This window comes from Equus caballus, chromosome 9 (genome assembly GCF_041296265.1).
Source record: "Equus caballus isolate H_3958 breed thoroughbred chromosome 9, TB-T2T, whole genome shotgun sequence".
In the NCBI taxonomy this organism is placed as follows: domain Eukaryota; kingdom Metazoa; phylum Chordata; class Mammalia; order Perissodactyla; family Equidae; genus Equus; species Equus caballus.
The window spans coordinates 22,792,855-23,368,995 of record NC_091692.1 but is presented as its reverse complement, the minus strand read 5'-3'; the positions used below and the strand labels follow the sequence as shown (position 1 = coordinate 23,368,995).

The following is a 576,141-nucleotide window of genomic DNA, read 5'->3' as shown; positions in this document are numbered from 1 at the left end:
CAAACAGACCTAAAAGAGATTAAATATCGTGCCCAAGGGTCACACAGTTCGAGCCAGGGATCTTAAAACCATGCTACATAAATAAGACAAAGGTTTTGCTCCCGCCCCCATAGTATAGTACAGGAATACAGACCTATAAATAAACTACTGCATTTAATGTTATATTTTCCATAATAATCATCAACACAGGAAAGTAAGGAAGCAAGAGAGAGTGGCCCATTCCCTGGCGAGTGTTGGGGGGATTGGGAATGTGTGTTAGTAAACGTTTTCTAGAAGAGGCTAAGCTGAGGCGCAGGAGAAGGTGCGTTTTAGCTGGAAGGCGGGGCCTGAGAACAGCATCCTGGAGATTGGGGCCTGGGGAGGCAAAGCACAGAGGCATCTAAAAGTGATGCATGATGGGAGAATTGTAAGCTGCTTGGCCTGGCTGGAGCATAGGGTTCAAAAAGGCTGGACAAGAGGAGGAAAAATGAAGGATAGGAGGAGATAAGCAAGACCTAGTTCATGAAGGGACATTGGAAGAAAACGAGGAGCCATTGAAGGCTTTAAGAAAAAGATGACACTCATTCACGACCAATATTTTTTCTATTTTTTAAATTTCCAAGCTTAAATTTTTTTGAATTTTTTTATTGTGTAATAATGAAATTTACCATTATAATCATTTTAATTGTATAATTTAGTGGCATTAAGTACATTCACAATGTTGTGCAACCATCTCCACTATCCATTTCCAGAAATTTTATTTTTGGTGAGGAAGATTGGCCCTGAGCTAACATCTGTTGCCAATCTTCCTCTTTTTTTTTTTCCTTCCCAAAGCCCCAATACCTAGTTATATATCCTAGTTGTAGGTCCTTCTAGTTCTGCTATGTGGGACACCGTCTCAGCATGGCCTGATGAGCGGTGTATAGGTCCAAGCTCAGGATCTGAACTGGCAAACCCCAGGCCGCCAAAATAGAGCATGAACCTAACCACTACGCCCCCGGGCTGGCCCTTTTCCAGAAATTTTTTATCATCCCAAACAGAAAGTCTGTACTCATTAAATAACTATTCCCCATTTCCCCTGATAACCTGTATGGGTCACTGTAGAAATTGTCCTGAAAAACAAGGGGAAACAAGTATGTAGATCCTCAGTGCACATTAGCGCAAAGAGCCCTGTGGTTTGTGCTTTTTTAAAAGGAAAAGTGTCAGTGACACTACATTTTAGGATGCGAGAGTCCACTTAGTAGCGTGTGTGTTGTTCCTGCCAAATCAGCAAGACGGATGAAGATTTTCCATTATCACCAAGATGGCCATCTGTAGTTTTCCTGTCAAAGAAAGGCCAGTTGGTGCCCTACGTGGCTGTCATACCTCAAATTGCTGAGGAACATCCCATAGCATCAGTCTAGCCATCAAACACATATTGAGCACCTGCTGTATGCATGGTCATGAGTCAGGCACAATAAAAAGAGAGGAGTAAGCAATGATCTACAACCTTCAAAGGAATGGTAATGTAGTCAGGGAGAAGGACGTGGACACGTCCATCTGTGACCTCAGGTGGGATGGGATCAGTTCTCCCTCGCCCTCTGACCCGTGTGGATGATACCTCCTCATTGCTCTATGTACAGCTCTTTACAGCACTAGCCACACTGGAAGCTTACGTTAGCTTGAATATCTCCTTGTATTAACCATCAGATTCCATCATGGCAGACACTTCCTCTTCTTTCGTTCGTTATTGTCTCTCCAGTGTCTAGCATAGTTCTTGGCGCATAGAATGAGCTCAACAAATACATATTGAATGAATGGCTGCTATAATTACACATATGTGTATATCCGTATATATATATACATACATATATGTAATACACATATACTATTGCTATACGTGTATATATTAACATATATTCGTTCAACATATGTATATATGCACAAGCCATATGTTTTGAAAGCACAAACAAAAAATTCACAACTATAATCCAAACCACTTTTCAAAAAGCAACCACTTGAGAATCAATAGCTTCTTCAAGGCCTTAATACTGTTTAAATATGGCCAAGACTTCAGTGGTGGCAAAGCTCTGTAAGTTGGCGCGTTCATTGTCCCTACTTCATAGGTTTTCGTGAGGGCCAACCACACACAGCAGGGAGCACAGGGTTGGGTGCATGCTACCCAATAAGTGGTTGCCGTGGCTTCTAACGCGTCCAGATAGACTCACACTCTCACTCCTCAGTGCTGATTAGTTAGAAGACTATTTATAGACCTTAGCACTCCTCTCAAGACCTATTCTCAATTCCTGCCCCCTCACTCTCAGCAGACAACCTCACCTCATGAGTCATTGAGAAAACGGAGGTCATCCGTGTGCTTTCTGGTAACTTCCCGCTCTCTACCTATAATTTACCTACACCCACGTCTGTGCTCCAAGCCTGGCCTCCAGTGGGCAGGATAAGGTGGCCTCCTCCCAGCCACGCCAAACCAGTCTCAGAGTCTGCATCCCCCTGGCCTGTGCTCCTTCGTTCACCAACCCCCTGAGTCTCTCTAATTCCTTAGTCCAACTTCTATGTGCCCCATCTGCCCATGAACAGGTTCCACTCTCACTGCTCTCCTGGGCTACTGCAGCAGCCTCCTAACCTGTGTTGCATTTCCATTTTCCCTCTTCCACAGTGCAGTCAGAAGGATTCTTTTAAAATGCAGGGTCACAGGCAATTCCCAGAGCACTAGCTCCAACTCTCCTACTCGTCACTATTTCCAGCAATCTTATCAGAATGTAAGTAACTCAGTGATATTAAATCCTCTCTAAGTTTTCCCTTCCTTCTTTCTTTCCTTTCTTCCTTCCTTCATTCCTTCCACCCTCTCCCTTTCTCTCCCTTCCTTTGTTTCTCTGAAAGTAAACTCTTTGCATACTTGCATATTTATTAATAGGGTGCATCTTACAGCAGACGGGGCTCATCGGGGCCCATCGGTGCAGGGGTACGCCTTGACTCAGTCACCAGGCTTGTCTCTCTCCTCTGCTTCTCACGTACCCGGCCACGCACCTCCACTTCCTCTCTCCCAGTTTGCTTCTCACTCCCCGCTGTCTGGTTCTGCTCCTAGTACTTCTTGAAAATTAGGTTCACTCTGACCTCCTCATGGCTCCTGTCCTCTGTTCAGTCCTCATTCACTGTTTGTGACAGCAGCCATCCTGCTTGCCTTCGCACTTCCCACCCCGGCCCCTTGTTTTCCTCACAGCTCTTGTGGTTCCTTGTTTTCCTCCTTGGATGTCTCTTGTTGAATGCCCATGTCCTCGGAGCCACTCTCCTAGCTCTCCAAGCTATGGGTGATTTTATCCCCTTGTCTATTTCGTGTAGTCCTATATGTGTACATTACTCTTATCATTTTAGTGTCCTTCTCTCGGCCTTCTAGAGCTTTAGTCGATCACTGTTGAGGTGTGCTTACTGGGCTATAGATGTTACTCCAAGGAGAATTATATTGTGATTTCCCTAAAGTTATTCTTTTTGTTTTATTGCCAATACTATTCCTGAAGACAGAAGGCATTTGGATGATGTTTTAAAATTTTGGTGACATTTTCAGATAAAGCAGCCGTTTTCTCAAGTCTTCAAGAATTTCTGGTTATTTCCCTGTCCTCCACCCCACTACTTGATGACATTAGGATATGCTCCTCAACCTTAGAGGCCTGAAGGAACCCTTCTGAGTCCAAACATAAAGTGGCCTCTCGCTGGGGCCCTTCTTCTTTGATCTGTGCCTAGCGGCATCACCAGTCCCCCTTCTCTCTCACCCACTTTCACCAAGCCTCTTTCAAACCTTCCTTCCCCCACGCCTAGCCACAGACAAAGACCCCCCCACTGCTGACTTGTGAGCAAATAAATGTGGAGCAGATCCTGTGAGCCCAGCTCTGTGCAGTGGAGGCAGCAGTAAAAAGAGAAAGGTCTATACTCAGAGACCATCCATGAAAAAGGCTAGCATGCTTTCTCTATAGAAAAGCACGCAACTACATGGTGTCCCACAAATGAGGATATTTTTTCAAAGTGCATCTGCATTAGCTTCCTGTTGCTGCTGTAACAAACTGTCACAGACTTGCTGACTTAAAACCACATGAATTCATTGCCTTAAGAGTTGGGAAGCAGTTTTACTGGGCTAAAGTCAAGCTGTTGGCAGGGCTGGTTCCTTCCTGAGGCTCCAGGGAGAATCTGTTTCCTTGACTTTGCTAGCTTCCAGAAACCACCTGCATTCCTTGGCTTGTGGCCCCTTCCTCATCTTACCCTAAACTTCTTGTTTGCATCATTATATCCCTTTCTTCCTCTCCCTCCCTCTTATAAGGACCCTTGCAATTACATTTAGAGTTCACCAGATAATCCAGGGTAATCTCCCCATCTCAAGATCCTTAATTTAATCCTATATGCAAAGTCTCTTTTGGCATATCAAGAAACATTCATGGGTTCCAGGGATGAGCATATGTTCATCTTGGAGAGACATTATTTAGATCACAGTATCACACACTGAATTTCACCTGCTTGCTCACATATCTTTGTGACACTTGCTTGAGTTTTATTCTGGCCATAGAATGTCACTTAATAAGGCATTCTCCTTTAAATACACATATTTTACATATATAAAACATATATTTAAAGGAAAATGTCTTATTATTTATTTATTTTGAAAGTCAGTTTTCGAGGGATACTGACACACCCTTAAGCATGAAAACCTATTTAGAGGGTGGGCTTTCTATGTTGTCAGCGTTTATGTTTAACTCCACAGAAAAAACGTCATGTCAGTATTCTATCCTCCTTCAGCCTGTTGAAAGAGAGCCCATGTGCAGACATGTAAATGAGTCATGAGAGGTGTCTGAGGGTGGACAGGTGTTAGACTGCTGCTCAGATGCCAGTAAGTGGCACCGCCTCTCTCTAGTCTCCTAGACTCCAACACCCAGAGTGACTGATGTCACTCACTGCCTGTTCCCTTGACTGTGCCAGCCTAACTCACCTCCTACTTCCCTGGCTTGTCCTTTGGTTTCCTCAGCTGTGCCCACTGCCCTAACACCCAGTTGGAGATATGTCCATTAAGCTTCTATCCTTTGTTCACCTCCCTCCTTCACGACTTTCTTCTTTGGTAATCTTATCCTCTCCCATAACTCAGCTCTCACCCATGGGGAAGAATTCCAGACCCACGTTTCTAATGTAAAATACCAAAAGTAAAGTATTTCTTTGATAGTTTCACAAGTGCTTCTACTATTTCTCTTGGTTTAAGATGTTTTAATGGTTATGTTTTAGTTTATAGAGGTTATATATTTTAATGACCCATCTTGGTTGAATATTTGGTATGGTAATGTACTTATTGTAAACATACAAACCTTACTTAATGTAGTCAGGTTATCTAATTCACTCTAAAAAAAGGGATAAACCCAGAGGATACATTCAAAATTGTGACAAATTAAGTTACCAAAAACTTGATTTAGAGTGTTAAAGTTTAGAATGGAAATTTAAACACAGCTTTGGGTCCATTCATTGCTTCCCATATATAGCATCAAAGGGCTTTTGAGTATGGTGCTCATGCAATAAATAAAATCACACACATCTTAAAATAAAATAATACCATTCAGTGTAAGTATATGTTTGCTAGTAAACAAACTGTCTTCCAAATAGACTGCCTAGCTATTTTCTGTAGGTCAAATCTCTCAAATCTCTAAAAAAATCAAGCTTAGTGAAAAGGAATAATAAATTTCAGGTGAAATGATAAGGATTTCCTTCATTGAAGTCTATAACTTTTTTTGTATTTGGCTATCATTTATTCATAATATTATATTACGGGTAGTTTTTAACACTTCCTTAGAGTTGAATTTCTTTCATCTGATTTTTATTATATTTGTGATAAGAATGGGGGCAGTTATATATTGTTAGGTTTCATCTCTAAAGTAAGAGTGTCTTAATACACCCCTTGTAAGTTTTAGTTCACTTGTTAGTTAAATGGTTGTCAAGTTTAGGAGGAATCAGACATATAGCCTCTGCTTCTAAATCTCTTCAGGAAAAAACATTTCACAATCTCTTTGAATATTAGACAAATTATCTTATTGCTTATACTTATTTCTGTGCTTGTGGAAATTACCATATTCAGTTGTGTAAAATGTTAGTAGTTTTAGGTATATAAACCATAGGATTTCAGATTTCCTTTCACTGGATTTTTCTAATAGCTTCTAAAACCGTAACAACATTTTAAACACATTTATCACAAAATATATTTGTGAGGAAACTAACAAGCTCACAGTTGAGCCTCATCTCTTCAGAAGTGGGTAGTTCATAGCATCTGTTTTTTTGTTGTCTTCATAGAATGTATTTATTAGTCACTCATTCCTTCCCCATTCCCAGATCTGTTCATCGCCCACTTGTTGAGCACTTGTGAGGTGCTGCACACAGCTATAAATTCCCTAAGAAGACAGAGATTATTTGGCATAGAGTTTGCTCTTCATGAGCCAATAGTCTAATGTGGGACTTGTCATTAAAAATTATAATTAAAAAGAAGACCTACAATTAAATTCTATCTCTTCCATTAGACCATGAGACCTGTGAGGCAGAAAGCTCAGCCTCTCTTTTCTGTAGAAAGAGTGAGACCTTTGGGCTGATTCTGACCCGGGTTTGAACCTGGACTCTTCTGTTTACTAGCAGCATGATCACCACCAGTTACTCAGTTTGTTCTGCCTCCACTTTTCTAACTTTAAAACAATGGCCATGGTGGTGGGGGGATGGATAATCATACTTACCTTGCAAGGTTGTGTGTAGACACAAATATGCATGTAAAGTGCCTGACGCTTAATAGGCATTTAACTAATGTTAAATGAGTAAACACCATGGGAGTTCACAGAAAGGAAAAATTACTCATAGTGTGGATGAACAGAGAGGGCTCCTAAAGGGGCTATTCGATCCAAGAGATTCTGGGGCGTTAGGCACAGTTTTGAAATAGAAAATCATTCCCTCCTTTTTAAAATACTTTTCTATTTCTTTTTCCTCTTTTTCCAATGGGCACACACAGTTTCTATGATCATGCTGTCATCTCTAGTTACACCTCTTTCAAAGGCAGCCATAACTGACGGCCCAGCTTGTGGGGAAGGGCTCTCCAGTACTCTTTAGGAATGGGAGACCCCCTGGAGGATTGATGCCACATGGAGGCAGGTGGCTATTTTCATGTAGGAGTCAGTGGCAAATGAAAGAGGTGTGTGGTGATCATTTTCCCCAGAGGCCATTCAGCTCTCTACAGCTGAAAGGAGAATGAGTTGATCCAAAACAGGAACAAAATTTTGAAAGAATTATGACAGATCCGTCAAGCACCCCTAAGTTTATCTGGATAAAAATGCATAAGCACCTTCCAGTGTTGACAAAAGTGTGACCTCTGTAAAGGCTGAAAGGGAAGGATCAGAACTGAGCTAATAGGGCTGTTACATTCTTTAAATGCATGAAATGGATCCAAATTAAAATGAAATAACTTTTGCATTGGTCATATCTTCCTAACCTTAAACCATGATTGAAACTACTCAAAGTATGATGCAAGTAAAGGTATTTCCCAGGTTATAAACACCTAATTTATGGTTGTGCATAAATATAAATGATTGGTTGGGTACTGGTTTTCCTCAAATATCCTTGTACCCCTCTTTACATGGCCCCCTTGTTAGAAAGCACCCAAGCTGGCTTGGGTCAATAGTGTGGCCTGATTACCAATGGAGTATGGCGGACTCAATGTCTTGCACTATGTGCCACCTTCCTTTCCCTCTTATTACAGCTCAATCAATTCAAGCTCAGATAATCCTGTTCTCACACATCCTATTTAACTTCCTTCCCTTCCCCTATATCTTCCAATTGTTGCCCAATGAGATCAGAAAAAAATTAATATTATTTTTCACCAAGACTGTGCTGCTGTGGAATTAAACAAGGAATGCAGAATCTGGCCCTTACAGAGCTTAAAATCTAAAGTACAGAATCATTTATCTCTATACGTGTCTCTCTGTACTCAGCATGAAATGAAACAAGGTGGGTACACTGATCTGACTCAAAGGAAAGTTATCAAAATGAAAAGTCAGTTTTACAAATTTCTTTCCTCTTTCATTGATTTGTTCTTTCTTCCTCTCCTTCCTTCCCCGCCTCTTTTTTAACCATTTTATAGCATCTGGTCTGTTAATATGCTTTTGCCTTATTTATATGACTCGGCTCTATTTTTCAGTTGCACACTGGTAAGGAAAATGCGTGCTGGGTGGGGACCTCTTTGTCTCTCCTTTGCGTTTTCCTTTTCCTTGTGAAATCAGATATCCACAGAGAGGGCTAAGATCACAGCACGTGTTGGCAAATGCACAGAGTAGCCTGTAATCTCTCTCCTTCTGTGCTTCCATTTCCTGACTATCGAACCTATCAGTGAGGGTTTTTCTGCAGCACTGGCAGGATGAAAAGTCAGGCAAAAACGATTCAGGTTCCATTTCTAGTATGAAATAATTGTCTTATCTGCATGATAATACACACATATATTCCTGCTGAATTATCCACGTCCTAAGCATTCATTCATGCCCCAGAGATGAGGAAGGTAGCAGACGCTTACATGTTGTGGTGAGATCACCAAGATGGGTGGAGCAGGGCAGCTTGCCAACTGTTTGGGTGGCATGTCAGGAGAACGCATAACCCCAGCAGCTCCTGTTGTACCACTCCTGAGACTGGTTTTAATGTGTCCCACTGGAAGAAGGCCAGAGCCCCTACACCAAAATTTAGGCCCATTTTTCATCCTTTGGCAGTAGTATGTTTCCTATCTCACTCTTTTCCTCCCCGCAGGCTCCAGCTAGGCCGTCATGGGCCTATTGCAGAGGGACTCTGTCACCAAGGCCTGGTATGAGGCTCACATCTGAGCCTAGGACCCCTGTTTTATACTTTATATCTGGTCCTTGAAATATTTACCAAAACGCCACATCTTGGCCTAGAAACCAGATGATCTACTTTTCTCAGCATCAGCAGCATTCAGCTATTCTTGAGCCATTCAAAGTCAACAAGCCCTCTAAAATTGAACACTGAGAGCTTTTGCCGGCAGCCCAGGGTTTGAAATTGGTGCTGGAAGGGGAGGGGAAGGAGAGGAAACGCTCTGCTGTGGATAAAGCGCACGTCCTCCCGCTCCCAGAGCTGGCGGAGCGGGGGCCGGCCCGACCCTGGCCCACGCGGGAGCCCCGGGCCGGCGGGCGGCGGGGTCTGCGCGTGCGCGCGCTCGCTGGGCTGGCGCGGCGTTGCCATGCAGTGGGCAGGAAGGGGGCTCCGCGCCTTGCGCCGCTTTTGTGTGCTTGAGCCTGCACTGAGCTGGCTTGACTTGGGATCAGACCGCCCCTGCTGTCCTATTGTCTTAACAAGGAGTGCTGGGGGCGGAGAAGCCCAGGGCAGTGCTGATCTGAAGTTTTAAATAGAACCCCCATCCAGAGACTGTATCCAAGTCTGTGTGGCCAGACTGTCGGCCTGAGACGGCCGCCTGTCCAAGGGGCGCGCGAGGCGGCTGATAAAAGAAGCTGTGTGGTACAGGCTGTGGGAAGGAGAGAAGTTTATTTATTCTGCATTCTGCCGCGTGATTACATTAACTTGTTGTGGGACCTAGGCGCACACAGCGGAATTGCCTGCTTGTGCCCTGTGATGAAGGCCAAGTGATGACTTTTTTTCGCTAAATTGGGACTCATTTGGACTAGGACACCTGGTTTGTTTTCATCTGCCAACTTGGGCGATCAGTCCAGGGCGAGGGGCCAGTCGTGGCGAGATGTAAGTGTCTTGGTCAGGGAATGTGGAAATTTCTAGTTTCCGCTTCTATCTATTTTTATGGCCATCTTGAGTTGTGTTACCTTTGAGTTTTCTATGAGCCTGGAATACGTGCAAACTGTAAGATTCAGAGTGAAACCTCAGAAGATTTAATCTAATTCATTCTGAATTGTATTTTTACTCGAACAATAGATCTAACAAGTTCAAGGCATACTTTTTGAATTCACGAATTTTCCTTCCCTCTTTTTTGGTGCTAGTCAACAAAATCCACCACTGTAAAGACCTCAGGCATTTTTATGCATACTGGGCCCCTGCTTCTATCTCAGTTTGCCAACTAACCCTATTGGGCTAGTGTTTCCCAAATAATTTTCCGAAGGATTGGATATCATTTGGCCAAAAGAGTTATAAGGATGCTTTTTTCTCATTAAATTCCAATTTTTCAAAACCATTACCTTATTATATAATAAATATTAAATGTTAAAATGGATAGCTACAAAATCAAATTAGCCCAGTTAGAGAATATTTACTTTTAGGATTTTCTGAAAACAACATTTGAGAAGGTTGAGAAAAAATAGGTAGGAATAGTTTATCTAAAATCAAAAACATGCCAAAGACCACAGCATTATTTCTCTGAAAAAAGTTATTTGGAAAAACTCAAAACATCTGGTTTATATTATAAACTATAAGAGTAGAAAGAGCAGCAGTCTTTGAGACATCAGCTTTTATACTTCTGGAATTTTATAATCGGTCTGTCCCTATTTCTTTAAAAAGAAAACAAAACCTCTGTTTTTACTATTTGTGTTTGATTCAGTTGTTAGAGGGGCAGTGAGGTTGGGGGGACATGCCACAAATGATATTAAAGGAGGCCCATGTGATTTCTTTTCTTACTTTTCATATCTCAATTCCCCGGCCATTCAATTTAGTTCCTGAGGTGCTGACAGCTGGTAATATGCTAAACTGCACTCCAGTTTTCGGAAGTTATTGATATTTCCTAACTGAGGTTTAATGGTGTGACTTAGCTTAGGTGAAAATGTGCCAAGGTCTCGGGTCTCCTGTGCCTCCTCCAGGTTTGTTATGGTTCCAGGAGCATATAGGCAGGAGCTAGAAACCACGTCACTGCCTGGTCCTCTCAAGGCAAATGAATCTCAATTACGTATTACTTCCAAACTTCTTCCTCACAAACCAGCGGAGGGACCAAACAGTGATTCTTTCTTTTGGGCTGTTTATTTATGCAATTTACAAACGCTGGGGAGCTTATGAGATTTAAAATATCCAATTCTGCAAAATTAATAGCTGCTTACATGATAGAAAATAGTCCCAATTTCTTTGAGCAAAAGCTATTAGGAGAAGAAAGAAAAAAGTCAAGAGATCTGGAACTAAATAAGGGTGAGGGTCGCACAACATTTTAAATGTACGAAATGTCGCTAATGGTAAATTTTATGTTGCATATTTTACCACAATAAAAAAAGTCAATAGAAAAGGTTTATCTTTCCCTAGTGGCTAAGAATATTGATGTTGATTATCACTGTAGCTGTGTGGTTTCCAGTGAAGGGGAGGGAGAAACGAGTGGAGGCAGGTGGGTGATATACCAAACCTGGAGTTATTTATTGTTGGCACTGAATTCTATTTATGGCAAGTGGCAGATAATTTGAATATTCTTCTTAGTATAGTAATTTCTTAGCAATAAGGATTTAATACTTGTGGTGGTCACTATTTGTAACAAAACAAAAATAGCTTAAGGCCCATAACTTATAGTAACTTGTCATTTTGGGGAGATAAAAAACAAACAGCACGTATTGCAAGGCTACTTGGCTACCAGTATGTCTCCTGGCTTTGCACTCCCAACGCACGTATGGTACCATTCATGAAGGGATTAAAAAGTTGTTCCTTTGGGTAAAATGTTCATTAAGTGAGAGGAAAAGTGAAGTAAAGATAGATAATGTGGTTAACTTTGGAGAGTTGGTAAACACACAGCTAGTGACAGAAACATAGGGAAGGTGGAATTAAGAGCATATAGAAACATTTCTGAGTTCTAGTATTTGGGATTCATCAAGGTCCCCGGCCTTTCTTTCTGTTGTGAATGTAAGGATAGACTATAATTTATTTTATTCAATACATCAAAACCATATCGAATGTGCTTAAAACCATGGATTGCCTTCTTAAAAGAACATCATTTCGTTTAAATTAAAGATATATCTGATGAGCAGCTACTGTTTGCAAAGCATTGTGCCAGATGTTGTGAGAGAATATGGAGATTAGTATGGCACAGACTCTGTCCTCAAGGAACTAGAAATATCGTAGACAGAGAAGACAGGTGCCCAGAGGACAAAAATACGCTAATAAAAGAAAATGTTAAATTCTGAAAGTGAAAGTGACTTGGAGATTCACGAAGGAGAGAGAAAGAGAGCAAACAAGAGTTGGCTTTTGGTTGTGACGATAAGGAAAAGATATAAAGGAGATGACGTTTGAAGAATGGGTAAAAATTTGGCAAACTGAGAAAGCATTTTAGGTGGCAGAATTGAAACGATAAGGCAAAGGCACAGAATGGGAAAGAGTCAGGTGTTGGGAAAATGTCTGCAATTGTAGTTTGGCTGGGAGCAGGTTGTTTGTAAGAGATCAATGAGAGTTAAGATTAGAAATGTAGATTGGTCCTAAATGTCAGGACGAGGCATTTGTATTTAACCCAGGAAGCACTGGGAAGATACTGACAGTTTCTGAGGAGGCGATAAAATGATCCAAGTTGTGCTTCATTGATAGTAAGGACTGATGGTTTGGAAAGAGACTTGCAGAGAGGAAACTGGTAGAACGCCTTGTGAGAAAGAGAGAGCAGAAGGAATGCAGACCTGGGCCAACCTACTGGCAGCAGGATAAAAAACAGAAGAGGCAGAATCTACATTTGATTTGGCAACTAAGTGGGTGAAGGCAGATTAAAAAGAATTCTGGGAAGATGGCAACTTGAATGTATCCAGGCTTCCTCCCAAAGCAAACCCCTCTCCTGAGCTAATGCTTACTGAGACCAGCAGGCATGCCAAGCTGAAGGGTGCGAGGACAGCCCCACCTCTGACAGTTCTGGTGGAAAGAGTTGATTCAGGATCTCTCCCCTGTGTGCTTGCCAAGAGCCTGGAGTTAGTGAGAAAAACCTTGATGAGGAAAATAAGAGAGACTGTATCTTGGTGTGCAGAGATGGGGGTGATGTTGTTGGTATAAACAGAAGGGAGGACTTCTGGTTTCTAGTCTGGCGTGTAAAAAAGCTTGGGAGTCATTAATCTCAGAAGAAAAAAGCTTAACAAACTGAAAATCAACAACTCTTACTAGACCCATCAGAGAATTGAGGTCACAGGGCAAACTACTGCCCCCAAAATTGGAGAGACAGATAAATAGATGCAGAGGATCACAATCTACTGGAGCAGAAGTTCAGGAGCAGAAACTTCCATGGGAACCAGTGCTGGATTCCTTTTACTCAGTACTGTACATCACACCCAGCTTTCAACAGAAAGTTATAAGGCATACTAAAAGACAAAAAGCACAGTTTGGAAAGACAGAGCAAGCATCAGAACCAGACTCAGATATGGCAGAGATGTTGGAATTATCAGACTGGGAATTTAAAACCACTAAGATTAATAGGCTAAGGGTTCTAATTTGAAAAGTGGACAAGATGCAGGAACAAAGGGATAATGTAAGCAGAGAGATGGAAACTCTAAGAATCAAAAGGAAGGCTAGCAATCAAAACACTGTACCAGAAATGAAGAATGTCCTTGATGGGCTCATCCAAAGGCTGGCATGGCTGAGGAAAGAATCAGTGAGCTTGAGGAAATATCAATAGAATCTTCCAAAATGATACAAAGAGGAAAGAAAATGAAAAAGTCAGAACAGAATTTGCAAGAACTGTGGGACAATTACAAAAGACATTATATATGCATAATAGGAATATGAGAAGGAGAAGAAGGAGGGAGGAACAAAAAAGATTTTATTTTTCAATTTTTTTAATGGATTTGTTTTTAAAGATTGGCACTTGAGCTAACAACCATTGCCAATTTTCTTTTTTTTCTTTTTCCTCCTTCTTCTCCCCAAAGCCCCTGGTGCATAGTTGTGTATCCTAGTTGTGAGTGCCTCTGGTTGTGCTATGTGGGATGCCACGTCAGCATGGCCTGACTAGTGGTACCATGTCTGTGCCCTGGATCTGGACCGGGGAAACCCCGGGCCACTGAAGCGGAGCGCACGAACTTAGCTACTCGGCCATAGGGCAGGCCCCAGAAGAGATTTTTGAAGCAATAATGACTGAGAATTTCCTTAAATTAATTAAATTAATTAACCAAACCATAGAGCCAGGAAGCTGAGAAAAATGTCTAATAGGATAAATACCAAAAAACAACACCAAGGCAAACCATGTTCGAGCTGCAGAAAATCAAAGACAAAGAGAAAATCTTTAAAGAAGCCCAGGGGTGAGGTGGGGAAATACCTTATTAATAGTCAAGTGAGGATAAGAATTACATCAGACTCCTCTTCAGAAACCGTGCAAGTGAGAGTGAAGTGAAATATTTAAAATATTGAGAGAAAAAACCCATTAACCTAGAATTCTGTATCCAATGAGATATCCTTCAAAAAGTGAAGGAGAAATGAAGACTTTCTCACAACCAGAAACTTAGGGAATTTATCACCAATAGACCAGCCTTGCAAAAAATGTTAACAGAAGTTCTTCAGAAACAAGGAAGATGATATAGGTCAGAAACTCAGATCTACATAAAGAAAGGTTGTTAGAGAAGGAATAAATGAAGGTAAAGTAAACAGTAGGGAGGAGAGTGAGACTGGATTGAGTAAGTTTGCATGGCACAAGGTCCCTGCTCCCCAAGTAACACTGGTGGCCCTGAGGAGGTAGCCTCCTGTTTCCTCTATTTCTGAGGCTGAGTGAGTGTGAGGAGGCCAAAGAACAAAGAGGCATCTTCCTGGTGTCTTGCCAGGGACTGAACAGCCACTGGACCACATGGGAAGAGATGACTGCATCTTCCACCATTCAAGGGGTCCCAAAGTTGAATGTGAAAGGAGAATAATAGCACAATTGAAGGGATTCATGAGCCAGAATGAGGGACATAGACCTGACCCCTAATGAAACTGAGCTGCTGTAGAAGACAGGCATCATCTTGAACAAACGTAGGAGCCTAGAGGAGATTCAAGAACAGAACCAAAAAGACTTTCTGAGATGAACAACCTATGACGTTATTTAACATTAATTAATTGGTAGAGGGCCAGCCCTGGTGGCCCAGTGGTTGAGTTTGGTGTGCTCTGCTTCAGCACCCTGGATTTAGTTCCCGGGCACGAACCTACACTACTCATCTGTCAGTGGCCATTCTGTGGTGGAGGCTCATATACAAAAAGAGGAAGACTGGCAGCGGATGTTAGCTCAGGGCAAATCTTCTTCAGCAAAAACAAACAAACAAAAACAAACAAGTGGTAGGTACATTGAAAGAGAAAATGGTCATTGTTGAGAAGCAAAGTGTGGAAGAAATATCTTAAAACTCAGAACAAAACTACTAAGAGATGGAAATAGTAAGAACAAAGATAAAAGACTTGGAGTATATAGATTTATGAGACCTGACACATGGACTAAAGGAATTCCAGAAGAAAAAAGTAGAGATGGAGGGGAGACAATAAGTGAACACATGGTAGAAGAAAATTCTCCTGAGGTGAAGAAACATGTGAATCTAGAGTTTGAGAGAATTAAATGAATTCCAGGCAAGACTAATTTGGGGGAAAAAACCCAAAGGTAGTGAATATTTGATATAATCTGATAAAATTCTTGACCTCTAAGGATAAAAGGAAAATCTTATAAATTTTCAGCTAGGAAGAAAAAATTACTAAGAAAGGGAACACAATCAGTCTAGACTCAGATTTTTCACCTGTCCCGCTTTGTGCTAGAAAATTGGGCAATAACATGCTTGGGCTACCCAGAAGATAGGACTAAGACCAAAAGTTCAACACTTAGTCTAGATAACATTTATCTGACAGGATGAAAGAAGGATATTGGTGGATTTGCAAGGATTTAAGTGTATATCACGCAGTAGGATGATTAATTCATCCTGTATGTCCAGGGCTTTGTCTATCTTAGCACTGAAAGTTTTGTCTCCTGGGAAACTCCTCAGTCTTAGGAAAATTGGGACAACTGGTCACCCTATAATATACTTCACGTGAAGAAAACCAGTATCAATTGAAAAAAATGGAGACTTTGAGGTAGAGTCGTGGATCTCAGCCAGGGATGATTTTTGCCCCCCTTCTCCCTGTTCCCTGGAATTTGGCAATATCTGGAGATATTTTTGGTTGTCAAAACTGGGGGAGGCAAGAATTCTGATACTGGCGTCTAGAAATAGAGGTCAGAGATGTGGCTAAATATCCTACAATGCGCAGAACAGCCTCCCCACCCCACCCCCCAGCCAAGAATTGTCTTGCTCAAAATATGAGTAGTGCCAACATTGAGGAACCCTGAGTTAGGGGAAGATAATGAGAAATAGAGAAAGTGGTGAGCTACAAACCTTGCCATATTTACACATATAAAATTTAAGTGTAAGTGAAGAATTAAAGATTGTTTTGGAATACATAATATAAGAGCTAATGAAAGTTTCTTGAAATAAAAGAAATGAACTACAAAGAAATCCTAATAATGATCTTAAGGTACAAAACTGTGTCCACAAAACCTGGTCATTGGGGTAGGGACAGGAGGCAGGCGAAATAGGTGAGGCACTGAAGTATTTTAAAAGGTCTCAATTTATTGAGATGGGAATGGAAACAGTCAGGGTATAAGATATCGTAGAGAAGAAAATTGCAGGTATCTTGTTTTCATATAGTAGTGAAAAAATAAGCATGTTAGCAAGAGCCAGGGAAGAGAATTAGTGGAATAGAAAAGTATGTCAGAACCCCCATATTAACAAAGAGTCAAAGGGATTGAGCAGTGACTTCACCAGACAGGCCTGTGAAAATAAGAGAAGTGATAGAGATGGTCAGAGGACAACAATCTCTTGTAAGCTGTAGTTGACCAACTGTGGTTCTAAGGTGTCACTCTTATTTCTGTGTAGTATAATTTAAAAATCCATAGCCTTAGTATGTATGGTTTAGTTCAAGGTCCTTAATGAAATAGTACAGTAGTAATTATTGCTTTTCCCCTTTCAAAAATCATGTAAGTAGGTGTATGTAGGTGTAATTATGGGTTAAAGTTTGCCTCCTTCGCTAGACTCTAGTCCTCATGAGGGTGGGAATCGTGTCTCTTCTCACTTGTCCTTGCACCCCTAGTGCTCTGTGAATATTTATTAAGCAAACCAATCACACCCTCTTAATCTCTAGTTAGAACACTGGATATAAGGAGAAAAAAAGCTCCAACAACATAGTATTTGTGAAAAGTGCAGGAGGCCGTATGTTTTGCTCAGATGTGTGAAAACCAAACAAAGGAGAATGTAAGAACAAAATGCATGACATTTCAAGCTAGTGAAGGCTGACTTGAAACTTGAAAGGGATTCCATTTGGATAACGTAAAACTTGTGAAAGAAAGTTCCTCCTTAGACTAGAGTTGCCAGATTTAGCATATAAAAATCAGGACACCCAGTGAAATTTGTATTTCAGATAAATAATGAAGAATTTCTTGCACAAGTGTGTCCCAAATATTGCAAGGGACATACTTATACTAAAAGAATATTCCTTGTTTATCTGAAATTCAAATTTCACTGGACCTCCTGTATTTTATCTGGTAACTCTATCCTAGCCCATAATCAAAAGCAATACTTATTGAACAGCTAAAGAAGATTATTCAGAAAAAAGGCTACATTTTTCAAGTTAGTAATTAAAAATATTATTCACATATAACACCTCTTAATTTTTTAGCAGAAAAGATCTTCTAGAACTTTTAATTCCTGTGCACTTTTAATTATATTTTATTTTCTCCCCAAATCCATATTTTCTAAGAGATCTTGATCCTGCCTTCCAAGGTTATCTTCTGGAATATAACCTCCAAGTTTGTCAAGAAGGTGCTGTAATCATAACAGTAAAAACAAGTGATATTTGTGTGGTGCTTTCCCTTCCACGTCCATCTAATGTCCACCACAGTGAAGCAGGTAATATTACGCCCATTTCATAATTTAGGCCCCAAGTTTGTGTGTGCTCATGGTAGTTGCTGTGCTAGTGTGGTGCTATTGAGGAGAAGCAGAACAGGTAGGGGCCTAACAAGGACCTTGAGCCCAATGTGCCGACCCCAAGGAAGCCAAGTCCAAGAATGAAATGCAAATGAAGGCAGGCTGCTCCCTTCCACGTGAAAAGTGAAATATTTGGTAATGCCTGTCCAAAGATGTTAAATTAGAATATTCGCCTAAGTCACTAATATATATAGATACCAAATGCCAAAATAAGTTGAGAAATAGACAGCCAAGATGTAATTTTTCAGGGGAGTAACCAAGAATCAGTTATGTATCTCTTGGGTTCCTCACCCAAAGTATGCACATAGAAGAGATTAGATGTTCGGAGGAAGTTTTAAACTTCATCTCCTTGGTGGAAGCTAGTCTGTGATTTCTTCATCCCACCCTTAACTGAGAAGGAAGAGTAGAGGGTGGGAGGAGGGTGTCAGCCCCGAGGCTCCGGGTGAGGACCTTCCATTTATTTATATATATATATATATATATATATATTTATAGTCTGACCTCCACCCTCCAGCCCCAGAAATTGAGAAAGAAAGAGAGCAGGGCCAGAGAGCTGCTCTGAGGCAGGACAAAGGAGAGTGGGGCCGACCTGCACTCCCTTTGTTGGGGCCAGGGGGCATGAGTGTTTCCTGCAAAAGAGATGTGGACTACACAGGTGAGAGAGCCAGCCTGGAGTCATGCTGCGTCCTGGGAGAGCAATGGCACGCCAACAGTAGATCTGTGTGTAGTTGACCCCCAGGAACCAGGGGCCAAGTAGGGGGCGTTGGCTGGAAGAAGAAAGCCCATGGCTTACAGCATGGGTGTCACAGTTGGGCTCTTGCAGGAACTCCAAAGAAGACCCATGAAGGAGTCAGTTCTAGAATTTTCACTGTCCAAGGAGCTCAAAGCCAGCTTATGATCTTGCTGGTCAATTTAGAACATTCTGTCTCCCTGTCCCCTGCTCCCTCTTCATGCCCCAACTCAGGAGAGAATTTGGCAGGAGCTCAGGGGGAGGCAGTGGAGGTGACCATAGAGAGGAGAAGCTGACTTCAAAAGCACGCCTGTGATATGCTTAGCTGGAGGAAGTGAGAGAAGCAGGTCTCAGCACTGAATGAAGATTGAAGACGTTCAGGTTTCTGATTTGAGTCATGTAAGATGACTGTAGGAATTTCTACTACGTAGGAAAGATCAGCAAAGTCACCGGGCCTGGTGGCAATTTTATCCAGTACTGGGAGGGGAAGGGCTTCCCCATACCCTAATTTTGAAAAGTGAGTGGGATAATTTTAAAATTTTTTCCTGGTTATACTAAAACAATATGTAATATATATAAATTATTAATCTTAACAATAAAGTGAGCCCTTAATGTACATTTGACTGAAGAAATAGAACATGCCTAAAACCCTTGAAGTTCCCAGCAGGCCTCCCCAATCCCATCCTTCACTCTATCTCCAGTCGATCAATATCCTGGTATTTGGTTTATTTTCATTAACTTACTTTTCTTTATAATTTGATTATATTTGTTAGTATTCTATAATGTGCTGCTTGATTTGAACTTTATTAAATGGTATCAAACTATATGTGTGTATTTTTCTATGACTTGCTTTCTTCCCTTGATATTAAGCTACTAAAATTCATCCATGATGAAGTACATAGCATTAATTTCTTCATAGCCACTGCTGTACTGTATCTCGTGTGAATGCATAGCAATGTATTTATCGATTTTCCTGTTGATAGATACTTAGATTATTGGCATTTTTGCTGTTATATACTCCACTGTCCTAAACACGTTTAAAGATGCCCATGTGCAAGGATTCACTTAGGGTATATACCTACCAGTGGGACCGCTGTGTAGTATGGTATCACTTTTTAATTTTTACCAAATTGTTTTCCAAAGCAGTTGGATTAAATTACAACCTCCTCCCTCCACATGCCCCCAAAACCAACTGAGTTCCCATTGCCACACTTCCCAGGCAACACTTGGTATGGTCAGACTTATATTTGCAAATCCGGTGGGCTTAACATGATATTTGACTGTAGCTCTACCTTACATTTTTATGATTGCTAATGGGCCTAGTTTTCATTGTGATAAATTAATCCAGGTCTATAATTTAATCAAACTGGAATTTCAGAAATCAGATAGAAAGTCCAGCTAGATGGCCCATACTGTTTGTCTCTAATTTGTAACCAAATGGTTTACCAAAATGTACGACAAATTCTTATGGGAGAAAGTCAACCTTTCTTTTCTTGATTTTGGGGTTAGCCAAAAACAGCACTGCGGGTTCTGGACATACATGGTCACGTGATGTGGCCACTCTGCCCTCACTGCCAGAGCTGACCTGTGTGATGCCGCTGACCATACACCTGCCTGTGTTTCTCCCGGATTTATTTTTTCCCTGTTGCTCGGTCAGTGGATGGAAAGTGAAAGGATGGTTTGATCGTCACTTCTTCAGTGTCCGACTTGCCAGCAGTGGGGACTCTAACTCAGGAAATAAAGTCCTTGAGTCTATTACTTTCACAAGAAGTTATTAAGAATCTTGCAGGAAGCAGGTTCCACGGCTCTGTTTACCACCCTGACACTAGTTTGGTTTCCTATGAGGGAGTTCTCCCTAATACCTCCTGCTATAATTTAAGCATCTCCCTCTTTTTTGATTATTCTCTGTTAGTTGTCAGCATCCTCTGCGCAACATGCTTTTCACTTTTTAGCATTCATTCTGACTTTTTCCTATAAGGAGATATATCACAGTCAAAAAATCTTTCAGATAATTTCATGTTCTAGTATATAACTTGAGATTTAAAGACCTGACATGCCTTAAATCCACATTTAAGAGTTTTGAATGATATTACTCTGTTGCATGGTGCTTCATAACATAGATAGCGCAGTCCATCCTCTCAAAGTCACGTTTACTTCCCTTTATTAATCGCCCTGTCCAGGCTATCTGTGGTAGGCTGAATAATGGCCCACAAGGTTTATGAGAATGTTATACCAGCAAAACGCTCCAGCTTGGACTGAAAGGGACAGAGACAGGGTGAAATGAAAGAAGGCTGGTGGGCTCCCGAAATTCCACAGGTAGGAGATAGGCTGATAAAATTACTCAGTTGTAAACATATGCTACCCTTCAAGAAAAAGGATGATTTTAAGAGTGGAGCTGTGGTCCAAGAGTCACAGAGCCCTGAAATGTAATGGAGTTTGCCTGGCTTGGGACCAGAGACCCCTTGTTTCCTTTTGTTTTCTTCCTTTCTGAATGGCAGTGTCTAAAACTCTTATCCTATGCATGTCCCATCTTTGTTTTTTTGGAACATGTAATTTGTTTTCTAACTTCGGAAGCCCACAGAAAGAGAAATTTTGCTGCTGCATGAATTATATGCAGAGAGACTCACCTCTTCCCGATTTGGATGATTAGATGAGTTTTGGGACTTTTGAGCTAATGAGACTTCGATAAGATTTTGGACTTGAAGTTGTAATGGGTTAATACCTTTTGGGACCTTGGGATAAGGGCAAACGTAGTTTGTATGTGGGATGTTTGTGAATCTTTGGGGGCCAGATGGTGGATTGTGGAAGACTGAATAATGACTCCCCAAATATGTTCATGTCCTGATCCCCAGGACCTATCACTGTTACCTTACATGGCAAAAGGGACTTTGCAGATGTGATTAAGTTAAGGACATTGACATGGGAGATTATCCTGGATTATCCAGGTGGACCCAGTGTAATCACGAGGTTCTTATAGGAGGGACGTGGGAGGAGTCAGAGACAGAGGAGAAGGCCGCGTGAAGCAGAGGTTGGAGCCATGTGGTCAAGAGCCAAGGAAGGTCAGCAGCTTCTAGAAGGTGAGAGAGAGAATGAACAGTGTCTCCCCTGGAGGCTGTACAAATACACAGTTCTACTGACACCTTGATTTTAGCCCTATAAGACTCATTTTGCTCTGCTGACCTCCAGAACTGTAAGATAATAGATTTGTGTTGTTTTAAGGCATTAAGTTTGTGGGAATTTGTTGTAGCAGCAATAAGAAACTAACACACTATCTCTTGGGCTGGGTCCTGAGGTGCTCTTGTACCTTAAAGAAAACTGGCTAGAGCAGTTTTGTGCAAATGAACGATGGGGGAGACTTATTTCCCTAGGTGGACTATTTCATTCTAATTGGCAAACTTTCTTTTTCTCAAGAAATGCCTTTAAACGAACTATAAGGAATAAACTGAGTTATTTAAAGCCTTTTACAAGACAAATGTTCTATAATTTAGCAGATACTATCTGGGGCTACAATACTTCAGCTTTTACTAAATATGTAAACTAACTGTGTTAAAAAAACGTTCTCTCCAGAAGACCTAAGGCCTCTTAGGAAAGAAATGAACAATGACGCACAACACTACCTTTGCCAAAATGTCAGGAAGATCACATTATTAATATCCTATGAAATCCTAATAGGGAAAAATGCCACGGTTAAAACTTGTGAGGTGTGTTTTTGATGGCCGTGGTTATTTAGAACAGGTTTGGGCAGATCTGGCAAGACTCTGAAGTAAAATGTGTGAGCTTCTGATTTTAGGCAGTTCAAAAATTCTTTAGGTGGTGGTTCTCCTTCCCACGTGTGTTTTCTTCTTTTGACTGATCAGAGATGCCGAGCATACGGCATTTAACTCATTTATATCTAAGGTACGGATGCAGAATCTTTAATTGGAAAAGATTTGTAAATGGAAACATTTGAAAAGTGTATTTAGACATGGTAGTATCTATGTTGCAGAGGTAACTAACTTATTAACTAGCCTTTTTTCCCTTAGCATTTGAGCGTTTTTGATTAAATACCAGTTTGCATTTATGGTACCTGTGTCAGTCTCAGTCCAGTTGGGAAACCAGGTATGTGGGTTACACAGGTGTTGAAAGGTCTGAGAGTCAATCAAGGGCAGTGGGGAGATTTATTGCTCAGCAAAAGCAGGATGCTGCTTCCTCCCTTGCTGGGGGGTAGTTTCTTACCTGCTGTAATAAGCCACCATAAGCCTAGTGGCTTCAAATAAGAGACATTTATTGTCTTACAGTTCTGTAATTCAGAAGTCCAAAATGGGTCTCCCTGGGCCAAGATCCAGGTGTTGGCACAGCCATGTTCCTCTCCAGAGGCTCAAAGGGAGAATCTGTTTCCTGGCCTTTTCCAGCCTCCAAAGGGTGCCCACATTCCTTGGCTACTGGCTCCCTTCCTTCATCTTCGAAGCCAGTGATGGCTGGTCGAGGCTTTCTCACGTCGCCTTACTCTGACACTGACTCTTCTGCCACCCCTTCTACATTTAAGGACCCTGTGATTCCATTGGGCCCACCTGGATAATCTCCCTATTTTGAGGTCAGCTGATTAACCACATTAATTCCATCTACAACCTTAATTCCCTTTATTACAACATATTCACAGTTTTTGAGAATCGTGACATGGACATCTTTGGGAGACCATTATTTCCACTAATTAATTAATCCCGCTTCCATTAATACCACTTCCACAAGTTGTATTGCTGGGGCTGGCAGCCAGGGTGATACAGGGGGAGCAGGGCCACAGCAGGAATTATGACCATGGATGAACAGGCATGGACAAACGCATCCCCGACAGTGTGCTGGGGGGTGGGGGGTGGGTGGGACAGGGAGAGACATATCTTGGCTCCTCACTACAAAATGGAAAGGTTTCACTAGGTCAATGCCTAGTTCTAAAACATCAGACTTGTCTCCTTTCCTGGAATCTCGAAAACCTTATTGGGTACTGGAGAATATATTTTTCTTCTATTTATATCCTACTATATATATGGCAACTATACACAACTTTATGAAGTGTACCAACGTAACTAAACCTATTGAAATTGGCATGTTGAGCCACACAAAATCCTTTCCTTTTATCATGTAATAGTTTGAGCTCTTCATGTGGGAAAAATTATGTGAATAGAGCCATTCTAAATTAGCACTTTTCATAACAATGGATCGTGGGACGATTTCTAATCCAGTTCCTATCCCTGGACAGAGGCCAAATGAGGTGAGTTTGGGGTCTCTAAAAACTGTGTGGTTTATTCAAGTCTTTCCCAAATACTGGAAAAAGATAGCTCATTATAATGTGCTCACTAATAAAAAAAAATCATTTTTGTGTCAGTCTGCAGAAATTTACAGCAAATGGGATTCAAAGGATCATTGCACGAAGGAAACATCAATGTTAAATCTATAGACAGTCTCTTAAGTACTGCGCATCATAAATTACAAGCAAGCGCTGGTGAGAAAGCCTGGAGAAAGAGAGAACAGTGAGACTCTAAGCTGATCTTCATTTACCATGCTTTCTGGAACACGCATGCTCAGTTGCTTCTCCTTGGGGCCCCTTCCCCCCCCAGCAAGAAATCCCCGCATTTCAATGGCCTGGTTTGGCTTTCTCAGGCTACGTTTGTGATGCGTTTCAGCAGCTCGCTGCGATGCCAGCATCAGGTGTCACACCACTGGGGTGACTGGGTTAATGGCTGTGCTGTTTTCCCTGGAGGAGCACGGACAGACAGGCGAGCCTTTGTCCCTGCCAGGAGAGGTCTGAATTGAAAACTTCATCCCAGACGACGTGCCTGGGAGCAGCGGGGGTCTCAGTCATTCGGTCATTGCTCCTTCTCTGCTTAACCACCCGCTCTGTTACTCAGACAGGAGCCTGGGGCCCACTGCACGGCCAGGCGCTCATCTGAGGGAAGGGAAAGGCGTCTCTCTTTTCTTGCCTTTATTCTGCACTCCAGTTTGGTTTGAGTCCTAGAAGCCAGAACCGTGAATGGACCCTCCTCTGCTGGGATTTCCTGTGGCCCCAGCAGTCTTCTGCTCTGAGCTGTGTGTCAGAAGTGGGAGAGGCAGTATAGAAATTATGTTCTCTTCTTTCTTTTTTCCCTAGCCCATCCCTCCCACCACTGTACTTCTGATTCAGCCATGCAGGGCATTGATGCTGGGTGTGTATTGCACATGTATATTTTCTTCTGACTGTTACCTTGCTGACAAGGATGACAGAGTCCACAACTCGTATTCCCTAAGCTCTCTATACACTACTAAGTGCTTTCCAGCATTATATCAGTTTATCCTCGGAAAAACTCCAAGGCTGTTACTATTATCTTCTCCATTTTAAACAGGACAAAACTGAGGCTCAAAAGGTTGGGTAACCGTTGCGGGCTGAATCATGTTCCCTCACAGTTTACATGTTGAAGTCCTAACCCCAAGTACCTCAGAATGTGACTGAGTTTGGACATAGGGTTTTCAAAGAGGTAATTACACTGAAATGAGGTTATTAGGGTGGACCGGAATCCAATGTGACTAGTGTCTTTATAAAAAGAAGAGATTAGGATACAGACACGGAGGGAGGAAAGATCATAGGAAGACACAAGGAGAAGGCCACCATCTGTGAGCCAAGGAGAGAGGCCTCAGAAGAAACCAACCCTGCTGACACCTTGATCTCAGCCTTCCAGCCTCCAGAACTGTGAAAAATTAGATATCTGTAGTTTAAGCTGCCCAGCCTGGGGTATTTGGTTATAGCAGCCCTAGCAAAGTAACACAGTAACTTTCCCAAGGCTACACACCAGGGAAACCTGACTATAGAACCTACGTTTTCAACCTAAACCTTATAAGTTTTCTACAATATGTTTCAAGTAATGTATTAAGCATTAGTTATTATTCTGAAAAGACATATTTTAAAATACTGGGTGGGTCTCTATCTCCTTTCCTATTTATAACATATTTACCAAATTTTGAAAGAAGTCACTCCCAAACCTGACTTTATGCTAGCCTGGTGTCCAGTTATGTCTAGGTGAGCTGTGAAATTTTCAAAACAAAACTTACTCAATTTTTCTTTAATTAAAGGGAAAAAAACTATGCAAAACAGCTTTTGGTTTTTGGGGGCAGAAGGCAGGTTTCAGGAAATCAAACAATAAGGTTTGGAAATTCCCCAAAGAGTGGGGCTTTCTGACCCCAGTGCAGGGGCGGGCAGCCTCTCCCAGAAGAGGATCACTTGTCAATTTCCCAAAGGATTGGGACCCTGGTCACAGCTGAGGGCTGGGGCAGGAAAGTCCGCCCAGGGGAGGCCAGGGAGTTGTGGGACCGTGCTGCACTGGGTACTTTTCCCAACTGGGAGCCTGGGAGAAAGATGGGCAAGTGGGCCTGACTTGGCCACCCCTGGGAGAGCTGGTCGACCTACTGGTTGATCTTTGTCTGCTGGTTGGGAATGCTTGCCATAGAGGATCTTACACAACTGTGCATTTTGAGTTTTCCACAAGACTGAACTGTAATGGCAATTGGAGACTTGCTTTCACTGTGTTCGCTGGCCTACGATGGGACTTCACACGAACATATCAACACAGAGATCCCCAGCATAGGGAGCAGAACGTCGAGGCACATCTGGCTCTTTATTTTTAGTATCTTATGAAATTTATTGCAATACTCAGATTTTTCTTTCTAGTTTATAAAAAGCAGCATTAGCCCAGTTTCCTGGTTTCAGCTATAGACCTAGTTCATAGATTTTCTGAATTTTCACTGCGTTAGTATTGACTGCTGCTTCACAGGTGGCTTCCTAAAAAATACACCTGGACATGATGAAAAGAATAGTAAAAACAGTTTTTGTTGCATTCATGGACATTTCAACAGGGGGAAAATGAAGGATTCAATATATGCTCAAGGTAAAAAATCTGATGATGGTGGCAAGTCTGATTGAGCTGTGACCTTGGGTGTAATCAATAGGCCGCTTCCCCTTCGTAAGGCAGAACTGACTTCCACGTATTTTTTTTTTTTTTCGGTAAAGGCACTTACCTAACGATATTAAAATTTTAATTGATTATGCGGATGTTCTGAAAATTGAAGCAGCTGAACTCACTCACTCAAACACAGTCGCCATTGACTCTGGATGCGGCAGCTATAAATAAATGCTGCCACCTACAGGAGAGAGTGGGGATGTGCGCAGCCCAAGTCGTCCGTTCTCAGCCTTTGATCTGTTCTGTCTCAAGCTCACTGGTTTCTATGACTTTTTCTTCTACCCACTTCTCCATACCATTCAACAGATCAGAGTCTGTATTTGTTTGAATTTTTTGATTTTGTTTTACAATGCAAAGCGAAAACCCAATATTCTGTAGGAAAAAATTATTCTTTATAATGAATCTTCAGATTCTCTAGGACCCATTTATAATAAATAAGATATAAATATTGAAAAAGGAGGCAGGAGAGAATGATTTGTTAGACAAAGTGTCTGAACTGATAATGCAAACGCTTCACACTTTCTTTAGTTTTTTCACCCTCTTGTAACAACATGTCACTCACTGTAATTCTCACTGTAAAATATCACTTAGTGAGGTTTAAGTCATGCTCACTAGCCTCTGCTTGAGTTTAGGAAGCGGACAGAGGCCACCTCACTCCATCTCGGGTTAGTACCATTAGAAAATGTCCTTCTAATGGATTAAAATGTGTTCGCATGCTAGGCATTGGGCCTGGGTCTGGGTTTTGGAATGACACAGAGAAAGCAGATTCCCTTTCACACGACATGCTTCACATGTTCGCAGAAGACATCACAGCTCCTAGGGCCTTACCCGTTAGACTTAAAGCTCCTGCTCCCTTTCCTGGTTTCATAGTCTTGATTCCTACACCCTCGACCACCTGGCCACCTGCTCCTCTGGATGTGGCCGTTCATCGCTGGTTCTCTCACCAGCAGCGTATTGTCACGCTTTAGCGTCTACAGAAGACCGGCATGGAGGTAACATTCAACATAACCTCCATTCTGTCAACCCTGCATTCTATTCTCTCCACCTCAGACATCAACTTGACTAGCAAAGAGAGCACTTTACACAGGTGAGGTACTCCGAGACTGCTGTGAAAAACACAATATATGTGGTCATTTGGGAGAAGTGTTGTGAGTGTGATTATGTTTGATGAGCTCTCACAGCACAGTGCCTTTTCATCCTTAGAAACTGGCAAGGACAGCACAGGTCGTTGTGCCACTCCTGAGAGTTTCTAGTACATGTGGCTCGTGTATTTCTATAGGGTGATGTGAGTGTAGGCTATTTTCTGTAGGAAGAAAAGACAGTTCTCTGTTTTTCAGACTGTGAAAGAGGCTGTGACTGTCTTTGGGATCTGAGTCTCCCCTTTTGACACCCAGCCCAACTTAATTTGGAAGACCTCGTCTCTACTACTGAACTCAAGGTCATTTGTTCTCTCTTCCCTATTGAAACCTGTGCTGGGTGGAGGGTGCGATCTGCTCTCTTTTATGTCAGGGTGGACAGAATTCACAGGATGGGTGCCTCTGCTGTAGCTTTCTGGGCGGTACTTGTATTTTAAGTCTTCCTTATAGTTTGGAAAGGGTTTTGTGTTTTATTAAAGGAACTTCAGGAATCCATAATCATGTGAGAGAATGGTTTGGGGGCAGTGGATCTTCTTGATGTCCTTAAAAGTTCTTCAAAATGCTCTATCTTAAAAGAGCTCACAGTGTAGTAGAAGAGAATCACCATCACCGTGTACGTTAGCCCTGGGTTGGGGCAATAGCCACCAGCTTGGGGCAATAATGGAACTCTATGTTTACCCACAGTGATTATGGTGGTTCTGCTCATGAAACAAGCTAGTTTAGTGTAATCATGAGATCAGATTAAAGTTCTCTTTTAAGGAAAATGACATATATTTGAACACTGGTTCTATGCTATGTCTAAGTTCTGGTTATTGTGGCATTGAGGGCTAACTCAGACCAATGTTTCTCCTAGAGCTTTTAATTATGCATAATAACCATCATACTTTGTTCTTCTGTATCTTTCATCCAAAGCTCAAAGTGCTCTTCAAGCATTATTAACTCATTAATGCTTGCAACACTCCTGGGAGGCAGATCGGAGGCTGGGTGATTAGCCCACTTTCCAGACAGGGACATAGAGGCACAGAGGATTTCAGCAACTTCCCCAGGGTTGCATGAGTCAGAGCTGGGTTGAGAAGAGAGCCTAGTCGTGTTCCACCCGCAGTCTGACTCCCTGAAATTTCCTTCCTCCAAGGAGTGAAAGCCAGTGACAGCTAGACCTGGGGAATTGTCTCGACCTGTGTTTTGAATATCAGTGTAGAGCAACAAACTGAACATCTTGCAAAAAACAAAGCCAAAAATAATTTTTTCTTGAAATGTAAAATCTAGGCTCATTAAGGGAAAAGAGGTGTGTCTGTTAATCACCAGAAGAAAATTGAGCATCACTTAGATAGGACCCCAAAGTCCTCAAAATTTTCTAATATAGACTCTTAAACTTTTCTTACATAGAATCAGGAAATTCCATTTGGCCAAGCAGAAATGAAACTTGAACTTCACAGGGGTTAGGATTCAGTTTGAAACTGAGAAGTACTAACATCTGTCTTTTAAGTTTGACAAACAACCTTTTCTCCTTGGTTTCACTTGAATGCAGGCTGGTTTCACATGGACTTCATTGTTGTTCTAGTGGAGCCAGAGGAGGGGCCACTGTGTGACCTGGGTGGGTGTCAAAGGGGATAGTTAATGTCCACGGAGCCACTGAAAAGCCTGGGACCTGGGGTCAAAGGGCTCCAGAGACCGGCTTGAAAGGCAGAGTAGCACATTCAATGGGAAGTCATGAGCCTTCTTGGGCCTTTGTCTTTACTTATTATTCATTTATTTATTCAACAAACATTTATTGAGCATCCATTATATGCCAGTCATCGGCTGGGTGAAAGCAATTCTAAGATGAATAAGACATAATACTCGTCTTTCAGGAGTTTGCAATCAGAGAGCAAAGATAAACATGAAAACAAAGAATTATTATATAAAATAATGAGTGATCATAGAGATATTCACAAAATCTAATCAGGGCAAATTAGCTTGAATGGCTCAGAGAAATCTTCCAAGAGGTATCTCTTGAAGCCCACAGAGAGGATGGGTCTGAAGGATGAGAAGGAGTTTGCTGAAGGGATCAATGGGACTAAACTCTTAAAGGTTATCCATTTGCTGAAAGTTTGTTATTAGGATTGAGAGTATCATATACAGCAGCAGCAAAGCTACTAACTCCTAATATGTACAAGCTACTATTCTGGGCTATTGGGGATGAAAAGACACACCAGAAATGATTTTGGTTCTCAGGCAAATTATAATCTGTTTGAGAAAACAGGATGTACTTTAAAGGACAAATAACCATGTAATGTGATATATAAATAGTGTCACTTGAGAACTCAGACATTAAGCACAATACAGAGAATATGCACAATATACAGAGAAAAGAGAGTGGTAAGTTAAAATGCTAGAATTACGGATACTTAAGGGGGAGAGAGGGAGCGAGAGAGAAATAGATGGAGCATACCGAATGGACCAAACACTGGCCATTTGGCTAGAAGGCAGGGCTCACGTAGAAGAGAAGTGGGTCACAAACATGGAAAGACAGGGCAGAGTTGCATACGCTCAATGAATGTGATGCCTATGGTGCCCCTTCTCTGACGATGGCCAACATGCCCAACCATCACTTGACTCTTGGGCACCAAGCTCTACTCTCAGACCTCACTCCCAGGCTCGGAAGGTTGGGCTTTGATTTTAAAAAACTGGGTGCACCTGAAGATCTTTGAGTAGGCAAGCCTAATGGCTAGGATTAGGAATGTCTGCCAGTGACTGAATACCCCTAATAGAAGTGGCTTAAGTGAGAAAAAGGTTTCTTTCTCTCTCATGTTAATGCCCGGAATTAGATTGTCCAGGAACAGCACCTGAGACCCAGGCTCCTTCTCTCTTGTGGCTCCACGTTGCAAAGCTCCTGTTTCCAAGACTGTCTCTTGATTTAAGCAGATGCTGGAGGTGAAGCCATGTGTCCACACCCAACAGGAAGTAAGCAGGGTGGAAAAAAAGGTACACCCTTTCCTTTTAAGGACAGATTTTGCAAATCGTTCCCACCACTCCTGCCTCTCTCCTATTTTCCAGAACTTAGTCGCATGGCCACACCTAGCTACACCTGGCTAATGTAGTGTATCAGACAGCTGTGTTCACAGCTTCCTAAAGAAGAAAAGGAAAATGGGTATTAAGGGACATCTAGCTGTCTTGGTCACTATGGGTAAAAGCAATATTTTTCAAGAGACGATAAACAAGTAGCTGTTTTAAAAAACACAATATTTTGGTGAACTGAATGATATTAATTACTCATGAGCCTCCACATTTGCTCAGGGCAATGGAAAAGGTCAGAAGGAGTTGCCTGAAGCATAGGAGACACCCTCTGCCACCTCCTTTTTCACTCTCCAAAATTGTTAATCCCATAAATCCCACTGCAAGTGCATGGATGACTGAAGATGAATCTATCTTTTACCTGACCGAAGGGTCTTCTCTGAATTGTTTCCTTAGAGTGAGAGAATTTAACTGGAAGGATGGACTTCTGAATATTTTCATTAGGCAAGACAATTTGCCTGACTATGACAATGATCATGACTCACAATGCATTGTGAGGCACTGACCCTTTGAACTGTTAATCACCATTTTATTAATCACTACTTTATGGTAGAGTGGAAAATAATACAAATAAAGCAAAATGACTGGTCTAAATTAGTGAGTAAACGCCAGCACTAGAAATTACCCCACAGCTTCAAATAGTGTCCTAAATTTTTTTGCTACTCTGGAGAAGTTACTTTGTCTTCTCCACAAATCTTTAAAAAAGTACAAATTTTATGTCATGACTTTTTAAAAATTGTTTCTTTTTTCTTTAAAAAACAGCTTGAGATATAACTTATATAATCTACAGTTCACCCATTTAACTGTACAATCGATGGCTTTTAGTATATTCACAGAGCTGTGCGTCCATTACCACAATCAATTTTAGAACGTTTTCATCATCCCAAAAGGAAACCCCATATTCCTTAGCCACTCATCGCTCCCCAATTCCCCACAGACTTTCTACTTCCTCCAGCCCTGGGGAACCACTAATTTACTTCCTGTCTCTGTGGATTCAGCTATTGTAGACATTTACTATAGATATATGGTCCTTATGAATGAAGTCTTACTTAGCATAATGTTTTCAAGGTTCATCCATGTTTTAGCATGTATCTGCATTTTGTTTCTTTTTATTGTGGAATAGTGTTTTGTTGTATGGATATACCACATTTTATCCATTCACCTGTTGATGGACATGTGGATTGTTTCCATTTTGGGGTTATTATGAATAATGCTGCTATGAACATCTGTGTACAAATATTTATATGCACGTATGTTTCCATTTTTCTTCAGTATATACCTAAGGAGAGGAATTGTTGGGTCATATGGTAACATGACCATATGTTTTCACATTTGAGGAACTGCCAGACTGTTTTCCAAAGTGGCTGCACCATTTTGCATTCCCACCACCAGAGTACGAGAGTTCCAATTTCTATACATCGTCGTCAACACTTTGATTCTAGCCATCCTAGTGTGTATAAAGTGCTGTCTCACTGTGATTTTGATTTGCATTTCCCTGATGACTAATGATGTCTAGTATCTTTTTATTGCATGCTGGTCATTTGTATAACTTCTTTGGAAAAATTTCTATTCAGATCCTTTGCCTCTTTTTAAAAAATCAGGTTATTTGTCTTTTTATTATTGAGTTGTAATAATTCATTTGATATATATATTCTTGATACAAATCTCTTATCAGATATATTACATGCAAAAATTTTATCCCATTCTTGTCAATTTTTGCAAAGAAGTCAGCTGGTATTTTCATAAGGATTGCATTAAATCTGTAGATCAGCTTGGGGAGTATTGCTGTCTTAATGAATCTTAAATCTTCCAATCCATGAATATGGGATGCCTTTCCATTTATTTAGTTCTTCTTCAACTTCTGCCAACAACATTTTATAGTTTTCAGAGTATAAGTTTTACTCTTATTTTGTTAAATTTATTTCTAACTTTGTTTTTTTGTTGATGCTATTGTAAATTAATTTTTTGTTCATTTCTTTCTTTCCCTCATTGCCAGTCTATAGAAATATAATAGGTTTTGTATATTTTTCTTATATCCTACAACCTTGCTCAACTTGTTTATTAGTTGTGATAGTTTTTCAGTGGACTCTCTAGGATTTTCTACATACCACTTCATGTCATCTGCAAAGAGGGATAATTTACTTCCTCCTTTCCAATCTCGATGCTTTTACTTAATTTTCTTGCCTAACTGACTTGGCTAGAAATTATACGTTCAAGAGACAATATCATGGATCATAGTGACAAGCTCCAGGCCGCTTCCAAACTCTTTGCTCCTAAATACCATTACTGGGCTGAGCTATCATGTGGAATCATATAGAATCTACTGCCAGGCCCAGAGAGGGGGAAAATGGGAAAAGAGGGGAAAAAAAAGCAAGCAGGAAGAGAAAGAGAAGTGAGAGGAAGGAGAGAAAGAGCATGGAGATAGGTGGAGGAGGAGGAGAAGGAAAAGGACAGAAAAAACAAAGAACTGGCTCCAGGGCTAAAGGTGGCCTCCCTGAGCTCTGTGGAGGTGGTAGTGACAGCAGGGAAGCTGTTGGTGTTTATGCAGTTTGTGCCCACCACAAGGAAAGCCAGGCAATGATGCTATAGCTTAGTGAAGGCTTTCATTTCCTTTATGTGAAGTAGAAGAGCATCAAATCCTTATCCAAGATGGACAGTTTTAGAGACAATAGCATCAAGCTGGCAAATGATGTAACATAAGGGTCCATGCAGAGAGCGATGATTCTGTCCTTGTCGGTGACTTTGGGCCAGGACTGGGAAGGTGAAGTATTGTTTGCTGCTCTTCCTTGGTCACTGGTGAAGATCGGGCTGTAGGTCAGGGGTGTCAGTGAAAAGGTAACCACAGGGAGCACATTTCAATCTAAATGGCCCTACTCCAAAAGCTGCTCTTTGCCGAGGACCAAAGGTAGCCATGAGGATCATTGATTTGTTCAGTCTCTGGGTAGAGTGCTTGTTTTAAATTGGATAAACTGAGGGCAGTTGGATCCAGAAAAAGATTGATATCTGAAAGAAGCATGATTTTTCAGAGGCTTTGGGGTTATAAGTAAATATCCTTGGAGTACGTGACTTTTTGAAGAGAATTAATCAGAAAATGTGCATGTCTGACTGCAGGCAGCACCGGGCTGTGAACTGTGCCATTTCTGGAATAACAAAAGACAAACGGGACCCTTAAGGAAATGGGCCGGCTTAGAATTATGAATCACTGAGCCCATTTCTTATAGTGATTAATGATGAATCACTGTTTTAACTTTGGATGAAATAATAGGCTGCATCTGAGGAGCTCCATTAATCATCATAAGAATTAGGCTTGTGCCAATTCATTACTGCAGGGTCGACATGTGCTGAACAGTTGAGCCGAATTTCAGGAAGGGTGAACTTTAGCAAGGGCTGGCTTGAAAGAATGCAAACATTAGGGGTCTATTCTCTCCTGGATGGGTGGGGATTTATGAGTAGAGAATAGATCCTATTATATCGTCTCTCATCCGGACTCCTCCTCTAGAAGCTTAACAAAACACCAACTACAAAGTCTTTTGGCTTTTGGTATCCACGGGCATGACACAATAGGTAACCAACATATATCATAAAATCTGATACTTTTATCTGTTTTTTACTTTGCATGTTTCATGTATTCAGAAAGTGATTAACAATCTACTGGACACTTGGATGTCAGCAGGCATGAAAGTAAGCAAATTTAGCCCACTTCTCTTTGAAGAGCAAATTCAGCCTCGCAAAGTTTCTGCTTTCCTGAAAACTTCTTATTACAAGTAATGAAAACTTGAGCTGTAGGCAGCATAAGGAAGAAACTTGGTCCATGCAAATAAGATGTCAGGCTGAATATATCGTTGACCAACTTCAAAATTCTCAAGCTGAAAGGGAGGTTAGGCAGTTGTTTGAACAGGTTTAAATGGATGTGCTTCAAAGATATATAGAAAGCCTCTATGTCTCTTTTGCAGTGGCCAGCAGTGGTGGGAACTCCGAGAGAATTTCACGTAGTCCTTAACTCCAACAGACGTGATTTTGATAGAGTAGGAGAAAAACTCACCGAAGTTACAAAAAAGATATATTGTCATGTCTTAATGTTATTAGCTCTAGTAATCTTTAAGAACCATGATGCACATTCAGATCATCGTTTGGAAACTTGGCTTATCCTACACAATACAGATTTTTCTTTTTTGTCCCATCAAATGCATATGGGGTTTTTGAAAGAAAACCAAGGATTGGATTAGGATTTTAAAATTTATTTTAAAAGACTAATTATAATAGAGGTTTTTGTAAAATATGGATTTTCTTAAAATAGCTTTCATCAGTATTTATAGGAAGAAAAAAGAATAAAAGGAATTTGAAAAATGAACTTGAATCACTTAGATGTATTTATAGAGCTATTCTGCATAGCTTACACGTGCACACACATACACACACAATTTTGCATAAGGGTTTTATCATTGAAATTTAATAGCTTCTCAACTGATTCCTCTGACCCCGGCTTCTTCCTTATTCAGTGCATTTTTCATACTGACCAGAGAGAACTTCTTACAACAGAGAACATATCTGACGCCTGCCTTAGTAATACTCCGATGAGGGAAATATTAACAGTTCCCACCAGGCCTGGCATCTGAAAGGATCGGAGTGGAGGAGGGTCAAGGTGGCAGGGCATGGCCAGGGTCACTGGAGCCCATCTACACACCAAGCACTGTCTGTGCTCTGAATAAGGCCTTACAAATGCTTGTAGCGATTGTAATTTGCAAATAAATTTACTTCAAAGCATGTATTATTATATCCTTCTTTATATGTATTTTCTTAATCACAGGATATTAAAAATGCAACTATTTTCATATCGGAGGTCCCTGTACATTTTTTTTTTTAACTATAAAAAGGAAACTTCATACTCCAAAAAATGTAAGAATCAGCAGCTACAGGATAAAGTTGTCCTGGACCACACGACCCATCGCTTGGGTCAACCCACTTGACCCACAGGACCTGTTGAGGCCAATCTTTGCAAGCTTTCACCCCCAGCCCTCTGTTCGCTCCCAGGGTTCTCTTTCCGGAAGTTGATTGTAATTCTCCCAGCAGAGTTTTCTCGCCTTTCTCTGCTGCTCCATCTCAGCACTTCCGTATTCTTGTATGATATTTTTCACATCATTCAACCATTATTTGCCTGCCTGTCTACCCAACTGGACTTTGAGCATGTTCTGCCAGGCCTTCCTCCTTGAATCCCTCCTTTTACTGGTTCCCCAGCGGAGTGGGGATCTTTTGTAGGCTCTTGGTTGAGGTTTGTTTAATGAACTACACTTTAAATATGAAGCCAGTGCCTGAATTCAAAAGTGGTAGGGGAAGGCCATAAATGGAACTCTCCAAAAAACAGACAAAAAACAAAACAACACACAAACTCACATCCACTATATGTGGGTGGCTAGCTGTCAATCTTAACAGCCAAATAAAAGATTTTCGAAAGGATTGAAGAGATGGCACACTGGAAAGAAAGTTTGATATTTAAAAAGAACTCAGAATGAAGGCAAAAGTAGGTTTTGGAAGCCTAAACAGAAAAAGAATCCTGGCACCAGGCTTTCAGATACAGGCTGGGCATAGGCGAGTCCATGAGAAGGGTGGGAGGATTAGAGACGAGGAAATGAGCACTGAGCCCAGGCCTGCACCATACACCGTGGGAGGGGTTGTTGGCACCTCCTTGCAGGTGGTGGATGGTGTTGGGGCGTCAGAGCCCTGGGCGAGTTGACAAGCAGTCCAGGTGCAGGCGGCTTGGACCGGCTGTGCAGAGGCACTTGGCCGTGTGGAGATACCTGATTTTGTTCCCCTACACGCAGAGGAGACATAGCTTTTGAAGTCTTACTGGGTAAACTCTCAGGTACTGTGAAGCTTATAGAAAAGAATCAGCCTGAGTCAGCTTTAAGGGGCTTACCGTTACACTGAGAAGAAAAGACTGGGCATCTTATCTCTGGATCCCTAGTGGTGAGCAGAGGGCCATGTACTCAGTGCTGGTTGGAAGGAAGGAATGAATGAGTGAGTGAGGAAATGGTGAACCACACAGTTCCATGTGACAGCGTGCCTGCTGGAAGGCTCAGGCAGTGGCCCTCCTGAATTTTTGAGGTGTTCTCAGAAGGATGTAAGGAAGCAGGCAGACGCCACCCTTCCTCATTCCCCCATTTGTTGTCCTAATGCATCTTGGACACTTTAATTAGCTGCATCCCTGTTACCCTGACTGAGAAAGCAGAACAGATAAAAACTAGAAGATCAATTTAAAACTGTAAGGCCAGTTGGCAAATTAGAGAGAGTGAGAAATTATCTTTTCCAGACCAGACAGAATTCAGGTCAGAAACCTACCTTTTCACTGCCCAACCCAGTTTAATAGTGGTCTATGAGACCTAACCCGGAGCTGGTAGATGCTTCTCTGTGAGGACGAGTATTGCTGCTTCTTCATCTGTATCTCCTGTATCTCCTGCTGCTTAGCACAGCATTATTAAGCACAGAAACGTTGTTTGCTGAATTGAACTGAAATATCATTTGAGCTGCTTTGGAAATATTTCCCCCATACTTTGCAGTTTTCAGAGTTCACATTATTGGTTTTTCCTTTGGGTTGGGTGAAATTGTGAACCAATATATTTATATGTTCTCTGGTTATTTACAAGGTGAAATTTAATTCATTTAACACATGTTATTCAGCCTCACTCTATACCAGGCACTTGAGAGTCATTAGGAACAAAACAGACAAGAGTTTCCGCCCTCTTGAGTCTTATATTCAGCACAACAAAAATCTGCACTATTAGTTGTAAATATACTGTAACACTTAAATTTCTCCTTTGCATCAAAAAGAGTAACACTTGATTGGCACTTTCCTATGCCATTCCCTATCATTGACTACTTAGTTGATTTGTAATTCTGGTATCCAAAAGCTCTAAACGGCTTCATAGAGCTCTCTTTCAATCTAGTCCAGTCTCTCACTCTGTCTTTCTGTCTCTGTCTCTGTGTGTGTGTCTTTCTCTTTATATATGTACATACACACATTCAGGTAATATGTGCATCCCTAACGACATATGGAAGAATGGATGAAAGGGCCACATATTATTATACTAATGTGTGTAAGCCCGAGTCAGACTCTTACAACTTTCAAGAAACCTTTTAAGACCCAACCAGGCTAAACATAAATCCTAATCCAGTGGTTGGTATTTTCTCCCGACTTTGTTGTTCCTCTCCAGTGACAACCCTTCCAGGTGGACACATCCTTGTCTATTTGTTATTACAAAGTGTAGCCCTGAGTCTCTTTTCTCTTTAGTGGGAGGTGGCCCTGCTGAGTCTGAGGCCTAAGGGCGTTCCGGGTCAGCCCTGTATTTGGTTTGCTCAGCTCTGTTGGTTCTAAGCCACGTTGCCTTAAGCAGGAAAACAGCCCTTCCTGCAAGTGCAGAGATCTTCTACTCGGCAAGGTGCCTCATTGGAGGGAGAAGAACGAGGAGGGACTTTCCCCATCTCTGTTAGGATTCTCATAAGTAATTTTCTACTTGGGGTTTCTCACCCTTGGCTAAGCCGTGGTCTGAGGACCTGGTGTGACAGAGGAGAGTGACTTGAGGGGTCCCATTCAGAGTGCTAACGGAGGCTGGAGCACTCTGGCTGGGGGATCATCTTGGGTTCACATTCTGCTTCTATCAGTTATTTCTATGTGATCTTCCACTTTCCTCATTTGTAATATAAGGAAACACTACTACTCTTAAAGAGTTGTCCTGAAGTCTAAGTGAAGTAATTTCCATAAAAGAGCCTGGTACCTGTGAGCTACTGGAGTGGATGGTGTTGAGGCCCCACTAGGGTTGCCAAATTAAGCAACTAAAAATACAGGATGTCCAGTTAAATTGGAATTTCAGATGAATAACAGATGCTTTTTAGTTATAACATAACATAAACTATAATAAACTATATAATATAAAATATTATATTTTAATATAAATATAAGTATTTTAGTATAAATATTGCATGGGACATACTTATTTTAAAAATTATCTATTGTTCATCCATCTGAAATTCAAATTTAATTCAAGAGGCAATGCTAGTCCTTTCTCATCCCTTCCCTGGGCCTGTGCTCCCACTCCCACCTGTCATGAGTGTTGGCTGCTAACGGCCCCAGCTGCCCCTTTCTCTTGGGGCCTTGGCTGAATGGTGTGTGTGTGTGTGGGGCGCCTCTCTTGGAAAGTTAAGGCTCCTCCTCCCTTCCCCCAGTGGTGGCAGGCTGTGGCTCTGACTGCCTGGCAGGGGGCACAAAAGGCCGGCCCCCTTTTTCTCAAGGAGGGACCCCCATGGGGAGCAGTTTGTGCTGGAGAGCAGCCCCAGGGGGCCAAACAGTAGCCAGGTTCCAGCCAAGACTTCACCCTGCCCCCTACTTGCCCCTGCTCTCTCCTGCTTCCCTCTTTCGCCTCTTGAGACCCATTTCTCAATCATGTCACAAGAATCTGTCTCAAGCCCTGTCTTATCTAAGACAGCTATCAGTGAATTTGCACTTTTTTCCCCTTCCTATGATTAAAAAATTGTGAAGATCTCTAAAAATAAGTAGGACTTTTTTTCTGAAAAATAAAATGCAAAGATGTTAAGAGAATGTATTCAGACATTAATATACAGCTTTTGCTGTGCAAAAAACTAGAAAATTCATAAACATAAAATTGTAGTATTTTGTCAGGTTATTAAAGCTCCTTAAGTAGTGACAGTGCACCGCAAAAGCAAGATGTCCTTTTTCCTCCGAAAGGCACTGTTATTTTCCCAAGAGAAGGACGATAACTCAGTATTTTCTTTGTTATCTTCTTGGAATTTACTTTTGATATAGATAAGTATATTGGATGTAGTATTACCTTTCAGATTTGGCACGAAAGAATTGGGAGTGGAAAAGAAGCAGCAAACAGCATCCATTTCTAGTTTCATTTTTTACATTTAAACTTTAATTCAGTGGAAGTTTAGTTTAGTTAGCAAGTTCTATCTATATTTATTTATCATTTTTGCATTGATTTGAGTGCTACCATTATAATCTGTTTGTTTATATGTGAGTCTGTTTCTGGTCTTTTTTTCTGTTCTGTAAATCGTTCTGCCTCATTCTTTGCTATTAGTTCACTGTTTTAATTACTGTGGCTTTAAAACATGTTTTAGTATCTGGGAGAAGGAATCTTCTTTTGCTCCTTCTTTTTTTGTTTTTTAAAAACTATTGTTATTTATTTATTCTATCAGATAAACTTAAAAATCATGTTTCAGAATATTTCCCTACAATTTCTATTGAAGTATCGTTAACTTTAGAGATTATTTTGCGGGGACTCAGCATTCATTTTGCCATAAGATCTCTCCAATTAGTAGAGTCCTCTTTTACTGACCTCAGTGAAGTTTCTTCTGATCAATACTGCGGATTTCTTGTTAAATGTCCCCTAGGTATTTTACGAGGTTTTTTTTTCCTATTATGAATAAGTTCTCCTTATTATATTTCAAATGACTTTGCAGAGCTGCAAAAAGAAGAAATAAATGTAAACGTAATCTACAATCCTGCCACCTAACGTGACCACCATAGTGTAAAGTTCTCCATGCTGCACACACACACACACACACACACAGTTGATATGTTTTTTTCCTCTGACCGTTCCTGAATTCCTTGAATAAAACCTGCTTGATCATGGTGTATTAGTCTCATTAATGTATGCTTGATTAAATTTGCCAGCACTTAATGGAGAATTTCATGCATTTCTATTGTAGATGAGAATTGGTCTATCACTTTCTCTTTTTCAGTGCTATCTTTTTAAGACTTTATATGAGAGCTCTGCTGTGTTGACCAAATAATTGCAAAACTTCCCACATTTTTAAAAGTTTAGAATAGTTTAAATAAGCAGAGAGATAACTTTTTTCTTAAAAATTTGAACTGATTAGTCAATTAAGGCCTTGTAGATCGATACTATACGTGTATTTCTATGAGAGGTTAGAAACAGGATGCTTCCTGCCTTGCTTTTTCAAAAGATTTAGAGCAGAGATAAGTAAGAGAGAGTCTGAAGGGTTTGAGAGGTGGAAGAAAGTGAGAACTTAATTGAACCCCAGATTGGCAAAGCAGCAGGACCAGCAAAGCTTTGGAGTCTGACTGACCAGGTTTTGGGGCCTGGTGCCACTAGTAGGTGACCCCGGGCTCCCCTCTGTGAGTTTCCTTTTTCAATCTATCAAGTGGGGTCATCATCCCAACCTTCCAATAAGTGGTAACTGAATAAGCTCTTTCTGCGGGAATCTTTGGGAGGCTCCGGACGCAAGCAGTAAGTTTGGGGCGCCTGGCTGCAGAGAGCTGTGCAGTTTGGGAAGATATCTGTCCCCTTTCTTCACGGACCCCTGTCCTGCCCTGGCACCTGGAGAATTAGTAGTTTGGGGAGTGCGGGGCTGGGGGACAGTCCGCCCAGTGGTTACTTTTCATGGGGGCAGCCGTGAGCTTCCTCATGTGAGAAGTGGAGCTGGAGAGAAGGGGGTCGGGTCTCCTGGGTGACTGCGCTGACCATTTTGCCCCTTGAGCACATGGGGACATCTCTGGGAACTTCTAGAAATACACTGTAGGGAGGGTTGTCGGACCATGTCGGGGGCCAGAGGTCTCTGTTAGTAGCAGAACAAGAGAAGGAAATTTGGGTTAATGTTGTAAAAGTGACCTTGTTTATACCCCTGGGCTGCTGAGCCCAGGGGAATGTCTAGATTAAACAAACATCATTTTGAGGGGCTCAGACGAGTCAAACTACACTGAGGGTAAAAACGAAGAAGATAATTTTTGAGGTGGGTGGTAGTAGGCAAAGCCACGTGGCAGAAGCCTGCCTCAGACTTGAACTTGCTAATCCAGCCTGCAGGAAGGCAGCTTCCTGTTGCGTTATCGGGGAGAGGGGGCGGGCACCCAACTTCACTCCATCTATGCAAAAGAGGCAAAGAACCAGAAAACAAATTGGCTTCAGGTACTTTCTCAAGAAAGCAAGTTCCAGGACCAGCAGCCATGCAGAGCATTGTCATCTGGAAGGGACACCCCTGCTCAAGACGCTTGTGTCAGTGCCCTCAGCTCCACAGATCCTAGCTCTCATGATGACATCCCCAGTCAATGGGGAAGTCTCTGGTATGTTCAGTGAATTTGGTTTCAGAAGACAAGAAAGTATATGGCACCTTTTTGAGGATAGATGATTCTTAAGGCCCTTTCCAATCTCAACGTTTATTTATTCTATAATTTGTGTAACAGTTTAATGTGCTAAAACTTTTAACTCTTACCCATATAGAAAGCTAAGCCATGGGGCTGGCCCCGTTGCCGAGTGGTTAAGTTCGCGCGCTCCGCAGCAGGCGGCCCAGTGTTTCGTTAGTTCGAATCCTGGGTGCAGACATGGCACTGCTCATCAGACCACACTGAGGCAGCGTCCCACATGCCACAACTAGAAGAACCCACAACGAAGAATACACAACTATGTACCGGGGGGCTTTGGGGAGAAAAAGGAAAAAATAAAATCTTTAAAAAAAAAAAAAAAAGAAAGCTAAGCCATGCCAAACTGTACATTTTAAAAGCTGGTAAGTAAGATAAAAAAGAAACCAAGCAAAGCACTGAAGGCCTCTGGTGCTTAAAAGAGCCATTCAATAACTGTATTTATTCTTTGCATCATGGGTCAGCCAACTTTTTCTGCAAAGGGCCGGGTGGTAACATTTTAGGCTTTGTGGGCCTGTAGCAAGTATTCAGCTCTGTCCTAGTGTTTTGAAAGCAGACACAGGTGATGCAGAAATGAATGACCACGGCTGTGTTCCAGTAAAATTTTATTTATGGATAATGAAATTTGAATTTCGTATAATTTTCATGTGTCATGAAATATTGTTCTTCTTTGTTTCTTTTCAATTATTTAAAAATGTAAAACCATTCTTAGCTCTCAGGCCTTAAAACAACAGGTGGTTGATCATGGTTTGTCAACCTCGGCTTTACCCACTCAAAAGTCTCACTTGCTTTATAAGCCAGTAAACAGCCCTTTGGTAGGACCAACTCCACCTATAGAAATAAAATTAAATAGCAAGAGCTTGATGTGAATTCAATAAAGCATCACCCACAGCAAGTTGCCCAGAAAGCCCTTTGAATTTTGAACTAATAGAACCTTCTACACAAGCACTCTGAGGTAGTGGCTTTAATAGAAATGATGTAAGGAAATACCGGAGTCTTAAATAAAACCATTCTTGCACTTAATGGTTCAAAAAAAAAGTACAATGATTAGTAATTTTTTTGTACCGATAAACTTAATGTTTATTAGCAAGTGAGGGCTAAACAAATTTCTTCCTCTTTAAGCATGATGTTGAAACCGTCACCTAATACATCATTCTGGGGTTAAATAAAGATTGCAAGTGAAACATGTATTTACCAAGAGTTCCAGAATGGCCAAAAGAATTATTGGTATAGGAAATGTCTTATAAACATTAAAAGAAAGTGAATAAAATCTTTATTTCAGCCTTCTCAAACCTCCGGATTCATCTTTTGTTTCCGTACTTTCTGTCTAAGGAACATTCTCGAGTCACTGACTAGTACATGCAACTCTATGTTAAAAACAACAAACAAAAATAAAACTGCAAAGCTTTCAGTGTGTTCTTGTTAGTGTAAGATGGCACCAAAAGACACAAAAAGTCTCTTTATGCTCTTAAAAATACCATGCAGTTTTCGGGGTTGTCATTTTCAACTATGGAAGGTGCATGGAAGCTAGACTCTGCAAATGGCTAAAATGATTGTATAATGTTTTCCCACAGACATTTTTGGAAGCAACGCTTGCAGAGAGAATATTAAAGCACAGGCTTTGGCAAGACAGGGCCCTGGGCTCAAAATGCAGTTCTGATACTTACCCCTGTATGACTTTAGACAAATTACTCTAAACCATTAGTAAAATGGGGCTGATAATAGCTATTTTTCACCATCATTGTGAACCTAAATGAGATACCGTGTGCAAAGCATTTAGTACAATGTCTGGCGCACAGTAAGGGTTAGAAAAATGGCAGCTTTTATTATTACAACTACTAGATTTACTGTATGTGTTGAAATATGTTTCAGGAGGCATCACTGAAACGTGTGTCTTGTGGCACTCACAGGTGGATTTAGACACATTCTGGGAAATAACACCATCATATAGACTTTATAATTATGTCTCAGTCCGTCAGATTTCTGCAGAGAATCAAAACTTGAGTGAACAGACACTGTGGCCTGTGAAATCAAAGAGAGATGCTGAGCATTTCGAGTATGTTCTTTGTTGACCGTCAAAGCAAAGTGTGCACAGGAACAGCAAAGCAGACCATAAAGGAAACACGCCCACCCATACGCAGACACTAATGCGGTTGGATGTACATTCTATGGCTTACGCTCACGTAAGGGGCCACAAAATAGAAACTCTAGAAAGAGTCATAGAGGAATAAAAAGATGCATGAATGTGCAAATCATTCATATTGGAAGTGTTGCCTTCCAGAAGAAAAGAATGCCAGGGAAATAAAGACACTGAAATACAATAGTAAGACTGAACAGAGTGGAAGGTAAAGGTATCAGAACTAATTGAGGCATTAAAGTTCCCATAAGTAAAAAAAAAACCACCGAACTTCATGAGGTTCAATTATAAAACCCTCTGAAGAGTCTGGCGGATGGCCTGGTGGCATAGTGATTGGGTTCGTTCTCCGCTTCAGTGGCCCAGGGTTCGTGGGTTCGGATCCCGGGCACGAAACTACACGCCTCTCATCAAGCCATGCCGTGGTGGCGTCCCATATATGGAGTGGAGGAAGATTGGCGCAGATGTTAGCTCAGTGATAATCTTCCTCAGGCAGAGGCAGACATGATCATAAAAGTGACCCAGGTAAACAAGGGTGATTTAGTTACTTTAAAGCTGCTTCTGATTCTAAGTACAGAGCAAAGTAAGAAGGATTGACTACAATAAAGATGTTGGTAGGGTTTTGTCCAGGGCTCCTGCTGCTGCAAAATTCCTGCATGACAGCAATGAGTGACACCATGATGGCCACTGACTGCAGCAGGGGACTAAATAAGCACCACACCCAGGATCCTTGCAACTGTTGCTAAATTCAGACTTTTCTGGTACTTACATCAGGAATATGGCTTGCTAGAAATTCCGTCAAACACATTTTTCTGGCAACCCCATGGCAAGCCTTTGCAAATTTGACTTTTGGCTCCTCTGACTTCATACTGAACCCTATTTATCCATTTCCTACAACATGTGAAAGACATTGGCCTATATTAAGAAAAAAAAAAAACCCAGCAAACCAAGAAATGAAAGACCACACAAAAGTGTGGAGAAGTTGGTCTTTTGACTTTTCAGAAGGCCGTGGAAGTGATAAATATGTTCACGTCAGATGAGACGGTAACATACTTCCGGAGACGAAAGATGCTTTGGGCCAGCTTCAGCCCTTTCCTGGATCTCTGGCTCTTTCCTGAAGAAGAATGCTTGAGTCTGTGATGACTTTAGGCACAGAAAACGTGACTTTCTCTGTTCAATGTTAATGTTCACGGTTTCTTCAGTTTTTAAGTTTTTGCCTTCTTTGCAGAAACTGGTGAAAACAAAAGAGATATCTAGTGCTTTAAAAAGTTTGGTAGTTTGTACCTCCCTTTCTAGAAAACATTAAACCATTTTCAGGTAAATTCAGTCAGTGACTTTGTGGTTGTTAGGTCACCTTCTTTCCTGATTTAGAGTAAAAATCATTGTGACTTTTGATGACCAAAAAAGCTATAACAAAAGCATTTTTAGGCTATTAAGCTAAAACTATGAGTAGTAAATAGATTTCAAGTTTTCCCTAGATGTGCGTTTTTAATTAGCAATGTTTTGGAGAAAAATTTTAAAATACTGAAATTTTTTCCCATGGTTTCAAAATAACTGGAAATATTTATTCTTTCATTCATTATTAGTTTAACGGGAAACTTGGCTCCAAAATATCGGGGGAGAGTATGCCAGGCTGGTTTGGGTCTCTCTTTGGTAGTTTTATAAATTTCCTGTCAGTTGTGTTGATGGACTAACCCCCGTAAGGGAACAGTCTCGTGGGGAGTAAGTGACCACAGCGCTCCAGCCGGGCCAGCGCTGGATTCCACTCGGGCTTCACATGGCGTGCTTACACTACAACTGCATTCGCTGTGGAACAGCCTGATGACTAAACTGGACAAAAAAGAGGGTTAGGGCAAGAGTCACAGGAGAAGAGCAATTGCTTCTCCTTTCTGTTAGCACCAAACACATAAAAAGAAAAAAGAATGGATTTTCACTTGAGTCTTAAAGAGGGGTTTAAAAATGTTTTGTTCTTGCACAGTAAAGGCACAGAGACAAAAGCACTCTTATTTCAAAGCAACAACTTATCTATCTTTAAAAAAAGAAAAAGAAGCTGATGAGAATCAATCATTAAAAAAAGTCCCCGAAACCTCAGTAAAACATTCACGAGTTTTGGAGTGAGGACCGTCCCTGTTCCCTTGTGGTTACACTTGCACGTTCTAACCTTTGCGAAAGAACAACACTCCAAAATTCAAAATCACCTAGTGAGTTTTAAAATGACAGTTTGAATTAAAGCAACGAATACAGAAGCAAACAGCGGGTTTAGGTAGTTTTAAAAAATATGCAAAGTACTTCACATGAGATTCCCCGCTTGGTTATTAAGTGTTGCCTGGAATGGGATGAATCATTTCCAAAGTAACCACTTGTTTGACTGGGCTGGATCGCACGTCTTTGTTTTAAAGTGGGTTTGGCATGTCTAGACAAGGCCTTCGTTTCCTACAAATGGAGTATGCTATACGACAACATGTTTGACCAAAATTTGTTATTTTTAACAGCTCCTTTATCTTGTCTCCTTTTGAGACAAGCTTGTCTATTTTCTCTAAGACATTAAACTGCAACATACTACTGTTTTTCCTCCAGACTGTTTAATAACAGCACCAGCCTCCGGCACTTACCAGCTCGTGATCTTTTGGAAGCTGCTTATGACTGCCGAGCCTCAAATCCTTCACCTGTTAGAGGGCCAGGCATTCATCCACTCATTCCTTTAAAAATCATGGAACATCCACTAGATGTTGGATGTCGGACCACAAGAAGACAAACAGGACACAGTCTTCTTATTATTAAGCCCTGGGAGTTATGCTGTGGTGGAGGGACCCAGATGGAAATATCGTAAGCGCTCTGAGGTCTTGTAAGTGCCTCCTACACCAAGTAAGGATGGGAGGTGGTGGCAATGGAGAGCATCAGAGAACATTGATAGAGGACAGTGAACAGTGTCGGTGAAAGTCCTTGGCTAATAATCATAGGGAACAATCACGTGGCACTTACTGAGTGCTAGGCACTGGGCTGGACGCTTGTGGAACACTCATCTTGTGTTAGCACACCTGTTTGGTGTTTATGTTACTGTCTCTAAATTGAGGAGGAAATAGAGGCTGACAGAGCTTAAGCAACTTGCCCAAGGTCACACACTCAAAATGACAACTTCAAGCTTCTACCCCAGAGCCCTGGCTTTTAACCATCAAAGCTCATTGTCCCCCTCCTTTCATTGCTGTGGTATTGCAAATACTCCATATTTGTCTGCTTCCCGGATGGTGACAGCTGCATCTATGGTTGTGACAGTGTCTGGGGAAGGGGTGCGGGTAGTGTGGGAGAACAGGATATGCCACAAGGCTGCCAGGCTAAGAGAGTCAGGTTTTACCCGTAAAGAGGTTACTCAAAACTAAAACTAAGACAATTACGTAAATTCAGTTCCTCATTTTGGTTTGTCTCTTCCAGATTATATTTCTTTCTCACTTAACTCAAACTGACTGAAAAAGACATTGGTGATTTTTTTCCCCCTTTAAAACCCTAGATGAAAAGCACAGTGGGTCATAAAATAGAGGCAAATGGACTCTCATTCTTGGGAGAGTTAAAATAAACAGAGAGCAACCAACTTTCAGCTATTGTTTAAATTTCGTCTACAGGGATTTTCTAATCTAAAGAACGCCATTGTTTTAGTTCAGGGTCAGGACAATTTCCTACTTAGTACACAGGAAGGTTTTCTGTGAGGGAATTTAAAAAAGAGATATGCAAATATACTGGGGAGATTAATAGGAAGACACAGCCATGAGACACACCAAATGAAATACTATGACAGATAATATATTTTAGTTTGACTTTTTCAACAACATTACATAAATGTTCTTAATTAATATTAAAACAACAATTAATGAGAAATAGCCTTGTTGGTTTGATAAATGGAGCAGAATCTTTTTCAAGGACATTTTTTTCTTTCCGATTCCAAATGTAACATAGTTTATTGTGGAAGATTCGGGAATGCATGATGAGTACACAAAGAAATGGAAAGCCCCTCTCTATCTCGGAGCTCTCCTTGGAGACCCGCTGTGAACTTTGTCGAGGGGTGGCACACCGGGCTTGCTGGTGGTATGGACATCTCTCTTCTCTTTTTCTCTTCGTACATACAAAAATATATTGCCTGGCACATAATGAGCAGTCAATATGTTTGCTATTGTTGTAACTAGAATTATTATATACATTATTGTTTTACAAAATTAGAACCACAAAGTATGTCAGTTTCGTATACAGTAGAACTTACAGCATTAAAGAAATATTAAAATAATCATATATCTTGTATTAGTCACGGTTTTTTGCATTGCATGAGCCAGAAACCCTGATTCATTGAATTTAAAGTCTAGGGAAGCGTTCACTTTTTTGCATGGCCAAATTCAGAGGTTCAAACAATACTGTCATCACATTTTCTCTCTCTTCCTCTCATTATTCAGCTCAGCTTATGTCTATGTCTTTTGTTTGCATATTGAATTTATTCTCTTCCCGTTTCACACAATATTTCTCTAAATTGCTGAAAAGTCTTGGGTTGACATTGGATACCATTCATGATCCAAAAAAGGAAAAAACAGTCTTTCCTTCTGAGTCCAACAGGTAGCACAGAGGACTCTAATTGGCTCAGCTTAGGTCACATGTCCATCCTGAGCCAATCACTGGGTCCCAGGGGCGTGGTTCCACAATGGTCTTGGCTCTTTTCCCTGCCTGCAGGAGTGGGGCTGCTGGTGGGCTTGACATGAGCATGGTGATTTCACTGTCTCACAGGACCACAGGAGTAAGGCAAGGAGCTTCCCAAAAGAACCACAAAAGGGAGGGTTGCTACTTGCACTGGGCAAATGAAAACTTCAGCAGAGTTGCCTCTCTCAATTAAAAAAAAATATTGATTCATCTTGGAATTAAGCTTCAGATTTATAAGTTTTAGGATAAAAAGGTATCTATAAAGTAGAGACAACATAAAATGATGTTTATATTTTTAATTGATTTTTAACTGGCGTGCCTGATGATCTCTTATGGAATATTGTACATATATTTGATAGCACACTGAGTATTTTGAGCTGAATTGGTTAATCATTAGGGTGTATTCCCCTTTAGGATTTACAGATTTTTATTTCATCATACATTCCAATTGGTTATTCATTATTAAACAGCATCTTTGCAAAGTCCAAACTTGTATCCCCTTCTTTCGTCCTTCTTCAAGATAGACAGTCTATTCCATAAACCACATAAAATGAGTACTGTTAGCATTCTTTGTAACAAAAATCCACTGTTACTATTAGAGGACCATTCTAGTCAGGTGACAAGATGGGAGATATCCGTTCTTTAGGCGACTTCCCAGCAGGACTAAAAACAATGCTTATTGGATGAGTTTTAAAAACACACAGAAGACCTAAAAAGCAACAATAGTGAAAGAAAGTTATTTTGAAAACGTTAACCAGCTGCCATGGAGTTTTCAGTTGATTGATTTTATTAATATTTTTCCGACAAGGTTTTTGCATCAGAATAACCAAATAGCTGACTTTTTGAGTTCTTACTGTATATGATCACCTAGACCTAAGGCTGGTTCCCAGTAGTGATGCGAGATTGATGCACAGATACGTCCGGGTCTGAAAGAATTATTGTGATCTGACTTGTTCTAGGAAGTCACGTGGGCGCTGAGGGGTAAGGAACATGGGTTAGGTTTTACTCTTTATGATCTTTCAGATGTTTTCAAATAAGTTACTTCTGAAGCTTTTACAGCCAGAACTGGCCACAGAGTTGGCTTTGTTTGGGGTATCTTTATCATCTATGCCTTTTTTGAAATCTTTTCCTCATGTGTAGGGTTCCTTCCTCCATATTCTTTTTCTCTAACAATTGTTCTATCTTCTTAATTGTCACAGGCTCCTGCAATGAGAAACCCTGACTTGATAAGTGATGTTAACATGGTCTGAAATCCAGGATCCAGAGGAGAAACAGCTCAGGGTTAGCGCCAGGGCAGCCACCAAGTACGGCCTCTGCCTGTGCTCTTTCATCTCTGCCCTGGTGCTTCTCAATGTGTCATAGTGCTTTGGTCAGCCTTGACTTTCCAAAGCCTCACTGATACATGAATGTGCTTTTGCTTTTTTTGTAGTACGTACCCTCCTTTCACTTTCCAGCCCAACCCCCTGAAAATCACATGCTAAATTGATGCCTCTTCCATCAAGCTACTTAGGTGACCCATTTTCTTACCATCACAAGGATTGACCCAGTCCCAGTATGTTGTAGAAACAGATGATAAGCTCACCGTCCTGTAGTTTCTATCCTTGTTCTTTAGACAGAATAATTCCACTGCTTTCCCCCCGCCCCGTAATTCTTCTATGTTGTTATTGGGATTCTTGATGCTTGAGTGACTAATTTCTTTTTTATTGCCTTAGATACTGCCCAGCCTTTTCCAGGATAACGTTCAGCCACTCCTATTTCTACACCAAGAAGATCCCATTTCTGAAGCCCATCAGGTTTTGCTAGAATGCTAATCCTCTGCTGATTCCTTTGTTGCAAGGTAGGCCACAGGCAAGCCACAGAGAGATGGAATTGCTCGTACCTACCTGGAACTCCAGTATATAGATAATTACTCATGGTCACTGTTGACCAGACACTTTAGCAGCTTTTTATCACATTGTCTGTCCTGGAAAAGAAGAGGCACAGTGGAAGCTTTCCCTGTGGGTGAATGAAGTTTGGCCATTTAAGTTGGGTAGTGATAGAGAACATTGATTTAGGCAGCTGCTACACAGCTACTAAGTGGAGGAAAAAATGCTCTGGTTCTCTGTGACCTGCCATTGCAGGGATTCTGACGTTTGCACACTGGCTGAAACTACAATTCCTGCTTCTTCCTTTAACTCTGTCTGTTCTTAAAATGTAAGCAAGTTGGAGTCTCTAACTATGTATGAAAAATCTTCTTAGAGTTAAGCGTGAATAGAGAGGCCCAATATTATTTAAGGGCACACAAAACATTCACTGCCAAACAATAAAATTAAAAAAAACTGGCCAAATATAGGAAGAGGAAGGTGGTTTGTTTTGTTGTAGCTAATAGAAAATGCTTTCTGGACCATTTCTCACGACAGCAGTAGAGATTCATATTGAAAACCTTCCATTTTCGCTTGTATCAGTTATCTATTTCTGTGTAACATGCCATTCCCAAACTTAATGGTGTCTAACAATATTAATCACTTTATAATCAGTCCCTGGTTCTGAGGGTCAGGGATTCAGGAAGGCTCAGCTAGGTGGACCTGCTTTAGGGTCTACAGAATGGTTGCCATCAGACAGTAGCTGGAGGGGAACAGTGGAAAGCTGGAGGTTGTATGCGTCTCTCTCTCTTCATGTAGTCTCAGGGCCTCTCGTGTGGTCTTTTCACATGGGCCAGCTTGAGCTTCCTGCAGAACGGAGGCCTCTGGGTGGTAGAACTAACCACATGGAGACTTACGGCTTCAGTGTGAATGTTTCAGAGAACCAGGTAGAAACCAACCACGCTGCTTTTATGACACAGCCTCAGAAGTCCCATAGCACCATTTCAGCCAAATTCTCTTGACCAGCCAGTCACTAGGTTGGGCCAGGTTCAAGGGTTGGGAAAACAGACCGCCACATCTCAATGACAGGAGTGTCAAACAATTTTCAGACATAAAAGCACCACATCGTTCTAAGACAGTGTTAATATATTGTTCAGATTTGAATCTAAACACACGCTTTTTCTTTTTTTAAGTAATCCTGACTGACCAATTGATCTGAAGAGTTAAAGAGCATATAGACATTGCAAAATTCTACTGCAAGTCAGTGTATTCAGTGACATACCATGCACAAACAATATGGAGCCTTTGCACATCTCAAATTGGCCCAATTCATGCCAAGCATTCTATGGACAGTTAATAAAGAGTAACAGAATTAATGAATGAATATATAATGAATTAGTTCACAGGTCTGTCATCAATCGAAAGAGCTCTTAAACCAAATAGATCAGAAGCCAAGAGAATGAATTATAACTTGGCATCTTGGGTGAGGAAATATGTTTCTAAAATATAGTTAGTATAGCATTTGTTTTGTTTTATTTGTACATATAATTTGGTTAAAAGGCAGTTATATGTATTCAAATAGCTGCCTGATTGGGTGAGGGAAGGCAGAGGGAGAGGACATTTTCTTTTGATGTTTTTTATTTTATTTTTTGCGGGGGAAGGTTAGCTCTGAGCTAACACCTGCTGCCAATGCTCCTCTTTGTGGTCAGGAAGACTGGCCCTGAGCCAACATCTGTGCCCATCTTCCTCCATTTCATATGTGGGACACGTGGCTTGCAAAGGGGTGCCATGTCTGCACCCAGGATCTAAACTGGCGAACCCCAGGCGGCCGAAGCGGAACATGTGCACTTAACCACTGCGCCACTAGGCCGGCCTCAGGGAGAGGGGACATTTTCTGAATAGCATTCGGAGGCTCCACATCAAGTGTTTGAAATGTCCAGGCTGCAGGGTCCCCCAGGCCCCTCCGCTGCTGAGGGAAGGGACATTGGAATTCTCTCAGAAGGCTGGAAGGTAGTTGCCAGGGGATCCTCAGAGTCTGCCCTAGGCCTCTTCCTTTTCTGCAAAATCAGTGTCAGGGCAGAGGCCTAAGATATTTCTAAGATCCCAGATGCATCAAGTCATAATAGTTTCATTATTCATAAGGTTAAAGGAGTTTTGGTTCAGGCCCCATTTTAGGCACGAATGTCCTGGGCCTTTTTCTACTTCCAGGAAGACCTGGGTATGCCCACCCGCACACCCAGGGATAGTTCCATGCAAGGGTCATGTCTGAGCCCTGGGCCAGGGGCCCCCATAATGACTCCTCACCACCCTATGTCCCCCCTCTGGTTCCCCCAAGGTTCCCCCAAGGTTCCCTAGGGAGGCTGTTCCTACCTGTGGCCTGGGGCTAGGGTATTATCACAACCATGATTTAACACGAGGTTTTTGACCTGAGCACGTTTGCATTTTAGGAAGTTCCCTCTGGTAGCAGTAGGGAGAATGATTCAAGACAAGGAAGAGATGACTGATAGTGACACCAGCCAGGGCAGCTACAGTGGTCCAGGTGTCAGGTGCTGTGGGCCTGGAGTAGGGCAGTGTTTGTGCAGGTGAAAATTAGCGAACATACGTGAGAAGTTTGCAGAAGCAATGTGTAAATTGTGCAAGTTGTTTGGGGTTGAGGGGCAACACTGAGTGGGAATACACAGTGTCTGAGCTTTTCTGACCAGGTAGGTGACAATGTGACTACGGAAAGGAATAGGAAGAAAGGGGCATTGGCTGGGAGGTGGGGAAAATAAGGGAACGAGGACAGTTGCTCTTGGTTCTGAGGTGGGAAACCTGAGCACAGAGCCTTTGTGACTGGCAGAGAAGAAATACGGATCAGCAAACACCATTCACTTAATGCAAAGAGCTTCCTTATCTGTGGGCCCGCACAGATTGTTTCTTTAAGCATTACTACTCACAGAGCAAGATTTAAGTGAAGCCTGCTTTTTAAAATCCAGACTCTTTTTCTTTTTAAATAAAGATCCAAATCAAGGGAATGAAGGGGAAGAGAACCAGGGTGAGAGCAGGAGCTCTAGGAATTGATTTCTCAGGCTGGACCGGACTTGTTCTCAGCCTGGCAAATTGTGAGCGAACGTGACGTGGTGTTTCCGAAAACGGCCTGGACTTCACCACTGGGGGATTTCCTGAAGGTGCCTCTTAACCAGGGGGTCTTCCCGTAAGACCCCAGGGGCATTTGGTATGTGAAGGTAATCTGATGCCACAATGACCGGCGGGGGTGCCTCTGGCATTTCACCGGTGGAGGTCGTGGATGCCACGTGGTCTGTTGTATCTGGACACTCATACAAAAAAGAATTGTGCTGCCCACAGAATGCCTACAGCACCTGCATTGAGAAACGATGAGGCTAGTGCTGCTGAAACATGTCCGTCCTTGTGACCTTGTGATTCTTTGACTTTCACTAATGAGGAGAATTAATGTGTCCTTCTTGGCAGGAGGTGAAACCAAGACATGAGAAACCAGCCCTAAACCAGCCCAGTCTTGTTGCCTGGGATCCCATTGGGAGGGAGATAAGGAGCTCACCCAGGAGGAGCTGCTGGCGGTGATGCAAAGGGACTGGGGTTGGGGGCAGGTCAGGGAGAGGGAGTCTGGAACCTGAGAGACTCAGATGCTTTTCGCAGGCCTGACCTGAAAAGGCATTTCCAGAAAGCTCCAGAAGCCGGAGAAGCACAGTCCTGGGACAACTCAGGCACGTGAGGGTAGCTGAGGCAGGCTGGACAGGGTGGGCTTTTGGTGCTGGCAGACACCTGCCCCTAAGAAGCAGTTGCCCTAATTTTCACAGAAGAGAAGAGAGAACCCTTGTCTGCGCCCATCCTTGCATCAGAGACATCAGCATCTTGCTGCACTTGCCCTTCTGTGCTGCAGAACTCAGGCCTATTTGTCAGTTTTAATCAGAGGACAACTTGCCCCTGGGATTACTTAGTAATGCGACTTCCATGACGGATTCAGGGCTGTCCTGGGGCTAGAGGCTGCTCAGCCAGCAGGAAGCCTCAGATGCCCTGAGAATGCCTTGTGGGGCTGGGTTAGCGGTGGCTGAGTGACGGGGGCTCCAGTGTCCCTGCTGGGACTCGATGCAGACTCCCATAGGTAAAATGATACCCCAGGGGGTGGCTTAGAGTGCAGGCAGCATGTCATTAGTGCAAGGTGATGAGGGCGTCTGGTTTCACCAAACGGGTGAGGCAGGATCCTGCTGCTGTTGCTCAGCCAGGCGTGAATGAAGCTTTTGTGGGGTGGGCCCCACACAGGACAGGCGTCCCCTTCCATAAAGGCCTGAGTGGCCTCAGTCTTTGCATGAAAAGCAATGAGATTCTGAATTGGAGGAATGGTAACTGCCACCATCTGAGTCCTGCAAGAGCCAGCGCACTTCTGTTGCACCGTGGGGGAGTTGTGTTGGCCCAGAGGTTAGAGCATTTATAAATGTCTGCGAAGCATGGACCAAGGACCAGAGCACTCTGAGAGAAATTGCCCTCAAGGAGCTCTTAGCCTGTGGGGAAGGCAGACAGGAAAGCAAACGATTCCAATGGAGTTAAAGACATGTGATAAGAGACCGAGTACAAAGATAGAGAGGCAGCACAGAGGGAATCATCAATTCTGCACAGGAGGGCACAGGAGGCAGGACCAGGGAAATGTCCCCAGAAGACATGAGTGCCCAGTAGGGCTTGGAAGAATGAGTATAAAGCAACCAAGTGAACAAAGGACATTGCAGTCCAGGAAGAAGACACGGCACACACAATGGTGTGCCAGTACAGGATAATGTCTGCTCCCTGATGTTGCAAGTGGTTCCTTATGACTGGTTATAGAGGGGAGGAGGGAGCAGCAGGACCTGGGCAGTCAGGCAGGGGCCAGGTCACGAGGGATCGTCACGCTACATTGAGGAGCCTGGATGTCATCCTGTGAATGAAATGACACCCTGAAGGGCTTTAGATGGAGGAGTAACATAGTGATTGCTATTTCTGTCTGCCAGAGGAGGTTACTCTGCCAAAATATGCTGAAAGGATTGGGAAGGGGCAAGATCGGCATTTGCAAGGTCAGTTTTAGGAGGCTGTTGCAATGGAGAGTCCTAGCGATGGAGGCGCTGGCTGTGGGTGGAGTTAAGGGTACGTCTATGATACATTCAAGAGGTGGATGTGAGAGGATCTCTTGGTTGGCTGTGGAATATGAGGGAGAGAAGGAGAAAATGATGGCTCTGAGTTCTAAATTGGGCAACCAGGCGCATCGTGGTGCTAACAAGAAGGGTAAAGTGTAAAGAAGGTTTTCATTTGTGGTTGAGGTGGTTGGGTATGGGAGGTAGGGAGAAAGAAAGGTAGAGTCCAATTGAGCTTAGTTTTAGCCACAGTGCATTTGAGGCGTTTATGAGGTGTTCAGGTGGAGATGCCCAGCACTGCTAATGACCACATGTCATTAGCATATTTAATGTATGCAAATCCAACTACCCACAGTCAGCAAATGATACAGAGATATAGAGGTATGGAGATAGGAAAGACTAGTTTAAAAAGTGTTGTTCATGCCGTTCTGCTCGAGAATCATATGCCCAGTAGAGAGCATGAGATGGGAGACCTCAACCTTCTATTTTCTCACTGGAGCCCAAGTGCCAGGTGTCTCTCCAAGTTTGAGCATTTGGCCTTTCTGACTGTGACACTAGAGCAGGGGTTGGCAAGCCATGGTCTGAGGGCCAGATTGGGCCACACATGGTTTTTTAAAATTTTTAGATGGTTAAAAATAAAAAGAAGAATTATTTCATGACATGAAAATTATCCAAAATTCAGATTTCAGTGTTTATAAAGAAAGTTTTATGGGAACATAGCAACACTTGTTTCTTTGTGAGCCATTTATGGCTGCTTTGGTGATATCATGATAGAATTAAGAAAGAGATTGTTTGTCTCCCAAAGGCTAAAATATTTACTCTCTTGCCTTTACAGATAAAGTCCGCTGACCCCTGCTCTAGGGCTTAAACATGTACTATTTTAGCAACATACCACAAAGCACAAACCAACTCAGTACACCTTTGCGCATGCGTATTATTGTACATGCTTGTATAGAAAAATCCTTGTATATCTTATGAATGACGTAAGGGGTTTCCAAGGACATTTTTAGTTGGATGCAATTTTGCCACCTATGCTAGCTTCAAAACATCCCCGCCGCAAACTCTCCTGGGTGGAGACATATGTTTGGGAATCAATAAAATGAAACCAGAATTAGTTTCCTATTGCTCCTGTAACAAATTGCCACTAATTTAGCAGCTTAAAATGATACAAATTTACAGGCTTACAGTTTGGGGGGCCAGAATTCCAAAACGGGTCACGTGAGGCTGAACTCAACGTGTCGTCAGGGCCTCTCTGGAGGCTCTAGGGGAAACTCCATGTTTTTGCCTCTTCCCACTTCTAGCAGCTGCCCCAGTTCCTTGGTTCATGGCTCCTTCTCCATCTTCAAAGCCAGCAAGCACGGTCGAGTCTTTGTCACATCACATCACTCTGACATTGACTCAGTGACTCTTCTGCTTCCCAGTTTGACTTATAAGGACGTGGGCCCATAATCCAGGATAATCTCCTCATTTCAAGGTCAGCTGATTAGTGACCTTAATTCTATTTACAACTTTAATTCCCTCTGATCATGTGACACACAACATAGTCATAAGTGTTGGAAATTAGAACATAGACATCTTTGTGGGGGGCATTATTCTGCCTATCACAGATGGAGATACAGTAATGTACTACATAGTGATGTTTCAGTCAACATCGGGCCACATATACAACGGTGGTCCCATAAGATTAGTACCATATAGTCTAGGTGTGTAGCAGGCCATACTATCTAGGTTTGTGGAAGTACACTTGTGATGTTTGCACAACAACAAAATTGCCTGACAAAGCATGTCTCAGAACGTATCCCTGTCATTAAGTGACACATGACTGTATATATTTGGAAATCAATTGACTTAGGAGAGCATTTAAAAGCAAAAGAACGGATGGCGTCCCTCATGGAAGAGGCATGAAGTGAGAAGAAGCCTAAGGAAAATCCATGGTGTGCACCTGGATATCTAAGTGATAAGAAAAAAAGATCCTGAAAAAGAGACTGAAATAAGAAGAGGACAAGAAAGTAAGTAATGAAGAAAGCCAAAAGGTGAAGAGAGTTCCAAGAAGGGAGGCAAATACTATAGTGAAGATGGAGAGATGCAGATGCAGAGGTGCCTATTAGATGTGGCAATCAGTGGATGCCTGATGGCTTGGGGAGGCCCAGTGTCCATGCTCCTGTTCCCTCCCCCAACCTCTGTCATGTGTCTGGGGATCAAAAGTGGAACACGCGATTGAAGCCTAATGTGAATTGCTTTTTCCTGTCCACACATAGTAATTGGTTCAGGGCTTAGCACTTGATTCAGTTTGTGTCAATGAGAAGCAATGAAGTTTGTGGTAGGAATCCTGGGAAAGATTGTCATGTAAGAATTTGCCAGGCCTGTAGCTTCAACAGCCACCTTTAGATCCAAATGAATAGGATTTTGATAATGGGGACTATATGAAGGAGCCAGGGAGAGAGGAGAGAGAGAGGAAGAGAAAGGAGAGATTAAGAAAGAAAAGTTGGTTGTGGTGACCTCATCTGAGCCCTGATCAAGCTGGATCTGGACTTCCCACTTTTGGAACCAATAAATTTGTTTTTATTTTGCTTAAGTCAGTTGGAGCCAGGCTTTCTGTCACTTGAACCAAATGAGTTCTAACCCATCTCAAGACCTCTTGGTGTCTTTTGCAAGTGCAGAATCATGAGCAGAAACATAAGGACAGTGTGCCAAAAATGTATCTCACAAAAGACAAGTAACTCTAGCAAAAGTGTGCATGCGCTGGTGACCACCGTGAGTTAGAAGATGAAGCCCCTCGGGACACTCAGAGAGCGCCGGGGGGGACCTTACCCCACTGAGTGCTTCCTGCTGAGTCTCTTGGGCTATGACTGTTCTGGGCAGTGGTTCTCCAAGTATGAACCCCGGACCAACAACATCAGTCTCACTTGGGAGCTGGTTAGAAAGCAAAATTCTTGGATTTCTCCAGGCCTACTGAATCAGAAACCCTGGGGATGGCGGGGCCCAGCAGCCTGCATTTTAATACCCTCCAACTGAGTGTGATGTACACTAAAGGTCGAGGACCAAGGCTCCTACAGCTGCAGTTTCCTACTATGGCTGAGTATAGTGTCGCTGGAAGGTCATGTGGGCTGCGTGTGGAATTCCGTGGGTCTTGATGTCAAGGGAGACTTGAGATTTGACTTCCCTGCTGAAATGGCAGCAGGCTAACTCTTAGCTCTGCGCTTGGTTCAGTCTTACTACAGCACCACGGTTGTGTGAAACAAGTTGAGGCACAGATCTGGGTTTTCCAGAACCACCAAAGTGCAGTGATTTGCGAGTTCAGATTTCTTTTCTGGAGATTGTAGTAGTCGATTAGATCTTCTTAGTCACTCCTATTTAATCCTACTGAGTCTAATGAAGTGTGACACTGGGACAGAGTTTGATAAATGAGGCCACATCCCACATCTCCAAGTCAAACGGAGTATCTGAAAGTGGATGTCTTCTATATAAGATGGGAAATGAAACTCTTCAATTATTGATCCCCATTCTCTCTAGGGCTTGTCCAGGCTGGGAGCTATGAAGGGAGTCTGAATTATAGGAGACCCCTAATATCTGATGGAGAAACCCACTAGTACTCTTAAGATGGAGAGGAGGATGACCTTTGAGGAGGTCCAGATGACTGCACTCAGAGGTGGGAGGTTAGTACCTGCCTGTTCTGGGTGCTTTTGCCTTGCTTCTCAAAGCAGAGCAAATGTTAATGTAATGAGAAAATATGGTCTCGGAAGTCACAGAGCCTGAGTTTGAATCTTGGGGCTATCATTAGCTGCTGTGTGACCTCAGCTATGCAACTGAATCCATCTGAGCCTCAATATCTCATTTAGAAAATGGGGATAATAATACTTATCATCTATGGTTGTCATGAGGTTTAGAAGGAACAAAAGTACTTGGCACATGCACTGTACTCACTCGATTTTTCTCTCCTCTATCCCTCTCTGTTAAGCTCCCACACGGTCTCTTCTTTCCCCACGAGCCCAGTGTCTTAATATCTCTCTCCTGGGTCTCAAGTCTTTACTTCGGCTAGACCCAACCTCTGCCAAGTTCCCACGTCTCCAGAATTACTCCTTCCTCTCTTCCTCCAGAAATAATGTCTCTTGTCAAAGGTAGCCTGGCTTGATGTTGCCATCATCATCTAATTAAAGAATTTGATGCTCCAGCAGAACTTGACTGGCCAACGCCTCCCAGGTGGTAATGCTTTGCCCTTCTCAGCCCCCACAGGAGCTGATTAAGTCACAAGACTCTTCAGGGGGCAGGTACAAGAGGAAGCTTGGGTGGGTAGGTGCTTCTGGGACCTCCTTTCCTTTGTGCACTCGTTCCTACCTTCACTCATTTGCTCATGCAACGGACATGCGGTGAGTTCCAGCTCCCGTGCTAGTTATAAGGCATAGAAGGAGGCATCAGTCCTGGGATTCAAGAAGCTCAGACTGGGAGAGCAGATAGGCACATAAGCAGACAATTACGAAACTCTGAGAAAGTTATAATAAACTACAGAGCATTGGGGAGAAGGCAGAAGAGGAGGCCAAAGTCAACAAGATGGGTTGAGGGTGCCAGTCGGGAACAACCTCCTAAAGGAGAAGGTGTCTTCATCAGGAAGGCTTGAATCTTAACAGCTAAGTAAATAGGCGAAGAGGCCAGGAGAGGGTTTGGTAGGTAAAGGGACTGGATTTATCACCGACAGACATGAGGCACCGGAGAACTCCAGGAAGTCACACTACTGGTTTTTAAAGCCTGAAAAAATGAAGACAAAGCTGAGAGTTAGGCAGAGGCCGGCTAATTTCACCCAAGGGAAGGGAGCCCCTAAAAGTGTTCACTAGGCAGGGAGTGGATGATCAGATTTAACTGAATTTCAAGCTAAAATTTCTTGAGTGTTTACCTCATGCCAGGCACTATGTTAAGAACTTTATGTTGAGTCGTTTAATGTAGATCCCTTTGGCCTTCGGTGGAGGACCGACTTGGAAAGGGGAAGGCTGGCGGCGTGGAGGCCAGTCGGAAGCAGGAGGACAGGACGTGGAGGGGCCGGGAGGGGAGTCAAGCTGGGGTGACGGCATGGAGACTAGCGTCTGGAAAGGGGCAGGAGAAGGCAGGAGAGCAGCCAGGCTGGGAGGGAGGGGCTGGGTCCTGTGTGGGAGTGCTCCCCAGAGCTGGGCGTCCTAACTGGGGGTGAACGTGTATTTATCACTGGACCCAACATGGAAATCCTGTATATACCTGCCCCACGTTTGGCCTCTCTTCTACCAGGTGTTGACCTTTCCTCGCAGGGAAAATCGCCCCCTCATACATATCTTCTTTCCACACCTTGGTCTCTTTGAGGAAGGAAAGACCTAACGACAGTGGATTCTCCTCATTCTGGGCAGTGACAGCTTGAGAACTGATAGAAGCGGCCGCGCTGCGGAAGGAGCAGCTGGGCATCCATCCAGTGAGGACTGGATGCCCTCAAAGGCGGTGAATTTCTGTCGTGCCCCCTTTTATACAACGAAACATTTCCTAGCTGTCTGCTCTCCCATCTAGGCGTCGTCTGCATTTAACCAGCACGGTCGAAGTGCGAGTCACATTTCCTAGGCGTTGCCGGTGGCGCTGTCGTCCAGCAGGGGGCAGCATTGAGACACTAAAGAAGGGAGCGCCCGGGCGCCCTCGCCGGGAAGCGGAGCAGCAGGATCCACGGTTGTTGCAGGCGCTAACCTTTTAAGCAATTCCCCGGGGAGCCCTTCAGGCCTTTATGTGGGCTGCCTGAAAGTGAGCAGGTGATAAGAATGAAATATTAAATAATTCTTTTCCGCAGAATGAAAATAAGTTGTCATTTAGCATTTTATCAGTTGATGACACATCCTTCCAGCTCAAAGGTGACTTCATTTAAGTGCAGGAGCCGGGTGAACGTGTTTGCCGCTGCATCGCCTGAGTACCGAGCACCGCATGTGGGGGCGCCGCCAGCAGCGGGAGGGGGCACCCGAGGGATGAAGGCTGAAGCCAGCAGGGACGAGGGGCTGAGAACCCGGCATCTGCAGGAGGGAAGAGCTGCAGCTGCATTGATTGAGGATGCTGAGGATGCAGGCACCTTTCGAGCGAGGCTGTGATCAAATAGAAGGCGGCATAGCATCACAGCTTTATGAAGGAAGCTGAGAAGGCAGAAAGCCAGGGGAGGCAGGCAGGGCTGCTCTTCTCATTGGCGGCCGGCGGCTCCTTCCATAGTGATTCTGTGGATGAACAAGGAGAAATGTTTCGCCTTCTCTTTGTCCTTTGTCATCTCCGTTGACCTGCCCTTCCCCTTCCCTGCTTTCCGTTGTGGTAGCGCTGCAGATTCCCGGGCGTACCCTCGAGGCTGAAAGTGGCCCTGAATCCTTTCCTATTTGGCCAGAAAGATGGGACTCTTTCTGTCTCCATTTTCTGTGTTTCCACGCTGTGGGTGAGAATCTGAGCTGGCCCTCAGCAGGAAACATGCTGAGATGTGCTTCCACTGTGGTCTACAAGCTGTCAAAATGAAATCAATTTGAAAGGGTCCGTTTATAGAGGCCACGAAGAGAAGACTAAGCCCGGTTGGACGAACTGGTAAAACCCTGAGTGGTCCTCTTCCTTCAGCCCCATTAAGTAAAAATTAGATCCTTGGGTAAAGGCTCCTCGCTGCTACAAAAACTTGGACTCTCTCCTGTTCCCCAGTGTGCTTTATTTCTTTACAGATAGTGTAGATTGTTTCCTCTGCATGAGTACCTTCAAATCCTCAATTTTACCCACACTCATGGTCTTGGCATAAATGAAAGTCCTCTTGCTCCGTAACCGTGAGAACCATAAAAAACCCACTTGCTAAGTGACGTGGATTTGAAGCGAAGTATTTCTTCTGTCCCTTTAGAAGTGATATATTTGGCTGGTTGAATCAAATTCCTACCTGATAAAGGCAAAGGAAATGTTTATAGCTAGCTTAAGAACCCAAAGCATATTTAGGAATATGTATTTTAATTTTTTTCATTGAATTAAAATAGCTTGAAAAATATTCCTGTTGTTTGAAGATGTGTTAGAAGTGAGTCACGAGAGTAGTGGGGTGTCCGCTGAGTCAGGCCCCTCTCTCCTCGTCACTGAGAGAACAGGGGGTGCTGGACAGAGCAGGCGTCTGTGATCGGACAAAACCGAGCTGGGCACCCAGCTCTGCGTTTACTAATCTTATTATTTCACTTATCTGACCTCATCTGAGCTCCTATTTTCTCAATTGTAAAATGGGAGTAGTAATAATGGTTGTCTCCTTGTGTTTACAATGTATGCAAAGTAAAACAATGTATATAAAATACCTACAACACAGTAGGGCCTCCATAATGTCAGACTCCCTTCCGCCTCCTCTTCCTCTTTTTCCTCCTCCTCCTCCTTCTTTCCTTAGGTCAAATAACCTAGTCTGAAGAGCATAAACATTGAGACAAGTGGAGACTTACCTTATAAGCTCAATTGTATATAACTTCACATAAGAAAAATCGCAGTCTTTGGAAAAATGGCATAAATATATATTTGTATTTTCTATATTTTATTTCTATATTTATCTGTATATTGAGTACTGGCCAATTATCCAGTATTTTGATATATATGTATTATGATTCACATATCTATCTATCAGCCAGCAGCTTATATCCTCCCTTCCTCCCTTTCTCCCTCTCTGTCAATCTCCTTGTCTCTCTCCTGGGGAAAACATATATATACATATTATCTGAGCTGAGTACCACATACCCTCAGAGAGCTCTTTTGTGAGGCCCAAGTCACAAAGACAACGTCACTCACTCATTTATTTCGCTTAGTTACCTTTGTCCAGAACGCTGGGATTAGATGAGGCTTTGCTCATCTCCTTCTATACTCCTGTGATCATTTTGGATACACTTGATACATCTGGTGCTTGCCTCCCTCTACGGTACAGGAATGGTGGTTGTCCAGTGTCTGCTAAGCCCAGAGTGAGCCCGGTCCATCGTATGATGGATTTAGAAAGTCTGTCTTTACTCTGAACTGAGTTCCCATCAGCCGTGATCCTGCATTCTGGAATACTCCAGATTGCAGGGGCCATCTTTCTTTAAGTCTGGTCACCTGGTTAGGTCTTGCTATTTTCCTCAAGACTGTCTTGTATGGCATGGTTTCTCACATGTACGGTCTCACCTCTGGATTCGAAACCCTTGCGTGACCCTCTGTAATTCTCACAATCATGGGCCTCACTTGAGTCTCACGGGCTGCTTAAGACTCCTCCCCAGGGAGTCAGGGGAGAGAAGATCATGCCTGTCTTTTACCATCACACATAGAGTGTAGCAAGGTGAGCTTGCCCACACTGCTCAGAAATATGTTCCCTTTCCTTTTTCTGGCCTGTCCTGTGTGTTGGGTCCTGGCCATTAGCGGAGCTGTGGAAGCTGAGGGGAGCAGGCCTCTTGCATGTGTCTTGTCAACTGTAACTTTGGAGAATAAAACTGTGGTTAGAGGAGGAAAAGGGGAACCAGACACTCACCTTCTATTATGCTGAGAGGGATTGCTCCTTCTGATTGTTCTAATCTAGCAGTATTTTCATAGAACATGTGAGTCCATCTTCCACGTCTCCTAGACATTTTGAATGGACGCACTTTTTATTAAATTGAGGAAATAAATTAAGGTGGAGAGCTGAAATGTTTTGCTGAAGGACCCAGATTAATAGCATTCTTTGTTTGAATTACCCGAACTAGAAGAGTTGAATTTTTTTCTCTTCAGCTATTCAGATAATATCAGTTCTCAACTTCACTTTGTGTGTGATCATGATCTTTAGATTTGAATTAGTTTGAAATCTTCCAATAGAAAGAAACAAGGAAAAAACCCACCACACTCACCAGGACAAATCAAAAGGCATAATCTCAATTTTGAGTAAAAGATGATAGAAAAAATTGATCCATTGGAGTAAAAATGTTGGGGTTGGCATGTGCTGGTTTTCTGAAATAATGAAATGTGGCTGTTGACATCTTGTAAGTACACAAAGACCTACTTTCTCACTTACATCTCAAAACTAGGTTGAAACTTGTCACTTCGAGCTAGTGAGCGTGCTTGGACCACGTGAGTGGGGGCCAGGCCAGTCCTTGGGGGCCCAGGCTGTGTTCTCCCTGTCCTTCCATCCTCCAGGCTTCTCAGTTACCGACGCTGTCCCCTCTGGCAAGGCACACGGTACCCACGACTGCTGGAAATAACTGTGGTCAGTGGATACTGGCAGGTTATGGTACCTTACGTGACACTTCACAGTATTTAATATAGCTGGCTAGAATGCCTCTTCTTCACAATAACCTTGTCAAGTAGGTATGATAAACTCCTTCTTACAGGTGAGGAAACCAAGGCACAGAAAGTTTCAATAAGCAGTTTAAATTCCTGCACTGGGTTAGTGGAAGGGCTCCTGATTAAGTCGAGGTTGCTTCTACCTAAACACGTTTTCTCAGACCCATTGCCATTACTGTGCAGTTCAAAAATGCTTACTTCCTTTGCTTTTCATGCTGAGTTTCAGGAAGGCTCTGCTTGGTTATTGATGTGTGAAGCCCACCATCACCATCTACATCGGTTCTAAAATCTTAGTTTTCGTCCATCATGTTGGTATATTGAAAAAACTTCTCCTAGACATTTTGAATGGACGCACTTTTTATTAAATTGAGGAAATAAATTAAGGTGGAGAGCTGAAATGTTTTGCTGAAGGACCCAGATTAATAGCATTCTTTGTTTGAATTACCTGAACTAGAAGAGTTGAATTTTTTTCTCTTCAGCTATTCAGATAATATCAGTTCTCAACTTCACTTTGTGTGTGATCATGATCTTTAGATTTGAATTAGTTTGAAATCTTCCAATAGAAAGAAACAAGGAAAAAACCCACCACACTCACTAGGACACTTCAGATTTTTATTAGCTAAATTTTGTATGTGAAATACATTTTTTTAAAAAGAGAGAACAGTATCACTCAGTTAAGAAAATAAATACCTGTGCAGAAATCTATGAACCTGGGGTTCCAAGTTTAACCCCATTTAGTGAGAATTAAATTAAGCACCAGTTGCTGTAGAAGAAGGGGAAGAGGGACCTGATTGTTAGTGGGAGGCAGGAAACAGCCTCCGAGAAAGGACTCTGAAGAATGAGAGAGAATCTCCCTGGGAATGCGCGAGATTCCCTGCGCTCCGTCCACCTCCCGTGGAAGACATTCTCCTCGTTGGAGGAGAAGCGCAATCCTGATAGGGCTGTGGATTGGTGAACGGCGTTGAGGAAACCACATGGCACAGTGGATTAAATGAGGGTATTCAAGTCAGAAAGACTATTCTTAAAGGATCACAACTTCAGCAGATGAAATATCAGTCCTGGTGCGAATCGAATGAGGAGGAAGCAGGACAGCTGAGGAGGAAGCAGGACAGCTGAGAAGGAGCATCACTGAATCCCAGGTGCTCTCAGGACCACTGCTGGCTGAGCTCCACCAGCAATTTCATATGACTTTGTTTGTAGTTTGCTCTGTCTGTCTGCATAAATACGCAGGTAAATAAATGTTTGCATTGTGAATTGTATACTGTATTACTCAATGGTACTGTTTGAGCTTAATTTTTATCATCAACATGACAGTGGAGTCTTTATAAAGTCCTGAGTGAAAAGCATCCTTTGTGTATTTTGGGGGACATTCTGGTTGGATGGGCTCAAGCCACATCTGAAGTTACTCTGCTGGTGACTCGATTGATCATCAGGTCTGAAAAAACCCTTGAAAAAGGGTGACAAATAGGACCTCCTTCTTTTGAGAATGTCCCCTTTATGAGAGGAGAGCTTCTTGGAGAAGACTGAAAGAGAGGTACAGAAGGGAACTTGTGTGTCCATGTTGGATCTCCTGGCCTGAAAGAGGAGGTGAGTCATGTGTTCCCAATGCACACCTCAAAGCTGGCTCAGGAGAGAGGTCTAATCGTGAGTGACGGCTTGAAATATCCAGCCTCATTCAGCAAAAACCAAGCAACTGATAGATTTTTAACTTCTTTTGGTGACTGTTCTATTTCTAGGAATTTAGAAGAAGCAACAATTCGTATCGCTACCATGGAACTAGTTCAGATCAACAAACGGAATGCTTAGTAATTATAAAAACCTTGGGTGTGAAAGAGAATGTCATCTGAGCCGTAAAGAAATTTCTGAGCATAGTAGTTAGATTAGGCACATGTGAATTTAGAAATTCAACTTTCAAAATATCCGAAGATAGATGTAAAATCTCATTTATTTCTTATTTGGGCTTCCTTTCTATCACTTTCTATGTTACCTTTTGGAAACTTCTCTATATCCTTCAAAAAAGGGATGAACAGCAACAACAACAAATATGAAAAGCAAAAAATGGAGAAACGCTCAATTCCAGTTTTCTACTTAAATTTTTTTTCAGGGATGAGAATCTTTTTGGAAATGGCAGAATTGACTATCGTAAAAGGGACCCAAAATTAGGTCAATGATTATAAAAGTGAGCCTGTTGTGGCTTATGAGTTTTAAGTCTTTGGCCCAAATGGGTTGTATCTTAGGAGAAATGTATATATATAAAATTTTTTGTATATAAAAAACTTATATGTTCAACTGCAGCAACACCGCCAGAAGCATGTGGGGGATCCTGGAGCATGACCCAGGGGCTAAGTGGTAAAGTTGAAAGTTTCAGAAAAGAGGAATCAGAACTGTGTTCCCTAAACTGTTGATCCCATATGTAGATGGGGCAAGATTTAGAACACATATTTAGATCATAGTTTCAAAAGGGGACTCTTTGAGTGCTCAAAGCCAGGAGCAAGGATTGCTGGGATTCATTGCTGGTTTATTAAGAACGTCATGTCACACTAACCTCCTCTCTTTGTTCTTTGGGTTATGAATGAATGTTTGCAGTATATTTGGATTTCAGCAAGTGTTTTGCATCTTTCTCTTTTGAGTGGACGGGCTGGTAATATTGTTAGATGGACTGATAATTGCCTCATGCCCATACTCCTTCTCTGTCCCAGCCTGGGAGATGTTTCATCACGACTTGGATTTGGACTTTAGTGGTATGCTTATCAAATCTGTGAGCGACATGTGAAAGGAGAGTTAAATTCTTAAATGACAGTATCTGCAGTTAAAAAAAAAAGAAAAGGGAATATTAGGCAGTGGCAAGATAGCTTCGATAGAAAAAAAGTGAGACTCAGGTTCTGCTCTGGCCTATCCCACCCAACCTACAATTACAAAATTATGGGATATTAGCGATAAAGTTTACAATAGCACGTGTGATAGACTTACTATTTTCAGTTGGCTGAGAGCTTAATAGTGGGAGGACTAATGAGATACAGATTTTAAGAGGCTATTGCAACTTTGGCACCCCAATATCTAGAAGCACAGAAGTTCAGTTAATAGCAGTGTGGTGTCCAGAACAAGGGAGCTAGCTCGTGGACCCAACTTTCCTTGATCAGGCCGATTTTAGAGTGCTCTATCCAGTTTTGAACACTATATTTTAAGAGCAACACTGATAAACAAGTGTATATGTTTGAACTGACTGAGGAATATAGATGTTTAACCAAAAAGAAGGAGGACATTTGTGTATGTGCCCCTGTGCATGTGTGCTTTTGTGTCGTGACGTGTAGTTTCTTTTTTTTTTTCCTAAAGATTGGCACCTGAGCTAACAACTGTTGCCATCTTCTTCTTTTTTTTTATCTCCCCAAATCCCCCCAGTGTATAATTGTAAATTTTACCTGCGGGTCCTTCTAGTTGTGGCATGTGGGACGCCGCCTCAATGTGGACTGATGAGCGGTGCCATGTCAGCGCCCAGGATCTGAACCGGCGAAACCCTGGGTCATCGCAGCAGACCGCTCGAACTTAACAACTCGGCCATGGGGCCGGCCCCTGACATGTACTTTCAAAGGAGAGAAGAGGCTGTGGAAAGAGCACGGGAAACATGCTGTGTGATTCCAGGAACATTCAGCCCAAATGACACCTTCTCGGATGCTCAGAGGAGCCTTTTACAACCTCTTATGGAAAGCAGCCCTCTTCCCAGGAACCCACTATCTCATTATCCTGTTTAATTTCCTCTATAACCCTTCACATTAGTTCAAATTTTTGTTCACTTCTTTTCTTATTTTTTTCTCTCTTTATCCACTAAAATATAATCCCCGTTAGGCAAGGGCCTTTCTTTCTTGTCCAGCGCTGTATCCCAGGCACCCAAGCCAATATATAGCACAGGGTAGGTACTTAATAAACAATAGCTAGAAGGAAGAAAGGAAGGAAGGAAATGTGAATGGATTCCAATGGGCAAAAGTAGAAGTAGCGAATAGAGTTACGAGGAGACTAACTTTAATTTAATGGGAAGCGGAGGGTTCCAACAATTGCAGTTGTCTGGTGTTGGAACCAGTTCTTTCTGGAGATGGCTCCCTGTGACTTGATATATTCAAAGAGCATATTGTAGCCCAGGACTAGAATGAAAAATGGATTAAATGACCTCTACAATTTATTCTGACCTTGAGATTAAGCTAAAAATATATTTTATATTTAAAACTTCTCCTCCTCTTTAGGAATTCAGCGTTCTGTGACACTGACCCAACCTTATCAGCTTAAACCATGTGGCTTTCGGCCTCTGACTATTAAGGAAGCAGCGTGAAGGGGTGAGAACGTGACCGTGTTCAGAATCTGTGACTGTCACGCTTCGAAAAATCCCACTTCTGAGGAGCCTTGGGAAAGTCACTTTTGACTTTTGGTTTCAGTCTTGTCATTTGAGGAAGATGAATAATAATAATACCTTTCTTATTAACATGTTGTGAGGCCTAATCAAATATTTCAAAAGCATTCCTGTGATCTTTAGATAAAACGCACCTCCTAAAGGCCACCCTCTTGTTCTCTCTAAAGACATGTCCCTGGTAAATGTCCCCACCACAGCACCTGACGGCGCACACGCATGTGTGTGTGACTCTCCTGTGAGTGGATGGACTCAATCAAGGCTGGAAGTACTCTGTCAGTGAGATGCAGCCCTTGAAAGATATGGCTTACCTTTCTGCATAGAGTTTCACTCTTCTTGAGACCCAAGAGTGCTTAATTTCTGGTCCAGCAAGACAAAGCTCTGAGCTTGCCGAAGGAAAGCGGCACAGACAGTCAGGATCGTGGTATTAGTACTTCACGCGGGTGACCAGGTGTTCGAGTGGTCCTTGGTGGCTTTGCTGTTCCTTCCCAGATTTCCCTAAGCTTGGTCTCCTCAGGCCACATGCTAGGGGAAGCCTGACTTTTTTGCACTCTGTGCCCCATAGTTTCTATGGGGTATGTGATGTGGGAAGCCTGGTTTTTTCTACCCCTCCCTTCCGTTGCAACACATCCTTCCCGGGAATGGTCAGCACTGGGAGCCTGTTCCCTGTCTCCCACTGCAGACCTCCTGTCCAGCAAGGCTTTCTCAATGCTTTAGCAGTGAGGCCGTGGGTTGCTGTGCCCCCGGGGTCCCTGGCTGGAGTGGGCATGTGCTGTGCTTGTCTAGGTGGCATCTACCTTTTGGAATATCATGATTGTCCTTTCTTCCCCTGTGGTTCCACCAGAAGTCCCAGCCACAGTGCTCTGCCTTGCTCCCTCACTCCTCAGACCTACAAAGATGTGACTCCAGCTGGGGCTGGTCCCTGGAGTCGATATGTAGACGTTGAGGATGATGAGTTCTCTTTTTTTTTTTATGGAGGTCAATAAGCTGGGAGGAAGAAAATATGGGGCTGCTGAAGGCCATCTTTCCTGGTCATGAGTAGAAAGCCATCTGTAGCAGGAGAGAAGGAGGCAAACCCATGAAGGAAAGCAGAACCAAGAAAGGGAGCCAGAGAAAGCCGGGTGACATTACGGGAGCCCTGGATAAGCCAGGATGCAACTTCTCAGCGGTGAGAGCCAATACATTTCCAGACTGTGTTTGAGCTAATTAGACGTCTGTTCCCTGCAGTGGAAAAATATCCTGACTAGTGCACTGGTTCCCGTTGGTTAGAGCAACACAAACCCTGGAACGTAGATGTGGGTAACAGGGCGTCAACGCAGAGGTGGAGAGAAATAAGAGCTGTGCTTCTGTAACGTTAGTGTCATGGCTTGAGTGAGTTAGAAAGACCCCAAATCAGGGGCTGTTCAGAGGATGTTGTAACAAACTAGAAAACGGAAAGGAGACAGAATGATGACACTAATATTTATTAAACTTTTACTAGCTCTGGACCCTGGGCTACATTCTTTACTCCATTATCTTGCTAATCCTCAATAATCCTGTGAAGTAGATATTCTCCCCATTTTACTGATGAGAAAACAGGCTTAGAGGGGTTGAGTTACTTTTTCAAGAACCCACAGCTAGAAAGAGACAGAGCCTTTATTGGAGTTGAAATCAGCCTTCTTTTGAAGTTGCTGCTCTTTCCGGTACCCCGCAGGCTTCTTTAGGTGAGATATTAGAGTCTTAATGAGGGCTGGGGGTTCCTGTGAAAGGACGGGACATGTGCTGGGGTGGGGAGCGCCAGGGCCCCAGGAGCAGACTTTCGTAGGAGCAGGCGAAAGGTGATGCGCCCAGTGATGGATACTAGAGTTTGAGGTGCCCTTTGATGGTGCCCCACTCTGATCTCAGGGCCTCTCGCAGGGCCTGGCATATAACAACTGGTTCACAAGTGTTTCCTGAAAGGAGTAGCTTCTCATTCTCGTGTTTTTCCCTCACAAAGAGTGATCCACTTGAATGTAAGGCCCATTCCTTGCTGATTTTCAGATCTGAGGTCTTTAGCGTCTAGTGTATTAAAGTTGAAGGAATGAGTTCAAGAACTTTCAGACGTGGGTCATGAGATGACCATCCCAAACTCTGCTCCCCCTCTGCCTGTGGGAGGGCCTGGGGAAGAGGGTAGTTCCCCCAGTTCCCCCACTGTCTTTCCTTTCTTGTTTCTTCTTCTATCAGCTGGTGTGGGGCTAAGATTATCTCTAGATATCTGAAAATGATAAACATTAAAATTAAGAATGATTAGTACTAACCACCAAAGTATCTTGTCTAAGCATAGTGCAAGTGAATTTTCAAAATGGGCAGCAACAAATTCAGTCCTCCAACCACCCCAAATAAGCACTTGAAATGGACAGATTTGCATTTTAGAAATGCCATTTCAAATGCTCAAATCTGGACTTTTGATGCCTAATCAAGAAGCTGCAATTAAAATTGGAAATCTCAATGTTTTCAGGAAAGCAGCGGTGATGCTGTGCCAAAAGGCTGCCTTCCGAGGTTTTTGAAAATGTTTACAAGATAGATGAAAGAAATGGCTCTCCCAGATGGTGGCTGCATGCGAGAGATTCCTCCAGGGTCAGAAGGTGTGGAGGGAATCCGAGTGCTGTTGTGTTGTTTTCCGTGGCTGGCAAGGAAGACACGAAAATAAAATCCTCTAACAATAAGACTAAAAGCAAACTGGAGAGCCTCTTTGTGCTGTAATCGGGGAGCCACGAGACTGGGACCAAGAGATGTCCCATGCCCAGGGTCCACCCTGGGGAAGGTGCCCCGTAGTCTTGGGGTTGGTGAAGGAAACTGGGGCTGTGTGCTGGACCCTTACCTTGTGTTTGTTACGTGTCTGTCCCTGCAACATGATGGGTCCATGCTTGTCCTGGGTTTCAGGTTGTCTCAGGGATACTGAGGGAAGGGGTGAACTTTGGCCACCTGGCAAGGTCCTGAAACTGGTGTTCTGGGGGCATTTTCATAAAAACTGCACCAATATGGTTAGATGGAGTTTAGATGTGGAAAAATAGTGCTTTCAAGAGTCATTTTTAGCTTGATCCCTAGGTTTTTAAGAGTGAATATCGAGGACGCTGGGGAAAAACAATCTATAAATCAGATATGAATTCATTTCTTCTCCACAAAGAAAAGAAAGCAAAAAAAGAAACCCAAAGCAGCAATTACCACTGATTCAACAGTGTCCCTGCTTTTGTCACCTCTTTTCTGTAGTCTGGTCTTTCTTCTCCTTTAGCGTTCTCTACTATTCATGATATTAACTTGAAATCTGAGTTTTTTCTTTTTTTTTCCTGGTAGAGCATGTCATTTTATTTTTTGCGTGGGCAGAAATTGATTTTTGTCTGTTCTGAATGAAGTAAAATGAAAGTGGCTCTATTCAACAACACCATCAAATTCAATGAAGGTAATATGTTTTCTCTGCCAAACATTCCCATTCAAAAGTCAGAAACAGCCATGTCGTCATTCTGGCCTTAAAAATTGTAGCTGCGGAAGCTTATGAGGGCACTATATAGTTTCTTGGGAGGTGGGGTGTCGTTTTGTTTTTAACACATAATTTGATCTGGGAGAAAGCAAAATGAAAAAAATAAATCCGAAGTTACCTCGAGGAGCTTGCCTTGGATTCCAGAGTGAGTCATGGTTAAGAACAGACGTTGAAAGTTGACAGCCCTTTGCTCAAATTCAGGACTAATTAATTAGCCCTGTGGCCATAAGCAAGTGATTGAATCTCCCTGAGCCTCTGTTTCTTTATCTAGAAGATGATAATAATAAAACCTCTCTCGTATGGTGGTTGCGGTAATTCAAGGAGACACTGCCTGTGAAGTTCTCAGCACAGTTCATGGCACAGAGTAGAATGCTCAGCAAATTTTGGCTGTTGCTGTTGGTCATTTCCTTGGAAATTCAGTTACGGAGGAAGGAGAAAGAATGTGAAAAACAGAGAAAGCGTGTGCTGTCCAGTCCTGGTGATGCCAATTATGCTCACATCCATGAAAGGTACTTGGTAGGATGATGGAGGTAAATGGACATGTTTTAAGTGCTGAGTAGCACAAATGTGGCATTGCACGGGTGCCTAGAAGGTAACGGAGAGTCGCTGGTTCCCGGAGCTTTGGGCTGAGCAGGACCACACAGATGTTGTCAGAAACAGGAAATAAAGATTTTTGAACAAACACCACATTAAGTATGTGAGGGCTAGATGTCTACTGTGTGTTGGGAGTTGTATATTCAGAAAGGTCACCAGAGCCTCTCTCCTAGAAGACTCACGTAGAGCCGAGACATTGTGTTGGCCATTTATAAGTATCTATAAGGACTGTTTCTCCACTGTAGGATTTTTTTCACTCTTGACAAAACTAAACAAAACACACACACAAGTGAAGATAATCTTACTTACCTGCAGAAGTTTCCTCTCTGCTGAACCAGCAAAGACATGGCCACTACCACTTAGTATACAGTATCTTCTTGGAAAGCTTTTAAAGAGAAAAATTATGACACTTGTGAAAAAATTCATGACACTTGTGAAACCTGTAAGGCAGGCTTTATTCAGGACCACTCTGATAGGGTTAGGGTCTACTGCAATGGGGTTTTGCAATAGGGGAGAAAGATCAGGCTCAACTCTGACTATAGCAAGGGAAAGTGGGAATTTGTAGTCAAAGAGCAGAGTGTGTCAGTGGATGGGAAATTACTAAGAGGAAACTCTATGGGTAAAGGGGGATTTTGGCTAAAATGACTGACCGAATTCTGGCTAAAACTGAGCTCTTGAGGATATGCTCAAGGTTGGAGCCTAGTTGAAAAAGAACTCAGAGGAGCTTGACTAGTGTTGGGTGAAGGAGAGAATCTTTGTCAAAAGTAACACCAGGAATCCATGCTTCCCTTGCTGAAATCCTCTCATGCTTTGGGATGAAGTTGTGTTTGGCCATCTAATGGTGATTATCCAACTGTTCTGTAGACATTAACTTACTTTATACCATTAAGAGCGTTCTCCCTATTTTAGAATAAGACTTTCAGCAAAGTTCTTAAAAGTCAATACAACTTAAAGAGCATGTCTGTCTGTGTGTTTTGTTTGTTTTTGAGTTCATTTCTGACAAAGCCCCTTCCCTTTGACTTTGACAATGATAATAGGAAGAAAAACTTTCTAACAAAACTTCAGAAACATAACTGCCATGGAGTTTTAAAAATACTATTCTTAAAATGTCAGCTTCCCTATGATAAAAATCACTTTAGAATTTATGAAGGGGAAACAGGAAAGTGAAAATTGGTCAGGCTACTTACTCCTTAATTCTGATTTAGGGCAGCAATAAAACTCTAAATATATCTACTCAGTGCCCTAGTGCTGATGAGGTTTCCAAGCAATGTTCTAGAAATGGGAGTAAATGACCATGTTTTGGATCAAGAGGCCCCACAAGGCAGAGCTCCGTGAAGCACCTAGGACAATTCTTCTTTGAGTCAGGGAGGAAAACAGTGAAGGAGGAACCCATACTTCACAAATGCCAACAGCTCTTTTGACTTACTTTCCCTTAGGTTTCCTCCTTCCTTTATCATCAGGGAGCTTGAAAAACTGGCATGAGACTCAGGCCTCAGGTAGAAACACTCTCTGGTTTTCCAACCCCCTCCCCAGGTGGAACACTCCTGGGATTCTTTCACTGCTGCTGTCTTCTGTTTGAGGTCAGGGTCGTTCTTGCTCCTCTGGGCTCCTGGCAGACCTGGAATAGTCCATTCATATGTGGTAGAATGGTTTTCTCTGTGTCCTTTGCGCCCTTCATACCTCCCCACCCTGAGCCCCTGGTAGGGAGGGGATCTTTTTTTTGTGTAAACACTCAAAGTAATGCTAAGTCCACACATACGCATTCAAATAACTTTTAATGAGGGCACCAAAGTGATTTAATGGAGAAAGGAAAATCTATTCAACTAATTGTGCTGGGACAGCTTGCTATCCACATAGAAAAATAAAGAATCTTGACTTATCTCACACCATACAAGAAAATCAACTGAAGATGGATCACAGACCTAACTCCAAAAGCTAAAATGATAAGGCCGTTAGAATAAAACATAGAGACATCTTCACAACCTTGAGGGTACATATTTCCTAGAAAGGACATAAAAACCACAAACCATAAAAGAATAAACCTTAATAAAGTAGGCTATCAAAATTAAAAACTCCTGTGCATTAAAAAACACCATCAAGAAAATTGATAGGCAATTCACAGACTGGGAAAAATAATTCACAACATTTGTATATAACAAATGACTTGCATCTAGTATATAAAGAACCCCAGCAACTCAATAAAAAAAAGACAACCAAATAAAAAATGGACAAAGGACTTAAACACATCACAAAAGTTGGTAATGATATGGCAGTAAGCACGTGAAAAAGCACACAACATCTTTCAGGAAATGCAAATTAAAATCACATGAGATACTGCTGCACACCCACAGGGATGGCTAAAATGAGTGGTAATGTGGGGCAGTTGGAACTCTCATACATTGCTAGTGGGAGCATACAATGGTACATCGTGTTTGGCAGTGTCTTAAAAGTTAAACGTGCATCTACCTTATGTCCTAAGTGTTTATCCAAGAGAAATGAAAGCAAGATGTACAAGAATGTTTATAGCAACTTTATATATAATAACTCTGTGGGGGACTGGAATTGGCTACCCCAAGATATGTCTCTTTGGCATGAGGATTATTTTGGGCTGGTTACTTTTGAAAACTGCAGACAGGAAAGAAACTCTGAAAAGTAGAATTTACTCACCCTTTGTTAAGAGACATTTACATTTGTAAAGGAAATCTCCATCTGTAAAGGTGTCTCCCTCTCTGTACCAGGAAGAAGTAGGGATGACCTTATCTCTAGAAACTCTCATCAGTGTGGAAGGCAAGGACTCAAGTCTGCATAATAACCTGACTCTTGTTTATTGTACTTATCTAGTAATCTCTCATAACTGACTCCCCCGACTCCCAACATCATCCTTTGTCTTTAGCTGAGGGTGATATTTAACATGGGAACTTCCACTGTTTTGGCGAGTTGCTCAGTTTGCCTGAGCCTCTCCGATGTATACATGTTATAAAGCTTTGTTTAATTTTCTCCTGTTATTCTGTCTCATGTGAATTTAATTCATTCTCCAGCCAGAAGGACCCAGAGCAGGTAGAGGAAATGTCTTCCTCCCCTACAACTCTGACCTGGAAACATCCTGCATGCCCATCCATGGAATAGGTAAGCAAAGTGAGGTACATCTATCTAGTGAAATATTACTTAGCAATAAAAAGGAACAAACTATCAATATACGCAAAAACATACAGAGACATTAAAAAAAAATCACGCTGAATGAAAGAAGCCAGACCTCCCCACTCCCCAAAACTTACATGTATGAGTCTGCTGATATAAAATTCTAAGTGAAGCAAACTGTGCTATAGTGATGGAAATCAAATCAGTGGTTACTTCTGGGGAGTGGGAATTGAGAGGGAAGCGGCAGAGAGACTTGCTGGGCAACTTTCTTTTGGAATGCTCTGTGCTTTGATGCACATTTGTTAAGACTAAGTGGACAGCCACTTAAAATCTGGGCATTTCGTTGTGTGTAAATTAAAGCTCAATTAAAAAAAGAAAGTTGTTAGAGGAAGGTAGTCAAAAAGTACAAACTTCTAGTTGTAAGATAAGTAAGTACTAGGGATGTAACGTATAGCATGATGACTAGAGTTAACCCTGCTATCTGATATATAGGAAAGTTGTTAAAAGAGTAGATCCTAAGAGTTCTTATCACAAGGGAAAACAATGATTTTTTTCTTCTTTTTGCTTTTCCTGTTTATTGCATCCATATAAGATGATGGACGGTAACTAACTTATTGTGGTAATCATTTCACAATATATGTAAGTCAAACCATTATGCTGTACACCTTACACTATACAGTGTTGTGTGTCAATTACGTTTCAATAAAACTGGAGAAAAAAGAGAAAGTTAAAATAAAAGGCACAGCCAAAATAGTGCCCTGTTGATCATTGGTAGCAAAAGAGAGCTCTGCTTGTCTTTCAAATGCTCCCTGCAGAAGATAGAGCCGTGCATAATGGGGGCTAGATGGTCTGGGCTACCAGGACAGGGCACCTCTCACAGGTGTAAACTAAAGGGGCAGCAGAAAAATGAGACTGGGACGCAGGGTGGGCGAGGGTAGGAAGAAACGTGATCAAGAGAAAGACCTTATTTGCCATCTGAAATGGATTCTGAAAGACTGAAAAATGATGGTGGGAATCATAAAGGAATATGTTGCAGCAGCATCTGGGCATGATTGGCTGCTGGTAAAATTGCTTTCTTTGTGCTCTCAGGTTGTGCTTACAAGTTGGGTAGGGCCACAGTTTTGAGATGCTCAGTGAATGCTTACAAATGCGTGTTCTTCTGGAGGGGCCTTCTTCCCTACCTTCATCTATCTTACATACCTTAAACTCTTCTTCCTGCCTTAACCAGTGAGTCATGGGGCAGGCATGACAAAGGCCAATCTGCAAAGGCGTGCCTAGGGAGATAATGCTGGAAGAGGGTGCTGAAGTGGATTATGGGTGTCTCAGTCAGCTTGGGCTGCCAGAACAAAATACTGTAGCTGGCAGCTTAAATTTTTATTTCTCGGAGTTCTGGAGGCTTTTATTTCTCAGAGTTCTGAAGGCTAGAAGTCCAAGATCAAGGTACAGGCTGATTTGGTTTCTGGTGAGGCCTCTGTTTCCGGCTTGTAGACCACCACCTTCTTGCTGGGTCCTCACACAGGCTTTCTTCTGCGTGTGAACAGAGAGAGAGATATCTGATACCTCTTCCTCTTCTTATAAGGCCACAAATCCCATCAGATCAGACCTCTACCCTTATGAACTCAATTAACCTTAATTATTGTCAAAGGACCTATCTCCAAGTACAGCCACAGTGGAGGGTTAGGGTGTCAAAATATGAATTTTGAGAAGACACACATATTCAGCCAGAGGAATGACCTTTGCAAAATCTCCTGGGTATGGGGGAGATTTACTCTTTCTGTGCTGGTGAGTGGCTTTAGACAATAGCCTCCTGTCTCTATTAACTAAATCACATCTGCGCCAGAGAAAAGCACTATATCCTCAGCCTCTTCAGCTATCTAGACTTCCTACTGGCACAACTCCTTTCCAGGCACCCAAATCGTTTAAGTAGCTCGCTGAGAATGCGGAGTGCTGTGAGTCAAGGCACGGGCCTGAACCAATTAGAGAAAGTCAAGCCTTCCTGCTTTTAATTGAATGCCAAAAAGAGAAAGAATGCCTGGTGTGACATCCCTCGGGGGCTTTGTCACATGTGTAACAGAAAGAAAAGTGAGCTGTGTCCTGAACAAAGCCCAGAGGATCAGGAGGAAGGAGACATCAAACCATTGTCCATATCCAGGAAGGGAATTCAGAGTGGTTAGGACAAGCCTGATTTTCCTGAACATTCTCCAACAATTGGTGGGAGGTCTCAGAATTATTTATAGCTCCTTTCCACCTAGACGTAAGTTTCTTGCTGACACTGTAAGTGATTGACACTTCCCCAGGCTGAACTTTTTATCTCGCTGCTCATTGTAAATGGAGTCGAGGCCCACGTGTTTCCATTTCTTCTCTGGCCTGAGCTGCTCAGTGGAAGGAACTGACAGTCTCAAGGAGAAGCAGAGCACAGATTGGGCCTTCAGATGAGGCTGGGAGGGCCCTGTGTGAATGACTTCTTGGATTCCGCTGGATTTTAACCTTGAATTTTAAAAAAATGCATATTGATTACAGAAATTAATTGCAGTGTTTCTAAAATCAGTATCAATATTAAGTCAATAAGCCACTACAAAAAAGGCTAAAATCAGTATCTGCTGCCATTGTGAGGAATGTTTGCTTTTTTAGTCTTTGTTTTACCCATAATGATTTCTTATTATGAAAAAGAATCTATATTTAATAAACAAAACAACTACCTCCCCCCAAAAAAATAATTCTACCAGGCCCTTCCTAGTGCCAGCCAACCCAGGCAGCCCTGGAGACTGCCCTCATGCTTCCAGCAGCCTAAGCAAAAGGGAAAGGGGAGGAAGATTTGCTTGTGTCTCTACCCTCAGGGCCTCACGCTATCCCACCCACCCTTCCCCACAGATTGTGCTTCTAAGTTTTCTCCTAACCTCTCCCACCAGCTTCCTTTTCCCTCAGACGAATTAATAACCACGCATAAATGACAAAAATAAATAACTTCTTGAATAGGCATTTGCTTTTCAAAAGGGTTTGTTGAACCCGGTTATGTATTCAAAGAATGAAATTGACAAAGAAGCTCTCCTTGACCAAACTTTAGTCAGGCTCCTCTGAGCCCTTGGCCTAGTCCTTGCTGGGCTGGCATAGCTCAGTCTTAGTAAGAATCTGGCTAAGTCAGTTTAGAGAGAATCTCCCCAGTCTTGATATCTGATCTCCTTTGATAGCTGATCAAATGTCTCATTTGCCACCCTTCATATCTGATCCTCCTGACCTGCCTTCAGCAAGAATCCCAAGTCGGTTTAGCAAGATTCCTTCTACCCTTGATTTTTCCTCTTAGTAATTTTTCATCCATCTCCTCTGCGTTATATAGAACTCCGCTTGTCCTTGTGGTGTTTGGAGTTGAGTCTGATCTCTTTCCTCTGCTGAGATAGTCTTGACATCTATTGCAATAACCTTGAATCAAGTCTTCCCTATTGTTTTAACAAGTTTCAGAATAATTTTTATTTAACAGAATGAGAGCTCCATGAGGGTAAGAACATTGGTTTTCTGGTCTGCTAATGGATGCCCAGCACTGGAATGTCAGGAACCCAGACTTCTCTGAGTGAAGACTTGTTGATAAACAGATGCTGACACGAATAATCTCATTTGCTCCTCTCATCAACACTGAGGTAAATTCTTCTCTCCATTTTATAGAAGAAAATGAGGTTTACATGGGTTACGAGATTTATTCCTTGTCTACCAGCTAGTAAGAAACATGCCATGGAGGGGCTGTTCTTTTCTCTGTCCTGTGTTGTAAATATCTTCCACTATAAAGATTAAGAAATAGCTTCAATAGAGGTAAACAATACATACATCTTCAGACAACAGGAAGACCTAAGTTTATTGAGAATTTGCTACATGAAGACCTCTAAGTGTATATTACTTTTACACAGCAACCTAATGACACAGGAGCTATGGTTATTATTATTATTTTAATAGCTTTATTAAGGTATAATTTAACATGCAATAAACTGCACACATGTAAGTATACAGCTTGTAAATCTTGACGTGTATACACCTGTGAAATCATCCTCGCAATCAAGACAATGAACATATCATTACCCCCCAGAAGGAGCTATTATTATTCACACCATTTTACAGATAAGACAGTTGATTTCATTTGTATGATGTTACCCAGCTGCTGTGTGGGGAGCCAGGACTTGAAAGCCAAGCCTGCAAAATTTCAGAACCATGTCTCTCCCACAACATCAGCACATGTCTCTCTCTCTCCCCCTCTCCCTAGCCTCCTTGGTCTTGTTGTCTCTCTCTCTCTCTGATATTACAATCATCTGCTGTGTGTTAATGGCTCTCTATTTAGATACACAACACTGTCATCCTAAACCAACAGCAATGATAAGTGGTAATGACAATTACAACTAACATGTTTGACAAGTCACTCTAACAAGAGCTTTAAATATGATGCCATATTTAAAGCAATGTGGCCCTTAAGAGTTTGGCTTCGCAACCAGGCTGACCCAGCTTTGAACCTCAGCCTTCACATTTACTGGGCAACTATGGATGATCTTAGCAACCTTGCTGAGCCTTGGCATCCTCATTGGCAAAAGGATAGTAATAATGCCCATCTCAGAACTGGTGTGGGAAACACATGGCAGAATTACATAGCACAATACTTGATAACAGCCAAGTACTCCAAAAGTCACTGTGATTCTTAAAAGCATCATAGCAATTTTGTAAAATAGTGCATCTCCAAAAATGTTAAGCAAAATTTTTCTCTTTCAAGAGTACAGTTGTTTCCATACAGGTAAATAGATATACATACAAGGGCACATCTCAATTTACCATTGAGCAAACACTTTGTGGAACACCAGAAATACAATATTGTTGAAAAGAGGTAGAGAAAATTGGAAACGGTCAACCTCTTGCTGAATTTCTCTCTTTATAATTTATTTTTAGTGAAAAACTCTTGAGCAAAAAATATGACTCTTTTAGACATTAGTAGTTTAAAAATAGGGAAAAGAAGTCCCCATCCAAACACCCAGATGACAGGCCAAGGGTGAGTTTCACAGCCTCCTATTAGCCCCATTTCATTGGTTTTAAATGCCATGACTCTATTTCAGCATATAAGCACAATCATTATTGAGCAGATCAGCAAGAAATTTGAAAAACATTTTCCAGGTCTTGTGGTCAATAGTAAAATCAAGTTAATGAATTATTATTGAAATAAATAGTGAATTTGAATGTTGAAGAGATCAGTAGGTCAAGACTGAAGAGAAATTAATCAGTATAAAAAGTGCGGTGGAAGAGGGCCAATTTAAATGGATTTTTTTTATTAGTGAATGAGAAACAATCACAGCCAAGGTTATTCATCTGTTTTTTGACTTAACTGAAATCTCATCTTGGAAATCATGGTCTTCTAGACGTGCTCCAGGCAGTGACCAGAATGTAAATAGCCTACTTCGGAAACCTGGTCATTTGTCTTCTGTTCAATAAGGAGGTAGGATGGATCTCAAAGCTACCCTTGGCTCACCCCAGCTCCTCAACTGGCTTCACTGAAACTCCAGCACAGGGCAACGTGAGACTGAAATAAGTCAGCAGGCATTTGTTCTTTCTTCCTTTTAAAATAAGCATGCTAAGGGAGCAGGCACTGTACTAGACTCTGGATGAGCAAAGAAATAAAGCCACAGTCCTTCTCTCTCAAGAGCTGTAACTTTGATTCTAGCTAGGAGAAGTCGGTCTATCAATCTTAAATATATATATTTATCTTAAATATATAATCCTAAATATATATATAATAGAGCACGGTTAAAGTGAGTACCACATGAATGGTATAGATACAATTCCTTTTGTAAGGGAGAAATTATTTTGAACAAGAGCTCGGTTGCTATGGGGAGGAAGTCAAGCAAAGCTGTATGCAAGAGGTAGATTCTGAGCTGGTGCTAGGGTTGGATTGCCCTAGGAAGACTGGGAGGACGGCAAAAGCAAATATTCAGAGAATGGAAAGCCCACTTCACATTAAAAGTCTTGCCGATCATGTTTACCCCTCCCAGTCCACCTGCGCCACAACTCCTCCCAATCCACAACTGTCTTGGAATAGGATTATTAGATTTCATCCTTCACTCTAACATATCGATCTATTGTCAGATTTCATCAGTCCCTGTATCTTTTGTCTATATTAGCTATATCTTGCAGGTTAGAGAAAGGGCTTATGAAGAGGTGAGTGCTAAGAATGACTCTCAGATTTTTGGCTCATGCAATTGAGGGATGGCGTTGTTATTCAGCGAAATGGGAAACATTGGAAGAAGACCTTATTTTGGGGAAAGATCCTGATTTCGGTGTTGAACAAATTGAGTTCAGAGTGACTTGGAGACAACTGGTGGAATTAACTGTAACTATCTCTGAGTGTTATCTCCTTTTCAATTTTCTATTTGCACAGAGCAGCAAATTTTGCGAAATACATAATGAGCACGTACTACTTTAAATGTAGAAAAAGTCATAAAATAATATTAAAAATATGAAAAATTAAAGAGTTTTAAAAATTAATAATACTCATTGTGAGATTTTATTTTATGTCGATCCAATTAGTTTATAAATATGAAAACGGCAAAGCGCCACATTGTGAGGCTCCATTACAGAAGGTATCTCCAACTCCTGTGACAAAAATCTGGAAAACGTATAATGGCTCAAACACAATAAAAATTTATTGCTTGCTCAAATAAAGCCCAAAATAGTACTCCTAATTAGTGAGCAGTCTTCTCCAAGGGCGATTCAAGACCCCGGAACCTTCCATCTTGTGCCCCCACCATCATTAGTGTGTGTCTTCTAAGGTGCCCATCCTTGTCTGCATCCACTGATGGATTAATAAAGAGCATGAAGGATTTTCCATGTGACATTTATTTGCACCAGGCCTGAAAGTGGCATGAGCTACTTTTGTTCACATTCCACAGGCTGGAACTGCAATGGGGGCTGGGAAATAGATTCTAGGTGTGTGTCCTGTAGGAGGAGGAAGACACAGCTTATGTGACCAGCTTGGAAAATTCTGCCTCAGCCGCCGAGTGTGTGCATCTCCTGTTTTCCCTCTAGAATGTCATCTGATTGGGATCTTTCCAGTTTGTTCTTTGGTTATTATCTTGCTAACACTTCTGTATCCACATACGCACAAGTAGATAAAGTAGAGTACCAGCGACCTTGAAATCCAGAGGTAAATTTAATCATTCCCCTGGAATATCAATCTAGTAACCCTGGACTAAAGAAAATGAGGTTAGATGGAAATGATTTGTTCTAACTGAACCAATCACTCTTTTCTTTTTTAGTGAACATCAGTAACGACACTAAAATTTTATTTTAGAAATTCATGGAGATCAATGTGAAATTCTTTTTGGGCTTCTTTCCTAGAATCTATAATTTGAATGTTAGAATCATATTTACCACAGTTTTTAAAACCAGTAATACACACTAAATTTTGTCCGTAGACAAAATGAATAATATGACATTAATACAGGTGCCATTGTTTTTCAAATATATGTAGATACTGTTAGGATAAATAAAATGCATATTTATTTAAAAGAACTGCTGAATTTACAGTAGCCTTTTGCCATTGTGTATTTGGTTAATAATTTGATACTAGAGGTACAGCTACTGTCAAGTGAGGTTATGAAATTTTCAATTTTAAAAAGAGATCATGACTTCCATTTCCAGAAGAGATGGAGTAACAGAAACGGGATTTACACTCCCACCAGAAACAGCCAGAAACTGGCAAAATGCATGAAATAATGGTTTTCAAGGTCCCGGATGCTATGACTGAATTGTGTTCCCACCAACTTCATACGCTGAAGCCCTAATTCCCAATGTGACTGTATTTGGAGTTAAGGCTTTTAGGAGACAATTAAGGCTAAATGAGGTCATGAGGATAGGGTGCTAATCCAATAGAATTGGTGGCCTTATATAAGAGGAAGAGGAGGAGAACTCTTTCCACACACAGGCACTGAGGAAAGCCCACATAGAGACGTGGTGAGAAGAGAAGGTTGCCACCTGCAAGACAGCAAGAGGGCTCGCACTAGAATCTGACCATGCCGGCACTCTGATCTCAGATTTCCAGTCTCCAGAACTGTGAGAAAATAGATTTCTGTTGTTTAAGCCACCCAGTCTATGGTATTTTGTTATGGCAGCTCAAGCTGACTAAGACACGACATCAGACACAAAGGACAATGGTCCCCGGGAAATGGGAAACAACAAGGTGAGCCCTATAATTGTCCCAGCTTACTGCTTAGAGAGATTCCAGGCAAGGTGGGGCGGGGAGCCCAGGCTGAGCCAAGGGCAGCTAAGGTGGTTCAAGTTTGCAGGTCGGAGTACTTAAGGAGGGAGTCACACAGAGAGGGAAATGTGGACGTGCAGAGCATCCCCTCAAGTATTCAGCTGAGGACTGAACAGCACATGCAGATGAGGAAGCCGCCTGAGCCTGGGAAAGAGCCACCTGAAAGGATTAAAGGTAATAGTGTCTGACACGTACATATGATCCAAAATAGTGCCTATTCCTGCCAGCCAGACCAGAAACCTCAAGATTCACGGGGCACTGGGTAGAGTACATAGCAAGTTCTTGCCTCTGTAGTGGGAATAATTAGCTTGAGAATGAACACTGCGCAAGTCTTGTCTGACAAACATTAAAAACAAGATCCAAAATAATCAAATGGTTTTCAAGCAACTTAATTTCATCCAAGAATAAAACTCAAGCGTATTTAGAAGAAAACAAAAATGTCTAGCACTCAACATGATAAAATTCACAATGTCTAGCATCCAATAAAAAAATTCCCAGACATACACAGAAACAGGAAAATACAATCTGTAAGGAGGTTAGGTGGATTGAAACTGACCCAAAGGGCCACAAATGTTAGAATTAGCATAAAAAGCCATTAAAAACAATTATAATTGTATTTCATACATTAAAAAAGTTAAATAGGGGCCAGCCCCATGGCACAGGCATTAAGTGCACACCTTCCGCTTCGGCAGCCTGGGGTTCACTGCTTTGGATCCCAGGTGCAGACATGGCACCACTTGGCAAGCCATGCTGTGGTAGGCATCCCACATATAAAGTAGAGGAAGATGGGCATGGATGTTAGCTCAGAGCCAGTCTTCCTCAGCAAAAAGAGGAGGATTGGCAGCAGATGTTAGCTCAGGGATAATCTTCCTCAAAAAAAAAAAAAAAGTTAAATAGAAAGACATGAAAAACAAAAAAAGATCCAAATTCAACTTCCAAAAATAAGACTATAATGTGTGAAGTGAAAAAGACACTGTCATCAGCTAGAAGGACTCTAGCTAAGAAATTTATTCCACAACCAGTCTTCCTTAGGATTCAAAATGATCTCCTGACTATTATGAGTTACTGTGCATCATGAATTTTAGGGGCTGCTTGAGAATGGTTGAAACCATTAATATTAGTTCCTCAATGTTTAAGCATTCATTTAACTTACAAGTGTAAAATTGTACCTGGCCTCAAAACCTACAATTTAATTGGGAAGACTGAACACTCATAAAGGCAGGAAGAGAATAATTGCAAAACAGTATGGTGAGATGAACAGATATTTTCATTTCCCACCTCCCCATAAGTTTCCCCCATCATTTGAGAATCGATCGTCCCTTTTCTGTCTACAAGAGGTGTTTCTTCTTAACCTAAGGGTGGAGCAGTAGGAATCAGGGAATTCAGTTTTACTATCTTATGCCTGAAGAATGTTCTAAGTTACTACTAGCTGGTAAATATTTCTGGGCTGTTGATGCCCAGTGGTGACTGCCTAGTAAGCCTATGGTAGTTGCTGTGGGTTGAGTTATGTCCATTTAAAAAGATATGTTGAAGTCTTACCTCCCCCACCCACGGTACCTGTGAATGTGACCTTATTTGGAAATAGGGTCTTTGCAGAAGTAATCAAATTAAGGTGAGGTCTCACTGGATTTGGATGGGCCCTAAATCTAATGACTGAGGTCTTTATAAGGAGAAAAGTATTTGGAGACACAGAGGGAAGAAGGCCATCTGAAGATAGAGACAGAAAATGGAGTTATGTTGCCACAAGCCAAGGTACACCATGGGTTGCCAGCAACCACCAGAAGCTAGAAGATTCAAGACAGGATTCTTCCCTAGAGACTTTGGAGGGACATGGTCCTACTGACACCTAGATTTTGACTTCTTGCCTCTAGACCTGTGACAGAATATATTTCTGTTGGTTTGTGGCACTCAGTTTATGGTACTAGAATATGGCAACCTTGGGACACTAATACAGCAAGGAACATTCAGCCCCATGTCTGCCTAATCAATATCCATTCCCAAACCTGTAAGAGGACAGAAAGTGGTTACTTTCCCTTTCCACAGTATTTCCTGACTTGCCAACTTTCTCCAGACCAAACACACTCTCGAGACAGCTGTAGTTCCTTCAGTGAAGTTACAGATGATTGCAGCAATAGCGCTAATTTTTAATGTCTCCTATATCTGTCCCCTTTGAAAGTGTCCTCTCATTCTGGGTTTGGACAGGGGATTTCTTTTTTCCACTGGGATAGTAAATGTGACACAAGCAGAGATTTGAGACGTGCTTGAACATTTGGATTTGCCCCCTTATTGTTCTTGGACCTTATTGCCATGTGACCTACCTGGGAGGGCTGCTGGGGAATGAGAGGGCGTGGAGACGGCCCAGCTGTCCCATCATTCCAGCTGAGGCTAGCACAATCCAGTCAGCTCCGGATGGCCCACCAGCTAACCCCAGACTCAGAGATGAGCCCAGCAGAGACCAAAAGTGCTGCCTAACTGAGGCCAGCCCAGAGCTACCACTGTGAATTTTATTAATAAGTAGATGCTGAAAGTATAGCTACTACCAAGTGAGATTGTGAATTTTTTAATTTAAAAGAGAATCCTTATATTAAAAAAGATCCTCTGTCTATCAATTCTTTGAATTTTTGTCATTGGCTCTTAGTAACTGTTAGATGATGTGATTAATTTGTTCTGAGTTTCCTATCACATTTTTGCCTCAACCAGTTCTTTGCTTGTCTGAATTGTGCCCAGAATAATTTTCTTTATTGACTCTCTTACTTCCTATGAGATGAGCTAAATACATGGTTGTTGTTATAAGCAGCTAACTTTTGGGGTGGTTTGTTACGTAGCCAATGCTAACTGATACAGAAAAGTTGGCAGATTTCACAGAGATGCTACAGTTACAGCCCTAAGGGAAGAATTAGGCCTCCAGAAGGAGGGTAGATTAGTGCATGTTTCTCTCCTCCTGGCATTTACGTTTCCTACTCCCCACTCTCTTAGGGATGAGATTTGACTATCAGAGAGAAGCTAATTGGGTCTAATACTCCCCCCACCCTTGACTACCATGGCTAAGTAGGAGTCATTCACTGCTATAATAGTTCTGGTTATATATATGAAACATGCCATATACACACATGCACACACACACAGACTCTCTCTCTGTCTCTGTTTCTGATAATATGTCTGTCTCTGATAATATATATCAGATGACCCTTAGTGCACAAACACCAGGGTATAATAAAAGACATGCTGATGGTAGACTGTGCTTTTCTCATATGAGAATAATGAGACTACAAATGTGTTGCTTCAGAAAAAGTAACGGTTGCTTTAGGGACGTGTTGTAGCTTCATAGGAAACTTCTGAGGAAATCGGCCACATCTTCTAAGTGGGGAGACTGAACTGGATGGAGAGCACTGACTACGTCCTCTCTTCAATAACGCCAGAGCCCACATTATGCCTTTTGGACTCAACAAAGAAAATATTGCATTAACTCCCAGCCTAAACTTGAGGAACTGGAGTTTGTAAGATACAAGAAAGATCAGGGAGGGGAACCTCTTTCTCAAGTGGAGAGGGAGAGTCAGCCCACTGACGGCAGGAGTGCCGGAAGTGGGGGATGAGGGGGGAGGACAGAGGGATGGAGGTGGAGGAGAGGAGAGAGCGAGCATTCGTGTGGACGTTCTCTGTTCAATGGCTGCATTCTGAGGGCTTCCTGCCTCTGTGGTGAGGCTGAGGCATAGGTGTGTGAGATACAGACTCAGTCTCCGGGCCTCACAGACAGCACTGCTTGGTTCAGGCATTGAAGACACAGCAGATACTCCAAAAAGGCACTAAGCAACTGACATTCAGTTGTGTGAGGTGCAATGGGGTCGGGAGAAGTTTCTAGCAGAGAAGCAGTCGCAGGAGCCTCAGTCGATCCTATGGGTCACCGGGCAGTATCTCCACTGGGGACCAGCTGCCAGGAGAGATAACTCTGCAAGCCGGAGAGCCCGTAAGATGGAAACCAAATTCCCTCATTGCTTACTCTCTTGCCTCCCCACCGCCACACAAAAGATGACAAGGAGCATGTCTGCCTGAGGGGAGGGGAGAGAAGGGAGGGGCTTTGCACAGCCAGGTTGCACTGAGCAGCCACAAAGGCTAGTGATAACGGACCATCTGAATAAATAAATCCTGCGAGGAGTAAAGAGATCTCAAGAAGAATGAGGATACTGGACTATCGTCTGAAAAATCATTTTATTGTTTTTCCCCTGATGATTAAAATTAATACACATTCAGTATATATTTGAAAAATTCAAAGAATTTTTCAGAGAATAAATCTTATCTATATTTTCATGAATGTGTGTGTATATATACATACACATGTGTATGTATCTCTCTCTCTACACATATATATAATATTTTGTCTTTTTTCTAGATATGTGTTTTCCAGATAAAATTGGAATCATATTCCGCATAGGTTTCTAACCCATTTTAATTTTTATTTAATGTTATACAACAATTATGTTTAAAGGTCATTTGAGAACATAGTCTAAATGGCAAAATGGTATCACATCTCATGAATGAATGAATATTTTTACATTATCACCTATGTTTTAAATATTTCTTAGCTTGTAATTTCATGACATTTCCACATTATACTGAAATTCCTATAAATACATTTTATGTATATTTCTAATTATTTTCTTGCAGTAAATTGTTAGAAGTTCTACATATTACAACAAAGCATATACACATATTTTAGGCTTTTTAGACTTACTGTCCAATTGCTTTCCATGTAGGTTGTATTGAAGACCATTTTAGGGAAACACTAAGAATGTGGGTTCTGGAGTCTGAAGTCCTGGATTTGGCTACCAGGCTGTTATTTACTGGCAGTGTAATCTTAGACAATTTATAGTATCTTTCCAGGGCTCGATTTCTTTATTTGTAAAATGGAAATAATAATACAAACACCTAGCTTCTAGAATGACTAAGACGACTTAGTAGGCTAATACGAATGCCCTTTGAAAGGGTTAAGGGCAATATGAATGTTAGTTGTCAGTATTACTGCCGTGATTCCAAACCTTGTTTCCTTCCTGGTTGCCGTGTGAAATATGACCGCCATAACCTGGTCCTGCGAGCAAGTGGCCATGGAGATAGACAGTGTAAGTGAGGCTATTCTGCAGGGCTAATAAAGGGGCAAGGAGGCGTCCATGCCTTTCATGAGAAATCCTTGTAACGGAAATTTATGTCTCTCTGACGTCTCACACCAACACTGAATGGCCTGTGGGGAAAAGGGTCACAGAGACGTGACAGTCAGGCTAACTCATTACCATAAATGTGCTTGGAATTGAGAAGGAATCAAGTAAGGGCAAATGGGATAAAGGCATTGTCTGCACCTGGCATTTACCTTCCGTGAGATTAAAACGTTCAGCTGGATGAATTGATGTCGTATCTCTGTAGATCTGTCCAGACACATAATCAAATGAAAATGTAATGCAAATGCAAACTCCCCCTCAAGAGAAGGTGCAATTTTTGTTCCTTCTCTGCGTATTTGAAGGGCTATAAACATGGAGGAAGAAAGACAAGTGAGGACACACATCTGAAGATGCATTGGTGGGACATGCAAAGTTGAAGGGATGAGAAAGGGGAGAAAATTGCAGACAAATTGCCTTCTTAAAATCAGAGTCAGTCATACTAGCTTTCCTCATATGCATCACCCTTGGAGCTTTGCTAGGTGGGAAGTACACACCACAACACTGGAGACTAGGAACTATAACTATCTGAGGAAAGAGAGAGAAAGAGAGGAGAGAGGGAAGAAGGAAGGAGGGAAGGAAGGAAGGGAGGAAGGAAGAAAACACTATAATTGAAGGTAGTTACAACAGATGGCTTAAAAGAAGTTTGAGATTCTAGTGGCTGGACTTTTAAAAATGTAAAATCCTGAGGCCAATCCAGTGGCATAGTGGTTAAGTCCTCACGCTCCGCTCCAGTGGCCCAAGGTTCATGGGTTCAAATCCCAGGCGCAGACTTACACACACTTGCCAAACCATGCTGTGGCAGAATCCCACATACAAAATAGAGGAAGATGGGCGCAGATGTTAACTCAGGGACAATCTTTTTTTTTTTTTTGAGGAATATTAGCTCTGAGCTAACATCTGTGCCCATCTTCCTCCATTTTATGTGGGATGTCACCATAGTGTGGCTTGACGAGTAGTGCTAGGTCTGTGCCTGGGATCCAACCTGCGAACCCTGGGCCACCAAAGCAGAGTGCATGAACTTAGTTACTATGCCACCAGGCTAACAGGGACAATCTTCCTCAAGAAAAAGGAAGATTGGCAACAGATGTTAGCTCAGGTACAATTTTCCTCACCAAAAAACCCCCCACAAACCCACTCACAACTGATGAAAGACAGTAAATTAAGGCAAAGAGCATTGATAGAGACACATAGGGGTGTTTCATAATGATAAAAGACTTAATCAATATGAAAATTTAGCAGTTTTAAATTTTGTATGCACCTACTCAGATGACTCCTCCCCCTCCCCAAAAGGAAATAGGTGAATAAACACCATAATGGGAGATTTTAACACACATCTCTCAAAAATTGATAGAAAACCCAGAAAAAATTAGTACAGTTATTGATGAATTAAACAACACAACAATTTATATGTATCAATTCATATTCCTTTGAAGCTCATATGAAACATTAAAAAAACCCCAAATATTGTGGTATAAAGCAAACAATAGCAAATTTTGAGTACTGAAATCACATTGAGTATGTTCTTTGACCACAACACTATTAAGCTAGAAATCAATAACAAAATGAAAACTGTAAAATTCCCACGTTTTGAAATTTCAAAATACATCTCAATTAATCCATAGGTCAAAGGATAAATCATAATGAGAATCAAGAAGTATTCTGAACTGAATGATAATAAAAATACTACATTCCAAAATGCATGGGATGCAGCTAAAGCAGAACTTAGATGCAAATGCATAGCTTTAAAATGGACACATTAGAAAAGAAGGAAGGTTGCAATTTTATTGAGGTATTAGGAAAAGAAGAGTAAAATAAACTTAAAGTAAGTAGAAGGAATAATAATAATAAGAGCAAATGTTAATCAAATATAAACAGGGAGAATCAACAAAGTCAAAATGTTTTTTAAGACTAAAAACATTGACAAACCTCTGGTGAAATCAGGAAAGAGAAATTATAAATATCAGGAATTAAAAAGGTGACATCACTGCAGATTTGGCAGAAATTGCATCTATCACCTACTTTTACAAGTTATTTTAATTAATGAAGTATTTTCACACATAGTTTCTCACTTAATATATCGTAGTGAGTGCTTATTCTGCAGAGCACACAGCTGGAGCTTACTTAGTTTGTGGTCCTGGTTTGTTTTACTATAATGTGCTTACTTAAAAAGAAGATGCTATTTTTTTCCTCAGTTATATTTACTTAAAATTAAGGATTATCTTAAGTTATAGATGACTACCATGTAATGAAAGAATAATTATTTATCATTAGATTTATGCAATATGAGTTCCTGAAAGTTTAGAAGTGTTAGACAAAAAGGTATAAGAAATTCTTTAGTTCAAAACTTATTGATGGAACTGAATGCTACTTGAATTTTAAAAAGTGAAAAAAAAAGTGAAGATGGTGAATGTGAATGAGTTAATGATTGGAAAGTTGTGCAGTAGAAATGATTAAGAAGTGGTGAGACTTGTAAACTTGAACAACGGTAGTAATAAAGGGAAGAAGTATAAAATCAATAGTTTCAGGCAAATCACTTTATTTACTACAAGTGATTAAAACATTTATGTACAATCATTTCTACAGAGATCGTCTAATGCAATTGTTTTGTGACCTTGGAAAAATTACATAACTGCTTTGGATTTCAAGTTTCTTTTTCCACCAGATGAGCAGACTGGACAAGATAATTCCAAATCTTCAAAATAAGATGATTTTACTGTTTTAGAAAGGGAATATTCCACAATAATTAAAAGCACAGACTTTAGAGTCACGAATTCATGCACTCATTCAGCAAATATTTATTGAACAATAACTATGTGCCAGCACTGTGTTAGACCTTAGAGATATGGACAAGGTCTCTGTCATCATAGAATTTATCTTTTATTTAAGGGACAGCCACCAAACAGGTAACAAATCATATAAAGAAGTGGGGATTGTGATACATCATATGTGGGTGCTAGAGTATTGTGACACAGATTAAAAGAGATGTTTAGGGGATGGCTCGGTGGCATAGTGGTTGAGTTTGCACATTCTGCTTTGGTGGCCTGGGACCTGCAGGTTTGGATCCCCGGCTCAGACCTACACACCGCTCATCATGCCATGCTGTGGCAGAGTCCCACACATAAAAAAAAAAAAGGGGGAAGATTGCCAGAGGTGTTAGCTCAGGGATAGTCTTCCTCAAGCAAAAAGAGGAAGATTGGCAACAGAAGTTAGCTCAGGGCCAATCTTCCTCACACACACACACAAAAAGAATAAAAGAGATGTTTATTACCTGGGCACATGGCCACCTTGTTAGAGAATGTTTCTCATCCTCCTTTGAAGCTAAGTGTGATCAGTTCTTCAACAATGCAATGTGAGTGGAAGTGATACGTACAACTTCTGCATCGCTTTAAACAATTGCATGCCCTCTGCTTGCTCTGTCCCTTTTCCACACGCTGAAGTGCAGACACAGTGCTGGTTATGCCTGCTTCATCCATGCAGACAGTATTCAAGCAGCCTTTCTCAACTAGGAGTTCCAGGAAAGAGTTAAGCCCTAACACCCTCAGGCATCCATTGTATATAATCCATTAAGTTCTCTCCTATGCATCTAGAATGGTACTAGTTGTACATCATGCTTGGGAGGATTGAGAAAGGCTGCAAGGATAGAGCAAGGTGAAAACAACCTGGCCCTGGATCACTTTGTGGAGCAGAGGGCCTGCCTGTCTGGGATCTCCTGCCACCTCTGGCCTTTGTCACCTAATTACTGCATACTTGGGCTTTGTTGTTACAGTGGCTTAGATAATAAATGTTCAACTCTGTAACTAAGGGCTGAGGTGATCTCGTGATGAGCAACATTGACTGGCAGTGGGGAAAGGAGCTCACAGATGAAATTGGAGTCGTATGCTTGGCAGGTGAAATAATACTTCACTAGCAGTAGGGCTGAAAAAAGCTAGTTTTGCCATTTGAAATTTTGTAGCTGGAATAACAGTCATTGTTTTTTCCCTTGAGCATTACCTTTTCGGGTCAGTAGTCATAAAGCACACTAGATTCTTCTTTTACTCAATTATGAATTTTTCTTTAAATATAAACATTTTATTTAAGTATAAACATTTCTTTAAATATGAAGTCAATGAAGATGATCATATGATTGTGTATGTGTCTCAGATTAACTCATGCAAAGATATTAACTCACTTACATTTTATTTCCCCTTAGTTGACAATGTGCATGTATCAACATGAAATTATATATAGATGAATTACATACCTAACATATTACATTTTTTCAAATTCCATTTTCTATCGTTTGAGTTAAAGATTCCAGCGTGGATTTCTAGTGTCTTACAGTTTCCTCTTCCCTAACACCGCTGTAAACCGCTGTGTCTTGAATAGCTCTTCTCATGGTGAAGAGAACGTTTGGTTCAGCAGTCTCCTAGCTAAGCTTCATTTATCTCATGCTCAAATTTCGCTCTCCCCTGGAGACTCACACTGGTGGCTCCGGAACCTGGTGCAGAGGTTAGCCTGTACCTCAAGCTGGTTTTTATGTAAAACTAACGCGTAAAAGTGACTGCCCAGGGACTACCAGAGATGGAGCTGCCTTTAATTCCAGGTGTATGGGCAAGTGTGGCGGCCTCACACGTGGGAAGCAAACACGGCCTGGGCCACACATGTGGGAAAGGGACAGCAAGAATTTTTCTTTAAGCAGCTATTTTGAGAGGAAGACTAGAATATAATCCTGAACACAATACTGCACTGAACATTTGTGCCCAATCTTCTAGGCTCAATTGCGTTTTATTTTCCTCCAACTTTGTGTTGCATAAATAATGTGCTCATTGTAGAAAAATTAGAAAATTCAGATAAACAAAATCATTGAAAAATTCTGCTACCCAGAGATTACCACTGCGTAAGATTTTGGTGTTCTGTCCATTTAGAATTTTGCTTATGCAAATACATACATATGAATATACAAAAATGGTGTACTGTCTTGTATGCTGCTTTCTAGGCTCCTCTCAAATAATGTAATCATAATATATTCTAATAAATCCAAGAGGCCCATGTTGTTTTTTTAGATTTGCCTTAAAGAACCCAAAGTACAGTTTCATTTTGTCCTTGCATTTCTTGACGGATATCAAGGAGAAATCTGATACACAGCCTGGTGGTCTAGAGCTTAAGATTTTGTGCTCTCACTGCTCCCGGTCAGGGAACCACACCACCTGGCTGTCAGTCATCATACTGTGGTGGTTGCTCATTGCTGTGATGCTGAAAGCTACGTCGCTGGGATTTCAAATACCAGAGGGTCACCCATGGTGGACGGGTTTCAGCAGAGCTTCCAGGCCAAGACAGATCAGGAAGAAGGACCTGGACGCCCACTTCCAAAAATGTAGGCCATGAAAACCCTATGAATGGCTGCAGAGCAACGTCTGATAGAGCTCCAGAAGGTGAGAGGATGGCACAAAAAGACCGGGCAGGATTCGGCTCTGCTGTACAAAAGGTCAATAGGAGTTGGGGTGAACTCTACCGCACTAACAATAAAATACACAACCCACAGTTGTACTCTTGAAAGTCTCTTCCTCTTTTCCTCAGTTATTTTTTTTGCACTCAGAGGTGCTGAAGACACGGTCCATGCCAAATGCCCAATGTCTCCGTCATCCCCAGAGTTGCTTTTCCTCATCCCCCTTTCCACCTTTTTCTGTAGAGCAACCTGTTTTCTTGGATAAGTCCTCCCTTTCATATTCTGCCTCTGCAGTCTGGTCCCCTTATTAATTTACCATTCCTGAGAGTCTGCATTGGCAAAGATAAGGGACCTTGCTGGGAAAGTCTAGAGCGCTCTGCTGAGGACTGAAGGAGGGAGGAACTGAGCAGGAAGGACAACCTTCCCTTTAGGAAGTGAGGATGGGTAGTAAATGAGAACAAATATAAACAGTTAGGGATTCCTAAAGTTACCTCTGCAACATGAATATAATGTGAAAGTTTCCCATGACAAAAAATAAATGCACACCTACCTGTCTTGTCATTTTTAATGACTAGACGCTGCACCATTCTAGTTGTTACCTATATATTCTATTTTCTATTTTGAATATTTAATTTGTTTCAAATTTTTTTCATCAACGGAAAAACTCTGTTATGAACATCCTGTATGTACGTCTTTGAAGATTTTTCAAATTATTTACTTAGAACAAGTTTCATGAAATGGGATTGCTGAGTCCAAAGGCGTGCACCTTAATGAAAATTTTGCCTTATTGCTCTCAGGAGGCTTTACTGATTTGTCTTTCGTTAATGATGGATGAGATATTAGTTACTCCACAATTATGCCATCACTACTTATTATCATTCTCTCGAAGCTTCATCAATTCAATATGCAAAAATAGTATCTTGTCATTATTTCATTTATTTAATCACTAATGAATTTGAAATTTTTTGATTTTTATCATTATTGACCACTGTAGGTCTGATGTTTGGAATGTATTATGTATTAATTTTTCATATTGGGGCTGAAATGTAGTTTAATGTTTGGCAACGTACAATAAGGTTTTGGAGTTGGAAAATGTTTTTGTGATATTATTAGCCCCAGAGAACCATGGTGAAATTTACTAAATTGCAGTTTTCCCTGGACTCCTTTGTCAGTTATTTGCCTGTGTGCCTCACAAGAAAAAAAACCTGCAGCAAAATGAAACAAATCTAACAATTTTTTTTTTTCCTGTGGAACATTCATGCTGAGCTAACATCCACTGCCAATCTTCTTCTTTTTGTATGTGAGCCTCCACCACAGCATGGCCACTGAGAGATGAGTGGTGTAAGTCTGTGCCTGGAAACCGAACCCCGGCCACCAAAGCGGAACATGCCTAACTTAACCACTAGGCCACTGGGGCTGGCCCTCCCATAATTTTGATAAGTCAAACTTTCTCCTTAGGGTTTGTAAAAGGACCATATTTCTCCGATCAGCTGAAGGTCAGGGACCTATTGTCATTAAGGAACGAGGTAATTATGATGGGTTAGCTAACTTGAAAGATGGGACGCTTGGGAGCCCCAGCCAAATTAGTCATAGCAGCCCAGTACACAGCCAGGTCCTGTGCAATGACAGCTAAGGAAATTTAGTGTGAGGAATGGTAAACGCATTTCCCAGAGCCCCAGAGGAAGGGCAATATCAAGACTCAAAGCCAAACCTGACTACAAATCTAGTGTCCTCTCCATAAAAAAAAAAAAAAAAAAAAAAAAGAACAAAAGAAAATCTAAAAAGTGAAGAGGAGACCGCAGGAGTGACTGTATTCTGTACGATGGCTATTGGTTGATGTAGGTGGCAGGACACGCTCAAATCTTTCTAGCATAAATAAAAGAATGATTTGGTCATAATGAGAAAAGTTATGTTTATGGCCAATGCTGTGAGGGGCCCAAAAGATCATGTTTTTAAGTGTTCTGTGTTTTAGTTACTACATTTAATACCTGATATTCTTTTCTCTGACAACCCAAACCTCAGCTGTCCTCGGAGGCTGGTGCTGCCTGAGTCCCCTCTTCCTCCAAGAAACCTCGCAGGCAGGTCTCGCTCATAAGGAACTGTTTCAGCATCAGAGCCTGGCCCACCCAACTTAGCACTGATTATCTTACATCTCCTGCTCTCTTAGCATCTTTGGATATTATTCTTACTTACCTTTTATAATAGACTGTTAGCTTCCCCAGATAAGAAGTTTAACCCCCAGTACAAAGGAAGGCACACAGTAGAGTTTATTGTAAATGCAAATTGATTGATCTAATGGTTGCTTAAAACAGCTCTACAGAAAGATTCAACTAATATTTATTGAGCAGTTGCTATGTGCTAGGTGCTTCCACATAAGGTATCTTATTTAGTCACTGCAATTATCCTGCCAGGTAGGAGATATTGGCCCATTTTCAGATGAGAAAACTGAGGCCAAGAAGAGTTAAGCAATTTCTCAAGGTTCCACTGCTGGTTGGGTTGGGATTTGGATTCCGGTTTCCCAGCTTCAAAGCTAGCGCTCTTTTCACAGTGCCACACTCCTTCTGGGTTTGTTCAACACAGCATGATCATGGGTGGAAGAGCTCTGCACAGAGGAGACCAATCATTGCTGGCAAGCTTGTTGAGGGACACCAAGAAAAGACAAACATGATTATTTTGGCACTTCTTGCTAACCAAAACCCATGGGGCCTATGTTCTTGGGCAAGGACTGATTTTAAAAAATAAACTAAACAAGTATAGTGAGGTTGCCTTTTTGTTAAAGTCAGAATTGATTTTCAGGAGGAAAACTAATGGACTTGTGATTATCTTCTGCTGTCAAAACATCCAAGTAGAACTTTCAGTGGCTATAAGTGCAAATTGTCTACACTATTAAAAAATGTAGCACTTAATGCACTGAGGGCTTTCTAGCATGTCTACAGAACTTGACTGTTTTTGCAGGAAAATGTTAAATGTGGGAAGAATATAACAAGGCTTCCTAAACATTCTGCAAATGACATTAAGTACATTATTGCTTTATTAAAAAGAAAAGAATCAATGTCATATAGCAAAACAAATGTGAAGTGCCACATATCGCTTTGTATAGCTACTTTTCCATTAAAGCAACTTGCATTGTAGGTGGGAACCCAGCTTCACCAAGGTTTCAGAAGGGCAAGTTACCTCACTAATAGATCCCCAACAGTACTTAGCGTTGTTTCCTTTGCTTTCTTTAAGAGCTCTCTGCCACTAAAAAATGCAAAACCAAACCGAATCAAAGCAAAATGGGAGTAGTTTATGGAAGTCAAATTTGTGAACCACAATTTGAGGATGTATCTGTTGCAGAAGCTGTTATTTAAGCTAGAGGAAATAGTTGAAAACTATTTAATAACTACTTACAAAATAAATTTTGGAGGTGGATAGAATTGTTCAGTTGGTTGAAAGAACAGGAAACTGTCAAGTTTCGGTGATTCATACATCACAAGTGAATTATTTAAGTGTAATGAGAAGAATATTTTCTAAAAAATTATAAATTTTTTTAAAAATTTCAGTGGCTGCATGGTGGCGTGATGGTTAGGTTCATGCGCTCTGCTTTGGTGTCCCAGGGCTCACCGGTTCGAATCCTGGGTGCAGATCAAGCCACTCTGTGACAGCATCCCACATACAAAATAGAGGAAGATTGGTACAGATGTTAGCTCAGGGACAATCTTCCTCACCAAAAAAATTTGTTTGAATTTCAAAATTGTGATTAAATATACATAATGTAAAATTTACCATTTTAACTCTTTTTAAGTATAAAGTTTTGTACATTCACATTGTTGTGAAACTGTCATCATCATCTAAATTCACAACTTTTTCATCATGCCCCCCACCCCCACCAGCCTCTAGTAACTGGTAACCTCTATTCTGTTTTCTATCTATGAATTTGATTACACTAGGTACCTTACATAAGTGGAATCATGCAATATTTGTTCTTTTGCGACTGGCTTATTTCACCTAGAATAATGTCTTCAAGTTTCATCCACTTTGTATCATGTGTCAGAATTTTCTTCCTTTTTAAGGGTGAATAATATTCCATTGTATGTATCTACTACATTTGGTTTATCCATTCATACATCAATGGACATTTGGATTGCTTCTACCTTTTGGCTACTGTGAATTGTGTTGCTATGTGCACAGGTGTACAAACGTCTGTTTGAATTCCTGCGTTCACTTCTTTGGGACATATAACCAGAGTGGAATCCTGGATCACGTGGTCATTCTATGCTTAAGTTTTTGAGGAACCGCCATACACTGTTTTTCACAGCGGCTGCCCCATTTTACATTCGAATTAGCAGGGCACAAGGGTTCCAATTTCTCCACATCCTTGCTAACACTTGTTAATTTCTGTATTTATTTTTTTTAGTGTCCTTTTGCTTTTGTTTTTTATTGAAATATATTTGACATACCGTGTAAATTTAAGGCATACAACTTGTTAATTTGATATATTTATATATTGTAATATGATTGCCATTGTATCGATAATTAGCACTCTATTATGTTACACAATTATCCTTTTTTTTTAGTAGATGGCACAATTAAGTTCTAGTCTCATCAAGTTTGATGATTATCGTACAATATTGTTGTCTATATTCACTGGGGGAGAATGTTTTTAATAGTAAACATTTATTTTACTTTTTTTATTTGCTAAAGTTCTTTAAACTCATTGTTCTCTACTTATCTTAATTGTTTTTTTTAAGGTATAATTTCATTTCTTTTTTGGTGTCATTATTTAACTTATTCTGTCTTTCCATCTTCCCGTACGCTCAAAAAGTTATGGATGGTGTCTAACAAAATTTTCAAGCACATAATAAATACTCAATAAAGTAAGTATCTGTTGAATAATTAACAAGTAAGTAGTTGAATTAATTAGTAAATTCCCAGGCCAGCATTTTTCTAACTCATTTCCATCGCGCTAAGCAAACCTTATTGAATATCTACCATGTGCCAGATCCTAGATTTAACAGTGTCTTGAGGATACTGTTAAGTATCCTTGCCCACAGGTTGTCATTCTCAGACTAACTGTCTTTATTTAAGCCCCGACTTGTGCCATCAGAAGTTAGGACAGTTTGGGAGAGTAATATTCCCACCAAAGTCATTGATCTAATGAATTTTATTGAGGACTGAACATGTGCAAAGAAATCTGCAGCAGGTTTTGAGCAAGAGGTGGTGTGTACGGTAATAGATAGAACGGTTGAAAACATAGGGCTGTCAGTTCTTTCTTCCCAGAGTGCTCAGAAATCTCTATTTCCCACTAATTAATTTTTTTTTTTAACTTGAAATTTTTTTTTTTTTAAAGATTTTATTTTTTCCTTTTTCTCCCCAAAGCCCCCCCGGTACATAGTTGTGTATTCTTCGTTGTGGGTTCTTCTAGTTGTGGCATGTGGGACGCCGCCTCAGCATGGTCTGATGAGCAGTGCCATGTCCGCGCCCAGGATTCGAACTAACGAAACACTGGGCCGCCTGCAGCGGAGCGCGCGAACTTAACCACTCGGCCACGGGGCCAGCCCCTATTTCCCACTAATTAGTATTTTACTCAGCATTCAGGACTTAAATGTCACTTCCACAGGGAAGCCTTCCCTAATTTCCCAAGCTAGATTAGGCTTCTTCCTCATATTCTTTGTCAATACCCTGAACTGTTTTATAGCACTTTTCCTAATTTTCGTTAGTTATTGAGTGATTTTCTCCCTACCAGCTTCTCAGGTTGATGAGGGCACGGCTCTCTGTATGTGCTTTGTTCACGTGTTTCCGTAGCCCTGGTGCAATGGCTGGCCCCTATCTGTCAGACAGGAGACATCTGATGAATGAACGAAAGGGTGCACATAGCATCATTGTTGTGAGTGAGCCTGCAGCCTACCAGGGGAGATTACAAGATGATTTAGCATTGTAAATATTAGTATAAACAAATTGCTGTGGAAGCAAAGAGAAGGAAAAAGTAATTGTACCTGCAGAAGGAAGGAATTTGAAGACTTCACAGAAAAAGTTATTTCTGAGATGTGCCATACTTGAGCTAAAGTGAGGTGCAGATGTGTGCTGGGTGGGGAAGCGGGAGATCTTGAAAGAACAGTGAGGTGCCCGATAGCATGTTCAGGGACTCTCAAATAGACCAATCTCTGGTCGCAGTACAGTGCTAGGTAGATCTAGGAAACTCTGGCAGGGACTCCTTCACTGGGCAGATATTTATCAAGTGCCTACCTTGTACCAGGGAACCTTTGATGCCATGGCTTCTGCCAGTGTTGGTAATAAAATTTTTAGTTGGGATAAAAATCAGTATTTTTTCTGAAATCAATCAACCTTGACTTCCCTGAACTGGAACCTACAGTAGTGGAGCTCTAAGCTTCTAAACAAGCGTGGATTCATCTCAGCCCAGCATCTGCCACAGACCCAGGAACCAAGCAGAGCAGCACAGCCATCAACGAGAACAGGGTAGTTTTCTAATTTAATTAAAAAAATTAAATTTTACTGAAAAGAAAATTTAGAAAGAGAAAGGGTGATGGATTCATCCATGACTCAAGAGTCCTAATTCATGGACTCTTCATCTTTCGATCCTTTAGTCTCTGCCATGCACAGGCATGGTTTTTACATTTTTGTAATCAATGTGTACAAACTTTCATAGTCTGGAGATAGAACTCAACATTGTATCAAGACTTTATAGAAAAGTCTTATCATTTTCTGAAAACGAAAAATATTCCATTGAATTGGTCTACCATCATCCACTTGGTCATTGGATGCCTTTGTTGACAGCACATTAGCTGGAGGAGGTGGGCTCTGCGTCTTCCCTGAGTGGCCATGAAAGCCGCAGTCCAAGCGACGGGGAGACAGGGATGAAGACTACTGCACGTGAGGAGCTCGTTTGCTTGTTCATCCCTCATGTATTACTTGTTGAGCAACTTTTAGGAGTTCTAAGACCCACTCTGTCCCAGGCTCCACACCAAGAGCAGCTGACACCTCAGGTGGAGGAGAGCAGCCTTGCTCTCCTGAAGAACTATAGGGAGGTGGTGTAAAGCAGACCTGGCATCCTCAAGTTGGATGCACATCACAATCGCCAGGAGAGGTCATTGAAACACAGATGGCAGGGTTCCAAGGGCTCTGAGTCCAGGCCAGGTGTTTATGTTTTTAAAAGCCCCTCAGTGATTCTGAGGTACACTCGGGTCTGAAAGCTACTGACAAGGATGGAGAGAGCTGGGCTCAAAGCCTGGCCCTGTCACTGGCCAGATGTGTGACCTCAGGTAATTCACCACCTATTGACTCTTAGCCTCAGTTTCCCAACTGTACCTTTGATTTTGATGAGGAAGAAGTGATTGTGAAGTACTTGGCTCATAATTTAACACCATTTTCATCGACACAGAACGTCTGAGGTAAAAGATTGTTATGTGTTTCTCAATCAGAGTCAGCTCTAACTCAATTTATTCACAGGGAGGGCAGGTGGAGATGGAGAAATTGTTCAGCCTCATGGCATCCCTGGCAGCCTGTCAACTTGGTCTTGAAGTACCAACTTTCTGCCACTGGAGGTCCTTGGAAAGATTTCCTACCGATTGCTCAGGGAGCTATGCTAGCACCTGCTAGCAGTGGGAGCAGACAAACCTTGGGTATTGCAGGTAGAGGAAAGCCAGAGGAGAGCAGCGGGCTCAGCTACCAGAGCCCCTATCTCTTCAGGAACCCCAGACCCATCCCCATAACCCTTCATCTATGGATCTTGATCTTTCAACAGAAATGAAAATGAGAAGTCAGAAAGTAGAAATGCATTCAAATACTTCATTGCACACAGATAGATCAAGTAATTTTTCTCTTCAATCCATCACCAGTACATTTGCTAAGGGGGGAAATTTATTGGCTTCACAAAATGATAGATTTTTTCCAGACACACATGTTGATTTAGTTTCAACTGTACAGCAGAATTCCTTAAAGACCCTGTCTTTCATATACTTTGGAGAAAGGTATCAAGGTCATTAATTCTGAAGAAATGGTTCTGACAAAATATGAGATAAATCAGAACAATGTTACATTCTTACTCTTTCTTCACACGAGCTACAGTAGTTTAAGAAATTAGCCTAACGAAATTGCAAAGCTGAGGTGAATTTTGCATTTTAGTTACTAAGGTATTTTGTAGTGTTTGAACGTGAAAATTAATAAAGTGTAAAAGCTATCAGAACATATCTACCAGACACAAAAAATAATTTAGTTAATTGACTGCACACTATTTTTCTAATAGGATTGGAGAAATTTACTCATGAAGCTTAGATTTCTAAGAGATGGCTACTGGAAGATGTATGGTCCCATTAAAAATAGCATGGAAGAGGTTGAGTGATTCCTGAAAGATTATCCAGCTGGTAGGGCAGTGCACTTCTCCTAAATTTGGGGGTTATTTTAACAAACTTCTCCATTGCAAAACAACAACATCCATGCTCTATGGGCACTGACCATATTTTCAACCTGGTGACTCTAAGGGAGATGCACAAAGAATAGAAAGAATGTCAGATATGTAGGCCAGACTTGTGGGCCGCCAGTATCCAGGGCTGGCCTTGGAGTCAAGCACTCAGCTTGTTCTTTTAGTTTGAAGTTGCTGCCTTGACTGTCGAGCCTGGCTTCATCAAGCTTGGAAAATTTTATCCCCTCCTCATTGTCACATTTCTATAGTGTTTCAAAAAAGCTGCAAAAGAACATAAATTCAACTTTGATAGAGCACTGACTGTCGTGTTGATTTGAGTGGGCAAGACTATAAACACGGGACCTGCTTAAAGACTTAAACACTTCTGCAGTTGTCCAAGTGAAGGAAGACCATGGTCCGATTAAGTCAGAAGCAGTAGAGGTGGAAGAAGGGGATCAATTCCACTTTGTGCTGCCTGAATGTGTGTGGTGAGAAGGAATGAGGAGTCAAAGATGATGACCACGTTTTTTGACTTAAATGATTGGGTTAATGTTACCTGAGTTTTAGAAGTGAAAAGGAAGAGCAGGTTTTGAGGAAAAGACCATTGATTTACTTTTGGACATAATTTGTTGATACCTGTAATGTTTCAGATGTAGATATCTAGGAGACAAATGGATGGATAAATTTGAAGGTCAGTGTGGTATGCAGAATTCTAAGAGGACTCCCAATGACTTGTGCCTGTGCATAGCCCTCTTCTTTTGAGTATGTGTGTATGGGGTGACCTGTAACTTGCTTCTAACCAATAGAATATGGCAAAGGTGATGGGATATCACTTCCACGATAAGGTTACATCAAAGGTGAAGGCATTTTATAGATGTGATTAAAGTTTCTAGTCAGTTGACTTTGAGTTTATCCAAAGGGAGATTATCTTGAGTGGGCCTGACCTAAACGTGTGAGCTCTTTAAAGAGGGTTCTGTCTTCCTTGATAGAAGAGACTCAAAGTGAGATATGTGCCTACTGGCAGTGAAGAAGTGAGCTGTCTTTTCATTTGAGGGCCTGTGAGAGGGCTGCATGGCAGGGAATTGTGAATGCTTCCAGGAAAGTGACCTATAGTTGACAGTTAGCAAGAAATCAGGGACTTTAGTACTACAACTGCAAGGAGCTAAATCCTGCCAACAATCACATGAGTATGGAAGGGGATGCTGAATTCCAGAAAGGAATATAGCACGGCCAACACCTAGACTGCAGCTTTGTGAGACTCTGAGCAAAGCTAAGCCCTGACTGGATTGCAGAGCCGTGGACACTGTGAGATAGTAAATGTATGCTGCTAAGGTTGTACTAATCTGTTCACAGCAATAGAAAACCACTGTAGTTAGCTTTGGGACTGGATGTATAGACCGGGGAGTCCGTACCACAGAGATGGATGCCATCAACCAGGGAAAGGCTTAGTGTGAAAGAACCAATGGGCCAAGGAGAGAGCCTGGAGAACACCTGCATTTTAGGAAGGAGAAGAGGATTCGCTACCAAAAAGAAATCTAGAAGATGCCATTGGAAAGGAATGAGGAGAATAAGGAGGAAGTCAAGTCAGGAAAGCCTGGAGGATAGAGGGCTTGGAGAAACACCAAGTGGTCAACCATGTTAAACGCAGCAGAGAGATCCAGGAGGGTGGAGACCAAAACATGGCCAAAGGGGAGATCACAGGGGACCTGCTGAGCTATTTCAGTCAGGGGTGTTGGTGAAAATATGGGGGGTCAGCTTCAGTGGGCTAAGGAATGAAGGTGGGATGACTTTTCAAGATTCAGTGGAGAGGACAGGCTGTCTTTAGAGAGAATCAACTAAAAAGTCTTCCTTTTCTTTTTCCTCCTCCCTCTCCTTCCCCTTCCCTTCCCCTCTTCCTCTCTTTTGTCTTTTTCCTTCTTCAGAGTGAAATAGACTTGAACACATTTGTGGGCTGAGTGAAAAGATCTACGAGGGACTAAGTATTTGAGCATTTTCTTTCATTAATTCATTTAATATTTGCAGCTTACTGTTGTACTGGGCTACAATTACAAATAAGATCTTACTTTGAGGGGGCTACAGTAGGCAGAATAATGGTCCCTCAAAGATATCCACATCCTAAGCCTTGCATCTGTGAATATGTTTCCTTTTACAGGGCAAAGGGACTGTGCAGATGTGATTAAGTCGAAGATCTTGCCATCAGGAGATTTTTCTGGATTATAAGGGTGGGCCCAATGGACTCACAAAGGTCATTGTAAGAGGGAGTCAGGAGGGTCAGAGTCAGAGAAAGAAGAAATGAATCAGAGTCAGAGAGATGCTGTGCTGCTGGTTTTGAGGGAGGAAGGAGCTGCAGGCTAAGGAATGCAGGTAGCCTCTAGAAGCTAGAAAAGCAAGGAAACAGACCCTCCCCTACAGCCTCTGCAGGGAGTATGGGTCTGCTGACACCTCGATTTTGGCACAATGAAACCTATTTCAGACTTTTGACCTCCAGAACTCCAGGCTAATAAATCCGTGTTGTTTTAAGCCATTAAATGTGTGGTTATTTGTTACAACAGCAATAGGAAAGTAATACAGAAGGTAGTGGCAGACACAGCCTCACAGACCCTCCATTTATGATGCTCCCACTGGGTGTGTGCAGGGTGTGCACAGGGGAGAGTCCGTCAACAGGCCCTGACCAGAATCAAGGGCTGCAGAGTCTAGAGAGGGAGGAAGGGAAGCTTACAGAGGAGGTAACGTGTAAACAATGTTGGGAAGGAAGAGCAGGAATCATGTGAAAGGAGGTAGGCAGTGAGGTGGGGAGAACATCTCAAAGAGATGGAGCAGCAGGGAAAAACCCCAGGGTCAAGAGATAGCATGACAAGCTTTGGAAACTTCAGGAAGAGAAACAAGGCTGGACCCCAGAGTACCAATTGAGGAACGGAGGTTGATGAGGCTGAGGGCTGAGCAGGTTCCTGCCGCGTGCACCAGGCTAACTTGTTTGGATTATACCCTGAGGACAAGCAAGAATCATTGAAGAATCTGAAGTAGGGGAGTGAACATGACAATATATGTGTTTGAGGAAAATATTTCTGGATAAAGTGTGAGAACGTATTGGAAGGCTGAAAGCAGGAAGCGTGGGGATTGTAGTAGTAAGAGCTTGAGGCAGTGGTGGCCGTTAGCAGAGGGTTGGTTATGGAAATGAGGGAAGGACAGAGGATAACCAGGGCTGTTTAGGTTTCCCTTGTTCCTAAAAGTTGTACACTTGTTTGGCTCCCAGCCGTCAGCTCTGCTATCATTTTCTAAGTGTTTCTTTTAGGGAGAATCTAATCTTTGCCGCTAATCCCTGGAGAAGATTGGTTTGCCTTTCCAGCACTCCTGGCAGCATGCAGAGCTGTATAACCCCCTGCACCTAGCTTCCTCTTTGTGGGAAGAAAAGAGATTATAGCCACACAGGGCCCTTCACACTGATAGTGTAAACTGTTATTAGGGGTTAGGAGGGGTTCTTTCTCCAGGATAACCTACCAGTGTGTGTATGTGGCAGGAAGCGGGGGGGTGCAATGACACAATTTCCCCTCCCAGTAGTGAGGTAGGAGCTAATTTTAATGGTATAAATAATTTGTATATGGGTACTGCTCTTGGTGACAAATTTACTGATGGTGTGTGACATTGGGCAAGTGACTTCCTATACTACTCTGCTAGGGCTGCCAGAACAAAGTACTACAGATTGGACAGTACAAACAATAGGAATTTATTTCTCACAGTTCTGGAGGCTGGAAGTCCAAGACCAAGGTGTCAACAGGTTTGGTTTCTTCTAAGGCCTCTCTCCAAGCTTGTAGATGGCTGTCTTCTGCAGGTGTCATCGCATGGTCCTCCCTCTGTGCATGTGTATCCCTGGTGTCTCTTTGTGCGTCCAAAAGTGATCTTCTTATAAGGACACCAGTTGGCTTGGATTAGGGCCCACCCACAGGACCTCATTTCTCCTTAATTACCTCTTTAACCAGCTTTGCCCTGAAGAGACCACACACAGCACATCTGCCTGGCAGGCTCACCTTGCGATGGGGATGGGCACATGGAGCTATGAAAATGTTGGTGAACTAGCTGTGAAAGTCATCCATTGTTATGGGCTGAATTGTGTCCCTCCAAAATTCATTGTTGAAGTCCTAACCCTCAGGACCCAGAGGTGACTGTATTTGGAGATAGGACCTTTAAAGAGGTAGTTAAGGTAAAATAAGGTCATTAGGGAGGGCCCTCATCCAATCTCATTGGTGTTCTTACTAGAAAAGGAGATCTGCACTCACACATACAGAGGTAAGATCATGTGAGGACTCAGGGAGAACATGGCCATTTATAAGCCAAGAAGAAAGCAGAGAGGCCTCGGAAGAAACCAACCCTGCTGACATTTTAATCCTGGACTTCCCAACGTCCAGCACGGTGAGAAAAAATATGTCTGTTGTTTCAGCCACCCAGCCTGTGGTATTTTGTGATGGCAGTGCTCGAAGACTAATATGCCCATCCAACTCTTTGCACCTTGATTTCAGGGTCCTGGGGTAACTTTCTGGTTATAATTTGCATGCAGCTATTGTTAAGAGGAAAGAAGGTGCTAACCAGACGTCATGAGAATCCTGGCCCACTTGTCAGCTCTCTTTCTACCGTGAATTAGTCAGTTGGCATTCTGGTGAATGCATCAGTCTTATGAGCACGTTTATTATTGAATCCCTCTCTTACCTGTGAGTGCTGTAAAACTGAGTTTCTGGGCCTGCAGAGCCGTTTCACACTGGAAATGTTTTTGAACATGCCCCCTATTGTGTGACATTAACTATTCAGCTTTTACAAGTGTTTTTCTCTAAGAAACGTGCACAACAGATAGCTGGCCCCATCCCATGCTCAACCCCTTACCTCCAGGCGCTCTGTGGTCAAAGATGGGATGGAGAAATAGGATAAGGTTTTGGTACGGGGTGAAGGTGTCAGGTATTCAAGGAACTTAGTTAAAAAAACCCTTAAAGTCTAGTAGTTTGTTTTTAGGCTGCATTAAATATCCTAGCAGTCACTTTAAATGGGCTATATAAAAATAGCAGCATCAAAACTTCTGCTTTGGCAAGGCTATGTGGCACACAGATCAGTGAGAACGGACACAAAAACAGCCGAAGAGGTGAGTAATTGTATCAAAGTCACACTGTGTACCTGAACTTGACAGCCTATGAATTAAATCTCCTGTTATTATTGGGCCAGCCTCCTGAGATAGCTTCTTTTCCAATGACTGAAGGCAAAGTTTAAAAGTTTAGTCAAGGTCTTTTACTTTTTAAACTGTGATTATGGAGAATAATCAATAGTCTTCATTGGAATTTTTATTTATCTACAAACAGGATCCTACTAGCTAGAAGTTTCGAAACATCATATTCTCCCCCTTATGGTGAATGACGTTGAACTCATAATTACAGCACTGAAACTGAAAGTATGTGTGTGTGTGTGTGTGTGTGTGTGTGTGTTCTCAGTGCCATTCTACTCATATACTTAAAGGTTTCCAAGTCACTGCCAAGAGAGATGGAATTCAATTGACAATAGGAGAGCTACGTTGTCCTCCAACTTTTAAAATTTTTGCCTGCCTTTAGAATGATAGTTATGACTTTGTCAAGGCAAAGGGAGGCTGACCTCGGAAAGGAGCTGGATCCTATGGTTGTGCCAATGGGTAGAGGAATGTGTTTTGTTTCTTCCCAGGAAGGTGACCTTGAGTGAACAGATCTCAGTCTCTTACTGCCTTTGAATCTCTGCACTCCTTGTCCACTTCAGTTCTTGGGTTCTTCCCAGGTGTGTGAACACAGCGACTGGGCAGAAATCCTAGACTGTGAGTCAATTAACTTATAAAGAGTAGATCAGACCAACGCAGCAGAATATGAGGGACAGAGAAAATATCCTCTTGGCCTTTACTTTCTCCTCTCCAGGCCTGCCCTGAGGCTTGAAATTCCTTTGCTGTCATTCTGAATTTGGAATTCTGTTAATGAAGAGTGTCTCTAACTGGATTGTATACTGGCTTTTCTTGCAGGGTAATAGATTAAATGTTAGCACAGCCTCTTTACTCCCTAAATCCATTAGAAATTCATTGTCAGATGACAAAAAACTGGGTGCCAAGGGGATATGATTGAGAGGCTAGAATCCTTAAGAGTAGGGTGGAAGATCCTCAGAGAACCTTCACTTTGCTGGCGAAAACCATGCTCTGGAACCCACGATCTGCTCTCTAAACATATCTGCTTGGCCCCTCCACCCTCTACTCTGCCTGAAGGGAAGAGTTTATCAGATCTTGCTAGCATCCATCTTGCAGCTTCCCCACAAAGACCAAGACGCTGCTTTAGGAGGCTGGGTTCTTGATCACAAGGACCCTAACGTGAATGCATTTAAATAGAGAAAAGAAGCCGATTTGTGAGGTTGAAGATGGAGAAAACAGATTGAGTGTAAGATGGTAGTTTAGAAGTGATATTTTACTCAAGGAAGTTTGAGAAATGTTGTAGACTAAATAGGGATTTGAACCCACAGTTTTCTGTCTCCACTGAGACCTGGTCTCTTGCACAAAGAGGCAGTTTAGCAGAGCTCAGCTTCTGCCCCTGAGACAGGTGCTGGTTTGGATCCTGGCAACCTAGTGTGGACAGTTACTGACTGTGATATTTGGGCAAGCTTCTCACTTCATTCTTTCTTACGTCAGTGCATAATCTTTTAAAAAATATACATTCCACCTCCGAGCTATTCTAAATATATTTTCATTCAAAACAAAAGCACGGATTGAAGCATTTTTAACCTTTCTTAATATCCATTATGCAAAAACATCTGTTCATCACTTGTCTAGATCTAGCTTTTTTCCACCTTCTCTTTTCTAAAATACTGTCCTAATGAATTTAAATTTCTTGAAATCTCAAAAATTTTTCATTATCTTTTGAGAGCCTTTTCCACTATTTTCCTGTCCTTTTCCAAGTGTTGTGATAAACAGCATCTCATAACTGTAGGTGAGTTTGATTTTGATTTGCAGAGGTCCCCCCTGTTTACAGATGAGAGCTAGGGTTTCAGCTATTCCTAATCCGTGTGCCCCATGAAGCACAAGAAGGGCATGGGAGGGGCCAGATGAAGGGGCTACAATGCTGGTTGCCCTACTTTATATTTCCTTACAGACTAGTTGACACTGAGGGGAGAAGAGCGACTACAAATAGGGGAGGGAAGGAGCCTGCAAGAAACACTCAAATACTTTCTCCTCTTCTAAATGTAAACGCTGTGAATACCGCATTTTGCACCAAAGGTATGTCTCAAGTCACCATTCAGCTCCTCTTTTAGAACACTGGTGAGTATATTAAACTCATGTTATGTTGAACCTCAGTTCAACACACTTTAATTAAGCACTTATTATGTGCCAGGCCATGGGCTCAGCACTAGATGATATCAAAACAAACCAGAGACAGTGGCTGAGCTCAGGAGCTCACAGTCTTTGGGGGTGGGAGAGTCGAACAAGTAAACAGAATACCTCACTAGGATGTGGTTAATGTTCAGACAGAGGTATTCATAGGATCTCGGGGGTTACTGGAGACGGGAGGGGGGCTCCCTAGCTTATGACTACAGGACATTTTCTTTCATACATCATAAATTCTCATCTATAGCTTTGAGACAAAGAAAAATATATGACATCTTTATGTTTTACCAAAGCAATTTTACAGTTTTGAAAACAGAGATTTCAAAAAATGAACTAAAAGCTTCTTTATGCCTAGTGGTTATTAACTACAATTAACTATTATTTATACTTACCAAATCCTGGGAAATGGGTTTAGAAAAATTATGCGTTGTTATTGTTAAGTGAAATCTTTTGCAGTCTTGTTCCAATGCTCTGAACATGCTGGGATTTGAAAGTGAGATTTTCCACTGGATTCTCAAATCCTGGTAAGGCAGTTTCAACTCTGAAGGATTTTTCTAAATTCGTGTCACAGTTTCCTTTACCACTTATACAGGGAATGAAGCACTAGTGTGATACTTGAACCAGAAGCAAAAAAATAAAAAATCCTACTTTTTTTGCGGAATGCAGAATTCAAATAGCAGGAGAGGAATGCATTCTGTAAGTCAGCGTGTGTATATCAGGCTATTCGTACAAGCTATAATAGTCTCAGCTACTTAGCTGGACATCGCATCCTAGGGCAAAATGATTACTTGGAATTAATGGAATTTTGGTGTCAATTCAGTCTACTGGCAAGCCCTGGGCTGTCATTAATCCCCAGGATGCATGCGCCTCTCCTGACAGTGCTTCCTCCTGGGTAGCAATTGCTAAATGTAGTGCACGGGAAAAAGTCATGTCTGCTATTTCCAATTAGGTCATGAAAGATGGTGTAACCATTGGGTTTTTAATGTTATCCTTAAAAGTCATCTTTGCTTATTTCTCAAGACATTTCATGTAAGCTTTTTAAGAAGGAGGAAAAAAACTCTGAATTTCCAATTTGAGATACATGGGTGATAGCAACTAACTTTGACTACAGTGAATGTAGTCACCAGGTTTGTTTTGGCTTTAGAAGTCTTGCCAATGGAGCAGAGACACTTACTGAAATAAATTAATGTTTTCCAGAAATGAAAAAGCAGAAGATGGTCGAATAATAATTTTTTAAAACCTACTTACTCTTTTGAGATAGCTAAATCAATTAGCAGCTAATAAATGTTATTTTTAAAAGAAAAATTAGCCCACAACTTATTGTTCAAAGGTATTATTAGAAGTTGTGTTTTTGAAGGGTTACTGTACTCTTGGCTTGGAACATAAAAGACACTCAAAATTTTTTTTTAATGAAGACAAAATTTTCAGACTTTTTTTTGTGAGGAAGACTGGCCCCGAGCTAACTGATGCCAATCTTCCTCTTTTTGCTTGAGGAAGATTGTCCCTGAGCTAACATCCCTGCCAGTCTTCCTCTACTTTGTATTTGGGATGCCACCACAGCATGGCTTGATGAGCAGCGTGTAGGTCCACGTTCAGCATCTGAACCTGTGAATCTCGGGCCGCCAAAGTAGGACACGCTAACTTAACCGCTATACCACTGGGCTGGCCCCGCAATTTTTCTGAGTTTTAAGACCCATGAAGTTTTTCAGCTTGAGCCTTGGCTTTTAAAACTAGAAGATATTTTGCACATGCAGCACTCCATTTTTGCACATAGCTGACTGTTTTAACCTCATCAGAATGAGTGGGTGAAGAAATATCAAATTCTCCACTTTTGCATCTTCATGTCTTCTTGTAACAGAATTTGTGACAGAACTCGGTTTACTTTTAAATTCAATAAAACTTAGAGTGAAGAAGAGTCTTGGAGCCTCTTTCATGTTGACTTTTTAGATCAAAACCAGCTTCTCGTCACTGGTAATCATGCAAGCCATCTTGTAACGTTAACCTTTCATTTTGACCCTGGGACCAGGGAGGAAGGAGACTCACACTGAGGGTGGACATGGGGGGAAAGACAACTGGTTCTTATCTGCGATCATTGGTGTGCCGTCAGCAAATGATGATTCATGTCCGTCCAGAAAGCACATCAGAAGGCACTGGGGTCTAAAGATGGCACAGCTGAGATAATGAGAGTTTCCCTTTGGAAAGTAATTAGTATGAATGAGAATTCCTTTCTGATGATCTGGGGTTTTAGAATTACATGAAGAAAACCTGCCATGTTATGAAAACATAGGTTTATCCTCGCTCAGCTTCAGTGTTAAATTTAGCTTTTCGAAACCAGTTCAATATTATATCAATGACTGGTTCTAATAGGTAAGATCTGTTAACAGTTGAAAGGCGCACTACAAAAGAAAGTATCATCAACAGTCCCACGATGCCTATGTATGTCCTTAGCTCGATAGATGTGTCCTAATAAACGAACACTGAGGCAGATTGTCTTATAAAGCAAGATCCTATCATACATAAGCAGTGCTGTACTGACTGAATTCTCAGTAAGGATGAAAGTCTACTTGGATGGGAGGAACTAGGCCTTCGAGAATTGGGTGAGAAATGCTATTCCTTTCTTCTGTGAGAGATTTTACAATCTTTCTGATTAGGCACACGGCTGTAAAATCTGATTCTGGGAAACTATGTAATCATATTTCCAACAACATTTGATGTACCCTGAGCTGAAACTACACCATTACATTTTTATGAGAACTCACTGCTATTTGCCTCATTATAAGTATTTTGTCACATTTCCTTTTGTTTAATAATCCAACCTAAAGAGAAATATCTTGAAGGGACATGAGTCATTCTTTTTGTATTAATTCCTGTTTTGGCTCCTGCCAAAAATTGAGTATTTATTTTCCATAAATGTGACACATTCATTTTCAAACCTACCTTTTTGCCATTGTGATTATATCCAAAAAGAGACACTGAGATGGAAGGCTTATCTTGTTCTATGACAAAGGTCAGTTACAAAGGAGTGAGTTGTTTTGAAGCATTTTATGTTGTAATGACTGGTACCCATATGTTAAGTTTTTACAGTTCAAAGATGTCTGGGTGCCAAGTAGGGTGATGTGAGGGATTTTCCTGGGCACAGGACTTTCAGTACCCAGATTATGAAATCCTGGGAAACAAGACTGTTGGCCAACCTGGTCCTCAGAGGGTAGGTAGAATAACGGAGTAGTAGGGATTGAGACAGAGAAGCCCTGTGGGAAGAGGAGGTGTTTCCTGTTTGGAAAGAAAATACACAGAAGTATAATTCTAGAAGCAGTGTGAAGATCAAAAACTGGTACCCTTAGAAATCAAGGCCTGTGGGATTCTGTGTTGAGTTCCAAAGGGAAGTGACTTTTCTGAGAAACATCTGTTTCCAGGTCCCCTGAATTTCAGTGAGTGAGTTAAAGCTAAGAGCTAAGTGGTTTGTCTCATCCACTCACTCAATCACTTACTCAAAAATGTTTATTGAGGATTTTTTCCATGCCAAGCACTGTCAATAGAAATACGTATGCCAGGGAATAAAACAGCTTTCCTCCTCTGGTGAGACTCATGTTCAAAATGGCCAGGCTGACCCTCATTGAGCACTCAGCACGCGGAGCATGCCACATGTGTTCTTATTTAGTCCCCATAATAACTCTAATTATTAAATCCCACTGGTAGCCTACTTTCTAGGTAGGGAAATGGAGGCTCAGAGACAAGATAGCCTGCCTAAGGCAAAATGGTGAGACTTAAGTCACCATGAGTCTGAAACAAAAGCCCCCGTGATGCCATGCCACAGCAGCAGGTGGCAAAGTTCTGATCCCTGAAGCAAAGCCCTGGATTCAGTGAACTGCTGAGTTATGGAACATTCGCATTGTGCCAGGCATGGGCCCTCTTACTTGATGTTTACATCTGCTAGGAGGAAAATGCTGAGCCATATAAAAAGGATGTTCCTCTCTAAGATCCGAGAAGCTCTCTCTTGACAAGAATCCTACACTGTGGTAAGAGGCCTCAGGAGTGGAGAAAGGAGAGTTAGGATAAAAGGGAAGATAAGCCAGAAGCAGGAAAAACCAACAGGTGGGGGCAGTGACAGATGAGGTTCTTTTTTTTTTTTTTTTGCTGAGGAAGATTCACCCTGAGCTAACATCTGCTCCCGATCTTCCTCTTTTTGTATGTGAGCCCCTGCCACAGCATGGCCACTGACAGATGAGTAGTGCAGCTCAATGCCTGGGAACTGATCCCAGGCCACTGAAGTGGAGTGTGCTGAACTTAACCACTAGGCCACTGGGGCTGGCCCCAGATGAGGTTCTTTATAGACTGTTTGCTAATCCCAGACAGAGATTACTACATACACTGTTTCTGCTTTTCTTTGTTAAGTAAGTTAGACATTTCAAATATTAATAGTAACAGAGGAACAGCATTTAGCACATTGGTTGATCACACAGACTCTAGATCCAGACTGTCCAGCTCTAGATCCCAGCTTTCCCACTCTCTGGCTGTGTGGCCTTGGGCCTTTGACTAACCTCTCTGAGCTTCAATAATCTCAGCTATAAAGTGATAATGATAAAGATAGCATCTTCCTTGGAAGTCATTAAGAGGAATTCATTAGGTAATAGATAAAAGTGCTGAGGATAGTCTTGGGAACACAGTAAGTACTGTATGAGTATTAGCTATAATTATTCAAGCCCAAAGTGTATTAGTAAGGCAAAATTATCTCCACTATTTAAATTAATCCTCACTGTGTGCTTTATAATTTGCTGTTTTTGTTTACCTTCCCTTTTGCCTGTTCATCTATTCAGGCTTTCTGCTTGAGTTGAGCACGATTAGCTGCTTGGCTTAGTGTGCAAGACTGGACAATGTTGTTTCTTTGGAGATCTAGGACCCAGAAAAGCTACCTTCCCTAAAACCTGTTTGGATCCATGGGGCCAGCTGGGCCGGTTCCCATGACAGAGTGCACTGGGAGCCTTGCTTCCACTACAAAGGACAAAAACTTCAGGTCAACTACTGCCCTCAGCGTCTTCCCCCAACACACATGCCTGCATGTGCACACACAGAGCCCCCATGTTGGGAAACATCTCTTGTTGTTTTCATCACTGGTTGCACATTAGAATCACTTGGGGAGTTTAAAAAATACTGATGCCCAGGCCTCCCCCAGAACAATAAAATTAGAATCAGTTGAGAGTACGGGTTAGGTCTCAGTATGTTTTTAAAGATCCCCAGGTGATTCTGATGTGTTGTCAAGATTGAGACCCAGTGCTCTAAAGCAGATCCACCCTGCTGTACCCCCACCCCCCAGCCCCTGGCACACAGAGAATTTTCATCCCCGGAGTCCTGAGTGTAACAGAATGCTTCTGGAATTCACCTGCTGCATCATTTAAGGTGCTGTGGGTGGCATAACAGAAAACCTGGTAGCATCAAGATCATCTGGAGACTTGTTGGAAATGCAAATTCTCAGGCCCCACTCCAGACAACTGAATCAGAAGCTGGGAAGGAAACTGTTCGAACAAGTTCTCCGGGTGATGCTGTGCACCCTAAAGTTTGAGAACAGTGGTTAGATCAGTAGGGACTCATTCCTCGAAAAGAGGGCAGGATCGCTTCCTTCAAACCTCGGGAGAGCTGCATGATGCAGGAGTGGGTGTGCAGGGGCGGATGTGGGGAGGGGGTCACAATGACCTCTACGCATATATTTTGCTGCAGTAACATTGAATGCTTCCAGATCCTTGTGCTCAAAGGAACAGCCAAAGATGGAGCTCTGAAAAAAGTTTTAGGATAATTTTGAAGTACAGTTTGCATTGGGAACCTCCAGTTAACTATATGAAAGAGGTCTGGTTATTATTTGGGTGAGCCACATTTGGGACTTCTGTGGATGCGGAAAGTTTATAGACCTTCTAGAATAAGAAGCTAGGTCAAAAGGAGGTCTTATTTAACCCCCACATTTTTCCAGACTAGTTTCCTTCATTGGAAAGATTTATCCCCATAAAAATTCTACTAAATGGAAGCTGGTCAGATCTGCAAGAAGTGGGTTTTTGGAGGTCACCGTGATATAATCCATACTATCTTTAATATGTGAATATTCATGAATCTAGAAACTTCCTTAGTGTGGGCCTCCCCACCATCCCAATGTCAATCTTTGGATATCCTTTGCTCTGGACTTTTTGACCCAACATCAAAAATACAGCAGTTACCATGGCAACTATCTGGCAATGTCATTATATCTCCACCTAGGATAAGCAGGGCCTCATGAGCAAAGGGTTACCGTGTTAATTACATTTCATACTGATAGTTTGCATTAAAATAAACCACATTTGATGATCTCTTTAACTCTTCATTTAATGTTTGGGATTTTCTTCATTTTTACTCTTGGTTTCCTAGAATCTTTGGAAAGTAAAACAATATATAAAAACTATATAACTATATATAGATTTTGCAGAGGATAAAATAATATGGTTATTTTCTAGCATGTGTGAAGAAGATAGTAACTGTTCCACTATCTTCCAAAAACCGTTACTTATTAGTCAAATGACAAACTCAATAATAGGCATGTGAACATCTGAAGGTTTGAACTTCTATAAGGAAATCACTTAAGAGGGAATTGTGCACATTCTTCTTGCTCTCTAATAAGTCAAAAAAATTAGGAAATAGAAGATATCAGTTTATCTGCCGGACAAGTTAAGCAAGGGTTTGTCATTTTATATTTCAATAGGCCAAATGAGAATTTACAGAGAGGCGGTATCTTCTGAATCCACTTATGAAGTACTCAGGATTGCTAGGTATTTATAATTTATATGTATGAGATTTGGGAGGGCACATACATGGATTGGACTTATTTTTCTCCCCATCACTGCTGTCAGCCATTCTCCATTAACTCTCTATCACTCATTCATTAATGAAGTCTCAGGAAGAACCCATAGATTTTTATAACTTCCAGTTATTTAAAAATCCAGGTTAGTCTAGTTGGGTTTAAAACTTCAAACTCATTTCTGGCTTAGTTTTTATCTCTTTCCCTTCTCCCAGAACCAGACATTTTCCAAGCCTGCTCCTACCACCCCACGCCACTTCTCCCAGCTGGGTACCCTCAGCCTCCTGTTGCCTCCTCATTGTCTCCTCTCCTGACAGCCTGTCCTCTTGGCTGGGGAAATGGCCTGCTGTATCTACACTGTCCATTCTCTCTGGAGGAAATGTGCCCATCCTTGCTATCCACAGGGGCTGCCCCTTATTCCATTCTTTGCCTGGTGAGTGGAGTGGTCTGCTGCCCAGATCTATACATGGCTGACATCTACCCACGGAATGAGATGCTAGCCCCTTCTCTTTGAACACCTGGTTTTTGGTTTGGTTTTCTTGGAGACTTTCCCTCCCTTTATTTTTGAGGGGAGTCCCTCCAAACAGAGAGAGGAAATGATGGGAGTTGGAGACTTGCTCTGGGAATAAGTGATATTCTTTTCTTCTCTCCATACTCTCCTTTGGAATGGGTGAGGAGAGGGGCAGGGGTGGCAGTTGGATGGATAGCAGAGTTCGTGGGTTTCTTCTTTGTGAGCCATGGAGAGGGTGTTTAGCCTCCAGTTATGTATAACTTCCTCGAGAATAGGGGGCAGGTGACACCCCTTTGCTATAGTTTTGTGTCCCAGTCACCCATCTGAGGCAACAGCAAAGGGGCCACTCAGTATCCCGTTACCTGTACCAGCTCCCCTAGGGTGGCCTCGGTCCAGGATCTCACCACTGGCATCAGGGCATACTGTCCCGGTGCAGAAGTCTCATCAGACCAGCAGGTAGAGAATGAGGGTGGCTGGGTCCTGTCTCTGGGGTGGCTGGACAGTGTGGGCATCCTGGCCTGAGGCACAGAGTTGGGTTTGACTAGTGTTTGTCATCCCTTGTCCTGCTCTTCCTGTTGAAGTGTCAGCTTGGCACAGGATCCCTGTGTCTGTGCATAAATAACTGCAGATAATTACTCCAAAGGAAGAAGTGAATTAGCCCTGCTGGGCCCATCTGTATCGATAGAGCTCGTATGCGCCTTTTGTCTGAGTCCAGATGGGCAAGGGCCCAAAGCACATTTGAACTTTGCTCTCATTCAGCTGCTTGGTGGGGAGGGAAAGTACACTTCCCAAGCAGCGCCACACTTGATTGGAAGGGGCTTCCTGGCATTATAGGAAGAAATCTTTAGCGTCAATGACAAGTCGTGCTAACTGCTAACTGTTGGCTGCCCCCACTCCCGCAGGGGAGAGGACAGTCACTCACTCTTCCCCAGAATAGTGTGTCAGTGTCTGAAATCCTCAGCGTCATGGGCATAACCTTCACAAATGGAAATCAATAAAAATCACATGCGGAAGGGTAGCATCAATACATTTCTTTTGAATAAGAATTATTTACATTTGTGGGTGCTTTTTACATGCCAGATTTGGTGCTAGGAGTTCAGGGTATACAGCATGGAGACACACGTCCCTGTTCTGCTGAGGACAACCAGAAGTCTATCCAGTCACCATAGGCCAGGGAGACCCAGTCAAGATAGGGCATATAGCGTGACTTTATATGTACCATCTCATTTAATCCTCACAACCACCCTATGAGATTGGATAATTTGATTATCCTCGGTGTTTCAGATGAGAAAGCTGAAGTTTAAGAGTATGCATAACTTGGGCCAGCCCCATGGCATAGTGCTTAAGTTTGCATGTCATGCTTTGGGGTCCAGGTTTGTGGGTTTGGATCCCAGGCACAGACTGACACCACTCATCAGTTATGCTGTGGTGGTGACCCACATATAAAGTGGAAGAAGATTGGCAAAGATGTTAGCTCAGGGCTAATCTTCCTCAGCAAAAAAGAAAAGAAAAGAAAAACAATATTCATACCTTTCCCCAAATCATACAAGTAAACAAGGACAGGCCAGGGTTCAGTCCCTGATCTCTGCTTTTGACATTAACCATTGATTTTTATGTGATACCAATCAAGTCTTTACCAGCTTAGCAGACATGGGTCTCAGCAGGAAAATGGAGATGCTTGGAGCTCTCAGACCTCAGCATAAATGGTACAGTTTAGCTAGTTTTCATAGTTATGTCTTTAAAAAAAAAATCAGAGCTGACAGAAAGGCTCCTGTGGCTATCTCCCACCCTAGATCTCTAAGGAGCAGGCTGTCTTCTGTGAACAGGACATCCAATTGTAGGCCACCTCAGAATGATCATGTTGTCTTAAGCAGAGTGAGATGAGTATCGCTTTTAACATGACCAAGCTATTTGCAGCTCATAGGTGAATCTGGTGGCACGTAAATAGAAAGTCTGGGGAACTGGGGCTAGGGAAGCACTAAAGGACTTGTGGAAAGAGCATCTCAGTGACTCGGCTGTCCTACAAGCAATTATTGTTTAGATTGTGGAGTAAAGGTTTCAAACGTCAAAACTCAAGCATGTGAGCAGAACACAAAGATGTTCCAGTTGCCTGGGGATCTGTGGCTGCCCCGAAGGTGAACAGAGAAACTGCCCACAGCCTGCAAACAGACGGGGGATTCCGACAGAAGCCCATCTGAGCTGCACTGAAATGGCCCCTATGTTTTTTCAAATGGTCTCAGGAGGCAAGAATTCCAAATCACAGATGTATTCACCTAGTTCTGTGCTATTATCAAGAACTACCATTAAAGCTCAAGAGGATGGAACTTGAGTGGACACGTTTTGTAAAGTAGTTTTTGTTTTATTTTATTTGAATTCAGCCCAACTCACCACTTTATTTTCTTAAAGCTTCTGAACATGTCTTTCAATGAAAAAAAGCAATTATAAATTTTGAGAGTAAGATTTTCCAAAAAGGAGAGAGTAGTGAGGAAAGGATAGTTTTCCGTTTGTCTGTGCACAATTCCTCTTCCCGGGCTGGTATTCAGCAGAGGTATTAAGAAAGGGAAACTTTATTTGCAAGGATGTCAGGACCCACAAATATTGAACTGAAGGTTAATGTATGAATGCCTTGTTCCCTGGCATTCCTGGAGACCCGAAGTTAAAACAGAATGTACAAGCCCCTTCTGTTGCTGAGGATAGAGATCACTGGGGCCAAGATTTTTTGAGACTTTCCTTCTTTGTTAATAGTTCCCGTCTCCAAGCCAGAAACCCTGTCAACAAAAGCAATGTGTCATCTGGCACGTGGTCAGATGGGTCTGGCACCGCCAAGCAGTCGGGTTTCAGACCAATGAAATCAGAGGCTGTGGTCCAATCTGTCGAGACTTGCTATCGATGTCGGGATCCTTTGTGAGGCTCCTGGAATGCTTTCCATGGTTGGTGAGGAAGCAAAATCTGTCGGTAATGAGTTGGCTGTGCCATAAATCCCCAGGCACCTGCGCCAAGCTTCCCTCTGTTCATCTTGGCTGTGCTGACCTGATGTCGAGATGAAGCAATGTGCTGCCAGGGCCAAGGGTAGAAAGAGAACAGAACACTGGCCAAGGGCATGAGAGATGGGCAGGATGCTTCTCAAGCCAGAGGAAAGGTGAATGAGAACTGTAAAGGCTATGTGACGGTGTTTACACAGTGGCTCAGAAAGGCAAGAGATGCAGTGACAGCAGGTAACTGGAGATGAATGTGTCCAGCTTGTGCACCAGGGGTCCAGCGTGAGCACAGGTAGGTTTGTTTCCGGTGGCAGCAGGCCCCGAGAAAGCCTCTGTCCACGATGCGGCCTGCAGCAGGGCCTGCTGACATCCCTCCTGCAGTCTGCCACTTGCTCAGACATGCCCCCAGGACCAGAAACCTGACGGAAAACAGAGCTCTGATGTTGAGAGTCAAATTTTTACAAATGTAGTGGTGGCGCCGTTCCTTGGTGGACAGCCTTTCTTGCGTGTGAAATCCATCTCTCCTCCCGGGGCTCAACACCTGCTCTGTTCTTTAATAGCTCCCTGGGGCCTGCATCCAGCTGGGCTTCATTTCCAAAAACAAGAAGGATTACAGGATTCCAAATAGAAATGACTGTAGAGATCATCTAGTTCACTGACCTCATTTTACAAATGAGGAAATGGGCCAAGAGAGGCTAAGTTACTTCCTCAAGGTCACACAGCTAGTGCAGGGGAATTAACTCTAATGGAGGAGCCCTCACTTAGAATGTGAGAGGTCAGTGGAATCAACACCTGCACCCTCACCAGCCTGTTATCTCCAACGCTGGTGGATGATGGAACGGAGGGCAATTAAGGGATGGAGTGCAATTGATTAATGAACAAGGTCTAAGTAAATGTTATTAATATGGTATCGTGAGCAATCTGTCCAGTGGGCCCAGAAACACTTAAATCCTGCCTTCAATGAATCAATTCTTCATATGAAGTCCCTAAGAGAAGTGTATCCATGGGACAATGATCAGTGAGGCAAAAGAGAATATTTCTTAATTAGCCCGGGCTTTGTTCCCAAACCTAAGAGAATTCTAATGAATTCAAGTCAAATCACAAGATGATGCCAATTTTGGGCAGAGCTGGCCTAGGCAGCAAGGCCCTGGTCAGAGTGATAGTCCGTTTTAAGGAGGTTATTGGAAATGCCTGCAAGGGAGGAAATGGAAGAGAGGGAGGAGGTCCTTGGAGAAAAGGAGTTCTCTATTCTGAGAATCTTGCAGTCACTGAGCGGGACACTGAAATGGACTCAGGGACCATTTCTTCACATGTCCTCAATTAGCAGTTTAAGAACTGAGGATATTGAGGTCTAGGGAGGTAAAGAGAATTCTCTCTCCAGCTTTGACCAAACTCTAGGACCTTCGGACAGACCATGGTGAAGCAGCCACTCCACTGGGTGGTGGTTTGACAGGATCCTGCAGAAAACTGCGAGGTACAGGAGGGCGCATGGTTGAGTAAGACCTGTGGCCATCCCTAAGAAGTTGCAACATTCAGAGACATCCAGATGTGAGACAAATGACAGAACCCTGTCATTGCCCTCTCCAGAGTCAGATGGGCTCAAAGACAAGTGAGGCCCAGATGACATGCAGCAGGCTTTTTGTCGCCATCAGGTCACATAAACCACAATTCTCTCTCCATCCCAATGCTCCCATGAGGAGGAGCCTGGAAGAGGCCGGAACTCTGAAATGCTGAGTACTTACCTGAGTCATCCAAGTAGAGACTGCGTTAGCTAAATAGGTAGTTTAATTACTGGTTTGGCCTCAGAGAGCCTAATTTGTAGGGTTCCACCTATCTGGTCCCACACTTCTTCTGACAGGGCAGGGAGTCCTATAGGAGATCTGAGCACATATAAAGAAATGAAGCCATGAGATCATTTGAGACTGTGCCATGAATATAAAAAAAGAGCAACAAAAACTACCTATAATTCTAACACTCAGAAAGGACCTACTGCTAACATTTTCCTTCCTTCCCTTCTTTCTTTCCTTTCTTCCTCCCTCCCTCCTCTCTTTGTTCCTTCCTTCCTTCCTCCCCTCATTCCTTCCTTCCTCCTTTCCTTTCTTCCCTCCCTCCATCCCTCCTTCCCTCCTCTATCTCCTTTCCTCTTTCCTTCCTTCCTTCTCTTTTTCCCCCACAAAGAGATACCATGTTAGAAAGGTACAGCTAGGCTCCTGGAGCAGAGGGAACATGCGTCTGTTGCTGGGCCTCGGGAACAGATTCAAACCAGAGGTAACCCAGGATGTTTCTCCCTGCAAATGTACTTCATTCAGTTCTCTGGATGGATGGGTTTTCTTTCCTTCTCAATGCAGCTGTGGCCCACCCGAAATCACAAGCTCCTGCATCGTGCTTCCAGCCATTCAGTCTCTCAACTGGAATCACATTTCACATAGTTTTTAGAAAAGCCTTTGTTTTACTTAATATTATACTGTGTGCAATTCTCATGCTATTAGATATTTTTTAAAGAGTATTCTTCTGAATGAAGATAACATGATTTAATTAATCAGTCTAGTATTGTGGCCATTCAGGTAATTTCTAATTATTCACCCTGATGTATATCTTTATATGGCAATCTTGGTCCATAACTATGACTCTTCCTGTAAGATAATTTCCTACATTCTTACAAGGAAAATTCTCATGTTTAAAGATTCTCATATTTTAGTGGTCTTGATACATTCTGCCAAATTTCTTTCTGGAACGAGCAAACCAGTGGGCACTCCCACACTGCCAGCGGAATATGAGTCGCCATCTCACGGCAACTTCTTCAGCCGTTCTTACCTTTGCCATTTTAGCAGTGGAAAATAGTGTCTAACGTTTGTTTCAATTCGTCCTTTTTATTTTAAGAACTCTTTAAATAGTATGGCATCAACTGCCATATTTGTTTCATTTTTAAACCCAGTTTCTAATTTAAACCCCGTCTCTAATTTAATTTGCTATCATTTTATAAAAATGTACCCTTGCTTCCTGGGATTGTATAGCATTCAACTGACACAGCTGGGTATGTCAGCCCTGCAGAGATATTTGTAAATTTTGTTAGAATCACATGTGGAATTCGTGCATATTTCCTTTGTGATTTCTCTTACTGTTATTGTGCTTAGAAAGCCGTGACTTATCCAGAGATCAATTAAAACCTAATATGTGTATTTTTCAGTCTTCCAAGATATCGTTTATACGATACTAAAGCTAATTTTTGAAAGTGCTTCCTCTGTGCCACGCCTTACGCTAGGCTTTCATGCAAGATTTCGTTTAACATTCACAGGAAGCCTGCAAAACAGATACCCTGATTATCTTTTTGTTTAGAAAAGGAAGGTACCGAACCTTAGAGAGGTTAGGAGACGGGCCCAGGTCACAAGCCCATCAGGTTGCAGAACCGGGACCTGGGGCATTCCCTTCTGACCCACGACAGGGCTTTTCCCTAGCAAGCTGTGTGGTCGCCATGCTTTTTATACATTGGGATTTTTTCTTCTATGTAGCCACATCCCTCCACCACGGAGAGAAAAACCTATCTTTAGCAGGAAAAAATGAGATCAACAAACAATGACAAGTAGAGATGAGATAAATATGGAGAGGGTCTCACCTGATCTTACCTGCTTAAACCCTCCAACGACTTCACAGCACCGCTAGAATAAAATCAAACTCCTTGATACGCACGATCAGACCCCTGCTTTCCTCCCCTCTGACTGCCATTCTCCCCTGTGCTCACTATGCTCAACTCATATCAACCTTTTTCCTGTGTTCTGTTTCCTGATTTTCTTTCACAGGCCGAGTTCATTTCTGATTTAGGGCCTTGGCACTGGCCATTCCCTCTGCCTGGACTGCCCTTTATGCAGAACTTCCCATGGTCTCTGCTTCTTGTCATTCTAAAGCAGCCTCCTCTCCACCAATACGTCATCCTCTATTACATCATTCTGCATAAGTTTTATAGTACTATTTCTGTTCAAAACACACATATATTTATCTATATACGTATGTATTTGTTTCCCACACAAAAATTTATGCTGCGGTGAAGGCAGGACTCGACTATTTTATTCACAACAGTGAATCTCCATTCCTAGTGTTTATCTTGTATTCAGCAACCTTGCTAAATTCACGTATTAATTCTAATAGCTAATGTATAGATTTCTTTTGGATTTTTTTATGCACTCAAATACATTATGTTATCTGCAAATACTAACACTTTTATTTATTTCTTTTTAACTGCATGCTTTTTCCTACCTTATTACACTGGCTAAAATCTACAGTGTAATGTTGAATAGAAGTAGTGATAGTGGGCTTTCTTGCTTTGGTCTTGATCTCAGGGTAAAATTCTCAGAATTTCAATATTAATGATGATGTTTGCTGTAGGTTTTTTGTGTATAACCATTATCAGATTAAGGAAGTCCCTTCTAGTCATAGTTTATTATGAGTTGTTATTAGAAATGAATTTGAATTATAACAAATCCTTCTTCTGCAAGTATTAAGATGATTATTTGGCATTTTTCTATTCATAAGGTAAATTACAATGATGGATTTCAAATGTTAAACCACTCTCATTTCTAAAATAAACTCACATTGGTCATGATACATTACTTTTGTTATTTGTTCTTGAACTCAGTTTGCTAATATTTTTTAGTGGTTGCTTTGGGAAAATATATATATTTCAATAAATATTCTTAACTTTTCTTAGTTGACTTGGGGTTAATATTGTACCACTTCATTCAAAAAATTTAAAAACCAAAAAAAGTAAAAATATTGCAACCATAAAGATCTACTTACCCTCCTCTCATGATTCCTTATAATTTTTATGTGAATTGCCTCTACATATGTTATAAACTCTGTGAGACAGTGTTATATTTTTTACTTTAAATAGGCATATATTTCAAAGAAATCAAGAGGAAAAATCATTTTTAGAATTATGCATTTATAATTTCTGATGCTTTTCCATTTCCAAGGTCTGATTTCCTCTGTAACCATTTCTGTTTTTTCTAAGGAAGAGGTTTCTTCGATCTGTCCTGCAGTGCAGGTCTGCTGGTGATTGCTCCTGTTCCTCCTCCTTTATCTGCACATGTCTTTGTTTTGCCTTCGTTCCTGAAAAATATTTTCACTAGACATAGATTTCTGGTTTTGCAGTTATTTTTTTTGAGCACTTTAAACATATTGTTACACTGCCTGTGGTCTCCATTTTTTCTAACGAGAAATTTGCAGTCATTTGAATCATTGTTTTCCTGTATGTAATGAGTTGTTTTGCTCAGGCTTCTTTCAAGATTTTCTCCTTATTATGTTTTTTCAGCAGTTTAACTATGGTGCACCTAGGCATGTATTTTTTTCAAATATATCCTGTTTAGGGTTTACTGAGTTTCTTGAATCTGTAAATTTATGTCTTTCACTAAATTTGAGAAATTTTCAGTTTGGTTATTTCTTCAAATATTTTTTGTGCTCCATTCATTCTCTCTTCTCATTTTGAGACTTCAATTATTGATATATTAGACTTAAAACAATAACCCTGCTTTTTCCTTAGTCTCTGTGCATTTTTCCAAGCCTTTTCTTTCTTTCTTTTTCTGTTCATCTACCTTCAAATTTTCTGATTTTTTTCTTCTTTCATCTCTTATATGCCATTCTGTCTATCTTATGAATTTTTTATTTCAGATATTCTATTTTTCACTTCTAGAATTTCATTTTTTTAAAATGTATTTTCTCTTTCTCTGTTGACATTTCTGGTCTTTCATTGTGAGCATATTAAACTTGACCTCATTAAGCATACTTACAAGGGCTTCTTTAAAGTCCTCAGATTGAGAATTCCAGTCTGTTTTATCCCAGAGTTGGCAACTGTTGTCTTTCTTTTGCTTCGACAATGGGCCACGTTCTCCTTGCTCTTCTTATGAGGAGAAATTTTGAATTGTATTTGACCTTGTGAATGTTATATTGGGTTCTGTTTTATTGCTCAGAAGAGTATTGATTTTATTTTAATAAAGAAATTAATTTGGTTAGGCTCAAGTGGCAGATTCTCTCATGCCAACAGTAAGTGGTTCAGATCGAAGTTTAGATTCCTTTTAAGCTGACTTGCATAGGCATGCCTAACTCAAGGGCCAGCCAGAGACTTGGGTGGAGTTATACACAGACTGGCTTTCACTTCTCAAGATTTCTCCTTCCCAGGGGTCCCTCCTCTCTCTCTAGTGTCCCAGGCTCCTTCAAATCTTGTTTTGTCAGCCCAAAAGATGCAGAGTTTTCTACTGAGTTGTCTGTCGCTGTCACCATTTTTTCCGTTATAAAGCCAGAAAAATGTGAAACTTGCCCCATACTGATGGTTTCTTCCAAGTTTCCATTCCCCTCCCCAATCTGCCAGCTTTCATTTACTCTCCAGAGGCTTTGGGCGGTTGTTATTGTATATTTACCCAGAGTTTATAGTTGTTATCTGAGGGAGGACAATTTCTAGGAGTTTACTTATCCACATCAAGCCTGGAACTCCTATAGGAAATATAAGAAAATGTTATTTCATTATCTTCTGTCTTACGTTGTTTTTGTTGAAAAGTCAGCTGTCAGCTTTGCTCATTTGAAAGTAAAATACGTCCCTCCTATCCTCTCAGGTTGCTTTTTAAGACTTTCTCTGGGTCTTTGGTGTCAATTAGTTTTTCTATGATGAGCCACAGGGTGGTTTTCTTTGTAATTATCTGCTTTAGATAAATAAGCTTTTGGTTTTTTTCATCTGTGACTTGGTGTTGTTTTATTTTTATTGATTGGTTTTGGAAAAGTATTAGCTTCAAACATCAGTTCTGGCTCTTTCTTATTCTTTTCCTTCTGGGAATACAATTATGTTAGACCTTTTTAGTGTATCTCCTATGTTTCCTTCCTTCTCTTCTGTATTTTATGTTCTTTTGTCTTTCCATGTTTTCTTCTGCCCTTATTCCCATTCACTAATTCTCTCTTCAGGTGTGTTTAATCTGCTGCTAACCCTTCCACTGAGATCTTGATGTGGTATACTTCAGCTTACATTTTTTATTTCGTTGTTTTTAAATTTTGTTTCCATTTCTCTATCAAAATTTGCAGTATTTATTTATATCCACATATTAAGCCTAGTTGTGTAAAAGTGGTTGTCTAAAATTTTCATGATATAGGCCCTGTATTTTTCTCTTTTCTGTTGTTTATTTTGTTTTTTAGTGGTATTTCTTGTCTCCTCATAAGCTTCACTGAGTGCCATATGTTAAATATGAAATATTGTAAAAATAATTGAGGACCAGGTTGATTTTCTCCTGTTTTGAGCAGATTTGTGTTTGGTTCTGGTAGACATGTAAGCACCAGCAATCCTGGTTCAACTTAATCCAATTTCAGAGACTGAGATGCTTTGAAGATGGATTTAGTCACTGAGAGGGCCATTCTAACTTCTGGTTCACTCATATTCCTAGGCTTTGACCCAATTGGATCCCAAACTAAAGCTTGATGCTGAGCAGGTCAACCCCTTGACAGACCTAAACTAAATAATTACTATCCTGATTAATCGCCTGCTTAATAATCACCATCACAAGCTCTGCCTAGCTTTTCAGTCTCTTACCCATCCCCTCCAGACTCTCTGGGTTTCTTCTCTTCTGGGTTTGGCTCTATAATTCCCTATTGCCTTCAAGTCAATTAAAAAAATTTTGACCAGCATTTTAATTTGTTCTTGGGAGAACTTGTCTAAATTATATAGTCTGCTATTACTGGAGCTGAAGTCCTAGTGATTCACTGTTTAATATACTGTAGAGTATAATTTGCTAATATTATTTTGGATTTCTACTGTATGTAAGTAAGCCACTTTTACAGGCTATGGGACTACAACACACTAAATCATGACCAGGTTCCTGCCTTCATGAATTTATATTCTAGTGGAGGAGGAGTACATAATAAATCAGAATAATAAACAATAATAAGGAAGGAATAAACAATAATAAGGAATAATAAGGAAAAATAACAAGGAATAATAAGGAGCATTATATATAGATATAATACATATGTATATGTATATGACACATATATATTATATTATATTGGGCTAAATATTATGGGTACTAGATTCCAGAATATACCAGTGTAGACAAAGACTCAGCACCATGGAGTTTAAATTCTTGTGTGTGTTTTAAGGGTAACATGTAGTAACAAATAAACAAGTATATAATACAACTCCAGATATTGATATGTCTTATTCTCTCTCCTTTATGATTTGCTTTTATAATCCTATAAAGTTAGGAAGTGAGAAGGGGGGGAGGGAGAGAGGAGAGAGAATTTATATTTATTATTGATTTTAAAATTATCTTTGTCCTTATTTATTTTGACCACTTGATCAGTTATAAACTGTTAATGCTTCATTATGGTCTCCCATCCAACTGTGTCTGTTTATTTTTCTTTGAGTTTGGAACACTTTTTGCTTTGTATTGTTCTAAAGTATAATATTCAACACATAATTTTATCATTGCTGTAAAGTCATCATTATTGTATTTTACTTTTTATCAATATAAAATGACCATTTACCATTTTTAATACTTTTGTATTGAAACTTACTTTATCTAATAAATATTTTCTACAAAGTTTTCCTGTTTTCTTGTGGTTTTTTTTTTTTTAGGGAGGGGTTGAACGTTCTGGGAATTCACTTCAATGATATGATGCTGCCCTTTCTAGGGCCTTAGGGAAGACAGGATGAGATCATAGAATATTTCAGCTGGAAGAAACTTGGATTTCCTTTTATAAACAAGGATATTGATTGCCAGAGAGTTGGAGGAAGTGCTTGAGGTTGCTCACCTAATTTCACAGCGGTGCCAAAGCAAATACTAGAAATCTGATCTTTCGACAAAATTCTGGTACCTCCATATTACCAGACTTTATCACCAAGTTTCTTCATTTATTCATTCATTCAGTAAACATTTATTAACCAGCTGATATGTGCCAGGAACCATCCAAGGTGCTGAGGATATAGTAGGGAGTACTAAGACAAAACCTAAGTACCCACAGAAGTCAAATTCTTGTTTGTGCATGTGGAGGAGTGAAGGAGAGAGAAAATAAATAAGTAAACAAAAGTACAATGTAATTTCAGGTATTGATAAGTCCTATTCTATCTCCTTTATGAGCTTATCCTTACAATTATTTTTATTCTGCAAGTAGATCTCTACCTTTCTTCTCTTAGGCATAGAATGGTCTGGCATTTGGTTTCGCGGTGCATCTTTTCACATAAGACAATAGAGCAGGAGGAAAGGTTAAATAAATTTCTAAGAATGCACATTTTGTACTAGCTGTTAAAAATAACTGAAAGATTTGCCACTGAAGTGTTCATAATTTTGTTTAAAAAACCCTGAAAGTTGATCTTACTATAAAAAGTAGACCCTACTGAACAAAGGGAAGATGTATACTTAAAAGAAAAAGTTTTATTGAGGTTGTGATAGTTTACGACATTGTGAAATTACAATTGTACTTTATTATTTGTCAGTCATCTTATAGGTGTGCCCCTTCACCTTTTGTGCCCACCCCCAGCCCCCTTCCCCCTGGTAACCACTAATATTTTCTCTTTGTCCATGTGTTCATTTATCTTTCACATGAGTGGAATCATACAGAGTTTGTCTCTCTCTATCTGGCTTATTTCACTTAACATAATACCCTCAAGGTCCATCCATATTGTTGTGAATGGAATAATTTTATCATTTTTTATGGCTGAGTAGTATTCCATTGTATATATATACACCATATCTTCTTTATCCAGTCATCAGTCAATGGGCCCTTAGGTTGCTTCCACTTCTTGGCTATTGTGTGTAATGCTCAATGAACATAGGGGTATATGAGTCACTTTGAACTGCTGATTTCAAGTTCTTTGGATAGATACCCAGTAGTGGGATGGCTGGGTCATATGGTATTTATATTTTTAGGTTTTTGAGAAATCTCCATACTGTTTTCCATAGTGGCTGCACAAGTTTGCATTCCCACCAGCAGTGTACAAGGGTTCCTTTTTCTCCACAACCTCTCCAACATTTGTTATTTTTTGTCTTGGTGATTATAGCCATTCTAATGGGTGTAAGGTGGTATCTTAGTGTAGTTTTGATTTGCATTTCCCTGATGATCACTGACGATGAGCATCTTTTCAGGTGCCTATTGGCCATCCATATATCTTATTTGGAGAAATGTCTGTTCATATCCTCTGCCCATTTTTTGATCGGGTTGTTTGATTTTTTGTTATTGAGTTGTGTGAGTTCTTTGTAAATTATGGAGATTATCACTTTGTCGGATATATGATTTGCAAATATTTTTTGCCAATTGGTGGGTTGTCTTTTAATTTCAAATCTGTTTTCCTGCGCCTTGTAGAAGCTCCTTCTTCTGATGAAATCCCACTTCTTTATTCTTTCTATTATTTCCCTTGTCCGAGGAGACATGTTATCTGAGAAGAACCTTTTAAGGCTGATGTCAAAGAGTGTACTGCCCGTATTTTCTTCTAGAAGTCTTATGGTTTCAGGTCTTACCTTTAAGTCTTTGGTCCATTTTGAATTTATTTTTGTGAATGGCTTAAGAGAATGGTCCATTTTCATTCTTTTACATGTGGCTGTCCAGTTTTCCCAGCACCATTTGTTGAAGAAACTTTTCTTTCCCCATTGTATGTTCTCAGCTCCTTTGTCAAAGATTAGCTGTCTGTAGATGTGTGGTTTTATTTCTGGGCTTTCAATTCTGTTCCATTGATCTGTGTGCCTGTTTTTGTATCAGCACCATGCTGTTTTGATTACAATAGCTTTGTAGTATATTTTGAAGTCAGGGATTGTGATGCCTCAAGCTTCGTTCTTTTTTCTCAGGATTGCTTTAGCAATGTGGGGTCTTTTGTTGCCTCATATGAGTTTTAGGATACTTTGTTCTGTTTCTTTGAAGAATGTCATTAGGATCCTGATTGGGATTGCATCGAATCTGTAGATTGCTTTAGGTAGTATGGACATTTTAACTATGTTTATTCTTCCAATCCTTGTGCATGGAATGTCTTTCCATCTCTTTACGTCATCATCAATTTCTTTCAGGGAAGTCTTGTAGTTTTCATTGTATAAGTCTTTCACTTCTTTGGTTAAATTTATTCCAAGATATTTTATTCTTTTTGTTGCGGTTGTGGATGGGATTGTGTTCTTGAGTGCTCTTTCTGTTAGTTTGTTATTAGAGTATAGAAATGTAACTGATTCACGTAAGTTGATTTTGGACCCTGCAACTTTGCTGTAATTGTTGATTACTTCTAGTAGCTTTCCGATGGATTTTTTAGGGTTTTTTATATATAAGATTATGTTGTCTGCAAACAGCAAGAGTTTCCCTTCTTCATTGCCTATTTGGATTCCTTTTATTTCTTATTCTTTCCTAATTGCTCTGGCCGAAACCTCCAGCACTATGTTGAATAGTAGTGGTGAGAGTGGGCACACTTGTCTGGTTCCTGTTCTCAGAGGGATGGCTTTCAGTTTTTCCCCATTAAGTATGATGTTGGTTCTGGGTTTGTCATATATGGCCTGTATAATGTTGAGGTACTTTCCTTCTATACCCATCTTACTGAGAGTTTTTATCACAAACTCATATTGGATCTTGTTGAATGCTTTCTCTGCTTCTGTTGAGATGATCATGTGGTTTTTGTTCCTCATTTTGTTAATGTGGTGTATCACATTGATTGACTTGCGGATATTGAAGCATCCCTTTGTGCCCAGTACAAATCCCTCTTGATCGTGGTTTTATGATCTTTTAATGTATTGCTGTATTTGGTTTGCCAATATTTTGTTGAGGATTTTTGCATCTATGTTCTTCAGTGGTGTTGGCCTGTAATTTTCCTTCTTTGTATTTTCCTTGCCTGGTTTTGGGATCAGGGTGGTGTTGGCCTTGTAGAATGTGTTAGGAAGTGCTCTATCTTCTTCAATTTTCTGGAATAGTTTGAGAAGGATAGGTATTAAATCTTCTTGGAATGTTTGGTAGAATTCTCCAGAGAAATTGTCTGGTCCTGGACTTTTATTTTTAGGGAGGTTTTTGATTGCTGTTTCAATCTCTTTACTTGTGATTGGACTATTCAGATTCTCTATTTCTTCTTGATTTAGTTTTGAGAGATTGTAAGAGTCTAAGAATTTATCCATTTCTTCTAGGTTGTCCAATTTATTGACATATAGTTTTTCATAGTATTCTCTTATAATATTTTGTATTTCTGTGGTATCCATTGTAATTTTTCCTCTTTCATTGTGATTTTATTTATTTGAGTCTTCTCTCTTTTTTGCTTCGTGAGCCTGGCTAAGGGTTTGCCAATTTCGTTTATTTTCTCAAAGAACCGGCTCTTTGTTTCATTGATCCTTTCTACTGTCTTTTTTGTTTCAATTCCATTTATTTCTGCTCTAATTTTTATAATTTTCCCCCTTCTACTGACTTTGGGCTTTGTTTGTTCTTCTTTTTCTAGTTCTGTTGGGTGCAGTTTGGGATTGCCTATTTAAGATTTTTCTTGTTTGTTGAGATAAGCCTGTATTATGATGAGTTTCCCTATTAGGACTGCTTTTGCTGCATTCCAAATGAGTTGGTATGGTGTGTTTTCATTTTCATTTGTCTCCAGATAATATTTGATTTGTGCAGTGATTCATTGGTTGTTCATTAGCATGGTGTTTAATCTCCAAGCCTTTGCCCCTTTCTCAGCCTTTCTCTTGTATCTGACTTCTAGTTTCATAGCATTATGGTCAGAAAAGATGCTTGATATTATTTCAATGCTCGTACATTTACTGAGGCTTGCTTTGTTTCCCAATATACGGTCTATCCTTGAGAATGTTGCATGCACACTTGAGAAGAATGTGTAATTTGCTGTTTTTGGATAGAGTGTTCTATATATATCTATTAAGTCCATCTGGCCTAGTGTTTTATTTAATTCTACAATTCCCTTTTTGACTGAACAATCTATCCATTGGTGTTAGTGGGGTGTTGAGGTCCCCTACTATTACTGTATTATTGTTGATATCTCCTTTTAGTTTTGTTAATAGTTGCTTTATGTACTTTGGTGCTCCTGTGTTGGATGCATATATATTTATAAGTGTTATGTCTTCTCTGTGGAGAGTCCCGTTTGCCATTATATACTGTCCCTCTTTGTCTCTCTTTACCTGCTTTGTCTTGAAGCCTACTTTGTCTGATATAAGTATGGTGACGCCTGCTTTCTTTTGTTCACTATAAGCTTGGAGTATCGTCTTCCATCCCTTCACTCTGAGTCTGTGTTTGTCTTTGGGTCTGAAGTGTGCTTCCTGGAGGCAACATATTGTTGGGTCTTGTTTTTTAATCCATCCTGCCACTCTGTGTCTTTTGATTGGAGAATTCAACTAATTTAAATTTAGAGTGATTATTGAAATGTGGGGGCCTAGTGCTGCCATTGTATCACTCATTTTCCAGTTCTCCTGCATTTCCTTTGTTTCTAGTCCCATGTATTTCTGACTACCAATCCAGTTAGCTAGTTTTCTATGATGGTTTTCTTAGTTTTCTCCTTATTTGTAACTTGTGTCTCTGCTCTAATTATTTGTTTAGTGGTTATCATGTGGTTTGTGTAAAACATCTCATAGATGAGATAGTCCATTTTCTAATAACCTCTTATTTCCTTAGACTAAGCCAGTTCCATCCATTTCCTCTTCCCTTCTAGGTTGTTATTGTCACATATTTTTTTCTTCTTGTGTTGTGAGTTTGTGGTTAAAATGGCAAGATTATATTTATTCTTGGTATTTCCTTTCCCTTTATCTTTAATGTTATACTTAAGCATTTGCTGACCTGTTCTGATGGAGAGCTGCAGCTTTCTGATTTTGTCTTTGTACTTATCTCCCTGCTTAGGGTTTTGTAACCCCTTTCCTTTTTTTTTTTCAGGTATGAGGGCCTTCCTGAGGATTTCTTGTAAGGTGGGTCTTGTGGCAATTAACTCCTTTAAATTTTGTTTGTCTGGGGAAGTTTTTATTTCTTCATCATATTTGAAGGATATTTTCACTGGATAGAGTATTCTTGGATGAAAGTTGTTGTTCTTCAGAATTTTGAATACATCACTCCACTCTCTCCTAGCCTGTAAGGTTTCTGCTGAGAAATCTGCTGATAGCCTGATAGAGGTTCCTTTGTAGGTTATTTTCTTCTGCCTTGCTGCCCTTAATATTTTTCTTTGTCATTGAGTTTTGCCATCTTTACTACTATATGCACTGGAATTGGTCTTTTTACACTGATAACGTTTGGAGATCTGTTGGCTTCTGTCACATGGATTTCCAGCTTCCTGATGAGATATGGGAAGTTCTCAGCTACTATTTCTTTGAACAAGCTTTCTGCTCCATTCTCCCTCTCTTCTCAGTTTAGGATACCTATAATCCTTACGTTGCATTTCCTATTTGAGTCAGCTATTTCTCGGAGAGTTTCTTCATTTCTTTTTAGTCTTAGCTCTCTCTCCTCTTCTATCGGAAGTGTTTCTATATTCCTATCCTTGAAACTGCTAATTCTGTCCTCCATATTATCAGGCCTACTGTTCAGGAAGTCCAGATTTTTCTTAATTTCATCCGTTGTATTTTTCATCTCTAACATTTCTGATTGGTTCTTCTTTCTAGTATCAAACTTTTTTGTAATGTAGTTCCTGAACTTGTTGAGTTGTCTATCTGTATCCTCTTTTAACTCATTGAGTTTTTTAATGATAACAATTTTGAATTCTTTGTCATTTAGGTTATAGATTTCTGTGTCTTCAGGATTGTTTCCTGGGTACTTGCCATTTTCCTTCTGTTCTGGAGATTTAATATATTTTTTCGTACTACTGGATGGTGTGAATTTGTGCCTCCACATAAAGAGAGAGTTTGGTTACTGCTTCCATTTACTGCCACTGGGGGGAGGGGGCTGGAGCTGTGTAATCTGTGGCCAACTTGATCCCTGTCAGCTGTTCCTGACCGAGCCTGGGCCACTCCTTGGGATCGCAGTGGCCCTGTGGGGTCACCCATCAACTGTGGGAACAATTACATGGGGGCTTCAAGTCACTGCTACCTGCTCCCACAGACTTGCCTAGACATGCCCCCTCCTTAGGGGCTGCAGCAGTGTTATGGTCTTTTTAGCTAGCTGGGGTCTTGTTCACCCAGACTCACAGCTCAGCTGCCATCTGGTCCCACTGTATCTCACTTGTCCCCTCAAGGCTGAAGCAGAGCTATGTGCTTTTAATGCAGTGGCAGGTAGGTCACCCTGCTGTCCTGCGTCTGCTTGCAGGTGGCCTAGGCTTTGTGCTTGGTGGACAGGGCCTCCCTGCTGAGTCTGAGCCTGAGTCATTCCCTAGGGCCACAATGGGACTGTGGGTTTTCCCACTGTTTCAAAGAACAATCACAGGGGGCTTAGGGCTGTAATCACCTGTTTCCTCAGAGGCACCTATTTGCATGCCCACCCTCAGGGCTGCAGCAGTGCTATGAGTACTTCAGCTGGGAGAGAGTCACTTGCGGGTACTGAGCTGTCTGGGGGCCAGAGAGTTCTCACCTATCTCCACCTCATCCATGGGGGTAGTCCATTCACCTTCTGATATAATAGCAGCGCAGTTCTCTCAAGCGTCCTGTAGTGCTGTGTGAGTATCCTCCATTGATCAATGAATGTCAATTTAGTTGTAGTTTGAAGGGGGAGAGACAAAAAAAACCTCTCACTCCACCATGTTGCTGACATCACTCTGAAGATGTATACTTTTAAAATCTGAGTATCCTCTTTGGCTTAAGGAACATGACTCAACTTCCTTTCACATGAATAACTTGTTAATTCTTTGAGAACAAGGTAGATAAAATATTTAGTTTTATTTTTCATTGTGGTGAAAAATGCATAACATAAAATTTACCATTTCCACCATTTTTAAGTGTACAGTCTATGGCATTAAGCACATTCACATTTTTGTGCAACCATCACCACTGTCCACTCCAGAACTTTCTCATCACCCCAAACTGAAGCTCTGTACCCATTAAACAACACCTCCCCATTCACCCCTGCACCCAGCCACTGGGAAACACCATTCTGCCTTCTGTCTTTATGAACTTGACTACTCTAGGTACTTCATGTAAGTAGAATCATGATATTTTAAAATATCATTTTGAAAACTAACCTATTTTACATAGGAATTGAATAGTAAATTACTACCACTAGTAACTTTATTTTGACCATTGTTATTGATTGTGGTTTTCAAGCATTTTGCTTATTAAATGTGTGAGATGGTTTTAGTGAAGGAGGTGATTTCAGAACATTTTGACAAAATAAATCCCTTGAGCCTTCTCACATATTCCAGGGAATTTAGGTGAATTAAAGAAGGCAAGTTTCAGCAGCAAGAGCTACTTAACTACTGTTGTGTTATTGTTATTTATTTCCTAATTGGAAATGCAAGTTTATAAGTGCTTTAGGCGTTACATTGTATGGCTTTGAGGCGGTGTTTCTGGTGCAAATAAAAAAATTTCTCTGAGGTTCAAAATTGTTTTCTTCCTTGAAATAACACTAAACAATGGTTTTGATTGATCATAGCATATGCATTTTAAAATGGGCTAAAATCGATTACAGCTGCACCATTTGATTTAAACAAAACCCAGATTGTGGGGATAACTCCAACAAATGCATTAGCAGCATCACTTTCATTTTCTGTTTCTGTGCTAATTTAGTAGACAGCTTTTTTCCTTTGCAGCAAACAGATATTGATAAAACATCTTTAGCTGTTCTGTCACCCATTAAGTTGATGGCAGGCAGGCCTTCAGTGTCTATAAATTTTATCTATGTTCAGCAAAGCCACACATTTAAAATCTTGACTTTTAAAATTTCATAAGTCTTAAATATGTTTTAACTCCAGACCAAAAACACTTAAATTATATATGACTCAAGCACCCTTGAAGAGGCTGAGTAAATCATTTTGGATGCTTTCAATTCTCTGTCCTCTGATTAAATTAACTTTGGAAATGCTCTCATCTCCTCACAAAGTTGAAGAGAGCGGATTTTGTGTGCACAGTGCAGGCCACAGCCTGCAAAACCAGTAAGATGTGTACTTGTTTTCCTGGAGTGTTTACTGAGTATTTTTCAGCAAGTTAAAGGGATGGGGGCTGGGAGACTTAGAGAAAGGTGAGCAAGGAAGAGAAGGAAAATGTGAAAATAGGAAAGCAGAACTTCGTGAAAAAATAGATAGGTTAGGCTTCCATGTTATGCTTATAAGTGAATATATTAACCTAAATCTGGAGTCTAGAAGATAAGTAAGCCTATTGCCACTCATTGGCTCATGCTACCCTGAGTTATGGTGTATATTTTATTCATGTGTCCTGTTTCTCTACCGGAGGAGACTTGTTATGCATTGCTATTTTATTAAATATATATTTACGGTTGTTAATGGTGAGAGTGATAATGGTGATGATGATGAATTTTACTGAGAAAGCCAGGGACAGGAGAGGAGATGAGAAATAAGGGCATGAAGAAAGGCAAGGGGCAGAATCTACTGATGGCAGATCCAGTCAATCCTGCCGCTCTGCTCCCACTGCCCACAGTTCAGTTTAGCAAGCACTCTTGCCTTTTTTCTTTAGATGGGGGAAAATCTCATTTTAATTTTAAAAGCCTTCATTTACACTTAATTTATTAAAGAACAGGAAGTAGATTTGCCAGTGAGGATGTGGAGAAAGGGAACACTTGTGTGCTGTTGATGGGAATGTAAATTGGTGCAGCCACTATGGAAAACAGTATGGAGGGTGTTCTAGAAATTAAAAACAGAACTACCATATGACTGAGGCATCACACTTCTGGGTATATATCCAAAAGAAATAAAACCATTATCTCAAAGAGATATCTGTACAGTCATGTGGTGCTTAATGACAATGTGGGGACAATGTTCTGAGAAATGTGTTGTTAGGCAATTTCATTGTTGTACAAACATCATATGGTGTACTTACACAAACCTAGATGGTATAGCCTACTACACACCTCGTCTATATGGTACTAATCTTATGGGACCACTGTCATATATGCTGTACGATATACAGTGAATCATCATTATGCAGCACATGACTGTACTGCCATGTTGATTGCAGTATTAGTCACAATAGCCAAGGTTTGGAAACATGGAAACAACCTAAGTGTCTATCAACAGATGAGTGGATCAGAATATGTGGTATATATATACATATCCATGATGGAATATTATTCAGCCCTGAAAGGAGAGGAAATCCTGTCATTTGTGACAACATGGATGAAACTGGAGGGCATTATGCTAAGTGAAATAAACCAGAGAGAGAAAGACAAATACTGCATGGTATCACTTATACGTGAAATCTAAAAAAAAAAAGTCCAACTTAGAGAAACAGAGTAGAAAAGGGGTTGCCAGGGGCTGGAGGGTGGGGGAAATAGGAAGAGATTGGTGAGGGGCACAACTTTCAGTTATAGAATGAATAAAGTCTGAAGCTCTAATGTAGAACATGGTGATGACAGTGGAGAACACTGTATTTTATGATTGACATTTGCGAAAAGAGTAGAACTTTAATGTTCTCAGCAAAAAAAAAAAAAAAAAAAAGAGGGGCTGGCCCCGTGGCCGAGTAGTTAAGTTCGCGCACTCTGCTGCAGGTGGCCCAGTGTTTCGTTGGTTCGAATCCTGGGCGTAGACATGGCGCTGCTCGTTGAGTCATGCTGAGGCGGCGTCCCACATGCCACAGCTACGAGGGACCCACAGCGAAGAATGTACAACTATGTACGGGAGGGGCTTTGGGGAGAAAAATGAAAAAATAAAATCTTTAAAAAAAAAAGAAAGAAAGGGTAAAGGGTAAATATGTGAGGTGATGGTTGTGTTAATTAACTCAATGGGGGGAATCTTTTCACAATGTTTATGTACATATACACACATATGTATACATTTACAATTTTGTCAATTATACCTCAATAAAGCTAAAACAGAGAAGTAGATTTTCAGATTTTTTAATGCAAAAAACATCCTTGGTATTCAATTAGTCAAGATATTAGCATCCAACAAGAAAGCCCAACTCAGTTGTCCAAAGAATTGATGGTTTTATATCGTGAAAGTTTACTTTTTCTCCTATATCCTAGAAAGTGCAAAGCAATGCCATGTATCTTGCAAGGAGAGGAGAAGAAAATGTTTCATCTTATTGAACAAATACTTATTAGTGGGATCTCTTTGAATCAGGTTTGGATCAAATACTTAATAAAGATGGCCCAGGGGAGAGGTAGGGACCAGGAGACAGAAGCATCCCAGAAAGCACAAGCCAGCAGAATCAACTCTCACCCCTGTGACCCAGGCTTCAGATCCCGACACCAGCACAGACATAGCTGTTATTTATCGTTCTCCTTGCCCAGGGCCACTGGATGGCTCTTACCTAAACCACAGAGAAAATCCTTGCTAAGTGAATTCAAAATTGCCGCTGAGTTTATGTCATCAAATGGAGGTGTAAGTGGATTCCAGCATTACTTAGATTAGAACTTCTATTTACTTGTCTAGTGAAATTATTACATAATTAACATTCTTGTTCCCATAAGAGCTTATTCTGCATAGCAGAAGGCTTTGAAGAAAAGCATTACCTGACTTTGATTTAATTTTACACATTCCAAAGGTACAGAGAAAATCCAGAGGGTGAAGGTGGTGTCTATTCCTTAACTCTGGGGCCCAGTAGGTACAAAATATTTAAAAAGTCCCAATCTCTAAAAAGTTGCATATTAAAGATTCCAAAGCCAGAGTTAGGCAAGAATTTTACAGACAAATGATTACAGTGTTCCAGCCAAAGCATATGTTAAAAAACTCGCTCACAAAGTGATTTTATATGTCATCTCTGTTTAAAAAACTGCAGCATATCATTAGCAAATAACTTCAGAGTGCACATTTAAAAAATGAAATAGAAGAACTATTGCTTAGATACCTGGAAAGTCAAGCTCTCTTTCCTAGGAGGGCTTTCCACTTGAGTGAGGGCTGACATGAGAGGTGGCACCATTCACAGGGAGATGTTTTACGTCAACAATAGCACCAAGGTACATTTACTGTATGTAAGTCACAACTCAGAGGAGTTCCTGATCTTGGCTTAGCAGTAGAAGTTCCCAAAACACAGCAGGTCAGGTGACACTTAAATACCAAGCTAATGCTACAGGGGTAGGAATCACTCTTATGATATCTTCCTCGTTGGGAAAATTGTTACAAGGCAGTTATCATATGTGGTTCTGGGTGGAGTTTGGTTAAACACGACAGTAACTGCAGTCAAGGGTTTTAGGGAACAAGGTTTTTAGGAGAAAACCAAAGATATGGTAACAGAAGACCGAGATGCTGCAGGAAGCATGTTGCTCATATCCATCGTGAAGACAGAGACTTCAATAGCATGGCTCAGGAGGCATCAGAGACGCATTCAAAGTCCCCTCCCAGCTTAGACTTTGGGAATGGATACTCACAGGGCTTCCTAGGGCACTCAGCACCACCGCAGCTCCACAGCAATTGATGGTTAATAGCAGATACTGAGCAGGATGGTGCCCGTGTGACAGGCAGCCTGGGGTGCAGCTGTGGGCATAGCACAGCATGCAGGGTCCTCTGGGCCCAGCTCTCCCAGCTGAGCACTGTCTTTGTTTCCTCATTTGCCCGGGCCTGTGGCACAGTTGCTGCGGTAACTCTAGGGCCTGCAGGATCCCTCTTTCCACACAAACATTGCCTCTGCCTACAGGACGTGATCCTCCATTTCTGATTTCTCCCCCTCTTCTGCTCTCAGTTTAAACATCACCTCTTCCCTGCCCCATCACCATCTGAAGCAGGGAGGCAGTTAGCTGTCTTTATTATTCTCCATTTCAGTCCTTTCTTGCTTGCCTTCCTAGCAGTTATGTGCTACATTTTACTTATTTGGATATCATTCAGTCCAATCTCTTCCTTTTATAGACAAGAATATTAATGGCTAGGGAGTTAGGAAGTGCCTGAGGTTGGTCACCTAAATCGACTGCGGCACCCTTAGCTGAGTCTATAACGTTCGAAAGGGCAGGGACATCTGAAAGTTCATTTGTCTCTCAAGAAATCCAACTATTAGGTGATAGAGCAAACAAGCAGTCTAAAAGAAGGAACAAAACCTTTTTTTCGCTTTTTTCTTTAGATTGCCAGCAGACATCTGTTTTCCCTGCCTATTCTTCACATACAGCAGCTGAATGGGAAGAAGGACTTTTACACCTCTCTCTCCTCCCCACCTCCGCATGCCAGGGTTCCACCATTTCTTTCTCTAACCCTCTGGTGAAGGTGTTGGTTAATGGAAGGGGCTGGTGGCGGGGCTGCGGAGGGACTTCAGATCTTCAGTGCCCTCGGGTCTTGGGTATAAAAGCAGGAGATGAAGAAGAGTGTTCCTTCCTGGTCCAGCCCAAGCAGGCTGACAGCCTCTTAGGGCCCAAGTCCTGTGTTTTGTTAGGCTGAGTCTTTCTTTCTTCCGTTTTCTACTGCCCTAACTTATAAGTGCCGGCTCCCGAGAGGAATCGCTGCTATCTGGGAAGTGGATAATGCTGAAGGAAACAGTAAGGGTGATGAGAATCGAGACACCAAAACACAGAGGTTTGCGAGCTTAATGTGCATGATGATGGTAGGAGGAGCTTATTTAAATTCAAATTCCTAGATTTTCCTAACTCCTTGAAATTTGGATTCAGTAGATATGGGGTGGAAGTGTTGGATTCCAGAATCTACATTTTAGAGGTACACTGATAATATTGTAAAAGTGAGTCTTATACCATCACCTATCTTAAAAGAATCAAGCACCTGTGACTTGAGCTCCCTGATCTAAGTCACCACTTCCAATTGATGGATACTCGGATCCTGCTTCCCAGAGGTGGACCCACAACCCCATCCAGAGGGATGACCCTTCTCAGCCTCGTCCACTTAGCTTACCGTGCCTTGCAAATACTAAGGTTTGTCCTGAGCGTGCTGATGTGAGAGAAGGTGTGAAGCATTGGCTAAGCAACACTATTTTAGAATCCCATACAGATTAAACACCCTTGAATAATACAGTTAATTTTAGAACTTAAAGAGGAGAGAAGAAAGGATATAGTTAGGGGTCAGGTTGGAGTGCAGGAGAGGCCTCTGTACAACATCCTTGTCCACTTTACAGCTCCGGAGAGAAAAAGCCCCAGAGCACTTGAGGACTCCACAGTTCACATTCTTCAGGCAAGGGACGCTCTGCCTTTGTGTTGAATCACTACTTTTTTTCTTTCTTCCACCTTTGGCAGCAGTTCTCACTGCCTCGTGTTTTTAAAGCATGTTGTGGGATGCTGCTTGACTGTCCAGGAGAACAGTATCCACCCATCAAATGCCCTCTGGGCATATCTGGTGAGAATTCAGAGGTTTTTGTTCCCATTCTGAGACTGGAGAATGACACCCCTTCAAAGAAAGCACATCCGCTGAGCTTGTCTTTGACATCAGCACATGGAAAGACAAAGATGAGGCACCCTTCCCCTACCGACCAAAACCCGTCCCGTGTTAGGACAAGTTTTCCCTTGACACAAATTCCCACCCCCCAGGCTACAGACAGTGCTGGCGAGAGGGTGGCAGGCATTGGGGATGCTCTCCCAGTTCTGGTTCCTTGCTGTTGACTTGCCCTTTCCTGACTGCCGTCTGTCAGAACTGATTGTTGTCTGTCAGAAGGTCGGGAGCAACAGGAGCAAAGAGCACTTGTTGCTCTGAGAGCCTGTCACACACCTGCTTCTGTTGAAGGTGCTGGGGGGGCATGGAGGCAGGGGGCCAGTGATCTAAGATGGTCTCCTTGGCAGTTTAGTCAAACCTGCTGTGCAGCACTGTCTCAAGGCAGGAAGATGAATGCACATTTCAGTGATGAATCAGCTAGCATTGGAGAGAGGAGGAGCCAGAGAGAGATATCTCCATGGGACACTTGACAGGTGAAAAATGACCCAGAAAAGTCCCTCATTAAATAATTGGGATGGCTGGCACAAGATGCTGAAGGCCAACTCGTATTTGCCATAGTTTGCTTAAGATTCTGCTAAAACTCCCTGCCCATTTCACTGGTACGCAGAAGACAGGGTTTGGGTTTTACATATTGCTTTCTTTTACTCACATGCTTTGCTTTGAATATCAGTTCTCAATTATTTGTAATACTGCAAATACACAATTGTGGTAAAAAAAAAAGTCCATAGATTATTTTTGGTTGAATTTTCAATGTAGTTTTGTGTTGACATATGAAAATGGATGTGTTTCGTGCTTTGAGAATTCCTGTTTCACAAAGTAATGAAGGCCCACTGGGCAGATCTCCCTCTGCAAGTGTTGGAAGTCGGCCCAGTTCCTGCCTGACTCCTTCTATGGGCTCTTATCTATAATCTCTGATGTCGTGGGATTCAACATTATCAACCCTTAGACATTTTGGCTAGTAGGAGAGATAAAGCTAAGTGTTTGCATTTCTACCTTTTTCTTTTGACAAAATGAATGGAAGTTACAAATGCCGCAATGAATCACACTGGGTGTGGAGAGGGCATGGTGTTGCAGAAAGGGCGTAGGATTTGGTAGCACAAGATGTGGGTTTGAGTCCCAGCTCTGCCACTTAACAGTAGCCTCAGGCAAGTCATTTAGTCTCTAATCATTAGACCCTCATCAGTAAAGGGTTATCGTCATCAGTACCCTGCTTACCTCGGTGGGTAGGTATGAAGGTCAAATGAGATGAAGGCATTTAGTAAATTGCAATGTGCTCTTTTGTATTTCACGCAGTCTAGGGCTCCAATACTAGTAGGCATCCTACACGGTCACAAAGTGCTGTCTTAGGCTGAGAAGGCAGCAGTTCTCGTAGAGATTGGGTGTGAGATTTTCCATATACAAAGAGATAGTCCGCCCCAAATAATTACACATTAACTTTAGCATACTTTCAAGTTTTCTTTTCAAGCTGTTACAGTACGAAATGAAAAGGAGATATCAGAACAGACACTCTCATGCCGAAATCCAGGAAACCTTGGAGGAGAGGTTCAAGGCCAGCAGTGTCGCCGCTAAACCACTGACATGCCCAGGGTGCAGAGCTTGTCTTTTTAATTTCTCTCTATCTCTTGGGTGATCTCATTCAGTCCTGTGACATTAAATGTCATTTATACGCTGAAGATGCTGAAAGTCACAGCTTCAAACTGGGACTTTCTCTGAGCTCCAAACATATATCCAATTAAACTTTCAATGCCGTCACTTGGTTGTCTAATAGGCATTAGAAAATTAACATGGCCTATACTGAGCCATTAATCTCCCCTCAAATCCACTTCCCACCAAATCTTATTTATCTCAACCAATGGCTCAGGCCAAAATGATAGGACCCATGCATGCTGGACTCTGCATTGGAGCCCACCAGGGTGAAATCCCAGCTCTGCTGCTTATTGGTTCTGTGACTTTGCATAAGTTACCTAATCTTTCTGTGCTTCAGTTTCCTTATTTCCAAAATGGGGCCAATATAGTACCTATCTTTTCACATTTTTTGTGAAGGTTAAATGTGTTAGCATATGTTAAGGACTCAGAACTGTGTCTAGCACCCTGTAGGTGCTATGTAAGGGTTTGTATTGTTATTTTTATTCCCTCGTGCCTCATCTAAATTTCATTAGCAAGTATTGTCAGCTCTACTTCCAAAGCATACCCTGAATTTGATCTTTTCACCATCACAGTACCATACCCCTAGTCCAGACCATCATTCTATCTCCGCTGAATTCCTTGGCCCTTCCTAACTTGCCCCCTGTTTTCGCTTTCCTCTGCTACTGTCCATCCTCTGCAGAGCAGTCAGAATCCAGGATTCTTACCCGCAAAGTCCCACCCTCTCTGGTCCTGCTTTCCTTTCCAATCTCATTGCTGTTCTCTACCTCACTCAGGATGCTCTAGCCTGCCGTGATTGCTCTTTTGCATCACTTCTTTCTTAACTCAATTGGTACCTTCTCCAAGAGACCTTCTCTCATCTCCACAGTCAGGAAGAAGCCTCCTCTATCAGTCATCGCCCGCCATTGTCGTATCCTCCTCTTTTATTAACAGGATCTGAAATGACTATATTAACGGACAAGTCTAAAGGTTCCTGTTCATCTCTTCCCATGGAATGTCAAGTCCTTAAGTGTGGGGACCCTCTTGTCTATTTTGTTGCTATGTCCTGACAATATTGAACTTTACCTGATTGCTGTGATTCTGGAAAACAGTGAAGAGTAGGAAATGCCCCCATCCTTTGTATTCTGAGAAACGGCTTACCTTGCAAAGAGCCATCCTTCCTCCATTGACTTAGGTAAGACTTATGGATGCCCCCTTGTTTACCTATAATGAGGTCAGATACAGACCCTCTAAATTTCTATTCTTTGCCTCATAAGTGATTAGCTAAAGTGCTTGTGTCCACTGATCAACTGGAACAAAATATTTGTTAATCAGACTTTGGTTAATATTCTCTCCTTTCTCCAGGCCACTGACCTTCGGCTCACCCTCAGCCTGAACCAGCAGACAGGTAAGAAGAAGTTGGCCACAGGGTAGAATCCTCTCTAGTCTACTATCTGATCAGGCCACTCCTTCATCCCACTCTCTCACATTGATCCTTTCCAGCCTTTTTACTCCTTCCTATAAAAGAAAACCCCTTTTTCCTAACTGTTGAGGTGCTTACAGACCTTATGATCGCAGCATTCTTCCTATTGCAATGTTCTTCCTCCCCTTATTGCAATAACTCCTTTCCCCATTGCAATAATCTTTTTGAAGAAAGTCCCTCTTTAATAAATCCAGATTTTTTTTTTCTATTTCACATTCCCCAGTGTTTAAAAGGTGCCCGGCACATAAGTGCCTAAGGGATATTCATCATGGAATAAAAATAGATTGCTATTTGGGATTCTAGTCAAAATATTGTAGCTTAGGTATGGCAACTCCAGGCCTGGTGATCCCAATGCTCATTGCTGAAAATGTCCACTGTGGAGCACACAGAGGCGGTTTCACTCTGCGCTGACTTCTGGGCACAGAGATAGAACCTTAGGAAAGACAAGGCATTCAGGTCGAGAGTGGGTGACTGATGCTGTGGATAGAATTCCCCTTCACTCATCAACTGATTTCATTCTTATTCACTTGCAGAAAAAACGCATTCTCTGGTCTTCTCCAGATTTTAGTCCCCTTGTTCTCCATCCAGTCCTTCACTCTGTAGCATCTGGGTGGTATGCTTAACAAAGATGAGGGTACTAACGGGGTGTGTCTCTGTATCTGCAGGAGGCTAAATACCCACGTAATCAAAGGGTATTATTAAAAATAGAATCTCCCATTCTTCAAGAAGATATTTAGCATCTTATATGCCTTGAACCTAAATTTGTGGTATCCTCCTGACTGTATTTAAAAATTAAAACCAACAGAAACAAAACGGAATAAAATAAAATAAGCCATAAATACTCCCCACCAACACACATATACACACAACCTTCTACTATTTTAAAAGTTTTCTTTGTTTTAGATTACCTATGCTTAGTCTCTCATCCTTTAGCATGGAGTATATAGCTGACTATAATTTTATAGCAAAAATTATCTTCAGCCTTGAGAGAGAGAGAGCAACTCCTATATTTTCCATTACTGCTTAAACAGCTGTGATTAAAAAAACAAACAACTTTCCAAACCAGCTTAGTTTTCCCTCTTCTCATGACTAATCTAAGCATCCTTCTCAATTGCAAATGTATTAAATGGTAATCATGATGGAGGTACAAAGCTAATTTGAGTTTATTGCCTTTTTATATGTATAACAAATATGAGCCTTCCAAGTTAGTATAATTATGTTTCAAGATTCATAAAATATGCTTCATTTTATTGTAACTATATTGTCATTTTGGGTTAATTTATTTGTGAAAATTCTACTCATAGCTATTAAGGAATCTATCTCAGGGCTGGGCATGGAAAAGGCCATTAATTAACTCTTTATTAATGGATTGATCAGGGAGGGAGACTGCCTTTCCCAGCCCTGGTGGTTACTTAGACAATGTTAAAGTCCTGATGCCAGCTCTTTGGTGATACGAGTCATTTTGAACTTGAAGAATTACAAACGGCTAATTATTCTGGATAAAAATTCTTAAAAGCAACATTTGGGCTATTTTAAATGTTTCGCATGATGTCAGACAATCAACAGTAATTTACTGAGTCCTTTCACTGCACCCCGTATTGTACTAAGAGCTGATGGGTGATTAAAAAATGGTATAAGGTCCATTCTTTCAATGCTGTTTCAGGGAATCAATTTTGTTGCCATTTGCCTAGATTAGATTAAACCTTCTTTGACTTTATTTTCCCTGCATTGCTGCTAGATGTATTTACTTATTCCAGATGAAATTAGCTCTATTTTCTTGAGTTTAAATCTTCTTGACAGCTATTGATGATGCCATTTCTCTACTCTGATGAATCACTTAACCGAGAACATACTTGATTCCTTTAAACTTTTCTCTTTCTTCTTCCCTTTTTACTTTCTTGTCCTCCTCTGTCTTAACCAAATTCTGATTAGTGAGCTCATTAATATTTGTCCCTGGGTATCTTTTAACACTTGGGGATTTTGAGAAGTTTTCATTGAAGCAGAGAAATTGCTACTTCCCTCTCTCATCACACTGCTATGGATTTTCAGGTCCCAAGAATTTATCTCCATTTCAAAGATACATCATGGCAAAGGAGGATACAATCACTAGTTATTTTTAAGTTTGGGTGGCTTAAAACACACCCTTTCTCTTCAGATGAAGTTGCTTAAAATTTGGTGCTACTTCTTAAATTGATTAATACCTTAGTCTCTCATATCTTCATAATTCATATTACAGACTCTGTTCATTTCTCCAAGTACAAATAAGGTTGTCAGGCAGCTTTAAAGACTGCAATCATTGAGTAATACATACAGAGTGCAACTGAATAAGTAATTTATGGTTGGGCTCTCTGGAGGTACAAAGAATTAATGAAGTTTTCAAAGGTGCTCAATTTGCAGTCAAGGGATTGCTCAGATGCTGAGAGATTTGACTTCAAGCCAAAGAACAAAGACTACAGAATTATGAGACCTGGAGAGGGAGAGAAATATTACTTAACCCAGAGATTGCAAACAGAAGAGCTCCAGACTCAAGCTGGCCTCCAGGTTGTTTTGTTTCTTCAACTTTGGTTCTGAATGCTTTTAGGAAATGCAAACTGATCTTCCATCTACCATGCTGCCCTCTATTATGACCACCTGACCCCTGAGCCCATTCACGCATTTATATTACCTGCCTGGCACCTCAATGCATTCCAATTTGTGACCCAGTTTTTACAGATAAGGAAATGAGAAAACTGAGAGGTATGTGATTTATTCAAGGCAACTGATGAGCAACGTGTTTCATGTGCAGTTTACCTCACAAATATCCAGATTCCTCATCTAAAGTCATTTCCATTCCAAGTGTAGTTATATTTGTCTGAGAGATTAAAGTCAGAACCAACTCAAAATCTAGTTCATTAATATAACATTTCAAGCTTTTATGAAATAAGAAAAGCATTTTAGGATTTATAAAAGAAAGTTCAAGAGGTTGAGTAATTTGACTAAGCTGAGGGAGAAAGCTGGGTTTTGAGTCTTGTGTTCAACACACACCCTTCTTTGCCCCCCCCCCCCCACCACCCTGCCCCAGGCCACAGGTCAAGTTTATTGCTTATTTTGCACAACGAAGGCAGCAACCCATAAAAAGTGATTAAATTATGGCATTTTTTCTATAAGTTTAAAGTCACAGTTTCCAAATATACCTCTAGAACTTGCTTGCCTTTAAAACGCCATTGATTCCTCAAAACAGCAAACCACTGAATAAATAAATAAGTAAAAACCTATGGCATGCTCAGAAATTATTTTCTCTTAGCCATCATGTTACTCACGCGAGATTTCTTTATGTCAATCTGACTTCATTTTGAAAAGATCATTTGAGTTGGCTTAAGAGACAGTAGGATTTCTTAATTTAAGTTGCCATTAATGTGGTAATTAAGAGCCACAACTGCATCACAGAAGCATAAAAGTCAACAAAGAAAGGTTTAGTTTGGGGAATTCTGGATTCCCTACACTTTCTGACTCACAGCTAAACATTTATTAAGAGAACAGTAATTCTTGTGGTTTTCTATGGTATTTAGAATAAGTCATCAACAATCAGGGAAGGTGCCCACAGAATGGAGAACAAAGTCCATACTTGTAATTAAAAATACACTCTCCCATCATTATTGGTCCACATGGCGCCATCAAGGTGTGCTCACATTTGTTTACACTGTATTTTCAGTTTCTTCCTTTCCTACTTCTTAGTCACCATGTGGTCAATGGATTTGGAATACCTTTCTCTTCTGTTTGTTTACTTCTTTTTTATCTTCTACAGGGAGATCCCAAACACTCTCAGCAGGAGCGCTATATGAGTTAGAAAGATTGCTCCAGAAACCCTTGCATTTATGCACCAGTAAAGTTGTATTTCTGGCAGCACAATTCCCTTGTTTGTTTTTAGATCCTAATTAAACAAGACTCTTAGGCTTTCAACCTCCTCTGTGCTCCACAGCATTTTTTCATACCTATATCAGCACTTATCAGATTGCACTATAATTATTTGCTCATATGTTCAGCTCCGTTATTTGACACTATGCATCTCAAGGACAAAGCATTAGGTCTTAATCAGTTTTGTATTCCTGGCACCTGACATAATGTGTGTGATATTATTGAAAGAAAAAAAATGAATGAATAAAACCACACATTATAATAGGTGCCTGTGAAGGGTCCTACTTTTTAAACAAATTTAAGTTTTAGTTAATATATAAAAACAGAAAAAAAGACACCATGATTGAGTTGGAAGAATCAGAGAGGATAATTTATACAGGGGGTGGTGCCATCGAGGGAAGGGAAGCTGGTTTCAGTCCAATGTCCCAAGGAAAGCAGAGGGCACAGTGGCTACCATTGACCCCTGAGGTTCTCTCTGTTGCATGTCAAGTCGTCTCCTTCCTCCCGTGGCTTGTTCCTTACCCTTTGCCACCCCACTGATGCTTGAGTGAACTGTGGCAGTATTGATTTGTTCAGATTCTCCTTTTCCTATCCCACCGAAACAGACTAAACTCCTCTTTGAACATATTTTTTACTTTATATCTGTTGATCTAGTCCATCTGATTGAAGTCAGGTCCTCCTGGCTCAGGAGTCTCTCTCTCTGTCTCTTTCTCTTTCACTCGCTCCCTCTCTCACCACCGACACAGTGCTTACTAGGTACCAGGCATGGCCTAAACACCAGTACTTCCCTTAGGGCTGGGTAACGGGAGCTTTAGCCTTGGCCATGTACATACAGTCCCTGTGCGATGAGGAGTTCATGGTGCTCAAGAACATGTCCATCCAGAGTCAGCACCACCCTCTCATTTTCCACATACCCAGGATGCAAGAATCCCTTGCCCAAATGGCTCCCAAACCTGCGTCTGGGGCTTGTGTGGTCCTCTTCCAAAGGTCCTTCTTCCTGAGAATGCCTGTGCTCTTGGTTGGGAATGAGGTGGGATGAGCTTTGCTGCGTGAGATGTCTGCATACATGTCCAGGAAGCCCCTCATGGTACAGGACAAAGCTAAGAGTGAATGTAGAAGGGGGTGGTCTATGGGTGGGAGTGGGGAGGCCTCTCCTTTTACTTGATTACTACTTTCAGCTCTCACAAAAGCCTGCTAAGTGCTTTATATATATTGCCACATTCTTTTTTCACAACAATGCCATGTGGGGGAAATCAAGGTCTTATGGGCAAAACAAAATTAGAGGAATTACTCAGGTCTCAAGTAAACTCATTCATTCAACAAATATTTCTTAATAGACATAGTAGTGAGTCAAAACAGATGGGCTCTTGTCTCATGAAACTTTTTACACCCACCACACAAAGCAATAAAGACAACGCAGCAAGCAAGGAAAGTCTGTCATTGTATACTGCTTTCAATAGCAATCACGTGTACTGTAACACTAATTCCTATTTACCAGTCTTGGATGGCTAGGAAATGTTTAGGTTCAACCTCCTCTACCATTTCAAAACCATTTTTGTAACTCTTTTTCCTTTCTGTGATCGTTTTCCCTACGTCCTGTCTTCAAAGCAGATGTTCAAAATTTCCCTGATTTTATAACTTGGAGGTGTTGGACACGACTTCCCAAGTTCTCTGGTAGTGTTAGTAACACAAACTAATTTGGTTATATTTGTTGTTGGATGTCATCAGAGATTAAATTAATCTATATATTTTTCTCTTTTTCATTTGAAACAGGAGTCTTATATCACTGAAGGCAGCTTCCTCCAACCCCCCGTGTCTAGGACTGGGCCCTTTGCAATGACTTAGTGGGTTTCCCTCAGAAGAGGAAATCCTCTCGGAATCCCTAAGGGTGGCTTTCCCCTGGACCCCAAGGATAGTTGCTGCCTTCCTAATCCCATGCTCCTAGGGCCTCTGGGCCAGGCTGGTGCTGAGCACTAGAGCATTGATAGACCACGCTTGGGACAGAGGCTGCAGTAAGGGGTCAGGCATCCTCACTGACAGGACTGGCACCACCTGTGTAGGACCAGGCTCCCAGAGACAGAATATGGCTGTGAGAAATATTGGCTGGAGTGGACCAACCAAACTGCATTCCAGCTTTATTGAGTGTGGGGGCAGCACCTCCCCTTCGGGCTGAGTTAGCCTCCCTCAGGTTTTTGGATAATGCAGGGGAAAGGGGGACCTCCTGCTGACAAAGTTTTGGGGGGATATTTAAGTAATTGTTTTGCAACATAGGAGACTGGTGACCCTATTGCATTTAGAATTTGTGATGCAGGTCATAAAGGTCACATTTGGGATGGAAAAAAACTTGAGGCTTGACTAAACCTGAATTATATTTCCTAACCCCAGTCTCTCACCTCCTAACAGCTCTGCCTGCAATGACTTCATGCCAAGGTACTTGCTACTCAGAGCCAGTTCCTCTTTTGCATCCCAACTTCAGCTTTCATTGGGCAGGGACAACTCTTGGCCCAGATGTGCCTTAGTTTCCTCATCTCTCCCAACTCTTCAAGCACAAACTCTGTTCCTCTCTACTTTTCACTTTACCTCTCTCCTATTCCCAAGGACCAGCTTTTTTTTTTCCCCTAATGGCCTCCCAGAGGAATGACTTGCAAGTTGCAGATTCAGAAACTGAATTCATGTAGTTGCTAAAAAGATCTGTAAAAATAATTCCACCTGTATCCTAATTTTGCAGAAAGAGGAACTCACAGTGGCCAGAATCCATTTAGAGCCTATTTGTAGCACTTATTTCCCTAACCATAATTCTCCTGTGATCTCCTGTTACAACAGTTACTGAAAGCTTTAGGGGACTGGAAGGATGTGAACTTTAACTCTATCACAAGAATATAAATTTGAATTATCAATCCAATAAGATATACATGCAAGTTGGATGTTCAATTGGTTGGTTATTTATTTACAAAATATATGTATATAATATACTTGTTAAACATACTGAGTACAAAATCTACTAGAAATTTTACCTGATTTCAGAGTGTCAATAAAATTTTTGGTAGGATTAATGTGACTTTCAGAAATAATACTACTAACTTTGAAATTGATTAATTTTTATTAAAAGAAATGAAGTCTCATCTAGCATGATAATATTTATTACAGAGGCACAAAATTACTTGAATAGAAAGCAAGTGTGAATTTTAAATGTCTTATTTTAAATAGGATAAAAACAGCATACTTAAATATTTTCTGTACACATTATTAATCATATTATTCAAAGCATAGGGGCAAAAGGATTAGTTTTTAAATTAAATGGATAGTTTAAATATGTTAAATAAATAATGAACCTAACTAAATACACACTTGCTGAAGTTTGTCCTTTGTATTAGACAGAATTTTTCTTTTGGAATTCAAAATGATGTCTAATTTCTGCCAAATCCAATTTACCAAACTAAAAGTTTAGCTCTCCATGAGGCCCAATTGCCCAAATCTTCTGGGATTCATATGGTATAGTAAAATAGCGGTTAAGAGCATTGGCCTTGGGAACAAACATGGGTTATGCTTCCGGCCGTCCAAATAATTCAGGCATGTATGTGACTTTGAGGAGCATAGCCCTTCACCTCATCTTCCTGCCAGCCAGCGTTCAACCTCCAGCATGAGAAACAAAGCTTTGTTCTCTTAAGCCTCTAAGATCTTTGGGTTTATGTATTATTGAAGCATAACCTATCATCTCCTGGAAGTGAAGTGCTGTATTAAAAAATAAATTGAGTGGGGGCCAGTCCCGTGACCTAGTGATTAAGTTCAGTGTGTTCCACTTTGGCAGCCCAGGATCAGCTCCCAGGCACAGACCTACACCAGTGACTTGTGGCTATGCTGTGGTGGCGACCCACATGCAAAATAGAGGAAGACTGGCAAAGATGTTAGCTCAGGGCGAATGTTCCTCAGCAATAAATAAATAAATTGTGTAGTGTTGACTTAATGGTTGGCAACACATGGTTAGGAAGCTGCTATCGAAGGTAGAAAACAGCAATCCATATTATGCAGTGGTAAAGCATTTAGTAATACTGTCACCTGCAATAACTTAGGAGTAAGATTGAATACTTAAAGAATTCACATTTCTAAGGGAAAATGGATGAAAAACAAAGTGTTAGTAGGATGTCTTGGTTGTTATTTGTTGCACTTTGCAGGGTAGCGAAAGAAAGAAAGAAAGAAAGAAAGAAAGAGAAAGTGCTGATTTTCGAAGAGGAAATAAAAGGAAATGGAGACTTTCAGAAATTCAAGACCTTGCTATGATGCAAAGGCCAATTAATTTTTCCTCCCCCAAAAGAGATACAATTAAAAATCATTTGAGGAAAAGTCCATTAAAACCAAATATTTTGGGCAAGAATCAGATTAAGGGTGTGACCTTCATGCTGACTGAAAATTCTCAATGGTTTAGAATTTCTCAAGGGAAAGGTCAGATAAAGGACCTGGCTTTATGATTTACTATGTTAGAGGGGCTCAAATATGTTGAGAGAGGTTTGGAGATAAAAAGAAGAAGCAAACAAACAGAGCAAATCTGAGATGTGTGTCTCCAAAGGATCATGTCTTATATACTGTAACATGGAACTGACTAAATCAGACACAAAATGCACCTCTAAAGTCTTCAGAGAATTATATTTCCAAGGAAACTATGAACTTGGAGTAAAAAAGCCTGTGAGGCTTAGAGAAGTAAAATAACCCAGTGGGTCCCCAATCTCCTTTGGGAAGAGAGTGAGCTGAAAAACTGTGCATCCCCTAAGGAGGCTGAGGTATGTATGTTTCAAAATATTGTAAAGGATGCCTCGTCCTGAACTTTCTTGTGTTGCTCCAAAGGAAATGGGTCACTTCAATAAGCTTATAGCCACCTTGCCCAGGACAGATTAGAATATGGCAATCGAGGAACATTCCAGCTTAACGATGCGACTCTGAACGGATAGAATGTGAGGTATATCGATACCATCCAGGTCCCACCTAGAAGAAACACCCAACCCGCCACAGCAGTAATGGAGCAACCAGTGACTTTGATTCCTTGAATCTCTCCAAGAAACCTTGAAATGACAACAAGCAGAAGACTTCTGGTAGTAGTTAAGACAGAGAAACATTGACCAATTCAGAGATTCAGTTTATACACAACTATCCACTTTTTTCGCTTGCTTACCCATTTAGCTTTTTGAGGAAATAAATGCTGGAATTCATAAATGTTTAACTACGTGGTTGCGTGGTTTCTTGACTGCATGCTGCTACTCAAAGAACTGGATGTTTGCTGTGATTCTAGTAAAACAGAAATTGAGACTAACATTGGAAACTCAATTTCAATGGACGGCATATCCTATAATGCCCATTTTGGATGTGGCCAAGGAGTATGATGGAAAAAATAAGAACTTTTCAGACTGTTGTGCCAGGGGTCACGGAGAACAAAGGAATAGAAAGTTTTCCCCAGAGACCAGGGTAAGGCCCTCATCAAAAACATCCTCTTACTCCCGATGTAGGAGGTCTTGCCGCAACTGTTCAGGGTGATTTCAGAATTCCTGGGCTCAATGACTGCTAGGTATTTTCCCATCCTTTCGTTTCTGAATGGGAGAGTTTATTGCCATTACCCTGTCCGTCTTCTACTATTGTATATTGGATGTTTTGGGGGAAGGGGCTGCAAATAATTTGTATTTTTGCTTATATATCTCCAGAACAAGAGGATCACATCTGGATATGTAGTAGAGATAAGACAACTGCATAAAACTTAGAGATCCAGAACCTGGCACTGGATGTAGTGACTGAAGGAATCTTTGGAGATGGGTTAAGTGTGTTCTGTGTGTGTTAAGGAGGGAGTGAAGATATTTTTAGTAACCACAAGGGTAGACTTTTGCAGAAACATTGGCTGCTCACGAAATATCCCTGTGCTTGCCTGTATTTCCCAGCCCCCTTGCATATAGGCAGGGCCGTGTGACTTATTCTGGCCAATGAGCTGTGAGCAGAAATGATGTGTGTTACTTCCAGGCTGAAGCATAAAAGCAGGCCCAAGTTCTCCATGCGTTATTCTTCCCTGCTGTGGCACCTCCTCACCTGGCCCCTGCATTACTAGGTGGAACAGAGCCCCATCTTTCCCTCAATCCCAAAACTAGTGTAAACGAGAAAGAGACCATTGTTGTGGGAAGCCCCTGGGACTGCAGAATTAATTTTATTTTTCAACATTACCTAGACTATCCTAATACAAAAACTCTAAAACTTCAAAATTGCCCTGCCCATTAGATATTAGAAATATCAGTTACAATTCATTACGATAATATGTTGAGATGTACCTCACAAAATGTGAGAACAAAATATCATTACGCCTAATTAAAATGTTCTTACTTTTGCAATTTGACCTTATTCCTCATATATTTCCCAGTCCTTAAACATCAAAGCCAGGCAGTTGTCTAGAAACAGGATGTTTTTGCCATTATGATATCATCCTAGCATCTTTCTCCTAAATATCAAGATTTCTCTGGGTATTATCTCATTCTACCTGGACTCTCAGACTTCAGTGCATCTCCACATGGATAGAACCTTCATTTGTCACTAGCCAACCCACAGAAGGCACTGTACCTCCCTCATCCAAACATAGACCACAGTGAGCCCACATTAACATGGTCTACTAAGACAGTACAAAAATGAGTAACTGACTTAGGAATGTCCGGCTCCAGGTTAGGCAGCATGGGAGATCCTTGTGAGCTGGCCACAATTTCACTGTTGGCATTGGCTGCTTATACACAAAGGGGTACATGGAGGAATCCTGCAAACAAATATGTAGGCAGCTGTAGTGTAGGGAGCTTAAATAGAGTTTGAGTAGAGTGTGCAAAATATCAGCACAATGTGAATCAGAAGGAGTAAAGAAAAGAAATCCATCACAGAAGCCTCTGGTTTGCAGTTTTCAGGGAAAAGATTAGAGCAAAGACAATCTGGGTCCCAGGAAACAAAAAGACAGTGAAGACACATGTATTCAGTAAAGGGCAGTTCTTACATAGGAATTTTAAACCATATAGAAAGGTAAGTATTATCATAAACAACACAGTACTCATGAATGTAAAGGGAAATGGTACACCTCCACTGGCGCTTTGGGAAGAAGTAAATCTTTTAATATATTGAGCATATCTGTTCTAGTCATGAGTAAAAGTGACTTATTTTAAACACACTAATTTTTTCACTCTGATCAGTGCAAGTAAAATTTAAAACTGTTTTTAAAACTTTCAGAATATAAGACTATTCTGACAGCCAGGAGCTTTTGTAGTTACCCTGCCTATCTATCTCGGTGGGTCCTATCACATGATCAGGCAGGAGCACTCTGGGTTTATGACTCAGTCACATATAAGTGGAGATAGTTTTCCTCTATAAAGATTTCTCAGGAAGGAGAGTATATATACTCACGCATATATACATATGTGTCTGTGTATATATATATATATATATGATTTTTTTTCACCTCACAGCCTAGAAAATACAAATAAAACTTGGCTAGGTTATCACCAATGTCATTCAAATTCAAAATTGTTAGTGAAGAAAAACTAAAAAGGAACACCAGCTGAGCAAACGTATCCAAATTCATTTTAAACTTTAAAAAAGGATTTTTAAATCATGAAACACTTAGGTCTCAGTCTTGGTTTATATTTCCGCTACTGGTTATAGAATGGAGAAAAAAAGGAAGAGAAACAGAATAATTAACATTAACATCTCAGAAGAAAGGAAAGTCTACAAAGATTTAAAGGGATCAGGATCAAGATGAAATGAAGAGTATTTGAGCAGAAATTAATTGGAGAAAACCTTTTTCTTTAAAAAATTCCCATTCGGTGCCACTTTGCAAGTCATGTCTATGATTAGCTATACCTTTGAAGATGCCCCTTTAATTGAGCTTATATGTGATCAAAACTCAGCAGCAACCTCAGATCATTTTGGTGTGTTATGCCTTTTTGGATAACTTTCTATATATGAAGTTCATAACTTTATAAGATATTTTTAAATATGTCTGTATGTGGGGGGGGATTAATCATTCATTCATTCTTCTATTCAACAGATATTTATTGAACTCCTATGATGTTCCAGGCACACTTTTAGGTGCTTGGGTAGAAACAATGAAAAAAACAGAAAATTTTCTACCACATGGTGCTTACATTCTATTGGTGAGAGAGACAATAAACAAACAAATGTGTATATATCAAACATATATATATATATATGATGCTACATCAGAGCTGAAAGAATTCTGACAACTTTAAAGTCTCTGTGAAATATATGATAAAAAGATTGTTTTAAAATATTTCATAAATTTTCTTCTTTTAGTAAATATGGAAACGAGATAAATACAAGAAAGAAAATCAACTTGTCCAACTTGATAAAAAGCAAAGGAAAATTTACCTATAATCTCATCATTCTATCCTATAATATTACCAACTTGATAACTAGGGGGAGTACTGTATTTGCTATCTTGCTTTTCTTTACTTACCATTTTGTGAAGCATTTTTCTTTGTCTTTAATAGTCTTAAAAATATGTTTTTAGTAGCTGCAATTATTACAGGCTATATATATACAATTCTAATGCTTTCATTATTTTAAAATAATTTCTGTGATCATAAATTAAATTTATGTACATAAATCTTTATCTGCATATCTGATTATATGTTCGTCATAAGGTACATAAAGTGGAATTATTGGGTCTAAACGCACGTATATTTTATGACACGATGTATGTTGTGAAAAAGATTTATAGAAAGATTACACTTTTTCGCTATTATCTCAACAACATGAGATATTAAGAAGATTTAAAATGGCAGCCAAAACTACATCTTAGTGCTATTTTAAATTACATATCTCTGTTTACTGGTGAAGTTGACTTTTAAAAATATGTTTATTATGCATCACTCTTCTTTAGTGAATTCTTTGTCATTTGCTCTTCCTCCTTTTTTCTCTTAAGCCATTAGTGTTTTTCTTTTGATATATGAGATATTTTATGTATGAAACATATATTTGTTGCAGTTTTTTCCAAGTGGTTGTTTATATTTATGCTTTTATGACATTTTTACATACAAAAGTATTTTTATGCACTCAAACATTGATATTTTTTCTTTGCGATTCTTCTTGCGCTTAAAAAACAGTCCCTATCCTGAGATCAGTAAAGTATTTCTTAGGGTCCTTTAATTCTTTTTTAATTTTACTTTTTGAATTTAGCTCTTTAAGCTATGTGGAATTAATTTTGGTGCGATGGGGCTTTAATTTAAGCCTTTTACAAATCGTTCATTTTCTTACCTCCATTTGTTAATAAAATAATGCAGCCTTTTCCCCATAGGTCTGTGATACTTTCTCATCTGTTAAATTTACACACACACGCGCACACACACACACACACTCACTCTTGTTTCAGAGGTTGCATTAATCTGTTAGAAAGATTCTGCTTTTAACGTTGGGGGGGGGGTGGTGTGATAGTGCCGGTACTTTTGTCCCAGGTGTTACAAAATTACAATAATTCTTGGTAGTGTCTTGATGGAACGGGGGAGAGCAGAAGTGCGGAGGTATTTAGGACCCAGGGGAAAGCTAGGCTCGGTATAGAAGGACAGAGTCTCGGGCGCACACGCCTCCTACCAAAATCACAGCCCAGTGGAGCCGGGGCTCTCATTCACAGCTTTCTAGAGAAATCTGAGCCCGAACCTGCCAGAATAGGAGATCTCACCCACTCAGCTCACCAGCGAGGACACCTGCAGAAACACATTCCCAAAGCAAGGCTGGGCGGCGGTGTGAAGGTATTTGTTGCCTTTTTTCTCCCTTCTGTATTTGCAGCGCCTCCCTGCCTTTCCCCCGCTCTTGCGATGCCATGGCTGCGGCGTTTCAGCACTTCGGTGCGTGGACAGCTCCCATCTGCAATCCCTCCGCGCTCCATGCCTCCCGCACCCTGCTCTCCACCGCCTCCGTGGTCCATTCTCCTCCCGGCGCCCGCTCAGCCTGCGCTCCCTTACACCATCAGCACCCCCATCTCCACCATCACCGTCATGATCTCCACCATCACCAGCGCCGTAACTATAGTCAACACAACTGTGTCTTGTCACTTAAACAAAGCCCGAGGTCTGCAGGGTAGAGGAAAAGAGCCCAAGTTTTCAGGCATAGGAAAGAAAGTTCAGGTGGACGACACCCCTGAAAACAAAGAGAGACTGCTTGAGAGAAAGGGAAAGTGAAGAGGAGAAAGAGACCCCCGGCAGGGGGACAGATGGGACACTTGCCAGACACCAGCAGTTAGCCAGCTGCCTTTCAGCAGATTAGGGACTGTTTAGTTGAGGAAATTAGCACGGCCTGGGGGATAGTGTTATTCCGGTAAAATAGACATGTAAGCTCAACCCGTGTTTCTGGTTTTCCAGTGGAGAATCACCAGGAAGCGGGGTGGCGGTGACTGATGACTCATTTTCACCCACACGCCCGTTTTCCTTCCTAAGCATTTCTTGCAGAAACTCTGGAATTAAGTTTTTTACTGAAATGTTTTGTCAAATGGAGACCCCAAAGGTTAACTCTGTGACCAGAGTGGAAATTAAAGTGATGATGATAATAACCTAACAAATGTGGCTCTCATTGGAAAGTGCTGTTTGTTCAAATGTCTCTTCCTGTCTACTTATTTCATTTCAATTTTCCAATCTTAAACCTCTCTTTGAAGCAAGCAAGATATATCCCTTGCCCAAATGGCCAAAGTAGTAATGATTTTCAGAACAGATGGCCTGGCTTTGTTCATCCCTAGTCAAGGACTGACTCGGATTTGGAAGGTGAGATTTTTGTGTGCTTTCTCAGTAATCAGGCGATAATACCATTTTCCTGTAATAGTAAAGGGTAATAGAGTGCAAAAATTGAAAAGGCATTTTATGTAACTGTCTTCTACCAGGCTCTGCTTTTAGAGTGCTATCATTTTCTATCTCAGCTGAAGGGAAGTTGGAACGTCTTTCCAATAGCTTGAAGATCCAAACCCAAGTCATAGCACCTCTTTAATTTAGCGAGGATCATCTGTCTTACAAGAGCTAACAAATATGAGAAAATAAGTCCCTGAGCCTATCATAAATAAAAATCTTTTGGTGGGTATCCATTTAATCAATTATTACTGAACAGCAAAGTATTGGGGTTCTCTCCACAAATTGTTTTTCATAAAATTAACATCTTAATTAAAAATGAGATGGATCATGTTTTCATATGGGAATAATGTCAGGTCACATGTAACAACCAAATTTAAACCAGAGCACAAAAATGTTCATTTAAAAATCACCCTAGTACATTATTCTGCCTCTTTAAAAAGGAAAAGAGGCAATGAAGCAAGTTTCATCAAAACCAGCTTGTTCATCATTAGAGCATGATCAAAAATAAAGAATGGTCACAAACAAGCATCTTCTGGAAGAAGGCTTGAGGAAGAATCAGCAACCAATACTCCTTTTGAATGAGGAATAGTAGTATTGTGACAAAAGTTACTTATCGCTACTAATTACATAAACGTTGGCATAATTTTATCTGCCTCTACAATTCGCTCACTTTTGAATTCAAACCAAGAAAACTAGTGAAAATATTTGATGAGATGGATTTTAGAGAAGAAGAAAATTTGGTCATCCATATACTGTCTTTAGATTGGTAATATCCATAGTAAACAAGACCTCTCAAGTCCTCAAGCAACAAGATTCTTAAAACTCCCTTATCTGTCTGCAAAGAATGGTTCAGCCCAGACAATTTTTAAAAGTGTACATATCGCCAATTCTAGCTGCTTCAAACCAGAAACTCAGGCCAGGAATTCAGTGCCTCTAATGCTGCTGTCTTCCTGTGCTTAATACAATTTCCTGAGGCTGGGGAAATTTCAAAACAATGCTGCTTCGGTGAGATTTACAAGCATCTGTCTCAGAAGTGATGCCTTTCTCTGACTGAAATATGCTGAGCTTATGAATTTTTATAGCCTGTGGCTATCCTGGCTTCCTCTTTTATTTATTTATTTTTCTATTAAGGGCTATTTTACTTTTTTCATATTTTCAGGAATGGAGTTTTCTCATTTTTGTAAGGGATTTAAAAGTGAGCAGAAAATGTATTTCCAGCAGAGTCACATCCTACATTTGTGTAGACATGCTCACAGAGGGGCACATCCTTTTAGAATCATGGAAGTACAAAGCTGGGAGGTCCTTCATTTGCCAAAAGGGGGAATCTAGAACTCTTCAGAACTGGTGGTGTTTGCTTACTTCTGTAGGCTTTACAAAGGGGCACCTTATTAACTCTGAGAAGTCTATTCACAACTTTACACACCCCCTCAGAGCAGAGCCATCCTTAGTAAACGGATCCAGGCTAACTTGGATCTTCTTTGCTGTCCCGTTACATGGTGACTCAGAGAAGGTAGCACAGTAGAATGGGTATACAAAATGTGAAGTTTGGCCACATGCATTTAGCCCCCAAATACCCCTCAACATTGCCAAGAGAAATCTTTTCCCCCATTACATCCTTCTCCCAAATTTTGATTGTTTTGGTTATTGTTCATTTTCTCCAGATTTCACTGGAATAAAGTTGTTTCAAGAGAAGATCCACAGTGTAAATTACTGCAACCCCTCATGTCAGCCCCAAGTGTTATATCTTTCTAAAGAAAACTGAGTTTAATTTCCGATCTAAGTTTTTCTTAGCTTAAGCGAAGTTGGTTTGGTTCTTTGCTTTGATTCTTCATGGATGTAGAAATCAACTGGTCAATCCCCTCCCCCAAAAAGCCTTTCACTTATTCAGTAAATAAGTTCATTCTTCTTCACTAACCCGCTACCTCCCATATCCTTTATCATGTCTTCTCTGGTCTGGTAACCCTGTGTTCTCCGTATTTACAGACCTGTTAGTAGGCAATAGCGGGTATTAGAGAAAGTTTTCTGTGTGGAAGTCTAATTTTCTACGAGCTTTTCTTCTTCCTTACTTCTGAACCCGCAGGAATTTCCCCTTATGTGTTTGAGATAATCCACTCTTGTCTCCTGGATCCTTTTAGAAAGCCATATTTCCCATTTGTAGGTATTGTGCAGACCTATTTCTCCATCTCTTGTCCTTAAAATAACACCACATCAATTCAGCTTCTATTATTGCTCAAATGTCTTGCGTGAAGTTCCAGACCTTTATGTGTGTCAAGTACATAGTGTATTCAGTGTTCTTCATTTTGTAGGAAGTAGGAGGGAATCTGTGGGCCTGGGAATGGCAGTTGAGGGCTCAAATGACAGGCAATTGGGGGCTCAAAGTCCAACATGTGGTAAAAAAAACAAACAAAACGTGTGAGATTTTTCTATTTCCTTTTTCTCTTTCTCCCTCCCTTTCTCCTTCCCTGTCTCTCACCTTCTCTTGCTTTCTCCCTCTTTCCTTTCTTCATTGTTTTTGTCTGATATATAGAGCATGCAAGAATGTGTGAGAACAATTAATCAGGCGTTCTGATAAGCTATTTTGAGTGTTGGTGCTCCAAAAGGAACGAACACATTGGGGGTGCTTTTATGCTCCTCTTGGACATTGTAGCACTATTGTCCACAGAGAGTGTGAGCTTTGATTTCAGGGGCAATTAACCTAACTTCTCAATCTCTGATTCACTACAAATCCTCTGCACTACTGCTTCTTACACATTAATGTGCATACAAAGTGCCTGGGGATTCTGCCATTCGTTCAGCAGGTCTGGGTGAGCCCTGACATTCTGTATTCCTAACAAGCTGCTAGGTACTGCTGATCCTGTTGATCCATGGGCCACACTTCGAGAAGCAAAGACAAAGAGTTTTCTTCTTTTTTAACATTCCCACCTTTACATCCGATTCTTAAATAATGGCACTCATACTGAAAAAAAACCTCAAAACCACTCCAAGTTCTAAGGCAATAAGAGCTCAGAAGTCATAGCTCTAGCTGAGGAGAAAATTAGACAAATAGCCCCTTCCTCCCAACTCACCCATACTCACACTGCTGCATTTCACTTTCATCAGGCAGTCCTCTTAACTCTGATTACTGCCGCTGCCGTCATCTGCCCGATCACACCCAGCAGAAAGGTCCCAGTCACAGAGACATGCTGGGAAAAACAGTGATGGAAAAGGGGGCGAATGGATTTAATGGCCATCTTTGGGGTGAGCTCTGCCTTTCTGACATTCCTCACGATCCTCTTCCTCAAAAAGAGTATATTCTTAGAGAAATATCCTCTTCCAAGTGTTTTTTTCCTTCCCCTCCCATTGATACTTCTAAGAAGCACAACTAATCTGTTTTTTAAATTGGGGCATTGACTGCCAGTGAATTCTTACGGAGATAGTTTAATGGCATAGAAAAACATTCCAGTCTAATTTGCTTTGCCTCAATAAATTTTTTCCCCTAGACATTGTCTTTATTTAGAACACAGAGAGATGTAAGCTAAATACTACTTCAATCAAAAACATTTCTACCTAACACAATGAGGGGGCAGAAAAATCCCAGGCCTTCCTTACAAGTTGTCTTTCCCTTCAACTTGCATTATTTGCCCCAAAGCAAACTAGAAGAAGAAAAGCTTTATAGATTGTTCTAGAACTCAGGACACAATCTTCTGTTAAGTAGGTCCACTTCATCTGAGTCCCAGCCTATTCTAATTCTGGTCTGGCAACTACTGTGGGTCGAAGTTCTCAGTGTCTCTACTCTGACAGAACTCATTCCAATTTACTTTTAATCTTTCTTAAGAGCAAGAGCAAATGGGAACAGCTGACTGTGTGCTTGGTTGCTATTTTAGAGGGAGCCAAGGGTGTACACATGGTGAAAATTTATGTGGCAAGGGTAAGCCCTGGGTGAGGACTGAGCCAAAGGTGATAGAAAGTTGACTATGTGCCAGGGGCTAAATTCTGGTCATGCTACACTTTCAGATGATTAAAGGTCTTCTTTGATTTCCTTTTATCTTTCCAGACTATAATCCCTGCCCCTGGTATGCATAGTTCATATCTGCAAGTTGGCTAACATTGGATAGTAAGTTGATGTGTTGGGGGCCACTTTGTTACCCTCGGGGCTTGTGTACCTTTGTCAGCCCTAATGCTCACTCTCAAATGCATCGTTTAGAGAGAAGACTCCTTTCTGGTCAGCACCAAAGAATGTTGTAATCAACCAACCTCTGAGATTTCAGTGTAGGCTCCACTGGCAGTAAGGGAGCATATCGTCTTTCAGGAAAGATTCCAAATAGAGTCGTACTCAAAAAAAAAAAGATTTTTGCTCACTGTGACTTTTAATTTTGGTCTAGATGTATCAGCAGCATCTATTTTTATTTCATTCAGTATAAAAATTCCTTTTGGCATTTCTAGGGGAAACCACATATTCAGTTAAAAAATTTGAAGTGAGATTTTAGAAAGGTGAAGAGCGATAAGGGTTAACCTTACTGAATAAGGATTTAAAATCTGGAAACATAACTTGCACACCTACTGATGGCTGAGATAGTTGATTAGACTTTCATGTGGAAAGTTTTATCACTGAGATTCATTTTTCATCTTTTCTCATAAAAGAAGCCCACAAAACAAATATGGGCATAGTTTCTCATTATGTATTTGGGTTAATTTAAATTTGTGTGTACTTAAAATTGTTCTTTGTATTACCAAGAACACTCAGAAACAATAAATATTTGAGGTATTATTAATTAATTATTGATGTTCTTTATATCTCATTTAGGCTTTATAGATTTTGTCTTTCTGGTCATGACAATAATATACTCTTTTCTCCCCCAATTTGGCCAATTTTACAGCATCCCTTAAATGATCTTCCCTAGGACGGGTGGGCTGTTGGTGTGTGCCTGCTGTGTGAGTGAGTGAGTGAGAGGGCAGTGGTACCCAGGGTGGAATATGGAAAGCACCTACTCTGAGAGGCAGGGCAGGGTCATGGACAGAACACGGGCTTTGGGTAAGGTAGGCTTGGGTGCAGATCTTTGTTCTCCCAGCTATACTTAGTCTATCTAAATCTCAGATTTCTCCTTTCATCCAACAAGTAATAACCTAGCTTTAACTGTTGGTGTGGAGATTAGATCATAGAACATCAAAGCCGTAGGCACATAGTAAGTAGTTAACGCATATTTGCTTGTTTTTTCCTTCAACTTCAATACTAGCTCATTATCTGACTGTAAGCCAAGTTCTTAGCTATTCTAGTCCTCAATATTCTTTTATTTACCTGGAGACAACAAAATTATGATGTCAACAAAAATATTATAGTAAATGTAAAATGGAGGTTTTCATTTCCCAAGCATTATTACCTACATTATTTCACATGATCCTCAGCATCTCCAGGGAATTATCTTTCCTCTACCTATTGCAGGACCATTGTTAACAATGAATAAAAGATAATCAATGTAAAATGCTTTGAAATAATACATACACATGTACATATTTGTAGACAAGACATTGCTATTATTATTCTGTTTCCCACTATATTTAATGTGTTTCTGAAGATAATGAAGTAAATGACAACAATAGATTATAAAATAACCAAAATAGATTTCATTTGAATTATAAATACTTTATGAAATGATTTTTCCACCTAGACTCCTTGGTTCATAAATACTAGGGTGTGTGCAAATATACTTTCTTAAGACTGATTCTGTATGAAGAAGTATACAAATAGATTTTTTTAATGGGAACTTGACATAGAGTATGAATCTGGAATCTATTGATGCTGTGATTTCAAATATCATGATATGGACACTCTTCTTTCCTCTCTCTCATACAAAAATACCACTACCAAAATTTCTAGTTCATTAGGAAAAGCGTGGATTAGAACTGGAAGTTAGTTCCTACGTTGGCCTCACCAGAGAGTGTGGTTAGTTACTCTCCACGTATTTGGAACAATCTCTGAATAAAGAATCATTGGGTGGGGGCCGGCCCTGTGGCCGAGTGGTTAAGTTCGTGCACCCCACTTTGGGGGCCCAGGGTTTCTCCAGTTCAGATCCTGGGCGCGGACATGGCACCACTCATCAGGCCACGTTGAGGCAGCGTCCCACATGTCACAACTAGAAGGACCCACAACTAAAGTATACAACTATGGACTGGGGGGATTTGGGGATCAAAAGCAGAAAAAAAAAAAGAAAGAAAAATAAGATTGGCAACAATTGTTAGCTCAGTTGCCAATCTTTAGGAAAAAAAAAAATCATTGGGGACTCAACCAGCAATGGAAAAGACGGTTTCTGAGGCTCACGTGAACCTGCCTAAAACGCCCTTTTGGGTTATTAAGCACATCTCAATGCCCAGGTCATCCTTGGCACTCACTAAGCATGGAGAAGTATCAATCCTTCAAACAGAATGGCAGGGTCTTTGATCGGGTGTTTTGGCCAAAGGAAAATACATAAAGGAAGAGCAAAAAATTGTGATAGCTGGAAAAGGCACAGACAACTGGATTTTAAAAAGCTTCAGTCGTCTTCTAAGGACTAAATGAGGACAAGACGGTAACTGGACATCTGTAAGGGGTGGTTTTAGGCTACCTGAGAATATCTGTCAATCCCTTTAGGCATACTTGGGTTTGTAGAATGGTAAATCTGGAAGAGATTTGAGAGGGAAAAAAGTGAGGTTCTGAGACAAAAGGTGACTTGCTGGAGGTCAGATAGGTCTTAAGTAGTAGTAGAACCTCTCTGCTACACAGAAGGGGCAGAACAGCATAGTAGTAAAGAGCGTGGGACTGGAAAAAGATTACTCTGGCTTGAATTCAGTTTCTGCTTCTTAGTAGCTGTGTAACCTTGGGAAAGTCATTTAACCTCTCTATGCCTCAGTTTCCTCATCTGAAAAATAGAGACAATAATAGACTTATTTCATACAGTTGTTCTATGGATTAAACAATATAATATATAAAAAGAGAATATGTAAGTGCCTGGGATGTAATAAACACAGTTATAATAAATAACAAATTAAATTAAATTAAATTAAAGCTATTATTATTATGAATACCATCAGGATACAAAACTACTCCTACTTCTTCATGTGATATCAAGTCCGATGTATCCTTTTATATTTGTTTGACCAATTCAGAAAAGTTGAACGAGAACCAAATCCTTCATGTGAACAAAAGATTATAGTCAATTGACAATGCTACATCCTGGAGAATGTTCTTGAATAGCATAGCATTTTAGTGCCTTAAATATTATGAGTTTAAGTTGTTATTTAAGTAGTAGTGTATTCAGACATCTGAAATGAAGGATTTGCCTTTATTGGAAAATATCTATTTCATCTTAAGTATGAAACTCAGTGACCCTGGCTTGGGTATTCTCCCCAGAACCTTCCGCTGTATGCTGAGCACAAAATAAAGATAGAGATTGAAGCAAATTTATTTCAGATATTATAGATTGGAGACATAGCTATATGTGGAAGTGGGCCATGAAAAATGCAACCCACGACTCTCCCCTTGAACCTGTAGTAATTTATCTAGGAAACATCGTTGAGTTTCCTGAAATATAAGGTAAGTAACTCACTCCCAGCTGCTTTAAATCTTCTATAGAGGACAAGCCCTTGCTATGCCTTGTGCTCTAAGCATCCTGTGCGTGGTTTGGAACTGTGAACATTGCCCAGCGTGCTCAAAGGAGTCCATGATCTGAAGTACAATGCACCTAGGCTAAGTTCTCCTAGGAAGAAAAATGCTTGGTAGATGAGAGAGGAAATTAAAAGTCAGCTGCATGCCCTCATTTAAAGAACACTGTTCTAGAGGTACCCAAATAGTAGGAGAAACCACTTACTCACTGAAACATTTCAACTACTTTCTTTATTCATTTATTCTATATTATTTATTGAGCACTTAATCCATGGTAGGCACTGTCCTAGGCACTGAGGATAGATGATGAAAACAACAAAGTCACTCTGCTCATGGAGCTGATTCTCTTTGTGTCAGGCACTATATTGGGGACACACAGATGAATGAGATCCAGCTCTTGTCTGCAAGGGGTTTGGAGTAGAGAGGGAGAGAGGAAAATGACAATAAAATGTGGTGTGGCTGGGGCTGTGGAGCTACCCATGACCTCTGAAGGTCAGGCAGGGTTTTCTAGAGAAAATAATCTCCAAGATGACTCCTGAAGGACAAAAAGGAGTTAATCAGTGGTCATTGTAGGCAGAGAGAGAATCTTTTGCCAGGGCCCACAGAAGTGAGGAGAAACTGCAAGTGGCTCAGTGTGGCTGCAAGGCCGGAGGGTGAATCTGGAAAGACAGATAGGGACCAAATGATGAAGCGTCTTGGAGACCATGTTATGTAGTTTTGTAGTTTATCCTAGGGCAATTGGTAGCTACTGATCAGTGCCAATCAAGGAGTGACATGAGAAGATTTCAATTGTAATACTGAGAATAGACTAGGAAAAGACAAGGTTCGCAGCAAGGAGAATGTTGCAGGACTAAACAGATGTGGGATGATGTGGCCTAAACAAAGACAGTGAAAATGGATGGAAAAAAATTGGACAGATTTTCAGAAATATTATGGTAAGGGACTGGGTGGAATAATAGTTGACTCTCAGTTTCTAGCGTGCAAAACTGCACAGAAGATGGTGTCAGTCACTAAGAGATGGGGTTGGAGAAGAGCAAATTCAGGACAAGGGACTGTGGTTAGATCAGTTTTGAATATATTGAGAGGGTGGTGTCTATGGGACATCTAAGTGGAGGTGTTCAGTAGGCAGTTGGATATGTGGTCTGAAGATCAGATCAGGAGAGAGAAATGGAGTGAAGTTGTCCAAATGTAGGTGGCCAAATCATGGAGCAGGATCCTGAAAACACCACAGTAAAGCAGTGACCACAGGAAGAGAAGATTGAGCAGGAATAGATAGAAGGCTAGGAGAAAAATAGTGTGTCTGGAGTCACAGAAAAGAGAGTTGGAGAATAGGAGAGAGAGTTTTTAAGAAGGATAAAGCCATCAGTATCAAATACTGATAGAGGTCATCCGTATAGGTACCGAAAATTTGTCCATTGGGTGTAGCAACAGAAAGGTCATTCACTAGTAGGGTGATTATCTGTCTGGGTTTGTTTGGAACTGTTCCGGTCTGTGCTTGTTGTTCCAGCATTATTCTTATTAGCGCCTCCTAGTGTCTAAATTTGGATAATAAATTATACGGTCATCCTGGTTATTGGTTGGTGAGAGCAAAGATAGACTGTAGTGGGTGTAGGGATGAATTCAAAGAGGAAGACACTAAACAAGGCAATTTTTTGAAGGAGTGTGGTGAGGCTATTAGAGAGGGAATTTTAACATCAGATAGGCATGGACCTAGATGGATTTTGAAATTTCTTCCAATCCTGGGAATAGTTCATAGTACTATTTTCCTTTACTACTCTAAGTCCTTATAAATCAGTGAGAATCAAGACTCTGCTCTGTTTCTTGTTTTCCCACATCACAGAGCTAAATGCTATTTTCTTACAAATTATTTTACAAAGCCAACATTTTATAAATAAAATTTTTATTATTCTATTGTCCTGAAAATGAATACCCGTTACTGAAACTGTCCTTCATCTCTCCCATTTTACAAAGTCAATATAAAGCAGAAATGTGTGAGTTGATTGTCTCCCTTAAGAAATTACTGCTAGTCCTAAACTAAGTAGAAGAGACATTTTAAATTATTTTGTATGATAAAGCATTACCAATAGTAATTAGCTTGGAAGTAAATGTTTTCTCTCTTATTGCAGATACTGTTGACCTAAGAAAGCTAGGGAAAAAATATATGCCTCTACGTTTATTTACAACATGTATGTCTTCTGATATTTGGAACTTCCAGGTTAGACCAATCCAATGTCTGAGAGAGCTTAGACGTTTGTATTTAAGATGAGAAAGATGCAAATAACATGGGTGTTTCTCTGTCTACCGCTTAGGTAGAGAAATCTTAAGGGAGGTATCTGAGGGAATTAAAACATTCGATCATTATCACTAGTAAAATAATATCTCAGGACAACAGAAAAGTTACATAAAATGGAATGATTCTTAAGCCTGTATGGATGTTGGGTTAAGTAGGAAGGCGACCAAGAGTTTCAAGTCCCTTTGCTTTTTCTGCAGAAGGATGACAAAGGCAAATAATAAAACTGCTTGTAAATGTCCACACATGAGCATCCTTTCTGATTGCTGTTCAGTTTGATTATTAAAGGTCAAGTTTCCAGCCATGAGCCCGTGCCCTCCCAACCCCCACTGTTGTTTGTTCAATTATGAGTAATGAGGTACCTGTGAGGTTATGATGGGGTGACCTTTAACAGACCCTTTTTGTTGTTAAGAGTCAAATGGCTGCCTTAAAAAAAAGGTGGGGGAGGGAGTATTTCTATGAAAGGTACTTCTACTTGAGAAGAGGGGCTAATGGGAAGCAATAAATTGTACAGCAGCCGTAATTTCTCTGCCATATCTAGTCTTGTGAATAGCCCCATAAAGCACGCTGTAACAGAAGGATCTTTCTCTCTTCTTACTGTTACTTAGGGTAATTAATAAAAGAGCCATCTATTACTAATCTGACCATATACTATTATGTTAACTAATCAGTGTAACTAAAATGTTTCCAAACATGTTTCAAATACTTGCGTATTATCCATTCAAGTTGTCAGTAAGAAAATTATGCTGAATATCTCATTTTAAGAATAATTTACCCTTTGTTTTTTGGATACCTAATCTAATCACACCCACAGCATAATATACGACTTTTCTATCTAAGTTCCAGTGAACTTGCCCAGACTTTCTTGTATCATCTCTGTTTTGTTTCTCTTGTGCGCATTTGTTTTGCAGTGGGCAATGGCCTTGACTTTGCTTCTCTTTTGGATGGCTACCACCACATAGGACCTGAATGTCCTACTGCTTCCCAGAACCAGAAAGAAGACCCTCTGTTTGTCTGTTTCAGCAGCTGTTTGGTAGCAAAAATCTGTTGAATGGGCCCCGATTTCAGCAGACCATCACGTGAATGGGACCAGTTCCTCTTCTTTCCAAATACGAAAAATTAAGCACTTGGAAGGGAGATTTGGCCAAGATGACCCATTTACAGGCTGGACTCAGTCCAGAGACTATAGAGAAAGCTCGCCTGGAACTGAATGAAAACCCGGATGTTTTACATCAGGATATTCAGCAAGTCAGGGACATGATCATCACCAGACCTGACATTGGATTTTTACGTACAGATGATGCCTTCATCCTGAGATTTCTCCGAGCCAGGAAGTTTCACCAAGCAGATGCCTTTAGACTCCTGGCCCAGTACTTCCAGTACCGCCAGCTAAACCTGGACATGTTCAAAAACTTCAAGGCCGATGATCCCGGCATTAAGAGGGCTCTCATCGATGGGTTCCCTGGAGTGCTGGAAAACCGCGACCACTATGGCAGGAAGATCCTTCTGCTGTTTGCGGCCAATTGGGATCAGAGTAGGTAAATGTAGATAGTATCTTTACTTGGTTTTTCTTTCTCATGAGCATAGTCACTGCATGTTTGGGGCCATATGGCTTTATAATAGTGGGCTTTCATTTAAAAAAACATATTCCACACAACCACAAAGGAAGTTTTAAGGCCACAGGTTTACTGTCGTCAAAAGGCAATTCCAGATTCACAGCAGTGTTTTGGAACAATAAAATCATAGTGTTAGAATTGGGAGAGACTTTATTCTGTTCATCAGAGTGAGTTGTTTATTTTAAGAAAATTGAAAACTGGTCTTCTAGAAGAACCCTATATTCTGTCTTTAGTGTTCTCATCTTTAACAACAACAAAAATGGATTCAGTAGATGGCTTTAAATCAGCTGTTTTCAACACATGAAATAATTTCTTGGATCCTCTCCATGACTGTAAAATCCTGTATTTCTTCTCAGTGCCAGACCTTTCTATCCAAATGCCTGCTAGACATTTCTCCCTGAAAGTCCTATAAAGAACCACAAACTCAACATATCCCAAACTGAATGCATCATCTTCCTGCCTCACCTGCTCTTCCATCCATCCCATCTCAAAAACCAGAAATCTGGGTGTCATCCAAGGCTGCTCCTTGCCTTTGCTCCTCACATCAAATTAATTGCCAAGTCCTACCCCTTTCTTCTTGAAAACTTCTCAAATCTCCTTCACTTCCTTTTGCTCCCATTGCGAGTGCCTTAGTTTAGGTTCTCATCATTTCTCACCCACATTACTGCAAACAGCCTCCCAACTCACATTCTGCATATGGTCTAGTCTCTTCTGAGCCACTCTAGTCTACACCATAGCCAGAGTGATCCTTCCAAAATTCTGTTATGTCACTCTCCTATTTAAAATTCTTCAATGACCTGCGAGGCCTTCAAAGTAAAGGCCCTTGATGATCCAGTTCCTGCATCTGTGCTTTTCCCTCTGCCATTCTTGTTCTCTGGTCCAACTGGTTGGAAGCACAAGACTTGCCTTAAATAGCTGAGATTTTTACATGCCTTCTAGCCTTCCAGCTTATTCCATGAGACACCTAAAAGAGAGACCAACCACTTCTTATCCCAATTTCAACCACCCTGGACACAATCTGCCTACCGATTCATACCAATCTTTATTGTTCTTTAAAAAGTTAGTCTTCTTTTACCTCTCCAGCCCAACCCTTGTTAGTTAGGTGCCCTTCTTCTGTCCATATTTCCATGAAAGCATTTATAATAGGAGTGTAAGAACCACTGTTATCATAGCTAATATTTTTGAATACTACCACATACCCTGTTAAGCATTTGTATATATCATCTCATTTAACACACCAAGAACTTTGCATAACAGGTATTAATGTCCCTATTTTATATTTTATGACACGAGGCTTTGGAAAGTTAAGTAGTTCACTCAATGTCACACAACTAGGGAAATATGGAGTGGGTGTTGAGCCCTCGTAGTCTGACTTCAGAGTGAGTTGCCTTGACCCAGCTTTACTGTAACCATGTGTTTACTGTGTGCTCTTTCTTACCCCTCTTCCCAAGACTGCAAGTTCCTTGAGGGCAGGAGATTGTCTTTTTCGTATTTGTCTTTTTGGTGCATGACACAATATCCAATAAATGTTGAGTGAGAAAGAATGCATGAATCAGTCTCCGAAATTTCACCTGTGGCTTGAGCTTTCACAGAGGGATCATCATTGAAAGTTTTCTGTTACTTGGGGAGATATAGGCTTAACTTAAAAAGTGTGATAAAGAACTTCCCCAGTATAATTAAAAGGAATTTCTAGAGTGCCCCTTCACTACCTCATATCGTTACTCCTCCTCTTAAAAATGATGATGGCGTAGGACATCTTAGTGACCACTGGCTATCTTCTGGCTAATAAATTGAGATAGGGCAATCTAACCCTGAAAAGGTATGTGAATGTTTGAACACTATCTGTCTAGAGTTTGGTCAAGTCTGCGCCTGAGCCTGGGCTGCCTTTCTGTATTTCTGCTCTGTTGTTTCATAAGCATTAATGATGAGCTTCACATTACAATGCTATATTGATGAGAAAGATTTCCAGGTCTTTACAATCACCCATCCATCATTCATGCAACAAACATTTGATGAGTATAGATTTTGTGCCAGGGCTGGTACTAAGGGACTGAGGACAATGATGAAAACACAAGGTCTCTGCCAGCAAAGCACCCATTGTGCAACCCATGGTCCAGCAATGGTGCAAACACATAAACAGCTAACGGCTGTTTACAGTAGCTAACAGCTACTGTGAGAGAATTCTTTCTGAGACACATAAACCATCAAGACAAGGCATCAGTCTTAAACTAGAGGGAACAGCTGTCCTTTTGAGAATGGTACATTAACACTTTGGATTTGAGAACAGGAAAATTTTGATGAGCACGGAGAATATGCTGACTTCATTCGTGCTGAGTTGTTGTAAGTGTTCTAGAACTCCCGTCTGCTAAGACTGATTCATAGAACGCCAGCAAGTAGTGATTTACACACAAAGAAATACATTATAGCAAAATGTCTTATTTTTTATTATCATTTGGTATGCATATATCTCAAAATGCATTAAGAACTAATAGCAAATAATAATAGTAAGAAGAAACAAATCTCCGAGGGAATAATCCAAATGTTTGTGATTATGATAACCTTGAACGAGTTCCTTCACTTCTCTGTTCCTCAGTCTCTTCATGTGTGAAATAAGAAGCTTGAACCAGGTAATCCCTGAGATATCTTCCAGCTCTAACGGCTCATGAACGTGAAGCTCATTTGGCCTGATCCTATGGATGGCAAGGGATTTTAAAATTCACTCTATAGGCTCCTAATTCACTAGGCTGTTTGAAGTAATCTCTCCCCCTCACCAAAGGCTGGGTCTATTTGAAGCAATTCTTTTCAAACTGTACTGTACTATTTGCTAAAAATATTTTGCTTTCAACAAGAAGGGGAATGATAAGGCTATCCTATTGACAGCCAAAGATCACTAGAAGCTAACAAACCTCAGTTTGAACCTGCATGCTGTCATGTGATTTACTGGTTATGTGACCTGGGACAAGCAACCTCTCTGAGACTCGGTTTTCTCATCTGTAAGGTGGGGATGATAATGATTTCTATCTAATGACATAGTTGAATAAAATAATGCATTTAAGGTACACAGCTCATGGTTTGGCACATGGCAAGCACTCAATAAATATTAGCTTCTAGTATTATTATTAATATTATAAAACATCCCACTACAAAAATAATAGAGCACAGGTGGTAAATAAATTAAAAGGAGAGACAGGAGTACAACCTTTGAAAATGGGGGTGGGCTTATGGGTGCCATCTGCCCACATGCCCATCCATGGCACTTGTTTATTTTCTCCCCAAACATGTTCCCTGTCACACAGACCCAGCCTGAACGGGGCCCGAAAGGCCTGGAAGAGTTGGCACAGCTTCACAAAGTGATTACTTCCCTCTCGTTGGGAGCCTGAGATGACTGGGAAGTGATTTGAATGTCTCATATGAAAGGTTTACTGAGATTAAAATGGTTATTAATATTTATTAAAACTATGTAAATCTCATTCATCTAGACCCAGACACTGTGAACGAAAGTGCAGAACGGCGAGCGATGGGAAGTACTACCCTCCTGAGGCACAGGAAGGGCTCTGTCTGCTCGAGTTAGGTGTGCCAAGTGAGGCACAGGAGTGCACAGGGCTATGGGAGCAGAAACCAGCCTTCTCCAGAGATGGGGCACAGCAGACCTCTACTTCTGTGTTTTCTCAGCCTACCAGGCTGAACTGAAATGAGTTAGAGTAAATCAGCACCCACATATTCATTCATAAAACGCAGCCGGCCCTTTCAGGGTGAGCAGAGTTTACATTTCAGCTCACCCACCACCTTGCTATGTAATGGAGACCTGAGGGGACACTATTGCTCGATGAGCCTTTTGCTCTTTCTCACCTACGCTCAAATTGACATTGGCAAGAATTCGCAATTTGCCCCTGAAGATCTGATAAGAAAGCAAGCTATATCTTTTTTCATTCTGAGCTACATACTCGCCCCTGGTCACACAGCCTGATTTGCTCATGAATGCCCTTCCCGTGGAGAGGGAAATGTAAGCATGGAGAAGCAGGTCTATTTTTTCTAGATTTCACTCAGTTAAAAAAAGAGTTAAACCTGATCGAGTGATTTTACTTTCTGAAGTCTCCATTTCCTCAGGAGGAAATGGGTATATTATCTGGCACGTGGAGCTTTTGCAAGGATCAACCCCACATGCCCTACTTGATGGTATCCAAGAAGCAGAATAGAATAGTGATTAAATGCACGAACTCTGAAGCCAGACGACAGCCTTCAAATCCCAGCCTCCTCCTAACCAGCCATGTGCTTCTGAACAAGGTGCTTAAATCGTATTACCCTCAGTTTCTCACCTGTAAAATAGGAGTGATGATGATCATAGGTTAGCACTAGTTGGTGTTCAATAAATGGAAGTTGTTTCTTAAGAAAATAACTCAAATCGGGCAAATATCGAGGCTACTGGATCATGAGATGTACTTTCTACGAATAGCAGGATTTGATGTCATTACTAACTTTCCTCCGCCTGGAAAAGTATAAAAAATGCAACTGAGGCCCCAAGTCACCATGCTCCAGAGTCCTCTATGGTAGCTCCGGTGTGACTGAGAGGCTCTGAGAAATCACCTGGTCTTATTGTCCCTACCTATTGTGTTTATTATATTGTCAGGATATAAGAAAAGCATCTGGGGGGTCCAGGTAATAAAAGTCCCACAGTAGACTACAGTAGTATCCATTACTACCACGTGTAGATCAGCTGGTCCCAAGTACTTTAATGGGGGAAAAAAATTGGAAATGTGCGGCAAATCATAATGTATAAAATTACGCTGGACATTCTTTTGTCAGTGTATTGTTGGCTTCTCACAATTAAAAGCTCAGAAATCAGCAGCCAGGTTGAAAATTAGTTCAAAAGTTGGTTTTTAAATTTTTTATTGGGATAACACTGGTTTATAACATTATATAAATTTCTGGTGTACATCATTATATTTTGATTTCTGTGCAGATTACATCATGTTCACCATGCAAAGATTAATTACAATCCATCACCACAGACATGTGCCTAATCACCCCTTTCACCCTCCTCCCTGTCCCCCTTCCCCTCTGGTAACCACCAATCCAATCTCTGTCTCTATGTGATTGTTTGCTGTTTTTATCTTCTGCTTATGAGTGAGATCACATGGCATCTGACTTTCTCCCTCTGACTTATTCTCCTTAGCATAATACCCTCAAGGGCCATCCATGTTGTCACGAATGGCTAGATTTCATAGATTCTTATGGCTGAGTGGTATTCCATTGTGTATATATACCACATCTTCTTTATCCATTCATCCCTTGATGGGCATCTAGGTTGCTTCCAAGTCTTGGCTATTGTGAATTATGCTGCGATGAACACAGGGGGTTTGTGTATCTTTATGCATCTGTGTTTTCAAGTTCTTTGGATAAATACCCAGCAGTGGAATAGCTGGATCATATGGTAGATCTATTCTTAATTTTCTGAGGAATCTCCATACTGTTTTCCATAATGGCTACACCAGCTTGCACTCACACCAGCAGTGAACAAGCGTTCCCTTCTCTCCACAGCCTCTCCAACACTTGTTGTTTCCTGTCTTGTTGATTATAGCCATTCTGATGGGAGTGAGGTGATAGCTCATTGTAGTTTTCCCTGATAGTTAATGATGTTGAGCATCTTTTCATGTGCCTGTTGGCCATCCATATATCTTCTTTGGAGAAATGTCTATTCAGATCTTTTGCCCATTTTTTAATTGGGTTGTTAGTTTTTTTGTTGAGAGGTATGAGTTCTTTATATATTTTAGATATTAACTCCTTATCAGATATATGGTTTGCAAATAGCTTCTCCCAATTGTTAGGTTGTCTTTTTGTTCTGGGGATGGTTTCCTTTGCTGTGCAGAAGATTTTTAGTTTGATGTAGTCCCATTTGTTTATTTTTTCTATTGTTTCCCTTGCCCAATCAGACGTGATACTTGAAACTATGCTGCTAAGACGGATGTCAAAGATCATACTGCCTATGTTTTTTTCTAGAAGTTTCATGGTTTCAGGTCTTACATTCAAGTCTTTAATCCATTTTGAGTTAATTTTTGTGTATGGGGTAAGATAATGGTCTACTTTCATTCTTTTGCATGTGGCTGTCCAGTTTTCCCAACACCATTTATTGAAGAGATTCTCCTTTCTCCGTCGAATGCTCTTGGCTCGTTTGTCCAAAATTAGCTGTCCGTAGATGTGTGGGTTTATTTCTGGGCTGTCATTTCTATTCCATTGATCTGTGCATCTGTTTTTGTTGCCAGTACCATGCTGTTTTGGTTACTATAACTTTGTAGTATATTTTGAAATCAGGGAGTGTGATACCTCCGGCTTTGTCCTTTTTGCTCAGGATTCCTTTGGCTATTTGGGGTCTTTTGTTGTTCCATATAAATTTTAGGATCCTTTGTTCTATTTGTTCAACAACAAAAAATGTTGTTGAAACTTTGATAGGGATTGCCCTGAATCTGTAGATTGCTTTAGGAAGTATGGACATTTTAACGATGTTAATTCTTCCAATCCAAGAGCATGGAATATCCTTCCATTTCTTTGTATCTTCTTCAATTTCTTTCAACAATGTTTTATAGTTTTCAGTGTACAGATCTTTCACCTCTTTGGTTAAGTTTATTTCTAGGTATTTCATTCTTTTTGTTGTGAGTATAAATGGGATTGCATTCTTAATTTCTCTTTCTGCTACTTCATCATTAGTGATAGAAACACAACTGATTTTTGATGTTGATTTTGTATCCTGCAACTTTACTGTATTCATTTATTATTTCTAAAAGTTTTTTGGTGGATTCTTTGAGGTTTTCTCTACATAAAATCATGACATCTGCAAATAGTGACAGTTTCACTTCTTCCTTTCCAATTTGGATCCCTTTTATTTCTTTTTCTTGCCTGATTCCTCTTGCTGGGATTTTCAATACTATGTTAAATAAGAGTGGTGAAAGTGGGCATCCTTGTCTGATTCCTGTTCTTGAAGGGATAGCTTTCAGTTTTTCTCCATTGAGAATGATATTAGCTGTGGGTTTGTTATATATGGCCTTTATTATGTTGAGGTACTTTCCTTCTACACCAATTTTATTCAGAGTTTTTATCATAAATGGATGCTGTATCTTGTCAAATGCTTTCTCTGCATCTATTGAGATGATCATGTGATTTTTATTCTTCTTGTTAAAGTGGTGTATCACATTGATTGATTTGTGGATGTTGAGTCATCCCTGCATCCTTGGAATAAATCCCACTCGATCGTGGTGTCTGATCTTTGTAATGTGTTTGATTTGCTGTATTCGATTACCTAGTATTTCACTGAGGATTTTTGCATCGATGTTCATTAGGGATATTGGCCTATAATTTTCTTTTTTTTGTGTTGTCCTTGTCTGGTTTTGGTATCAGGATAATGTTGGCTTCACAGAATGAGTTAGGAAGCCTCCCCTCCTCTTCAACTTTTTGGAAGAGTTTGAGAAGGATAGGTATTAAGTTTCCTTTGAATGTTTGGTAGAATTCACCAGGGAAGCCATCTGCTCCTGCACTTTTATTTTTAAGGAGGTTTTTGATTACTGTTTCAATCTCCTTACTGGTGATTGGTCTATTCAAATTCTCTATTTCTTCTTGATTCAGTTTTGAATTGTTGTATGGTTCTAAAAATTTATCCATTTCTTCTAGATTATCCAATTTGTTGGCATATAGCTTTTCATACTATTCTCTTATAATCTTTTGTATTTCTGAGGTGTCCATTGTAATTTCTTCTCTTTCATTTCTGATTTTATTTATTTGAGGCTTCTCTCTTTTTTTCTTGGTGAGTCTAGCTAAAGGTTTATCAATTTTGTTTATTTTTTCAAAGAACCAGCTCTTGGTTTCATTGATTTTTTTCTTTGTTTTTTTTTTTAAAGATTGGCACCTGAGCTAATGTCTGTTGCCAATCTTTTTCTCCTTCTTCTTCCTCCTCCTCCTCTTTCTCTTCCTCCTCCTCCCCCTCCTCCTCCTCCTCCTCTTCTTCTTCTCCCCAAAGTACATAGTTGTATATTCTAGTTGTGAGTCCCTCTGGTTGTGCTATGTGGGACGCCACCTCAGCATGGCTTGATGAGCGGTGCCATGTCCTCGCCCAGGATCTGAACCAGTGAAACCCTGGGCCGCTGAAGCAGAGCATGCAAACTTAACCATTCAGCCACGGGGCCAGCCCCGCTTATTATTTTTTTAGTCTCTATTTCATTAATTTCTGCTCTTGTTTATTATTTCCTATCTTCTATTGATTTTGTGCTTTGTTTGTTCTTCTTTTTCCATTTCCTTTAGGTGCACTGTTGGATTGTTTATTTGAGATTTTCTTGTTTGTTGAGGTAGGCAAAAAGTTGGTTCTTTAAAGAACCCGAGGCACTCTAAGGAAGAGCTAAGTTAGGGTAATTTAGCAGAGAGAAAAGGGGGCTGATGAACAATTTGATTACTACCATCAAGTATAGAGAGTTATTATGAGAAAGCAATGAATCCAGTAGGCTCTTTCTCTCCACCATACAGAACAAGGGATAAAAGGTTTGGATTGAAGCACAACCAACTGGATTGAAGATTAGGGAGCCTTTGCCAAAACATCAGACCCAGGGCCAGGACAAGGGTGAGGCAGTGGGGCATTTGCCTGGGGTACAAAATTTGAGGGGGCACCCAAACAGCCAGTAATCAAAGTAAATAATATTGTCATAAGATATTTAAAATCAAAATTAATGCAAAAAAATTATTGATGAACAAAATATCAAAGTTTTAAAGAAGGCAGGATAAGAATTATTGATCTTTCCTTGTGCCAAAATCTCCAATATGGCTCAGCACAGTACTGCTCAGGTCAATTAGACTTTTCAAAGGAAGAGCCTTAGGTTGGCTCCTAGTCAATCATATAGCACATGATACTGTACATCCACATCCTATACAGCTGCATAGGACCTTATGGTTCTGATGCATTTCCATGTACATTTTCTGATTTAATGCTCGTAACCATTTGGGGAGTTTCAGTATCACTAAGTGACAGATGACAAAGAAGAGGTTCAAAGAGGAGAAGACATTTTCTAATCAGGGAACCATATGACTCATCAGTGGAAAAACTTAGACTCCGACTCAGGGCTTCCAATTCCAAGCTCATTCCAAAGACATCTGGAGTCAATTACTCAGCCTCTGAGCAATTAGATAGGTCAGCATATCCATGGAGTTACCGAAAGGCTGTAAGTGGATTTCTTGGTGGTGGACGAGTGTGTGATGAGTGCAATGAGTCACAGTGGAGAAGATCTGAGGTGTAGGACAGGTGATTCTCAAAAGGAGCACAATTGGCATTTGGAGCTGCTAGCTTATTAATGTGTAGCATTGTGTTGAGCATTGTGGAATGTTGGGCATCCCCTCTCCCAGGCATTGTGACAACCAAAAAGATGACCTTCATATTTCCACGGAAATATGGAACTGGAGCTGGAACCTACTTTGAGAACTCATGATGGAGAGTGTCTAGAAATGTCCTAACACCAATGTCAATAACTACCCTTTGTTAAGCTCCTTTGTGCTAAGTATTTTATACATATAATTTCTAATCGCTACCATAGTCCGCAAGGATCTATGTTATGTGTCTAGGTAATATATAACAGAAAGGAGGATCTTCCCTAGGCTGTCTGATGTAAAGACTATGCATTTCCACTAAGCCCTAGCTATGGTCTCGTTCCTACACTAAACTCAGAGTTTCCAAAGACTCTTACAAACAAAATCTCAATCACCGTTGCTCAGTGGTAAAGTGGCTCCAGGGCCCAAATTTAAAGTTTTCACACCCCCCCATCAGCTTCCTCTTCCAGCCAAGAGACACAGGGAGGCTCAGGGTAAATAATAAAGCCATTGCTTGTGCATTCTAATGGGGCTCAGACAAGGAGGAATGTGCATTAGAAGCTGAGTGCACCAGAAGTTGAGATGATTCTGGAGGCTCAATGTCAAGGGCCATTCTGGTCCCTGATAGGGGTAGGAAGAAAGAAAGTGGAGACGGACTCCTCACTTCACTTTGAGCAAATAAGTGGCTGGGGTGCTGAGCACTAGAAAAGACTGGTTATTCTTCAGTGGGATGGATCCAAGCCTCATTCATCCTAAACACACTCGGTAAACATACTGAATGGCTGCCCAGCTCTGTGTGAGTTTCTGAAGGTCTGAAGGCAGCGCTCCTGTTCTGAGCTCACATCCCAGAAGGGCACCTCACACCAGCCCCAGAGTCCCTCCAGGCACTAAATGATGGGAGGATGAATGTCACTATGGTACTTGACCTTCTTGTCTTCACAATTCTGAAAGCAAGGCCACTGTCGTATTTACTTTATAATGACAAAAACAACCTGGAAGCTGTCTGTTCTTGGGAGCAGGTGCTTTTCCACTCACTGTTCTTTTCTGAGAAGGCGTTCAGCTGCTCCTCGTCCCCTCACGCCGCGCAGTAATTTATTTGATGGACGTGCTGGAGATAGCAGCTCCTTCAAACGTCACCAGTGATTGCTGACCTGTGGCAACCTCCAAAGGGCTGACGTGGCAAGTGGCCCCACAGCTCGGTAGGGTGATTTGGCAGTGGGAGAGGAGCTGTAAGTAGGTTCTGTCTTCTGGTGAAAATCCCGAGACAGAGGTGGGATATAACTCCTCAGACTATAAATAAGCCACTGATTGAGGCTCATCTTTAGCTTTTGCAGGAGCATAAGAGAGATTTTTGTAAGTGTCAGCGGGTCTGTGTCTTATTAAGTGTGACTGCCCTAGTGTAAGAACTTGTGGCACTAAAGGCGACAGATTTGCAATGTAGCAATGCCAAATACTGGGGAGGCGAGAAGAGACAAGGCAGGCCAGGTGGATTTTATGCTTCTCACCAGCACCAGGAGGCAACCTTCCTCCCCAAATCCCAAGGCCTATTGAGAAAGGTTCAAGAAAATGATTAGGAAAATGTCCTTCCTACAAATACGTTCCTAGAATTGCTCTGGTGGTAATCAGTTTTCTAATTGTTATGAGCTTGGAAATGAGCAAAAGTGAACTGAAAAGAAGGAGAATTATTACAACCACAAAGACAAATAATGTTGAGTGTTTACCAAGTGCTCACCATGTGGCAGGCAGTCATGCTTTTAGGTACTATTAATATCCATATTTTGCAGATGATGAAATTGAGGCTCAGAGAGGTTAGGTAATCTATCCAAGGTCACACAGTTGATAAGTGGCTAAAACGGACTGGATCTCAGACCTAATTCCACAATTTGAATACCATGCTGCACAGCTCACTACTAGAACTCATTTGCCCAATTTGGGGGCCACTAAATCAGACATTGAGGAGGGCTCTGAGACAGGTATTGGTACGCCAGCCTCCACCAGTCACTCAAGATCTCAAAAGATTTGAAAAGGACCTCATAGCTCTACAGGCAAATCCTGTTGCCACGTACTGCAATCTCACAGAAATCTGGTGAATCAAATGTTGAAAATCCTACCCGATCTCTGCCCTAAGTATTTGATAATAATAGTGGTGACAACAGCAACTTTGATTTTTAAAAATGCCAGCCCAACAAAGGAATCTGGATATTGCTTGGCCTGTGTTACAAAAAGTGGTCCTCATAGGAACCTGGTTTGAGCTAGTGATGGACGGCATCTTTGCCTGCCCATTCCTTAAATTCAACTCAGTTTTCTCATGCAGATTGTCGTTCAGCAAAGAGAACCTGGGCCCTGCAGCTTCCTAGCTCTGTGACCTTGGCAAGACCTGTGACTTCTCTAACCCTCAGTTTCCTCACGGTTCGCTAATAGCAATAGGTGCTTGGCAGAGCTGTGAGGATAAATAAGGTGCCAGATCAGGACGGGGTTTGACACAGAGACAACCATTTTCTTTCTTCCGTAATTCAGGTGGTTTTCCCACTGCTACCTAATCCAGAGTCTAAAATGCCCCAGATATGATTTCTTATTCGGTTAGAAGAACCTATAAAATAGAATGTATCTCTATTATGTGCCCCTAAAAAGCTGTTGATGAGTGAGGGAATGAAGTTAGAAGAGTTTATGTCACTTCCTCAACCCCCTGGATGAGTATATGGCTTATCAGTGGGTCAGCCAAACAGTTTGAAGATTTCTTTTAAATCCCCTTCTTTGTTTGCAAAAACTCCTTATCAGACATTCTTCAGCACTCACACTTGAATACCACTTAGTCCAGGGCTCAACTGCTTTCTGGCCACTGTTAACATCGCTTTTCTTTTCGATGGAGCTCAGGCCCTTAAAGCTCACCTGTTAGAAGCTGTCTCCCATATGGATTGAATGGAAGAACAGTGGGCTTCCGCTCTGAGATAACACAGCCATGTACGTCCCTGCCTAACTGGGTGGCTGCCCTGCAGGAAGATGCCAGATGTCACGTGGCTCCTGCAACAGTGTGAGAAAGCAGGGCGGGGAAGCGGCGGGAGGGGGCCATAAGGACCGGAGCACAAATTTTTATCAACAGCATATCTTTCCAGGCCAGCTGCTCCTCCCAAATTCTCACTTATAAACCCAGGAGTTTAAAAGACATGACACTTATGACCTTGTAGATAAAAAAGTCTCCTTCGGTGGCTAGAAATTCCAGAGTCTAAGAAGATCTTCCCTCTGCTCAGAGCGTGGCCTGGATAAAGCAGCCAACACTGAGTTTTCTCTCAGTTACTGGACTTGAAATCATGCTGTAGTGGGGGTGTGACCTGTGTCTGCTCTTTAAAAAGGCAGAAGTCAGTGAAAGAGGGCACAGAGGAAGGGCAACTTTTAATTGCAGTGATGCCTGTATGTTGCGTTCCCTGTTAGATTTTCTTATGAGCATAGCTGACTTCCTGAATGAGTGAATTGAAAGCTACGGGACCGTTTCATGTACAATTTAAAGCTCTTCTGGGCTATTGACTGCTTTCCCCAGTCCTCAATAAGCCAGGAAGCATCTTTCGATCCCTTTCAAAGGAGGATACTGTAGAGCTGAGAAGGAAACCCCTCTGAGCCCCAAGTCTCAGCTCTCTAACCAGCCACCAGCTCTCCTGCCCTTTAAATAAGGTTCCTAGATAATCGCTCCTGAACGGTGATATACGGAACCTTAAATAGCTGCTGGGAATGATTAAATGCCTACACTTCGCTCAGGTCATAAATCAAGCTCAGAAGCCATTTATTGTGAGTGTACTGTAAAGCAGTAGAAGTTATTGCTACTATACGGCAAAATGTAACACCAGACAGGAAAATAAAGAGAGGGTAAATTTTGTTGTGAAGGTTTTCAAGTGATGTGTTGTTTTTTCGTTGCAATTTTCTTTCTGTTTCTTATCATTTTTCTCTTCCCTTGGCCTCTATTTCTTCCGCATCTCCAACACTCCCCGCTGAGTGTTTCTGGATCTAATTTTCAATGTGGCACTCCCACAAATAACACCCAGGGTCTTTCCGGATTAGAGAATGTTAATATTGGGAATGCTCCCAGGTATTGAGCATTTTCTTGTGCCACATTGTTTAATTTTATCCTCACAACAATTATGAAGGAGACATTATCCTTATTTTAAATAGAGGGTATTTAATTGTACAGATTCACAAGGCTGGTTGGTGGTTTGATCCTGAGTATTTCTCTTTTTCCTTCTTCATGATACCTCATTCTGTTTGCCAGTCTGCTCTTGGGGATTGTGCCACCTAATTTCTGATTTCTCACAATTTGTTGCAAAACCCTTGCTCCCTATGGCTGGCTAACTATGTTGGTTCAGTCTCTTTGCCATACATTTTGCCATATAAAACCTTAAAAATTTAGCATTACATTCCTTCTCCAAAGGACATCTTCCCCTTGAGTCAAACCAGTCTCCCTCCGCTCCCTCTTCTCCCCATCCCTTCATCCCAGCTCTTCCCACCTTTGTTTATGTCGTTCCTCCTTCTCAGTCTTCATTCCTATAACAAGGTTTTGCATGAGCCCCTCAGGAGCACAGAGAACAGGCATTTAATGCAGCTGGGAAGCTGGAGCCTGGAAGAAATTTTGCTGGAGGCATTGTTTGACTTGAAGGAGAAGTAAGATTGAGCAAGTGGAGGGAAAGAGAAGGGAGGCTGTTTGGGACAAAAAGAGCAGGCTATGCAGTGATCCAGGGAGAGAAAGAGCTTGCCCCGTTGGGAGAGTCTCCGTTGGTTCCATTGAGCACAGAATATAAGGGCTCACATGGAGAGATGAGGCTGAGGAGATACACAGAGGCCAGGAATGAAAGGCCTTGCTTGTCATAAGGAATTTGGGCTTTGTACTTGAGGACAAATTAAGTCCTACTCATCTTTCAAAGCTCATATCCACACCAAGAAGCTTTGCCCGTGGCTGGGGCAACACTGATCTCTCCTGTGTTCTTCTCTAAATGCCTGTCACAATAATCTTCACTGCACACTTTTTCACGCTCCAGGGGGGGTCTCGCGGAGGCAGGATGCAGCGTCTTTTTCTCCTTGGTGATCTTGTGTACAGAGTGGGCATCAGCGGTGTTCTATTGACCGACTGACTTGTGGGGACAAACTTAGGTTGGGAAAACCCAGACGAGAGAGGCCCTTTCTAAACTCTTCCCAATGACAATACCCTTGTTAAGGCCACTAGAGTTGTGTGCAATTGAACTTGAGAAGGAGGGAGGAAGAGACTAGGGTACTCTGTCTCCCCATTGCCCAGTGATTCTCAGCACGACGTAACGGAGGCAGAGAATGTGGTAGAGGAGGCGGAGCAAGCAGGACACAGAATGGGAGTCAACACCGTGGGTTCTGTAGCGGCTCCATCCGCTGTGCGACTTGCGCTTGGATGCTATTTCTTCATCTAATAATGATGTGGAAGTGGATGACCCCCATCATTTTCTCTAAATTCTTAAATTCTATATTCTATGTGTTTCATTCTGCGTAAGACCGAGTTAACGAAAGGTTTCACATCATAGAAATCTCTGTCATTCCGGGTGCTATCTTCCGTGCAGAGCTCAGGGAGCGGAAGCCTGACTCCCTGCCTAGTTCTTTGTGAATGGCTTCTTATTTCTACTCAGTGCCCTCCTCACTCCGACAGGTGTGTGTGGATTTAGTGGATCGCACGTTTCCTCATGAGTTTCTGATGAGTTAATCCATCATATAATTTTATGGATGCGTATTGATTGGTATATCACATCACCACAGGTAGAGTGTTTCAGTTTGATATTTGATCTGTGAAATCTCCCAGAATAACCCTGCAATGCCTCATTTACTTTCTGTCTTTGTAAGGGAAAAGGATATCTCAGAGAAGTTAAATCTTCAAATAGTCGAGGGCTGCCCTTTAAGGGGTAATTTTTAAATTTTATTTAGTTCAGGTTTTAAAAAATACAGCTTAGAAGGCATTATGTACTGCCTATCCTTGTTAAATATAATTTAATACATTCTATATGACAAATGGTGACTATGATGAATATAAATTACTGTATCCTGGGCTGTGAAATAACTAGTATGACAAGGTTTCTTGGGGCTTGTGACCTTTGTCCCATTACTACATGGCCCATACTGCTATGCTATATGTGTTTTCTACAATTTTTTTTTTTTAGTACTTCTTTATTCTCTTAGCTGTTAATTCGTTACTGTTAGCGGGCCTGGTTCAAAACCCTCTCTCCTTCTAATTTTCTGTGGATTAGGAAGCCAGAAAAGCTTGTTGAGCTTGTCGAATTATATGCTTTGGGTGAGGACCTATGGGGAGTCCCAAGAAAAAGAGTAAATGAGCTGTAGCAGTGCATGAATTTCATAACAACTCGTCTGTGTGCTCAGAAATATAGTTCTACCTCATGCACCAGCAGACAGGGCCTGAAGCACCTTCCATTCAGCGACTATTTGGAACTGTGCAAAATTGAAAACCTGGGCAGTTTTTCTCCCAAGGTTTCTCCAACCTGGAATTCATATACTACCCCTCTGACTTACGTCTCTTTCTGCTTACAATATTTCCCCCAGCCTAGCAGAAAAGGAGCTATACCCTCATTTACATTTGGGACTAAAATCTATTCCTACAAAATGGTGACTATTCTTTGTATTTTCATGTTTAGACTTTTCTACCTATATATATCCAAATATCGTTGTCTCTGGGCCCATTCTCTTTGGTCCCCTCATCTGAGCTACCACCCTCTTCTCACATGTCATATGACCTTGGCCCCACCACCAGGGCCACAGATTTTGTATTTATAGATTTAAATTTCTACTGCTTTGGTCCCTCCAGCACCCAGACCCTCAGTGGTAGGGACGGGGGCAGTGGTGTCAATAACACAAAGACAACTTAGTCGGGGAGAGACACATGGAAACATGGGCGATGCTTTCTTCTTTGTTCTCCACAGTGGTCTAGGGCATTGAAGCTGCTGGATAAGTGAGGCACCTTAACCCGGTTCGTTCTTAACCTGAGGGCAGAGACTTCTGGTTTACAGTTGGCTAATGGGGATATGTGAATCTCCTGAAGTTGTAGACACCTGTGCATTCGGTGGAGAAGGTACCCAGCTTCCACTAGATTCTCAAGATCTTCACAACCCACAGAAGTTTAAGGCACACTACATTAGATTGTCCTTCTACTGGCTTACCCATGAGTACAATTCTGTGGTGTACTGCGGAGGCAAGCATCCTATTGGAATAGTATAGAAAGGCTGTCAAATGGATTGATTGTTCTATCCTAAACAGGAAGTGTCATGTGATTATGAGTAACCATTCTCATTGAAGAAAGTCATGAAAATAGAGAAAGTGTTAGGACATTAGAAATCATCCATAATCTCACCATTTAGCTATACCCACTATTACATTGAGAGTTGGAGTATATTTTGCTCACACACACACACACACACACACAAGTGGCTTATCCTGCCTACCACTTTATGAGCCTAGAGAGCATAGCACAGGGGTACAGAGCTCAAGCGCTGTGCCCATATTGCCTGGGGTGAGTCAGAGCTCCACTGCTGACTAGTGCCTGAGCTAGGCATACTGCTTAAACAGTCTGTGCCTCAATTTCCTCACCTATAAAATGAAGAACACAATAGTATCAACCTCAGAGGAGTGTAATGAGAATTAAAGAAATTAATAGGAGTAAAGGCTCAGAAAAATGACGCACCCATAGTTAGCATCCAATAAATATCAACTATTTTTACTATTCTGCTTTTTTCACTTAAAATTATGTTGTAGTTACTTTATTAATTTACTACATATACACTGAGCACAAAATTATAACTCTATAGTTTAAAAACAAATAACGCTGAACATTAGGCTATTTTCATCTTTGGTTTTTCCCTCTTAGGATAAATTCCAAGTAGTCAAACTAACGAGCAATGAGAACTTTTATGGGCTCTTGGTGTGTATAGTTAAATTGCTTTCCAGAAATGTTGCTCTAGTCTCTGTTCCCATCAACGGTCTATGAGCATTGTTATGCATACTCTTCATTGAGCACTCCTTTCTGTTGTTCTGATCAAGTTTTATTTTTCCTGCTTTTCCCCACTTCTGCCCTTCAGGTTTGGAAGTTATCTATTTCTATTATTTTACATGTTATTCTCCCAATTTTAATATAAATGCTCTGTCAGCAGATTTTGCTACAAGGTCCAAAGTTAGTCAGTCTCTCTAGTCTCGTCCAGAATAAGGAAAGAAGGAATGTTTCACCTTCTCTCAAACTTCCCCATCTTTAAAATCACTGCTGTCCATTGTTCAGTCCTACCACATATTCAACCCCACAGTTACTGTTAGTGTTGTTGTTATTACTTACAACTAATGCCTGTTGAAATTTACCAAGGTGTTTTACCCATTTCCTTGCTCACTGTTGAATCTTGCACCTGACTCCTCTCTGTGAATTCGTTTTCTCTTGCTGAAATGAGGGGCTGTGCCTAGTAAACTCTCTTAACAACCTTTGTATCTTTGAAAATCCTATTTTTTTCTTTACTCTTAAATAATAATTTAGCTGGATACATAGCTTTAGATTAAAAATTATTTTCCCTCAACACTTTGAAGATATTAGTTAATCACATTCTGGTTACTCTAATAAAGTGTGTTCTTAGTTTCATTGACAAGGATCCTTCATAGGTAATCTTGTTTTTCTTTCTGGTGGCTTTAAAGTTTCTCTTGGTCTGTGGTGTTCTACAGTTGTGTCTAGGTGTTTTTAATTTCTATATTTTTTAATCCTGCCTGGGACTTCATACGCTTTCTGTCTCATTAATTTTATTCATTCTTTCAATGAATATTAATTAAGCACCTACTACATGCCAGATGTTTTCTAGATGCCAGGCTCACAGAGTTGAACAAAAAGGAGTCCCTGCTTTCAAGGCACTTGAGTACTAGTGGAGGAGTTTATAGTCTTATGCTCAGATTTTCAGTCTTAGGACTCATGAATTTGTTTTTTGCTTCTTTTTTGATTTGCTATATGTATACATTCTGAAAGGATTCTCACAATCAAGTTAACAGATTCATCATCTCGCATATTTTCCCTTGTTTTTGGTGAAAACACTTAAATTCTACTCTCTTATCAAATTTCATTTATACAATACGGTATTATCAGCTCTAGTCACCATGTTGGATAGTAGATGCTCAGACTTTATTCATCTTATAACTGGAAGTTCGTACCCTTTACTGACCTCTCCCCATTTCCCCCACCCCCAGTTCCTGGCAACCACCATTCTACTCTCTGTTTCTATGGAGTTTGACTTGATTTATTTATTTATTTATTTAGTTTCCACATGCATGTGATACCATGTGGTATTTGTCTTTCTCTGACTGGTTTATTTCACTTAGCATAATGCTCTCTAGGTTCATCCATGTTGTCACAAATGTCAGGATTTTCCCCTTTTTTAAGGCCAAATAATATTCTAACGTATGTATGTACCACATCTTCTTTATCCATTCATCCATCCTTGGACACTTAGGTTGTTTTCATACTTCGGCTGTTGTGAATAATACTGCAATGAACGTGGGAGGGAACATATCTCTTTGAGATAATGATTTCATCCCTTTGGATGTATACCTAGACGTGGGATTGCGGGAACGTATGGCAATTATATTTTTAATTTCTTGGGGAAACTCTATACTGTTTTCCATAGTAGTTGCACCAATTTACATTCCCACTAACAGTGCACAAGCGTTTCCTTTTCTCCATATCCTTACCAGCATTTACTATCTCTTATCTTTTTGATGATAGACATCCTAACAGGTGTGATGCAATAGCTCATTGTGGTTTTAATTTGCATTTCCCTGTTGATTAGTGATGTTGAGCATCTTTTTATGTACCTGTTGGTTATTTGTATATCTTTTTGGGAGAAATATCTATTCAGGTCCTTTGCTCATTTTTATTTGGATTATTTGGGCTTTTTTCTATTGAATTGTATCAGTTTCTTGTTTATTTTAGATGTTAACTCCTTGTTGGATATGTGGTTTGCAAATATTTTCTCCCATTCTGTAGGTTACCTTTTCATTTTGTTGATGGTTTCCATTGTTGTGAAGAAGTTTTTTAGTTTCATGTAGTCCCACTTGGTTATTTTTCTTTTTTTAGCTTTGCTTTGGTGTCAAATAAAAAATATGTATATATTGCCAAGAGCAATGTCAAGGAACTTACGCTGTATGTTTTCTTCTAGAGTTTTAGGGTTTCAATTCTCATGTTCAAGTCTTTAATCCATCTGAGATGATTTTTGTGTATGGTATAAGATAAGGGTCCAGTTTCATTCTTCTGCATGTGGATGCCCAGTTTTTCCAGTAACATTTATTGAAGAGACTGTTCTTTTCCTATCGTGTTTTTTTGGTGCCTTGTCATCAATTAATTGATCATATAAAGATGGGTTTATTTCTAAGCTCTCTATTCTGTTCCATTGATCTATGTGTCTGTTTTTATGCCAATACCATACTGTTTTGATTACTATAGCTTTGTTATATAGTTCAAAATCAGGCAGTGTGATGCCTTGGTTATTTTTTTCTCAAGATTGCTTTGGCTATTCAGGGTCTTTCATGGTTCCTTACAAATTTTAGGATTGTTTTTTCTATTTCTGTGAAAAATGACATGAGGGTTTTGGCAGGGATTGCACTGAATCTGTATATTGCTTTGGTTAGCATGGACATTTTAATAATGTTAGTTACTCTAAACCATGAACACAGAATGTCTTTCCATTTATTTATGTCTTCTTCAATTTCTTTCATCAATGTTTTATAGTTTTCAGTGAACAAATATTTCACCTCCTTAGTTAATTTATTCCTAAGTATTTTATTCTTTTTGATGCTATTGTAAATGGGATTGTTTTCTTAATTTCTCTTTCTTATAGTTCATTGTTAGTGTATAGAAATGCAACAGATTTTTGTACATGGATTTTGAATCCTGCAAATTTACTGAATTCATTTATTAGTTCCAACATTTTTTAAATCTTTCTATGGTCTTTAGTATATGTCATATCATGTCATCTGCAGACAGAGACTCTGTCCTCCCCTGCTCCCCTTATGGGCTGAGAAGAAAGCCCCATTCTATGTCATTCCCAAAGATGGGCAGGCAGAGTTTTCTTTGTTACTGTCACAACTAGGATCCCCCATTTTCTACATCCTCATTTTATGTGGGGAGATAGTTCTAATTTTGGTCGTAAGGCCCTGACTTCCATCTCGTCACCATGAAAGGATTAAAACTGTAGCCCAGGGCTGGCCCAATAGCTGAGTGATTAAGTTCATGCCCTCAGCTTCAGAGGCCCAGTGTTCGTGGATTCAGATCTTGGGTGCAGACCTACACACTGCTCATGAAGCCATGCTGAGGTGGTGTCCCACATGGAAGTACTAGAATGACCTACAACTAGGGTATATAATTATGTGATGGGGCTTTGGGGAGAAAAAAAAAGGAAGATTGGCAATAGATGTTAGCTCAGGGCCAATCTTCCTCACCAAAAAGCATTAGAACAACAACTCTAGCCCTTAAGGGGTAGGTCTGGTTCAGTGCTCCACAGGCTTCCAATCCCTCATCCTGCTGATGATTTCTACTTCATCTGTGACCCCTGGAGATTTCCTTTTCTTAATTTTGATTTCAGCTTAAATTAACATTTTAAAATTATATTTGTCCCACATTTCTGTTTGGTTCGGGGGAGGTTTCTGCTTTCGGGCACTAGCCTATTCTACCATCTTAAGCAGAATTTCTTTATGTAAATATCTGTACGTTTACCTTACATCTATTCACTTTATTTAATTTTTTAATTTTCTTGTGTCTCAAGCATAAGGTCACATATTCTAAAAATATTGATAAATTTGTTCTGTTTTTATCAACTTTTACCTTTATTTTTGCCTATGTATTCTGTCAGAGATTGATAGCAGTGTGTCATAGTCTTCCAATATAATTTTTTATCAGTCTTTCAATGGGTTTGCTTCCCATAAGTGCTATATTATTCATTATCTCTTCAGCATTGATTATAGCTTTTATCTGTATAAAACAATACTCTTTTTCCTTTGCAATTATTTTGTCTGATCAGATATTAAGATGCAGCCTTTATACCTCTTCCTTTGGAGTTTCCTACTCTGCTTTTGGTCATCTCCGTTTTTTAAGCTTTTTGATGTTATTTTGTTTTAGATGTTTTTCTTATGTTACGATTGTTATAGATGGTGTTGTTATTTAACGCTTTTTATTTTTGCTATTTATGTGTTTTTTGGCTTGTTTATTTTTGCTGTAAACATTTATTTTTATTTGCTTTTGCTTTCTTTTATCTTAGAAATAAAAGTGATCATTTAATTCACTTAAAAAATACCTTTTGGGGCCAGCCTGGTGGCATGGTAGTTAAATTCATGTGCTCCACTTTGGTGGCCTGGGGTTAGCAGGTTCGGATCCCAGGAGCAGACCTACACACTGCTTATCAAGCCACACTGTGACTGAATCCCACATACAAAATAGAGGAAGATTGGCACAGATGTTAGCTCAGCAACAATCTTCCTCAGCAAAAAATAAGTGAATAAATAAAAAATACCTTTCACTAAGCAATTTTATGACCATTTAAAACAAACATTTAAATTCATCTCAGCATCTTCCTCATTTTTCTGCTCAACACCTGTCCTTCTACCAAGATTTCTCCATTCCAGACTTGTTTTCATGTGTGCTTCATTGTCCTAGCATAGATTTTCCAATGGCTGACTCAGAAGGACTGCCTTGGGAGTAGAAATCTGTGTGTTTGAGTAGCTGAGGACATGCTTTTGTTGTTTTCACATGTGAAGAATGGCTTGAGTGAGTACAGGCTCAGAGGCTTTATTCTCCAGAGTTCTGTGGTTTGCTAACTTGCCTTCTAGCAGTTTGACTTGCTGAGTAGTCTGAGAACAGCCTGATTTTGTGGTGGCTATTTTGCTGGGCGTTCATCTGGATGCCTGTAAGATGCCCTCCTGTCATCCCTCTCCCTCCTCCTTTCAGACCATGAAAGTTCCCCCTTGGTATGCTTAGGAGCGGTTGTGATCCTGACATTTTGTTTTCTTGGAAAATAATGTACACTAAATTGTCTAACTAAAGTATCTCTTTGTGTTAGGGAGTATTTCGTACATTGCTACAGGTGATTACTCTCTTGTTTCTTATTTAGCAAGGGGGCTGTGCAAGTCCACGCAATTCTCCTACCAGAGTGACGCCTCTTCACATCAGCTTCTTCAAGTTTCATACATGGAATATTCTCTGGGCTTTTTTAAAAAAAATGATAAATGGGGGCCAGCCCGGTGGCGCAGCCATTAAGTTCATACGTTCTGCTTCTTGGCGGCCCGGGGTTCGCTGGTTCAGATCCCTGGTGCGGACACGGCACCGCTTGGCACGCCATGCTGTGTGGTAGGCGTCCCACATATAAAGTGGAGGAAGATGGGTACAAATGTTAGCTCAGGGCCAGGCTTCCTCAGCAAAAAATAGAGGAGGACTGGCAGTTAGCTCAGGGCTAATCTTCCTCAAAATAAATAAATAAACTAATTAATTTAAAAAACGATAAATTTTTAAATGTTTTCTCTTGTTTCTTGCAAAAACTCTACTTTAGAGGCATAGATATCTCTAACACTTTCTGTCCTTCAGATCTTTGCTCAAATGTCATTCTCCATGAAGCCTGCCCTGACCATGCAGTTCAGCACTGCATCTCATCCTGACCTTGTGGTCCAGATTCCCCTGTTTCTGTTCTATTTTTCCTTTCTTTGTACACTCATCACTTTAAAATATCATCTAGATTATTTATTTGTTTAGTTTATTTTTTATGGTTGTCCCTCTTTCACCACTACTCCAACTTCGCTAGAACATAAACTCCTAGAATGACAATAGGGATATTTGTGTTTTATTTTCTGATGTATTCCAAGTACCTAAAGCAGCCCCTGACACATACTAGGTGCTCATTAAACACATATTGGGTGAAGGATTAAATTCTTTAATTTGCCTAAACATCTGGTGATTTATTTTCTGTTTCCTTATATTTATAGAAGCAGATATGTTCTCTAATATCCATTTAAAGGTATGTAGAATTGGAATACTGTGGATCTCTTTGAGGACTGATGTGGGTCCTTGGCAAGCTCTTTCAAGTCTTGATAGAAATAAGATAGGAAAATGCACACTTACTGTAAATTGGAATCATCTTTCCAAGGATTCTCAGCCTCGGGTGAGGGATGAGAGATGGAATATGTAACATTGAGTGACATATTTCTACTTCAGAACTTCCTCTGAGTGCTTGATGTGGGTGCCTAGGAGCAAGTTTGCTTAGGGAATAAGCCTTAGGGGCTCCCAGTGCCACTGGTGGTGTCAAAGTCTACCAGTCCAGTCAAAAAGGGTTTTACCTACTTGTCTTATCAAATAATGAAAATAAAGTAAGCTAGTTATTAACTGAAATACAAGGGTAGAGTAGCTGTTATTTTCTTCTAGAAACAGAGGAATGGACTGTTGATAAGTCAGAATGAGTCTTCCCATCTTCCTGGGCTCACTCGCGCTCCTGTTGGAAGCACTAGTCCTCTCACCACACTTAATCAATAAGGGAAATTAATGAGCCTCTTCTCCAAGAAAACCCAAGATTTCGGTTTATGCTTCTCTCTAACTAAAACACTCTTCAAGATTCAGTTTAAAAATTGTCTCACTGCAGATATTTACCAATCTTCCCAAATAAAATTGCCTCCCTTACTTTGAATTCCCAAAATTTTAGCATTGTTATCTCTTACTTAGCGTAACCCTTCTTTAATGCTCCCTTAAGTAAGTGTGCATATTTTCTTTCCTAATGCTTTAAAGCACCTGAAGAATAGGAATTGTCTGAGCTGTCTATTGCTGCATAAAACTTAGTGGCTTAAAAAACAATTTATTATTTCTTACAATTTGTGAGTCAATGGGGTGGTTCTTTCTGGTTTTGTCTGGGCCCACTCATATGGCAGCATTTAACTGAGGGAGGATGGTGTCATTTGGACACTGGGGTTGGGTAGCTGGGTTTCTCTTCCATCCCAGATATCTTCAGGGTGTGGTGTTCTCAGGGCAGTTCTCTAAGAGGGCAGAGGCAGAAGCTACAATGCCTATTGAGGCCTAGGCTTCCACAATGTCACTTATGACAAATCCTATCAAAGAAAGTCACAAGCCCTGTCCAGATCCAAGAGGGGAGGAAGTCAACTCTACCTCTTTATGAAAGAAATGGTAAGATGACATTGTACAGAGATATGCAGGTTGGAAGGAATTATTGAGATTTTGATTGCTTGCAGAGATCCATCATTTGACCAAAATAATTCACATTCTTCCCAAATGCAACATGTACTTATACACTCTCCCAAAAGTCCCACCTCAATTTGTAGCATCAGACTCCAAGGCCATGATCCTGTGGGTTCTGACAGATCCAGGTGTGTACAAAGCTCCTCTGGTACAGTACCTTGGGAGCAACAACTCTTGATCTAGAGATCTGTGAATTACAATGTCAAGTTATCTGTCCATATGCACTCAACATAGCACAGTGTGGATAACTGCTATAAGCACTCCTGTTCAAAACAGAGAAGAACAGGAAGCACATAGCAGTCACTAGTCCACAGCAGTTTTGAAATCCTGCTGGGTCACATTGCCAGTTCCCCCTAATTTAGGGACTGAGAATGTTCTTTAGTTACAGCCTGCTTCTGCTCCTTTGAAGTGATTTCCAGGTTTTTGTTCTCCTTGACTCTTAGCTCTGCCCTCTGGGCTGTTGGCTCTGCCCTCTGAAACCTTTTTCCCTTTTCTTACTAAATGACCTGTGTTTACAGCTGAGTAGCTTTCTCAGCCTCTTTCTTGCCTATAGAACACCAGGGGCCTAGAGTCTTCTCTTATTTTGAACTGTCTCAGCCTGATTTAGTCCAAGCTGTCAGTGTTTTTATAACATAACTTTCTTTAAAATGTTGTGAGTTTCCTGCAAATCTCATCAGTGTTTATGCCGTACTCTATAAACTGCATCTGTTCTTTTTTTGAGACAGGCCACTCTGCACTTTGGGTTGGTAGATGCTGTGACAACATCTTGAGTTTCTTAGATGCTCTTTTGTCCAGCTGAAAGTGTTTATTAGACACCATCTTAAATCTTTCTGAGGTTTGACAAAGATCTAACAGCCACAGCTTTGATTTGACCTTTATTTTGGGCCATTTCTTACTTTTTTTGTTTTTTTAAAGATTGGCACCTGAGCTAACATCTTTTCCCAATCTTATTTTTTTTCTTTTTCTTCTTCTCCCCCAAGCCCCCCAGTATTTAGTTGTATATTCTAGTTGTAGGTCCTTCTGATTGTGCCATTTGGGACGCCGCCTCAGCATGGCCTGATGAGTGGTGCCATGTCTGCACCCAGGATCCAAACCAGCAAAACCCTGGGCCACCGAAGTGAAGAACACAAACTTAACCACTCAGTCGTGGGGGCAATTGAGGCCATTTCTTACACTGAGAAGTGTTTGCTAGTGAAAGAGATTAAGCATATGAAATAGTTTTATTTTCCAACTCAACAAATTCTGGACCTTTTACCTCTCCTCTAAGTTATGCTCACAAACTAAAGTGTTCCTTATTTAGTTCATCTCTCCCTTGACGTAATTTATCATACATAGCCAAAGAGTGCCAGAGAGCACTCTCAACTTTCTGCCGTATCCACAAGCTCCTTAGGTACATTTTCTGTGCTCTGCGTTACCTCAGAAAATAGTCTTGTGAATATTCTGTCACTCCATAACACAGATTGCCTTTCTCCAGCCTTTAGTAGCAATTTCCTTACTACTCCTCCAGCCTTCACTAACAGCGTTTTCACTGCCTTTCAGCCTGAACCCACAACCCAGAACTAAAACCAGTGCCTCATTGTGACACTGTGATTTATAATAAGAAATGTATTTGGTCTTCTCCATTTCTGGCACAGAGCTCCTAAACTGTTGGAATTTCCTAAGTGAGGAGAGAATAAAGGAGTCTATTTTTATGTTAATGAGGCGAATTTTGGAAAGCCCCTAGGTAACTTAAGGATCCGGGCTGGTTGCCAGGAGAACCGACCATATGATTAGAGGGTTGGAGCTTTTAGTCCAACCCCCTAACCTCCTGGGAGGGGAGAGAGGCTAGAGGTTGAATCAGTCACCAATGGCCAATGATTTAATGACGTGTATGTAATGAAACCTCCGTAAGAACCCAAAGGATGGGGTTCGGAGAGCTTCCAGTTTGGTCAATACATGGAGATTTGGAGAAAGAGGCTCACTCTCCAAGAGAGCATAGAAGCTCTGCTCTCTTTCTCCATGCATTGCTCTGTATATCTCTTTCATCTAGCTGTTCCTAAGTTATATCCATTTATAATAACCTGGCAATCTAGTAAGTAAAATGTTTCTCTGAGTTCTGCCAGCCACTGTGCAAATTTTATGAACCCCAGGAGGGGTTGTTGGCACCTCTGAGCTATAGCTCGTTGATCAGAAGCGCAGGCATTAATCTGAGCTTTCGACTGGTGTCTGGTGTGTGTGTCGAGGGCAGTCTTGGGGGACTGAGCCCTTAACACATGGGATCTGACTCTATCTCCAGATAGATAGTGTCAGAATTGAGTTGAATTGTAGGACACCCAGCTGGTGCTGGAGAATTTGTTGGTGGTGGGAAGCCCCTCCGCCCCACAACCCCAATACCCACTGGAATTGGGTACAGAGCCTCACACGTTTGAAATTTTCGTTACAGCAGAACTCTACTTTCAGGTATTGAGTTCAGGTATAATAGTCTGTTATCTATTATTGCGTAGCAAGCCATACCAAAATTTAGTGGATTAAAACAACAGTAATTTATTATTTCTCCAGATTCTGTGGCTTGAGTAGGTGGTTTCTTGCTGGTTTTGCCTGGGTTCACTGATGTGGCTGCATTCAGCTGTAGGGTCAGCTGTGAATTGGGCTCAGCTGCAACAGAGAGAGAGCTGGGCCTCTATCTCCAAGTAGTCTTTAATCTTGGGCTTCTCTACAGTATGGTGGTCGCAGAGTTCCAAGAGAAAAAGGGCAAAAGCTTCAAGGTCTCTGGAGGCCTAGATACCGGAACTTACATGTTTCTTCTCCACATTCTATTTATCAGTCAGTCACATGACCAGACTGGTGGGAAGAGCTGCAGAAAACAGCTCCATCTCTGAATGAGGAGTGCAGCATACTCACATTACAAAGAGAGGTGTGTCCTGAGACGGGAGGAATTTGTGACCATTAAACAATGCACCACAGATGCCAAGTCCTGTTAATTTTAGTATTCCTTACAGCACCAAGGAGATCATCTAACATAAATAAGCGCTATAATAAATATTTGTTGAAGTGAAGGGGAAAGAAGAGTTGAGGTCAGTAATTCCAAATCTGATTCTGTTTAAAATAGACTTGGCACTCAGATACTTTCAAAGGCATTTTATTCTGATGATTTAGGAGGATTTCACTCCACGTAATAAGTGTGTCCAGAAGAATGCTGATTTTTATCTTTTAATACTTGAAAACTCTACAAACGTGGTTCAGTTCAGTTAAAGGATTTTTGACTTGACAACTCTGATGAATACAATATTCAGGCTATCGTCAAAAGCGAGCTCAAGTCGGTCTCTTTATACTGGAGGCAACAAAAATTCCCACACATAAATATATCTCTGCATATATGTCCATGTAAATGAAACTATTGGGAAATGTAGAGAGCTTGAAAGAATTCAAAGAGAGCCTTTAAGAAATGGAGCCATTCTTTTTTTCTCTTTAGTTAAAAAAAAAGAGAGGGAGGGAGAGAGAGAAGCACTGTTTCTATATATTGTCATAAATTTTGTCTGGAAATAATCCAAGTGACTTTAAATTCTAGCAATTTAAAATATGGTCAGTGTTCAGTGTAAGCCAGTGTAGATAATGTCACAATTGGTGTTCTTGTTGTCATGATCATGCTCTACTGTTTAAAATCCATAACCTCATTTTCCATTTCTTCTTAGGAACAAGTAGAACAGTGAACAGATAGGTCCCAATCACTTTTAGTGCTAGTATTTGTATGTAAATGTTTTCTTTCCTAAATAAGCTCTTTAAAGTCAAAGACTATATATTATCCACTTTCTCTTGTTTTGCTCAGAGCATTGCATTTACTCAGCCCTCAATATTTGCTGAATTAAATCAAGTTAAGATTCTAATTCCAATTACAATTATGACTTAAAAGTTTCAACTTTTCCGTATGATTTTATACCTATGTGCACATTGGAAGTGAAAATTTTTCAGATACTTTTGAAGGCATTTTTCTGTTCTTCATTTAAAGGGGTGTCACAACATAGTAGGACCAGTGAACCTGTGCCTAAGTGTCATTGCTCCTGTGTCAGGATTAGATTCTGTGGCTTCTCCCCACCCATCAGAATTAGAACCACTTCAAGTAGCTGCGTGGGATTCTCCTTCTCTTAAGCATTACAATGTGTAGTAGCCATTGCAGTCCTGATCCATCTACACGGATTCAGCTGTATCCATCATGTGCCTGCCACTGTGAGCCAGGGGAGGGGAAAAGGCAAAACCCCTGCTCTCAAGATATGTTTAGGTTAATTGAGAAAAGAGCACTGACTTAAATAATAATAATCGTGGTCATGATCATAGCAGCTACCGTGTCTTGCACACCTACTCTTTGACAAGCGCTTTACAGGTTTCCGGTTCTTCCAGGAACCTTTCAAGTTAGACAGTTATTTTGCCCAATTTGCAGGGAGTTTTGTGAAGTTGCCTGATGCCATAGCTGTAGTAAGTGGGGGAAGCAGAGATTCTAACTCAAATTCACTGTCAAAGACCACCCTCTTCCTGGGCTGCCTTCCAATCCAGAGAATACTGGAGAGGGACACGTGTCAGAGAATCCCCAAACTGCCCCAAATGAGGGTGCAGGACCCCAGCTAAGGGTGAAGAGGGAAGAGCCATTACTGTTGTCTTTCCTAATGGTGCCCGTTTTGTGGCGTAGGAGGAGATCGAGCTTAAATTGGAAGGTGAGCGTCGACTTGGACAGATGGGATGGACAGGATTAAAATGGGCAAGTTAGAGCTGGTCAAGGTGGGCGGGTTGTCCTGTCCCTTCCACAGGCTTGCCTGCTATCCCCGTCGACCTGGCCAGTCTCACTCTTCTTTATCTCCTCGCTTATCTCCATTCAAGAACTGTCCTTTCTTCAAGGCATCGTACAAATTCATTACTGCCAGAAAGCCTCTTTCAGCCTGCAAAGTAGGGACTTCTTAGATGGATTTCTATGTCTCTCATTTGTGTTTGCATGTTTTACCACTTATGTTGGTTGTCTCTCAGCAGGAGGTAAGTCTCCCAGAAACAAAGAATTTTCTTTCCATATTAATTCCCTTCCATCCTCACTCTCCACTCTGTTTACACTGGACATTTGGCAAATGTTACCGACAGACTAACTCAGAGGCGTGTTATGAGGAATGAATTAAGGCAACAAAATTAATGAATGCAATCCAAAAAAGTTTTGCAGAATGGTGCACTGTGTCTAAAATAGAATTTTTACTATTATGTCTGCATGTTGGACCTGTGCATTCTTTTTGTTTGTCTTTATTTTTATTTTAAAAACGTTTTGTCCTTTCCTTTTGATGTTTCTATATTGTCTCTTTATTGTTTTCTCATTCATTTTTTCTCAGTATTTCCCTTCAATGATCTTCTTTCTTTTTATTTGATTTTCATTTTATCAAGGTAATAATGTAAATAGCTTAAAGGGCAAATAATAATAACAGCCCTGAACAGTTGGCAGCATCTTCCTACCTCTCCCTACGTTTACCTCTAATTCCCTTGTTCAGAGGCCAACAATTTCAACCATTTTAACTGTATCTTCTGGTATTTACTTGCCTATTTTAACATGCATATACTGCTATTTGTAGATTATTTTAGTTTTAGTTACTATTTGGTGATCCTACTAGAAAGTTAACCCCACCCCCACCCCACACATGAATTTTTCTTCTTCCCAGCTTCTCAAAATAGTTAAAACACAGTTTGGGGCTACATCATATTTTGTGTTTGTATTAGTATAATTATGTAAACATATTCATAGCTAAGCCACATAAAAAAGCTGATTATATTTTAAATGCTTTTTAAAAGTAAAAAACGAGGATGATATTTCCTTCCTTACACAACATTTTGCTCTTCTTTAAGTTAGTAATTGTTTTTAGAAGAGTTTACTTGAGGTTCTCTGCATCCAGTGTTGCCCTTAAAACCAGGTGACAAGGGCCCTTTGCTCTTGGCCATGAGCTTTGACCTCTGACTTTCCCCCATTCTCACCCTTCATGGCAAAAGATCCACGGGAGCTGAGAAGATGGGGACATGCCCACCTAGAACCTGTTCCACTCTTCCCTCTTAGACTTGCTTCTGAAACCCTGGACTACAGAATTCCCTGCCAAGATGGTTGCAAGTCCCGTTTCAGGTACCTCCTCACAAAGGCAGATGGTGCTGCTGTGTGCACACCCCAAAGCCAAGGACCAACCAGGGAGTGGGTGTTGTAGTGATGTCCACAGGCTTGTGCAAGACAGAGGAAGGAGCTGGGGGTTGGAAAAGGCTGGGTGGGCTGCAGACTGGAGGCCTCCATCCTGCTTTTGGCCTGGCCTGCAAATGTTAGGGACCAGTGTGTGTGCGCCTATCAGTAATTCATCTCCGTCAGATGACCCGACGAAATCTCCTCTCATTTCCTTCAAACACATCCACTGATACCTTTGTTTTGTTTTGTTAGAGAAGTCCCTCCTTTCACACTTGTGCAAACCCACTAGTCCTGCTGTATAGCTGTAATCCATCACCTCTCTTCTCCATCCTTCTTGGAATCCCTTTTGCTTCTCCTTTGCATTGTCTCTGCTATTTTCTGGATCCTAGGTCTTTTTTCTTGGTTTATTTCATTATTTTGTTGAGAGGGTACATGGACGATACATTGTAGGCTGAAAAATATTTTATTTTATCTTCACTCTAAGCTTGGTATCAAATTTGTAGGCTGAAAATTGTTTTCCTTCAGAATTTTGAAGGCATTGCTTTATTGTTTTCAAGCTTCCAATATTGCCACTAAATCCAATGATATTTTAATCCTTGGACTTTCACATGGATTCCATTTCTTCTCTCCTGGAGCCTCTCTCAGGAGACATTTCTTGGTGTTCTGTAACTTCATATTGATGTGTTTGGTCTGGATCTTTTTCATTTATTCAGTTTGACACTCTATGAGCCCATTCAGTCTGAAAATTCACGGGGCCTAAATTCCAGGGAAAACTGCATTATTTTTTTTTTGTTGTTATTCAATCTCCCCCTCCATTTGCTCTGGTTTTCTTGTTTTGTTTTTTTTTTGTGTTTTTTTTGTTTTTTTTGAGGAAGACTAGCCCTGAGCTAACATCTGCCAATCCTCCTCTTTTTGCTGAGGAAGACTGACCCTAAGCTAACATCCATGCCAATCTTCCTCTACTTTATATGTGGGACGCCTTCCATAGCATGGCATGCCAAGCCGTGCCATGTCTGCACCCGGGACCTGAACTGGGGAACCCCAGGCCGCTGAAGCGGAATGTATGCACTTAACCGCTGCACCACCGGGCTGGCCCCTGCTCTGTTTTTTATTTTTATAATTCTTGTTATTCAAATATTTGATTTACAGGAGTTAACTTTTAAATTTTTTACTCTTTCTTCTACTTTTAAAATTTGTTTATCCTTTTGTTCTATATTTTGTTTTTGAGATTTCCTTGATGTGATCATCTATCTTTCTCAGCGTTTTTCACGTATAATATCATACTTTTCCTTTCTAAGAGTACTCTTGGTTGTGTTGTTAGTAACATCTTACTCTTTGCCCGCATAGAGGCAATATTTTTCTTCTCTCTCTGAGGATATGAATTATAATTCTCCTTCTTTCATTTTCTCCAAGTTAGTTGGTTTTCTCATTTGTTGCTGATCCTTGGCCAAATCATCATTAAAAATGGGAGCACAAAACCCTATTTGTAAGTTCTGTGTGCGTGGGAGGGGCCTGTCAACTCGATGAGCTCCATGGTGGCATGACGGGGTGGCAGGCTGTCTTTTTCCTTGGAGGACTCCCAAATGTATCTGTAGGTCTTTTGTCCTGAGCAGATCAGCATCCCCAGAAAGAAGTCCTCCCAACCTCCTGACCGGGGACGAGGGTGGCTTCCAGCTTTCTGGGAGCTGGGCAGGCAAGGAGAGCTGGCGGCTTTGCAGTTTCAGAAATAGTCTTTCAATTAACCCCGGGGCCCTGGCCTCAGCTGGGCTTGGTGTCCTGAAGCTTCTCTCTGTTCCAACCCCCCAGAGAGTAAACTGTCCACCTTCTGCTGAGCGGGCGTCAGGGTATCTAACTGCTCCTTTAAATTTGTTCCGTGGACTACCCAGTTTTTAGCCATCTGTCCCTGCCTTCAAAGGAGACTTTATCTCGTGAGCATTTCCAAGAGTTTGTGGTGCAAACTGACTTGCTTCTTGCTGGCTTCCTTCCTCTGGTCTGTTAGGTCAGCAGCCACTTGTCCATCTGCTTGCCAACCTCTAAAATTTGTCACTCTCTCTCATCTGCTCTCATCTCTTCATATGTTCTCTTTGTTCCCTAGGTTTATGCATTTTAAAAAATTCTTTTACTCTTATGTAAATCGGGTTTTAAATGGAGAAGAAATAAACTCATATGCGCAATCAGTCATGTTTAACTGGAAGCTCTAACAACACATTTAGTTTTCTTCATATATTTTCTTATACTTTCCTACAAGCCTATTATTAATAATGTGAGTTATCATTTAAAATACTTATGATTTGTCTTTAATGCCATTAAAGTTTTTGAGTCCAGTTATTTTTCTATTTTGCATTTACTGATTTTGCATTTACTGATGTTGTTTTTTATTACATTGCTTAGGAGGCAGAAAAGTTTTAAAATACCCTTTAAATTAGGGCAAGAATAAAGTATGGGAAAATTTAAAAGTTTAATAAAATATCTACATAGCAAGTGACAGAGGGGTAAACATCATAGTAAGGAGAAATTATAATCAGAAAACCCCTTTGACAATCAAACCCCATCATCTACGTGAGACATTTGAGAGTCCTGTCAAGATCTCAAGGATGAGGGAAGATGGTGACTTACGAGGACTCGACTAACTGGAGCCTGAAAGAAAATTTGCGGATTAGTTATGAATTAGAAACATTGAGTTTTAAAACTAACAAAAGCAACAAATGCTTAAAATTTTTACCAAGTCCTCACTGGGTGAGAATAAATATATTGTCAAATAAAAAACCAATCTAGATTTAGTAAGGAGAGACTTTGTTCAAAAAGATTTTTTTTTTGAAGAAGAAGATTAGCCCTGAGCTATCATCCACTGCCAATCCTCCTCTTTTTGCTGAGGAAGACTGGCTCTGAGCTAACATCCATGCCCATCTTCCTCTACTTTATATGTGGGACGCCTACCACAGCATGGCTTGCCAAGCAGTGCCATGTCCACACCCGGGATCCGGGCACGTGCGCACTTAACTGCTGGACCACCAGGCCAGCCCCAGTTCAAAAAGATTATTGCAAGGGGAGGAAATAATTTTTTTTTTTTACAGTTCAAGATTTATATAAATTTAAGTTACTTATGTTACTTATTTTAAATTGCCAAATGCTGAAGCCAGTCTAAAAAGGAATCAAACACACACCACTGCAAGGTAATTCAATGAGTTGCTTTTTCTTTTTTTTTAAACCAATTTGCATAGCAAAAAAAAAAATCCCCGGATCACAGTCTGCACCTTGCACAGTCTGCATGCCCTGTCCAGTGTGCAGGAAGCCATGGGAGCCCGTGGCAGGAGGAGCTGGGATGGGCAGCTGTTCTCTGCAGAAATAAATTTGCTGACAGATGACATGTGGTGTGGAAATCTTGAGTTCCCTTGAGTTTCCCCATTGTAGTAGGGAGAACACTCTGAATGCAGGATCTACAAGTGTCTCAAGGGTTAGGCTAAAAGAATTTCCTTTTACAGAGAGGAGTAAACAAGGCTGAAAAGACAGGGTGTGAGAAGTGGGATGAAAGAGTGGCAGGATCAACAGTAGATCAGAGAATGTTTTGCCTTGAGACCACGTGGAGGATGTGCCAAGGCTCAGGGCCTAGGGGAAGAAGAGAACCTTCCCCAAATTCGATTAATAAGCATTTTGCTCCAACTGGTCAGTGGGGACCAGCAGTTCAGCTAATCATTTATGAGGCAAAGAATGTGAAGCTGGAGGATCCATGTCTAGCCTTGTCACAGGTACACGAGGGAGGGGGCATCTGTGTGAGTCTTGTCTAAGTCATATGGGGAGGGTCCTTCTTTGCAGTCAGCCCTTGTTTCCTGGAACACAAAGGATAAGGAGATTCCTTAAGCTTTGTTGTTTCCAGGATCACAGAAATTGGGTAAATTTCAATATTGTCAACATGAATAAACATGATGGGTACCCCTGAAAAACTAAGTGGCTAATGAGGGCGATAACTGAATAAAATGTAGTGATAAATAAATATGCAGGTTGCCATGGCAATGCAGAGAAGAGGCGCCTCACGTTGGGGGAGGGCAGGCAGTGATAGCTGTGCTGGGTCTTAACGGATGGCCAGGACCTATCCAGGTGGAGAGCAGGGTGTCAGTCCTGAACCGAGAAACATCAGCGAACACCATAAAGGTGAGCGTGCTTTGTAAATTTCATGCAGCAAAGCTCATGTTCAAGTGCACTAGGGAAAAATAGTCTTTTTTGGATGATGAGGGATTTTTCTCCTCCTTGGGGCTTTTATACCAATTTTCTTCAGAGTAGGAGTCTATTTGCAAATATGTAGTAAAAAGTAAGGTAATACCTATGAATCTATCTAGAGTTTATTTTGCAATTTAAGGCTTTTGTTGTCTCCCTGTCATCAAACTGACACTATTCTAAAAGGTGTCCAACTGCTACGTTACTTCTTTTGAGAAACAGACGTCAGCAAAAGCAAATTTCTTCTCTTGCCCTCCAAACACGAACATCGTGGTCAGGGGTTCAGATATCAGAGGTCCCAGGATGGCCCTCCTTTCCCTGAAGAGAAAGCCGCCTGTGTGTCAGAACTCAAGCAGCAGGCACACCAAGTGTGGTAGATAAGGGACACTTTTAGGAGGTCAGGGGGTCAGAGGCCAGGGTTGGGGCACAGACGGACGCTGAGAGGAGAGGCACAACCTCTGTGAGTAGCATTCAGTGAGGGGAATGAGAGGGTGGGCCCCAGCTTCTACACACCTGCTGGACCCTCATTCTCACTCTGAGCTGCCAACCAGGGTCAGGGACCTGCAGCCAGATCCAGAGCCACCGCGGCAGTTGCTATGACATGACTCAAGCTTCCATTCAGAGTGTAAATTCTCTTCACACATCCTTCCTTGAGAATTTCCAGGCTTGAACCCAATTTGAGACTCACATTTGCCTCTATGAGTGATAGCATTTTGTTTGGTTATTATTTGATCTTTGTAGCTTCCATTTTAACTTCTAAAATGCTGTAGTACTGTACCAAGAAGGAAGCAAATATGTTTTTCAAATACAGAGGATATTAAAACACAGCACATCCTACCTTCAGAGGCCGACACCGGTCTTGAAGTGTTCCCTTGGCTTCAAGTTGGCATCACACCTTTTCCTGCAGGAAGGGGCTTCCCCACCGGAGAGTCATCCGCCTAGCACACTGGGGTGCAATGGAAGTGAGCGTGGCTCTCACTGCTCTGTCAGACCAGTCTCCATGGGAGGAAAGAAAGCTCTGAAAGGAGGAGGTGAGCAAGGCAAATAGAGGAGACTTAGGGAAGTTAAAAGTTAGTAATAATAGTAATAATAATAATAATAATACAACAAAATGGGAAAGACAAGGAGCCAACTGCCTTAAAAATCAAGAGCAGCCTAGAAAAAAAATAAGGTGGGAGATAGGAGGGCAAATAAAAAAGCTCATGAACATGAAGATTCATAAAGATTGGCAAAGGTAGATGGTGCAAAATGCAGGTATCTAAGGAAGGGTAAAAAACGAATGTGATCTACCGGTAATGAATAAAAAGGAAAAAGAAGTTAAAACTAAACAGAATTTCTGCAGCTAAAAATACAGAGGGAGTAGACTACAGTGGGAAGAGCAAATTGGGAAATGTGGTCAATTCAGAATATTGGCCTTTGTCAGTAATTCAATATCCAGGGACAAAAATTACCCTGAGCTTCCGTTTCTCAAACTGTGGAGTCAGTTAGTAATTCAAAGGAGGATGCTTGCCTAACTAACACAGGCGGCCATCTACGCCACCCAGATGTCCATGCAGACTGCAAGATCAAGGGAATCAGAACTGGTGGCTCTTGATCCTTGTCTGCCCCGAGCTTTTCCATCCTGAAGTAGTGAGCTCTTTAAAGCAGCAGGCTTGTCCCTACCTGTGTCCTGGGGCAATCCCAACCAAGTCTGCTGGTATTTCAGGCATCTCGTGCCACAAGGGGTGAGTTATGGAATAATCTCCCCTTGGGACGTCCTTGTTTTACCCTGGTACCCACGAGGTTTGCTGTATACTTCCAGTTCTTATTTACCCTACAATTGCCTGCTGTACTTGAAGCTCAGTTCCCGGCTGAAGCTCTCACGCTGCCCAGCCCTGGACAGTCCCTCCCCCCTGACTTGCACCATCTGCTTCAGATAAACTGCCCGCTCCATGCTCTTTTCTGTTCCAGAAACCTAACCAAGACATCTGCCATGTTTTAGAGATTTCACTGCTGGGTCCTGCCTTCCAGATCAGCCCCCATCTGATCTGACCGTCGTGGTAGCGTGATCTGTGATGTGGGCTGTGCTTAAATGTCGTCGCATACAGCCATTTAATCTGCAAAACAGATGGTGAGGTGGGCTGTTGTAGTCTTTATTTTCTAGACGAGGGAACAAGAGACCAGAATCATTAAATAACTCACCCGTGACAGCTAAGGCAGGGCTGGGATCTAGATGCTGGTTTGGGGGACATCTAGAGCTGACTGTTCTGCCACCTCATACAGACAACTAGAGAATATTTATTCTACAGCTGTCCTTTTAAAAATAGCAATAAAGAAAGCAAAGGTCGCAAAAGTTGATTTGTCCAAGATCATACAAGTGTTTAGTGGCAGAACTGACTTTCAAAAGATCTGCTCATTCCCAGATAAGTAACCTGCAGCAGGAGACCTTGAGACTTGGCGCTGTAAAATGGGGCAGTTTCAATGATTTTCAGTCTCTCTATCTCCTCAGGAAAAAGTCCAGACCCTTCGTATGACACATGGAACCCAGTGCAACGCATCTTCTCTCAGTCCACTTTGTTTTCCTACAGTGCCAGGTTCAGAGCCTCCATTTCTGTAAATATTTCAATTGAATTGAATTCTTATGGGTTAGGGCACATTTTTAAGACTCTGTACATCTTTATTTCTGAATGGGGAAATGGGGGAAAAAGATCAATCATTTGCTGAGCATTTGCCATTCCAGACACTGAAATAGGCACCTTTAAATTGACCAGTGGTTCTCAAACTTGAGGGGACATTAGGATCTCCTGGAAGGCTTGTGAAATCACAGGCTACTGGGGCTCTCCCCATGGGTTTCTGGCTCAGTAGGCCTAGGGTGGGGTCTGAGAATTTGTATCTCTAATAAATTTCCAGGTGCTGCTGTTAGTCCAGGGACCACTCTTTGAGGACCTCTAGGATAGACTATTTACCTTAATCCTCTCCGAGAAGACAGAAGGATGCTAATATCCTCTTCATTTTACAGAAGAGGAAATTGTGGCTCAGAAATGTTAGGTAAATTCCTAAGATTACCCAGCTAAATAAGGATGTAGGATCCTAGTACAGAACTTTCTGGTTCCCAAACTGTCTTTGCTCTTTCAAAAATCATGCTCCTCCCTAAGCAACAGATTTCCCAAGGAGCAGCTGAATCGGCGCCTCCCCTTCCTGGTGTGGGAACTGCACACAGTTCTCCTGAGCTGAGGTCTGGCCACGGGAAGCTTGCAGAGGGACCTCTGCTCTGATTTCATGCTTCCCCTGCCTGGCAGAGACCCTGCCTAGCTTGCTGGTGTGTTCAGACCCAGTGGCAAAACACAGATGGAGTCAAGGTCTGATTTACAGCCAGCTGGCCCTTCTGCTCCCCCAGGTCAGCAGGCTTGGTGAAGAAAGGAAATGTTTTGTTTGTGTAAGTGTGTTTATCTTGAGAGGGCTGAGGATGCTTTGAAGACAAGGGAGGGGAGAGTGGTAGAGCGGCTCCCTGGGCATGGCTTGCAAAGACTGACCTCAAAGAGGTGGGGTGGGGGATGCTGTGCCTCCTGCCCCATGTGGCATCAGGTCTGGCCAGCATGAGCTGCTGTCATGGGGCTCTCTTTCCCTCCCCGAATCCTCCACAGAGGGGACTGTGGTGGCCTAGGGAAAACGCGCATCAGACCTCTCTCCCTGTAGCAATCTGAGCACTTTGCATAGTAAACAGAGCCAAATGGACAAAACAGAAAGGCAGAAGGCCCAGGTGTCAGCTCTGAGGTGCTAGGAATTTTGCTTGGGATGCAAGAGATCTTTATATTCAAGCAATTAAGAACCAGGACAGCACCTGACCACCTGCGGGGAGGTACCAGCCCTGGGTGAGATATTGAAGTGGCCCAGCCAGAACCAGGCCTGTGACCTGTGTCCTGTGTCCTGTGTCCCAGGAAGGTCACTGTGCTGCATGTCCCTCACAGGGCATCAACTGAGGGGCCCAGAAGCCCCGGACACAATTGAGAGCTACCTTACCAAATTGAAATATTTGGCCTGTATTTCACCAGCAAATAAATATTCGTGAGAGTAAACCTCAGGCAAGCTGATCTACTGTTAAAAAGAGAAAAAGAAAGAAAGAAAAGAAGGACCGCTCTTAATTTTCTAGCAGTGTTGGGTACATTTTTAATTTGGGTGAATTTCAATATCATATTGTTGAAAGCAAATGGAAATTTTGTTTCTGAGTAATCTCTCTCTTTTTTTAACTGGTTCAATAATTTTAAAATTGTAGGGTAGAATATTTTCAGGTTGACAGTTTGGGGAATGTGACAACAATTTGTATTTCCTGGTTTTTGTTTTGTTTCATTTTGTAAACTAGTATATCCATTCTGTCAGCTCAGAGCAAAAATCACAGGCAGGATACAGACACTGAAGATAATGGCTTTCTCTTAAAAGTATTGTTGGTAAAAGTGTATACCTTTAAAATGCATTGAAAAGAATACATTATGCCTAGTAGGTAAACACTGGAAAATATGTCCTTTTCAGCTTCTTGATGGTTTCAGTGTTTGTCATTTCTAGTCACTACAGTAGAATGAATTCTATTCCACGTGTTGACAAGTCCATCATTCTGTTTAGAGGGAACTGGGTCTGAAAATTGCACCGGGACTGAAATTGGATGGAAGTTCGAAGCTGTTAAAGATAATAGACCTGTGTTAAAACGCACAGATGAATGTAGCGATCCTCTGGCCTACCGCCCCACGCTCATTGTCCTCCTGGGCCATTTTCCACACACACAATGAATTCACAGCTGGCTGTCCATTTTTTCTTTGGGCATTCGTGAATATGCATGCCCCAAATCGCAGGCCTGGCTCCCAGGCTGGAAACTCACATCCATGTCCATTTCCTCCAACAGCTATCAGGAGGACCCCTAATCAATTTCACACCCACCATCTGGTATCGTTCTGGTGGCCAGCTCTTCCAGGCACTGCGCGCCTCTGTGAATGGCAGTCCAAGTGGATTTGTTTCGAGTGTCACTAAGGTGGACTTTTCACTGGGCTCCAGAATTTGTTTCAGACACAAAAGTAAACACAGGAGACAATCCAGCAGTCCTTTCTACCTTTTAAGGCTGGAGGCAAAAGCTGAGGTTGTTGTAGCAGATTGAGATAGAGCCACCAGAATCTAATTAATGACTTTGAAGGGAATTTTGAGAAGCCTGGAGTGTGACTGCCCCTGAGTAGAAACAGCTGCTGTTTCTTCTCTCTGAATGGGTGCTGAACTCACCGCCATTTCCTGGAGGGCTTTTGATGCTCAGCATCTTATGAGTGGTAGATTCAAAAAGTCTTGAAAATGTGTTAGTTGGTTTTCCAATGGAAAGCGATAGAATTCCCAACCTTTAGCTGGCCCCCTTGGAACACCCAGATTCCTGAGGGGTGTTTGCAAGGAAGATGCTACGAGTAGTTTTTCCTGAATCTCTGTCAGCTCCAGCTGTGGTGAACTGGGCCGTAGTTGCTCCCCTGTCCTCGGAGCATCCATTGGGGATCCCCTTACCAGCAGCCTCATCCTCTCACCTAGGTCCCACGCTGTCTCCATTCTGCCCCTTGAAGAGGGCGAAGAACTCTCCTCCCTAACAAGAGGGGGCATAGGGCCCTTCTAGTTTCATCACTGGCCCAGTGGGAGGAGAGAAGAGAGGAGAGCAGAGCAGAGCCTTGCTAAGAGGAGATGGTGATAGGAAGGGGAGAGAACTCTACCTCCCGCTCAGGGGGGGACGTCTTAGCTTCTCTCTGGCTTAGCCAGTCAAATGTGATGTGAGCATTTATTGCCTGTATCCACTGTACACATAACTCCCCAAGGAGAGCTGCCTGGGCTGCCTGTTCACCATTACGTGTGTCACACAAGATGTAGGTACTGCTTGATTAGCTTCTTGGTCTCCCTCGAACGCTAAGCTTGAAAACCAAAGCTGTGCTTTCTTTGTTTCTGTTGCCCCTGAATCCGGCACAGTGCAAGGCACAGGGAATTCAGTTAACCTTTGTTGAAAAAATGAGTGATATTTATAGCATCTTGTCAAAGTTCAATTACAACAAATTATAATTACATGGTGGTTCAGGAAAGCCACTCCACACGTTGAATGGAGCCATTTAGGAAAGCACTCTGGCATACCAGAGCAGCAAATCCCCAGGTGGGACTTTCTGAGGCTTAGGAGATCAATGTGTGTGCCAAGCAAAGGTTTCAAACACCACATAATCATAATATGTTATAATGAAACTTTGAAAAGATGGAATAATGTTTAAAAGAAGAGATGTGTTGGGTGCCAACATGATCAAAGAAAATCACAGTTGGGAGAAGAGTAAAAAGTAGAGAAAGAAATATAGGCACAATACTTTTAAAATGTGAATTTTTTAAATGCCCATGTGGTTTCAGGTGTTAACATCTCAGGTTCTGTATACTAGAGCAGGACGGAGACCTCGCTGTTCCACCCAATTTAATTAAACAGATATGACCTCAAAGTAACTTTGGGTATGTTTTATTTAGCATTACCCGTACAGCACAAGTCCCTTAAAATACATAAAATTGCTTTCTTCTGGTTGATCGGCCTTTGCCCATTATGATTTTCTGAAGATCGTTAGATTTACAGCAGTAGGAGCACATTCAAGGAGTTGTAGAAGAGGAAAGGCGAATGAACAGCTTCTGCTGTTAGCTCGGAAGGGCTGTAGATTGTGGCAGCAAGTGTCAGAGAAATTGGATCTGGAGACTGGCAGGGTGAGCTGGGGTGACCTGGGGCAGGGTGGGGACAGCCCCCAGCTTGGCTTGTAGGGCAGGTATTTCAGGAAACTCAGCCAAAATCAGCTCAAGTGTGACTCCATTTCTCCAAACCCATATCCATTCTTGGTTATTTTAGACAATGAAGAGACAGCGCATTTAACTCTTGTGATATACTTTGTAAAGAAGCATATTGGCCCAATGGCCTAAGGTAAAATTGTGTCCATCAAATCCTAAAGAAAATGTATTTAAAATGAAAGAACTTCCAATTTCCCTGCATAAGGCATTGCACTGAAGAGTTATTCACACCTGGTTTGGAATCTCAGTCAGTGTTTCTTACCCCGAGCTGCCTGGGACCTGCCCTAAAATGGTTACATCAGAATTTCTGGGAGTGGGGCAAGGCCATCAGTTTTTGGAAAAACTCCCCAGATGTGAAGGCAGGGCTGAAACCACTGCCTAAGCAGCCTCTGCCTACTGAAGTAAAGGTTACAAATGAGGAAACTAAATAGTCAAAGAAAAAAGCCAAGTATGTGAGTCTTTCAGAGACCCTTAAAACCTGTGTAAACATGTTTATGCTCACTAAAATATAATAAGGAATTCTACCAAACACTAATGATAACCTTTTACATTTCTCTAATTAGTTAAAAGGTAGCATGCAATTAATTTCCATTTGTCATCACTTTCTCGCTAGAAAAGCTTCACGATTGTTCTCTCCTGAGGATCTTTATAAACTGGTTTTGAATTTTTTTTCCCAAGATAATTTACTCATTTGACAAACCTTGAGCTCTTGCCTGTGTAAGACACAGCGCCAAAAGCATGGCAGATGGCAGTCCTGTCCTCGTGGGGCTTCTGTTCTAATGGCAGAGACAGTTGTGAAACAATTCGTCACACAAAGAGTGTCCCATCTAATTTTTTAAGCAGAAGTATGGTAAGTGTTCAGAAGAGGAGAACAGGGTGCTAAGGAATGAAAACCAAGTCCCCTGATCAGCTCTGGGGCAGACATTTAAAGTGAGATCTGAGAGAGCCAGGGTTAGCATCCCAGACCAACAGAACAGTCCGTGCAAATGTCTTCGGGTGGTGAAAGTCATGGTATATTCAGGAAATTTAAGAAGGCTAATGGAGCTGAAGAGTTACCGTTTAGGTAGAGAATGGCACCCCACTCCTGTGGTGGTACCCCCACTCTTGTTAAATGTACACACACTTAGAGTCGTACAACCAACTCCAAGGGTCACAGATCACAAGAGAGGGCTGCAGCAGCACCAAGAGTGAGCCCCAAGTTGGATGAAATGATGTTGAGGAGGGCAAGACAAAACCGTGCAAAGCCTGGTAGGTCATCCTAAGAAAGAGCAGTAGGAGCACATCGAAGGTTTTAAGGAAAGGAGCAATATAATCAGCTTTGTCTCTTAAGAAATTCCCTCTGCCTGTCAAGTTGAGAATGGATTAGAGGGCTGTAAGAGTGAAAACAGCAGAGACCAGCCCCAAGGCTGTTTCCTGCCCAGATGAGGGTTACTAGAGGAGCAAGGTGATGGGGGAGATAAGGTAAACTGGAAAGACTGAAAAGTTAATATAATGGACAATCAACAGGGCCCGGCAACTGACTGGGTATGAGATGCGGAGGAAGCGAGGGGTCAAGGTTGCCTCTCAGATTTTACATGAGAACCTGTGTTTAGGGGTAGTGCCATCCCCTGAGATGGGGAAAAATGGGAGAACCAGATTCGGGTTGTCAGATGGTTCAGAACACATACCAAGATGTTTTTTGGGGTTTTTTTCTGTTTGATCCCCCAGCTGAATGCTCAGACCCTCTTGATTTAACCACTTGGAATCAGTAAGAAAGTATTTGAAGTGATTTGCAATTCTAGTGTACTTGATTCCAAACTCCCAAAATTTCCCGGTGTGAAAATTCCAAAAAGAAAAAAATATAAATATAGAATAAGCCTACATAAATTAAAGTTTCACAAGGAAGGGATCGCGAGTTGGTGAAAGATTACTCAGCAGTTCATGAAGCACCTCCTGACTCTCTGGAACTTTCCAAATATGACCTAGGTGTGCCCTACACTGCCTATAGCTCTTAGGTCCCATCCAAATAATATCTGAACTGCATCTTTAAGGCATGTGCTGTCTTTCCCATGCAAGGAATTTTTTCAGAAAGCTTTAGTTTTATCTCCTGCATAGCCTGTGGGGTATTAAATTAACGGAAACACATTAAACTGTAACTCCTCTTTACGCACTCTCCTTCGGAGTGTTTTTGACCACTGAAGAGAATCAGACGTCCCATATGGATCGTTGCTTACTTCGCTTACCAGAGGTCTAGTTAAGCATCTCTCACTCAATACATTCTCTTTACTTCTCTCTCTTTCCCAAGTGAGTTATTTCTCTTGCAAGTCTCTGTATTTGGCATTATCTGATGTTATATTGGAATATACTTTTCTCCTTATTGTAAAGCACAGTGATAATCTGTTGCAAGAGGGAACCATTTCAGGAAACTGTTAGAAGATTTTTGGTTCCTGAATGGTAGGTTTTATTACTCTGAAGATAAGCTAATGGTGTAATCTACCATCTTGTTAAATCTACACACACACTCAAACAATCGTGAGACTCCAGGCAGCTTAGAAAATCATGTTCTCTCCCGCTCCTTATATCATTATGTTTTTGTTCATGTGCTCTGAAGTCAAAGACAAAGCAAAAATGAGCAATTACCATGTTGTGTAGAAGAAATGAAGGTGAGTGGAAGCCTTTAGTTAACTCCGTGATTCCCAGTTGTCCATGTAGTAGTGATGCAGAGAGTGGAAGGGGCATCTGGTCCTTTCTTGCAAAGGCTTCCTCACCTCTATCTGGCTGTGGAGTTGAATGGACATGGAGTACTGACTACCTGGTAAACATAGTATGCTGATGGCAGTTTCCAGAAAAGTTTGGGGTGCATGAGGGGGTTGGTGGGGAATGGATGTTTAGTTTGTAAGAAACCACCAAACTGTCTTCCAAAGTGGCTGTACCATTTTCCATTCCAACCAGCAATGAGTAAGAGTTCCTTTTGCTCCACACCCTTTTTAGCACTAAATAATGTCCAATTGTCTTGTCACAGTTCTGAAGTTTGGCTATTCTAATATATCTGGGTTTTTTAGTCATGTAAATATGTTCAGTTTTCTAAGTATTTTTTCATGCAAACTTGAATTTGTAGTGTTATTCTTATTCTTATTATTTAAAAGTTTAAGTTCTTATTTATAATCTTTATTATAGGCATATCTCTTTTACAGATTTTTGTTTCCCAAAGTTATCTTGTTGATGCAAATAAAATGGTTCTTAAACTTGGCTTTAAGAAACATTTTTGTGCACTGATTATGGTTTATTAGAGCTATTATTTAAAATCAAGCCCTCGTAATTTAGAGGACTAAGTTACGAACTAGCACTTCGCTAGCACGAAGATAATACAAGGTTCTTGAAACTTTATTATGTCTATAGGACATGACCAGGTTTATAGATCTTGTAAAGTTGGCATCTGCTAAATAATTGAAAGAGGGAGAAATTGCTTATTTCTATAATATAAATATAAAGGTTTACAGCACTGTTTAATGATGCTAGGAAAGATTACTATAATCAATTTGGATGTAAGAACTCTGGATCCAATTTAAATGTCATTTCACTTTACTAATGGTCACCTTGAGTCATGAAGAAGCTCCATGATCTATTTAAGCATATGCAGTTAGCCTCTGGCAAAGTCTGGTTTCTTTGCTTCCAACTCAATGTTTTGTCTAGACCAGTTGTAACAAATTGGTGGTCCATAAACATTTGTGTGCTCCACTCGGTGTTCTCTACATTTTTGAATAATCTGGCAACAACTCTGCCCTCAGACCTTCGTAAAATGAGCCCCTGTTCTAGGTCTCACACTTCAGAGGACCTTCCTCTGGTCCTCCTACAGCTGTGCTCCTCCCCTGGAGGGGCTCCTCCTTCCAGGTTTCTGTAGGGCCGAGGAGAAGGGCCCATCTGAAGTCCATGCTCTCCCCTCCTAGATTGTGCTCTGGCACCCTGCACCCTGGAGTTTCCTGTCCAAATGGTCCCAAGTCCCCTCTCAAGGTCTGTGCGGACCTCTTCCCAGATCTGACTTTCCCAAGCGTGCACAGATAAGCACCTCCAGGCCTGAGACACAACCAGGGGGACACTGTCTATAGGGCACATGGTTGGAACTTAGATGTGTGAACTGGGCTGTCCATCCCTTTGCATGCAAGGCCCCTCCTACATCAGAAGAAGCCAGGGGTGAAAAAAGCAGGGGATGAGATGAGATATTTGCAAATCATACATCTGTTAAGGGATTAGTATCCAAACTGTATAAAGAACTCATACAACTCAACAACAAAAAAACCAATCTGATTAAAAAATGGGAAAAGGATTTGAATAGACTTTTTTTTCCCATAGAAAACATATAGATGGCCAACAGGTACATGAAAAGATGTTAAACATCACTAATTATTAGGGAAATGCAAATCAAAACCACAATTAGATGTCACCTCATGCCTGTTAGAATAGCTGTTATGAAAGACAAAAAATAACAAGTGTTGGAGAGGATGTGCAGAAAAGGGAATCCTCATACACTGCTGGTGGGAGTGTAAATTGGTGCAGCCACTATGGAAAATGGTATGGAGATTCCTCAAAAAATTAAGACTAGAACCACCATACGATCCAGCATTCAAAGAATATGAAAACACTAATCCAAAAAGGTACGTGTATCCCCACGTTCATCGCAGAATTATTTACAACAGCCAAGACATGGAAACAACCTAAGTGCCTGTCAATGGATGAATGGATAAAGAAGATGTGGTACATATACACAATGGAATACTACTCAGCCGTAAAAAAGAATGATATCTTGCCATTTCTGACAATGTGAGTGAACTTCAGGGTATTAAGCTAAGTGAAATAAGTCAGATAGAGAAAGATAAATACTTTATGATCTCACTCGTATGTAGAGTATATAAAAAATAACAACAACAACCAAACCAAACAAAAACAAACACATACATACAGAGGACAGATTGGTGGTTAACAGAGGGGAAGGAAGGTGGGAGGAGGGGAAAATTGGTAAAGTGGGTCAATTGTTTGGTGATGGATGGAAACTGGACTTTTGGTAGTAAGCACATGTAACATGTACAGAAGTTGAATTAAAATGTTGTATGCTTGAAATTTATTTAATATTATAAACCAATGTTGCTTCAATAAAAAAAAGAGAGACAAAAACTCTCTGAACACCTTTGAAAATAAAATCATAATAATAAAAATAAGCAGGGAGAAGGTGCACTCAGGTGCTGGGCTTTGCTTTCTCAGTAGTACAATTGAGCATGGAATTCAAAAGATCCCAAGAACTCTAAATTAGTGTCTGGCCTTCCAAGTTGTCACGAAAATATATTTGTCAAAGTAGGAGCTAGGACATATTTTATTTAGCAATCTTTTGGCTTGGTTTCTAACCATTAAATATTTAGATGTAGGGTATGTGGGCCTCCATTTGTACTCCTATCCCAGGCTCCGCAAATGGTCAGGGCAGACTTGTAAGTCAATGTTTAAACATTGAGCGATTCACATTAGAAATTCCAATTTCTAGCTTTTCTTTGTGTCTAGTGGTGGCTCGCCCTGTAGTCATATCGTCTCCAACAGGCCTATGTTCCCCAACCTGCTTCATTCGTTCACAAATCCTGCCTCATAGGCATTTGAGTTGTCAGCTCTGTATTCTGTATCTAATACTGAATCTGAATCTCCCATGCTCTTCTAGCTGACTAGCACTAGCTATGTGCACTGTCCTGCACTGAACACTGGGAAGACATACATCTCAGCCCTCAAAACAACTTGCAGTTCTGGAAAGCCATTGTGGCAGGTGCAGGGGGAGTCTAGGAAGGGGCTGACTTGCTCAGTGATGGGCAGGAATCTGTGTATTGAGATCTGGAGGAAAAGTCCAGAAAGAGACCACTTAATCGTGATTTTCAACTAGGAGGGGCAGCTTTCCTACTGCTTTAAGAGGCCTTCCTAGTTGCTGTGTGTAAATGGAGATAGATGCTTTTGAATCACCTTTAAAAAAAAAGCTGAAGCAGTGTTTGATTTGGAGTGTAGGTGATTCCGGAAGCCCCCTTTCTCCATTTCCACCATAGAAATCCTTTAACTACAGAAAACATCCCACAGTCAGAGATAAAAATCTTTGAAAATCTGGTTGAACAAGCATTTTGTGTGCATGCATTTAAAGCAGAATCCTCAGTCAACCAATCAAAGAATATGAGTGGTTCTTAATCCTTCCCAGTTTCCACTGCAGAGAGTGGAAAGGATAGGGCCTCTGGGGAAGTGAGGGGTGTTGGGGGTGGGCACCAAACAAAGAAGAAACGTGGGCTGGGAGACAGACTTGGAAGATGCCAAAAGTAGGGCCTGGGTGGACCACATTTAATTCCAGACGTTTGAGGCAAAGGGAAGTTCCTAGGGCAGGCATTTCTTCAAGCAGCTATAGACTGCTGCAAGCAGGTTTTTCTCTCTACCTGATTTACGAAGATTTTTGGGATGTCAAGACATATTTTTGTAGGGAGTACTGGAGTCAGATCCACATACCCTGCTCAAGATTCCTTCAGAACAGACTGCGGACTATGCAGTTAGACACCTGGGTCTAGTCTCTGCTCATCCCTTTGCTGTGTGGTTTTCCGTCAGTGACCTTATTGAGCCACAATTCCTACATTTGTGTTCACTAATGCCTATTACAGGGTTATTGTGAGGGTAATGAGATGGTGCGAGTGGCATATGGTACCTAGCATATGTTAGGTGATCCTTAAATGGCAGCTTTGTTCCTGTCGTTTAAGAGAGCTCAACCCAGATGAAATTCAGCTGGACCAAAATGAGGTCTTTGGTCTGCAAACCAATAAACTCTATGCTCTTCTGAGATGGCTCTAGTCTAGTTAGCAGAGCCATATAAATTGAGAAGAAGTTTCTGTTTTGTTAAGTTTCAAGATTAAACTGGAGGAAAAAAAAATATATATATATATATATATATGTAACATTCTTTTCTTGACAACTTTGCATTAGGCCAAAATAAAGAATATGCGAGTTGTCATTTCATAGTACCTAGCGTGGAATAACAAGCAAAAGCTCTCACTGATGCCTAAAGATTTTGTTACTTCTTGATTTAAGCAATAAATACTAGAGTTGATTTTTCTAATGGATTTAGTCTGTCTTTCAATGATGGCAAATGTGCCAGTGAAGAACACATAAATTGCTACAAATAAATGCATCCATTCAGTATGGAATAATAACTGAAAGGGTCTGCCCTACTTGATGGTATCCTAGCCATTCACTTCATCCATGCAACCCCAAGGTACCAGATTGTCTCCTTTGTAAACTGAATACCCCAAAGGATATTCCCCAAGCCTCATAGAGTTCTACCTTTTCCTGTCCCATGGATTGACACAACTGGCTACCTTGGCTACAGAGAAAGCTCATTAACACAAATGAATGGAAGAGATCTTCCCGGGGACCACTCCCTTGGAGCTTGGGGAGAGCTCTCCAGGGTCAGATCAAGACTACTGTCATAAGGGAGAGAGTTTTAACTCAACTCTGAATATAAGACACAAGTGGGGATTTAAGCCAATGGGCAGGGTGAGGGAATGGATGGAAAGTTACTAAGAGGAACTTGGTTAGATGTCAAGGGTGGGAAGGGAGCAGAGTGGAATTTGATTAGATATCAAGGGTAGAGGGATTCTCAGTAAACTGGCTTAGTTGGATTTTTGCTAAAACTGAGCTCTATAGACCAAGGATGTGGACTAAGGATGAGGCTAGTCAAAAAAAGAGCTCAGAGGTGCCTGACTTAAAGTTTTGTCAACATAGGAGTCCTTGTCAATACTCTGCTTCTTTCTGTGGTAGGAAGACCTCCTTAAGAAAGTGACATTTGACTTGAGACTTAAAGAATGGGGTTAGCCTGGTGAAAAGAAGGGAAAATGGTCTAGACACAGAGGAAGAAAGTGCAAGAGAGAAGCAGCAAGAAATATTCTTGATTCCATATGTTGCTCAGCCTCCCATTAGAGTCAATATTTCTTCCTTTGGAGTGTTCTGCGAGTCTCAGAGTTGTGACAGGCTTACTGGACCTAGGAGTCAGGAACCTTGTTACAACTGTGCAACTAACTGCCCATGTGGTTTGATTGAGTTTCCCTGTATCTGAAATTCATTAAGATAAAGAAGTTATTAGCATTCGAGATGGGATATTATTCTGGGGGCTGTGCTGCACATTGCAGGATATTTAGCATCACTGACATCTGCCCAATAAATACGAATAGCATCCTCCAAACACTGTAAAAACCAGTGATGACCCCCCCCCCCGACAATACACATATTACCGGATGTCCCCCAAATAGGGAGGGAGTGATTCTACCTTCAGTTGAGAATCACCCTGTAGTCACAAAGATTCCTGCTAGCTCTCAGTTGTCTCATTTGAATTATAAATCCACTCTGGAAGAACCGGCCTCCATCTTAATCTGCTCTCCCTACAAGCTTCCCCAGTACTTTGATTTGCTGCAGTCAGCAATTAGTTGAGGTATTTATATGTTGCCTCAGGGACAGGAGAATTATGTAGGAGGGTAAGGACCATCCCCAATTCCTGAATGTGGGTGAAGGAGAGAGAAAGTTCCAGTTCTTTCCTCTGGGAATGTTCTGTATGAGGCAGAACCAGGAAAACCCTCCTTGTGCCTTGGTTAATAGCAAAAGGGACAGGTAATAGCCCACCGACTTGCAGCACGCAAACATTAGAGCAGGAGGCAAAAGTTGAGTTAGAACTTTCCACAGCCCTTTTTCCCCTCTTTTCCTTTTTGGAAATTAAACTGCTGTAGTCTTTTACAATCTCTGAGATTTCGTTAGGATAAATATAGGCAATGAAATTCTCTTACAGCAAAATCCCAAGTCCTAAAATCTTGTATTTGCTATTTGTGTGAGTATTTAAAATATATAAATTATGTATCTATATACATATGTAATGCATTTTCCAAATTCTGTTCTGCTATTCAGGGTAGGATATTTTGGACCTATGCTGAAGATAAATGTATGTTGATGTTTTACAGAATCTCCTGCAGTGTAGCTACTGTTAAGTGGCAGCAATAAATAATAACCGCTGGCTCTAATTGCTTAGAGAATTGCCAAGTGATCATCTGTGATGTAATTAAGTAAAAGAAACCAGTGTTGTCTTTAACCACCTCCATAAACCAATTCCCCAGAGAGGCGTCAGAGCTTCCATGGGTAAAGTTATCTTGTAGGCAAAATTAGCCCTCCAAGCATACTGCATCTGGGGTAGGAAAAGTTAACCAATCCTTTTGTTGTTGTTGTTGCTGCTGTTGAAGGAACTATACTGAGCCTATGTTTGTTTTTTTATTAATGTATTAAATGTTGCCTTTTGTTTTGCTTCTGATTCCTAGAATTAAACAGGGTAAAAATAAGGAGTCTCGGTTCTGACTGGGGCCCAGTAAGTGGGTCCATTGGAGCTCCCAGCCCACTGGTTTATGAAGAGAGTGTATGTAGGCAGAGGGCGTTACCATTCCTTAGTCTCCATGGCTGGCCTGATTTGGGCTGGGTTGGGGCCCAGTGGGTGGGCTTGTGGGCCCTCTTCTAGGAGAATTCTAGGAACTCCCACATCTCTGTTCTGACGTGTGTGGTTCTGCCCGTTAACTACTATAGGCACAGCACTCTAGGCTCTAGCTGTCTCCTGAAGCTGCCAAAGGGGATTTTTTCTCCTGAAGTTAAGCACATATTCAGTTCTAGAAGAAGTGTAGGTGAGATTTGCAGGAGGCTTTGCCACTCTGGGACATGGAATATATTTATCCTGGTTTCAGAAGGAAGATCAAGCTGCTTGTCATTATTGTGATTTGTGAACCATTGCTAAGTATTATAGGAATTCATCAAGACCAAAAATCCTTCCCATCAGACTTGCCTTCCTATTGCCAAAACTCAGAAATGGTGTAAACAGTGGTAAGGGTTTTCTTGAGCCTGGTAGCTGTGAAGGTCATGGAAGCCTTATATCTTTCTCTCTCCAAGAATCTGATAACCCTGAGGTGTTTTGAGGAAGATGAAACAGTTGAAGAGTGATAGCCAGACTGAAGAATGTCTACCTGGAAACCAGCCAACAAGCTGCATTTCTGTCAGGGAGGCTTATAAAGCTATCCTGAATATACTACTAAGAAAATAAGACTTCTCTTCCCATTACATAATGATTTCCTGTGGCTCTCTCCTTTTAATCTTTCATAAATTTGATTCCTTGCTGCTGTTTCAGTAGCTTATGATTAAGAAGGCTAGAATTTTTAAAAGGGGAAAGATAAACCAACTTTGAAAACTTCAATCAGATTGTAGACTCTCTAAATTCAACCAGTCTCTGTTAAATCTTCTGATGTGAATTACCCACATTCTTCAGGATTGAGACTCCTAGTTATAGGCAACTAATTTTAGAGCCTTAGGACTTCTCTTGGTTTTAAGATCTTGTTATCCTGACAGAATATATTGATCTCTTTATTAAGTAGATAAGTTTGGAGTTTTCATTAGAGGTAGGCAACTTTATGAATTAATTAAAATTATGAGATGTTGTTTGCTTCCAACTCAAGTCACAGGTGTGTCTTCCATGAAATGCAACATCTATAGAGTTGTTTTGCTAATGTAATATTTAATTCAAGTTGCCTTGCACACTATTATCAGAGTTTGTGGTTTCAGAAAGGAAGCTCTTGGATTTAGGAGTGATTGCAATACATCACCCAGAAAGAAGGACCTCAGGAGGGTAAAATCATTCAAAGTAATGTAATGCCATGGGATGGATGTTCTCCTAACATGCCTTCTCACCTTATTGTCCAATTTCTTATCCTGAAAATGATTTTACAGTTACAAGAACCAGATAGGCTTACAGGAAAGGATATTCCATTTTAGCAGTGTCTAGTACCTTACCATGAACCCCATGAAATATCTATAAAAGTCAATTAAATTCCATTGGAAGCAAGAGTAATGTGGCCATCAACATTAATTCACTCACTTCAAGAGAGATTTTGCGGTTTGTGACCCTGATTAGGGTGATACGATCCTAGCTCCGTGCCTAGTATTTAGTATTAAGTGCTTTTTTTGCATTCTTGAGACTCTTCCTAGTTTTTCCTTTTCTGAAGCTCTTCAACCAAGGGAGTTAACAGAATAGACAAGCATGAAATTAATTTTTCATAGTCGTTTAGTAATGGATGGAATGCTTATAGCTCACTTCCTTTGGGGTGTTTTTTTATACTTCTTTTGCTGCTCCCTATATACCCTGGCCCAGTCTACATCCAGAGAGCGGCATGAAATAAACCTCTTCCTCACTTACATTTAAGGCTGCCTTAATGTGGTGTTTGGGGGGCCAGTTTCTTTCCAATGGGCTAAGAATCTTGTGGCATACCAGCCTTCCTATATGTGCACATCTATCTAGCATTTATTATTAACTGTTACAGATTGTCATTTTCTTACTGTCTCCACTCATCTCCACACTAAGCTTATGTAAATGCAGACATGGCCCTCTCCTAAATCAAAATCAAATCTTAAAGCCCAGTTTTCCTTTCCAACTCTTGGATACGTGGTTCTCAGTAGCGTATTGTTCTATAAATATGAGCCATGATGGAAAAAGTGCTTAAGGCCCCACATCTGACATCACTGCCCATAGAAATGAATATGAGAGGCGTCAAAGAGGAAAGAAATTTACCCACTAGTGCTCCCAGAGTGAGTTTTGTCTATTTTCAGTATTTCAGAGCTTCCATTGGGTTGGTTTGAGAAACCTGCCTTTGTTCCTTCACTAAGAACCATTTGTTGAGCATCTACTATGTATGGTTACTGGTGATTTCCAGGAATTAAGAGGCAAGTTCTACACACTCCCAGCTCTGATGGAGCTCATAGTCTAAGCTAGAGAGGCAAGGGGACCCTTCTTATGAATAGGACAGGATGTATTCTCTCCTGCAGACATAGCATGTGCTTATTTCATCACTTGAGTGTCAAGAATGCAGATCCCACACAACCATTCACTTCTAGGCACCCCTTTGACAGCTCTGATGTCAAGTCACATTAATACTAATGTTAATATTGTATGTTGCTGTCCTTGGTGCTGACTCTTACTGTTGTAAGGACTAGATTCAACCACAGCACTCCTGACTCATTTCCTACCCAATAGAGTTCCTTTTGTCCTTAATAGTACTACTGTCCTTCCTCTCTTCAAATCTACATCTAATCTGTAACTAAGTGCTGGGTACTGTCCCTCATAGTTCTTCTCATATCTCTATCAATTCCATTCAGCTCTCATCTGGTGTATTGCAATCGCCTCCTCCTAATTCCACTGCGTGGCTCCAGTCGCCTGACTCCAATCCGTATAAGTCCTGTTGCCAGCCCAAATCTTCCTAAAGCATAATTGCCATTGCTTCCTTCCTCTGTGTAAACAGCCAGCAGTTCTCCCAGCCAGCAGAATAAAGATGGATCACAATTCTAACCTTATTTCTACATTCCTTTTCACTTGTCTCCTGGTACAGGCAAACTTGCCATTGCTGCCAATACAGTAGTTTCTACACTCTCAGATCTTACTTTTTATGTGCCCCTTTCCTTCTATGTTCAGTGTCCAAACCCTCCCATTCTTCACAGCCCAATTGAAGATGTTCTGAAACCCCCAGCCATAAGTGATCTCTCCTTATAACTCCCAAGCACTTTGCAATCCCTATTACTTTCTACCTGATATCATATTCACTTACACATTAATGAAAAAAACCACCATGGCCATCAGCTCCTTCTGTGGATTAGTATGAGCCAGTTGCTCTGCTATGGCTTTGTGCACATTATCTCACTTTATCATTACCAGTGAGGTAAGTGTTATGATCTTCCTTTTACAGATGAGGAAACTAAACTACAGAGAGATAAAGTAACTTGCTAAGCTCACATAGAACAGCCAAGATTTGTCAGAGTCTGCTAACTCCAAACTCTTTTCTTTTAACAATTATACTTCATTACCTCCCATGTACATATTTTTTAATGTCTCCTACCAGTTTCCATTTACTAGCAGAAAAGTAAAAAATACCCTCTTATCTTATATGTCTTCCACAAAGTAGAACTTTGTTAAATCTTTGAATAAAAGCCTCCTGAGCCATTATCCAGTTCCAGGTATCTAAATATTTTTAAAAGAAGACATTGAATGATAAGAAGTTGCATTAACTTTTTAAGTGAGCAGATAGATGCATTTGATATTAATTTTATTCTATTCAATTCCTGGGAGAATTTAGAAGCACTTGGACGAAATGTGATAAAATATTGGCTGTAGTTATTCAAACGATATTTTCATTTAAAACAAAAAAAACCTGAATGGAGGCAACTCTAAATGGTGAATCATTGTAGGTATACACACACACATGGTTTATACTCTTGTTCACCACAGAAACACAAACAAGGAAGAATCCTGGCAGATTGGAATTTGAAAGCTTTGGTTTCACTGTCATTTTGAATGGTTGATGTGAATACTTTGCATTCTTGTGTCTCTATCCAGAGATGGATGGGCCTGTCAGGTTTGGTCTAGAGAAACACAGCCTCTTACCTTCATGCTTTACTTGAGTGAGAGAACACTGTCTTCACCAATTTTGTTGCTATTTTCTCTCTACTAGCTCAAAATCAGGGCCCTGTCCTTAGACAGGAACATTGCCCTCTGTGTTCTGTCCTCAATAAGCAAATAGCTGAGTTGGAGGTGGGTTGGGGCTGAGGATGGCCGCCCCATACTCTTCCCATATATTGTTGTCATATTTGAGAAGACAAACATTTGAAATGACTATGCTTATTTTTCTAAAATATACACCATGTTAGTTGAGGGTCTGTGACCCAAACTGAGCCAAAAATTCAGAAAGAAAGCAATATACTTTAGCTTGCCCCTTATCTAAAACTCCACACATGGGAACTGAGCCTCATGCGTTATGTTTGAATAATATTGAATACATTATTCATTGTTTCTGATGCTGAGGCTTTGAGAGACAGATATTCACATATTAGAACTAATAATAAATCAATAGGCAACTAATTATTCTGGTGTTACAAGGAATTATATATATTTTATATATATATATATATATATATATATATATTTTTTTTTTTTTTTTTTGAGGAAGATTAGCCCTGAGCTAACATCTGCCGCCAATCCTCCTCTTTTTGCTGAGGAATACTGGCCCTGGGCTAACATTCATGCCCGTCTTCCTCTACTTTGTATGTGAGACGCCTGCCACAGCATGGCTTGACAAGCAGTGCATATGTCTCCACTGGAGATCCAAACCGGCGAACCCCAGGCCGCTAAAGCAGAATGTGCGAACTTAACTGCTGTGCCACTGGGCCGGCCCCAGGAATTATATTCTTAAGCTAACACCAGACCAAAAGTTTTCTTTACTGACAAGAATAGGATAAAATTAATAGAGATCAAAAATTAATTGCAAGGTTTTCTTTTCTTTCTTTCCTTTTGCATTCTTTCTTTCTTCCTCCTTCCTTTCTTCCCTGCTTTCTCCTTCCCTTTCTCCTCTTGATAGTATGAGCCAAATCATGTGAGGCAGGATTAAGTCCCAGGCTTCTGTTCTCTGGGTGATCATTCCCGCTGAGAAAAGTAATTGTCTAATTTGACTTTCCAGCTAACGTTCAGGGTAGTGAATTTAAGATGAAGCTCTTGCAAATATTAATTCTTACAGCAAAGCTAAACACTTTGGTTAGTATCTTCCTTGCACCTAATATTTTCAGAACTCAAATAATTTTTAAAATTTTCCTTGATTACCTCATTGATAAATATGAGTTCATTTGCCTAGATCCACAATGACACACAGAGACCGTCCAGCTAAAACCTGATTCACATAGGAATTACTAGAACACTTTTAAGAAAATACCAAAATTCCCATTCCAGACCATTTTGCAAAGACTCTCAGCCCTGGAAGAGGAGAAAATAGGTTCTCTGGTACAGAACACAATTGAATTTTGCACATTTCCTATTGTCCTCCTGCCATCACCACCATGAAAGCAGTGTAACCAAGATGGGTAGCCCTATAATCTGTGCAAGTGGAAGACTGCCTCCTATTGGGATCTACTTTCCAATTTACAAACCTCCTTCACACATATCATGTTGCATAATTCTTGCAACAACCCTCTACATGGAGGACGAGGAAATTATCCTTGCCTAACTTTAGTCTTCCACACATAGTTGCATGCTTGGTGTGTGGCAGAGCCAAGATGTCAAAGCCCTTGAGTACAGGATCTTTTGCCACTTGACCAAAAGAGGGTTCTTCCTATGTCCAGAGGCCAAAATGCGTCACAGAACTTGCAGAGGGAGCATGTGCTCCTCTCCATCTTGGCTCAGGCATCATTATCAGATAAGGGGCAAAGTATGCTCGGTAACTGGGAAAGCCATGCCATGGGTATTTTAGTCATTAAATTTGAAAGAAGCTTCAAATGGGATGGAGAGATAAAGAAGCAAGCTCAGATGCAATGTTTCTGCACGTATGAATAGGTATTTGGTAGTGCACTATCTGCAAAACTACTTTGTGGTTTAAGAGGGACCTTAAAAAATTCTGAAGAAAAAATTATAAACAATGATATTGAGTGTGAAGTTGAAAGTCAAGACAGAACTGGCCAAAGAGCTTTGACTACTAACATTAACAGACTTCTTACTATTATATGCAGAAAAGTTAGAATAGGATTATGCTCTGTGATTTCAGAATTGACTAAGAGGCTTCCACTGCTCCTTCTGAGAAACAGTGTCACTGGCAACCACATTGTATCTTCACGTGGTTATCTGATTGCATTTAGCCTCTTTTTTCTTACATGAATCTAGCCCTGGGATCTGTATTTGGGAATCTCCACTAAAAATTCAAAGAACAAAGGAGTTGCTTCTTGAAACTTAAATATCTTCTCATTGGTCAAAGACTTACTATTTTCCACTATTTTGTATCTCATGTGTATTACGCTGTTGACTTAGATTTTAAAGCCTTCGGTAACAATGTTGGGTGCTCAATTCATAAAAACATTAGTAGAACCTATGAATGAGTCACTATTCATAATCTCTAATTGCTCATAGTATAATAATGAACCCCCTGTAGATAAACTATTAATAAGTCCTAATTAATAAGAAATTATCCTTTTTTGGGAAAAGTTGAAATTTTCTGTTTTCTGACAATAAATTCTTTACATTTCCTTGGCAATTTGCAGTTCACATAGTGCTTTCACATATATTATCATGTTTGAGCTTTTAATTATCAATCTAAAACTGATATAATCTAGAACTGATTATATAATTGCTACGCAAATTATAGAAAAGGGTTAAAGAAATGTAAATATCCATTTGTCACCTGTTAGTTCATTTTGATATAAGTGCTAAACTACACTGATAGAATTGTAATTGTAGACAATACAGAAAATATTTTTTTTCCTCTGGGTTATTTGAGTTAAACAATGTATAGTCTAAATGAGTTGGTAGAATGAAGAAATTCTGGAAATTTCTTCTTCTGTTCTCATTTCCACTATTTTCATGAAGTTGCTGAGTTCTTTACGACCATTTTGGTTTGCTTAGAAATCTTGTTAGGAGATTATGGAAACTTACCCTGGCAGATAACAAACTCTAGCAAGCACTGTTTTAAAAAAAATATACTTTTTATTTAGAACAATTTTATATTTACAGAATTATTGTGAAGATAACAAAGAGAGTTGCATCCAGTTTCCCTTATTATTAACATCTGATATTAGTATAGTATATTTATTACAACCAATGAACCATATTGATACATTATTAGTCACTGAAGTCTATACTTTGTTCAGATTTCTTTAGTTTTTAACCCATATCCTTTTTCTTTCCCAGGAACCCATCTAAGACAACACATTACACGTAGTCTTCATGTCTCCTTAGGCTCCTCTAGGTGTGATAGTTTCTCAGACTTTCCTTGGTTTTATATGAACTCGACAATTTTGAGGGGTGCTGGTCAGGTATTTTGTAGAATGTCCCTCAACTGGAATTTGTCTAATGTTTTCCTCTTGATTAATCTGGGGTTATGGTTTTCTGGAGGAAGATCACAGAGGTAAAGTGCCATTTTCATCACCATATCAAGGGTAACTACTATCAACGTGATTTATCCCTGTTGATGTTGACCCTAACCACCTCACTGAGGAAGTGTTTGTCAGGTGTATCCACTGTAAAGTTACTTTTTCCCCCCTTTCGATATTGTACTCTTTGGAAGGAAGTCACTATGCTCATTCCACACTTAACGAGTCGGGGGTTATGCTCCACTTCCTTGAGGGTGGAGGAATTATGTAAAGTATTTGATCTGGTAGTATTTTAAATTGGAAAAAGCTGGGAAGATTTCATGGGCCAAAGAAGTCATAAACAGGAAAGAGGAGAAAGATGAGGAAATCCTAAGGTGTGAGGTGGGGTCACACTCCTCAACAGGGGTAAAGCCTCATCACTTGAGACACATTCCATTCAACTTTTCTGGGCCCATCCAGTTCCTCTGGGAAAGTGAAGCATTCGAACATTGGAGATTATATTGAAGTCCAGAATCCTTTTACTTTTCTCCTGGAATCATCTCATGAATATATTACTTCATTCACTGCCAATGCTTATCCTATAATAATAAAGTTCTGGTCTTAAAAATATGTAAAGTGGTTTCCAGGCAGAATTCAGTATGTTTTCTTGGGAGTGGATACCAGAGGATATGTGATGGGAAGAGGTGCTATCTCTCATTTATGCAGGAGTAAAATGAGGTAGTGAGTAAGTGATTTGCTAAAGATCTTCATAATCAGTGATTTTTATCTTCATCATTCAACTAAAAGTGCTATCTCAAAACTCTCCAAAGATTTATATGTTGTCAGATACAATGTCCTTTCTCCTTCCTTATTCTCCTTTTCTTTATATTGCATTTGACTTGGTTAACTACCCCCTGGTATTGGATTGCTATTGCTGTGTAACAAACCATCCCCAAAGTCAGTGGCTTAAAAAAGCAATCATTTATTATTGCTCATGCATCTGTGGGGCACCTGGAGTTTATCTAGACTGGTTTTAGCTGAATGGCTCTGCTCCTTATGACGATCTGCTAGTTGGCTGGGGAGTCACTGGTTTGTGTGTTTCTCATTCTTCTTTTCAGTCCAGCATATTAGCTGTTGCATGTTTTTAGCAAGGCAATGGCAGAAGACAAGAGAACAAGTAGTAACATCTGCAGTGTTTAAGAACTAGGCTTACAATTAGCATGTTGTCACTTTTGTCACATGCCATCAGTTAAAGCAAGTCACAAGGCTAAGTGGCAGGAAATATTCTATTGTCAATGAGGTCAACATATAGCTGATGTGTGGATGCTCAGATAAGTGAAGAACTGGGATCAGTAATGCAATCTCTTATACTCTTACTTCTTGAAACACTCTTTCCCACCTGTTTTTTCAAAACAAAATACTATTTTGATCCTCTCACCTTTTTTTCCCTTAATTCTTCTTCCTTCAACCTCAGTACTGTAAGTAGGTTTTACCTAAGGCTTAGTCTTTCAGTCCTTATTTTTCTCCATGTTTGTGCTCTTCCTAAGAAAGCTTATCCAGTATTAGATGCTCTAATTCCCTATGGTCATTTCCAGTCTTCCATTGAGCATTTCCATATTTCCATTTGGAACTGCCTAAACTCATAATCTTTGGTCCCATGTTCCACTTAAATCAATGTTTCTTCCCAATATGAAGCTGTATCTCTAAAAAAGACTTGGGTTTTTATATCATGTTTGTTGTGAATGAAAAAAAAAAAAACAAACAAAGCCCTAATGAGAGCTTATCCTACATTAACAAGAATTTGACATCTCTAAAGGTTAAAGGAATTTATCTGAAAGAAAATAAGGATAAGAAGAGTATTAAAAACCACTTCCTATGAGAAGTGGTTAAAGTTACTAATAATTTTTTTTAATCTAGAGATTATATAGGGTTTCATGACTTCCATGTTTACATAATTGCAAGTGTGTGGTGTGGGAAGACCTGAGGTTTTTTATTTGTAGCAAAACTACACCCAATGCGTGGATTTGGGGAGCAAAATTTTAGTTTGATATAAGGAGGAAAGTTTTAGTAAGAATAACTGCACAGAAACAGAATGAAGTGATATATTTATTTTTCACTTTTGTTACTCCTCTCTCCTGAAATGTCTTACTCCCCATTCTCCCAATTATCCATCAAAATCCTATCCATCCTTCAAGGCTTATTCCATGCCTTCATCCGTTCATAAATTCTTCTGTAACTACTAAAGTTTTATTAATCTCTTTCAAATCATGTTACTAATCTCCCACCCCACTTCAACTAAATTAAGGGCTCTTTGAAAGTAGAAATATGACATACTATTTTATAACTTCAGGTATGAAACACAATGCTGAGCTTATAACAGGCATTCAGTAAATTCTTACTTGTTTACTGCTCGATCACAGATTTCCTGAATTCTAATCTGGAATCATTAGATTTGGTTAGAATTTGAGCCAGATTGAAATGGTCAAGAATCTGAGCAGTTTACGCTGATTTCACAAGAGGATATGGCTTCTGATTTTAATGATAGCCTGAAGGAAGTAATAGTTTTGGCATAACTTGCCATCCAAGCTTATATTTTCCTACTTACCAAAAAAAAAAAAAAGAAAAATTCAATAAATTCAGTAATTTATAGATCCTTTAAGATCTTACATTTATAACTCAGATAATTTGTTGGGAGAATTACCAAAATGAATATGCCATCATTTTTTCATGTCTGAAAATTATTTAAAACAAAAATCAGCTGGTGAATGGGAATATATGACATTGGAGAAACACATGCAACACTGGAGAACTGTCGCTCTAGTTTGTATTCAGGTCTGCCTGTTGTCATAGTTACTGATGTACTCAAAGCAATTTCCTTCCAAAATCATACTCTGTACACCTTCAATGAAAATAAGCTATTCTTCTTGCTGTATTCTTCTCTATCCATGAATTGAAGCTAAAAAAAAGCGTCGATTGCAGCGTCAATTGTTTTCACACTTTTAGCGAGATTTTAAACTTATTTACAAAAGGAATAAGAAGTTTAATCAAAATAAGTGTCTACGATTAAGGTCTCACCTCATTTGTTCAGCAATGCTTCATTAAGTAGCTAGGTACTGAGGACTCAGTTATGATTATGGTCCAGTCGCTGCCCTAGAAGATATTAGAGCTCTGTGAGCGAGAAAGATGTGTAAGGGATGCATTTCAATGAAATGCAATCAGTGCTGTGGTAGAAGCAGAGCATAGAGACCCATGAACACAAAAGAGAGACACTTGGTAAAGTTTGAGGTGCTGGTGCAGTCAGATCAAAGAGATGCTTCCATCTAATTAGTCTCAAAGTATTGATCTATGAAATTTAGAAAATGTATGTCCTATCCCTTTGGGTACAGGACACTGATGTTACCCTGTAGGCTGGGCTCACAGAGCAGTGGAGCGAGGAGGCCAGCACTGTTACACACAAAGTGCCATCACCCACTAATACTCATGCACAGCCTCTCCTCTCTGCTCTGGCTGCAGGAACTCCTTCACAGACATCCTCCGTGCCATCCTGCTGTCATTGGAAGTCCTTATTGAAGATCCGGAGCTTCAGATAAATGGTTTCATTTTAATTATAGATTGGAGTAATTTTTCCTTCAAACAAGCCTCCAAACTGACACCTTCAATCCTCAAACTGGCCATTGAGGGGTTGCAGGTATGTTCAACAATTGTACAGTACAAGACTCTGTGTGACAATGTAGTTTTTTCTTATTGCAACCAAAGTAATATTCGTCTTTTAGAGTGGAAAAAGAAAACTTAGATAAAATTCACCTGTGAATACTCTGTATTTTTACTCAGCCTGAGTTTAGATGTTTGTTTTTTTAATTAGCTTTCGTTTTCATTAATAACTCTAAATTACTGTTACCACAGGCACAAATTACCTGCTGCAGCAATTACAAATAAAGCTCAGAGATGTTTAGCCCAACCCATCTGAGAGTTCGCAAAAATTAAATCTAGGAAACATCTTCTTTATGAGCATGTTCTATATAGAGGGGGGATGGGGGCTTTCCAGGGTCTCTGGAAGCATCTTTGCACTCCCAGAAATGCATCCTGCGGATCCTCATTTCCCAGAATGCAATGTGCAGGTCTTTGTACTAAAACAGATCACTTCAGTGTAAACAAAGGAAGCGATGAAACTCTGCTTCCTGTTTGTATGGCCACTTGTCAAAACTTTGGGAAGGGGTTTTTGTGCTGTGTGGAGGTTAGTCAGTCTCTTGAGGTCCCTTCTACTTTTAAGGACCAGCGATTCTGTGAAAACAAACTCAGAGAGCTGATGCTGCTTAGCTTCCTGGTAATACATTATTATAGGACAAAGGTAAAGGCAGGAGAAAGTCAAATACCGTATGATCTCACTCATAAATAGATGATAAAAACAGCAACAATCACGTAGAGACAGAGATGGGATTGGTGGTTACCAGAGGGGAAGTGGGGGAGGGAGGAGGGCGACAGAGCTGATTAGGCACACGTGTGTGGTGATGGATGATAATTAGTCTTTGGGTGGTAAACACGATGTAATCTACACAGAAATCAAAATATATGATGTACACCTGAAATTTATATAATGTTATAAATCAATGTTACTGCAATTAAGAAAACAACAGTAAAGGCAGAGTTCAGAAAGATTTAGAATCAGCATAGGTAAAACTCATGTCCCTTCTTAATTTTATAGGAAAATTGACTCAATGGAGTGACCCCTGCCTCTAGAGATGGCAGTTATATGCTGCTGTGCAAATAGAAAAATATTTGCTAATTCTCAGATCAAGCAGCGATTACTTAACGCTCTTCAGAGTGCAAGATGAGGAAACGCATTTCGGTCACTCATCATACTCTGGTGTGATGAGCCATTGGTGGGTCTGTTTCTTAAACTGTGGCTTATTCATATTTGGCCCTCAGCAAATATCTAGCACCTAGTGGGCCTCTGATAAACATGTGATTATTGGATGGATCTTAGTTTATTGAAAGAGCTCCTTATTTCAAGAGGAGGAAATGTAGAGCAGGCATTTCAGAAGAGGAGGAATAAATACACACTTTTCCAGGAATGCCACATTATCCTGTGTGGCCACATCATGCAGTGTATTGGGGGCATTTTTGAAGCAACATTTTTAAGTTGCTTTCGCATTTCTATCTGCATTCCTGCCTTGACTTAAAACTTCCAGTCACAGACTCATAGGTCCTTTACTATCAACCATTTTCTCTTAGCAGTAATTTCTTCACCATCCTCTCACCTAAGCCTCTGAAATTTGATCTCTCTCTCCTTAAAGCTGTTATCAAAGGGAGTTTTAAAGTAAGCTGCAAGGTTTATTTCGTGCCCTATAATTATGCTGACCATATTTCCAGGATTTTCTGTGGTAGTACAAGCTTCATTTAATTTTACCTTTTTTAAAAAAGATAATTCATTATATATTTAAGTAACTGTAATTCAAATTTTATGTATTTGTAAGTTTTCTTCATAAGTCGGGAAGGAAAATGTCCTTTATCCAACCCTGTGTTCCAATTTTTCTTTCTGAAAACTTGTGGATTATACATTACGTCCTTTGCCAACTTCACTAGGCTGGTGTGGGTCTTACCAAGTTAACGCACATGAATGTGTTTTAAAAGGTAAAGCTATAAATATTCTTGTAAGCTACTTTTATAAGAAATACTACATGACCTTTTGTGGGGCAAGGTAGGTCACATCTTGGCCTTCAATTTTCACGTACGAGGCTCCAGGATGAATTTTGCAATGTACTACCCCTCCAGTTAAGGAATAGCCTCTATTGGGAGAGGGGGAGATGCATGAGGACAGGGTCAGACTGGAGAAAAGGTACACCCTCCAGTCATCTCACAGAGCAATGGCCTGGCTATATAAAGCGAGATAAACTCCCTTTACTGTGGGAAAGCATCAGGCCATGCTGGAGTCAGGCTCTCTGAATTGAGATGCAGCTTTTTCTGCAAACTCTACCTGCCCAGGCCTTGAAGACCTGGGAGCCCTTGGAAAGCTGTAGTTCTCCTACCAGGAGAAGGAAGCCAGTGATCCCAGGGGAGTCTGAGCTTGGGTGCAGCTCCTCCATCTAGGATACAGACTTCCTGTACCATTTAGTTTGTTGTCTTGGCAACTGTGAAGAAGCCCACAGGTCACTGCAGACAGTTCTGCTCTTGCCCCACAGTGGGTAGTCAGCTCTGGCCAGCTGCTGGCAACTTCTCACTCCAGGCTATCCTCTCTCAGGCTTTGGGGACGTTCAGATACCATGGTCACCCCACCACTGGCTGTCCTAGTGACCTTTCTTCATTGCAGGGATTGTTTTCATCCCTAGTGTAGCCATTAACCCTTTTTGATGTTTTAAAATAGTGATAATTGGTACTAAGCAGAATTCATGCCTTTGTGGTCACACTGTTGTACAAGGAGGGTCTCATCCGGATCTTCATTTTTCAGCCATGAAGATTCAAGATAAATTTCGTGATACCACTGGCATGGGTGAAGGCATAGACTTTAGTGGAGAAAAGGAAAGCTATATAAAGTCAGTGTCAGTGAGAGAAGAGAAGCCACTGCTCTTCCTTCCTCCTCTGCTCCCTCAGAGAGGCCTGAAGAGGTCTGGTGTCTGCCTACATGTGAGACATTGCAGGGGAGGGAGGTTCTTTGTCTAGTGAAGAGAACGTGCTGTCTCTCCTCTCATGCCTTTTATAGGGTAGATGTGACAAAGTCGCCTTGTCAAGGGGAATAATCTGACCACTTTTGTGCTAGGCCATTTGGTTTGGGGTTTAAGCTGCTTATAGGTGTTGTCTAGTATTACCTGCTGCTCACCCTCCTGAGAATTTGGGGCCCTGGGATATGACAGCTCCTCTCCCCCACTAGGTAATACAACAACTCCCGCAGAGAGAAGGGGGTGGGTGCCCACTGTTCAGGCAGTGAGAATTTAGGGTCATTTTTGGTCAGTTCCATGCCTTGCATCACAACCTAGTTCCAGAACACTGAGTTTTAGCCCTATTACCTCTGTTATTAGTTCTCCATAAAGGCAGTCAGTCATTCAACAAGAACTTCTATTACTACTTGTTGCAGGTTCAGTTCTCCAGGGAGCAGATTCTGACACGGAGATTGACATGCAGGAGATTTATTAGGCAGTGCTCTTGGGGTCAACACTCGTAGAAGGGAAGCCAAGGAAGAAAGTTTGCCAGCAGGAAAAGTTAAGCTGGGATTCAGTCATTTGCAGTGAAAGCCTCAGGTGTTCTGAAGCTGAGATGATCCTCAGAGTCATCCCTGATTGGGACCATGGGGCTGGGCCTTTGTAGTCTCACATTGTTCAGTCATTGTGTGCAGGCTTCCCGGGGGAGTGGTTGCGAGCTTGGACAAAGTGGTTCTCTTCAACTGGAGGTTCCCAAGGCACTGTTATTTGAGAACTCTCTCCTGGCCACATGCCAGCAACGGGGGAATAAATCCTCAGTTCTGAAGGAGGCCTGGAAGTATATCAGAATGTCTACTGCAATAAGCAAAAGATATCTGGAATATCCTATGATGTCATGTCAAGGATCTGCCTTTATTCTGAATCTGAATGTTTAACTGTTTTTTTCTTGGCTGCATACACTCCCAATTAATCCCAAAGTGGAAGTGATGCCAAGCAATAGAGATGGGCACTGGGCTAGCAACTTGGTGACAGTCCTCTATTTGGGCCTAGCAGTTGTGTTTCTATACTTCAAAAGGTAATTGTGTATATTCAACCAATCTTTGACAAAGGAGCAAAGGCAATACAAAGGAGCAAAGATAGTCTTTTCAAAAAATGGTGCTGGAACAACCAGATATCCACATGCAAAAAAGTGAATCTAGACACAGACTTTACACCCTTCACAAAAATTAACTCAAAATGGATTCCAAACCTGAATTTAAGATGCAAAACTATAAAACTCCTAGAATATAACGTAGAGAGAACCTATGTGACCTTGAGTAAAGTGATGACTTTTTAGATACAACACCAAAGGCACAATACAGAAAAGAAATAATTGATAAGCTGGACATCATTAGAATTAAAAACTTCTGCTATGCAAAAAATAATGTCAAGAAAATGAGAAGACAAGCCACAGACTAGGAGAAAATATTTGCAAAAAACATATCTGATAGAGGGCTGTTATCTATATACAAGGAACTCAAAATTCAACAATAAGTAAACAAACAATCCAATTAAAATATAGCCCGAAGATCTTAACAGACTCTTCACCAAAGAAGATAAACAGATGGCAAATGAGCATATGAATAGATGCTCCACATCATATGTCATCAGGAAAATGTAAATTAAAACAACAATGAATTACCACTGCATAACTAGCAGAATGGCCAAAATCCAGAACACTGACACCACCAAAAGCTGACAAGGACGTGGAGCAACAGGAACTCTCATTCATTACTGGTGAGAATGCAAAATGGTCCAGCCACTTGGAAGACAAATTTGGTGGTTTCTTACAAAGCTAAACATACTCTTGCCATATGATGCAGCAGCTGTGCTCCTTGGTATGTACCCAAAGGAGATGAAAACTTATGCACACCCAAATGTTTCCAGCAGCTTTATTTAGAATAACCAAGACTTGGAAACAACCAAGAAGTCCTTCAGTAGGTGAATGAATAAATAAACTGTGGTACATCCAGACAATGGAATATTATTATTCAGTGCTAAAAAGAAATGAGTTATAAAACTATGAAAAAAACTTAAATGCATATTACTAAGTGAGAGAATATGAATCGGCTACATACTGTATGATTCCAACTATATGACATTCTGGAAAACGCAAAGCTAGGGAGACTGTAAAATGATCAGTTGTTGGCAGCAGTCGGAGGCAGGGGCAAGGAGGAATGAATAGGTGCAGCACAGAGGATGTACGATACCATAAGGATGGATACTTGTCATTATACATTTGTCCAAACTCATAGAATGTACAACACCAAGAGTGAACAGTAATGTAAACTGTGGACTTTGGGCGCTTATGATGTGTCAGTGTAGGTCCATCAATTACAACAAATATCCCACTCTTGTGGAGAATGTTGATAATGGGGGAGGCTGCACATGTGTGGGAGAAGGGGATATATGGGAAATCTCTGTATCTTCCTCTCAGTTAGCTATGAATCTAAAACTGCTCTAAAAAAATAAAGTCGTAATAAAAAATGGCAATTATACTGCCTCTGACAAAAATCATCAAAAAAATGTGATGTGCATAGAAATTTGGTTATTCACTTCATAGGGTGAACTGAGTTATAATAAAAATCATATATAAAACTACTCTTTAAGCGATCATCAGATTTTTACATCAAAAGTTACCCTGCATCAGCCAATCATGAAGTTCTAATAATGCATGTACTATATATTCCTCCGGTTAGAGAAATGCTTTGAGGAAATGTCATTATTTAGAATATTAAGTTGTCCCAGTTACATAAATATTCTATGAATATTATTAGTTCAAAGAACTTTAGTTAAAATACTAATTTTGGGAATGCCTGGAAGTCATTTTCTTTTACTCTGCCTTTTGATCTCTTAAACGTGGTCAATAGCGTCTAAAAAAGCTGTCGTATCTGTTCATTACAACTTGTTTAAATTTTAATCAATTTTAAAGTAATATTTATGCCACCATTTTAATACAGCACAGCATTGTTCTCAATTCTGCTAGGGAGTTCTGGCAGAATGAGCAACATGCTGAAGTCCTGCTTTTGAGTTTTGTATTGTTTCCAAAATCAATTTTTGGAATCATTTCTTATAAATCACTGCAGCTCCGCCATTACAATCAACACACGGCATCTATCAATGTTCAGCCAACCCAGACACTCAAAGAGCTTACTGTGCTGACGTGTTTTACTTAGGAAGAGCTATAGCCTTGTCCCCTAGGTTGTTTATAAAATGTTTGATTCCTTTAAGGACCCAGACATTTGTCAAGGATTTAGAGATGCTTAACTTTTCACTCACTAGAAGAGATCTAGGCAGCACTCTTTTTTTTCCCCCTCATTTCTGTGCTTACGTCATTATCGTCTGGCCAATCAGACAATTTATCAGTTCATTAACTCTTCATCCAAGGTTGACTGCATGACCTTTATTGTTGTTGTTAAAGGCAGTTGTATATATTTATAAATATATAAACTTTATATATTTATATCAACTTTGATTCAAACTCTCCCAATGGCTTTGCGCCAGTCTAGTGGAAAAGGAGGCCGATTGCTTTTCCAACTCTTAACCCAAAGGTGACTTGGGGTGATGGTCAGAGGCTCAGCCAGCTGTGCATCATCTGTCTCCTGAGCAGCCCTTCTTGTTACACCGTTTCAGACTTTCATCCCCTCTCTCTAGGCTCCTTCCTACATTCTACTTTTTCACCAATTTTCCAAAACATAAGATATATTCACTTGCCCATGGGGAATCCAAAGTGCCGTATTCACTTGAAAAATTAGAACAGTAAAAAGTCTGCCAGGTCAGTGGGCACGTGACAGTTTCCGAGTGTAAATGAATGGATAGTGTGATCAGAAATGTGCAAAGGGAAGTTGGGCAGATGCATTTAAAGTTAGTAGTAGATTCACACCCAATCAACAGTCCATAAATCAGATATGCAGACATACTGCCTCATGGTGTATTCATTCAACATCAAATGTGAGTCAGGCACTCTTCTAAACAGGATTACGGCAGAGGACAAAGCTGATCTGGCTTCCTCAAGCTCATATTCTAGGGCTTTGTTACACAAAGTGTATTCCAACCAACAATATCAGCATTACCAGTAGCTGGTTAGAAATGCAGACTCTCAGGCCCTCCTCCAGACCTACTGAATTAGAATCTGCATTTCAAGGAGTTCTCTGGGTGATCTGCGTGCACGTTAAAGTTGGAGAAGCACCGCTCTACACATGGTATTACAATAGAAAGCAATGGATCTTGATTTTAATTAAAATGCGTCAGACTCCCTTGGAGGGCTTGTTACAACCCAAATCACCAGACCCCACTCCCAGAGCTTCTGATTCTGTAGATCTGGAGCAGAGCCCATGAGTTTACCCTTAAAAAACATTCCAAGGTGATGCTGATACTGCTGGTACAACCACACTTTTGTGTAGGTGAGAGCAGAACCCAATTATCTGGGCTTCAATCCTGTGTGTGCCACTTAAAGACCTGAAGCAAGTCATTTATTTCTCTAGGTTTAGTTTCGCCATCTGTAATATGTGGTGTCATAAAGGTACTACCTCATAGGTTTATGGTAGAAATTAAATAGCACATGAAAAGTGCCTGGGCCCTAGTCACTGATCACGGAGTGATGGAGTGTTTTTGAAAGAATGAAAAGGCCAGCCCTTACCCGTGGCCTCCTGTGGTTCTGATGCACAGAATTAAATGAAATTGCTCTCTCTTGCCCCACTTTTGTAAGTTTGGATCCCTGAAAATTAGACACCACTAGCCTGTTCACTGTCCCTGAACGAGAGAGCTCCCTATTCCTGATCACCTTATTTAATGACTTGGGCCTGAATTGGTGTCACCTGCTCAGGCTGTGGCACTTGAAGTGCCTTTTCTATTTGTGTGGTGTGATCTTTTTAACTACCACTGAACAGTTCACTCCCAATGCCTTTGCAGTTGGGTGATTAATGAGGTCGAAATTCACCTCTTTCATCCTGTAAGATTCTTCAGCAGTAATATTTACGATGTCTTTTGTTGATCCTTACAGTTTTCATGTATTAAAGAATATTAGATAGGAACAGAATGAAGGAAAAGGATATTTATATCTTGCCAAGAAGATTCTTAATTCATTTCTTTCTGAACACTCCAGGTTTCCTTGAATAGCACTTTCTTTCTATACAAACTACTTTCTACCTTCTCCAGCCACAAAGCTGTAATTTTGAATTTGCAGTATGTTATTATGGAAATATTAGAGGATAAAATGTCTCCTTTAATGCTCTACTTTGTTAAGTATCAATTAAAATCAGGAAGATAATTAGGGCTAATGACACTCTGGTGATCTTGATGGTAGACAATACAGCTCATTTAAAACAGTTCCAATTAAATAGGTCTATCTCTGGCATATTTTTAATAAATGGTTTTCCTGGACTCTCATGCATTATACACCTAGCCAATGCTCTGATTCATCCACTCAAAAAACAATTGCTAAGCCTTTACTTTGAATCAGTCACAAAAGTAAACAGATACAGTCTCTGCTCTCAAGAGGTCACAGTTCAAAGAGAGGAAGACCTATAAACAAATGGTGAAAATGATGTAGCACGTGTGGCAAGGGAGATAAGCAGCAAGTTAATAAAATCCCAATCCAGGCAGGGGAGTTAGGAATGGCATCCTGGGTGAGGCCACACCTCAGCTGATTCTTAACAGATGAATGTGGAATAGCCAAATGAAGGCAGAATAGAAGAAATTTCAGGCAGAGGAGATAATATGGGCAAAGATGCAGAGGCAAGACATAGCTTAATAAGAGAGAGAAACAGAATTAATTTCATATTCCTGGAGGGCACAAGGGCCATGCTAAGGAGTTTGATCTCTTCCTGCAGACATTGGGGGCCACTGAACATATTGAATCAGGATGGCAACACAGATTTATATTTCACATGGGATTAATTTGGTGGGTATGAGCAGGGAAGATTTAAAGGCAGGGGAACCAATTAGAAGGCAACTGCAATAATCCAAGTAGGAAATAATAAGAGTCTAAACTAGAGTAATAGAAATGATTAGATAACTAAAGAAGTAAAATAAAGCAATGCTTGGTGGTTGGACACTTGAGAGTGAGAAGTGGTGGAGGAGGAGTCAAGGATGAAAGTTAGGTGTGCAGCTAGGGTGAAGAGTGGGTGGTGGTGCCAACCAATAAGATCATGCAGATGGGAATGGGCAAGTGTGGGGAGATAATGAGATTACTTAAGTGTTGGATATGTTGAGTTTAAGAGCATGTGGGATATTTTAATAGTTTACATTAAGTCTGAGCTGAGGGGAGAGGCTCAGCTTGTAGACTTGATCTACAGAGTAGGTGGTATTTGAAATCATAGGAAAGGAAAAGATCATTCAGAGAAAAACTACAGACTGAGGAACTATGACTGAGAAAAGAATCCAAGTGAAGAGCTACATAAATGAACAAGTTAGAAGAAAAGGAGCCCACAAAGGAGGGGGTTGAGGTGGGGAGCTATGAGAGAATCAGGAGCTCATCTCCTGATGGACATTAAGGGGATGGGGCTTCCAGGAGGAAAACCATTTCAGTGTAGTGATGGGAAAAGTATCAGGAGGGCTCTGGTTTGAGGAGGGAGGTGGAGAAAGGGAGATAACTCTATCAAGAAATATGTCCCTCAGACACTCCACCAAGAAGACATAACACTTATAAATACCTATGCATCCAACACAGGAGCACCAAAGTACATAAAGCAACTATTAACAAGCATACTAGGAGACATTAACAACAGCACAACAATAGTGTAGGACCTCAATACTCCACTCACGTCAATGGATAGATCATCCAGACAGAAAGTCAGGAAAGAAACAGCAGAATTAAATGAGAAAGTAGACCAGATGGATTTAATAGATATATAGAGAACACTACATCCAAAACCAGCAGAATGCTCATTCATCTCATGTGCACATGGAACATTCTCAAGGATAGACCATATGTTGGGAAACAAGGCAAGCCTCAATAAATTTAAGAAGATTGAAATCATATCAAGCATCTGTTCCAACCATAATGCTATGAAACTAGAAATCAACTATAAGAAAAAAGCTGGGAAAGTGACAAAGATGTGGAGACTAAACAACAAGCTACTGAACAACCAATGGATAAAGGAGATATCAAAAAATATCTGGAGACAAATGAAAATGAAAACATACCATACGAACTCATATGGGATGCAGCAAAAGCAGTACTAAGAGGGAAATTCATCGCAATACAGGCTCACCTTAACAAACAAGAAAAATCCCAAATAAGCAATCTCAAACTACCCCTAACTGAATTAGAAAAAGAAGAACAAAGAAAGCCCAAAGTCAGCAGAAGAAGGGACATAATAAAAATCAGAGCAGAACTAAGTGCAATTGAAACAAAATAGAAAGTAGAAAGGATCAATGAAACAAAGAGCTGGTTCTTTGAGAAGATAAACAAAATTGAAAAACCCTTAGCCAGACTTACAAAGGAAAAAGGAGAGAAAGCTTAGACAAATAAAATTAGAAATGAAAGAGGAGAAATCACACAGATACCACAGAAATACAAATGATTATAAGAGAATACTATGAAAAGCTATATGCCAACAAATTGGACAATCCAGAAGAAATGAGTAAATTCTTAGACTCTTACAACCTCCCAAAGCTGAATCCAGAAGAAATAGATACTCTGAATAGACCAATCACAAATAAAGAGATTGAAACAGTAATCAGATGCACCCCAAAAAATAAAAGTCCAGGACCAGATGGCTTCCCTGGTGAATTCTACCAAACATTCAAAGAAGATTTAACACCTATCCTCCTCAAACTATTCCAAAAAATTAAAGAAGATGGAACACTTCCTAACACATTCTACAAAGCCAACATTACCCTGATACCAAAGCCTGACAAGGACAACACAAAAAAGGAAAACTACAGGCCAATATTGCTGATGAACATAGATGTAGAAATCCTCAACAAAATATTGGCAACCTGAATACAGTAATACCTCAAAAAGATCATACACTATGATCAAGTGGGATTTATACCAGGGACGTAGGAATGGTTCAACATCTGCAAGTCAATCAATGTGATACACCACACTAACAAAATGAGGAATAAAAACCACATGATCATCTAAATAGATGCAGAGAAAGCAATTGACAAGATCCAACAGCCATTTATGATAAAAAATTCTCAACAAAATGTGGATAGAAGGAAATTACCTCAACATAATGAAGGCCACATATGAAAAACCCACAGCCAACATCATACTCAATGGGGAAAACCTGAATGCCATCCCTCTGAGAACAAGAACAAGACAAGGATGCCCACTTTCACCACTCATATTCAACATTCTACTCGAGGTTTTGGGCAGAGCAATTAGGCAAGAAAAAGGAATAAAAGGAATCCAAATAGGAAATGGAGAAGTGAAACTCTCACCGTTTGCAGACAACATGATCTTATATATAGAAAACCCCAAAGAATCCACTGGAAAACTATTAGAAATAATCAACAACTACAGTAAAGTTGCAGGGTACAAAATCAGCTTACAAAAATCAGTTGCATTTCTATACTCTAATAATGAACTAACAGAAAGAGAACTCAAGAATACAATCCTATTTACAATTACAATTGTAAATACAATCCAATTTACAATACAAGAAGAAGAATAAAATATCTAGGAATGAATTTAACCAAGGAGGTGAAAGACCTATACAGTGAAAATCATAAGACATTATTGAAAAAAATCAATGATAACATAAAGAAATGGGCAGATACTCCATGCACGTGGATTGGAAGAATAAACATAGTTAAAATGTCCATACTACCCAAAACAATCTACAGATTCAATGCAATCCCAATCAGAATCCCAGTGACATTCCACGGAAACAGAACAAAGAATCCTCAAATTTATCTGGGGCAACAAAAGACCCTGAACAGCTAAAGCAATCCTGAGAAAAAAGAACAAAGCTGGAGGCATCACAATCCCTGACTTCAAAATGTACTACAAAGCTATAGTAATCAAAAAAGCATGATACTGGCACAAAAACAGACACACAGATCAATGGAACAGAATTGAAAGCCCAGAAATAAAACTGCACATCTATAGACAGCTAATCTTTGACAAAGGTGCTAAGAATATACAATGGAGAAGAGATGGTCTCTTCAATAAATGGTGTTGGGAAAACTGGACAGACACATGCAAAAGAATGAAAGTAAATCACTATCTGACGCCATACACAAAAATAAACTCAAAATGGGTCAAAGACTTGAAGGTAAGACCTGAAACCACAAAACTTCTGGAAGAAAATATATGTAGTACACTGTTTGATATCTATCTTAAAAGCATCTTTTCGAATACCATGTCTTCTCGGACAAGGGAAACAAAAGAAAAAATAAACAAGTGGGACTTCATCAGACTAAAGAGCTTCTGCAAGGCAAAGGAAACCAGGATCAAAACAAAAAGACAGCCCACGAATTGGGAGAAGATATTTGCAAATCACATATCCAACAAGGGGTTAATCTCCATGATATACAAATAACTCACACAACTGAGCAATTCAAAAACAAACAAGCCGATCAAAAAATGGGCAAAGGATATGAACAGACATTTCTCCAAAGAAGATGTACAGATGGCCAATAGGCACATGGAAAGATGTTCAACATCACTAATCATCAGGGAAATGCAAATCAAAACTACACTAAAATATTACTTTATACCTGTTAAAATAGCTATAAACATTGACAAAAAAATAACAAATGTTGGAGAGGTCGTGGAGGAAAGGGAACCCTCATACACTGCTGGTGGGAATGCAAACTGATGCAGCCACTATGGAAAACAGTATGGATATTTCTCAAAGAACTAAAAATAGAAATACCATATGACTCAGCTATCCCATTACTGGGATATCTGTCAAAAGAACTTGAAATCAACAATTCAAAGTGACTTATGCACCCCTATGTTCATTACAGCATAATTAACAATAGCCAAGACAGGGAAGTAACCCAAGTGCCCATCAACCACTGATTGGATAAAGAAGATGTGGTCTATATATAAAATGGAATACTATTCAACCATAAAAATAAGACAAAATCGTCCCATTCGCAACAACATGGATGGAGCTGGAGGGTATTATGTTAAGCGAAATAAGCCACACAGAGAAAGACAAACACCATATGATTTCACTCATATGTGGAAGATAAACACACAGACAAAGACAACAGTCCAGTGGTTACCTGGGGAAGGGGATTGGGGTGGGCACAGGGAGTGAAGGGGAGCACTTATATGGTGATGGACAAGAAATAACGTACAAGTGAAATTTCACAATGTTGCCAACTATTATGAACTCATTTAAAAAGAAAAGAAATATGTTCCTCAGACCACAGCAGGTGGGTGGATAGAGCAGAGAGAGCAGGAACATGGTAGTGGAAGAAGTATTCCATCTTACTTTTTTGTCAGACAACTTTTTCAGCAAAGGAATATATTAAGGGCCTTCGCACAGCTGTGGAAGCTCAGTCTTGACAAAGAATTGACTTTTGCAAATTGTTTAGTTCCAGGTTAATATTTCTCAGTGAACCAAAGAAGAGATCTCTGCTGCTCATTATTATGAAAGGAAGTGTGACATGGCTATCCAGGGACTCAGTTATGACTATATTATATATTTACAGAAATATGGACTACTACAAGTTTCTAGTCCTGTCAGCATCCTAGGGGACCTGGTGTCACAGAGTTAAGCAGTATTCAGCATTCTTAAAGGGCCCCCTGTTGACATAACCTGTGTGGAACACCTTGCCCTGCACAATCCACATTCTCTGGTGATTAAACCATGGGTATTGAAATAATACACATTGCCAAAGAATCAGTCAGAGCTCTTTGGTTTTATGAAATAGAAAAACAACTCAAATCTGGCTCAAGCAAAACAAAAATGGGGGTGGGAGGCATTTACATGACAGAAAAGTTCAGAGCTACACTATCCTCCAGGCTCAGCTCAATCTGGAGTTGACGTTGAAACAGTTACTTTCTCTGTCCATCTCTCAGTTACACTTTCTCTGTATTAACTTCATTTGCAGACAGGGTGATGATGGAGACTCCAACAATTCCAAGTATAAGTGACCTCTGGTGTCTGCATTCTTGGCTTGGCGGGTGCTCTGGACAGAACAGATGATGAGCCCCCCCAAGGTGCTACATCTGAACCACATAGACTAAGAATATTGGAGGAGTGGCCCCCAAAAAGTTGCAGGAAAACGACAAAAATTTTCACTTAGAAACATAAGGTAGAAAATAAGAGGCAAGTTTTCTTGCAATTCTTTACTTGCTATCCAATGTAGCCACTAGGAATTAGGAAGTTGAGTTTTGTTTCTGTTTGGCAGCTAATTCCATGGGTAACCTTGGGAAAATGACAATACTTCTAGACTTAAGGTTCTTCATCAGCAAAGGCCAACGGGGTTGGCCTATAGCAGTGGTTCTGAAACTGTATCGTACATCAAAATTGCAGAAAGCTTGTTAAAACGCTGATTAGAAGGTCTCAACCTTGGAGTATCTCATTCAGTATGTTGGGGGTGGATGAGTGAGAATTAGAATTTCCGAGTTCTCAGGTGATCCTGATATGCTGGTCCAGGGACCACTCTGACGACGTCAGACTAGATAATTTCTTTCAACCCTTTTTATCACATAATGCTACAAACCTATATTTTATCTCTCTGGAAATGCCCTTAGTGCCTATGTCAGGGATGGGAAATAGGTTTGTCCTCACAGACCAAATCTAAACAATTAGAATGCAGTGCTATGAAGAATTCTGAGGTCAACTCCATGCTTAGGCAGAAAAGAAGGCTGGCATTGATTTGTGATGTCTGCCATCATTGTGGATGATAAATGGGCAAGCCTGCTAAATACACTGACCTGGGTATGCTAGCTAAACTGTTCAGGGGAAAGTGTAGTGTTCATGGTACAAGAAATAAGAAGAATAACCATCTTGAAAAAGCTCATATTTTCTAGTGTAGGCTAAAAATAAGCAAACATGATGATGATGGTGATGATGATGGTGGTGGTGATGGCACCTATTGTTAGTCTGGCACTTAGAGCTCTTTCACATGGTATCTTGTTTGATGCTCCCAACAGTCCTTGGTAATAAGCAGAGCTGGAAGGTGAAAAATCATCACTTCAAAATAAAAACATGAAAAAGATTGATTGGAACAATCAATGAAGCATCAATTCTGGGTAAGACTTTAGTTGTCTTGGAGGCCAACTAAAGACTCCAGAGTTTTTGTTGTGCCCCACTCCAGAGAAGGTGGACTTCATGAGAATAAATAAGTGATAAAGCACAGTCTCCATTTCCACCAAAGGAAAGCATTTTTGCTAAGAAACCAGTACAAATTATTAGTCCCTTCCCTTTTAGCCCAAAGACAAAATTTCAAAGTGCAGTTCCTTATTTTTGTATTTAGTCGAACCTAATTTTTGTGTAATAAACTCTTTAGTGATGTGTAACATATACTCGGGGAACTACCCAAAGTGTAAATGTGCAAGCCAAGTGAAGTTTCAGAAAATGAAAGCATTTAAGTAACCAAATGCAGATCAAGAAGAAGAACACTACCAGTTACCCAGAGGTCCCTCCTTCGCCTCCCAGTAACTGCCTCCCAAAGGTAGCTACTATCCTGAATTACAACACCATAAATTTGATTTGCCAGAGTACAGTTTGATTTACAGAAAAAAAGAAATGACTTACCTCCTGTGTCCAGGTGACCCCAAGTCAATCACTCTTTTGTGGTATGACAACACTTGATGTACTATCTTGTACTTTTTTCATCAAAGACTTAAAAATATTAATGTCTATATTTGGAATCTAGTAAATAAAATTATTCTTGGAAAATACTGAGGCTAAGAAATGCAGGAGCACGTTGTCTTTTGGAATTTAACTATACAGCCATTGTATCCCGTAGAATATAGAATATGCAGCATCAAATAAGTGTTACAAAATTGCTACATTAAATTTATATATTTTATTCCCAAGAGAATCCCTTAAACTTTCCCTTAGAGCCCATTTATTCACATTTTACACATGATTCTTGTTGAGTCGGGCAGGTGGTTTCCAAGCTCACCCTACATTAGAAGTCTCTAACAGCAATTTGGTTGAGGGGCTAATTCATATTAGCATACAGACTCTATCAGGAAGTAACAACTGTCAGCCAGGAAGAAACACAAATAACGTAAAATTTTACCGGTGAAACTAGAAACACTGTCATTGAGGCCGTTTAGCATGAAGGTTAACATATCCTGAGCATCAGTGTCCCAGGGAGCCAGATACGAAGTTCACAGCTGCAATCCTGAGCCATCTGAGAAGTTTCAGTTATGTTCAATCAGCATTATTGAAGATGCCATGGAAATGTGTAAAATTTTAAAGAGATTTTTATCTAAAATAGTCATAATGTGACATAGAAAATTTTACAGCTTAAGAGACTAATCCTGAGCCATTTCTATAATTTTGTAATCCCAGAAATTATTAATTATTTGAGAGTTTTATTATATAGTGAAATAGTTCCCACATTGCCATACAGAGCCCTCTAAAGGTCTGTCTTTTAGATCCCCTGAAATGGAAAAAGAGTAGATGCTCTAAGCACCTCCAAGCTGTTGAAATCTGTAAGATTCTCTAAACCCAACTTCCATTCCCAAAACTCCACTCTTGCAGGTTCATTACAATTTTTTTGATATTGGTAATACTAATAAATAAAAAATTAAAAATGCAAATCGCTCACAAACCTCCTCAGAAATAAACACGTTAAACCTGGGCATCTTCTCTTTTCACTTTACAGTGCACAGTGAACAGTACTGTAGTTCTTTAAATATTTTACCTCAACATCGTTTAGAATGACTGCATAGTAGTCCATCGTTTAATTATATGGTAATGTACTAACCAATTCTCAACTGTTGACTGTTTACATTGTTCTCAATTTTTCAGTATTATGTAAAATGCTGACATGCATGTTCCTATAGCTAAATTTTTGGCCATGTAAATTACTTCTTTAGGATTAATTTCTAGAGGTGAATGAATCGTGAAGATGCTCTACAGAAAGGTTTTTAAATATTTACCAGCAACGTACAAGAGGGTCTGCTTCTGAACCCAAATCCACAGTACTCCCACGATGCCTCCACCACAGGGCCCCTTAATGATTTAATTTGTTTTGATCACTTTGATTCCTAGTGAACTGGAACATTTTTCTATATGTTTATTAGACATTTGTATTCTCTTTTCTGTGTATTGCCTATTAATGTACCTCATTCATTTTTCAGTTGAGGTTTTGAAATCATTTTATTACTAATTTGTAAGAGATTTTTATTGTTTAAGGCAATTAACCTTTCATCACGTCACAAACACTTTTCACAATTTTCATCTACAATGAATACTATTTATTTTTGCTATTCTTGCTTAAATCAGTTTAAAAAGTTTACATGGTCAAGTCTGTTAAGCTGTCTTTGCTAGGATTTAGAGAGTCTTTTTTTCTTTTTCTTGAATGTTATATAAAATTCACTAGTGTTTCCTTCTTGATTTAGATTTTTTAAATTTAACATTTCTATCTATCGGAAGTTACACATGAAAAGACATGAGGAAAGAATCTAACTTAATTTTTTCTCTATGTATTTCAAATAGTCCTAATACCATGTATTGGGTAATGCATCCTGAAATGCATTTTAGAAGGTGGATAAATCAATGCTGAGGGAATATTAAGAAGGAGAGTGATGGGGTCAGCCTGGTGGTGTAGTGGTGAACTTAAGTTTGCATGCTCTGCTTTGGCAGCCTGGAGTTCATGGGTTCAGATCCTGGGCGCTGACCTACACACCACTCATGCAGCCATGCTGTGGCAGTGTCCCACATACAAAAGAGAGGAAGGTTGGCATAGATGTTAGCTCAAGGACAATCTTCCCCATCAAAAAAACTAAAAAAAAAAAAAAAAAAAAAAAAAGGAGAGCGATGACAGAACTAGTTATTCATTGAATGCTTTCTGTAAGAAAGCTGAGCCAAATTTTGATGTGTGAGTAATGTGAATTGGCAAAGGATAGGGAGATATGACACTCAGTTCAATTCAACAACTATTTATTCAACTTACCATGTGCCAGAATTCCAAGCACACATCGGGGGAGGGACCAGCTGGTCATGCCCCAGGATAGGAGAAAGATTAACCTGGTGTTTCTTTGGGGCCACATGGGAGAAAAGGAAAAATGAGATGAGTCGGCCAGGCCCTGGGCAGTTGTTGGGCACAAAAGCTGGACTGAAGAGTTTGGAAAATAACTTCCACTGCTAAGGAATTCTATAATATATAGTCATAAGGATAATTTCTCCTGCTTCAATGGAATTAGAGCGGAGTTTAGTAATTTAAAGATGTTTAATGGAGAGTATTAACAATGTGAAAAACTGAAAAGATTAAGCTAATGCCAGCTCAACTGGAATGTCATTAATTGAGAGGAGTAATCCTTAATGCCTTAATATGTAGACTCATTAAGGATTTGGAAGAAATTACAAATAACTTGTTTCATTAACTGAGGTTTTAATTAAGATATTCTTGGAAAAACAAGAACACAGGGCAATGTTAAAGTGGATTTTAAGACTTTGGAAGCGGGAACACAGTTCTGAAAGAGATCCAGGGAAGAGAGGACCTGACTCAGAAGCTATGAAAGAAACGAAATCTTGATTGATCTAAAGCCTGAGAACATTCTGAAATACTTCTCTCAGGTCCGAGTGTGTTGTTGTTGAGTACTTTGGTACAAAGTTCTATTTCTTGACTGTTCTTGCATTTTTCTCCATAATGCTCACGTCTTTAAATTTACAAAAAGTTGAGTGTCTTATTACAGCACCTTCCGTAAGAAAGTTAGCTATACATGACAACTCTATTAACTCCAAGGATAATAGAGAAAATAATAAACTCTAAGCATAAACCTAATACTCAATATTTAAAAGCTACCATTAAGTTGCTCTACTCTACCCATCCAAGTCAACTTATCAGCGCTGCCCAACACTACTTCCCTCTCCACCACTTGCCTAATTTCCTCCCTAGTCACAGATAAATTGTAAGTTCCTGTCTCTCCATTCCATTCCCACTGGTGCCTTAGTCTGTAATGTGCCAATCCTCCAACCTTTTACCGCTTAAACTCCTCTCTAGCCCTTGTGATGAGTATGATAGCATATCACTAAATCAAACCTCACCTCCTCGGTGAAGACTTTCTCCAGATTTTCTAAGATTTGGTGGACATTTCATCCCCTAAATTCTTCTAGATTGCTAAATTTTAGCTCTGAAAGAAAACGTGGGGATAGTAAAGATCAGCAGGTCTCAAACCTTAGAATGCTTCAGAATCCCCAGGAAAGTGCTCAAAATTAGAAAGATTGCTGAGCCTATCCACTGAATTTCTGATTTCATAGATCTAAGATGGGTCTGAGAATCTGCGTTACAATCAAATTCACAAATGAAGCTGATGTTGCCGATCCAGGAACTCCTCTTTGAGAATCACTCTGATAGGCACCTTCTTCCACAGATAGTAAGTCAAGAATCAAAAGAATTTGCTCAATATCACAAAACTAGTTAGTGGCACAATTAAAAATTTCATTATAAACTTCAGGAGCAGGTTTTCAAGGTAAGATTTTGTGACTCTAAAGCTGTGTATAAGCACCCATTGTCTCCTTAGATGAAAATTTGTTTTGAAGTTATATATATATTTTCCTGCACTTGTCAGTTATTTCAAAGATACTGAAAGTTTCCACCATCCACACACTTATTCCAAATAGAACCTTGACATGATTCATGAATCTACTGTTTTTATCATGTATATAATTGATTTCCAATTCCAAATAATTTTATCTCCTTTATGTTTTTCAAATTTCCATCTTCTTCTCTTCATCCCCAGAGCCACCATTTTGGTTTGGTGACCTGATTGTTCCTTTCCCAGAAGACAGATCAGTTTCCTAATTGTTCTTGTCTCACTTTGATCCATTCTCAAGATTCCATAATTGTCTTTCTAAAAATCAAATCTATCTTATGATATACACTATTTCCTTTTGGTTTAATTTGAATCAATATCTTTCATGGTAAGTTTAAAAAAATAAGAAGTAATAAAAATTTACTGGAGAATTTTGGAAAATTTCAAAAATGTGAAGAAGAAAGTAAAAATTAGCCATGGTTCCCCAGCCAAGAGAAAACCACAGTTCGCATTTTGGTGTGTTTCTGTTTCAACTTTTATTGTGATATAATTCCTATATGGCATATAATTCACTTATTTAAAGTATACAGTTAGTGGTTTTTAGTATATTCATGGGGTTGTGTAACTATCACCACGATCTAGTTTTATAGCATTTTCATTATCCCCGAAATAAACCCCATTCCCATTACCAGTCTTTCCCCATTCATTGCTCCCTCACTCCTTTCAGAGCTATAGGCAACCACTGATCTACTTTCTGTCTCTACAGATTTGCAGGTTCTGACTATTTCATATTAATAGAATAAAACAATATGTGGTCCTTTGTGACTGGCTTTTTTCACTTAGCATAACGTTTTCAAGGCTTATCCACCTTGTAGGATCTATCAATTCTTCATTCCTTTTTACCGTTGAATAATATTCCATTGCATAGCTATACAATTATTTTCTTATTCATTTATCAGTTGATGGCCATTTGGGTTGTTTCCACTTTTGAGTGTTATGAATAATCCTGCTATGAACATTTATGTACACATTTTTGTGCGGACACGTATTTTCATTTCTCTTGGGTATATCCAAGAATGCAATTACTGGATCATACAGTAACTTTGTATTTAACATTTTGAGAAACTACCAAGTTTTTTCCAAAGTGGCTGCACCATTTGATATTTCCACCAGCAATGAATTAGGGTCCCCATTTCTCCACGTCCTCGCCAACTCTAGTTATTGCCTGTTTCTTTCTTTAAATTATAGCCATATTTGTTGCTTTGAAAAGGTATATCATTGTGGTTTTGCATATCCCTAATGACTGATGATATTGAGGATCTTTTCATGTGCTTATTGGCCATTTGTATACCTTTTGGAAAATTGTCTCTTCAAATTCTTTGCCAGTTTTTTATTGCGTTATTTTTCTTCTTATTATTGGGTTGTAAGAGATGTATATATTTTTTGGATACAATTCTCTTGTCAGATAGATCATTTGCAAATGTTTTCTCCCATTCTGTGGACTGTCTTTTCACTTCGTTGCTAGAACCCCTTGAAGCACAAAGGTTTTTAATTTTGATGAAGTCCAATTTATCTATTCTTTTTTGTTGTTGCCTGTGCTTCTGGTGTCATATTCAAGAAATCATTGCCTAACCCAATGTCATGAAGATTTACTCCTATGGGTTTTTTTCCCTAAGAGTTTTACATTTAGCGCTGTGATCCACTTTGAGTTAATTTTTGTGTAAAGTAAAAGGTAGGATTCCAACTTCAATCTTCTGCATGAGGATATCCATTTATTTCAGCATCATATGTTGAAAAGACTATTCTTTCCCCATTGAATGGTATTGTTTCCCCTTTTGAAAATCAATTGACCATAAATGTAAGAGTTTATTTCTGGGCACTCCATTTTATTCCATTGATATACATGTCTATCATTTGCTAGTACAACACCTTCTTGATTATTGTAGCTTCATCATAAATTTTAAATTGGGAAATGTAAGTCATCTAACTTCTTCTTTTTCAATATTCTTTTTGCCATCCTAGGTCCCTTGCATTTTCATATGAATTTTAGGATCAGCTTGTCAAGTTTTGCACAAAAAGGAGCTAGGATTTTGATAGGGACTGCATTGAATCTCTTGACCGATTTGGGGAATACTGCCATCATAATAATATTAAGTCCTCCAAGAAGAGATTGGTGGTTGTCAGAGATGGAGATAGAGGGTGGACAAAATGGGTGAAGGTGCTCAAAAGGTACAAGATTACAGTTATAAAATAAATAAGTCATAAGGATTTAATGTATAGCATGGTGATCATAGTTAACAGAACCGTATTGTGTATTTGAAAGTTGCTAAGAGAGTACATCTTAAAAGTTCTCATCACAAGAAAAAATTCATAACTATCTGTGGTGATGGATGTTAACCCACCCTATTGTGATGATCATTTTGCAATATACACAAATATTAAATCATTATGTTGTATACCTGAAACTAATATAATGTTTTATGTCAATTATATCTCAATACAAAAAATTAAGTCCTCCAATACATGAATATGGGACATCTTTTGATTTATTTATTTAGCTTCCTGCAACAGTATTTTATAGTTTTCATTGAACAAGTCTTGCACTTCTTGTATTAAATTTATTCCTAGGTATTTTATTCCTTTTGATGATATTTTAAATGAAATTAAGAAGCTAATTTCATTGCTAGTGTATTCAAATACAGTTGATTTTTGGATATTAATCTTGTATCCTGAAACCTTGCCGAACTCGTTTGTTTTTAATAGTTTTTAAAACTGAATTCCTTAGGATTTTATATACACTAGATCATGTCAACTGAAAACAGTTTTACTTCTTTTCCAATCTGGATGCCTTTCATTTGTTTTTTTCCTTGCCTGATTGCCCTAGCTAGAATCTTTACTACAATATTGACTAGAAGTGGTAAGAACAGACATCCTTGTCTTGCTCCTGATCTTAGGGAAAAATCATCCAGTCTTTCACCATCAGGTGTGAGATTATATGTGGGTCTTTTGTAGATGCCCTATAGCAGGTTAAAGAAATTCCCTTCTATTCCTAGTTTGTTCAGTCGATCACCACCATCTTCTTTTAGAATCCTTCAGTAGATCCCCATTTCTTATCAGATCATGTTCATGCTCCACAGCCTTGGATGGAAGACCCTCCTGGAACACCCCCTGCTTACTTTTCCTGCCTCATCTCTCAATACTCCCTCTGCACTATCCTTTCTAACCTCATCTCCAAAATGTTGAGCTCCAGCTACAATAAGCTGCATGCAATCCCTACCATTCCATGTTATCTCATGTCAATCTGCTTTATCCATACTCTTCACCTCTTAATTGTACTTCAAGACACAACTCAAGAACCACTAATTTCAAAAAGCTGCTGAATAACTAGATCTGGCTTAAGTGCCCTTCTTCTTCTGTATTCTTCTAACACACTGCACATATTTCTCTGCTAGAATTCAACATACTGTTCTGTGTTGTTGATTTAAATTTCTGCCTCTCCAAGTAGGATAAATTTCTTAAAGCAGGAGCCATATCTTATGCATCTTTTATCTACAGGGCCTGGAACCCACTCAGTAAACCGATGGGCAGTTGGATAGATGGACGGATGTTAAGATTTATGCCTTTTTTTTTATACTGAGTGTACATAAATGAATTAAAAAGACTCAAACAATCCTAAAGTTCTTAGCAGCCATAAAAAGCAAGAGACCCTAAAGGCAAATGGAATTGTTCTGGGCCTATGAAATATAAATGGGGGAAAATGCATGACAAATAAAAAGAAATGTCAAGCAAAAAAATGGGTGTTAGAAGCTAGGATTTCCGCAGAACTTGTCTCAATTGCTGGAAATAATGCATATTCGTGTTCTATGAATAATGCTGCCTAAGGACCCTCATACCCCTTCTCTCCCACCCTTCAACCACAATCTTCAACACCAGTTATTATATATTCTATTTAACTCAAAAAATATTGTAGAACATATATTAGGTAATCAACCATGTTCATGTACAAAAGAAGTAAGAGTTGTGATCACAGTGAAACCAAGTTTCCCCAAGTGGTCAATGCTTGCCCACGAGATTGAGTGAGACATTAAAAGCAGCCAATAATTAAATGTTAAAATGGGCAATACAGACAATAGCAGTTGAGTGGACAGAAAGACTCATTCAGTCAACAATTATTGACTGTATGCTAGCAATATGCCAGGTACTAGGCTACATGGTGAGTATACAATGTTGAATGATTCAGAATCTGTGTGCTCAAGGAATTTATAGTCTACTCAGGGAGCAATGCACGTTAACATATAACTTATTTATTCATTCAGAAAATACCTATTGAAAGCCCTCATAGCTACTGTCCCATGAGTGTTCATGACACGGCAATAAATATAATGAAAAATACCAAAATCTCTGCCCAGATAAAGCATATATTCTAGTAGAGAGAGGCTGGTAATAAACAAATAGATAAATTATATAGTAGGTTTAAAAATATAAGTACTATGGAAAAGAAAAAAACCAGATTAGGGTGATTAAGACTACTAGGGCATGGATGAGAATGGGCTGTAATTTAAAGTAGGGTCAATGTGATTGGCCTTATTGAGGAAGTGACATTGGAGTCAAGACTTGAAGGAGATGAGGTTGTCGGCCATAGAGCTTTTGAGGGAAGAATGTTCCAGTCAGAAGGAACAGTCAGGCCGGTGCTCTGAGGTGAGAGCAGACCCAGAGTATTCACATAATAGCAAAGCACTAGACCTGAAGTCAAGGGACTGAGCCCAGTGGTAGGAGATGAGGTCATGGAGGTTGGAGCGCCCTGTGGGCCTTGGAAGGACTTCAGTCATAGTAAAATGGGGAACGATTGCAGAGCTTAAGCAAAAGAATGATACAATAAAATTTACATTTTAAACAGATTACTCTCATTGCTTGTGAAGAATAGACTTGAGGCCCTAGAACAGATGTAGGGAAACCAGTTAGGAGATCACTGGCATACTTTAGGCTTGAGATTTTTCTAGTGGCTGAGATGAGAGTGGAAACAGTGCAGGTGGTAGGAGGATACCAGATTCTGGATATATTTAAAGGCAGAGCCTCCAGAATTGGGTGTGTGGTTTTTGAAACAGAGAAGAGTCAAAGATGAATTCAGGGTTTTGATGGGTGCTACTACCTACAGAATGGGGAAGGATGGAGAGGAAGACAAAGATTTCAGGTGAAACCAATTGGGGATAGGGTCGAGGAGTTCAGTTTTGTACATAGTGTGAAATCTCCCAAGTGGAGACATCACCTCAGCAGTTGGAGATATATAAAGTACCGAACCAGAGGTTAGCCTAGGATTCTACAGGAACATGTAGGAAGGCACCCATGTGAGGCTTCCTGAGGAAATGACAAATCCTGCCTCTAGAAGGAGCATGGTTGGCTGGTATGATCAAGAAGGATTCAGGAGGTGAAGTGGGCATTAAGAAATAGGAAAATTTTGACTACAGAGAAAGTAGTAAGAGAATTCTGGACATAGGGAATACCTAAGCAAGATCCTTGGAACAAGAACAAGACGGTGAATTTGTGAGAGTGAGCAGAGAGCCCTGCCTGGGGTGAGGAGTTCTTACTAGAAACACCGGGGCATGAGTGTGGAACACTGACTTAGGGACCTGGAATTTTGGTCTCCTCCTCTAGAAAAACTATGCCTGGCCTACCAGTCAGCTCCATGCTCCTCCCAAGCTCTCTGCAGCCAGTGTTCACACTTCCATCTCGGCACCATCCCAGAGTATTCTAAGAGTATGTTTACTTTTCTCTCAGCCTCCCCAGATTGTAATTCTCTGACAGCAAAGACCTTATATTTTGACTTTTATCTACCACAATGATTCATTAATGGAATTTTAAGAAATATTTATTCAAAGAATAAGTTATATTTCTATACACACCCCCGATCATATTTTCATTTCAATGTCTATGGTGGTTTTTAATTAGAGAAAAATCATCATCTTTATTGAATAGGTGAAAGATCAATTACAATTAGCCTACCTTAAAAGAGCTAACATACTAGAAAGATTGTGGAAAACAGGATTTTTCAGAACAGCAGCTACCAAGTCACAGAGAGCACTTTATCCCTCAAGCTGCTGAGGAGGAGCTTTTGGAAACTTGAAGGTAGAAAATAGATCAGGTTGTTATGAGTTAATTAAAGACAGGGAAAAGGCTGGAGGATTTGCAATAAGGGCATTTTTCTAAGCTAGTTGCTTATCATATAAGGATGAAAGAACTAAAATGCTCACTGTGCCTTAGGTAATGAGAACTATGGCATTTGATATTTACTCTTCAGAGACCTGTCAGCAGAGCCCTGGGCTCAGCATGCCCACAAAAGCTCCCGAGATGGTAGCCATTCTCTACACGCGAGGATATTCAATGTCAAGCTCAATCCCCAACCCTGGCAAAGAGTAGGATGGACTACCATATGTGGCTTAAACCAACCTGTTACACCAATATAGGGGGTGGCCACTAGAACCAAATGGGAGCTCTGCTCAACACGATCTAAGGGGAAATGGTTGGTGCTTGAGTCACCAACTCGGTATGCTTGAGTGTTACAAAGAACTCTCCAGAGTTAGAGAATATACGCACTAATTCACTTAAAAATATTTCTGTGTTAATTGTTGTACTAACCCTTCCTCTAACCCTGACTCGTCTCACCTAAAACTATTCTCACTTGCTTTTCTTAAAATGCAGGGTCACTTGGTTCATTTTGGAGAAAATATTTGCAAAAAGACCCACGTCTACATAGCCATAGTTTGCTTTTCAGTCCTTTTTTCACATAAAAGTCGTGTTCTGAGTAAAAAGAAGCTAGTTCAGCTCTCAAGTCAAACAATGACGCAAGACTATTTCCTCAAGACAACTGTTGTGCCTCAGTGCATCGCAGAAGTGCTTCACGTGACTTCCCATCCTCACACAGATTGTTCAAAAGATATGTATTCAAGGGTGGAGATTTAATAAAGTTATTAATTTTTAATGCTTTATCAAGGACACCTTTAAATAGAACTGACATGTTTTTTACTCCTGGGACATGGCACTGCAGAAGACAATGAGTTCTAGTATAGTTTGGTGCCACTGTCTTAATTCATGTTGCACCATTGGCGCAAATGACAACACAGTATGAAAAAGGCAAATGATCTTATTATGAAAATAGCTTTGACCTGGTGGTCCCCCTAAAAGGGATCCCTGAAGGATGGCAGGCCACAACTTAAGAATGCCACACACAACTCCTTTTATGTATCTTGAAATTCTTGGGTCAAAGTCTATAAATATTTTAAAGTGCCCGATAATGCATTAACAAATTGACTTTCCGACATGGCGCATAATTTGCACTTCCCTCTGTAATGTGGAAGTATATTTTATCAGGCAAACACTCTACAGAATTAAAAGTCCTGACTGTGCCCTGTTTGTAGGTAAGATAAAGAGTCCAAATTGTAACTTATGGCTCTGTTGTGTCTGAAGGGGAGAGAGTAATTTCTCTTCAATTTCTGTTACTTCTCCCAACTCAGGTATCTCAACTACTCCAAACATTGCTCATGTGAACTCTAAACCACCTTCCACAACAATATTTACCACAATAGATCCACAAATTTAGAGAAGGAAAGGAATAGTGATAAATATTAGTGGTAGTTGATAGCTCATTACGTTCCCATCTCTGTGCTCCAGACTTTTTGACTAATTCACTACACAAAGACTAGTAATCAGTTGTATTTCAGATCTTTTGATCTAAACTGTGATTTTTTAAGCATATGTTCATTATAACAAAATTCCAAGGCAAAAACAGTTAATGTATAATCATAAGAATGGAAGAGAACTTTAGATAGTTCTTGATTAATTGACATGATTCCAAGAAGTTACATAAAATTCTTTCTAGATAAAATCATCTCAATGAAAAATTCTCCAAAAGACAAGATTCTGTACCTGAAGGATTTTACAGTGTATTGAATCTCATTATTATTAGTGATAAATTTAATGAAATAAGATTTATCCTGGACTCAGATCAAAGGGATTTAGCTAACCAAGGGATGACCTCACAGCATAGACTACATCACAGAGAATAACCCACAAGGTTTGTTCCTCAAAGGCTGACTGGTCGGCAGAAAACTCCAGAGAACATTTGGTTGGACTCCAATATATGAAGAATACCCAGGTTCATGTCTAGAACACATCTAGACAAGCAATAGATGCTCATTCCCCTTTCCAAACCCCGGCTCACCATCTGTAATTTCCTTCATCAGGAAAGAGCTTATATTTGAGAAAGAAAATGCTCTTTCTAAAAGGGATTTAAATTTAAGCCTCATTAAAAAATACAGACATTATTTGCATTTTTAAGTGTAACTAATTATGTCTATAGGATCATTAATATTGTAAAAGCAGCCTTGTGGTTAGGATTTACTAAACCAACACATCTATAAACTCTAGTTGTTTACACAATTTAAAAATCTATTTCACACTTATAAAAATGACATTTAAAATCAGAGTAAAGTACCTGAAGAAATGTTGCATTGCTTATGATATGGAATTTTGTGCAGCTGATTTTTAAATGAGTTATTGAAGGGAAAATAGATTCAGTTTATTACAAGTTCCATTGATTCTTAAGGAAGAAATTACATGTATAAAGAATAAGTCTTCTGATAGTCAAATAAGCCTTTTAAGTTAAATAATCCTTTTAATGTAGATTGAACCTTCTTAACAAATACTAAAATTACAAAATAAAGCTGTTGTTTTGTTCAGAATTTCAGAGATCTCAGTTATTATCCTAAGCGTGATAGAAAAGAGTGATCACTGAACCAGTAGGGTCAAGCCTGAGTCTTCTCTTTGCCGGTATGAGTGTTTTAAAAGGCAATGTCCATGTCTAACGAGAGTTTTCTCGAATTTATTCACTCACTGAATGAGTATTATTAAATGCTTTTTATTTGCTAGGTTTTGTGTACAAAACGCAGTCCAACATGGACTTTAATCTTCCATTTATTCCTTCAAACAAATATTCATTAAGGTCTTATTATGGGTCAGACAGTGTTCTAGGCACTGAGACTACATGGGGGTGGACAAGATAGACCAGATCCCTGCTCTTCTACAGTCTATAGTCTATTGGGTGGGAAGGAAGAGAGTAATAATAAATGATAAACAACTAAATGAATCAATGAGCAAGACCACTTCAGACAGTGATTAGTGCTATCAAGAAGATAAAACAAGGGGCATGAGGTCAGCATCATGGCAGAGTGAGTAGCTCCCTTTGTCTGTCTCCTCTAAGTTACAACCAATCAGACATCCATGGACCAACAGAGGATTCCCTACACAGCAGAAGAAGTTGCATAAGAGATCCATGTATTTATACATCTGATGGTGGGTGGACTGGACACCTGGGAGGCAGAGGAACTAGGGGAGCAGCCCTCTCCTCCTCCCCTGGCAGCAGCAATCCAGGGTGCGGAGCAGAAGCAATGGGTGCCATGGTTCACGTGACTGCAGGAGATTGAGGTGTAGAAAAAATAAGTGTGGCTTACCACCCTCCGATCTCCCAGCAGATCCAGCATGCACACTCCTTCCCAAATCCCCTGGCAGTAAACAGATCTTTCCAACAGTGGGGACAGTATACAAAACTCAGATTTTCCTGGCTGGGGCAGGGCACTCTGACCTGAGTTTTTGAAATACACTGGCTAGCACCAGAGACTAAATGCTGCATGAAGGAGCAGCAACAACAACCTCTCCATGCTTAGCCAATGAACTCCCAACCCCCAGCAGTGGCAGATAGAACCTGTGACCAGAGGCTTCTGGAACCACAGCAGAACCAGTGACCCAGCCTCCAGTGGCGGCACCCCTGACCCCAGCTCCACCAGAAGCAGGGGCCGTATACAAGTCTGTGGGTCTCCAGGACCCCCATAGTGACAGCAATATCCATGAACCCAGCACACATAGCAGCAGTGCAACAAGCACCCCCAGAAAACCTGGGAGCAGCAGCACAGGTGGTGCATAGGATAGCAACATCTAAGCCTGCAGAGATCCCACAGAGAGCCTGTGGAAAGCCTGCAGAGAGCCATTGGAGAAACATGAGACCCAAGTGACCCCAGAAGCAACAGAAGGGCCGGCAGCCCGGTGCCCATGGTGGCGACACCTGAGACTGCAGTGACATTATAAACAGCAAGGCACCAGCAACCTCAGAGGCACAAGTGGCACAAGGAGGGCACTGACAATGTCTCTAGCAGAGGCAGTGGAGGGTGAAAAATGCAGGCTTTCAAATACAACCAGAAGCAGCTCAGAACCAAAGTAACCAAAGCCATATGCAAATAAGAAATGTGCTTATTAACACAAGTGCACTGACAGAGGATCAATTCATGAAACACCATGAAGAACCACAGTAACACGGCAGAACAGAAAGAAAATGACAACTCTCCAGAAACTAAACTTGAAGTTACAGAAGATTGCAATCTAACTGACAGAAAATTTGAAATAGTTGTCATAAAGAAACTCAATGAGTTACAAGAAAATGCAGACAGTTCAATGAGCTCAGGAACAAAATTAATGACCAGAAGGAGTACTTCACCAAAGAGACGGAAATTCAAAAAAACCCAAACAAACAGGAATTCTGGAGATGAAGAACACAATTAATGAGATCATAATGAGTAGTAAGAAAAATAATGTAGAAAGTATTAAAAATAGAGCAGACTGTAAGGACCATTTAGTGAACTCAAAGATAGAAACCTATAAATGATTCAGGTGGAGAAAGAGAAAGAACTAAGATTTTTTTTTAAATGAAGAAATTCTTTGAGAAATACTCAACTCAATTAGGAAAAGTAACATAAGAGTTATAGGTATCCCAGAAGGAAAAGAGAGGGAGAAGGAACAGAGAGCTTATTCAAAGAAATAAATGCTGAGAACTTCCTAAACCTGGAGAAGGAACTGGACATGCAAGTACATGAAGCTAATACAACTCCTAATTACCTCTGTGCAAAAAGACCGTTTTCAAGGCATATAATATTAAAACTGTCAAAAGCCAATGACAAAGAAAAGATATTAAGGGCAGCAAGACAGAAGAAAATAAACTACAAAAGAACACCCATCAGACTTTCAGCAGATTTCTCAGCAGAAACCTTACAAGCTAGGAGAGAGTAGAATGATATATCCAAAACACTGAAAGACAACTATCAGCTGAGAATACTCTATCCGGAAAAATTATCCTTCAGATATGATGGAGAAATAAAAGCTTTCCCAGACAAACAAAAGCTGAAGGAGTTCATTGCCACTAAACCTGCCTTACAGGAACTGTTGAAAGGAGCCCTCCTACCTGAAACAAAAAAGACAGAGGTTTACAAAGCTTTGAGCAAGGATATAAGTAGACAGACAGAATCAGAAAATAACAGCTCTGTATCAGAATAGGTTAGTAAACAATTAATTATCACATAAAGGATAAAGGCAAAGAAAGAACCAAAAATAACTGTAACCACTTCAATTTGGTCACAAATGCACAATACGAAAAAGAATAATTTGTGACAACAAAAACATAGAGAGGATGTGGAGAGAAGGGAACCCTCGTACGCTGCTGGCGGGAATGCCAACTGATGCAGCCACTGTGGAAAACAGTATGGAGATTTATCAAAAAAAAAAAATATATATATATACCACAGTGGAATACTACATACATAGATATATATACAATGGAATACTACTCAGCCATAAAAAAGACAAAATCAGGCAATTTGTGACAACATGGATGGACCTTGAGGGTATTATGCTAAGCGAAACAAGTCAGACAGAGAAAGACAAATACTATATGATTTTATATGATTTTACTGATATGTGGAAGATAAACAAACGCATAGATAAAGAGAATATGTTAGTGTTTACCAGAGAGGAAGGGTGTGGGAAGAGGGAGAAAGGAGTAAAGGAGCACATACGCATGGTGACAGATAAAATCTGGACTATTGGTGGTGACCATGATACAGTCTACACAGAAACTGAAATATAATAATGTACACCTGAAATTTACACCAATGTTATAAGCCAATATGACCTCAATAAAATAGTATTTTTAAAAAAGAAGATAAAATGAGAGGATGTGGTAGAGTAATGGCGGGTATGGGGAAGCTATCGAAGAAGTATATCTCAAGAGGCAAAAAAACCCAAAAAATATGGGGCTGGTCCCATGGCCGAGTGGTTTAAGTTCGTGCGCTCTGCTTTGGTGGCCCGGGGTTTCTCCAGTTCGGATCCTGAGTGTGGACATGGCACTGCTCATCAGGCCATGCTGAGACGGCATCCCACATGCCACAGCTAGAAGGACCTGCAACTAGAACATACAACTATGTGCTGGGGGCTTTGGGGAGAAGAAGAAAAATTAAAATAAATAAATAAATAAATAAAAATAAAAAATAGAAGAGATATCTCAAGAGGCAAAGTGTGAGCTTACATCTAAATGACACGAACAAGACAGACATTTAAAGATCCATGGCAGCGACTTCTAGGCAGAGGAAACAGCAAGTGCAAAGGCCTTTAGAAGAAAGAGTTAAAAAAATCAGATTGGAAAGATAGGTAAGTAGAAGCTTCTTCCTTCCTCCAACTCCCCAACTCACCTACCCCAGGTTTGCGCCACTCGATGTTAGAGCCTGACCCACCTCTCTTCTTTAGACCTAGAAATTGACCCACAAGGCCATGGCACTGATGGGTTTTCATGGATCTACAGCATGTTACAGACTTTATTTTATCTCATCTACATAGTTGCATTCAGGAATTCTTCTATTTTGCATGGAAGCATTATTAAATCAAACAATATATAAACCGCTCTTTCTAACTGAGGAAAATAAGCTTTGGTATATCAGAGCAAATATCTGGAAGCCCAGCGCCATTCATCTCAATGAGAGACGTTGAGTTTACCTTCAGCCGCTCTCGAGCTGAAACATGACAGCTGTTGATCTACTTGCATGTTGTTACCTCATTGAGAACAGTGATTTACAGAGTAAAACACTCAGTGCATTAAGAAAAACTGGCGTCTCGGAGACAGATATCCAGAGTTAATGGGGAAACGGTGGTCTCCATATTGTTGACAGAACACCCCAAATCCTCAGGCCACTCATCAGCACAGTTATTTATCTTATTCTCCAAGTCAAAGGAAGAAATATGTCAGGCTTAAAAGCCCTAATGGGAACAGGAAAAAAAAAAAAGAGACAGACAGGGTAATTTGTAAGAAGCAGTTTTGAGTTTTGTTTTGGTTTCCCTAAAGAGGACTTTTTGGTGATACTATTAAAATCAGACATATTTCAATATGACTGACATATATAATATATATAAGTTTTGAATAGATAATCCAGCCACATAGTGTATAAATCAAAACAATATAAAGAAGTATTCAGCAAAACCTTTCTACTTCATTCGTATCCTTCATTTCCATAAGGGTAATTTCTTTTACTAACTTCTTGTGTCTTTGTCTTTTGTGTAACAGAAACAGAAGTATATATTCTCATTTTCCCCCTTATAATAGAAAGATTCCATACTCTATACAGGGTTATATATCTTGCATTATTACTTTAACAATATGTCTTGAGGATTTCGTCATTTCATTTCATAGAGAGGAAGTCTTTCCATTTCAGTACATAGAGAACATCCCCTTATTTTCTTTCACATGTGCATAGAATTCTATTATGTGCATGTTCCACATTTTGCTAAACACAGTCCTTCATAAGTGCCTATTTGGTCTAATTCCAATCTTTTGCTATTGCAACCAATGCAGCAACTAACAAGTTTGTACATACGTCATTTTGCACATGTACAACTACATCTACAAGATAAATTCCAAGAAGTAAGATCTTTGTATAAATTAAAAATTAAGCATTTGCAATTTGGATAAATATTCAGGAATATCCCTACATGGGGGAAGCACTATAATATTCACATCCATCAATAATGTATGTGAACCCCTATTATCCAATGCCTTGCCAACAGAATGTATCCTCAAACTTATGAATTTTTGACAGCCTGATAGAATGAAAAATGTCTCAGTGAAATTTTAATTTGTATTTCTCTAATTATGATTGAGGTGGAGCATCTTTTCATATGTTTAGGTGGAATTTGTATCTCCTTTCTGTTAATTTCCTGTTCGTATCCTTTTCTCACTTTCTTTATTATATTGATCTTATCGATTTATATTAGGGGGATTAATTCTTTGTGATATGAATTGCAAATATTTCTCATAGCTTTCTTTCAATTATCTTTTGATTTTACTTGCAGGATTTTTTTTTTGCTTTGTTTTGTTTTTGCTAGATAATAGTATTTTTTATTGTAGTATTTATCAGTTTTGTATGGCTTCTGGACTTTCTCCTAAAATTTTATGGTTTCTTTTTATTTTACATTTAAATTTTTATCCATTTGCAGTTTACCTTAATGTACACTGTGGGTTTTGTTTTGTTTCTCAGAAGCTGTCTGGTTGTTCCAACACAATTTATGGAAGTATTTATCTACCCCTTCTAATAGTACTTGCCATGTTCATATATGCCATATACTCTCAGGTCTTTTCATACATAGATACCACACTGTTTTAACTATCGAGGTTTAAAAATGTTTTAGTATCCGGCAGATCTAGTTCCTTTGACTAATTCTACTCAATATACATTCATTGGTTGTGAGAAGACATAGAACTGACTATCCGAAGCTGATTATACGATTTCTTGGGTCAGAAGTCATATGGCGTCCATCAGAGCAGCCTTCCTCACTCTACTCTCTGCACCTTTGCCCCACTCTCCACCCTCTCAGATTTTGAGTTAAAGCTGGTATTTGTGGTCACTGAAAACTGTTTCCTCCTCCATCCTCTGAGCTTTTCCCCTGGTTGTCAGATGGCCAAATGCAGTGCTTTTTAAGCTTACAGATGTGGAGGAACTTCCATCTGCATTGCACGCTGTTAGATCCCGATCCTAAAAGGTGTTCTGGGGAGCAGATAATCATTAAATTTTTACAACTTGCCTATAGAAATGTATGCTTCCAAGAATATTCTTAGGAGAAATAGACATAAAGGGGGTAGAGGGGGAAAAAAGAGAGAGAGAGAAAAGAAAATAGAAAAAGAAAAAAAGGCGTTTTTCAGCCTCCAGAGCAAAGCGCTGAAGTCCTCCGCCCCCACCCCTCCGCCTCCCACAGGGCTGTGCAGTGACAGGGGGCCCTGACAGCCTGGAGACAGAAACGAGGGATCAGACTCTGCGACTCTGCCTCTCTTCCCCTTTCCCAGCAATGGAGACAGAGACGGAGACTGAGGGAGAGACAGAGACAGACAGATTAAACAGGAAGGCAGAACACTTCGCCAATTCTCAGCTGAGGCGGCAGCCGAACTAGTAATATGCTGGTCAGTTTCAGAGCCTCAGACCCCGACAGCATTTTCTCTGTGGGGAACTCTAAGGAGGGATGGGCCTGCCACACATCTAGGCAGAGGTCACAGGGTGGGGACACCCTGCACACCCCCTCCATGGTGACCCTCCGCGGCGGGGCTCCTCCTTCCTCCCCTCTCCCCCCAGCTCAGGGCTGTCAGCAGCCCGCGCCGGCCTGGCCAGGGGGCTGGGGTCCCAGGGGGTGAATCCATCACCCACGCCGCCACTCTCCTCCACCCTTCCTCTCTGCCTCCCAAGGCCACTGTCGTCCCCTCCCACGACACCCTGTACAGTGGGAGGCGGACGAGTGCCCTCCGAACCAGGAAAAAGGAGCGGGGCCCGGCAGACCCACTGAGGCACGCGCAGAGGGTGAGGGGGGTCACCTCGCCGTCCTGACACAGCCCAGGACCCGCGAAGGCCCCCGTCCTCCGCTCCTTCCTGACAGGGGCCCGCGTTCCTCATTTCTTCAGTATTTCATCCTCCTCCCCCGGGACAGTCCACCTCATCAACACCACAGCTCTGCCTGCTGTGCCCATCTCTCTCGCTTGACACACTCCCTCTCCCTTCCTCACACTCACACCCCCTTACTCACCTCACACACTCACACTCTGTCACTCTGACAGTCATCCTCCCTTGTGCAGCTCCTCACACATTCTCATCTCACACTCACTGGTTCACGCTCACACCCTTACTCACACATCCCCACTCCTCACTCACTCTCACTTACTCTCCCTCATTGTCACTCATTCTCCCTCCTTTCCATTCACGCTCCCACACACTCACTTGCGTCCACGCTCCCTTTCTCTTCCAAATCTTTCCCCCTTTCCTCAGAATCATGGGCCCTTTGTTGGGGAGGAATTAAAAGCAGCCTACTCTAATCTCAGCAGGTACGTGCAGCTATGTTAGTGCTCTGTCTTTAGCAAAGAAGAATAAATCCGTATGTTTTCATGCAATTCAACCAATATTTACATATCACTTGTGCTAGGCACGGAAGGAAATAAGTGGATGAAGAGGAAGCTGTAGGTACCCTGAAGCCAAGTGCTGGCCAGAGGAAGCTCTCAACCGCCTAAAAGGCCATCATTCTGCATCACTCATTCCACGGCACTTGTTAGCACATATTTACTCAACATTCTCTGTGGGCTCACACCATACTACGTCCTAGGGAAAAAATGGTGGGAAAGACAAAGTTTCCACCCTTAAAGAAAGTAATGGTTTGGTAGGGAATGTCAATATGTAAACTAGTAATTAAAATGAAACAAAAATTTGCAAATCATATGCTACAGTGATATTCACAAAATGCAATGGATATACTGCATTGATATTGCAATAGAATTGCTTTTGGTTCTTCATTGCTAGTATACAGGTGCCTCCTTGGTCACAAATACTTACTTCGAAGGAGTTATTAATGATTCCAGGAATGTAACTGCCATTCTGGACAGGGAACTTATGGAAAACTTCATTTCTAGTTTTGAATAACTGACTAACAAATTAGCCTCAGGAAACCTAGTCAGTCAACAAACTCTGAGCACTGTGCTAGGCCGCCAAAAATAATAATAACATGAAACAAGATAAAAGTGAGAGAGGGGAAGAAAAATAAATAAATCTGAGTTCTTGCCCCAAAGGGATTCACAGCTTTGTAAGAGTGATAGATATATAAATTAATTCTTGCAAAGAAAAGTGAGAAGTATGAAAATAAAGGTGTGCCCAAGATACTATGAAGATCTGAGGAAGAAATGCATAGCTTGGGAGTTTATGTGATTAGCTAAGAAAGCCTCCATGAGTGAAGTGGGATCTGCAGGGCATTTTGAACAATAAAGAGGTTATAAAAAACAAGAAGAACACTCAAGCTGCAGTTGCAATTTATCAGAAACGGGTTTTTTTTTTTTTTAATACTTTCCGTTGTTTTATTTCCTCTGCTTATATGGGGCTGGGATATTTTTAGGACATGAAGTGGAAACAGAATGAGACATCTCTAACAAAGATGTTATTGTGACCTGCCGGGTCTCAGAGTTGTTTTCCAAGAGATGGAGGAGGGGTCCCTCCTTGGCGGGGACCGTGGTTGGGGTCCAAGGTTCCAGATTGGCGTAAGGAGCCTGCGCTACCTTCACCTTCACTATCACCAGCCTGTAATCTACTGAGAAAAGTGGTGGGAGAAGGAGAAGCTTGCAGAGGAAGAGAAAGAGAAACATCATTAAGGTGCTGAGAGTCAGCATGGTTAGAATGAGCCCGTCGGTGCAGGAAAAAACCCTCCTTGACCCTCGCAGGCAGGGAGCTTCGCCAGGCTAGTCGGATGGGCTGTCAAATGCAGCTCGCCCTCACAGCCGCTGCCTCTGCTTTAGGTCTCCCAGTCAGGGACATTGCACCTGCTTATCAGGTAATTTATTAACATCTTATCCATTCGTAAGGTTTAACTTATTCACTACACTCCCCTGTAAGCCACAGAGGGAGGCAGAAGTGAGGCGCCATGTGGGATTGGGAAATGGAAATAGTTAACTGAAGTTTCCCGCTCTGAGGAAACAGGAGATTGAAATGCTGCTGTGGGCAAAGGCCCAAGGCTTTGGCTTAATTATCCTCACTGGCTCCTGCCTGATCTATATTCTAAGGCCTTTTCCCCCAAAACCACTTCTCTCTGCATTTCTCTGCTCTCACTTCAGATCAGGCCCACTCTTCACATTATTCATTTTTGCCTGTTAACACTTTCCTGAGGGCAGGAGCAAAGGGGGGCTTCCCGAGTGGGAGAACAAGTGATCACCAAGGGTGGCCTGATGCCAGAAGCTGGGGCACCAGCCTTCAAAGCTCACAGGGTTTAGAGCTGCACTGCTACCAGCCTCTCAATCTAGTTCAGTCGTAAATGTCTGCTGGAACATTATCTAGTAAAAAAGGGTAAAGTCTTTAAGAAAAAAATGGACACAGAGATTCTTAATTGTCTTTCAAATGATGGTGGCTAAGTCATCTCAAGGTGTAGAACTTTATTCAAAGGCATCACAATAACCAGCCATTCAATAGATTGCCTCATCCTGTTCATCAATAATGCCTGTGCAGCTGTGAATGGGAGGGATGGCAGAGCTGCTGGAATGGCAGCAGAACCTCAGAACTCCAGGGACCCTACAGGAGCATCTGCTCTCACGGTGCCTTCCTGGATGCCAGAACATGCTCCGTGCTGTTTGCTCTCCAGGATGCAAAGTATTTCCAATGAGGGGCCACCTATCCTCTTCCTCGAGGCGATGAAGCACACACGTTGTAATTAAGTATGGGACAAACTAGTGGTCCCCAGATGGTCACAAGATAATCCACTGATGTATAAAAAAATTTCTATGTTCTGTCTTCATTGATTTCATCCCTGCATTCAGTTAATACATAAGTCTGTACTACCAAAAAGTTTGGAGACCTCTGAGTTAGACGCAGACCAGCACAAAGCAAAGCCTGGTGAATTCCCTGCACCGCTCATGCAAAGCACATAGAAGGGGATGCTCTATTGCTGCATGTGGGCTGGCCCGAGGTTCCCGGACAACACTTGCCCTGGAGCTAAGAGCAAGCCCAGCAACCAGAAGACGTGGAGATGTGCCCTTGAATAACAAGGTCATGGAAACCATCACAGAAGAAAACCAGAGATGACAATCGTCTTGAATGGCATAGTTTCTGGGACTAGGAATTATTGTTCTGGTGCTACCTCCAGATGTGGAATTTGAGAATTGCATATCTATTTAAAATAGCAATATTTGTCTATTACCATTTTTTCCTTCTAGATTTCAGAACTGGCTTCTTAAGAAGCTTTACTTGAACAAGATATAGATAGATGATGATGATGATGATGATGATGGAGAGAGAGAAAGAGAGAGAGAGAGTCCAATGCATAAAATAAACATTGGAAACAATAGGTGGGCAAACTACTGCATTTTGCATTGGTTCACTCCAAGGTGATCTGTCACTTGTGTTCAGAGACTTGATTCCTCTCTATTTTTGCTGTATAGCAAAATATGAAATATATATGTGACAAACACTAGGTTGAGTTTCTCATCTCTTCCTATTGAGCATTACGTCCATCAAAAGAGTGGGCCTCAAACTGGTAATCAGTGGACACAGCTTCTACCTAGGAATGCAACGATGGAAAATGTGCAACCCATGCAGTCGTGGGAACCTTCCTTGATGCCGTCTCCAGCTGAAGCAATTCTATCTTTCTTTGCTTATTCACTATGGTCTACCATATTTTTGTTCCATATGTTAGGCTTTAAGGTGAAATTCAGTCTTATGAGGTGGAAAGTTCTATCAGCCAGAATGCCGGTGGGTTTGGAGTGGTGGAGGGGGCATTTGGCCAAGGCAGGATGAGGCTGATTGTTAAGAGAATAGCAATCAAAGTAGAAGCCACTCTCCACTGTGTGGCAGGAAGGGTCATTTGTGTGGAGAGGTCTCACAAGGCCAGGGAAGGAGGACATGATCCAGAGGCACAGCTGGAGTAAGGATAGTATGAGTGAGAAGGGAGAGTGAGAAGCCAGGCAGGGTGAGTGTCAAAGAGAGACTGCGGGCTGGAGGGAGGAAAGAAACCTTGTTTGGGAGTTGCTGCAGGACAGGGAGTAAGGTGGAGGATAAGAGTGATATCTAAACATGAAATAAAGAAGCGTGGCTGTGCATTAAGAAAGTGCTCCCTATTCCCCACCCATCCATTATGCATATGCCTGTGAGGATGTGTGTTCTGAGAAACACTCAACATATCTGAATTATTTGGGCTATAGTTTTTCCACTTGACTTTTGTTTCATTAAATGTGATGCCGGGCAAAAATTGAATCATGTAAAGTGCTTGGTTTAAGTTTGGCCATACCTGATGAACTTTCTGGGAAGCCTGCCTCAAGGGCCAGATTCTTCTGCTTGCTCAATTCCAGGTGCACTTAATTTTTTTATCACCATGAGATGTCACCACTATAATGTCTCTCCTCTTTTCCAAGACTCTTTCACGGGGGAGGTGAGGACCCCTTCATATATAAATTAATTTTCACTAGCATCAGATATTAAAAACTATATTCAAAACAGAAAAGAAGGTAGAAAAACATCCTAAGCATTTCCCAGCTAAGTACTCCTAACTCACACAATTGTCCATACCTACAAATAAGAGTAATCGTCACCCTACTTCCTCAGGTCAGAGACTGGGTACCCCCGTCTGAGAGCATTTTGATCCTATCTGGGGGCTTCTAGAGAGTCTCTGGACTCAGAAGAAGAAAATTCGAGAAAGTTATGAAGAATGTAATGTACTTAATGTAGTGAATGGGTGTTGACATCACACCCAGAGCCAACTGGTCTACGGCTGGTCCCTTTAGGCAAAATGTCTTGGCCCTCAGTACCGGAGAGTCTTATTTTGCTTTGGTGCACTGCCCCAAATCCTAACAGGTTGTGATGTGTGTGTGCTTTGGAAAGGAAACAGCTGCTGTGGGCAGAAATCTCACTGTTCTGCCAACCAGAAGATTTGGGATGGAGACTGTCTCTATTTCTGGCCTATTTCTGGCCCCCTAACCTGAGGAAGATCCTTGCTTTCCCCCAGGTTCAATTTCTTCACCCGTAAAAATGAAGAATTGCTAGTCTCAACCTGAGGATTGTTTTTCTGTTTGTTTTTTAAGTGTAAGATTTTTATCTAGTACTTTTTAAACTACAAAAGTCAAGCATGCTTATTTTACCTAGTGAAACAGATGCTAACAAAACAAAGCTGTATAAAGGCAAAGATGACTTTCTTCCTTTCCCCTCCACTCCCACCCTCCTCATACAGGCAATGCACATGGCCCAGTGTGTATCCTTCTCTCCCCTTCTCCTTGCTCCTACAAACATAAGTAAATAAAGAGGAATTTTGTTTGTACCCAAAATAATTTATAATACATACATTATTCTGTAACGAGGGTTTTTTTCCACGCAATATATTGTTTTGAGGGGCAAATGAAATAAGACTCATGAAAGAGCTTTGTAAATTGCAGTCACTGCTCTTCAAGGCTTAGACTTCAGGTATGTTGTTTGTAAGGTCAGTCAGCTTCCTCTCTCTAACATCAATAAGAGATGAGCTGAGGGAAGGAATAGGCGAGTTTATTAAACACGACGAAGTCGGTAACTTTGTGGCATGGAATGCAGGGTTGGCCCGTCTGCCCAGCCTCGATGGAGAGTGCCTGAATGGGAGCAACATGAGGGCCCAGGGGCTGGGGAAGAGGAGAGCCAGGGCCACCTACTCCACATTTGTCCCCAGAAGCAAGCACACCACAGAGCGGCCGAGCAATAAACGTGAGATGAGATGAGGAGATATAGGAAAAATTAATGAATAGATCAGTAAATTTAAAAACAAACGAAGGTACAAAGAAGTCTACAAATAAGAACCGTTTCTTTAAGAAGCATTATGGTGAAAATAAAAAAGAAAATAATGAGAGGAAATAGGGAATTTTCTCCAAGAGATTTGCGGATGCATTTGAATAAGCAATAAAAAAAAAAAATTGCTGACACGCTGAAGGCTGATGGCAAGGGACCTGTAATTGTTTCACCAGCCAAGGGAACTCAAAGCTGAATTGGAAATCAGCTTCTCTTCTCCCCTCTCACATTAATACAGTTTAACATCATTCTTTGGAACTTCCTCAGGGAATTCTGCCTCTGGAAGCAGCTGACTCACGGAGCTGATGCCTTAGTTATGCTCTTTATCTTTCCTTACATCTCCATAGGCTCTCAGGCTTTCCTGGCATAACTTTCTGATTCTAGATGCTTCTAGACCGTGTGTTGAACTTAACCACGTATCTGCAAACCACCAGTTAAAGACATAATGTTCAAAGGACCCAAAACACACTTCTAGAGTTTCTAAGACTACTTCCTAACCCCTTCACACTTGCTATTTACCCATCAGTCATGGTAAATAAGCATCTTAAGGCTGGTTCAACAAGGTAACAGGCAAGTTACCTATCCAGTGTTTATACAAGTCTGGGACCTTTAAATCTGATTATCAATATCTAATATCTTCCAATAACTTTCCTCCTTTTTATTTCATGCAGTTTGTATTCAGTATAAGAACTCGAGAGTTAAACTGCCTGGATTCAAATCCTGACTCCAAAGCATATTGGTTGTAGGTCATGGGGTGAATTAATTAACCTCTCTGGGCCTTGATTTTCTCATCCCTAAAATGGAACTAATAATATTGCCTTTCATAGGATTGTTATGAGATTTAATTGATACACTTATAAAAGCACATAAGGGAAAGTATGGCATATGGCAAAATACCCAATAAACGTTTGAAAAACAAATTTTTAAAAATCCTTATTATTATTTTAGGGATTATGCTTATTAATAATTTGTTTTGTTTTGTTTTTGAGGAAGATTAGCCCTGAGCTAACATCTGCTGCCAATCCTCCTCTTTTTGCTGAGGAAGACTGGCCCTGAGCTAACATCCGTGCCCATCTTCCTCTACTTTATATGTGGGACGCCACCACAGCATGGCTTGCCAAGCGGTGCCATGTCCACACCTGGGATCCGAATCAGTGAACCCCAGGCCACCAAAGTGGAACGTGCACACTTAACCACTGCACCACTGGGCCAGCCCAAAATAATTTACTTTTATATTTAATACTCAAAAACATATGCAACTGGGTGTGCAAATGGAGGAGAATAGAAACTAAAACTAGCATCAAATGTAGGGTTGGTTTTGCTTGTTTGTTTGAGGTAGTTGGCGTTTTGGTTGGGATGTAAATTCTGTGCTGAGACAGATTCTTTGAAATATTGAAAAGAGCTGGAAGGATGCCTAGGACCTACTTCCTCAATAGACCCCAGCTGGATGTCACTGCTCAAGCCACGTACTGAAGAGCTGTAAATATACAGCTATGTCACCAAAAACATCACTCTCTGCTTAAAATCCAGGAAATGGAGATCGTGCGGTGCAGCAAGGTAGGCATGGTGAGGGGGTATAAAGCAGTGCTCCACCGATGTCTATAAAGACATCATAGCTAAAGCAATACTACACTGGAGCTGAAAGTCTCCTCTGGTCTTCTAAGAGTTGGCAGAAAATATTTGGGGTATTTCTTCCAGCGATAAAGGCATCCTCCACACACAGGATAGCCCATAGCTGCCTGATTCTCATGAAGGCAATTCTCACCACTGCTGAGCTGAATTTAGGGTGGTTCTGGATAAAGCTAATTATGTCGCCCTAGGACTATGAAAGGCTCTCACCCTTCTCAACCTCCAACTACCAGACTGTAAGCATTCCTAGTCGCTAGGCAGGCAGGCCCAACTCTGGTGATGTAGCGTCTGTCAGAACAAGCTGCCAAAGGCGTCCCCGTCAACTACAGGACCAACCATAGCTCTCACTCAGTTTCTGTTTCTTTCTCTGGAAACAAAACAATAGGAGGTGCTATTGATGGCTCTTTAAAGTAGAAGTAAATTTTTGCAGTTACATGTGAAGAGACAACCAAATGTTATTTTATTCCTCTGTGGTCATGCTAGGATGCCTTCATTCTAGAGTGAAATGGAAGAATCCACTTAAGGTGGACTCCTTCTTGAGGTGAGGATTTCATAGTGCTACTTCCTGCTGTGAGCACACAGATTGAAATACCAGACCCACAAATGAAAATGTTGAACTTTAGTCAAGAGATAGTGTTCAAATAATAAAAGAAGATTTTCTTGCTTGGGGAATGGTGTGAACTTGATGATTCTACCTCAGTGCTGAGTGTGTGATTCTTTTCACCGGCTTGATTTTTTCTTTTCTTTTGAAGAGCATTTCCAGTCAGCCATAGAAATAGAGTGGATTATGTTCAACTTTCTAATTAGAAGTAAGGAATAAAAAGCCTCAAGAATTTTTCAATAATCTAAATAGTGTCAATGGAAATACACATATATATGTGAAACTGGAGATTACACTTCTACTAAACATAAAATTAATTCATTCATTCAACAGCTACTTACCAAGCCCTTGCGTGTGTCAGACGTAGAGCTGGGTGCTAGATTTGCAGAGTGCAAAGAAAATGTGATCACTGAGTCAGGAGTACTAGGGTCCCAAGAAGAAGAAAACAGAGCAAAGAGGTATGCAATTAAAGGTTATACTCAATGCTATGAAGAAGAGAAAATAAATCAGTGTCATTTGGTGTGGTAAAAACTTCTCCTTAGCCAAGTGTTCCTCCTATTAGTCTCAGTTGTTTTTGCTCATTGCTTCAACTATTTTCTTTTTAAAGCTTAATTTATATCCAGCACCTACTTTTCAGACTGCTGAAGTTCCAAGAGGAAGCATCTATAACTTGAATAGAGTTCCCTAGAATGTGGAAGCAACAGGGATGGGATAAAATTAAAGCACTGGGACAAACACATAGTGAATCTCCATAACTGAAAAACTTTCATAACTTTCAAAGCTGTAATCAACTGTGCGTGCTCTGGAAGACCATCTAAAAGAGAAAAGGCAAAGAAAATCTACTTACCAACAGTATCCATTAGTCTACTCTCATGAGTTAATTGAAACAACAAGAGGTATTTAAAGATGGAAAAGAACCTTACTTACTGGGGGCAGAGGTCAAAGAAGTCAGAGGGAGAAGCAGCCACAACCACCCATCACCCTGTCCTCCCAGCCCCGTCACAGGTGGGCCACCCTCCAGCTGGGACTGCTCTCTCAGGAGAAGTGGCAGTGTATGGGTAATCAGAAGTGGGCCCTCTTGGAAGATGAACTAACTGCTACTGGCCTCCAGTATCTACTGACTGTTCTTAATGGGAAATGATGAGGATCAAAGTGCATGTCAAAGCATTGCTGGAATGAGCAAATGTGCCCTGCACCATGCAGTTCCCTCCCCACTGGCCCTGCCCTGCAGATGAGGCCACCTCCCACAGGTCCACTTCCCCGTTCCCCCCTCTCCCAAGCTGTGGCATCAGGACCAGGTGCTTATTTCGGTATTAGCTCGGGTAATCCTGAAACTCATATGAGTAAGGGTCTAACTGCTTTAACTTTAGTAATACTAAAAATTAAAACATTCTTGAAGCCAAGCCATATAGAAAATTATCTAATTCACAGAACGGTTTAAGCTAATGATGCTCATTAGCTTACTCAAAACAAATTCATTATGACTTTTACATCTTTTCTAGGGCAGGACAAGCATAGAAAATATTCTAAAGGGATTTCTCCCTGCAAGGGACATCTGCTTTCCTTTCTCACCTAATTATAGATATCTTCCCAACTGGAATCTGTGTGGTGTTATACAATTGTGCTTAAAAACATTTTTCAATAAGGGAATGAGTGGTAATGGGGAATGTGTCCTAAATCTGACCAAAGATGTGTTAAAAAATAAGTGTATAATTATAAACCTGTATGGGAAAAATTGACAACATGTCTATGCTCCAAGTTCTACAAATTGGGCATGTGTGTGCTGCCCACATGGATTTCACAGGTTCTTAGTGTACTGTAAAGTCTGTTTATAAACCAAAACACACACACACAAGCAAAACCTAATATCTAACAATACAGTGGGCAACTGTCATTTTCCTTGCCTAATTAAATTTAATGAAATTTCTTTTTTTCTTTTGAGAATGATTTGTCACATCTAGGTTCCCTTAAAATGTCATTCATGGAGATTTCAGTTGTGCCCCCTTTTCCCCTTGTCTCTTGGTAGAATTCTTACCTGACAGTTAGGAGAGGCATTCCAAACAATACTACTGACTATACAACCACGTTTTCCAAAAGCTGCAAGGAATGCTCCCTTTCCAACACTTAGTAGCAAACTGTATTTGACCAAAGTGTCTCTCAGGTAACAATGGACTGAACTGAGATGGAAATGTAACTTGAGCAATACCAAAGGATTATAATGTTAACTTCCAAATATAGGAACACTGATTTTCTGTACATGGCAAAAGTGTCTAATTTACAAGTCAAGAATAATCTGCAAAGACTTGAAAAACTTATGAAAGTTTTGTAAGATTATTATGTGAGGCTCCAGAATGCAGACCACCTCTATCTACCTTCATCTCTCCTCCCTTGCACGTACACACACATACACACCCCCACAACAGATATGCCTGTTGAACTTTCTATCACAATGGAGAGGACTAATTAGCAAATTCATTAATTAACTCCTCTTTTTTTCCCCAAAAGTTGTCAGCTGTAATAATTCATTCATTTCCCCAAGTTGTTTGCATTATTATTATCATTAGCGCCTCTCAGTGAACACTTGGACTACACGAACATCTTGCTCTTCCTGCAGAGCAAAGCTTTCAGTGTACCTAAGTTGTAGGCAAAGCATAGAGTTTTCCTTGACAAATGGCTGCTTTTTGGCAGAGGGTACTAAAACAAAAGACTCATTCCTAATTTGTTTGTTCTGCATCACCAGCAGCAAAGAAGCATAGACATGTAGACACCCAAGTAGCTTGGACTAACTTCCATAATAAATGAGATAATTAGTAGACTATTTGTTGTCTTGTAGCAGTAGAAGCTGTGCTAACCAAGTAGTAGCCTGTAGACTCGCTTTCAATTACCTATAAAACTGTGCACATTCTCCTACACGTGCTACTAATCAAATATCACACTTATGACATGTATAACATTGCTTTAGTTATTTGTGTTCTTGTGCCTTTCCCCTACCAAACTGTGCCTCTCATGGGAGGGTACCCAGTCGCTTCATCTTCATATCTTTAATACCTTCACCCAGACACAGTGGGTCTCAGTAGACAGTTGATGGCAAAGAGCTTGAAGCACGTATGAGTTATTCTGGAAGATCTGGGTTTCTTCAACTGGAGCTGTTCACATAAAGGAAATGCACATAGAATGTATCTGAAGATTATATCCCTACATTTTATGCAGTGCAAATGCAAATTCTCTTGTCTCTCTTTCTCTTTGCTATGAGCTCTTTATCCACATGGATATTAAGAATATAGTTTGAAATTACTACTTATATCTGGGCAAAGGGTTCCAGCAGTTTTTGATCTTCCCTATACATCTGGTTCGACTCCCCAAACATCCAGGTGTGCCTGTGTGTAGCAGCAGCATATACATCAGCATCTGTGTGAGATCTAGCTCTTGATGTCCAGCTATACAACCTGTGGATGGCCAGTTGGGATTCCCCTTCCAGAAAGAAGTCTTGGTTAAAAAGGGTGTTAAAAGTTCAGAACAACTGAGGCTTAAATTAGCTTTTAAATTAACATCTCAAACCTGATTCTCATACCTTCCCCCAGTTATGACAGCAGTTTTGAAAAGTCAGTAATTAGAGGCTTGCCATGCCACTCTGTTCACCTCTATTCAGTTCATTCTTTGTCACCTTCTCAAAGCTGAGCTCTCTTTAACTGAGTCCCTTTGATGTTCATCCTCAGGGAAGAGATAGCTACATCTAAGAGGGGATAATATATTTTATCTCATCCAATAAATCCAAAATGGTGTCATTTCAACATGTAATACAGATTTCAAAATATTGAAGAGATATTTAAGATTTTTTGCACTGTCTTCAAAATTTAGTGCATATTTTATACTGACAGCACATCCCAATGTGGACAAAACACATTTCAAGTGTTTAATAACCAAGTGTGTTGAGTGGCGCCTATACTGGACAGGTCAGGGTTACAGAAATTGACTGCCTGTCAGCTACAGTCTGTTGAAGCTTACCGTGGACCCAGATAGATGGAGAACCGATGATAGCTCTGGGCCATAAATGTTAGACAAAGTCACTCTACCCAGGAAAGAATTCCCATTGTTCTGTTTGTAGGAGCGTCAGGATTTGTGGCCAAGATGAACTCACCTCTGTCACAGCTGTGTAACTCTCTCTGCCAGTTTTCATCTAAGAAAGCCCCAGAGTCTTGCTGTAATAGAGTGATCTATACAGCTCTGTATGTAGTATATTCAAGTGTTCTTAGAGAATTTCAAACCTTTCTAGTGCTCAATGATTTAGCCTGTGATGAGACAGCTCTTCAGGATCATAGAAAAATGCTGTTATTCAGATTTCTTAATAAATGCTTGTTGTATGAACGACCAAATGAACCAATAGCTCACCTACCAATTCTCTGATACACAAATGAAATATTTTCAGCTGTACGTTAATGAGCCCATGGTCATTTGCGTGCTGGTCTTCTGTTTAATGTGCTTCATATTTCAACAGAATAATTTTTTCTCTATTGTAAAGTCACAATTTTCATTGGGCTATAATGTAAATCTCCTTATTTTCAAGAACAAAACTAATTTATTACACTATTCACAATGAGCCATATTTGGATTCTTGAGTTATAACGTATGTATCTCATCAATACTGAATCTCAACTGTGATTTTTTAAAAAATAACAGCTTTATTGAAATATAATTCACTTACCACAAAATTCACCCTTTTAAAGTGCACCATTCAGTGGGCTGTGGAATATTCACAGAGTTGTGCAACCATCACCACTATCTAATTTCAGAACATTTCGTCATCTCTGCACCCATTAGCAACCACTCGCTGTACCCCTGCCTCCTGGTCTCATGTAGCTTCATTCCAATTGGCTAAATCTCTAAAAGGCTGAGTGTAAAGTTTTTATAATTAGAATAGGCCGTGGACTTTTTTCAAGTGGTTGTTGATGCTCCCGTGACATTCTCCTATTCCTTTGCTCTACAAATATTTATTGAATAGTGTCTGGGGTATAAGGATGGAAGAGAGGAGACAATTCTGCATGTTAGATGTGATCATTTTTAAGAGGAGTTTAGAGTACACAGACTAGATCTAATTTCTGTACTCGACTGCTGTAAGAGCAGATGCAACACCATTTTGTATAAAGTTAGAATTTTAAGTTGCTAGAATACCATCATTTGATATCTCTGGATCTCTAGAGCTGTGGATACATTTTTACAAGTTTATTTAGATTTAGAACCTGGCTGCAATAAGGAGTCCATGGGGTGTATAAGCGAAGTAGTCTGGCTTGCTTCCGTCTCACACTCTGCCTCTATTCTATTCTATCTCAGGGGAAACCCAGCCAAGGTATAGTCCATGAACACCAATCCGTCATTTCTACACACATCTCATTCCTACACACACCCACTTCTACCAGGGGCTCCACAGTGTCACCTTAGCATGCTCAAACCATTCTTTTGGGCATTTATTGCTGTTGCATGAATTCTTTGTGTGAGAAAGGCTTCTGACAGACAATTCTCTCAATACATAGCCACTTCTAGCTCATGATCGTATGCTTCACTGCATATGGACTTATATTATTTGCTCATTTTATTCTGTATTTGTCTTATCTCTCAAAATAGAATGAGGATGCCTTGAGAATAGAGAACAGTGTGTCCCTGTCCCACGCCAGCCCCATTACTTGGTAGTATGGCATCATGCCATGACTACATGACATTGATGGACTTGGTTTAGCTGTCAGTAGAAAGCTGTAGGTTGAATCGCCTTTTCTACCGACTCCCATTTTGTAGTAGTATTTGATGGCGGGTTGGGCCCCTGACAACTGGTGTTGCTGTGTTCCTGCATTTGGTCTGCAGCCCCCACACCCTCCATTACCGGATTTGCCCTGTGTTTGAGCAACTACTATGTGTCTGGCTCTGTGCTAGGTGTTTGAAAACAGCACCTTCCTCTGTGCTCACCTGGTATCTTCATTTCTTTCACTACCTTTACCCTCTGGTGTAATGGGTGTTTTGTTTTCTGTCTCCCTCCATGGGCTGTGAGCTCCTTCTGGGTGGAATGTGGTTTTCCACAGAGCCTGGTGCATAGCAGGCCCTCAATCAATGCTTGTCCTGGCAATAAATAAATAAAAAGGCAGTTGTTAGCAGCTTTCTGCATCTGAAACGAGAGAGCAAGATAGTATCGTGTAAGGTGCTAATTATGTATAGTAGACAATGTGTAAACCAGATAAACTTCAGGCTATTTAGTCTTGTTTAAGTAAAGCATTTTTTTAAAGTACTATATCCTATTGCTAAAACTCATTTTAAAGTACATCAGATTTTTATTTGCATCTTTTAAAGAGCTTTAAGGGAGTTGGAACTCACATTCAACAGCAGCACTTTGTAAAATGCCCGTCTTTGTCCTCCCTTCTTCTTATACCTGCTGCCACTCTGCCTCTGCCGGCTCTCGCTGTCCAATCCCCAACCTCTCCCCACACCTGATGGGCACCTGCTTTCTAGGTATCTCCCCCTTTCCTCTCTCTCAGTGGCAGACTCTCTTAGCCTCTCTGGCTTCCTTTATTCGCTCTCTTTCACTCATCACCCTAAGTCTGCACTGCAGAGAAGGGCCTGGAACCAACCCAAAGAGCAAGAGATTCTTTCCTTTCTAGAATTGGTTGGGGTGGGGGGAGTGGTAAAGAGGATTTATATGGGTAAAAACAATGAATACTCCAAGAGTAATTTTTGTCCCTGTTACAAGTGCAATAAGATTTTGAAATGGACAGAATCTACCAGGGCTGGGAGAGAACCTTCCTCTCCATGTTGGGCCGTGCCACCAGACGTGTGATACGAATAGCAGCTAGACCCAGAAGTTGTTTATGACCACTTAACTTAAACGCAACAGGATATCCTGTCCCGTCACCAACACACAAGATTAATCACACGTCTTGGGAGAGAGGTCTCTGCCCTCAGTCCGCTGGGATGTGGCACTCATGGTCATCCAGATTCTCACAGGTCCTTCCTGCAGGAGCTTCAGTTTCCTGTCTCAACTCCATCTATGGCCAGGGCAAACAGAGGTCCTACCTGGACAGATCACACACATATCTTCTGTGTCTATGTGTAGAGCTACATTCGCTAGGTTCCTGAAGCTAACTTGGGCCTGTGTGAGTTCAAGTCCATTTACCTGAGGAATCTGAGGACCCATTGCTTTGAAATTCCATAGTATGAGTTTCCAACTCAGCGGCTAAAATTCAGTAACATCAATAACACAGTATCCATCAGGGTCCAATCAGGAAAGCAGGAACCACAAGAAGTATTTAAGACAGATAATTTAACATAAGGAATTGGCTACACCACACAGGTGATGGAAAATCTGAGAAGCAAAATGAGGCAAGCCAGAGAAGAGCAGGAAAATGACGCAGAGACCTACCTGGGGCTGAGAGACAAAGATTACTGGGGCCCAGGGACAGGCCCCACACAGGTCAGTCTAGAGGAGCAGGCAACCCAGAGAAGGGACCACCCAAAGTAGAACCAAATGGAGGAAGTGCCCTGGTTTCTCCTCCATCCCTCCCACTTCAGAGTTTCCACCAATAGGACCCATTGCCTGAAAAGGAGCCTGGGAGATGCGACTGAGGGCCCAGTCAGACTCCCGTACTATAGCCCAGAGCAGGAGAGGGTTAGTGAGGGGCCAACCCTGGGGTAAATAGGCACAGCACACACACAGTCTGTGTGAGATATCACTGACAAACCTGGGAAAAAATAAAGATATGATCAAAGACAGACATGGCAGTGCAGAAATGGCTTGGTCATGTGGGCATGCCCAGCTGTACTTCCATGGAAAGGGGAAATCGTGAGTTAAGGCTTGCAAGAGGGACACACAGGGGCATATTCCAATTGCCAGACACTGCAGATCACACACACTGATCCACTGAAGACTCACCATCATCTGCAGAGTTTTACCAGGAGCAAACTGGGCCCAGAGAGATCAAGTAACTTGCCCAAAGTCACACTATGCATGGATGTAACTTCAGAACCGGAACTCATTGACCACAAAGTATGCGTTAACCGCACTGTACCTGAAACACAATGTTGCACTCTCAAAGGTGTCCACAAGTATGTCCCTTTTGGTAACATCATCAGAGGGACAGAACTAGTGGTGACGTGGGGAAAGCCTGCGGTGCACGCTTTTCTACTTTCTGTTATGCGGCTTCCTTCTCAGCCCTACAAATACCCTCCTGTCACCACCATTCACATACCTTCCCCCGACCACTGGCACACAGGCACACAAAGAATACGCACCACTAGCAGCTCCAAAACTGCTCCCAGGAGAAAAAGAGGAAAATAATTGGGGAGTTACGCTAACAGCAGTATCTTTATTTTACCAGGAGATACAGCCCTATAGCAAGGGGGTGGTTCTCTAATGATGGATTTGCCCATTCCAGAAGGGATGGAGATTTGCTCTCACCCCTCAGTTAATGCCCCATAGGTCACAGCTGACTCACCTAGTGAGAAGGCTGTCTTTTGAATTATTTTCTTTCGTAAATTTGAATGCATTTAATCCTAAATTGGGGAATCCTCATTAATAAGCAGGAAAGAGAAAGACCTAAAAAACAGACATATATCAACTGAGGGCCGGGGTCTGTGACATGTGTGTGTGTGTGTGTGTGTGTGTGTAAAGGGAGGAGGAGAGACAGAACAAAAAAACCCTTTTATCTTGAGTTAATATTCAATCACAGAACTATAGCTGATGGATGAAATGTTAGCATAAAATAAAGTCAGAAAGGGAGATAACATTCTAACATCCTGAATAAGATCCCTGGAAATGTTATATACATTTTGAGAGTCATTTCTCTCATTTCTCATTTCTTAAGTAAGAACCCCATGGAGGGCATGTGGCTAGGAGAGCAGATTTGAATTGTGTTGATATAAAAAGACACGTTCTTCCCCTCAGAGCTGACTGAGATGCTCGCTGGTCAGCAGGGGTCAGATGCTCCCTGATGATGTTATCCTGTAGACACGTGTGTTTGTGTATGATCATTATATCAAAAAGCATTTTCTTGAAGATATTAGCTAATTCTGGAAGCCTCTAATCTGAAGTAGAATACATAAGTGACGTGATTTTCAATAAATATAGTGTTTTGGGCTGGTATAAAATACTTATAAAAACTTGTGTTACTAAAAAAAACAGAAAGTCATTTTTCCCAAGGTATATTATAATGGTGGTGGTAAATTTTCTCCAATAGAAAATACCTGATTTTATTAGTAGTAGTCTTGTCTCACTTGGCCCGTAAGTTCCCAAAGACTCTCATAGCTGAGTTAAAAGCAAAAACAGTAAGATTTAAAGTTTAACAAGTCATATTGATGAGCTCTTACTTTCTCTGGGATCATTTCTATCATCTTTTTAAAACTATCAATGTAAGCTGCTCTTTCCATGAAAAAAATGCTGAAATATTTACAATGCTCAACATTTATTAAGGCATCAGTCGTACTTTTTAAGTTGTGCCCATGAAATAGCACTCAGGCCAATGCAATATGTAAAAAAGTGTATAAAGACTGTTGTAAAGTCTACATGCCTGACAAAGCTTTTGCAGATGCCTTTATGAATTGTAAATACATGAATGCATCAGATTTCTACAGATGCTTAAATCAAATGTTAAATTTCATGGAACCATTTGGATAGTTGTGGTGTCATTTAGGGGGAATTTTCTTTAAATAGTGGAGTAACTAGTTTCAAGACAGTTAGGCCCCATTCAGCATGGTGGACAGATGAGCAAAAACAAGAGGTGTGTGTGAGCCAGCCTTGATGGCCTCGTGGTTAAAGTTTGGCATGCTCCACTTTGGCAGCCGGGGTTTTGTTTCCAGGCGTGGAACCATACTACACATCAGTCAGTAGCCATGTTGTGGCAGCGGCTCATATAGAAGAACTAGAAGGACTTACAACTAGAACATACACCTATGTAGTGGGGCTTTGGGGAGAAAGAAAAGAAAAAGAAGATGATGTGTACGAGGAAGTTTTTCAAAGAAGGGAAATGAAATTCTCCCCAAGGTCACTTATTTACCCTCCAAGTTCAAGGCATGGTTTTTTTCCATCCGGCAAAGCAGCAAACTCATATTAAGCCAATAAAAAGCAGCATTCTCTGCATGTGTGAAATGAGTCTTGGACTCAAAAGAGGGCTTTCTTCAGGTCCAGCCTGGCTCTTCTCCAGGGTCTCAGGTCACAGTGACCAGCCAGCCATCTCTATGGGCCCTGCTACTGTCAGCATCCTGCTCTCAGGACAACACCTAACCAGTGGTCAATGTGTTCCTATTTAAAGGAAAGGTTAAGCTTGCTCCTAACCTCGGATGAACATGGGTACCATTTAAACTCTAACGGCTGGTGCCATTCTTCCCCAAGACCTAAGATCAAAGAACTGGAGTGAAAGAATAGACAGATTCCTCAGGAGGAGATTCAGTTCCCTGCTCTTACCTGGTTCGGTGGGCTCTTTCTAAAGATCACAGGCAAGCTGGCTGAAATAGGAATAATAAAGATTTTCAAATGACTAAAATGCAGTTCTAACTTTAAAAAGAGACAAAGTGACTTCTTGAGATCACATGCTTGCTTGCTCCTTATAACTATATGGCGTTCATAATAGATTTGTTTAAAATAGTATCTGACTATATTTAAACTGTCACATTGCCAACTCGAGTCTGACAGATCTGATACCTGAAGTATGTTGTTTTCTGACTTACACAGAGAGACAAGTAAGTCCGAAATTTCTCCTTGTGGATTTTCTAGAATATTAGCTTTGGTTAATAGATAACTTCTGAAAAATGTGTCCTATGGTATAAAACACATGGGAAACAATGGCTTAAATAACATCCAGTTGGTTTCATTGCTACCAGACTTTTTCAAAGGCTTTAATTAGACAAACCTGTTTCTTTCCTTCCCAAGAGAAGACCAAATATGCAATGATTAATTTGGAATCATCTTTTTTATATGGGGAGACCCTTCAGAATCAATATTCTGCAGTCCTTACTTTGGGAAATGCTAGTTTACTTGATTCATTTCTTCAGAAGTGATGAGGATGCTCCCACCACTGGGTTTTTCCACTGCTTTCCCTTCTCCTGAAATACAAGCCCCAGGCAGCATGTGGCTGGCTTCCCAGGCAGCCTGTAGTCTTCACTCAGAGGTCACTCTCTCAGTGAGGCCTTCCCTAACCAACTTTTTAAAAATTCAAGTCCCTTCCATAGCGCCGTCTTCCCTGTTTATTCTCTGAGGCAGCACCTTCTAGCTTTTTCTTTTTTTTTTTCCTTTAGTTTATCTCTCTCTCCTTCCCAAGTACATTAAGTTCCCTGAAGGCAGGGACTTTCACATTGCCACATTCAAGAGACATTTCTCAGCCTGCATCTTATTCAGCCTCTCAGGAGCATTTAACACAATTGAATGCTGTCAGTTGTGAAAATACTGAGATAGTCTGAAAATCTTCCCTTGACTTGGCCTCCAGGACACTGCCCTCTTTTTTGCCTGACTGGCCACCCTTCAGACATCTGTCCTTCAGACTCTACTCATATTTCTGCCCTTTAAACATGACAACCCTGAGGGCTCAGTCCTGAGAGCTCATCTCTGCTCCATCTTCACTCACTTCCTAGGTGACCTTACAAAGCTCATGAATTTAGATATCATCACAAGCTGATAACTCCTAAGTCATTTCCACATCCCAGATGTCCCCTGCTCTTGGCTGTTAGTGTCCAAGCTCATCAAGGCAGGATAAGCTATGCTGTGATTAGTGATTCAAGCAATCTTGGTTTCTCCATAAACTGGCTTTTAAATAGTGAACAGCAATCATCTATTTACCACTTAGGGGACCTGAGGGAAAACTGAAGATGAAGTATTGTGTACTTACCACAATGTATTTGCTGTTTAATAGTCAAATATAAACCGTTTTAAAAGTCACTGCGGTTAGAGAAGCTGGAAGTGATTTTTATGGCAAATTAAGTTTCTGTTGCTTGAGCTGACTCACGGTGACCAGGCTGGATGGATTTGCTTGCCACCTCTTCTCTCCTTCCAGTATCGGTCACCTCCTGGAGTATAGTCACCTCCTTAGTCATCTCGCCAGGCAGCAATGAGATTGCCAGAGCCAAGGAAGAACGCAGTTCTCCCATTTGGAGTTCTGTTAAGTAGGAGGTTAAAAAAGCAATTGGGATTATCTTGGTTTTCCTGTTACTGAAGGCTTTCCTACCAGGTTCAAGGCAGATATCAGTGTAGTTGAGACGTTCTTTAAATTCGTAGTCACATTTTCTGTTGTCTTGGCAAAAATTTGATAGGTGCGCACCAGGAGATGACTTTTTATCTATTTCCCTTCCTTCCTTTCTCTCTCTCTCTCCTTCCTTCTTTTATGTTTTTCTTTTTTTAAAATAGAGATCATCTTAGAAAAAGTGGGGCTAAGAAAAATTTAGGGACTCTTTGTGGCAAATAAACCCTTGAAGACTCTGAAACATAGCCATACATATTTATTCATTGCCGAATCATCGTTAGCTCTTTTATGTAAGGATTTTTTATTTGGCTTCTGCAGGACATCCAGCCTTTCCCTGATCTTCCCCTCTGGTTATCTAAGTAGTTTATTAATTCTGCTCTAAAGAACTTCCATAAACACAGAACCTCAACCCTGAATCCCATGTTTTTCCCCCACACAAAGCATTGTCATTTCCCTCTCTCTCCCACTGGACAATGAACCCATTGAAGCCAAGGACTGTGTCTCCTACATTCCTGCACCCTTGCATTTTGCTCACAAGAGGAGCTCGGTAACTCTTTGTTGAGCTGTTGAATAGAATTGAATATGAAAGAGATCCTCAAGGCATATTGTTTAGATTGCAGCTAGGGAAGATTCTGAGCTTGACCTGCTAGTCTGGGCCAGTTTGACAGGAGGCCAGTTTTAGGAGAATTGCCAATGAATTATAACCTTTCTGGGACCTGCAGATAAAACTTTATCCACAATCCGAAACTGCAGAAAAACCCGATGCCCTTTCTAAACTCTAGAGAACTCTGGGTTGGTACAGCTTCTCAGAAGTCAACAATGCCTTCCAGGAGCAAACAGTCAAAGAAAATCCGTAGCCTGTAATCACTTGGCACAATTGCCCGGCAGTCTTCCTAATGAGCACATTCTTTCCTCTCTCATGCTTGCTACTGATATACATATAAAGCATGTGGCGTGTAGCTGCTATTGCATGAGCTCTCCATTTCCTCGCAAGTAGATGGATATGTGACTTCCCCACTAATGACTACCACGTGGTATAATAGAAACCCATTACCATGAAATATAGCCTTTTCAACAGGCTCTCTTGTACCAGTAAAGCCCATTTATGCTGCTGAAAATGTTTTATCTGTCTGCTTTGATGTGGGAAATGGGTATCATTAGTAGGACATGCATGAACTGAATAGAAAAAGCCTAACTTCATGCTTGTGTCTTTACGCCGCCTGCAGACTACACGTATGCAGTTGTAAGAAGGAATAGATTCCTTCTGCCAAGGGCCTGAAAGACAGAGCTACTAAAAGGAAGGAAGCATAAGGTCTAAAAGACAGCTCATGTGTTCATCCCCTTCCTTTTCTTCTTTGCATTTGGTTTTCAGAGGAATCTTAATAAATGGGGGCAGTTCGTAATATTTGTGAATTTGAGTGGTCTGTTCTAGTTTTCACATAAGAGCAGTAGAAGAGGTGAGAAAGGATGAGAGTGAGAGAGGACTGCCAGTGTGAGCTAAGCTCCCCAGGCTGCACAGGGCAATGTGATTTTGAGGTCAGATGTGTTTTGTATCCCGTTGTGAAGTATGTTAGCCTGCAGGCATTATGAATCTTAGAAAATAGGACTAGTAAGTGCTTTATTATCCGGCAGGAAACATGGCCAACTGCCGCCAGGAACATCTGTATCTTATTGTCAAAGAAAGAAAGAGGAAATAGTTTTGCCTCTATAGTGTTGCTGCCAAACCCTGATCAAACACGAGAGAAGGCACTAAGTGATGCTTAAACGGTGCCAGTGTGAAAACGAAGTGCAAACAAAGTGCCCATCTAAAACTGAAGTGCATTTCTAATGGGTTGCAAGAACACTTAACATTGACCAAGACTCCCAAAGAAAATAAAAGCCCCTTAGAATGTCCTGCAATGTATCTTGTACCGTACAATTTACCTTGGCATTTTTTGTTTAGCATTCCATGTAAGGCATCATCCTTAGAAATGCTTCTACTATACTTAAAAATATGGCTGCTCCCATATAGGGGAGTTTTGAAATATTCACAATAATTATATTTTTTTAATTTTTAATTTCAAGGTAATTGTAGATTCACATGTGCTTGTAAGAGATCATACAGAGAGATCTTGTATGCCCTTTGCTTAGTTTCCACCAATGGCAACATCTTGCAAAACTATAGAGCAATATCACAACGAGGATATTGACAGTGACACAGTCAAAATACAGAACGTTTTCCTCACCACAGGGATCACCATGTTCCCTGTTACAGCCTCACCCACTTCCCTCCACTGCACTGCCACCCACTCCTTAACCCTGGCAACTACTAATCTGTTCTGTTTCTATAATTTCGTCGTTTCAAGAATGTCATATAAATGGAATTGTACAATACAGAACCTTTGGGATTGGCTTTTTTCACTCAGCAAAATTCTCCAGAGATTCATCCAGGTTGTTGTGCAAATCAGTAATTGTTCCTTTTAATTGCTGAGTAGTAGACCATGATATGAATGTACCAATTTATTTAACCACTCTCTCATTGAAGGATATCTAGGTTATTTCCAGTTCGGAGCTATTACAAAGAAGTCTGCTATGAACATCGGTGTACCAGTTTTGGTGTGGACATAAGTGTTCGTTTTTCTGGGATAAGTGCTCTGGAGTGCAATTGCTGGGTCATATGGTAGTTGTGTGTTTAGTGTTTAAGAAAACTGCCAAACTGCTTTCCAGGGTGTCTGTACCATTTTACATTCCCACCAGCATGGTATGAGTGATCTGGTCTCTGCACATCCCCACCAGCATTTGGTGTTGTCATTTTTTTTTTAAGTCATTCTGATAGGTTCATAGTGTGCTGTCTCATTGTGGTTTTAATTTGCATTTCAGTAATGGTTAATAATGTGGAACATCTTTTCATTTGTTTATCTAACATCTGTATATTTTCTTCCATAAAATGTTTCTTCAAGTATTTTGCCCATGTTCTAATTGGATTTTTTGCCTTTTTAGTGTTGAGTATGGGGGCTTATTATATATTCTAGATATTAGTCCTTTGTTAGATATGTGGTTTGCAAATATTTTCTCCCAATCTGTAGCTTCTCTTTCCAACTGTTTCACATGAACTTTCACAGAGAAAAATTTTTTAATTTTGGCCATATCCAATTTATTATTTTTTTCATTTAATGGATCATGCTTTGATAGTCAAGTCTAAAATTCTGCCTAGTCTGAGATCTTAAAGACTTTCTCCCATATTTTTTCTAAAATTTTTATAATTTTTTGTTTACTATATAAGTTCATGATCCATTCTGAGTTAATTTTTCATGACGCGTGTGGTTTAAATCTGGTTCATTATTTTCCTGTGGAAGTCCAATTCCTACAGCACTCTGTTGCAAAACTTTCTTTCCTCTCTTGAATTGCTTTTGCATCTTAGTCAAAATTTGTTGGGCATATTTGTGTGGATCTATTTCTAAGTTCTCTATTCTGCTTCATTGACCAACGCATCTTTCTCTCCCCCAACACCGCTCGCTTGACTACTATAGCCTTATAATAAACCTTGACATTTGGTAGAATGATTCCTTCCACCTTATTCTTTTCAAAATTGTTTGAATTATCCTAGGTCTGTGTGTTTCCATATAAATTTTAGAATAATCCTATTGATGTCTATACAAAATCTTGCTTGGATTTTTATAGGTACTGCATTAAACTTATTTATCAATTTGATGGGAGTTGACACATTTAATATGTTGTCTTCCAATTCACAGCATAATATATCTTTCCATTTATTTAACCCTTTTTTAATTTCTTTCATCAGCATTGTGTAGATTTCAGCATACAAATCCTGGATATGTTTTGTTAGATTTATACTTAAGTATTTATTTTCTGAGCAATTATACATGGTAATGCATTTTTAATTTTGATGTCTTCCTGTTTATTTTTCATATATAGAAATATAATTGGTTCTTTGTATGTATCTTGCATTCTGCAGTGTTGATGAACTCACTTATTAGTTACAGGAGGTTTTTTTGTAGATTCCTTGGGATTTTCTGTGTAGATGATCATGTTATCTGAAAATCTATTTTTCCAAGAGTTTTTTTGGCATGAATGGGTGTTAAATTTTCTCAAATGGTTTTTCTGCATCAGTTGATGTGAACATGTGATTTTTCCTCTCTGGCCTTTTAATGTGATGGATTACTGTTGTAAAGCCACCTGGGATACATTTTAATCAGGTATGGTAAGACTCACAAATGTGGAAATCACTGTCTTGAAAGAAGAAATTTGTTCTATTCACAGATTCCTAGAAACAGAGGGCAGGGTACGCCATACAGGGGGACACATCAGAAGTACCAGGGTCAGTCAAGAGTCAGAGGGAGTGAAGAGAAAACTTGGGCAAGAGCTTTTACTGTGGTTTTCCTGGGAAGGAATGGGCGAGGCAGGGAAAGGAGGCTAAGCCAGTTTAGGATTGGCTAGTTTGAATAATTTCGTTGGCCTCCTGAGTATAGGGGTTGTCCATAGTTGGCTGGTACCTGGTCCTGAGGGTGATTGGGGCAAAAGAATAATAGCCCAGAGTGTAAGAGCCCAATAAAGGAGACAGTTGACGTGATGAGTGCTGGATTGGCTAGTTTGCATATGAAGGGAGTGCTCCCAGACTAGTCATTTGCTGTCCCCAGGAATCACCTAACTTCGGGAGGAGCAGTCCCTGCCTGGTCCACAAGGCCCCAGATGTCAAAGCATCAAATATAGAATCTAGAAAATGTGGCTAATACATTAGATTGATTAGTTTTTAAATATTGAACCAGGCTTACATCCCTGGAATAAACCCCAGTTGATCATAGTATATAATTTTTTTTGTGTATTGCTAAACACCATTTGCTAATATTTTGTTAGGAGTGTTGCATGTATATTTATGAAGGGTATTGATCTGTAATTTTATAGTTTGTTACTGTTTTTATTTTGTTTTGGTATACTAGCTTCATAAATGAATTGGGAAGTATTCCTTTCTCTTCTATTTTCTGGAAGAGACTGTACAGAATTGGTGTTAACTCCTCTTTAAAAGTTTAGTAAAATCTTCCAGTGAAGGTAACTGAGGCTAGAGTTTTATTTTGGGTAACTTTTTAAATTACACGTTTAGTTTTCTTAATAGTTCAGGGCTTCTCAAATTACCAGTGTCATATTAGGTGAATTGTAGTAGTTTGTGTTTTGTAAGGAATTGGTCCATTTCCTCTCAGTTGTTAAATACATGTCTGTAGAGTTGTTTGTAGTATTCCCTGACCATCCTTTTGATGTCTGCAGAGTCTGTAGTGACATTTGCTATTTCATTCCTGATCTTGGTAATTTGTGACGTCTCTGTTTCTTTGTCAGTCTTGCTAAAAGTTCATTCGTATTATTGACTTTTCCAAAGAATTACCTCTGTTTCATTTATTTATTTTACTGTTTTTCCATTTTCAATTTCATTGATTCCTGCTCTTATCTTTATTATTTCCTTTCTTCTGCTTGATTTGGCTTTATGTTGCTCTTCTCTTTCTACATTCTTGAAGTGGGAGATTTGATTAGTGATTCAAGATTTTTCCTCTTTTCCTTTATATGTGTTTAGTGCTATAAATTGCCCTGTCAGCACTGCTTTAGCTGTGTCTCACAAATTTTTTTTTTTTTGAGGAAGATTAGCCCTGAGCTAACATCTGCTGCCAATCCTCCTCTTTTTGCTGAGGAAGACTGGCCCTGAGCTAACGTCCATGCCCATCTTCCTTCACTTTATATGTGAGATGCCTACCACAGCATGGCTTGCCAAGTGGTGCCATGTCTACACCCAGGATCCGAACCAGTGAACCCCAGGCTGCCAAAGCAGAACGTGTGCACTTAACCACTGTGCAACCGGGCCAGGCCCTCATAAATTTTGATATGTTGTATTTTCATTTCCGTTCAGTTCCATATATTTTTTTTAATTTCCCTTGGGAATTCTTTGATCCATCCATGAATTATTTAAAGGTGTGTTCTTTAGTTTCCAATTTTCCTGTTATCTTTCTGTTATTGATTTCCAGTTTAATTCCATTATGGACAGAGAACATACTCTGTGTGATTTCACTTCTTTTAAAATTGCTGGGTTTGTTTTATGGGCCAGGTATGGTCTATCTTGGTATATATTCCATGGTCACTTAAAAGGAAGTATATTCTGCTGCTGTTCAGTGGAGTGTTTTACACATATCATTTAGATACTGTTCATTAATGGCATTGTTGACTTCTTTTATATCCTTGCTGATTTTCTGTCTAAAATTCTATCAATTATTGAGAGAGGGATTTGAATTCTCCAATAATAATTGCAGATTTATCTATTTCTTCATGCAGTTATATCAGTTCCGCTTCATATATGTTGAAGCCTAAATAATTATACTTGAAGTGAGTTTCCTGCAGACAGCAAATATAGTGGATCATGTTTTCTAATCCACTCTGCCAATCTCTGTCTTTCAGTTGTTGTACTCAGGCCGTTTAAATTAAAATTAATTATTGATCTATGAGGGCTTAAGTCTGCAATTTTCTTTTATATTTTCTATTTGTTCTCTCTGTTTTGCATCTCTGTTTTCTCTTTTCTACCTTCCACTGGGTTATTTGTACTTTTTTTAGTGTTCTATTTTTATTTATCCTTAGTGTTATTGAGGATATCTCTTTGTATAACTTTTTCAGTGATTGCTTTAGGAATTGTATTATATATTCACAACTTATCACAGTCTATTGAGGTCAACATTTTATCAGTTCAAGTGAAATATGGAAACTTTATCTCCTTTTACATCCCTTTTCTTTCCCCAATTTATGATATAGTTGCCCTAAATATTTCCCCAACATATATTTTTAACTCCATCGGAGTGTCATAATTTCTGCTTCAATTTAGAAAACTCAAGAGGAGAAGAAAAGGCTATCATATTTACCTATGTTTTTGGTTACTGTGTTCTTTCTTTCCTCCCGATGGCCTAAGGTTCCTTTTATCATTTCCTTTCTGTTTAAGAGAACTTCTTTAAACCATTCTTTTAGGGTAGGTCTGCTGTCAACAAATTTGCTTGGTTTTCCTTCACCTAAGAATTTCTTGATTTCCCCCTCATTCTGGAAGAATATTTTTGTTGAGTATAGAATTCTAGGTTGACAGTTCTTTTCTTACAGCACCTGAAAAATATTGTGTGATGTCTGTGTGGCCTCCATGGTTTGTAATGAGAAATCCACTGTCATTGCATTTTTTTTCCGCTATAGACAAGATATTTTTTCCTTTGGCTACCTTCAGTATTCTGTCTTTGGTTTTCAAAGATATAGCATCAATTTATTGGAGTTTGTACTGTTTGGTGTTCACTTAGCTTCTTCAATCTGTAGGTTTATGTCTCTTGCTAAAATTTGAAGTTTTCAGCTTTTATTTCTTGAGTACTTATCTGGCCCTGGCCCCTTTCTCCTCTCTTTCCAGGACTTCAGTGTTACAAACGTTAGATCTTTTGTTATAGGCCCACAGGTTCTTAAGGCTCTGCTCATTGTTTTAAGGTCTATTTTCTTGCTGTTGTTCAGATTGGGTAATTTCTGTTCTTCTTTCACTTCACTGACTTGTTCCTCTGTCCCTTCCATTCTGCTGCTGAGCCCATCTGCTGGGCTTCTTTTGTGGGGGGGGGGGGGGGCGGGGAGGGCAGGGGTGGGGTTATTGTATTTTCCAGTTCAAAATGTCCTTGTGGTTCTTCTTTATATTTTATATTTCTGTGTTAAGACTTCCTATTTCTTTTCTGAGATTTTCTTTCTTTTTATTTGTGTCAATCATGTTCATGTTCATAATTGCTTGTTGAAGCATTTTTTATTATGGCTAACTTAAAATCTTTGTCAAGTAATTCTAACATTTTTATGATTTGGTGTAGGCCTCTGTTGATGGTCATTTTTCATTCAATTTGATATCTTTCTGGTTCTTGGTGTGAAGAGTGACTTTTTAATTTTAACTTGGACATTTCTGTATTATTCTGAAATTCTGGATCTTATGTAAATCTCTTGTTTTAGTTGGCTTTTTGGGATACCTCTCTAGTAGGGAAAGTGGGGTCTGTGCCTCATTACTACCCGGTGGAGGTAGAAGTCCAGGTTCCTCACTCGGCCTCTGTTGACACTCAAGGAAGGGGACTTCCTCGTTACTACTGGGCAGGGGGTGGGAGTTCTGGCTTCCCACATGGTCTCCACTGACACTATGGTGGAGGTGGCCTCATTACCACTGAGTGATAGTCAAAAGACCTGACTGTCCACTCTTCTGACAGCTCTCAAGTGAAGAAGGGGAGGGGATCCTCGTTATAGACATGCAGGGGACAGGATACTGTTTATAATATAATCTGAATGCCTGGCACAAGTAGACACCTGGTCAATGGCTGTGGTATCATGATATCTCAGGAAGGTTTTGGTAGCTCTGCAGTTCCAACAGCACATGTCTCTTTTGGTAAGTGACAATCAGGGCATTAACAGTTATCCTCTCCCTGGGAATTACTTCTAGGGAGCTGACCCTGATTCTTTAGTCAGACTCAGTTCTGAGCTCAAAAGTTGCTCCTGCTGCCCAGGCACCTTGCACAACTCTGAAATGGTCCTGCCACGTCAATAATGCTGTATGTCTCTGGTTCACCCTCTTATTTTCCACAATGACAGCCCATCTCCAATAATTATTCCACTGTTAGATTTATGTGCAATAGAACTTCCTTCATCTCCTTTCCTTTCCTAAAATTGAGTTTATCCCACTCAATTGTCTTTCCAAATTTCTTTTTTAATTTTTTTCCTTCGTGTTTAGATCTCTCCCTCATCACTCCATCACTCTCTTTGTCACTGGCTCGCCCTCCATTCATGTTAAGTCAGTGTTATTCTACTTCCCACATTCTCTGATGTCAGACCCTTATTTTAATAACATTCGGATGCTTTCACAGTTATCTGATACAGGAAAATATGGCAGACAGATGAAAAAATGTTTACTCTGAACATGCAGAGAACAAAGAGGGAACCCTGGACATGAGTAAGCGGAACTCAGATTTTCAGGTCAATCATTGAGTCAGTCTTCTATTTAGGAGGGATGGAGAGGCAGCACTCTTTGAATGCCTTGGGGGCCACTTTGGAAGTTGTGCTTGCTAATTGTCTAGTTTGAACGTGTATTTGTGTGACTTTGGGCTTAAAGGAGGGATTGCTTATAGAGAGGTTAGCACTCCGAGCTACCTCTTCGTGTCATCACTATTCCAAAGAAAAACATTAGAGAGGCATGACTGAAATAAAAAGGGGAAGCCCGTGAAGGCAAACCTGACTCAGCAGCTTAGAGTGTAGGTAGAATCCAGGTGGAGAAGGCAGGAAAAGGAGTCAAAATCACAGAGGGCCCTGGTCAGTGGCAGTTTCTGCAAGTACACTTTAGAGAATAACCCAGTGCTTGTCGTGTGGTGGGCAGTCATAAATATGTGCTGAATTGAAGAGATGCATAGTATGAATTGATTGTTCAGTAAAGAATTAAAGACACTGGGCCGGCCCTGGGGCCGAGTGATTAAGTTCCGTTGCTCTGCTTCGGAGGCCCAGGGTTTCACCAGTTCAAATCCTGGGCGTGGACGTGGCACTGCTCATCAGGCCATGCTGAGGCAGCATCCCACATGCCACAACTAGAAGGATCCACCATTAAAATATGCAACTATGTACTGGGGGGATTTGGGGTAAAAAAGCAGATAAAAAAGAATTAAAGACACTAAACCTGTCATTACATAATTGCAATTTTCTGTTTTCCTCACTACTCTGTAACTCTATATCTGCATTGTGTGATACTGTGTCATCAGCGTCAAGCAGGCCATCAATGAATGGATATTAAGTCCAATTTTAAAAACGTGATCCCATTTAGGAAGGAATAAAGGAAAAAGGAAATGAAGGGCAGGGAGGAAGGAAAGGAGAGCTTGGGTAATCATTGGTGCTGTTCCCCGATGCTGTTGGTGCTTCCCCTACTGGGCACGTGCTAAGGTTCCACCTCTTGACCGCTGAGAGGTCAGGCAGGTGTTTGGCCTGTAAAATGTGGCAGATGAAGCATGTCGCTTTCTGGAGGCCAACTTTAAGAGCTAAGATGGGACTCCCCGTGTCGTTTCCCTCTGCGATGGCAAGAAGCTCTGCTCCAGATCAGGGAGGCTGCATCCCTTGCTGAGAGCAAATCAAGCACCCTACCAACCCCACAAGGGCATTTTGTGTGAGCGAGAAATAAATCTTTAGACTTTTTTTTTGCATGTGAGGAAGACAGGCCCTGAGCTAACATTTGTTGCCAATCTTCCTCTTCTTTTTTGCTTCAGAAAGATTGTTGCTGAGCTAACGCCTGTGCCAATCTTCCTCTATTTTATGTGGGATGCTGTCACAGCGTGGCTTGATGAGCAGTACTATGTCTGCACGTGGAATCTGAACCCATGAACACTGGACCACTGAAGTGGAGCTCAGGAACTTAATCACTACGCTGCCACCAGGCTGGCCTTTCTTGAGACTTTTAAATAATAAAGAGCAGCAGTGTGTGTTACTATAACATGACGTAACGTATCCTGAATGCCCTGGTGGTGCAGTGGTTAAGTTTGCACGTTCCATCAGTGGTCCCGGGTTCCTTGGTTTGGATCCTGGGTGTGGACCCATGCACCACTTGTCAAGCCACGTTGTGGCAGGTATCCTACATATAAAGTAGAGAAAGATAGGTATGGATGTTAGCTCAGGGCCAATCTTCCTCAGCAAAAAAGAGAAGGATTGGCAGCAGATGTTAGCTCAGGGTTAACATTCCTCAAAACTAAAAAAGAGAGAAAATAGTAAGTGATGTCTTTAGCATTGGAATGGTAAATGATTTTTCTTCTTTCTTGTCTTCTTGTATTTTCTAATTTTTCAGATGATTTTTAAAATCAATTTTTCACTTTTCTAGAACGGATATTATTTTTGTAATAAGGAAATAAATGAATTTAAAATAAACTAGGGGACAAATTTTATGATTTGTATATGTTTATAACTTGAAATGATGTCATATTTTTATTGAAAAATGCATGAAATGTGCAGAAATTAATACGTTTATTGAACCTAGGGTATACATTTTGGTGCATACTCTTTAGTTGCCAAGAACTTTGAAACACAAGTGTTGCCCTGTCATTGATTCAAGGCCTACCATCTAAGACAGATCTGCTCCAGCCCCTAAGAAATGCACCTCCAGGGGGTGCTGGATGCCTTGGGGTCCTGGGAAACATTTGCGTGACAGACAACTTCCCCTTTATCTGCAGTTTGCTAGTGAGCCCAGATAACTGCCACCAAGGAAGATAGTATTGCTCAGAAGAGGGTTGTGTTGGCTAATTTCCCCCTCCCTCGCCTTTCCCTTTGCACAACGTGTGCGCGCGCGCACACACACACACACACACACACACACACACCTTTATTAACAATGTGGTCAGGCTCATTAGAGAATACCTAGAACATTTGCACCTTGCCTTTATTACACAGGAGGCCCTCCCATTTGAATTTTGTAGGAGGGACCTGAAGAAAAGTGATCCTGTGATCCTGTTTCCCCTGGGGCCCAAACCCGGAACTGAGGTGCAGGATATTATGTGCATTTCTCTGCACATAGCTGCTGGCTGACCTGGATGAGATAATCAAACCCCATGCCTTCAAGCTGGCAGACTTGAAGCCAGAGCCAACCGAGAGAGAACTGGCAGTCTCAGCCCTGTATGTTTTCTTTCAACCTCCTTTGACACAAACAGAAGACAGTTTTGAAGTCTTTGATGATTGAAGTTCCGTAGATTAAAACTGAGTCTCTAGATATTTCTAAAAGGTTAATATTTTCTTTGAGATCTGTACCTATTTCCTCTAGAGAATTATTTACAGTTTTCTTTGACTTTACTAAGCTAGACTCTCAATAGAAATAAAAGCTCTCTTATCAGTCTTATTAGAAAAGATAGTAAAGTCCCGGTTTTATGAATAAACCCGTTACTCTCATTCTTCTTCTATAGCCCCTCAGAAGCTGGGTTTAGTGTGTGGGATAATGAATTAAACTCTGAATAAGAAGCTCAAAAGAACCAAGAAGAGCAATACTAATTTAGCTCGGCACTTATTGCAAAGGAAAAACTTTTGGGAAGTTCTTTTTTTTTTTAAGAAACCAAAGAAGTTTTAGATCCTAGACTATACCTAAAAGAAAAGACAAACTTATTAAGAACTTTTACATTTCTAAAACCAGATTTGGAATACTGAGAGGTTATCACAAATGTACAAGTTAGTATAAAGGAACTCTCTACCCCTACATGGTGGTTTTATTGTTTTTTTTTTTTTAAATAAAATAAACAAAATAAAAAATGCCTACTCCGCAAAACAAAGGCTTTTACTGAAATTGTCTAGTGTAGTCTTCAAAATATTTATTTTACTCTAAAATGTCTAGATAGAGGCAAAAATTATTTTTAAGTTTTTTAAACGTCAACCCGTAAGCACAGTTCCACATGCTCGCATTGGAAAGTAGGTCTCCGTGTGGAAGATGCCCAGGGATCCCGTAGAGTCAAAAGGTTCTGAAAAAAGTTAATAACCCTCTTTCCTTGTTACTAAAAAAGACTCAGGCGAGGCGTTTCATGCACCCTCAGGGAGCAGCTAGCTGCCTGAACTGCTTGCTCAGAGGACTAGGTTCCTGCTTTCATCTCATCTTGCTAACATTTTACAAACATGTTTGTGGCAATGAAATTGATTGCCAGCACACGCAGCAATTCAAATTGCATTAGATGTTCTTTCTTTTTTAATTCCATCAACGGAGATGAATGCAGTGCAATCTGCGGAGGCCCTTCTTCAGGATCTCAGGACCTGGTGCTGTGGGACTAGCTCAGACTTTATGGTCAAGGTCCTTATTCTGTGCATCTAATTAGCACCGAGAGCAGCTTATAAAACAGAAGCTTATGCCCTGAGCTGGATTCTAAAATTGGAACCATTTTTAAAATACTCTTATTTCTTCATATTTACAAAACATGTTGATCTGCAGAAAAGGAGGACCATATTCCCTAAATTAGAGGAATCAACTAGCCCATCAATAGACGAGTGTCTTTTCCCTGGAACCGACTGTGTGGGTCTCAGGATGAAGTAAGGCGTTAGTTCTTGAATCTGTGAAAAAGTAGCTGGCAAACAGTGTCAGACGTTGGTGGAACCCAGAGAGGCCCATCTCCTAAAATCCTTTGAAATCCTGCTCCCACCCCTTCCTACACAGCACTCACTCACCCGGAAAGTTCAGCTATTGTCATGATAATGCTGGTGGAGACGGCTGGAGCGGGAGAGCAGAGAATGAGGGTAAAGACAGTTTGTGCTTAGCGCTTGTGGGAACTGCAGCCTTGGCTCCCTAACACCACGAAGAATTCCAGCTCCCTCGATACCCAGGCCGCACATGCTTCTGTGCCCTGTAGGTCATATACCTGTGACTCGGAAAAAACAGGCCTGGCACCTATCCATGAGTTTCAAGTTATGGCGTCAAAGGGGAGGAGGGCGGCAAGGGGAAGAGAGGAAACCTTCACAGCTAGAAGGGGTGTGTTTTCTTTCTCTCCTACCATTCGCTAGTGCCTCAGGCAGAGAGAAGAAATTGGTTATTCTCGGGGGTGCTGGTCCAGTCTAACCTTGAACGCGTGCTAATTGGCGTGTGTTTCTCTCTTTCTGCCCCAGGACAGCTTTCCTGCCCGCTTCGGAGGAGTTCATTTTGTCAACCAGCCCTGGTACATTCATGCCCTGTACACGCTCATCAAGCCGTTTCTTAAAGACAAGACCAGGAAACGGGTAATGAAAACAAACACCCAATGGGGGGATGCGGAGGGACAATTATGGTGCCTCTCTTCTCAATCTCTCCCTCTTGCCTTATTTTTCACTGTGATTTTTCTGCTTTTCTGCAGTCCCTGAGCATTTGAGGCCCAGCTGGAGTTTGCAAATGACCTGGATTTAATCAATAATTTAGTAGAACTGGGTTATTTTCAGAGTGCCAGTGACAAACCAAAGGAAACTTTGAAGGCATGCAAATACCAGATGCCCATTTTACTGTAAATGCTTGTGGGAGAGATGGGGTCAAGAAGCTTCCTGTTCGTGGAATATTTTAATAGCTAGCATTTTGTCCTGCAAATATATTATCGCTATGAAGAATGTTTATAATTTGTATTTTCCCCAAGGCTCTTGAGTCAGAGCTGCCAGCCCCACCACCTCTGAGGCTAGGAAAGCATCCTTCATAGAAATAATAATGCTCTTATGAAGAAGGCTTTCAAGCTCTTAATTGCATCAGTTGATGACATTTGGGAAGCCAGCGTCTTCCATCAGAGCTGAACTCTTTCATGACATTCTGATTAGCTGAGAACCTGAACATTCCTTAACCACTCTGAATCTCAGTTTCCTCCTTTGTAAAATGGGGAAACTAACCCCCACTCACAGTGTTGTTGGGGTAATTTAATGAGACAGTGTATGAAAGCAGGTAGCATAATGCCACTCACGTAGTAGAGACTCAGAGACTCAGTGACTTTCTCTCTCTCTCTCTCTTTTTTTTTTTTTTTACCATTTAACTCTCTTTTCTTTTAAACTTTCTGATTTCAGCTGCCTGTTGGGTGAGGAGCACCACCTCTCAAGGGAACCTGGTCAGGGTCATTCTCATAGCACCTGACATATGCCCCCATGCTGGGGAAGAGCTCTGAGTGTTCAGGGGGTAATGCTGATGTGAGAGACCCTCCGCCCCCCATATATGCTCTGCAGGGTTCCTAACTTCTAGACCTCAGATGCTTCCAGGTCCTTAGGAAACATTGCAGTAAGGTATGGGAGGGGTAGTTACCCTGTCCCCAAATAAGTGTGAAACTAGGAACTGGAACCCACCGGCCTCAGGAGGCAGAGACATTCTGAGGCCTTGCTATCTGTCCAGGGCTCAGGACAGTGCTAAGGACAGAAAAGTGTCCCAGACTGTTCCCAATGTGGCTTCAGACCTCCTACTGGCTTTGTCTTGTACTGACCAGTGGGAATTCTTCCCACAAAGCAATCGACACTTGTTGCTGAGCCATAGAAGGGAGTTTCTGGAGCTCTGGGCAGAGAACAGACTCTGGCAGGTGGAGGGTCCAGCCTCCTACCTGCTGAGGTCCTCCATCCCACAGGACCCCCAGGAGAGAGGGCCAGTTTCAGCAGCACACCCTGCTCTTTAAGAACTGGAGGTGTTGGGTGGGTGGGTACAAATGTTTGCTCTTCACACCAGGGCCAGTATTTAGCGCCAGGTTTTCCATGCTTCAGATACTACAATTCAGATACACACAATTCCTGTGTGATGTTTTACAAAACCCAGAATACGTGAATTTCTTCAAAAGAAACAGTTCTTATTAAAATTCAGTCATACCCAATTGAACGTCAGCAAACATACATTGTTTCCTGAAGTGCTACGCTACTCTTCTGAAGAATCTGACACTCAGCTTCTTGTCCCCTTCATCCTGAAATGATGCCATTACAGCATCAGTTAGAATCAACACAACAGAACAAAGTAGCAAGTGTTTATTATATACTTATATAGTACATTATAATTTAGTATGTAGTGTATACAATATTATATGGTATTGTGTGGGCCTAGAATTGGCCACCCCAAGGTTTGTCTCTTTGGCGTGAGGATTATTTGGGGCTGGTTACTTTTAATAAAAACTGCAGACAGGAAAGGAGCTCTGAGAAGCAGAGTTCCTTTGCTAAGAAACATTTACATTTGTAAGGGAAATCTCCATTTGTAAAGTTGTCTCCCTCTCTGTACCAGGAAGAAGGGGGATGACCTTATCTCTAGAAACTCCTATCAATACAGAATGCAAGGACTTAAATCTGCATAATAATCTTATTCCTGTTTCTGGTAACCTCCTGTAACTGACTCCCCCACCCCCAACATCCTCCTTTTTCTTTAGCTGAACATGATATTTAAGGTGGTGGCTTCAGCCATTTTGGTGAGTTGCTCAGCTTGCCCGAGCCTCTCCCATGTATACATGTTATAAAGCTTTGTTTAATGTTCTCCTGCTATTCTGTCTCATGTGAATTTAATTTGTTCTCTGGCCAGAAGAACCCAGAGAAGGTAGAGGAAATGTCTTTCTCCCCTACAGTGTATTATTATGCTATATTTAAGTATTTTAAAAATCACATTTACAATTCATCATGGTTAAGTATGGCATGCGTGTGTGTGTGTGCGTGTAACTGACGGTCCTATAGTTGGGTATGACTTATGTGTATTGTGCCTGCAACATGAAGAAGTGTGGGAACCAATGTCATTACACAGATACACTTTAAATAAACATTCAGGAGTCAATTCCTGAACTGCAGTCAATGGTAATTATCAACTTGTGGTTTATTCACTTCGTGTGTTTATCTGAAAACAATTGTAATTTGGGTATGTTTCCTCCCCGGCTTGACCAATTTCCATGGCCATCCGTTAGCTGCTTTAGAGGATGCCAGTTTGTTTGGGTATTAGCCCTCAGTTCAGACAGAAATAGAAAACTGGGGCAAAAATATCCCACAATAAGTTCTTAGGCCACAGTTTTCAATTCCATTAACTAAGAATTGATGGAGCTTTGACCTTGTGCCCCCACCACCCAGGTAGCTAGGAGTGTATTACAAGAATAGGAAAACACTATCTCTTTTCCTGAGTATTCTTCTCTTCCCATGAGGAAGCAAGACATAAATGAGCAAATCAGAAAAAAACAGAAGTCATTACATAATAAAGAGTTAATTGGGAGGAGGGTGGGGAGGACCAGAATGGGCAAGTGTCACTGGGACACACTGAGGAAGAAGCTGCCCCCTGGTGTAGGCCCGGGAAGGACGGGAGTGTTGATGGGGGTACAGAGGGCAGGGAGTGCTCCAGAGGGACCACAGAGCAATGTGGAGAAGAGTGTGAAGCGTGATTGGGGGTCTGGATGGTCTGCATAGCTACTTTCTCCACCAGCAGGGGTAATTAGGAGATGACTGTATGTATAAATCTGGGCCATGGCCAAATAATATCCAATTTGTTTATAAACTTCATTTTTAAGGACTATTAATTCAGCCCCCTTTCTAAGCAGTAAATTAACATTTTATGAAGGGTAAGCCACAGACACAAAATTGAATGCCTCTTTAAACACCATGATCACCAGCGGTGTATCCAATTTGTCATTACTAAATTATGTATTAGATTAAATGCCTGGTCATATGTTCAGGATTTTTTATTGCTAATTACTTTTTCTTTCCAGATTTTCCTCCATGGAAACAATTTAAACAGCCTTCACCAGCTAATTCACCCTGAATTTTTGCCCTCCGAATTTGGAGGAACCCTCCCTCCTTATGACATGGGAACATGGGCCCGGACGTTGCTCGGTCCTGACTACAGTGACGAAAATGACTATACTCACACTTCCTATAATGCAATGCATGTGAAACACACATCCTCCAACCTGGAGAGAGAATGCTCACCCAAGCCGATGAAGAGGTAAGGCCTGGTATCAGAGCCTCCCAGTTACAGGTCAACAGGCATGTTTGACTTGGGCCTTCTGTGGGTTAAGTAATTGAAGATCTTTATGGGCACACATTGAGTAAAATGAATTGCAATACATTCTCAGCTGATTTCACCAGAATTGAAAGCAAATTGGGCTTGGCTTGCCCAGAAATATAGTTGTCCCCATTGTGTTAAAGAAATAGTTAAAGGCTAGGACATCGCTCATGTCATGATTACAGTCCTAGGCCCTAGGGAATCTGTTAATGTACAACAATGAAATGGTGGACCTTTGAGATATGCTGAAGGAAAAAGCAATCTGCTAGAAAATGTTCCTATCATCCATGTGTTTGGAACCATTTACTGGACATTTACTTGGCTGCAGGCACTGATTAGGCACTGGGAGCACAAATAGAAATGAGAAGTGTGCCTCAAGAAGATCTGCCAAGTAAGACTTGTAGCAAGGTATTGATAAAGCAGGTCATATTTGAGCTGGGCTCTGAAGGATGGAAGTCAGCAGCCCAGGCTTAAGAAAAAGGGGAAAAAGTTGGAGCCAGCCTGGTGGTGTAGTGGTTAAGTGTGTGTACTCTGCTTCCGTGGCCCGGAATTCACAGGTTCAGATCCCAGGCATGGACCTGCACATCACTCATCAAGCCATGCTGTGGTGGCATCCCACATACAAAATAGAGGAAGATCGACACAGGTGTTAGCTCAGGGTCAATCTTCCTCACCAACAACAAAAAAAAAAAAAAAGGGAAAAGGCATTCCAAGCAGAGGAGACATCCAGAGGCACAGAGGCATTAGAGGTATGGGATATACTAGTGTGGCAAATAGGGTCAGGAGATGAGAGTGGACGTGGAATAATGTTCCAAAGATTGTTGGATCCTGGTGGGGTAGTACACTGCATACTGTATTCAGTGGAGTGCCATGAAAGAGGGGCTTTTTAAATTGATAAACAAATAATATATGTGTACCTTCTCATTATAAGAAGTAAAACCTTAATTTTAAGGCTAAAATCCTCTTCGACTGCTATCCTCAATCCCAATCCCTCCCCAAAGGGAACCACTGTTATCAGACTGGGATGGACCCTTCCACTCTGTCTTCCATACATTGCACTCATCTATACACATCTGAAGAAAATACCTAATGCTGTGTAGTTTGCTCGGGCTGCTGTAACTAGACATCTTAAAGAACGGAAATCTATTTTCTCACTGTTCTGGAGGCTGCACTCCAAGATCAAGGTGTTGGCAGGATTGGTGTCTTCTGAGGCCTCTCTCCTTGGTTTACGGATGGTCATCTTCTCCGTGTGTCTTCACATGGTCTTCCTTCTGTGCGTGTCTGTGTCCCAGTCTCTTATAAGGGCACCAGTCATATTGCATTAGGGCCCACCTCATTTTTCCTTAATTACCTCTTTGAAGACTCTATCTCAAAATAGAGTCCCATTCTGAGGCACTGGGGGTTAGGACTTCAATACGTGAATTTGGGAGGGAAAACAATTCATCCCATAACATATGGTTATGTAACTTTTTTCTGTATCAACGAATCTAGAGCTAGCTCATGTTTTTAATGCTGCGTAGTATTCCAGAACATGGATTTATCTCTTTACCCATTTCTCTATTGATGAGCATTTAGGTTATTTCTGACTTTTTTCTCTGTCCCAAACAAAGCCCAATGAATGTCCTTGCTACGCCTCCTTCGTTCTCACAGGAAAGTTCCTCACAGGGTAGACCCGGAGCCCTACAGTTGCTGGGTCAGAGGGTGTGTGCATTTTAGATCTAGTCTACACTGCATAGAGGCTCTTCAAAATGACCGTACTGATTGACGCTCCCACCAGGAGTGTGTGAGACTCTCCTTGCCCAGACCCTTGAAAAGTATTTGCTATCATCAGACTTCAATTTTAATCATAATCCTGATGGTGGGACAATCCCATGTTATTTTTTGCTTTCATTTGTATTCACCCATCAGACATAGTTAAGCAGAGAAATGACATAATAAGGTATGGGTTTTATAAAGATCATGGAATGAGCAGGGAAAAGGAGACTAAAAGCCACAGAACACTGATATGGGGGCTCAGGGGGGAAGGTGAGGGCTAGCACCAGTGCTGAAGCAGTGGAGGACGGGCTGAACTCTGGAGAAGTGTGGAGAAGGAGGAGCGTCAAGGTTAAAGTCTCCTTTGGATGTCTGGGCTCATATTGATCCTGAACCAAGAAAGAGTGTCCAGGACGAGGGTCCCCACATTTCCTGCTCAGTTATGAATACCACACTCAAGTGTCCAGAAAACCTCTCCTCTGGTGGTGGAAGGATCTGGAAATTCATTGACTCCCCAGGTTAGCAGCGGGCATTCTCTGTGGAGTGTTGGTCCTGGTGGCTGGGATGTTGACTTTGTGTCTCTACAGTGAAGGGACTGACCTTACTAGCATGGGTGAGATGGTCTGGCCTTAGTCTTGACCTACTCTCAGTCCAGCTGACAGCACAATAATGACAATGATAACAGCTCACATGACTGATAGTGTTCTAAGCCCTTCACCTGCGTTCTCTCTTTAAATCCTCACCACAATTGTATGAGAAAGGTATTATCATTATTCTCATTTCACAAATAAGGAAACTGAGACACAGAGAGGTGAAGCAACTGCCCAAGTCACACAGCTAGTAAGTGGACAAGCTGAGATCCAGACCTGGGCAGGCTGGCTCCATACTCTGTGTTCGTGTTCTCTATGAAATACGACATGCTGCCTGCTTTTCCTCATACTGTTATCCTCAGCTGTAGTGCCAGCCTTTTCTCCCTGATCCTGCCATGGGCAGAGACAATGACATCTTATGTAGCCTGTCCTTAACCCCTCTCTAGAGACTTAGATAAAGCCATCATACCCTTATATGTCTGAATTTCCAAAGTCAAGTAGCATAAAATAGGAATTTGCCACTCTTTCCCAGATGATCAGTTACAAAGTTACCTCTCTTTGGGGTGACCAGTCATGTCCGGACTCCAAGTTCCTCCTCTGAATTGATGTTGAGGATCAGAGGAGGTGACAGCTTCCATTATAAATGGTGAGTTCTGGAGGGTAAAGTCTTTCTATAACTTTTACTTACCTTACCCTCTCCCCAAGAATCCAACTCAATGTCCAACACGCAATACACACACAGCAGACGCCCTATACATGATCACTGCATATGAATGTCAACATTGAATGAAAGCCACTACTTCCAAAACCTGTCGTTGGTGCGCTTGTTCAATTGTTTCAACCAAATTGTCCACTCCTAGACAGAAAGAGATAATTTCCCCTGGCTTTCATGGATCCTGTCTTATACGATCTTATAACCCAGTAAGGGAGACAAGATGTGCCCACAAATAACTACAGTACAGTGTAGAATGGGAGAGGGACTGCAAAGGAGGTGTAAGAATCTGCTGCAGAGTTCCGAGGAAGCAGTCCCTAATTCTAACCAGGATGACCCTTAGAGAAGTCTTCATGGAGGAAGGCATAGCTGACCTGGGTTTGGAGAATGGTAAGATATTAGAGTCAGCATCCAAGACTATGATGGGGAAGCTAGTAATTGCGTACATATCTTGTTACCTGATCAAGGCCACCAAGGTATCCTGCCCACTCCTGCTGTCTACTCAAGGTGGTGGCATCCTCGAGTCTTTGCAGCAGCAGGATGGGCAGTGGGGAGACGGTACCAGCAGTGACGCTAACAAGGAGGGACCACCTGTGCTGTTGGACTGTGCCTGCTGTCAGGCGCCTCACTGATGGAGGTCCACGGAGACTGCGAAAATTACAGGGACAGAACAGTCACCATTCCTAGCATCTTTTGACCCCTCAGAACCCATAGAGAAATGGGAAAATTAAAAACAGAATTGGAGACCTTAAAGATCATCTTTTCTGTTACCCACCTGATATGGTGGTCTGTTCTCTGGCCCAGGCTGTTGGCCAGCCTCAGTTTGCACTGTCCAGAGATGATGGGCAGACAGCTATGCGCAGTGTGTTGCCTGAATCATGGCTTTGGGAATCACCTCCTTATGCTGAGCCAGATGCCCTGGGTCTGTCCTCCAGAACAGCGCTGTAACTTCCGGCAGGTAGACGCTGCCTATAGTCCTAACCCCTTCCACAGTTCCTGACAGGCTTCTGGTCCATTTGGAGTCAAATGGGCTTTCGTGGACTGTCCTTGGGACCTAATCACTTTTCATAATGTGGCTTCTGAGCACAAATGACCTCTGAGTTCCAAGTGGCTCAGAACAATGCGTTCTGACACACATGTAGAGTAAAATCCAAGATGTAGGATATTCTCAGTGACTGAGTTATTCTGACAGGCTCTTTTCTTTTCCCAGGTAAACTTGGTACAACCCTTAAGCAGAAAAGCTTTTAAAAATTATTAGCTTAGATGGAAGTTTCTCTGAACAGATTGTTTCGATATTGATCTGTTCTTTAACGTAATGATGCCTCTGAGAGGTTTTGGGTGTGTGGCACGCTCTGCCTCCATACTAAATGGCCCCATGTTTTATAATTTTGACTCCTTGTTTCTGTTTTTTATTTTGCCAATTAGAGTCCATTTCCTTGCTCTCAGGCCATGGACTGTCACTCTCCATTCTTAGGAAAGTCTGAAGCTTCGCATTTCCCCTATCTAATTTACTACTGGAATGTGTTTTAGCTTGGAAAATAGGTACCCAAACTTATTAAAACCGTACAACAAATAACAGTAAATAGGCTTTGTATTCACTATAATTATTTTGTCTGAAATAAGACAAAACTCCAACTGAACTGCTTTAAACAATAACGAAAAGTTATTCCACCTGATGAGAAGTTGCAAGATAAGGTGGCCGTGTGACTCAGTGCTGGCACCCAGAACCCAGGCTCTCACCCTGTGTCCAGTGTGATTACAGACTTCTGGGGCAGGAGACCACACCTGGTTTACACAGGGAGGACGACACCCAAAGCAAAGGAGCGCTGCCGCCCAGGAAGGAGGAGGGAATGGCTTGGGATTGGGAACCAACCGTCTTGCTTCAGGCCTAGGACTGCAGGCCCGAAATTCCTGCCCCATGAAGTACGTGCTTGGTCTTTTAAATCAGTACGTACATTTTGTGACATCTCTTTCAATTATTAGACGTTGTTTATTAATTGCTTTCTGGTTCTAGTCTTTATCTTTGAAAAAGCAATTAAAATGGCTATAGATATTATTTTAAAGGCACACACACACATACACAGAGAAAAATACACTATCTTGAAACAATTACTAGTGGATGATTATTTATTTTGGGGGAGGTTATATTGAAAAATATATATGTATATATTATATATGCATACATGTATATATATACTCATGCATATATGTATATATAGATTGTATATATAAATATATATTGAACCATATACAGATGTATTTATACACACACATATAATTTTTTTTAAAGACTCCTGGTAATAAACCTCATGTAAATTTTATGTTAAGATCTCGATTCCAAGTGAGGAACTGGAGCCCTTCCCGGGAGCTGGAGCGCTCTGAGCGCAGACTGGTGAGGCAGAGGTGGGGCTGCTGGGAACAGCACAGCTCTGGTACAGCACTCAGAAGCAAAAGTGATGCCCAGCCCCACTGCAGCCTGTGAGACATCGCAAATTGGTCTCAGATGCACAATTTCATTACTCCATTGGTTTCTTCTAATCTTAGTCAGCACTGATGGGAGCTATTGACAATGGAGTTGATGATCTCAAAGAAATAAAGAACATCTCTCCTGGTATTTCTGAGCAAGTTAGAGAAAGGATCTGAAAAGGCAGGCTTTGTGCCATCTGTGAACCCACTAGTGTTCACGGGGAGGGTACACCTGATTTTCCAGGCCTGGGGCACGTGGTTGCCCCGGTGGAAGGACAGGGTGTTATTCTGGACTAAACAGGATTGTTACAGAAAGGGGAAGGGCTGCGGACCAGATCAAAACTGTGTCCCCTCCATACCAGAAGGTCAGGCAGTGTCTGCCAGCGCGGCCAGGGAGAGAAAGCATCTATTTTAGGCCATCCTGTCATTGATCTTGAGTGCCTTCCTCTTGGCTGTGACCCTGCAGCCCGCTTCTGTTTGCAGGATGTACACCCTCAACAAAAATTGTATATAAAATATTAAAATTTTATATAAAAATATATTTTATCATTCTCCTTATTATCAGGTGCTTAGGAAATTTTAGAGCCAGAGAAGTTTCTTTGAGGTCAGCTAGGGGTCATCAGACATTCCATCACCAAAGACCTTTTCTGTTGCCCCCTACACAGTGCGTGCATATGTGTGTGTGTGTGTGTGTGTGTGTACATATACATACTGATGTTGGCTACTGAGGACATTGCATTTATCAAGTAATCACAAATTCATCTTGCCATGATGTAATCAGTATTTTTTCATAGAATTATCTTAAGATCTTTAATCTTCATAAAAACAGTGAATTTACATTTTAATCTTACAGATGGTAAATTTCCATTAAGTTTCATGGAATAACAATAGTGTAAAAACATCCACCCCATCCCCTTGCCCATTCCCGCTTATGTGAAATCGGTGGGACGTAAGTTCGAGCCTCCTCTCTGAGTCTGGGGATTTTTTGTACAGCCAGGCTGCTAGCTGCTTCCAAAAACGTGGTGTCTTTCTTGCCCAGTGTAGATGTTCCACACATATTTAATATTTTTTAGCTTAAAAAATATAAGTAAATGGTGCACATGTGCCCTTTTTTCACTGGTACTAAGATTTTAAAAATATTTTTCTTCCTCTTATTGTCACAGTCAAGGTCCTGAGAAGTCCTACAGGAAAAAAAAGCTGTAGCACCAAAGCTATTTTGTCATAGGATTCTTTCTGGGTAGGACAGCTGTTAACATCTCACAGGACACTTATGTCCCAGAGACTAGAGTAGGAAAACTCTGCTCCCTCGTTTGAACTGGAAAGTCAGGAAACTGATTTAAGTTCATGGAAATCCACTGGTCTGACCATTGACTGACAATTTCCATCCTCATTGTTTCCTGTGAGTCCCCTCCCAGTGTGCTCTGAAGCATCTGCATTTTGATCTTGGCAAAGGCCGGCATCCCTGCTATACAAGAAAAGGAATTTTTTTTTAATGTACTATCTCGTATTCCAGTCATTTAGCTCATCAATTTTCCAAATAAACAGTCGTGTGTCGGGACTGAAAGAGAAACTCCAATCCAGGTGATAGTGGAGCTTCTCAGAAGCCTGGAAATGACCATGGGCAGAAAAGCACATTTTTCCTTCCCTGGTGCAGCAAAAGAGGGGAGCGGAGATACCACTTCACCCAGCCTGTGACATGGCCAGAGAGCCACCCAGGCCAAACAGAGTCGCTCTGAGGAAAAGCAGAGCCAGAGTGACTTGGAAGATACACGGAGAGGTGTTTTAACGTGCAGAATCCAAAGTGGAGAGCAATCCCTGTGCGCACTCTGGTCAAATCCATTCAACAAATATTTAGTGAGCATCTCCTCTGTGCTGAGATCACAGGCTCCATCTTTCATGGACTCAAAAGACCAGGGTCAGCAAAGCACCTCAGTGCAAAAAGTGAGAGCATTGTACCACCCCTGTGGAAGAGCCCAAACATGACATTTTGGTTATTAATTCTCGACTGACTTTACAAGTTGACATGACATAGCAATGATTCTGCTGCCTTCGGTAGGTATTTACATTTAAAGATGTTTGTTCCCAGGCTTTTTTTTTTTTTTTTTTTTAGCTATATGGTAACACCATTCATATAGTCAAAACTGTTAATTCCTGTAATTTCCAGGAATGTCGGGGCTAGTTTTTGATGTAGCCTGATCATAAACAGAGATTGGCTGAGTGTATGCAATAGCTCCTGTTGTTATCTGTTTATTTATTTATTTATTTATCATTATTTTTTTAAGATTTTATTTTTTTCCTTTTTCTCCCCAAAGTCCCCAGGCACATAGTTGTATATTCTCAGTTGTGGGTCCCTCTAGTTGTGGTATGTGGGATGCTGCCTCAGCGTGGCCCGATGAGCAGCGCCATGTCCTTGTGTAGGATTTGAACCAACGAAACCCTGGGCCATCTGCATCGGAGCGTGCCAACTTAACCACTCAGCCATGGGGCCAGCCCCTGTTATCTATTTATTAAACCTTCTGCACTTATCAGGGGTCCAGACAATTATTTATAGAGGATGAGCTCCACCACCACTTGTACCGGTAAAGAGTGACTCCACTTTCAGGCCCATCCCAGTCTGCCCTAAATGGTGGGCAATATAAGGGGCCAATGCTGTGGGGTCTTGGCCAGTTGTACTGCGGTAGGACTACTTTTGATCTTTTTGACCAAATACCTTCATCTTTATCTTCCCTAAATACCCCTCCCAGATCCCACCTGGAAGAAGTGAGAAGATGTCATAAAGACATCGTGAGCCCTCTGATATTTTGGGGGAAGGGTGGAGAAAGTGGAGGAAACACCTGGATTGAGCTATTTCTCAGCCAGAAGGAAATTTTAGACCACGTTATTCCCTCCTGGGCCCTGCCTGGGTGGTAAAAGTCAGTTTAACCGTTCTCAGCTGTAAGTAGAATTGCCCATGACCTTGGTGATCTTTCAGCATGTAGTCCTCTTTTTATAGGGTGAATGGATGCATTTGCTGGATAACTACTCATTTCCGGCAGAAGTAATACATCATCATGAAATACGATCCATACAAAAAGGATGAGGGGTGGCAGTGTGGGAACAGGAGGACCCTTGTCTTCTAAGCAGTCAGCGCAGAAAGGGTCCATTTTGCTGTGTGGCCCAGGAACAGATGTTCCATATGGATGTTACGTTCAATAAAATTACATAATACATCATTTCTTAATGAATGACCACAGTCTATGCTGCCCCCTAAGTTGTCTCGTGACTGGTTTCCAACTCAAACAGAATTACATTTCTTCGTTTTGGGGTGTCATTCCTACTCAGGCAGCTAATGCCTGAGATCTCATTGCTTCTAGAAGCAAAGGCCTCTTGGGTAAGTCATAAATGCTCAGTGTTTTATGTAGGTTATTGGATACTGACATGTTTCATGGATGCTGACAGGAATTTGTTAACATTCCTTAAAGAACAAAGGGAAATAGCTGCTTAGCCTCATCGCTACTTGCACATCTGGCTGAGGTGGATATCCTGTTTTTATACAGCCTTCTTTTCTGTGGCAAAAATGCAGAGTGCCGTCTCCTCACAAGCACATCCTGTAAAGCCATGTAACATTAGGGTGAAAGAAAATCTACACAATGAATTTGGTCGATAAGAAAATGAATGAGGTTAGATAAAGCATCATGTACAGGGGTATGTTTCCTTTTTAAAGAATGACATGACAAATTATGAGATAAAGAGATCTAAGCTGCTGGAAGAGCAAAGCAGTAGGGTTGAATTAGAGGGAAATAAACAGATGCGGGTGAACCGACTGGATCTAGTTTCCAATGCAAAGTGTTTGATTACTCACAGTGGGTGTTCTGAAAAAGACTCCTGTTTGCTGATCACCGTGGTCAGACGCAATTACTTGGAAAGGGAGATGTAGTCTAAGCAGGAGAAACAAAGAACACTGTTGGTAAGCAAAGATTTTGCCCGATTCTAACAAAGCTGATGCTGTTTGTGCCCAACATCCAGCCAGCCATGAATCTCTTACAAGCTTTAATGATCGTATGGATGCAAACAAATATTGACATAATATGTGATAAAAATCTCTTTGAATGTCATTCTTAAAAACAGTATGCTGCTTGCTTACGGAATTACAGTTCCTGTTTAGGTTTAGGCAAACCTTGTAGATGTCATTTGGGCTTACGGTGTCCAAACTGTGGTGTCCGAGTTTTGACGTCAAGGCCATAAGTGGGCATTGTTGAGCTTCCGGCATCTCGTTGGGAACTCCCTTATGGCCCCACTTGGATGCAACTGGGTTCCTGTTCGTGTGGTAATCAGCCCCACTGAGCCTTAGCATCTCTTTGCTCCGCTGCTCTGCAGGATGGGCCTCAGGGGCTCTGGGCACGTGGCCCCGCATCCTAATCCCGGCTGCTTGACTTTCAGGCAGTGGTTGTACTGTCTTTTCCTCTCTATTGGTCTTTATTTCCCAATCTCCCCTTATCACACTAGACGCGGGTTCTGATCCACTCCGTCCACTGATTTTCCTAGTTGTGTCACCTTGGGCAAGTCATTTAACCGTGCAGAGTCTCGGCTTTCTCAACCATAAATTGGATGTTACTAACCTCAGGGGCTTACTGTCAATCAGCTGGCAGAGGGTGAGAAAGTAAACCGCAGAGCACTATAGAAGAACAGTACAATACATAGTACGTTTCTTTCTTCCCCAGCATTGTACCTAAGCATGTCCATTTTGTTAGAGTTTTGATTTCTCTCCGTTTCTCACTAACAATGAAAATTCCCAGGCCCCTAACAGAGAAGCAGGCAATGATGTGGCATGGTGGCTTGAAGGGAGATGCTTTGAATTCCTGGTTGGAAGTCGGACTTTCATTGGCCCTTTCCCTTATCTTGCCTTAATTAATGCACAGGGCCAGTTTCAGGCCTTTTGTACCCTTGGAGCCCTGTACCCAGAATGTGGCCAGGCACAGTGGGTGCAGGGCACAGAGGGAAAGCCAAGGAGAGAGAGGAATTAGCAACAGACCCTCCCCCGCCCCCGCCTCTTTTCCTCCCTGTCTGCCCTAAGGGCCTGTCTTCATCGGAGCCCCTATTTCCCAAGCACCCGCCTCCTCTGCTGTAAGCCTGCCCTCTTAGGCTTGGATAGCATTACGTCTTTACTGGTCTTTGTTGGTGTTGATCCTTCTTCTCCAGCCTGTGAATCTAAACTGTTATCCATGTAGTCTTGAGAGTAATGTTTAAAAATCGTAGTGATGCCAGTCCTTTGCCTAACACCCTTCAGAGGCTTCCCACTGGTCTCCTGCATCAGATAAAGGCTGCTCCCCTTATCACAGGCCCTGGCCACACTGGCTTCTGTCCACCCCTTCAATGTGCAGGGCTTTGTCTTCTCCCAGGTCCCCCTGATCTGGGATGTGCTTCCCCTCACTAGGGGACAACTCCTCACTCATCAGACCTGGCTTCTTTCATTCACTTCCCTGAAGGGAGTTCTTCACCATCCCCATCTCGATGAGCCCTCGCTTCCCATTCTGGTGCTCTCTGTCACCGAACTCTGTTTCCTTCTTCATAGGGATCACAATCCCATGATTATAAATCTGGTGTTACTTATGTATTCAATCTCCCTTCTATAGATTATACACTCTCTGAGGGCAGGAGGGATTCTGTTGTTTCATTCACCAATATGTATCCCGTGCCTCACATATTCCCTAGGATATAGTAGGTGCTCAATACATATTTCCTCAAGAAGGAAGGAAGAAGGGAGGAGAGAGGGAGGGAGAAAAAAGGAGAAGGTAATAGGAAAGAAAGAAGGAAGGAGAACACAAAAGAAAGAAGGAAGGAAGAAATTGTATGACAGTAAATGCTGTTAGGAATAGGGTGCTTTGCAGAGTGATAGGAAATTATCATCAACCGTCCATAATAGAATAGGACAGTAATATGGTCTTTGTAATCAGTTTGATCAGAATTTGAAATTGTCTCTAAGGTTATCAATAACTGACTCCATATTCTTTTTATTTCTCACAGTTTCTGGATTTCATTAAAATTAACATTAGTAATACTTATCTTCTTGAAAATTTTATTCATTTATTCATTCAACAAATTTGTATTGAGTACCTATCAAGCACCAAGAAACAGTATAGGATAGAGAGCAGTTAAGGGACCTGGATCTGAAATCAGATTCTATGAGTTTAAATTAGTAGCCACGTGACCTGAGTAGCTATCTCTCTGTGACCTTGTTTTCCCCTCTCTAAGATGGAAGTTAATAGATCTGCCATATTGCTGTGCTGTGAGGATTAAATGAAGTGCAGGCCGGTATTAGCTGCTGAGGATAGAGTGGTTAGCAGGACAGACAATGCTCCTGCTCTCCGAGTCCATAGTCTGTTAAAGGAGACAGACTTCAAACACATTACTACACAAACAGCTGTTTCATTATCACCGTGACAAGTGCTCTGAAAATTACAGTGTACCATGAGGGTGCATAATGAGGGTCCCAACCTAGTCTGGAGAGAGTGGTGGTCAGGAAGGTCTTCCCTGAGGAAGTCACACATAAGCTGAGACTTGAAGGATGAGAAAGTCTTTCCCAGGAAAAAGGAGGAGGAGTGGAAGTGGGAGCAAGCACCCTGCATTCGGAAGGGGCAGGGCCAGAGCCAGGAACTACTGTGTGTCACCAATTATAAGATAAATTTTTTTACATTAAAGATTCATGAAATCAGGATGTGTCCTACAATTGATGACATCTTAGATTCAATGAAATACAGAATTAAAACAAAAGCAAAAACAAAAAAGACCAGAGGGGTTGGAGAATAGAAAGCAAGAGGAGAAGGGCTGGGGAGGTGTGTGGGGATCTGCCGGGCAGGGCCACAAGGTCTTAATAAGACTGGCTGCATCCCATGAGCAATGGGAAGTCATAGACAGGTTTTAAGCAGGGGAGTAAGATGAATATACTGAGTTTACTAAAAAGCTCACTCTATCTGTTGTGAGAAGAGTGAACTGGAGTTGGGGAGAGTAAGTGTAGGGAGACTATCTGGTGCTCTTGCAATAGTGTACGCAAGAGGTGTGGTTGCTTGGACTCGGGTGGTGAGAGTGGAGGTAGAGGGAAGAAGGTGGACTCAAAAATATTTAGTGAGTAAAATCAACAAGACCTGATGATCAAGTGGTTATGGGAAATAAACAAGAGAGTTCAGGGATGACTGGAGGTCTCTTGCGTGTGTAACTGGCTGAATAGCAGTCCCATATCCCAGGATAGGGAGCTCTGGAGGAGGTAATGATAGGGGAGAAGGCTATGAGTTCGGTTTAGGACATGGTTAGTGTGAGGGCTCATGTGGCATCCAGTTAGAGTAGTAGGTGACTGCATGTAGTTTCTAAAGCTCAGAAGAGAATTCTGAATGGACATAAATTAGGGGCTCAAAGTCATAAAGAAAGGAATGCAAGCCTTGGGAATGGAGAAGAACTCCAGAGTGAGAGTCCAAAGTAGCAGGAGGTAAACCAGACGTGGTGTCTCTGCCGCCGAGGGGATAGAGTTTCTGGAAGAATGGGGTGTTCAACTCTGTTGACTGCAGCTGAGATGCCAAGTAAGATGAAGATTGAAAGTTATCCATTGGACATAATGACCCGAAGGTCACTGGTAGCCTCAGCAAGAGCTATGGTGGAGTCACATGGATGGAGGTGAGAATGCAGCAAGCTCAGAAGTAGATGGGAGGTGAGGATCAGAGACAGAGAGTATAGCAATTATTTTGTCAAGTTTGGCTGTGAAGGTGGAGGAGATATTTGTATCTGAAGAGGCATGTGAGGATCCAGATGGTTTTATTACAGTTTTTGTTCTGTTCTTCTTTTCTTTTCTTCTTCATTATTGTCTTCCTTTTCTCTTCATCTTCCTTTTTTAATTGAAAATGGGGAGGGGAGGACATTTTAAGGCCAATAGCAGGGATCCAGTAAAGAGGGAGATTTGAAGACATAAGAGAGGGAACAATTGGTAATACCAAGCAGATGAGATGGGTTAGGACCCAGAACATGAATGGAGGAGGTTTCTGCCTTTCCAAGAGGAGGAAGCTCTCTATACAGTAACCAGACAACTTAATGGTTGCTTGAAGCTAGGGGAGCTCACATGGTTCTGTTGGCTTCCATTTTCCCCATGAAGCAGGCGAGTCCTATGAATGAGATCAGAGTGGTGTGCAAGAGGTGGTTTGAGTAAGATGGTACAGAGATGTGTGGGTTGAGATTTGTGGAGAATCAAGGAGGGCTGGAAATTGCTTTGAGGGAAACATAAAACATGGAAGGTAGTTAGAAATGCTGGTGGGAATGGTGATAATTGGTGTACAGTGACTTCTACATTCCTGGGTAGTGTGAGCTGCATTTCTCATTAGCTTCCAAGCTGACATGGAGGAACCATATTGCTGGGGCTATCCAGGGTGGGGATTTGCTGGATTTGATTAGGGAGCTCAGTGTATGGCCAAGGTTGAAGTGCCTGACTATGTAATCTTAGCTTGTAGGGAAGGAAGTAAAGCTGGGAGAGGCCTCATGCATAAGGAGACATGAGTGTTGACCTATGAGGGCGGAGTAAGGAGACAAAGACATCCACTGACTAAATGATCTAATGGAGACTGCTCACGAGTCCAACACTTTGAGCCCTGGCTCTGCCATTTGACACTTAAGAAAGATGATAAATGGTGGAACAGTACCTTGGAGGATGGCAGAGGGAACAGGAACAAGAACACAGGCAAGAGGCTTAGCTTTGGAAAAGGGCACTCAATGGGGCAGGTAGCATGTTCGCTTTATGCTTAGTTTTGTTTCTCAGGCTCTAGCTCAGAAATAGACCAAAAATAAGTGTCTAATACATATGCCTTGAATGAAGAATGAATGAATGAACAGGAGACAATGTTAACAGAAATATTTTCATAAGAAGTCACCTACCTTAGGTGTTTATACCCCTAGTAGTCTTTAGTGTTTGACTAAAATCATAGTCCAGGCTACAAATCTGGATGCATTGTTGTAAAATCTGACTTTTGTGTTATTTTGAAAATCAGCCAGTACCTTAAATTTGAACCAAAGTAAAACAATAATCCAAATTGAATCTTAGTAATCCTTTATGTAGCTTGATATATAGATATAAAACATCTTCAAAGTTTAATAATGAATTGCAGTGTTGAAAAGGGAGGAGTTGAGGAGGTATCTGTGGTTCAGTTGTAGGAAGAGAACACTGCATTCTTGCTCCACATGGAAGACAGAATGAGGTGGATAACTGGTCCGCACCAGAGATGCCCAACATCGCCAAAGGCTCCTCTTGGTGCAGCTGCATCCTCACTAAAGCAACATGACCCCCTTTTCCTGGGCCCTTTCTGTCTCACTGCCCTGATTAATTTAATTCCCAACACTTCTCACTTTCTAGAACTTCCCATTTGCTTACATGTTCATTATCTGTGTCAGCCCCAACCAGCTCTGTAATCAGGGCCTTATCTGATTGGTTCGATCCTGTACGCCAGGCCCTAGACTAATGCCCAGCTGTGAAAAGGCACAATTCTGACTGTCTGGGAGTGTTTCCTACCTATGTATGAGCTGTTGACTCTGGAGTCTTGGTATACGCTCTCAAATGTAAACAGCTGCTAGAAATGACAGACAGGTGTTTTTATATTAATTTCTGTCTCTTTTATGTGAATACCTTGAAGACAGGGATTTTTTTCTTTCCCCATTTAGCATATAGTATGTGCTCAAAACTTTTGAAAGAATTTATGGTGTGACGTGAACACTGACCAATATGTGAAGTGGGAAAGCAGGATGGCCTCAGTTTCCCAACTTCGAATTTCTAAAATATTTTCCTGGCCTCCCAAGTATTTTCCACATGTGAAGACAGATTTTCTTAACCTGAGAGCTATTCTGGACTCTTGTAACTCTTTAAGATACCGAATAAACTAGTGAACAGAATCAGGAATTTGGTTCGAATGAGCCACACCTCATTGCCTCCTTGCGGCTCTTCTTGAGATAGTTGGAAGCAGATCACCTTTTATGCAAACCAAGAAGGGGAGGGCTTCTAACTGTCCAAGTTATTTATAGGGGCAGAGTCAGCTCTAAAGCAATGCTTTGAAAATTTTAATGCACATACAAAGCACCGGAATCTTGTTAAAATGCAGATTCTGATTCAGTAGGTCTGGGGTGGGCCTGAGAATCTGTGTTTCTAACCAGCTCCAGGTGGTGCCCATGCTGCTCATCTGGGGACCATACTTTAAGCGGCAAGATCCCGGACTGCAGTGTTTTCCCACAGGCCAGACTGGATACAGATGTTCGACGGACTTGTTCTAAGCATTCTTGAAAAATGAGCCTTTCAGGTCTTGAGAATTACAAAAAAAAAAAAAAAGGTATTTAAAAAATAGTTGATTTTTAAAAATAGATAAAAATAGATAGATTATTGGCCTGTTGTACAGATAAAGTGGCTGAGGCGCGCAGAGGTTAAATGGCTTACCTCAGATCACACAATTAGGAGGTGGCAAAATATTGTAAGTTCAGTTCTCCTCTTTCCAAGTTGAAGGCTCTTTCTCCTGTATCACATCTGCTCTCCCACCACTTTTCATTCGTTCATCCTTTCCCTCGCTCCAAAGGGTCTATGGAGCACCTTTCTGGGCATTTGCCTTTGCTCAAACCACTGCGCTGACTTGGATGATGTCTGTTCCCATTCCTGCCCAAATTCCACCCTGTCTTCAAGACTCAGTCAAAAAGCCACTTCCTCCCTCCCTCTTTCTATGCAACGTGCTGTCCCAAGTCCCATTCTGAGAGCAGAAGATACAGATACTCAGGAAGAAAATTGATATTCAGGCAAATCTAGTAATACCAAAGAAGATACATTAATATACTGTCATTTAGATCCATTAGCATACTGTCATTCCACTAAAAAAACACACCTGTGAAAGGGAGTTTTTATCAAGAACACTAGCGATCCTCTTCAAACTCAGGTGCAATGAGTCATCCTCATTGTCTCAGCTGTTGGCAGCTTCTGGCATTTCTCTACCTGCTTCAGAACATCATATTCTAGTTCTACCAAAGTAACTCCACTCAGGGTGTGCACCAACAATTTCAGAGGGAGGAGAATAATTAGGAATAACTAGGAATGCTCGGAGACTGACTGGCAGCTCTTTGTGCCAGTCTAATTCTAATGAAAGATGACTCCATTCAAAACAGGTGGTGCAAGCCCCTGCAGCCATTCGCCGTGTTGCTATTTTAAGTTATGATTGGTAGAAAAAAACCCTCTCCAGAAAGTTCTGCGTGCTAAAAATCTATGATTTTAACACTCCTCCTGACCATCTCAGAACACTTGGATCCACATCAAAGTACATATAGCAGCGCATTCCATTCCTCAAAACTTTGTAAACCTCACGCACACACAGAATACGGAATGATTGCGAGGATAGTTGACTCGGTCAGATATAGATGGGGTCCTAAGATGTCTATAGACCCCACTCTGATTCCTGGGGTTCCTGCAGAGAATTTGGGTACAACACACGCTAGCTTTGCCCTTGAATATTCTCATGCGTCAAGTGCACTGGGGCCTCTCTGCCGTAGGAATTATTTGGTAAATTGCTTAGTAAAATTAACAATAGTTTTGTAATGTAAATAATCTGCTCCATTTCTATTTTCTAAGTTTGCAGTTTTTTCTTTATTTTTCTTTTAGTGCGCAGAGGGGCTCTCTCTGTTATCAGACAAGGCAGAGCATCAGTTGGTCATGCTCAGAAGATCACACACAGGAAAGTGTTAGTAAAATGACAAACTCTTCCAATTTAAATAATTTCTCTTCCAAAGAGCTCCAAGCGCTTTCTTTTATCTCTCATGGTCCTGTGGAGAAGATGGTAATATTCTCTCATTTTACAGATGCTAGTTAATATGACAGGGATGCATAGTGTCATAAAGAGCAACAAACATTTTTGTAAATAAATTAAGCAGAATGTCCAACAGCAGCTGCCAGTTTCTACCGTGGCCTTCCTTGGCCCCTTCTCACATTCTTTCCTCCCCATCTCCAAGTTCCTGGACTGACTTGTCGTCTGGCAGCTGAGTTCTGGTCTCAGTTAAACCTAATCTGCTCCCTTTCTCCACCCTAATTGACTTTTCATGTTGACTCATTGTAGTTCTGCAGAGGTGTTCCCAGGTATGTGGATGAACGCTGTACATTTGAGAGAGGATCTTGAAGTATTATTAAATACCTTACTGGTCATTATAGATGAAGATGTGATTGCAGAACCTTTAAATCATTAGAACATTTTTTTGTGAGTGAAGTTCTATTTTCTTTTCTGATTTCATTCACTAAGCCTAAAATAAAGTTTTTATAAATAATAGATGATTGTGTTAATTTTTGGATTCATCAATAACAGTAAGAGAAACGCTTCTCTGCCAACTTGAATATTTCCAGTTCCTGAAATATATGTTTATGTCCTTTGGTTTCTTACCAAGTTGCAGATATTTCATATAGCACAGTGTTTAAAAATGTAGATTAAAGAGTAATATTAGGGTTCAGATTCTAGTTCCACAACTAACTATGAAATCTTGAGCAAATTAATTTACTTCTCTGAGGCACAGTTTCCTGATCTGCAAAATGGAATTATAATACCCACTTAAGAAGATTATTGTGCGGATTAAAAATAATTCAGGCTAAATACTTGGTGCAAAACTTGGCACGTAGTAAGGACTCAATGAATGGTTGTGATTGTTGTTAATGATGATGATGATGATGATGATGATGATGATGATGATGATGATGACAATAATTATAATAACCAGCTATGGAGATAGGAAACTCTCCTGTAGATGATAATTCTAAAAATATCCAAATAAACTGTATGTTGAAATCTTCCTTTCCAAAACATGCTCAAACTGATTTCAGACGTAGCAAACAAGATTTTCTGAATGCTGACGGAATTCTTGTGCACATTGGAACACTCTTGGTGGCGACGGATCAGATGAGAGCTACTCTCTGAGGCAGGAAACTACAACCTGAGCACAGATCATTTGTAGCAATAAGATACTTTAAGCAAACAAAACACTTTAACGACACAGGAAAATAGTTATTAAGTAGCACGTGGCAGCTTTGAATTTAACATTTAGAAACTTATGGAAGTGAAAGTTATTTTTAAAAGGTAAATCTTTTTGACTCAGGAAACCTAAATAAATGCACTGAGCACATACTAACTTCAGAAAAGGCTCTCCATGTCTGGCCAAACTTTGTCATTTTTAGTATTTTTATGCTTTTCTATAAGGAGGTAAGAACAAACTCTGAGGTAGAGAGGTACTTAGACTATTTGAGCAAATTAGCTTAAAGTCTCAATTGTAGAACTTCGAAAAATGAAGTCCCATTATTTTCAAGAACAAATGATGATTGTAATCCAGTCTGGTAGAGTTCATGAAATCTTGGGGCTAAAAATATCACCTCATCCAAGATCGTCATTTTATAGTTGAAGAATGTGAGCTCTAAGAAGCTAAGTGAGGGGCTCCACAGAGTCCCACAGCAAGTTAGTGACACGTGTGACGAGAAAAGGCACTTCACCCCAGCTTAGTACTCTTCCGTCAGTTCATCTGCCTCTCAGAGGGAACTTAAAATGAACAGCAAGAAACAACAATAGTCACAACACAAAGTTAATATTAATTTTGCTATTTGTGCAGAAATAATTTATTTCTTTTGCTTTAGGTAGTTTAAACTTCTTCCTGAAGTTCTAGTTATATTATTTATACATTTAAAGATACATGTTCACCCTTCTCTAGATGATAACAAATTAATGGCGTCTAAGCTAATACAGTTTCTTTGTAATTAGAATTCAAGCAACAACAGTGATACTCAGAACACAGTTCTCATGTCACCTGGGGCTTTGTGTGTGTCAGTGTGAGGATTCAGTGAGTTAATACATGGGAAGAGCTTTGTCAGTACTGTCTAGTCGATTCTGACTCCTAGTGACCCTGTGTACAGCAGAGTGGAACCCCACCCAGTCTTTTTGTGCCATCCTCTCACCTTCCAGCTCTATATCACATAATGTTCCACTGTTATCCATAAGGTTTTCATTACCAATTTTTTCAGAAGTGGGTGACCAGGTCCTTCTTTCTGGTCTGTCTTAGTCTGGAAGCTCCGCTGAAACCTATTCACCATGAGTGACCCTGCTGGTATTTGAAATATTGGTAGCGTAGCTTTCAGCGTCACAGCAACATGCAGCATGCCACAGTGTGACAACCAATAGATGGAAGAAAGAGCTTAGAACATTGAATATTGGCAATGAAAGATAATAATGTTGTTGCTGAGGTCATTTGAGATGACTATGAGTTTCTAAGTGAGGATGAGCATGTTACTCTGGGCTCAGCCACAAACATGATGGAGTAAATGAGATTCTAGACCAATGCTGTCTGACAGAAATATAATTTGAGCCGCATATATAAGTTTAAGTTGTCTCATAGCCATATTACAAAAATAAAGAGAAACAGATGAAATTAGTTTTAACAATGTTTTATTTAACCCAATATATATATAAATTATAATTTCAATATATAATTAAAAAAATTATTGAGATATTTTACATTCTTTTTTTAATACTAAATCTTTGAACTCTGGTGTATACATTACCTTTACAGCCCATCTTAATTCAGACTGGCCCAATTTCAAGTCCTCAACAGCCACTTGTGGTCAGGGTTCCATATTGGGCCATGCTGCTCTGGTCCTGTTGACATGTGAGCCCAGTTTCACAAAAGCAACTTGCTTCCATCCTTTCTGAAGGTGCACGTGTTTTCTCTTGGCTCTTCTTTCTTGTTATAAGATGGATAGTCAGTGCCTAAGCCCATCACATTTAAATAGAAATATATTATACATTTAAATTTGAGTTACAGTATACACAGGCAAAACTCAGTTGAATCTTCAGCTCACTCTAAAAATAGTTCACTTTGAAAGTGAATAGAATAGAAAAAAATAGAATATTTCTCTTTCTTGGGTTGGTTTCTTTCTATTTCCAGTTCAGTAAGTTGTGGCAAATTGTATTGTCAGAGGAGAGGGAGGTTTATTTTTCATTTGTTCACTTTGATAGGGAAAAGGTTTGCTGCTTTATGTGAGAAATACTTAAGCTTATCTTTTTAAAAAATTGATTTATCTGGTTCGGTAAACATTAATTGTTCCCACTGAGCATAATCATGTTGCCTGCAAGGATGATTTTGATTCTGAAGAGTTTGGTAGCTGAACAGAAGAATATAGGTCTTAAAATATTCCTTAAGACTCCTTATCAAGGCCATTCTTTTCAAAGGCATTATAATAGAAAGAAACCCCATACTGCTTTACACAGTGGAAACAACTAGAAATATGTTGCACTGAAAGCTACATAAATGTTAATCAGATGGAAATTTCCACATTACTTATAAAAATACAAGATATAAAGTAGAGTAATAAGGGTAGCTTCCATGCAGCATAGTCTCATCACTTGTTTTGAGTTTTTAAACTATTAGTCTTTATCCACCTTGAAATATTAGTCTTTCATTTAGTGTTAGGTGACATGATGCATCAGTACACACAAGTTTCTCTTGTTCCATAATGAGACTGCAGGAACTTTGAGTTGAATTCATGCTTCATGGTTCATTTTGTAAATGAACTCAATATCCCCAGACCTTAATTTTCTTTAATCTGTAAATGGGGAAAATAATAAGAGCTAAAAATTAACAAGCACATATACCAAACTGACACTGGTTTAAACATTTTACATGCCTTAGTTCATCTAATCCTCATTATGCCTACTTCCTAAGATGTAGGCCCTATCATCTCTCCATTTTACACGTGAGGCGGTGGAATTTGCCCAAGATCACAAAGCCAGTGGTGGAGCCATCATTCAAGCCCTGGCTGGAGCTCCTGGGGGAATTTTCTTGATACTTTAAGTTATACAGAGAAAAAGAGGCTGAATAGAATTACTTAGAAGAATTCTTTAAACGATATCTTTTCTTTCTGATTAAAAGTCTTTCTTAGACTATGATATTAGACACTTCTGTGCTATTCCACAAAACCAAGCCCATCGCGGACTTTAAGAAATAAAACCAGGACTATGGAGTATTCCCTGAAGAAGTCAGGAGGTTGGTGTCTGGAAAACAAGTGGGTAGAACCTGAGTCAAATGAGAGTTTGACTGCCTCTTCTCTGAGCTCCTTACAGCTCTGGTCTCAATGACTCTCAGTGAATGCCTGAGACTGAAGGATGGAGTTCCTGTGCCCTTATTTGGCCAGACAATGGCAGTTCCTTAGTGAGGAGAATGTGTTGAGATAAGGTAGCTAAATAAAGTTTAGAAATAAACCTCTGACTGAGGGCAGAAGTCTCAGTCTAACTGTAGGTCTATGAAAATGGACTAACTCATGGTGAACGTTTTCCATCTTCATCTTGTTCTTTCTGGAACTTAATTACCTTTGGAGTCAGTAAAACCATGGGTAGTCTTTGATGATATCGAGTGGGGAAAATTCCGAATTTTGGAGAGGAAAAGGGGAAGTTGGAAGGTAGAAAGAGAGGGAATGGGAGGGTGAGAGAGAACCAGAGAGAGGGAGGGAAGGGGGAGAGAGGGAGGAGGGAAACGAGAGAGAGAGAGAGAGAGAGAGAGAGAGAGAGAGAGAGAGAGGGAGAGAGAGAGGGAGAGAGAGAATATAATAGCAGGAAAACAAAATGTGGCTATCAAGGCTAGAATGAAATCTTTGTTAGGGTAGTCTGCTACACCACTGAGATAATGACGGCTGAAATAGCTTAAATCACTCCCTTGCCTGTTCTTGGGGTTGAGCTGGCTTTTCAGTATTGGAAAGAGGACCCAAGAGAAAAGTCTGAAATATTTATTTTAGCAGAAGTGTTAAGCTTCTCGTGAGAAGGCAAAGCTACTGAATGGGGAGATTACCACCAAGAATGATCTGGACAACGGAGTTGCAAGGCAAGTGGCTCCTCCATGGTTAATGCATTAACATGCCCAATTTCTGAGCCTTCTGTTTACAAGTGGTGGAGACATTTTTATCAGTGGGCAGCTGATCAGTCTTTGCAGAGAGTACTTTGACTTAGCTAAATGGACTGAACGCAAGATTTAAGAAGGGTGTCTTTCTAGGTTTTATTTATTTATACTAGAGTTTTTAAAAAGCAACATTTGCTTTCTGTTTTTCCAATGAATTTCAAATACTTCACAATATAGTGTGTTGCTTATATCAGATGTTCATTGTGTGACCAGATAAATGCAATTATGTTATGCTGAAAGTAAAGAGGCTATGGTCATCTGCTCAATCAGGGAAAATGCAGACAAGAAAAAAAAATGTTCTGTTTGGTTCCTCATGTTCAATTCTTAAGAATTGTTCAATTATTACTCACCATTCACCCAAGACATACAGTTTATTGGCTAAGAGAGCTTGCATTCTGTATTCCTGCTGTCACCACGGGTATTGAAAGAAATCATGTAGATTTGAATTTGACCTCAAGTGGAGGGGAGACCGATGTGAACGAGAACTGTGAATGATTTTGCTTTGTGAATAACTTTTTCCTTCTATCCTTTCCTTCTAGGGCTAATGCCTCCCCTCCCCCGAAGACCCTGTCCTCAGGGTGCCTAGCATAGTAACCCCACATCTGTTTGTAGGTCTGTGGCTGGGTAACTGAAGCAATATTTCCACAAAAGATGAAGGTTTCCTAACATTTGTTCACAGTCCCTGGCATATATCAAGAGACATTCACAAACATTTCTTACCATGAGTGAGTCTAAATAAATGATCCTTGTTTGAAAATTCAATATTTCAGAATGTATTGATTTTTTTTTCTCATAATGGCTACCAAAATAGGGGCAGAAAAAGTTTGAGAACAAATCCAATACTCATTAAAATCACAGACAATAATTTGGATGGATAACAAATTTCAAGATCCAAAAGGATGGAGATAGTGTGGAAATAGAACCAAATTTAAAAAGATGAAAACTAATACTCAGCCATGCACCTTCAAGGTGGGAGAGAAATGTTTAAAACCAGCATGTGTAAACATAGCTAAATTTTCCCTTGGCTGTGTTATGTGAGTGCCATAAAAGCTAATGCAATTCTAGGTACATTTTCTATGCTTCAACAGAAGCATACCAAAAAAAAAAAAAAAAAAAAAAAGGAAGCAATAATTTCAGTCTATTTTGAAGTCACGCCCTGTGGGCAACCAGTTGATGAAGAAATGCAGGAGAGTGTGGAGTAGTGAGTTTTCGAAACCTTGGCACAACAAGAGTCTAGTTAGCCTTGGGGGGGAGGGGCAGGGAGATCACTGGAGGACACCAGATAAATATTTAAAGGACTGTTATGTGGACTGGTTGGATTACAGGTACTCAGGTGACTCCAGTAGACACAGTATACAGAAGTTGAAAAAATATAGGTTTTAGTTCAATGTAAGAAAGAACTTTACAGCAGAGTTTCCCCTCTAAAGGCATGGAGCAGTGGGTTTCTCAAGTTGGATATATTCAAGAAGAGGCTGCATGGCCCCTTACTGAATATTTCCTATTGGGTTAATCTAGATAGGTTACTAAGACCCCTTCTAACTCTGTGGCTGTGATTCACTTGCCATGTTGTAAAATACTGCCAACTCACATGAAAAAAAGAAGAGAAATGGAGTTTAAGGTCTCTACAGCGGGATGGCCATCATATATCCTCCATTTTTACCAGGGCCTGTAGGGCAAAGCAGTTAGGCAGCTGTCCGAGGTGCTGGAGGGAGGTGGCCCTGGTGGGCAATTGTGCTCCTCACGTTTGTTTTAATGCCTTCTGTGTTTTCAGCTTTTCTGTTTCTTATATAAATCTATTAACCACACACACACGCACACACACATATCAGGCCCTTAACCAAAGCAAAGAGAGAAATGCATAGGAAATGTGTAAAAGAGCTGAGCTAAATTACTACCTGAGGCTTCCTGGGCCCTGTCCCAGGAGTAAATGAATGCATTTCACTTTCGAAGGTTGAGCTAGGTACCTAAAGTTGCACTCTTTGACTGGATTGATATTTAAAGTAGAAACCCATTGTTTTGAGACAATTGTACTGATTTGTTTCTTGATTTCTTTATTTTATGCTTTCTATGGCATACACATATCCTCAATGAAGATAAGAATCTTAAGCAGAAAATTATTTTTACAGTGAGTGGAAGGAATACTAAATACTTCAGCTAAACAGCTGTGCAGTCTTAGGTACACCCAGCAGTAGTGTGTGATGGTGATAAACCTGTCTTTTTCTCCACTCTCTGTATGTGTTCCTTTCCTATGCTACTTGATTTTTTTTTGTCCCTTAGTTTTTTCCCATCTATAAAAGGGAGACAATAATAGCACCATTCCTTAGGGTTGTGAAAATGAAATGTTAATACATGTAAAGAACTTACATCAATACTAAGTGTATACATAACGAATATTAGTGTTATTATATATGGCACTTGTGATCCTCAAGACCACCCAGGTTTGATAATTTGCTGGAAGGGGGTCACTGGACCCAGAAAAGCTGTTATGCTCACAGTTATGGTTTCTTGCAGCAAAAGAATACAGATTAAAATCAGCAAAGGAAAAAGTACACTGGGGGAGTCCAGAACACTGGACAGTTACAAGTTCCAGTTGTCCTCCCAGTGGAGTCACATGGACAGAGCTTAATTCTTTCAGCAATGCTGTGTGACAAAATGTGCAAGTGTTGCCAAATAGGGAAACTCACCCATGCCTTGGTGGCCAGGGTTTTTGTTGGGGACGGGGGTCAGTAACATAGGCATGCAGCGTGTGTGTGACTGACCTTAGCTATTCAGTCTTCTGCTCCACCCCTCCACCTCCCCCTGCCACAAGAGGTCAAACTGACACAGTGTGACCCAAAGCCCAGGCATACAAAAAGAGGCATTCACTATAAATCACGTTGTTAGCATAAACTGTTTGGCTCAGGTAGACAGAGACACTGTTATCTGGCATGATACCCCAGGGGTACAGAGGAGCCAGTCATGGAAGAGTCCTGAAAACTTTTGGACTGGGGAGGGTTTGCATAACTCAGGCCTCCTCAGTTACCATTTACATCACATATATGTAAATTTTGCTTATTTGAATAAACTAATTCAACTATTTTCTTAATGTTTTGAATGATTTTTATTTTTTTAGTAATAACATTTATAGAATGTCCACTGCATGCATCACTCTGATAACCTTCTCTGTAAGCTGGAAAATAATGTTTCAATCCGTGTTATAAACTCAGGAAAGAAGTCAGTTTTACCCCAATATGAAAGGACACATCAGAAACTAAAGATCACTGATATTATTGCAATAATGGTGATAAAAGAGTGCTCTGTAAATTTTAACTACAATTACATGTCAAATACTTTACGTATATTATTAGTTTTTGTCTTTATCAACAACTGTGGGAGGTAGGTAATAGTTCTACTTTACAGGTGAGAACATAAATATCCAGAGAATTTTAAGAACTCCCTGGAGGCTCCTCAGCCAGTAAGGGGTAGACTCTACATTTACCATCTGATTCCAAAGCTCATGGTCTTAACATCTTGCATGATTGTTTCCTATGACCTTGAGAAACAAAGGCTCTAAAAAGCATTTTGAAACATTAACAATCCAACACAATTTGACGTTGTACGTCTCATGATCCACAGAGTGTTTAGGCATTGGGGCAGAGTCATGGCTAGCACACATGCTCCCTTTACCAATAGAAGAGATGTCTGCGAAGAAGATTCCAAGATGCCTCTCCCCATAAAAATGTGGTGTAGAAGACACAAAAGCAAGGAAAACAGATACAAAAGAGGGGAAATTATACAGTTATTTTGAGTGTCTTGATTAATAAGGGAACATAAAATCTGAACGCCATCAAAGTTTCCAAAATTGTTGCCACCACGAATTGTTTGTAATCCTATCTTTTTCCTTCCCCCATTATTAGATCTCAGTCTGTGGTAGAAGCAGGGACCCTGAAACACGAGGAAAAGGGAGAGAATGAGAACACTCAGCCACTCCTGGCTCTGGACTGAATCCTGAGTCATCCATGCTCCTGCAGATCGCCAGCCTTCAGTAGTACCAGCCACCCAGGAGGCACACGCGCAACTGACCCCACAGACGCAAGAACACAAGGCCCTCCACTCCTGCCACTCAGTAATGACTGTCACCAGCCATTGGTATGAGCAGCCAAAGTTGAAGAGACTCGAGAGATGCGTTTTTTTTTCACAGAGTGGATTTGAGGATGAAGCAAGGCAGTTATGTAAACATGATTCCTCTTCCCCTATATTTACAGTATTAAATGGATTGAAAAAAGAAAAACCAAATTTGATGCACACACTGCACTAGGACAAGGATTTCTTTGAGGCATCACACAGAGACCCCCTCTAGTTTTTGCAGTTTAAGATTAAGTGCATTTCCAAGTAGATACATCAGAATTAAATCATGCAGACCCAACTGTCAAGTTTAAGGTAGTACAAAGCCCTGAGACAACAGTATCTCCACTAATTTCCATTCTTATTGAATTATTTTCTTTGACCTCATCACCAGCATTGAATTGTTCAGTCTAAGAGCATGATCTTGTAGGTCTGGCTACTGGCAGAGTTTTCTTACTTTGACATCCTGCATAAATGATTTTGATGTCACATCTTTTGTCAGGCCACCAGCTGATTATCATGAGCTGACTTTAAAAGAAGACACATAATTTGAAATATGATTATTTCTCTTAGCAATGTGACTTCCCACAGGCAGTGTGTGTCTGCAGATGGGGGGGGTCCCTTTGAAGACACATGTCATTGATTAATGAATCCATTCAAGTTGCCTCACTTAGGTCACTACAGCAAAGAAAAGTGCTACTAAAGCATTTAACCCCCCACCCTCCTGCAACCAGTAAAGGTGAGGAGCAAGGGCCTGGCTGTTGCTGAGAGGATAGGTATCCAATCACTGAGGAAGACCTTTAGGGATGGCTAAATATGCAAGTACTGAAAATAAGAGAATACTAGGAATGCAGGATGAAATGCCAAAGATCATTTTATTTCTTTGTCTATTCTCCTTAGAAATGGAGTCCCCAACTATCCATTCAAAGGAAATTAGATAAAAATAAACAGATATCATAGGATATGATATCTTTCTTGTGCCATGTTTCCCAAAACCAGTTTTATGTTTTCAGATATCTTTTATTCTTCCAGTCACCTGCATGACATGGGCATTCATGTATGACGAGTTGGTGCTCAATGTCAAATAAAAAATATTTTAGTTGATAATGGGCAGTAAAATATGATTTCACACTTTAAGCATTTGGGAGGGTTAATTTGTTAGCAAAAAAATTCAAAGGAAAGAGGTGATTAAGCTGGCCATATTCACCCTCAACAGATATTACTAATCTTAACCATTTATTACATCTCTCTCAATGGATCTAGTGTTTTAATTTTTTTTCTACTGGTAGAGAATAATACAGAAGTAATTTTTGTATTCCACTCTTGAAATAAAATTGAAATTAAAAATATTTCTCAACCAATTGCATTACAGTATAAATACAACCTATTCATTTTGTATAGACATTTCAAACAACAAAATAATAACATTGAAATAATTCTACCAATGCAGTGAGTGAAACACTTTTCTTATATACCATGACATAGGGAAGTGAGATGAAGAATTAAAGTGAATTAGAAAGTCCATTTTATTACTTGGATTTATAAAATAGTTGTGTGATCCAAGTATTTAAAATGCTATTGGAGTCAGTTCTTGCCAATACTTTGCAACAGTAATAACAATTCTGGCTTTTCAATTGGAGATATTTAGAATCTTACTGTAGTGACCTGATTGCAAATACCATATCGTAATTACTAAGTTAAGAGCTAGTTTTCACTCTATTCCATGATTTTATTAAATGAATGTAAAAGGATGGTTCAACAATGACAATTTATACTTTGAACTTCTTTATGTGTATGCAATATACATACAAAAACCAAATTCAGTAAGTGACATGAATGTTACTACATGAGCATTGGATTGTATTGTCCTTTGTCAGTCATTTCCTCTGTTCAATAAATACTGAAGGACACAAATACTTTTTTATTTTTCAAGAGTTTGCTTTTTCTTCTGGACTTTGGTAATTAATTTTGATATTTTTCCTCACATGCTGCTTCACCTATTTTAGTGAGATTTTTGAACATTGGCAAGATAGAAGGCAATAAGACAAATATTTTGCAAACTCTTCTACTGGAAGCTAATATCCTTAAGGACAGGCGAAAAGGGTTCATCTCAATTTTAAAGAACTGTTTTTTAAATGAGATAAAGAAAGTATCCTCCTTTGTCCTTAGATGGAAAAGAAAGCACAAGTGTTTTTCTACCTGTGAATGAAATTTGGTAACCTGTGTGTCGTTTCTTCAGCATTTTTGTTCATATTGGCTTAAAATTCAGTGCACGAATATTGTTACATTCTTCAAGCTAAAGTTTCTAGTTAGCTTTGATTTAAAAAACAAAAAAATTCATGCATTAATACTCTACTAAATTAATGACGATCATCTTTGAAATGAGAGTGCAAGATCATTTTTCAGCTGTTATTTCTATACTGTGGGTGATATTAAAGCAAAGCTATGGGTAACAATTACTATTTCAAAGTGATGTTTAAGTGGTAGAAGTTTCTCAAGCCAGGGAGCCATAAAAGTCTTCTGAACTCAAAGAGGAATGCAACCTTGACATCCTACACCCACGACAAAGATCCTGGCATTCTTGCTCTTCCACTCTGCCAACCTGCATGTTTTTACAAAACTGTGATGGGAATCCTCTCAAGGACTTCGTCACTCACATAGATCTACAACAGGCAAAGATGCTCTGGATTCCAGCCCCATCTCACGGACGGCAAAGAGGCCAGGAGCCAGATGGTCCTAGCACCCACCTATCTACCTGATCCCGAGAAAAAAATTTTTACCTGGAGAAATTTTACTTTTTTCTTTTCAAGCCCTAATACTTGGCATTTAAAAAATTTACATGTGGCATTTTTATAACTCAATATAAAATGATTCCATGTCCTTTTTCAGTGTGAAAAGTTCCTCTTAGAAAGAAATAACGATTTTGATAGCTCCATCATTCACACAGCCGGGAAAGAAATTAAGACACCAGCTCTCAAGGAAGATAAACAAGCAAGCAGACTCACTGGGCAGGGGCCAGTACAGTTCACAGACATTGGCATGATTACATCTTTCTCCTTTGTATTAGGAAAATCAAACTTCTCTTTTCATACGAGTGTCTTTTACTAAAAAGAATCAGAAGAAGGAATATGAGCTCACCAGGAAAGTTATCATTAAACAGTCTGAAGTAAAGCATTTACACAGCTTGCCATTAAAATCAACAAAAAAGTAGTGGTATGCGATGACAAAATCATCTAGCCACCCTAGAAAAATATAACTGTATAGAAAAATTACAAACGAAAGCAATCCATTTACAGTTTCTACAAATATTCTCATTGTACACTGATGTAGGCCTATTCTAAGTGGAAAAAACTCTTTGGCTGGCAAGGTAGAAGCTATCCTGTATTCTCCTGAAATATAGGCATCAGATCGGTGTTGTCATGGGATGAAATATAGCAGGGTACTTTCTAAATGAATTGCAGTGAGGCAAATCTTCCCTTTTGTGTCTTCTAACCCTACGAAGAGGTTTAGAATTTTTCAGGCTGCAAATCAAGGGAATTAAAGGCCTTGGTGTTCAAACTTCTATCCCCGCACCCAAGGAGACAGACCCAGAAAGGCAGCCTCTCTCCAGTGTGTTCCAAGCCTGCAGACATACTAAATTGCAGGTAGGCTGCGTCTCTGATGGGGCGTCAGCTCTGGGTGCCACACATCCACGATGAAGATCAGCCGGAAAGACGCGGCATCCTGCCAGACCTCATGCTCAAAGGAGTCGTCAAAGATGAGCACCTTGCCTTCTTCCCACGTCCTGGAACAGAAAGACACAGATTCTGTGATTCAGATGCCCGAGATCGATTCACGTCCACGTCCAGGAAGGCACTTTCATGACCACCTTTGCAATATGACCAGATAACTGGAACACCAAGTCAGGATTTATGCTTTTCCTGGGTGATGAAGAAAGAATTACAAGATTCTCACCACGAACATCAATTTTCAACACTCAGCACTGACAGTGTACAAAGGGCAGGGGACTGGTGATCAGGGCACACTTATTCTTGGTACAAACCTAGGCAAGGCTTGTTTAGTCAGGCACGCATTTGAATGTGTGCCCCAGCGGCTCATGCCCAGGGTCACGTGCCAGTCAATGACTCCGTGGTATTCTCCCTGGTGCTTCAGAGACTGGTTTAGACCTACAGATAGCGACCGGCTCTCGGGCGTCTCTATGCCCCATAGGATATGTGGCATGGTGTTGCAGCACCTCCACGTGATTCTCTTTTCAACTCATTCCATTTGTTAAAGTTCCATTTTATGGAAGAACGTTCCATAAAGAAAGTCTCTTTATGGAAGGGTACATTGTTTATACTTCTTTATATCTGCTATGCAAGAGGGTCATCCATGGAATATTTTAAATCAATGGTGCACAATATCCTTTAGGGCTAATAGCGCTACTTCATAAGATATTTGTATAGGAGCTGAGATCTAAATATAGTGTTAGTCTAAACACAGCAGTTCAGAGAGAAATATGCAGGGGCAATTACACAATGCTTTTCAAATCCAAAGAAAGTTTATTAACTATGCTAATGGTCTTTCTTTTTTTCAAATAGGTATTAATTGCCAATATACCAAATGCTAAGCTATGTTTTTAAAATGAAATTTTTACTAGGAAATTTTCTTTAGATATTAAAATTCCACTCAAACATTTGAAATTTTATATCCTGGATTAGCAAATAATTAAAATCATAGGATGGAAAATGCTAGCTTGATTTCAAGTTACTGTATTTTCATAAGGAAATTTTCCTTAGGAAAATGATTTGTGTCTTTTTAGCAGTGTGGTTAACAATATTAAATTAAGTAATATGACATACTGCAGGGTTTCTCAACCTTGGCCCTACTGACATTTTGGGCAAGGCAATTCTTTGTTGTAGGGGACTGTCCTGTGCTCTGTAAGATGTTTAGCAGCATCTCTGGCCTCCACCCACAAGATGCTAGCAGCATCCGCCACCAGTTATGACAACCCAAAATATCTCCAGTCATTGTTAATGTCTGGGAGGGGTGGGAAAAACTTGTCCCAGATATACAGAATGAATCTAACAATAACGTTTCCAAATTATTTAACGTAACTGATAAAGGAAATGAAAACTTGCAAGTTAAGAGCTACTTGAAGTTGGGAACCAAACATCAATTCTGCTGCGCCCCCCAACCTTGTGTGCTTTCTCACACACTTAGCCTAATGCCTTGCATTCAGTAAGTGTGTGTTGCTTGGCTGTTTGACACAATTCCCTGAAGGTTCAAAGAGTTCTAGTCAAGTGTAACACAGGACAGAAATATATACACTCAGGAGCAAATGACAGAATATGTATTCATTACCATGCAAAACCAAACTTGAAAAGAAAGGCAAAGCCAACAAAAGAAAAAAAAAATGACATATGGTCCATAGCTTATACAGATAGGTGGTTATTTTCCAGATCATAGTGTTATGTGTGGGACTAAGCAATGTGATGGGTATCACTGACAAGCCTACAGTATAGGCAGAAGATTACGGGTGGGGCAAAGTGCACTCAAAGGGGAAAAGCAGGATAGCCATGTTCACAGCATGAGTCACAACAGCCAAAAGGTGGAAGCAACCCAGTGTCCACTGATAGATGAATGAATAAACAAAATGTGATATATACATACAATGGAGTATTACTCAGTCTTAAAGAAGAAGGAAATTCTGACACATGCTACAACATGGATAAACCTTTAGGACATTATGTTAAGTGAAATAAGCCAAGTCACGAAAGGACAAAGATTATATGATTTCACGTATATGCGGTATACATATAGTAGTCAAATTCATAGAGATAGAAAGTAGAATGATGGGGAGTTGTTCAGTGGGTAGAGAGTTTCAGTTTTACAAGATGAAAAGCGTTCTGTGGATGGAATGTGGTGATGATAGCACAATATGAATATACTTAATGCCACTAAATTGTATGCACATTTAAAAATAGTTAGGATGGTAAATTTATGTTATGTGTACCTTACCACAACTAAATATGAAAACAAGAGAGAGGCAAAGGGGAGCATGTGGTGGAAGAGAAAGGGTGAGAGAAGGCCCACAGTGCGACAGAAAAGTCACGGTCTCTCAAGGGAAGCAGATTTAACCCTCTTGGCTCTGCCACTGACTATGCAACTGAGAATGAGTTTCTTAGCATATTTCAACTTTTGTATCTACATCTGCATAGCTGATGTGAGGATTAGCATATGGTCGGCACATAGTAGATATTCAATTAATGGCAGAGAATTTAAACCCAGGAGGAAAGAAAATGCCAAAAAAATAGGAAAAATGTCAAAGAGGACATAAGGTTGGGAAGTGGTATAATGTTACCAAAAATTGCCTTAGCATCACTCCCTATGAATTTGTCTTCATTTGAGAAAATTACAAACTTCCCAGGGAGTGAGATATCAAAAATCTTTAAGAGAATCTGAAATATTTTGTGCTGCGTTGACAAGTGATTCTCAATGTTTTTTGAGTGGCAGGGAACCTGGGACCTATTTAAAATACAAGAAGTAATTCAAATAACTAAATAGAACATTCTAGATTGCACAAAATGACATTTTTCACTAGATTTTGGTAGGCATCAGAAAGCCAAAGATTTAGGAAGTGCTTTATGGGAGAAAAATCTTGAGCATTCCATTCATTAACTTAAATTTACTGTAAACTGGAAAACGCTTTGAGTGCTGGAACACACTGGCTCATTCACGGAACACCAGTGCCCGGAAGACTGAAACTTGTTACCGCTGCTTTGTAGCTTTTTAGATATTTTAAGTCAAATATGGTCCATTGATCAAACAATTTTTTTAACAAACAATCTAGGAGGTATTCCAAAGGGTTCACTTTCTTTAGGGCAATAAAAATCACGGAGAAGTATGTCCTCTTAGACTTATGTCTGCCCTTCCATACTCTTTCATACGTTTTCCCAGAAAACAGCAAAGACACTCAGTTACTTAATATAGATTCTCAGTAGATTCCTTCTGAATATTTAAAAAATGGAGTCTTTCAGTCACTTATCAGAGCTAGAATGACTAAAAATGCAGCCCTCATTAACTACAAAGGGGAAAGGGAAGGACAATAAAACCCTATCCAAGAGACGTGCAGAATGAAGTGACGTGGGGTTAAACTAGAAATATATGGCCTGCCTGGGAAACGACAAGGGTTTTACACAACAAAAAGAGACAGAACATAAAGATGTCAAAGGTCTTTAGCTCTCTTCCGAAGGAAAAACAAAGACTCATCATAATGCAAGGAAATAGCTTTCAGACCACTTGCTTTGGGAGCAGCGCTCCACCAAATATGATTAAGTTATGCTCAAGTATTGACATGGGAAGAGCTCTCTGGAGAAAAGATTTTCAAGGCAACCTTTGAAAGAAGCTTCCTGAAGGTTCTCACACAGTCTTTGTGGGTTTAGAAAAGCAGGATTGGAGGTCCATCCCTGGATAGCCACCTCCACTGAATTTTAGAATTTTCTACCATGATGAGAAGAATACCTCTCTCTGGTTTGCCAACAGATACAAGAATATCTGGTCACAAGATAAAGCAATACTATATAATTCCTCAAATTATTATAACTGTAATTAGCGATAATGATATAATGGTGGCAGCACATACCTAGTAGCTATAATTTTGTCATAGAATTACCATCAATACTAAGAATGCTAAGTAATGATATTAGGTGCTTATAGTTTTCCACCTCAAAACTTTACAGATCATATCTCAGTGATCTTTGCTAAACGTTCTGAGGTAGGCAAATGACACAGTTCTAACTTTCCAGGGAAGGAACCCCGTGGAAGCAAGTTCAGATGTCTGCACTGACAGAGTGATTCTGTGGAAGAAGCAGAAAGTCACGAGACTTGCTTCATCACAGCCCAAACTTCTGGCTCAAGATCACTCTTCTAGGGGCTGTTCTTGGCGCCTGCAGCTGCCATGCTGAGGTGGCCTGTAGGGCATTAAACAGCCTGAGTTGAATGCAGATGAGGGTCAAAGAGTTTGGAAGACGGCTACTTAACACAGTTCTTACTAATTCTGATCTATTGAGATCCCTCAGTTCTAACTGCCTTAGAAATCCTGGCACGTACATGAATTGCAATGTAAAACTGCGTTATTACCACTTCCTCTGCTCTCTCTCCTCCTAACACACACAGACAGAAATATACACACACACACACATTCTCTCCCTCTCTCACACTGTATATCCATCAATCTGGACAAAGCATTTTTCTTGAAGCTAGGATACCTGTGTTCTCATTCTTCCCATTTTACTGATGAGGAAATCAAGGCTTAGAGAGGTTATGCAAGCTGTCTAAAGTTACACAGCCAGTATTCAAGTTATAAAGCTGGGATTTGAACCCAGGTCACGTGACTTCAGTGCTCCTAATTTGCTTTTATGAAGAGACATAACGTTAAAATCTAAAGTAAAAACTGGGGATGCATTTTCCCATAGAAACATTATTATAAATAGTCACTGGTTCTAGAGGCCTATTAAGAAGGATCACGAGTTAAGAAGCTTTTGGGGGCTGGTCCAGGAACTCCACATCATTTATTACTGCCATAGGAAGAAAATGGATCCTACCTTTCCAAATTAACAAGAATCAGTTCAACGAACAAACGTTTGGACACAGTCGCTTTTCCATGTGGGAAGTGCCATTCCCTGTAGCAATGTAGATATGTATCTGTGTTTACGAACAGCCATGAGCACACCATGCTAACCAGAACAGGGGTTAAGAAACTTTACTGATGTTTTTAATTCACCAAATTGCTTAAGTGAAAGACGAAACAGGATAAAATGTTACTACTCAATAACGAACCTTCAAAAACACATTCCATCCAGTTAAAAATGCCATTTTTGTCCTACAGACACAGATGGGCAGGCTTGAATGGTGACTCGTGAATAAGGTCACATTACAATTTGGATGGAAGATGGGTAGATTTTGTGAAACAGAAGATCTATGATTTCAGGGAAACGAGCAAAAAATGATGGAAGAAGGGATGAAAACATTTGGTTCTAAGTGATTTGGTAATTCACAGCTTTCACGATGTGATTAGAAAATTTTAAAATTTACCTTATCTTCTTGGGCACTTTAAGGAAAGAAAAATATTGGCTATGAACAATTCATGGTGGATTTAAAAAACTAAGTCTCTCTCTGACTGTTAATATTTTATCACGCCTTCCGCACAATCTTCCTAATTGGAAACTTAAGAGATTAATGAAAAAAAAAAGTTAAAATACTTGAGGTATGTGGGAAAAGGCCATTATTTCTAGAGCAACATAGAGAGGAATTAAATGACACTGCCAGGTCATCTCTTCAGCCTGATGCTGACATTAAAGCCAATGCACACTTTCCTGGCTACGTGCTGGTCTTGTCCAACAGTTCAGGCTGGCAATTCGCAGGCAATAATGCTGGGTCTCCAGGAGAGCACACGGTCACCCTTCTTTCCCTGAGCCCGGTTCCAGGATATTTCAGAGGACCTCTTAGAGAATGGAAGAAAGAATTCCTCTCTGGGATCATCCAAAGCTCACACAAGTCAGCCACTCCACGTAACAACTAATTCCTACTTGCCAGTGGCATGTTTATCCACTGACTCAAGTGCTCTCAGCTCTGGATCAAGATTGTTAAGGAGCTCACCTTACAGACCACATAGCATGGCCTGTCAGGGGTGACACAAACGGCCCAGGGATGGACACTCCCCAGTTGCTTTCTCTACTTGATACCCTGTTGTCTGGAAATGAAAGCTAGCCTTTAAAGCGATCACCTTATAAGTACTGTATAGCATGATCCTAATTTTGGTAACGACAACAAAACTCCAAAAGCCCAAAAACCTATACATAGCAGGGCTATGGGATTGAGACTAGGAGCACAGACTTTCAAGCCAGACTGCCTGGGAGCAAAGCTTGGTTCCAATATTTTAGTGGATTGAATGGTGGCCCCCCAAAAAGTATGTCCACTTTGAACCTGCGGGTGTAACTTTATTTGGAAAAAGGGTCTTCACAGTTGTAACTAATTTAAAGATCTTGAGATGAGATCATCCTGGATTAGGTTGGGCCCTAAATCCAGTGATAAGTACCCTTATAAAAGAGAAGGGAGAAGGCAGGGAAAAGGGGATGTGACGACAGAGGCAGAAATTGACTGATGCATCTAGCAGCCAAGAAAGCCAAGGAATGCCGGCAGCCACCAGAAGCCAGGAGAGAGCCAGGGACGGATTTTCCCTCAGAGCGCTAGAAGAAACCCACGCTCCTGATGCCTGATTCAGACTTCTGGCCTCCAAAGCTACAAGAGAATACATTTCTGGCGTTTCAAGTCATCCCGTTTGTAGCAATTTGGCAGCCCTAGGAAACATACAAACATCCAACACTTACTAAGCTGAGTGACCTTGGGGAAGTTACTTAGCATCTTTATATCTCAGTCTCCTCGGCTATAAAATAAAGATTTTAATAATCCCATACCACTGGTGTGAGGGTTAATGAGTTAATGTATGTAGAGTGCTGACAACTGTGCTTTGCACATAGTAAGCACAATATATATTATCACTGTGTTCTTCTTCACCATCATCATCACCATCATCACCATCATCACCATCATCACCATCATCACCATCATCATCATCATCATCATCATGAACATACATATATAGGCACTGAGAAGCATCTGGGCAACATCTGAGTACTGAGATCAAAAATAATACTTACTTTTTCATTGCATTTCTCTGTGTTTTACAAATTATGTATAAGGAACATGCATCAGTTTTGTAATTGGAAAGCATATATTAATTTCAAATGCCCATTTTCTTTATAGTAAAGGAAGGCTGCTTATTTGCAAGCTCATCTTCAGATAAAAAGAGCTGTGCTATGTTTGCAGTGATGGAATATTTAACAATATGCACGCTAGTGGGAATCGCACAGCGCTGGAGAAACAGCAACGTGATTGTTATTACCTGAGAACTACAACGCACAAATTGCTACAAGTAACCTACTCTTTTGGAAGTTGAGCAGCTCTGGAAAATTGCTTCCTGTTGCCTAGCACAGGAAGCTGGATTTCTTGGTGTTTGTGCTTCTCTTTCCACACTAACAGTACTTCCACAATAACAGCATGAAACTTCCAGACTTCATATTACAGCCTTTCTGTCCTTAGAGTTTATGAACAGACTGCTATTCAGATATCTAGCTATTTTCACTATAAGCATTACATAGTACTTTAATTGACCCATTTCTTTTATGAAAAACACTAGTTTTGTAATGAAGTGCTTAGCCTGACACAATCAGCCTTGAGTTAAGGATTACTAAGGATAAGAATGTGACGCAACATAAAGCAGGTGCAATAGGAGGGCCATGGAGAAGGATGCTGACCAGCAATCACGATGAGGCGGAAAGGCACTGACGCTTACCTGCTCTTCAGGGATGAGGGAACTTGAAGCAGTTCATACTCTACAAAATTGCCTCCCTGCCTCAACCACAGGTAGGTGGGTGGCAAGTACTTTTCAATAATCCCTGCGCAAAATACACCATCTGAAAATTATTGTCATCAGCAGGTATTGACTGTCAGGTGACGTAGGTTGCATCCAGCACAGTGGAAACTGAGGGGCTGCCAAGTTAATGTTCTTATCCAAGATCACTCTCCAAGTGAGTTGCAAAACTGAGGCTTAAACCCTTCCCTCCTTCAGCAGGTGAAGACGTTAACCTCATCATGTTTTAAACTTGAGGGCAGAGGCTGGCAGTCATCATTTCCACTGTCAAGCACGGGCACCAGGTGTTTGCTAGGAGCCCAGGGTGGGGATGCGCCTGTGGCTGTGCTACTGGGGCAGGTCTCCCTGCATCACTTCTGCCTTGAGAGCCCTCCCTGGCTTCTGGTTTAAGCTCTGGCACCATCCACCTGCTCTCCTTCTTGACTGCCCCACCCATTCTGTCACCCTGCACTTCTCATCGCCTCAGGCCTCTGATGACTGGGATCAGTTCCATACGTTTTCCTCTCCCTGCCTGTCCCTAAGTGAATTTTTATCTAGAGATTCTTTCCAAGTATCTACAAGCAGAACAGATAAGAGATTTAAAAAAATAAATAAATAGAGAGTGGGAGGGAGAGAGGGAAGGGAGACAGAGACAGAGAGAAGAAACAAGTTCAAAACCCTAAGGTTACAGCACTCAGGAATGAGGCTTGTGCTCTTCTCCATCTTTGCTGCCCCATGCTTCTTACTTGATCTTCCAGGAGTTGGCCTTGTCCATCTTTGCCTTCCCCAGCATGCCCCTACCTCCTCTGTGTGTCCCCTGGGTCCCCCGCCATGTTCCTGCTCATCTTCCCCTTAGCAGAGAGACCCTGCAGACCAAAACTGAGTTCCCAAAGGCTTGACAAGATCCATTCCATCTTGGAAGAAAGCTCTCCCTGTGCAGCCGTCTCTGATTCCTCCCCATGGTCCTCCCAACTCTGCCCTCTGCTGCCTCATCTCCTTCTTGGTTCTCCTTTCTCTTCTGCCTCCTAAATGTAGATGTGTCCATGGATTCTCAAGCTTCTTCTAGAACCTCCTGCTAAGTCTGCCTCTCACACCTTTATGTCTAGACTTGACTTCTCTCCTGAGCTCCACATATTTCTAGCCAAAACCAGTATTTCCACTACTGAGTTCCAATAGCACCTAAAATAAAATATACACAAACACTGAACTCATTGTCCATTCCCCTGAACTTGTCTCATGCTTCCCTAGTTCTCAATATTTGCTAAAGCATCAACACCCTCCTACTGACCAAAATGGAAACTGCCCAGTCATCTTGGACTTCCCCTCCCTCATACCACCCACACTTAAGATGCACTTCGGTCAGTCTTCATAATCTCTCTTGCCTCTGCTCTTCATTCTCCCTTTCTTTCCAGCATCCCAATTCTAGCTCTCCATGGGTGGGCCACTGTGACAGTCTACTAACTCTTCTTTCCATCTGCCCTCATAGGATTTACCCATGGCTTCCAAAACAACTTTCTAAAAAAAGTCTGATCCCATTAGTTTGGTATGATTTAGCTTCTCATCCACTCTTTTACTTTCCAACCTTATTCTATATGCACTGTTAAAGTATTTAAACAAGGAGGCCATTAGACTGAGGTGGCTCCAATACCTTGGGAGCCTACATAAGCAAACCAAAATCTGAGCCAGAATCAATGCACTCAAATCTGAGAAACGGAAACTTAAGAATAATGAATCACAAAGAGCCGGTCAGGCTTTCCCAAATAAGGCAACCACTGATGCTATAACCAGTCAAATAATTTTTTTGCTTTGCTTCAGCATCTTCTCTATAAAAACCTTGCCCCTAGCTCCTGTTGTGCTCCTAATTGTCTTTGGTTTGACGCTGCCTGATTCGAACTGGTGTGGCTCACAAAAACTCTTGAAAATTTTAATGTGCATCAGTTTACCTTTTAACAGTATCCTACAGTCTTGGTTGCTGAAATCATTCAATATTCCTCATACGTGGCCTGCAATTTTGGCCACATTTGTGCCTTTGCAGATGCTGTTCCTTCAGCCTGGAATGCCCTTCTCTCCCAGCTTTCAATGTCCAAATCCTTCCTATCTTTAAAAATCACTACTGTCAAGATTCCTAAACCTCAGTGGCAAATGAGCTCCCTGCTTATTGCCCCACTGCAGCCTTTTTTCTCTCTCTCTCTCTTATGATTCATGACATTCGAGCTTGTGTTCTCTCTCTGATTGGGCATGTCCAGTAGGGGAAGGCCCCTGCTGGATTCATCTCTGACTCTCCCACAGCACTCTATGCTGCTGCTCCACACCCAGGGCAGGCAGGTGTTTGCAACAACCACATGAACAACTGCACGGTCCTCTCAACACTCCCTTCCATCAGACCTCTACTAAGGACCATGAGAAATACATGAGAACACAACAACTTGGTTTCTGCTCTCTAGGAGCTTACAGCTCAGTCAAATTAAGCTCACATATACTAATTAATAAAAAGCAATGGAAGATAAAGAACAGGATTACTGAGAATATATACTATACACACTCTGAGAAGTCAGAAGAGAGGTTCCTTTTTATGAAACTAAACTGGATCATAGTAATAGGTTTATTCTGGTTGGGTGAAAAGAAGGGCACTCCAGGTGAAGGGAATAATAGGATTAGGACAGGAAAAGGCAGGGGGAGAAGGGGCCCTAACATTCACCACGTCCCGACTCATGCTAGGACTGGGCTAAGAGCCTGGTATGCATTATTTCATCTAATCCGTACAACAATCCTGCAAAGCAGATAGTATCACTGCCAATTCTTTAAGTAAGGAGGCTGAGGCCTAAGGGATTAGTAACTGGCCAAGGTTACACAGGATTACCCGGCAGAGCTGGGATTTGAAAAAGGCAGCCAGCTTCCACTGCACCACGCTCTCTTCTAGAGCAAAACATGTAAATCTCAGCAGGTGTTTCCTTCAGGAGGGGGATTCTTGGTATTGATGAATAATTCAAGTTGTAAAGCAATAAGCACAATGTGTAATACTTGCAGGGCTCAGTGTAAGCTAGCTGACTCTGCATGCAAGTCTGTCCATCTAGAAGGAGAAGCAAGAAGGCCCACCGCTAGCTGAGATTGCTCAGGGGAAATGGCCAAGGAGGGCGGCCCAAGAACTGGGGAGGATCTCCTGACTAACAGAAAGCAGGAAGAAGGGACACAGGTGAAAGAGTCTGGATCAATATCACCCACCCCAGGCTACTTCAGTTACAAAGGAAGAGAGAAAATCTAACTGAACATAGTTTGTTGTAACAAGCATCCATCCTCAGAGGTGAGGAATAAGAGGGCAAACAATGGAAGCAAACATACTTGGTCTCATTGGCGCACCGGATCTTGCAGCCTTCCTTGGGAATCACCAAGCCCAGGTGCATTCGGAGCCTGCAGTTGGTGGGCCCCGTGTGCGGCCACACGTGAGTTCCTGGGTGCATGACAGAATATTTGATCTGCGCAGAAAATACAACACACCGTTCATCCATTTATCAAGGTGTGGGGGAATTGCTTCATTAAAGTGACAGTACAAAATTACTGTCAATCTGGATTAGAGGCTTTGTAAGACTCAGAATTTATATTCTTGCCTTATTTCTTTGTGAAGGAACTAAAAATAAGGACTCCCATTTTTCACAAAGCGATAAACACTGAACATTTTCCACCCTCAATTCTGACATCAACCACACGAAATTATGCTTCATTAAAAAGGGAGTTCAAAAAGGGAATAACTGTTTCTTTGTAAACATCAGCATTCCCTTATTCCTAATAACTAAGTGTGCCCATCCCAGCACTGAAACACTCTTGGTACCTGTCCTCTTCTGCATCCTGTTGTCTCAGGGAATTTATCTAGTAAAGAACACGTTATAGGAGCTCCTTTACAGGCATTTTCATTTTTTCTTCCTAGAACAATAAATGATAAACCATGTTAGAAACAAATCACAGTAAAGCTTTAACTCCTCCTGTTTTGACCACATGTGATCTCTATTGTCATCCTCTCTGCAGGAATGAGAAGGCTGAGTAAACACAAGATAAAGTGTCTTGCTCCAACAGACAGTGACTGGCAGAGCAAGGACCAGAATTCTCCACTCAGTGTTGGACTATTTGACTAAGGATGTCTAACGGACAAGGCACATGTTGAATACTCATTTTCACCCCTGTGGCAGGCAGAATAAAGGCCTGCTCCCAAGGACATCTATATCATAAGCCCAGGAACCTATGAATATGTTATGTGACATGGCAAGAGGAAATAAAGCTTGTAGATGACATTGAGATTTCTAATCAGCTGACCTTAAAGTAAGGAGATTATCCCGGATTAACTAGCTGGGCCCAACGTAATCACAGGGTCTTTAAATGTGGAAGAGGGAGGGGAACAGTCAGCGTCAGAGTGATACAGAATGAGACAGACTTGACTGGCCATTGCTGGCTTTGAAGATGGAAAGGGGCTGGGAAAAGCTAAGGAATGTGGACAGATTCTAGAAGCTGGAGCCTCCAGGAGGAATGCAGCCTGACGACACTCTGATTTTAGCCCAGTGAGAACCACTGTAGACTTCTGACCTCCAGAACTGTAAACGTTATAAATCTGTGTCATTTTAAGCCACTAAATTTGCAGTAATTTGTTACAGCAGCCACAGTAAACTAACACACGCACAAAGGAGGGAAAATAGCTTATATTTCTAACCAAAAAATGCATTTGTAAGACTATATTAAAGAGTTACCTAAACGGTCTTTTTAATTGGAATTTAGTGTATTTTTCAATGTACAGATTACTCTTTATATGTTGATAAAGAACAGGATTTAAATGAAGAGACAACGTCTCAGAGAGATGTCGTTTTCTGAGTGACTGAGTCAGGAACACAGATTTTAGGACACAGTCTTAGCATCTTAGACCATGCAAATTTCTTCACCATCTACAAAATCACTGTTTCTTAGGGAAGATGTGCTAAGGACTATACACAGCATCATCTGCTCTCATGAAGGAGTAAAACAACGCATGTTTTAAAAGACAGAAACTTTTTGGGGCCAGCTCCGTGGCCAAATGGTTAAGTTCACATGCTCCGCTTCAGTGGCCCAGGGTTTCGCTGGTTTGGATCCTGGGCGTGGACACGGCACTACTCATCAAGCCATGCTGAGGTGGTGTCCCACATAGCACAACCAGAGGCACTCACAACTAGAATATACAACTATGTACTGGGGGGCTTTGGGTGGGGGAGGAGGTGGAGGAGGAGGAGAAAAAGATTGGCAACAGATGTTAGATCAGGTGCCAACCTTAAAAAAAAAAAAACAAAAGACAGAAACATTTTAATTCCCTATTCCAGATTCCTACAAGGGACTGCTACAACTAAAGCTGAGTTTAATTTTACTTAACTGATGTTAGTTCTGTCCTAAGATAATCATATACTGAGAATAAAATGAGAGTTACAAAGAATGTAATTTAAAGGTATTCTCCTCAGTCAAACGGACCTCAATATTTTAAAAACAACTTTTATATCTACGTTAGCTTTTCCTAAGTAATCTTTTTGCCTCTTGAGTAAAATGTTAGTGGCTGTTTTTAGCTATTAATGGAATATCCTAAATGAGTTGAATTATAAATGTCAATTTGACCAAACAGATTCCTGTATAGGCCATCATAAAGCATTTTTAAGACCTAGCTTATGCAGGATCTGGGGATGGCCTGGCAGGAGCCCCCACTTCCGGGTTCTGTGCTGTGCAGGCAGCAGTTAAGTGAAGCCTGGTGGCCTGAGGAGCAACCAAGCTCCCATGGGCACAGTGGTAAGAGCTGAGCACATGCCCCATGGAGAAGAGGTGTGTCTTACCTAAATGATAGGTAATGAATGGGTAACCGAATGGATTGTGACACTAGGATTGCTACATGAACAAGACTGATTTAGAGAGCACCTCTAGCTATTCAGACACATAAATCCCTTCTAGGCTGCAGATACAGATTGTCTGTAAGGGAAAAAGCTGTGTAGTAGATGCTTGACATTTGTGAATTGCCATTGGTAGTTTTAAGTATTCACGTGATCATGAGGGTTTAAGAATCCAATGAGAGTTCCATGGTGCTCAACATGGACCAGCAACCACTCAACATGCTTAGAGTGACTCATCTGATGCTCACAACACCTGGTGAGGGAGGTGCTATTAGTGTTCTATTTTCTAGAAGAGAAACTGAGGCACAGAGAGGTCACACAGGAAGTGGCAGAGTAGGATTTCCAGCCCAACTAAACACAGAGTCTGCGTTCTTAACCATGATCTAAGACCGCCTCTCCATTAGTGTCATTATTACATAATGGATGATTATTATGTAATAAAAATAAACAAAAATATTGTTGGCAAAAAGCTGATGGAGTCATTTGAAATCATGTGATCTCTCTTCTGATGGATGTATCCTTGAAAATATTACTTCTGTCTCTTACGTGTAAACCATTCTGAAAGCATACTGAGATAAACGACACTGCTTATCTGTCCTTTAACGTAAAACGACTGCTTATCATCCTCTCAATTTATTTTGTGTAGCTGAAGAAGTGCAGCACACGCTGTTCAGTCTTCAAAATGGATTTACTTTTGTTTAACTATGGTTAACCCAGGTTAACTCAAGTTTTCAAGAAGAGACATAAAGAGCCTTAAAGATAAAATTCGATGCTTCTGATTTTAAGGATAGATTGATATATTAATTCATTGAACACACACATATTGGAACACTGTCTATGTGCTTGGCCTGGGGTCAACTCAAGGAATATCAGCTTGAATATGAACCACTTTCTATTCTTGATGAGCTCCAACACTAGTTATTATTGTCTTGTCATTCTGGTGTCTCATCTCCACAACTCTCACCCTTGGTGACATCATTTTGGCATGCAACAGCATTTCCATTTTCCAGGAGCAAATGAGGCTCAGGGAATCTCCTTTCTAAGGTATTGATAAGCACATGGTGGACTTTTCAGTTATGCCTACTCTTCGTAACACGCTGTTTAACAGAAAAGACCAGCAAATCAAAATACTATTTACATATATTTATCCAAATATACACGTGAGTATACACACACATACACACATATATTTACATAAGTGTGCAAACACTCATACACAAATAACTGTTCAAATGTAGTTTAAAAAATAATGAATAGATTTTGATAACGTAGGTTTTCCAAGCAGTTTCCTTTAAGTCAGGGAATCCTGGCTCTGGGAAATATCACCAGAAGTTTTGTGCCCACTTCCCAGCAGGCTACAGAGAACAATCTAGAAGTCAGGAGCTCACCTTGCTGCCACAGGGTAAACTGGCTCCAGTCACCCTTCTCCCTCAGGTTTTCATCTTCAGGCAGGAAGAGACCTTTGGTTTCATCCATCACGGCAAGGCCTTCATCTCGGATTAACTTCCAGTTTCTTTCTAAGGACTAGAGGGAAAATTCTGGTTTTACTGGACTGAAAATATGCCTCGTAGAACACGTTATAATGACTCTCAGATTTCTGTTTGTTTGTCTGATTAATAAAGTAATGAAATTTTTATTTTCATTGAGATTGCTTATTTCAATTTCCTCTGGGACCTCTTGTCAAGGGTGTAAAAAAAAACACAACCTAGTATTATTTTTCAGAACCAAATACCTCTGCAGCATAAAAATTTCAATAATTTTTAGAAATCTCAGAGAATAATTCCCTCTATAATTTGTGTTAATGGTTTGTTTTTTTTTAAGACCACAACCTAACAAGAATATTGATCTTGTTGATCATATTACACCAGTACACTACAATACACTCCATGTGACAGGCCAGCATCCAAAATGGAATACAAATCCCAGACTTAATAATTTCTCCTTTCAATAGAGGTCCTCGTAAAGGTGCCATTCAACATGGTAAATATTAATTAAATTTCAAAGACACGGGAAAAATGTCCACTGGAGCATCCGATGTATTATAAAACTAAGAAAAACAAAGCAAATAAATGCCCTAATGTTTAGAATTCAGTCAAACAAAAATATTTCCTTGACTTCTCATTTCTGAGGGTGCTTCAGGCCCTGTCAGAAAGTAGGCATATGATCAGGAGAGCGGTGGAGTGGCCGGGCTGGTCCCGGTAGATCAAGTGGACGAGGGAGCGAGTGGAAGCTCTCCCTGCCTGGTAACCCCCACTATCACACTGTGATGTTGATTACAGGCGGGGATGGCACCCAGTGGGAGCAGAGGGGCAAAGCAGACCAGGGCGAGCATCCCAAGTGGGATGGAAACTGAAAGGAACTATTATCAGGAGAAAAGATCAAAAACTGCTCTCCTACTGTATGAAAGAGACTAAGGTGCACTGAAAAACCAGGATTTTGAAATGTTAATAATTTCCAACATTTCTGTGTTAAATGAGCAGTGGATGGAAGAGTTGAGCACATGGGTACACGGATAGGGAGGAACACAATAGCTGATTGCAACAAGACTCAGGGCTCAAGAACACGGAAGTAGAATTAACAAGTTACAAACAGAGAAAGAGTTTGACAGAAAAAATGAGAACGACAATTAACATTCTCTGAAAATGGATGGCGTTGCCTTGTAAAACATGGTTCTCTATTTTACGAATTTGTCAAGTGAAGCCTGGATGACCAATTATTGCATGGAGCAGAGCACGAGACAATGTGTAAAGTGTTTTTACCAACCCACGCTTTATGAATTTGACTCAAGGTGGGAAAAGTGATAAGGAGCCAGGAAGACTCCACAGGCACAGAGACCCTCAGAGACTTGTGTGAAAACGCAGTGCCAACTGCAGCCAGATCCAGGGAACACTTTATATTGTGTGACAACATTAGGTTTATTAAAATATCCTAGGATAAGAGAGAGATTTGAAGATTAGATACTGATTTTAAAATTACTTCTTTTTTCTGCTTATTTCTTTGAATCTATTGGTCCATTTCTTTTTTAAATTTCAGCTTTATTGACATATAACTGACATATAAAATTAAAAGATATTTGAAGTGTATATTGTAGTGATTTGATACATATATACATTATGAAAGGACTCTACTCATCTGGTTAACATATTAATCACCTCACATATTTATCTTTTTTTTTTTTGGTGGGAACATTTAAGTTCTACTCTTTTAGCAAATTTCAATTACATAATACAGAGTTATCAACTATAGTCATCAAGTTATCCATTAGACCCTCAGACTTTAATCTTGTAGCTCCAAGTTTGTACCCTTTACCAACCTCTCGCTAATTCCCTCACCGCCCCCTTCCCACCCACCCTAGTTCCTGGCAACCACTTTTCTACTCTGTTTCTGAGTTTGATTTTCACTCTCTTTCTCTTTTTTTAATGTAGACTCACATGTAAGTGATAACACACAGTGTTTGTCTTTCCGTGTCTGGCTCATTTCACTTAGCATAATGCCCTCAAGGTCCATCCATGTTGTCACAAATGGCAGGATTTCCTTTCTCGTGGCTGAATAATATTCCAGTGTGTGTCTGTGTATCTCATATCTTCTTTATCCATTCAGCCATTGATGGACACTTAGGTTGTTTCCATTTCTTAGTTATTGTGAATAATGGTGCAATGAATATGAAAGTACAGATATCTCTTCAATATTTTATTTAGGATCTTGTCATTTTTTTTGGTTATGTACTCAGAAGTGGGATTGCTGGACCATATGGCAGTTCTATTTTTAGTTTTTTGAGGAACCTCCATATTGTTTTCCATTGTGGCTGTACCAATTTACAGATCTTATACTTCTGTTTCTGTGAAACCCACCCAGTGATTTACGTCAAAATCTGCAGCTGCTCCTGTCATCACCCTGTTTTATGCTGGTGCTGGTCATCTGTCCACAAACAGCCTCAACATTATTTCATGCCAAGTAGGTAATTTGTAAATGGTAAGTCAAAGATTGAATTTCACTAAACAGATACTTGAAAGCCCTCACACTGGCAGGTCTCCAAAGTGAGAGAATACCATGGTTTTCTCAAGAATGCCAAGAAAAAATGCACCCCAAATATTCACATCTTCTCAAATGCACCTAAATTGCCAACACTCCCCATGGCTATTGTAAGCTGTTTGAGTTGTTGATAAATCTGTTAGATTCTTGTTAAACTGTCACACAGACAAAGGGAGAATTATCTCCCTAACACATGAAATTACTTTTCAAATGAGGTTCCTAGCACCTTATATGGCAGGCTCTTCTCCTCTTCCCTCCTGGTGTTTTACAAGCTTCTTTCATTTCTTTTGAAAGCTGATTTTAGGGGCATCTTTGGAAAGAGCTGATCTTTTGTTACTAAAATAGGACACAAAGCCCTAGGGAAAATGTTAAAGCGATTGTATCACTAAACAAAATTTAAAAAATTTTACTTAAGAGCAGGCTGTCATCTATTTTAAATGTGAAACGCAGTCATTCCCTCCCCCTCTCCTCCCCTCTCGACAGTGGCCTCCAGGGAAGTGTTGTTGAGGTTCTTTTTCATGAGCAGTAATGATTTTTTTAAAACTTTTTTGTGTTCGCTTGTTAAACATGGCACACAGGCGTTGGATGCCGGACTCGTGCTCAAAGGAGCAAACTGGTACAGAAGGTTTTCTCTCCCCAGTCATAACCTGAAATGCTCGTGCTACAGCGCCACAGACCCACTCAATACTAAGCAAGCACTGTGCAGGTCCTTAGTTTATTTTCATTATGAAACATCCACTCATCATTTTCTCTTTTGAGTTCAATACTGTGTCATAGAATTTTACAATTGGAAGGATCTGTACGGTTAATCTAGTGGAAACTTTTTCACTTTAGGGATGACAGAATGACTTTGGAGTGGTTAATGAGCTTAACCTCTCATAGTCTAGTGGTGAGCAGAGCTAGAGCCAGAAACTGCCTCTGCCACGCCGCCATGATTATTCCTAAGGCATCTGTGAGAGGAGTGAGGGTCAGGCTGTGGTGGGCTCTGGGGGTCCTGCCCCCGTCTGGACCACAAGAGTGGTTGTGGGCTCCCATAGTCTCCTGTGCTGTGATCGATGGGGCACCTGCTGGGCATGGGGACTGGCAGAGCACTGGGCGCCCCACTGGGCACCGTGCACACCTATGAGTTCACATTCAGTGACAACTGGGGAAGCTGGGCTAACCAAAAGATCATGCTGGTTAAACCCAGTGACATAATGAAAAACACAAAGATGACAACAATCATGATTGCCTACGTGTTCATGTAAACGTTTTTTCCACCAAAGTAATGAATGCGCTTGGGGTGTTTTTCAACTTTGGAAAGACACTGCAAGGCAGGGTCACTTTTATGGGCATTAGGGAGAAATCTGGGAATGTGATTTTTTTAAGCACAAACCAAGGAACTTCATTATATAAAATTCACATGGCTATGATGTGGATCAAGGTTGCCCCAGAGACCCAGAGAGAGAAGTCCAAGGTATCCTGGCCTACATGCTCATCTATATGACCTGAGGCATATCAAAGTTATACGGCCACACAATAACCAGACCCCACCTGCACTGATACCATTTTAATGACTTTTTACATCATCATTCCTTTGTCTAGTAAAAATAATTCACGTACCCATGCCTTCTAAATTTATCCCTAACTCTCAACACACTGCAGCTCTTACTGCCCATGGGTCCTGTCCCCATGCCTGCAGCCCTTCACTGCCCCTGGGTCCTGTCCCCATGCCTGCAGCTCTTACTGCCCATGGGTCCTGTCCCCATGCTGCAGCTCTTACTGCCCATGGGTTCTGTCCCCATGCTGGCAGCTCTTCACTGCCCATGGGTTGTGTCCCCATGCCTGCAGCTCTTACTGCCCATGGGTTCTGTCCCCATGCTGGCAGCTCTTACTGCCCATGGGTTCTGTCCCCATGCTGGCAGCTCTTCACTGCCCATGGGTCCTGTCCCCATGCCTGCAGCTCTTTACTGCCCATGGGTCCTGTCCCCATACTATTCTCTGAATAAAAGAGCACTACCACCAGACCTTGAGAGTCCAAGAAATCTTTCTTTCAACTCCTTGGCTCGCCGAGCCCACATCAGTTACAGGGGATTAAAGACCAAACCTAATTACATATGTGTGTGCATGTGTGAGAGAGAAAAGAGAGATGAATTTTCTCTACAGTAATATTACTCAGTTGTCTGAGATGGCAAAGAATTCCATTTATTAGGAAATTCCAATAGGCACTTGAAGGCTCACACAGAACAGGCCATGCCTACATTTTTAAAGGTCTCATCTGAAATATTACTTCCTTGACCCTAAATTCATCCATTTCATAAGACTGAAAAAGAGAAACTTCTGCTTGTCCAGAAAACAGCTTCAAATTCACATTTCTTCTTCTGACTACACAGACTTTAGAAAACAGAGATTTGATTATTATTTTTTTTTATAGATTTTATTTTTCCTTTTTCTCCCAAAACCCCCAGGTACATAGCTGTGTATTTCTAGTTGTGGGTCCTTCTAGTTGTGGCATGTGGCATGCTGCCTCAGCATGGCTTGATGAGCAGTGCCATGTCTGCCCCCAGGATTCGAACCGGTGAAACCCTGGGCTGCCGAAGCAGAGCTCTCGAACTTAACCACTGGGCCACGGGGCCAGCCCAAGATTTGATTATTTTTAGCGTGCCACATGGCTTCAGAAACCCATCAGCAGCACCTGCCTTTTGAGTTAAACCTCGGCTATATTTGGCACTCCAGTCATCTACAAGCAGACTTCCCAGGTTCAAGCTTCATGAATCCCACAGTCCACTCGAGCTCTCTTTAACCCAAATCCTCATCCAGTTCAGGGCACTCTCTTCACTTCCCAGGGGGTCTCATCATCCCACTTGGATGGCGCACTTTTCTCTTCAACCTCAAATACCACTAAGTACTATTGTTAAAGTCTTCTCAATCCGATTACTTGCAGAAAGTCTTTAGAGAGGCAAAGCCAAATTAATTCTTATTTAATGATTTCCTGTACTATTTTCATTCAATTAAAAAATACACATTTCTTTTTACTCCTGACTTTATTTTTTTATATTTATTTATTTTTTAATTTGTTGTTGTTGTTTTTGAGGAAGATTAGCCCTGAGCTAACATCCATGCCCATCTTCCTCCACTTTATATGTGGGACGCCTGCCACAGCATGGCGTGCCAAGTGGTGCCATGTCCACACCCAGGATCCGAACCGACGAACCCTGGGCCACTGAAGCGCAACGTGCGCACTTAACCGCTGCACCACCAGGCCAGCCCAAAAATACATTTTTTAAAGTTAAGTATTACTACAGGTTTTATAATGGAAGCAGCAATCTCTTACTCATCCACCCTGCTCCGGAGTTCAACTCCCAGCTAATTCCTTTAAATAGTTCTTCCGACATTTACCTGCTTACATATAAATAATATGCTAATATTGCTATTTCTTGATTTATTAATTCTAGACATTATCACTCATCCTTCTATTAGGGAAGACAACAAGTTAACAAGTTGACGTCTTCTTTTTGCTCTTCTCCATCTTGCAACACAGTTAATTTCACAAATCTTTCATACCTCTGGGTGAATTCACATTCAGGTTTTAGAATATTATGACAGTGCGGTATTTTCACACTTGAGTTGTATTGTAATGATTACACTTCATTTCATATGCAGCATTTTTCTATTCTGCCGCCTTTTCCTTGCCTTAATTTTCTAATGCACTTATCACTGTCTCTTCTCGATAGCACTGACAGAGTGCTATAAAATCTCTTGATACTATTCCACCTTTGCCAAAAACATCATATGAGCTATTTCTTTCTTTCTCTCTTTCACTGAAGATGACCCTCCAGTAGCCATCTGCCTTGCCTTCACCTGGACCAGCCGTCTGGGCTTGTGGGACACCCGTCACCAGGGAACTTCCCTTGGCCTCTGCTGGGTTTCGGGCTCCTTGATTATTGGCTTCTGGTTGTTCCTGAGAAAGGACACACCACAGGTAAAATTGAAGTTTTGAAAATATCTGAAGCTATTCTTACACTTGATTGAAGGCTTGGCTATCTACAGAATTTTAGGTAGTAAATAATTTCTCCTTAGAATGTTGAAAGCATTGCTCCATTGCATTATAACTTTAAGTGTTATATATATATATAACTTTAAGTGTTTCCAACAACAACAACAAATCTGATGGCTTTTGGATTCCTTTTCTTTTCTTTGTTCCCTCTAGAAGGTTTATAAAAGTCAGTATAGTGTAGTGGTTAGGGGTATAAAATCTGGAGCCAGACTGCTTGGTTTGGAAATCTGACTGTGCCACTTAGTTGTGTTATAGGAAGCAAGTTACTTAACCACTCTGTGCCTCAAGTTCCTCATTTATAAAGAGGATAAAATACTGCCACTTCCCTCAAGAGTCTCTAAGAAAATTAAATGTGCTAAAAAGACCTGTGATACATATAAATACAGCTATGATGATAATGATGAAGATTTTAAGATCTTCTCTTTATTTCTGGTTTCCTGAAATTTTATGGAAATGTGCCTTAGTGTACATGCTGGATACTTAGTGGTCTCTTCAGTGTGGAAACTCACATTTTTCAATTCTGGGCTATCTAGCATTATTTCTTTAATAATTTCCTCTCCATTTTGCCCCTATTCTTTCTGGAACTTCTTTTGTTTGTATGTTGGACATGTTAAATTGAGCCTCCAATTTTCCTAACTTTTCTATTTTCCATCCTTGTCTTCTGTTTTTCCCTCTGGGAGATTTCCTTGACTTAGCTTCCAATACTGTTACTAAATTCTTTTTTGCAAGTCACACTGTTTTCATCTCTGAGAGCCTGTTTGAGCCTTTGATTGTTCCTCTGTGTAGTATCCTATTCTTTTTTCAGGGATGCACTACCTTCTCTTACTGCCCTGAGGATCTTAGAGATATTACTTCAAGTTGGCATTTGCTCCCTGCATTTTCCATTTCCCCTGAGCTACAGCACTCTTTTGGTTTGTTGTGTTCTGTGTCTTCTTTCATGTTGAAGCGTCTCTCCAGGGTTTGGTGATCCTTGACTGTTAGTCCAATAAAACTGAGATAGAGATGGGAAGTTCCATGTGAAAGGGCGAGGCCTATGATGGACGGGCCTCACTGGTGGGTGCAGTGTCAAGTCAGTTTTTTCACTGGGCACCATAAAGCATCAGTATGGACGGGCCTATTCTTGGAGGCCGTGAGGCTCCTTGAGTTGCTGTGATAACAGGTGCCTGAAATTCCTTCTCTTTGGAAGCCCCTCTGCAGTCACGTGCTTCGGTTTCAGATTTCATCGCTCTGCGGTCAGATATTTGTCTTTTCCATTTTCAAAAAAACATGCTGACGTTGTTCATCTGTTATTGTCTCCGTCCACCTTCCTGTTTCTTTTTTTGGTAGGTTTATACCATTTTTGTCTTTTCATTGTCACTTAAGTGAGGTTTCACATGGGAGGTGTTAAATGTATGTGTTCAATTTTACTTGATCCTTCCTCACTCATATTTTCTATACATCTCTAACAGTTGATTATTTTTAACTATTTACCTTCTTTTCTCTTAGACTAGAATGACCATGTAATGTGTAATCCAACCTTCTAGGGAAGTTTAGAAACAAAATCCTATTAGCCCGCAAAGCTCTTTATTAGCCCCTCAAATGTGTCTTCAAAAGATCACCAAACTCAAGGTAATGTCTCATGTGATGGAGTTAGATGGCAGAGAGAGAAGAAAGAAAAAATTCTCAGCATCACACATTTTAAATCAAACTCTGCTAATCCATACAATGATTTATTGTTAACAATGTCTTTTCACCTCTTGGCCTATACTCTTGCCTTGCATCACTTGGTTGGTATACCCCCGATTCCATGACGTGCTCAGATGATGATGCAATTGATTATGATGCTTGAAGCTTGAGATAAAATCACTTTAGTTTTGTCCTAATGAAACAAAATTCATCTAACTGAGCTTTAAATATTTTCCTCTATGTAGGAAAACAGGACCATCCAGAGGAATATGTTTACTGAGGCAGTTAGTAAACCTTGCAGATCGCTAAGTAAGGGGAGTTTCTTCACGATGGTTATTAGCTTGCCAGGGCTGCCATCACACAATACCACAGACCAGGTGACTTAACAACAGAAGTTTATTGTCTCACAGTTCCAGAGGTTGGAAGTCTGAGATCAAGGTGTTGGCAGGTTTGGTTTCTTTTGAGCCTTCTCTCCTTGGCTTGCAAGATGGCCACCTTCTCTTTATGCTCTCACATGGTCCTTCCTCTGTCTGTGCACAAACCCTTCTGTGTGTCCCAATTTCCTTTTCTCATAAGGACACCAGTCATATTGGATTAGGGCCCATCCTAATGGCCTCACTTAACTTTACCCCTTTAAAAGTCTATCTCCAAATACAGTCACATTCCGAGTTACTGGTGGGAAGGGGTTAGGGCTTCAACGTAGGAATTTTGGGGAGACACAATCAACCAGTAACACTAATGCAGATTCAAGTTAGAACTAGCTTCAGCTAACAAAGCAAATAGCAGATGGAAGGACATTAGGAATAAATTCATATCAACAGGGGAATCAATAAATTTATAGGAGCAAAATAAAACAGCCATGGAAAAAGGCAAGAAGAGCTACGCTTGTAACATGTGGAAAAAACATAATAGAAGGACTCCTAGAGCTCAGATGAACACAAACAAGATGAGGTAAGGAACTGTGTTTGATTAGCTATTAAAAAAAACGGCACTGAGAAAACACAGGCTTCGGCAGTTAAGGATTCCCAGAGATGTGTATGTACCTTGAAAGGTTCTGAGTCTAAATTCAGACAAGGCATGTGGTCAAAGACTATTCTAGGTAAAGTTTATGCACTGAATTGGAGTTAGAATGAATTGATAACAATGGTGCATTAGGACAATGTATACTAAATTTTATTTAATTGGCTATGAATATGCTTGTTATAGTTAATTATTTTAGGAATTACGTAGCCGATTTTTTTTTAAGGAAGACTGGCCCTGAGTTAACATCTGTGCCCATCTTCCTCTAATTTATAAGTGGGACACGTGCCACAGCATGGCTTGACAAGTGGTATGTAGGTCCACACCTGAGATCCAAACTGGTGAATCCCAGGCCACTGAAGTGGAACGAACGTACGAACTTAACTGCTGCGCCACCAGGCCGGCCCCACATATCTAATTTTTTCAGAGATAAAATCAGCTTAAATCTTAGCCAAAGCATGCCTATACTTTACACCATGATGCTAAGACATGGGTAGCAGTATACTCTGCCCAAGAAAGAATCCCCGAGGGGTCGGATCCCCCTGAATGCTGAGCTGGAGTTATGAAATCAAAGCAAACACCACAGTGAGTGTAATGCTTTCACAGCAAACTCTCTTTGCAATAATTTTAATAAAATCTCTGAGGAAATTAGTAGCATTAAAGGAGCAATCTCTTGCTGGTCCTAATGCAATTTAATCAGATCTCCTGTTTTCCAAGTTTGAATACAAAGAAAGGAAAACATGAGGCTGGCCCAGTGGCGCAGCGGTTAAGTGCACATGTTCCGCTTTGGTGGCCTGGGATTCGCTGATTTGGATCCAGGTGCGGACGTGGCACCGCTTATCAAGCCATGCTGTGGCAGGTGTGCCACATATAAAGTAGAGGAAGATGGGCACGGATGTTAGCTCAGGGCCAGTCTTCCTCAGCAAAAAGAGGAGGATTGGCAGCAGATGTTAGCTCAAGGCTAATCGTCGTCAAAAAAAAAGGAAAACAGTTGACATTTCTTATCGTGGAAACACACAAAGACCAACGAAATGGAAGATCAAAGTGTATTTATTCAGAGCTTGCTGTAGCAAGGGAGTCAGCCACCATCATTTGTATTTTGGCAGAGAAGTGGGCAAGCTTTACAGAGAAAAAAGGGAAGACTTCAGGTGTGCCCTGAGGGAGCTGTTGGCATGGAGAAGCTGTAGGTGGGCTGACTAGAAGTGGGTGTCCTATGTGATCGGTTAGGGGAACATAATGTCTTTCTCTGGTTGGCCCTAAGTATGAAGTGGGGACAAGGAAGCTGTTAGTTATTCATCAAGTCCTGGCCATTTTGGGCTAATTGCTACAAAAGTCATTGGTTAGCTTCCTAGATTGTCACTAGAGACAGCAATCTTCCTGCTATCCTGCAAGTCTGACTGACAGCAGGCTGGCTTCCTGGGCCGATTATTGTATGGGTTGGTTTCCCGGGCAGTTTGCTCAGGTTGTAGGTCAAGGTTCTATCTTTATACGTGCCCTGGCCATTGTCCATCTGTATATTCAGCCTCTCATTATCCTCACTGAAGGAAAAGGATAACATTAGGCACTGAGCACTGGGCAAGAGAAGAGTCTTGGGGAACTGAATTTTGCTATTTCTAGAGAGCAGGAGAAAAAGGATGTCTTCTCCTCAGAGAAAGGAGAAAAGATATTCCAGGTTGTCAGGAGAAACATCCAGCCTGAGGGCTTCAAGGACTCTGAGGGCAAAGGAGACCCACATGCCTCATACCCTGGCTCAGAGGGCCAAGGACACTGGCCGACATCCTTAGTCAGAGGAAGGTAAAAGGGGAGACAAGGTACTATCGTCCCTTCCTGGCTCTGCCTACAGGGAATAGCGCACTGAGCTGAGTCCTGAGGGAGCTCCAGCTGCGAGCAAAAGTCCCAGAATGCCTAATCTCAAGGGGCGGAAAGTCTGATGAGGAGGCTTCTGTGTATATATAATATAAATCACTTGATAAACAAATAACTCATCTGCAATGAATATGTGCATATTTATATTTAAGACATCAATCTGTGCGTATGTAAGACATAGATCATGACCTACAGGATTCAAAATTTTGGAACCGCACACGGAGCAGGAACCTACAGGTACAGTTTGTAATTAGTCTGAAACAGCAAACACTGTACTGGGAGTCCCCAAAGGGAGTCACAGATAAAGCCAAGTTTTAGGCTTTTTCTTTTTACATTGACAAATACTGAAAACTCACCGATTTCACTTTGAGATAGAAAATAATTTTTTCGTTTGAAATAATTCAAAGACTATCAAATATTTTATTCTCTTGCTATGTTGCCATCATTGGCATCATATGCAGTCCTTTAACCTCAGCAGAGTATTGACTCGTACTAAAGGCTCACATTTAAACACACACAGGAACACCCACAATGGTGGGATTTGGTTGTGTTGCATCCTGCTTTGTTTTTGAGCCTTATTAAAACCTTGTAGGAGAGGAGGAACTGAGGTAATTATTTGTCATTTAAAAATAAAGAAACGGAGGCTCAGATGGAGGAAATGATTTGCCCAAGGTGTCAGAGCTGAGGGCAGAATTAGCCTGCTTCTAATTGTAGGGCCCCTTTTAAAAAGCTTGCCTTTAAATCACATAATCCTCAAATTGTCTGAGTTCTCTGAACTCCCATTGTCATTCTGTTGCCATTTTTAGTGAAAGTATCATTGGAATCCAAAAAGTTTAAAGTTTGGTCTAGAAAAATAGGATTAAACTATTATGTTAATCTTAAGGAATTGCTTTCAGCACTTCTTTATACTATGATACTTCTCCATGTAATTGCTAATCCTCTTAATTTGCAGCTTAATTCCACTATAATCTGACATTTTTGCTTCTTTCTCAATCCCTTTCATTTCAAAACTAGTTCAGTGAAAACATTCAAATATTTAATCGCACAGATAGAAATGCTGAACCGCTAATGTATTACTATATAAGTCTTTTGTCCAGGTGACATTATTCATACACAATGGATTTCTTAATTAATAAAAGCCACAGTCTGAAGGAAAATGACAGAGAGAGTATCATTCTAATCAATCATTCTTATGCACTGTGTCACAACATTGGCAAAATATTACTGGGCACTCCTCTAACTGTAATAAAACTACAACACGAAGAAAGGAAGACTTATCTGTGATGCTATTTGTTATATCAGAGCAGCTGCTCTGAAACACTCGGAAAAATGCTGCAATAGTTCCCCCCTTTCCCAGTGATGAATGCAAGTTAGGCAGCAGGAAAAACAAATCCAAAAGGGATATTTTAAACTATAATTCTCAGTTGCTATTGGCTGTTGTGTTTTCAGTGTGACTACAGTAATTTCTGTGCATGCATGTTTACATCTAAATTAGCCATGGAATACTGTGGATGAAAAAGGGAAAAGCAAAATTTTTAGGTATGGTAGCTTTTCTCTGGCTAGAAGAGATCTTTTCTATTTATAACCTAGCAAAGCCTTTAATCCATTTTTGTTTCAATTTCTATGTTAAATACCCCCAAGGCACCCTACGGCTTTGATATTTGTGATTTGGGCAGCAACCTACTCAATTTTAATGAAAACACACCCAACAGAGAAAACTCTACTGGAATATTTTTCTCTAATTGTTTTCATTGAGTTGCATAACCTCTTAACAACCCTGGTACACAGAGTTGCAAAATTGCAAACTCCACAAGGAGGAGGAACAATGAGAATTCAACAAAAGAGAAAAACACAGATGATGCATTTTACTGAACACTGTCCCATGCCTTCAAGAAAATTGCACTCTACATGTCACTGGAACACACAATGAGAATAATTTAAATGAAAATGTGCTATCTATTAATTGTCATATAAGGGCCAGAATCTGCGTAATTATCCTAAAAGGATTTTGGCCAAACACAGCAGCTACCAGATCTAGAAGGTTTCCACCTTAAGATGTTAATGCCTGGGTGATGATCCATAATCCATAATATTCCAATCAGCAATTTGAAAATGGAAGAAAATTTTGTGCAAGTGTCAACTGAATGGGCATGGGCCCTGGTTTCCTCACAAAGCAGGCTCTCTCCGCACAGTCATTATAGGCAAGTGGTCACCTTGAAATTATTATTTTTTTAAGTCATAACCGGATATGATATTAACATTTCTGCAAATAAAGGCAGTTAGCAAAGTAAAGCTAACTTTACAATCACAAAGCACTAAGTTTTAAACACAAGATGTTATGAACTCTGAGAATCCATGCTGCTGGGGACCCTGAGATTAACGCTCAGGCCTTGCTCTTCTCAAATAAAGTAGAACTTAAAACAGGCAGGGCTGAAATCAAAAGGTCCAGGGAAATACAATAAAGACTTGATTGGCAAAAAAGAAGGACACGAGACACAGGAGCAGACATCAGTAGCTTTGTGGGCATAGTGGGGTACAGACGGAGGTATGTACTGTGAGGACAAGAAGACCTCATATCAAATCTCTGCCATGTCACCAGTAAATACTGGACCTTGGGCAAACTTCTTAACTTCTCTAATCCTTACTTTACTCACCTATAAGTGGGCACAATGATACCTATCTTACAGAGCTGTTGTAAAGATTAGAAGTATTATATACAAAAGTGCTCAGCACACTGATGAAGCTGGTGGCCAGACAGCCATTAATGATTAGGTAGCTAGTCACTAAAGTTGTTTTTCCAGGCAGTTATTAATTGCAGCCTTTAGTTATTTGCCTGCTCAAAGTTAGCTGTGATGCCTATTCTTAACAGTCATGTAGAGGGGCTGGCCCCGTGGCCGAGTGGTTAAGTTGGCGTGCTCCGCTGCAGGTGGCCCAGTGTTTCGTTGGTTCGAATCCTGGGCACGGACATGGCACTGCTCAAAAAACCATGCTGAGGCAGCGTCCCACCTGCCACAACTAGAAGGACCCACAATGAAGAATATACAACTGTGTACCGGGGGGCTTTGGGGAGAAAAAGGAAAAAAATAAAATCTAAAAAAAAAAAAAAAAAAAAAGTCATGTAGATAAGCAATATATTACCAGACTCCACTGGGTTCCTTACAGATAACATCTCTGATGCTTGGGTCACCATGGTAATGGGAGCTCCAGTTGTTTTTCAGGAACTGAGAGTCAACTGCTTGTCCAGTTCCAATCAGTTGAAACCACCGACCCATCAACTAGGCTTGCGTGAGTGTCCAATAGGTGACCCTTTGATATCAGGGGGGCCAAAAACTCTACCCTCAGATCATGCTAACACTACCATTTTGTGAACATGAGTCCTATGAAGAGCCATGAAGCTTCACTACATTTGCGCAGGTCATCGATTATCCCACTTTTCCTTACCTCCAATCATGTATCCCCACCCTTTAGACCACCCTGACTCTTTATGCCATAAATATCCCTAATCCCCATTTTCAGGGAGATTTGCTCTCCTGCCTGCTTGCTTGGCTGCTTTGGGAATAAACCCTTTCTCTGCTGCAAAACTCACTGTCTAGGTGACTGACACATCATGTGGCGGGTCAAACGGGCCTGGTTTGGTAGCACTGATTGCAAATAGGAGCCATTTAATACATGATAGCTGTTATATTATTATTTCAGTAATGTATAATAATTCAAAATGGGATTTCTAAGTTATTTTTTTTAGAAACTAGAAAATATTTTCCTATGAAAAAAGATAAATTAAATTTATAAATTATGATAATAACAGTAACTAGTATTTACTGAGCCTTTCCTACTTATTAAATCTTCTACACAACTATGGAACAAATACTATCTACCTACATAGGCAATTTGCAGATAAAGAAATCAAAACACAAAGAAGTGTTGCTCGATGTCGCATCGCTGGTGAGGAATAGACCAAAAAGTCAAAACCAGGCAATGCGGCTACGGAGCTAATGCTCTAAACTGCTTCACTGCCTTGCCCCACTGGTGAGCAAATTAGATCTTCTTCGTCAATCCCCAGAAATTTGCTTATTTTTAACATACTTAAAGGACAATATACTGTCACAGTTTCCCATTTTTAACAGATTTATTGAAATGTCACTCACACACCATAAAATTTACTCAATTGCCTTTACAATTCAGTGGTTTTTAATGTATTCACAGAGTTGTGCAACCATCAACACTACCTAGTTTTACATCATTTTTATCATGCCAAAAAGTAACACCCTACGCATTAGCAGTCACTTCCCCCAACCTCACCTCCTTAGTCCTTGGCAATCACCAATCTACTTTCTCTCTCTATGGGTTTGCCTAATGTGGACAGTTTGTATAAATGGAATCATGTAATTCACGGTCTTTTGCGACTGGTTTCTTTCACTTGGCATAATGTTTTCAAGGTTTTACCATGTCGTACCATGTATCAGTACTTCTTTGTTCTTCCATTTGGTAGATATACCACATTTTGTTCATTCATTCATTCATCATGTAGATGGCCATTTGGGTTGTTTCCTCTTTTTGTTATTATGAAAAATGCTACTATGAATATTCACATACACAGTTTTGTACGAACATATGCTTTCATTTCTCCTGGGTATATACCTAGGAGTAGAATTGCTGGGCCATATAATTACTCCATGTTTAACTTTTTAAGGAATTGCCAAACTATTTTCCAAAATGGCTGCACCATTTCACATTTTCACCAGCAATGTCTGGGGGTTCCAATCTCTCCACACACTTGCCAATACTTATTAGTGTTCATCTTTTTTGTTATAGTCATTCTAATGAGTGTTAAGTGGTATCACATTATGGTTTTGATTTGCATTTCCCTAGTGATGAATGATTTTGAGCATCTTCTCATATGCTTCCTGGCCATTCACATATCTTCTTTGAATAAACATCTATTCAAATCCTTTCCCCATTTTTTAACTGAGTTATTTGTCTCTGTATTACTGAGTTATCAGAATTCTTTTTATATTCTGGATATAAGTCCCTTGTCAGATATATGACTTATAAATATTACCTCTCATTCTGTGGATTTTATTTTTACTTTATTGATTGTGTCCTCTGAAGAACAAAAGTGTAAGTTTTGATGAAATCCAATTTATCTATTTTGTCTTTTGTCACTTGTGCTTTTGGTGTCATATCTGAAGAAAACATTGTCTAACTCAATGTTATGATGACTTACTCCCATATTTTTCTTCTAAGAGTTTTAGAGCTTTCTCTCTTACAGTTAGGCCTACTTCCATTTTGAGTTCGTTTTTGTTTACAATACGAGGTAACTTCATTCTTTTGCATATAAATATCCTGTTGTTCCAGCCTCAATTCTTTCCTCATTGCATTGTTTTGGCACCTTTGTTAAAAATCAACTAATCATAAATGTAAGGGTTTATTTCTGGACTCTCAATTTTATCCCACTGACCATACAGACATATCCTTATGGCAGCGTCACACTGCCTTGATAACTGTTGATTTGCAGTTAAGTCTTGAAATTGGAAAGTGTGAGTTCTCCAACTTTGTTCTTTTTCAAAATTGTTTTGGCTAGTCTGGGTCCCTTGTATTTTTTTATGAATTTCAGGATCAGTTTGTCAATTTTTGCGGGAAAAAAAAGCCATGTGGAATTTTGATAGAGACTGTGTTGAAACTTTGTCAATTTGGGGAGTACTGCCATCTTAACAATATTAAGTTTTCTGATTCATAAACATGGGATGTGCTTCCACTTATTTAGATGTTTTTAAATTTCCTCCAATAAGGCTTTATAGTTTTCAATGTACAAGTCTTGTACTACTTTGCAAAATTTATTCCTAAGTATCTGTTATGGGTCAAATTATGTCCCCCACCAAATTCATATATTAAAGTCCTGACATCCAGTACTTCAGAATGTGACCTTGTTTGGAGATAGGGTCTTCACAAAGGTAATCAAGTAACAATGAAGACATTAAAGTGGCCTCTAATCCAATATGACTAGTGTCCTCATAAAAAGGGAAAATCTGGAGATGGACATATACACAGGGAGAATGCCATGGGAAGACGGTGGGCAGAGAGCTGTAAGCTATGGCACTCCAAAGACTGCCAGAAAACCCCCAAAGCTAGGAGACAGGGATGGGACAGATTCTCTGACAGCCCTCAGAAGGAACCAACCCAGCTGAAACCTTGATCTTGGACTTCCGGCCTCTAGAACTCTGAGACAATAACTTTCTAATGTTTAAGCCAATCAGTCTGTGGTACTTTGCTGTGGCAATTCCAGCAAACTAAGACAGCATCTTATTCTTTTTTGATGCTATTGCAAATGAAATTGTTTTCTTAATTTCATTTTGTGGAGAATGCTCCATGTGTACTTGAGAAGATGCTTTTGTTCAGTGGAGTGCTCTATAGATGTTTGTGAGTTCTAGTTGGTTTACAGTGTTGTTCAATTCTTTTACTTCCTTGTTGATAAACTGTCTAGTTGTTGTATCTATTCTAAAAAGATAAGTCTTAAAATCTCCAACTATTACTACTGAATTGTTTATTTCTCCCTTCAAGTTTATCTGTTTTTCCTTCATGTATTTTAGTGTTCTGTTTTTAGGTGCATATATGTTTATAATTGTATGTCTTCCTGATGAATTAACCTTTTTATCATTACAAAATGTCCTTCTTTGTCTCCAGTAGCACCTTTCGTCTTAAAGTCTATTGCATCTGATACTCATCTAGTCATTTCAGTTCTCTTTTGGCTATTGTTTGCATCAGATATCTTTTCCCATCTTTTTACTTTCAACTTATTTGTGTCTTTGGCTAAAGTGTGTCTCTTGTAGGTAGAATATAGTTGAATCACTTTTTTTAACCATTCTGTCAATCTCTACCTTTTGATTGGAATATTCAATCCATTTACATTTAATATAATTACTGATAATGTCTGCTATGTTGCTATTTGTTCTTTATATGTCATATCTTTTTTTATTCCTCTATTCCTCCATTACTGCCTTCTTTTACATCAAATGTTCACTAGGTATCATTTTAATTTCCTTGTTGTTTATTTTACTGTACTTTTTTGAGTTACTTTCTTATTAGCTCCCCTGGGTATTAGAATTAGCAACTTAAATTAAAACAATCTAGTTCAGTTAAATATTAACCTAACTTCAATAGTATGGAGAAATTATGCTCTAATATAGCTCTGTTCCCTCTTCCTCCTTTGTGCTTATTATAGTCATACAAATTATATCTTTATATATTATGAGACCATCAACACATTTTATAATTATTACTTTATGCAGTTGTTTTAAAAATCAGGTATAAGAAAAGAAGAACAAAAAAAATGCCTCTGTTCTCTCTTATGTTTACCCACGCAGTTATCTTTAGGAGTACTCTTTATTTCTTCATGTAGATTTGTGTTACTGTCTAATGTCCTTTCATTTCAGCCTCAAGAACTGTCTTTAGTATTTACTGTAGAGCAGGTTTGCTACTAGCATTAAATTCTCTCAGTTTTTATTTATCTAAGAATATCCTAATTTCTCCTTTATTTTCAAAGGAGAGTTTTGCCAGATACAGAATTTGTGGTTGACAGTCTTTTCCTTTCACTATTTGAATGCCATCCCACTGCTTCCGGCCTTCATCATTTCTGATGAGAAGTTAGCTGCTGGACATATTGAACATTCCTTTTCTGCCATGAGTCTCCTTCCTCTTTGCGCTTTCATGAATCTCACTTTGTCTTTAGTTCTTGAGAGTTTGACTATGATGTGTCTAGGTATGTTTCTTGAGTTCCTGTTAGGAGTTCAGTGAGTTCTTGGATGTGTAGATTAATGTTATTCATCTAATTTAGGAGGTTTCAGCCATTATTTCTTCAAATAATCTTTCTGCCATCTCTCTTCCTCCTCTCCTTCTAAGGATCCCATTATGCATGTGTTGGTACTCTTGATGGTGCATCACAGGTTGTTTCCTTCATTCTGTTTTCTTTTTGTTCCTCAGCTTAGATTATCTCAATTGACCTATCTTCCAACTTGCTGATTATTTCTTTATTAGTACAAATCTGTTGTAGAGCTGCTCTAGTGAGTTTTTTTTTTTTACTTAAAGAGTTGTACTTCCTGACTCCAGATTTTTCATTTGGTTCTTTTCTATAATTTCTGTCTCTTTGCTATTATTCTCCATTTGGTGATACATTGTCATCCTAATTCCCTTTAATTCTTTGGACATAGTTTCCTTTACTTATTTGAAAATATTTATAATAGCTGATTTAAAGTCTCTGTCTAGTAAGTTCAGCATCTGGGCCCCTCATGAAGTTTCTATTGACTATTTTTTCCTATTATGTATATATTTTCCAGTTTCTTTGTGTGTCATGTAATTTTTCTTGAAACTGGATTTTAGATTATATAATGTGGCAACTCTAGAAATCAGATTCACCCCTCCCCCAGCATCTGTAGTTGGTGATTTTTGTTTTTGTTGCTATTTGCTTGTTTGGTGATTCTTTGGATTAACTCGGTGAAGTCCCTATTACTCTATTGTAATATATGATCACTAAAGCCTCTTTTTGGTTAACTTAATGGTCAGCTAATGAATGGTCAGAGATTTGCTTAATTGCTTTGAACCAGTAACTCTTTCTCTCTTGTTGAGGGGCTGTGTGAGGTTGGGGGCTTGCCTGCAATGCTCAGGCAGGTTATAAGTCTGCATTAGCTTTCACTTTTTGCTTGCGCAGAGCCTCAAGGTCAATCAAAGGTGAAAGACCGTGGCCCTCTCAGGTATTTCCTGGGCGTGCACACCACCCTGCCTACCTGTACATGCATTGGCCTTCTACATCCCCAGGAATATGTCACGGCTTTTCAAAGCCCCTCACGGGCATCCCGTTCACTAGATCATCTTTTTTAAGCCTTTTTTTGGGACAGGTTCTTGCTTGCCCCAATTGGTACTGCTACCTTAGGCAGCTATGATATTAAAAAGAAACTGCCACTGATTGTTTTGACTAACAGCCTGGGATAAAGCTTTACTTATGAGTTAGGTCAAATAAAAACAATGTCCTGAGAATGGGGTTTTCCAAGCAGGACAAGATAAATAAATAGTGACAATGCTTTTGGTATGGAACTTTTTGAAGTGCTCCAAACCTGATCTGCCCCCACTAATGCCTGCAAGGCTGTGGTCTTCACAGCTACTGCTGTGAGATAATCAGTTTTCAAGGCTACCCTGGAGCTGGGGAGGAATGGACGAAAGTAAGTCACATTACTATCCCCCAAATCTTGCTGTTCTTACTGAGGTTTAGCCAGTTTTCTTGAACAAATGCTCCTCAGATTGTTGTAAGTTTTTGGTTAATGTACAGAGTTCTGAAAAAGTTGATTTTGACGTTTTTTTCCTCTGTGTTTTCAGTACTTTTATGGAGGGATAGATTTATAAAGATATTTTCTCTGCCATTCCGAAGTCCTACTGATGAGGATTAAGCCGGCCCCAGGGAGAAAAGCCCAAGGCGTCCTGCCCTACATACTGATTTATATCATCCTCCAGGAAGCATCGGACGTCCTGTCCTGATCTGATCTGATTCTTAGCCAATGTTGTAGGACCACCTAATAACCATAACCAGACCCACCTGCACTGCTACCATTTTAATAACTCTGTTACATGATCTTTCCTTTGTCTTGTAAAGAAATAACTCACATACCTATGCCTTATAAATTTTTCCCTGCCCTCAACCCACTCCAGCTCTTCACTGCCCATGGGTCCTGTCCCCATGCTATTCTCTGAATAAAGGAGCACTACCACCAGACTTTGAGAGTCTAAGAAATCTTTCTTTCTACTCCTTGGCTTGCCCAGCCTGCATCACTACCCTTATATTATATAAGCAATTAAATGGTTGAAGTTTCAACAGGAACTCTGAACATTCTAAATATCCTTCCCTATTACGCAGCAGCAATTTCTAGAAAAGAATGACCTTATCCCTTGCTCCTGAAATAGCAGGGAGAGGGGATCTTTCTCTTCTCTAGGCCTCCTTGTCCCAGTGCAGTGGCAGTAAGAGAGAATTTTCCCCACATTCAGGGAAGGCCAAGAAGGATGCTAATTGTGCCAACTGCTTATATGTAAGAAATGCTAAATAGTAAGATTTTTATATCCCTGAGTCTTCTGACGCATCTATGAAACAACTAGAGAAAAGAAAGTTTATAGGAACTCATACAACAAACCTAATTTCTGAGCACCTATCATGTATTAGATACTGTGCTAGTCCTGGAAAAAGATGGGCATGGGCCCTGCTGTCTTAGAGCATATGATCTCATGGGGCTACAGAGAACTGAAGAGCCATTAAATACTGTGTGTTAAGTGCTTAAAAAGGATGTACAAGGTAATTTGGGTGCCAGCAAGGATGAAATCCCTACCTTATCCTCCAAAAAGAAGTGACAATTATCTAACCTCTAAAGGATAAATAGGGATTGGCTGTGAAGGGGATAGGAAAGGTGGAAAAAGGGAAGGGGTAAAGGAGAGGACACTACCATATGAAAAGGTCTAGTGGGAGGAGGAATTGTAGGTGAACTGAAGACAGTAAAGGACAATGGCAAGACATAAGGACAGAATAATAAACCTGGTATTTTGGGTTAAAAATCATTGACAAGTCTATAAAGTTGGAAAGGAGTATTAACCATGAGATTACAGCATAAATCAATTTTCACATTGAATATTAATGTCTCTATGCAGCTGGAGACAGAACAGAAACAGTGAGAATTATATTTTGGGAGCACAGCTTTGGTAGAAACTTTAATTGCAGTTGAACCAGAGTGGAAAATTAGAAAATGAATGATAAGAAAGGGACAACTGAAAGCAGAGAACAACATTTGGGTGTGAGTGCACGTCCAGTCAGGAGGGCACTGAACACAGTAGGTCGCCTCCAAACATTCACTGTGCCTCTTCCCCCTTCCTAAGAGACCCCTGATTATGTTTGGGTGTTCACCCTTTTCTAGATAATCCATTCAATTTAGAGGAATCTGACCCTTTTCTGGCTCCAGGTGTTAATCTGGTGTTTTGAGGAAAATCTCATAGCCTCTTGCCAGAAATTCATCCTGAGTGGAAATGTGACTTAAACTGGCTAGTCAGCCTGAAGGGAGATTTCTGGTCCCTGCTTGATGGAGAGGCACAGGCTTTCTCCTGCTGGACTCAGGAGGAGTCTCAGACTCCCCTGTAACTGTGACTGCCTATGAGACATGACTATGACCAATAGGACAGGGGTCTGCTAGGAGGTTTCTAGAAGGCCATTTAGGGCTGATGTGGTGGCTCAACGATGTTGTGAAGCCCTGAAACACTTTCCAACCCTCCATTCCAGTTGCTGCTGGCAGCCACTGTGCAGTAAGCCAGCACAAGGACAAAGGTGAGCAAGGAGGAAGTGCAGAGCCAAGAACGTCTTCCCCCTGATTCTGTTAGCCCTGAAGCCTGCCCTCCTGTAGCTTCCTCTACATGAGTCGATGATCACATTCCTTATTGCTTAAGCCAGGCTCCAGTTGTATTTCTGTCACTTGAACTTGAAAGCATCCTAAAAGTAGGGATGCTAAAAGTAGAAAAATAAATTCACAAAGAGATCAAGAAAAAAAGATTAGGTGGTAGAGGAAAATCAGGAGAGCTCAGCATGATACCAGCTGAGAAGGATGGAATTTTACAAAGCAAAGAATCACTGACGGTACAAAATTTATCAGAGTAGATTTATCAAGCAAGATGTTTTTCCTGTACTGCTTCTGCTTTGGAATAGAGCCTCTTTAAATCAATCTGCATTCATTGTCACCACACTAAGGTTTTCTGATCTATGAAATATTCAAAGGCTAACTGATGACTTTACAAGTGGATTATGGTGATTAGAAAGGGTGCTTTTGCAATGAAATATAGGATAAACATGGTCAAGTAAGACTTATTTAATGTAAATACATTGAAACTTTTCTTTTCCCCCAGTAGGCCAAATTAATCAGTGAGGTCTTATAAGTCTTATAGACACGTTTTATCCAAGACGTTCTTTAATAAAAAAATTTGAAAAATTAACACATATACCTAAAGGTAGAGAGAAGAGTATTAAGAAACCTTCATATATCCATTGCCTAGATTCCAAAATGACCAATTTTGTTACTCTTGCTTTTCCCTTCTTGCCTAATGAGTGAAGGTAGCTATATTGCCTGGTGGTAAAAAGAGCCCACTGGATCTGCACTGTGTGACCTTCCCCCATCTGATGGGAGTGGACAGAGGGGGAGGTATTTGCTAGACTAGTATTGCCGCCTGCAATGTAGAGCAGCACAGTGGCTAAAGCTGAAGTCCTTTCCCAAGGTGGAAAAGTTAGGGTACAAATGAAGAAAAGGAGGAACAGTAGCTGAGGGTAAGGGAATGAATAAATAATGCAATGAGGGAAATCCAATATTACAGCAACACCTCAAAAGAGGCTCAGCGCAAGAGACGATATTGTCTAACTCAACAATACCAGCTGTCTGAAAGGGTGAAGCCATATGTTGCTAAGATCACTCCCACTTTTGGAACCTGACAAGATCTAATGGAGGCCTGCCAACCTCACTGGCCTCACCCTGGGAGACATTTTCATATGATAAGATGATAGACGGGACTAATTATTAATGACTGAATGTGACTCCAGTAACGTGGCAGGGTCTGTTAACTGTTATGATCCTTTTGTTTTAAGGGATCTGTGGTTAAAAACCAGGAGGTGGCCTGTGGTAACATAAGAAATATATTTGGTCTTTGTCAGTGGTTCCAGCACAAACTTCCTAAAATCCATGAAATTTCCTGAATAACGGGAGTGCCTTTTGTCATTCATAAGGAGCCCTTTTTGAGCACACCTGAATTTATGCTAATGAGGTGACTTAGCATGGGGCCCCTGGATAACACCAGGATGGGGCTGGTCACCAGAAAGACCAAGTGACCAGAGGGTTGGAACTTTTAGCCCCACCCACCGACCACTTGGAAACGGAAGTGAGTGCTACAGGTTAACCTCTATAAAAACTGTTGACAAGAAGATTTAATGAGCTTCTGGGTTGGTGAATGTGCCCACATGCCAGAAGGGTGGTGCACCCGAGTTCCATGAGGACAGAAGCTCCAGTGCTGGGGATCCTTCCGGAACTCGCCCTATGTGCCTCTTCATGTGGCTGCTCATCTGTATCCTTTGCAATATCCTTGAGAATAAACTGGTAAATGAAAGTAAATGTTCTGAGTTCTATGAGCTGCTCTAGCAAATTATTCGAACCCGAGGAAAGGGTCGTGGGAAGCTCTGATTCTGTAGTCAGCCAGTCAGAAGCACAGGTGACAATCTGGACCTGCTACTGGCATCTGAAGTTGGGGGCAGTCTTTGGGGCTGAGCCCTTAACCTATGGCATCTGAAGCTATCTCCAGGCAGTGTCAGAATTGAGTTAAATTTGTAGGACACTCAGTCAGTGTCCACTGAGAATTGCTTGGTGGTGTTAGAAAACACACATGGGAGATATAAAATCAGTTGTTTGAAAACCAGAATGTATTTCCTTACATGAGAATGTATATAAGCAGTTAGATTCTCAGGCCAGACATGTGAAGTCCAGCTAACCCAGACTGATGACATCTTTTACATTTTGAGTAGAAAAGAATATCACTGAAACTTAATCTACCTCCCGTTTTGTTCACATGTCTAAAAAGAAGGAGCTCACCAAAGCAATAGTGAATGTCTGACCAGCCTGTACCAAGATCATGAAGGAGACATTCTTATGGTTTGGATTTAATCTACTAATCTTAAAGCTTCCAAGTTTTTGTTTCTTTTTTAAGCCATTAAGTTGTTAGAATCACATAATTTCCTTATCCTACATATCTGACCCAACGTTTTCTAAAACTATATCAAATTCTTTTATAGGCTCAGGACCAGTGGTTCTCAAAGTGTGGTCCAGGGACACCTGGGGTTCCCTAGAGGGGGTCTGCATAATCAATACTATTCTCTTAATAATACAAGAATGTTACTTGCTCCTTTCATGCTCATTTTCTCACAGGCACACAGTGGAGTTTTCCAGAGGCTACATGACAAGTGATATCCCTGCTGTAATGGGTGTATGTGAAAAGTAGCAGTGAGAATGCCATCATTTATTAAGCCAGATATCAAAGAGTTTTGTAAAAATAGAAAACAATTACCATCTTCTCACTTCATTTTTTTGTTACGAAAATATAATTATTTTTAAAAAGTTATTTATATTAACATATAATGGAATTATTTTACTTTTAAAGAATTCATAAATAAATATTATATTTTCTTCAGTTTTAATTTCTAAGAGTTATATTGATAGACATAACCCCCCCCACACACACAAACTCTTCGGGGTGTCAGTAAGTTTACATAAGGGCATAATGGGGTCCTGAAGCCAACATGTTTGAGAACTGCTCTTCAAGACAAATTCCTTTCTTCACCATCTCAACAACTTTGGCCAGTGAGAATAAAAGACTCTTTTTGCAATATTTTTTGGAAATTTCACTGGAAATAAAATCTGTGTCCTCCCTGGCATTCCTTTCCATGAGAAGCATTCTCTGGTTTTGAGAAGGAAACAGATAACGATTAGGGGACAATGAAGTCTAGGTTGACACTCACCTTCACTAACTCAGTGTAGCCTGTCTCCTTTGGGGTCCACCACGGCTGGGCCTTCAGTCCGTTCACGTTGTACAGGGAGCGCTGCCAAACAGACGCAAAATGTCCCCTCTGGTGCCCAAGCTCGTACCACTTATACGCCTGAAAGAATTCAGAAAGATTGAACTCCCAATGAAACTTTTATTAATTTTAAAATTAAAGTCACTAAAAATAAGGTATTACTTAGTGACATTTAAATAAAGACCTTGCTAGACAGGTGATCAAATCTGTTACACTGTGAAAATACTGTTGACTGGGTATCTGATTATGATCTATTATTATAAATAAATGTATGTATTTTATTTTCACTCTTAGGCTGTAAGGTCTCTGAATACAAGATTCACGCTGCGCTCATGTTGGTCTCCCCCCGAGTGTCCAGCACAGAGTCTAGGACTTATTTGTTGAGTGGATAAATAATTTAAGACACTAATGTAGACTATATTTATATTTTAGGTTTCATTTCTTAAGTTCTATTTTTATGTTTCCTTTAAAAGGAAAGGATTCTGATTCTAATAATTTCTTCAAAGATATTTGCATTTACTGAAGTGGAATGCTAAAATGGAGAGCAACATCATTTCACAGGTACATTCTTTCCATGCCCACATTTAAGAAGGCTACCTCAAAGTGCCAGAGTGTAAACCCTCCATTAAATTAAGTAGACAGAAAGGAAATATTATTCTGAGCTGGCAATAAATATAGTGATAAACAATATTAGATTTTTTAAAAGGGAATTTTTGTTCCCTTTTGTTTTTCTCCTGCCATAAGGGATAACATTTGTGGCTTTAGGCTGGCTGTAACATGATACAACTTGCCTCCAAGAAGACTAGCCTTTTCAGAGACAGCTGGCTGCAGAGTCTGCTGCTCCATATGTCTCCTTCAAATGATGCCCTAACCATATGCTCTCCTAGTGGCCTGTCCCACGTGCTTCGTGCCCCGCGCACGCTCCACTGTCTTTAGAATGGGAGCCGAGTCTAGCGGTGGACTTGACAGTATGCGCCTATTATTATAACTCTGATCTAATGATTACTTAGTGATTTTGAACACACATTTTGATCAATTAAACACAGGCAGTTAATATCAAGCGGATTAAGAAGATATCCAAGAAGAAAATCTTCATAAAACTCTAGATATAACTGAAATGTAAAAAATAACTTTCAAAAGTCTTTTAAAATTCCTATGTCAAAATTTCCTTCATTAGAAAATCGAGGGTGACAGCAGCACCACCTCATACTCTCAGCAACACTTCCAGTTTCCCGCTCACTTTTACATGTGTAATCTCATTTCATCTTTCCAAGAACCCCAAATATCTCCACTCAGAAAACGCTGAAACTGAGGTTTAAAAAGGCTAAATATGTTGAACTGTAACTCAGGCTCCAGGCAACTTGGTCTACTCTCCTTTCATCTTTGTAGCATTAAAAAAAAATTTACCAAAAGTGATCTTCTTATTTATCCTTCTCAATAATATCTCAAATTAAGAACACATATGCTAATTACTGTTATATGGTTTTCTTGAAATATTTGTAAGTAGTAGCCATAACGTAGTTTCTTTAAAAACCAGAAACTTCAAATGGCTAATAATTGTCTGATTTTAAACACATAGCATTCTACCTTTGAAATTAATTTGACTTTTAGGTATTTTTGTCCAATTTACATTTAGGATTTTATTTCCTATACTTTTCAGTACTAAAGTGAACAACAATATTAATTACAACAGATGATTTTTTGAAACTCTTGCAGTCCATTAATTTTCGAATCATCAGCAATTCATTTTAAGGACTAGGCATATTGTTAGAATAGTGAGGAAAAAAATTATTACTATAAGAAAATCAAAACAGCAAACCTCATAGCTCTAGTTCAGGACTTAGAAGTCTTAGATTTTAGTCCTGGCCTTAACGCTCACCACGCTGGATGCCTGGGCAAGTGACTTTGCTTACAATGGTGTGTTCAAATAATCTATAAGATTTTTTCTGACACTCAAAGTTAGTATTAGTCTATCAAACAGGACCCTTGATTTTATACTCCTCTGCCATTTGACTTTTAGGGAAACAAAACTGTGACAATGATATATCAGGAATTTTAAAAAAATCATCTTCAATGATATCTTCAATTATATAGAGGACGCAACGAATTCAGCCAGATTGCCTTTTTTAATTTTACATCTAAACTACCTGACAATAAAAATTGCTAGAAAAATCAATGATCAAGTTAGAATCATCCAAAAATTTCCTCTTTACTCTTACCTTTGTATATTTCTAATCAGGAATACTAAAATAGACAGAAAGGACACCTGGGGCACCTTCTTAAATATATTTTATATCAATGTCTACTATATTTCACATTATTGCCAGGATAGTTCACACACACTTACATTCATTACACAGAAATAGTGTGCCAAAAGATTCCAACTCAGAAAGCCAGGCCCCAGCCTGGGAACACGCCCACCACACACGGCCCCAGCTGGAGTCTGTTCCGGCTGGAATGCAGCACACAGTGGTGCATGGGAGACGCGCTTGTGAGAAGGGTTGGCTGCAAATGACCTGCGGAGGATCGTGAATGCCACTGCTTGGAAATGGCCTTTATTTTATTCTGCACTGAGGGGTTTTTGAGCATAGGATGGCCTGGAAGAAAGTAAGACTAAAGCAAGAAGCAACAATAAGGTTCTTACAGCCATTGCTGAAGTGGAAGATAACAAATGACAACACTGACCAAGCAAGAGGGAAGATGAGATGGATACCAAAGACAGGAGGAAGCTGACGTCCCAGAATGTGGCCTGACTAGACTGGAGTGAGGAGTGGGGCCTGCTGAAGGACAGGCAAGAGCCAAAGCTGATTCAAGTCCTCATCTTGGAAAGTTGGCAACACCATCAAATGAGAGACAGAAGCCAGGAAGAAAAATGGTTTAGAGGAAGACATATGAGTTGTCTCTGTGACATCATGTGGTGACACTAAGCAGGCAGTAGACATATGAATCTGATCTTTGAGTAGGAGACGTAAGCTAGAATGTGGATTTGCGAGTTACAGAAATACTGGGACCAGCTGAGGCTGAATTGCTGCAGGACTACGCTGGTTTGTCTTCCTTTCTCTTCCTGTCCATACAAAACAAACCTGTTGGAAAAATCTTCCTCAAAAACAATTTTCCCATCAGCTTCAGTGCCTGGAGCAGAGCTTCATGCATAAGAACATGAAGGATGCTTGCTTCCCAATATGCAAACTGAGAGCATGAGAGTCATCAAATCACACATTGAACACCTAACATTGGGAATATACTAACATGGGGTTTCGACAAGCTTGTTTTTGTACTCCTATAACGATGAATCCTTGTGAAATTTTAAAATTCAAGAACTGCACTGTTCTTTGTATATTAAAGGTAATTAAGCTGATAGTACAGTCCCACAGGTTCAAATCCCAAGTTCTTAACAAATGTTTAATAGTGCATTCTTTGCCCTTGAAGTAAGGGCTGTTTTCATCTAAGATGTGAGAATAAATCAGACTGCTTTTATCTCTCTTCGCCCCAGACCCTGAGATGTTCAAAGATAAATTAATTAGTGACAATTACATTTATAGCAATCAGATATGAACATTTATCCAGTGTTAGATACTGTAGCAAAATCTTTCTTATCCCTCTCATTCAAAAGAGATACCGACATTTACATCTAAAAGAATGAAGGAACACAAAAGAGATCCTGATCAGCACTTTTTTCTCCCTTCTTTCTCTTCACCCCTCATATTTCATTCTATTTCAGTTGACTTACTGGTAGGTTAGAGGGGGAAAGGTAGGGACATAGAGAAACATACAAAGAAAACAGTGTCGATCATCCAAATCTCTATTACTCCAAATTGGCTTATGTCTTTAGCTGGCAATTACCCCGTCACAAAACCCCTTGCTCCGATGAATCCTCAATTGTCCAAATGGTCCCATGTTCTTATTAATTTTAGAAACCTGAAGCTGTGTTATCCTTAGAGGTCACTTTATTACATTTACGGAAGGCAGTGCTTACAAAGATTCAATGTCTCACTTCATCCTTTTATCCCTGACTCCAAGGAGAGCCCAGCACAGAGCCCTGAGATGTGTAGGACAGGAAAGGCAGGCTTCGCTGCCCAGCAACGTCATGTAAATCATGGTGGATTAGGAGGGTTGGGGAATTTACGGTATATGATGTCATGATTAATGATCTAATGTTACGTTTAAAGAAGCTGACATTGTACTCAGAAAAAAGTAATAATCACAAAGAAAACATGTATCTTATTTTAGCTACTACATTTTCTGTGCCAGTACCTGTCATTACTATAGCTACACGTGTTTATCTTAAACTTGGTATTAAATATTTCAGAAGGTAATTTATGCAATTAGCCATTGGATTCAGTGTGCTTAGGAACCAGGTGAATAAAGACTTCATTCTAAATATAACTACTTTTTAAATTCCAAAATAAAATAAAAATAACTCTAGGCAAACTGTTAAAAAAAATATTTAAACAATTTCAGAGATGTCTTTTCATTTCATAATTTTAAAAATATTTTTCCAAGGCAATGTTTCTCTCTCTCTCTGTACACAGAGACATGCGTACATACATCCACACACACAGACACATACATACATATATATACACAGACTAATTTAGAGACAGTTCCTATGAATATTCAGGTACTTTCTTGAAAGAAGCCATAAAAGTCAAATCCTAAAAATTCTTTATAGGATTAAGTAGGAGTTGTTGGATTGTTTCAAAAAACAATTTAAGCAGCTAAACAGTTTCAGTTCCCACCTTCAAAAGTTTATGCTCAAAAAAATTTTTCAAATGTAAATTTCTCCTAGAATTAAATCCCCCCCATTTTATCCTCTGTTAAAGAGCACAAAAGTCCACAAACTCATTACCTCTTTGTTCCCAACCCTCTGCATGGCATCCCCCAGGTGGAAATAAAATCGCCCATCATCAGTGCCAGGATCCCCAGATTCTATTCCTTCCTGTAGAAAAGACAGTGTTAGCATTTATGAAAGAATTAAATAGCAGATTTAGTTCATGGGTTTATTTAATCTTTATATACCATACGAAAATCCAAGAACCAGAAAAATTAATCTCAATATTAAAGTTCGACAATTAGGTTACTGGTCAACATTTACAATGCAAAACCAAAAGGAGGTGAAGAAGCTAAATTTAACAATATATTCATCATTAATTAACATTAATTAACAGCCCATAAAATTGGTGGGATGCTTTGTGAATTGTATCTGCAGGAGCAATCATATTTCAATATCCCAAAGAATTTCTTTGTCTGCGTCTCTATCATATTCCTTTTGCTCTCCAAATCTGACCATATGTCATCAAGAGGCGTTTTTATCCCTGAACCACAATGTTCAGTTGCTCACAGATGTTTGAAGTGATAGAGACCCAACTGCAAGAAATATTTTTTCCCACTCAAAACAAGTGTCCCCAACATTTTAATAAAATCTTTTACAAAATGTACAATAGGATTAAAGCCAAACGGAATCTTTCAAAATGTAACTGGTATTTAAAAAATCCTACTCTAAAACACTTAGCTGATTTCTACCCCATCTTCCACATAAAGACTGAAATGGAGATTTATGTAAAAAAAAAAATAGAGAAAATATGAAAGAGAATGAGTTTAGAAAAGTAAAAGGACAAAGGTAAAAAATATTTAAACGTCAAGGAATTCTTTCTAAAAATCTGAATCCTTGAGGCCTCTTCATAAGAAGCCCATTACCGTTTACTGGGAAGCAATATTATTTGCATAATGTTGGGAAGTATGAAAGGTGAGGAACAGGAGAAGCATGGCTCAAGGAGGACAGGTTCCATCAGGCCTCCTTAGGGATACTCTTTGGCCCTCATAATGTCAAAGGAATCTAAGGCGAATACTTTAAATCAGAGGAACCCACATGCCCTCAGCGTCCTGGCGGGGAATGTAAAGGACAACAGAGGCCCACTGACAGCCAAGACAGAAGGGGGTGCACGCCCACCTCACGGGGACACCCCTGCTGGTCTTCTGTGCTGGGATGTGGGCCAGATATGACCTTTCGCGTGAAACAGGAAATCTGTATGATGACCTAAAATGTTCATATCCTCAACTAAGGCAAGCAATTAAAATTGCTTTTAATAGAATTATCTTGGCTAAATAAAACATGCAAGCTATTTGTAATCAGTGGGTTGCTATTTGGGATCTCTGATTTAAGTCATGTGAAAGAAAGAGATCATAAAAGCATAATATACTGCTACTTAAAAAAAATGTTCACAGGTATTCAATCAGCTACTCATCTAATAAGGTAGCTGCTAGCTAATGTTACTATTTAAATTAAAATCAACTAAAATGAAAAATTCAGCTCCTCACTCACACTAGCCACATTTCAGGTACTCAATAGCCACAGGTGGCTAGTGGCTACCACACTGGAGAGTACAAATAAAGAACATTTCCACTGTTGCAGAAGGTTCTGTCGGACAGCCCTGACCAAGACCAAAAGTGATGCTGGTGAACTGACAATGATTCAACTAGATACGTGAGAAAAAAAGGGCAGCATACTTTAATCTGAATATTTTGAGCTATCAGGCTTTTGGGGGTTTCACTTATTCAGTCTGCAATTTTCACCTCACTTTGTAGAGGGTGCCATGAGCCCTGTTCAAACGAGTCTCAGCATATAATTAAATTGTAGAAGGAACATTTAATGCATTGCCATATTTTAAAATACCATATCAATAATTTTTCTCTACTTCTGACATTTAAATAAAGGCCAGTAACAACTGCGGTTTTAGGAATTTCTTCATATAGTCTTTTCCAAATAGTATCTACTCACAAAGTCGGTATTTCTATATCTGACACTGTCAATTATGGATACGGTCCACACTGCTGAGAATGTCATGGTCAGAGGGTGTACATTTTGGTGATGAAAAGATTCAGCAGTTCATGCCAATCAATCTACAGTGTACCATCAAGGGTGTCCAACTGACTCAAAGGAATGGGAAGAAGGAAAAAGGATGAGCAGGGACAGTTACCTTTAAATAGGGAATGCTCTCAGCGATCCTGTTCTGTGCCTTCAGGATAAAGCCGTAATGTACTTTAGCAAAGCCATCATTAGGGGTCACATTCAGAACCTAAACTCAAAGGAAACAAAAAGCTATTGTGATGGACTACAAATTCCATAAATGACTGTCACAGCAAATGTTAATTAGCCCCGCTGTCCTTGGACTGGATTACGACGTCACAGCTTACAACACTATGGTGTTTTATTTCACTGCAATAGATTAGGCTTAAAATAATGGCCCCATTTTCCCTCAACTCGAAATGTTCTCACATCTACACATTAGCTCCTCAAGAATGAAGAACTAAATGTAAAGGCAATGACTGCTAAAGCATTGCTTGAACACTGCAAATCAGCTAAATATCTGTCAATTGATAGGACTTCACCATTTTTTTAGTGATCAGGAAAAAACTGCTTTATATTTGCTACACTTGAAGTCAACTCTGAATGCTTATAATACATTTCTTTATATACGTACTTTATACGTTGCCTTAATTAAGAGAAAATTTAGGGCCAGCTCTGATGGCCACGCAGTGAAGGTTTGGTGTACTGTGCTTTGGCGGTCCGGGTTCAGTTCCCGGGCATGAAAGCACACCACTCGTCTGTCAGTAGCCATGCTGTGGTGGTGGCTCACATAGAAGGACTTACAACCAGAATATACAACTGTGCACTGGGGCTTTGGGGAGAAGACAAAAGAGAGCGGAAGACTGGCAACAGATGTGAGCTCAGAGCAAATCTTTCCCAGCCAAAAAAACCTTAGATTTGCATTTGTAATACATCACGAGCCATTCATTCAACATAAATTTCCCAAATGCCCAGACCATTTTAAGGACTGAGGATAAAGTGGTGAGCAAGTCCAATAATCTGTGATAAAACCCAGGTAAATATTTAATATAAACCAATCATTGTTTACTATCATATGGATTTATTTTGATTAAAGATAAATTATGCAAAAAGCCTATAAATTAAATACAGCACTGAGAAATCCAAACAACAACATTCAACTTGTGAAGCTGCTTAAACTCGTTTACGGAACAAAAGTGAAAGATGAAGGTTAGCATTGGGTGCATGTAGAGAAAAGATGAATATCCTGTAACTGCTCTTCATCCCTGAGCCTGAGTAGGGAGCGAGTCAGAGCCACCATGGGTTCCTTACACAGAAGGATTAAGTGCGCCAGGAGGGGGCCCCCATGCCCTCTGTGAGCTCACAGCACACAGTGCCAGTACTTGAGTGTTTTCCGTCTTGTAGTTGCTCTTGCACCTCATCCATTAGCGAATCCAGCCAACACCACCTTCAAAATACATTCAGAATCGTACCCCTTGTGACTTCCCTCACCGCTGCCACCCTGGTCCCTGTCTGTCATCTCTCCCCCAGCTTCTTATAGGAGCCTTCTGACTACTGACCCTCTGCCTTCCAGCCCCTCTGTCCTGTAGCCCATTCCCCAGCTGGGGTCCTAAATGGACTCACTAAATCCTAGGTCAGACTTCAACCCTCCTCTGTCCAAAACCCAAATGGGTTCCATTTCACTAAAAGACTAAGTTCTAGAAACAGCCTCCATGGCCCCCCTTCAGTTGGGCCTCTCTACTTCTCTGGCCTCCTCTACTACTGGCCTCCTACCAGCCACTGTGAGGTACCCTGGACTCCCTGCTGCTGGTAGCAAGCCAAAGGCACCCCCGCCTCAGGACCTTTGCATGTGCAGTACTCCTTTGTCTCACTCTTCTCTCAGACATCCAAATGGCTCACTCCCTTCCTCGATGAAGCCCTTGCTTTATCAAGGCTACTATCTCAGCGAAGCCGATGCCCAACCACCCCCATCACTAGTCTTTATCCTGACTCCTTTTTCTTCATAGTACACATCACCATCTGACTTAATATTTTTTTATTTCTCCCAGTAAGACGCAAGCTCTACAGAGATTTTGTCCATTGCACTCGCTGCTGATCGCCAGTGCTTAGAACAGTGTTGGGTATGTGGCAGGTGGTCGAGAAATCTGCACTAACTGAACAGATGGATGCATGCCGGGTTTTCCTCCCTAACTAGATCTCTGAAAGCACGGACTCTGTTGCTTCTGCACCTTCCACGGCACCTGTTCCTGAGCTAGATGCTGAGCAAGAGCTCACTAAACACCTCTGGAATTGAACTGAATTAAGGCTGGTCATGTTTCTGGCAGCATAACTATGAACGGATTATTAAAACTAGTGCAGCTCCACAGATGACATTTTTGCCTACTGTAGACCCACAGCCATCATCTCAAGTAATTAGAAAATGTATTCACTTATGATATTTTAGAACACACAGAACTCTTCTAGGCTCTGGACATATAAATGAGATACCCTATCTATTCTCAGGAAGCTTTCACTCAAGGGAGGAAGAGAGACTCCCAAGCAGACAACGGTAACACAATGTGGCAAGTGTAACCACAGAGACAGACATGAGGCATGTACGGGGTACAGGGAGGGGCACTTGCTTAATCCGGGGTGGGTGTGGCAGGGGCAAGGTCTGAAAGGTGTTTAGGGATGAAGAGGAGTTCACCAGGGACAGGGAAGGTGGGGAATAGGCATTCAAGGCACAAGAGAACGTGAGTAAAAAGGAATACTGGGCCAGGAGCAGTAAAAGGGAATGAGATTGGATACGAGGGCAGGAGACAAATCACAAACGGTCCTGTTTAGTATCATGTGCAAGATAATCCTCCAGGGAGTGGAAAGAAATTACAAATCTTCTCCTCGTATCCGTCTTTGAAATATAATGTTTAGTATGTGACAGGCTCCAGGGCCCTCCTCTCATCTGCCTGGTGGACAGTCACACATCTCACTCACACCCATGCTAGGCAAGGGGAGGGTGGGCGATCAGGCACCCAGAGCAACCAACAGTGCTGCCCTCCCTGCTTGATTCTTATGATCACCTTCTGTGCTGGCTACAGCTCACGTGGATGCAGAAGAGGAGTGCGTGCATTACCTAGCTGTAATCAACAAACCCTCAGAAAATGACAACTGGCTTCATAAGATTTCTAAGAAACCCAGACTGAGATCAATACTAATAATATTACACAGATTCTTTCTCTCTTTGTTTACACCCACACACAGAGCAGAAAACAAAAAACTGGTACAGCTCACATTTTAGTTCAGCACAAGCTCTTTGCATGACATATTACCATGGTAAAAAAATCATATCATATAATCATAAATAGTATTGCACATTGATATTACTAAAACATTAATTTTTCAGTGAGAATGAACAGTTTTGGGGCAATTAAAAGAAATTTAAAAAGTATTTGAAATCTTTCATTTCATCCTAAAACTTATTTTGGGGTGTATACCTTTTATAACGTACATCACATATTAGTACACACACATATATACATAATACGTAAATATTTAAACATACTTATTGCAGATATTTGCTTGGACATGTTTTACTGGAAAGGTTTGCAAGCAGACATGTTTGAAGAACTTTCCTGTGGACAATGGGAACCACTGAAGATTTCGAGCCGAGCGTGAGATGGTCAGATTTGTGTTTGGTGTTGATGAAGGTTGGAAGAGAGAAGGCCTGTGCAGGATAAAGCTGTCCTAATCTAGAATAGAGATGATGAGTGCCTGGGTTACAAAGGGAGGGGACTTGAAAGATATTCAGAAGGTAAAATGAAGAGAAATCAGTGATTTGGTACCAGATTGTAAACTCCATGAGGGCACACTCAGTGTTTGTTTCATTAACTACCATTTCCCAAGGTAGCGTGTGTGGGTGTCAATAAACACGTGCTGAGTAAGTGAATGGATATAGGTGAGGAGTGAGGGGAGGGAAGAATCAGGAACGATGCTCAACTTTGGACCGTGGGTGGCCTGGGCAACTGGTGGTGTTGCTAACGTGAAGGGAACACAGGAGGGCCTTCCAAAGCTACAGATGTGAGTAATCTACATCAAACCACTTTAAAGTCAGTCTTTGTTGAAACTAAAAGCAGCAAAAACCCAGAAAGGGAACTATCAATGATTTTTATAAAATAAAAATCAACATGAAGAAAAATATAAAGTAACAATATCAGTTTTCTGAAAATGATCTTTGATTGAGACGTAAACATAACCAGGATAAACTCTGGTTACAGAAAGAGAACCCATTAGATACAGCTTATTAACTTAGCGGTGAGAAGGAGGGAGTAAAAGGCAAACCTCACATTTTCAATCTATCAATGCTTCTTTACAAAGAAGCCCACTCAGCTGTATAATATGGCTATATTTCATACTTTCTGTATTCTGTTATGCTTATTCAGATGAGATTATGATTTCAAATGTATAAATAACAGGACGTAAATTTTATTTTTCAAGATGAAGTAAAATGTTTCACACAGCCAAGATTTAGTATCAGGTTAAAAGGATGAATATATTCTTTTTATTTATTTATTTATTTATTTACTTATTTTGAGGAAGATTAGCCCTGAGTTAACTGCTGCCAATCCTCATCTTCTTTTTGCTGAGGAAGGCTGGTCCTGAACTAACACCCAGGCCCATCTTCCTCTACTTTATATGTGGGATGCCTACCACAGCATGGCACGCCAAGTGGTGCCATGTCCGCACCCAGGATCCGAACCAGTGAACCCCGGGCCGCCAGAAGCGGAACGTGCACACTCAACCGCTGAGCCACTGGGCTGGCCCCAGGATGAATATATTCAAGGAAGGTTTTGAAAAGGTGAAGAAGGGCAAAGTCAGAGTGGGTGAGAGCAACTAGCATGCTTTCAGATCCTGCCCTAACCTCAAACGAGCTTGGGACCCAGTCAACACTTGATCATTTTTTTTTTGGAAGGAAGGAATTCTATAATTCCATCTTTGTGGTTTCTGACAGTGACAGAATAATGAGCATGTCTGATATAGTTTGACAATTCATACATTCATATGATCCTGAATCACTAAGATACACGATGTTTCCCTTAACCAAACTTTGCAAGCCAGGGCACTCAGTGTAATGTTTTAGCCATTAGCAAATACAGTGCCCCACATGGACTTCTTTTATGACCTGGAACAGGTACTTTAGTACATGGCACACATTTCCAATATTGTAAGTTCAATCCACTCTGTATAAATATTTGAGATGCCATAAACAGCACAGGTCTTATTTCTGCTCTCTCAGAAAATATAAAAATTATGACAAGGATGAAAAGACAACTGCTCGAAAATTGAATGATTTTCAATCAAGTATCAAAAACAATAAAAGGAGGAAAGCACCACTTTGTGAGTGGACCAGTCCCTAGTCTGAGTAGGAAATCACTACACTTGACAGCATTTTTAAAACAGAAGGAATCATGCTGGATATTAGTGAGTAGTAGTATTTTGATGTAAAGTGTACCAGCTTGAAACCAGTGACCAAAAGGCCTAGATTAAAGAATAACAAGGAAATGTGTTCATCTTTCTTTTATAGAGGCATTAACTTTCTCCAGCTTCAAAGTTCATTTGGTATCCTGTTTATTTTATTCTGTACCAAATGAATTCCCTCAGGGCACAAAGGAGTCACAGTTTTCTGGATTTTATAGTTACTTGCGACTTAGAGGTCATTTACTAAAACATCCATTATAAGGTAGAAATCCTTTTGAAGGCATCCTTGCTAGAGGATTGAAGAGTTAATGCCCTCTGAAAGGTGAGTAATTTACTCCATATGCCCCAAAGATTATGTCCTGCAGTCTTTCCCTAGATCAGACTTTTACCTAAAAAAGGAAAAGATTGTGTTTTTACGTTCATGGAAAACGTGAGTTCCTCTTTCTATCATAAACAACACTTTTAGAAAGGCTGTTTGTGGACTGATAAAGAGTGAGCTTTAAAAATATCACAATTATAGGTTGAAGGTTTTGATGCACCATGTGTTGACTAAAATTTAAAATCTTCTGATCAAGGGGAAAAAAAGTGATGAAAACAAAATTTAGAAGATACCCACTATAATAATACTTACATTCTATTTGAGTTAACTTAAAGAGAGTGAGAGATTGGGTGTATTAAACGCAATTTATAACTAACATTAGAACTCGATGTTTAAAATAATTTGATGTAGGGGCCAGCCCAGTGGTGCAGTGGTTAAGTTCCCACATTCCGCTTCAGCAGCTTGGGTTTGCTGGTTCGGATCCCAGGTGTGGACGTGGCACTCCTTGGCAAGCCATGCTGTGGCAGGCGTCCCACATATAAAGTAGAGGAAGATGGGCACGGATGTTAACTCAGGGCCAGTCTTCCTCAGCAAAAAGAGGACTGGTGGCAGATGTTAGCTCAGGGCTAAATCTTCCTCAAAAAAAAATAATTTGACGTAGCTCATAGAAGACTGTTGCTTGCTTACCTCTTCATAAACCTTCTTGGCATTGTCATTATCTCCGATCAAGAGGTATCCCACTCCAAGGTCATTCTTTAAGGAAGTATCATCCGGAAATAGTTGAACTAGTTTCTGCAGGGTAAGCAGGGAACCTCGCATGTGACCTGATTTGGTGGTAAGAAAAAAAAACTTCAATGAAAATAACAACAGAGTATGTACATCTTTATATCGAGACTACACATCATGAGAGACTATTCAAACAGAGCCTGAAGACCAGCTGAAATCTGACTCTCTATTCTGATAGCTAAGTACCGATTAGGATTTATTTCTGCAGTTACAACAGCATCAGTAACTCCTGTAAGTAGATACTGAATATAATACTGGTTATAAACATTTTAAAGACATTCTCATTTTCCAAATTCATCAACATTTACCTTCTTATGTCAAATTCCCTCTTAAGAAAGTTTTAGCTACAAATTCCTTGTAAAAAAACATTTTGCTGAGATATTTTTGGTTTATTATAATTAACTTTAAAATTATGAATAGAGAACAGACAAACAAAAAGTCTAATAGACTTCAGGGTGTAGCACCCCGTATGAAACTTGACGGGGCACTGAGGTACACTGCTGACACCGTTTCCAATTAAGTGTCCTCGTCTCTAGGTAATGACCTAATCATGGAGCAAAGGAGACATCATCCAGTGTTATGGGACCCTCTGGTGGACAACAGGATACTATGCACAACATGAATCTTGAAAACGTCAGCTTCAATTCATTTTTAAGGCTGTCTGATGGAAATTTACAATTTCTGGAGCCAATTGTCATTAGTCCTTGTCAGAGCTGGAAACACAAATTGAATAAGGGAAAACGTGCAACCTAAGACTAGTATACATGACAAAATTAATTACCTAAAGGGCTCAGTTGCCCACAAACTGAATATTAGCCAAGAGTGCAGCAGGACCATCAGTAAGCTAACGCAGTTGGACGCTCCACTAACGGATAAACTATTTGCCATAAAACATCACTGACTTACCCCTAGCCTGCTCTCTGTTACTGGTCAGTCTAGGATGGGTTTGCTCAGGCATTCATTCTCTCACTAACAGATCAGGCTACTTTTCTCAACCCTCTTTGCCCGTATCTGCTCACCTTAGGTCCACACTTTTCTTCTGCTTCTAAACTTCCCCTGTTAACCACTACAGAGGCCCAGGTGAAAATCCTGCCTGCTGTCATGCCCTCCCTGTCCCTTCCACTCTGCACGATGGAACCCTGCTCTGCTGAGGGAACTTCATCACCTGGCCCCTTCGCTGACACCTTCTGCACACAATTCCTTCTGCACAGAGCCTCCTCTTGCAAACTTGCCTCATTCTCATTCCGAGGAAAAGACTATATTCAAATATTAAAAGACTGTTGTGGAAGAGGGTTAGATTAATCCATGGGCAGTCTTTTCCCGAGGGCTGGGAATAGGGTGAGACAAGTGAGACACCTGGTGCAAAGTTTAGGAGGGTCCAAAATTCAGCAATCAGGATCAAAATTAATATAAAAAACCCATGATGGGCAAAATATCAAATTTTAAAGACAGAATCAGTAAACAGTGTTTACTAGAGCCATAGTGGAGCCTGAGGCAAGAAGACAACCTGGTAACACGGATTTTGTGCCCACTTGAGGCCCAGCCTGGCCTTTTCCACCCTGCATGTGGGCTGCATGTTTTGCTTCCCTTAGACGGGCCCTGATGAATACCAGTCTGACAGGCCATTTCTTCCAGTTTCTAATCATCACTTGGGTTCTACTCCCATCACAGATTTTGATCATTTACCAAAGTGACACAACTACCTTTAATTCCATCCCTCAGAAAACTGAGACAAGGGTCATTTGGCCTTGAATATTTCTTATATGAGCTTCTCCTAGTGACACCGATAATTTGTTCACATAATATGTTATCCAGCCAACTGGGCACCCATCTTGAGCAGTTTCACGTGGCTTAGATTCTTCCCTCCTGGTTTACTGATGACGTGTTAGGTGGGAGAGAAATACAGGCCTGGTTATAATGAAGTTAGGTTACAGCTAGTCTCACTAGCCTTTGGCACTGGGAACCCGGGTCAGTCAGAGAGGATGCTTTATGCTGCTCTTTTCAAAGCATTTGTAAATTTACTTAGCGATTAAAAATTGTTTTTCTATCATTTACCTTGGTATAGAATCAGACCTTACAGGTAAGATTTTCAGTACCTGAAACTCCTAATATTCCTCTATAAAACTGTTCCACTGATAATTTTAACGTCCAGGAATCAGTTCCTTGTAGTTAAGAGAGAAATGAATTTGGCATGACAGGACGAGTTTTTGATTCTAGACCTATTAATTTATTAGCTATGGTTCCTTAGGCAAATTATCCAACCTCTCCACATCCTATTTGCCTCATCTTAAAAATGGGAGGTAGTGGGGGAAGGCAGTAAAACTCTACATCTTTGTAATTATTAAGGTTATGATTGCTATTTTAGTGTAAAACACACTTGGGAAAGTTACCTGAAATTAATTACAAACTCAGGTTTCCTTCCATGTAACTAAACTCTCCTAAGAGTATACACAGCCTTCAGCCTCTTTAAGATGAAAAGATAGTATTTGCTGTTGAATTAACTCTTGTTCCATTTTACCTAGAAACTGCTGTCTTTCTGACCGCCGCTTCAGACTCAGCTTCATCAGGTCTGCGGGGACGTCGGGCAGGGCCGCCACCTCCTGGTAGGTCTCGATGGCCCTGCGCAACACCTCATTGCTCCTCCTCTTCTCAGCCAAGTCATCTTCACACTGGAGGAAGCCCCACACTGGATAAATGTCCCATGACAAGCTCCATTTGTAATCAAGCAACATATTCATGAAGAGTTAACTTTTGGACATGCTTTAAAAGTAATTCAAGACAGATTCAAATTTTCTCTTTATTAAGAGATAAAAAAATAAACAAAGGAAGCAACACAAATGCTATTTTGATAATATGAACACAAGTTAGCTACTCAACTATAGATGAGAAAGATTATCATAAAGCAAGACTCATATATGCTAAGGCTAATGGAAATTTATATCATGTTATACAAAACATTATACAGACAGGACTCCACTCCATAGTTCCTGTTCTTTTATTAGTTTATTCCTGTGTTCATTCATTCGTCCAACAACTATTTTCTGGGAGTCAGGCATTGTTCTACACATGTGGCAGACAAATTAAACAAAACAGACAAATCCGCTTTCCCATTTTGCTTCATTTTGGGAAGGAGAGAAAGTCTGGTGATCATAAGTGCTATGGATAAAAACAAAGCAAGCTTAGTGATGCTGGGAGTGGGGAGGTGGAGAGGGTGCCAGTTTAATCAGGATGATCGGGGAGGGCCCAAGAGAAGTGAGGGAGTGAGGCATGAGGATATCTGGGGGAAGAATGTTCCAAGGAGAGAGAATAGCAAGAATAAGGGCCCTGGAGGATAGTGAGGAATAGAGAAAAGACTGATACAGGAGGGGAGCAAGGAGGAGACTGATGGGGGGGGGTGTCAGCGAATGAAGAACCTAGTAAGTTATTGCCAATTCTGCCACGCTAATTCCACACGAGATGGAAAGAACCCCGGTTTTTCATTTTATTTTTTTTGAGGAAGATTAGCTCTGAGCTAACATCTGCCACCAATCCTCCTCTTTTTGCTGAGGAAGACTGGCTCTGAGTTAACATCCATGCCCATCTTCCTCTACTTTATATGTGGGATGCCTACCACAGCATGGCGTGCCAAGCAGTGCCACGTCCGCACCTGGGATCTGAACTGGCGAACCATGGACCGCCAAAGCGGAATGTGAGAACTTAACCACTGCGCCACCGGGCCGGCCCCCAAGAACTAGGGTTTTTAACATGATCTGATATCTGTCAAAAGGATCACACTGGCAGTGGTATGGAGAACAGCTTGAGGGCCTGAGGGGAGATGCAGAGAGCCCAGTTAGGATGTTCCAGCAGGAATCCGCACACGCGGTGATGATGGCTTGGACTAGGGTAGTAGTAATGGAGGTGTTAAGAAGTGGTTGGATTCTAGCTATATTTTGAAGGTCGGAGCCAATAGATTTGCAGATGGTCTGAATGTAGGGTATGAGAAAAAGGGAGAGAGAGAAGTCAATTGAAGGTTTTTGGCTTAACAATTACCAGGTGGAACTGTCATTCCCTGAGAATGGGAAGTAAGGGCAGAGGCAGATTTGCAGGCATATGGAATCAGGACTTCAGTTCTGGCCATATTAAACCCCAATGCCTATTAGGTACCCAAGTGGAGATACCGGCTAGGAAGGTGCATATATGAATCAGAGGTTCAGAGAGACTGAGAGTTAGAGATATACATTGGGGAGTTGTCAAGGATAGAGATGGTATTTAAAGCTAGGAAGCTAGAAGCAGTTGTGAGTGTAGACAGAGAAAAGAAGAGGGTCCAAGAACAGAATTCAAAGGAACTTCAATGTTTCAAGGCCATTAGAGGTCAGAAAGGGGAGAACCAGCAAAAAGGGACAGAGAAGGAGGGAGGAGAGAAGAAAAATAAAAAAAAAGTGGTGTTCTGGAGGCCAAGTGACAAAAGGTAGCAAGAGGGAGTAATCAACCATGTTAGAGGTGGCCGTCAGGTTAGGCAAGATGAGAACTGAGAGCACATCCCACTGGATCGGGCAACGTGGCCCCTCTGATGTTCCTGGCAAGATCATTTCATTGGACTACAGGGGGCCTATAATGGAACGGAGCAGATTCAAAAGAAAACAGGAGGGAAGGAGGTGCAGACAACTCTGTCAAAGAGCTTCACCGTAGAGGGAAGCAGAGAAATGGGCCAGTACGTGGAGAGGAATGTGGAGACAAGGGAGAGAGTTTTTAACAATGGGAAACCTAAAGCATGTCTCTAAGCTGATGCAAAAGACTCAGCAGAGAGGGGAAATCTGATGATGTAGAAGAGGACAAAAAATTAGAAGGATGTCCTTCAGCAGGTGAGAGGGGATGGGAAAGGGGACCAGAACCGCTCATGTGAGCCAACGGGAGGGAAGACGCAGCATATGGCAGCAGGTGTAGGGAGATTATCAGAGCAGTTGAGGGATCACGTGGAAGCTCTTTGAATACTTCTCTTTACTTAGTGAAATAAGCAAGACTCTTAGCTGGAGAATGAGAATGGGGAGTGAAATACCAGAGACAGGAAGAGAGAGGAGAATGTGCGAAATGGTCATCAAAATCTCATCAGATTTAGCAGACTACAATTTGGAGATTACCATTTGAGGAAAAATAATGCCACTTAGATGCTAAAAGTAGTATATAAGATTTTTTTCTCAGAATATCCTATTTAACATGTTTACCTTTTTCAAATAAAGTGTGTGTTGCAGTCAATATATAGATGCCTGCAGAACCAAAATAAAGCATAACTCTACAATTTGAGGACAGGGTAAGAAAATGATCCATCCCTCCCACACCCCAAAAACTACTAAGAATCAGTCCAAATTGATAAAATATCTATGGGGAGCTTTCAGAAAATAACACCTCCAAGAAATAACTCGATAATACCTACTGAATAGGTAAGTTTCTCAGGATGATGAGGGCTAGAATCAAAGCAGTGGTGATAGAGAGAAGTGGACAGATTTATGAGAAAGGAAAACTGAAAAAATCTCTAGATTTGCAAAGGCTAATTCACCCTTGCTTGACAGAAAAAAGCTTCAGAAGACACAACTATCTGTTCAAATCTGTAAATGTTCTCCAGAACAGATTTATCTACCAGAAGAGGAAGTCCAAGTCAATGACCCATACTGGTCATCCTGTCCCTATCGCCTTCTCTATATTCACATGCTGGCTTTTCTGGTTAGGCATCAGTGTCTTGTGAGTTTGGCTATGGTGAGTTAATTCCCAAGAACATGATCATTCATAGATGACTTCACAGAATGACGGAGTCCTGGAGTGGAGAGAGGCCTTTTGAACCATTTAGTTCAGCCTCTTCATTTGGTAGCCTCTTTTTTTTTTTTTTTTTAAAGGATTCTGAGATTCTTTTTTTTTTTTTTTAAAGATTTTATTTTTTCCTTTTTCTCCCCAAAGCCCCCCGGTGCATAGTTGTGTATTCTTCGTTGCGGGTTCCTCTAGTTGTGGCATGTGGGACGCTGCCTCAGCGTGGTCTGACGAGCAGTGCCATGTCCGCGCCCAGGATTCGAACCAACGAAACACCGGGCCGCCTGCAGCGGAGCGCGCGAACTTAACCACTCGGCCACGGGGCCAGCCCCCATTTGGTAGCCTCTTCAAGCTAAGAATTAGACCCTGGAACTGGAGGGTCTCTTCAAGGTTATGGCAAGGACAAATGCCCACCATGGTAATCCTTCTTTATAGAGCTAGGAATAAATATCTAACTAAACCCAACCTGAAAAGAGAGAAGGATGATACAATCTACATCCCTTGTGCCCTCCTCTCCTTCCAGCCCAAGGTCTTCCATTTTAATGAAGTATAAACATTTTATAACTTCTAGAATTGGAAAAATATCGGTATTAAAATGGCACATAATTCTTTAAAATCTCTTGAATGAAACTGATAGGGTTTGCTTTGAAAATCAAAACTGTACACATTGATTTTTATCAGCTTAGCATCTGTAGATAAAATGATTGCAGCTGAAAGTGGACATTTGCTACAGGATGTTAACATCGCACAGCCTTTTGTTGACTCAAACTAATTCACTCATTCAACCTTCCTAGGAGATATGTCATTTTCTGCCTCAGAGGCATTAATGGTTTACGTAGTTGTGTGAATTGAGTTTATAATTCAAGATTTTGTGTCTGACGTTGCGGGAACTTTGTCAAAATTGATTTTCACAATGATCCAAAGAATAAGATAGTGTCGGTGCTACTTTAGAAATGATAGATACTGTAGTTTATATTTAACTAGATGTTGCTGAATTTTTTAAATTTGTGGGATATTCCAAAGTAATTATTTAATCTGCTAACCAAGAATGAAAAAGCCATCACTTATTCCTCCCTATAAAATCCACCTTCTGGTGAATTTTTATTTTTAAAACTCTTATGAATTTAAAATTTCCTTTAAATGACCCTATTAAAATTTAATTTAGCATGCCTAAAGCTTGCTTTATGCCACATTAATATCAATAATACCTTGAAGCATAACAGTTTAGAGATAAAAAAATATTGCCTGAGGCCTAAATCTCAAATTCCTACTGTTAAACCAGGACAGAAATACAGCAATCACCATGTGCCAAAAGCACTGCATTTCCTTAGACTTTGGTACCCAAATTAACATCACATATAAAGAAAAATTCTAAGGCACAAAACATTTTGCCCTAATTAAGTTAGTATTTGCATCAGTCACTATTCTCTCCAGTTACTATGTTTTCCTTAATCAAATGACTGTCAATACTAGTGACAAAGTACATCACTTTTTGGAACAGGCATGGTCTTTTGGTAACAAGTACATTCTCCCTTGCTTACTAACAATACAATTTAGCAATTTTGGAGGATTACTGACCAAATTAATTTACAAAAATGATACAGTGGTTGTCTGCTAAACCTGTTCTGTATGATGGATAAGAGGAACTTATTTGCATTAATTTTTCACAAACTTATTAAAATTTAATTAATAATTTATTAAGTTTTTAATGGGGAGATAGGAAGAATTTGAACATCTGGATCTTGAATGGTGGCCAACTTTAGTTCAGAGCAAAACATACTTGCTTTATCTAAAGATGTGTTAGTTCCTGTGTGTCATACACAAGTGATGGCATTGACTCCCTCCCAAGGGGTGTTGTCAGTTTCTTCTTGGTCTAGGAAATTTCTGTAGCTCTGAATCTATTGTTCCCAGCAAGGCTGACCATCTCTCCCCCAAGGTGGGGCTGTAGGAGCTTGACTGCTGACAACTTTGTCAGCCCTGGCTTTTTGCCTGAGCTCCAGACTCCATAAATCCAATGGTCTACTTGACACGTTCACTTGAGTGTCTGCTAGGTATCACAAACTTAAAGGGACTAGAAGCTTCCTGATTCTGCACCTCCCCAAACCTGTTCCTCTGCCAGTCTTCCCGGTCAGTAACTAGACTCATCCTCTCCTCAGTAGGCCTCACCAAAACCCAGGAGTCCCCTGGAGTCCTCTCTTTCTCTAACCCTTCCATCTCACCCATCAGCAAGTCCTTTAAGCTCCGCCCTCTGCCCACTTCCTCACCTCCACAGCCATGACCAGCGTCTGAGCCACTGCATCTCGAGTACACTTGCAACAGCCTCCTTTGTTCTTGTTTCTACTTTTGTCCCCTAATCAATTCTCCAGCCAGCAACCAAAGCAATCTTTATAAAAAACAAACAGACAGTCACGCCCATGCCTAACCCTCCACCGGCTTCCTACAGCCTGGAGAATATAACCTGTGAGGCCATGGCCTCACTTGTCCCACTTCACCCTCCCTTGCATGCCCTTCTTTCTGTCCCCGAGCTTATCATGCCACGACTGTCTCCCTGCATCACGGCCTTTGCCCCTGTTGTTACCTCTGCCTGGACAGCTCCTTCCACAACCTTGTCACCCCTAGAGAGGCCTCTCCTGGTCACCTTATCTAAAACATTGTCTGCTGTGCGCTCTCCATCACGTTACCTGCAGCCAAAAATCTTACTGCGATGCTCTTTATTCCATCACTTTCTTTCTTTATGGCAAACACTATTACATAAGATGATCTCATATAGTTAACACTTTATAATATTCTTTAAATATATATTTATTTATAAAGATATATATTTATATTACATTTATATTATTATTACATTTGTTTATATTATAAATATACATTTATTTATAAAGACGTTCAGGGCTTTACTCAAATGTTACCACGTTGGTGAGGCCTCTCCCTGCCACCTCATCCAACATCTCACTCCCTCACCCGTCCTGTGGCTGCACTCTGCTTTGCCTTTGTTCTCCTGAGCACTCATCACTACAAGCATGTATATTTTACTTCTTTGTCTCACGTGTTGCCTTCGCCATTACAATGAAAATTCCACGTTTTGTAAATGGCTGCATCTGCAGCGCCTAGAACAGAGCCTGGCATACAGTGGCTTTCCATCAAACAATTTTTGAGTGAGTAACTTTACAATACCTTCCACTGTAATATAAGATCCACAAGGACAGAGACCTCAAGAGTGCTCATCAGGATAATCCCGGGGCCTAAAACACTATGTGGCACACGGTGGGTTTACGCAGCCATCAATGAATGTGGAAAAGCTTCATGAAATGAGGAGCCGGAAGATGGAGGAAGGCAGATAAGAAAGGAGATGGTGGGAGTGGGAGACGGGGAGAAGGTAGCTGGTAAGAAATAAGTCAGTCGAATGAAACTATAGAGAAAACAAAGTACATTCCACTTTATATTTTTAAAAAGTCTTTCCAAAGCATACTTGCAACCTCTAGTTATAAAGCTGAGGTTCTTAAAGCACTGAGAAGCCTAAAGTGAAAACTACGTAACGGGTCTAACTGGACTGAGACGTGAGGGTGATGGGAAACCAATGAGAAAAGCATCATTTCTTATTTTGTTTCTAAAACTAGAGAGAAGGTATATGGAGGGGGAGCAGAAAAATGTTACTGAGTTCACCAGTACACAATAGCAATAATTAATTTTCTTATTTAAAACAGTATTTCTTGCTTGAGTTTATGCAAATGCATGATAAATTGATTCTGTTTATAAGTTAGAAAGGAAAAAGAAAACGCAAATTGTGGGCGGTGAAAAATCCAATTACACAGAACATAAAGACATCACAAACAGTTTCCTAAGCAGAAGGGGTTTAGAATACCTGTGCCTTCCCGTATCTTGCCCGTGGACTCTGCGGGTATTTGCGAACTAGTTCTTCAAATGCATTCACTGCTTCCTCAATTTTTCCCTGTTAGGAAGAGGCATTCACATAAATACAACAAATTCGAATGTATAATGTTATTTAACATGGTTGTTTAATATTCACCAAGTAATTTTGTCAAAATTTCCTGGACTCCATTCTGAATTTAAAGACAATTTTAACTAAGATTTTAAAAAAATTAACTGTATTATGCCAAATATAAAACTAGAAATGAACATAAATATACTTTAGTTTTGAAAAGACAGAACCTGACAAATGGTATAGTATGAGACTTTGTTACAGAAACTGTATTTTCCCTCTATATGTACAGTTCCTTCATGCATTCTTAAAGAAAATATTCAGGTTTTAAGTTGGGGAAAAATACTGCTGGCAGCCAGAATGTCTTGGGGTCTGCAGTGAGAAGTCTGAAGCACCTGTTAAAACAGTAGGGAACGAACACGCAGGATGAGAGGGCCACCTGGCCATGATACCTGTCACCCTCTGAACCTGAGTTGATTTGACTAATCTAGTTGATGGGAGCCTCACTGCCTCTGTGTCATGTGACTCCTCGCAAAGCTCATATGGGCCCTTGAGAAGATGGGCCGAGTACCTTTGATAGGTCTTTGACCTCCACTGCATGAAAAGAAATAGAGGACACACAACAGGTAAGCTTGGTGAGGGTCTTGGCATGTGGGTGAGGAAACCTCTCCTCACCTCACTCCATCCAGCGCCATTCCACAGGGTGAAACAAATGCCTCCTGATTTCTATGGATGGCGGCAGGTCAAGGATATTGGGAACAATGGGATAGAGACAGATTTTCTGAGTTGAACTTTCCCAGACACTTCAGCTCCCCATAAATTGGTAAATCCATTCCTTCTACATGTAAATGCAAGCTCGCTGTGGTTTATATGTTTTGACCTTCACTGAGTGAGTTTTCATACAACAAAGTTTACCTCACAAATGTGGCCATGCAAAGCAAACAGTACAGCAGTACCCAAGTGTTATTTACACCTACTTCTGAAAGACTTGACTAAACAGAGAGGAGTCAGGCAGTATCCATATGAAAGTTCCTTGTAATCATTCCTATAGGTGCCCTCTCACATGCCCATAAGTGGTGCTGAGGGGCTGGTGGAAAATATATGCAGTATGCAGTGGTTACGAGTGCAGGCTCTGGAGCCATGGACTGGTCAGAGTCTGGGCTCTGCCACTTGGGAGGTATAGGACTTCTGGCAAGTTACTTAGGACTCTGCCTTAGGTGCCTTATCTATAAAATGCGGATAATGAGGGTACTTGACTACCTTATGGGGTTGCTGTGAAGGTTAAATCTGGTAATATACATACAGTGCTTGTAGACACAGAAAGCACAGAAAGCATCGAACAATGTTAGCTATTATTATTATTATTATTATTGTGGTGTGTGTATGGGATGTGTGTGCCAGCACAAGATAATGGCACCCATCCCAGATAAGTCTCTTATCCAACAGACAGGCAGTTTAATGCAAAAAGAACGGGGACTTGAATTGTGCCAGGAACACATTCTCTAAGTTATATTTATTGTCAGAAATAACTATATTGCTATTTAAAACATGCTGTCCCTCTCATAATGTTACGTTTTTAAAGACTTTATTGTTTTAGAACAGTTTTAGGTTCACAGAAAAATTGAGAGGAAAGTATAGTGATTTCCCATACTCCTCCTACTCCCACGGACGCACAGCCTCTCCTATAATCAACATCCTGCACCATGGTGGTACATTTGTTATAACTGATGAACCTCCACTGACACATCGTTATCACCCAAAGTCTGTAGTTTATCTGAGAGTTCACTCTTGGTGGTGTACATTCCATGGGTTTTGACAGATGTGTACTGACTGCACCACTGACTGTTATAATATCATACAGAGTAGTTTCACTGCCCTAAAAATCCTCTGTACTATGCCTAGTCATCTCTCCCCGAACCCTACACTCCTTGGCAACCACTGATCTTTTCACTGTCTCCATAGTTTTGCTTTTTCCAGAATGTCATACAGTTGGAATCATATAGTAAGTAGCCTTTTCAGATTGGCTTCTTTTCAGGTAATATGCACTTAAGGTTCCTCCATGTCTTTTCATGGCTTGAGAGCTCATTTCTTTATGGTCCTGAATAACATTTCATTGTCTACATGAATTAGTTTATTATCCACTCACCTACTGAAGGACACCTTGGTTGCTTCCAAGTTTTGGCAATAAAGAATAAAGCTACTATAAACATTCATGCGCAGGTTTTTGTGTGCACATGAATTTTTAACTCCTTTGGGTAAATACCACGGAGCAGGATTTCTGGATTGTATTGTAAGTGTATGTTTAGTTTTGTAAGAAACCACCAAACTATCTTCCAAAGTGGCTGGACTATTTTGCCTTCCCACCACCAATGTGTGAGTTCCTGTTACTCTATATCCTTGTCAGCATTTAGTGTTATCAGTGATCCAGATTTTGGCCATTCAAACAGGTATACAGTGGCACCTCATTGTTGTTTTAATCGCATTTCCCTGATAAAAAATGATGTGAGCATCTTTTCATATGCTTATTTGCCATCTGTATATCTTCTTTGGTGAGGTTGCTGTTAAGGTCTTTGACTCATTTTTTAATCAAGTTGCTTGCTTTCTTATTGTTGAATTTTAAGAGTTCTTCGTATACTTTGGATAACAGTTTGTTTTTAAAACCACTATTATATTTCTCCTGCTAAGGATTTTAAGGGATGAAGATTTCATGTTACATATTCTTCTGTGTGACTTTCTTCTAACTACTCTGTTTTAGTTTCCTGTGGCTGCCATAACAACTCAACACAAACTTGGTGGCTTAAAGCCACTGAAATGAATTCTTTTGCTGTTCTGGAGATCACAAGTCCACAGTCAGTTGCACTGGGCTGAAACCAAGGTGTCAGCAGGGCTGCCTTTCCTCTGCAGGCTTTAGGGGAGGATCTCTTCCCTGGTTCTTCCAGCTTCTGATGGCTATTAGCATTCCTTGGCTTGTGGCTGCATCACTCTAATCTCTGCCTCCAACTTCACCTCACCTTCCCCCCTGTGTGTATGTTTCTTCTCTTCTGTCTGTATAAAATCTCCATCTGCCTCTTTCTTACAAGGACACATTTGGGGCCTATGATGGTTAATTTTTGTGTCAAACTCAACTGGGTTACGGGATGCCCAGATGGTTGTTAAAACATTATTTCTAGGTATGTCCCTGAGGATGTCTCCAGAAGACAGTAGCATTTGAATCAGGAGACCAAATAAACAAGATCATCCTCAACACTGTGAGGGGGCATCATCCAATCCAGAGAGGCCCTGAATAGGACAAAAAGGAGGAGGAAAGGAAAACAGCCCCTCTTTGCTTGAGTTGAAACATCCATCTTCTCCTGCCCCCAGACATCAGCACTCCTGGTTCTCAGACTTCCAGACGCAGACAGAGACTTACACCATTGGCCCCAATTCTCAGGTCTGCAGACTCAAACTGAATGACACCACCAGCTTTTCCGGTTCCCCAGCTTGCAGATAGCAGAATGTGGGACTTTTTGGCTTCTATAACCATGTGAGTGAATTACTATAATAAATGTCTTTTAAATATCCTATTTGTTCTGTTTCTCTGGAAAACCTGACTATCACAGGGCCTACCAGGATAATCCAGGAAACTATGTCCTGCATAAGATCCTTCTCTTAATCACATCTGCAAAAGCTCTTTTCCCAAATAAGGTAAAGTTAACAGGTCCCGGGATTAGAACATGGATATCTTCTGGGGAAGCCATTTTCTAGCCTACCAGAGTCTGCCTTCTGCCCCCAATGATTCACATCTGTCTCACATGCAAAATACATTCACCCACTGTAACATTCCCCAAAGTCTGGACACATTACATCATCAGCTCAAGTTTAAAATCTCATCTAAATCTCATCAGCTCCAAAGTGGCAAATCTCGTCATCTAATTCAATTCATCTAAATCACCAATGGATTAGACTTTGGTTATAATCCATTCTGGAGTAAAATTCCTCTCCCTCTATGGACTTGTAAAACTAGAAAACAAGTTATCTGCTTCTAAAACACAATGGTGAAATAAGCATAGGATAACATTCATAGACATCTCTATTCCAAAAGGGAGAAAATGGAAGGAAGAAAGGAGTCACTGATTCCAAGCAATTTCAAAATGAACCCGGGCAAATTCCATTAGGTTTTAAGGTCTGTGCCCCGAGGCTCTGCCCTCTGGGTCACAGGCTCTGGCTATTGTGTCCTTGTCTCTGGATTCTGGGTCCAAGGCTCTGCACTTGGAGTTGTCTTTTGTTTCTATTGAAAGGATAGTGTGGGTTTTCAGTTGATTAGTTTTATCAGCCTGTAGAATTTTGGGAGTCTGTCAGCCTTTTTTCAGTTTGTCCTCTGTCTCTTTCAGTCCAAGGTGGCAGCAATTCTGCTGGTATAATATTCTCAAAAACTTTGTGGGCCTCTTGTGTATTTCACAGGGATTCACACCGTTAGACAAGAGTCATGTCCACAGACCCTTCCAGGATAATCTCATCTCTATTCCTGGCTTCTGATGAGATGGTTGAATGGAACTAAGAGTCACAGAATCTTTTCAGGAAAAGGATGTCCAGCCCCGTCCTTGGCCTCTCTCCAAAGTACACTTCCCTAACAGTGAATTTCCTAATTTTAGCATCTTTTGCAAACTGGATAGGCTAAGAAATTCCCAAATAATCATGTTCTGGTCTTTTTTTTTCCTTTACCATTCCTTCCTTATCTCTTTCCCCTCATATTTTACTATAAGCAGCAAAAAGAAACCAGGAAACACTTTCATCAAATTGCTTGGAAATCTCCCCGCTGAATATCCAAGTTCATCACTTACAAGTTTTTTTTCCACACGACTGTAAGATACAATTCAGGTAAGTTTTCTGATACTTGCAACAAGGACTGCCTTTCCTCCAGTCTTTAGTAACATGTTCTTCCTTCTGGGCCCTTGCCAGAAGTGCCTTTAATGTCTATATCTCTATCAACATTCCGTTCATAATGACATACGTATTCTCTAAGATGACAGAAGCTTTCTCTACTGTGCTGCTCACTTCCCCTGAGTCCTCACCAGAAGCAGATTTAATGTCCATGTTTCTACCAACAGTCTGCTTAAGGCAATCCAGGCTTTTGCTACCATGCACCTCAAAATTCTTCCAGGCTCTACTCCTTACCCAATTCCAAAGTCTTTCTGAATTTTTCCATATTTGCTAGAGCAGCACCCCACTGCCCAGTACCAAAATCTGCGTTAGTTTCCTATGACTGCTGTAACAAATTACCACAAACTCGGTGGCTTAAACCAACAGAAATCTAGTCTTTCACAGCTCTGGAGAACAAAGTCCGAAATCAGTTTCACCGGGCTGAAATCAAGACGTCAGCAGAGCTGTGCTGCCTCCAGTGGCTCTAGGGGCAAATCCTGTTTCTTGCCTCCTGACAGCATTTTTTGACTTGTGGATGCATCACTTCAATCTCCAATTCTATACACACATATTGCCTTCTCCTCTCCGTGTGTGCTTTCTCCTATTTTGTCTGTATCAAATTTCCCTTTGTCTCACTCTTCCAAGGAAACACGTTTTTCCATTTAGGGCCCAACTGGATAACCGAGGACAGTCTCACCGTCTCAAGATCTTTAACTTAATCATATCTGCAAAGACCCTTTCTCCAAATACCATAACATTTACAGGCATTAGGACATGGATATTTGGCGGGGTTGGGGGAGGGACCATTTTCAGCCTACCACATGCCTTACGCAACTTAAATTGCAAATGTTGAGGCTATTTTTGTGAAAATTATGCTAAATGCACCATTACCAGATTTAAAACACAGGAATGGCAGAGTTCATAACAAAATGCCTAAAGTATTTTGTTCCTGCTTGAGACTCCCTACTTAGTTGGCCATCAAGGCTATCAACATCAGGAATACTTTGGCTCCGTCTTAGGCATCCTTTGGATCCCCTTAAGACAGAGGCTGTGTGTCCTTCCTAAGGGACTGTCAGCCCTGTTCTCCCCTCAGCTGTCTGGCAATGTGAATGTGTTTGCCTTTAGTCTGGAAGAATTTCCCCTTCCCAGGTTATTACTAGAGAATATAGTCCCTAACACCATTGTGCAATTCTTATTAAAAAAACTCAACTGCAAGATGCAACGCTGGTGAAGAACTGCCTGAAAATCACTTGCTCTTCCACGTAGCTTATATTTTGTTCTAGGACCAAGACAGTTCACTGGACAGACATGGGCTTGGGCCCACTGCTTTGGCATGAGGCCAGTGGCTGCACTGAAGGACATTAGGACACAGCCCTGCAGAGGTATTGCAGAATCTGCTGGTGTGACATTAGGGAGGAGGTTCCGCAGTCCATCAGAGTACCCTTTATGAAGACCTACAGTGGGACGTTTCTCTCTGGACTTGGTGCAGAACAGCTATTCTCTTGGACACTATTCACCCTACAGTGACACGCTGCTCCCCTGGTGCTGCCTACAGGTTACTTCATGCCTAGCTCCGTTCAGAGTCTGCGTGGTGTGAACCTTCCTGTGCCGACATTACTCTGGCTTTATTAAATTTTCCTTCCTCTCTTTTTTCACTTATAATAAAATAATAATAAATGATTCCAACAAATAAATGAACATTTCAGTATAAAATTTCAAATCCTTTTTCTGAGGGTAAGAAAGAGTTTTAAACGATAAACATTATTTTTTAAAAATAGATGATTGAAATGTGATCTGATCTATATACTTTTGAAGGAAAAATAAAGCGGCCTCAGACTTTCACATAGCATAGTACTTGAAGCTAGGATGTGAACCTAGTCTGCACCTCCTCTGCCAAAGGTGTGCCTCAGCATGGGCCTCAGCTACTCCAGTGCATCCGCTGCATCACTTGAAAATGCCAGCTATAAAAAAACCCTAAAAGACTTAATTATGCTGACGATTCCCGGAATAATTCACTTCCCTGTTGTTTCAGAAGCAAGAATTGCCTTTGTGGCCACTTCTTCCTCCATTATTTACCCTGTTATAGATTCAGGGTGCTCTCTGAGGAAAGCATCATAATTTCTCCAAATAAGCAAGAATCAGAGAATACCCCATGGATTGTTCTAGCACTTTTATGTCCCACTGACTTATGTGCCCCTTGATAACTGAGCCCTTCTTTACTATTCATTATAAAATTACATAAAAATTCTATTGTAAAGCTGTTCATTTGTTCTTTATCCCAAAAGTCGCCTGTGAAATAGGCATCCCATACTTTCATATATGGCATTTAGTACTGAGAAAGTGGAGAAGGCCAAACAGGTGATAGAAAAAGAAATCCCGGCTTCGTCTCTATTAAGAAATGCAAATTTCCTACATTAGTAGATGGCTTCATTTTATAAAGCTAAACAAGGCAGACTCAGAAATCATTCCATATGGTTAATTTAGTGAACAACGACTTTGCTGCAATATTCTTTGGGGTTATTACATTTTTATTGGCTGGTAAAGAGCATAAGCCAACTTTGGCTTGGGAACCTGGTCTAATGATAGTTACAGAAGCCTTCATGCTCGCTGGGACATTTCCAATAAATGTGTGGGAAGCACATTCCTGTCCCACTTCAGTTCCTAACGTGGGTGTTCTTACTGTTTTTGCTGATTTACTTACAGTCCCCTCGTCCCTTTCTTTGCAGCCAATGTCTACTGAAAAAAAGCGTCTTACAGGAAAACTAATGAGCACTACACCAAGTATAAATTCAAGGACAGAGTAGAGAAGAAGAAATTTCCAGGAAAAACAAATAGACGACTGAGTGACGATGTCATTAAATACAGTATCATAAGTATTTGGCCCGAAAATTAGAGGGATATGACTGAATTAAGAGAACAAATAACTTTAATTCAGTGTCAATTCACTGTTTTCAAAAACTGTAATATCTAGAAACAAATGACAATATTACTAATGACAAAGCAAAACATAAAACAGTTACTCTGAAAACTGGAGGTGCATGAGGTTAACCCAAGTGAGAAGAATGTTAAACCTAACATCATTTCACCTAACATTAAATATCCTAAGAGTATTGGACTAACTTGTGTTTTCTTTTTGCATCGAGGTGCAATAAAATTAAAACCTCCATTTGCATGGTACTTAACAGTGTTGATGTTTTTTTAAAAGTCTCATTTGATCTCTACAAAAACCAAGAAGGAAGCAGGAAGAGTACTTATTAGCCTCATTTTTCCTTTTTTTTTTTCTGTTTTTGAGGAAGATCAGCCCTGAGCTAACTGCTGCCAATCCTCCTCTTTTTGCTGAGGAAGCCTGGCCCTGAGCTAACATCCGTGCCCATCTTCCTCTACTTTACATGTGGGACGCCTACCACAGCATGGCTTGCCAAGCGGTGCCATGTCCGCAGCCGGGATCCAAACCAGCAAACCCCAGGCCGCCGAAGCAGAACGTGTGTATTTAACCGCTGCACCACTGGGCTAGCCCTCTTTCTCTCATTTTTTAAATAACAATACTGAGGCTCAGACTGGCCAAGTGATTTGTCCAAAGCCACACAACTAGAATGTGATGGAAGTGGGCTGACTCCCAAGTCAGCTGGCCTGAAGGTAACTTCTATTTCCATTTGGCCATTACAGCTGCAATTCTTTTCATTTGATTCATTTCTCGTGGAATGCTGATGTGCCTGGGGAAAAACCCACTCCATTCAAAGGTTGTTTCTCTCACATTTTTTTTTTCAACAAATCAAGAGTAACGCCTGAGTTTAATTAACAACTAAACCATTGCACATTTTCTGCGCAAAACAAAAATATCAACCTACCCTTTTACGGAGTTTTTCTGCAGCATCAAGTTCAGCTTTAATAGTCTTATCAAATTTATTTAATAGTTTAGGCTTCTTTTTCTTAACTGAAAGAAAAAAGAGGTTTTTATTTTTTTATTGAGAAACAGCTATTAAGAATAGTCATTTATGAGTAGTGAGAAACCTAGCGTTGGTCCCAAACCTCTAACTACAGGAGCCAGCACACTCCCAGCTCACCTTCCCACCTCCTAACCCACATCCACTATGACACAGTCAGTAACTGCCAAGCCACAGGGAGACAGTGCAGCCCTCACTTATCCCCAAAAGTGTTCTTGGGAAACTGGATGGATGCTGGTATCCTGAAACTCTCAGAGATACTGGCCCAGTTTCTGGAGTGAAAATGGTAGGTACGATTCTAAACTCTTATGATCCACTTCTCGGCTAAGTCCAAAAGACTGCTTAAAATAGTTTTTGCATATATCTACAATGTTTCTAATCAGATAAAGATAAAAATGGGAAGCTACTCTCAAAAAAGTCAAGTAAACAGAATTTCTTAGCATAGCACTCAAGCCTCTTCCTTTGAATCCTGGACCTGCCATTCCAGCTGTATTCCATACTTCAGCCAAACTGGATTTCCCCATGTTCCCCAAATAAGCTTTGTGCCATTTCTGATGCTACTTTCTCCAAACAAAATGGCCTATTCCTTATCTTTGTCAGTTGAAAATATGCCCATCCTTCAACAACTAGCTCAAAACCACACTCCTTATAAAGTCTCCCCACATATCACTCACTCAAGTGCTCCGTTTTCCCTCTTCCTCTTCCCCCCCTAACCCCCCACCTGAACTGAAGTCCACAGCACCCTGCATATTTCTCTTTTATGGTCTAGTCCTTCTTCCATATGACTTTTACCATAATCTTTTGTGCACTTATTTTACTCCCTTTCCAAACCATAAGCTCCTGCAGAGTGGCAGCATGCCTTAGACGCCAACTGACTTGATTCATGCTTATTTAGCATGAAGTCACAGCCAGCAGGTGAGAGGGCGGGTCCTGCTGGTAGACACCCAGCGAAGCCTGTGGAGTGGATGGATATCAAGCGTTCCCTGGAAGCCCAGAGTAAATAATCCCATCTGAGGACCCAAGAGAGCGACAAGGGCAGGCCCTGGAAGGGTAAGTCAGATGTTCCTGATAGAGAAGAGGACTGGTGGTGGACAGGGGGAGGAGTAGGGGGGACAAGAGAAATGAGCACAGTCAGGAGAGAACTTTCTCAATGTTCTGACATTAAACCTACACATTCAGTTACTTTTGCTCTATCCTGTCATGAGCGAAGGAAGAGGGTCTCTCCTTCCCAAGGTTAACCCCCTCCACACGCACACCTGCCCTTTGCCTTCTGCCTCTCCTCTGAACGTCTCCTCATTCTCTTTCTGGCTTTCAGCCCCTATTGGCATTTAATACAGCTGACGTCTCTGTGTCTTAAAGCTGATCAACCAACCAACTAAGACCAACCAACTAACTAAGACCAAACTCAGCCTGCCCTCCTCCACTTGCCATCCTCTCTTCCCCTCCCCTCAGCCTGGCTCTCTCTCGACCCACGGAGCCCTGCCTCCCTCACCCCACATATGGGCTAAAGCAAGTGTTCTGGAAGGAAGGGGAGCTCAGTGGTTAAGAGTCACAGCAAGGTCTGAGTCCCAGCTCTGTCATGTCCAGGATCTGTGACCAAAGCTGGTACTAAACTTTTCTGACTCCCACTTCCCTAATCTATTAAATGAATGTACTGTTTTTGAGAACTAAATCGATATCGTATGTGGGCAAACAGCACAGTGCCTGGCATATACTAACTGGTCTGTACCTGAGAGCTAATAATGCCTATGGCCTCCTCTGCAGGGCCTTTTCTTCCTATCCTCCCTGCCCCCTTTGCAGCAGCTGACACAGCTCACTCCTCCCTGAAATGCTCCTCTCCTTGACTTCCGCATGGCCATCTTTCCCGGTTTTCCTCCTTATTCTCTGGCCTCTCCATTTCCTCCCCATCTCCTCTGTGGCTCCTGTCCTCTGCTGATCCCTGAGATGTTGTGCTCCTTAGTGCCAGTCTTCAGCCCTCTAAAGAGCTTTAACTGTTAATTTTCCAACTGAGCTACAAATTAACTAGTTAATTTTCCATGTGTTACAAAAATCATAAATCTAAAGTGCCTACAATTTATGGCACAGATACCTCAAGCTCAGTAGATGAGATACGTAATTCACTATTGCTCACAGATCTATTCTTTCTCATATTTACCCTATTTTAGAAGATGGAGCCATACTCATCTGGTTGTGCAAATCACAAACTCCGTTGGAAAAGGCCAGTAAAACAGGGCAAAGAAAGAACATGTGGAATTATGCAAATGAAGACCGAGCAGAATCGCTACTATTTTTTTAGCGCTCACTCTGTGCCAGTCTCCTTCTAGTCTCTCAACCTCCTGGATACAGGGAATTTAACCTCACAGATGTGGTGATGAGGTTCCAAAAAGGTCAGTCTCTTGACAAGTCCCCTCTCTTGTCCACACAGGAGGAAGGGGGCACTTATTTCCCACTCATACGGTTTCCAAAAGGAGTGAAGTTTCCTAGAAACCCTTAGCCTCTTGCCTCTCCCCACAGGGGAGGTGGTGTGACTTCTCTGATTACTGAGTTAGGGGAAGGGACAAGGTGCTGTAGCTCACTTGCACTCCTTTTCTTCCTCCGAAGAGCATGCATCCTGCGCTGAGCTGATCACACATCCTACAGGGAGGGGTTGCACTTGGGGGACCCAGGGCTGTTCCCCGCCACCTAGCGTGGGTGGGAATATCTAATTCTGGAGTTCAGTATTAAGACACCTATTCTTCCTGCTCATCCAAGCCTCACCCTTCAATGCAGCTCTATCAGTAAGCACGTGGGTCCTTTAATCACCTTTCCTTTATTTCATTCCTTGTGCCTCTTTGTTAATTGCTATGCTCCTTTATTTGTTTATTCCACCTTCCTCTTCTCCCCTCTCCAAACCCTCAGGCCCTCTTTGCTTGAAAGAAATAAATGTCTAAAGCAGAGAGTGAAAAAAATTGTAATGGGCATTTTCAACTGTGTGTCATCACGTGTTAGCAGACATGCTGAGGATACGGAAAATGAATTGACATTTGACTGAGTTGTTGATTTACAGTGGTGGGAGCTAGTGTCTTGTCATCTCAGCACTGACTTATGCCTCTCAATTGCTCATTTTGATTTTGGGGAAGTGTCTGTCAGCAGATTGCCAGTGGGACCAGGCAAGCCTGCAGTGTCCTGAGTAGAGGGTTTTACTGCTGGCATCATCAGTTTCCGCAAACATGTCTCCCATGTTATACAGTTAAAGTTAACATGAGATTTATTTAGAAGAAAAAGAAACTATTGGCAGTTCAAGACGTCCACAATAGTCAACAGTAAAATAATGTTGGTTAAACAGCCATACTGTATGTGTCTTAGTGTCAAAATATTTCAATATCATTATGAAAAAGAGACAAAATATTTAAAATCTCATAGCATCCATTACCAAGAAATTACTTGGTTCCATCTTTCACATATCTTCTATTTAATAGCTCCCAACTATTGCTGCTCTCTTTGAAATTCAAGTTTTGTTCTATCATGCCTATTTTTATTTTTAAGTGTAGAAAAAATGTGAAGCAATTTTCCCAATTGTTAGAAAAACAGATCTCTTCCTTCCTGTTCTGGGAGGCACATTGCCTAGCTGCAGAAACAGTGGGCTAATGACTGGACCAGGTTGAATGCTCTCAGGCTCCTTTGGGCCTCAGTTTTTTCAACTACACATGAGTGACATAGGCTGGTTCTCTTAAGGTCTCTTTGAACGCGAAAATCCTGTGCTTCTAATTTTCAGTTGACCTAAATCATGTTAATAATCTTTCAAGGCAAACCTAGAAGGTACTGGAATGAATTGTTAATTTTGTTGAATATGGATTTTTAATAATGGTTTAGGAGGAAGCTGCCTATGCTATATTAAACTTTGTATATATTTTGTAATCACTGCCATTACAAGTATTTTACCCTTTGCCAAAACCACAAAGAAGGAAGAAAAGCGACCAGGTATATTTCAAACCCTTAGTTCTCTTGCTATGCCACGGTTGAAACATTAAGAGCAAATAAAATGGGAAAAAAGGAAAATAAAAGAATAATTAATGGCATAAGAAAAGCACTAATGATGCACACTTAGATTATATAAAAATAAATGTTGACTCTCTTTCATTTCCACTTAGTCCATCGAAGATGTTTTTATATTATGCCTTATGGGGAAAAGTTGGACACCAATACAAATAGACACAAAATTTTTGCATCACTCTATGCTCTAGACCCATTCCATTGACAAGTGACAAAAACGGCAGTGTCTGCCACAAGGTAGGAAGGAAAGCACCAATCTCCTAATCAGTCTCCCCACTTCCCGTCTGTCCCCATGCTCTAGACTGTCCTGAGGCTCTTTCTGAAACACCATCTGTCCATGTCTCCCACTGCTTAAAATACACCCATGGATCCCCCCGGCATACAAAATAAAAACTAAATTCCTTAGAATGCCATCCTATCAATCTTGCTCCTAGTTATCTACCCAAGAGAAATGAAAACAGACAACCACACAAAGATTTGTATGTGCATATTCACTATAGCACTGATCACAACAGCCAAAAAGTAGAAAAAACCCTAACGCCCATCACCTGGTGAATGGACCCACAATTTGTGGTACAGCAATACAATGGAGCACTACTCAGCCATAGTACAAAGAATGCAACAACACAGATACCTCTCAAATGCATTATGTTAAGTGAAAGAGGCCAAATTCAAAAGGCTACTGACTGGATGGTTCCCTTTATGTGGCATTTTGGAAAAAGAAAAACTGTAGGGAAAGGAAACAGATAAGTGGTTCCAGAGGATGGGGTAGGGAAAGGGATTGACTACAAAGGGTACAGGAGAATTTTGGGGTTACAAAGTTCTATATATTTATTGTGGTGAATAAACTGTATCTAGATGTCTTTGCATACGTCAAAAGTAACAACTGCATACTACAAAAGGTGAATTTCATCATATGTAAATTATACTTCAATATCTGAATTAACAAAGTCATAAGGAAGAGAGAAACCACATGATTCTCAGTGAAGACTCTTATTATAGGTATAACAGTATGAAAAGCATTTGGGTGTAAAAATGTCATACTTTTAAAGGAAAATTAAATCTGGTTTTGAGCTCCCTTCCCCACTACTGGGAGGTAATTCAAACTCAATCATGCTTAAGAGGCTCCTCCCTGCACAAAAAAAGAAAAAGGAAAAAAAAAAACAAGCCTTTCTAAATCTAACTAGGCCCTCGATGACATGTATGTATTTTCTTTATTTAATATCCCAGCTGCCTTTTCTGCTCCTGACTGCCCCTCTGCCTTACCATTCATTCCAAGCACATTATTCTTTCAACTACTCTTACACTACATCAAATCATTGCTGTTCTGCAGTGTGTGACTCCGTACACGGAGGAGAGAGCCTCAGGACTTTGGATTGAGACCAACTTTGTTCACTGGCTCATTCATTCATTCAACTATTTGCTAAAATGGGACTGTGTTCCAAGGATTGTGCTAGGTGCTAGGAATTCAACAGAACCTTCCTCGAGGAGGCTACAGTCTTACTGCCCAGAAAGATGTAAATGGGTAATTAACCCTTAGGGGAATGATATAAGTGTGGACCAGGAATGGTGCTAATCTAATTGGGAGGGGAGGGAAAGTGACAGCTGAAGTACACCCAGGTAGAGACAGAGGGAAGAGTATTTACTTTGTAATTCAATTACAATTGGGAACTTATACTGTCACCTTAGTTATTTTTCTTGGAAGTGAAAGGCTAAAAATCTCCTCCTGTTGGATGCTACAGTTTGGTGCCATCTATGTGAATGTTCTTATTATAGGAATTTTGGAAAGCTGAAGGTGGAGACATTGCTCAGGGATCCCAGGTACTGAGTTGCGTTCTCCCCACATCTGAGGTCATGGCCTTAGTGATGCTGAGCCTGCTTCATGAGCCAGGAGAGGCCCGGAGTGCATGTTCAGGGAGTATAAGTCTTGTTGAGAGACAACATACACCCCGACTATGACAGGGCAGTGGCATAGCAAGAATTGGGCTTTTGAAAACATAAGACAAAGTAGACAGCTGGGGCTCCCGCCCCCACCAGACAAGAGATCCTAGATGCCCATGAAACCAGACTGACGGTCATGGCATCTGCTCTTGCCCTGGGCTGTCATTTTGCTTTAGACACAATTTTGTCTGCCTAATTAAGGACATTAATTTAACTTTATTCTGAGAGCGAGGAGCAAGAGAGAACGAGAATTTCTCCCACTAACTCAAAAGCCACCTGAAATGCCTTATTTATTCAAGAAAATAACGTACACCTTCAGCTCTTTCACAGTTGAGTTTCCTTGAATCAGCTTTACTGCCTTTCACAAACGGGCCCCTAGTCTCTATTTTCATCTTCTGTTACCTACCTGTAGAGCATTTTATATCTCCTTTATACAGCCTCTCGATGGCATGAACTTCACACCTTTGTGACTTTCCTCATGGTGTTTCTTTCCTAGAAAACCCTTCCCTCTATTTCTATCAAAGAATACTCTGTATTTCAACTTTTTAAGACCTAATTTTAATGCCATTTCCTCTTTCAAGTCATGTAAGACATCTTCATGCAAAAAAAAAAAACCTTTCTCTTCTGTGCTCATATAACATTTTGTTTCTGGAAATAGAAAAGTTGTCAGGCTGTATTTAAGTTGGTTGTATATATAGTGTGCGCTCACTCACCCTCTATCTCTTCCTACTCCCCCTCCACCTCCTGGATTGTTAATTTTTGTGAGGAAAGAACTTTGTCTTACTCATAATTTATTTACAGCATCTAGCACATGGCCTGTCCTATAGATATTCCTCAACAAATGTTTCTGAACGTATGAATGCATGCAAGCATGAATGAATCAAGACATTCTAGAAGGGGAAAGGGCAATGTCAATTTATAACTTGGGCATATCAGCTGTTTCAACAGAAAATTATAAGCAACCAAGACAGAGAACAAACTGAGAGTAGCTCACTTTATAAAGAAGGTCTAATCCAAAAAACGTCAATGGATGACAATGGAGGAGACAGAGGAGGAAAATAAGAAACAAGGTATGTATGTGACAATTTCCACTGAAGATCTTATAGAGAAGACCGATAGTTATTTCATATGTCTTATTCCACTTAAGTTTTTGTAGTGTATTTAGCAATTTAGAACACAAATGGCAGAACACTACACACAATTAACCAGTAAGTTTTTGGGCTGCAAAGTTCAGGTAATTTTAGTAGAACATCACTAAGCAGCTCACTTTTATGTTCTGAGTCATTGCTTAATACCCTATCAAATTATTTGCTGATAATAACAGTTGACATTTATCAGTCACTTACTCTGCGACACATGTGTGACTCACCCAGTTTGCACAAATTGTAAACAGTAGGAGCCAAGACTGGAGCTTGGGGTTGTCTTGACTCCAATGTCTATGCTTTTGACCATTTTGCATTATCTCTGGCATCTGGCCCAGAAGTTAAGAAACTAGGATGTTCCTAAGGGCTTTGAGAGTGACGACAGAGTGGAATTAAGTGTAAGTATTGTGTTGAATAAAAGAAGTAGTTGAACTTTGCACTATTTGTCTCAAAGGATAAAGGTAGTTAAATAACCACAGTAATTTTCCTTCATTTTATATCTCAAAGACCCAGTGTTTACACATTACACAGAGACACTTGGCCTAGTAGGAAGATCCCACGATACGGTGTCTGGAGGCCAGGCTGTGAGCCTTGGTTCTGCCCTTCTTGGGCAACTTGCTTAATCTCACTTCCCTGAAATAGGGATAATATCCGACCCCCATCTATCAACCATAAAGGAACATAAAACATCATATCAATGTTAATCATGACTTCCATCTGTAATACCTAATTTTCACTTACTTTAAAACTTCTGCTCTTTAATTAAATGAGAGATGTGTATGACATCCCCTATTAGTAAATGTCTGGGGAATTATTCTTATTATTTTTTAAAGATACCTCATTTGCTCTACTGTCAAACATTTCCCTGGCAGAGATCTGGGGCAATTAATAACTTTGCCACATGCTACCTGCATCCAGCTCATACTTCCTGAGTCAACAGAGGCCTAGGGGGCAGAGGAGCCACAGTCTACTTCCCTGCTCCTCAAACCCTCTGTGTTTTCAAGCAGGACCCTGCTTTTGGTTCTAGGTATCCAAAGGTGGAATTTGATGAAAAATAATCTAAAAAGCAAAACAATTAAAGGGAAGGAAAAGTAAGACCGAAATAAGATGTTGAAGAAAAACGTGCTTTATATCTGAGACACAGCCTAAAGCTCAAATAGTCATGTAATTGCTTTATTGCAATATTATTCACATTAATTAACAGTTAACCCAAGACAGAGACCCCACTACATATTTTAATTTTCCTGTATTAGAATTGGAAGTTAATTTTACTTTTTTAAAAAAATCAATGATAATTTCAATATAAGGAAAAAAACCCCTAAATTTCTCTGGCAGTGAGATAAATCTCTAAATTAAGGGAAATGATTAAAAAGAAGGAAACAATAGAGCAAAACATTCAAGACTTCAAGAATCCAGTACTAGGCTTTTTGATGACATTCTATCTGCTGGGTACCAGGAAAGCAAGCCAGCACCTACCTACCAGTGCTCCTCCAAAGCACTAGGAGAAGATGTGGGGAGGAGCTCTCCGGTTCTTTTCTCTTTCATTTAAAAGTGGGAATCATGCAAGGTATTCTACTGCTATGCTTCACATGGGGGTCTGAAATAAATCTGCTATCATATCAAGAGAGAGCCATGTTACTCGTTGTTGAGAAACCCAATCAACTACTGTTGATATTGAAGTGCTACTGGCAGGAGTCTTTGTATTATCACTGTGAGAAAGGAAAATTAATGGGTTTGATGCAAAAAGATCCCTTTCTGAGGCTAATTCCCCTACTACTATCTACCTTGTAGGTGCACAGTACTGGGAGAAGAGGTCAATCTGGGCAACTCTGGGGAGATTCTCCTACCTGCCAGCCTTTACTGCAGACTGGCGGGAAGAGGGGTGGTAAGCTCTCTCCTTGCCTCCTACAGCTAAGGAATAATGGACTTTGTTCTCCTCATAATTAAATATCAACTACATACCAGCAGGAGTTCAATATTCAAAGCTTAAACCGAAGAGTTAACACAAATATTTTTCAGCTGAGAGACACTAATAATACAACACAGTAAACATTATATAAAGGGCAATTGTTTTCATCTGCCCCTTCTATTGAAATAATGTGGGATTCAGCTGGGAGCATTCAGTGGAGCCAGTAAGTATTCCAGTTTATTAAATGTAGTCCGCTGTGTCCCCATAGGGTTGTTTTAATAAATTATACATCACTCCCCTTCTAGAGTAATAATCCTTTAACAGATGTGACCCCATATGTTAAATTAGAAATTTCAGAGACGCTAAGCGATGTGTTTTCTATACATAACAGAAACCCCTTCACTGCCAGGGCAATCCACAGGCTTAACAACAGCTGCTCCAGACATTATGAATTTCACCTCCATGTGTACTCTTCCATGAGACAATAGCCACCTTGCTCAAGTTTTATTTTAGATACAATTCTAACAGTCTCGGTCTTCTGGTTCCCTAGGCCTTATTACAAGTAACAAATTAAAGAGAGTGAGGGTTGCTTGAATCAGACATATACTCAGCAACAAGAAGTCAAAGCTGACAGACTGAAGTAAAAAGATAGAAAAATCACTAGAAATGAACCCAGCTCAAAGAGCACTGCAATATGGGCGAAACTGTGAAGAGGGAAACAATGCTCTGCACTTCAACAGCCCAAAAGGGACCACTGCACAAGAAGCGATATTCATTAAAATGGGCATTACAGCCTCCAGTCACCACGGAAAGTTAAATTATGTATAGCACACAATTTAAAAAGGCGGAGATGAATAAAAAGTTTTTAAGAAAAGTATCTACCAAATTTTGTTAATTTTGTTTAAATGGTGCTTAAGGGTATTTAAAGTCATCTTTAAATATGTTTCCATAAAATACTGATTTCCCAGTAGTGTCAAAGAAAACAATAATTTCCAAGCCTGGCTGTACATCAGTATCACCAGGGGAACCTGAAACAAAACACATCCCCAAGCACCATCAAGAATGTGTCACAGGGATTGGGGGTGCGGGGGAGAGTATGGGGGCAGGGAGACAAGAACCTATACTAAAAAAAATAGGTACAGGTAATTCTGCTCTGCAGCATCTCAGATATATCTAAAGATTAGTATATATTATATGAGTAAATAATTTAGTATTTGTAAGCTTAGCTTCTAATGCTACCTTATTTTTTTAGTTGATTGTTCAGATGTCAACAGGGGTCTGTATGTTTGATTGGTGTTCGCTGGCATTGATATTGGCTGGTTTTGATTATTACATCTTTCAAGACAGAAGTTATATCTGATTGATACTTTTTTAGACATCATCTGAGATTTCACCAAACACAAGTGGATATCTTTAAATATAACTTGATCATTGCAATGAGACAAATCCCAAGAGTGCCTTTAGAGTTTCTCCCTGTGTGATGAAAATGAAAATCTCATATTACAGAATTTATTAATCTTGGTTTGTAGGATAAGATGTCCACAAACTTTCAATAAGCCCACTCAACTGTAAAGATCTGGATATCCGGGAGATGAAAAATAGTTGAGTTTACTTGGGCAATAGCAGAATGATAGTGACAGACCTGATATTTTTGTTTGTGTATTTTTGTTTTGTTTTGTTTTTGTGAGGAAGACTGGCCCTGAGCTAATATCTGTTGCCAATTTCCCTCCTTTTTCTTGAGGAAGATTGTCGCTGAGCTAATATCTATGCCAGTCTTCCACTATTTTATGTGGGATGCCATCACAGTGGGGCTTGATGATCAGTGCTAGGTCCCTGCCTGGGATCCGAACCTGCAAACCTCAGGCACCGAACTGGAGTGCACAAACTTAACCATTATGCCACCAGGCCAGCCCCCAGATCTGATGTTTTAACAAATAGAAAATACATGTTTAAATGACGAGATTTTCATTACAGACATACGTAAGTATGGATCAGTAACAGAGAAATAAACCTATAATTCAATAATTGAAAAATAAATCCATTACCTTACTGAAATAGATGTAGTGGAATTAACAATAGAAAAGGGGATGCTTTCTTCTAATACTAAGGTTGACAGCATACTTTAAAAACAAAGTCAAACTGCTAAATATTTCCATATGATATATGAAACAATGGTTTGCAAGACACTGTACATCAAATAATGAAGGGCAGTGACCCCTGAGAGACAGGAATCAAATTTTTAAAACCAATGATAAAAAGAAAACTCTAAATGTAGACACAGAGAATAGACATGTTACATACAAGGAAATAAAAATAAGGATGATAGATTTCTAGTTAGAAAAAAACAGAAGGGAGAACAGAATGGAGCAATAGCTATAAAGTACTGACAGAAAAAAACATCAACTGAGAATTCAATACCCAGCAAAAATATCTCTCAAAACAAAAGAGAAATAAAGGCTTTTTCAGACATACAAAAGCTGAAGGAATTCACCACCAACTGGCCTGCACTACAAGATACACTAAATGATATCGTTCAGGCAAAAGGAAATGATAACAGTTGGGAATATCGATCTACCCAAAAAAATGAAAGGACTGGAAATGGAAACTACATAGGTTAACACATGTTTTCTTTCTTACTATTTAAAACTCTTTAAAAGATAATGGTTTTAAATAAAACAATTACTTAAACAGAAATAACAATGTAACATAGGCTTTAAAGCATATGTAAAAGTAAGATGCATGACAACAGCACAGAGTTGGAGGGCAGAAGGGGAAGCATATTATTATAAGGTTGTAATAAATATGACACAAATACAGCAGACGTGAAGTAGTATAGCATCATTTGACGGAAAACTGTAATAAATTAAGGATGTATGCTATCAACTCTAAAGCAATCTCTAAAGTAACACAGCAAAGAATTATAGCTAATAGCCCAACAAAGGAGATAAAATGGAATCATAAAAATTATCCAGTTACTCCAAAAGAAGTCAGAGAAAGAGAAAAACTGGAACAAAGAAGGGATCTGACAATAGAAAACATACAGCAAGATGAGAGGATTAAACCTAATCATATCAATAATCACATTAAATATAAATATCCCAATTAAAAGGCAAAGAATTTCATCTTGGATGAAAAAGCAAGACCCAACTATATGCTGACTACAAAAAATGCACTTCAGGGGCTGGCCCCGTGGCCGAGTGGTTAAGTTCGTGCGCTCCGCTGCAGGCGGCCCAGTGTTTCCTTGGTTCGAATCCTGGGCGCGGACATGGCACTGCTCATCAAACCACGCTGAGGCAGCGTCCCACATGCCACAACTAGAAGGACCCACAACAAAGAATATACAACTATGTACCGGGGGGCTTTGGGGAGAAAAAGGAAAAAATAAAATCTTTTAAAAAAAAAAAAATGCACTTCAAATAGAAAGACACAAATAAGTTAAAAGCGAATGGGAGGAAGATGGCATGCCATTCTAGTAATATAAAAAATATCAAAACAAAGCTGGAGTGCCTATATTATTGTTAGAGTAGATTTCAGTCCAAAAAATATCATCAGTGGTAAAAAAAAAGAAAAAAAGGTCATTTCATACGACAAAGGTATCAATTCATTAAGAGAAAGGTGCAAAGGTAATTCACTGGGGAAAAAAATCTTTTCAGCAAATTCTGCTGGAATAATTGGATATCCATATTTTTAAAATGAATTGCCATCTATACCATTACCATATACAAAAATTAACTCAAAATGGAACAGAAACCCAAATATAAAAGCTAAGACCATAATACTTCTAGAAAAATCCTAAGAGAAAATCTTTGTGACATTGGGTTAGACAAAGATCTCTTAGGCATGACTCCAAAAGTACCATCCATAAAATAACAAATTCATAAATTAGACTTCATTAAAATTAAAAATATCTTCAAAAGCTACTCTTAAGGAAATGAAAAGATAAGCCAGAGTCTGGAAGAAAATATTTGCAAGTCATATATCTGATAAAAGTGTTATAAAAATAATATACATAGAACTCTCAAAACTCAAAGAATAAAAAAAAAAATCCAATAAAAAAATGGGCAAAAGATTTGAACACTTCACCAAAGAAGAGATAAGAATGATAACTAAGTTCATGAAAAGAGCTTCAACAGGATTTCTCACTAGGGAAAGGCAAATTAAAACCAAAATGAGATACCACTACACACTTATTAGAATGGCTAAAATTAAAGATTTACCATACTAAGTATTGGTAAAAATGTGGAAGAATTGAAATTTTTCTACACTGCTGGTGAGAATGTAATATCAAGTTGTAAATCCATTTTGGAAAACAGTTCCAGAATTTCTTAAGTTAAACGTACAACTACCATATGATCTAACCACCCCACTTCCAGGTACTTCCTCAAGGGAAATGAAAGCGTGTGTCCACACAATGCCTTCAACATAAATCTTACCAGTGGATTTATTTCTAATAGCAGAAAACTGGAAACAACCCAAACTATTACATCAGTAAAACGGATACTATTCATTCATCAATAAAAAGGAATGAACTATATTACATACTACGACATGGATGAATGCCAAAATAATTGGTGAGTGAAAGAAGCCAGACAAAGAAATGGTAGATGTTGTATGATTCCACTTACATAAACTTCTAGGAAATGTAAACTAAGGGACAGAGAGGGACCTTAGTGGATGGCGATGGGAGGGGAATGTAGGACAGCATACAGGAGAGATTACAGACGGGCACAAGGAAACTTCTGGTGTAATTGGATATGGTCATAATCTTGATTGTGGTGGGGGTTTCATGGCTGTATACATGTCAAAAATTATCAAACTGTAGGCTTTAGGTGAAGTTTATTGTATGTTAATTGTATCTCAATAAAGCTGTTATAATAAACATAAAAACATAACCACAATATTAGAATCACATTTAAAAAGAACTTAATAATTCCTGAATATCATAATTGATACTTTCACTGGAAAGTCAGTGTTTATATTTCCATCACTGCCTTATTTATATTTTTAGAGTTTGTTATTCTGAAATGAGATTCAAACAAGGTTCAAAGATTACAATTGGTTTTGTCTCAAATTAGTCAGAACTTCTCACAGAATCTTGAGAGATACTAATTGTCCAATAAGAAATACTGAACAGAAGAGTGCCAAGAATATTTTATAATGTCTGTAGCTACTGCCCAATAATTCTATTAAAAAAAAAAAAATCCAACTGGTAAATAAACCATGACTAATTACAAAAAAAAAAAATCCAACCTAGAATCTGACAATCTGCTTTGATCTGTTACTCTAAACTTCTCCACTACATTAATTTGATTATTATGGATTCCCCAGAGGAATATGTACATCAGTTTTCAAACCATTTTGACCAACGTGTATAGAGTACCCCCTAAGGTATTATGCTGGTTAATGTAGGGGACACAAAGATGAACAGGATATAATCCTGCTATAGATTGAATGTTTGTGTCCCCTCAAAACGTGTTGAAATCCTAACCCGCACGATAACGCTATTAGGAGCTGGGGTCTCTCGGAGGTCATTAGGTCATGAGGGCTCGGCCCATGAATGGGATTAGTGCTTTATAAAGAGACCCCACAGAGCTCCCTAGTCCCTTCCATCAAGGGAGGACACAGCACGAAGGCGTTATCCATGAACCAGACACCTCACCAGATACCAAATCTGCCGGCCCTTCGACCCTGGACTCCCCAGCCTCCAGAACTGTGAGAAATAAACTTCTGTCAAGTCACCTAGTTTATGGTATACTTGTCATAGCAGCTCGAAGGGACTAAGACAAATCTCTATCCTCAAATAATTTAGACATTAGAAAGTGGGAAAAAAGTAAATGAGAATAGAAGGTTGAAAATTATCAGGCAAAATAATTATAAAATACTTTGGGAACACAACGAAGCGAGGCAGTACTTCTAATTGGAACAAGAAGGTAAGAATCAAGGAAGAACCTGGTGTTTGAGCTGAGTCTTGAAGCACAGAGCTAAGGTGGGATGAGGTAGAGGTCAGGGAAAAATCTCCCACAGAAAGAGGAAGATACGGAGGTGGAAGGTGCAAGTGGCAAGTTCAGGGGTCTGTGAAGAGTGAGGCGGAAGTGCACAGGGTCCTGGGGCAGGAACAGTGAGGCGCAAGGCTACACAGGCGGCTTAGAGACAGATTATGGAGTTTCTCAAACAATATTCTCAGGAATTTAGACTTTGTTCCACAAGCAGTGTGGTGTTACTGATGGTCGTAGCGAACGACTGTAAAGAACCCGTGTTTCAGGAAGTTTCTCTTGTGAGCACGTATAAATGGAAAAGCAAAGAGGGAAGCAGGAAGTGATCGCCAGAGTCAGAGCGCAAGCCGTCCTGGGGCTGAGGGAACAGCAGTGCAGGGAGAGAGTTACATTCTCGGCTAAATTAAACTGTTAAATTAGGGGGGGAAAAGATGTGAACATACAACTATCAGAAATAATCAAATTTGAAAATATTAAAACAATTGTAATTTCTCACCAGTAAAACTTACATTCAGACAAATCTATTTTCACTTGAATAAAAATGCACATATGAATTTCGTTATGTTTATAGATTATCATGCTTTTTACCATAATGAACTACTGAGCATACTGTCACTTAGAAGGTGGTGACATTCTGAAACAGCACAGATTATCGTCAGCCCAAAAGATATGATATGTTGTGATTCTTTTTATGAATAGCACACAGTTTATTTTTATGTAACGCCACACCACATGTTTTGGTTTTTAACAGATGGCAAACTCTTTTTACCAGGGTTTTAAACCTGCACACTGGGAATGAAAACTATTTATACAGTAAACACTTTAGCTGATCCTATCTTTGGACAAGTTTAATTAAAGAATGAGATACCAACAGCACAATCAAGTGGACTCACGGGAAGAAGCAAGAACTTGCTTCCTTGCTGAATACATTATTTTACCCCAGCAATTTAAAGCTTACATGGAAATTAATGGCACTATTGAGCTTTATAACAAATCCCTTAAACATTTAGCTTTTTTTGTTAGCTGTTTTCAAACTCAGTGTTAATAAAGCTTTAACACCCAAGGTAGAAGGGAAGCATAACTTACTCTTTAATGAGATGCCACTACAAGCATTGCTCAAATAGCTCTCCAGTATTCTCACACCTTATTCAGCTCGTAGATGTTCATTTCCCACATATAAACACTCTCTAGAAGAACACCGCTGCAGAATCAGTATTCTCCTCTTGCACTTAAGACATTAAACATATTGGGATGTTGGGAGGATGAAGTGTACCAAATTCATCAAGAGCCTCTTAAAAAAGGAGTATATACAAATAAACAATATCAAACAGCATCTGGATTTGGGGATTATTTACATTTTACATAAAATAACAATAGGAGGGAAAGTAAGGACAATAGTTGCTCCTATCTGTATAGCATGACACCAGTGACAAAGGGAAATGACCACCCGACCTACCCAAAAACTGCAGGAGGGCAGGCAGAATCATCTCCATATTTTACACATGTAAAAAGAAAAGCTCCAAGAAGCTAAGAGACCTATTCAAGATCAAATAGCAAATAAGAAGTTCAAGATCAAATGGCAATTAAGAATTGGTAGAACAGAGACTGAAACTCCTGGTAAAGGACCCCTTTCACCACACTACAACAACTTTCTAGTTTTGACCAAGTGACTTCACACTAGTAAGAGGGATTTAAATGCCTGTGAGGAAAATGTTCATGGATAGAAAGAAAAACAAAAAGATGGCTACCTATGGTTGATGCAGGCTGAACAATAGTCATATCTCCAAATTTCCTATCATGTTATGGACCTCAACCTCCAAACACCACATTCACCCACGTACTTTAATCTAAAAACAAAACAGATGAAACCAAAAACTTAGTCTAAGATGAATTGACCAAGAGTGGAAACACCAAGTGGATATTTCCATCACTCCAGTGCCAATGCACTAAGTATGTTTGATACTAATAATCTAAAAGGCAACTTTAAAATATTCTTCACTTTTTCCTTCTTTCTAACAAGTATCTTCATTCATGTTTTATAACCACAGGGAAATACTCTACAAAGTGCATTGTTGAACTATTACCATACTTCTCAGGGGTACGCAATTCATGGCACAACAACACGAGCCCTGCTGGGTCTTACACTGCTTGGCTCTCGTGACTGTCTGCAAGCGCCACGGAAAAACATACTTGAAGAAATGCACATGGGGTTCAAGGCAGCAGTTATAAAGCAAGATGCAGGATGAATCAAAGTGACAAGGCACAGAAATAAAAAGCTCACTGGTTCACTGCTTCAAAAAGCTCACAAGTTCACTGGTTTTATGTTGAAGCTATAATTTGCAATTAATCCTACTTCTACCCCATGACTAGCTGAATGACATTAGTAATAACATCACTAATATCGCGCTATAAATGCACAAAGAAGTCAACGATCCTTGAGGGAAAGGAGCCAAATTTCAATGAAGTGTAAACATCAGGGTTATTACCTGAAACACACCTTTATCAAGCCCTGGCTTTTATGTAAAGGATATCAATTAAAGGCATCATGCTGTATAAACAGATTTCATCCACCTTTATTTCAAGTTGAGTTTTGAGTGTGTTTCACCCAACTTGAGCAGAGCTGGTATTATAATCATGGTAGCTAACTAGCCCTGAAGGCTCCAGATAAATAACATACATATAGTCCTAGAAGCAGGCTTTAATACACCTATTAAACAGGAAACAGGAAAGAACCAAACAGGAGAAGGTGCCATCAATGGTACCGAAGAATCAAAGGAGAGAAAGTGTAAAAATCACTGGATATCAGAAAAAAATGAATTATGACAATCTTTTCCCAAAACGTGTTTAAGAGTTTCAAGACAAGACTCTAATTAGTTTAAACTGTTTTATAGAGGGCATCCCCCGTGATATCCTAGCAGTACTGCTCTTGGAGTAAAGATGAGCCGGCCGTACACAAAAACACCTACGAGCTGTTTTCCGCGTCAATCCATCATCCCTGTCACTAAAAATGATGAAGTATCTGAATTCACAGGTCTAGGCAAAGAGAACTGAAGGATACAACCCGTGCTCACTACCGGAGGACCAGCCCAAATGTCACCCCCCCATGAAGACTTCAGCTGCTCTCCATCTTCCCCAGCAGGCAGTGAACTCTCCTCTGTGCTCCCACAGCATTTTGCTCCTAACCTCCACCTCCTTATAGCGTGGTCTTTTATTTGCTTTGTTTTCAAGGCACTCCACAGAGCATGGAAAACAGAGGAAGGTGAAATGTTTGTTAAATTAGTAAATCATCCTCTTAGCTAGAAGCTGCTGTCTCTTTACTCAGTTCCCATGTTCATTCTTTAAGAACGGTTACTACATGGAGTGGTGGCTGGGGTCCCAGGACCTGGCGAAAGAGACTATGCCTTCACTCAACACAAATGAATCCCCTGGAAAAGAAAATGTGTTAGAATTGATGCAATTCCTTCTCTTACTCCCTTCACCCACACGTGCTGACTTCTTAAAAAATTAACCCAAAGGGAAAACTCACAGTGTTTTCTGACTCTACCCTAACCAAGTGGACAAACGTACTTAAGATTTGAAATGAGTTTAGAATTTGCAATATAAATTGCTGCATATTTGCCTTAAGTGATTAATATCTCTAGTAATGAATAATTTGGAGGATGTATGAAATAGATGCCTTTAACCACTTCAGTGATGTTTTCTTATTGTTTTAATGATAAGAGTTTTAAAAAAGTTCTCCCTGGCAATCCAAGAATGGATCTAAGGTGCCCATGCCTGTTAGACCCATGCTGAGCATTCTGTGGGCAAGGCACAGCCACCTCGTTGGAGAGGGCAAAAGGTGAACCAACAGAGTGGAATGCATTTGCTTCTCATTATTAGGTTTATATTTTTTCCCAAACTTCTTCATCCCGTGTAGGAACGTATCTTCAATAAATGATATGTCCCAGCTCCCCAGATGTTTTGTAACCCACAAATGATGAGGGTTAAACTAGTTGTCTGTAATGGTTAAGTAGCAAAAGTCCCCAAGACAGTTTCTGCCCCTGGCTGCCGCAGGAGGGTGGATAAAGATGACCACAGTGGCGAGAGGGCCTGAACACTGGTCAGCCCGGAAACGGGTCTCTCCTAGTCAAACGCTGGAGAGACAGTCACTGTCCCTCCCAGGCAGCATATCTGCCGCATTGGAAAAGGCTCGTCTTGCTTCTAACATTTGCTGGCATCAATGCAACAGTAACTAACAGTAACAGAAAAAGCTAGACCTATGAAAATGTCATTGAGAAAAATCACGTTCTTTAATACCTGAAGTTTGAGCGTGTGTGTAGATGGCAATTGAGAATTTGTTAACATTATTCTCTTTGTCCTGACTCAAATTTGGGAGGTTTAGTAAAGGAATGGACCCACATGAGGTGAGAGGAGTGTCTACAGATGAGCCAGAACATGGGCCGTGAAAGAGAAAAAGGCTCCACAGCCAGCCAGACTCAGACCCGGACAGCCCTCAAACCCAGCTCGTATCCCCCCAAGCCCATGATGAGGAGGTAGTCAGTGTTCCCCAGATCCACATCGCAGCAGGGTCTGCTTACCACCTGTGGCTCACATACGTCTCTTTCAGAGAGCTGTTTAACAAACATACAATGGTTCTTCCCATAGTATAGGTTCAGCTTGTCTCACATAATCCTTTTGTTGTCTTTATATTTTATTAAATTAGATTTTATTTTTTCCATTTTCTCCCCAAAGCCCCCTGGTACATAGTTGTATATTCTTAGTTGTGGGTCCTTCTAGTTGTGGCATGTGGAACACCGCCTCAGCATGGTTTGATGAGTGGTACCACGTCCGCGCCCAGGATTCGAACCGACGAGACACTGGGCAGCCTGCAGTGGAGCGTGCGAACTTAACCACTAGGTCACGGGGCCGGGCCCTGTATTTTATTAAATTAAAGAATCCCTTTAATGGGATTCAAATAATATCAAAGAATGCTATCTGAACCAAGTGGATCCAACGAAAAATTTTTAATAAAGATGATCCTGGTACACAGGCTAGATTGACCAGGTAAGCAGGACACCTACCTAGCACTTTGCAACCATGACTGCACTTTAGAATTACTGTGTCCCAGAGCTAGGACATGAGAACGGTCGGGGGTGGGACCCAAGGCATTTTCTGAAATACCCCACAGCGATTCTAATATGTAGGCAGGGCTAAGAAGAATCTGGTTGTGTTTGGGTGCCTCGCTGGTTTTAGTAGCAGTTAATTATCCACATATTGGCTTCACATATTCTAGATGGATGGAGGGCGAAGGGCAAAGTGCAAGGCTAAATAAAAGCGTTCAGGCAGCTGATAAAAGACGCGTGTTGCTGATATCCCTGCACCAACCTCGTGCCCAGCTGTAATCAGCCTGGACCAGCTCCACGGCAGTGGCGATGATGGGGCTCTGCAGTATGCCAGTGCTTCCAGAAAATTCCAGTGCTACTCCTCTATGCGGAAATCCTGCTTCTGTCAGCAAATGTCCTCCCGCTCCCAGCTGTACTTGGGGTCTGTTCCTGAGCTTCTGTGATAATGGCTTTTCCTCATTTCTGAGATATATTTGCTTGCTGCCTACTGCCTGACCTCCTGGGCACCACCTGCTGCTTGTCCCTAATTTTCTGTCCCATCCTTGAGCTCCAGCCACTCCCACCCTACTCTATGTCACTGCTGACCAGGCTCAGAAATAGCAACAGACTGTAGGATCTGAGCAGATGAAGAGGCAGAAGAAAGCGCATTCTAGCAAAGGAGAAAAACATGACTGACAGTCCATGGCGTTAGAGATAAGGCTTCCCGGGCAGAATGTAATAAAATCACCCAAACTGAAACATAGAGAGGATCTGATTTATTTTCACTATTACTAATACTTTCTATTGTCAACACATATTTGATTTTTAAGTGAAAAACATATAAACTTATGGCAAGAATTATTGCTGTAAATGGCAGTACCACCCACCATTAATCATAAAAATGAAAAATGCTGTGGGGAAGAGCTCTGAATCAGACTGAGGTAATTTTCAGTAACGCATTTTTCAAACTAATGCACTCTCCAATTTGAAGTCTTGTTTAAACAAATGAATATATTCAACCACCGACAGCTCTGTCTTTTTATGTCACATTTTTTGAAAGCTTAACTTTAAGCTCGCTTGGGCATATGTGGCTAATACGTTAATTTTTAATTTGCTTCAGTATACAAACAGACTGTGTTAATACAGAGTAAAGTGGATTATTCTGATTTGAAGACAGGGTCACACTTCTCATTAATTAAAAGAAAATTTAGATCCTAATGATAATTTGAAAACACACTAATATCTGAAGTTTTTTCCTAAAGAAATCTATTTTGCTTTCCTGCTAATGTCACAATCATTACAGAAATTCGTTTTGTAAAATGTTGCGTGCTCAATGGGAAGCATTAGAATGGGATTTTAATGATAACGAAGAATTTGCTATTACCGTCCTGTGGTGTGTTTGACTGAAGAGGCACTCTGCTGGAAACAGGTGTCCTGAATTATCACTGCTCCCACAGTATGGCCCAAACCATGCAATGAAAAATAAAAACACAGCGAATGCGTATTTCCACACAGCTAAAAACCTCTACTATACTTGCTGAGACTGGTAATATATGCTGAGCTTATTTAAATCACTAAAATTGCTGTAATTAAACTTCTCTCTAAATCAGACTTGTATAAGAGTCAGAAATCTCCTATAATTAACTTATCTGTAGAAGTAATCAGACAATAACTGCTGGTATATTTTAGGAACCACTAAACCTACTTTAGCTGTTGGATGTAATGACTATAATAAATCTTTACCAGCAGTTATCTCATAACCTCTCTTCACAGCTGCAAGGGTGGGAGGGTAATTGTTTTTTCAAAGCTTTTTCCTGAGTTGGTGTAAGTGTGCTATTTCTACAATATGGGAAAAATACTAAAGCATAGTGGTGTGGCCTGAACAGAACTGGCAGCCTTTGCTACATCTATGTGGGCTGTTGGTACTACTAACAGGGAATATACAGTGTGTTAGGGACTGCTAAAGCCAGTGAACCAAAGCACCTCCAATGCTAAAGGACAGAAGACCCACCCACATGGACCATGCAGTCCTTAAGTTCAAGGCAGTGATGATGCGGGTGAACTCACGTGCGTCAACAGAAAGGACCCTCAGAGACCAAATGATTGAGGCTTGATGACAGCTGTCTTCACAGTCACGTCCTACAATTCTTATCTCAATAAGGTGAATGAATGAATTCTTTGAAAGAAAGATCACACTGCACAGTGCCCAAGCTCCCCACCTAAAACCATCTGAATCAGGGCTGTCTGAGGTTTCTGTACATTTTTTATTATTTTATAATAGAAAAATACATGAAAGCCAAGAGATATTGTTGACCTGTTCAAAGTACTGTAACAGGCAAGAGAACACCCTTGTCTCACATACACATTCATAAACTCGTTTATTCCAACCATTATGTATCTGTAAGGCATTGCACATGAAGTTAATAGATAAAGAACCAATTAGAAACTATTTTTGCCATATAAAAACCAACCAGGAGTTAATATCAGTAATATAAATGAAACCACTGAAAATCAACATAAAAAAAGAGACGAATAGTATCATAGTAAGAGAATCCAGGATGGCTTACAAATTTGAGATCCTCAGCTTCTCTTATATTCAGTGTTAATATTTATATTTCTATTAAATCAATGAAGTATCACTGAAACAATAAAACAACTGTTTGAAGGCACTGAAAAATGACCAAAGACAGGCAGAAACTTATAAACAGAAGAGTTTATTCCTGAAAGACTGTTTCTGCATTGGGTAAGAATGTTGAGTTTGTGGTTTCCTTGTGTGGGGGCGCTCCCCAGCCAGCCCCAGCCAGGCAGTGGAAACCTCTGTCCTTCCCCACTGAGAGGGAGAGATGACAGCATTCAGAGCAGCAGGGCAGAGGGAAATTTAAAGGGGGAATTTTGGAAACAGGAGAGCCATAGAAGGGCTGAGATCCAAAATCTGAGAATAAACTCTACTCAAATCCCTGGTTGCCTGATAACTTTCCATCGTCATGGGTAGCCCCAGGGAGCCTGTGAAAAAGCAGGCAGAAACTCGAGGCGGACGGATTAGTTATATATGACTGCATAACAAACTATCCCCAAAGGTAGCAGCTTACAACAACCATAAACATTTATTATCTTATACAAGTTCCTTGCTACAGAGACTTGTCCAAAGGGCTGCTTGTGTATTCTCATGACATGACAGCTGGTTTCCCCAGAGTGAATGATCCAGAGGACAGCAAGGTAGAAGCTGCAACACCTTTTCTGATTGAGGGTTGGAAGTCACATTCTGTCACTTCCGCAATGCCCTATTGGTCACACAGGTCAGCCCTACTCAGCAGAGAGAGTACCACACAGAGGCATGAATGCTAGGAGGCAAGAATCACTTAGGGCATTCTGGAGGCTAACTGCTACAGAAATCTACCTTTGAAAGACAGGACTACTTCTGGTGAAATTTGCAAGTTTGTTGTGTTTTACCTGAATATGTTTCTCAATACACACACAGTTTGGGTAGCTGAAAAGAGAAGTTCTATTGCCTCAAGGTATAAGACAGCAGAACTTGGGGCTGGCAAAGCAACTGGAAATTTAGACAGTGAGTCCTAGATAAAAGGAGAAATCCCAGAAGCAAGCTACAAAATCTAAGTGTGAATTCTGCCCAAATCTTTGGTGGACCACTAAACTATGCAGGCACAGGGCATGTCCACCCCCACCCTCCAGAGGGCTAGACTTAAGAAAAAAACAGCACCTGGAAGCCAAAAAACCAGAGCAGACAGTACCGCTTCACACCACAGGGGAGACAGAGATTTTTCAATTTGAGTCCAGGCAAGTTAACTGTCTACTAGACACCAGCAAGTCTCAAAAATGAAACAAAATGAAACAAATTCCAGAGTTGCTACAACATAGTATATATACAATCCAGCTTTTGACCAAAAATTACTAGGCATGTAAATAACAGGAATCTCTTGACTCACACTCAGGAAAAAAAGTAGTCAAATGGAACTGCCTCGAGTGTACCAAGATATTGGGTTTATTAGAAAAACACTTCAAATATGTGATTACAAATGAGTACAAACAATTAAAGAAAAACATGGTATTAAGGAGTGAACAGATATGGAATCCCAACAGCGAATTGCAAACTAAAAAAAAAGAAGCAACTCGAAATCTAGAGCTGAAAAGAACTGCAGCTGGAATGAAAACTTTACTAGATGGGTTCAACAGCAGATATGAAATGGCAGAAGAAGGAATAGCTGAACTTGAAGATAGAGCCATAGAAATTATGCAATCCAAAAGAAAAAATGAACAAAGTTTTTCAAAGACCTGTGGTACAGTATCATGAAAGCCAACAGAAGTGGTGGGGAAAGGAAGAAGAAAAAAACTTTAAGAAAATATGGCTGAAAAATACTTAATTCACAAGATTTTTTGGTAAGGATTACATGAGAGCCTATATGGAAATAATTTGAAATGCCGTACATTGTAGACACAAAGTTCATACATACTTTGATATTTCTGTTTATAAACTCTTCCTGCCCACCATTTGCATCTCAGATTATCACCATCAGATGAAGACACAAGTAAAAGAATGGGATTAACCACATTTTTTCATACTACAACTATTTATTCAGCTCCTACTATGAAAGGTTAAGTACCACTGGAGGAATGTGATGGTTAATTCTATGTGTCAACTTAGCCAGGTCATGATACCTAGATATTTGATACAACGTGTCCGGATGTTGCTGCAAAATTATGTTTTTAGATGAGATTAACATTTAAATTAGTCGACTTTGAGTAAAGCAGATTATCTTACATAATGTGGGTGGGCCTCATCCAAACAGTTGAAGGCCAAAAAAAGACCCCCGCTCCCTTCACAAGGAAGAGTGAATTCCGTCTCTAAACTACCTTTGGCCTTGAGCTGCAACATCAACTCTTCCCTGGGTCTCCAGCTTGCCTGCCTACCCTGCAGATTTTGGACCTGTTAGCCTCTGCAATCACTTGAGCCAATTCCTTAAAATAAATCTCTGTGTCTGTCTCCCTCTGTGTCTCTCTTTCTATAGACACACACATTCCCTATTGGTTCTGTTTCTCTGGAGAATCTTGGCTAATATAAGGGGTGGGGTCATGGTTCCCACACTTTAGAAGCTTTCTGTCTAAAAATTAAGGGAGAAACTTAAAATACGTGCTAAAAATCTGTAAGCACAGGGTGTCCGGGGAGCACAGAGGAGAGGCACATCTTCTGTTCTGGGGTAGGAGATGGAGTACAGTGAGGGAAGGCTTCCTAGCAGAGACAACCTCTAAGCACGTTTCTCAGGAACAGGAGTTTGCCAGGCGAACGTGAAGTCGGGAGGCAGGGAAGAACATTTAGAACAGAGGAAAGCCATCGGCAGGAGCCAGATCCTGAGATGCTTTATGTGTGTAGCAAGGGATTTGATGTTTATCCTCAGGGCACTGGAGAACAACTTTGTTCAAATATGTTACATACGGTTATAAGAATCACAGGAAAAACTTCACAGGAGATATTTTTAAAAAATAATAAGAAAACTTCTTAATGAGGCTTGATTACTGCCTGTGTTGGTTCTCGCTCTATTTTCCTCATGATCACAGGAAACTCCATGGGAGGTACTAGTTGCACCAAGCTCATTTACTGCTATTATAGCCACTTCAGCCTTTTCTTTAAGTTGAATTACAAATGTGATGTCTGCTAGTGTAAATGTGACTTGTTTTCTAGTGCCATCTGGTGTCTCGTTAGGGCACTGATTATTTTTAAAAGAATACCAACAGTAACAAGGAAATCTTTAAATGCCTTGTTAAAGACATTCACAAAATATACTGTTGGAGCATATCTTTAATTATAATGAATAATATAGTGGGATATTAAATACCAGTCTAAATCAAAGAAAAATTTCAGGAAAAGTTTCTGATCCAAATGCAGTTTCATCTCACACACACACACACACGCAAAAATACATTTCCTTTTTGCACACATGGAGATTCTGTTGCTCCTTAAATTTCTCTAAAGGCTCACAAATCCTCAACTAATAACTGACATTTGATATATATTAAATCAGTAACACACTGCATACTTCTATGTTCGAGGACTTTGTCAAAGCAGACCTTTTTAAGGAGCTGAGTGTCATTTTTGACTCCTCTCTCTCATACCCCATATCCTATCCATTAGCAGATCCTACTGACTTCACTTGCGAAGCTGTGCAGAATCTAACCACCACTCGCCACCTCTACCCCACATTCTAACCTCGGTCATCCTCACTGCTTGCCAGGACCCCTTCACCTGTCTTCTACATGGTCTCCCTGCTTCCAGTCTTAGCCCCTAGAGCCAGAATGAGCCTTTAAAACCTAAGGCAGATCATATTAGTCTTCTGCTCAGAATCTCCCACTGGCTTCCCGTCTCACTCCAGATAACATACAAAGCCCTCACTTTGTAAGGTGGGGTGACCTTCAAGGCCCTATGTGACTCGGACCTTGCCACCCCTCTGATATCACCCTCCTATCGCTGTCCCTTCACACACTCCTCCCCAGCCACACTGGCCTCCTCGCTCATGAATCCTTGTGCACGCTCCACACACCTCACTATAGGGACTATGAATAGGCTCTGCCACCCAAGAACTCTCTTCTCCCAGATGGCTGCGCAGCTCACTCCCTCTCATCTTCCAGTGTCACTGTCCCAGAGGCCTATCTGCAGGGCAGCGCCCCTCCCCACTGTCGATCTCTGTCCTCTCTTCCCGTTTCATATTCTTTTTCACACCTATCAGTGCCTATTATATTCTAATTACAGTCTCCACACACACACACACACTCACACACACAAATATAAATACCATGAGAACTGGGGCTTTGTTTATATGGACTGTTTTGGTCCCAGTGCCTAGAACAGGGCCTGGCACACAGTAGGTGCCCAATATGCATTGAATAAATGAATGAATAAAAATAACGCTTTGAACTCCACATCTCATAAGCCATTTTTGCACTGCATTATTTTGTAGTTCACTCTAACATTTTATGGTTGTGGAATATGGAATATGTGGGAAAAGATGACATCCAGTGGGGAAAAACGGATATAGCAATTTTATTTAAAACAGATATAAATAATCAGATTGAATTTAAGACTCTGGCATCTCTAAATGAGGGCCTATTTTGGAATAAGCCCTATCCCAAACCCATGAACTCTATCAAAATAAACTAAATCTGAGTCTCTAAAAGAAAGGGATCATGTAATTATTCGTTCTAAGTAAAAACAGAAATTATTATTAGAACTAATAATTATACTATCCCTTTCTTGAGGCTGGCCCCGTGGCTGAGTGTTTAAGTTTGCACACTCCACTGTGGCGATGCAGGATTCACTGGCTCAGATCCTGGCGCGGACCTACACACTACTCATCAGGCTATGCTGTGGCAGCATCCCACATAGAAGAACTAGAATGACTTACCAGTAGGATATACAACTATGCACTAGGGCTTTGGGGAGAAAAAGAAAGACAATTGACAACAGATGTTAGCTTGGACCCAATCTTCCTCACCAAAAAAAAAAAAAAAAACCCAACAAAATCTTCCCACTTTTATCATCAGTATTTCCTCATCAATATACTTGAAGGGACATAATACAAGCAGAAAATTAGGCAATCTAATAATTCATCCTGAGACAAATTTGTAATTACCATTAAAAAAAAATGTCCATTTCTATTATTATGAAATTAAAGTCTGACTTTTAAAACACATTGAATTTTTTTACACATATTCCAAAAATGGAATATTTCCTCCCCCCTCTCCTCTATCAGTTAACGGCATCCTATAAATCTATCTGAGTAAAAAATAAACGTAATTCCAGAAGCTGACAATTTGTTTGAACGGGGTTTTCAATGAATCTGTAGTAATATCGATTCATTTCTCCTTTTAATTCTAAGCCCATTCCTGCATTTCACACTCAATGAGATACTTTAGTCGCAAACATCTTTGGTTGGTACCGACTATTACACGATGGAGAGGGATGAATCGTCAAGCGAAGCTGCTGCACTGGTTCTCTCCACTGTTTCTGGGAGGAAATCGCCAAGAGAGCCCAGCCCCACATCACTGGAAAATTCCCTTTAGGATCAGAACTGCTGGAGGAGAAAGCTGTGCAGTGTATCTGTCGGGCAGAGCGAAGGAAGGCACGATCCCCTAAGGAGGAAATGAAGCCCCTGGAGAGCGAGCAGCACGTGCCTCACAATAACGCTGTGTCCTTCTGTCTGGGACAAGGTTTGCATGTGTTCACCATCTGCAATAAACAACGCCCACAATCCACCTTCCCCTTCTCTACCTTCGTAAGAATGCTCTAAGATGGACCTCCCAGACGCACACCAGTCAATGTGTGAACAAGAAAGGCTCTGATTTGCAGACATTTGCACGGGCTGGGTATGGCATCCCACTGCATGAAGAAAAATATCCAGACTCTCTGCCATGGTCTGGTCCCTGAATTTCTCCCTGCCTGCACTGCACACACTCTCAGCTTATTCAGGATGCTCCACATTCTCAGATCCTTCATTTCCACCTCAGGACCTTTGCACAGACTGTTCCTCTGCTCAGAGTGCCCTTAGCCAAGCACTCACAGCTGCCTTGATCTCACCATTAGTCTCCTCAGAGACCTTCTCCCCTTATCCCTCCACCACTCTCTCCTGCTGTGTTTCCTCTAGAGAACTGTCACTTTTTCAGTTTCTGTGTGTACTGCTGGGCTTTCTAGTGAGACACGAGGACCCTGGATGCAGGAACTTTCCTGTCTTACTCTCACCTGCATCCACTTGCCTAGAACAGTGTTGGGCATGAGCAGGCATGCAAATATTTAAGTGGATGAATAAGTGAACGAATAAATGAATTTTATGGTGAATGATGAGAAGTTGATAGTTTTTTAATAAACATATTCTGGTGACCTATCAAACTTTTTAGCATAGAACAGAAGCCATTTTCTGAAAATATGATGGTAGAGTATATCCTGGTAACAAAAGGAATGAATTGCTAACTGCTGCTTCCTCTCAATAGTTGGTATTCCCTTTTTCCTTAGAACTAGAACCCTGAATTTCAGTTTGAACAAAAGTCTGTCAGTTAAATTGTAGTTCTTCTAAGAAGCCTACTCCTTCTCCCTCCTTCCTTCCTGTTTTCTGGATGTGGCTACAATGACTGGTGCTTCAACAGCCCTTTTGGAACATGAGGTGATGGACTAAAGATGGCAGAAGGGCAGGAGGAGAGGAGCTGGGGCCCTATTGAGCCACTAAACTGGTCCTAGGTTATTGATGTGGGTAAGAAACTCCTATCTTGTTTAAGCCACTAAAATTTGAGGTTTAAAAAAAATTATACGTAACTGAATTTAATTGTAATGGAAACATGGGGATTTGTAAGAAAGGTCTGAATTTGACATATAACTCACCTCTTGAAGACATGGTGAGGAGGAAGGTAAAAATATGGGGCTGTTAAGAAAACCAGAATTTTCTTAAAAGTGTTTATTCCCCTCACCAATGCAGGACAGGAAAACAAGAATAAAAGACAAAGAGGATTTGTATTATCTCCCTTCTCTGTTACACTCTAGGTTGGTACCTGGGATCACAGAGTGAGAATTGGATAAAACTGGGCCCAAAGAGCAGCCTCATCTACTTCAGTGGCCTTCGCCTTGAAGCCACGTCATGAAATGTTCATTGGTCCAAGGCAAACTGAGTGATGTGGATCATGTTAGTGAGTTTTTCATAAAACCAAATTTCTTTAATTTAAAAAACCATCCTTTATTCTTAAATTATGTGTGTCTTACTTTTTGGGCTGAAAACAGCTTTGCTCTTACAACTGATTACAATAGTACACATGGATCTTTTAAAAGTCTTGTTTTAGCAAAATCTAAAGATTGGCACACCTATGTTAGATCTCCAAATCAACCAATTTAATTGCCAATCAAAAGCAATGTGAAATCCAGATATTTGGATAATAACAGTAGGAGACTGAGGTTTGGATAATAATAAGAATAGCAAAGTGCATTTATTCTTTAAAGATATTTTCATTTGATCCTTCTGCTCTGAAGTATAACCTGTGAGGCATACGAATCATTATGCTCATTTCTGGATGAAGAAACTGAAGGTTAAAGCATTTTTAAATAAAGTTTTTCTCCTCCTTGTTAGTACTGTGTTCCAAACAGTGTGTGTGTGTGACGATTCTGTGTGTCCACTGAGCTGAGACATTAACTCCCAGAGGCGACCGCCTAACCACTCTGGTTTCTTTAGGGATGACAATAGGAGTCTTCTCACTCCACTGTCACCAAAATTTTTGCTCTCTCATAGATTTCCCATGGTTTTTGGGTCCCCCAAGATTCCCATCCTAGGACTTCGATCTGGATCTGCTTCTTATTCCTACAGTTTGGGTCTTATGGAGGCTTCTATGTGTGTTCATATTCATCCTTAGGAATTAAAAAATAATAGAGTCATTTAACAAAATTTAGTGAGTGCCTACTTTGTGCCAAGCACAGGAAATGCAGCAGTGAGCCAAACAAACAAAAATGCGTCCTCATGGAAACTTGATTCCAGTAAGAGGTTCAGACAACAAACATAAAGAATTAAACTATCAAATATAATAACATGGTGAAAGGTGCTACGGAGAAAACAAAGCAAGGAAGAAGGGTGTGGAGTGCACGGGGGCTGCCATCTGAAACAAGATGGGAAGCTCGCTAGGAGGGTAACAGTTGAGCAAAGACTAAAGGAGCAAGCCATGTGGATGTCTGGGGGAGAACATTCAGCCTGGAGGGAATGGCCAGTGCAAAGGCCCTGAGTCCTATGCTTGGCAGGGCAGCCAGTGTAGCTGCAGTTGAGTGAGTCAAGGAGGGAGTCATAAGAAATGAGGTTGGGAAGGAAAGCCACAGAAGACGGGGAAGGGACAACAGATTGTGTGAGGCCTTGTAAACCACTGCAAAGGACTTTGCTTTACTCCATGGAAGATATGAAGATGCTACAGGCATCTGAGCACCATGATATGACTTAGGTTTTAAAAGGGTCACTCTGGCTACTGTATTGAGAAAGATTATAGACACAAAGGTGGAAGCAGGAAGACTAGTGAGGAGGTAAATGGAGTAACGCAGGAAAGAGATGGTGGTGGCTGGGACCTGGCGGGTAGTGGGTGAAGGTGGCAGGAAGCAGCTGAATTCTGGATATATTCTAAAGAGAGAGGACTGACAGGATTTGCTGATGGAACCACAGGCAGGCAGGAAAGAGAAGATTCGTAGGAGTGGGTTTTGAAGGGAGAGAGTTGGGAGTTCAGTTTTCCATCTGTTGAATTTGAAGGGATAATCAGACATCCAATTGAGGTCATCATGGGGACAGCTGGCCATACAAGTCTGGAGTTCAGGGAAGAGATCCAGGCTGCAGGGAAATGTGCTAATCTCTGGCCTGGAGAGAGATTTAAAGCCATGAAATTAGTCAAGATCATCAAGGGAGTGTGTGTAGGGAGAGAAAGGCTCTGAGGACTGACTTATGGGGCCCTCCACTGTTGGACGGTCAGGGAGATGAGGAGCAAAGAGGCTGACAAAAAACACACAGGAAAGAGTAGGAGAAAAACCAAGAGACAGTGGTATCCAGGAGGCCAAGTGGAGGAAGAGTTTTCAACAAGAGGAACTGAATCGTTCCCTCAAAAGCTGCTGCCTTCCTCCTCTCTGCCCTGTGTTTTCTCCTTGGTCCTCATCATTCTCTAACAGAGGTACGTTATGAATGCGTTGGAAGAGCGGGGATAAGGCAGCATGGAGAGCCTCAGGGAGTCTGATGACGGAGCTAAATCCCAGTCATCTATACATAGAAGCCAACCGGTAGTTTCCAATAGTGAGAGGAAATGTGCAGAATTAACAAGTTACTCAGAAATGCATAGGTAAGTACTAGAAGAAATGGCTAAAAGAAAGTTGGGAACAGGACTCATGGACGGGGAGAAGTAGGGTAGAAGACTACTGTTTTTCTTTATAAGTAACACCTTTTAAAATTATATCTCTATATTACTTTGACAAAAAATTAAAAACAACTAGTCAGGAAAAAAAATGCATTAGCTAGATGTCTAGTTCCCAGCCCAAGGGCCACGAAATTACAGCCAGAGGCCAGCAGCTCCAGATGCTCCTGAAGTAGGATTTCCATCCTGAGTAAGATCATGTACATTCTCCGTCCTGTATCTTTTCAATGTAGACACTGCTTTCATCACTACAAGTTAGAAGCACTCCTGAAACTGTAATAACGTTTAATCACTGAAGATTTTATCACTCAATTGATACCGAAAGTATAACCACTATTCTATGATCATCCATATGATTTTTTAACTTTAAAAATAGTTCCTCACTCTAAGTTTAGGAACCATCGTGACAGTTGAATTAAAATTCTCCTGGGTTATTAAATGGATGAGAATGCTATTGTAATAAACTCCTGGAAGGTAGAGATGATCCTTCCCATACGGATGTAACTTTGGTTGCATGTCTCTCTTTCCAGCTGAGTTCCTTGAAAAAAGATCCCACATTCTAGTTATCTTTGGATCTCTAGACCTAGCACAGTTGTTGACATAGGTGACAATAAAGAACATTTAAAATTTCCTAAGTGCTTTCCCATGCTCAGCACTGCTTTAAGCACTTTACATATATTTTCACTTAATTACTATTCTGGAATCCACAGTCTTATGGTTTCTGAAGTTGGTACTAATATTATTATTATTCATATTATTATTAAGAGGAAACTGAGGCACAGAGGTTCAGTAATTCTCAAGGACACACATAGAATGAATGGAAAAGTAGGATTAGGAGCCAGGCACTCTCTCTCCAGAGCCTTAGATCTTAATGGGTATGTATAATATTAATAAGTGTTGGTTGATAAAGTCCTTGAAATAATAAATCCAGTGGCAACTTATTTTACCTAGTGATACAAAATAAAACCATCATGTTATAAAATAAAACCATTCATGGATGGTATGATGGCTTTTTCATATGTATATTTAAAAGGCTATCTATTTGACAATCTCACCTTTTTCTTTTTGTTCTGGATCATCTGTTTTTCTATTTGTTTCTGAAAAGTAAAGACAAAACAGAATAAGTACTGTGAAAGTCACCATTCAATATCTCAAAATATAGGACCATATTTAGATGAATTCAAATAAATATAATTTAAGAAAAACCTTTCTGGGAAAACAATTCAATTTTCCCAAGTCCTGAATTCTTTACACATGACATTTGTTGTAAAATATTAAGATTTAGACTCATTTGAGTTACTTATTAAAGTCACCGAGCAGTAACTAGCTATCAGGCACCAGATTAAGTGTTACTCATCTATGAGAGAGTTGCCGTGGGTCATCTCCTCAGCTCTAAGCGACTCTGTGGGCACAAAGGCAAACTAGGGAAGGAGAAGCCCTCATCAAAGCTTGTTCAATATTTTTACTGTCCTCTAAAAACATAAGACTATAATAGGCACTGTGTGCTTCAAAGGAATGGATGTCACACTACTGAGAACTGGTGTCACTCCTCTAAGGACTTCACACATACACAGGTGACCTATGGTGGGGAGGGGAAGTCCTGTACTGAGCCCAGGTGTGCTATAGCTCACTTACTAAGGAGCTAAGATGGGCTCGAGCTCACCCGTGTCAGCCTCTAAGTTAATCACAGTTAGTGTCTCTCCCACCTGGGGCCGTGGAATGCAGCGAAACCCATCAAGAACCTGGACCAGCCGAAGAATATCCACCTCACATGCAAACAACAGCCTATGACCTGACCATGTGTTTATAACCTCACTTCTGCATTTATAACCTCATAGTTGGCCTATTGTTTAATACAGATTAGAATCTAGTTAATTTTCAAGGTAGACCAGTCAATTACGGTCCCCGTAGGTACTTATCTAGTCTTTGGGTATTTCGAGGAACATGTGCGTACGCATATGTGTTGGAGTGGGGATGCAGCAGAGTTTGGGAGATTGATAAAAACCAGACTCTGTCCTTTGCCCCGCAGATGTGAGAGGGTGTGGGTGCAGTCCAGGGTGGGATCAGGGATGCAATCATGGATCACTTGATTTTTTTGGTCCCTGGTTTCCCACATTCATTCATTAAAAACATTTCACTTTTTGCAGGTGAGAAGCAAATCAGCGACAGGCTTCTGATGCAAGGAAGGAATTTTTATAGGTCAAGCACTTTTTCATTTGAGACCGCAGGTGAGAGGAAGGGAATTAACTTTGACAGCTACAGTGTGCCAGGCTTAGTGCTAAGCGCATCACACGTGTTTCCTGTCCCTCACACCCTATGGGGGAGGTCTTATCTCCCTCTTTGTGGAAAGGAGGAAGCTGAGGCTGAGAAAACAGAGTCCCCAGGTTATCAACGTCAGTAGTTGACATCATTCCAGAGCATATGATCTTCCTACTGTGCCATTCTCTTCCTTTCTTGAAAGAGAAACAAAGAATAGAGAAGCGCAGATCTTGACTTTTGCAAAGAGTAGGTTTTATACAATTGACTGCCACACACTTTCAGGCCAGTGCGGCAGGAAGATTTATAGGAGATATATTAAAATAAAAATAAAAATAAAGACTTTTAGATCTCTGTTGCATGTTTTAGAATTTCTGATCTTATTAACTATAATCTCCTTGTCATAAAGTTAGGCAGTGCATCATTTAATAGAATGCACTTTCACAGGCATCAAGGACACAGGATTGAAGAAAAGCATCAGAAATCTCAAGGAGCTCTCTTTTGAGCAGTATCAGTAATGCCTGAAGGAAGGCTGTGAACTTTGTCCAGTTAACCCTTTACCTGGCACATGGTTAGTGTAATTTGTTTAGGGCTCTCCACAAATATCCCCACCCCTGGGGGTGATATATGGAAGTAGGAGTGGTTTGAACAGATCACATTGTAAAAAGGTGTGGGAGATCCCCGGCCAGGCATGCTCCCAGGAACGAGGGCCACCATCTTCCTTCCTCCTCCAATGCAGTACTCAGAATGGAGCAGGAGCCTGACCTAAGAAGGCCTGGCCCAACCATTCCCAGGCCTGGGCAAGAGCTCTCTCTAGTGTCCCCTTCTGTCCCTCACCCACACATGCTGAGATCTGAGACTCACACTTGGGTATGGGAAAATACACAGCAGGCATTATAGCCTCTCTGATTTTCAGGGCTTAAATTTAGCTTAGGTAAAGGAGTTTTCTCTCTCTCTTTTTTTTTTTTTTGCTTGAGGAAGATCAGCCCTGAGGTAACATTTATGCCAATATTCCTTTACTCTGTATGTGGGATGCCTCCACAGCATAGCTGACGAGTGGAGTATGTCTGCTCCCGGGATCCGAACCCACAAACCCAGGCTGCAGAAGCAGAGCATGTGGAATTTTAACCACTTGGCCATAGTGCCAGCCCCAGGAGTTTTCCAAGAGATCCAGCTCACCTCACTAGCATTCTGCACAGCTAAGAATGAAGTGTTACTTTGCTCTACTTTACTCTCTGTACATGCACTTCCCTGGGAGACCTTACATGGACCTCGATGTGCCACAATGGGAAAACGCCTTACTGAGCACTTACTCTGTGCCAGGCGTCGTGCTAAGCACTTAACACAGATTACCCCATTTGACTCTGTCGACCCTAGGAGGTAGTTTTAATTTTATGAATAAGGAAACAAAGGCTTAGAGAGGCTAAGGAATCTTGTCAAGGGTTATAGAATACATAGAACTCATTTAGAAGGCCATACTCTATAACAATACTACTTTAATCTTACTCTGTATATTCCAATATGGGCACTTCATATACCAAAGGGAGCTATATGCTCAGCCCAACCTTGAAAATTACAAAAGTACAAGCTCACTTGTCACTCCTATTTAGTGTTTAAAAACATATCCAAAAAGAAAAGGATGATACACATTCTCTGTGATAACATTACTTTTTTTCCCTTTCAACATTATTTTATCAGAATGAGGAAAACCTTACTAAAAAGAACAGGATCTTAATCTTTTAAAAACTGTGATACAACCATTAAAAAAAATCACTTTTCTGGATTCAAATATCCTGAGCCCCATGATGTTCCAGCTACCGTGCTAATCCGCCTACCGGGCAGTGCTTGTTGGACCCACTGCACGTCCAAAGTTCATTTCCACCCAGGCCCAACTGTCCTTCCAAGTTCCTCATCTCACCAGCACCTGTTCACTCCCCCAAATCCAGACCCGGCCTCTGCTTTCTCCCCGATGGCCCATATCGCCCAGTCTTGGAGTCACATCTTGCCCGTCTCTCTCTCTACCAGCACTTCCTGAAGTCGGACCCTCTCACCAGCACCTGGACTATTACCAGTCCGTTTCCTAACTGCTCTCCTGCCTGCTCTTTGACCTCCATCCATTGTTTCCACCTTCCACCTGGCGGCCACGTGCTCACTCGAGAATCCCATGAACGACCTCAGGCAGGCTGGAGTTTCAGCCTCTTGGACCCTCAGTTTCCTTGTCTGCAGGCAGGCATAACACCCATCTGCTGGGAAAACGCAACTTCCTAACGCACACGGAGCACTGAGCAGAGTAAGTGCAGTCAGTGAAAGTGAGTTGACTTACCCTTAAAGTCTGTTCTTACTGTTTCTTCTGGGCACGTTGGAGGAGAACACAATACTCTCTAGAACCCCAAAAGCTTCTTCCCTACTTTCTGCCCAGAGAGTGAAGGTTGGAAGAAAGAGAACTTTCTGTGCCTTTTTCTGCCCTTCCATCCACTCAGACTCTTGAGTCATCTCAACCAGGATGAAGTTAAAATCCTCACAGTATGATGGTCCCGAGGATTAGAAGGGTAGAGGGGGATGGGGGAGGGCTCACCAGGGAATTATCAGAACTTCTAGGTGTTGGACAAAAACCTACAAAGGATGGATGCAGGGGCTATTCCTTTTAATCCTGCCCCCAGAAATGCAGCATACTACTAAACGAGAAACAAAATAAACATTACCTGTTAAAAACAGGTTAAGACGGGGTTGAAGGTGCTCCTTTGTGATTTTAGTCACCAAAATGCTACAATATTCTAAAATACTAGTAAGTATAAAGTAAACTGTTTTTTTACGTAACAAAATATATATACACTTCAAAATAATGACAATATAGAGAAGAATTCTGCATTTTATTGCACTCAAGTAACATTAAACAGAAGACATTTAACATTATTTCTAGAAAATCCATTGATGTTGCCCAGTTTGGCATGTATTTGTAAAGACAAGGCTCATTAAATCAGATATTTGGAATTAAAAAGTGTTTGAAGTTGACCACAGCATCCTGAATCCTCAATTTCTAGAGTTCTAGAGATGATTATATACAAAAATCCAGCAAAATCTACTTTACTCATTTATCAGTTCTATGTCACTCCTAAGTTTCCCTAAAAAAATATGGCTTTATAAAAAGTAGTGTTCTGTAATTCACAATATTAAGAGGTGTATTAGAATCTGAGTAGCAACTCTGTATCACCCATATCACAGCTTTAGAAAATTATTGCTTTTCTTACTAACTTCTTATTTTGGTTTCACTACACATTGAGTCAGCATGCATAATTCACTACATTGTATCTATGATCTATGATGATAAAAATATAAAATCTCTTTGTTTTTAACCCTAAAAGCAGGAAAGACATCACTTTATCTTGAAACAACGTTAACATAATCAAGAGCTACCCCTGATGCATAAATGAAACCACTTCTTATGGCTTTTTTACAGCTCATGGTCCTTTCAAAATATCGTAGCTACCTTCTTTTCTAACAAATGAATATTTCCATCACAGCAACTATTTCTGAGCCACAAATAAGCCACATTAAAAATAGAAGAAACTCTTCAGTGTCGAAAGAAAACGGCTCATGTGTTGTGAAACAGCAGCAGGCATCTTGCTCTGTGAGCGCATCACACATCCTCAATCAACTCGGCCAGAAGCGTTACCGCCTTCACTCAGTAAGAGCTCTGTGCAGCCTTTAGCATAGTGAGGGCATGACTTAATCAGCCAAAGGCAGAACAATCTTTAAGTTATGCACCAGCAATTGATATAGATTTTCTAAAATTGAACCAAATGCCGAGTGGACTACAGCTATCATTTGATCGATCTGAGGCACCAAAAAGCATGTTTGTGTGATATAGCAGGCCATTCCTCTTCCCTGTGTCCTAACACAGGGGAGTTTAGTTTTTCCCCCTATTAACCACGATCATTTAAAACTTTCATTAAACATTAAATTTTTCTAATTAACAAGCTAAAAGCTATAGGAATCTCAAATTTTGAGTTTTACCCTGAATACTCGAAACTCATGTAGAACTGTTTTCTAAGGATCTCAGTGCAGATATATACAACTCAACTCTTCACAGCTATTGACGATCTCTGTTAGTGTTTCTAAGAGCGCCAATGCAAAGAACTCCTAACGGCTTTTAAATCACATTTAACGCAGGTTGCACAAGTCAGTTCAATACAGTTAGTGCTAATTACTAATAATATATATTAAAACCCTGCCAAGACAAGTGCTGCTACATCATCAATATAATCATTGTCTGAAAAACACACATAAATGCAAGAGTAAAAGCTGTGTCACAAAAAGAAAAGGAAAAGAAACCCAATGGATCCACTAACGCTATCAAAAAAGGACATGCAGGAATGTAACATTACAGGTAATTTTTGTTTCTAAAAAAAAGGAAAATACACTAAAATGCCAGTGGACTATGATTCATTCAAAACATCTTTAGTGTTCATTCCCAAAGATCTTGATCTGCTCAGTAATTGCTTCACAAGATCTATCACAGCCATCTTTTGGAGCGTATGGTTAGGCTGGTCCTCCTGTGGTAGTAGGGGCAGTCTTTTTGATGCTTTAAGTATCTGCAAAAATAAGGGGAAATCTAAATTAAAGGACCAACTAGACACAGACTGTGAAATTGTTTCATTATCATTCGCCTTTAAAAAACCCACCAACATAAGTAAATGCTTTTCTGTGTGTTGTGATTTTTAAGGGCAACTTGATAACAGAGTGACTAACTACCTAGAAGTTCCGGGGGATTATTTACAAGGCTGCTGATGAAAATGTGAGGTTCTTTAGAGCATCTGAGAATTATACTGAATTTAAGAATTTCAATCTTTTGAGAAATATAAAGCATTAAATGTCTTTCTCCCATCAATGTTTTCACTGTACTGAAAAGAAACGCAAGAGAAAAAAAATCCAGTATGGTATTTGAAAAACAAATATAGGAAGGATTTTCAAGGAGCAACTTGGATTCTGTACGTTGCAATTAAAATATACTACTTTAATAATTTTTTGTCAATTTTTAATGTTATTGACAAGATAAATGGTTGGTCAAAAAAGTATACCATATTTTAAAAGAAGTAAAATTCGTTTCAGTCCAACTTTTTACAAATACTTTCTCATTCCAAAGTTAGTATCTGATTTATTTCACTATCACAGCATTGGATCTATGTTAGTGAGAGTAGAAAAGAAGCTACCGCACACAAAGGCCCAGCCAAATTTTGATATAATTTCTAAAGCTGGATTACGACCCTTCCTTTCATTTCTTTCTTTCTATCTATCTACATCAGTGTGTGTGCATGTGTGTGTGTAACCAGAAATTTTTATATAAGCAGAATTATTTGGTGCTAACGTGAAGTAACTAGAAACTATATGTACACTTTTATATATCCAACAGAAATGAGTTTATGTCCACTAAAAGACATGTGCAAGAATATTCACAGCAGCTTTCTTCATAATAGCCAAAAACTAGAAACATTCACTACAGGCATCAACATAGAATGGAATTTTTAAAATGGAGTATATCTATAGTAAACAGCAATGAATAAGACCAATTACTATACATAACAAGGCGGATGAAACTCACAGACATGATGTTGAGCAACAGAAACCAGTCACAAGAAAAGTATATATTTGTGTGTATGTTTCTTATGGTTCTATTTAACCGAATTCAAAAGCAAGCCAACCAATCTATGATGATACAGGTCAGAGGAGTGGTTACTTTTGATGGGGTCTTACTGAGAGGGGAAGCAGGAGTGATTTCTGGGGTGCTAGAACTCTGAGCAGTGGGTACAAGTTCATCCAACTGTACGTGCAACATGTGAGCACTTCCCTCTGCGTAAATGTCACCTCAACAGAAAAAGTTTTTTAAAATGAGATTGATTTTAGGTTCTCTTAGAATTTAACAATTACTAGACTATAAGAGGAACAAGCATTTCTGTAACCTGTGCAGTCAAAAATACCTTGAGACTATGGGAAGTTGTTCAAACTAAAATGATGAGGAATGATAAAAACGCAAATGAACTAAAAGCTCAGTTAACAGTTTTGAACGACTCACATATATGCTCCTAAATATCTAAAGAAGTCTCCACTCAGTAGTGGTTCACCAAGTTGCAAACCCAACATCTCCAAAATCAGGCCAGTCATCTCTGCTACTCTGCATTTCCTCCTTCCTTCTGTATCTCATTGAGGTTCCATCATTCATTTATTCAAGTCAGAAACAGGAATCATCCTCGACCCTCCCCCTCCATCAGCCCCCTCTCCCATCTAACTATTTCCAACTCCAGTTTCCATAAACTTGATCCCCTCCTCCAATCCTTCTACCAGTTTCTGGCTTAGATGAATACATCTACCCCTTACTAGTCTCTACCTCCGTGCAGGACTGCTCTTTTCAAATCTGGATTTGATTAGGACTCCTCTACTGGGAATTTTTCAGTAGCTTCCTGTCACTTTTAGGCCCAGATTCAAAGTTTTAAACATCATACATGGGACACTCCGGGGAGCGACGCCTGCCCCCTTTTCCACCCTGTCTTCTTACACCTTTATATGGCATGCTGTCTTGGTCTTTGCTCTGTTCCCTGGCTCCCCAGCTCCCGTCACTTCCGTCAGCACCTTAAACCTCAGCTCTAGCACAAGAACAGGTGGGAGAGCTCACCTCACTCTCCGCACCCTCGTGCCCCAAAGCTGGGTTAGTTTTCCCTCCTTCTGTGGGCGGCCCTGCACACCACTCTGAGACGTTAAGGACGCCATGCTGGTTGTTTTAGTCAGCTGTACGCTCACAGAACTGCGGCCTGCTGTGAGACTGGGGCTATGGTACTGACCGTGGACCTTCACTGCCCAGGGCAGAGCCTGTACCTCAGCATCTATTTCTTGAATAAATGAATGATCAAATCAGTAACAACAATATGCAAATTAGGCACTTACTAACATAAGCTCAGACCTCTAGTGCTACCAGCCTAAACCTGGTTATGGGCCTTACTGATCATGTCAGAAGATGCTGGGTGACAGGGGAGGCATGAGTGAAAGTTCTGGATAGATGCAACGGGGTGAAATCATCGCCACTGCTAAAATATTCAACAGTGGGATGAGTTACAAACGTTATCTCCATTTTCAGAGAGACAAGAGCAGCAGAATCACCCAGAAAGACTGATGCTCACATATTTCCATTTTGAATAACATGATTATCATTACAAAACATAAAACTGACTTTTTTTTTAGCATAGTATGACAGAAAAATTGTTCATGGAACCAGTTAGCTAAATGGCCTTAAAGTACTATTTGGCAGGGAATTTTACTCTGATGAAGCATTGCATCATAAATCATTTAATTTGTGCTATAGATATTTACACTGTCATAGCGCTAGAAATATGCAGTATGATTTCAAGTGAAAATATGAGTTTGGGGAGAAAGATGAAAACCCACTAAAGGAGCAGAAATTCCGAAATCAATTTTTTAAAAAAACTTAGCATTCAAAATGACTGACTTCTAACATCAGAATGATCAAGGTTTAGGATTGATCTTTTTACATCCCTGCCAAGAGCCCACCACCAGAGCATTTATAAATTTACAAATATAAACAAAACATGGCAAAATTTAAACTATTGGACAACTTATTTTTCTACAATGAGTCATAATTAACCTTCAACATTCGGAGTCTTAACTAAGTATTAATGTATATTAAGAGAAAGACACCAAAGAGTGCAATACCCTTGTTTCATCACCTAAAAACAGCTCCCCAAACTCCTCAGCTCTGAGGCTTCATTTATTTAATGTCCTCTAGAGCAGAGCAGCTGAGGGTATGAACTCGGGAGCCAGGACGCAAGGATCGATCCCAGTTCCAGCAATTGTCAGCTCTGTGACCTCGGGCAGGTTACTTTGCCTTGCTGTGTCTCAGTGTCCTCATCTTTACAGAATGTCTACCACTTGGGCCATTGGAAATAAAATGAGTTAATTCATGTCATATGCCTAGAAGAGCACCTACATGATGCTTAATCAATGTTAGCATTCACCATCCCTGCGCACGGGTGGATACAACAGTAAATGAAGACAGTTCCTGCCCATGGGGTTATCACACTGATAAATACATTATTATGAATGTTAATAAGCAATATAAAGAGTGTATAACCCAGTCTGAGAATGATCGCAGAAGGCAAAGTATTTATCAATTAGATTCTGAGAGCCAGGAAAATGTGAACTAATATCCAGTATTTTGCAGAGGTCCTCAATTTGAGTATTCCACTGAATAACAGAATTTGAAAGACAGAAAGGTAGTAAGAAGACAGGCCCTAAAATTAGTGTGTCTGCAGTTTCTGGAATCACATACATAATTAAACACTATTATAAAAGCAATCAGCTTAATGTACAAAAAGATCATGAATATAGATTTATGAGCATTATTCTTTTATAAGATTGAAAAATTTTTAAAAAGCAATATAGCAGGCTGGCCTGATGGAGCAAGAGTTAAGTTCGCATGCTCCACTTCAGCGGCCCAGGGTTCGCTGGTTCAGAACATGGGTGCGGACCTATGCACCGCTTACAACAAGCCATGCTGTGGCAGGAATCCCACATATGCAATAGAGGAAGATGGGCATGGATATTAGCTCAGGGCCAGTCTTCCTTAGCAAAAAGAGGAGGATTAGCGGTGGATGTTAGCTCAGGGCTAATCATTCTCAAAAAAAAAAAAAAGTAAGATGAAGCAAGACTAAGAAGATAATAGTAAATAAGCAAATGAAGTACCATCCTTAAAAATAACCATTGCTAACTCTTGGCCTTTACATTCTCTTTTGGCAAGGTCAAACTACAACTGTGCAGTGGATCAATCAAATTTTTATGATACCAAATTACAGTTTATAACTTCTTGAGCAGGTCTTTCATAATTTAGCTTTTCTTGACCCACTTCAAAGATCAGGGCAATTAATTACTAAACAATAACAGCCATAGCCACCATTTACTGGGAGGTTTTTATGTGTCAGGAAGGATGTATATTAATCAAATCTTCATTTTTATGTGCTTCGGTTGTTAAATACTTCATGTTAAAAAAGCACCTTATTCCAGCACCATAACCAACTGGCATTTTATATTTATGTTCCAAAGAAATTCCTGGGCTTAGTTTATAAAAATGGAAATAAAAGCACAGAACTTTTTGGTCAGAAAATAATATTACCTTTCATACCCTCACTAAAATTAGGTCAATATCTAAAAATATGAACTATAACTAGAAAAAAGTCAATATCATTGAAATGCGTTATTTTTAGGAATACTTATAAACCAATTTTCTTTAAAGGAATGGGTAGTAATCAAAATGCTAATTTAGCCACCTACTCTGCCTCCTCAAGATAGAAGCAAGGCACTCTGTGAAGCACTGCCCAACAATAAAGAGGATACTACAAAAGTAGGACAGAGACATCAATTTTTCTTGCCCTGTGCATCTTTCCTAAACACAAAATATACATTCATGCCCAGCGATCAGCATGTAAAAGATCAATTTTTCCATGGATTTCTTTTCTCATTCATACACTAATACCCATAATTCAGTTTTCTTAAGTATCTGTACATATTATCATAAATATACATGGCATTACAACTATCAAAACCTAAAACATCCCAACCATAAAATAAGCAAAGATGACTGAGGCATAACTAAAAATATTCTTTGATTAAGACGTTATTTTTTTTCCTTAAAATTCAGTATTCAATGAATTTTGGCAGGCTCAATTATTTCTACCAAAATCAGTAATAGTAATGCACATCACTGCTACAAAATTCATGTTAAGCATAATGTGAAAAATATGAGTAAAAATTGAACCAATAAGTGACCCCAAAAGAAAAAAATATGGAAATAAAACACAGAAACAAGAAAAAATACACCTGGGAAAGAGGTATTGGAAAATTCTCTCTGAACAAAACGTTTTTCCCCCACTATGAAAACAGGAGGTTTTTATGGTAATTTCTGATTGCAGGTATAGTTAATGTTATCTCTTTAGATGCATTTGAAAGCACAGGCTTTGGTTGCAATGCTGTTCTCATTCTTTAAATCACTGATGATGAGAGAGGACGTGTTGGGGAAGGTAGGGAAAAGCAGAGAAATGGGTTGAACACAGTGGGCTGAAAGGAAAAACTGGGGGATACTGACAAGTCCCAGGCAGCCAGGATTGCCAGGGGGCACTAAGGATGCTCTCAAGGAAGACAGGAAATGGGGAGGAAGAGGAGGAATGTCACAAATGTAGGCACTATTAAACTTCCATCTTAAGGCAATGCTGATTCCATATTCTCCATCAAGTAGCCTGTCGGTCAAAAAAGGAGGAAAAAATCCCCTAATTTCTACTACTACTACCATCTATAACGGCAAAAATCATATGGTACTTTGATAATTAATACTCCTCAAATTCTGCTCAACAAATATGTACCAGACTGAATCTGATGCGTATTTTCTATTACTTTGGCTCATCTGATCAAAACAAGAGAAATTTTCTCTTTAAGTTTAGGTATAATTAATCCTTCTCGAGACTTTTATTCTTCACACATCTACTGTATACAGTGAGTATGAATATCGACAGCATATTTTAAATTAAATGAAAAAGGAAAAAGCAATACGTCTAACAAACTCTCCTACCTGGTGGTATCTCCTGTTGTTCTTCTGCAGGGGGCACAGGTACTTCTAAAAGAGACAATAAAGTTACAATCCATTACATACTGCTGACCAGTGTTTGAGATACAGATTGCTGGCATTTAAGTTATGCTGATTATTTTTACACACTTTTTTGCGATTCAACGCAATTATCATAAAAGGATTAGGTTTTTACACCATCACAACAAAGAATTAGCTATAACTTCCTAACATGTTGCAAATTTCTCAAGCATTCTGCACTTCAGGCTTTACGTGATCTGCCTAACAGACTCACCTCAAAACTCACCACCCAGCAAAGGAGCTGGGAGCAAAGCCAGAATTTCAAACTTTTGCATCACACTTGATAACAAAGCCGAAGAAAGACAGTTAGAGCATCTTGTTTCTTCTTTAAAAAGTTTTTACTTCACAACCCTAGTTTTAATGTGAATGAAACAATATAAAGAAATGAAATTTAAATAGAATCTTAAAAATAAATCACTATCTTTAATAAAGTTGCTTTTGAAAAATAATCTTCAGGGGCCAGCCCTGGTGGCCTAGTGGTTAAGTTCGGCATGCTCCACTTCAGCAGCTTGGGTTCAGTTCCCAGGCATGGACCTACATCACTGTCTATTAGTGGCCCTGCCACTATTATGGTTATTTTCTATGTGGCAGCAGCTTACATACAAAACAGAGGAAGACTGGCAACAGATGTTAGCTCAGGGCAAATCTTCCTCAGCTAAAAAAAAAAGAGGAAGATTGGCAACAGATGTTATCTCAGGGTGAATCTTCCTCAGCTAAACAAACAAATAAATAATAATAATATTCAAGATAACATATTCTAACACTAGCCAAAAATGTGGATATGAATTCTTAACATCTTGTCTTTTTCCCTGGCTCCTTCAACACTTACAATCAAAGACACTGTAGAGCTCACCAGCCAACGGTGTAACGAAATAGTAATCTGATCTGCTTCACAAAATTACATCACGTATTACTATCTTCATATCTAACAACCCATTTGACATTACCTTCATCTAGAGATAACACTACATCAGCTTTCCTTTTGCTCCTTAAGATTTGTAACAGGCCTTGGTCAAAAGAAAGAATTTTTGACAGCATTTTCTAAAACTCAAAATATTTGTGTAGCTGTTTTAAATCATTTTTCTTCTTGCCTTAATTTGCCTCTAATTATAAGAATGATATATGTTCAAAACAGAAGATTTGGAAATATTTACATAACAGTAAAAAGGAAAGAGAAAAATCTCACACACATTCCCACTGATGACTAGCATTCTGGCCTATTTCCTTCTTTCAGTGGAAGTACTGGCCAGCTGCGTTGCGACAGCCTTGTTAATGGTTTGCCTGTTTATTTGGTTCGTCATCATTTCAGACATATTAGCATTTTACCAAATTTACCAATATTTTTCTCAGAATTTCCTTTACTTTTGTCATTTTAGGTACATTTGAAAAAATTGTGTACATCATAAAGTATTAAGCTCTTGTTATTTCCATCGCTGGTGTGACACTAAGAAAGCCTTTATTATTATCGCAAGATAAACTCAATTTTCATCTGATTTTATTCTGAAACAACGTACACTCAAAAAAATTATCTGAAATTTATTTTGGCAATGATGTAACAAGAGGATTTTTAAAAAGGAAATAGCTAATTAATTATATCAGCACAACCCAAAAGGGCTGCCTGTTGATATAGCCGACTTTTTCTTACTCCAGGACTTTTTAAACCCACTTCGGTCTGGCTTTCACTCCCATCAATTTACTCAGATGGCTTTCTGCCAAGATCACCAACCATCTCCACAGTGGCAAATGCACCTGATACTTTGTCCTGAAATTCCAGTCGCAGTGGCATGGAACATATTCCCTCTTTCCTTGTGTTCTTTCACATTCCTCCCCACTGGTTTTCCTCATGCCTCACCGGTTGTTCACGTTCCACCAAACCTCACAACGCTGGAATCCTTGGAGCTCAGTCCTGCCTACTCTCTGCACTCACCTCCAAAACGATCTTACCTGTTTCCATGGAGTTCATACCATATTCATGGTGATGGCTTCCAAATGCTTATATCCATCTCAGATCTTGCCCATCTAGTTCAGACTGGCATATCCACCTCCCTACTTGATACCTCCACCTTGCTGTATCACAAAATTCCCAAATGTAAAATACCTAATATTGAGCTTTGGGTTTATTTCCCTAAACCAATTTCTTCTAGCATTCTAGTTTTCTTCTCCGCAAATGGCCCCATCATCCACCAGTCACTCAAACCAAACCAAAGGCCCCCTTTATTCTTCTTTACATCACAACCATTAGAAAGTTTCATCAGCTGTAATTCTAAAACGTATGTCAAGTTCAAAACTTTCCCCTCCACTTCCACTGCCATGATCTTACTCCAGGCCACCATGATCATTTCCCTGGATACACAATAATTTTCCAACAGAGTGGTCCCTGCTTCCATTCTTGCTCCATCCAATCCATTCTCTAACTAGAAGTGAAAGTAATTCTTCAAAACATAAGTCAGATTATGCCATCTCTCATTTAAATATTTCCATAGATTCTCACTGTACTTAGAATATAATCCAAATTCCGTACCAGGTCCTTCAAAGCCCCGACTGACCTATCTCCTGTCTCTTTATTGCTTAAGCCAATTCAAGTTCAGTTTTCTGTTACCTGAAATAGAAAGGAACCTTAATGGCACAGATGGGGAAGAACAGAAGGGTTTAAACACAGGATTGATATAGTTAGATCTGTACTTCTGAATAGATTATCCTAACGGCATTGTGAAAGATGGATTTGAAGAGGACAAGTATGGAGTTAAGAAGACTTGATGGAAGGCCACTGCCATTGTCCAGGAAGATGATGGGGGGCTGAACTAGATCACCAGAGCTACAGAGCAAAGACTGGATTTGAGAAATATTCAGGAGGCCTAGTCAACAGGACTTGGGATTAGCTACAGAGGGAGAGGTGGACTCAGTGACGACTCTCACATTTCCGGCTTGGGAATCCGAGTAAGTACTGATGCACCCAGCCAAGATAAGGGAAGGGGGTAAAGAGAAGGCTAGTGGGCATGGGAAGATGACGAGTTCCCTCTCGCTGTCCACTCAGGTGCTGCAGAAGCACAGAAACCGCAGGTTGGGCTGACGGTGTATAGTCCGGACCCCCACAATCCACCAGAAGGAATTCCCTGAGCAGTCTCTGCCACGCCCTCTACTGGCTTATGAAAATGCCTGAAAACTCTTAGGAAAAAACTGTATTTCTAATACAAGAAAGGCAGGGCCAAGTTGCATATTCTGGTGTTTAGTTCTTTTATAATAATATATGTGGGGTGGGTTGGATGAAGTTCTTCCTAGGGATTTTGGGTTTCCATTTTCTGATTCCAACTGAATGAAAAAACAGACTCAGCTATATTCTTCAGAGAACTGAGCAAGAGGAGGTAGGAGAAAATGCGAACTCAGTCCAGCCCACTACATGAAGATGAACCTGCTTGTACACAGTGGTCCCAGAGCACCTGTGTAGGCGTCTCTCCCAGCAGCTAAGTGGACAACGAGGGCAATTCTAGTGGCCCTCATTCCCTCCATGCCCGTCTATGTGCTCCCATTAGTCAACGGTACTATTATCTATTCTGCCTAGCCACGCTCAAGAGCAGTAACATTTAATCTGAAAACTGATAATTAGTGGCTCATAAATGAATTCTGAAAGTAATTCTATGAGCAAAATTCCCCATTACATGTTCCTTGTGGCAACCCACTGCTGTAAAGCATGGGGACCCCGCAGTCAACTGCAGGCCCCAAGCCTGGGTTGAATACCAGCTTAGTCATTGCCAGCCGGTAACCTGGGGCCAGCCCCTTGACTTCACTCCAGTTTCAGTTCTTCATTTGTAAAATAAACACAATGATATTTGCCCTACCTCCTCTTCAGTGTCTTCTGTGAGGAACACCTGAAATCACATATGAGTAAGAACTTTGCAAAGTGTTAACTAGACTAATCTAAGTTGTGTTAAAGTACCACTGTGTAACATATGCCACAATTTTTATTTTTCAGAAACCATCCCTTCACTTTCCAGAAAAGTTTTTTCCAGCTGAATAAACAACATTTTAACCCATCTCTGCCCAAGGCTGACCTCTTCTCACGAGATCATTTCCTCCTACTTAGAGTAGCCCTCCTCACTTTAACCAGTTATTTTCTATCACACTTTTCTGTTTGTATCTCCGTCACTGCACTTTTCATAATCTGTAATTACTTTATCATGTTTGGCCACTAGAATGCCAGCCCTGAAAGCAGGAATTCCATCTTCCTCTTTCACTCTCGTCCTCCCAGCCCCTGGGCACTGCACAGATAGCAAAGAGTAAGTGCCCAACTGTTGAATAAATGAACATAATTTTAAAATGAAAATTAAAACTATTTCTATAAAGTTAACTTACCTTCTAAAATTACGTTTGAATCTTCTACAGCATTATCTAAAAAAAGGCAAACACATCTTACGTTAGCTCACCTCCACTAGATCTTTAAATTTACTTATATCAACTCAGAGACCTATACTGGGCTCTTTTTAGACTAAGGATTCTTATCAAGTATTTATACTTGTATTTATACTCAAGTATTTATACTAGAATATCAACTTTAATTTCTAAATTATATTCAGAGAATACATTAATAAGTGGATACTAACCCTGCTGACATAACCTTACACCATAAATAGGAAATAAATACACCAATAGTACTTCCTTGGTGACTTGAAAATATCTTGTATTTCTTACTACGTCTATGTTTGTTCTACACATTACACGAGTTTTAACAAGCACAGGGTGGCTGACTTGCAGGAAAAGTGTGCTTAGAGAAAAAGCTTACCTGAATTTTCTATCCCTTCATGTTCCAATGGCTCGCGTACTATAAAACACACACACAAAATAATCCTTTAACACTGCACAACTCTCATGATAACACAACACTGGCTGTAGAAGTCAGGAGCAGAGACAATGTCTAATTTATCCTTGAACTTCTGGGGCTTAGTTGCTGGGAAACGCAGGCTACAGAGCAGGGAGGGGATGAGTTTGGTCTGGAGTGAAACAGGCCTGGGTTCAAATTCCACATCAGCCACTTTGTAGCCACTGGAGATGGGCAGCTACATATACTTCCTTCTTGTAAAACGGGGAAAATTAAAGTTCCTCCCCAACCGCTTGTTACCAGGATCCAATAATTTGTTTATTCCCAGGTGGCATGAATTTCCTTTTCTCACTTCCTTCATGTCTACAGTGGACATTCTGAGTTACCCAAGGCTCCACTCTGCTTACCACTCTGGGTCCAGGTTTTCACCAGGCAGATTCTCGCCTTTGTTTAGGGAACAGTTCTCAGATCTTTCACCTGGGGGCAAACACCCCTGCTGCCAGGCCCTCAGAATGAGGACTCAGTTGGCAGACCCTTAATTCTGTACCCAAGCCACAGCCCATCACCCATTTCTCCTCTTATCTGCTGGCACAGGGCTTACTGCTGCTCTGCTCCGCTGCGGGGAGGGCTCTTGTCTCTGCCGCAGTCCCTCTGCCCAGTCGGGTCCCAGCTTTCTTAGTCAACTTGATCCCTGCTTTTTCATCTTCCAAAATGCTTCAAATTTTCTGATACACTAGGAGCAAACTTTCTCCTGTGCTTTCTAATTTATAACCAGCACAGTTATAAATTTATTCTTTTTATTCACCTTTAATAAAGAAAAATTTTGGAGCACCTTCTATCTTTCAGATATTATTCTCTGTGCTGCTGGAGAGCAAGGAACACTTTTTAATGTACTGTTCTCTCTCCTTTGGTGGTTCTCAGAAGACGAAGGAGCAAGGAATATTTGCTGACTGCCACCCTGAACTGTGTCAGCATTTACATTTGCTCAAGTCTCTGCCAACCACGCGAAGAAGCCCCTTCTTGGGCCTGCTTCCCCTTGCCCTCTCTTTCCCCCATTTCACAATCTAATTTCTTCAAAGAGTCATTTACATTTGCTGTCTCATCGCACTTCCTCTGCTCAACCTTCTCCAATGTGTCCTCCGGCCCCGACCACATCAGGCTGAGAAGCTCCACTGAGCCCAATGAGCACCTCATTGAATCTAATGCACACTTTCACAGCTCCCACCCTAATAACTAATAAATCTCTTAGTAGTTCCTTCCTTTTCAAACACTATTGCCCTGGGACTTAAATGTGAACTTACTGTCTTTTTATTGTTCCATTTCTCCTTCCCAATCTTCTTTCATCAAAGGCCAGCCATAAGACCTCCCCCCATCCCACTCTATCCTCACTCCTTAAGTGACCTCAGCCTTTGGCTTCAACTACCACGTACATACTGATGATTCGCAAACTCACAACCATGAATTAGACTTCTCTTCTGAGATCTAAACTCTATCCGTCAGCTTATTTGATATTTCCCCTTGGATGTCTCAACATGCACTATCAACATGCACAGACTGGACCCATGACCCGTTTCTGCTTTTCTGTCTCGCCTGTCTTAGGAAGAAAGTGCTACCATCCACCAGGTGTATAAGCCAGATCAGTGGACATGGTTCTTGACATCTTGCTCTCTCTTCACAGCTACACCCACACATCAAGCCCTATCAATTTTACCTTCTAAATATTTCTTGGCTTTGTCCACTGCCCTGCACCTTCACTGCCACCACCCTGGTTTAAATCATCTCCGTCCGACTTCTGTCCATTGAAAGCAGTTCTTGCCAAGGTTACCAGTGAGGCCTCTGTTGTACCAGATCGAATGTACGTTTTCAGTGTTCATCCTGCATGGGTCCTGAGCAGCATGCACACTGCTGAACGTCCCTTTCTTGAAACTCATCTCCTTTGACTCCTCATATGGCAGAGATGTGCTTCAGGGCATGATCAGATGTGGGTAACTAGTCTCCCCAGTTTCTCTCCAGTTTATTTCCTACAGGTTAGACCCATTGTTCTTTACAAAATGCAGACCTGAAACTGTAGTGCCTTCAATAGTGCCCTAGGGTGAAGATGAACACCGCTGACCTAGCCTACAGGCAAGCCCTGGACCTGGACCATGTCACAATATTAGCTCATGTCTGTCTTCTTACTCTCAGCCCTCCAGACACATCTGCCAACCTCAGAGGCTTCATACCACTTTCCAGCCACTTTCCTCCTCCCTCATCAATTGCTCTCATCTTCAGCTCGAGCTTCAGAGCAGCCTTCCCTGGTCCACCAACTAGGTAATATCTCTTTACCATATACCTGTGACACACTGTACTCATTCTCACCAGCACTTAGCACAAGTGTAATTGAATATTATATTAAAGTGACGTTACTTGTGTAATTTCGACCTCCCTCCTAAAACAGATGGCCCAGGGGAATATGGACCACATGTGCATTCTTCACTAGACCTGTTCCAGTGTCCTATGTTTGAGACACCAGATACTTGATACATATGAAGTGTACGAATAAATGGCTCAATTAGACATAAGACTGTACCATCATTTCCCAGATTTTCCAATGTAGGCTTGATACTTTCTAGGATGTTTTTTATGTAGAAAGCCAGTTCCCTCTATAGCTTTAGTAAGCCTTATGTTTTCCAGGTGCTAGAGCTTGGGGAGTTTAATACAGTATATTCTGTTTTCCCAACCAAAAATGGCTGTTTCTACCTTAATTACAGCTATAATTACATGACAGTCCCTTGGTTTCCCTACTTTGGTTCTTGAATTTCCACAAAAGCATCTTTTTAGCACACAGTGAATAAATCCTCTGTTCTATGAGATCTATTTTATTTGAAAAAGTCTATGTTTTGTAGCAGAGTAATTCAAAGTATCTCACCAAACCTTAATGACCCCTTAGGTCGTATTTATTACTCTTTGTTAACATTTTAAATTATATTTATATGACATTCTGCCTATGAAAATACATTTATTTTTACATCTTTTTTAACCTGGTATCTAATTTTATACTTCTTTCAAGTTTAATTTTAAAGTTCTCTAGACGGAGTCTGCAAATTGCATTCCAAACATGTTCTCACCAGCATATTTAGAAAAACACTATAATGACGGGCAGAGATTAGAAAACTATCTCAAATCCTACTTCTTCGTGCAACTTTTAATTCCAAAATTCCCATTTTCTCCTTCAAAATAAAAACTGAAAAGCAAATCTAAATGAAATCAAGTTCTTTAACTTCTTATAAAAAATATTAGTCCCTAAAGATACAATCCAGGATTCAGGATTCTTCCAATGGTGTCATTCATATCCCATTAGAAATAGCCACTGTGGATGTGATCTTGGTAGCGTCTCTCATATCTTGAATACACACGCTTAATAAATTAGCATATTAGCTCTATGCATAGCCATTTCTAATTTTCTTCAATGAGTTTCACCAACTATTATGAGACTACAAATTTCTTAAAAGTAGGGACACTTTATTATCCATATTTGAATACTAATCCCTAAAACCAAAGCACATAGAAAGTCCTCAATATTTGGCTCAGTCTCTACATATTTCTTCATCCTTCTTGCTTCATACACCAAGTTATACTCAACTGACTTCTTTCCTTCTACAGAGTCATCTTTGAAGATTTGGAATAAAAAGGGTACACTATTGGCTCTATCATTTCTTAGTCATATGAACTTACGCAAATTATTTACATTCTATGAGCCTTATTTCTCTCATCTGGGAAGCAGGGGAAATATGACCTACTTAATGGAGTTTAGTAAAACAGCAGAGAAGTGCTTGGGCAACAAAAGGAACTATAATTGCCTAAATTTGAATCTGCTGCTACTCACGCCACAAATTCGCCAGAACTATTTTCTCCATGCTGCCTTTAAACCTGGAATGATTTTTTCTGTACCTTCTCCATGCTGGCCAATCAGTCATCTTTATTCAAGAGTGGGATCAATTTCTAGAAGCAGCTGGAGCAGTTAAACTCTGACTAAAGTAGTTTTTCAAGCACAAGACATAAAGAGAACTATGACTATAAAGTAATAAGATAAGTTTCCTTGAATAATTTTTAACTGCTTCCTAAGCCAACTTGAAAAGAGTTTAAGAAATTATTTAGGCAATGGCAGAACCACTGGAACAGGTAAACAATCTCCCCAAGTAAATTCTTTGAAAACTACCATTCACTTGGATGTTTTAAGTTATGGCATTTGTTGCTTAAAACACCATTCTCTAAACTTTACAATCAAACTATGAGTAGATTTTAAAACAAACAGCTGGCTTAAAGTTAAGAAGCATTTTCAAACCTTGTTCATCATCCTCTTGGTATGTTACATCATCTGCAAAAGAGAGAATAAAACCAAAATAAGTATTAAATGAGTCATTCTGTGTAATTGCTTAGCTAAAAAACATAACAATCTGAAATATAGAATTTGATTCTTTTAAATATTAATGTCTGCACAGTCAGTGATAAATGCCTTTGACCAAAGAGGAAAGGGCAGGTAAATTATTTTCATAAAAATTCCTCAATCTGGCATAAAGCAAGATATGCAAAAGTAGCATTAGGAATTAACACCCTGTTTTGTTGTGGAGCCCATGGTAGGTGAAAGCCTGATATTTGATTAACAATCTAATTTTGTTACAAAGCAAAGTCTTATGTTAGGTGTTAAAATTACTTCTTTGACTCCATCGAAAGAAAAATCACCGTGTTAGCCCAGCTTTGAAACCGTAAAGTCTTAAGTAAAGTTTAAAATCTAATGAAAACGTTCACTAATACCTGCTTCATGGAACATTCTTTCAACCTCATCTACTACTGGTTCAATGGCATCTACAAAGAAAAAATATACACCACTGCCAAACATGAAAAAAACAAACACATTACTAGACACCATTCTAAAACAGTTATAAATTAATTCTAACCTTCAGAACCATGTAAGATAGATATTATCCTTATCACTTAATATAATTTAAGCTTAATAAAATTTCACAATTTGCTAAGTCACAAAGACAGGCGGGAGCAGAACTAGGATTTGCACTCGGACTGACGTGACCCCATCTACCACCTTATTCATTTCCAGATATTCTTTCCTGTATCCTATCTACAAAGACCGAAGTCCCAAAGGGTGGTTTGAAAAACAAATCTTTTTTCCTCACTTATTCATGTAATATTAAACTATATTCAGAAATTTCTATAAACATCTGGCCAACTACAAATGATTCTGAGTATTATAAAGAGTACTCTGTCTTGAATCAGATTGAATCATTAACACTGGGTTAAAACGGCCTTGGCCACTGCCTCAAAGAGGAACACATATCACAAACCTGGATTTTCCTGTTCATACACTATCTCTTCCATATCCTGATTATAGGCCTGTGAAGCTATAAATTAGAAAATAATTAGGAAATTACAAATACATCTCAAATTAGGATTGCACTTGATTTTAAGACAGGAAAAGAACAATTTTTAGTAATGACTGAAATGTAAAATCAAATCATAATGATGCTCAAACTTTCATTCATTCACTCATGGAACAAGCAGGCACTAACTGTGCTAAATGCCAAATACAATGATGAATAAGACAGTCTTCACCATCAGTGGGTGTATAATTGAACCACAAAATCATGGAGCTATATTCTCATTTAGCTTATGTGAATTCAACTATATTCAGCAAAACAAAAATGAGACAGACAGAGCAGTGTAGGGGAGCCCTCCTCCCATCCACTCAGCAAGCACCTGCCACAGAGGGAGCCTAATTGAAGACACACACATCCCAGACACTCACTTAGACTCAATACCTCAGTACTCCCAGAATGCAATGTAATTCTAGTGTTTACAGACACATATTCTTGAAATGATATAGGTCCTAAAAGCCAGCCAACAATATCACATGGTCCTCCAGCAGAGAAAGAAGGGTCTATTCTAAGACTGGAAGAAAAACTGGCCAACACTCAGGCTTATTGAAAGATGACATATTCATCTCCAGTGTGGCCATACGTTCTGGGGACACTTGACACGTGACAATACACAATTTGGACCTTTCACTGATTTTGCAATTTTAGACAACAAAAACGCAATTCTACTGTATCTTTTGTTTTTTTTTTTTTATTATTTTTTTTAAAGATTTTAGTTTTTCCTTTTTCTCCCCAAAGTCCCCCGGTACATAGTTGTGTATTCTTCGTTGTGGGTTCTTCTAGTTGTGGCATGTGGGACGCTGCCTCAGCGTGGTCTGATGAGCAGTGCCATGTCCGCGCCCAGGATTCGAACTAACGAATCACTGGGCCGCCTGCAGCGGAGCGCGCGAACTTAACCACTCCGCCACGGGGCCAGCCCCTCTACTGTATCTTTTGACCTAGCAATTCCTGTACTGAGAATTTGTCCTCAGGAAGTAGACTTCAAAGGCACAGAAGCTATATTCACAAAGACAGACATATATACATGATATAATATATTAGATATAACCTAATTATTAGATATATTATATATGTTATAGATTATATATTATCTATATATTATCTATGATATTAGATATACTATATATTATATTAGATATATAATACTGTATATAGTAATATATATTATACTATATATTAAATATATATTATATTAGATATATGTATTTTATACATATGATATATCCTATACAATATATTACTATTAATAATTATAGTATTATCTCTCTCATGATGCTCTTTTATAGGAAAAGACTCAATCTAATTAAAAAATAGTATTAAAATCTTACCAGTCTCTTCTACATAGTTACTATCTTCAGTTTCTGAAAAAAATAACATTAAATCGGTATTACTACTTTCATAAAACAGTATATATATATATATACACACACACACACATACATACACACACCATATATGTATATTCTGAATTTATGCTTATCATTGATTTTATTTTGAAAGCAAATAACTATTAAAATAAAACATGAAAATATCAATTAAATGTCTGCTAAACACTTTATCTTTTACTAGAACTACATTTAGAAATCTCTCAGCGTTCTCTTACTTGATTCACTCAACAACCCCACAAGGTTGACACACACCATAACCTGGGCTAAAGGGAGAGGATGATTTAGACAGAGTAAAACAGTGACGAAGGCTGGACCCAGGAAAGGGGCTCATTTCTGGTTTACTTCCCATTCCAGTATGGTGTTCTCTCTTCTAGAGCAAGAGCACCTTGACTGTACATGGGAACACAAAGGAAGAACAGGGAGACGTTCTAAGTGTGGGGAGCTGGGAGGTGAACGTGTTGACAAGCTTAACCACATGCCCCTGATGGCAAAGTGCTGCCACTGAATGATCCTCTCCACTAGTGCGACCTTTGGTAATTTTATCTAACAGCTATTTGAAGCGTAAATATTTTTAATTTCTGAAGACTTTTAATAAGTAATTTTTAGGTTCAAACTGAATCTATGTCCCAATTAAAGATTAGGTCAGAAAATAAGGTTTCTTCAGTTCATGAACTTCTTAGAAATGTCTCTTCCTACCCTCAATCTGTAACTCCCAACCTCAAAAATATCTAATTCCTTATGTTTTGATTGAGTTTCTTAACTGAAATCTGTTGTATAAACAGCATCTAAGGTATCAAAATTCTGAGCAAGTATCAACCTTTCTGAGCCATCTTGGTGAAGACAGGAGGCAGCAGGAGGTACCAGGGAAATGTGGAAATCATTTTGTCAGCATTTCTACTCAGAAACTAGAAACATGTTCCCCACAGAAACTAAAGATAACTAACAGACGGCTAGATAACACAGATAACTAAAGGCCTAAAATTCTAAAGCTAGTCTATAAATGCCTATTTTAAAAGCACAATGCAGCTGAAATCATATACATATTCAAAACCATTTTGAGTTTACGTTTTTCACAGAAAATTATGCATCATATACAAATTTGTAGGTTAGTATGGAAATCAAACTATCACTTACAACATTATTTCTAAGAAAAAGTGCATTTCCTGCTCTCAACAACAGGCATGAATATAAACTTCTGGAAATACATTCATTCATAAATTAGGAGCTGCTTGCTTCTAAAGTAGTTTCCCAATATATTAAATACTGTGGGAAGTAGATATACCTTACTTTTTCATAACTTTTATGCTTTAAAATAGTCCTTGCAGCCATTTGCCAACCACATTGTGTGCAGGCTCCCTCTCCACTCAATCCTTAGCTTGGACGAGTCCTGTGGCGCTCACCCTGATGCCCACGGCTATGAGCACAGATGTTCAAGTCTTAACAGCAGAGTAGGATGTGAGGTAAGGCACAGAAAAAATAAATAGCCCAGCCGCACTTTTGCTCAATCCTGGCTGCAATTGAATTTAATCACCCAAAGAGCTTTTACCATTTTCCGTTTAGGGGGCCCCACACCCCAAACATTCAGATTCACTTTGACTAGGGTGGGTCACAGGTATTCTTTTAAAAGCTCTCTAGGTGACCTTAACTGCATCCAAGATTGAAAACTATTTGTAGGGAAATCAGTCCATCTTTGTGGATCTTGTTCACAAGAGGTTCTGCCTCTGAATCCATGACCCTATGGCTCTAGACGTCCCACCTTGACTAGTGCTGTGGACCTTGTCTACTGCTTATTTCTCACCATTCTGTCTACCGCTCTGAATTCCATTTAGGCTTAGCTAATCCTTGAACCCTGCCAGGCACTTCTGGTCTCGATCCTTTGTGGCTTGTGGTGCCGTGTTATCGCATGGGATCTAAGGCAGCTCAACCACAGACTCTGATGATTATATGGTGGGACATAATGTGTAATGTGGTTAATTTTGTGTTGGTGCCCCCAACTTTTCCCCCCAGCTTAAAGATTTGTTTTTCTTTTATCACTCTTTAGAAATGAAACATCCATGTTAAATAAACAATGTTTCATTAGTAGTCATCTTAAGTATAAAATTATATCATTTATATATTTATATATTTTAAATAAAATGACATAAACCAATCAGAGAACAAAACCTGTGGCTTAAAATCTTTTAAGAACTCTTAAGGTCTTAAAGGACTACTTTAAGTAAAGAGGGGAGAGAATGTATACCATAAGAACAAAGCATGTGTACTTAATTTAACAGGGCTTTGAATAATCATAGTAGTCTCACATTAAAGCATAGAGGAGCACAAAATATATGAATAAAACGTTTTCATCATCACAGAAATTACTTCTTTATATGCCAATGGTGAACAGCTGTAACTCTAACTTGCCTATTGCAAATGATCCAAGGTAAACTATTCAACTGATATTTAAATAACCGGCTATTTAAAATAACAAATTTAAATAAACCAGATATTTAAATTTGATTTACAAAATTGATACACACTGATGTCAGCGAACCATGGTCCATAGCTCAGATGAAGCCTGCCTCCCGATTTTGTAAATCAAGTTCTACTGGAACACAGCCATACTTACCTACAGGTATTGTCTAGGGCTGTCTTTGTGCTACAACAGCAAAGGTAGGTAGTTGCAACAGAGGCTATATTGTTGGCAGAGCCTAAAATACTGACCCTCTGGACAATAACAGAAAAAGTTTGCCAATGCCTAGTACAGAAGTTAAGAATTGGGTTCTACCCACAATCTTAGTTACAGATTTCTACATCTGTTGTTACAGATCTCATATTAGAACAAGAGCCTGTGATAGATTATCAAGTAGCATATTTCATCAGGTGTTTGAATTTCCGGTAACACTTGGCACTCTAGGAAGGAGAGCACAGTAAAAGTAATGTGCTGAAGTATTTCACTCCCTTTCTATAAGAAACTTATATATTCTGAGAGTTTCCCTAAAAGTGCTCTGAATCAAAATTGGGATATCTATTTATTTTAGGAAAAAAATTCATTGTAATTAAGTTTTTAGCTTTATTGTAAAAAAACTTTAGATAAACGTTAAGTATTGGTTTTAAAGGTGTTTAAGAAAAAATCCAATTATCATAATTACAAATAGCCTATTGTATTTTATTCTGAAATCAAATTACCTTCATGAAACGTCCCAGTTTCCAGGGGCTCAAATCTATCCTCTGCATTACCCCCCATAAGGAAATCATCATCTTCTGGTTGCAGTTCTCTTGCTGGTTCAACCTCTTCTGGTTGCAGTTCTCTTGCTGGTTCATCCTCTTCTGGTTGCAGGTCTTCTCCTTGCACAGAGATAATAAACAAAGTGACACAGGTCTATACCAAGGGCCCACAGGCAGCAGCCAGCACAGATACATAAGCCCCTCTAAAGGGCTGCCACACACCCGCTCCTGCTGTGGGCATGCCCGGCCTTCCCTCTGGGCCACTGCACATGCTGCTGCCTACTCTGAAGCTCTGTTCCCACTCTGGCCAAGTGTTAGTCCACTTGAGCAGGGGAACAGGTCTTCTGACACTAGAACATGAGCTCCCCAAGACAAGGACCTCGTTTATTTTGTTCACTATGTATGCCCAGCATCTAGGGCCATGCCAAGCCATAGGAAGTGCTCAATAAATATTTAATGAATGAATAGATGAATTCATAAGTATTAATACATCTGCCTCTTCAATTATCACTAGGTCAGAGAAAAGATCAGCCTGCGATCTTTCATTGAGAATGGACATAAACTTCCATGTAACAATCTTAAATAACTCTACACACAAGTGTTCCATTGCAAGGAACAGCCAACCACCTATCTAAACCATATGCTAGGTCACCTGCATTATACTTGGCATCTAAAGGGTCCTATCTTTAGCTCTTAAGTTATGCAAAGATGCCCATTTTCTCTTCTAAGACTAACTTTTATGATATACTGAACTGTTCTGTTTCTTTTGTGTAGATATTGGACATGCTACATTATTCTACTGCAATATGGTTTAGCCTATCATCGTGGTATAAAAAATTCTCTCTGTAGTAACTTGACATGGCTCCAAGCAGAGTATGTCCTGGACGTAGCACTCTAACCATGGAACGCAAGTGAACTAGACTTAGCTGTGTGGTGCAGCACAGTGGTCAGGAGTGTGGAGTCTGGAATAAATGGCTCCAGATTTAGGTTCTTCCATACCAGCTGCGTGATCCTGGGCAAGTTGCTTAACTACTCTGTGCCTAAGATCTCTCTTCCATAAAAAGGAAATAATAAGAGTACCTACTCACAGCATTGTTGTGAGGATTAAAGCACTCAGAAAAATGCCTGGCCCATAGCAAGTATTTAGGTGCTACTGTTCCTGTTATTACTGTTTTTGCTGTTATCATCATCACAGTAAGAACAATATTATTATTTCTACTGCTACTGCTCCCTCACAACTGCAGAAAGGTTTTATTAGTTACTTTACTCTTACTGTGGCATAGTGATGCTCTCAGGTGTTACCGAATTATGTAGGCCCATTTGTGCTGATAGTACAAACATGCATCGCTTAACAATGGGGATACGTGCTGAGAAATGCATCATTAGGCAGTTTCATTGTTGTGCAAACATTATAGAGTGCACTTACACAAACCTAGACGGTACAGTCTACTTACTACACACCCAGCTGTATGGTACTGACCTCACGGGACCACCGCCATCCACACGCTCCATTGTTGACTGAGACATCATTAGGTGGGTGCACGACAGTGTTTGTTTGCTGTTACGGCCTCCTATATTGTTTCTCATTTCAGAGTTTCTGCTACTCAGCAAACCAGTCACCAATTTTCATTCCTGTCACTAATTTTACGACTTTTTCTTCTTATCATATTCCTTTTTCCTTACTCTCATTTTAACCAGTGCAATTTTATGGTTTTTACAGGAGCAGGATTTAGCTCTCTCAGCCATCAGCATTCAAGGGAAAGTCTGCTTTCAGAAGAGAAACCAAACCAACATCGTACCCTATCTGTGAGCCTCCACTGCTCGGTCAGTGACGGGCTGGTATGAAGAAAACAGTTTCCTGAGGGCTTACTACACTCAAGGCTGTGCCAAGCCCTCTGCGGCTTCTCCAGAGGTAGGTGAAGTCTGGGCTTCCATACACGCCATGCACTTTGCTTAAAACACTCCACTAACAACACTTGCCTGGAAGCACTCCACCACCCTTCAGCTTTCAAATCAAGAGGTCATTTCCTCCAGGAAGCCTCTGCGAACCCCAAAGTCTACGCAAGCCCCACAGAGCATCCTGTGTTTCACTCTTACAGCACTTCCCTCATCATACTGAAATCACTTGTTTATTTAGACTGCATCATCCGTGTGTTAGGTTAAAGTTAGAAAAGATATAGGAAGGGAAGGCCTGCGCTTGCTCATATGGGCAGATGTACACTCAGGGGAAGGAGCCCTCCCAGCTAAGAAACTGGTAATGAAAGGACAGAGGCTCTCAGACTCCCAGCAGACAACGGCAAAAACCTACAACTCAGCCAAAGCTGATCGCTCGAGTGGAGCACAGCCCGAGCTGCCAGGATGCTCTGCACTTGACCCCAAACACCGCGGACTGGAGAAGTCAGTCTAGGAGGCCTGCTACCGCCCAACGTAAATGACAGGGAATTCTGCCTTTTGTTTTTCAGAAGCATAATCTTTCCTTTAGAACTACCTTCAGCTCACATGAAACCATTAGGAGTATAAGGAGACCATGTGCTCCCCTCCTGCAAAATCCCCTTGTGAGTTACACTTTGGGGTGATACTCTCTGCTTTCATCAAGGGATGTTTCAAGAAGCAGTCTCCTAAAATCTTAAACCATTGGCTTCTAGGGTATCATTTAATATTCTCTGTACAGAACTTTGTATAAGAAGTTTTTCAGATGTAAGAGCTGGGAAAATGCTTTGTGTTCTCTAAGAAGATAGCACGTTTATTTCCTCTCTGGTAATAGGATTCATATAATTAAGTTTCTCCTTTTTGCTTGGTGACCGCTCAAGGATGCAGGAAAACTTGAGGGGCAGCGACAGTACCCAGACAGCCCCTGACAGCCTGCCTTGCTGTGTGCTCTATCTTCCTCCGCCCTGCTCTTGTCATCTGTTCTTGACGTATCATGGGTCTCAATTTGTTTATTCTCATGTATTCCTGCCATTTCCTATTAGATGCATGCAATAAGTTCCTTAATAGTAGGAACAAGTCTACTGCCATTTCAGAAGTACTTGTCCTCTAATAACTTAAAAAAAAACCCATTCAATTATTATTTAAATTTTAAAACAATGTCCAAGTCATTTTATGTAACTAATTATTTCAGTAATGCATCTAAAAACAGAAGATTTTAATTCATACCAGGTTCTGTGTATACCGTTTCATGGAGTACGGAATGAATTTGTTCTTGTATTTCATCTTCAATATTCTGAGGTCCTAAAATAAATTATGAAACATAACTAAGTAGAAAAGATCCAGACATTAATGTAGAAGATGAAATACGGCATCATGCATATATATTCAAATGAATATATGTAGGTAATCAACTATTCCATCCTTTTTGTTATCAGTTTATCACTTTTTTTCCTATGTTGGCAAATATGGTAGATATTTGAAATTGGTTTTATTTTGACAGCAGTTACAAATGTTGAAAAACTTCTCCATAAGATTTTAAAAGAAGAAAACTAACTCAAGTTTAACTCAAGGTTTTTTCTAAAAATCCTCACTCAAAGTAAAATTACTTCACTTTCTAATTAACAAAATTCACAGATGATAGAATAAAAAAAAATGGAAGAGCAAAACTTTCATTAATAGAAGTACTGAGAAACAAGGATAAAAATGTGGAAGATGAGCTGAACAGACATTAACGTATGTGGTCAGCTGCTGCCTTCCCTGACAGAGAGGAGAAAGGGTCCCTCTGCTAGCGTGAGGGCTGGGATGGTGGGGGTTGGCTGACCACTCCCAGAAGTTGTCAAGGAAGCCTGAGTAGACCTGACATTACAACTGACAATCCTCTCAGTTTTGGAGAACCCTCTGGCAGTCAGATCCATAGACTTAAATAGATGTTAATTACAAAATTGAACATTAGTTAGCAATGACATTCCGACAACACTGTGGTGCTTGTCAGATTATCAGGTTTACTGCAACATAACCCAAAAAAACGAGAAGCTATAATTACATTGATACTATTATAAATTTTCTAACAAACATCATCTATGTTCAGTTAATAGGAGTAGCACTAGATTTAGTATCATGAATGCTGTCACATGAAATAATGCCAACGACATCAGTTATACTGATGAGCTAATCTTCAATTACACAAGTAGAATAAGTTAATTTGAACTTCAGGTAGGAAAAAAGCTTAAGAATCTATAATGCAAGTCACACTACAAAACCATTTCTGAAGCACAAAAAGTATTCTACTTTTATTTCACAAACCATTTCTATACATTCTCATATAATTACGCAAGAGCCCGCAATCTCTATTCTTCACTCATCATCTCTTACAACGCCCATGGCAGAGTCTGAAGTGGATTCCCAGTTTTACACCTGCTGACAGCATCACCCACAGAGAATATAATGTGAGTAACATAACAAGTGGACAGTGGGGCTCTGCTCCTTCGCTTAACCCTCCAATGGCCTCCTTTCCCTGAAAAATGAAAATCTAAGCTCCTCAGAACAGAACACAAGCCCTCCACAATCCAGCCCTCACATGCCTCTCCAGAACATCTGCTACCAGCACTGGCTTTGAACTTGGTGAGTGCACCATGCAGTTTCATCTTTCCAAGAAACTGTGATGCTCCACCTCTCCTGGAGGGAGGGCTGGGAGAGGCAGAAGCCAGAATGGGATGAGTTAAAGACTGAGTGGGAAATAAGACAAAAAAGCAACTGTAGATTTTTCTTTCAAAAAGCCTGGCTAGTGCAGCAAGGAGAGGGACCAGAGCGCAGATAGACAGAACTGTAGGGACCAAGAGGGGGATTATTTTATTGTGTTGTAATGAAAGGCCTGTACCTATGTTTACAGAATAGGTGGGTAGTCAGAGAAGAGAGAGAAGCTAGAGACCTAGATAATGGAAAGGTTGAGAAGGCAACATTTAAACTAAAAACAATATGGCCAAAAAGTTGAAAAGGATATGAGATGATAGTAAACTGATGGCTTCAGGAAGACAAGTTATCAGTAATATGCAAAGAGTATTAACAAAAAATAAAAAAAGGAAGAGTGGAAGCAAATGGTACAGCATTTCAGAGTAGCTACCAGTTTTGAAAAACAAGATTTTTAAATTATGAATTTATTTAGTACAAAGTAAAGTTTGAGATGCTAAATCCAAATAGATATTTAAGTTATTAAAACTTAAAAAAAATCTATCAGTCTTGCTCCAGAGCTATGGTATGATTACGGCAATTCTACAGGAATGAGAGGGAGACAGTAAATTCTCCTGGGATTATGATTTGAACAAATTAAAAAAAATCAGAGCAACATATTGGTCTTAAAAGGAAGGAAGGTAAATCAAATATTACTCATCAGTACACAGTGATAAAATCAGCCAAGTACCATTTGGACCCAGGGCTTAAGTTGCCGGTAAAGATGTAGTGTCATACCTAACCCTTCCAGTAGGTGGCAAAATGAAACCAAATTTTGAGAACTACTGAGTAAATGAAAAATGTGCAGAAATTACACAGTACTTTGTAATAAATATGACAGCATAAAAAGGAAAGTCAAATTTCATTTACCAATTTATTAAGAGATTTCAGGAGTTTCCGTGCTACGGGTCACAGGTCCTTGGGTGATAAGGAGATACTTGAATTGATCTATGAATTCATGCAAAGCAGGCTTCACAGACTATCTCATGGAAGTCTGGGAAGGCTTTTGAGGTAGAAAGGAGACTCTCATGTTAAAAAGACTGGGAACTCAGCAGACCTACTCTATTAAATAATGTGACAGACGATGGCAAAACTAGTGTACAATACACTCCAAATGTACAATACTCTCAAGGTAATATGGTGCAGTAATCCTCGAATTGGAATCAAGAAACACAGCACTTAGTTCATGATTTTCCTAACTGTGTGATCCCAGGCAAGGAGCAACCATCTGCACCTTCGATTCTTGATCTCAAAAATAAAAATTATGCTGTGCAAATTTTTACAAGAAAAAATTAAGTTCACTATAAAATTTCAGAAGAGAAAAAGAAAAGGTATTTCATCATTCTGTAAACATTATGAAACAAATTATGGGTAAAACATGATTCTGCAAACTGCAGTGGGATACCTGGCAGGCTGAGGCACTTCTGGTCAGAATCAGAGAACGCTTACCTGGCCCCTCAAGGATCTGATCCTCCAGCCACGGGTATGGCTCAGCCTCTTCCGGTGGGACTGTTGGCTTTGAAGCAGATCTTTCTTTAAGGCCTGCATTTTTATTCACAAAGTTAACTTAAGTTTTTTTGTTTTGTTTTGACATGTCAAACGAGGAAAAATAATATTCTCAAACACTTCATCAATACTGCAAGTAATTTACAGTTTCCAAGACTATATACTACAGGAAAATGTTGATACGCTTAAAAAGTGAAGGAGGAAAATAGTTTGCTCTTTAACTTCACAAGGGCCTCTAACATCTCTTGATCTAAATTAACCTTCCACTTAAATAATAAAAAATCATTGTCTACATGTTCACAAATCTCTAAAATAGAAAGTTCATGTCTGAACTTGCCAAAAGAAGTTCAATATGAGTTCAAGCTCCTTGTGTTCATAAGTGACTAATTAACCCCTAAGTCTTGAACTCTGAATTCAGCAAAAACACAACTAAGATGCATTTGAACTTTCTACGGTTATTTGTGTGCCCTCTATATTTTGATTTTTATACACTCTTCTTGAAAATTATAGTTAAAAATGAGAAGAAACAATACCTAACATTATTTACAATCATCTAAAGCTAATACAAGCAATCATATTATTCATATTATTCATATAAGAGCTCAGAGGTATGAAAAAAAGTTGGGTTTTTTTAATGTCTTAAGGAAAATAAGACATCAGGGTAAATTAACATGAAAGCTGACTTTATAGTCAATGCTGGTCTAAAATCTATTATACTAAGTTAGTTCTTTGACATTTTATATGTAGAATATTAAAATACATCCTCAATTAAATACAACCAATAAGAAAGCTCAACTGGCTAAGTTAAAAGAGTGTGACGATTCCATTTACCAAATCCTGGGTTCTTCACTACCCCACTGAGAAAGTGGTACCAAGAGTTGTTACTAAAGGGAGTGTTTTGTGCACGCCAACAGCCTAGAGTGAAAAGGTCAAGATGGAGTGGAAAGGCATTTTCCTAATCTTAAGTACCTTTATACAACTCTTAATGTACATATACTATTGTCTGGAAAATTCTTACTTCAATGTCTTTTACTCTTCTTTTTTGATTGTTTATATTTTTCCTCATCATTCTCTTTTCTATCTCCATTTTTCTCTCACTGACAAAAACCTAAGCCCACTTTCCTGAAAAGACACTGAGAAAGAGATACACAGGACTCCACCTCATCATTCATAAATCCTCTAGTTACTTATTTCTGACACTACTTACCAAAAAAACCTAGCACTAGTAAAACAAACACCAACACATGCAGTTTTGTTCTACTCCTAACTATAAAGTAGATTCCAAAGAGATCATAGACCAACACCCAGAGAGCCTAAGGTAGTTCAAGTTCAGGGGGTGGAGGGGCAGAGACAAAGGCCTATAAAAATACATGACATTTCATATTCTAATTTCAGGCCTGAAAACTCCCATGCCCTTTTTCACTTAAATAATCCATTCTTACATCTCTCAACTGTTAAGGGAACTACTCCCCGCCAAGGTTTTGCTAAATGAACAGGCTAAACCTTGAGAATCTGCAGAATCAAGGAACTTCTCTTTGCACTCTCAGCACCTCAGGAAACACCTGGCACACAGCAGGCGCTCAATGAACACGTGCTGAGGGTCTGAACACACCCACAGAGTGACCACTCTGCTCCTTTAAACAGCTGCAGAGATTCTCCGCGGGGCCAAACCTTCTCAGCTGCACTAGAATGGCTGGGGGCTGTGAAGGCGGGAGGGGCTCTCGTCAATTTCCCCACTACTGTTTACCAAAGCGATTCCGATCTGTGCTCCAGCATCTACCATTGCAACACCACGGGCCTAGTTTGCCTGGGACAGTCCTAGTTTATGTCTCTTGCCCTGGTATAATTATTTCACTCTCAAAAGCATCTGAGTCTGGATGAAAAATTACAGGGTCATTCTTCACTAATCCCATATGTAGCAGGTTTTCAAACTGTGCTCTCTGGGTTCAATAAGCAGTAAAATATTTTCCTGCCAAACATTACAAATTTAAACTGCCTGAAAATCCCGTTCTTACTGGATTTGGAGAAAAGTTTCATCTGAAAATAACTTTTGTTGCAAAGTGTTGGAAATGACTAGTATACCATTATGCAGACATACAGTGCCCCTGGTAGTCAGCTTTCTCAAAATCAACTGGAAGTTATTTGTCTCTAAAATTGAAATTGTAAAACGTGAAAACAACAGGAGACAGAGAAAGCATATAACATGAGAAAATACTGAGTGGTCTTCTTTTCTGTCCAAAGCGGCAGCTGAATTGTAAATGTATTGATGCCTGGTCACAGCTATTTTCCAGAGGTGAAGTCAGCGCAAAAACAAATGATACCGTAAACTGCGAAGAAGCTAAGGACCATATTAACACATCTCCTTCTCTAGACCCCTATAAACTTTCTAAAATTTAAAAAACACATTCTAGACTAATTCTTATTGCTTTGATAACCCACATGGAAGAATTAACCCTACAAGCTTTTATTCTGTGTTTCCAAAGAAAATTTTGCCACCCACATCCATTTTAGTCCATGAATAAGTACTCCTCGGAGAATAGTGGTAAATCCATGTTTCGTCTAAGATTTTAGGCAAAAAAGTAAACAAAAATCAAACAAGGCAAATACATACATATAAGGTCAATAAACAATCAAAAGAAAGGTTTTCAAATTAGATTTATTATCAGGTACAAACGGCAAGGAAGGAGCACTGAAATAAATATTCAAAATTATGTTATGAAATGAATCTATCAGGTTTGATCTTCCTGGGCTGGATATAACAAACTCACACAGGCTTGAGCAAGAAGAAAATTTATTATCTAACTTCACAAGAAGTACAGAGGCAGGGGGGCTTGCTCTCAGCAACGGCTTCATCCTCAGGCTGCCAATCAGGGCCCTGCCCCCGCAGCAAGCGAGGTCCCTTCCAGACAAGACTAGGTCCAGAAGCGAAAGGTGCTCTGCTTCTTTCTGAGGCGTGAGGAAATCTTTCCTAGAAGCTCCCAACAGTCTTCTCTTTCGGTTTTAACAGTCAAAACCAGAACCCACTTCCATTCCTAAGCTGGCAAGAGGAACAGGATGACCACAATTGCCTGACAGTAATTATCTAGGGTTGAATAAATACTGCGAGTCAACCACAACGGCCCCTATGTGATTTGGAAAATAAATTAATTCTCTTAAAATGTACCTTGTTTGTAGATCTTTGGGCACATCAGATAAATTAGGAAATTTAGAAAAACCAAAACATGTTTGTTTTCAACACATACATAATTTTTCCTCTAATTTTAAGTACAAATGGAAGAAGTTACAAAAAGTAAATGGAATGAGCACTTTAAATAACCATTCGTAACAAATTTGATTATCTGGCACAATTGCCTTAAGCCAGTATTAGCTTACTTCATTCACCACCACCCAATGATATGGGAAAGAATAAATGTATTTTCTACCCATAAATATGTAATAGTTTAAAACTTACTAAATTGCATATTGCAGTTATTCATTCAACAAGTAGTTAGCACCTACTAATGCAAGGCACTGTTCTACAGAAAACCAACACACAAAACCCCTACCTCCCATAGAGAGGGAACAATCAAAAAAATAATAAACATGAAATGTTTAGAGTATATCGCATGGGGGAAGATGGTATGGGGAAGACATGGGACAGGGAGTGTCGGGCAGTTCATTAGGAAAAGGAGGCAGAGCTGTTTACAATAAATTGATGGGGAAAGGACTCACTGATAAGATCTGAACAGATTCCTGAAGGAAATCAAGGACATGGCCATGTGCATTACACTGGGGAAGAGTGCTCCAGGTAAGGCTCTGGACCAGCAAGTTCAAAATTCCTCAGTGGACAGGGTGCTGGCAGCAAGGAAGAGCCAGGTGGCCAAGTCAGCTGGAGAGTGAGCGAGGGTGTGGGCATCAGAAAGGTCCTGGGTGACCAGATCACCGAGGTCTTTCCTCTGAGTGAAAATGACACTTTTCACAAGAATTATATACAACCCACTTCCTCAACAAAATCTGGGAAAGTAAGAATTATAAATAGTATTTTGCTTCATAGGATTTCATATACTTAGCCCAAAAAAAGCTAAGATATTTAAAAAAATTAGTTTATCAATCTTTGGTTTACTAACTCAGTGGTGTACAGACTGATGAAAATCTTGATTTTCCCACTCCAGGCTAGTCCAGCTACTGTTATTCACAAAGGGGAAGTGCTCAGGACTGCTTCTCCTTCAAATACAGACATCCCTGACTTAGGATGGTTCAACTTACGATTTTTTGACCTTACAATAAGGAGAAAGCAATGCACAGTCAGAAGAAACTGTACTTGGAATTTCGAATGTTGCTATTTTCTCGAGCTAGCGATACGTGGTACCATCTTCCCTCATGATGCTGGACAGTGGCAAGCCACAGCTCCCAGTCAGCCCCGCGATCATGAAGGTGAACAACTGATGCAGGCACAACCATTCTGCACCCAGGCAACTATTCTGTTCTTCACTTTCAGTACAGCAGAGTAGTCAATAGATTACATGGGAAAGTCAACACTTTATTATAAAATAGGCTCTGTGTTAGAAGATTTTGCCCAACTGTAGGCTAATATAAGTGTTCTGAGCAAGTTTAAGGTAGACCAGGCTAAGCGATGATGTTGGTAGGTTAGGAGCATTAAATGCATTTTCAACTTACAATATTTTCAACCTACAATGAATTTATTAGGATGGAACCTCATTGAAAGTCAAAGAAGATTTATAGTCTAACAATATAAATCAATATTCCCCAAGAACCACCCTAACAGGTACATGAAACCAGAGAAATATTCTGGCAAATCAAACCAGAAAGGCATGCACACCAACTGACCATGCTAATCCTCATTGTTGTTCCTAGCTTGTATAATCAATGAACACAGATCTCAGCAGGTATCCCAACAGCGGTCCTAGAACTTATCAAAATTCTGACACTGCCAGGGACTAAAAGAGCCGCCCCATGATATACAATGAGAGCCATCCCAGACTCAAAGCGTCTTCACACAACCCAAATGATGAACAGACAGATTCAGGAAAAGGATGACATAAATCGCCAAAGAATTAACCACTGCCAAAAAGGCTCCTAAGAGCCTGAGTTTCAGGACCAAAGAAGGGACTCCACAAAGACTAGAATGGAGTGAACTCACTTGAACATCTTGCAACACAAGATGGCATGTAGGAGCTCGGGCATGTGAACCAAAGGGCTGCCTTTGAATTCCATCTCGAGCACATTACCACTGCCACAACTTTGGTTTTCACAAGTACGGAAGGGGCATAGAATAGTGCTTCCTTAGAATGGTTTTAAGAATGAAATGAGATCATTTAAACCCAGCAAATACACATTTTTTCTCACCAATTTAGTTTTTCCTTTATTTCTTCTAAAGAAACAGATACGACCCCCACTCCCTGCATACACACACAGCAACATGAACACAGCTATAGGCAACTTCCAAGATGGTTAAAACAATTATTGAAGAAACTTCTGGGTTTTTCTTTAAAAATTTTTTTTCTCTATTACTATTCAACAGTATATACAGATCTGAAATATTTTTATGTAATCTGTGTTTTATGTGTTCCCCATTCAATAAACACAGCTTGAATGCCTACTGCTGTCAGTTACTATAATAAATAGTGGACATAAATCAGCCTGACAGCAAAGTCTGGGGACAAAGCAAAGTCAGAAGCATGGTAACTGGAAGACATGCAGTCCACGCACCTGGGAGGATCAGAGACAGTGTGAGTGCAGATGTGATGACTCAGCCGGAACCTGCAGGAGACAGAGGTGGCCCACCACATGGAGTGGGAGCACATTCTAGGCAGAGGGGAATACTAGGCAGTACCAGCAATAGCTCCTGTTTCATTATTTCCTCCCTCAACTCCTTGTTTAATTCACAGTATGTCCCTGGAGGGACTGCAGTCACCTTGATCACTTGTACCCCATGTGCCTCGCAGCCCCTGGTATGCTGCAGACACTGTGAATATTTGCTGAACGGATCAGTAAATGGGAAATAAAGATGACACAGCATGTGGGTGTTTATATAATTACTAAAATTACACACAAGTTTTAAGCATATGTCTTCCTCTAATCTCTTGGGATACAAGAGAACTAATGTTTCAGGCAAGAAAGAAGTAAATGACAGACCTCGATGATGTATGGACACTAAGAAAGGGTGATATATACATATATGAAGTGAAATCAAATGAGGTAGGAAATGAGAACAAAGAAAAGGAAAGTAGATGACTTCTGCTCTGTAGGGCTTACAAAATCGAAGCTTTTGTACAAATTGATTTCTACGTAAAAATGACATCCAAACCAGTAATAACCATCTAGTTCATGTGGTTTCATCCTTAGGCAAATGGAGGCGGAAAGACACGAGACTGCACATTGTTACTGAGGATGTTTTCAGATTACCCCGAATGAGATTTTCACAAGAATAACTCCTACGGGTCTGCTATGTAATACTCACCCTTCAGTTTCCTAAGAACAAAAACTTTCTCTTTAGATAGAACTAGGGGAAAATGGAAAGAGTCCGCTTGACAACAAAATAAACCTAACTGACCTGACAACTAAATGGCAATATTTATCATATGGCGATACTCTCTTATACTCCTTCATTGGTCTAAAATTATCGCTGACAAAGGTTGGGATGGGTTCTCTCTGTTCCCCAGAGCTCTAACTCTGAAATACCCATTCAGGCCCATTCCTTTCAACTCTTCATCTTGGGGCAGAGGCAGAAGCAGGAAGTGGGTAAGGAGAAGAGAAGAGGAAAACGAACTCCACATGCTGCCAGCACTAGTGCAGATGAAACACAGGGTATAAATACTCAGTGTGTAGCCTGCCCTGCACCTATTCTCCCTTGTTCTGGTAAAAGCACACTAATTTTCTGGTGAGGAGCTGGTTTTCCTTCATCCCACACTTCTAAAGGTGGGCACTCACATGACCCAGGTCTTGCCAATCACAGCTTTGCTCCCCCCCATCCCACTCTATAAGGATTAGCGTTAAATATGAGCACCTGAGACTCAACCCGGGCAGGCTGCCTGAGAAGGAAACTAACATTCCCAGAGAGTCCAGAGACAGAAAGAGAGGTTCAGACCATTGTTTGAGCACCTAGATCCAGTATAACCAAAGGAAAAAAAAAAATCACAGCTGCTCTGGGCTTTACAATTATGTGAGCCAATCAATAATGCCTTTTTGTCCACGTAAGCTAACTTGAATGGATTCTCATATTTAACCAACAGAATTCTAGAGAATACTAAGAAATAAAACTAAATATGTTCCTAATATTTATTTCTGAGGAAGAATGACGAATGCCTTTGGCTAAAGAAACATAGTTACACTGAGACTTGCAGAACTGGCTATGAGGGATTAAATAGGTTTTTTATGGACTGAAGTAGACAATTTCTAAAGATCATAAAATTGTTTCTGCAGAAAAACATGTTCTGAGTACAAACCAAATATAAATAAGTTTTTGACAATTAGGCTGGTTATGAAATTTCTCAATTGTAGCATGTACTTAGGACTATAGTGTACTACTTCATAACTTTTTCCTAGCCTTTACATTTCATATCTTGTGTTTTCATGTTGCAGCAGTATCCTTTAAAGAACTATGCATTCTTACGGCTTTACAGTTACATAACACTTATAACTACTTCTATTTGCCCTCTCAATTATCTCAGTAGAAGAAATCAGTACCCAGTGTACCCATTTCACATAGATACATTAGTTACAAAAGATAAAGGACTTAAGTATTTGTCTTACAACTCTCAACAAAATTAGAGAAGGAATTACAGCTGAGTGCTTCCAAATTCTTAACAAATGACTGAAACACTTTGGTATGATTATTACCTTTATCCCACCAAAGGAAAGGGAAACATGAAGCCAGGTACCTGAGGGATACTGTAAATATTCAATAAAATGACCTTTCCAACCTTGTTACAAAAAGAAGTTAATCTCGTCTATTTGCTGTTTTCTTGTTTGACCTGAGGGGTAACTCAAGGGTCACAAGGATTTATAAATTTGTTTTAGAGAAGACAGAGAATGCCTTCAAGGAGCACCAGATAACCAGCCCCCAGTTGTCACTGCCGCCCAGAAGTCAGATTGCCCAGGAGCTTATCAAGAGTGAAAGAAACATGGAAACTCCTCCTGCCACATGGTTAGCTCTATAAAATCCCCTGCTTTCTTCTCTTGTTAAGGATTTGAGCGAACCTATGCTCCCATCTTCTCGTTTTGGCCAATTCGAATAAACCTTTCTCCATCTCCAAGAGTTCATGTCTCAGTGATCAGCTTACTGCACATGGGGCACATGTACTTGAGATTAAGAGGTCTGGTATCAGTGAGTGCCAACAATGTGCCAGCTGCTTGTGCACATGCCATACCAGCTGGTTCTCAAAACCACCATGAGGGAATAGTGTTATCTTCAATTTACAAATGAGGAAAACCAGTATTTCTGAGATTCATTTTATAGTGAAATAATCTGAGTAATCAATATGGAAAATTGTTATTGGGCATTAGTGGGCAGTAACATAATGGGCATTAACAGGAGTAGGAATAGTGATGGACACAAGAGAAAAGAATCAAAGTCAGGAGAAGCAGCCTAAGTCACCACATCATTTCACGGAAAATGACGTTACAGTTAAACATTTAAACTCAAAAATCATACTGTTTACTACCGTTCTTTGTTTTTTAATGGACATATATATAAGGAGTCCTTATTATCCATGTAATCATTATGAGAACCTCTGAAGTTACAAGGGTGTATGGCTAAGCAGATCATAACACTACAAAATATCTTCTAAGAACCAATCACTTACAGAATTAATCCTCTTGGATTAACTCAAGCATTCAAGCTGACTGATTTACGTTAATTTCTTTACCAGTCTCTCCCTCATTGTGAAATGTTGAGAGGACCATCTATATACAATGCATACCACCCATAAGGTAAAAATTAAAATCTTGTAAAGAAAAAAAGAGAATTCAAAAAGTTGATTACAAGTGATGTTAGAAATAACTAAAATTCACACACAAAACCATTAACAAATGAAACCCAGGAGTTACATATCACAACAAATCAAGAAAAAAACCAATGATGGCAAAGTGCTTCAAAAGAAAGTAATTTGATTAAAGGATAAAAAAAGAGTCTTGGAAAAATTGATAGGCTCTCAAATATTTTTGCAAAACTGACCATATTTATGATGACTGTGCTAATCACATGTGAAATGCTATCATACAGTCTAAGGAAAATTATGTCAATAATGCCATCTTTTAGAATTCTAAATATCATCTCATAGTGCAATTTAAATAAACAGTGATATAACAAAATAAACTTACATTCTTAAGTATTTAATTCTCACTTTTCAGGACTTCTTCTGACTCCCAACAACTTTGTATTAGGAAATTTTTGTTCCTGTTTTCACCTTACTTATTTAAGAAGGGTGACCTTTCTGGTTTTAATTATCCTTAGCTAACAATATGAAGCAGAATACAGAAATAACTGCATACTGAATAAAAAGTGAGTAAAGCTGAGAATGCAAGTATAATTTTAATTCATTAATAATGACCAAAAGCTTATCTTGCACTAAGTCTTTTAGCAGAATAATGAGTGCCAGCGTAGTTGGGTAAAGTGTGACCTCAACTTCAATAAAATTCAGTTGAAGTCTTTATTTACTGAAGAAAAGGGAAGGAAAAGAAAAAGGAAGAAAGGAAATAAATCAACTCCTAGTTCATCAGAGCACAGATATTTTTAAATATTTCAGCAGAGATGTTTCAATTCTTGAGATGCCATTCAAAGGAAAACTTCCACGTGCTTTACTAAATAGCAACAGATGTTTATATGCTTATGCTAATTACTTTATTCTAAATTTTTTTTCCACTCCTCTTCTTAGAATTTAGCACCCAAGCTTTGTGCACAGAAGTCAGCCTGGGAAAACTAACCCATCCCCAGCTATAGGAATGGTCATAGTTGATCACCAGGCCTGACAAGGCCAGCTGGAATCCTCCCAGGGACTTTTCTCCTGGAGCCAGCCTAGAAAACTGCCTCATGGCACCAGGATTGCTAAACCAGAAGGATGTGTCTGGGACCTGCAGAGGACTGCCTTCTTCATTAAGTGGTAACACTCCAAACAGAATAAAGTCAACTAGAAATCAGCGGTCAAGATCTGAGAAGAGAGCAGGAGGAACAGAACTCTGATTACAGGGATCTACTCACTTGAGGCGAGTGCCCCTGTGTCCACCACCCAAATGAGCCACAAAATTCCTTTTTGGTTTATTGTGTTCCTGTAATCTATAAAAAAAAACAAAATCCTGACAGATCAACATATGAAACCCCAAGTTACCATATGTTACATTTCCTTTGGGCCTCAGTTTTTAAACAATAAAATAACAGGACTGGATCAGAGAGAGAAATTATAGATATTCTCTAGGATTCCCCCTTGCTGTATAATTCTATTACGTCAGTTGGAATTTTTGTTAACTAAATGTCTAAGTGTTTGATTTTAAGCAGTAAAAGGTGCTAGCATTTAAGAAAAAAGGTAGATAATACTTTTAGAAACATTTGCAGTTAATACTTACTCATTTCTGACTTGAAATATCATTAGGCCCAAATCTCTGTTTTTAAGCTCTTCATAGAAAAAGTTGAAAAGTTATTTAAAAAAATAAAATAAAATCTTCGTGGCAGCACTTTTGTTTCTTTTACAACATATCAGGGTGCTCTTCTCAAATTCAGTAACTGAATTTCACTAGTAGTGACAATTAGAAATTTAGGACTTCATGCACAGAATAGTACAAATCATTTGTAGAAAGGTATTCTCATTGAAATTTCATTTTATTAAATGTTTTCTGATGGAGAAATTCAGATCTCTAGTTAGATCTCAAATTTGCAACTCCTTAGAAATGGTAAACAATTATGATACAATCAAATACGAAAAATATATGCCATTCCACCAAAATATGTGAAAAACGTGATATAAAATGAAAGTATATCCCAATTCAAAATAATCAAGGCCTTTCTAGAACTATTATTCTGAGTCTATAAAGACATCATAAATAAAAGCATTCTAAAATTGTTCTCTGAAATAAAATTCTCTTTTATTCATGGCTGTATCCAGAGTTCTCAGAACAGTGTATCTGACACACAGTAGACACTAAGTATTTATTGGGTGACAGGAGAAGGTGAAGGAGGACTCTCGGTAGGAAAGGGAGAGGTAGTTGACAAGGGGTAAGGAGTGAGGAGGCATGGAGGAATGAAGGAGGTAAAAGAGATAGTAAAAGACTGGGGAGAAGTTGGGGTCGGCCTGGTGGCATAGTGGTTAAGTTAACGTGCTCTGATTTGGCAGCTCAGGGTTTGCAGGTTCAGATCCCAGGCACAGACCTACACACCACTCATCAAGCCATGCTGTGGCGGTGCCACATATACAAAATAGAGGAAGACTGGCACAGATGTTAGCTCAGTGATAATCTTCCTCAAGCAAAAAGAGGAAGATTGGCAACAGATGTTAGCTCAGGGCCAATCTTCCTCACCAAAAGGAAAAACAAAACAAGATGACTGGGGAGGAGATTCAAAAGGCGAGAGATGGGAGAAGGGAAAGTTGAATCAGGAAGAGCCTGAGGAAGGAGAGACTGGGGAGGGAGGAATGCAGGAGATGTCACAAGAGCCTGAGGAGGTGCCCTCAGAAAAGCTGGGGGGAGGGGAAGGGAAGAGGGAAGGAGAAAGGAAGTGGAGAAGGAAAGGGGAGGTGAAGAAGAAAGGGGACCAGGGAAGCAGGAAGCAGAAGGAAGAAAACCGAGGGCAGTAGAGAAAGTAGATCACTTCCTACCTACCTGAGTATTTATCAAACCTGAAAGTTATAAGTCACTCTGCATATAAATACTATGTAAAATCTCTATATTCTTACTTAGCTCCCACAAAAGTATTCAATATATTAATAAATTCATTACAATTCATATTATACATATACATTTATCTGGATACATGATCAATAAATTAATAAAAATAGAAGTTATTACATCACATTTTTATTACATTTTTTTTTAATTTAGAAGCAGGAAACAGAAATTTCTAAGAATTGACTTGCTAAGCACCAACAAATACATACATTCAATGGCTAATCAACACATCTTCCCCAGTCGAGCAATACTGAATTTTCTAAGCCCTTTAGCAGCGAATCACGATGAAGAACATTACCATTTCCCGGGATGATGACGTTGGAGGTTCAGTTCTTTCTTTTCTGGTTATTTCCTTTTGCTAAGTGTGCGTGTTTGTGAGAACTGCTTTCCTTTCTGTCATCTTTGGATGCCGTTTTACTGGAAAAATCCTTTATATGTGTTGACTTTTTCCTACTTTCCTTGGTTTTAGCACCTTTATCTAGTCCCATTTTCTCCTTTTCTCTGTCCTTTTTACCCTTCGGAGACTCTTTCCTGGACAGATCTGAATCAGCAATTTTCTTATCCTTCCGGTCATCCTCTTTTTCCTTCTTGCCCTTTTTTCTCTCTTCATGCTTACTTTCCTTCCTTGACTCCAGTTTCTCTTTTTCCTTCTTGAGTTCTTCTTTAGTGAGCTCTTTAACTTTCAAGTTTTCCAATCAAAGGAAAAAACATTTATTGAAAGCATCTCTTAATTCATAGAACAGCAACTTAACGCAAAAGGATTGTTTTTTTTTTTAATCTCCCCACACACATGAAATGCTCATTCAAAAAGTCACTTTAATCCACTAGTTTTAAATTGGCTCAAATCAGACGCAAACCTCTATAAAGTACCAGCTATAAAAGAAATGCTAGAAACTTGCATCATATTTTTCCAGCTTGAAATATGGTACGATTTGTCTTAAAACAAGGTTAACATGCAATATTATTAAAATGCATCCATCCATAAAGGAAGTATTTTACACAGTGTTAACAACTCACATTTCACAACTATAACAACATAATTAAAGGAACACTGGCAACGTAAGAACAATTTTGCATAATTTGCAAGTATTTGTACAAAGATAATTAAAACTTGTTTAGCTCTAACAAAAAATTACGTCTTTAAAATATTTGTGCTTACCATCCCTGAAAGCAAGTATAATGCACCAAAAAAATTAAACACCATTTAATTGACTTAGTTTTTCTTAACTTAAAAACAATTTCCATGAGTATGCAGTTTTAAATTCATTATCTATAGTGTCTAAAATGATAAGTACATTTTTTTCTGCTTATATTCAACACTATGAAATCAGTATTCCTTTAAGCATGTTTCCTGTTAATTTATGTAGGGCCACTCAAGCCAACATATATGTTGTCCATGCTCAGAGGGGAGAGAGTAATTAATGCAATATACAGGTAATTTCAAATCTCACGTGACACGCTGTTTTAGACTTGTTTTACATAAAGTTTAATAGAGCTGCTAGCAAAATGTTTGAATTTCACCTTCTTACCCTCTCATTAGGAAATCATAAGAGAAGCAAGATGTTTACTGTATAATGTAGTATTTAAGCAGAAACAAAGAAAATGAAAGATTTCTTTAATAAAATGTCAAAGATGTTTTTGCCCATCAAAATCATGTAAAACTCACATAGCACAAAACGTTATTCAATACTTCCCGAAAATCTTATTAAAACCTTATAAAAATACAGAATAGCATTCACACAGAATGAACCAATGGAGTCCTCATTCTATTTCAGTGCTATTCACAGAGCAGCACACAATGACAGAACAAGAGCAGAATGCTTGTGCAATGTTTCTCAAATACGAAAACTCTCATTCAACAGTTTAATTTCCCTCTCTAGATCAAGAAGTAAAATTATACTTTATTGGCCATTTATTTCATAATTTTTCATGGAAAAATAAAATAGTGAAAATTCTGTTTTCTTCCCAGGAATTATTCAGGTGGGATACAAAGTTAAAATATTAAAATTTCCTAATCTTAAAGTTAAAATACAAATCACAAAACAGTGCAGAAAACATAATGAAAGTCTCACCTGTTAATGTTTCCCAAAAACAAACTAGCAACAATAGGCCAAGCATTTCAACACAAAAGACTATTACAAGTTTATATAGAAAAACATGCACTTTCCCCATGCCCCACTCCCTAAATCTCTACACGTGAACAAGAAAAACCACTGGGATATAAACTAAGGCTGTAATAATAAGCTGTCAGCCTACACAGAATGGTTCACAGATACAGTACTTTTTAAAGAATTAAAATATCAAACGGCAAATTCTACACCAACATAACACAGTGTTCCAGATTATAAGTCTAAGTTTTCATTTTACTGAAAACTCCGACTTTGATCACCCAAGCTATTATCGTGCTCTAAGACAGAGCGTCATCAGAGCTTTCAGAGAAATGAAATCATGAATGAATTCATCTTTTTTTCCAATAGTAACTGAAAGATTCAAGCTAAGAAAGATTTTAGGTTGGAAGGTAGGATGTGTATATGTAAATTTAGATATAACAATATCATGATACTGTTATAATATATATTCTTAATTTAAAGACTCTTCCAAAGTTTTGATAACGAAAAAGAAATTACTTAAAATTATAGGCCTGAGGCAGAAAATTCTTTAATAAAGTTTTGATAAAACGACTTATGACCAAAGGTGCACCAAAACCAGAAAGCAACAATGTTTAGCATTAGTAGCTGCATTTACATCACATATCTAGAAAATGGCATGCATTTTCAAGCATTCAACTTGATTCACTCAAGGCTAATTTAAAAAACATAAAATACCTTTAGCCTTAGCTTTTCTCTTGGCTACCCCACCAGGTCCTTCTGCTGGTATTTACAAGATGAAAACAGATTATAAAAAGAAAATATTAATGGAATTAAAAATTAAGTATCTATAAAATAGTTAAAATCGATGCATCTATGAAACAAATTAAGTTCCTTAAATTCACCATTTAAAAAAATACACTCCTTCAACATACAAATATCTATCATTTGTATGTCATTTTAGAACCTTACTTTCCTTAACTATAACAGAAAAACACATTGTAATCAGCCTATGACTAAGTCAACTTCACAATCTGCCTTAGACCTGAAAGACTCGTAGGCTTTAGAAATGCCTAATCACCACCGGAAACGGCGTCCGTCTCAGTGGCACCTGGATAGGCACTGGGCTTCTGCTCGGACACAGATGATCGTCACAAACTACCGGGGGGAAAGGACCTGGAGACTTGACTTCCCCACTCAATCACCACGGCCATCCAAAAAAGGACAGCATATTTTGACAAAAGTTTAATCTTTACTCTTTGAATAATCATTGCTTTTGTCCCCCCCATAGTTTCAAACTTTCTTTATAAAAGAAATTACACAAGAGGCCAGCCTAGTGGCACAGCAGTTAAGTTCGCATGTTCCACTTTGGCGGCTCAGGGTTCGCCGGTTCGGATCCTGGGTGCAGACCTAGGCACTGCTTGTCAAGCCATGCTGTGATAGGCATCCCACATATAAATTAGAGGAAGATGGGCATGGATGTTAGCTCAGGGCCAGTCTTCCTCAGCAAAAAGAGGAAGATTGGCAGATGTTAACTCAGGCCTAATCTTCCTCAAAAAAAAAAAAAAATTACACAAGCAGATAAGAATTACACTATTACATAAGTGTCTTTACTTTTTTACTCTTCATCTAGAAAACTTTGCAAGGGCTTTCTATTTTCTCTCTTGGCAAATGAAAAGTTCTGATGATGGGTTTATTTTTAACCTTCTAACAAACTTCAATACCATCCACCTATCAGTACCCTCCCATTCCAATGTGGCTGTGCTTAGCATCCCAGTCAACTGATGTTCCCAAATCTATCGCCTGGTCACACAAATGCTATTTTATACTCATGTATCAGCAAACTTTCCAAAATGGCATTCCAAGTTGCCAATTCACCCCCTAGGCATATTAGGGCGGGAGGTACGGTGATTACTGTTCATTTCTTGTAGGGACAGCACCATGTACAATCTGTCACTCAACAACTAAGGTCTACTGTGTTGTCTCAAGAAAGCCCCCAAACCCTTTTATGCTATTCCTGCTGGAAACTGTAGAACTCACTCTATATGTTTCTCAACACCGTAACCACACCCCCACATTCAGTATGAGATGTCTTCACACCTATTCTCTTATATTGTTCAAATCATCCTCCATTCCTAAATTCCTTTCCCTTTCTCTACTCATAGTAATTTGTTTCCATCAAATGAGATAGTCCATTTGAGAATGGCAATTTATTTTGATTGAAATATCACCATCATTATTCTGAGAAAAAAGGTGTAAGTCTGTCTTACTACTGACTATATAAAAAAAGAAATGTGAATTAACTGTTCCACATGGCTATCTATATCTGTCCAATTACTTGATACACATACATACCATAATCAGTGTGTGTGTATGACACTTTTCAGAGACAAAACTTGATTCTTTCCTAAACTCTATTAAAAACAGCATGCCGATACTGTAATACTGAAAGCTAGCTTGGACCACTCCCCACTAAAGTTTATTTCAGAATAAAATATCAAACTTATTCTTGTAATACCAACTCTTAGACACATGGGTATTATCCAAAGAGCACAAGAAATCAGACATAATAAAGCATTAAAATGCATTTTTAGTGATGCTAATGTCCCCTCTTGATTCCTGCATGTTCTCCAAATGCAGACCCAGATTTTCCAATTCAAAGCAGAGGGGAGGGAATGAGACTACCCACCCCTGACTCCCACTGTTATGACATATATAGTCAAAACCTTCTAAAAGTCAAAAGAGCAGTTTTGGGAAAGAAGGCATGAACAACAGTTCAGGATGAGGACACTACTGAATTACATTAGTTATTAAACGTCTTGTAAGGTTCTTCAGATTACAGTTTTACAAGCATAGAAGAGGCGGTCACATTACAATGAGAAAACACAGGTGAAGAGAAAGGTGAGCAAAAACCCAGGGTGCTCATGAGGGTCTCTCTTACCTCCTTAGAAGAAACTAATCATATGTGGAATTTCCCAAGATTCTGATGGGGGAGAAAAGGAATAAGGGTTTGAAGGACTTTATCTGTGTCTGTATGTTTTGAAGGCTAGAGGAAGCACTGGCTTGTCTACAGGAAAAAAAAACTGAGTTAGCAAGAGAGGGGAGAAATGATGTGGCCAGAAGGAGCAGGTGCAGACACAAGGGAATAGGCTAGCTTTGGAAACCAGAAGATGAAACATCTGCAAAAATGACCAATGAGAGAGGAAATGACTCAAGAAAATTCTCAGAGTAAAGAAATGTTGTAAAGTGTAGGAGATGAAGATAATGGAACCCAAGCCAGAGGTAACTATCTTGGTAAAGCAGAAAGCAAAAACACCTCTACAGAAAAACAAAATGACCCTGAAAGATGGAAGAGTGTAGAAAAGGTTTTGAATACGTACTAAAGAGAATAACAACTCTGTCACAGAGAAGAGAGCACCTCACAGAGGTTTGAGTCAGGTAAATTGAGAATAGGTCTTTTCCCAACAACGTGAAGCCCAGCGGTGGTCCAGGTTTGGCGACAGCATGCAGAGGAAATAAACAAGTGTGGGCACAAGAGAGAAGTGGCCTCAGAGAAAACCACAAGGCAAGTATGTAAGACTTTGCTTTCACATAATTCCGAATTCTACTCGGAATTAAATTCTTATCATTTGTAACTACGGTGGACTCTTCCTACAGTGTGAAAAATCAACAAGTGTGCCTTACTTTTCTCCTCCTCTCTGTTACCATAGCCAATGCTCAAGGGGTAAAAAGGGAAACAATTCCATCAAATAATAAAATTCTTGACAATAGAATAACTCCTTACAAATAATTTCCAAGTAGTATGGAGAAAATTATATCATTAGAGCCTGAAAAGGAAGCATCTTAGTATTCTATAATCCACTTGGATAAAAGTTGTTTTTATTGATAGAATATATTCCAACTGAAGGGAGTTATCAAAGAAGCATCAGGATGTGGTTAGAGTCCAAGAGAATGGCAAAAATCAGTCATCGCTGTGTCATTTACCTCCTTTTTGCCCTGTACATTTATTCTAATGGTTTTTAAGGTGATCACTGTTAACAGTTCTGTGGACTATTTGGGAATTTTTATACAGAAATTTGAAAAAGATGGTCTTATATTCTTCCCTTAGAGCATGAGGGAGTTGCCTAAAGGAAATTAATGTTATTTTGGAAACTGCCTCAGGGCCACTATTCCATACACATTTTCAAAATGAAACGTTCTGTATGAAATTAAAGTGTTGAATCATTAGGCCAACTGTAGGACCTGTGGTTCCGCCACATGCAACAAACTTAACGTCAGGATACTGGGTCCATTACAGAAATCCCAGCAGCTACTGAAGACTTTCAGAGTTGGCCACAGAATTGGTAGCCTGGGTATCACTCATACTGAGGTCATTTCAGTCACGCCCATAGTCTGGTGAGACCAATGAGTCACTTTCAGTCTCAGCTTCTCATCTTCTTCCTTTCCATACTGAAACATCATAATTTATTTCGACATTAATAGACTCCAGAGAGCAAAAAGAGGCCCCGAATGCCTAAGTAAAGGTTCTCTGAGCTAGGCAGTCTGTTGCTCTAGAATGGATGTCTAGTCTTGGTAAAATGTTTGTCAGGACACTACACCAATTCTCCTTCTATTTTTAAATAAATGGTATAACAATATTATCAGAGACATTTTTGAAAAAAGGAAGCTACAAACCTTCAACGCTCTATGATAAGTGGGGAAAGGAAAATTAGAACATAAAAGAATTGAAAGGCCACAAGGTTAGAAGAGGCTACATCCAGAGACTGAGGGTTTGGATGAAGAAAAAATGCAGACTCAAATACAACTGAGACATTGGAAAGGTCACCTGAAGACCTCCGATAGCACAGGTCAGTTTCTTGCATAAACTTCAAAATGTCATTTCTCTTGAAAAAAATATGCCCAACAATTTTTTCACTTATTAAAGCTGGTTTTCAAAAAAAAAAAAAGAAAACCTTCAGTGTTTTATTATGCAATGGGTAACTCCTGAGGTTCTCATTCATAAGAACTGACCCCACAAAATACTTAATAAATATTACATGTTAGGCTCAGCTTTGAGGCGGGATTCGAATGAAGCCCAAGACCTGGTTCCTAACTTCCAGGAGTTCAGAAGCTAGTCAATATCCACTCCTATGTATTACATGGTTTTCTCAACAAATAAGAGAGGCAGAGAATTCAGCATATTGTTCCATCAATCAACTTGTGATAATAAAGTCTGAGTCACTAGATTTCATAAAAGCGCTCCAAATACGCATTGTGATCAAAGAAAATTCCACAGCCCAAATTGCAGAAAACTTGTTTTACAGATGAGAATCTTATCTAGAAAGGGTCACTGAATATCAGTTCCCAAAAGGTGTAACTGCCAAGGGATCAAATTAACTATCTATGCCTATAGCTGCTTTTTGATAATTCTCCAAAGTTATAAACATTAGGATAGACAAGGAAACATTTTGTTCAGTCTAACTAACTGTAAATAAAAACAAACCAGAATTTCAACAGAAAAAAAGTTCTTTCATGTCTGGATACAGCTCTGTAAGACGGAGGTAATTTCTAGAATAAAGACTCCAGTACAAGATGAAACAGCAGGATCATCCGGCATTCCATTACCTCCGAGGCATCTGCATGATTCCCACAGGCAGCAAGCTGGCAGCTGGGCCTCAGCACCTAGAAGACGCTTCTTCAACTCACTTACATCCACCACTCATGTCCCAGGGAAAACAAGAGCTGAAAGAAGCCAGAGTGCAGAAAAGAAATCCCCAGTGCCACTGCTTTGTTTTTGCACCAAACTCCAGAGAACGCAGTGCCTTCTTAACCGGACAAACGGCAGTGCGTCCGTCTGAGGCAGCAAGGGCAGCTCTGAAGAGACAGCACCACATCTGAGTACACAGCGTATTCCGCAAAGTTCCTTTGGTTGTTCAAAATTAGAAAAGCAGAGTAAATATAGCACAACTTAAAATTCTGTAACTATAAATAAATACTCAAACGTACAGAATACAATTGTGCCTTTGTAAGTAACTTGCTAAGTTTAAAAGATGTAAGCTAGGAAAAAATATATATCATGAAACAGAAAATTACACAACAAATCCTTAGAAAAATAAGAATTATATATAACAAATAAAATTTAGGTGAAGTAATTTTGATCAGCTTCAAAATACTCTACACCAGTTTTGCAAACAACTTTATTTTCTTTCACCAAAAAAAGCCTTAGGCACAAGTTGAAGGAAGTCACAGAAGTCAGGGGTTCACCAGCTACTGGATTTTACCTGCATCAGAGGCTTTTCAAAAGGGCTGATTACTAAATAAATGTCTATTTATTATCTTACAACCTAAATACTAAACAAATAGGGAGTACTAAATAAACAGCTAATCATTCTCTCACATCCTGCAGCATAATTAATTTCTGTACATAAAACGTGCATTAGTATCATGACCAAAAAAACAGAGCCTGATGAGAAGTTAATGATTCCAAACATTTTTAACACCCAGATTTAATTATTTAGTTCTCATAAACTGATCAAACATCTAGAGTTAGTAGCATTAAAACAGAAGACTACGTTACAAAGTGCGTCTCAGACATTTGGCGAAGTGGACTTCACTGAGAGCGAGACCTAACACTGCTTGTGAAGTTAAACCTCATGAACTTCCCAGTACTCGAATTCACAGAGGAAGAATCCAAAACTGCAGACGGAGGCTGCATAAACTTTCAGGAAGAACATTATTAAATCATACCCATTTGTTCCAGAATATTAACATTTCAAAGTCAGAAGCTTTTGACTGTCAGAAACATTAACAGAATGAAGCATTTTTCCTGAATAATTAGCGAAAGACAAACTGGACTTTAACAGCCATTTAATCTTTAGGAGACCAGCGTCCACTGTGCAAGAGGCACATCTATTTCCAAAAGTAGCTTTAGAATAATGCTTTTTCCCCCTAAGATTAGCAAATGGACGGTTCTCCCTAAGACACGTAAACAGCGAGGAGAGGGGGCAGCTGACGTGCTCCCTGCGTTCCGTCCGATTTGACACTTCTACTTTCAGGCTATCATCTGCCTAGCCCACAAGAGTGATTTCTAACGACGAAACTAAATTTGTCATATTCCTCTCTGAAAAAAGTGGGTGAATAATGCAGTTACTGAAAGCAATTTGATTAAACGCGAAAAAAATAAAGAATGAATATTTGAAAAGTAGAAATTATTACATTTAAGCAAAATGTTAAAAAATGCAAACGTTTCCGAATCTTAAGCTCAATGAAGAACCAAAGCTAAGTTTCATAGAAACTCAAAGAGATTTAAAAACATGAAACGCCCCGCCCTAAGAGGTAACAGAAACCAGAGGGCTTAGGTCTTATCAATGTCAAGCTGTAAGAGCTTCATTTGAGGGAGGAAATGGATGAAATCTCATTTTAAGAAATGCATGTTACAGATGACAATACAATTGCTTTTGCTGTTACTGAAGCAAACATTTTAAATGAATTGATTCAAAGGTGTTTTTAAGGTTTTCTAATGGCAAGAACTTATTCTCCTAAAAAGAATTACCACTTTAATAAATTTAACTTATAAATCTAAAAATCATATTATACCTAAGCCAAAGTTGACAGCCAATTAATAAAGTAATACAGGAAAAAAATGGAAAAAGACTATTATTTAGGATGAATAATTTTAATCTGTACATTACTTAAGATACATATTCACATTTTCCCTCTTGTGTAATACACCTACTTTAAAAAAAATACAAATTATTCTCTGGATGTGTATTTGAAAATTAAATTAAAAATAAATTTTGCTTTCATAGACAGAAATATTCAGACATACTACTATCTGAATACAGTAATTTAACTATCCTAAGGCAAAAACAAGGAGTTATTTTCAAATTATTTTAAAAGCACCATTAATACAGAATTTTCTATTGAAATTTGTATTAAACTATCTGACAAATCAGTTAACTTAAATTACAAAAGAAAAAATCAGCTTTTTTAAGAGCCATCATTTTACACATCAGTCATGTTAAAGATCAACAGAGAAGCATTTGTGAATCATGCTAGAAATATTTTTATAATAAAGTCCATTATAATCATTTTAATCAATAGTGTGTTAGAAAGACAAGCATCAAGGGTTAATCACAAAACAATTTGCTATTAAGTTTCTAAATTTAGTTCAGTGAATACATAAATTGAAACAAAACAATACAGAAACAAATTATACCACCAAGGAGATCATTCTCAATGCACCTTGTTCTGCTACTACAAGAACCAAGAACACTACTTTCTTCACTAGACGTGGGAGAGCTGAGCAAGCAACGAGCTAGGAGCTGTACTGGGGGGAAGATCACGTGGTTGCCTTGTATTATACATCACAGCTGCCCCACTGCACGTTTAAGCCCTGGGTGAGCAAAGGAAAGCAAGAAAAAGGAGACTGCTTCGGGTTTTCTTAAGCCAATGACTTCAGTCCCTGAATCAAAGTTACTGGTTATGTAAATCCAAAATGACACAAGTCTTTCCCTGAACCCCTTCATTCTGTGACGTACCATCAACACCATCTGTGGTTTCGCTTTCTTCTTCTTCTTCTTCTAGCATTTCAAAAGGAGTCATTATATCATAGAGAAATGAGAGGAAACCATAAAACCAATCTGAACTTTCCTCTGCTAAAATATTAAGGACTTCCTCAAGGGAATCAATATTTTCATTACTGCCATCTTTGGTCAGGCCTACATAAGAATAAAGGAAGAGAGAAAGAGAAAATAAGGAGAGCAGTTAGGCAGAAAAAGCAGCTGAGGAAGAGTGATCTCAAAAAGGGTGTGCATCATGCTCACAGAAGTTTACAGAAAAGATATTTTGAGAAATAAAGAAATCAACCAAGATGCACACCTTACAATCAACTCTCAATCATATGTGCTCAAGGAAAGGCACAGTTTGACCAAGCCTTACCATTCCTACCAGCCTCTAACCAGGTTTGCCTTTCTCTCATTAGAGAATCCAAAGCTGAAAAACACAAATTGTATCAGCCAAAATCGACTGACGACTGGCAATGGGAAGAGTGAACGAAAGCAGTACGAGGGTAAAAAGACAGATATTTCTGACAACCTCCAGGTTTGTCCATTTACCAACCAGATATTATCGAGAGTTGATTATACAAACATTTACATATATCAATACATATTCACTGAAAATAGACAGGTTCATTTCCTCAAACTTTTCCCCATACGACCTGGAGTTAATGTAAGAAACTCTGGAATTAATATAAATAGCAGGATTACTGTTCATAGCCTCCATAGATGGGTAGAAATGTACTCAAATTACGTAATTCAGATAATTAACTCAAAATTTAACATTATAAAATACGTTAGCTCTATAATGCTCTGGCTACTGACTCATGGTCCTATAACTCTGGCCAATAAGAGTCAGCTATTAATAATAATTAATTCTGCCTACCAATATGAAATGCGATCAGGCCTTAGCGAGTCATCTGCCATAGGAACATTTCAAAGCTCTCTCCCCACCAGCCCATGAAAGTCATTTCTATGGCAAAGACCCTGACTCTCGTTTTCAGTCCTGTTCCCAAAACAGGCCCCCGGGACGAAAAGAAAGCAAAGCGCATATTGTTTTTATCATTTGTTTTTTTCCTGTGAAAAAACAGGCAGGAAAGTTCTCCTGGCTTCTCTAGGCATTCAAGTTCGCTCATACTGCCCCAATCTACGCAGCAAGACCCATAACTCCACCCTTGAGAATAACGGGTGGAAGGTTCTGGCTGTAAGAAATGCAAACATTCGTGACTTTAGAGCTTTTCAGATTATAACCACTAAGGCAGTATTTCAGGCTTTGGCAACACAGAATGTCTCCACGCAGCATAACTCCCAGCAGTCAAGACTGGCAGGTACAGGACAATAAGACAACTAGTATAAATATCAAATATTACAGTGAATTTTCCCCACTTTAGTCCATAGAAGAACTGCATCATGCCATTCTTCACATATTAGGGGGTAAAAAAACACAAAGTGTAGTTGGTGTTTAAGTTATGTTTGACAAACCCAGAATGCTTTTTCCCTGAATTTAACACTTGACAAGTGCTGTGAACACAGGAGAGCTGCACTCCCCCGACCCAAGGCTCTGTGGGAATAACACTGTTTCTTCTTCCTGCCTTAAAACACTATAGCTGTACACTGAGAATAAATATTTTTATTTTTCTCCATTTTCCAATATGAGTACTCCCAAGCATCGAATATAAAATATAAAACTTAACCGCCCTTCAGTATGACAGCTGATGTGTACGATAAATATGCAAAAGTATTTGAATGAAAGTATTTACCCAACCATGAAATCTTCCTATGGTTCTTAAGAGAAAACACTAGTCCAAAGAGGAAAAGAAAATATTTTGGATATACAATTCCTTCTCCACCTCTAAGAGTGGGCCAACCCACAGAGCAGGTGTGAATGCCTTACACCGGGCAAGGTCCAGTCCTCTCCCTTCCACTCACTCATGCACCGTCTGGTCTGCAAATATTTGTCAAAGCTCTAGGAACTGTTGACTGGCTTTCCTTTTGTTCCCCAGCCATATCTGGTATGGTGCCAGCTAGGTGCTAGTCATAGGACAAAAGGATAACCGTGTAGTTCTGAGGTGGCGTTACTCTAAGATGATGCTACTCTTGGCATTTAGTCCTCACATCATTTTCCTGTTGATTTTATTTGGGAAACAAGTTTTCAAAGAATATATTTTCAAACAACGTAGTTTTCAATAATCAAAACCAAAATCAAAGATACTTTAGATAATTTGGCCACAAAAGTAGGAAGCTACGTAAACTAGAACAGACTTAGAATATTTGCAAAGTGTATCGTAAGGGCCATGGCCAGAAATAATGAAATAATAAAATTAATGATGGCTATCGATCTTGATTTACTCACACATATTTCATTCTCTCTTTACATTTCACAAGAAAACTCATACCTTAAAATGTAAAAGAAAAGTAAACATGAAGGTATACATTTCCTCAAATTGGTAAGATTTGGATATATGCAGATTTAAGAAACCAGAAAGACGTACTAATGAAATAAATACCAAATCTGCAAAAATTCAACATAACTTACTACACCTACCATGCCAAGCTCTCCTCGATGTCTGACTTCCTACTCTCATCCTTCCCTTTGGACTCCCTCTGCCTTAATCCAAAACCCTTCCCCTTGAGCTGCCTCTCCAATGAGAATGAACCCAGAAAAGTGTGGCTTCTTTTTTGGTATACACTCGCTGAATCTGCTCCACCCATAACCTCTCCCTGAACATACAGAGCCCACTAATGTCTCTGATCTACAAAACTTCACCAGCTTCTTAGAACCACCTGCCAGTAACAGAGCCACAATGAAGCTGCAATAACCTCACAAACTAGAAAAGAACTTCAGCCATAAAATTCAATTCCAGTCAAGATTAGATTTCATGCAGAGAATTCAAACACTACAGAAATGAAATGAGGTGAGAGGACATAAATGAGCCTGACAATTTATTTTAGGTTTGTTTCATGCTTCCTAAAGCAACAAGCCAGCTGTGAGTCAGTACATATAAATGGTAAAATACTTTCTCTTAGCCTTTGTGCATTTAGCAGTCAAATTACCAAAATGAACTCTCAGATTCAGCAAATTTGGTTCGACTTCCAAGTATATAATTTTTGTAAAAGGAACAAATTAAGATTTGCCCATACCATTTGTGCGTTTTCCTGCAAATGGCAATGGCCCTTCTAAATTACAATTAATTAAACTCTTAATGGTTGCTTAAAAACCTTAAGGGGAATAAATTTTTAAAATCTAAAATACCATACTAAAAATCAAGTTATTAATATAAGTTTGCTATAGAAATCTGTATATTCTACAGAAGAAATAACATGTTCTAATTTTTAGTAGTTGGCATTTCCTAGCTGACAGACCAGATAGCAGATTTTAAGCCCCTCTCCCCAAAAAAATCAACAAAATATAGTAGATGAGGAGTAATATTATTTCTAAAAATAAGGCAACTTGGCCCACATGAAGTTATCTTTAATACAAAAAGCTTCACTAGGCAGAATCCAACATTTAAAGTAATATAATGGAGTAATAAATCATTTAAGGGCAAGCAAATTAGCATCATTCTGATATAATTTCTATATAATTTCCTTTCTTTCACATGCCTAGGATTATAGACTTCTGAGGATTTACTACATTTATAGAAACTCAAATTTAGATATGGAATGACAGAATTACATACAAAATTCTATTAAGGCTAAGATGGGGAAAGAAATGTCATGGATAGCAAGCTTCCACTGTTAAGTAGCAAACATAATTCCCACTGAGTAGTAATGAGAAAACATACACTAACATCAAAATTAAGAAGCTTTATTACATATAATCACAACTAAAACCTTTTTTTCATATTTAGAACTTACTGCTATTAATCTACTGAAAAGTTTCATTGGTTACAGATGCGGTATCCTCTCATTTTTTCACACCCGTAAAATATACACAAAATTGTGTGGCTAGGAAGAATTTCTTTGTGCTATTATTCTACAAAACTTGGTGCATAATACCACATCATATTCAATTATTTTTCTAAAGAATTTAATATAAAAAGTTTTAATACATATTATGCTATATACTAAAGCAAAAGAAGTATCATTTTAACAAGCAGAAATAAATAACTCACCAAACCAGAGTATACAAAATTTGCATATTAAAATTATCACTATTCTTTCTAGTAAGACAGCATTTTAAAACAAATGAAGGAATATCACATCTTTATTTATTAGAAGAACCATTTCAATGATAAGGACAATTCTGATAATAGAAAGAGAAGGGTCCAAGATTTCCAAAATGAAGAAACAGGCCAAAGACTACTAACTCATATTTTAATGGTACCTTTCAAATATGCATAGGACATTTTTATGTAAGCCTTTAGAAATTTACATTTTCAAATGGAAGTGAATTATTTCAAATGATGCTAAAGAATGGCTGTAATTACCATTTCTGAAAACAGACTAGGACATTAGCTATATGTTCAAATATTAAGTTCAGAATATGAAGTGCTTTGAGTCTGAAGACACATATGAAATATACTGATTAAAAATATCTGTGCAAGAGCTATATACTTATCCATTTATAAAAGTAAACTGAAATGTGAGTATCTATGGAAAAATAACTACACCATTTAACATCTCAACAAGAATGAAATATATGTTTCACATGGGAAAATACCTTCCATAAAATGTATATGATCGGCATATTATTAAAGCAAAAATATTCTTGTCTCCAGCATTTTCCCACCACTAACAAAAAATAAAATGTGTACTTGCCTAATAAAACTTTGGCATCATCCACATCAAAATCTCCATCACCATCAGCATCGTAGATTCCTAGTTTTCCTACAAGAGAGGAGCAAAGATGGATATGGGAACAAAAGGGAAACAAATTTAATAAGGTATTACCACTTATTGCACTCCTGAACATCAGCCATAAATGTTACCAATCAATGCAAATTCTTTCCTCCTTTAATCCTGAGAAACAGTGCTAAATGAATATCTTACCTAAAAACGAGAGCAATTCACTTACAGTCAGGAAACATCCACCTAACAAATCTAAGAAATATAACTGAGATAACATTTTCTTTAAAGGTTTAAATTTAATCATTTCAGAATAATTTTTTATTGTACTGCTAAAAATACTTTAGATGAAATTTTCAACATATATAAGAAACAACATTGATCCAATTCTAACAGTTATGTGAAATGTAATGTTTCTAGAAAGTTCTTCACACCATCAATATTCAAAACAAAAAGAACACCTACCAAGCCTCAAATAAAGACTAAATAGAAATCATTAACATTGAGTATAACACTAAAAATAAGAGGACAATTAATTTTATATTTTACACTAATGATTTACAACAGAAGTATCATGAATCAACCTTAAAAAAAACTGTTCTGGAAATAAAGTATATAAAACTGGCTTCTTGAAATTACAAAGGAAAATTTGCAGTTGTCTACTTAAAAACTTTAGCACTGGCCATCTACTACTCAGAAAAAATATAAGGCTTAAAACAGATGAGCTGAGAAGACACTATCACCACAGCCTTTCCTCTTCAAGAACAGTAAATACATATTTTAAGGCTTTAATAAAGCTTTATCATCTAGGAGTGCTGTTACGTTTAGCATTCAAATATGAGTCAAATATATTCAATTCCCTAAAAAAATCCTAAAATCAACATGATTTATAATTCATCATTGGACTATGGTTGTGAAGAGACACAATAATGTACAGCAATATTTTAAACAAGATTCACAAATAAAGTATTATAAAAAACCATGTGGCATCACTGTCACCACTTCTTTAATAAAATGTAAATTAAAACATTGCATAAAAGCAGGCGACTTTTGGAGTAGAGTAGCTATGAGTATTCTTTACCCTCCCAGAGCCCTGGTTCTACGTAGGAAGATAGTTAACTTGCTGTCTAAAAGTCTAGCCTAGAAAGCACACACACATTACAAATGATAGTAATAATAACAATGGAGAAGGAAGTTATTTCTATTGCCAAGAAAATATAAAATGAAAAGCATTGATCTGCAGGTCAAAGGTATACATAGCACAGAGCTCAAAGAACATTAAAAAGATAGAAAATACCATACTTTCTGACAGACTTGAAAGGGGAAATTGGTCCTACCACTTACATTCTCTAATGCAGATGCTAACTAAACTAGTAGGAGGAGGCGGAGGTTTCAGAGACTAACAAAAGTAGACTTAAGACGCATCTCCAACAGCCTACCTTGAAGTACCTCTGATAAGTTATAACGGAAGTCCTTTGCTTTGGCTGCATGCATGTAAAAACATGAAAATTGTTACTTGTGCTTAAAGGTACAAACACTTTAAATCTCTTCTGTTGTTTCACAGACTTTCTCTAGCAACATCTCACCGTAAGTCAACAAAAGCACAGATCTACTCAAAAGTTTGGTAAGCGTGTTTTGTTATTCTTTGCCTCTTTCTCCTCAGAAGGAGGCTATAACCTAACAAGTAAAGAAGTACAGGAGGGTCGATGGAAGGAGGGGGTTTTCTGTGCAACACTGTACCCAGAGAGAATGTGCATTTTTCATAGTGACAGGGTCACCTCTCTCACTGCATTATTAAAGGGGAAGGCCATTTACTCACAACAGCCAAAAAGTCGAAACAACCCAAACGTCTACCACTGATAAATGGATAAGAAAAATGTGGCATACCCATACAGTGGAATATTATTCAGTCTTAAAATGGAATAAGTACTGAACCTTGAAAACATCATGCTAAGAGCAAAAAGGGAGACACAAAAGGTCGCATACTGTATGATTCCAATTATATGAAATATCCCAAATAGGCAAATCCATAGATACAGAAAGTGTACTAGCGTTGGCCAGGAGAGGGGGACTGGGTGCTCTGGTGGGCGGCATGATGGAAATGTTCTGGAATCAGATAACGATGATGATAGCATAAAATGATGAATATATTAAAAACCAGTGAACTGTGCATTTTCAAATATTTACAACATTGAATTTCATGTTATGCGAATTCTACCTCAAAATTTAAAAAAAGACTTGGTGAAGTGAAAAAGAAAAAGGAGTAGGACTCCAAAAATGGTAAAGAATCACTAATGTAAAAAAAAAAATCACAAAAAATTGCAATGATTATGGGGAGAGAAAAGGAAAAAGAAGGACAACTATCAGAGAATAACATAGCAACTTCCTGAGAACAGCATACAGACCACACCTATACACACACACACCCTTATACTAAACACCTAGAAACACACTGACATCCACACCCGCCATCCCAGCATTTACACACACAGTCACAGCACCTAGACACACACACTAACATCCACACACCCATATCCCAGCACTTACACACACACACCCCTACACACACTGATTCCAACAAAGACAAACAGGAGTGCGCTTTGAAATGCTCTTAAGGCAGGGTTTTGCGATTTGTGTGTTTATGATCCATTAATGTGCCCTTAAATAAATTCACTGGCTCGTGACCAATATTTTTAAAATTCATAACGTAACAAAATGGAATAGAATTATAGAGTATTGTGCGTCGTGAGAATAACTACTGTCTGATAAAACTTTTCTGTGTGATATACATACAACATGAAGCCTATTTTCTTTTTGCTACAGATCATGTTCAAAGAAGTTGAAAAGTCACTATTCCAAGGTAGAGAACCAGTGAAAGGCTACAGAAATTAACGGTACCAAAAAGATGATGATAAACCTTTAAGATTACTAAAGGATTTCATTTATGCTTTTACAAATTCACATAAGAAATGATATCAAAATTCTTACCTAAAACTTCCTCATAATCAACAAGATCAAACCAGACAACGGCTACTGATGTCCAAACTCCCAGCAAGGCAATGACCATAAACCACGTGAAAAATGAACTTCCAGAAAGTCCTCCTTTCTTCCCATTCTTGTGTCCTCCATGCTTTGTCTCTGTTTAAAAATAAAACAGATATATAATCTCATTATATAAGAAGGAATCGCTTTATTGAACACCTCTCTTCGCTGAATTACTGCTCCAGCAATTTGACAGTATTTACAAATGGTAAATCCTTTCAAAAACAGTTTTCACTTAAATTCTCAAAACATGTTACACAAAATAATGATTCTGAAAAAGGAAAAGCTTCTGTTTAAGACAACACCACAGTAAAATCTTAACTTCAAAGTAATAAAAGAAAGAAACTACTGATGGGCTAACAACAAATATTCATAGAATATATATATTTCTTCCTTGTTAGTTCTCTATGCTACCTACCTAAATATAACCTCCTTCAAAGTTCAGAGTATATCAACAACTTAAGGAAATCATATAGAAATGCAGCCAAATCCTTTTCTCTGTCCCATTTAGTTTCTGTGGAATCTTAAAAACTTTGTTAACTGCCACTGAAAATATCTCCCCCAAAAATCACTCCATATTCTTAGCCAGAGAGAGACAGAAGGAAGGAAACTATTTATAGGAAAGAGAGGTCAGGGAAGAAGAGAAACAAAACAGTCCACTAACTCAGTCCTCCTCCTTTACAAGATCCACTGGGACCTATGGAAACAGGAAAAGGCTCAGCCACAATTGGTCTCAATGCAGGAAACAGCTTTGTAAACTGCTGTCCACCAAAAGTATCATTTATCACATTGGATATGTTTAATACACTGCACAGTCTTCTGGAAATATTCTTCCTACAGCCCAAAATAAACAAGAATAATGAGAGTCAAGTGATATTAACAGAAAATGGTCAACACTGTCCTTAAAAAGAAGGACCGTAATATTCCAATTTCTCTTAAAAAGGAATATAATAAAAATTATATGAATATTAATAAATTAAAAAGATACGTCATATCCCAAAACACCCTTTGAGAAAAGGAAAAGACTATCAACAGGTAAAAAGTAGGACACTGTCTTCTACTGTTGACATGTGTCATCTCTTTCAAGGTGCTTCCGCATGCACAGCTGGAGGTGAGTCTCACAATGGTCTTGCCAGTGTTTCTCCAGAGGGCGTTTCTAGATGTTTATACAGGACAATTCTTCATCCTGTGCACTGTTCCTCACACTGCAGGGCAGCTGGCATCCCTGGTTTCCTCTGGTCTCAAAGGTAAATAGCTCAAAGTGATTACAACAAACAAAAACACCCCCAAACATTTCCAAGTGTCCCCTATAGGGGCAGTGCCTGGTTGAGAACCGGTGGGGGGAAGGGCAGGAATAATCATCTCTGTTTTATAGAGAAAAGATTAAATGATTCACCCAAAGTCACCAGCACAAGTTGAGCGGAGGTAGGAATAAATCCTGACTTCTGTGGTCCAGAGTTCCTGGACCCATATGAGTGGGCCAAACTACACGATTTCAAAAAACCTCACTAGCTTTAACCTAGAACCTGCTTTCTGACTACTAAATCCATTTCTAATTACAGAATACTGGTAGGAGTTTTCCAGTGGCTCAAGTCAAGAACACACTCCCAATTCTTCTAAAAGAAAAAATGAAATGAAATTCTTCTTGTTAAAAAGATATACACATTTTTTAAACCAACCACTAGATCAACTTTTCAAAAGGAGTCATAAAAACTAAATCGATCTGAGAGAGAGTGTGTGTATACACACATTCAAACATACACATCTTTATCTACATTTAAGTATATAAAACTATGATGACTAAATAAGACAAATTTCATTCTTAAAGAAAAAGTCAATTTCCTTTTCTAATGTTCTTTAAATTGTAACAGATCCATCAAAAAGGGCCAGATTTATAAAAAATCATATGGTGAATTCACAGAAGTATACTTACCAAATAACACATGGCCATCTAATTTGCTTCTAACATGATCTATTAAGAGTCTCCTAAAAGCTGGCTATATAAAAACCAAATTTATACATTAAAAGAAATCCTTGCTGGGCACAGCGTCGCATATTAAATCCACTTAAAACAGGCTTCACTGTTTCATTATCTGAACATAGCCATGGGAGGGGGAGCCTAGGTAAAAATTTCTGCAATGTTGGCATGGGAAACGGATGATTTCTGATGTTCCTATGTATCTTAAGCATAGAAATAAGAAGAACAATATAAAATAAAGCACTGCTAAAATTTTTAAAAAGAAAAAAAAAAAAGTGGGGGCCAGCCCAGTGGCCTAGTGGTTTAGTTCAGCACACTGCACTTCAGCAGCCTGGCTTTGCAGGTTCAGATTCCAGGCACCGACCTACACCACTCATCAAGCCATGCTGTGGTGGTGACCCACATATAAAGTGGAAGGAGGTTGGCACAAATGTCAGCCTCAGGGCAAACCTTCCTTAAGCAAAAAGAGGAAGACTGCCAATACATGTCAGCTCAGGGCTAATCTTTCTCACCAAAAAAAAATGAAAAGGAAAAAGCGCGTAGCTTCAGTGGGGGCAGGAGAGCACCCCATATTCGTAGCCATGTTGTGTGTTACTTTATTAAGCTTCTATAAACATGAAGACATTTTTTAATACTGTATTTAAAAACCCCTGTTTCTATATAACATATAGATATATGCATAATACCCATACAGATAGAATACTAATTATACTAAGAACAATGCCTTTGGGAACATCCATTTACTTCCAAATATGGAACTATAACAGTTAATGACTAAGAATGTTCCTCTCTTGGCTACTTATTGCCTCTAAGAATCAAAATTAATTTTTCTAATTAAAATGAGTCAAGGAAAACTGGGTTCTTATCTCCTCTTGGACATTTTGTAATTGACACTAGTCTCTTGTATTGTTCCGTATTAACTAGCAAATGGTAAGGTTAAATCAACTGTTCATCCTTTTATCCACTCCACATATTTATTCAGCATACAGGTGCCAGACATGATACAATTTTTACTCAATAATTTAGTTTTCAAAATGTGTACCTGGATAAAAGTACACCCAAGACAATGCTATTTCAAATAAGCTTATAATAAAATAGCTAATAAACAAAATGATAATTTGAATTCAAAGTTCAATTCTTTCTCCAGTTCTATGTCTTTCTTAAAACAGAAATGGAGATGGAAAATTTTTGAAATTCTCAAAAGGAAAGCATCATTTATCCAAGTTAATTCAGTTAACACTCATCTAAGTTTCTTACTTACACCACCAAATATAAGTAAACAGTGGAACAAGTTTTTTTTAAAAAATTATATAAATGCATGCATCAAAACAGAGAGAAGGGATTGGAAGGGCATGGAGAGAGAAACCCAAGCACAGTAAAGAATACACCTTTACCTAGAATCTATTTACATTTACTTTAGACATGATTCTAACAACTTCCATCAAATTTCCTAACTCACTGCACAAAACTACAGAATAGACTTTAAAGAACACCTAACCCAAGAGAGTTAAAGCTGATGAGGGAAGGCCTATAAGAGACATGAATACCAGCAGCAAGAGTGGACACAGACCTTGAAAAGAACAGTGGCAGGAGGCCATTTATGATTGATGCCTGGAGGCAAACCCTGAATAGTCCTTAAAATAATCTTTAGTACAAAGAAATGATATTCATATTGATTCTGTCACTAAAATATTATCTTAAACTGTTTAAAAATGCATAAAATGTATAATGTCTCAGAGATTTTCATTCAAAATAACTTTTCTTAGATTTATCATTTTAAAAGGTAAATGTCCAAAAAGAGTAAACATTACTTAGCTAGAATATGAAATTAGCAGCAATATTTTATCTATCCCTTTATAATGTCAAATGAATGAGGTGTCACCCCAGTGTTATTTATCTTATTACTGTTAATATTTACTAATTCCATAAAGGAACAAAACAGTAAATTATAAAAAAGAGCCTTTCCTAAGACATCTCTTTTAGAGGAACTTTTTAATAGACACCAAATCATACACTCTTGATATGTCACTTTCTAAATATGGTGTGCCTAGTCCCAAAGGGCAGATCAGTTAAACTAAAAAAGCATAGTAAGATAAACCTTCATGAGGGTTTAAAACTCCCTAGGCAAACGTGAAACCAGTACTTTGTTCCAAAGGTATTCTGGAAGAACGCCTCGTAGTCAGCCCTATTTTCTAAGGTCAGAGTAAATCTAGGAGTCTTCACTTCATTTTCTGGCTCCATATTTGACCTGTAGTCCCAGAGATTAGCCAAAAAGATTTTTTTTAATGCGGGTTCAGAATATGGCAAGAACTATATGATTCACTGTTTTCCATGCTGACCATCAAAAGCAGTGACCTCCAAATCATAAACTGGTCTTACATACTACCAAACGCAGAAGATTACTGTGATGAGCAACGGGACGTGTGACCCTCCAAAATAAAGACGGGTCTAGGAGCAACAGGGGATTTTATTTATTTGGTTGAGGAAAGGGAAAATAGAAGATGCACCCCAGCACCTGAACAGTAGTCAATTACTTAACTGGTCTACAACTAACTGAATTACAAATCAACCATTTACGAGTTTTGGTTAGCACTGCTGGTGATTTCATAGTTATACAAAAACGGTACACACAAAATTTGTAAAAACCGTCAAGCCATTCATCAAACTGATTATTTTTCCATGTTACAAAATGTCACCCTTTGGGAGCCAAGAACTGTTCAAAGTAGGTGAGAAGTAACAGCTGACTTTGCCTCACTGTGTAGATTATGTAATCCATGGAGAAGGGGAGAAATGCGTTCCAAGAGAACTAAAAGTCAGATAGAGATCTCAGATTCTTCATGGCTGCATGAGGCACTTTATCGGAATAGTCAAGCGACCTATCCTAACCGTTTATTCAAAACAGTGTTCAAAGGAGAAATGTCATATTCTCCATGTTAATAATAGAACCCTTCCAGTGGTCACCTAGGCAGCTAAGGGTTGGAAGCAGTCTTAATACATCAAATCTTTTTCTTTAATTTTCAATATAATAAGCCAACGTAGCTTGCTTTCAATCAAATGGAGGATAATCAACTTACAAAGTAAAACAAAAGCAAACATACACAAAAATCTATATCAACACGTCATTAAAGAGCACTCGAAGGCCAATGTTTCAATTTGAAGAAGCAAAATAAAATCCTAGTGCCTTTTCTTTGCGTTCATTTCTGCTTCTCCAAAATTAGGTCAGTTTCCACATATGCTAAGTCTTTGCTTGAGCCAACTAAATGTGCTCATTAATACAAGATGGGACTTATGCATGCCTTCAATTTCCCATAATTTTACATGAGATCTAAAGACACACAATTCTTCAAATTCACTGTAATTAACTTAGAAGACTATGGAAGACCGCTTCCACATTTTTCTGAAGTTTGTAAAATGCGGTCTCTGGTAACACAACATACTAAAAGAGATTCTGAGTCAAGACACCAAAACATATTCAGACTAAAGACAGATTATTCCTTGAAAGGTTAAACTACTGTGAAAAACTAAACTACTCTGAAAACCAGGAGTTCAAAATAGAATAGAATGCAGAAGAGGCAGTCAAAGTACGTAGTCAAAAATACTTGAACAGCGCACAACTGAAAATAAAGCTAAAAACTGCCAGCTAGATCCCAAACCACTTTTAACTCAAACAGTAAAAATACACCTTTACCTTCAGCCATTGTGATTTCTTCAATCCATAAATAATATATGCTGAAGGGAAAAAATCACCGTGCGATGAGCGGGTCTGGGGCAGGCCGCATGCCCGTCCCTCCGAGGGCTCTGAAGGGGAAGCCACGGGCAAGGCCTCCGGACCTGAAATCGGACCTGCCTGCACACTCAGCTCACCAGCTATTTTTAGAGGCCTCTTCCTCATGGCCAAATACTGCTAACCACTCAGGCTGACATGCACTTCTAACAATTCGACAGCCTTGCTCCCACTTATGGGATTCCTTTCTCAGTTGGTCCTATCTCCCAAATCCAAACTCCAAAAAAAATCAAGCATGCAGCAAAAAATGAAATGGAACAAATTGTACTGCCAGTTTTGTTTTCTTGGAATCAGTCTTTAATGGTTTTAGACTACGTACCAAATCATTCAAAACTGAAACAAGTCTTGCTACAAAATGTGGCCCCACGCCCAGAAACAGCTTGATTTGGCCCTTCAGAATCTAACCACATGCCTACGTGAAAAGACCATGACTTAGTTTCTTTGCATGAAACAGAAGCCTAAATGGTAAGAAATTAATTAAAGCTCTAGAATTCTGATTCACAGGCAGTACCATCCCAAGACTAATTCCTCCAACAGCAAAAGTAAAGGGACAATAAAAAAATGTTCCACTAGAGAAGAAGGAGAAAGAGCTGGGAAGGAAGGCATAGAGGGGATGGGACGGGAGAGAAAGTGAAGGAGGGAAGGAACAGACGGAAGGGTGGAAGGAGGGGATAGGGAAAGAAGGGGCTCTCCAGCAGTAAGAGTGGTGATCTAGGAAATATTATCTCAGAGAGGGACCTAAAGAGAGACTACACAGGGACCAAGCCAGTGGCATAGTGGTTAAGTTCACGTGCTCTGCTTCAGCGGCCCAGGGTTCACCAGTTCAGATCCCAGGAGCGGACCTATGCACTGCTTACCAAGCCATGCTGTGGCAGGCATCCCACATATGAAAAATAGAGGAAGATGGGCACAGATGTTAGTTCAGGGCCAATCTTCCTCAGCAAAAAAAAAAAAAAAAAGAGGAGGATTGGTGGCAGATGTTAGCTCAGAGCTCATCTTCCTCAAAAAAAAAAAAAAAAGAGAGAGACTATACAACTGCATTCTGATTTTTCTCTACCTTCCTCCAACCCCATCTCCAAATATTCTCTTCTGGGAAATAAAACCAGACCAATTCTAGTACCATTTATTCCCTGATTTTTAGATTAGTGGTTCACAGAATTCATCAGAGCTCTGATTAGTATACTAAATTAATTTAGCACAAGTAGTATCCAGGGCAATGCAGCAGCCTTTAAAGTTGTTTGTAAATCTTTAACTTTTTCAGTCAAATTGAAAGCTTCACACACAAACCAAACATTTAAACGTTGTGAAGAGGAGTCAGCAACCTATGGCACCAACATTCGATGGTCCATAGCTGGGAGAGAGAACAAGGCATCAGGGCCAATGAAGCAAAACTGAGGAGTGACCTAGGTGTCCTCTGACCAAGAGTCATGTCCTCCCTTCCTCTCCTCAAGGATCTGTCCCACTCGAGTTAGCGCCGGCTAAAATGTTACAAGACAAGGAATCATTTGTTGACAGCGGTGTAAGATGACCCACCATCACACAAATTTCTTAGACAAATATTTCAGAAGCTTTCTTTTGTTTTGTTGTCTTCAGCATGAGAGGGAGAGTGACAAGAGACCCTTCCTGGGACCACCGGGAACCCAGCCACCACACTCACATGGCAGGTAGCCCGTTTCAGACTTCAGAGACCAGGCTTCAATACCTGGCTTCTTTATTCACTTTGATTTGGGGAAGGTCATCCAACTTCTGGGCCTCAATTTCCTTTCCTATAAAATGCACTTTGGCACAAACTGGCCATGGAAATATTTGCTGAAGTCATCCACATGACATGTTTACTGAATCAAAGAGGACAAGCGCACAAGGCTCCTGACCTCTAGTCCCAGCGCTTCTCAGGACCCTAGCCTGCCACCCGGACTGCCGGAGGGCCGGGGTTTCTTGCCTCCCTTCACCGGCCTGGACAAGGCCTGCTGCATTCTCAGTTACAGGTCTGGGGCCAAGTGCTGAACTGAGACAAGAGTCACGGCTCTTAAATCTGGGTCTACTTCACCCCGAGGCTTCTTCAACACAGCTGCGGTTATTCCTGCTCGACAAATCCTGATTACCCGTATTCAAACATCCTACGTTAACGGTCCTTTGTCTTTCACAACAATTTTACAGGCATTTAGACTAAATGTCTTCCTTTCTCAGTTTCACAACAATGGCAGACCTTTTATTCTAGATAGGGTGATTAGGACAAATCTCTCTGAAATAACATTTAATCTATGAAATTTCTTAAGGAAAAAGAAACTGAATTCCAAGTAACTATCTCTTATAACAACTCATTTTTATGATGGAAAATGTTTATGAAAATTTTAAAAATAAACTTAATTTGCATATAGCAAATCATGTTTTTAAAATCCTAGCAAAGACAACTAAAGTTAACTATTCCTGGTAATAGTTGCTGGAACTCACAGCAAACTCCTGGCTCTAAGCAAAGACCAAACGTCTAACGTGCTCTGAGACTATTATTATCAGGCTGAGGCCGCTAGAGACCACAAGAGCCATGACCTATGTTCTTGACCTATGTTCAGGGCTCTGCCTGCCTCCCACATCTACTAGGTAAAAATCCTCAGACCTCTTATGGGTCAACATTGACTACTTTCCTCCCCTCTGCCAATCAGCTGTCATTTACAGCAGTGGTTGCCACACTTGTGAGCACATCAGTCACCTGGAGGGCCCACCCCAGAGTTTCTGATTCTGCAGGTCTGGAGGGCCCCGAGAATCTGCATCTCTAGGAAGTTCCCAGGTGATCGGATGCTGCTGCTCTAGGGACCACACCTAAAGAGACCCGCTGCACTGCTGCACGCAGCATCCCTAATTCTCAGGCTCCGGCACAGGTGGAAAGGAACTCTTGTTTTACCAATTTCCAGACCATCCTTTCCTTATCACCTAAAAAAGAAAACAAAAAAACCCTGTTGCTCTGAGGTCCATGCCATCCAACTATACTACCCTCCACCCCGCTCAACAGTGTCACCAACCACCTCCAGTGCCCTCTCCCCTCAGCGAAGTCTTCTACACCTCGATTCCAGCCAGGACCACGTGATTTCAACGTCTTCCTGTGTGGCCAACGTGACAGGTTCTCTTCGCTTCCCTTCTTCATCCTCAGCGACCTTGTTCCCCTCTGTTCTATAGCCAACACTCATTCTTACATTCTTACCACGGATCTAATCCACCTTCTAACCACATCTCCATTCTTAGTGAATATCTCTGTAGCTCTCCCGGTACAACCATCCTAACAGATTTTGTAAGCGTGCTAAGAAAGCTCTGCTTGTTTGGGTCTAAGAAAAGCTGCAGGATATCATGAGATACCAAAAATACATTTCTTTAAAACAAAAACAAAAATCTTTTCCTCTACATAGAGTCTCCAAAGCAAACATGAGCAAGTTTTACCATTCTAAACCTAATCTTAAACAGCTTAGAATTACAAAAGTAACAAACGGCAACTCCGCAGACGTGGAGGAAAATCTACCTAAAGAGACCACCTCTGGCCACGGAACACCACCTCCATACGTGAAGGTTTAGGTTCTACTGAGTATGTGATGCACAGAATGAAAACAGCCAATCTGATCACAACCATCCTATCTTTGCAGCTTGTTTACTCAAAAATTTCTTCTTGGATCCTACAGTTGTCTTGCTTCTACTTTCTTCTTTTCCCCTCTTCACCTGCTGCCTTCACATCTTTCCACATCCATCCTCAGAGTCCGTAGTTCACCATTTAAATCACTCGGTGATTCACCAGACTCCCTTCTCCTCTCCCCTGCACTGCATCAGTCCACCGTAATTGCCTCCCTGGACGAACACAATTACTCACCTTCTCCATGACGGCAGGGGCAGCCAGGCACACCAAGGGAAAAGCAGGCACAGGACACAGTGGCGCCAACCACAACCAGCCCTCAGGACTGCCTGTCAATCCCACCACACATCTCTGGAAAACTTACTTTCCCAATCCCCAAAAGGACTTTCAAACTTCTCTTCTCATATTCAAAAATGCCATTGCCTCTTATACCACAGAGAGAACCGAACCATCAGCAGGACACCGTGTTGACTGTGCGCTGCCAACCATCACAAACCTAGATTCACCTGCACTCGTCCTCTGCTTTCCTCCTAATTCCTCAGCTGTCTCACACTCTATCTTTTCACTCTCCTGTACCACCAGCCTCTCTGCCTTTACTGCATCTTCCCTCAACCCCATAGCTAGCTCCTGCTCTCTTTCTCCTTCTTATCACAGATATAATTCCCAACAGAGCTGTTAGTTCACTGCTTTCATTTTCTAACTGCCCATTCACTCCTGACAACCTGTACGCTGCAATCTAGCTTCTGCAGTGCAGTAGCTCCAATGTCACACCAATGCCTTCCATGTCATAAAATTCAACAAAAAATTTTCAGTCCTCATCTTATTTGCCCTCTCAGAAGAATTCTCTCTCCTTTTTAAACATTCTCTTCCCTTGACCTTCATTACTTCAGAATCATCTGGTATTTCTTCTACCTTTCTGAACTTTCTAATTCTCAATCTCCTTTGCCAGCTCATTCTCCTCTAGTTGACCTTTTTCTTTTTTTTTTTTGGTGAGGAAGATTTGCCCTGAGCTAACATCTGTTGCCAATCCTCCTCTTTTTGCCTGAGGAAGATTGTCGCTGAGCTAACACCTGTGCTAATCTTCCCCCATTTTGTACGTGGGTTGCTGCCACCGCAGGTCTTGATGAGTGCTGTGTAAGTCCACACCCGGGATCCAAACTCATGAACCCTGGGCCGCCAAAGCAGAGCATGCGAACTTAACCACTATGGCACCACACTGGCCTTAGTTGACTTTTAAAGGTACAAATTCCAGGGGCCAGCTCTGTGGCCTAGTGCTTAAGTTCAGCATGCTCTGCTTCGGCACCCTGGGTTCGGTTCCTGGGTGCAGACCTACACCACTCATCAGTAGCCATGCTGCGGCGGCGAGCCACATACAAAATAGAGGAAGATTGGCACAGATGTTAGCTGAGGGTGAATCTTCCTCAGCAAAAGAAGAAATTCCAAAAGCCCTGCTCCTATGCCAGCTCCCTAGCTGACTTCAACTACCTTCTATATAGCTTAAATTTTTATCTCCTTCAAGCTCCAAACCCACACATCAGTCCACTCAATATCCCATGTGAATGACTTACAAAAACCCCAAACTCAGCATGTACACAAGTGAACCCATGATCTTTCCCCTCTCCTCTCCAGAGTTCTAAATCTCAGAAGCACTTCCATCAAGCCAGCTGCTTAAACCAAAAACTTGGAATTCATCCTTGACTTCATATTCTTCCTCTTTTCCCAAACACCCATCTCTCAAATCAGAATTTCTCCATCAGGCTGTTGCAAATAGGTTACAACTATGCACAGATATGAATTCCCCTCAGCACCTGGGTCATCCTTGTCTATTTATCCCAGTCTCATATTTTTAAAAAGCATTTATGTGTGCCATGACATGAAAAAGTGAGAAACTGTCTCAAATCACCCATATTTCTGCCTCTCCACTGTGGCCATCCATATCCAAGTTACCATCATCTCCTAGGCTATTGCACAACCTTAACATAACCTTTACTGCTCCATAGAGCTGTCAGAATAATTGTTTTAAATCTGAACATATCATTACCCTGTTAATCCTTCTCAATGACTTCACTTGAGTCTTAGGATAAAATAAAAATCTTCAATGTGGCCTGTAAGACTCTACTTGACAAGGCCCCAACCTACCACTCTGGTCTTAGTCTTGTGTTATTTCCCCTAGCTGTGTATATTCCAGATACAGAAATACTCACCAGGCTCTTTCCTGTCTCAAGAACTCTTCAGAGGCCATTCCCTCCTCCTGAAATGTCAACACTGTTGTACCATCATGGATCTCCCCCCAGCCTGGATATCTCCTGCTCTGTCTGCTTAAATACCACCTCTTCCAGGAAGCCTTCCGCTACTACTGTGAGAGCATTTTCTAATATGCGCTTCTCCTTCATGGCATTATTTCATTAGTAATTAGACAATTATGCAATAATTAATTTCCCAGTCTTTTTCTACCTTCAGAATGCAAGTTTCACGAAGCCAGGGACTGAGCCTGCCTTGTTCATTACATATTTGCCTTGCACCTAGTAGGAACCTAACAAACGTTTGTTAAATAAGTGAGAAAATTCCTTCTCAAATCCTTGCTATTATACAAGTAATCAAACCTCGTCCTGCTAACACTTCAGAAGCAAGGCAGCAAAGTTTAACCGAACTGCCAGGTCCCTTCAAGTTTCCTCACCTCCATGAATTTAATTATCCTAAAATTAATTCACAAAAGGAAAAGACCTACAAATAGTTGAGAGAGAGAACAAGAAAGAAGCCCAGTGGTTCCCAAACACTGGTTATGAACCCAAATCCGTCCATGATAAAGTTTTCACTGCTCTGTGTCAGAGGAATTCCTCACTCATCAATCTTGAGTGACTGAGACGCAGGCTGAACACGAGAAGGCCAAGCAGGAAGGGTGTCGCAGCTCATTTAGCTGACCCAACAGCCAGACCCCTAATGCTGCTCTCTTGACTGGCCCTGTGCAGAAAAGGCTGGAGGAGTGACGAGGGCCTCCTATGAGTTTTAGAATTTAGGAAAACAAAATTGCAAAAGGCATTTTCATTTCATCAGTATAAGTAAGATAAAGTGAAATATTAGCAACCTATCTATATCAGCCTCCAGCTATGTTTTGGAACCTTTATTATCCTTTGGAACCCCAAAGTGAGGGACCACTAGCCTTGTATAAGCCTATGTTTGTACCCCTACTGAGGAACAACTGAATCAAAACATGGTCCATCACCCCCCACCTGAGGAACCTGTGATGTACCCAAACTCCGATGGTAAAGAAGCTAAAAACACAATAGAAATGGTAGCTAACTCCCAAAGCTAGTTCATCTTGCCAGGCCTAATGAGTTAGGTCTTTAAACTTAGTTCTCCCCACAGAACGTTCACTAAAGAGAGAAGACTCAGTCTCAGAGGGAAAACCACGCCCCTGCCAGTCCATCATCCGTCCGTCCGTGTGGGTAACAGTTAGTACGCTGTTCAAAACGAGACAGTCTCCTGAACTGGGGGTAGCAAAAGGTATGAAGAAAAGTAAGTAACGGTGTCCATTCAGAAACTCTGAGGTGGTGAAAAGCTGTTAAAGCAAAGAGTTCTTTTTTCAAAACTAAGAACAATAACAAAAAAGCCTATCCCAAGGCCTTCTGACCTTAACCCATTTAGACAGCAGAAGATCCAGAGCCACCTTCCCCACAAGTTCCCACTTTCTGGGGCAAAAGAATGCAGCAATTACAAAAAAGTGTCCTAAAGATGCAAATGGGGAAAAAGAGGACCGTATATATAAAAACATGAGCACAAAATGCACAGGAGACACAGGTTTAAGTTACGAAACATAGACATCTCAGAGTCAAGTTATTAGAAAATAACAAGCCAAGAAAAACAGTTGATACATTTATGTATTATGATACGTTTTGAGGTCAGCCAACAATCCTTTACTAAATAAATTAATAATAATGAAGCTGAACAACAGTAATAAGTAAAAAGCAAGAACGGCAGCAATTGAAAATTGCATAGTAAAGAATTAACTTCACCCAGAGAGAGGTCTGTCTGGCTTTGCTGGTGCCTACCTGGAGGGAATCTCTAGGTCCCTGAAATGCCCTCCCTGATAGGAGTGACTGTTTGCCTGGGGGCTTTGGCCACCAGACTGTCTCACAATGTGATTTATGATGAGGCTTTATGACAGGTGGTATCAGTTCCAATCTCTGAAGAAACTGAAGACTAAAGGTCAGCCATGCTTGTAGTACAAGATGGAGGCCCAAGAAAAACTCTGGATGCCAAAGGCTTGGATGAGCTCCCTAGTTGGCAATACTCCCATACATATCGTCCTGAGGCCAAGAAGGTAACAGGTCCCTGAAGACAATGGAAGCTTTGCATCAGGGACCTTCCCCCTTTGCCCTACGTGTCCCTTCCACTGGCTAGTTCTAACTTCTATCCTTTCACTGTAATACAACTGCAGTGCTAAGTACTGCATCTTTCTGAGTTCTATGAGTGGTTGTGGGGACCCCCAAGTTAGTGGCCAGCTGATCTGAAGTGACAGTAGCCCAAGGGGCCCCCCAAACTTGTTGCTGGTGTCTGATGTGGGCATTCTTGTGGGGACAGGTCCCTCAGACTGTACAGTTTGCCCAACTCCTTGAAGAAATCATGACCAGCAGTGTCCTTCTCCCAAATTACATGAACTGCAACCATTCTTAACTACACAGCTTTAATAGAAATTTCACAACTTTGCCAAAAGCTAAATAACCACATTTCTGTAGAATAATGAATCTGAGTTTTCAACAAAGTTAGTAAGATATGAATACTCATTTATAAATTCCAAAAATCCCCTGCCTAAAGCCAAATGAGAGAGAAGTACTGCAAGAGAATGTCTTATGAAGACTAGGGGTTCCTGCAGGAAAGGGAGACTGACTTCTCATGCCCCAGGGGATGTTCACTCAAGCAATGCACTCCATGGCCCACCCTATACCAAGCTGCGCACGAGAACGGGAGAGGGATGACTGCAGAGAAAAGGTGACAGCTACCAAGCGGCCTGCACTCCTGGAAGGATGTCAGCTTCCCATGGACCGAAGTAGGCAGCAAAGGAGTACCAGGGTTTGTACCATCCTGCCAGCATCTCACTCAAAGATGGTTGATGCCAGGCAAGGGACGCCCAGGAGCAAGAGCGGGTGGGGGATCCTGCCAGAAGTGGACACCCCAGAGGGCTGGAAGAAGTTGTATGCCATGGGGAGGTCCTCACCAGGCTTTCCAGAGAACTCAGAGGGAGCATTTGGGCAGCTGCAGCTTGTGGACAAGCATGGCCAACTGATCTTATCAACCAGCAGAGGAGACCCTGACTAGGACCTGTGAGGTGACAGAGGCCTTTCCCACTTGGCCTCTCCCTACCTGGCACTAGTGACAAACTAGAACCTGGGAGAGGCAAGGAGGGCACTGCCCCAAAGCACACCATGCACAGAGCACAATTACCCCTGCCCCACTTCGGGCCCTCCTGCCTTGCTGCTAACGGGAGACTAGAAATTCTGCACTGAAAACGAGAGATGCCTTCAGAAATGGAGCCTGACTGGGATGTTAAGAAATCTGTCCTGGAGACGGTCAAGAGCCTCTGCCACCCAGAGATTAATCTAGTCCAACTGAGCACAATGACTGGACGAAAATGAACCTTCATATCAATACCCTGTCGAAGAAAGACAAATAAAAACGACGACAAAATGTGGTTGCATGTTAGGCTGACCCAAAAAGGTTGCCAGTATTTGATCATTTTGGCCCACAAAAATGGCTATTTCATATGATTCAAACAAACAACATACGAGTATTTTCCCAATATTTTATTATGAAAATTTCTAAACATACAACAAAGCTGAAAGAATTTTACAGAGAATACACATATACTTATCACTTAGATTCTACTATTAACATTTTATTACACTGCTTACGGCATGTCTATTTATCCCTCTATATACATCCATTAATCCATTTTATATGCATAATCCATTTCAAAATAAATCGTAGACATTAGTTCACTTCCCCAAGTACTTCAGCTTTTGTATCATAAACTACAGTTCAATATCATTTTTATGTAAAATTTACATAAAACGAAATGCTCTAATTTTAAGTACACATTCCCTGAGATTTCACAAAAATATACACTGTGCAACCCAAATCCCTATCAAGACATAAAACATTAACACGATCCCTAAGCTCTCTCATGACCCCTCCCACTCACATTCCACATAACCCCAATCCCAGAGGTAGCCCCATTATATCGTTCTGCTTTTTTTCACTGTAGGTTAGTTTTGCCTGTTCTGCCATGAGTCTTATCTGTACTAGTGGTTCACTCTTTTCTGGTGCTGGGTAGTATTCCATGGTCTAAATATACCAGAGTATGTCAGAGGGTATCCATTGTCCTATTGGCAGAAACCTGGACTGTTTCCCATTTTAGACTATTACAAATAAAGCTGCCAAAAATATGCTTGCACAAGACTACTGCTAGCATATTAGAAATATATGCCTGCATTTCTCCTGGGTAAAGACCTAAGAGTGGAACTGCTGAATCACAGGGCACATGTACATTTAGGATTACAAGAAACCGCCAGACCTCTTCCCAAAGTGGTTCTACCATTTTACATACCCACCAAGAAGGGAGGACAGTTCTTTTCTTCTATGATCTTGTCAACATTTGGTGTTGTCAGTCTTTTTAATTTTAGCCATTCTGGCGAGTATGCAGTTATATCTCACTGTGCTTTAATTTGCATTCCCCTGAGGACCAATGTTTGAGTGCTTTTTCCATGTGCTCATTGACTGTTTATCTTTTTTGTGAACTGTCTGTTCAAAACTTTTGCACATCTGCCTATTTTTGTATTGCTTTTTTAAACTGAATTGCAGGAGTTTTTTATATTTCTTGGACATCTGTCCTTTAACAGATATGTGTGTTACAAAATCTTCTCCCAGGCTATGACCTTCTTATTCATTTTCTTAAAGCACCTTTTGATGGATAAAAGTTTAATTTGGATGATGTCTAATGTACTAATTTTATATATCTTTAAATATATCACCAGATTGGAAAATCTTATGTAAACCTTACGAGGTTTTCCAGTCTTCACATTCTGAAATGTGACATCTATTTCAGCACTTACACACAATCATTGGCTCTGTGACACAGTCATTGACACAAGCCCCACTACTCACTCAAACAGTGTGCCAGTGAGAAGAGAGGTCATGAAACCAAAGGCCAGTACGGCAACTAAATGTCTATCAGTGTATTAGTGGTAGGTATCACAGAGAGTAAAAGGAAGAGAAATTTTGATAATTTTAAGGAATATTTTCATTAGCTACAATGAGTCCAAAAATTTCTAAGTCAGTTATTTTCCCCTCAAATTCTACTGAATGGAATAAATCTAATTCCTCTGCCACCCAAAAGTCTTGCCAACACTTGAGCTCTTTGACTTCTTTCAAAAACTAGTTTACTTGTGTCTTAATTGGTATGTCTCCCCCCAACTTTTCATACTCACAAATTTAAATTACCAGACTATTATAATAGGAAGAAATTAAAAAGTTTCTCTTTAGTGTGATTGTCACCCAAACTACCTCATAGAATCTTTAGAAAATCACAAAAAGTAACATATTTTAGAGGGAAGGCATTTGGTTTACTTGTGAGACTTCGTGGGAGAAAATCTAATTTAGTTTTAAAAATCTTTATGTTAGAGAGACATTAAGAATTTAAAGGTGGGTTGGAAGGTCTCTTTAAAGGACATTACTGGAATAAATCAGGAAAATTTGAATACTGACTTTATACTAGGTAACAGTACTACAGCAGTGTTAAATTTCCTGAGTGTGGTAATTACATTGTGATGTTGGAGCATATCCTTGTTTTTAGGAAAAATACGCTGAAGAATTCATGGGTAAATTATCACGATTTAACTCTCAAGTGGTTCAGCAGCAAAATAAACAAGTAAGTTGGCCACCCCATGGCCGACTGGTTAAGTTCAGGCGCTCCCTTCCGATCCTGGGCCCAGACATGGCATGGCTCATCAGGCCACTCTGAGGTGGCGTCCCACATGCCACAACAAGAAGGACCCACAACTAAAATATGCAACTATGTACTGGAGGGACTTGGGGAGAAAAAGCAGACAAAAAAAAAAGGGGGAGTTGGCCCCGTGGCCGAGTGGTTAAGTTCAGGCGCTCCGCTTCAGCGGCCCAGGGTTTCACTGGTTCGGATCCTGGGTGCAGACCTGGCACCGCTCATCAGGCTATGCTGAGGTGGAGTGTCACATAGCACAACCAGAAGTATCTACAACTACAATATACAACTATGTACTGGGGGGGCTTTGGGGAGAAGAAGGAAACAAAAAGGTTGGCAACAGATGTTAGCTCAGGTGCCAACCTTAAAAATAAACAAATAAGTAAAATTGTGTGTGTGTGTCCAGAGAGTCAGAGAATACAAAGGCATCAAAATATTAACAACTGGTGAATCTAAATGAACCTTTCTTTTAACTGTCTCGAAGGTTTAAGTTTTTTCAAATTAAAAACTGGGAAAATACAGATTTCCAGGCCCATTCTGGTCCTAAAGAATCAGATACTCCAGAGGGTAAGGGCCAAGAATCAGAAATGTTAAAAGCCCCCAGGTGAATTCATGTTAGGATTCTGGATAAATAAAATTTTTTTAAAAAAGAAGCAGCTTCCAGTTTTAAGGATGCTTTTAAAGACTATGTCTCAGTGCTAAATTTAGATAACACCGTATCAGTCTTAACACTCTCCATTGTGGTTATGCAGAATAATGTTCCTGTCCTTAGGAGATACACGGGAAAGCAGTTGAGCGAGTTACACCGTCATGATGACAACAGCTTACTGTCAAAGAGTTCCAAAAGAGAGAGAGAGACAAAAGAAGGAAGGAAGACAGACAGATACACACAAAGACAGCGAATGTGCCTAATTTCTAATAACTAGTTTGTAAATCCAGGGGAATAGTACACAAGTCTTTCAACGTACGAATCTTTCTGCTGTTACACAGGTTTAAGAGCTTCCCAAAAAAGGTGTAAAAACATAAAAACAAAATTAAACTGGTTTTAAAAAAGAAGTCAACGGTCAAGTCCTAGACCCAGTAGTAATGAAAAGAACACCAGTTCAGCCTCTGGTTTCAAATTTATTAAAAACCAAAGAGAAAACTGTCTCCACCTGACGACTCTGACATGCAAGTTCTGCTCAGCTATCTCCATCTGCTTGCTGGACATTTTCTATTGGACGCTCTGAGTTTTGCCTCAAATTCACCTGGGAGAATAAACTTAACTCCTCTGCCACCTGGAAGCCGTTCAAATGCTCTGAGATGGTGACGTCCCCTAGGAAGACCCACCAGGCCAGGCCAGTCAACCCCAGGGTGTTCATCCCACCTCACATTATGTTAACATACCCTCACCCAAGGGCCTCATCCGAAAGCTCATCCTCTTCTGAGCAGTCACTGTCATTGTCCCCCTAACAGTAGCCCCCACAATGAAACCACAATTCTAGACGCAGCCCGACCAGAGTGGGATTTCCACCTCCCTCATTCTGGTGGCTAATAACACCAATGCTGAAGGGGAGTCTCCTCAGCCACACCACGCAGGCAGCTCCCTCTGACAGTGCAAGCGATTTAAAAAAACCAAACCCAAACAAAATACTAGGCCTTCTTAAAAAATATATCTACTACTTCAAGCCTCTCCCAGCTTATCCTCAACAGTGAGTTCATTTTGCAAAAATGTGCTAACTCTGTTCAAGTCCACCTTCCCAGCCAGGCCAGTCTTTGCACAGTGTCTCTTTCCCTCTGTCCCAGCTTCCCTCACAGCTTTGGGCCACACAATTTCACAACAGCGACTGGGCGGGGCTCTCCTGAGGCTGACTTCAGCCATTAAATCAGCACTCGGTGGGTACAGTTCTACCGTCAGCTGTGATTCAAACTATATCATATGACCAACGTTTGACCATCTTAGGCACAGGGGGATTTTCAGAGATGGTGTTCATACCTTGGTGAAGTCAGGAAAAATTACAAGCTTGTATCCTGACCACTTAGTCCAGAAAGCTTATCAAAATGCACAACTATTAGTTTCTTGTTTTGTTTTTTCAAATAATCTGCACTTAGCAAACCTGCACTGTCTCCTAGTGTTCATGGGTTTCTTCTCTAAATACTTAAAAATAATATTTAATTCTAGAATCTGTCTAGGATTGTGATGAGATGACGGTTTACAGCTGTCCTGAATTTACCTTTCTTTCCTTTAATAAAGTGTCTTCTAATTTTCATGATTCCCCAAAGGTTAACTCCCAAGAAAACTTTAGTTGGGGCTGTAGTTTTGAGAGTCTCGAAAAGCCACATTCATCCTCATTTCGGTCTTCCTCTCCCTACAAGTGAGCATGCACACCTCCTTCATTCCACAAATATTTACTGCTCTGCAGCCCACAGGACAGCGCCTTTCCCAAGGCAGGTGCTAGAGTTTACTGCTGTACCCCGCCCCCCCCGACCCTGTCCCCACTGAGCATGGGGCTGGAACACAGTAAGTCCCCGTGAATCTCAGTGGATAATTTACGTGGTATTCTCACAAAAATCTAAACTCTACATACAAATTATTTTTGTCCCATCTAAGTGGTAAAGCAAATCTAACACATACGAAGTATTTTAAAAACAAACCCAAACCACACAGCAGGGGAGGACAGGCTGGTCCTGGGTTAGGGTCGGAACGGCCAGGCCAGGCACAGCTAGAACCCTGTCAGCTTCACCAACTCAGCTGCCCGGCCCTACACCCCAAGCCTGTCTGTTCCTCCCAATTCTCCCCAGTTCAAAACTAAAGTGATGGCCCATGTCACCACATGTTCAGAGATGTCCCCCAACCCTACTCTCATTGACCCATTTTGCTCTAAACGCCCTCCATGACCCCTCCCCCAGCTCCGGCTTCACCAAATGCACTCCCCCTAAGCCTGGGCTGAGGTCCCCAGGCCCCCGAGGTCCTGCGCCCACACGCTGCCCTACAGTAAACACTGTTCAAATGCTGGTCTCTTGGCTATGTTCTGGAATAACCTAGTCTGCTGCTGAAGGTTCCTAGGAGTATGACCCCCAAAAGATCTGAGCAGGTAAAAAGGCTGCCGTCTCAAGCTTTATGCAAGTCACAGAGCAGCTCACATTCAGGTAGTAAGCACAGGTATGTGTCACAGGCACTGCTCTTCTGACCGGACAGGCCTTTCCTGTAGCAGTGGTTAAATATGTTTAATACTATTCTGGATAAAAGTATTGCCCTAAATAGAATATAATTCAGATCAGCAAAACAAGGTGCTTTCAGCTCTATAAGCTAATAGATTTTAAAACACAAAGTAATAATCACAGGATGGTAAATTTTAAATGGTCTCCAGAGTTTTTTCCATGCACCTGAATATTCATTTGTTCAACAAAAACCTTTTAATCCCTACCCTCTGCTACAGTGGTGAACAAGAGAGGCCACTAGTCCCACAGAAGAGAAAAAACAAAAATAAAATAAAAATTCACTTGGGTAACACTATATTAGAGTTGAAGGGGTATATGGGACAATATGGATGAAAACAATCATTTGGGAAGAATCATCATTCTTGAATTTTAAAGATATAGCATTCTAAGTTCCAAACCATTCTTTATAAATGTTAGGAGTGTTCCATTCATAGTTTTATATTTTTTAATCAAAATTGACAAACCATAGTCTTAAGGAAGAAATATACTCCCTATTCTTACAAAGGAATGTTAAAAGCCAAAACCAAAAAAAAGGGAGAAAACTTTCGCAGTATTTCAGTATTCACATAAATTATTTTATCCTACCCTTGAGTCATATTTAAAAATAAAATGAGGGGAAAACCAAAATCTTGCAAAGCAAGCAGAGCTTTTCTAAATTTACAAAATGCAGAACAAATACAATGGCTGCTTCTGCCCAAGCTTCTTCCCAATGAGAATGAACTAACTACAAATGAAGGAGTATGGGGAACGCCTCTCCCGGCTGCAGAACAGCCTCCTGCAGGCACAGCCCCAAAAGCTTACTGGGCTGCAACTACCAGCATGGTGCCTAAGCAGTACCTCTAAAGGATCTACTTACACAATTCTCCACATCAATGAAGTAGACACATTCCTAATAATTTTCCTGTTTCTGTCTTTAGCTCCAACATTTACAAACATCAGTAGGACCTTCTGATCTGTGTTCTTGCTCATAACATAAACCTAAAAAAATCCACCATAAAACACCTAATTTTTGAGCACTTATTACAGTCAAGGTTGTGCAGAAGACACAAAAACCCAGCCCCTACCCTCAACACCCTTTTGGCCTACTACAGGGAAGGAAGACCTTTACCCGTATTTGTTCATTTCGACATTTCCTGAGTACTGCCTACGTCCAGATAATCATTTAAGCACAACAGATAAAGAGAAAACAAAACATGGTGTTTACCATATCAAACACAGGGAACTCTCCCAACCCCAGTTTAGTCTGATATTTTACTGTCTAATATCATGACTGGGTCACACTTCCACCTGCTGAAGGAACTAGTAAAGGAATGAGGATGCTAGAGTAGTGATATGCAGAGGGTGCTACAGAAGCTTCTGCTTGACTGGGCGGGGCGTAGTGACAAAACGCTATCTAGGGGGAAGTGTTGAAGGGAGCGTAGGGAAGAACTGATGAAGGAGCTAAATCTTGAAGGATATACAGAAGTCACACAGGGAAAGAGAGAGTGGAGAGCCATCCTAGAAGAAGAAACAGCATGTGCAAATACAGAGACTACAGAGAGTGACTGAATATGGCTTACTAATATAAATATAAAGAGGGTGAGGCAGAGAATGGCTAGAGAGAGTAAGAGAGGCAAGATCACGAAGGGCCTCCTAGGTCACGCTAAGCGAAAACTCAAGGTCTGTGAGAAACTGGTGTCCACTAAGAGTTCCCTTAGAGAGGCCCAGGCTCCTATTCCAGCCTTTGCTTTTCTCTTCGGTAGGTGGAGGCCCAGAGGTCCATGATAGCTGTGTCTGCCAAGATTTTAAATTCTAACTGTGGTACTGGCTCATCTCCACTCACCCACCACCCTATTGGGCATCCTCCTTAGTCTCAACAAAGAAAAGGAGCTTTACTGAACTACATATTAAAGATATACCTCACAAGCTCAGTTGCTGGGTACCTTCATGTCCAAATTAGAGCAATCTCTCCAGGATTCTCGACTGTACTGGCTTTTGCAGTCATCCTAAGTCCTAACCGCTGTTTCCCCGCTAGGGGGGGTAATCAGCTTCCTGTCAGTTGGCTCCCAGTTTCATGCAACTCAGAGGCCAACCCCCACCCATCACGCAAGAGATGAGCAAACTCTTAAAGGACGTCCTCTAGTTTCTCTACAAAATGAGAGGAAATCATCTGTCAAAACTGAATGGGAAGTAGTAAGGTACTGAGCTCAAGGAGTTGAAGATTTAAATATCAGGCGTGGAAAATACGGCTAAACAACTAAGAACATACAAAAAAGACTGCAAGGCATCGTTGAGGGCCCCGCTGAATGGGGAAGCTCTTGAATGTACATAATTTATTCCAAATCAGTTTTACCTAAGCTAGTGAACAGTGCTCTACCTCCATCTTAATCTATCTTTATTCAGTCATCTTAAATGTCTCAGTGATCACAAGAGAATTCCAAAACCTGGCTTGGGGGCTTATTAACACAAACACTGCACTACCTCTAGAAGAAAAATATAAAACAAATACAAGTTGCTTATGAGCCTTGTACCTTCACATACATCAATTTCACCTTAAAAGTGTCCCACCTCCAGCCAGCCCTGATGGCCTAGGGGTTAAAGTTCAGCACCCTCTGCTTCGGCAGCCCAGGTTTGGCTCCCGGGCACAGAACCACACCACTCATCTGTCAATAGCCATGCTGTGGCAGCCGCTCACATAGAATAAGAAGATAGATGGACTTACAACCAGAATACACAACTATGTACTTGGGCTTTGGGAAGGAGAAAGGAAAAAAGAGAGAGACAGAGGAAGATTGGCAACAGACGTTAGCTCAGGGTGAATCTTTCCCAGCAAAAAAAGAAACCATGAACAAAACGAAAAGACAACCCACCAACTGGGAGAAAATATGTGGAAATCATATATCCAAAAAGGGGTTAATTTCCAAAATATATAAAGAACTCATATAACTCAAAAACAAAAAACAACCCATTCAAAAAATGGGCAGAGGATATGAACAGACATTTCTCCACAGAAGACATATGATGGCCAACAGACACATGAAAAGATGTTCAACATCGCTAATCATTAGGGAAATGCAAATTAAAACTACATGAGGTATCACCTTACACAGGTCAGAATGGCTACAATTACCAAGACAAATAATAACAAATGTTGGAGAGGATGAGGAGAAAAGGGAACCCTCATTCACTGCTGGCACAAGTGCCAACTGGTGCAGCCACTATAAAAAACAGTATGGAGATTTCTCAAAAAATTAAAAATAGAAATACCATGTGATCCAGCTATCCCACTCCTGGGTATTTATCCAAAGAACTTGAAATCAACAATTCAAAGAGATTTATGCACTCCTATGCTCACAGCAGCATTATTCACAACAGCCAAGATGTGGAAGCAATCCAAGTGCCCAGTGACTGATGAATGAATAAGAAGATGTGGTATATATATACAATGGAATACTATTCAGCCATAAAAAAGACAAAATCATACCATTTGCAACAACAGGGATAGACTTCAAGGGTACGATGTTAAGTGAAGTAAGCGAGACAGAGAAAGGCAAATACCGCATGATTTCACTCATATGTGTAAGAGAAACAAACACATGGATAAAGAGAACACATTAGCGGTTACCAGAGGGGAAGGGGGTTTAGGGATGGGCAAAGTGGATCAGGGGCACATATGTACAGTGACAGGTAAAAATTAGACTAATTGGTGGTGAGCAAGAGGCAGTATATACAGAAACTGATAATTAATAATGTATGCCTGAAATTATACAGTGTTATAAACCTTGATGATCTCAATAAAATAACTGGAAAAAAACAGAAGTATGTTAGACAGATTTTTTTTTTAAAGGTGTCGTACCTCTATAATCTTACAGAAAAAAAGTGTAACAGAAACACTGGGCTGTGTTTGGCACATAATTCTACTCATATCATCATATTAGCCACAGAGCCCATCAGTAACTGTCTTAGATCTGTGTCAGGCACTCTAGTCCTCCAGGTGTATTTACTGGTTACAACTAAATAGACCAAGTAGCTAAAACCCATAAAATAATCAAATAAATCTGAAAGTTCCGAAAAATAAGCATTATGTTTTGTTCATGGAGAGTAAGTTTAATTCTGAACAAAGTAATGTACCCAGTGCTAGTCATTAGCATTTAGGAAGGAAAGTGGGTCAATCCAACCAAACTACCAGTAAAACGGCTTACTTCTCAGATATTAGAATATCAGTTTACTTTATAAAGACTTTCCACTTTAATAAACTCAGAAAACATTTTTTGTGTCTAAAAAATAGCTATAATCTAAAGCTTAGTACTCAGTGATTTTTAAAAATAATTTTATTTTCCTACAAGGTAATAGCAGGTATACAATAGCTATATTCTGTTCACCAGAGGTCCAGCCAAAACCATAAACAACTTTTGCCAGTAAATTTGAAAATTCAAAGACAGAAATCTTTTTAATAAATGTAATGTGCCTAAGAAGAAACAAAAATCTCACTTAGCCAATCTGACTCAAGAAGAAACAGAGGCCTTAAACGGTCATATAAACATGTAAAAAGTGAAGCTGTTTGACCTCTGTCTACCCCACACTGCCCCATGGGGGTAAATGACTAAACGACAAAAAGGTTCAAATGAGTCCTACCAAATAACTAATCCTATAAGGCTATTCCAAAGAACAGAAAGAGAGGAAACACTGCTAAATTCATTTGTGTGGTTAGAATAACCTTGATGACAAAACCAGCAATGAAAATTAAGGGTCAATTTTACTTACGGATATATTAACAAACCTAATTAAGTCATATTGAAAAATACACATCATCACAGGTTGGATTTTTCCCAGAAACGTAACAGTGACTAATTAGAACATCTATTATTATAATTTACCAATTAAAATATGGAAAGTGAAAAATTATATATATATATATATATATATATATATATATCTCTCAATAGACACAGAAGAAAGTCAGTACTAATCATAATTCCTAGTAAAGGGAGGAAAGGAAGAAGGGGGATGGAAGAGAAGGGGAGGAAGATTTAACAATCAAAATATCAATAAATATAATTTACCATATTAACAATATAAAAGAGAAGTCACATGATCATTTCAATTAGAGAAAAAAATATTTGACAGAATTCTCAATCTAGAAATACAAAGGAATTCCCCTAATCTGATAAAAAGCATCTACAAAACACCTAGAGTTAATATTATACTTAATGGTGAAATGCCAAACACTTAGCCACTACCATCAGGAAGAAAGCCAGAATGTCTACTCTCATCACTTCTGTTCGACACTGTATTGGAGGTCCTAGATAGTGCAGCAAGGGAAGAAAAGAAAGAAAAGATACACAGACTGGAAAAGAAACAAAACTGTCTCTATTTGCAGGTGGCATGATATTCACATAGAAAATCCCAAGGAATCTTTCTAAAAAACTGAATTTCCCAAGTCATGTGATAGAAGGTACAAATATCAGCTCTATGTCTAGATACTAGCAAGAAATAATAGGAAAATTAAATTTTTTTAAATACCATATATAATAGCGTCAAAAAGCATAAAATATTCAGAAAAATGTTTAACAAAAAAAGCGTAAGAAAAAACCAAAAACTACAAAACAAGGCAGAAAGAAACTAAAGACCTAAATAAATGAAGAGCTATACCCCTGCTACAGATTGGAAGACTCAATATCAGTAAGATATCAATTCACCCAAACTTGATCTATATATTCAATGAATTCTAATCATAAACCCTAGCAAGCTTTATTCTGTAGAAACTAACAAGCTGATTCTAAAATGTACGTGGGTATACAAAGGGCCTCAAATATCCAGAGCTATCGTAAAAGGTACAAAGTTAGAAGAATTACACTACCTGATGTGAACACTTACTATATAGCTAGAGTAATCAAGACTGTGTGGTAAAAGCATAAGAAGAGAGAACAGCAACAACAAAAAAAACCAGAAGAGGCCAGAAATAGACCTATAATTATATCGCCTTTTGCTTTTTGACTAAGGCACCAAAAGCAATCCAATGATGAAAGCAAAGTCTTTCCAACAAATGGCACCAGAACAACTGGATATGCACATGAAAAAACATAACACTTACCCAAAATTGATTTGAGATGGATCAGAGACCTAAACATAAAAACTAAAACTATAAAACTCCTAGAAGAAAACACAAGAGGACTGCTTTGTGACTTGGGGATCGTAAAAGTTTCTTAGACAAGATACAGAAAGCAAAAACCATAAAAAAAAAATTAAGTAAACATCAACATTAAAAATATTCAAAGGATACTATTAAGAAAATGAAGAAGTAAGCTACAGACCCCAAGAAACATTTGCAATACATACATCTGAAAAGAACTTCTATCCAGAATATACAAGAATTACAGTTCCATAACAGACAAAAAGGCAATTAAAAATGGGCAAAAGAACTAAACAGAAACTTCACAAAGGAAGATACTGCATATGGCCAATAAGCACAAGAAAAAGTGCATGATATCATTAGTCATCAGCAAAGTGTAAATTTTTCTATTTTAATTATTTTATTAATGTCACACCGATTTGTAACATTGTGTAAATTTCAGGTATATATTATTATATTTCAGCCTCTGTATAGACTGCATCATGAACACCACCAAGTCTAGTTTTTATCCATCACCATACCTATGTGCCCCTTTACCCCTTTCACCCTCCCCCCATCCCCTTCCCCTCTGGTTAATCATCAATCTGTTCTCTTCATCTATATGTATATGTTTGTTTATCTACGGAAGTATAATTTTAAAATACAATGAGAAGCTACCAAACAGCCACCAGAGTGGCTAAAGTTGAGAAGACTGACAACACCAAATGCTGGTACAGATACAGAACAACTAGAATTCCCACACACTGTTGGTGGGAGTGTGAAATATATACTTACAACCACTCTGGAAAACAGTTTGGCAAGTTTTTTAATAAAACTAAACAAACACCTACCCCATAACCCAGTAATTCGTCTCCTAGGTATGTGCCCAAGAGAAATTAAGACATATGCCCACCCCCCCAAAAAAACCTTCTAAAATATTACAATATTTATAGAATTTTCTTCATAATAATCCAAAACTAGGAATAGCGTAAGTGACCATCAATAAAAGAATAGAAAAACACATCGTGCTTTAGTCATTCAATGGACCACTTGGCAATACAAAGGAACAAGGTACTCATACATGCAACATGGATGAACTTCGAAAACAAGCTGTGTCAAAGAAGCCTTCCAGAAAAAATACTTACAAAATCAATTTCTAGAACAAGTAATACCAATCCACAGTAAGAATATTTAGTACAATAGTTGCCTCTGATGGCAGAGGTAGTGGCAAGGAAGGGGACTGAGGGAATTTTCTGGAGTAATGGAAATGTTCTCTACCTTAATTGCCTGTTGAGTTACACAGATGTATACATTTATAAAGACTCCTCAAATCATACACTAAGATTTGTGCAATTTACTGTATGAAAATATTAACTGGGGGTGGGGGCGAACATAAACAAATGTTGAGCTCTAATGACAGGCACATGTAAGTGTTGAGGAATGAGGTATACTGATGTCTACAACTTACTTTGAAATGCACAAAAGAGTAAGACTAATTAATGCATGTGATATGAAGCAAGTTTATTAAATGTTAACCACTGTAAAATCTAAGTGGTGGGGTTCTTACACAATTCTTTTAACTTGGGTGTCTATTTTTAAATTGTCATAACAAAATGTTAATTTAAAAAATATAAAGTACCTACACTCAAACTAATAAAAGATGTACATGACTTTTGTGTCAATTTATAAAAATTTACACAAAATTTTATAATTTTATAAAAATTAGTTATGAGATTTAAATAAATAGGAAATTCTGCTACATTCATATATAGGAAGACTAAATACTAAAAACGTGTATTTGTCCAAATTGTTCTATAAATTCAATACAATCCCAGTCAAAATCCTGAAATATTTTTCATGAAACTTTCCTGATAAGCAGCTTCTAAAATGTAAAGACACGGGTAAGGAAAGCTCCAAAAACAGTGAGGACAATGGTGAGGACAGGGCAGAGGGACTTGCCCTAATAGACATGTGACAGAGAGCAACTCAGTGAGTATTGTTCCTACTCACCAGGAAGAAAGAGAGCCACACGTATTTACACACAATAGGTAATACCGCAGATTAGTTAGCGTAGAAAGAAGACAACTCAACTAATAGTACAGGAAATTTTCATTATCCATTTTTTTAAAATATTGAATTAGATCCCTACTCACAATATATACAATAAAAGCTCCACCCGGTGGTTTAGACATCTAAATGTGAAAAGGCAAAATTTAAGATATTTTAGAAGAAAAGAGAGAATGTTTTATGATCTTTATGTTAGGAAGGATGTCTTAAATAAAGCACAAAAGCACAAACCATTAAGTGGAAAATAGAAAAATTCTACGGTTAATATATTACAATTCTATTCAACAAAATATACTACAGAAAACAATGACGTGAATATACACAAACTGGGAGAAATCCTTTACCACACAAACAATCAAAAGGTTCAAGATATAGAAATTCTACAAATCAAAACTAAAAATAGAAAACAAAAAACACGAGAAAAATATTTGGCAAAACACACGAACAAGCAAATAACAGAAAATGAAACAACGAGCAATTCTCACTAGTAATCTCACTGAAGATCAGGAAAACGCAAATTCAAACCACAAAGCACTACTTCACACCCACGAAACTTGCAAATATTAAACCTTACCAAGTGTTGGCAATGTGGTCGCAGCAGAGAGGAGCTGCACTCATTGTGGGTGGGAGTGTGAACTGATACCACCACTTTGGGGTAAAAAAAAAATGGCACTCCAGTAAAGTTTAAGATGCGTATTTGCTCTGACCCAACAATTTCAATCATAAATTATGCTCTGGAAAAACTCTTAGACATGATAGATAGGTACAGGAGTGTTCAGGGCAGCAGTGTCTGAAGGAAGAAAAAATAAAGTGGTCTTCAACAGCAAGAGGCTAAACAAAAAGGGGCACATTCACACAGCAAAGAACTATATAAATGAAAATAAAGGGCCAGAATTTGGTGGAATCACAAACAAATGGTGTCAAACTAGTATGCCAAGTATGAGCCTACTCACAAAACTTTTAAGATTACATATATGTTTACATGAATGAATATGAAATACATAATATGCAACATAATACTATACAATATATTATCTGTGTATATATATTATATATTACAAAGAAACACATGAGAATGATTATTACAAAATGTGTAAGAGGGGATGTGAAGGGATAACACAGGAGAGGAGAAACCAAGAATCTTGGAAACATTTTATTTTTTCACCTGTATGATGGACACACGGGCATTCACTGCATTACGCTTTATATAGTTATAGTCTTCAATACGCAATATTTCAAATGGAGTTTTAAAGAACACCACATATTGTATTCTAGAAGTTAGAGAGATGGCTCAGTGTCAAAAAGCATGAAATAATTTATAAAACTCAGCAAATGACAAGCATCCTATTCAAAATGATGCGATTCAAAGAATGGAAAAGTTAAAAAGCCAGATATTCTTTCAACAAACATTTGCAATACAGATTTTTATTTTCATGTAAGAAAAGAAAATTAACTGCTCCTAAATAAAATTTACATGTGAACCTAAGACCAAAAAGGCTTTCCAACATACCGTTTCAGGAAAACTGAGATTAAAACCAGAGTGTGAAAGATGGGGGGTGCAGGGGAGTGACTGTGTGTATTAGTGGTATAATAAACAAGAAACAGAAGTTAGAGACAGACAAATCAACACAACAGCAGTGAGTCTGCACTATGGAATGGCAGAAAAGGTCAAACTTCTATAAAATATGAGAAAAGGTAGTTACACAATATTAGTTATGAAATAAAATTATTTTATCAAACAATATTCTCTCACTTTAAAAATTAAGACTGATGCTTGCTGGCTTCCATTCAGAATGAGTCACTGGGTTACGTCAGCAGGCACACATGTGGAAGAGAAGTGACGGCATTTCTCAAAGTAAAGCAACAGTGGTTTCTACTCTGCTCTAAGTAAGTGGACACCCCTCCACCACCACTCCCGGCCCCATTTAATTCACTACCCTCTCCACGTTAGGGCACAGAGGGCACCTATGGCAGATGATGACAGTCATACTACAGCCAGAACGACCGAGCAAGCCACCTGAATCTCACAGGGGGCCAAGGAACAGCCCGGATCCTTCAAAGGATCTTATGTGACTACTCTTTAAAAGATTTATTCAGGGGCTGGCCCCGTGGCCGAGTGGTTAAGTTCGCGTGCTCCGCTGCAGGCGGCCCAGTGTTTCGTTAGTTCGAATCCTGGGCGCGGACATGGCACTGCTCATCAAACCACGCTGAGGCAGCGTCCCACATGCCACAACTACAAGGACCCACAACGAAGAATACACAACTATGTACCGGGGGACTTTGGGGAGAAAAAGGAAAAAATAAAATCTTTAAAAAAATAAAAAAAAATAAAAAAAAATAAAAAAAAAAGATTTATTCACCAAATGAACTCAAAATTTCCTCTATTAGGTTATCTGTAGTAAATTTGTCCTTAGGTGTCAGCAATCTGATCAGAACCAAATTACATTCAGGGACTAGCCATTAAAAGATAACCACATCAGCCAAAGGTAACCAAGATACATCCCTGAAAAACAAATATCCAATGCAGACCAAACGCATGAAGCGCTTTCATTTCAGGTAAATAAAGCAAGAAAAATTTTTAAAAATTAATGACAACTAGGGGCTGGCCCCGTGGCCGAGTGGTTAAGTTCGCGCGCTCCACTGCAGGCGGCCCAGTGTTTCGTCGGTTCGAATCCTGGGCGCGGACATGGCACTGCTCGTCAGACCACGCTGAGGCAGCGTCCCACATGCCACAACTAGAGGAACCCACAACGAAGAATACACAACTATGCACCGGGGGGCTTTGGGGAGAAAAAAAAAAAAAAAAAAAAACTAAAAAAAAAAAAAGATTTAAAAAAAAAAAAATTAATGACAACTAACAAGAAAATACCATCCTGGTTCCCAGCACCACCAGAAGAAAGGTAAAAGGTGAAAGCACTGGACTCCAGAACATACCCCTACCGGGGCACTTAGGGAAGCAGAGAAGGAAGAAATGAATGCCCTAATCGAGAGTCCTCTACTAGAAATGGCCAGAACTGCAGACTGAACCGGACACGTGTCCACCCAGATAGACTTACGCTCATGCACGCAGCACCGAGCAGACACGAGGCAGGAGACACTGAAACATATAAGTGAGCCGAGCATCCCCATGTCTCCTGAGAGATGGCTGAGGCTTGCCCCAGAGATTTGGGTAAGCTGTAGACGGGTTCTATGTACACAGAGGTTTTAAGGGAAGTTAATTAAAAAAAAGTTTTTTTATCTTGGTAGAGAACTAAGCCAAACCACTGAGAGGTGGCAGAAGCAGCCAAGACAAAACTAAGTTGCACATTTTCATGATATTAAACCAGTATCCTGGAAGACCATCAAAAAACTAAAATGTATCTGAGAAAACAATGTTACCAGACCTCAGAGGGATGAGAGGGTCAATCAGCAAGTCAAGGTTGATGGGTAAAGGGATACTTACACCTCCCAGGTAGACAGAAATGTGTCAAGTGGTACTCTAAGCCAGAGTAGAAACATAACCTCCAGAACATCCATTTTCCTTAAAACACAGATGCTACAGAATATTAAAAAAAAAAGTGATTGTTTTCACAATGCATCATCAAAAACTTTCAAGCATGCAATGGCCCGCTTAGCTCTACGCCTTTATATTCTCCAAAGTCTTGTACTTACCCTTACCTTTAGATGTAATTTAATGAAAACCTCTGAGAAACACGAAGGCATGTAAAATTGGTTTTAGGGCTATCACAACTCTGAAAGAAAAGCAGAGCATAATTGTTCCCATTTGAAGAGCCTAGCATTAGGGGTTTTGAATTACTTGCCACATGATTCTTAAATGGATATGAATCCAAGTCATCAGTCTCTCCCAAACTACACTGCCTTTCTAGAGAAAAAAGATTTGTCCTATTGGAACCAGAGAGCTCAGGGGTTAAATTTCCAAGACGAACTAAAAATAGGCAGGAGAGCCCACAAGAGCTTTCAACTCTGTTACTCCAAGTTACTCTGCTGGTAATTAGCTGAAAATGAAAACCTCTCATTTTCTAATAATCTCTCCGACACACATGACATTAAAGCAAAACTAAAATATAGGTCTTTTCTTTTACTTCCTATGCTCGACACAGGTTAATAAGCTTGGCCTTTTGAAAATGTGTTCAAGAATTCCCTCAAAACATCTTTCAGTACTTGGTTTTATATGATCTGGCCAGGCTGCACAAAATGCTGTTCAACTGAAGAAGAACAGCACACAGTTCTTATAGTGGAAGAATGAAGGCCTTCCTGCCTTTTCACCCCACAATGACAAGGGAGGATTAAGCAACTGGCCCTAACTGATAGTCTCTGGCGAAAGAAAGAAAATTTCACTAAGGCCTCTTCATTCAAGGGAGAGAGAATGCAATCAGCAGCGTACTGTACCCCTTGGCTACCTAGGAGTCCAAGAGACACTGAAAAGTAGCATGCAAGAAAGAAAAATCCTAAATGATTAATACCCATCAAATGAACTTGCGAATGCGTAAATTTTACAAATAGTACACGAATGCATTTAAATCTAAATAAGACAAGGCTACAAAAAAAAAGCTGCTAGGGACAAACTCTTACTAAACTTCAAAATCTGCTGTTAGAGACTTTGAGAGAATTAAACAGCAGTGGCTAAGAGTTTTTAAGCAGTCGCCCATCATAGTTTTGAGTAGGTACAGCAATAACCAAATAAAACAATTGGTGTTATATAATCTGAAGCTTCAAATGGAAGGAAGAAAAAGTGTTCTACAGTGACACCTACTGGTAAAGAGGAACGTAGTAGCAGGACACTATTACACAAAATAGTCAGATGTTTACACCCCTGGAGCATGCTAGAAGCTACAGAGAAAGACTGAATGATACTCGCAAAGGGAAAAGCGAAACAAACAAAAACATTACACATACCAGTGGCTGTGTACTACAAAATAAGCCCAAAGGACATCACAATCCTTCTTAACCAAAGATTCTCAAATCAATAAATCTGAAAGAGGTTTCCCCTGGTCCAAATTGGCTACGCAGGTCAAATTTTTAAACGCAAGTTAAAAGTAAGCTGTCCAATGTACTTATGATTCTATTTTACAGAACAAAACCGAAAAAGGTAAAATTGAGCTCTGTAGGAAACCAGACATTTTATCATTTTTCAATTTTAATTGAAGAGTTATATGAAGAGCAGTCACATAGATTTGAAAATCAAAGTTTTACATAAATCCCCAAAGTTCCAGTTTGCAAACATCACTTTTCAACATCATGACCACCAAGGCAAACAGAAGGCCAGATAATCACCTTTTCCCTGAAATGCAAGCTTCAAAGGACAGGGTCCATTTTCTGCCATACTTTTATACAAAAGTTTAAGAAATAATAAGGTTAATGTGACCAACGTCATCATCAAAGATGATGGAGAATTTAATTGGTGATATGACGAAAGCACACTTTTCCTAAATAACTAGTTGTCGCATGGCACAGAGAGATCCAGAAGGAAACTTAAGAGGCAATCTACTTCAACTCCAAGATTCCATTAAAATCTTACAAATTAGAGAACCCAAAATTCAAGTATTGTGGTATAATGAATAACAGAAAACATGGGTTCTAGTCTTGGATCTTCCATTAACTAGTTGGTTTTCCAAGAACTACACAATCTTTAATGAACTAGACAATCTTTCTGGGCAATAATTCCCTCATCTACAAGATTAGAGGGAATTGAATGGGCCTCCCAGTAAGGCCACTGCTAAAATGTCTTCAGTTTCTATGATTTCCCCAGCGATGGGAATGGTTTGGACATCAATGTCTATACCTCAATGACACTGCAACAAAAGAGAATTTGGTTTTATCTTTTAGCTCTATCCTGCTATAAGAAAACCATATAAACAGAATCGCACATTCACCCTGCAGTCTAACTTGTTTGTGACTGAAAGAATCCTTTTTCCATCTCCAGTGCCTTGCACCTGGCACACAGTCAGAACTCAATATTTACTGAAAAAAATGGCTGCGGAAAAAGATTGCTCATTACGTAACATGCAAGACTGCAATACCAACTCTTTAAATTGTTTTTTTGTAAAACAGATACTTTTCTCTTTTACAAACTATGTCTGTTTCATGATAATTACAGAATCAGTGTATAAAATGCTTAAAAGGCTGTAGATCTTCAAACATGGACAGAGCTTGCTCTAAAATGCCTGAATATGAAAGTCAGAAAACGTTAATTTAGGTCATAACATTTCCTGAATTTATTACCTACCTGTTAAAACTAGTTCAGTTACTGAACCAGTAGGGGTGGGAACACAACACACATTCCCCAATACTAATTTTTACCAATAACAGGCCATATAAAGCGACTTCCTCAGACATAATTAGTCCTCTCTACTCATGAGCCCAAAGGATAAAATGGAACAAAGTTGTGCTTTATTTGTAAATAGTGCAGAAAACTTTAAAAAACAATTAATATTAAAGTCTTGTTCAGCAGCTTTCTCTGCTTGGAACTTCAGTGGCACAATGCGCTCTTGACATTCAGAAGCTTTAAAAAGTGTAGCTAGAGCCGCCTCTGACAGTTCATCTGTGCGTCAGCCTGTTCAAGTAACTGACTGGCATTTAAGGACAAGGGACAAAAGAACACACACAAACTTTTACTTATGTCAAAGGTGAAATGATACGCGTGCTTTGAATTTCACACTGTATGTATCTTTTTCCACTGGCAATACAAATATTAGTTCTTAGAACGTACATTTGTGCAGTTACTTCAATTGCACTACTTTTACCATTTAAATTTATTCATTCATTCACTGATCAAATATATATTGAGCACTTAGTAAGGGCCAGGACCATTAATGAACACGAGGAGGGAGTAAGACAGGAAGACAACACAAACGAAAATAATTTCAGGTAGTGATAAAGGCTGTAAAAAAACAGTTCTTTGAAGTATGACTACAGTTATCTGATTTATTTTCCTGATATACATGAATATACTACATGTAGACCTCAGGAAACAAAAAGAGTCTAAATCATTTCAAAAAGGAAAGTTCACAGTTCACATTCAATACACATGTGTCTTGCAGTCTCAATATCTTAAATATGAGTCAAAGGAAGTATAAAAGAAACCGAGAACCGCTGAAATGGGAGATGAAACAGATTTAAAACATCTGTTCTCCGTCTTTGCTGGGTAAGCACATGGAGGAGAAAGGTGAATAGCCAATAGATTTTTTAAAAAGAAAAAACAAAGGGAAAAAAACAGACAAGCTCGCCCAGTATTCTAAGGTATTCTGTGATACTTTAAAGGTAACTACAACGCCCTTTAAGAAAGCTACATATAGTCAAAAAGACTTAAAACCATTTCCAAGAATATTCAAGTCACTCCCCCTACAGCCCCCCGCACACATTCGCCCACCCCCCCACCCCCCCGAGTATTATCCTTTGAGTTGCTCCTCAAAGCTGAGGGTTTGGCAGGAACTTATTTTCTCTGACTTTGGCTCATTTCCAAATTCACCAAAACATGCAAAGCAAAGGTAAATTGCTTCTCTTACTCTATCTTCAAATCCACGGTAAGCCGGGAAAGAGCAGATCAATAACCTCCATCTAGGCTGCGCCCTGCAGGGGAGGGATCAGCCGGGAAGCGGCTCCCCGGGGCGACCCACCCAAGCCCGCGGACCCGCGCCACCCGGCCCCTCCAGCCCGCCCGCCAGGCCCACCGAGCGCGGCCTCAGGCCCCGCGCCAAAAGGAGAGGCACCGCGGAGGATGGGAGACGCGCGGCGGGAGCGGGAGAGATGCAGCCCCAGCGCCCGCCGCCCGGGCCGCACCCCTACGGCCGGTCCCGGCCCCCCAGACCCCCGCCCTGGAGCGCCTCTGACCTCTCCGTGCCCCGGGGCTGCTGCTGCCGCCGCTGGTGCCAGCGCTCGGACTGCCGGAGCCGCTGCTGCTGCTGTTGCCGCCGCCGCCCTTGGCATTCTTGCGTGGGGCCATTGCGCTCACCGCTGGAGCAGGCGAGGGGTGTGGGGCCCCGCCGGGCGCGGGGACACTGGGGGCGCGGGGACACCGACGGCGGCGAGCGCTGCGGCGGGTGCGGGCCGCGGCTCCTGCTGCAGCGCCTGTGCCTCGGTACCGCCCGCCGCGCCTCCGAGGACTTTCACCCGCGTGCCGGCTGCGCGCGCCCGGCCCCCGCGTGCGCCGAACCTGCGACTCCCCCCCGAGGCGAGAGCGCGCGGCTGGCCAGCCCCCTCGGCCACGCCCCTTCCCTGCTGAGCCCCGCCTCCTCCCCGCCCGGAAGGCTGAGTGACGGGGATTGTAGCCAATCACAAAGGCTTCTAGGAGGGGGCCGAACCCTGCCGCGCTTCCCTGCCCCCTGCAGCTTTGGAGGTGTTCTGGCGCGACGCAGTCGCCTGTGAGCGCGAGCAGCTTTCGACTTTCCAGTCTGTCCTGATCCTTTGGAACGTGGCAAACGTGGAAGCCGAGATGGCTCTCGCGAGCATTGGCAGACCCCGCACGATCGGAATGGGGCGGGGCGCGGGGGCGGGGCCGGTGGACACGTGGGCGGTGTCCGGGCGGAGCGTGCCGCCTCCTGCCCTTTCCCTGGGAATTGTGTTCACGTCCCAGTTCTGTGCACGTACAGACGCCGAGCAATGCAGTTCCGCTTCTTGCGAAAGAGATGTGGTTCTTGTCAGTATTAATATTAAGACATTTCTGAAATGGTGATATTAGGGGTAGTTCAGTGCTTAAGCCGTACGTAGTTGATCGTTTCGGTTTTAAAGCAAAAGTTCATTTCTTTTGTGTCATTAATATTTTCAGAGAACCTTAGTTTAAGAGATGCGAATATGAATGTAAAACAAAAGTTCATCTTCTGCCCTGGATGGCACCCTCTATCTACAATCTCCCTCTGCCGGGCTAACACCTACAATCATCTTTCCTTAATGTCCACAGCCATGGGTCTGTCTTGTGCAGTCGCACAGTGCCTGGGCCTGAGCTACCTCTGAATTCCCCACGTGGTCTTTAAATATCTGGGACCATGGGCGAACCAGACAGGAACTTGAGGTCAGGGAAGTCATCATCATGTTGGTGTCACCAATTGCTAGCACAATGCCTGGTGTGTAACAAACAAGCAAGAAATGTGTGGTGATTTGATATATTTCTGACAACTTCTTAAGACCTTCCCCCAATTCTTAACCATGTTTTGGAGCCCCTCCTGGGAGTGTCCCAAGAAGGATCAGGAACCAGAGACTGGTTGCAGTGTGGTATCTGGCTTTATTCCTCTTCTCCAGCCCTGCCACCCCTCACTGGCAGGTCCCCAGGCCCACCTGCCTCTTCTGCTGTGAATGTCCGGATGCCGCTGGGCACTACCTAGTGATACACAGAAGTCCAGAGGGTCGTGTTGCATAATGGGGAGAAGGCCTCTCTCTTAGTTATCAAGTTAGAGCAGAGGCAGAGGAGCACACAGAGTTTTTACTGAAGCAGCTCTTTGTTTTTATCTTACAGTATCTCCTGCCTCCACACATCCTTTCTCCCACCCAGGCGTCTTTACATTATTACAGTGAGAGCGAGAAGGGGAGCTGGGCTAGGAGACAAATCTAAGCGATAGTACTTAATATAAAATAATAATGAGAATTAAGCTGAGAAAAACAATGCTCAAGATATTTGAGCTCTTAAATTCTCACAAAACTCTGTAATTGTGAGGTAAGAGAGACCCAGAGAGGTTAAACAAAGTAACTGAGGTCACAGAGCTAGTAAGTGTGAGAGCAGGCATATGAACTCAGTCCATCTGGGTCCAGAGTCTGTGGTGCAAATTTTCCTTCCAGGACAAGGATTAGTTTTGAGCAGAGAATGTCTCACCTGGTTTCCTATTCTCTTAGGAGATGTTTCCCTGAAGCCTCCTTGGTCCTACCTGCAAAGATAGATCTGAAACCTGATGGTGGGTGCTTAGCAAAGTCCACCTCTGAGGAAATCAAGTTTTTCTGATGCCTGAATCCAAAATGTTGAAGTGAACCTTCGCTCCTGCATTCCAGAAACCAAATCTGGTGCCATTGACAAGGTACATTGCTGTAATCTTAGGCAGTACCAGGCCAAATGGAGGCTTTGTAAATATAGATTACAGGAAGTTAAAGGTTACCTGGCTTCCTCCTTGTACCATAGGAAACAGCTACAATGACATTTATACACAGTATTATACAATAAAATGTATAATATCAGATACTGTCAGTTATATATAGTTTAGTTTCAGGGACTAAATTCGCCAAGCTAAGTATTGGTATGGTGCCTTTTACATCTGTTTGTACTTCCCACTGTATGAGCGTTAAAAACCACAAAGCTTGCCTGGGAACCATCAATTTCTTCGCATAGGTCTTTTTCTCAGCTTTGAGGTGAGAAAGGTGAGGAAGTCAAAGTCTCTTTGAAATTGAATAAAAGGTCAAAAATTTCTTGTTAGCCGATCCTCATTTTTGTGATTTCTGAGTAAACTATGAATGAACCCTGGGTGAAGCAATGTTAAAAGGGCCATAAAGACAAGACTTAACTAGGACAGTGTATTAAAATACTAATTGAATAGAGCTTTTGAACTAGGCCAAATGCGCCTTTCAGATATTTCCATAAACTTTCCATTGGCTTCACTGGGACTTGCAAGTGAGAACTGAGGACAAGATTTGCCCTAGTTTTTATTTTTCTTTCCTTGTGTTGACCCTCCACAATCTCCAGCCAAATGCTTTCCAAATTAGATATTTCTGGACTTAGTTATACCTGTGAGAAAACGGTTTTAATCTGCTTCCTAGAAAGTGGCTCTCATATATATGCAGTCCTCCTAATGTGAAATTTTATTATTGCAAACTAAAAACGAGTATTTTCCGCATCTTTATTTACCATGGTAAATTCTGCCATAGTGGAAAAAATGAATTTCAGCTGCTCATGATTCAATTGTACTTTTCGTTTTACATTAGTGGAATTGGTTGCAATGAAGGTTATATTGTTAAGTACAAGAGCACTTTTAAACCATTCTGTACTCAAAGTGTTCTCAAAGCAATTATTCCCATATGAGTTATATCTCAACAAGTAACTGAACTGTCATTTTCATCAAACAGCTTGACTTTGTATCACCATAGAACAAATAAGCCTGGCTAGTATCTACATTGCAAATATATAGAATGAATTTATACGAGCAGAAGTAGTATTAAATCTAGTCAAAAACAGATTAGAATTAGAAATATTGTGTTGTAATATGGAAACATAATCTGAAAACATATTAGCTAAGAAACCTATCATTTCTTTTTTCATTTCACTTCTTCACATTTTCTATCAGGATTGGTACTTCTCAGTGCCAAATTCCCTTCCTAATAAATAGCATTTAGTGATGGCTATTGGTAGACTTAAGTTTCCTAGTATCGGGAACTGATACAATTGAGTCTTCCTAAGTCAAACTTAATGCCAGGAAGAAGCTTAAGCATGAAGAAAAAGTCAAATAATTAGAGAATAACTGCTTATAAGCATGGCAATTGCGTGATATACAAAAGGAGATATTAATGTGATTTAGGAGTCTTTAGAAAGTAATAGAGAAATCAAGAAAAGAGAAAAATGTAAAATCTCAAGGATTCAATTTGCGAGATAATTTTACTTAAACTCTATTTGCCTCAAGGATCTAATGAGTGTGTATCTATAGCTAAAGTAATTATTTCTGTCTTTCATGAGAACCATTCTCCTTAGTTGGAAACTGGTCCCTGATCCAAAGAAAAGTGTCCTGATACCACTTTCTAGGATCCTCCAATTTCGTCAATCCTAAATACGTAGAGCAGATGTACTTGCCTTACAACAAATGTGTTATTACAATATGCAAAATTGAATCAGTCAACTCAAATCCTTGCAAGTTATGGGAAATCATGCATACCTTACATAAAATTGGTATTAACTCAGCCCATTTTATACTGTCATCATTCTGATTTGAATCTATTCTGCAGTTTCATGAGCAGATGAGACACATTACTGAACCCATACAAAAAAATAAATCCTAAGAGTCTTGCCAAAGAACTTGCTAGCATGGAAAATAGGGAGGGTCTCTTTGTATCATTGCACCAAGATTTTATTAACCTAAAGACCACTGCTAATATATTTGAAATTCTACAGTATTTCTTTACTTAAGAAGTACAGTATTTATTACTCTTAAAAATTGTTTAGCATTATATTGTGGCTATTAACTAATAGTCCTGAATATTTCGTAATTCTTCATGGAACTGCTACAATGCTGACTTCGTCACCTGAGAAACTCATTTCTCTGTCGGCAGATCCGTTTGAGTTAGAGACAGATACCGGTACCCTAGATGTTCGCTGAAGCTCCTCCTCCCAGCACGAGAAAGCATCTCAATCTAGTAAAACCTAGTGGAAATCATTTCCAAGCAGCTGTCTCACAAATTATATGGTTCTGTTTTCTCTACTTCTTTATGGCATCCATATTGCACTTAAATGTTTCTATCATCTCCAACACAAAAGAAGAGTTGAGGAATGCAGCTATCAAAAGGTGTCCTTAGAGATGATGTTGTGTAAAAACCTAAGTGGAGAAGTTTTAACTGTTTAGCGGTATCCCAAGAGATTGTTTTTAAAACAAATTCTCTTTCCCAAATTTCAGAAAATTAAAATCAAATATGAACAGCTATTAATGCTTAGGCTTGTATGAAAATAAAGTCACAAACAATATTTAGGAAACTATGTGCAGGCTGCAGAGTGGAGTGAGGACGGCCAACCTCCGCAGCTATGTATCCCCAGTGAATCAGGCAGCGTCTAGTGCAGAGCAGGTATTACATAAATGTTTCGCTTGCTGTTCCTCTGCCTGCGGAATGCTTTTGCCAGACAGTTCAGAGGGCCTTAGGACTCTCGTCACCCTCTCGGTTTAGCCCCAAGCCCTACAGTGCCTCTCAAGCTGATATGTTCTTGGTGAGCACTCTAGGCATGGGTAATAAGTAGTTAGCCATTAAGACACTAGGAAGCTGCTTATATTTGTAAGGGAAGGGCTTATATTTGATAGTAATGCCAAAAATATTTAAAATCAATGTCTTTTTGACAGAAGGGAAATTTTTTCAAATAGCACACAACCTAAAATTTTAATGATTTTCTTAAAAATACGTAGGGGTAGCCCATTTAGCATTTATCCCATTGTACAGCTGTGGGCAGCCATGAATAAATTAAAAAGCAAACACAGGAGGAGAAGGAAGCATCGTATGAATCTGTGCAGTAATCACTTAGGCAGCCTGAGGCAGAGAACTAAATTTAACAAATACCTACAAAACGTGAAATCTGACCGATTATAAACAGATAAAGTGACAACTCTCTACATTTAGAACGAGAGCCTCCAAGTAATGGTGTGACTCCTAAATCAGACCAGCATGTGACAGAAGAGAATCTGGGAATGACATAGAACCAGGATGGAAAAAACTCCCATTATCCCATTATTCCCTTAGCTACGTTTGCCTGGGTCTTCATTTTTCAATTTCCCAGTTAGGAGAGATTAGCTCTAACACCAGAATTGTGCTCAATATTATTTATACTTGGTTGGAAGTGTGTGCCTGTACGTTAAGAATTTGGTAAATTCACATAGGTTATTGTATATTATCGGTTCAGATTTTCATCCAATCCTTAAAAACAAGAAAGTCAAGTCTCAAAAGGATCACTTCAAGTGTTAAAGATATACTATAACTGGACTCATTAGACTTAAGTCATGTTCTCAGAAAGAGCAGATCTTACAAGCAGCAATGCTCATTGAATTATGCTAGTTCAAGTCTGACTCGTGCTTGTGTGTGTGGTATGACACATAACAGAGGAAGTTAGAGAGGAGGGGTGACCAGCACCAAGCCCTGTGTTGAGCCCCTCGCTCTTCTATCATTCTTTGCCTCAAAGCATCAAGGAAGGATGTATGAGAATGTCTGCCCCTTCCCCTTCTGCTGTGCTCTAGTGACCTTCCCCCTTTAAAGCTGCTCGTGATGGTGACCCCAATTCACTCTGGTACACGTGTTGGGCACAAAGGAAAAGGGGAACATTCAGAGTTTGGTTACCTGCTGTTCCCTTACCCCCTGACCCTTTCTCCCTGGTCTGTCAACAATGCAAGATATTATCAGGCTGGGGAATACTGTGCACTCAGAGCTAAAATGCTTTCTATGGCTGAGGCTTAGGAAACAGGAGAGAAGTCCCAGAGTTACTGGGAAGAATCCCCCCAATCAACAGAAAGCCCCCTCCTCCTAGCCCCACACTTAGGACTCCCAGGAAAAATGCAAGTTGTGAAGGTGGAAGGATGGCAGATTCAGCATGACTGGCAAAAACTTGGCCTGCCTCTGGCTGTGATTCTACAGAATAACAACTCTGCAACTAAATAAGGCACCATGCCAGAGAGACTAGCCAAAGAAATTTACTTTTGGGAGCGGGGGATGGGGAGACCTTACCAACAGGCAGTGGTGTAAGGCCTACAGGAGAAGCATGGCTGGCACAGTGCACTCTCTGGGGCCCACTGCTTACCCCAAGGCAAGCACAACCATCATGTTGGAAGGCCTCACCCCAGACCCACTATTCCTCTTCTCAGTTATTCTAGCAGGAGTGGATGGTGGACTCCTGCAGTTGCTGCCATCGGCAGATCCTAATCAGATTTTAAGATAGTTAGGGAAAGAACTTCCTGTTACCCCTTCTGTTCCCCGTCTCAACACTTACCACAGGACCCTCCACCTGGTAGTCTGGCCCTCCGGTGATTGGTGGCTAATGGAACCACCATTTGTGATACCTTCTCTAAAAGATTTCCTGCTCCAAAAATATTCCCAGTCCCCAGGGCCATAATTCTTGGCTGCTCTGAACACTCTTATTTTCTGGATGGCCAAAAGCTGGAGCAGTAACCAGGAGAGGGAAGTGGCGTCTCCCCCATCTTCCGTGGTATCAGTCCTGTGACCGTGACTGATGGGTGGCTTCCCAACACCGCATCTGATGCTTTCCCCACCATTTGCTTACTTCCTTATTTCCCACTCATCCCACTCAGAGAGCCCCTATAGAGTTAGAAGAACTGTAAAGAAGCTTTCTAGAGGTCCCTGCCTTTGTCTGTGTATCTCTGGGTTGCCACCATCAATCTCTTTCTCCTAAAGTGCCAGGGAGCAGCGCCACAGGAGTACAGAGAGCCAGGTCCACCTCCGCATCCCCCCGTGCCCCCTCTTCCCCACTGTGCTTAGAAATCTTGGTCTCCAAGGCCTCTCTCTTCTCCACCGTCCTCTCTCCATCCTCCCCTGTGGGGTGATCTGGAAGGCTTTGGAAGAATGGGGAGTGGTGCTTCCTGTTACACTTAGGGGAACTTTGTTGGCTGCTTGGTAACCAGAGAATGCAGGCATTGTGTCCTCCTTCCTTTTGAAGCCAGTACTTCCTTTCCTTCGACCCACACTCTATATTTGGACATTTACCAAGAAGGTAATACATGCTTTTGGGGTTTTTTCCCTTGCCGTTTTTCAGATTTTGGCAGTTTGCCATATAGACATGAGCGTATTGTTAGGGCTTTATCTTTTAGTATCATGATCTTTTTCTTGAGAGCTGATTTTCATGGGACGACAATATATGGCATCTGAAGATCTGAGTGGAGGAAGGAACTAGAATAAAGGATGAGGATAGAAGAGGTGTAAAATGCTATTTTTGAAAAACCAGCTACAACTGTTTCCCTACTTTTACATAAATTAGGCATCCAGTTAGTTGCTTATCCTTGGATTATATTCTTGCTGATAAGATAAAGTACTGTTCAGATAATTTGGGCAAATTCCCACATACAAAAACTAAGGGAAATCATTTGTTTTTGAAGAAGATTAACCCTGAGCTAATATCTGCCGCTAATCCTCCTCTTTTTGCTGAGGAAGACTGGCCCTGAGCTAATATCTGTGCCCATCTTCCTCTACTTAGTATGTGAGATGCCTGCCACAGAATGGCTTGACAAGCAGTGGGTGGGTCCACACTCCGGATATGGGCCGGGGAACCTCAGGCCAACAAAGCACACCATGTGAACTTAACCGCTGTGCCACCAGGCTGGCCCCAGGCAAATCTTATTTCACATAATTCTATGAACATTTCCTATCTTCCGACTTAAACTTTTGGCATTGTTGCCTTTTAAAAACTTTGCCCTTGACATTTACATGATTATAAGCTTTTTCAGCATCTTCATTGCTGCTTTTTTCTAAAGCTGTTACAGGTTACAAATGAGCTTTGCTCCCAGTTTCTTAATTCCTAAATAATGGCCTCTGCCTTAACCATTTCTGAGGAAACTGAATATATGTGTTAATCTGTAATCATGGAACATTACCAGTTCTATTCAAATTTTAATGCATACTCACCAAATTGTCACCTTGTGAAATGACTCATTTTCTGTATACTTTACTGCTAAGATTGTATAATTAAGACAATACTAATTCATCCCAATTAAAAGCTGGAAACTTAGGATGAACTAGGCAGATGTGTGCAAGACCCTTTCATATTCTAACTTCAGAAACATACAGATGTAACTATTCCCTGATTAGGGTTAAAAATTTATGGCTTCTGAAGGCCCTGAATGACAGGGGATTTGTGACAGCACTTAATTAGGAGTGCCACAAGTCAAATTCTACCTCTAACCAGTTGTGCTGTGGAACTCCATGAAATTCCATTGACCTCTCCAGGCTCAGCTATCTCTTATGTAAATGGTGGGCTATCATCATGGAGCCTATTGCCTTCATAATCTGATGAAAGCAAAGTCGTGAGAAACATTCTCATAGCCATAAAGTTTTCTAGTGGACATTAGGGCTTCATGTACCCAACGTTATGGATATCTGCACTTCCTATTACCTCTTGCATTCTATGATGTTAAGTCTTGGTAGCTACTAATGAGAATGGTTTCTTACATTTTCTTAGTCTATTCACAGGTTTGGTGGCTGAGGATGAAGAATGGCAAATGAGTTATTTGGCTATCCTATATCCATGGCAACTTTGAATACTATTGACTAGTCTGTGAAGAGAACGTTTAAGAAATTTACATAAGATATAAATGTGGTTGACTAAGGAATGATCCTATTACTGGTTCAGGGGATTTACTTAGTTCAACTGCCTTCTGTACGATATGAAACTTTTCTGGAGCCTGCAATGAGATAATGAACAAAAAAGTCCCTTGGAAACTTGAAAATGCTTTACAAATGTAGGAAATTGTTTCCTTCTTAATTTTTATGACATAGATTTATACTATAAAGAGCACAAAATTTTTCAGTGGCAATACTCCTACATGCCCAGTTTTGACCAAGCTCTTTAACGAACCTGCTGGATCTAGGGCAAAACAATCTGGTAAAGCTGGTAAAGTTGTTAGGCATTTTTGAAGATACATGAAATTGGTAACAATATGACTTCTCTGCTTTCTCCCTCTCTTACTGCCAACTTTTCTTCCTTCCTTAAACATTTCTTGACCTCTTGACATGTCAACTACTACCCTGTGAGCTACAGTACAAGACAGGTGTCATTTAATTCCATGGCGCCTGAGTTAGCCTATATATTTGATGTCAAAAAGGTCTATCATTGACAATTTCATCTAGTTCAACCTCTAAGTACACTGTGTAGCCCTTTCTACAAACATCAACCAAGTACCTACTTCCTGCCAGCTACTGTACCAAATGCATGTGGACTTTCTTCAAGGGGCTCATGTCATTTTGGAGAGAGACTATCACACAAACTAGCAGTCACAACAAAGCGTGCTGGCTTCTCCTTCTGCCTGCACAGATGGGTGGACAAGGGCACAGGGAGGGCCAGAGGAGTCAGCTAGGTGGGTCCATGCATGCCAAATAAAAGTCATGGATTCGAGGGCTGCAAATGAGTCTGCAAGAGCATGTTGTTCAACCTCTTCATTTCACAAATGAGAAAATTGAGTCTCAAAGAGTGAAAATGACTTGCAAAAGGTTGAGTTATCAGTTAATGCAAAACTAGAACTCAAGTTACCTTACAGCATGTCTTCTCAGCAAGGGCAATGTCACCCCCAATGGGGTGAAAATCGGTTCTTAGGGTAAAAAACTTTTAGATATTACAAAGGTCACCACCAAAGGGCCATAGCACAGAAACAGATACGCAGCATATCTGTGGTATCCACTTTTCATGGAGTGAAGCTATGATTACAGAAAAAGAAATATCTAGGTGCTGGCCCTGTGGCCGAGTGTTTAATTTCATGTGCTCTGCTTCAGTGGCCTGGGGTTTGAGGGTTCAGATCCTGGGCACGGACATATGCACCACTGATCAAGCCATGCTGTGGCTGCATCTCACATAGGAGAACTAGAATGACCTACAACTAGGATATACAACTATGTGCTGGGGCTTTGGGGAGAAAAAAAAAATGGAAGATTGGCAACAGATGTTAGCTCAGGGGCAATCTTCCAAAAAAAAAAAAAAAAGAGAGAGATATCTAAAAAGGCCTCTTACTGGGTGAGTGACAATTTTTTTAAAAAGGTTGATTTGGTTATGGTGGTTTCATGGGTATATGTTCAAACTCATCAAATTATATATACTAAATAAGTGTAGGTTTTTATATATCACATACACTTCAACAAAGCTGTTAAAAAATCTTGAGAAACACTGCCTTACAGCCAAGCCACTGTTCTTTCCACTACTCTACTTCACAAATTCAGAAATAAGCATCCTTCTATATTGGTACCTCATCTTTACTCTATGGTCCTGAATTATTTTATTTCTCGTCTAGCTTTCTTTGCTCCATTCTTTCTCTTTTTCTTTTTCTTTAATTCTTTCTTCTTTCCACCCAACCATTACAGTCTATGAAGGCTAGTTGTTTTCAGTGGGCTACTTACGTTCAGGCCCTATGCACTCTGATGTGGCTTAACTATTACTGTGAAATTTGTGTAAATTAACAATGGTGGAAAACACAATCCCTTAACTTTAATTTTATTCTCTAAAAAAAAAGATCCATTCTTAAAAACCAAATTTATAAAGGCATCCTAATTGACTGGAAAAACATTTTATGGCTATATGTGTACTAGCAGACTTTAATGAGCAGTGAGAATTTGCTGCGTGATTATTATCTGAATTTTACAAAACAAAGGAATTGAGGAACCAGTTACTTAAAGTCACATGTCTAGCAGCCAGGACCACATATCTAATAAGTGGCGGATTCAGTATCTGCACGCAAGCAGTCCAGCTCTCTAGCACGTACCTCACCCGCCACTCTGCACTGAGGATCATTACCTGAACTTGGAGGCTGTCTGGGTGGTTGCACAGTAGAGTTCTTATTTCCTTGGTAATTTTAATATAGGGGATTATGACCCACTTCTTGAAGTCATCTGTATATGAATTTCCAGGAGTTTGGAAAAGTTAAGGAGCTGGAATAGCGATGGGATGGGCTGGAGCTGTGTTGATGGACCCGACACAAAGGTGGAGTTAAGGATTCTGAAGAGCACAGGCAAAACCACGCTGGGAAGTTGATAGGATGTGCTCTAGAGGTCATAGGTCAAGAGCAGTTATAGGAACAGAAATTTTCAAGCATGGCTAATGCTGAACCAGTTACTCACAAGTAACTCCTTGCAGAGAGGCAGGCATGTTCTCTACGACCTGGTGAGAAGAAATGCCGGAGCCCTCAAGACCGCTGCCCAAGGTCCGTCTGGTCTCCATTAAGGGCAGCCTGTCAGTTAGGGTCCTAGGAGAGGCAGAGGCGAAGAGGCAATTAGACATGCAAGAGGTATAGTGAGGGAAACAGCAGTGAAGGATAAAGGGCTAGAGAGCAGGAGTGGGCAGGGAGCACCTTCAGCCTGGGATGCAGGCTGACTGTTGTGAGTAGAGAGAGAAAAGGAGAGACGATTGGGTAGAACCACTCATAGGTTGTTTAGAGCAGCGCTGAGAAAAATCTCAGCCAGGCCAATGGGAGTCCTCAGCCAAGTTTGACCTTTAGAGGTCAAATGGCGAAGCTCTATTACTCCTGCTGTGTTCACGCATGGGTTGGGATCAATGGCTGATGTAAATGCCACAGCGAATCCAAAGATGTGGTGGCCAGAGCTATTGGCCAACAGAGCTCCTTACAGCAGGATTTCTGGAGGGGCAATCTGAGGGGTGCGTCTCTATGACCACCACAGGCACTTACTCTGGGCCATTTTCAAACACTTCACAAGGTAGGTGTCATTATCCACACTTAAAGATGGAGAAACATGCTCAGAGAGCCTAAGCAACTTTCCAGAAGTCACACAGCTTGTAAACAGCAGAGACAGGACCCAAACCAAGTTCCTTCTGTTTCTGTTTCAAACATAAACTCTTTAGGATATCTAAACCTTTATTGAGGTTCTTAAGCAATTCTCAGTAGGAGGCAGGGGAAGCTTTGCATTACCGTAAAGCAGAGGGGGAGGCGTCTCAGATGGCACAACTTCACCTGTAGCATATAGGAGATAAAACTTATTAGCAGAAACTGGATGTGATCAATTCAGACAGATCATTGACATTCCAGGATTTAAAATTCATGGTTTTAACCCTTTGTGAGACTCCCTTTTCATAACTTGAAAGAATTTCAGATTTTACTGATTCATATAGTCGAATATTTCAGCGATAGGCAAATTGAGATTCCTGAATGATCTACTTGCTGCTGGAAGATGCTCGGAGTTCACTTAGCAATCTTGCCTTGACTTGGCTTTCTGATGCTGAGTCATTGTCCCATATTCAGAAATGCCTGTGAGGTGAAATCAATTCTATTTCTTTTTGAAAAGTGGCCAAAAAAGAAACTCACTGCTAATGCTGATGATGCAAGTGAAATGCCTGAAAGAATCCTTAGCTAAAAATGAAAAGTTCTGGGTAAACTAGAGTGAAATGTCAAATTCATCTGGGGAACGGTCACACCCTGGATGGGTGCACTGTGTGGTCTTAGAGAGCAATGAGCAGAAGACACTTGTGACACCATTTCAAGAGAGTGCTCTGGCCTCAGGCACGATTGTTCTCAAGCAAGAGGGAGATCCTTAAGGGACTAAACAGGAAGAAGCCACTATACTGTATTTTATTGGAAATATTATAAGCAAGGGTAGTATTTATGGATTTGGGAGATTCTTGAAGATCCTATCCTTATCTCAAGAACAATGTTAAGGTCAAGCGTCTACTGTACCAGAGTGTCTTGATTTCTCTGCAGAGAACTGCTCCTCCCTCAGTGTACCCGCTTTCAGAAAATGGCACAGCAATTCACCCAACTGCTCAGGCTCAAAAAACTCAGCATCTCCCTTGATGCTTTTGTTTTTCTCACACTGCTCATTTAACTCATCAGCAAATTATTTTGGCTCTAAATTGCGCATATGCTCTGTATCACAGTTGTCCTCACTGTCTCCTGGAAGTGGCTCCTAAATGATCCCGGTTTCTACATGTGCACCCTGTAGAATGTCCTTCCTACAGTATCCAAGGTGATTATTGGGAAGTATCAGTCAGAAGCAAGCAACCAACGAAAAGTGTTTAGTAGCTTTCTACTTAGTTTAGAATAAATCTAATGTCCTGTTCATGGCCCCTAGAGCCACACATGATTTGGTTCCTGGCTTCTCCTCTGAATTTACCTCCTCCTCTGCTCACTCACTCTGGTTGAGCCATGCTGGCTTCTTGGTTTTTTCAAACATAGCAAACATGTTTCTACCTCAGGGCCTTTGCATTTGCCTAGGACTCTCTTTTTCTATGTATCCATAAGTCCTCATTCTTCTCTTCCTTAGATCTCTGTTCAGAGGTCACTGCCACAAAGAGGCCTTCCCTGACACATCTATGACATTTCATCCTGTCAATCTCTACTGTCTTATCCAGCTTTGCTTTTCTCTATGGTATTTATCACTGTGGTATTACATTATATATGTGTGTTTATCTTTCTACTTGTGTGTAGTCATGTGTCACTTAAAGAAAGGGATATGTTAGGAGAAATTTTGTCATTATGTGAACATTGTAGAGTGTACTTACACAAACCTAATTGGTATAGCCTGCTACATACCTAGGCTGTAGGGTAGTAATATTATGGGACCACCGTCAGACATGTGGTCTGTTGTTGACTGAAATGTCATTATGCTGCACATGACTGTGTTTATTCATTATCTATCGCTCAACCTGGAATATAAGCTCCATGAGAGTAGAGAATTCGTACACTGATGTCTCTCCAATGCCTAAAACAATGTGTGGCACATAGTGGGTACTCAATAAATATTTATGGAATAAATAAATGAGTAGCTGGACAATGTGTATCCTGTCTTTAATTGGTCATTTAAGATGAGCAAACACTAGAAAGGGGGTCGAGCATCTGCGGAAGACCATGGTGGGCTTGGTTAGAAGTACCACTCCCATTTCTTTTCCTGGGTCAACGGAGGCTTCCCCGGCCTTTGGAGGTACTTGATGTGGCATGCTGGGCTTTAGATAGCCACCATCACACTGGAATACATCCTGATGGAGTGGTTCATGCAGACGCCTGGGAAGAGGAAGTTGTGGGGAGAACTGAGCTGTGGTGCAAAGCAGGCTCAGAGAAGACATCATGTCCTATTAATAAACTGAAGAGTTAGGATTGTTGAGACTGCTGGGTGGAATTTGCATATTTCCCTGAATGACCTTGCATTGTATTATGCAAGTAAGCAAATTTTATTATTCCCAAAGACTTCCCTTTCTGTTCAAAGTTTCAATCACTTTCAGGATGAATCTACAATATTGATATTGTCATTGCTTATTTTAAACAATGAAAAATACATTTTACTCTCAGTTGTACAAAATATTAGTAGCTGAAAACAGCACAGACTTAAATTATGTAAGAGGTAGCAAAGTCACCTTTTCCTGAGACAAAGCTGTTCCAAGCATTAACACATTAGAAGCCAGCGAACATACTCTGTCTTCATATTGGGAACATCTATTGCCTATCTATAATTCGGCAAACAGAGACTACTGACAGTTGAAGAAAAATATTAATTCATGGTTTAAAAGCTAATCATTAGACAAAAACGCTTCTATCAAATTCAAAATGAGTTTGAAATAGGGGAACAAGTTTTTCACTCAATAAGAGCTAACCATTTGCTATATTAATTTTGCTATTGAAATTTGATTCCTCTTGAGTTATTTTTCAGTTAACTTCACTTAACTTTCTCAGTTTTCTTTTGCAGTTGGGTAGTTTATGATTCCTTAAGACAGTCAGATAATATTTTTAAAAAATCTCTTCATTCTTGTCACCAAAATATGAATGATGTTGTGGGCAGTAAGTCATGCAGAAGTTTGTATTGAGTGATAGGATCGACTTATTTGCTCTGAATGTGAAAGATCCTCGTATAGACTATCTTTAATTTTTAAACCATATTTAGTTTAGCACTCTGGGCCCACTAATAGTTAATGTTGGGTAACTGCTAATACCAAAAAGATTCCGACTTTCTAGGCTTCCCCTTTCTTCATCCTTTGGCTAAAGAGAGCAGGCTTGATATGTCCATACGAGAATTAAAATAAATTATGGTCAGGGTCAAAAAAAAAATCAATCAGCTACAGATTAACAATATATTGGTTTCCTCTTCTCACACAGTGCTGGCTAGGAGACTTCTTCAAGAAAGATGGAATAGATGCAATTTTCCTTGGTATTTACCTGCATGAGTGGAAAACTTACGTATATACAAAAAACTGCACAGGAATGTTTATAGAAGCTTTACCTCTAACTACCAAAACTTGGAAGCTATCAAGATGTCCTTTAACGTGCGAATGGATAAAAAACTGCAGTACATCCATACAAGGAATACTACTCAGGGTTTAAAAAAAAAAAAGGCACCAAAGCCACAAAAAGACATGGAGGAATGTTAAATGCATATTTCTAAGTAGAGGAAGCCAATCTGAAAAGGCTGTGTACTGTATGATTCCAACCATATGACATTCTGGAACAGGCAAAACTATAGAGACAGTAAAAGGATTGGTGGTTGCTGAGGATTTGCGGGGGAGGGAGAGAGGAAGGAATAGGTTAAGCATGGGATTTTTCAGGCAGTGAAACTATGCTGTATGACACCATAATGGCAGATAAACGACAATATGCGTTTGTCAAAACCCACAGAATATACAACACGTAAGAGTGAATCCTAATGTAAATGATAGACTTTTGTTAATAATAATGTATCAATATTGGTTCAACAGCTGTAACAAATGTTCCACATGAGTGCAAGATATTAATAATAGGGAAATTGTGGGGAGGCAGGAAAGGAGAAGGAGAGGAGGGGGATATGGGAGCTTTCTACTCACTGCTCAATTTTTCCATAAATGTAAAACCTCTAAAAGATAATGTCTAGGGGCCAGCCCAGTGGCACAGTGGTTTAGTTCGTGAGCTCCACTTTGGTGGCCTGGGGTTTGCAGGTTCGGATGCTGGGCACAGACCTACACACTGCTCATCAAGCCATGCTATGGAGAAATCTCACATGCAAATATTTATATTAAGTTCAAAATGAATTTAAAATAGGGTAACAAGTTTTTCATTCAATAAGAACTAATCATTTACTATATTAATTTGCTTATTGAAATTTGACCCCACTTGAGATAGTTGGCAACAGATGTTAGCTCAGGGCCAATATTCCTCACCAAAAAAAAAAGTATAGTAATTTTTTCAAGGTTTTAAAAAAAATGACACAATTATATGCTGTCTATAATAAATTAAGTTCAACTATAACAATATAGGTAGGCTTAAAGTAAAAGAATGGAAAAAGATATATCATGCAAATATCAGTCAGAAGAAATCAGATAAATCAGACTTGAGAGTTAAGAAAATTACCGGATACAGAGAGGACCATAACGATAAGAAGGTCAATTCACCAGGAAGACCTAGCAATCACACTCTTGGGCATTTATCCCAGAGACATTAAAAATGATGGAATAGTTCTATATCTCAATTGCAGTGATAGATACATGAATCCACACGTGATAAAAATGGCATGGAACTATACACACACCTTGTACCAATGTCAGTTTCCTTGGTTTGATATTGGACTGTAGTTACACAAGATGAAACCATCAGAGGAAACTGAGGGGAAGGTACATGAGGCCTCTCTGTATTTTTGCAATTTCCTATAAGTCTATAATTGTTTCATTTCAAAACCAAAACTTGCAAAAAAAAAAGATGCTGGCTGAGAAAGTGATTTTTTTAAAATACAGTTTGTCACCTAAGTCAATTTCACTTGTGGGAGTCCTGCCAGCTGCTGCTTCATGATCCCGGATGAACTTCCTTACAGCAGCTCTGTGTAAGCCCTGCCAGCTGTTGCTCCAGGGTTTCTGGTGAGCCTCCTTGCAGCACTCTTGCCAGCTGGGGCTCAGTGCTCGCCATTAAACACTTTACAGCAGCCCTTGACAATTATTGCAGGTGTGATTTTCCGTCGAAGGTGTTTCTTTCATTTTGCCTTTCTGAAGTACCTCAGAGACAAGATTTGTCCTTTATTTAATTATTTTTCAAAGGACCTTAGGCATCTGATTTCCTCATTTTTAGTTGATTTGTTTAGTTAAATTTCCCAAAGGAGAGAAAAAGTCAGACACTGAGAATAGGTGTATCAGGATTCTACTAGTTGGTGATGATCTGGGAACCAAACAACCAGGTATTCAAGATGGCTGTGACATCAAAGGAGGCAGGAATGTTAACAGCCAAGAGAACGTCTTGATATTCACGGAACAAGGGAGCAAACCTCCAAAAATTCCATTTTAATTTAACTGAGTTGATAATATAGAATACTGGCTGCTCATCAGAATCACTTTGGGAACTTTCAAAAATAGCAGTGCTCACATTTTACCAGAGACCAGGTACATCAGAATTTCTGATTTAATATATACCAAAGATACATGAATATATGTGTGTATATGTATTTATCAGATCTCACACAAACCGGTGGTATAGATAGTACATTGATTAGTGCTATGGAGGAAAATAAGGTTGAAAGGGGAATAGGAAATGTAGGTGTGTGTTTGTTGGAGAGGCTATAAGCTAAAATTGGACACTCAGAGAAGGCCTTCTTTGCCTGCTTTATTCTTATTCTCCTTCCCTAAGTTCTTTCAGTACAATACACAACCCTTACAAAAGGAAGTCTGGTACTATATCAATGTCAACCTGCGTTTATTAAGTCAACATTATCAAAATAAGGAACTTGTCTTGAGAGTAAATATTTATAAATCTAAATAATTAGGCCTGATTGTCATCTCACAGTACAAAATAGCCAGAAAGAAAGTGACTCATTGGAATTACTGTTTGCATTAAGTAGTCTGTACTAATATACTGCATTATGTTCTGTAGTTCAGAATATTACTTCCTTTCAAGACTAAGATATCCTGAAAGGGCAAAGTTCATTTGGTCTTAAACATTTCCTTTTTAAATATAAAATATTTCTTTTTATGATTATAGGAACACTATTTGACTGTTGTACAGCATTTGGACAATAAAAGAGAAAACAAAATTAACCATGAACTCACTGTTAACATTTTGGTTTATGTTCAACTAGCCTTCTTTAAGCATATATACGTATGTGCTCTTTTTCTTTTTTCTTCTTTTCCTCCATTTTATGTTTCCAAAAATATGCTTGGCATGCTGGGCAACCTATAATTATAAATATACATTATATTTAGTGTATATTTATATACCAGCGGTGATGCTGATGTGGTGGGAGGATAAAATAGGAAGGACGTGGTAGAGTTCTGCTTTTGCTCTTCTTAATATGGCCTTGGGCCACACAGTGCCTCCCTGGCCAACTACAGAAACCTAGAGCTCTGGTTCAGGGTCTTTGGAGGAAAATCAGGGCAGTAGAGATGTCCTGTGTTGAAGAAGAGCTGAGAAAAACAAGTGGAGACTGACTTTGGACAGTGTTCTCTCCACCCCTGTCCCTCCACAGCCAGGGAGTGAGGAATTATCATCTAGAGAGTGTCCCAGGCTCACACTGCTCAGAGGCAGTGGAATGGCAGGGACTAGTAAGAGTGAAGAACCTCAGAGCTGAGGTGTTGTTTCGAGTCATGAGGATTGGTTGATTGACAGGGTGTAGTGGTTGGAGCTCTCCACCAGGGTCCATCCACTGCTCCTCCTCTGAGCTCACTAGGCTCATACTCTCTGGGGTCTTGTCTGATACACCGCCCTATAGGTTCAGGACAAACAGGAGCTCACCAAACAAAATAACAAGATGTTTGAGGAGCATTTCAAAAGAAAAACATACTGTGTGAGAGTTCCCATGAGAGGTAGAACTCTTAGAGCGGATGGACCAAGAACTTAAATGTAGCCTGATAAGCATGAAAAATGAGAAAAAGGAAAGGTATTAGCAATAATAACAAGAAAAAGAAAATGAGAACCAAGCAGAGATATTTGGTATTTCCACAATTATACTTTTAATAAAGCACACATAAATGTGAAGAGTAACAGAATGGATACAGCTGAGGAATGAACTGGCAAATTGGAAGACCAAACTGGGAAAATCTCCCAGGAGAGGAAAGGGCAAAGGAATAGACATTATAAAGGAAAAGTTACGGGATATGAGGATAGAAGTGGAATCTAAATAATAGGTACACAGAAGAGAGAAAAATAAAAAATGGAGAAGTGGAAATAGAAAAAGAAATATTCAAAGACATAATAAATAAATAAATTTAATCAATCAATTATATTTATTACATCTAAAAATTTATTTAATTTAATTTCTTTATTTATAAATATAAATATATTTTGCAGAATTAATTTAAAAATAGGCCTTAGATTGAAAAGATACATAGAATACTAAAGAGGAGAGATAAGGAAAAATATCCACGCCTTATAGTGAAATTTAATCTCACCAAAGACAAAGAGAAAATTCTAAAAACTACATCTATAGAGAGAAGAATATAAAAGAACAAAAATCAGATTGCTATAGAGAATAGAGTAGTGTTTTAAAGGTATCGAAGGAAAAAACTCAGAACATAGAATTTTATATCCAGGCAAATTGTCTTTCAAATATGAGGACATGAAAAAAATATTTGCTAGCATAAACATTCGACACCTTGCCCTGCAAAGCTCATTGAAAAACATTTTATGTAAAGTATTTAAATAAGACAGACAAATCTAGGAGATGTTGCAAGAGATAGTGTACAGAAATGATGATCAAATATTTTGACACTGTTTGCTGTCTTTACAGATTGCTGTGACCGACCACCAAATGATTGCATGGTATTAACCTGATGAGTACTGGTGGTGTCGTAGGCCGGGGGATGTGAGAACATGCTAAAATACTTGTCTTTTAGGGTGATTAAAATAAAGCATAGAAAAAGTGAGAACAACTGAAATAAGAAAGACCATAGAAAGATAAATGTATATCAGTTATTACAAAAAAGCAAATGAACTACACATGCCAGTTAAAAAACAAATATTGACAGATATATGCAGTTTACAGAAGCCACACCTAAGCATATTAAATACAAAGGTTGAAGGTAGACGATGCTAAAAACACGTCAGAAAGACACTAACTGAAATAGAGTTTCTGTATTCATATTGACAGAGATTTTAAGATAAAGAGATGAAGATTGTAACTGCATAATGAGAAATGTTCAAGTTGTTATACACCTAATAAAACTTTCAAAATATGTGAGGCAAAAATTGGCATAACAGTAGGAAGATACTGGTAAACTCACCTTCCTAATGGGAGGTTTCAGCCCACCCCTCATAACTGCTGAAGGCTAACAGACAAAAATGAGCAAGTAAATAGAAAAATTAAACAACAAAACAATAAGTTTCACTTGATGGACTTTTAGGAGTTCTGCTTCTAACAAGAATAGAATACATATACTTCCCCAGAAAACATAAAAATTGATCATATACTCAGCCATAAGAAAGCCTCAACAATTTGGATGTAGAGATATTATATGACTACGATCTTTGACAAAAATGCAAATAAGGCAGAAATTAATTTTAAAAAAGATGAATAAAAAAATTCTCAAATATTTGGAAATAAAAAATAAGACTTGAATAACACATGAGTTAAAGAGAGAATAATAATGAAAATTTAAAAATATTTAGAACCGACAATAAAATATACACAGATATTTATTAATAATATTATTTTTTAACAACAGTGTAATGATTCATTCTATGTGTCAAGTTAGCTGAGCTAAGACATACCCACATAGCTGGTAAAACATTATTTCTGGGTGTATCTGTGAGGATGTTTCCAGAAGAGAGTAGTATTTGAATCAGTAGACTGAGTGAAGAAGATTTGCCCTCAGGAACATGGGTGGGCATCATCCACCCGGTTGAGGGCCATAATAGAACAAAAAGGCAGAGAGGGAGGGCAAATTCTCCTCTTTTCTTGAGCTGAGGCATCCGTCTTCTCCTGCTGTTGGACATCAGAGCTCCTGATTCTTGGGCCTTTGGACTCAGGGACTTACACCAGCACCCTCTTGCCCCCAGCACCATAGCTTTCCTGGGTCTCCAGCTTGCATACAGCAGATCATGGGACTTCTCAGGCTCTATAACTGTGTGAGCCAATTCCCATAATAAATCTCTCTCTATATATCTGTATATCTATATATCTCCTATTGGTTCTGATTCTCTGGAGAACCCTGACGAATACAAACAGTTTTAGATTTCCAGAGATAACAAGAAGATAGTACAGAGAATTCCCATATACCCTACAGCCATTTTCCCTTATTAGTAACTTCTTACATGAGTATGGTACATTTTCCTCAATTAATAAACCACTTAATACATTATTATTATCTAAACTTCATGCTTTATTCAGATTGTCTCAGTTTTTCCCTAATGTCCTTTTTCTGTTCCAGGATCTCATCCAGGATACCACATTACATTTAGCGGTCAGGTCTCCTTAAGCTCCTCTTGGCTGCAGCAGTTTCTCAGACTTCCTTTGATTTTGCTGACTTTGACAACTTTAAGGAGTACAGGCCAGATATTTTGTAGGATGTCCCACTATCGGAATTTGTCTGATGTTCTTCTCATGATTAGACTCGGGTTGTGGTTTTTTGGGAGGGAGACCGCAGAGGTAAAGTGCCATTGCCATCACATCATCTCAACGGTAACTACCATCAATATGATTTACACTGTTGATGTTGACCTTGTTCACCTGGCTGAAGTAGTGTTTGTCAGGTTTCTCCACTGTGAAGTTGTACTTTTTCCCCCTTTCTATAGTGTACTCTGTCAATGGAAGTCACTATGGACAGCCCACACCTACAGAATGGGGAATGAAAACACTACATAAAAATGATGCTTTGAGAGACATTCATAGCTTTAAATACTTCTACTAGAGAAGAGTTAACAGCAAAATTAATGAGCCAAGTATCCATCTTTAGAAGTTAAACAATGAACAACAGAATAAACCCAAAGAGTAGAATAAAAGAGAAAAGTTAGAGCAGAAATCAATACAACGGAAAACAAAGATATGATAGCTATCAATAAAACTTTAAGTTAGTTCTCAGAAAAGCTAACTAAAATAGGCAAATCTCTGGAAACACTGATCAAGAAGAGAGAAGACTCCAAATAGTATTATGAAAGAGCTGGAGTATTATGATCTGTGTGGTGGCTTCCATCATGAGTTTTACATTCTGAGTTTGTGGACTTCTTTTTACCACAGTGCTCATGACTCACTTCCCTTTAGCCCGGTTAGCAAACAGATCCTCATAATCAAGAATATTGGTTTCAGTTCTTAGCATAGAAACCAGGAGAGCACCAGGTGTCAGAGATAAGGTCTTATTGCAGGTTGGGGTCTCCTGAAGCAGATGTGAAGATGGACATTGAAGAGCAAGATGTTTATTAGGAATCAACACCTGTGAAAGGATGGACAGAAGGAGATGTCAAACAACCATATAGTTCACCCAAGCCTCAACTAACCTGCTAGGGAGCTCAGGAATGATAGGTGCTGCCCACCAGAATGTCCTACACTGGCTGGAAATGGCCACATCCTTCCAAATCTGCATCTCACAGTCACAGGATGCAGGCTGCTTCAGGAGGGGCATGACCCTGGGCAAAGTCGTTCTCTACAGCTGAGGGAGACCTTAAAGGAGCTGACAGCTGGGCACTCTCAAAACTTAATCTTGAAGAAAATGAACACAATGCGAAGACTAACACTACTGGATACGAAGATTTATTATAAAGCCACAGTAAGAAAGACAGTAAGATACTGGCATAAAGATGGACAAATATAAGCAGTAAAAAGGAACTAAAAAAGGTTCAGAATAGATCCACCCATGTATAGTAGTTTGATTTGTGCAAAATGCTATTTCAGTACGCTGGAAGAAAGAATAGTCTTTTAGTAAATGATGCTGAGTCATTGGATATTGTATTGGTCAAGGTCCCATGAGGAAACCAGAAATCACACCATTTATTTCAACAGAGAGAACTGAGCGTCAGGAACGTGGTAAACAGTGTCAGAGAATGGCAACGGTGAAAAGGACACAGGTTAGGTAACAGAGATAGTATGTGGGAAGCAGCTGCCACTGCTAGGGCTTAGCAGTTCGAAAGGAAGAGCTGGTGATTACTAGAACCTAGAAGCTTGCAGGAGAGGCCCAGCAGAGTGGGGACCCTGACCTCAGAGGAAGAAGTACTAACTGGCTGGTGCTGATTTCTCTGAAGAGGTTCAATGAGGCCTGTTCTAGGAAGGTGGAAAAATCCAGCAATTGCTACTGACAACAAGGCAATTGCTGTGCTGAAGGGTCACGGCTAGAGGAACAATAACAGAACTAACAGGAAGGAGCAGGTTCCTGGTCCGTTTCAAACCTCTAGTCTCCCTCCATGGTTTCCTATTGATGTGATATAATAGGCAGCAGGGTGGCAAATGAGACACGGGTTTGTGGAGTTCCACCCCAATATTACAAAGCAGAATAGAAAAACGAGGGTTATAGCTCAGAAAATAGCATTATGCAATATAGCGCTGATATTCACATTAAAAAATGAATCTCAATCCCTTTTACATTATACACAAAAATCTACCCAGATAGATTTTTAATTTAAAGATGAAAGGAAAGTAGAACCCTTTAGAAGAAAACAGAGATAGTACAAGGGAATATTTTTGAGAGTGAGAGCAAAAGCGACAAAATATTAACAGAGGATGAATGTAGGTGAAGGGTATATTAGTGCTTACTGTATTATTTTTCAACTTTTTGTGCTTTTGAGATTTTTCAAAATAAAATACGAAGCAAAATAAAAAGATCAATGACAACAAAAAAATATGCGAGTCTTCCCATTTTCTAAATTACTTCCCAGCCTGATCCACTTCTGGAAATATTTGTAAACATGCTTGTTCAGTATCAGTAAAAATACACTTGGCCCAATAACTAGCTTAAAAATCTTTGCCAGTAGAACAAAACTTAAACTTCAAAAGCAATTTAATAGCTGCAATTCCAATAGGAAAACAATATTCATTCAATTCTTATGGAAATATGTGTAAGATGATTTAATTTGACTTGCTAGGGCTAGCCATTTTCTTAGTATCACATTTAAATTAATACAAGCATGGTGCCAAGAAAGATTTGACTATTTTAAATATCCACATTCTCAAAGAAAAGTTAAAAGGAAATTCAATAAAAACTAACAGGTTCTTAAAATCTCTTTGTCTCCTACACATTCTACAAATGGCAAAATGCTTCTCCAAACCTGAAACATCTCTTATTTCTCAGCTCCAATGAAGGTTCCTTATCTTCATGCAGATTCCCTACATTTTTAAATCCACTTTTTCCTTCCTCTACTATTTGTTTTCATTTTCAATATAAGATCCTACCTCCCAGTTTCTGGCTTTCACAACTTTTCAATTCTTTTCACCTTTTTTTACTTAGGATAAGATGCCGACTTCTGTAACAAAGAGACCCAACAATCCAGTGGCTGAAAGAACAAAGACATTTTTTTTCTCATGTTAACGGTTCCGAGGTCAGTGCTCTAGCTTGGTGAGTCAGCTCTGCTCCAGTGACCCAGGCTTCTTTCATTCTATGACTCCACAGTTTCCTAAAACGTTCTTATCATCCGCAAGATTGAGGTTTAGTTAATCTGAGTTCCAGTAGACAGAAAGAACAATAGAATACTGAGGAGCCAGTCGAAAGCATATAAAATTTTCACTTATGAGAACTTACTCACATGGCCACACTCAAATACAAGAAAGTCTGAGAAATGTGATTTAGCTATGTATCCAGGAATAAGGAATGAGTAATAAATAGGTTTGTTGAGTAATCAAAAGTTCTCTACACTATCCATTATTCAGCAAAAAAAAAAAAATTATGTGTGTGTGTGTTTGTGTCTTGGGGATGTCTAGAGTTGTGGTTGTGAATAGGCCAATGTTACTCATGCTTTTCTTGCTATGCAAATGATTTTAATGTATATTTATCTGCTCAGTTCAACAAACACTTCTTGAGAATCTGCTATGTGCTAAGTACAATGTCAGACACTAGCGTTACAAATCTGAATATCATGTAATTGGTTCTCGGGGGAGTTTGCCATTCAGTGCAAGAAACAAAGAAATAAAGAACATGTCAATATACTATGGTATATTAAAGGGAGTTTTTGATGGAAGAAGATATGTTTGACTTAATATAATGAATTTTATTCTTAAAAAAATGTTTCTGTTCACATTTTCTAGTTAATAAAAGAAGTTAACATTTTTTTGGCTTATAATATAACTCCTTCTTTTTTGTGTCCTCGGAAGTGTTTCTTCAATGCCTGTGGTTTTAGTGGTGGCCATCAGTCATGATATGCAACCTCACGTACAGTAATTGAACTAGAGCTTATCACATGACCAAAGTTAGGCCAATCAGAATTCTCCCCTGGGGAGACTTTTTCACAATTGATCTGGGGAAAGAGTAATCTTTCTTCTCTGGTTGCAGAACTATTAGGATGTGTGCTGTGAGCAGCTGACAGTCATGTCCTCTGTCATGTGAACAAACCTACCTGCGGCTTCAGAGAACTTGCAGGAAAAAATCAGAAACAAGAGGCAGAGATAATTACTTGATAGACTGTTAGCCTTTGGTTCTCATCATACCTAAAGTCGTGGGGTTTAGAGATGTGAGCCAGTAAAATCCCTCTTTTCTGTTTAAATTGATTTGAGCTAGGTTTCTGTCATTTGCAATCAAAAGGGTCCCAAATAATTCAGTAATAGAGTCCTTATATGGCATAATATTTTTTAGGGTAAAATTTTCCTAGGAATAAAATTATTTCTAACTTTTGAAGTAAAGGCAAAATGAAAATAAGATGCTATTTTAAAAATGGAAAAGAATGAATATGAATGATATAAATAAGTGTATCAAGGCAAAATGCACAGCATCAGAATTCATTTAAAGTCTATTTAAAAATCTGAAAATTCTCCAAAAAACTATATAAGGAAACCAAAAATGTAAATCAGCCTCTTAGATTTTAAAAGTGGGAATTTTATTTTAAGTCAAGTTGGGGCCTGCTACTCTTGTCTCCAAGTACTAGATTCTATTTATATCGTGCTAAATGAGTCAGTTCCAAATGTTGGTCTTTTTAAAAATACTACTATTATGATAGCTAAAGCAAAACAGATGTGCAAAAATGACAATTTAAACTTGAAATCCCTCCGCCTGAATTAATTGTACCAGCCATGTGTTAAATATTATACTGCGCTAAAATTAAAAATGGAACTGAATTTTGGTATATATACTTTATAGACAGCAAATGAAAGGATTAACATCAAATTCTAAAACAAAGAGTGACAGCTGCTGTAGCTTTTAAAATATAATTTGTTTCTCTATCCTCTTCTGCTTTCTGCTTTCATTGTCTTTTTTATCTACACTCAAACTTAAGTGTTGTCCTTGGCTCTTATTTCTAGAATGACCAGCTTTTCTATAGGCATCCTTCAATGCTGTTTTCAAAATGCTCTCAATTCTTTTCCCAGAGCCCTAACCTATGTGAGTTAGTTTGGCCATTTTTCACTGGACTATAAATGTTCATATGTTAGAAAATCCAGGTCAGTGCTAATTTTGCAGAATTCTATACTTTGCCCTATAGTGCTATGGAGAAGACATCAAATGGAAAGGTGTAATCACCCTATAGGAATCGGCTTTCAAATAATGTCTAGAATACATAACATGGCGTTTAAATTCTCCCACACCGGCTCCTGCCTGACTAGGACCTCATCTCTTACTGCCTCCCATCTTGTTACCTACCCCTCCCGTTTACTGTGATTCCTTCAGTTTCTTTGGCTCTCTCCCATCTTGGGGCCTGTTGCTTCTCTCCCTGCCTGGCCAGCCTTCAGATGTCAGTTTAACCACTGGTTCCTCAAGGTGGCCTGTCTCACTGCCCAGGTTGAGTTTGGTGCCTCTGTTTACAAAATTTGCATCTGGCAGATGCCACATCTGCCTTTTCACTGCCATATCCCCAGTGCCCAGCATGGGGCCTGGCACCATAAATACCAGTAACATATATGAATTAGTATTCCATAGACCAAACAGTTGTGAAAGGGATTCAATTAACACAGGCAACCTGGAAATATATTCTACAACAGCACTATCATTCAATAACTCTTCCTTGGAAGAATTCCTGGGTGAAATTTTCTTATGCTGACCATTTAGTGGCCACATTTCCATGGAGCAGGGTGAACTTATAACTTTCAGCTGGGTGACTGGATCGTAAAATGAAAAATTAACAGATACTGTAGTACATGTTTGCTTTAACAAGAGAAATAAGCACGATTCCTCATATGAGCTGAGTCATTTTCAGATAACTTTGGTGCTAATTAAAATGTTTACTGAAGTCCTAATAGTAACTGAGAGTGAGAAGAAAACACAGATAAAATAATACTGCAATTCACATGAGATCTTAAAAATATCTGGAAATGTTATTTGTCCTTTTGGGCCACTGGCCTCAAATATTTTTGACCTTAAACCACAGTAAAAGTCCATTTTACATTTATGTAAATGTATGTATATGTATGTGTCTGTGTATATATGTTTAATAGACTATATATCTATATAGAAAATAACACTTGTCTTTACTATATGGATATACTATTCTGTTCTATTCTATTCTATCTGATTCCATTCCATTCTATTCTATGTTATCTTATATTAAAAGTAATACCGGCTCCCAGTGGACTAAATTGCTTTTTTCCACTCATAAATAGGTCACGCCCTCAAGTGTGAAAAACACTGATCTAGAGTACTTTATCTTTTCCAATACTTGCTGCTTACTTCTTTCCTCACTCACCCTTTATTGTATAATAAAGAATTTGTCTGGTCTTTGTCCCTGGTTTCTGGCATGGAACTTCTAAAACCTTTGGAATTTCCCAAGCGTACAAGTGATTTTGTTATTCCTGAGACCCTTGGATCACACCTGAATTTATGCTAAAAAGGCGACTCATGGTGGGTCCTAAATATCATCAGGATGGGGGGTGGTCACCACAGAGACCAAGCCCAAATTAAAGGGTTGGGACTTTCAGCCGCCTGACCTCTGAGGAAGGGAATGTGGCTGGAGACGGAGTTCAAGTACATGGCCAATGTTTTAATTAGTTGAGCCTACTTAAAGAAACCCATAACAACTCTGAACACCAAAAAAAGCTCAGCGAAGCTTCCTGGTTGGTGAACACATCCATGTGCTGGGAGGGTGACGTACCTTGATTCCATGAAGAGAGAGCATGAAGCTTTGTGTTTGGGGCGCTCCCAGACCTTGCTCGATGTCTCCTTATTTGGCCATTTCTAAGTCACTCTGTGAGTGATTCCGGTAAATTATTGAGACTGAGGGGGGCTGTGGGAACCTTCAAATTTGTAGCCAGTCAACCAGTCAGCCAGAGTGGCTTGGGGATCCCTTGAAAGTGTAGCTGGTGTCTGAGGTGGAGCGGTCATGTGGGGGACCCAGACTTTAGCTTGTGGAGTCTACACTGATTCCAAGTGGTTAGTGCAGAATTGAATTGTAGTACATCAGTCAGGATCCCCGTCTTTATTTTTCTCAAATAATCCTTGACAAGAATGCTCACAGGGTGCATATGGATATACATGATCCCACTGAGATCCATTTTAAGTGGAATAAAGTGTGGTTCACTCTTCTAGCTGGGCACTTGAAGTGTCACCCTGGTGGTTATAACAATATTTATTTGCTTTTTTGCATTTTCCCATTTATTTCATGTTTCTTAACCATTTGAACCTGATTTTCTGTGAACTATATTTCATAGCCTTTTCTAGTCTTTCCAGTAGGTCACGGGTATTTCCTTGTAAAATTTTAAGCACTCTATGTTAATTACAGATATTAAACATTTACTTGTTGGCTATGTTAAAACTAATTTCTCTGGTTCTATCTGGATATCTTTGATCTGTAGAATCAGGGTCCAGGATCTCTGTGCCTGCCTCATATACTGATCTCCTGATTTCTATGAATCTGATGCCAGCCCCTGCCTACTCTAGATCTATGTGATTGACTACATTTTTATTTTTAATTTTTCCTTATTGTTAAATTTTTCTCTAATTTAGGGTTACCAGACACAATACGGGACCCCTGGTTAAATTTGAATGTCAGAATACAGGAGTTCTGTGTTTTTATTTGCTAAGTCTGGCAACTCTAGTTATTCTTCTAATAAAAAAGAATAACTGGCTTTTAGAAATTTTCAGGTAGGATACACAGCTTCTGCGTGCAAAAACGTCAGTCATACTTAATTCCATACTGAATTCAGTATTAAACTGGAAATGCTAGATTTAACATTAAATTTAATATCAAAGATATGAATTTTAAAGTAGCTTAGGAGACATCCAAGATTCACTTTTTTATCTAATTGTCTTTTGCATTCTGAATTTTGGGAAAAAAAAGAAATCTTTTTTGTTAAGTTTCCAAATGACTTTTACAAAGATTATTAGATGAAAGCAGGTCCTATTCCACTACGGGCTATCCTGTAGAATTTGTTCAAGCTCACACAGTTGCCCCAAGGCTTGTCCAGGACTGAACTGAAAGGCTCTCCTCCAGCTATCAGTTCAGTAGCCGCCTGAATAATTAGAATTGGAATAATGAGATACATCTTAGGGGTGCACTTGTCTCAATCAAATCCAGAGTCGTCTTCAGCTGAGCCCTTTTCTGGGCGCTGCATACCCCACACGGGACTGTGTCTAAATCTACCCTATGCTTCTCATAGACAGGAACCACATGCAGCTTGCTTTCTTTCTTTCAAACAAACAAGTAGTGGACAATGTTTTGAAAAGAACCTGGAAGTTTGACACTTTTTATTTAGCAGATCTTGGAGGGGAGAGCAAAGAGGAGGGGAGTGAGTGAGCTGGGGAGTAAATTTCCTTTAGTGCCCGGAGGAACGGTAGAGAACACAGTTCAGGGGGAGGTCAGGAGGTGTGGTGTGCTCCTTGGAACTGACGCAGGATGCAGAAATTGCTGCTTATGGTCTGTCAGTTTGTATTAAGTTTCAGAAAGAAAATAAAGGCTACTTTGATCTCTTTCTGGTCATGCATGATAATAGGGCTCAAAATGCTTGTCCCCGTTCAGGGACACACCAGCTCCCAAATCAAATGAGTCATACGCACAAACAAGAGAGACTATGGCCATGAATCAAGTGACATAGTTTAGAACAAAACTGTGTATACTGTACACATAGCTAAAGAATTAAAGATTTTTAGAAAAGCTTTGGTACTGTCCAAAGTTCACATGCGTATAAAAGCGACAATTCAAAGTTAAAATCATTTGACTTTAAAATATTTGTTAGTATCTCAGAAGACCAGCCTGTGTAGTAAGCATTTTAAGGTAATTATGTCATTTAATCTCCACAACAGCACTAAGAGCTACACTTTATTATCCTCATTTTATAGCTAAAGTAATTGAGGCTCAGAGAGGTTGAGAGGCTTGCTCAATGTCACACAGCTAACAGTGGCAGGTCAGAGTTTGAAACCTGCACTTTTAACCATTCTACATTGCCTGTGATGTCAGTTTCCTTTACTTAAAGACTGCTTATCTGCTGCATAATTGGTGATGTTGCTTTTATTTTTTTTCATGCCTGGAAATGCCAAATTGATGTTGGTTTTGAGAGCTAGCCAACTTGGCTGTTTTGAAGAACTTTGCAAATAAATTTAATCTTAAAACGAGATTGTTTTCTTAGCAAAGCCATGAGTATAGGAACAAAAGCAAAGCGAAGTTTCAGAGGAGGTGGGAAAAGTTTCTGTTCTGTTGAAGGCTATTGATCCAGCATAAGCAATTCACAACAAATAGCCATTTAAGCTAAGTTTGGTTTGTTTGACTTTGGCAGTGGTGGAGAAGTAAGGATGAGGAGAGGGACGTGAATGTGAGTGGAGAGAGAGAGATAAAAGAATTCTAACTCATTGTAGA

At 40.3% G+C, this 576,141-nt stretch overlaps 2 protein-coding genes across 18 annotated transcripts; one reads left to right on the top strand and one right to left on the bottom strand.

The window, feature by feature from the left end:
- Positions 1 to 160,478: 160,478 nt before the first annotated feature.
- Positions 160,479 to 337,333, top strand: CLVS1 (clavesin 1). The gene is made up of 6 exons (XM_001496222.7): positions 160,479 to 160,691; positions 172,594 to 173,220; positions 235,497 to 235,671; positions 305,006 to 305,116; positions 308,551 to 308,786; positions 335,210 to 337,333. The coding sequence occupies exons 2-6, from the start codon at positions 172,766 to 172,768 to the stop codon at positions 335,295 to 335,297; spliced, it is 1,065 nt and encodes a 354-aa protein (XP_001496272.1). The 5' UTR covers positions 160,479 to 160,691; positions 172,594 to 172,765; the 3' UTR covers positions 335,298 to 337,333.
- Positions 336,274 to 545,203, bottom strand: ASPH (aspartate beta-hydroxylase). 17 transcript variants are annotated; one of them, XM_070221499.1, is made up of 26 exons: positions 544,814 to 545,203; positions 508,203 to 508,352; positions 506,654 to 506,698; positions 505,188 to 505,256; positions 477,872 to 477,964; positions 474,923 to 474,997; positions 471,728 to 471,886; positions 468,500 to 468,532; positions 467,082 to 467,138; positions 466,537 to 466,587; positions 466,067 to 466,099; positions 461,707 to 461,745; positions 461,280 to 461,315; positions 456,855 to 456,899; positions 445,030 to 445,071; positions 411,865 to 411,950; positions 403,040 to 403,126; positions 395,915 to 396,065; positions 393,298 to 393,434; positions 386,971 to 387,069; positions 384,843 to 384,932; positions 379,937 to 380,074; positions 354,143 to 354,278; positions 350,696 to 350,787; positions 350,209 to 350,342; positions 336,274 to 339,201 (listed from the first exon to the last, which is right to left on the bottom strand). In XM_070221499.1, the coding sequence occupies exons 1-26, from the start codon at positions 544,923 to 544,925 to the stop codon at positions 339,051 to 339,053; spliced, it is 2,340 nt and encodes a 779-aa protein (XP_070077600.1). In that variant the 5' UTR covers positions 544,926 to 545,203; the 3' UTR covers positions 336,274 to 339,050. The 17 variants fall into 17 exon arrangements, with proteins under 17 accessions (XP_070077600.1, XP_070077606.1, XP_023504312.1 ...); XM_070221505.1 differs by lacking the exon at positions 544,814 to 545,203 and adding an exon at positions 513,923 to 514,193; XM_023648544.2 differs by lacking the exon at positions 506,654 to 506,698.
- Between the last annotated feature and the right edge of the window lie 30,938 nt (positions 545,204 to 576,141).

What these genes read in the sequence shown, in the direction of transcription:
- CLVS1 (XM_001496222.7), top strand. Translation starts at nt 172,766, where the DNA reads ATGGGACCAGTTCCTCTTCTTTCCAAATACGAAAAATTAAGCACTTGG. An exon ending in AAGACAAGACCAGGAAACGG is followed by an intron (nt 305,117 to 308,550) that starts GTAATGAAAACA and finishes TTTTCTTTCCAG; the next exon opens with ATTTTCCTCCATGGAAACAA. An exon ending in TCACCCAAGCCGATGAAGAG is followed by an intron (nt 308,787 to 335,209) that starts GTAAGGCCTGGT and finishes CCCCATTATTAG; the next exon opens with ATCTCAGTCTGTGGTAGAAG.
- ASPH (XM_070221499.1), bottom strand. Translation starts at nt 544,925, where the DNA reads ATGGCCCCACGCAAGAATGCCAAGGGCGGCGGCGGCAACAGCAGCAGC. An exon ending in AACGGTATACACAGAACCTG is followed by an intron (nt 471,887 to 474,922) that starts GTATGAATTAAA and finishes TCTCTGTGCAAG; the next exon opens with GAGAAGACCTGCAACCAGAA. An exon ending in AGAAAGACAGCAGTTTCTAG is followed by an intron (nt 393,435 to 395,914) that starts GTAAAATGGAAC and finishes CCACCAAATCAG; the next exon opens with GTCACATGCGAGGTTCCCTG.